The 548,646-nt window shown below is 40.1% G+C and overlaps 3 protein-coding genes across 5 annotated transcripts; 2 read left to right on the forward strand and 1 right to left on the reverse strand.

The window, feature by feature from the left end:
- The first annotated feature begins 57,939 nt into the window (after positions 1-57,939).
- On the forward strand, positions 57,940-62,323 carry LOC126480766 (tubulin alpha-1 chain). Its single transcript, XM_050104056.1, has 4 exons — positions 57,940-58,114; positions 58,194-58,416; positions 60,857-61,686; positions 61,920-62,323. Exons 1-4 carry the CDS (start codon positions 58,112-58,114, stop codon positions 62,214-62,216), a joined length of 1,353 nt encoding a protein of 450 aa, XP_049960013.1. The 5' UTR covers positions 57,940-58,111; the 3' UTR covers positions 62,217-62,323.
- A 12,469-nt stretch (positions 62,324-74,792) lies between these two features.
- On the reverse strand, positions 74,793-242,231 carry LOC126481325 (NHL repeat-containing protein 2). 3 transcript variants are annotated; one of them, XM_050104989.1, is made up of 11 exons: positions 241,995-242,231; positions 219,988-220,154; positions 211,656-211,815; positions 209,467-209,756; positions 180,869-181,006; positions 165,773-166,008; positions 139,968-140,193; positions 109,347-109,568; positions 100,804-100,917; positions 88,714-88,897; positions 74,793-75,585 (listed from the first exon to the last, which is right to left on the reverse strand). In XM_050104989.1, exons 1-11 carry the CDS (start codon positions 242,143-242,145, stop codon positions 75,347-75,349), a joined length of 2,127 nt encoding a protein of 708 aa, XP_049960946.1. In that variant the 5' UTR covers positions 242,146-242,231; the 3' UTR covers positions 74,793-75,346. The 3 variants fall into 3 exon arrangements, with proteins under 3 accessions (XP_049960946.1, XP_049960947.1, XP_049960948.1); XM_050104990.1 differs by having other exon boundaries at positions 242,139-242,217; XM_050104991.1 differs by lacking the exons at positions 74,793-75,585; positions 88,714-88,897 and adding an exon at positions 99,792-99,888.
- Positions 242,232-245,928: 3,697 nt separating this feature from the next.
- LOC126482268 (eukaryotic translation initiation factor 2-alpha kinase-like) lies at positions 245,929-437,212 on the forward strand. Its single transcript, XM_050106249.1, has 16 exons — positions 245,929-246,231; positions 254,474-254,597; positions 274,593-274,746; positions 297,081-297,258; positions 300,240-300,417; positions 317,202-317,351; positions 317,826-317,937; positions 335,865-335,975; positions 343,169-343,328; positions 351,521-351,632; positions 354,876-355,120; positions 359,234-359,377; positions 385,862-386,441; positions 391,506-391,691; positions 416,448-416,612; positions 436,036-437,212. Exons 1-16 carry the CDS (start codon positions 246,086-246,088, stop codon positions 436,240-436,242), a joined length of 2,952 nt encoding a protein of 983 aa, XP_049962206.1. The 5' UTR covers positions 245,929-246,085; the 3' UTR covers positions 436,243-437,212.
- The last annotated feature ends 111,434 nt before the right edge of the window (positions 437,213-548,646 follow it).

A 548,646-nucleotide genomic window follows, 5' to 3' on the forward strand; every position in this document is an offset into this window, starting at 1 on the left:
CCAAAGAAGGGAAAGCAGAAAGATGGAAGGAGTATATAGAGGGTCTATACAAGGGCGATGTACTTGAGGACAATATTATAGAAATGGTAGAGAATGTAGATGAAGATGAAATGGGAGATATGATACTGCGTGAAGAGTTTGACAGAGCACTGAAAGACCTGAGTCGAAACAAGGCCCCCGGAGTAGACAACATTCCATTAGAACTACTGACGGCCTTGGGACAGCCAGTCCTGACAAAACTCTACCATCTGGTGAGCAAGATGTATGAAACAGGCGAAGTACCCTCAGACTTCAAGAAGAATATAATAATTCCAATCCCAAAGAAAACAGGTGTTGACAGATGTGAAAATTACCGAACTATCAGTTTAATAAGTCACAGCTGCAAAATACTAACACGAAATCTTTACAGACGAATGGAAAAACTGGTAGAAGCCGACATCGCGGAAAATCAGTTTGGATTCCGTAGAAACACTGGAACACGTGAGGCAATACTGACCTTACGACTTATCTTAGAAGAAAGATTAAGGAAAGGCAAACCTACGTTTCTAGCATTTGTAGACTTAGAGAAAGCTTTTGACAATGTTGACTGGAATACTCTCTTTCAAATTCTGAAGGTGGCAGGGGTAAAATACAGGGAGCGAAAGGCTATTTACAATTTGTACAGAAACCAGATGGCAGTTATAAGAGTCGAAGGGCATGAAACTGAAGCAGTGGTTGGGAAGGGAGTGAGACAGGGTTGCAGCCTCTCCCCAATGTTATTCAATCTGTATATTGAGCAAGCAGTGAAGGAAACAAAAGAAAAATTCGGAGTAGGTATTAAAATCCATGAAGAAGAAATAAAAACTTTGAGGTTCGCAGATGAGATTGTAATTCTGTCAGAGACAGCAAAGGACTTGGAAGAGCAGTTGAACGAAATGGACAGAGTCTTGAAAGGAGGATATAAGATGAACATCAACAAAAGCAAAACGAGGATAATGGAATGTAGTCGAATTAAGTCGGGTAATGCTGAAGGAATTAGATTAGGAAATGAGACAATTAAAGTAGTAAAGGAGTTTTGCTATTTGGGGAGCAAAATAACTGATGATGGTCGAAGTAGAGAAGATATAAAATGTAGACTGGAAATGGCAAGGAGAGCGTTTCTGAAGAAGAGAAATTTGTTAACATCGAGTATAGATTTAAGTGTCAGGAAATCGTTTTTGAAAGTATTTGTATGGAGTGTAGCCATGTATGGAAGTGAAACATGGACGATAAATAGTTTGGACAAGAAGAGAATAGAAGCGTTCGAAATGTGGTGCTACAGAAGAATGCTGAAGATTAGATGGGTAGATCACATAACTAATGAGGAGGTATTGAATAGAATTGGGGAGAAGAGGAGTTTGTGGCACAACTTGACGAGAAGAAGAGACCGGTTGGTAGGACATGTTCTGAGGCATCAAGGGATCACAAATTTAGCATTGGAGGGCAGCGTGGAGGGTAAAAATCGTAGAGGGAGACCAAGAGATGAATACACTAAGCAGATTCAGAAGGATGTAGGTTGCAGTAGGTACTGGGAGATGAAGAAACTTGCACAGGATAGGGTAGCATGGAGAGCTGCATCAAACCAGTCTCAGGACTGAAGACCACAACGACAAGTAATTACTAACAGCTCTTCACGTTTTTGGTTAGCATCTGCGTTTCCTCTCATCTGGTCACATGCTGGAGGCCGCACTACAGCCCTTTTTACGAAACATGTACGGTAACGTGTTCAAATATTATAATAAAAAACAGTTACCTACATGAAATTTCCTGGTAGATTAAAACTGTGTGCCGGACCGAGACTCGAACTCGGGACATTTGCCTTTCGCGGGCAAGTGCTCTACCAACCTTTTTTTTTTTTTTTTTTTTTTGTTTTTGATCGATCTGTTTGGTCGTTGTGGACGTCACATGACATCCATTAAAGTTCGTTTGTTGATCTTTCGACTCAGTTTCTTTTTATTACAGAGGCCAACCAGCTCTCTGACCGATGCGGTGTAACGACGTATTAAGTTTTCGTTTGATATATGTATGACCATGTGCAGACTTCGTCACCTACGTCGGTTACAACCCACTTCAAAAATGATTCATATTCTTTTTAAATTGTCATAGAATGGTTCTTGAACGAAACTGTAAAACATCCGTTGAGTCGTATGCAAAGAATTACATCACTTGGGCCAATTGGTTTTCGTAACTTTTTCCCAATTTAAATTTCGTTTGTTTTTCCTCAGAAATTATATCGACACACGTTATCTTGATCTAATCGATATCAGAATCACACATTAAATAAACTTTTTAGATTCAAAGTGTTGGCCAACGCTGTCTGAATCAATAATCTTGTCAAATATATTATTAATCCGTTCACATAACTCTTCATAAATAAATCTTCACGACACGTGTTTCACCTTTAGTAACATACACTATTTTATTAGCTTCCTACACATACAGATGTGAACTTGAGCGTTGACAGACAGTGACTAACATCTCAATAAGATTAAGCTCACTATGATGTCATTGTTGTACAAAAAGAGTATAAAAATTCATTTTTAATTTTTTAGAAACACGACGCAACAACTCGGTTCCAGGATCTTCTGTTGCTCCTTGGCTGTCGACCCGCGACGTATAGCGGCCAGCAATTTCCTCTCTGGTCGCGGCAACGAAGATGCTGTCCCCGTTCGTTGCGCCGATCTCTCCGTACATGAAACACATAAAAAAAATACAAAACTTTTAGATAATTCACATTTATTACAAATAATAAGAAAACACATAAACAAAAACTAAATTAAACTTATAGTCACCTGCAAACTGGGCTGACTTGGTGGATGGGTGACGTTTAATTTCGTCCCACTACATACCCCACCCACAAGCTCAGTTTGTCAGGTTTTAACCGAAATTAAAACTGTTCAATATACAATATTTAACTGTTAATACATTTTCCTCACATTTTACGTAACCTAGAGTCCTTGCTATTAGAGGGATTTAATCCTTTTAATACGATATCGTTGTGACTATTTGTCATTTACTCTTAATTGTGCTCTTATGGTAATTCGTAACCGAATATAGGGAGATTGCTCCTCTTCAGTTAATAGTTGCTAATAAATACTAATTTAGTACGTTCTTTAACGTTGTACATTAGGACAGAGCGTTCAAATTGTGATAGATTAGTTTCAGTTTCATTTATTTACTAGAGTTATTCTTTTCAAGAATGTATATTACTAATAAGTTTCTCACAATAACTAATAGTACTATTTACTTTACGTCATTCTCTTCCCTAATGCCTTATTTATGCCTGAGGTCAAGAAGAAATCAAGCAAAACTCTCTTTAGAATCTCGGCACGGCTTTCTTTACCTTCGGACACCTTGTTGGGTAATGGCCATTTATTTAGGAGAAACAAGCGAGAGAGCCCCGTTTGGTGTGTTCTATATTAACACTATTGCAAACCTCTATTAAAGGCACTCTGCTATGTTCTCGTGAGCCATATAGCTCTGGACGCCCATGGTCCCTAAAACTATTAACCATCCCCTTTGGTTCCTACTATCCGAGTAAATTTAAAATATGCAAAATTCCTTTTGACCTAAGAGCAAAGTTTCCTCCATATAAATCCCCCTTTTGGTTATCTTTCTCTTTTTGAAGTACCAGTAGATTATTGTAGAACACTTGTTTAAGCTTTCTGTTCTATTCTTTAAAATAATACGTAACTATCACGAAAACTTCACATGAATAAACTATGAACACTCTTCCGTATGTAACATATACTAAATATTAACTTATTTAGGAATGAAGAGTTTCATTTGATCAACACTATATAATCCTTTAATTACACCTGATGAAGGTTCCATAAGAAGTAATGCTTTGGGATGTACAATCTTATGTACAACATATGGACCTTCACAGATAAAGAAGAATTTTCTACATTCCTTATCGATCTTAGAACTTTTAGGATGAGATCGTACTAACACAAGATCTCCTACCTGAAATGAGGGTTCTACAGCCTGTTGATTATAACTTTTAATTCTCCGTTCGGCATTTTTTACAATCTGTTCGCAAACTTTTTCGTCTGGAATATCTTGTTGTATCTCATTTACTGGTGGCCAAGGTAAAGCAGCTAGTAAAGGCTCACCTATAATTCGTTTGCCTAAAATTTCTATAGGTGATAATCCCGTCGTTAGGTGAGGCAATTCATTTAATATCTTTTCGAATTCAGGCATTAGTTTGGCCCACCGAGTATGTTTATGTGCACAATAAGTTCTACATAATCGTCCTAGTTCTTTCATGACTCTTTCTACTAAATTACTTTGAGGGTGATATTTCGAAATTAAGATATGTTTGATTCCATATTGTCTTATCATATCTTGAAATCTTTGACTAATAAAGGCACTACCGTTGTCAGACATAAGTCGTTTAGGAATGCCCCAGTTAACAAAGTAATTTCGGGTGAGGCAGCGTATAACGCTTGCTGTATTCGCTCGTTTCAAAGTATACAGTTTCACATGTTTGGACCAACATTCCATTACAACAAACACATATGTTAATCCTCCTGAACTCCGAGGCAGAGGGCCGAAAAAATCTAATGATAGTAGATCCCACAAACCTCGAGGAATTACAGCATATAATTTATAACGCTTGGATTTGTTATTAACTTTAACCTTTTGACAGGTTTCACAAGCCCTAATAATACTTCTCACAATACGTGACATATTTTTTGAAATAATAATACTTCATTAGATGTTTAATACATTTATGAATTCCAAAATGCCCGTAACCTTCATGAATATAAGTAATTAACTCGTCCACAACAGTTTCCGGAATGCAGATTTTCCATCTCTGGTGTTCCCTCTGTGCTTTCCAATACAACAAGTCGTTAAAATATAACCACACACCCCGGGTGTTAACTGTTTCGTCCCCATTAGTAAGGTTTTGTATAATTCGTAGAATAACATTTTTCTTTCCTTTATGTAATACGGTAATCCACTAATTAGGACTCGCATTAGATGACTTTCAATTAATTTAGCACGGTTTAAATTCCATTCAAAATAATTCCTATAACCTCTCCACCGTTTAGAATATGGAGGAGGGGCTAACATCTCTAAAGTTAAGTGTTGTTGTTTTCGTCTTGACCAATAATTTTGTTTAAACTGCTTAACAAAATCATCCCAATCCCTGAATTCAGTTCTATGCAGTACTGCCCATTCCGCAGCTTCTGCTTCTAAATGTCCTATTACAAATTGAATGCGTTTTTCATTACTCCATTTAGGAGATAATGATGTTTCAAAAGCTTTTATAAAGATTATAGGATGAAGTTCGCCTCCTGGTTTGAATACAGGAAATTGACTTGCTACATTTGAATTTGTCGTTATGTCATCCAGACATTCTGCGAGAGAAATAGTCGGATTTTGTTTAGATTGCAGAGACAGAGTTGCATCGGATTGGCTTGCCGTGATTGCTTTATTCATATTGTTGTCGTCCGAGCTAGCAAATTCGATGCGACTGTTGTCTCTGATTATGTTATTACCTCTGCTACCTGAAATGTTCTCGTTATTATCTAATTCCGATAACCGTTTAGTAATTTCCTGTATCCGCATTTCTGTATTGGATACGCGACTAGCTAATATCGATTCTTCACTGTGTTCACGATGTGAACGCTCTGTACCTTCATCAATGTTATTATCTTTGGCAGTTTCAAGATTACTGCATATTTCAGTAATTAAAAATTTCGTGTTTTCGATTTCGGTATGGTCCTTTTCTACTTGATGAGTTAATATCTCTAATTCTACATTATCTATTGAAGAAATCTCTACAGGTTTGGTAGAGACCTCTTTAATAGATTCCAATAATTCTCTACGAACCGTTTCCGTTTGCATAGAAGGTTCATCTCGTAACATGTTGTTATTTTTCTGTATTTCATTTACAACTAAGATATTGACACTATCTAGTCTCTCGGTTAAGTCAGTGATATCGTTTCGCATGCGAGCTTTTTCCTCGCGCGATTCCTGGATATGTTCTTCTAACCTTTTACAATTATCAGCAATCTTATTACTAAGTCCTACTAGTTTTTCCTGCATTTCAACTTTAGAAGACTCTATTTTACCACTTAATTCTCGACTGGTTTCATTAAGATATTCCTGCAACCTGTCTGTTGATTTTGTTAGCTCCCCTTTAAGTCTAGCAGTAGATTCCTCGTTAGACTGTTTTAATTTAGCGATAAATTCTTCGTTAGACTGTTTTAATTCCTGTTTTAGTTCCTGTTTCAATCTAGCATTAGATTCCTCGTTAGATTGTTTTAATTTAGCGATAAATTCTTCGTTAGACTGTTTTAATTCCTGTTTTAATCTAGCAGTAGATTCTTCGTTAGATTGTTTCAATTTAGCGATCGCCCTAAAAAGGGATCTCACGCTCCTATCGGACATAGATTGCTCTTCGTCTGACATTTCACTTCCCGACATTATTGTAAGATATTAACTATTTACACACGCAAACTTGTAATCAACAATCCTGTAAAAGCACACTTCCTATATACAACACTCCACTTCCAACTTGAAACAAACTCACCGGACACTAATATTGTAATTTGTAGTTCTCGATGATTAGTGTGCTGCTATGGGCTGCAGATGTAACAGCCGTCGATGCAGCCGCTGAGATGCTGCGACCCCGCTTCCGCAACCGGCAGGACGCTGAGTCGAACACCGGAAACGTCGCTAGCTGCAACCACACCCGGCACCGCCGTAGACAGGCGAAGCCCTCAGCAACACCTCTAATACCAGCCGGAGGAACGCCCCGCAGCTGACGTACTGGGCCTATTAGTTTAGGGAGAAAAAAGGTTGTCGGGGTTTTGCAGCGTTCAGCTGCTGCCCAACAGACGCGCCTTCTCGTGGAGCAACTGCGTGACCGTACTGCTTGGCTGCACTCCGTCAGATGCCCACACCCGCGAAGTCGCCGCTGGCTGGTGAAGGCTCCACGAAAACTCGCGTTGACTTCCGAAGGACTCTTGATGTTTTGTTTCTTACCTGTGTGCCTTAGTTGCACACAAGTCCTGTTTCTAAGGTCGCCACGGTGCGGTGTAACGACGTATTAAGTTTTCGTTTGATATATGTATGACCATGTGCAGACTTCGTCACCTACGTCGGTTACAACCCACTTCAAAAATGATTCATATTCTTTTTAAATTGTCATAGAATGGTTCTTGAACGAAACTGTAAAACATCCGTTGAGTCGTATGCAAAGAATTACATCACTTGGGCCAATTGGTTTTCGTAACTTTTTCCCAATTTAAATTTCGTTTGTTTTTCCTCAGAAATTATATCGACACACGTTATCTTGATCTAATCGATATCAGAATCACACATTAAATAAACTTTTTAGATTCAAAGTGTTGGCCAACGCTGTCTGAATCAATAATCTTGTCAAATATATTATTAATCCGTTCACATAACTCTTCATAAATAAATCTTCACGACACGTGTTTCACCTTTAGTAACATACACTATTTTATTAGCTTCCTACACATACAGATGTGAACTTGAGCGTTGACAGACAGTGACTAACATCTCAATAAGATTAAGCTCACTATGATGTCATTGTTGTACAAAAAGAGTATAAAAATTCATTTTTAATTTTTTAGAAACACGACGCAACAACTCGGTTCCAGGATCTTCTGTTGCTCCTTGGCTGTCGACCCGCGACGTATAGCGGCCAGCAATTTCCTCTCTGGTCGCGGCAACGAAGATGCTGTCCCCGTTCGTTGCGCCGATCTCTCCGTACATGAAACACATAAAAAAAATACAAAACTTTTAGATAATTCACATTTATTACAAATAATAAGAAAACACATAAACAAAAACTAAATTAAACTTATAGTCACCTGCAAACTGGGCTGACTTGGTGGATGGGTGACGTTTAATTTCGTCCCACTACACCGAACACGCTGAGCTACCGTGCCGGCAACTGAGCTACCCAAGCACGACTCACGCCCCATCTTCACAGATTTACTTCTGCCAGTACCTCGTCACCTACATTCCAAACTTTACAGAAGCTCTCCTGCCAACCTTGCAGAACTAGCACTCCTGAAAGAAAGGATATTGCGGAGACATGGCTGAGCCACAGCCTGGGGGATGTTTCCAGAATGAGATTTTCACTCTGCAGTGGAGTGTGCGCTGATATGAAACTTCCTGGCAGATTAAAACTGTGTGCCGGACCAAGGTTCGAACACGGGACCTTTGCCTTTCGCTGGCAAGTGCTCTACCAAGTTTCATATCAGCGCACACTCCGCTGCAGGGTGAAAATCTCATTCTGGAAACATCCCCCAGGCTATGGCTAAGCCGTGTCTCCGCAATATCCTTTCTTTCAGGAGTGCTAGTTCTGCAAGGTTCGCAGGAGAGCTTCTGTAAAGTTTAGAAGGTAGGAGACGAGGTACTGGCAGAAGTAAAGCTGTGAAGACGGGGCGTGAGTCGTGGTTGGGCTGCTCAGTTGGTAGAGCACTTGCCCGCAAAAGGCAACGGTCCCGAGTTCGACTCTCGGTCGGGCACACAGTTTTAATCTGCCAGGAAGTTTCAGATCAGCGCACACTCCGCTGCAGAGAAAAAATCTCATTCTGGAGTTACCTACATACCACTAATTACGAGAGACACTTGCAATCTTGCTTCCTATTTGTAAATGTAGTCATACTTCTTCACTTTCTCTAAAAACTAGGGAGATGACCGTCCAGTAACGTCCAAAATTTCCAATGCGCTCTTGTACATGGTTTTATAGTTAAAAAACATCGAGGCAGCAGGTGTCAGCGTTGTTAAAACGTTCCCAGTAGCAGCAGCAAGCGCTGTTATGATAGGCGTAGGCGACAGGAGAGCCTTGACAAGAGCTGCGCGCGGCCTCCCCTCCCACGCCACACGCGGTCTGCGTCGCGGCCTTTAATGGACGCGTCCCTGTCTGCCCACTGCTGCCTCCAGCTTCCTCTCTCCAGTACCAGGGCACCACGTCCGCAGTCTCACACAAATTCGTGGATCCATCCACTTAGATATCTGTTACAGCTGCGTTTTCGCCTTTGAGAGCTCTGTAATTGATTGATCCTATACTGCAGTATTACCTTCTTCAAGAAGCTGAAATTCTTCCTTTTCGTGACAGCGTCAAAAGTTTTCCCTAGGCACATCAGATTTAGGGAAATGAAGAGCACTGTTTGGAAATTTGTCTATGTCTCCGTCATCGCCGTTGGTTCTCTACTGGTTCGAGAAGCTTTATGTACTGTGACTGAAAGTTCGTCGTACATAAACTGCCGCAAAAAAATCGCAACACCGAAAAGTAATTAATGCATGGTAATGAAATATCGGGAATATATTTGACTAGGTAGCATGTTTAAGTGATTAATGTTGCGTGATCACAGGCTAATTAATGCAAGCGCGAGACAAGCTATTGCAAATGTGCAATGCCGGTACACTAATAACCGCTATAACCGCCAAAATGCTGAATGCAACTTGCAGACGTGCATGCGTACAGTAGCCCAAACTCTTTCAAGTCTAAACTGAAGAGTTTCCTCACGGCTCACTCCTTCTGTTCTGTCGATGAGCTCCTGGAAGAGCTAAAAAATTAAGCAAATTCCAGTATTACATTGTTGATTTTCTTCATTTAAACTTACGACTTGTTACCTGAATATGTTTTTTTTATATTTCATTTTATCTGTTTCTAATATCGTGTTATAATTTCATGTATTGACTCGTTACATGACCATGGAGACTTCTCCTTAATTTGGTCCCACGGAACAATAAATAAATAAAAAATAAATATACATGTGCCGGATGTCAGTCTCTGGGATGGTGTTCCATGTCGTCGGTCAATACAGGGACGCTTAAGGCTGGTTATGGACGACGCTGGTGATGTCGTTAGATGATGTCCCATATGTGCTCGATTGAAGACAGGTCTGGTGATCAAACAGTCCAAGGCAACATGTCGACACTCTGTAGAGCATGCTGGGTTACAACTCTGGTATGTGGGCGAGCGGCTGGATTAGTCGAGCGGTCTGAGGTGGTACAGTCATGGCCTGTGCGGCTGGTCAAAGCGGAGGTTCGAGTCCTCCCTCGGGCATGGGTGTGTGTGTCTGTCCTTAGGATAATTGAAGTTAAGTAGTGTGTAAGCTTAGGGACTGATGACCTTAGAAGTTAAGGCCCATAAGTTTTTTTTTTTTTTTTTTGGGCGAGCGGTACCCTGATGGAAAATACCCCCTGGAATGCTGTTTATGAATGGCGGCGCAACAGGTTGAATCACCAGACTGACGTACAAATTTGCAGTCAGGGTGCTTGAGATTGCCACGAAAGGGCTCCTGTTGTCACACGAAATCGCGCCTCATACCATTGCTCCATGTGTAGGTCCATTGTTGTCTACCACCCAGAGAGGTTGGTTGCTGGTCCTCAACTAACCTCCTACTAACCAACACTTGGCCATCACTGGCACCGGGGCAGAACCAGCCCTGCCGTCAAATGAGCTGTCGCTTGTCACCACTGAAGTCGCAAATGATAGTGGTTTAGGGTCAGTGGAATGTACGCTAAAGGGCGTTTAGCTCGGAGCTATCTTTTAAGTAACCGATTTTTAACAGTTCGTTGTGTCGCAATGGTTTCAACTGTTGCTCAAATTGCTGCTGATGCGCCGGAGCCATACGCCGAAAGCGATGGTCTTTCCACTCTGTAATGCCACGAGGCTGTCCGGAGTCCGGTCTTCTTGCAACCGTACATTCCCACTGCCAGCAATCATGTACAGTGGCTACATTCCTGCCTAGACTTTTTGCAATATCGCAGAAGGTGTCGATAATGGCGTCTTTGTCGTCTTAAAGGCACTCTTGACTAACATCAACTCAGCAGCTTCAGTCTCTGAGATGACTAAAGCTCACGAGCGTTACAATGTGTATCTCAAGCAAACCTGATTTGCATCCTCATCGTGGCGCTATTAGCGCCACTCTTATGCTACTGGCGCGAAATTCGAACAGACATCATCTGTAAGATGTAGAAACGCGCCTGCCAACTTTCGTTTACGTCGCAACTCCTTGGTGTTGCGATTTTTTCCGTCAGTGTATTTTATATCATCTACCCAGTAGCCATTACGTTGCCTTTTTTACACTACTGCCCATTAAAATTGCTACACCACGAAGATGACGTACTACAGACGCGAAGTCTGGAACCGCAAGACCGCTACGGTCGCAGGTTCGAATCCTGCCTCGGGCATGGATGTTTGTGATGTCATTAGGTTAGTTAGGTTTAACTAGTTCTAAGTTCTAGGGGACTAATGACCTCAGCAGTTGAGTCCCATAGTGCTTAGAGCCATTTGAACCATTTTTGAACAGACGCGAAATTTAACCGACGGGAAGAAGATGCTGTGATATGCAAATGATTAGCTTTTCAGAGCAATTTTAGTGGCCAGTAGTGTAGTTACGTGAATTTGGTAACGTAACACCTAGACAACGTAACAGAAGGAAACAAGTGACGACAGAAGAGGGGGAAATTAATATTCTTGCTGCTGTTGCATTTGATCCAAACGTTAGCTCCCACACAATCGCACGAGGAAATGGTCTGTGTCAGGCAAGTGTCCTACGCATTCTCCGTCGACAGAGGTTCCATACCTATCACATTTCCCTCTGTCAACATCTGATGGAAACGATTATGAGAATCGTGTTAATTTTTGTACATTGGCATTAAGACAGGATGCTCCAGATGTACCATGTATCTTCTTTAGTGATGAAGCCATATTTACTAACCGCGGCCAGGAAAACCGCCGAAACATGCACTGTTGATCTGTAGACAATCCCCGTTGACTCTGTCACGTAGAATGTCGGCGTCCATGGAGTGTAAACGTCTTGTGTGGGTTAGAGAACCATCAGCCCATAGGTCCGTTTTTCATAGAAGGCGCACAAGTCCTAACCGACCATCTTTCACGGATGCTTGAAGATGCTCCTCTGCAGACTTGGAGGAGCCTGTGGTACCAACATATTGGCTGTCCAACCCATAGTGCACGAAGTACTACAGCATATCTTCACGTATTGTTTCCAAAACGTTGGACTGGACACAGAAGACCTGTACCTTGGCAGCCCATTTCCCCGATTTTGACACCCGTAGACTTTTTTCTGTGGGGAAAGCTGAAAGACGTTGTCTTCAAGGACATACCGACTACACCTGATAATATGCAACGACGTATTACTGCAGCCTGCTCCAAAGTCTCGCTGAAATGCTAGCACTTGTGCAGCAGTCGTGCCATGCCAGACTGGAAGCGCGTATTGTGGCTACCAATGGTCATTTTGGACACAACCTGTGACGGGCAATTGTCTCCTTACTGGTCAGAATCCATATAACTAGTGTACCCACTTGTGTTTTTCTTTAGTGTGTGCTACCACAGGTATTGCACAAGTGTGGGAGCTTTTCAAAGAGCGATATCTTGTAAACGACTCGCACTGGAATCCTGCCAAATACCACTACATTTTAATTTACCCTACTTTCAGTTTCTCCCTGCCAACAAATGGTTCAAATGGCTCTGAGCACTATGGGACTTAACTACTGAGGTCATCAGTCCCCTAGAACTTAGAACTACTTAAACCTAACTAACCTAAGGACATCACACACATCCATGCCCGAGGCAGGATTCGAACCTGCGACCGTAGCGGTCACGCGGTTCCAAACTGACACGCTTAGAACCGCACGGCCACACCGGCCGGCCCCTGCCAACAGGCATTTTTCCATTTACAGTATTATACAATCTGTTGATGACTACCAATACATTTTGTGAAAACCACACATCACTAGCATTTTCCATTTCCGCAATTGCGGTGCAAGTTGTAAGTGATTCGTCCTGCATAGCACAATGGGAATACGCTTACTATGCGCTTCACATTACGGATGTGTATACAGATGTAGGACACATTGCTCAAAGTAATTACTAAAATATTTTTTGCCTTTCAGTGCGAGGCCGGTAGCTTCTCTCTCACAGGTCGTCTTTAACGCGAGACCAGCTATCGATTCTAAGCGGGAGTAACGTCCGCTGAGTCACCCCAGCCGCAGACGCCAGACAGGGAAGGTGGTTGTCTGGCCGCCGTAGACCGGAACTTGCGGCCCTGCGCAAGCGCAGATGGCAGGGGCAGGTTCGGCCAACGGCGGCGATCAATACAGCTACTGGAAGGGCTCTACAGTGGTGCGAGTACTCTGTAAACCACGATTTACAGGCGTTCTTCTGACACTGTTTTATTAAAGGAAATGACTCAGAGAACCGTTAAAATTATCGTAGCAGTATTTTACTTCTGTTCTCTGTGAATCGTCATGTTGTTGTTGTGCTCTACGCTATACAGTCCGACGACTGCTTTGATGCAGTTCTCCATGCTGCTCTATCCTGTGTACGTAACTCCATCTCCGAGTAACTACTACGACGTCCGTTCATTTGAACCTATAGAACATAGTTCTTGCGACTTGTTTTAAGATTTTCTCCTTGCTCCATTCAAGGGGAATAAATGATTTCTTGTACATCCGTGTGTGAACTGATATCAGCTAATTTCATCTTCACTATCTCGAAGTACTGGGCTGAACAAATAATAGCGTGTTCTTTCCCGAAAGCTGATTATAAGTATTTTTTTAGCTAGTTCTTGCCACGTATATGTCTTTCCTAGTTATTATAAATTTTAATGGTCTCGAGCCCAGTATAATGTAATAACAACTAAATGATAACCAGTTTTGGTTGAGTAACAGGCGTCCTCAGATCTACGGAAACAAAAAGAAAAATTGCCTCTCATTTAATGCAGAAGCCTCCTAACAATGTTTGAAAAACACATCGTTTATAAGAGTACTGAAATATTAAAAATAGTAAAAAAACTTTTCATGATTGCACTGTAAATTGCACCTAAATGCAGCGTAAACCACCACAATATCGTTACTAAGCATAACTTGTCAATAGCCAAAGGCTGGTCGGAGCATGGTGAGTATAAAATCGTAGGAGACCTATCGCCGCGCGTGCCTGTTTTTATACACCATCATTCACTGACCGATCTTTGGATATTAACAGGTTACGATTAGCAACGATGTTGCGGTGATTGAGACTGTATTTTGGTACCAATTACATTTAAGTACGGTAAGATTCCTACTGTTTTTAATTGTTTCGAAACTTTTATGAAAAATTTGTGTTTTTCAAACATTTTTAGGAAGTTTTCACATTCAAAAATGGCTCTGAGCACTATGGGACTTAACATCTGAGGTCATGAGTCCCCTAGAACTTAGAACTAATTAAACCTAACTAAACTAAGGACATCACACACATCCATGCCCAAGGCAGGATTCGAACCTGCGACCGTAGCAGTCGCGCGGTTCCGGACTGCGCGCCTAGAACCGCTAGACCACCGCGGCCGGCTTTTCACATTCAATGAAGACAATTTTTCTGTTTGTTTCCGTGGATCTGGTGACCGAAATCGGTTCTCGTCTAGTTCTTATCGCGTTATATTTAGATCATGATGATTAAAATTTATAGTATATAATACAGATCGATGTCAGGCCTTAACAAAATCGTTCTTAGTGCCTGCCTACAAAGATTTTACTGAAGGAGGTGGGGCGGTGATAAGACACTGGACTCGTATTAGAAAGAGCGTATTCAAATCCCTGTCCGGCTAGTTAGATTTAGTTTCTCCTTAGTTACCCTAAATCGACTAAGGTGAATTCCAGGCTGGTTGGTCTGAAAAGGCACTGCCGATTTCCTTCCCCATTCCTCACCGGTTCAAGCTTGTGTTACCACTGCACTGACCTCGTCGTCGTAGATGATGATCTAATCTAATCTTTCCTTCCTTTTTATTTAGATTTTTCAACGTTCATGTTACAGAGTCTCGCCAGTCAGTGTAGTCTGTGACTACATTGCCTGTTTCTGACACAGGGCCAATTTTTTTCTGTCATCAATACCTCGAGAGGTCCGGTTGGTGTATGATAGTCTTAAATTTACAATGTGTTGTCTATAGTTCAAGTTAAGTATTTACTATTATTCTCATACTGGGTCATTATCTGTGCTAACTAATCTAACGTATCACTTTACGTCTCCCCTTTCCGCCTTCGAGCAGCCAGGAATAGGCTACAATATCGTCTTTGACTTCTTTCGGTGATGTTTCATTGGCAAATAATACACAGCTGCAGATGGCGTTGTATTAAATTTGATTTTGTGCGTTAGTTTTTAACATTGCCATTGTAGACTTCTTCAAATTACTCTGCACCTTCTTTCTTTCCATTATCTATTTGATTATTGCATTTTAGGTCGCACCTGACATATTTCAAATATGTTGCTGAACTGGGGTACCATTATCTACATATTTTCAACTGCTGACATCTTTCCAACACTTTGTTTCAATTTTTTTAAAATTTCTTAACTTATCGTGACTGGAAAGATCTTCCTATTTTCGGAGGGTGTTAGTATGACCTCATCATAAGTGGAGTGTTAACTGACAGACTACCGTAGCACTGTTGTGGCCTAGGGACTAGCGTTGTTGTCTCTGGATCACGGGGTCCCGGGTTCGATTCTCGGCCGGGTTGGGGATTTTCTCTGCCTGGAGACTGGGTGTTAGTGTTGTCCTCATCATTTGTGAGAGTTACTAGATTGGATTGTGAAAAGAAAATAGACTGTGTGAGAATTGGGACTTTGTGCGGACGCTGATGACCGCGCAGTTGAGCGCCCCACAAACCAAACATCACCATCATCATCATCATCACCATAGGGCTGTCCGTTGAGGTTCTTGGCCCTTCGAATTCTCTGTTCAATCCTTTAAATACAAAACAGGTTGCAGGCAACCACATTGTACATGTGTGGTCTCAGCTGTCACTTTAAATCTTGTTATTATTAACTCGACATAAATCTGGTAGATTTTAATCAAAAAATTTTCTTGTCATCTCTATCGCACTTTCTGAAGAATGGTAAAAACGTTGTATTTGTTTCCTTTTTTGGAATCTTTCTTTTTTTACTTCAACACTGCTTAGTAAACTCAATAAACCTGAGATTAAGCGACGATTTCCATACACCAGCGTTTACCTATGGATATAAAAGAAACTCGTGTTAACTACACTATTTATAACTCAAGAACGGCTGGACCGATTTGGCTGAAAATTGGTGGAGAGGTAGCTTAGAACCAGGAGACGGACGTAGGATACTTTTTATCCCGTTCGACCGCTTTAAAAAGTGGTATAACAAAAACGCATCTGACATGGAATAACAAAACGCAAATGACAGCTAAACGTCTAAAAGATCTACGCAATGACTCGAGATGTTCTGGAGGAGCAATGATTTTACCGTCTGGCGATTTCCGCCAAACACTGCCAGTACTTCCAAGATCAACGGCTGCAGACGAAATAAATACTTGCCTCAAATCATCGAATCTATAGCGCTATGTGAAGAAACTTCAGCTGACAACAAACATGAGAGTTGCATTGCTTAATGATACATCTGCTGAAGATTTCTCTGAGCAATTGCTGACTATCGGTAATGGTCGAGTACCTGTCGAAGAATCGAGCGGATTGATTTCATTTCCTCATAATTTCTGTAACTTTGTCTCATCGAAATACGAACTTATCAACAAAGTATTCCCAAACATCATTACTAACTACAAAAGTAATGAATGGTTGAGTGAGCGAGCAATTGTAGCGGCTAAGAATAAAGATGTAGTGACCTAAACTACATAATTCAGAATGAGATCATTGATAAAATGCATTCATTCAAATCTATTGACTGTGTAACAAATGAAGATGAAGCCACCAACTATCCAACTGAATTTTTAATCTCCTTGGATGCGCCTGGCTTACCACCGCACAATTTACTCCTAAAAGTTGGCTTCGTAGTAATCATGCTTCGAAACACAAACCAACCAAACTGTGCAACGGTACGCGTTTGGTGGTAGGTAAATTGATGAACAATGTTATTTACACGACGATACTCAAAGGGAAATTCGAAGGTGAAGAAGTTCTCATTCCGAGGATCCCGATGACCCCAACCGGTATGCCGTTTGAGTTTAAAAGACTTCAATTTCCGATCCGTCTTGCATTCGCCATGACCATTAACAAATCACAAGGCTAATCCTTGAAAGTTTGTGGTTTAAATCTGGAATATCCATGTTTTTTGCATGGTCAATTATATGTGGCATGTTCACATGTCGGAAGACCATCTGCGTTGTTTGTTCTTGCGCCTGATAATAAAACAAAAAATGTCGTGTATCACAAGGTACTTAATTGAAGAATGGAAGCTATGCAGCAAAAACATAAAGAATAATTAAAATACTTAATTTTTTATTTGTATTTCCTAATAAAAATTGAACTTAACATCCAAAATCTGATTATTTATTGGCATTAAGGCGGAACAGAGTTCGCCGGGTCAGCTAGTTTATTTATGTTATTTGGGCCAGCGTCTTTATTACGTATCATTCTCTTCTTTCATTGTTATTTTATCTATTTTCACTGTTTCATAGTGCTTACTTATACATTTTTGTAACCAACTCTCAGTCTCTCACCTTTTTTTCTGCTTATATGCTCCAGAATCTTAAAAGTCTAAAAGTCTATTTTTGGTGACCACATGCATCTGTTTCAATACTAGCCAAGTTTCTTCCTCCAACTCTTTTCGTAAAAATTTTTATTAGACTTTCGTTTTAGTTGCTTTTGTTAGACATAATGCCTCATTTTCTGCTGTTCTTTTGGTCAGAAGCTTGTTTATGCTGTATATTTTCTTTAACACGCTATACAGACGAATGGAAAAACTAGTAGAAGCCGACCTCGGGGAAGATCAGTTTGGATTCCGTAGAAATATCGGAACACGTGAGGCAATACTGACCCTACGACTTATCTTAGAAGCTAGGTTAAGGAAAGGCAAACCTACGTTTCTAGCATTTGTAGACTTAGAGAAAGCTTTTGACAGTGTTGACTGGAATACTCTCTTTCAAATTCTGAAGGTGGAAGGAGTAAAATACAGGGAGCGAAAGACTATTTACAATTTGTACAGAAACCAGATGGCAGTTATAAGAGTCGAGGGACATGAAAGGGAAGCAGTGGTTGGGAAGGGAGTGAGACAGGGTTGTAGCCTCTCCCCGATGTTATTCAATCTCTATATTGAGCAAGCAGTGAAGGAAACAAAAGAAAAATTCGGAGTAGGTATTAAAATCCATGGAGAAGAAGTAAAAACTTTAAGGTTCGCAGATGACATTGTAATTCTGTCAGAGACAGCAAAGGACTTGGAATATCAGTTGAACGGAATGGATAGTGTCTTGAAAGGAGGATATAAGATGAACATCAACAAAAGCAAAACGAGGATAATGGAATGTAGTCAAATTAAATCGGGTGATACTGAGGGAATTAGATTAGGAAATGAGACACTTAAATAGTAAATGAGTTTTGCTATTTTGGGAGCAAAATAACTGATGATGGTCGAAGTAGAGAGGATATAAATTGTAGACTGGCAATGGCAAGGAAAGCATTTCTGAAGAAGAGAAATTTGTTAACATCGAGTATAGATTTAAGTGTCAGGAAGTCGCTTCTGAAAGTATTTGTATGGAGTGTAGCCATGTATGGAAGTGAAACATGGACGATAAATAGTTTGGACAAGAAGAGAATAGAAGCTTTCGAAATGTGATGCTACAGAAGAATGCTGAAGATTAGATGGGTAGATCACATAACTAATGAGGAAGTATTGAATAGGATTGGGGAGAAGAGAAGTGTGTGGTACAACTTGACTAGAAGAAGGGATCGTTTGGTAGTACATGTTCCGAGGCATCAAGGGATCACCAGTTTAGTATTGGAGGGCAGCGTGAAGGGTAAAAATCGTAGAGGGAGACCAAGAGATGAATACACTAAGCAGATTCAGAAGGATGTAGGTTGCAGTAGGTACTGGGAGATGAAGAAGCTTGCACAGGATAGAGTAGCGGATAGAGTAGCATAGAGAGCTGCATCAAACCAGTCTCTGGACTGAAGGCAACAACAACAACACGGTGAACATTAATAAAAGCGACATGCTGCAGGTACGGATTCCTGACTATAAATGGAGGAAAAAAGTCCGATGAACATGTGTCCTGAAATGCTTCTTCGTCACGGTAGATGGTGCTGACGAATGAAAGTTCCTCCGACCACGTGCCGTGTGTTCCTCGTGTGTTGCAGGCTGTGTGATTGACGCAGCGTACTGTAAGCAGCAGAATGGTCTGGTAATCGTGTCGGGAACAAGCCGAGATAGTGTCTGTGCACGGCCCAGCAAAATGAAACGGTCGAGAGGCAGCATGGCTATATTAAAACAAGTACCCTCACAGACACCAACCACGTCACACATTTCAAGCCCTTTTTGGGCGTTTGTGTGGTCATGGGTCCTTTCAGACAGACGAACGTACAGGGAGGCAGCGGACTGGCGTACACCAGATTTGGAGGACAGTGCTACTTCTTGAACGTTTCAATCTGTTTGACCGTACACGGACACTATCTCAGCTTGTTCCCAACATGAATACCAGACCATGCCGCTGCTTACAGTACGCTCCGTCAGTCACACAACCTGAAATACCCAAGAAAAACACGGCACGCAGGCAGACGAACTTTCATTCGTCAGGGCCATTTACCGTGGCAATGACGCATTTCCGAACACATCTTCAAGGACCATTTTTTTCCTCTATTTCCAGTCAGGAACCCGTCTCTGCAGTTCGTCGGTTTTATTAATGTTAACCCTGTATGTAAACAGCAGGTTCTGAGATTCGACAAATACAAGGGTAATCCGAAAAGTCCTGGCTCCTTATTTTCATAGGTACATAGATCTGTTTATTTCTACAATGGTGTACATCAGTTTACAGCTTGAACGTTTAGCTATTTTTCGACATAATCACCATTTCTGTCAATGCATTTTTCTACACGCTGTGGCGTATGCCCATGTCATACCAGCTCGCCGCCATGCTGTTCAGAAAGTTATGAACCTCTTCTTTCACCTCGTCGTCGGAGCTGAATCACTTTCCGGCCAAATGTTCTTTTAACCTAGGGAACAGGTGATAGTCACTGGGCGCCAAGTCAGGACTATAGGCTGGGTGGGTGATTGTGTTCCACTGAAACTGTTGCAGGAGAGCAACGGTTTGCCGAGCGATGTGTGGGCGAGCGTTGTCATGGAGAATGTGTACGTTCTTGCTCAACATTCCTCTTCTCCGGTTCTGAATTGCCCGTTTGAGTTTTTTCAGAGTCTCACAGTACCTGTCAGCGTTAATTGTGGTCCCAGTGGGCATAAAGCCGACCAATAATACCCCTTTCCGATCCCAAAAAACGGTTGTCATGATTTTACCGGCAGACCGTGTTTGTTTGAATTTCCGCGGCTTTGGCGAAGAAGGATGCCTCCACTGGCGTGATTGTTGCTTGGTCTCACAAGGGGAAAGCCTCAGACACGGCCAACCGATCCGACTCAAATTTGGCAGGGCGCTTGTGTAAACCTAAAACGAAGGAATCTAAGTTATTTTGGGTCAACACCCCCGCAATTTTGAGAAAATCACCTCTAAAGATTATGATGAGCAATCGACTCAAAATTGGGGGGATCGATGGATAATTGTACACAGAGCATTTTTCATCATCAGGTATGGGGTCCGAAAACGCATACTTTTCCAGAAATCGAGGTAAGAAACTTTTACAACTGCCGCTTCTGAACCCATATTGTAAACGCTTTTCGCCGACAGTACCGATAGCGATACGGCACGGTAGCTCAGCGTGTTCGGTCAGAGGGTTAGCTCCCTCTGTAATAAAAAAAAAAAACTGAGTTACTCGATCAACAACGAACTTAAACGGATGTCTTACGACGTCCGCCCCGAGCAGATGCAACAAACAAAATCGAACAAAATGAGAGGGAAAAAAATAGCGCAACGGCCAAGGTTTGGGAAATTAGATTGCCTACCTTATTATTATCATTCCTTATTGATTTACTTACCTTATTAACCCTCCTCTCCCTATCAATTGAGATATGGAAAAATACAGACGAAAAGAAGAATATCCGCTAAGTTTCTTCGAGATTCGGACCCGGGTTTACCGATTCCCAGCGAGTTACCTTAGCCGTCGCGCTATCGGTGCTGTCGCCAAAAAGCGTTTACCATGTGGGTACAGAAGCGGCAGTTGTAAAAGTTTCTTTCCTCGACTTCTGGAAAAGTTTGCATTTGCGGACCCCATACCTGATGAAGAAAAATGCTCTATTTGCAATTATCTATGGATCCCTCCAATTCTGAGTCGATTGCTCGTCATAACCTTTAGGGGTGATTTTCTCAAAATTTCGGGGGTGTTGACCCAAAATATCTTGGAGTCCTTCGTTTTAGGTTGTACCCAAGCGATCTGCCAAATTTGAGCCGAATCGGTTGGCCGTGTCTGAGGCCTTCCCCTTGTCAGGTGTAAAGTGGTATGCCCAGGTTTCGTCACCCGTGACAATTGAGTCCAGAAAGTTGTCCTGTTCGGCAGCAAGGCGGTGAAGAAATGCGCGAGAAGCATCAACTCGTTGCCGCATGTGGTTCTCAGTCAGCTTGCGTGGCACCCATCTTAGGCACACCTTCCGGTACTTCAATGTTTCCGTTAAAATTCTGTGGGCGGTGCTTCGGGAAACCTCAGGAACCAGCGTGCAGAGATCATCCAGGGTGATCCGCCGATCTTCACGCATGCTTTGCTCAACCTTTAACACTGTCTCCTCAGAAACTGATGGTCTCCCGCTCCTTTGTTCGTCGTGAATTTCGGTCCGACCAGCTGCAAACTCTCTACACCACTTACGAACATTTTTGACATCCATACACGACTCACCATACACTTCCGTCAATTAGCGATGGATTTCAATCGGCGCAGTGCCCTTTGCGTTCAAAAACCGAATAACTGCCCGTAATTCGCACTTGGCAGTAACATCCAACGGGAGCTCCATTCTCAACGGCTGCCAAGCCAAGATTGAGCGCCTCAGCGCGGCGTGCGCATGTTTACACACAGCGCGTGAAGCACTCTTCATAACAGTGTGACCAATTGCCACACAAACAGAGTTCTGTACTTATAAAAAATAGGAGACTTACATTTGGGATTACCCTCGTAATACGTCTTCCGTAAAGTTGATTTCAACTCTTTAGTTGTTTAGGACACTATGTTGATGTACGGGGTAGGGTTGATGGGAAACGAAGTGGCTTTCCACATTGCGCCATGGAACAAGTCAGTGACGGTGAACCTATAATTTAACGATAAAACTTTACTGTGTCCCATACGCGTAACCAGAGTTGAACGCCACGCTGTCAATCGTAGTATGAAACGAGGATTAGCCAACGACCTTTTGGTCAACATCGTGTCACTTGATAACCCTGAAGTCACTGATGCTTCATAGTAGAAAGGCGCTGTACAGTGTGCTTCACAATTCTTATTACAGGCTTCTAGGAGTTGTAGAGGGTACTTCGTAGACAAAGATTTCATGAGGAACCCATGTCAGGGAATATCACTTTCAAATATCCTGCTTCAATGTATGTACATAGTGGAGATAATGAGCTCTGACCTATGTTCTACAGGAGCCCATGACCCGCACAATGGTTCGAGTGCTTGTTGTCGTGGTCTCTTCTACATGACGAAGGACGCCCTATTCAAAGTTGGGAGTGCGGTGTGTCCGTGGAGCACCACAATCAACCTTCCTAGTGGCGAACGTACAAGTATCTCGCAGCCGTTGTTGTAGTGGGACAAAAATGCCGTGGTCAACGAGATCCACGAGATACACGGGCCTTATGGCGTGCATCACAGAACGTGAAACTGCAGATTTTAGGAGTTACAGCAACGTCTCCGGCAGGGAGCAAGCTACTATTTCAGAACAGTTTACTAATTCCTAACTGCGCGTTTAAATGCATGCAAGCTCTCGATAACACATGAGAAAGTTTGTCAAATAAAAAAAATTAGAAGTAAAAAGCTATTAATGTGTAAACCGCAATTTTCATACCACAATTACCGCGAGGTGTAGCCGCGTGGTCTTGGGCGCCTTGCCACGGTTCGCGCGGCTCCCTCCGTCGGAGGTTCGAGTCCTCCCTTGGGCATGGGTGTTTGTGTTGTCCTTAGCGTAAGTTAGTTTAAGTTAGATTAAGTAGTGTGTAAGCCTAGGGACAGATGACCTCAGCTGTTTGGTACCATAGGAATTTATCACCACCGCCGGCCGGTGTGGCCATGCGGTTCTAGGCGCTTCAGTCTGGAACCGCGCGACCGCTACGGTCGCAGGTGCGAATCCTGCCTCGGGTATGGATGTGTGTGATGTCCTTAGGTTAGTTAGGTTTAAGTAGTTCTCAGTTCTAGGGGACTGGTGACCTCAGAATTTAAGTCCTATAGTGCTCAGAGCCATTTTGAACAAGCGGCTTTCCGTCAACTGTGATGGTGAAAAAAACATAACTACGAGCCATTTTTATCACCACCGCCACGTATCACAATTAATGTTCGGTAACTAGTTTCGGCTGCTATCTGCAACCATCTTCATATAGTTCAAAATTCGAAAAGGTGGTGAATAAGCATTGGAAAGCGTCGTTAGCTGTAGTGATACAACAATACGAACTTGTAAGTACCAAAACAATAACAGTACGTACTTGAAAATGTCGCTGTGGGCAAGCCAAGTTGTAGACGGTAATTTCGCAGGTTGACGGTCATATTGGAAATTGTCCAGTTGTGTGAGCAGAAGTTGGATCGATAGTTGCAGCTCATACAGCTGGACAGTTTCCTGTATGACCGTTAACCTGAGAAATTACCGTCTACAACCTGGCTTGCTCACGGTGTCGTTTTCAACTACGTACTCTTATTGTTCTGGTACTTACGAATGCGTGCTGTTGCTTGACAACACCTAACGATGTTTTCCAATGCTTATTCAGCGCCTTTTCATATTTTATTCGATCTGAAGATGGTTACAGAAAGCAACCGAAACTAGTTATCAACATTAACTGTGATAGAAAAATTGGGGTCTAGGCATTAAAAGATTTTACTTTTGAATTTTTTTATTTAATAATCTACAATAAGGCCGCCGTCTCCCCCTCCGCCCCCTAACACGACGAAGTAAAGACTTTTAGTGGGCACACTTTCCTTGGCATACTGATTTCCTTTGGGCACTGGACGTAGTCGAGCACTCGCGATGTGTCAAGCAGGGCAAATCGTGTGGCGTCACAAGGTCACTGTGGGGCATATATTTTTCGTGTGTACCGCGAAAATTTAATGTGACGTCATAATTACAAATGGTTCAAATGGCTCTGAGCACTATGGGACTTAACATCTGAGGTCATCAGTCCCCTAGAACTTAGAACTACTTAAACCTAACTAACCTAAGGACATCACACACATCCATGCCCGAGGCAGGATTCGAACCTGCGAGCGTAGCGGTCGCGCGGTGCCAGACTGAAGCGCCTATAACCGCTCGACCACACCGGCCGGCAATCATAATTACAAGGACTGACGAAGGCGCCCTGTTCTCAGTTTGTGTGGGTACTGTAAAGTGGGAGATTCAAAATGGTACATTTCTGAACATGGGTTCCTCTACAACATCTTCATAACATCGAGCAAAGTGACACAAGTGATAAATGGCGCGCACTCAGGAGGACTGCGGAACAGATGCCCGCCAGGGCATTTAGGTGTAAGTGTTCCATGATTCCCCTTGCTTGCTTAAGGTAAATGACAAATCGTTCCACTGAAAAAGGTAATGGCCGATTTCATTCCCAATGTTTCTCCCACTGTGTGCTCCGTCAGTAATGACATGTCGTCTACGCGGGCATTAAAACCTGAAAAATGGTTCAAATGGCTCTGAGCACTATGGGACTTAACATCTGTGGTCATCAGTCCCCTAGAACTTAGAACTACTTAAACTTAACTAACCGAAGGACACAACACACATCCATGCCCGAGGCAGGATTCGAACCTGCGACTGTAGCGGTCGCGCGGTGCCAGACTGAAGCGCCTATAACCGCTCGACCACACCGGCCGGCAATCATAATTACAAGGACTGACGAAGGCGCCCTGTTCTCAGTTTGTGTGGGTACTGTAAAGTGGGAGATTCAAAATGGTATATTTCTGAACATGGGTTCCTCTACAACATCTTCATAACATCGAGCAAAGTGACACAAGTGATAAATGGCGCGCACTCAGGAGGACTGCGGAACAGATTCCCGCCAGGGCATTTAGGTGTAAGTGTTCCATGATTCCCCTTGCTTGCTTAAGGTAAATGACGAATCGTTCCACTGAAAAAGGTAATGGCCGATTTCATTCCCAATGTTTCTCCCACTGTGTGCTCCGTCAGTAATGACATGTCGTCTACGCGGGCATTAAAACCTGAAAAATGGTTCAAATGGCTCTGAGCACTATGGGACTTAACATCTGTGGTCATCAGTCCCCTAGAACTTAGAACTACTTAAACCTAACTAACCTAAGGACACCACACACATCCATGCCCGAGGCAGGATTCGAACCTGCGACCGTAGCGGTTGCGCGGTGCCAGACTGAAGCGCCTAGAACCGCACAGCCACACCGGCCGGCCTTAAAACCTGATGTTCTCTCATTTCTTGATAACTTCAACGCACTTTTTGTAATTTTTGTTTGTATTTTATCGTTTATAAATATGGGTGTAGGAAATTTGTGAGCTTAAAAACAATAATTTCGCATCACGACTTTAAGACAATGCATGTGCGACGTGCTTTAGGTCGTAATGTTGTTTTCGATTGAATTTCATTACGGTAAACATCTTAAATGTAATGTTTGTTTCGTTTTAATCGCAGTCTCGCTTTGCTAACACCACTGCACCGCTGTCATATAAAGGCACGAAATTTTATCTTTACATACATAAATACCCTGGCCCTTATGAAAGCAATTATTCGGCTTGGTATTGATTGACAGAGTTGTTGGATGTCCCCCTGAGGGATATCGTTGTAAATTATGTTCAATTGGCGCATTAGGTCGTCAAAATCCCGAGCTGGTTGGAGGGCCCTGCAATGTAATCTACAAACGTTCTCAATCGAGTAGAGAACCGGCGACCTTTCCTACCAAAGGAGGGTTTGTCAAGCACGAAGACAAGTAGTAGGCAGGAACTTCCGTCGTGGACGGGCATTATCTTGCTGAAATGTAAGCCCAGGATGCTGGCCATGAAAGGCAACAAAACGGGGAATATAATATCACCGACGTACCACTGTGCAGTAAGGGTGTCGCGGATGGCATCGAGAGGGGTCCTGCTGTGGAAAGAATGGCACCCCAGGCCATCATTCGTGTCTGTTGGGCCTTATTGCGGGCAACTCTCAGGTTGGTTTCCCACTGCTGGCTGGGGCATCTCCAGACGTCTTCGTCGGTCACTGGAGCTCAGTTCGAAAAGAGACTCACCACTGAAGACAGTTCTGCTCCGGGCAGTGAGATACAAGCTGAAGACGCGTCTGGAAACGAACCGGACAGTGGTGGGATTCCAACTCTACTGTCGCTTGCCTTACGGCCCGACAAACAGCAGTGGTGGTCTTGTGTGCCATTTCGTTCCATAACTGGACCCCTTTGGTTGCCATCTGCAGCGCTCTTGCAGCTCAGCGACAAGTCGACGATATGCTACGCCCCATTTTGTTGCTCTTCGTGGCAAGCCATCCTTGGCTTACATTTCAGCAAGAAAACGCCCGCCTGCACACGGCGAGAGTTTCTGCTGCTTGACTTCGTTGTTGCCGTTCCACACCTTGGCGAGCAACGTCGCCGGATATCACACCAGCTGAGAGCGTTTGGAGCATTATGGGCTGGGCCCTCCAACCAGATCGGGATTTTGGCGGTCTAACAGGGAAACAACTACCTACAGATAAAGCGCACCAAAATAAATGAACAAACACACAACAGATGCCTTAGTGCTTAGAGTGGATTAATAGTTCGGTAGCTGGTTTAGGATTTTATTGTAGTTTTGTAATAGAAGAAGTAGTAGTATTATTAAATACAATTAAGTATCAGAAATAAATAGGTAATATATAAATTTGTTGCTATCCAAGAAAATGTGATTTGTATGGAGTATTTTACCCTTTCAGGCTGTAATTATGAAGAGTAAATAAACAAATAAAGTAACTGATCTAACACACTAATTGTACATAATTTGGCGCGGTATCCCCCAGCAGAACATCTAACAACCCTATCAATCAATGCAAGCCGTAGAACTGCTTGCATGAAGACCAAAGTTGGGCCAACGCATTATTAACGTGCTCAATTTGTTAAGCGCTTTCTCTTGAACATATCATCCAATTTTTATGAAATTGTACTCATATGTCTGTGATGATGATGAGGTCCCATACTCCGAGGAGCGTAGGAAACGACGCGGGAGACCCCCACCGCCGACAAGGTCCTAGCGGAGGTGGTTTGTCATTGGCTTCCTCCGACCGTATGCGGATGAATGATGATGATGAAGACAACACAACAACACCCAATCATCTCGAGGCAGGGAAAAATCCCTGACCATGCCGGGAATCGAACCCGGGACACCGTGCGAGAACGCTACCGCAAGACCACGAGCTGCGGCATATGTCTGTCTGTACATGTAAATCATATACAGGGTGAGTCACCGAACATTACCGCTGGATATATTTCGTAAACCACATCAAATACTGACGAATCGATTCCACAGACCGAACGTGAGGAGAGGGGCTAGTGTAACTGGTTAATACAAACCATAAAAAAATGCACGGAAGTATGTTTTTTAACACAAACCTACGTTTTTTTAAATGGAACCCCGTTAGTTTTGTTAGCGCATCTGAACATATAAACAAATACGTAATCAGTGCCGTTTGTTGCATTGTAAAATGTTAATTAGATCCGGAGATACTGTAACCTAAAGCTGACGCTTGAGTACCACTCCTCCGCTGTTCGATCGTGTGTATCGGAGAGCACCGAACTACGTAGGGATCCAAAGGGAACGGTGATGGACCTTAGGTACAGGAGAGACTGGAACAGCACATTACGTCCACATGCTAACACCTTTTTTATTGGTCTTTTTCACTGACGCACATGTACATTACCATGAGGGGTGAGGTACACGTACACACGTGGTTCCCGTTTTCAATTACTTAGTGGAATAGAGTGTGTCGCGACGTGTCAGGCCAATAGATGTTCCATGTGGTGGCCATCATTTGCTGCACACAATTGCAATCTCTAGCGTAATGAATGTCGTAGGCTGCCACAATACGTTGTTTCATATCCTCTGGGGTTGTAGGCACATCACGGTACACATTCTCCTTTAACGTACCCCACAGAAAGAAGTCCAGAGGTGTAAGATCAGGAGAACGGGCTGGCCAATTTATGCGTCCTCCACGTCCTATGAAACGCCCGTCAAACATCCTGTCAAGGGTCAGCCTAATGTTAATTGCGGAATGTGCAGGTGCACCATCATGCTGATACCACATACGTCGACGCGTGTCCAGTGGGACATTTTCGAGCAACGTTGGCAGACCATTCTGTAGAAACGCGATGTATGTTGCAGCTGTCTGGGCCCCTGCAACGAAGTGAGGACCAATGAGGAGTCGCCAATGATTCCGCACCATACATTTACAGTCCACGGTCGCTGTCGCTCTACCTGTCTGAGCCAGCGAGGATTGTCCACGGACCAGTAATGCATGTTCCGTAGATTCACTGCCCCGTGGTTTGTGAAAACCGATTCATCGGTAAACAGGTAGAACTGCAACGTATTCTCTGTTAATGCCCATTGACAGAATTGCACTCGATGATTAAAGTCATCACCGTGTAATTGCTGATGTAGCGGCACATGAAACGGGTGAAAGCGGTGACGATGCAGTGTGCGCATGACACTACTTTGACTCAGTCCACCGCCTCTCGCAATGTCCCGTGTACTCATGTGTGGGTTCATGGCAACAGCAGCTAACACACCAACTGCACCCGCTTCTCCTGTGACGGGCCTGTTACGGACCCGTTTGCGTGCTACGACCATACCTGTTGCATACAGTTGGCGGTAGATGTTTTGCAATGTGCGGCACGTTGGATGCTCTCTGTCCGGGTACCGTTCTGCATACACCCTGCAGGCTTCAGCTGCATTTCGTCGACACTCGCCATAGATGAGTATCATCTCTGCCTTTCCAGAGTTCGAATACATCATGGTCGCAGTTCCTACAACACTACACTATCACAGACGTCTGGTAACACGGTGTACTACAGTTGGTCTGCGTGCGGAGACGAATGCAGAATAACAATAGCAGCAAGCGCTACATGCGGACAGTGCGACAGCTAGACCAAACCACAACAGTGCACTACAGACACACTCGTAAACACGGTCGTCATCGTAAACATGTCCCTGCAGATGCTGCTCGCCGACCGTGGTTTGTTACAACACGCAACTGAACGTTGGAGGTTTCAAGCGTCAACTTTAGGTTACAATATCTCCGGATGTAATTAACATTTTACAATGCAACAAACGGCACTGATTACGTATTTGTTTATATGGTCAGATGTGCTAACAAAACTAACGGGGTTCCATTTAAAGAAACGTAGGTTTGTGTTAAAAAACATACTTCCGTGCATTTTTGTATGGTTTGTATTAAACAATTACACTAGCCCCTCTCCTCACGTTCGGTCTGTGGAATCGGTTCGTCAGTATTTGATGTGGTTTACGAAATACATCCAGCGGTAACGTTAGGTGACTCACCCTGTATACCGGTTTCCATCCCATTCGGATTATTCTTTCTTGGTGTGTCTTTCTTTTCTTAGAGTGTATTACCGTTCGTATTACGTATGAAAAATGGTTCAAATGGCTCTGAGCACTAGAACTTAGAACCACTTAATCCTAACTAACCTCAGGACATCACACACATGCATGCCCGAGGCAGGATTCGAACCTGCGACCGCGGCAGTCGCGCGGTTCCGGACTGAAGCGCCTAGAACCGCACGGCCACCGGGGTTCCATGGCCTGTTAAGCTCCCAAGGGTACTGAATTTGTATTAATTTAAAGGCCATCACTAACCTCACATTTTCGTGCAGCGAACCTGGGAACATACTGAGTCAAGCTCAAACTTATGCTAGAACACCCAAGTATTCTGCAGAAACGACATAGCACTTTTTCACATGACGTACTGAAAGCTTTGGATCAAGTCAGTCAGGTAGATGCAATATTTCTTGATTTCCGAAAAGCATTTGACTCAGTACCACAACTACGCTTATTGTCAAAAGTACGATCATATAGGGTATCGTGTGAAATTTAGAGTGGACTGAGGACTTTTTGGTGCGGAGGACGCAGCACGTAATCTTGGATGGAGAGTCATCATCAGATGTATAGTAACTTCAGGTGTGCCTTAGGGAAGTGTGTTGGGTCCCTTGCTTTTCATGTTGTATATTAACGACCTTGCAGACAATATTAATAGTAAGCTCAGACTTTTTACCTATAATGAAGCACTATCTGAAAGAAGCTGCATAAATATTCAGTCAGATATGATAAGATTTCAAAGTGGTGCAAAGATTGGCATTTTGCTTTAAATGTTCAAAAATGTAAAATTTTGCACTTCACAAAACGAAAGAAAGCAGTATCCTTTGACTATAATATCAATGAGTCACTGCTGGAATCGGTCAACTCATACAAATACCTAGGTGTAACAGTTTGTAGGGATATGAAATGAAACGATCACATAAGCTCAGTCGTGGGTAAAGCAGGTGTTATACTTCGGTTTATTGGTTGAGGACTGGGGAAGTGCAGTCAGTCTACAAAGGAGATTGCTTACAAATCACTCGTGCGACGGGTTCTAGAATATTTCTCAGGTGTGTCGGAATCCGTACCAAATAGGACTAACAGGGTATATTGAACGTATACTGGAAAGGGCAGGTTTGTTTGATTCGTGGGAGAGTGTCACAGAGATAGTGAAGGAACGGAACTGGAAGGCTCTTGAAGATACACATAAACTAACCGGAGAAAGTCTGTTAGCACAGTTTCATGAAACGGCTTTAAATGATGACTCTAGGAATACATTACAGTCGCCTACGTGTCACTCATATAGTGATAGTGAGGAAAAGATTAGAATAATTAAAGCACGCACTGAGGAATTCAAACAATCGTTCTTCTCGTGCTCCAAACGTGAATGGAACGGTAAGAAACCTTAATAACTCGTACAAATCGACGTACCCTCTGCCCTCTTGTTTGCAGAGTATAGATGTAGTTGTAGATGTAGAACCACTACTTGGATTGATACGATGTGTATGGGTTTTCCTTCGTTTAAGAGGGAATTCATGGCGTCTGTAATGGACGTCTTTAAGGGAAACTGATTATCAACGTATTCTCACCCGAGCTGAAAATCAGGTGATCCAACGTCGGATAAAATCTCTGAGTCTATCGTGGATCGTGAACGTGAAGCGCAAGCCTACAAAATCTCATTGGACAAGCAGATATTTGATTCGCGGACTGAAGTGAGTGATACAGCGAATAATAAGGGGATTGGGTACTTTTCGTTCCTACAGAGCGTGTTTCGAAGGTGGGAAGTAACGTTATTGAGAAACCAGTGCTTACATTTTGCAAGCGTAAGGAAGAGGGTTCGTGTAGCGGTAGGAGAGCTGACGGGATGTTTCTCCAGAGCTGGCGGTGCGCTGCCACACGCACCTCGCCGTCAGCGTTCCGCGCCAATGAACACATCTCACTTCTTCCGTACGGTTCTGCCAAACGTAGCGATGTTGCAATAACCACGTGCATACGTCTGTTTTTTACTGAATTAATTCGCCAGTATATTTACAGTGTCGTCCAGCTCTGGAAAAAGATAAGAAAAGATCTCTGTTTTCGTCGATGATTGAAACTCATTGTTGTCAACACTATTTACAAACGACCAAATAATAATGACTGAAGACGAAGACGATTTACAAAGATCTACATGCAAACTTCAAAACATTGTCACAAAGTATATTATGAAAATTTGTGAAAGTGAAAGAAAGTTAAGGACTGTAACTGGCATAAATAGGTCGACAGGAAAAATTTCAAAAAATAACAACGTACTAAATAAACAGATGACATACTGTTTATGTATATAAAGGGTGTTTATAAATGAATATCGGGGTTTTAACGCTTTATAATATTTATCACATTAAACTTACGTCAAATGAAAGTGCAACTCAAACTGTTTTTACCAAGAACCTTATAAATGTTCAATGTGAGCACCATTTGTCACACGCGATTGGTTGAACTTCACTGTACCCAAGCGCTGGATAGGCTGCAAGGGGCCCAACGGAAGGGCTTGCTTTGCATGGCCTCCACGTTCACCCGACATAACGCCATACGATTTTTTCCTTTGGGGCTTCATCAAGGATCCTGTGTACGTGCCTCCGCTACCAGCAGACCTCCCTGAATTAAGAAACCGGATTGAAGCAGCTGTTGCCACAATCACTGAAGACACACTTATCAACGTTTGGGAAGAACTCGGCTATAGACTTGATGTGTGCCGTGTGACAAATGGTGCTCATATTGAACATTTATAAGGTTCTGGTAAAACTGTTTGAGCTGCTCTTTCATTTGACATATCATATATAACTGTAAGTTTAATGTAATAAATATTATAAAGAGTTAAAATTCCGATATTCATTTATAAACACCCTGTATATGCAGTATATATTTCGTAATTCACAAACAAACAAAGATAGACAAAAGTTTGGCGTAAAATGGTACATTACATGAAGTATTAAAAGAAACTTTGACAAACTAATGAAAAAAGTCAAATCAGACTTCACAATAAGATATCAAAACTGGCTTTTTCATAAGCCGGTGAATATTGCACTTCTACGCCAAAATGGTAAAAGAAGAAACATTGCACAGAAGGGATTCTTTCGTTCCACAACTGGCGTAGCTTTAGGGAGAGAATGAGAAGTGAAAACACGAAATGACCCGTAAAAGAAATTGTACACAATCTGCAAAGGTAGCACAACAACATTACCAGAGTGCCAGAGAATAGGTTGCCACCTGAAGTGCCCCAATATGAATCCCAGCGAAGGACAGATACAGATATCGTCGACAAGTTGAATAGTTAGTGTAATCACAGAATGGGACATATCGAGCACTGCTAACGGGTAGTGATCGTGGTAATGGTAATGAGATGATATGATGACGGTGATGAGATGATGATGTTCATTATTAGCATGCAATCTGTAGTACTGCATTTCACCTGGATGACGTGGGCGACACGTTGTAGCATTAAAAGTCTAGGAATCACCGAAAAACTTAGTATCACTCGGAATTGTTCTAGATGTGCTCGGATTAGATTGAAGTCAGGTGACTTCCGGAGCCCTCGTGAATGTGGACTGGTCCTCAATCCATTCGATAGCGACAGGGTGATCTTGCTGATGGCAAAGTTAGCTGGTGGGTTTGCAGTCGACAGACAAATGGATGCTGTGGTAGGGTAGTAAGTATCAGAGGCTACGTTTCATCCTATGTGAGTATTCCCCACACTACAATACCTTCACAATGGTTCATTGTTGACAAGCGGAAATATCCCCTCACATAATTTTCAATGCACTCGCACCCCCCATTGGCGTGTAGTAATGTGTACTACAACTCTACGCTCCAAGAGACCTTGATTGGTATAGTGGCATTCTTCCAGGTGATGCTAATATTCGTGCGCTGTGACGCGCGGAGAGGAGAGGTATACATGTAGGTGGATGGTTTCTGTTTCCCGTAATGAGGAGGTGGTTCATCTCCGTCTTTACTCATTCCTTCGATGTTTTTCTACAAGATGTGGATTCGAGGTCCTACATTTTTTTCTAGCGTTCTGAGAAGAATGTTTATAGTTTTTACGTTTCCATAGTTTTCTCTAGTAGGGAGAGACGCGGCCTCTAGTTCAGCCGCCATTTACGCAGACTTATTAGCCGCTCTGTTCTAGGAGAATGTTGCGCGGAGATCACCATCTCCTAGGTTGTCAACACGCAACACTCCTCTCCAGATCTCAGACGACAGGCAGTGAACCGAGATTGGAGTAGGGTATACAATGGGTCAGTTGCTAGAAACTCTCAAACGAACAAAACAAAGTTCATTGTAAATGTAGGCTTCCGCGGCCGTTGTCACACTCAATAAAATTCACCTGCGTTTGGGACTGCGTTGTCGACTATAAAACTATATATAGTTGACAATGCGGCCCCAATCCCAGAAGAATTTTATTGACTAAAATAAAGTTCATTCTCACCTTCCATATTCTAGGCTTAAATTTAGAAAGCTGTTCTGGGATATCAAGAGTTCCCACCAATCTGCTTCGTACCATTTAGAGATCCAGTCGGACGCTATTTCCTATCATATATATGTATCAGATTGATGCAACCGTGGCGCCCAAAGGCATGTAGACGCCAATAAAAACAAAGAGCCGCCTGATCATAATCTGTACCAGGAACTCAAGATGCACATCATGTCTTTATAAACTGGGGGATCGCATACAGCCCTGAATGTGAGCTGACTACATTATTCGTGGATGCTCAGTACACGCCCGGGTTCCCGGGTTCGATTCCCGGCGGGGTCAGGGATTTTCTCTGCCTCGTGATGGCTGGGTGTTGTGTGCTGTCCTTAGGTTAGTTAGGTTCAATTAGTTCTAAGTTCTAGGGGACTGATGACCATAGATGTTAAGTCCCATAGTGCTCAGAGCCATTTGAACCATTTGATGCTCAGTAACAAGATTTAAAGGAGACGAACGTCTTTACGAAGGCCTCTTCCAAGGCTACTGCGTAGTCAAGCTGTGATGGAACTAAGAAACTGATAACGCCTCCATTGCTATATTTTTATACTAGTTTTTTAATATTTTCGTATGTTAGTTTCGTATCTTGTTTCTCAGTTTCACACGAGTTACTTTTTTCTGTATTTCTTGATACGCTAAATAAAACAAACAAGAAGGTCGTTTTGGATGCTATGGCTGCACACCGGTTCTTTTGTTTAGCAGTGAGTTAGCGGGTGATCTGCTGTACTGTTGCCCGTCTGTCCTACGATACAATAACAGATAGCCAGCACCAAACTTCGTCATCAGCATGTTATCCAGAGTAGTTTAATCTAGGGAAACGAATGTCTCTAAATCGAGACACACCTTTGATACAGTGGCAACTTAAAAGATAAGTGCCTTCTAGACCTCGAAAATAGAATATACCATGCGTCGGGCAGCTACGACGTGGCCACGAAAAAGGTGCTGATGTTTTACATCTTACCTATTATGCGCTCAAGTGTAACTCCGACGGCCAGTGCAAGATGTGATGACTTCCACGTCACGTGGTACGTACGACTATTCCTTCCGCTGTGGTGACAGGAGTGATCTCATTTCAGCATGGCAGCTGTTTCTCATTTAGTCGCACATTGAATTTTTAATATACTGTCTCTCAAAAAGAAGAAGAAATGGGCGGATGTCAATGTAACTTCCTACAAATACCCACCATCGGCGGGTACGTGAATGATTAGCGTTGCAATCCTCTGTGACATGTAGACCGGCCACAAGAGTACATTAGCGTTCGTCGTGTTTAGTGTTGTTACCAGACCAGGTAGTGTATATAACGGGCTCGGACAGAGTTGGGTGTTGATTGATCACTGTGGAGGACTCGGAGATGCCACGTACTCGTATAAGACAGTGTTATCAGCGTCTAACATTGTTTCAAGGGGGCCTCATTGTGTGTCAATGTCGAATCGTGCAATATCTGAATTCGTGAGGTATTCGGATGCGACAGCGGCCCAACGTTGATCTGCATGGCAATGTGAGAACAGATATACTTATCGTCGAGTTTCCAATGGAGGATCGCCCATTTGCGCACCAGAGCGCACAGAGACCTTTACTAGAATTCCTATTGCCGCGGAGAACGTAGCGCCGTGGTGTGACAACGTCGTGACCTTGGAACTTAAACGTCAGATACCGAGTAATTTAAAAAGCGCTTTAAATGGCTTGCGAAACAAATGTTACACGTAACCTCATAAGGGCGTAATGCTCACAACTTTCTAATTATTTTCTGTTATCTTGATGAATAAACTTTCTGAATTAAACAGAAACAGATTATTCGTCTTTCTTTCCCGTTAACAAGCGTGTACATTCATCTGTAAAGCGTTTATGAATCGAAAACGGGAAAACCATGAAGGCTCGAACGTAAATCCCGTCCCTGTGCCAGTTGTGGACTAGTTTGTCTCAGGACACAATGGCTTTTTGATAACCATCACGGTAGTTCACTGGAGTGTAGAGTGCAACGATGTCTGACAACGTGAGCGATTTCGCTTTCAGTTTAACAATGATTCGTTGCAGAGACTCTAAACGCTTTTCCTACTTCCCGTCAGCTGCAGTTAGAGTTGTAAAAGAAGAAAGAGCAGAAATTAAGAAAGAAGTGGACTGCGCAATCCAGGATTACCAGACTGCGGATAAAGCTCTCTGCAGGTATTGATCACAAGATGCCTGCGTCGAGTCTGCGGCACGGCCCCGAGTTACCGCCACAGCTGCGCCAACGGAGCCGTCGCTGCTCTCCTAGACTGCGCTTCTCCTCTGGAGGTGCTAAATTTCCCACCACCAGGATTCGGACTAGCTATCGCTGAAGTCTGTCACAAGCGCGCGTTGGTGCCGTCGTTTACAGAAGCAGTGAATTTGCCTGAATTTAGATACGTCTGAACCTGAATAAACTACCCTGCAGTGTCCCGCTAAACGCAGCATATATGTTACAGGCATTGTGTGAAATACGCCATTTTATAGCATGTCTGGGTAATGTACAGAATACCTAAAATCGATCGGCAAAGTAGGAAAAGATCAATATTTCATACATTGCCTAGGCATTGTATACTTTCCCAGTATGTCTGCTGGCAAAGTACATGATACGCCTAAACAGCCATCTTCTTTCCTGCCACCACTGTTTGCCGTTTACTTCATGGTTGCGAAGGCAGTGTGTTGTTGTACGACGTTCAACTATCGTGCCTTAACAGTTCTCCAGTGTACGAGGTCTGTTCAAAAAATTCTGGAATTTCCTCCACAATTTTTTTCTGCACTTATCTTTTACTTATTGTGGATGGTCTCCTTCGTAATACTCTCCTCCACAATTGGCACACCGCACCAAACACCGTCTCCACTTCCGAAAACAGTCTTGGTACGCTCCTTGCTGGATCGCACGAAGCACTGTCTCTGACTTTTCTTTTATCTCGTCTATCTTTGCAAATCTTCGTCCTTTCAACGGGATTTTCATGTTTGGAAATGCAACAAGTCCTCATGGGCCAGGTTTGGACTGTACGAAGGATGAGGTAGCACAGTGATTTGGTTTTTTGTGCAATAGTCACGCACCAACATGGATGAATCTGCTGGTGCGTTATCGTGACGCGAGAGCCGTGAATTGTCTCGCCACATTCCACGCCGTTTCCTTCTCACATTTTCTCACAGACGTCGCACCATCGATTAACAGTTTGTCCCTGTGGCACAAATTCATGATGAACTAATCCTTCGAAGTCAAAGAAAACTATCAGCATGGCTTTGACGCTCCAAAGAGGAAAGGCCGCTGGACCTGATGGGATACCAGTTCGATTTTACACAGAGTACGCGAAGGAACTTGCCCCCCCCCCCCCCTTCTTGCAGCGGTGTACTGTTGGTCTCTAGAACAGCGTAGCGTTCCAAATGATTGGAAAAGGGCACAGGTCATCCCCTTTTTTAAGAAGGGACGTTGAACAGATGTGCAGAACTATACACCTATATCTCTAACGCCGACCAGTTACAGAATTTTGGAACACGTATTATGTTCGAGTATAATGGCTTTTCTGGAGACTAGAAATCTACTCTGTAGGAATCAGCATGAGTTTCGAAAAGGACGATCGTGTGAAACCCAGATCGCGCTATTCGGCCACGAGACTCAGAGGGCCATAGACACGGGTTCCCAGGCAGATGCCGTGTTTCTTGACTCCCGCAAGGCGTTCGATACTGTTCCCCACAGTCGTTTAATGAACAAAGTAAGAGCATATGGCCTATCAGACCAATTGTGTTATTAGGTTGAAGAGTTCCTAGATAACAGAACGCAGCACGTCATTCTCAATGGAGAGAAGTCATCCGAAGTAAGAGTGATTTCAGGTGTGCTGCAGGGCAGTGTCGTAAGACCGTTGCTATTCACAATATACATAAATGACCTTGTGGATAACATCGGAAGTTCATTTAGGCTTTTTGCGGATGATGCTGTGGTATATCGAGAGGTTGTAACAATGGAAAATTGTACTGAAATGCAGGAGGATCTGCAACGAATTGACGCATGGTGCAGGGAATGGCAATTGAATCTCAATGTAGACAAGTGTAATGTGCTGCGAATTCATAGAAAGAAAGATCCTTTATCCTACAATATAGCAGGTCAGCAACTGGAAGCAGTTAATTCCATAAATTATCTGGGAGTAGGCATTAGGAGTGATTGAAAATGGAATTATCATATAAAGTTGATCGCCCGCATCTCGTGGTCGTGCGGTAGCGTTCTCGCTTCCCACGCCCGGGTTCCCGGGTTCGATTCCCGGCGGGGTCAGGGATTTTCTCTGCCTCGTGATGGCTGGGTGTTGTGTGCTGTCCTTAGGTTAGTTAGGTTTAAGTAGTTCTAAGTTCTAGGGGACTGATGACCATCGATGTTAAGTCCCATAGTGCTCAGAGCCATATAAAGTTGATCGTCGGTAAAGCAGATGCCAGACTGAGATTCATTGGAAGAATCCTAAGGAAATGCAATGCGAAAACAAAGGAAGTAGGTTACAGTACACTTGTTCGCCCACTGCTTGAATATTGCTCATCCGTGTGGGATCCGTACCAGATAGGGTTGATAGAAGATATAGAGAAGATCCAACGGAGAGCAGCGCGCTTCGTTACAGGATCATTTAGTAATCGCGAAAGCGTTACGGAGATGATAGATAAACTTGGCAGGAGAGACGCTCAGTAGCTCGGTACGGGCTTTTGTTGAAGTTTCGAGAACATACCTTCAACGAGGAGTCTAGCAGTATATTACTCCCTCCTACGTATATCTCGCGAAGAGACCATGAGGATAAAATCAGAGAGATTAGAGCCCACACAGAGCCATACCGACAATCTTTCTTTCCCCAAGCAATACGAGACTGGGATAGAAGGGAGAACCGTTAGAGGTACGCAAAGTCCCCTCCGCCACACACCGTCAGGTGGCTTGCGGAGTATGGATGTAGATGTAGATGTAGATGAAGATGTAGACCTGACATGATGAGTTTCTTTTGGTCTTGGAGAACCTTTTCCGGCCCACTATGAAGATGGAACCTTGCTCTGAACATCACAACTGTGGACGCACGTAGGATCATCAGTTACGATTCTCTTAAGGAACATCTCGTTCTCATTTGCGTGATCCAAAAGCTCTTCATAGATTGCGAGGCGAAGGTCTTTCTGGTCTTGATTCATGAGCCGTGGGACGAACTTGGCGGCAACACGATGCATTCCAAGATGCTGTGTCAGAATTTCATGACACGATCCAACTGAAATGTTAAATTCTTCGGCGATCTCTCGGACAGTCAATCTTCGATTGGCACGCACAATTTCGTTGACGTTCCTGACATGAACGCCGTCTGTAGACGTCGAAGGGCGTCCAGAACGAGGGTCGTCTCTAACTTCCGTCAGGCCATTTTTAGACAGTATGAACCATTTGTAACGCCGAGTACGGCTTAAGCTCTCATCACCGTTGGCTTTCTGCATCATTTGGTATGTCTTTGCAAAGATTTTCTCGAGTGTCACACAAAATTTTATGCGGACGCGTTGCTCCCCTAACTCTGCCATTTCGAAATTCGCAAACTGTGCGACAGAAAGTTCTGCTCAATACAGCACTGAATAATAACTAACAGACATGCAACAAAGAAACTTCCGACTGTTACACATTTAACAAAGGCGTGTGCAGGGGTGCCACCCGCACGTCGCTTCAACATACTGCTGGCGAGAAATGACGAATATTCCGGAATTTTTTGAACAGACCTCGTAAAGCATTTGGTTGAAGACCCACAGACGCTTTCCCGTCGTCCTTTCCCGTTGTTGTATCACCGAGTTTGAAGGCAGTGTAGTGCAAAGCGGGAATCAAGCGATGTTGACGAGCAACGACGGTTCTGCGACGAATTACCTCAGGTAAAAGCCAGTCCTACTAAACACTGTGTTCTCCTAACCGAAATCAGTTATCAAAAGTTAGTCAACGATATGAAAAAGGCTAAGACGGCAGTAAAGAAGGAACAACGGGACTATTGATGCTCAGACACTATGACGTAATGATTTCGAGAATAAGACTACGTTGATCTATCCTGTTAAAGAAGGTACAAGTGTTATTCAATTTTACGTCGCGGACTTCGAGTTATTTGAAATACTCCGAAAGGCCCATTTGACTATTGGTCATGAAGAGAGTCACAGAATACTGAAAGAGGTTTCACCCAATATAAGGAAATTACCCGTCACGATACTGAGCTGTACGTTCACCTTTGTGACCCTTGCCAGAAGAAGCAAGAAGGCGTTAAAAAAAGAGGTTGTGATCAAGCCAATGTTTTTTTTTCGGAATTCAGTTTCTCACCAACTTTCAGTGTCGTCGTGATAGAGAGTACAAGTTTATAATGATCTATCAAGATCATCTCCCTAAGTTTGTAGTTCTCAGGGCGGAATAAGTAGCCTACAACTTCATCGGCATATTTACGTTGTTTGGTACTCGAACGATTCTATAGTCCTCTAGCGGCAGTGAACTTGCAAACAATGTGGTAAGCAGCCTAAAGGAGTACTGGCCTCCCTTGAAGATCGTCCATGGTAAGCCGCCCCACTCACAGAGTCAGGGGAGCGTCGAAAGAGCAAATCAGGACATTGAAAATATGTTGTGTGTTTGGGCGCAAGATGAAAAAACTAGCTACTGGAGTGATGGACTGCGGTTCGTCCAACTTACGAAAAACAGAGCTTTTCACTCTGGGACTGACAGGTCACCATAAGAAGCTCTGTTCGGCTGCAAAGCTAGAGTAGGTCTCTCGACGTCGTTCCTGCCTGACGACGTTTTACAAGACGTGGAGAGTGAGGAAGAGCTGGAAAAAATAATAGAGAGCGTAAAAACAACACAACAGCGAGATGAATCAACACAAGAGGCACAGCTTCCTGCAGAAGACATAGATGAGAATGACGGAGGAAACCAAAACAGTAAAGAAGCCATGGTTGTCCGAGAACGTTCCATTTCTGTGGTTACTGACAATCCTTTTTCTGATATCTGTTGCGTCTGCTTAAAAGAAACCGGAGGTGGTCATACATGTCAAAAGTGTGGCCGAAACGTACATGGCATCTATGGACATACTAAGGACAATGACGGCGACGAAGTAAAAGTGAATGGGGTTAGCGTTTTGCGCAGTGTTTCAATTTTAAGAAAACTATCCAAAGTGAAAAGGAATCGAAATTGAATCTTGAGATTCAGACCAAGTAAATGAAAAGAGATTCTGACAAAAAAGTTCCTCCTGTCCAACTGAGTGCCATTGTGCGAGTTCCGATTCCCGACGTCGTCAAAGGACGGGGTGACTCACGCAGTCTGCCGGCAGTTGTTATGAACGTGACGGAAAATGGCTTTTACCGGCTTGGAACTGCAGAAGGAATCTTGAAGCGGCTCTACGTGAGATCAGAATTCACAGTATGTCCAAAGAACTTAATGAGAATTGAAGACGTACGTGACCACGAAATACCTCCCCGATCTGCAGCTACTTCTCAGCCCGCCAGACGACAGATTCGTCAGCTGCATGTGCAGCACGAAATGCCAAAATATGGAGTGCCTTTGACGGAAAAATAAAATTAAGTGCAATTCAAAATGTCACTCTAGCCTTCCCTACTGCAACAAATAGGTCATGTTAGTTCTGCCTTGTATTTTATCATTACCAGTATTTTGTTTGCATTCTTCTTTAAGTTGCGAAATATATGTACAAAATCAAATTGTCAAAATATGAAGTATTTTTTTGGGAAAAAGAAAATTGAGTACTTATTGTAACAAGTACTTTAAACTTAGTTCTGCTTTCATTGTTGTGCTTTATTTCGTAGTTTTGTTCTTTCAGTTTCAAATACATATTAATTAATAAAGGCTTCTCGTCTTGTGTTCTTTTAATACTTTGCGTAAAAGGAAGTAACATTTTCACAAAAAGCTTATATTTCTTAGTTTGCCTGAAACCATCAGGCATGCTATACATTACCTAGGCATTCTATAGAATATAGGGATTTCGCACAATGCCGGTAACGAACACATTTAGCAAAGTCAAGGAAAATTATGATAACAACGATGGTAACAGTGTGTTAACCAACCTTGTTAGCTCTTGTCGTACTTTACCCCACCAGCATGGAAGTCTAAATTTACGTGAACCATTTAGTCTCCCGCAAGTTTCTCCAGACGCATAGTTGGACGATTTCCAGGAGTGTCTGCCTCACGAGCTGCTCTTGTTAAAAGAAGCTACATCCTTTTCTTTTTCTCACTTTCGAGCATTCCACACGTCGGACGCCAGACTGCTGGATTCCCGTCTGGAATTAGTACGTCTACGAAGGTTCGAGTTCATTTCTTTACAGGGATGAGGCGGACAAAGTTGCTTCCAGGCAAGGGCACCCTTCCCCGGGCCAAGGAGGGGCCACCTCCCCTCCAGCTCTCTGGGAAAGAAAAAAATATGGCGTAATGGTGTTTTTCTTTCAAGAAAATTATTTGAAATTCGGCATTACGCTGGTTTTTAACTGGGTCGGAATTGGAAATTTTTATTTTTTAAGTCGCCATTGTTTCCAAAGTATTAAAAATGTTCAAATGTGTGTGAAATCTTACGGGACTTAACTACTAAGGTCATCAGTCCCTAAGCTTACACACTATTTAACCTAAATTATCCTAAGGACAAACACACACACACCCATGCCCGAGGGAGGACTCGAACCTCCGCCAGGACCAGCCTCCAAAGTATTAAAAATACTACATACTCCCAAGGCTACGCCTCTGATACCCCCTCAAACCCTTGTATGAGCGCCCTTGCTTCTCACATCGAGTTCCTTTCCGTCGAATAAATGCATTTAATGTCTTTTGGGATTGACGTCTCGTCCTATCGATTCTTTCATTATTATTATTACAGTTTACGAGTTTTGCACCCGAACTACGACCGCTCTACATAACGAATTATGTGAAGATGCTATTCAACTTGCAAAGACGGATGGTGACAGCAAAAAATAAGAATAGTGCACACGGACTTTAGAACTGTATTAGCCTAGCTACGCAGGCGTAGTGATTGGTAAAAAATGAATTCCGCCTCGGCAAGACCCAAGTGGATGTTTCCCATCAGACGTCATTTTCAGTACTTTGAATGGACATCGCAAACCTTGTTGAGATAAAATGCAACTTCAAGCTCGAATGAAATTTCATAAAAACGCTAATTATTGAAAAAAACAGGAAAGTTTCGGCTCTTACCTCGACACAATGTTTTTTGGGATATCTACACTTATTTTCGGCTTTTAGCTCGACGGAAGTAGCTATTGATAAATCGACATAGAAACTGTCTAAGTCGCGTTAAGTCATAATTACTACAATTAATCGGAGGGTATCCACTGCGTGAGTGTTGTAAATGTCGTACTTCGGATTTAGCAACTCAGGTTGCATTCGTATGATGATGTGGAAGAACTGCCAAAGTGGGTCGTGTCATTCAGTTATTACGCTTGTTGCTGCATAACATCTTGTTTCTGCTACCTTCACAAATTACACACTAACACTTATGAAGCGCAGAATGTGTAAATTAAAATTAGATTAATGTTACAGAATACTGCAGCTTCAGCTTACTTAATGCGTATTCAGATTCGTTTAGCAGTGAAACAAACATTAATAGCTAGCGAAATATAAATCCGACTTTTCTCGAAATTCGACATTTCTTCCACATAACAACGAATCACTCTAGTTATGACAGCTGTTTAACAAAATTATTTTCTTAGAAAAACATTGTCTCAGAATAGGGAGTTCGACCTGAACACCGTATAAATCGGAATGGAAAAATTAACTGGCTATAGTTATGTCGACTTAAGCAGAATATTTCTATGTCGATAAAAAAAAAAGTTTCGTCGACAAGCAAGAATATCAATTGACACATAAATACTAAACTTGTTCCTTAAGAGCATTATCCTGTCTTCCTGTTAGTCATTATTGTGATCGTTATAGAATGCAACAGATTCTTTTTTTCTGATGAAGGTCGTTACAGAAATTTAAGAGTCAGAATGCGACGGGAACTGTATGCAGTGAACGTTTGGAGTCGATCACCACGCAAGAGGCCATTGACCACACAGGCACATAAAGACTTAACAGAAAAGTTCATCGGGTAGGAAGAATATTTACTGGTTCTCTGAACACTCCCCCACGCTATTAAATCTTGACTGGGCTGCAAAAACACCTGACTTGAAGCCCATAAAAAAATCTGTAGGGCATTTTGGAACAGCAGGTAAAACGCCGACGTCAGCATGCCCGCCGTATGGTGGAACTGCGCGATCAGATCCTCATCGAGTGACTTAACCTGGATGCGTCGTACATCCACAGCCTTGTGGACTCACTGCCTAGCCGAGTCCAGGTGGTTATCAAGTCCAGGGGCGGAGTTACACGATTTCTCTGGGGATGACTAATTTCTTGTCCGGTGAGCTTAATCAGCCTAAAGTCGTGCCTGAAGTTGCAATCAGCTTGTATCATTTTTATTTTCGTCCATCTCCACCCTTCATCCGTCTGCACGCTTCAGCTGGCGTGCACGCTTCAGCCCTCGGGGAACACCTGCATCTGACGAGAATTTCTAACACCAGCCTCCGTGCTTGTCGAACACTATCTTGTCTAGAAAGGTCGGCGGATCTCTCCCCGATCGGGAACGTTTGGGGTATTGTGGGTGGCGTCTTCCGGGCAGCTCGGGATTTTGACGATCCTACACACCAGTTGGACAAATGACAGAATTTGGCACAATATCCCCCAGTCTGACATCCAGCATCTCTGTTACTCAATGACAGGCCGAGTGACTGCTTACATAAGGGTCAGAGGTGGACTTAATATGTGATTTTCATTCTCTTGAATAAATGATCCATTTTTTCTTAAATTGTGATCATTTGTTTCTCTGCTTTCTCCTATTTTTTTTTCTTGAGTGTATTTGGAGTGTATTACAACACGAGTCAAGAACAGTTTTATGGTAAAGACCTGTATCAACAAAAATGATCCAAATTTCTATGAAATACATCACAGTCGTAAAGCAGGTATGAAATATTGAGTCCTACACCAGGTTAAAATTTTGAGTCAAAGAACGGTCCCTTGATAGCACGGTTTGTACCACACTAAATACCTAGGTATTACAGTTACGAACAACTTAAATTGAAAGGAACGCATAGAAAATGTTGTGGGGGAGGCTAACCAAAGACTGCGTTTTATTGGCAGGACACTTAGAAAATGTAACAGACCTACTAAGGAGACTGCCTACACTACGCTTGTCCGTCCTCTTTTAGAATACTGCTGCGCGGTGTGGGATCCTTACCAGATAGGACTGACGGAGTACATCGAAAAAGTTCAAAGAAAGGCAGCACGTTTTGTATTATCACGAAATATGGGAGGGAGTGTCACAGAAATGACACAGGATTTGGGCTGGAAATCATTAAAAGAAAGACTTTTTCCTTGCGACTGAATCTCCTGACGAAATTCCAATCACCAACTTTCTCCTCCGAATGAGAAAATATTTTTTTGACACCGACCTACATAGGGAGGAACGATCACCACGATAAAATAAGGGAAATAAGAGCTCACACGGAAAGATATAGGTGTTCACTCTTTCCGCCCGCTATACGAGATTGGAATAATAGTGAATTGTGAAGGTGGTTCGAAGAACCTTCTGCCAGGCACTTGAATGTGATTTGCAGAGTATCCAAGTATATGTAGATGTAGATCTGCGCTCAGGCCCCTGCATGCCACGCACTCCTCGCTCGCTTCTCCCCGTTGCTGGCTGGCCGCCGGGAGCCATTTAACACTCACCACTGTCTCTCGCCCCATGAGTCAGCTTCTCCTAATGTCACAAAAAAACGTCAGGGAAAATACTGAAACGCAGTAATTTCGCAATTAGTAGGTCGAAATATAAGACTCAAGTAAAGGCACTGAGGTACTTGCTACGCTTCGATTATTTGGATAATGAAATGAGCAACTGGTACTATGAAAACATGTACGTACCGGACTCCAAACGACACACTCTAGGTGGGAAAATCTCGATGAATCGCATGTGTCGTTGACGATGGCAGGATTTTGCGGAGTCGAAATTCGTCGTGTGCGCAATTCACGGCCATGATGAGTGGTCTTCGATTACGGAATCCGGTCTTCAGTTCGCGCCCCTTCGTAAACTGATATTCGTGGAATGAAATGAGTGCTGAATTGAAAATAGGATTCTGGGATGTCTCAGAACAGGGGCAGCATCGCAGCCGCAGCCGCGCCCAGACACAAATAAACGGCAGCTACTCTTGTGCATAGGGTGCGTCGGTGCGTCGCACCTCCAGTAACTTGCACCGGCTTCCCCGAGCTGCACCAGTTCCTTTACAGTCTACGGACACTGAGTCGGAATTATGTTTGGAAACACATAGAATACACTTGGTTGTGTGAAGATTATATTCATGATCCATCGACAAGTCCTAGTAATTCATGAGTAATCTTAATTCATGAGTAATCTATATTCTGCAAACCACTATGAAGTGCACGGCAAAGGGTACGTCCCACTGTGCCAGTTTCCCGTTCAGCTCACGTATGAAGAGCGGGAAAAATGGTTGTTTAAATGTTTTTCTGCGTGCTGTAATTAATCTAATTTTATCCTCACGATCCTTATGGGAGCGATATGTAGGGGGTTGTATATTACCAGAGTCAACATTTAATAATAGTTCCTGAAATTTTGTTAGTAGACTTTCTCGGGACGGTTTCCATCTATCTTCAAGAGTTTGCCAGTTCAGTTCTTTCAACATCTCAGTGACTCCTGCCGATCAAACATATCTGTGACCATTCGTACGCCCTCCTCAGTACACGGTCAATATCCTCCGCTAGTCCTATTTGGTACGGGTCCCACACACTTGAACTGTATTCTAGGGTGGGTCACACGAGTGATTTGTAGGTAATCTCCTTTGTAGACTGATTGCATTTTCCAAGTGTTCTACCAATAAACCGAAGTCTTCTACATCCTTTACCCACGAGTGAGCCTATGTGATGGTTCACTTCTGTCCCTACGAAGTGCCACACCCAAGTATTAATATGAGTTTACACATTCTAGTTGTCACTTTCGTTTTGTGAAGTGCATAATTTTACATTTTTGAACATTTAAAGCAAGCAGGTAGTTTGCACCACTTTGAAATCTTATCAAGGTCTAACTGAATATTTGTACAGCTTCGTTCAGACTATACTTCGTTGTGGGTAATTGCATCATCTAATAACAATCATCTACATCAACAAACATATTACACAAGCCACTGAAACCCTCTACGATTATTAGTCACTTCCTTTCGCCGCGCGGGATTAGCCGAGCGGTCTAAAGGCGCTGCAGTCATGGACTGTGCGGCTGATCCCGGCGAAGGTTCGAGTCCTTCCTCGGGCATGGGTGTATGTGTTTGTCAAATGGTTCAAATGGCTCTGAGCATTATGGGACTCAACATCTTAGGTCATAAGTCCCCTAGAACGTAGAACTACTTAAACCTAACTAACCTAAGGACATCACACACACCCATGCCCGAGGCAGGATTCGAACCTGCGACCGTAGCAGTCCCGCGGTTCCGGACTGCAGCGCCAGAACCGCACGGCTATGTGTTTGTCCTTATGATAATTTAGGTTAAGTAGTGTGTAAGCTTAGAGACTGATGACCTTAGTAGTTAAGTCCCATAAGATTTCACACACATTTGAACATTTTTTGAACAGTCACTTCCTTTCCTGTTCCACTCGCGAACAGCACGAGGTAAAAACGACGACTATGTGCCACCGTATGAGTCCTGATAACTCTTGTCTATATTCATGGTCTTTACTCGAAATGTACATTGGTGTCAATAGAATCATTCTGCAGTCAACTTCAAATGCTTCTTCTCTAAATCTTCACAGTAGTGCCCCTCGAAAAGAACGTCGCCTTCCCTCCAGAGATTTCCATTTGATTTTCCGAAGCATCTCTTCAATATCTGCGTGTTGTTCGAACCTACTCCTACAGTCACTCAACGATGACACCTTCCCAAACACCACAGCAGACAACCGCAGGTTACTGCCCCCCTGGTCATTTATGAATACACAAAATAATAGCGGTCCTATCATACTTTCCTCGGACACTCCTGACGTTAGCCCTGTCTCTGATGAACGCTCGCCTTCGAGGACAACTGGGTCCTTTTAACAAGTCTTTGAGCCAAGCCACTCACATATCTGGGAATCTATTCCGTATGCCCCTACCTTCGTAACAGTCTGTCCTGAGGCACTGTTTCAAATGCTTTTTCGGAAATCTTGGAATATGGAAGCTGCCTGTTGCCATACATTCATAGTTCGCAGGGAAAGGACAAGCTGAGTTTAGCACAAGTGCTGCTTTCTAAAACTGTGCTGATTCGTGGACAGAAACTTTTCTGTCACAATGAAATTTATAATATTCGAATTGAGAATATGTTAAAGAATTCTGCAGCAAACCGATGTTGAGGATATCGATCTGTAATTTTACAGGTTTGTTCTTTTAGTCTTTTTATACACAAGAGCCACTTGCGCTTTTTTTCCATTCGCTTGGGACTTTCCGCTGTGCGAGAGATTCGTGATAAATGCAAGCTAAGTAAGGAGCAGATGCCTCTTTGTAAAATCGAATTGGGATTCTATTCGGACATGGCGACTTTTTTTTTTTTTTTCAACTCATTGAGTTGTCTCTCTACGCCAGGGGTGCTTGCTATTGTGTCCTCCATATGGGAGTCTCTGCGATGGTCAAACGACGGCACGTTTGTACGATTCTTCTGTGCGAAATATTTCTTAAAAGTGAAATTTAAAACTTCAGCTTTCCTATGGCTGTTTCTGTTTCCCTGCGTTCTTTTATCACAAATCAGTCTTCCTGTTGAAACGTGTCTCTGATCCTATTTACCCCAATTCCTTGTTAATGGCTACAGGTCTGCACGGATAAGAGAAATCCTATCTGCACCGCATCCTGAAGTCCCTTATCTCCAAATCTGTTATTCCCATTCACAGAAATTAAAATATCATAAACCATTTATCCCGTCCAGTACGTTGGAGTTCTAATGATAGGCTTACGCCTGATCTGAATTTTCATATGTTCAAATCGGACCTCCACATACTAAAAACGTAGGTTGCGATCGCGAACACATTTTAAAACAACATAGTCGGTCCTGTTGTTGGTAAGGTCCTTAAGTTACAACCTCGTGTCGTAATTACTGAAACGAATTTCCTGAAATTTTCTGCAGAACCTCGGGAAATCAAATGAAGTCGTATTATAATTTATCGCCACATCCTACATTTTGTTAAATGTTAGTCATTAATTCCATTTTCAAATATACATTAATTCACCATATTATTGAATCACATTAACGTGCTAAACTTCTCGATGTCATAAGCTTCGCATTGTGTATTTGTAAATATATTTAAGGGGAACGTTGATCGGTTCAGTGATTTTATACGAACATTATTTATATATGTGTGATACACAAACAGGAGTCAGATCATGAAGTGAAGATTCCAGTACATGGTGTCTCCTAGAACAACTTCATGTTGTCCTCTGGCAGCTTTCGGTAATAACGTAAATGACCCATGTTAATGGAGACGCAACAGGAATGATTCAGACGTAAGGCAGCTGCTAATACCAAAGAAGCAGAGTGTACGTGTAATTCTGTGGGAAGCAGGAAGATTGACATGTCGCCAGTTTTAACCATTGCAGATGTGAACAACACGTCTGCGATGACCAGGACACTGCGCATTCTAGCTAATATAATGGCACTTCCACCAAAATGAATAATAATAGAGACTTAAGCAATACTTGTTATTGTTATCGATCGCTCGTAATGTAAGTAGACCAAGTGTTAATATTAACACTGTCTTTTAATTTTTAACCACAACGTAATTATTATTTGGATAACCCTATAAATAGCTGCAGAAATTAACACCGGTGCAGGCTTTTATTCACAAAGTAAATATTATTTGGATAGCCACGGATATGTCTGCTGATCCCGCGCAGACCTCTGTCGATGGCCTGTTTAGGTCACGTGCAGATACTGTAGGTGCGGCGAACCTGTGCTGTGACATCACGCCCCGTACAAGGAGACAAGGATGCCGGGGCGTAGGCACGGACAGCCAAGCCCCCCCCCCCCGCGCTAGTGCTCAGTTGTCGGGCCGGCGACTGTTTTCATTTCCGACAGAAATGACAGTATGGCATAGTTAGCTAACGACGTGCTTTCTGTTTCAAACAAATAGGAGACAAACATAATCACTGAAGTGGTCCATAATTGATATGTTTCTTAAGTTATAACCTCCTTCGTAATTACTGAAACGATGTCGTGCTATAAGTTATCGTCACATTCTACATTTTGTTAAATGTTAGTCATTAGTTCGATTTTCAAATGTACATTTATTCACCGTATTGTTAGATCGCTTTAAAGTGCTACACTTCTCATGTACATGAAAATACATTTAAGGGAAGCATTTCTTCTCAGAGAGGACGTTGAAGGTAAATGTTAAAAGAGGAACAAACATAGTCATCGGATGCTTTTATAGACACCCTGCCTCAGGAACGGTAGTAGCGGAACATTCGAGGGAAGCTGGGAGAAGATTTCGCGTAAATTTCTTGCTCATCTTATAGTATTAGTTGGAGATTTCAACTTACCAGCTATAGACTCGAATGATTAAGGTGGGTAGTAGGTACAGACAATCATGTGAAATTGTTCTAAGTGCCTTCTCTGAAAATTACCTTGAGTAGCTAATCAGAGAATAGACTCTTGAAGGCAACATATTAGGTCTCCTGGTGACTAACAAGGCTTGAACTTTTCGAGGCAGTGTAGAACAGGAAACAAGGAGAGGGGGAGTGAGGAAGGAGTGAAGGTGGGAAGGGTATCCGACCACCCTTTACCATTAAAATGCCAATTCAAGATGTAACAGGCAGAGCCCGTATGGATATGGGATAAAGGCCGAAGAAAAGAAGAAGAAAGCCACTGCTAGATTTACTTAGCAGTCGTTTTGCCATTTTGTCTGAAAATACATCAAAGCGGTGCAGGTGTAACGCATCGACATGCAAAACGACGACACACTGCGGATTAAATTCGATGAACTAAATCTGTTAAATTTCTATCTTTGTGTCGCAGAAACAATTATAATTTATTGATAGATAATGCATTAAAATGCGCTACCCTATTTAGGTCAACTTATTTGTATGAACAAACTTCCTACATAATGAACATTAACAAATCAAAAAAATAGGAAAAGCATGACGAGTGACGATTTACAGCCAATTTTGAGTTTGTCTACGACAAAAATTGAGCCAAACACCGAAGCAATTTAGAAATCAGTGGAGTGTCATGTTTCAAATCAAGTTAGGTAAATATTATTTATGTAAAAATACAGTTTTGTGATTATATTTGCTAAATATAATGAATATTTGTGAAATAAATTATGTAAACTCATTTTTATTTATTTACCTGCGGCCCTTACGTAGTCACAGTGAGGGATTTGCGGCCTGAGATACCATCAAGTCTGTACGCCACTGCTTTAGGGCGTGCCCTGCCAGCCTATCCCTTTTTCCAGTTATTTTGTGCCAAAAGCTCAAATGCTCGGCAATCGAGCGAGACCATGAGGCTTCGAGCTCTCAAATTATTTAGATACATTACGGAAAAGCGAAGTCAGAATGGTCCCAGAAGGATACGATCCCTGCTCCTCCTAAAGCCCTGAATAATGACTTTAGGGCCTCCCGAATTCGAGTGCACTGACTTGCCCGAAGCTACTGCCAAATCTTCCGCAACTATTACTGAAAACCTGTACTGCTATCGCTCACGTTTCACTTTCGTACAAGGACCAATACTTCCAAGAGAGACTTCCTAATACTTAAATTTTTATTCAGCATTTATGAATTTCTCTTTTTCAGAAACAATTTCTTGCAACTGACTATCTAAATTTTATATCCTCATTACTGTGCCCGATGATAGTTATTCTGCTGCTCAAATAGCAAACTGGAAGTTTATCGCAGGACAAACGAACACAATACCACTTTAACATACTTACTCGTCAGAGCATCAAATCTTTAGCAGAAAAGGACTGAAGTATGATTTTTTAGTTCACTGTAGGAAAAATGGAAGTCTGGATTTAATATCTCACTGGCGACATGGTTCGTAAGGACAGAGCACAAGCTCGGATAAACCAACGACGCGACACGCAACTGGGTGTGATCTTTATAAAGACTCGGCATTCGCCTGAAGTAATGTAGAGAAACTGCGGAAAAGGAAAATAAATATGGTCTGAGAAGTATACGAACCCCGCTCCTCACTAATTCGGGGTCACTGACGTAACTGCAGGCTCCTAGTCTCTGTGTAGCAGAACGTACTGTCCGATATGGCTGCCAAATCTTTCGCAACTTTTGTGGAGAAACAGTGCGTATGTTTTCGTACCGAGAGACAAAAATTATTTCCCGTATTAAAGTTATAATACGTTACGATCAAAAGAAATTAGCATTGCACTGCACTGCCTCTGAAAGGGGGTAGAGAGTATGAGGCTTTAAGTTTTCATTCATTTATCTCTCTATCGTGTTTCATAGATGCCATCATGGAAGAGAACCTTCAAGGATGTAGAAAAGGTCGAGATATACATTAATGACATGACGCAATTGTTAGAAACTTCATTAACAACTACACTGTTGTTAAAGTATTAAAAAACAGTCTTTGATAGCTAAAGGTACATTATAAATGTAGCGAAATGAAAGCTCTAAAAATAAATCTATAATAATATAAGAGTGTAGTCATACCATAGATAGCTGCGGAAAACAGCTATTTCATGTGAGGTAATTTAATGTAAGAATTGCAAACTTTTGAAGAACCTCCTCGAAATGATTTCTCCAAAAATTACGCGGAAAAGGTAGTTCGGATACCTACCTACATCTACGTGATTACTCTGCAATTCACAATAAAGTGCCTGGCAGAAGGTTCAATGAACCACCTTCAAGCTGTCTCTCTATCGTTCCACTCTCGAACGGTGCGCGGGAAAGCACTTAAATTTTTCTGTGCGAGCCCTGATATCTCTTATTTTATCGTGATGATCATTTCTCCCTATGTAGTTGGGTGCCAACAGAATGCTTCCACAATCGAAGGAGAAAACTGGTGATTGAAATTTCATGAGCAGATTACGTATGAAGGTAATATACGAGCATCGTTGTTGCTAAAGAACTATTTGAGATGTCCTCACACAGCGATCAGCGATTGTATTTCACTCATAAGAGCAGTGATCAAGCTAGTACGGAGCAATAAAAAAAAAAAAAAAAACAGAAAATCTTCATGCTCTAAAAATTAGATACTGGGGGGGGGGGGGGGGGCTGCGACAGAAATCGTTTAGTTAAGGTAATGGACACAAAGAACAACAATGGTTCTGTCCCCATATGAAGTCCTCCAGCGTAAAATCTACAACCTAAAGCAGCATTGAAAGAATGACTGCTTACGTGTCTGACTGCGGAATGCTTTTGTTCTGTCTAATTTCATATTCATTGTTTCTATCAATAACGTATTCAATATTCGTACATTTGCCCCAAATAGCAGTTTTCAGAATTGTGGTTGGTTTTCGTGGGATCTTAGACGTCGTTGTGAGCAGGGAGAGCAGTGGTTAGGTTAACGCTCGCAAGTGAGCTATAGGAGTAACATTCTGTGACCACAAAGAAACGCATAGGTCAGCAGGACATGTAAAATTAACTGTAAGCTTATTTCCATTTCCTGCAAAAATCAAGACATGAATTACTTTAAATCTGTTGTTGTTGTAGTCTTCAGTCGAAAGAATGGTTTGATACAGCCCTCTATGCTACTCTATATCGTGCAAGGTTCTTCATCTCCGAGTAACTGTTGCAACCTACATCTTTCTAAATCTGCTTAGTGTATCTCCCTCTACGATTTTTCCCGTCCACGCTTCCCTCCAATACTAAACTGGCGAGCCCATGACGCCTCGTAATGTATCCTACCAAACGATTCCTTCTTCTAGTCAAGTTGTGCCACAAATACCTTCTCCTCCCAGTTCTATTCAGTACCTCCTCATTAGTTAAGTGATCTACCCATCTAATCTTCAGCATTCTTCTGTAGCACCACATTTCGAAATCTTCTGTTATCTTCTTGTCTAAACTATTCATCGTACACGTTTCACTTCCATGCATGGCTATACTCCATACAAATACTTTCAGAAAAGACTTCCTGACACTTAAATCTATACTCGATGTTAACAAATTTCTCTTTTTCAGAAATGCTTTCCTTGCCATAGCCAGTCTACATTTTATATCCTCTCTACTTCAACCATCATCAGTTATTTTGTTCCCCAAATAGCGAAACTCATCTACTACTTTGTCTCATTTCCTAATCTAATTTCCTCAGCATCATCTGCTTTAATTCGACTACTTTCCACTATCCTCTTCTTGCTTTTGTCGATGTTCATCTTGTATCCTCCTTTCAAGACACTGTCAATTCCGTTCAACTGCTCTTTCAGGTCCTTTGCTGTCTCTGACAGAATTACAATGTCGTCGGCGTACCTCAAAGTTTTTATTTCTTCTCCATGGATTTTAAATCCTACTCCAAATTTTTCTTTTGTTTCCTTTACTGCTTGCTCAATACATAGATTGAATGACATCGGGAATAGGCTACAACCCTGCCTCACTCCCTACTCAACAACTGCCTCCCTTTCATGCCCCTCTGTGCAAATTGTAATAGCCTTCGCTCCCTGTATTTTAACCCTGCCTCCTTCAGAATTTGAAAGACAGTATTCCAGTCAACATTGTCAAAAGCTTTCTCTAAGTCTACAAATGCTATAAACGTAGGTTTGCTTTTCCCTAATCTGTCTTCTAAGGTAAGTCGTAGGATCAGCCGGCAGGAGTGGCCGAACGGTTAAAGGCGCTACAGTCTGGAACCGCACGACCGCTACGGTCGCATGTTCGAATCCTGCCTCGGGCATGGATGTGTGTGATGTCCTTAGGTTAGTTAGGTTTAAGTAGTTCTAAGTTCTAGGGGACTTATGATCACAGCAGTTGAGTCCCATAGTGCTCAGAGCCATTTGAACCATTTTTTTGAAGTCGTAGGATCCGTATCGCCTCGCGTGTTCCAACATTTCTACGGAATCCAAACTGATCTTCCCGAGGTCGGCTTACCAGTTTTTCCATTAATCTGTAAAGAATTTGTGTTAGTATTTTGCAGCCATGACTTACGAAACTGACAGTTCGGTAATTTTCACACCTGTCAACACCTGCTCTCTTTGGGATTGGAATTACCATATTCTTCTTGAAGTGTGAAGCTTTTCCGCCTGTCTCATACAACTTGCTCACTAGACTTTAAATATATGATTAATATATGTAAAACCACTACTGTGTAATGTTTTATTTATTTACACGTCAAGTTCCGTAGGGCCAAATTGAGGAGCAAATGTCCAAGGTCATGGAATATGTCAGTACATGAAATTACAACATAAAGGTAATAACAGACAAAAATATATGTTTATGAATCTGAAAAAGTCAGTCCATAAGTTTAAGTAAACGCAATCAACAATACAACTAGAATCAGCTTAATTTTTCAAGGAACTCCTCGACAGAGTAGAAGATGTGACCCATGAGGAAACTCTTCAGTTTCGATTTGAAAGCGCGTGGATTACTGCTAAGATTTTTGAATTCGAGCGGTAGCTTATGGAAAAGGGATGCAGCAGGTTTGATTTCTGCTGAGTACTGAGTGACAGCTGCTTTTTCTTGGGAATAAGCTAATATTGTTAACAAGAAATGACAGTAAGGAATATGTATATTGAGAGGCCAATGTCAAAATACCCCGACTCGTGAACAGGGTCGACAATCGGTTCGTGAACTTACACTACTTATTTTCCGAGCAGCCCGTTTCTGAGCCAAAAATATCCTTTTAGAATGGGACGAGTTACTTCAAAATATAATACCACACGACATAAGCGAATGAAAATAAGCGAAGTAGACTAATCTTCGTGTCGAATGATCACTCACTTCAGATACCGTTCGAATAGTAAAAATGGCAGCATTAAGTCTTTAAACAAGATCCTGAACGTAGACTTTCCACAACAGTTTATTACCTATCTGATCACTTAGAAATTTGAACGGTTCAGTTTTACTAATATTATGCCCATTCTGTGAAATTAAAACGTCAGGTTTTGTTCAGTTGTGTGTTATAAACTGTAAAAACTGAGTCTTACTGTGATTTAGCGTTAGTTTATTTTATACAAGCCATGAACTTATGTCATGAAATGCACTATTTGAAACCAGGCCAATGTTGCACATAACATCCTTTACTATCAAGCTAGTGTCGTCAGCAAACAGAAATATTTTAGAGTTACCCATAATACTAGAGGGCATATCATTTACATAAATAAGGAACAAGAGTGGCCCCAACACTGATCCCTGGGGCACCCGCCATTTAACTGTACCGCACTCAGACCCCACATCACAGCCATTTTCAACATTGTGAATAAATGACTTTTTGCTGTCTGTTGCTGAGGTAAACTCACTGACGATACATTTAACACAAAAGGTTAAACGAGTTGGGCGTAATAAATATCAACGTTGCAGCATGCAATAGGTGTTATCCTTATAAGCAGATGCTTGCCATTGTCATTCCTTGTCATCAGATGATTATAGAGAAAAAGTGGGAAGGGTGTATTGCTTTATAGCGCCAAAGTTGTGCATCCCCCTGATCCAATCACATAAATGAGCAAGTATGCTTGCAGTTACCTGTTTGCATAACACAAGTAATAATGATTATGATTAACGAAGGAATTGTCATCGCATGGTAAATGAGAGTGGAGGAGGTATCAAGGGCGCCTATGCTCGGTGGAATACGGTGCAGCCAGGTGTTTTCCTGTCAAGAAAATGGCTTAAAAGCGATTTTGTGTCGGAACGGGAACTTTTTTTTATGGCTACTTACAAGTCGCAATTCGTCTTCCAAGGTATTAAAAATATTCCATACCCCCCAGGTCTAGCCCCCCTCTCCCCCCGCGCCAAACAATTTAATGCATGGGCACCCATAGGAGGTACACATCATTCTAATTAGTTCAGCAGGTAGACACGTAAATGCAAGACTTAGAAAAGGAACATGAGCATGGCTTGCAACTTAAAGGAAATAAAACTCTGCGATGTGCCTGGGCCCCTGACCGTAGTTCTAAAAATCAAATTCAGCATGAACCATATATTAACGACTGCAAAGACAGACGATTTCTGAAGTGTCGATGGTTTGAATACCGTCTGTTTCTGACGACGCGCAATTTTGCACTCTGCTTCCAGTAGCTACGTGTAGTGGTGAAAACTTTAAACTTATAGAGGCACAATTGTATCAGTGTCTAATGTTATTTACAAGACGCGGTGGTAATTGTCCCTCAGTTATACAACGTAGCACAAATGCAATTAGAAACTGACACCAAGTTGATGCGCTTCCTTCGAACGCCCTACAATTGCGGATGTTGCCACTATTTAGTCACGCTTTAAGTGTTCCTTATACTGTTTTTATTTCTGTGTGAGTCGTCGCTGTAAAAGTGAAACTTTGTAATGAGCAGCATACACACACGTGCTATGGAAAATAAATCAACACGGTGACGTTAGTTATAAGCGCGTAATGGAAGAGAAATACTTCATTATAAGGACAATACAAACTACAGGCTTAATTTTTTGTGGATATTGATTACTTTTTTAGCCGTCTGGTGCCAGCGAAAGGCGGTCTTATAGTCACGACGCGATATTACGATCTCTTATTTTAAAAATATGAGAAATTGGAGCACAATGCAAAAATAAAGACACAAAACTAATGAATAAAATGAATGATTCACTTGAATTTGTATCTCTATTTGAAAGGACCAATGCGGAGCGAAGATACGGTAGTCGTGCTGCCCATGACGTCAGGCTACTTCCAGCAACCAATCAGGGTGCCTGCCTGGCTGACGTCATAGAGGGTATAAGTACCGGCGCGTTCCAGCTAGCGTCACTGTCCGTTTGGGAAAAGCGTCGTGGTTGCTGCTCCTGAACGACTGGGTTGTTATAACGGTTTTTTGAGTGTGACTAGTGTGTTGAATATTTACCATGGTAAGTACTCAAGAGTCAATTATTAGCGTTAGGTAAAACGTTAAAAGAGTGGTTTACTAATTTCTGTGTTTTTTGACAGCGTGAATGCATCTCCATTCATGTTGGCCAAGCCGGCGTACAGATCGGGAACGCATGCTGGGAATTGTACTGCCTGGAACATGGAATTCAGCCTGATGGGCAGATGCCCTCAGACAAAACAATTGGCGGAGGAGACGATAGTTTCAACACATTCTTTAGCGAAACGGGCGCAGGAAAACATGTACCTAGGGCAGTTTTCGTAGACCTGGAACCCACCGTTGTGGGTAAGTACGCATGTTAAAGTTTGTTGTTGTTGTGGTCTTCAGTCCTGAGACTAGTTTGATGCAGCTCTTCAAATCGGCGATGTGCAATGCGCGTTCCATAAATGCTAGCAAGCTAATTTATGACTTCGTAAATATGCAAATAGTACACTGCGTGCATTAGCCCATTTGCTATGAATACGTCTGTAAAGACGCGCAAGATTAGTATATGCGTTGATGCCGTACGTAGTGGCTTTCCGTGCATTTTCCATAGGTAATGTATGGCACACGCGTGTCCGCAGTAAGCCTCCACATGATCATCGGAGACTTTTCTGTGTAATGTTTTCAGATCCTTTTGCAGTTTTGATGAAAAGTAAAACGTTGACATAAGCATTAGGCCAGGGCAATCTGTGAATGTTTATTCGGCATTCACATTCGTTGGCTTCGCCAGCTTAAACCACACGATCACCTTTCATCTTAACCAAGACCTCGGTCTACACTCAATTTAAATGGTAGGGGGGGGGGGGGGGGGGGCGGGCGGCGGCAGGGTATCGAATATGTGTTTCATAATAACTGTGTTCAAGGTAAAACGTAGTCATAGAAAGGGCATGTATTATGGTGCTACCTAAAACAAGTGAAATGTGATCGCTGTTGTAAGAATGTAAATTCTAAACGGCTGATAGAAAATATTACTGGTAGGTTAATAGAAAATATTGCTGCTAGATTTGCTGTATCTGCCGTAGTCTTCACCGTTGTTAACAGAAAGGTTCTATGTAGTACTTTTTCTACTACATTGATCACGATATATTTTGCAGCTGAGAGACATAGTTTCTTAAAGTTTGTTAAGAATAGGACTTGATAACGTTGTATCTGAAAAGTACTCCGTTATATTTAATGTTGTACGTACAATAAACGCTGCGCATATTTTTCGTTTTGATGTCTGCGTCTTTGAAAGAGGGGTCGCAATGGACGAAAAATGTACGGATACACCAGGTTTGGTTTTTTTTACTTGGGGGGGGGGGGGGGGGTTTGGTGTGTCGTGTCGTTTCTGCTGTTAAGGGACAGTACTGAAACACCCAGAAAAAATATCTTAATGCATTTTTTATTGTCTGGCATACCTCCAGTCTCTTAAAATTTTTGTAAGGAGAGTTTTGGGGAAGCAATCATCACGTACTGCAGCAAATTTACTGCAGGTAATATATGTAAGTAGGATCTATATAAATGTGTCTGGTTACTATGACTGACAGCAAGTGCCCTTTCTGGTAGCATAATATGTGACCATTATTAATGTAAGCTAATGTGATCCTTCACAAATTTTATGTCTAATGCTATGGCCAATGAATTTACTTGGTACAAAAATATATCTTGTGTGGTATATAATAACTTAAAGTTGAGTTTTAAAATGGCACAATATTGGAGGCATGTTAGTGGAGTATGTGCAGTGTAGTTTCGTGAAGAAACTACTGAACGTTCACACTTGTATTGCAGCCAAAAAAAAAAAAATAATGGGGGGGGGGGGAGTTAGTCACTGAATTGTAGGAAGTCTTCATAAAGCTTATTTCTTATGATTTTACTGAAGTCAATGTGGAAAATCTGGGTAAGAACACTTAGCATTAATACATACATGATAAATGTTCATTAAAATGATCATACTACACTGAAACGGCAGCATTTGCATGTGACAAGAGCTACATATGGACTTGGTCATGGAAAAAGGTACATGCTTTGGAACATAATGTTGATGATTAAGTACAATAACAAAAAAACCTTCATAAGGACATATGCCATATTCTGAATGGTTTGAGATTGGTACCTTTTTCTTGAATAACTTAAAAACTGTGGCCTCTAGAACAGTGTAAAATTAACTACTTACATTACCTACTGAAGACGCTATTTTTTATCTAGAGCTGATAGTTTGCTTGGAGAGAGTGGAAAAATAGTGCAACTGTTGGGTGACATGCATAAGCTATAGCTTAGTTTTGTAGGTCAGTTTGAGGTAGCTTCCCAGTTTGATAAACCAAAGTGTCCTGTCTCCAACTGTTTGTCTAGAGTTGCTCTAAACTGTTGTGGTGCATTGTAATCAATGAGAATGTACTGAATTATACCAAAAATAACAATGTGCATTTTGTTTTCTCTGAAGCCATTTGGAATGTGTCCATGTAGTGATATGTTCAGAACCTCAGAAACTATAACCCTTGAATGTTTCATTCTGCCTGACTAACCCTGTATGGAGCAAGCTAAATCATTTTTGATGCCTCTGACAAATATTTAAGAACCCTAGAGCTTAAATTATCCAGCTCTTTGGCAGTTGTTCCATTGTATTAGTCATAATAAACATGACATTTGCACTTAGCTGGGAAAATAATGGATGCTGAAATTTTATATTTACTGCAATGAGTTTCTTTTGATAAATTATGCTTAAATACCATTTTTAAACTTTTCAATGGTAATTATCTTGTTGCAGATGAAGTACGCACTGGCACCTATCGGCAGCTGTTTCACCCCGAGCAGCTCATCACTGGCAAGGAGGATGCTGCAAACAATTATGCACGTGGCCACTATACAATTGGAAAAGAGATTGTGGACTTGGTGTTGGATCGCATCAGGAAGTTAGCGGATCAATGTACTGGGTTACAAGGGTTCCTTATTTTCCACTCTTTTGGCGGTGGCACTGGATCTGGCTTCACATCATTGCTTATGGAACGATTATCGGTAGACTATGGCAAGAAGAGCAAACTGGAATTTGCAATTTACCCAGCACCCCAAGTTTCTACTGCTGTTGTAGAACCATATAATTCCATCCTTACAACTCACACTACCCTCGAACATTCAGATTGTGCTTTCATGGTTGACAATGAGGCCATCTATGACATCTGTCGCCGAAACCTGGACATTGAACGCCCTACATACACAAACCTTAACAGATTAATTGGTCAGATTGTGTCCTCAATCACAGCATCTCTGCGTTTTGATGGTGCACTCAATGTTGACCTGACTGAGTTCCAAACTAACCTTGTGCCCTACCCACGTATCCATTTTCCGCTTGTCACGTATGCTCCTGTCATATCGGCAGAAAAGGCATACCATGAACAACTATCAGTTGCAGAGATTACAAATGCTTGCTTTGAGCCAGCCAATCAGATGGTAAAATGTGACCCAAGGCATGGAAAGTACATGGCTTGCTGCATGCTTTACAGAGGTGATGTCGTTCCTAAGGATGTCAATGCTGCCATTGCTACCATTAAGACGAAGCGAACAATTCAGTTTGTTGATTGGTGTCCCACAGGTTTCAAGGTGAGTTAAATATAATAGCACTGATATGCCACAAAGCTAATCTCTAGCTTTTTATAATAATTCAGTTAAATATTACAAAAACAAATATATCTTCTGGTATATTGCAGACTTGCCCACTGGGAAATAGGGACTCTGAAATGTTTTTAGATTGCATATTTGACAAATTATTTTGTATGCAAATAGATCTTTCTTCACAAGCTAGCATTAAAACAGGTTTCTTCCTCTGTTTACAGGTCGGAATAAATTACCAGCCTCCTACTGTTGTTCCTGGAGGCGATTTAGCAAAGGTTCAGAGAGCTGTGTGCATGTTATCGAACACAACTGCTATTGCTGAAGCTTGGGCCCGACTTGATCACAAGTTCGATCTCATGTATGCCAAACGTGCATTTGTCCATTGGTATGTTGGTGAGGGTATGGAGGAAGGGGAGTTCTCGGAGGCCAGAGAAGATTTGGCTGCCCTTGAAAAAGATTATGAGGAGGTGGGAATGGATTCAGTTGAAGGAGAAGGTGAAGGTGCTGAGGAGTACTGAGTGCTTAAAATGTCATTTGAATTGTATTTATACTTTTGTATGCCAGATCATTCCAAGTTTTGGTAAATGTATCATTTTCAGAACTGAATGAATTGTATTGAAGTATATTTCTGTGTATTCATTGATTGTATTTCCTGAAAGTGCCATATCCATAAACATGCTCAGTTGGAAGTAGACAGTAAAACTAAACAATCTGATTAACAGTTTTAATCGGTTCCTGGCCTGGGTAATCAGTTTTAACCCCTACATTTTTTAAAGCAAATTTTCACATGGAAGGAACCCACTTTTTTAAAAAAGTGCTAAGTGCTCTTCTTTAAAGTACGGGTCATAACACATTTACGCATGGAAATAGGAAATACCAATGATGGTCAACAGTGAAACATTAGATAGCACTGATACTCTTGCTGTAATTGAATGAATATTAGGTTTTTTAAACTGCATGGTTACGTTTCGATGCAATCTGGTGTTACATGCAAAATTGTGTTTTTTTTTTTTTAATATTCAGGCAAGTTGTGCTTCAGAAATGTGTACTGTAACAATTTTTGAAATGAATTCTACCAAAAATTTGTTGATGGGTACTTAACCATTGTTTACTTGCAAACTGGGTGCATGTAACATGGGTTATCACAGATGTCTCACTGCCTATTTGCGTGGCGAATTAGTGAAACATTACTGTGAAACCTCTCAAAAAAAAAAAAAAAAAAAAAAAAAAACAAAAAAAAAAATTTTGATGATGGTCTAAATTTGTTTTTGTTTCTAAGATTTTCTGTAAAAAAAATTTTAGCAATTTGATTAAAAAAAACTTAATTGTTAGTGTAAAGATTTTTAGGTGGAACCACGCACTACAGCATAAATAAAATGTAAAGGTGTCACTCTTAACATGGGTAACTTCACCTTGTCACATAAATTCAAGTAATCCCTGGTAAGGAACAAAACATAGCTTAAACATCAATTACCAAATTAACAATGACTTTTAAAGTGCATTTGTTAAAAAACAAGATTTGTGTTTGTAGTATAATGTATCCACATAATTAAGATTCATGTAAATCTTATCTGGAAAGTACTCTTATGGGCTTAACACTGCACACTCTGCTGCTACTGCCAGCCATGTTTCTGGCATTTACCACTGTATATATGTGCACACATCCTGACAGTTCCTGTTAGTGAGAATCTGAAATGAGAGGTAGACTTAGTCACTTGGTTTATCATGGAACTGTCAACTCATGCCAATCTAGTGCATAGCATACAATGCTTGATGTGCAGTAATACTTAGTCCCTTAATATTTACAGCTGAGATCTACAATAATTCTGTAATTTAATTTTTGGCTCATTCTAAGAAGATTGAGAAAATGCATATTTATAGAATTAGTAACAATGTCTAGCTTTTGCATTATTGAAAAACTGAAACAAGTTTTGAAATAATTTGCCCTTAGGATGATTGGGTACCTGAGCATCCTTTCTTCAAATTCTGGATGTGAATATGTGCCAAGCACATGCCCAAATCAAAATTTACTTCTAGTTGGCTTTCATTCTTCAGGATTTATTTTAATTGTGGGCATATTTTTGCCATTTGATTCAGTAATACAGATCCTAATCGTAACCATTCAGTTTTACTATGCAGGTTAAAATTTTGTAACATACGGAAAATATATCAAATGTCTCCTAAATGAATTTCCATTATGTGGGATTATTGCACAAGACGTAATGGCAGGGTAGTGCCAAATTAAGTAGTAATTTTAATGAGTTCAGGTGTTGGACTCATTCCTAAATAAACTTGATGTGATAATTGCCTGTATATCAAGAGGCTCAATAAGAATCGTTGATACACTATGGACTTCCTTACGCTAAATTTAAAATTTGTTAAAAATGATTTATATGCAGGTCATGGCTGAGGAAACAAACCTACATTCTTTATTTGGACAAATAGCATGCCTGCTTTAAGCTGTGCAGGTTGCTATGTATATATTTAACACTGAATGTAGCGCACTTAATGGTGTATGTTTCACTGCCGGGCTAGGCACATGGCTTTGCTGTTGCTGCTGATGGCCCCACGGTGTGAGGTGCGCAGTTCTGCTGCAGGTGCTAGTTGCTACAGCAGTGAAAGACAAGGAAAAAGTTTGTAAGTGAAAGCAATGTAATTGTTGTCAAAGATTTTTAGTTTTGTTTTCACTTTATATACCTACTACATGGAGCTGCAGCCCAGATATCCAGCAATGAAGTACATAACAATTTATAAACTGTAGGCAAACATGCCATGTTTGTGTTGGGAAAAAAACTTCTATCTTACCACACCATATAATGGCTGGACAAGTATTGTTTTATATGAAAATAAAATATTAAAGTTTCTTGATAGTACAACCAAAACAATACTGCCACAAATTTTGTCATTCCAAAGCAGCAGAAGATAAGTGCCCTGATTTAAATACACTGAAATTTTTTCAGAACTTCTTTGGGTCCTGAACTAAAAGCAACAATATTACAAATAAAAATTATGGTACAACCTTTAGTAGCTTAACAGGAATTTACATGGACAACACAGTAGTAATGGGCATTGGTGAATGTGTATTACAGTGCCTATTATCAAAGTAGAAATGAAGGTTCAAATAACAGCATTGTTATACTTGGCTTGCTATGAACTTGACTGTAGCATCTGTGCAATGTGAGTGCAAGTAATGAACTGATGTCTTGTATTTTCCTAGAGCTTAGTGCCTGCCATGAGAGTTGGGGCAGCAGTGCAGTGCAAATATTTTTGCTTATGCAGTGACTAAACTGAGAGGCATTACCATGATCAACTGGAAGAATCCCCATGACTTACTCATTCTTTGTGTCACTGTTCAGAAACTTGAATCAAATACAAATGAGTGAAGAGAGGGCATTCATAGATAAATATTTGTAGCTGTCAAGCCAGCGCCCGCCCCCCCCCCCCCCCCCCCCCCCCACACTCTCTCTCTCTCTCTCTCTCTCTCTCTCTCTCTCTCTCTCTCTCTCTCTCTCTCTCTCACACACACACACACACACACACACACACACACACACACACACACACACATACACACACACACATATGGATGGATATGTGTGTGCGCGCGAATGGCGAATGTATACCTGTCCTTTTTCCCCCCTAAGGTAATTATTTCCGCTCCCGGGATTGGAATGACTCCTTACCCTCTTCCCTTAAAACCCACATCCTTTCGTCTTTCCCTCTCCTTCCCTCTTTCCTGATGAGGCAACAGTTTGTTGCGAAAGCTTGAATTTTGTGTGTATGTTTGTGTGTCTATCGACCTGCCAGCGCTTTCGTTTGGTAAGTCACATCATCTTTGTTTTTAGATATATTTTTCCCGCGTGGAATGTTTCCCTCTATTTTATATATATATATACACCTTAAGCTGACAAAAATATTTGGAAAAGGATGAATTTAGCTGAAGTGGCCTACAGTAGATAAGTAAGGAATGACTTGAAAAGCTGCTTTGAACATATGCAAGACTATCAGTTTGAGGAAAATCCTTGGACTAATTTTGACAGTTACCAATTGTCTGTGACTGGTTTGGGTCCACTGTCTAGACAGGAACAACTGGAAATAGTCAGTGGCCCTGTTTGAATGTGGTTTTCACTCTGTGCATGCCTGTGACTGTCCAAGACTGCTGTTGCTGGAACATATGAAAGTTCACATTGCAGCCTGTGTCATACGACAGCTTCTCTCAAACTGGAGTTGGGGGAATGTGTCCCTCCTTTGGAACCTTTCCTATTTTCTCCATGAGGATGAAAATATCAGTGGGTGTTTGAAAACTTTCTGGCCCATCAAAACTGCTGTGTTTCAGTGGGATTTTTACGTGGAACCTTGCTTATTGTGGACAGTACTCTTGCCAAGTGCAACTCACAGTCCATACAATTTCACTTCTGCCAGTAGCTGTCGTATTATCCAAGATTCTGGATTCGAGTCCCAGGCTGGCACACAGTTCTAGTCTGCCAGAAAATTTGACAGTTCACACTAGGCTGCAAGAGTGAGAGTTTAATTTGGACACTAAGCATATGTATAAATGCAACTGTGTTGGGTGATGATAGTGGTCCTACATAAGTTACTGGACGGAAACTATTTTCAGATTCTGGGACTGAATCTTTTGAGTTGTTCATGCTTATGTTCATGCAGTACAATGGCATCTAATAAATGTACAAGTAAATGTTATATTCAACCAGACAGAACTAAAGGTATGACAATAACTTCTGAGAATTTAGCTACAGTGATAAAGAAGAAAAATGAAAGAGGGGGTAGTGACTTCCAAAGCAGTAGTGTCTATCACTGTTATGGTATGCATGCCATAAAAAGTGTACATTTCTCGACAGCATATCAACTTAAAACAAGTTCACTGTTTGTGAGACTTCTAAATAGCTACAACTCAAATGTGATGCATATCACTTGTATGAAAGGAATTGTAAGTTATTGTGCATATACAGTGTACTGGAAAAAATAAATGATTAAATTTATATGGGGTGTAAAATTTGGTGGGTCTAAACTAGGTGGGCATTGAGTTCAACTGAACTACGATGAAAGATAATGTGTATCTCATTCCCTGTTGCTTCTACTATGCCAGAGTTCATCAGTTATAGGTGCTAACGAGTGGAGGTATATCGAACTCCTGGCAATAGTTGACCAGATGTTTTCAATGGGTGGAAAAATGCTGGCCAGAGGACCAGTGAAACACCCTTTGTACTATGTTAGTCAGGATACCATGGGTCTTATGTTATCTTGCTGAAAGATAATTTTGGGGCACCTTGAAGGTGTGGCACATCCTCTAGCCATTAACATGTCAGAAATGTAGTACCTACTGTCCAAATTACCGGATATGAGTTGTGTATCCAATGGCATCCGATACCATCACACAATGTGCAGGGCACACACACACACACACACACACACACACACACACAGTTGCACCTCTTGTGCAGCTGCGAGGTGCCACTCCTGTGTTAAGAGTTGTCAACAAGTGCACCACTCTCTAGAGCCATTAAGGGATAGCCAAAACAGTGTTGCTTTGCTGACTGCCCATGATGCTTGAGACATTGTTACACTGTGGCTGTAATGCAATGTCGCTCTATAATGCTATGCACCCAAGCAAACAATGTCTTCTTCGGTGCAGGTTGCAAGGGGCTATTGAGATCTTCCATGCTATTTACTCCGTCCGTACCCCATAAGTTCCATATTCACAAGACAATCTTGGGGTCATCACCAATGTGTTCAGCAATATCACATAATGGTAAACCAGTCTTGGGTGTCCACAGTCCTGCCATTGTCAAATTCTGAAACGTACCATTAGACATTTCTCCTTTTCCATATGAGGTCTAACATAATCTCACAGAAAATCAACTCTCAATGGGATTTCTGAATGAGAAAATTGTGATGCAATCCTTCCTTATATACAGAACATAGATTGTGTTACTCCTATCTAGTATGGGCGCCAGTGCTTGGTTGGTTGGGTGGAGGGGACCAAGCAGTGAGGTCATCGGTCCCATCAGATTAGGGATGGAAGTTGGGCGTGCCCTTTCAAAGGAACCAACCCAGCATTTGCCTGAAGTGATTTAGGGAAATCACAGAAAAAATATACCAGGATGGCGAGGCTTGGGTTTGACAGTGCTGATATGCTAATCATTTGTGTATCTAAGCACTTAGTACCAAGTTGTTTGTTGCAGGCCCCCTTCATGATGCTCCAGTTTTAATGTCCAGCATTGTAGCTACCTGATATCACATTTTTAACAGTATTACAGAAATCGTGCTTGATTTTGTGATGTGAACCTGCTTAGAACACAAAGGATTATGCTAGCATTTTTTTCTGAAAATTAGGTATGGTAATATACCCACACATAACTAGGCTCGAAAAATTATTGTTGTGATTGACAAGTACTACTCAGCAAGAATAGTATGCATCAACTCCAGGGAAATGGGCAGCTTGGCAAGCAATATTTCATGTGGAAAGGATGTGATGTACCAAATTGTGCTTACAGCAAGTTCTCAATTGTAGTATGTCAGTATCAGTAGGTCACTCCTTAAATTAAAGAGGTATGTTGTCATCAAGAGAAATTTGCCTTGTGAAATATGATGCACAGGTGTCAATGCCATAACTGCAGTTAAGGGTTAAAAAAGGGGGCAGACACAATGTAGTGGGAGAAGGAGTGTGACTAGTGAAATAAAATCTGTCGAATATATTTTAAAAACAATGGCCTACATCCAGGAAGAAAAATGACAAATATCACAGAAAGGTGTGAATAATGGACAGTGATAATTTGGGCATTGATGTACCTCTTCATGGCAAAGGTGAAAACGTTATTGAGGTTTTACTATTGTGTTAAGCAGTGCCAGTGAAATGCAGGTCTTATCACTCCTGTACACCAGGAAATACATTAGGGAAGCCAATACTTCATAATGTTTTAATGAATATCAAAGTCTAAGTGAATTTCTTCATGTACACCTCACACAGCAGGCAATGCGAAAGTTTTTGTGATTAGATCTGTGCATACTCTATATATGCAGTGTAAGCAGAGACTTAACTATTCATACAACTTTCATCAGTTGATAGCCTGTGAATGTCACACTGGAAAGGACAGTTGTGTTGAACAGTTGTTTTATACTGTGCAAGCAAAGGGTGAGTGCTTTAGAAAAACTGCTCCAGTGGTTACAAGGTGTACAACTTTGCTTCCAAAACTTCATATCAGCGCACACTCCGCTGCAGAGTGAAAATCTCATTCTGGAAACTGCTTCCGCCGTTTGCTGATAGGTGGCGACAGCGGTAAGTAGCGGTCGAAAGAAACAGATTGCAGACGTCAGGCAGTTAGCTTGGACCTCGGTCAACATAACCTCATTCAAACATAAGTCAATTTGTGTCTGCATAATAAAGTTGTTCTTGATTGAAAATGTCAGTTTACGAGCCAAATTATCATCACTTGCGGGAGGTGTTACTGTTTTGTTTCAGTATGAAGAAAACAGTGGCCGAGTCTCATTGAATGCTCTCGAGTACGTATGGTAAGGACACTGTTAGTGAAAGAACATGTCGTGAGTGGTTTCAACGCTTCAAGAACAGTGATTTTAATGTTGTAGACCGAGATAGTGATGGAAGAGAGAATGTTTTTGTAGATGCAGAATTGGAGACATTGCTGAGTGAAGACTCGTGTCAAACTCGAGAAGAATTGGCACAGTTAGTGGGAGTGACACAGCAAGCCATTTCAAAACATCTCAAGGCAATGGGCATGATTAAGAGAGAAGGAACTTGGGTACCATGAAAGCTGAAACCAAGAGGCATTGAACGGCATTTGTGTGTTTGTGAATAGTTGCTTCAGAGGCAAAGACGGGAGGGATTTCTGCATTGTATTGTGACCAGGGATGGAATATGGGTTCATTACGATAACCCTAAATGCAAAATGTCTGGGGATATCCCAGCCATGCTTCCAGGTCGATGGCCGAACCGAATATTCACAGCTCCAAGATCATACTCTGCATTTGGTGGGACCAGCTCAGCGTCGTGTACTATGAGGTGTTAAAACCAAGTGAAACAATCACAGGTGCTCGTTATTGAACACAATTATTGCGTTTAAGCAGAGCATTAAAAGACAAATGGCCGCAATTCAGTGAGGCACGATAAAGTGATTTTGCAGACAATGCTTTGACCTCACACTGCAAAAGAGGTCAAAACGTACTCGGAAACATTAAAATGGGAAGTCCTACCCCACCCGTCATATTCTCCAGACATTGCTCTCTCTGACTATCACCTGTTTAGATCAATAGCGCATTGCCTGGCTAACCAACACTTCCGATCTCATGAAGAAGTCACAAATTGGATCAATTCGTGGATCGCTTCAAAAGATGAACAATTTTTTCAATGCGGGATTCGTACACTGCCCGAAAGATGGGAGAAAGTAGTGGCCAGCGATGGAAAATACTTTGAATGATACATGTGTAACCAATTTGTTTCATGAAAGCCTCAAGTGTTGGGGAAAAAATGTTGTAGATAAAAGACTGTCAACATCTGTGTCATAGTGCTTCAGAGAGATAATGTTAGACCTCAAGATCACCCATCATTAATGTCAACCAGTTTTATTACTTATTGACGAGTTTACTAGAGTGTAGAAAGTAGGAGGGAAATCGACAATTTACTAACTCTTATTTTGGCCACCTTGATACAGATGGAGGTCAGCGTGACTCTAAAGGTGGGGGGTGGCTTATGACACCTCTACCCCCAACCTCTCTTGAAAGATGAAAGACATTACAGTGAGAGCTGTAATATTTTTACATATATCAACTTCTAAATTTCTCAGATTGGACAATAAAGTAATATGAAAATGAAGTGTACTGAAATGGCAAGGAATTCTACAAAATTACAAGCAATGAGGCGCTATCCAAATTTTTCAGGACTGGTGCTGCCATCTCTTGAAAACCTAATGGTCACCACCATCCTCGAAGTAGATCCCATCTGCACGTACACACTGGTCCCAGTGCTTCTGCCACTGGTCAAACGTTTTGTGGAAGTCCTGTTCTTTGAGGGTGATTATCACTGCCAGCTATGCTTCTTGAATTCTCTCTAGAGTGTTGAAGCGACGGCCTATCAATTTGAGTTTCTGTTTTGGGAATAACGCGGAGTCGCAAGGTGCCAAATCTGACGAGTACGGTGGGTGGTGTACAATTGCCGTGTCGTTTTTTCTGGTGAGCAAGGACGTGTGATGGCGCGTTTTTGTGATGCAGCAGTCAGTTCACTCGATGCCATAGTTTGGGCCGTCATTGCCATACGTTTTTATGGAGCCATTGCAAAAAGTCACAGTAGTACACAGAATTTGATGTTTGGTTGGGTGGAATGAATTCTTTGTGCACAGTTCCCTTGGTATCAAAGAAAATAATGATTTGCTCTTCACCTGTCTCACTTTTTTTGATGTTGGAGAGCCTGGGCTATTCCACTGGGACGATTGATGCTTTGTCTCGGGGTCATAATCATAAATTCAGCTCTCGTCGCTGGTGATAAACCGTGACAAGAACGTTGGATCATCAGATGGGGTCACACTTCAACACACCGTGCCTTCTAATCAGCAGTCAAGATCCTTGGCACAAATTTTGCGGTGACACAACGCATGCCCAATTCATCAGTCAACATTCGTTAATATGTCCCATAACCAATACCCACTTCATCTGCAAGGTCTTGAATGGTTCGACGTCGATCCGTACAAAGCAATTGTTGAAGTTTGGCAACAATGGATGGCGTTGTGCAGCTAACGAGCCTTCCAGTGTGAGCATCATCTTCGACATCTGTGTGGCCAGTGCTGAACCGAACATGCCACTCAAACACACGCATACAGCTCATGCGCTGTCCCCCAAACACTTGTTGAATCATTGGAACGGTCTCCATAACACTTTTCCCGAGATTCGCACAAAATTTGATACACATGCGCTGTTCTCTTTGTGGATCCGTCGTAAAATTGCCACACACCAAACACAGAGTATTACGGAAATCACCGTGGACACATAACATGTCCCCTACTGAATACCACTCCGCACACTGACTCATCAGATATGCAGCTCTCGTCACCTAGCGGTGCAAAGATCTACTACTCCTACTTTCCAGATGACAGCACCAGTCCCGAAAATTTTGGATTCCACCTTGTATGTTTAATACAGAATAACTTTCAGTTTCTTTCCCATGTGGATGTACCTATGTCTTGACCATTTTCAGAGAATATTCCAGCCAGGTAAATGCAACCATTCACAAGCTGATTGTACCTGCATAACACACACTAACCAGGGCATGAGCTTAATTACATCTCCTGCTCATTTCCCTACTGTCATATCATTCTACTATGGCAGGAAGCATTGATGGAACTACTGTAATTCCTTTTTGTTATGTATTTTTTTTCTTTGTGCTGCATTTTTATTTTACACAAAAGAATGTCTAAAGCTTGGCTGTTGTGATCCTATAACCAAACTCAATATTACATATTAATAGGTATGAATGTGTCAGGTATGGAATAAACAACTGTTGTTGATATAGGTATGCTGCATGCACATGTAATGGTGAAGTAACATTTTCCCCTTCCACACAAATTTGTTGATTTAGGTATGTTGTGTGCGCATGTAATGGTGAAGTAACTTTTCCCCCTTCTGCACACGTTTATGATTTGGCTACTCTGACACAGATTGAGCTCAACTCGCACAGCTGCTAAAACAACCTATCCAAGAAGGAAGTGTTCTTTCATGATAATGCTTGATCACATTATCTGTATAGCTGTGGCCTTACATCACACAACTGCTTTCTTTACTAGTGAAAAACTGAAAAGACAGTGATTATGGATGAAGAGGTCTTGTAAGTGTGAAATGATGACTACATCCAAAAGACACTACGAAAAAGGATAGGTTGGAAGAGTTTCAAAGAAGTGTGCTGCATGTAGTGGAACCTGTAACTTACATGGTGATAGGTTAAGAATCACTGCTAGTACCTTATGCATAACATTTACCAAATGGAAATAGAACATCATTCCCATTATTTGGTTGAAAATTTGAGCTTTTCCTTTCTGCTGAGAAATGAGGTAGTTTTGTAATCTTTTTCTTCCTGCTACCTTTTTGATTCCAGTGTTATTTTCTTTCTCTTTTATTCATGACTTTATTCCATTTTTTGTTGTGATCATCCGCAAGGTTTCATTTAGGTCTCTTAAGATTTTTTCTTGCCTTAGCTTCCTACATTTCTTTTTCATCTCATTATCATTTGTTGCTTAAGAGAATGAATACTATACATACATTGTCAGTGTTTTGGTCACCTGTTGTAAACTCACTGTTTAATATACTCAAAAAATTAAAGCACATGTGTGTGTGACTGGTGCGCAAAACTTAAAGTCAAAAATGTCTTCTGCTTGATGTGTCACTGCCAAGTAACATACCTTGATGAAACTTGGGCCATATATGGAAAGAACTGCTACACTATAGTACAGAAGGTAGGAGGAAGAAATATGGAATGAGATGAACAGAAATGAAATTTTTATTCAAAGACAGTATTTATACTGAAATCATCACAATTTCTGATGTTCCCCTGGATATTACAAAAGGCGAGATATGGTTCTTAATAGGGTGTGTGAGTTCTTGTGGTAGGCAGGTCCATTCCTCCACCAGCATAGCTGACAACTGCCAGATAGTCATTAGTGCATATGGACAGGTATACATGCTCGATGGTATTTAAATTGGGAACAGGCAGGCTAGTCAATTTACTGAAAGTCCACTCACTCCAAGAGCTGCTCCACCTATGCTGTTTGATGTGGTTGCACAATGCCACAAATAAAAATAATGTCAGGATCAAAAGCACTGCTGAAAAGATACACTTGGGTAAGGAGTACAGTGTCAAAATAATAGTGACTGCTGAGTGGACTGTGTTCAAATATTTAGAAGTTAGTGTGTCCACGCAACATTATGCATTCCCACACCATAACAACTGGGCCACCAAAATGATCATGTTTGACAATGTTCCTGGACACATTAAATGTTTCCACATCTTGGCATATGGTGGTACGTTCAGAATCACTTTGCACACTGAAATTGCTCTAATCTGTATAGAGTATGCCTCACTCCTCTTGGGTCCAGTCCCTATGCTCTGAGCACGATTGTTAATCTCTGAACACAGTACACTCGCTGATCAACGTTATTGTGACACTGCACTCCATTCCCATGTGCATCTTTTCAGGGGTGCATTCGGCCCTGATACCCATAAAAAAGACAACAATGTGCAATGTGTTGGACAGTGCAGATGAATGAGCTCTTGGAATGAGAGGATATTCGGTGAATCGATTGGTCTGCCCATTCCTCTGACTTGAATCCCATCAAGTATGCATTGGATGAATTGGGGAGACATATTGCAGCATGTTCACATGCACCAACAACCATCCAGCAGTTGCCAAGTGCGGTGGTGGAGGAGTGGAACTCCCTACCACAAGAACTCCTTACCAACCTTGTTACCGACATAGGAGCACATTCCACAGCATGCATTGCCACCCATGTTGATCATGCACCCTGCTAAAATACCATATTCTGTCTTTTGTAATATCCATGGGATGGTCATAAAACGTGGTGAATGCAGTGTAATTATTGTCTTTGAATAAAAGTGTCATTTCTATTCATCCCAACGCGTATTTCTGTCAGTTATGTTCTGTACTGTGTTGTACTGTAGCAGTTCTTTCTACATACTGTCTAAGTTTCATTGAGCTGTCTTACTTGCAGTGACACATTAAGCAAAAATCATTTTCATGCTTAAGTTTGCACCGTAGTGTACTTTATGTGCCTTCCACTCACTCAATAACTCCATAGTGCAGATGAGTGGTAGTCTTCACCCATTCCATTCTTGGTAATACATGAAGGAATTCCATTTCAAATAAACTTAAAATCATAATATGTGACTTAAAAAATAAACTAACTTTATGTTCCTGTTATTTCAACTGCACACACTCTAATTAAGCCAAAGGAAAATCTTTTGATAGTGTTCAGGTTCTCAACAGTTATTGAATAAGCATTTGTCCTTAGATCTCATAAAATAATGAGAAGATTATTATTAAATGTATTATGTTTTTATTCAAAGCCACCTAAAGAAATTAATACATGTTTAGTTCCAGCTGCAAGAAATGTCATTTAACTCCTCTTTTTTCATTCTCTTTCTCTGCTTGCAACTGATGAGGCATTTATTTTTGTTTCATTTTGTATAAATCACACCTTAACTGAAAGCATTTTTTTAAATTAGTTTAAAATTCATCAGTTAATATGTGACATTGGCTGTACAATCATTTGACAGCCAATGAAAAGTATAAGAAACAGAGTACATAAATGACGTGCTAGATACAAATAGTATTGTACAGACTGATAATTTGTGACATGACCTAATTTGCTATTTTTTAACAAATTCATTTGTACAGATTAAAAATATATTATTTTATGTTTTTGCTTTCTGCATTATTATCAGGTGTACTGTAGAACAGTACAGTTACTTCAACAGTGAGTTACAAGTACCTGGAAATATTTTCTGTGTGTGTTTCCCTCAAAAGGAATAATGTCTTCAGGATTTCCATAACTGAATTGCACTGTTAATAAGCAACAAAATAAGTGCACATTGATTACCTATATAACAGTGTTATGATACTATGTATTTGAAACTGTCACTAATTACTGTGGGTGCAGCAGTATCATAATGAACAGTACACAGAAACTGTAGATTCTTCATAAGACACTCATTGTTAGTTCTACAAAGGTACATCCGAAAAACCATTACTGCAGATGTTGATTGATTTTCTTTGGCTTTTGGTACTGTCAGTTCAACATCTAATTCTTTTTTGTATTCTCCACTTAAATTATTGGACTGCCATTCCTCATCTGCAACAAAAATATGACAAGTTTATCAAAATCTATTTGGGAGATAAAAAAACTATAGGGCATAAAACCTAATACGTTGTGCGGGACAGGAAACTGGTCTTTTTAAGTGGGGAACCTATGCCTGAAAGTGTTGGCTTGAGTACTGCAGAGCATTGAAGTTTGAGAGTATTGGGTCACTTACTCTGTATTGCATTTGTTAGCTTATTAGTCACGCAAAATATAGCCATCAGTGTACTGTAGTTCCATGTTCTCACTATAACTGGGTAATTGTGTCACGTACTAATCCACTAATGTTGTCAACAGCATTATGACATGTACTAGCACCCAAGTAACAAAATGGCATATGTGCTACCTGCTTACAGTAAAGATTGTGGGAATGGCAGGGCAGCTGTATAATTGTATCAGAATCGGTTCCCAACAGAAATGCTCTGCATCATTTAATGTTAGTAGCAACTGACAGAGACCGGAAAGTTGCAGGTAGATATGGTACTGTCACAACTGACAGAGACCAAAAAGTTGCAGGCAGGTATGGTACTGTATTCTCCACATTTAGCATTTCTGCAATTGCAGAGTGTACATACAACAAAGTGAACTTTCTGCGATCGTTACATTTTCCTGTGAGACTGTAGAAATGTGAGGTATTGGGGGGGGGGGATTTACTGTATGTATGGTAAGCCATATGAAAAGCATTTCAATTATTCTTCATTTTTGTCCATTAGTATCAAATGGCTGCCTTTGAAGAGGACCCCCATCCACTGGCACTCACAGAGTGGCACAAGTATTTGGGTCAACTCGTGCTAAAGTGCACAAGATCTTTGAAGTCTACTACCCAGTGTCTTGTCAATAAGATAAAAATGTACTTTTTTAAATGGAGGCAGTGTAAATATTTTTTATAATAATGAAGTGAAATTATTATTATGTGGGGATTTTGATATTAAGTGTTTAATTGAAAGTGAAGAAAAAAGACTTTCACTAAATAGTTTTCACATGAAACCACTCTTTTAGGACACCACTAGAATAAAAAAGTCTTCATCTTCCATATTAGATTAATATCTACACAAATATTGAAAATGGCATCACTGAGGCTCTAAATGTAAACTTAGGTATTTCAGATCACAGAACACTCGTAACATGTATAAATTCTTGTGTACAGCAGGTAGCAAAAAATAACTGGGAAAAAAAGTGGCAGTCTATACAGAAAAGGTGAATATTTTTATTCAAGTGTTAACAAAAGAAACCTAAGAAAATGTATTTTCAAAACAAATACCAGTGGATATCAGTTGCTATCACAGTACCTAGTCAAATTCTGGAACCATGTATATTAACTATACAAAGAAAAGAGCAACACTTCACAGAATTGTTCAGATGTATAACAAAATCTATATAGCTGTGATTAAAAAAGCTAAGAAGGTACAAAATTTTAGGAACATTGAACAAATTGAAATCAATATGGAATGTTGTAAAAGAAAAAGTTAAAAATCAAGATGAAACAATGGAAAGTCTGTACCTTCCTGTGCCACACATACTTTGTTGAAACTCATATCTAACTACCACCGCCCCACTCTCTCTCTTCCCGTATTCCAGCATGCACATACTGAACTACCTAATCCAGTTACAACTGCTGCCCCTTTCTTCACACATATCCACCCACCAACCTGTACCCGACAATTATAGTATTTTTATTTATTTTTCTTTTGGATCTCATTATACTTTTATGTCAATTTTAGTTTGCTTTTGTCTTCCCCTATTGGTCCTACTACCTCAGGTCGTACCTTTTTTTATCTGCATCTCAACTGTTTCACCTATTTGTGATTTTTTTCCCCACATATTTTTTGGTGATTTTTTCTTTAACCTCGACTCTGGATCCTTGTTCTTTTCATATGGCCCAATACAGAAACGTTTCCCTAGAACCCAGCCCCAAATATTGTTGCTGCATTGTTGCCTCACTTATGGATGGCCTGACAAACAAATTACCAGTCTCCAATTGCAACCCTTCCTTCCACAATGATCTCCATCTGTTCAGATTGCATCAGTCCGTAGCCCTCACCAACTTAGCCGTGTAAAACCATATAAATGAGCCCCAAACCTCCTTGCGATACCCCCTCTCTATCTGTAGATTTCTACATCCCCTCTCCCAGACTGAAACTCCTGCCTTTCAGAAACTAGAGCGGCATGCACCAATACTTCCTCAACAAACTCTCCTACCTTTTCACCACCTACTGCCACCTTGGAATACTGCTATTCATCACTTGTACAAGAACCCCCATCAAATGTCCCCTGCATTCACTCACAGCTGACAAACAATGCCTCACAGACCTACTATATTTACATCTTCAGAAACTTCCTCCCACCACCACACAGAATCCAGAACCCCACACAAAATACTGCCATGAAGCGGTCCTCCAAAATCCTCAGTCTCACTTTAGTATCAGTCCTTTCCAAAGGCCTCACCTTTTGACCCGCTCCCAAATTCAATCATGCTGGACTTGTTAAAGATCATCTCCCAGTTCTTACAGTGGAAACTCTTTTTCACCACTAACCCTATCAGTCAGGCTCAATCCACAAGCAATATTGAACCCTGCCCCACTCAGTTCACTCCTCCATCCAACTGTGATTCCCCCCTCCTCCAAATCCCTCAATCATCCCTTGTCAACTTTCCTCAAACCTCGCCTCACCATCATTCTCCAAATCCCTCAACATGGAAACCAATCTTATATTCACAGAAAGAACCGCATTCCACCACCTACAAACTTATCCAGACCTTATCATCATACCTGCTGACACTGACTCGACCACTGTGGTTATGAACTGCGGGGATTATCTGGCAGAGGGTCCCTGTCAGCTGCCACTTACAAACCTTGCGCAGTAACCACGTTCCACAAATCCAACAGGATCTCCAGTCCCTCCTCAAATCCTTAGGTCCATCCAAGGATCTCTCCCCTGAGTCTCTCTCTCCTCATAACCACCACTACCCCATTCTTACATTCTTCATACTTCCTCAAGTCTATAAACCCAACCACTCAGGACGCTTCATTGTGGCCGATTACTGTACCCCCTCTGTGAGAATCTCTGCTCTTGTGGACCAACATATTCAACCTATTACCCATTATATACCATCCTGTCTAAGAGACACCAATCATTTCCTCCACGTACTCTCCACAGTTCCTGTTTGTTTCCCTCTAAAACCCTGCTCATCACTGTCAATGCAACCTCGATCTGCACTAACATCTCCAATGCTCGACTGACTCCAAACCTACAACCTCCTTCCTGGTTACCATGACCAGCTATATCATCACCAATAATTACTTCTCCTTTGAAGGCTTCAACTACAAATAAATCTGTGGTACAGCAATGAGAACCTACATGGCACCAACAACGACAAACTCTCGGCACAGATAAAAGGAATTAAAAATATTGTCTTCCTTTAAGGATGCAGAGTTCAAATGTTTATGATCAGCTCCTACTGTAGTGTAAACAAATACCTGCAACAAACCTGTAGCAAATAACTACAGTAAAAAAGTTCTGGTAGAATGTAAAAACTTTATGCGTAAAGGAGATCATTCACTGAAAAGCAGAAGCACTGATTCCTCGACAGGCACACACAAGAGAGAGAGAGAGAGAAAACTTGCTAGCTCTCTGAAGTATCCTTTCTTGAGCTAGAATACAAATACATACACAAAACACAAACACAGGCAAGCACACACATGCCTGTGCTCCTACATGGTAACAGCTGGATGTGCAATGCCAGGAATGCAGATCTGCACATAGACTGCGGTGGGATGGGCAGATGGAGAAAGGGGTAGGAGGCAGAGACAGGGGTTAGGGGTGGGTGGCAAGTGGCTTAAAGGGAGGTGGCTGATTTACTGGCTATGATTACAGGAGGAAGGGGCAGCAGGTGCACAGGCTAGGCATGGGATGAATGGGTGTTGCAGCTGATGGGGAGCAGTGCATGATGGTGAGTTGAATATGTGAATTGGGAGGGTGTGACAGGGAAGAGGAAGGGGAAACTGCTGGGTGGAGGTTGTGGGGATAGTGGGTTAATCGAGATTGAGGTCATGAGGTTTACGGGAGCAAAGGCTGTATTGCAAGGATAACTCCGATCTGCATGGTTCAGAAAAGCTGGTGGTGGAGGGAAGGATCCAGATGGCCCGGGTTGTGAAGCATCCACCGAAACTGAGCATGTTGTGCCACCGGGTGGTCAACTTTGTTCTCGGCCACAGTTTGGCAGTGGCCATTCATTCTGGGGGCAGCTGATCAGTTTTCATACCAACATAAAAATTTGTGCAGTGATTGCAGCAGAGTTGGTATATGGTTCTGAGCACTATGGGACTTAACATCTGAGGTCATCAGTCCCCTAGAACTTAGAACTACTTAAACCTAACTAACCTAGGGACATCACACACATCCATGCCCAAGGCAGGATTCAAACCTGTGAACATAGCAATCGTGCGGTTCCAGTCTGAAGCGCCTAGAACCGCTCGGCCACACTGGCCGGCAGTTGGTATATGACGTGTCTGCTTCACACTGGTGGCCTTGCCTCTGGTGGGGTAGGGCAAGCCTCTGACAGAACTAGAGTAGGAAGTGTTGGGTGGGTGGACTGGGCAGGTGTTGCAACTGTGTCTTCCACATACCTGCCTGGCAAGTGGTTGGGAGTGGGAGTCGCATAGTGATGGAGTAGGATGTTGTGTAGGTTGAGTGGGTGACAGAACACCACTTTAGGAAGGGTGGAAAGAATCTTGGGTAGGATGTCACTCATTTTAGGGTGTGATAAGAGATAATCAGAGTCATGGCAAAGGATATGGTCCAGTTTTTTCCAGTCCAGGGTGATATTGGGGCACTCCCTTGTGGTTGATTCTTGGAAATGGGGGGAAGATTAGGGGTGTGTGAGGATATGGCACTGGAAATCTGCTAGAAGACTATGTTTGGGGGGGGGGGGGGGAGTACCTGTTTGTAAGAGTCCTCACGAGACCTTCAGCACACTGCGCAAAGGGCTTCTCGTCACTGCAAATACGCAGTCCATGGGTGGCCAGGCTTTAGGGGAGGGATTTTTTGGTGCGGAAGGGACAATAGCTGTCAAAATACAGGTACTGTTGGTGATTGGTGGGTTTAATATGGACAGAAGTGTGGACTGCACTATCAGATATACGGAGGTGAATGTCCAGGAAGGTGACATGTTGGATTGAGGAGGACCAGGTGAAGCAAATGGGGAAGAAGATGTTTAGGTTGTGAAGGAATGAGGATAGAGTGTCTTGGTCCTGAGTCCTGATCATAAAGAAATTGTCAATGAACCTAAACCAGATGAGAGGTAAGGCCTTTGGCATGGGGTATGTTGGTGAATAAGGAGGTGGCATCAACAGTGACAAATAGGGGTCCAGGGAGTAAAGGGGTGGGAATTCCGTGAAGGAAGTAGTTGTATCTTTGATGTGAGAAGCTAGATTTTGGGCAATTGGTTGCAGGTGTTGGACAACAAGAGCAGAAATTCTTTCAATAGGAGGACAATAACCAGCTACGTTGGATTGTCTAGGATTGTTGAGTTTATGGATTATGGGAAATAAGCAGAAGTGTGATGTGTGGGGTGTCATTGGGGTGAGGAGGGAGTCAGACTCAGGAGAGATGTTCTGGGATGGGACTAAAGATTTCAGTACAGAATGGAAGTTATTTTGGACTTCTGGGATGGGATCACTATGGTAAAGCTTGTAGGTGGAGGAGTCAGACAGTTGGCAGAAGTCTTTTGTTAGGTAATCACTGTGATTCATCATGACAGTGGTGGAACCACTGCCTGCAGCGAGGGAGATGATTAGGTTAGGCTCCATTTTGAGGTTGTGAACAGCTGTCTCTACTTCTGCTGAAGAGCTAGTGTTTTTAGAAAGGTATCTGGGGAAGGATGGTGTAGCCAAGTTGGAGGTACAGAATTCCTGGAAGGTGATGAGTGGGTGGTTAGGTAGGAGGGGGCAAGGTCACAGTTGGATGGTGAGGTAAACTGGGAGAGGTAAGTTCAGTGTTGTATAATGTTGGCTTTGGTTAGAGGCACTGGTGGCAAAAATATGTTTCCACTGTAAGAATTGGGACAAGAAAGTAGATCTTTGACAAATGCAACATGATTAAACCTAGGTGTGGGGCTGAAGATGAAGCCTTTGAATAGGACTGAAACTTCTGTGGGATTGGATATGTTAACAACTGTTTTCGGTTATGGGGAATGTTGGGAGGGAGATAGGGAAAGGGATACTTAACTGAGATATGCCACTGCCGAACACTACCTCTCCAACATCTTTTGGACTCCAAACCAATACCTCATTGAAAGGCGAGATACTGGCAGAAGTAAAGCTGTGAGTACCGGGCGTGAGTCATGCTTCGGTAGCTCAGATGGTAGAGCACTTGCCCGCGAAAGGCAAAGGTCCCGAGTTCGAGTCTCGGTCGGGCACACAGTTTTAATCTGCCAGGAAGTTTCATATCAGCGCACACTCCGCTGCAGAGTGAAAATCTCATTCTCAATACCTCATTCTTCAAACACCTTACCAATTATATCCTGACACATCTACTCCTTTGAGGGAAAGGTGTATAAACAAATCCATGGAAGGGACATGGGCATCAGCATGGCACCCTCCTGTGCCAACCTTCTTATATGCCATCTACAGGAAACCTTCCTAGCCTCTGAAAGCCACAAATCTTTGTCTGGTTCAGGTTCACTGACAATATCTTCATGATGTTGACTCAGGACACAGACACCCTATGCTCATTCCATCACAGTCTCAACATCTTCCTTTCCAGCCACTTCATGTGATTCTCCTCCACACAATGTGCCACCCTCCACCTCTCTAATGGCTTCATCCAAACTTTTGTCCATATTAAACCCACTAATCACCAACACTACCTGCATTTCAATGGATGCCACCCCTTCCACACCAAGAAAACACTCCTGTACAGCCTGGCCAACCATGGACAGTGTATCTGCAGTGACTGACAAGAACTCCCTTGACCAGTATGCTGAAGGTCTTTACAGACATGCATGAAACCCCCCCCCCCCCCTCCCAACATTGCCTACAAACAGATTTCCCATGCCATATCCTCACTCACCACTAAACTCCCATAACCCCCAAGAAATAGCCATAAAGGAGAACCCACCTTGTAAACCCTGGCAGCCAAGTCAATGCCTGCTTCCCAGCACAGACATCTGGATCTTTCCCTCCACCACCAATTTCCCTAAACTATGCAAATGAAAGTCCCTTTACAGACATGCATGAACTGCCCCCCCCCCCCCTCCCCCTCCCAACATAGCCTACAAACAGATTTCCCATGCCAAATCCTCACACACTGCTAACCTCCAATCACCCCCAAGAAATAGCCATAAAGGAGAACCCACCTTGTAAACCATGCAGCCGAGTCAATGCCTACTTCCCAGCTCAGACAGCTGGATCTTTCCCTCTGCCACCAATTTCCCTGAACTATGCAAATGAAAGTTATCCTTGCAACATATTCTTTGCTCCCATAACCCTCATGGCCTCAGTCCTCATTAACTCATCGTCCTCACACCCAGTTTCCCCTTCCTCTCTCCTGGACTGCAACAATGGAATCATATCCTTCACCGCAGCTTTGATTATCTATCATCGTGCCCTGGAATGAAGGACATCCTACCCAAGATCCTTCCGATCCTTCTTAAAATGGCGTTCCATTGCCCAGCCAACCTACACAACCTCCTAGTCCATCCCTATGCCACTCCCACTCCAAACCCCTTGCACAGGGGTCATATCTCTGTGGAAGACCCAAATGGAAGACACATGCCTAATCAACCCAGCTATTAATTCCTTCTCCTGTCCTGTCACAGTGTTATTCATCAGAGGCTGGGCCATCAGTGGAAAAAGATGTGTCATATGCCAACTCTGCTGCAATACCTGCACAGCTTCTTATGTCACTATGACAACCGACCAGCCATCGGCCAGATCTAATGGTCCCTGCCAACCATGGCCAAGAACAAAGTTGACCACACAGTGGCACAACATGCAGCTGAGCACATGTTTGATTTCAATGGTTGCTTCACAATGTGGGTCATCTGGACCCTTCCCTCCACCACCAGCTTTTCTGAACTACACATATGGGAATTATCCTAGTAACGCATCCTGCATTCCCATAACCCTACTGGCCTCAATCATAATTAACACACAGTGCTGACACCCCCCAACCAGCAGTTTCCTCTTGCTCTGTTCTCTCACTCCTTCGCAACACATGCATATGCTTCGCCTTCATCATATACCACTTCCCACTGGCTGTGATACCCGTTTACCAAGCCTGGATACCTACCAGCTGCCCTCCCCCTACATTATTAGCCAGCAAACTGGTTGCTTTCCTCCAAGCTTCCTGTTTACCACCTCCAACCCCAGTCTACATGCCAAACTGCAATCCTGGCACTATGTGCGATCTGTCACAATGATGTGTGACTATATAAAATATCTCACAAAATAAGTGTCAAACGAAAAAACTACAAAGAACGAAACTTGTCTAGCTTGAAGGGGAAAAGCAGATGGCGCTATGATTGGCTCGCTAGATGGTGCTGCCATAGGTCAAACGGATATCAACTGCATTTTTTAAAATAGGAACCCCCATTTTTATTACATATTCATGTAATACGTAAAGAAATATGAATGTTTTAGTTGGACCACTTTTTTCGTTTTGTGATAGATGGCACTGTAATAGTCACAAACATATGGCTCACAATTTTAGATGAACCGTTGGTAACAGGTAGGTTTTTTAAATTAAAATACAGAACATAGGTACGTTTGAACATTTTATTTCGGTTGTTCCAACATGATACATGTACCTTTGTGAACTTATCATTCCTGAGAACACATGCTGTTACAGTGTGATTACCTGTAAATACCACATTAATGCAATAAATGCTCAAAATGATGTCCATCCACCTCAATGCATTTGGCAATACATGTAACCACATTCCTCTCAACAGCAAGTAGTTCGCCTTCTGTAATATTCTCACATGCATTGACAATGCGCTGATGCATGTTGTCAGGCATGGTCGGTGGATCACAATAGCAAATATCCTTCAACTTTACCCACAGAAAGAAATCCGGGGGCGTCAGATCCGGTGAAGGTGCGGGCCATGGTATGGTGCTTCGACGACCAATCCACCTGTCATGAAATATGATATTCAATACCGCTTCAACCACACGCAAGCTATGTGGCAAACATCCATCATGTTGGAAGTACATCACCATTCTGTCATGCAGTGAAACATCTTGTAGTAACATCGGTAGAACATTATGTAGGAAATCAGCATATATTGCACCATTTAGATTGCCATCGATAAAATGGGGGCCAATTATCCTTCCTCCCATAATGCCGCACCATACATTAACCCGCCAAGGTCGCTGATGTTCCACTTGTCGCAGTCATCGTGGATTTTCCGTTGGCCAATAGTGCATATTATGCCGGTTTACGTTACCGTGTTGGTGAATGACACTTCATTGCTAAACAGAATGCTTGCAAAAAAAACTGTCATAGTCCCGTAATTTCTCCTGTGCCCAGTGGCAGAACTGTACACGACGTTCATAGTCATTGCTATGCAATTCCTGGTGTATAGAAATATGGTACGGGTGCAATCAATGTCGATGTAGCATTCTCAACACCGACGTTTTTGAGATTCCCGATTCTCGATCAGTTTGTCTGCTACTGATGTGTGGATTAGCCGCGACAGCAGCTAAAACACCCACTCGGGCATCATCATTTGTTGCAGGTCATGATTGACATTGCACATGTGGCTGAACACATCCTGTTTCCTTAAACAACGCAACTATCCAGCGAATGGTCCAGACTCTTGGATGATGTCGTTCAGCATACCGAGCAGCATACATAGCACACGCCCGTTGGGCATTTTGATCACAATAGCCATACATCAACATGATATTGACCTTTTCCGCAATTGGTAAACGTTACATTTTAACATGGGTAATGTATCATGAAGCAAATACCATCCGCACTGACGGAATGTTACATGATACCATGTACTTATACGTTTGTGACTATTACAGCGCCATCTATCACAAAGCGAAAAAAGTGGTCCAACTAAAACATTCATATTTCTTTACGTACTACACGAATATGTAATAAAAATGGGGGTTCCTATTTAAAAAAATACAGTTGATATCCGTTTGACCTATGGCACGCCATCTATCAGGGCAACCATAGCGCCATCTGGTTTCCCCCTTCAAGTTAGACGAGTTTCGTTCTTTGTAGTTTTTTCATTTGATGCTTATTTCATGAGATATTTGGCACGGTCACTATCAATGGACCACCCTGTATATACAAATCGGAAAGCTGAAAAACTGTACACTGCAATGAGGCTTACTCTTTGCTTGCAGCCTTATTATATGGGATGCATTGCAAAAGAAATTTATCATGATTAAGGAGAACCTCCAGGAATGTAAAACAAGGCAAAATATACAATGATCAGACAGAACATTATGACCTACTACTGATATAAACCCATCAGGTGATAGCAGCATCACCTGGTGAGGAATGACTGCTAGACACACACATGTGCAGTGTATGTAGTATCAGTGAGCATGCTGTCCACATGTAGAATGAGGAAGGCATGCAATCTATCCGAATCTGACTGAGGGCAGACTGATGGATCAGAGGCTTGGCATGAGCATTTTGGAAACTGCATGACTTGCTGAGTGTTGGAGGAGTGCTATTGTGAGTGCCTTCAACATGTGGTGAAACCTCATCCAGAAACTGTAGAACTGGGCGGCCACCCCTCATTACAGATATTGGACGTCACAGAACTAATGATAGACTTTAATGTCTGAACACACAGTACAATGAGCATGCCTAATGAAGCGCCTCCGCTACTGCTGACCCATACATGTTCCTATGTTAACAATATGACGTCGGCAACTACGACTGAAATGGGCATGTGACCATTGGCACTGGATGTTGGTGTAGTGCGAATCTGTCATCTTCCAGGGGAACACCTCCTTGGTGCAGTGCAAATCTGTCATCATTCAGGGGAACACCTCCTTGACACCTGTAGTGTGGGACAGAGAAAAGCTGGTAGTGGCATCCATGTGTCCAGTGGAGCTTCTGCACAGCGGCATTACAAACAAGAAGTTTCGTACACTGATTGCAGACCATTTATACCCCTTCATGATGATCATGTTTCCCAATGGCTGTAGCATTATTCAACAAGATAATGCACCATGTCACAAGGCCAGGAGTGTGATGGAATGGTTTCAGGAACAGTGTGGCAAGTTCAAATTGATGTACTGCCCCCCATCCCTCAACTTGCCAGATCTACACCCTATCAGACACAACTGGGACGTGATTGAACGTGACATCAGAGCTCATCGTCCCCCTCCCCAGAATTTATGGGAGTTAGACGACTCGTGTGCAGATGTGGTACCAACTCCTTCCAGCAACCTAACAAGGCCTTACTGCTTCCATGCCATAATGCGTCACCACTGTTATCTGTGCCAAAGGTGCACATACTGCCAATCAGGTAGGTGGTCATAATGTTCTGGCTGATCAGTATATATTAAACTGTTCAAAATTTTTGGCTGTTGTCAGCTCAATATGTGATTTGTATGTTCCAGTCTTGTGTTCAAGGCATGGTAACAAAGAAGTAAATCACAGGTAATAACCATATTAGCAGAAGTCTGAAGTTTTGACAGTGGGCAGTCTCAGATCTTTGAATGTCCTGGAGCTTGAGAAGATACACTACTGGCCATTAAAATTGCTACACCAAGAATAAATGAAGATGATAAACGGGTATTTATTGGACAAATATATTATACTAGAACTGACATGTGATAACATTTTCACGCAATTTGGGTGCATAGATCCTGAGAAATCAGTACCCAGAACAACCACCTCTGGCTGTAATAACGGCCTTGATACGCCTGGGCATTGAGTCAGACAGAGCTTGGGTAGCGTGTACAGGTACAGCTGCCTATGCAGCTTCAACACGACACCACAGTCCGTCAGGAGTAGTGACTGGCGTCTGGCATATTGTGACGAGCCAGTTGCTCGGGCACCATTGACCAGACACTTTCAATTGGTGAGAGATCTGGAGAATGTGCTAGCCAGGGCAGCAGTCAAACATTTTCTGTATCCAGGAAGGCCCGTACAGGACCTGCAACATGCGGTCGTGCATTATCCTGCTGAACTGTAGGGTTTTGCAGGGATTGAATGAAGGGTAGAGCCACGGGTTGTAAGACATCTGAAATGTAACGTCCACTGTTCAAAGTGCCGTCAATGCGAACAAGAGGTGACCGAGAGGTGTAACCAATGGCACCCCATACCTGGTGATACGCGAGTATGGCGATGACGAATACACGCTTCCAATGTGCGTTCATCGTGATGTCGCCAAACACGGATGTGACCATCATGATGCTGTAAACAGAACATGGATTCATCCGAAAATATGAAGTTTTGCCATTCGTGCACCCAGGTTCGTCGTTGAGTACACCATCGCAGGCGCTCCTGTCTGTGATGCAGTGTCAAGGGTAACCACAGCCATGGTCTCCGAGCTGATAGTCCATGCTGCTGCAAATGTAGTCGAACTGTTCGTGCAGTTGGTTGTTGTCCTGCAAATGTCCCCCTCTGTTGACTCTGGGATCGAGATGTGGCTGCACAATCGTTACAGCTTTGTGGATAAGATGCTTTTCATCTCGACTGCTAGTGATACGAGGCTGGTAGGATCCAGCACGGCGTTCCGTATTACCCTCCTGAACCCACCGATTCCATATTCTTCTAACAGTCATTGGATCTCGACCAACATGAGCAGCAATGTCACAATACGATAAACAGCAATCGCGATAGACTACAATCCGACCTTTATCAAAGTCGGAAACGTGATAGTACGCATTTCTCGTCCTTACATGAGGCATCACAACAACGTTTCACCAGGAAATGCCGGTCAACTGCTGTTTGTGTATGAGAAATCAGTTGGAAACTTTCCTCATGTCAGCACGTTGTCAGCGGTTAAATTTAACGTCTGTAGCACGTCATCTTTGTGGTGTAGCAATTTTAATGGCCAGTAGTGTATTAATAAAAAGTCAATACATAATGTTAATAAAACTACCCTTAAATGGTTTAATAAAAGTGTTGGCAGTGATTTACCAGGAAACTCAAGTGCCCATTTTTGGGGAGCATCTGGAGTCAATGATAAGCCTTCATCAAGACCAACAAGAAATTTCAGTTTGGCTGTTCCTCCATTAGGATGTATTTTAGCAATTTTAGTCTGGACACAATTTCTTGGTGCTCTTGTCTTCTTCTTATACATATTAGAAATATGAACATCCACCTACAACAGAAAAAAATCAGCGAGATTAAACATTAACTCTTAGAGAATGATTATGTGAATCACTCAATAACAAAAAGAGAACAATAATAATTCTAGTAAAACAGTTCTATGACTGAGCAGAAGAGTCCAATACCTCTACATCTGTACTTCTAATGATGACAATATATAAGACAGAAACAGAAACAAAATTTTAAATAGGAAATGGAATTGGAGCAATTACATTGAGTAGAAACAGTAGCGCTTAGCACACTTCTGATGGCAGTGTCAATCTACTATCTAAGGCCACACGTCAGTTGCAACACGTCACTCTTAAAGCAGATATTTGGGGTGCACTTTTCTTCTGGCTGAATGTTAACATCCATCATTTTAGTTATCGAGGTGGGAGGCTTGGGGAGAGAAGTAGGGTGGTGTGAGTGTCAGGGAGGAGGAATGAGAGAGGGAAACTGTGAGAGGGAGCATAGGGTACATCTACATTTATACTCTGCAAGCCACCCAACGGTGTGTGGCAGAGGGCACTTTACATGCCACTGTCATTACCTCCCTTTCCTGTTCCAGTCGCATATGGTTCGTGGGGAGAACGACTGCTGGAAAGCCTCCGTGCACGCTCGAATCTCTCTAATTTTACATTCGTGATCTCCTCAGGAGGTATAAGTAGGGGGAAGCAATATATTCGATACCTCATCCAGAAATGCACCCTCTCGACACCTGGACAGCAAGTTACACTGCGATGTAGAGCGCCTCTCTTGCAGAGTCTGCCACTTGAGTTTGCTAAACATCTCCGTAATGCTATCACGCTTACCAAATAACCCTGTGACGAAACGCGCCGCTCTTCTTTGGATCTTCTCTATCTCCTCCGTCAACCAGACCTGGTACGGATCCCAAACTGAAGAGCAATACTCAAGTACAGGTCAAACGAGTGTTTTGTAAGCCACCTCCTTTGTCGATGGACTACATTTTCTAAGAACTCTCCCAATGAATCTCAACCTGGCAGTCGCCTTACCAACAATTAATTTTATATGATTATTCCATTTCAAATCACTCCGCACGCATACTCCCAGATATTTTACAGAAGTAACTGCTACCAGTGCTTGTTCCGCTATCATATAATCATACAATAAAGGATTCTTCTTTCTATGTATTCGCAAAACATTACATTTGTCTATGTTAAGGGTCAGTTGCCACTCCCTGCATCAAGTGCATATCCACTGCAGATCTTCCTGCATTTCACTGCAATTTTCTAATACTGCAACTTCTCTGTATACAACAGCATCGTCTGCGAAAAGCTGCATGGAACTTCCGACACTGCCCCCCCCCCCCCCCCCCCCCTCTTCTCGGTTCAATCTGTGAATGATTTGCAGAGGCAATGGCATTTGGTAACACTCTGTATGAGCTCCAGTTTCTCTGCTTTTCCATCTTCATAACTTTTCATATGGCTTATATGTGAAGAAGTAATTGACAATTATGGAATTATGGTAATGATAGATTGCTACTCATTGTAACGATGACACTGAGTGGCAGACATGCACAATGAAGAGACTGTTGCACATTAAGTCTTTGGCCAAAGCCTTCATCACACATGACACCTATCTCTGGCTTTTCAGGCCAAACTGAAATATACTGAATGAACAGGAGCAACAATACATAGAGGGGTGGGGAGGGAGATGGATAACAGAATATGGATGGGGGAAGAGGAAACAGTGCTGCCTGGAGGAACATGAAGAGATTAGAGGTTACAGACAAGGCTACCTGGTGCAGCATCAAGAGGCTGTGGGGTCAGGAGGGAAGGGAAAAAAAAACAGGAGTGGAAAGGAGAGGAGCAGAGAAGGGGTGCACTGGCAGGGGGCATTGCAAAATGAGGTTGAGGTGACACAAGTTGGGAGGAGGTGATGTAACTGAGAGAGTGTGGGCAAAGATGTTACCATAGGTTAGGGGTGGGATAGTTTCTGGAGTGGAGAATATATTGTAAGGATAACTACCACCTGCACAGCTCAGAAAAGCTGGTGATGGAGGGAAGGATCCAGATGGCCTGCGTTGTGAAACAACCATTTAAATCAAGCGTGTTATGTTCAATTGCATGTTTTGCAACAGAGTGGTCCACTTTTCTTTTGGTCGTAGTTTGACAGTGGCCATTCATCCTGGTGGTTAGCCACTTGGTAGTCATATCAACATACAAAGCTGAGCAATGTTTGCAACAGAGTGGTACACAACATGGCTGCGTTCACAGGTGGCTTGACCTCTGATGAGGTGGGATAACTCTGTGACAGGACCAGAAAAGGAACTGCTGGGTGGGTGGTGGAATGGGCAGGTCTTGCACCTGAGTCTTCCACAGGATGTTATCCCTATGGCAAAGAGTTGGGATTGGGTGTGGCATGGGTATGGACTAGGATGTTGTGGAGGTTGGGTAGGTGACATAACACCACTTTAGGAGGGGTGGGAAGGACCTTGGATAGGATGACCTTCATTTCAGGGCATCAAGATAGATAATCAATGCTTGATTTCAATGGCTGTTTCACAATCCAGGCCATCTGGATTCTCCCCTCCACCACCAGCTTTCTTGAAACATTCTCCACTCATGAAATCATCCTGGCCTCAACCTACGGTAATGTACTGTCCCACACCTTTCACCCAACAGTTTATGCCCCCTCTGCTCTATCAGCTCCTCCCAACTCACCTCAGATCACTCACATGTTGCACTGCTCTCTGCCAATGCATCCACAGATGTTTTCCCCTTCTCTGCAGTTCTTCCTTCTGTTCCCTTTTTTCCTTTCCCTCCCTCCCCCACAGTTTCCTGATGTAGCACAAGGTAGCCTTGCCTGCATGTCTAGTCGCTGCACACTCCACCAACCAGTACTATTACCTCTTCCCTCACCCATACACTGCTATTCCTCCCCCTTCCTCACTCCACTACAGACTGTTGCTCCCATTAGACGTGTTTCAGTTTGGTCTGACCAACCAGCGATAGCGGTCATGTGTGTGTGATGTGTACTTGCTTGTGTGAATGCGTGTGTGTTTTTTCTTTTCTGATGAAGGCTTTGCCCAAAAGCTTAATGTGTAACAGTCTTTTCACTGTGCCTCTCTGCAACTCGATGTGTCATCTTTACAGTGGCGTGATGAAGGAGGACTGGGATTCATCAGACCATATGACACTCAGACTTTCCTACATGCAACAGCTTCTGTGAACAGTCTTGCAGAACTTCTGGCATTATTCACTTGATTATTTATATATACTGTGATAGTAAAGACAATATAAGAGCCCCTTAGGGTAGATCATAACTTACTTCCCCATGTTAAGAACAAAGTTTTGAGCTCTGTCTGTCAGAAAGTATTCCATTGAAACACAAAGCTGGTTCTGTATAATGCAAGTTTATAGTGTGTTCCCCCTAACTCTGCTGAATTGTCTGCAATGCTTTCCAGAAGTAAAGATTTGGAATTTGGGAACATGAAATAAGTATTTTGGCCTCCTCTCTACAATCTTCTGTATTGGTGCCAGTATAATCAAGAGTGACTTTGGTGTATATGTTGACTTTACATAAGAGCAAATAAACTTAATGCTTTTCGCAAGATCTGTTGGCTCAATGGTAATATCACCGAACAAAATCACAAAATAAGGTTCACATCCTTGTGTGCACCCACTTTTTATTACATTAGAAGGTAAAATTTTATTAACATATTCACAGAACATTTTTTTACTTTGCTATCCTTATGTTCATTTTGCATCAATGCATCTTTTGTCTGTCAACATAGCTTCACCTTCAATTAAGTGTGTGATGGAAAAACTTTCTAAAATGATTACTGAACCAAGGTGTGTGTTTCCCATCCCACACAGCCTTGCTTAGCACATAAATGTCTACAATACTGTTGAATTTTAACCAGTGAGACTCCAAACTTACTTCCCCAGGGATGGCTGTCTGTTGAGGATTGCTCAGATAATCAGCAATTTGGTTACTATCACACTTGTTTAGCAGAAATATTTTCCTTCTTTTCTTTTCATTCCTTTAATGTTACAACAGCCTTATGTTCATAGAGTTCCTGTTACCCTTTATTTGAATAACACTGTATGTGTCTGTTATTTATGAGATCTCAGACACTACCTGACAAATCAGTTATCTAACTAACAGCTTAACACAATTTTCAGGAAACATATTTAGGACAATCAAATGTGAATTCCATTTCCTGGTGTCTGTTTCCATTGCGAGGTACCCAGTCTAAAGTTAGCCAAGTTGAATTCTAAGATTAAGGATCATAGTTTCCACAAGATGTTCTGTGTCAGTAACTTTTATTTTCTTCCCTGATGTATTTCTAGGGCTAACACTCTGTGGTATTTTACTTCATTGCACATGTTATTGTATAAGATTCTTTAATATCATTTTATATTTTTCAACCATGCTCTCTAGAAATGTTACAACGGACTTCTTCAATGACTGGTTCACTACCACTTATGTAGCTGTTCTTGAACGGTACACAAAACATCTATATTTATAACCCATATATTGCCCATGAACAGATACATCATTAAAAAAGAATTAATTTGAATGTAACATTTCATATGACTGAATCGACATCACAACTACTGTCAAAATTATATAATCTCTGAGAACTTGGTTCTTCCTGAAAATAGTTTGGCCACAATTTCTACACTTGCATACATGTAGGTGCTTCCTCTTGCAAAGTTACTGCAGTCGCTGACCCATCTTGTACACACGCTTTGCCCCTTGGCATAATAATAATTGTCATCATCATCATCATCACCATCATCATTTTCTTGTCCCTCTGTGCTGCAACAATGCAAGGTTGGCATGGTTATTAAATGGACAAGGCATGGTTAATTCAAGGGATGGCCAGATGCCCTTCTTATTGCCACCCCCTTACCTCCCTGGGCACAATATAGGTACCCCAACTTACTGTGTGTAGTATTGTTCACGTAAAAGAGAGCAAAAGTTTTCTAAATGTTTGTTAACCGTGTAACTGAGGCACGAGTCAGGTACTAGCTTGGTATTCATCTACTTGGATGTGGGGAACTGCCTAAAAACCATATCCACACTGGTGGCACATTGATGCTTGCCTTGGGGTTGGCGCACCTCCCCATCCTGGAAGAACTGCTTGAACATGCATGGCTATCTGGGAGGGTTGGCATATTCTCCATATGCAAATAAAATAACAGATTGTGTGCTCTTCTATAATAACTTATTTAATTTGTTTTCATTTGCGAATATAATCTGTTGGTAAGAATATCCAGGGATACATATCACTCCTTTGATAAATTTCTCTAATTACTGATTCTTATAAAGTTAGTAACAAATGGAGAGAGCAGGGTGTTTCTTATTCACACATTTCATTGTTTCATCTCAACTGACAATACAATGGTAATGGTGACTCAATTGCAACTGAAGGACTGTGCCTTGCACATAACATTTTCTCAATAAAATAAATATTTGAAACCTAATCTCCACTATAGTGTACTTGGTTTAATGTGCCTATACTCTTCAACCTAATACTGCTTTATTGTTACAATATTTGACTGTTAATGGCACTGCAGGAAAGTTGTAATAATATTCTTTCAAGGCATAATTACAAGAAAGAATTTTTAAACAAGTAGTTTTCCTGGGAAAACAATACATTCTGGCTGCCTTATCCCTCTATTTTTGTTTTACAGTTTTGTCTTAACAACAATTTAGGTGGAATTAACTTCTGAGTACTCGGAAATCTTAAACTTTCCTATGATTTTTATCTCACAATACCTTTGCCTTTTAGACTTCTGCTATTTCTACTCTACAAACTCAAACTCTCTTCATATCTTTAATACTTTCCTTCTCAATTATATTTCTTGATTTTTTACAACTCAGACAATATCCCTTCCGCACAATATTGAAGTAAGTCCTAAAAATATCAGTATTTAGTTCTTTGTAATTACATTAGACAACTCATTTCAGGTTGTAATTTCTGATCATTGAATCAAAAAGGTGCACATCATATTACTAACATAACTAGATATACTTTGTATGCTATAACTACACTTACAGTTTAAATATCAAAGTAATCTAGCTTAAAAATAATTACTGGAAAAATGTCAATCATTTTAGATTCAAGAGATCTTTCATATTTTTTGTCTAGTTTAATTTTTGGGCCATCGCTCATTTTCAAACTCACTAAATCAGTTATATCAAAATTGGTACTTTTTTAATCTTACACACTCTTGGAAAAATTTCTGCGAACACCCATGCCCAGGCTGCACTTTGTAGATGTTATTTATTCATACAAAATACAAGCGGTGTAAATCTCGCTCATTTCCATGTGTATACCCCAATGACATTAAATGAGGCAGCCAGACCTAATAAAATCTATATTTTACATATTTATCTGTCTTTAAATAGCTTATAATACCTATTTTATTGTGTGTTACAGTGACAATACTGAGAAATATGTTTTTAGATAAAACAAGACTATCCCAAAAGCTTATGGGTAACTGGGCTCATGTGAGAATGATATTGGATAAAGAAGGAACTGAACTCAATAAACACTGAAATCAAGACAAGGTTACATAATGAATTTTCCAACGTAAAATGTGTTCCACATTTGTCACTGTAGCAGTTAACTACATACCCTTTTCTTGTACTGATCTGGAAGGCAAAAATGTTGCAGCTCCTGCACAACCTCACATAAAATGATACATAGGAATATTTTGAGCAGCGGAAGAAGTGAATGAAGGAAGATATTTGGTCTAAAATGGATGCTACTTTTAAGGGGGGGAAACCACATTAGGTTCAAAAAATCCAATTTGCTTATTCCATAAATTGTTAGCTTAACTATCCAAGAATACGCTGTCAAAATTTCAAAGCAAAATTAGCATTCATTTAGATTTTATGAACATAGAACTGAGTATACATCTTCCAATATATGAAGATTTGTCAAGGGATGAATTACTGGAGAGATGTTTAGGTGGCCACACACAAAATGCGAATGAAAGTTTTAATTCCACTATTTGGTGATTAGGTCCTAAACACTTGCACTCCAGACTAAAAACGATTGAATTGGCATCATATTTAGCAGCATGCTTATTCAATGAAGGAAATTCATCCCTTCTGATAGTTATGAATGAGGCAGGAATTGTAGTAGGCACGCAAAGCTTCAATTATGCCAAACAAATGGATAACCAGTGCATGAGCCAGCAGAATCAATGTAGTTCAATGGAATCGAAGAAAGGTCCGAAAGCTCGGAAAGCACTGATGCAAGTGCAAAACGAATCCTATGAGAAAGAAGGATTACTACATGGTGCTGGAATCACAGATTAATTGGTAAGCATTTTACATTTTGTTGTTGTTGTTGTTGTGGTCTTCAGTCCTAAGACTGGTTTGATGCAGCTCTCCATGCTACTCTATCCTGTGCAAGCTTTTTCATCTCCCAGTACCTACTGCAACCTACATCCTTCTGAATCTGCTTAGTGTATTCATCTCTTGGTCTCCCTCTACGATTTTTACCCTCCACGCTGCCCTCCAATACTAAATTGGTGATCCCTTGATGCCTCAGAACATGTCCTACCAACCGATCCCTTCTTCTGGTCAAGTTGTGCCACAAACTTCTCTTCTCCCCAATCCTATTCAATACTTCCTCATTAGTTATGTGATCTACCCATCTAATCTTCAGCATTCTTCTGTAGCACCACATTTCGAAAGCTTCTATTCTCTTCTTGTCCAAACTATTTATCGTCCATGTTTCACTTCCATACATGGCTACACTCCATACGAACACTTTCAGAAATGACTTCGTGACACTTAAATCGATACTGGATGTTAACAAATTTCTCTTCTTCAGAAACGCTTTCCTTGCCATTGCCAGCCTACATTTTATATCCTCTCTACTTCGACCATCATCAGTTATTTTGCTCCCCAAATAGCAAAACTCCTTTACTACTTTAAGTGCCTCATTTCCTAATCTAATTCCCTCAGTATCACCTGACTTAATTCGACTACATTCCATTATCCTTGTTTTGCTTTTGTTGATGTTCATCTTATATCCTCCTTTCAAGACACTGTCCATTCCATTCAACTGCTCTTCCAATTCCTTTGCTGTCTCTGACAGAATTACAATGTCATCGGCGAACCTCAAAGTTTTTATTTCTTCTCCATGGATTTTAATACCTACTCCGAATTTTTCTTTTGTTTCCTTTACTGCTTGCTCAATATACAGATTGAACAACATCGGGGAGAGGCTACAACCCTGTCTTACTCCCTTACCAACCACTGCTTCCCTTTCATGTCCCTCGACTCTTATAACTGCCATCTGGTTTCTGTACAAATTGTAAATAGCCTTTCGCTCCCTGTATTTTACCCCTGCCACCTTTAGAATTTGAAAGAGAGTATTCCAGTCAACATTGTCAAAAGCTTTCTCTACGTCTACAAATGCTAGAAACGTAGGTTTGCCTTTCCTTAATCTTTCTTCTAAGATAAGTCGTAAGATCAGTATTGCCTCACGTGTTCCAGTGTTTCTACGGAATCCAAACTGATCTTCCCCGAGGTTGGCTTCTACTAGTTTTTCCATTCGTCTGTAAAGAATTCGTGTTAGTATTTTGCAGCTGTGACTTATTAAGCTGATAGTTCGGTAATTTTCACATCTGTCAACACCTGCTTTCTTTGGGATTGGAATTATTATATTCTTCTTGAAGTCTGAGGGTATTTCGCCTGTTTCATACATCTTGCTCACCAGATGGTAGAGTTTTGTCAGGACTGGCTCTCCCACGGCCGTCAGTAGTTCCAATGGAATATTGTCTACTCCGGGGGCCTTGTTTCGACTCAGGTCTTTCAGTGCTCTGTCAAACTCTTCACGCAGTATCATATCTCCCATTTCATCTTCTTCTACATCCTCTTCCATTTCCATAATATTGTCCTCAAGTACATCGCCCTTGTATAGGCCCTCTATATACTCCTTCCACCTTTCTGCTTTCCCTTCTTTGCTTAGAACTGGGTTTCCATCTGAGCTCTTGATATTCATACAAGTCTTTCTCTTATTTCCAAAGGTCTCTTTAATTTTCCTGTAGGCGGTATCTATCTTACCCCTAGTGAGATAGGCCTCTACATCCTTACATTTGTCCTCTAGCCATCCCTGCTTAGCCATTTTGCACTTCCTGTCGATCTCGTTTTTGAGACGTTTGTATTCCTTTTTGCCTGTTTCACTTACTGCATTTTTATATTTTCTCCTTTCATCAATTAAATTCAATATTTCTTCTGTTACCCAAGGATTTCTACCAGCCCTCGTCTTTTTACCTACTTGATCCTCTGCTGCCTTCACTACTTCATCCCTCAAAGCTACCCATTCTTCTTCTACTGTATTTATTTCCCCCATTCCTGTCAATTGCTCCCTTAAGCTCTCCCTGAATCTCTGTACACCCTCTGGTTCTTTTAGTTTATCCAGGTCCCATCTCCTTAAATTCCCACCTTTTTGCAGTTTCTTCAGTTTTAATCTACAGGTCATAACCAATAGATTGTGGTCAGAGTCCACATCTGCCCCTGGAAATGTCTTACAATTTAAAACCTTATATAATCTATCTGATACCTTTTAGTATCTCCAGGGTTCTTCCATGTATACAACCTTCGTTCATGATTCTTAAACCAAGTGTTAGTTATGATTATGTTGTGCTCTGTGCAAAATTTGACCAGGCGGCTTCCTCTTTCATTTCTGTCCCCCAGTCCACATTCACCTACTATGTTTCCTTCTCTCCCTTTTCCTACACTCGAATTCCAGTCACCCATGACTATTAAATTTTCGTCTCCCTTCACAATCTGAATAATTTCTTTTATTTCATCATACATTTCTTCAATTTCTTCGTCATCTGCAGAGCTAGTTGGCATATAAACTTGTACTACTGTAGTAGGCGTGGGCTTCGTATCTATTTTGGCCACAATAATGCGTTCACAATGCTGTTTGTAGTAGCTTACCCGCATTCCTATTTTCCTATTCATTATTAAACCTACTCCTGCATTACCCCTATTTGATTTTGTGTTTATAATCCTGTAGTCACCTGACCAGAAGTCTTGATCCTCCTGCCACCGAACTTCACTAATTCCCACTATATCTAACTTCAACCTATCCATTTCCCTTTTTAAATTTTCTAACCTACCTGCCCGATTAAGGGATCTGACATTCCACGCTCCGATCCGTAGAACGCCAGTTTTCTTTCTCCTGCTAACGACATCCTCTTGAGTAGTCCCCGCCCGGAGATCCGAATGGGGAACTATTTTACCTCCGGAATATTTTACCCAAGAGGACGCCATCATTATGTAATCATACAGTAAAGCTGCATGCCCTCGGGAAAAATTACGGCTGTAGTTTCCCCTTGCTTTCAGCCGTTCGCAGTACCAGCACAGCAAGGCCGTTTTGGTTATTGTTACAAGGCCAGATCAGTCAATCATCCAGACTGTTGTCCTTGCAACTACTGAAAAGGCTGCTGCCCCTCTTCAGGAACCACACGTTTGTCTGGCCTCTCAACAGATACCCCTCCGCTGTGGTTGCACCTACGGTACGGCTATCTGTATCGCTGAGGCACGCAAGCCTCCCCACCAACAGCAAGGTCCATGGTTCATGGTTTGTTAACTTCCTTGAATTTCTAGTTTCCGAGAATTTATTTTTCAAACACGTTTATCTCGAAATGACTTTTTTCACATTTGCTTACAGTCTAACTCAAAAGTATAGAACCAATCATTCTTTATAAAATTACAAATTATGTGAACCAACTTGTGAGATGATATCATAATTTTAAGGGCATTTTTCTTTGCATAATTAGAGAAAAAAATCATGAAAATTGAAGCCGTTGTTCCAACAGCTGCAAAATTTTTAATTTTCATTATTTTCACTTCACTGAGATTCTTATTCTTAAAAAATAAGTTATTAATGCAAAATCAAAACCTTTTTGGTTTCAGATGAAAATCAGAATGGCTACACTGCACACAATTGGAGAACAACCTTCAGCGGACATCACAGCATAACTTTGTTATTTTTGGCTGAAATTAATAAAAAAAAAATCACAAAAACTGTTCAAAATATGAATGAAGTGATGTCAAAATTTGATAAAATTCAAATTAATTCTTCCCACATAAAAAATCCAAAAAAATCAGTGTCAAACAGCCTCCTAATGTGGTTTCCCCCTTAAGGCAACCAACACTAACTGACCTCATATGGTAAGTACATAATTTTTTAGCATCATCAGTCTCAAACAACACATTTCCTGGCAGACCGAAAGAAAATTTCCATTGTTAAGTGCTTATATACTGCCACTGATTTGGTACAGAAAATTGAAACTTATCACATTGTAAGCACACAGTTCCTGAGAGAAAAAACTCAAACACAACTGTGCCATGATTGTCAGTTCCTTAAAAATGTATGCAGCTTTTTTTCTTTAGTTTACCCCTGCAGAAAATGAGGAACATTAAATCAATACTGCTGATTTAGAGAGGGTTCAAATTTAGTGTGGCTTGGCTACTTCTGTCACATTTATAACATTTTTCTCACTTATACGATTCATTATGACACAGAAAACACCACTCTCATTTTACTCTATACTCAAATATTCATTACTCATTTCTGTCAAAATTTATTACAGCACAAGTTTTCCCCCATCAAGGATGGGTATGTAAATTAACCATGACCTTTCTGAAGAAAACACCCCTAAATTTGCTTGGCATGATTTAGGGGGATTATAGATAACTTTTTTGCTTCATACTATGTCCCATTTGCCCTTACAGTTGATCTACTACAATTTTCAGTAAGTAACAGCCCACAATGTAATTTCTTTAGCAACAGTTGTAACAATGCATGTGATAAATTATTCATTTTATCGTTGGCTCAAATTGAAAATTCAATGTCATATTTCTTTTTGAATTTTTATGAGATAGTTTTTAATAAATATTTTAACTTACTCTTTCAAGCAATTCCGATTCCAAGTGAATCACTTTTATACTGTGATTGTTTGTGTCAGCAATGTAAATTCTTGATGCATCAGAACTCACACATAACCCACCTGGCTCACTGAACTGCAAAACAATAATGATACAAAATTAAAAGCAATATAAGTAAAACATAAATTTTCACCAGTCAAAATTTACATTAATTGTATTACAATCAAGGTAACTGATAATGTAACAGAAATGTTAAATTTTTATGTTGGTCTGGTAATATTCTGTGGCAAGGTGAGTCAGGAGGAAAGGTACATGCTTGTAGAGGTGATAGTATTAGTGATTATGAACAAAAAACTTCATATGAATATATGCCCTATTCCAAATGGTTTCTGAGATACAACATATTTTATATAACTTTTGTACATTTTTCTTGAATAACTCAAAAACTGCACCCTCCGCCGGAAATGTGCTACAGGACAATATTAAATTATATTAAATTTCCTACAAAAAAAGTCCTATTCATTTTTTCTATTGGATTAATAGTTTGTACAAAGAGGGTATGAGAATACTGAAAATCACACGTGACGTTCATGGGCTGTTTTTCAGGAAGATTTTGTAGGCCAATTTGAGGTAGTTTTCTGATTTGATAGACCACAAGTGTACTGTATCAAATTGTTCATCTGAACTTTCTCTGCATTACTGTCATATATTGTAAACAATGACAATGCTTGAATAATACAGAAAATGAATAGCACAGATAATAAATAGCAATGTACATTAAATGTGTAATCTCAGAAACCATTTGGAGTATAGCATATGTTCATATGAAGTTTTTTGTTCAGAATCACTAATACTGTCACCTTTCAAAGTATGTACCATTCCTCATGACTCACCCTGCACATTGTCCAGTTATGAACTAAACTTCAGTCACCACATAAACTGATTAGAAAGCTTAGTTCAGCACGTTTTGCACAAGGAAGAATCTCACATTTCATTGATTTGAAGAACAAGGTGCTACCTTACTTGAAAATTTTAGGTTGTCTTTTAGAATTATTTTATGAGGTAATCCAGTAAATGAGGTAATCCAGTAAATAAAGTATTAGTCAGCACAAGTGGCAATATGAATGTTGTGTACAGCAGACAATACCAACTCTTGCACTGGTTGCTTCAATTATTTTGGAACACTCACACTCATTCCTCCTTAACAATATTTGTAGTGTGTGAGGCATGCTGAGATAGTCCACGCAGCCACAATAACGCTGTGTCCTGGATGGCAGAATGGTTAACGCATTTGCCTAGTAAGCAGGAGATACCTGGTTTGAACCCCAGTCCAGTATACATTTTCACTCGTTGCCACTGATTCCACGTAACGTCCCAGTGCAGTTGACTGCAGCGATCCCCTCCCTATCCTTTCTTTTCTTCCCCTCTTCATCTTCAGTTTACATACTGTGAATAATACAGTCAAATTTCCAGCTTCTTTGTTTTGATCTCTACATTTCTTCAATCTCTGCTGCTTCTTTTCCCTCCTTCTCGATATACAGACCAGCTTAATATACTTTGACTGGAGGAGCTTGTGGTCAGATTGGAAAAGAAGTTCCCCCTCCACCCCTAACTTCCATTTTTCACACCAATGGTGTCCCAGAAAGGATGGTCAAATATCAGCGTTATGACGGGGACTATCGTTTGAAGCAAAAAATTTCATACGCATAAATGCCTTATTCTGAATGGTTTCCAAGATGGAACACATTTAAAGCACATTGTTAGTTACTTCCTACATTATTCAATTAAAAAAAAAGATTTTTCAGTGGATTTTTACGTGCCCATTTGATAGAATGGCCTCAAACTTGTCTAATGTGGTATTTGTTTTATCAATATGTGTTAGCAAGGAGAGTAAAACATGAAGAATAACCAGTACTCCAGCAATGACAGCGGGAATGACAGCATCATCCCGGTCCCACGCTGACTACTATTGCCATGCAGTAGCTGTTTATTCTTCGTGTTTTCTGTCACTGCCAATAGATACTGATACAACAGATATCACACTAGACTAACCTCGAGACCATACTACCGTGTGGGCATGTAAAGTTCAATTTCAATATCATTTTCCTGTATTGAATAATACAGAACATTAAATGTGTTCTATTTTGGAAACCAATTGGAATAGGGCATATGTCTACTGACTTTTTTGCTTCAAATGATTGTTCCTGTCATATCCCTGGGACACTGTACAATATTCCATATTATTTAAAATTTCCATCTACCTTCAGATAAGTGTGGATGTGGAGAAAACAGTATGCAACAGGATACCAACCCCTTTTTCTGGTTCTTCTACATTAAATGCCACAAACAGCTTTTTAATTTCCCGTAATACCTCCAATTTTCTCCAAAGGTAGTACAATAATGCTTCATCAAAATCAAACATTATAGTAGTTTTACAGCACACAGGAAATGTTAAGACAGAAAAACAGCATTCTCTATATGGTGTTTACAAAAAAAGTAAAACTGGTGTCAGCATGAAGGCTGATTTGACACCCTGTGGTGGTAAATCAACCTTCATGTTGACACCAGTTTTACTAAGCAAGGTGAAAGAAGTGGTAAGGGACAAAAAAATTCCTAGGACCAACTGCGGACTGAACCCGAAACCTCTGATTTTAGTAGTTTGGCACCTACAGAGCTAACATGCCACAGATAACACAAAACTGAAAACAATGAGAAGGCATTGCACCAGATTGTGAGGCCAGAATGGCAGATACATGTTGAGGATAAGTAAGATTTTGAGACATGTAAATTGCAGTAAATTAACACTATGAAAGATGTGTCTATTAAATGAAGAAGTTCTATTAAGTCTATAACTCTATTAAATGAATAAGCCTCAAACAAAGTGGTTGTAATATTAAAGTTATGCAAAGTTGCTTCATACAATGTAATTGAATAATTTCCTTGATATCTTCTAACATAAACTTCCACAAGGAAAATTGGTCTATTTTCGGTTGTCACTTCACTGTGATATTCCAATGTGAATCCTGAGCACAGCTTTAAACACTGCACAAGTTAACACATACAGGGTGAAAAGTATTTAAACCGACAATCTCTGGGAGGTTGTAGGGGACATCACAACAAATATTTTTCCCTAATGTCATTTTTTTCCTATGAGGATTATTTAAACCAGTGGAGGCCGTATTACGCTCTTCAGTTTTTAGAGGCCGTATTACGATCTTCAGCTGTTAGAGGGCGTATTATGCTCTTCAGTTGTACGAAACTGCTGTCCACCAGTGTAGTAGTGCATTGTCTCTGTTTACTAATGGAGATATACACCTGGAGCGAGTACAATGATGTGGTTGGTGCGTACTACGTAGCACACCACAATGGATGAGCTGCACAGCGGGTTTATCAATAACAATATCCTAATCGCTGTATCCCGCATCACACGACCTTTGCTGCTGTGTACCAACATCTGCATGAGACCGGGTCATTTAGCAGATTACCTGGACAGGGACGCCGTCGCACGGTAAGAATGCTGCAATTCGAGGAAGCTGTCTTGCAGCATGTGGACTGCGATCCTTCAATGAGCTTTCATCCAATTGCACGTAACATGGGGACAAATCAGGTGAATGTAAGAACAGTCCTCCGAGAGCAGTTGTTATGTCCATTTCACTTACAGCATGTCCACAACATGGAACCAGTTGATTATGCACCAAGAGCACAGTTTTCGCAGTGGTACCTGGAACCGTGTGAAATGCATTTCCATCCTCTGTGTTGTTTACCGATGAAGCAACATTCGGCCGTGATGGAGTTTTCAACATGCACAATTCGCATATTTGGAGTGAGGATAACTCACATGCCACAGTTAATAGCGCGCATCAAGTGCGGTTCTTTGTTAATGTGTGGGTCGATGTTGTTGGGGATCATTTAATTGGGCCGTATCTGCTACCTAGGCCATTGAATGGCAGGCACTATTACAATTTTCTCGCCAGAGCATTGCCAGAATTGCTGGAAGACGTCCCGATCCCTACAAGATAATGCATGTGGTTCCAACATGACGGGGCGCTGCCACATTTCAGTTGTCATTTGCGTCGATTCCTGGACCGACGGTTCCCAGAAGAGAGGTGGCAGAGGTGGTCCTGTACCATGGCCTGCTCAATCCCCAGATATGTCCCCTCGGACTTTTTTGTGTGGGGAGAGATGCGCAACCTTGTTTACGCAATTCCTGTTGCATCAGAAGAGGATCTGATTGCCCGGATAGTAGCAGTAGCAGGAACAATTCAGAATAGTCCTGGAGTTTTTTCCTGTGTCAATCAGAACATGATCTGACGGTGCAACCTTTGTTTACGTGTCAATGGAGGCATTTTTGAAAATCTACTGTAATCGAAATTGGTTGTGTTAATGTGTTGTCTCTTGGTCATAAAAAAAATGGAAACATGTTTGTTGGTTTAATTAATTTGCCGCCAGAGAAATCTTCCTCTACCAGTTTAAATAATCCTCATAGGAAAAAATGACATTATGGAAAAATATTTGTTTTGATGTCCCCTATAACCTCCCAGAGTTTGTCTGTTTAAATACTTTTCACCCTGTAGATAATATCTGCAGCACATAAGACAGTCACCTACAGTGTTTCGTATTTGTCAATGAATTTGCACCGGCCAGCTGCCAGAGACCTCTTGATTCGGCAGTAGTGGTTGTTTTGTTTAGTGATGCTCCGTGTGAGCAGACAGTGAGAACTTCTTCATTTAATAGACACACATCTTTCATAGTGTTAATTTACTGTAATTTACATGTCTCAAAATATTACTTATCCTCAACATGTATCTGTAAATAAATGGTTGTTGCTCAAGAGTTATATGAATGGGCACTGAAGGTCCTACAATGTCATCACCTGCTGTATGATTACTGCCATTCTGGCCTCAGAATCTGGTGCTTTGGTTTGCACAGGTGGAACAAAATTTTCACTACGGAGGATTAATCACAGAGTTTATTAAGTCAGCAAAATCACCACTATTTGGCCAAAGTTGAAAACATAATCACATTAGCTCCTGCACACAATTCAAACAATAAACTGAAAACAGAGTTGGTTCACCAAGTGTCTGCACCAAAGAGGAATGCTTGCATCATGTGTTAATGCAAGATGACATTGGAGGCAGGAAGTTGGCACAATATCTGAGGCAACTGCATAGTAAATTCAATGTAGGAACTATACCAAACATACTACTTAGTTCACACTGAAGTAGCTATCTTCTATCTCAGGTTAAAGCCATAGTGGTATCTCAGACAGAAATGCCCTTGGACATCATCATTGATCTGACTGACAGGATTCAGAATGAAATAACAGCATCATCAATCACTAATGTAGTGCCACTGTGCAACAGTGCCACATCATTGGCAGTGACATGGACAGATTACAATTGTCTGTCAGACAAAGGGATGTTCTGGCTAGTCAAATGAGTGAACTGGTGGCTCAATGGAGTCACGTCAGTGATAGACATCATTACCACAGAAGATCACACAGTCATTTCAGAATGAACTTGTTGGTTCTAAACTATGCAGAGCAGTCACATACAACATGTTGTTATCACCAGAAATTTGGGAACCAAGCGTGCAAGTGCAACTCACATCACACCTACTGAAATGACCGTGGGAGTCAGATGGAGGGGCGCATCTGATTGCTGGACAGTCTCTCAGTGTCTCTATACTAGTGACCAGGAGATTGGGTGAAAATTCCTTTTGGATGCAGTCTCAGATTTACACATTTTCCTGTATAATTGGCAGTCACTAACTTTGTTCTGCCTTTCTGCCACTAATATCTGATCAACAGCCAGTTATAGTATGGGACTTATTGAGCTGGGCTTGGAGTTGCATCGCACCTTTGTCTAGATCAGATGTAGCAAATGCACGGACTGTCGACAGTGTCACTGAAGTTTCTACTGCTGGGTCCCGATGCAGTACAGTGGCTCAAAGTGCTAAGCTAGTGGAGGCAGCAGAAAGCAGATACACTGAGTTGCTTGACCAGTTTTCAGCTGTAATCCAGCCACTTCGTCTGCCAAGGAAGTTACATTACAACACTGTGCATTTCATCAAAACTACTGATGGCCTGCCAGTTTCTTGCTATCCTAGATGTTCAGCTCCCAATCGTTTTGTGATCACAAAGGCGGAGTTTAAGAAATTCAACCTTCTTGTTCACCTCTGCATTTGGTACCCATACATGTTGGCGTGTGGCACTCGTGTGGTGATTACTATAATATGCTGAATGCAATAACAATTCCAAAGAGATATGCAATGTCGGTATTAAGGGTCTACAATTATGCTCTTAATGGTGCAACTGTGTTTAGTGCACTGAACTGTGTAAAGGCTTTTACAAAAAAATCCTGTAGCAAACAAAGACAATCCAACAACTACTATAATCACTCCACTCAGCTTATTTGAAAGTCTTTAAATGACCCTCTGTTTGTGGAATGCCACTCAACCATGGAGAAGTTCACTGACTCAGTGCTGCAGGGACTGTCAATCTGCATTGCACACTTAGACAATACTCTCATCTTTCCAGTCACAACAGCGTAGCATCAGCAACAGCTGATGGAGATTTTTAAATGCCTAGACCATTGCAGTGTGCTGTTGAACCCTGTTTTTGGTAAACCTCAGATCACCTTTTTGGGACATTTAATTTTGCCTGCAGTGTCACTGCAGCTACCAGAGAAAGTGGAAGCTATCGTGAAGAACACATGGGCAGAAACCACAAAGGAGCTACAATGTTTCTTGGGGATACAGAATTTTTACCAGTAACATTTTCCCACTCATCCAAGTAGTAAGAACCACCAACTGCAACACTTACTGGATTGAAACTAGGGGAAATTCATCCATTCACTGGACAGATGAGATGAGTTTTGCTTTTAATGCAGCAAAGTAAATCCTTGAAAATTATGCTCTCCTGACACATCCTGCATTGGGTGCACCACTTGCTTTAGTAGTTGAAGCCAGTCAGACAGCTCCTGGCACAGTGTTGCCGTACCAAGCTAATGGCATGTGGCAACCACTTGCCTTCACATACAAGTTCTCCAGTTCTCAAGGGAAATGTGGTGCTTATGATCGTGAGCTTCTGTTGGTGTATAAACCAATCAGGTACTTTCAATAACAGTTAGCGGCCAGAGATGATACAATATTTACCAATCACAAGCCAATTATCTATACCTTAAGATAAGTCCACCACAGCAGTACAACCACCTGAAATTTACTGTTCAGCAAAGACATCTGCCACATTTCAGGTATAAGCACCATACTTGCCAACTGTATGTCATGTATTAATAGTGTGACAAATTTTACTGATTTTGAACTTCAGAAGCTATTACACAATTTATTGTTCAGCCTTCAATTACAACTTTTCGATGTTGTTGGTTCTGAGGTCAAACTATATTGTGACATTTTCAATGGAAGGTCTGCCACTCGCTTCCTACAGGTGTGCTTTCGACAGCATCTATATCCTAGGGTCTCTGTTTACACCCTTGTGTTACAGCACCAACTTGTCTGGTATCAAAACATTTTTTCTGGGTGTTTATTGGTCAGAAGCTATACCTGTTGTGAATAAGTTAGTCTTTGCTTTCATTCAAAACTGGGTTTCTTGCTTCTGTTGTCTGCTGCATATTACTACGGACTGAAGCTGACAATTCATATTGGAGTTATTTAATCAACTCAGCAAATTCTGTGGCATGCTCCATCACGGCTAATGAAGACACTGTTTTAAAAGTCTGCATTAATGAGTCACACCACCATCTGGACAACTGAAATACATGCAACCTTGCTTGGCCTTGATACTACTTACAAAAGGGACTTGGACTCATTATTAGCATAGCTTGTGTATGGCGAAACACTTTGACTGCTGACCGCTATGGTCGCAGGTTCGGATCCTGCCTCGGGCATGGATGTGTGTGATGTCCTTAGGTTAGTTAGGTTTAAGTAGTTCTAAGTCCTAGGGGACTGATGACCACAGACGTTAAGTCCCACAGTGCTCAGAGCCATTTGAACCACTTTGACTGCTTGGCAAATTGATCGACCTGAGATTCACACATCTTCTGGACCCTGAAACACATTGCATGCATTCACTCACATCAAACCGGCAGACACAGAATGGCGCCTACTTTCATACACTGCAACCTATAAATATGTTACGTTGCATACATACAGTGTCAAACCATCTCTGCAAACTCTGTAAACAGACTCACATTGGGTGCTCAAAAGTAAGAACAAGTACTGGATATCGTGCAAAATGGTTTGTTATTCAGAGTTATATGACTGCCATAATTTGTGTGTCATTAAAATGGATTTACCTGAACAAAGGCATGTAAGTAGTTTGAATGGTTATTGGCTCAGCCACTTCATTAATATTAATATAAGAATTACAGTTTTGAATGTTCTTCGATGAATTTCACTGCAGATTGCATTTGAAGAAAGAATAATTTAATTTGTAGATATTATACGAATATTTTCATAGATAACCTTCCGCAATTCATAAGACTGAATTTTCAGGTTATCTGTTGAATGTTAATGGCAAAGTTAAACAAATGACAGCCTCACATTACCTGAACCGAATTATCACCTATGGGTCCAACTGAGTCACCAGATTTTCCACTACCAGCAAAGGTTTTACAGAAATTAGTTGAAATTGAGATAGCTTTTATCTTGTGGTTGTAAGAGTCTGCCACATATAGTGTTTCATTCCTTGGACACCAAGCAACTCCTAAAGGATGCTGTAATTTAGCATCATATAACTTCCCATCTACATCTCCAAACTGGAACAGATCCTGGAAGAACAGAGACAAGGCTGCATTTAACTAACTGTACATGACCTTCAAATCCACCAGCTTTGTTTAAAATGTTCCTTACATAATTAAAATAGCTTTAGTATTGTTAACAGTTAACACTACCTACATGAAGTTAAATATGCACATAGAATGATTCAACACAAAGAAATTATACCCACAGAGCACAAATGTAATATCAACTGCTGGTATATTACTGTATAACAAAGAAATATGTAACATATGTGATAAATTCCTCAATGGATGGTACAGAATTGTAAGTTTCATTGGAAGAACTCCTGCTCTGTGTCAGTTGTGGTAAATTAGCACTGTCTTCAAAATTTATCCTGCAGTCTCAGACTCACCCATGAAAGATAGTTTCAATCAATACATAACTCAAAGGACCAGTAAATTTAAGCAGTTGCCAAAGGGCATAATGTGGTACAAGTATAATGTGATAGCAACAATAAGACTGGATCAATAGGTCTACTATCTTAATATATGTAAAGTATTTCCGTGATGATGATACATACTTTCAGCAATGAGAGGGATGGAAACCAAATTGAAGACTAAACTTTCTGACTTAATGACCATTTTGATTGCAAAAACTGATTTTACTGATTTAGACATAAAAGCAGACTAAATACTGACTCAAATTTCTCATTGTGAATGAAGGGTCAAAAGCAATTTTTTTTAATCTGGCCTGCACCGTCCTCACAGCCAGCCAGCTCTCACATATTTAATGATATATAACAAAATTGCAAACAGTGTAATGTAATAATAATAATAATAATAGTAATAACCAGGAAAGTCATTGAACTTTATTATAACAATATTGTCATGCTCCTACTCAGCACTAATATACCTAAAACAAGAAAAAGCTTTAAAGTATACCTGTATAGTACTATTTTCTGAGTAATACGGACACAATGTTTAAAAAAGTTCATTACTAAATGTAACGTGGAAAACCATCAAGCATTTTTAAAAAATTACGTCATTCGTCTCACTTTGCTTTTACTTCCTTGGAAAAAAAAAAAAAAAAAAAAAAAAAAAGTTTTAACACCGCTTTTTCACTTATCAACTGCTTTTGTATCTTTTCACATCTTTAATTTTCTTTAATTCTTGTTCTCTAACTTTTGCAGTGTTGCGAAGAGTGTTCACTCTCCAAGACTGATTGGGCCACAGTAATTCCAACCAAGTCATTTACCACTTCTTTAAAGCACTTTTTTGCATTGTCCATTATCCTTTCAACAGTCAATCTTTGCTCCTTTTATTCTTCTTTCATTTTCTTCAATTCCTGTTCAGCGTGTTCCATATTTACTTTTTTATGCACTTACACTTTATACTTGCTTGCAACAGTTTTTCTTTTTCCTGTTCTTGCTGTTTCCTCAGTTCGTCCTCAGCCACTTTCTCCTCATCTTCACAGTATTGCTTGTATCTGACATAAGCTATGTGTGTCAGCAAAAGTAGTTCCAGAGAGATAATAACAAAATGATTCTTCCCCTCAAGTACATTCATAGCAGCATATTTTACTTTCAAATGAGAGACCAATAGTCTTTAGGTAGTTTTATGTTCCCTGGGTCATTTGCACAATAAATCATACTGCTGCGAAATGAGTCACTTGGGAAATTAAATTGTAAATATGGCCTCGTGCTGAACATTTATGTTTTCTTGTTCATTATTATTATTATTATTATTATTATTATTATTATGAAACACAGAGTTGTGAGTTAGTAATTCCTATTCACCACCTTTTGCACAATACAATAAAGAAATTCTTCTACGGAATAGGAGGAGCTGTCAAGGAGAAACTTTTTCAGTTTGTTTTCAAATTTTATTTTGCCCTCTGTGAGACATTTATTTTATATTGCCAGGAAAGTAATCAAAAATTTTAGCTGCAGCATTGTGCATCCCTTTGGTGCTCAAGACAACCTTAATGTGGAGTAAGAACAAATAGTAGGCGACCACTTCTATACATCTGAAGTGCTTGAATATGTCTGAGCTTACAGCTGACGCCTCTGACTATCTTGATAGGCAATCGCAGGAAATACATTTGACATAAACCATACAGTATCTAACTTCAATGAGAGACTCAATTATTTAGACAATAACAATGCTCCGTGCTTGGTCATGAAGACTTGGATTTCACCTAACACCAACTTGGGTGAATTCCAGACAGATCATGTGTACTTTATAAACATACTCAACTGTGATCCACCCAGCGAAGACTTCGACTATAAACAAACCACACCAAACCCGGACTCACTGCCTCCTTCACTCGAAGAAGTTGGGCAAATCATTCAACTTCTAAAGAATAATAAGACAGCTGAAGAGGACTCTATCGTTGATGAACTCAGGAAATGTGCTGGAAGCAATGCCATGGGAAAGCTCATCAAGATAATCCAGGACATCTGGGAAACAGAGAAATTACCATCTGACTGGAACATGTCTCTGATCCAACTGCTTCACAAAATGGGAGATTTTACTGATCTGAACAACTACCATGGAATGTATCTTGTCCTGGTAACATACAAAATTCTCTCCAAGGCATTACCAACAAGGGCAGAAGATCAACTGGATAGTCAACTCGGAGGCTTCAGGAAGACCCGATCCTGTGCTGAACAGATCTTCAACCTTAAGACTGTACTGTAAATTCCAAGATGAGAAACCACAAGCTGGTCGTCACCTTTGTTGATTTCATGAAGGCCTATGACTCCGTTGATAGAGAAATGCTTAACATATTCCAGGAACTAGATCTAGACAACAAAACCCGCACACTCATTCTAGAAACATTGACCAACATCCATTCCAAGGTCGAATTTAGAGGTGAGATCTTAGAAAGCTTCAAGATAAAAAGTGGAGTGCGACAAGGGATGGACTGTCCCCACTTCTCTTCAACTGCCTCGAAAAGGTTGTGAGAGAATGGCGCAAGGAACTAATCAATTTGGGTGTTCAGAGTGGTGTCTACTTGGGCCGTAAGAACGAAGGACTGATTGTAGATTGCTTGGTTTTTGCAGATGACATGGCGCTGATTGTCTTGAACTGGCAACAATGCAGGTAAACTGCCTCAGAAAACAGGCAGCCAAAGTGGATCCTCAAGTGTCGCTGGAGAAAACAGAGTTCTTCACCAACATCAAAGAAGCTAACAGAGAGATGTTACTAGACAAGGGGAACATCAAAAGGACAGAAAGTTTAAGTATCTTGGTGAACAGATTGAACACAACTTATCAGAAAAAACATCTTTATCCATGAGAGTCAACAAGTTGGAACTAGCCTACTGACTGACTATGAACACCTACAACGAAAAATGCCAATCACACAACCTGAAACTTAAGCACTACACATCAGTCATATGACCAGCAGCCCTGTGCCATGGAATGTCTTTCCATGAACCGCAGTGGTCTAATGGAGAAATTGGAAGTCAGAGAGAGGACAAACCTCAGGAAGATCCTAGAGGTCCAGTAGAAGAAGATGGGGAATTCAGAAGACAGCATAACTCGGAGCTCTATGAACATATCAAGAGGCTCTCTGACTGCGCAAGAAAAAGAAGGGTAGCTTTCTATAGCCATGTTACAAGATTGCCTCCAAACAGATTGACCAACTGTCTGTTCACCTTCTGGCAAAACAAGAAGGTTCACACCACCTGGCTGACAAAAACTGAAAACGATATTAAAGAACTGACAATAACTGAATAACTGCTCTCCAGAACAGGCAGTCTGTGAGACATGCCCTGAAGGAAGTCCAACAATTTTAGGGAAAGCTCCAAAGGAAAGGTACCCCCTGGACAGAAGAAAGGAAGGAGTTACATCGGCAGAGGATGCAACAGTACTGGGCAAAGATCAATGCCCAACAGTTGAACAAGCATGGTCCAAAGTAGGCCCATTTGGAAGAAGAAGAAGAAGAAGAAGAAGAAAAATGCTCCAATAAAAGCTGTAGAAATCAGGAGTATCACAGACATAGAACACAGCAAATATAAATGGCACCCAAACTCTGAAAATCATCTTGCCCACAAGTGACTACGCAACTGAATCCGTCAGTCTGTGAGAAATGCAAAACTCAGGAATGCCCACTTGTTAACTGAGGGCATTCATAGGCCCTCCATCTTGTGGAAAAATCTAGGAATAGGCATACCCAAATCCGCAGCTGAACTTCTAGCTCCTACTGAGGCTATGAATGAGTGTTTAGCAATGCCTACATCTCTACTTCACTGTCACAAAAGGACTGAAAACCATCGATTCCCTTGAAGTATCAGTGGTTGGTACAAATGAAAAGAATTTTTCTGCAGCCAGTAAGCCTTAACACAGTGAGGAAGTCAACTGGGCAAATCACCCTTTGACAGCTGCAAGACACAACAATATTACAAAGCAAATGTTCAGTTTCCTCACAGATCCATAACTGCCCATAATAATGGATATTTTCACTGTTCTCTGACCTCCAGCATCTTCCAAACAGCCTGTAAGCAGGGACTCATAAAACCTCTACCCAAAAAGGAATTTGCCACAGAACCCTCCGACTACAGGCCCCTTAGCATATGATTATCTAAGTCTTTAGAATACATAATTCATTATCAGTGTACAAATTACTTAATGCTAAATAAACTTCTGGATGAATACCAGTCTGGTTCCCGGAAAATCACAGCACGATGACTGCCCTTAGAAAAGTGACTGACAAACTATAACAAGCTATGGACAAAAAAGAGGTAGCTGTTATGCACTTTTTGTATTTCAGCAAAGCTTCTGACACTGTCAAATTAGATACGCTACTTGCTAAACTCAAAAGTCAAAACCGAGCAACCCTGCGGGTACACAACCCCAGTGAAAACAGGGTCAGGGCAGATGAGAGTAGGAGATCCAAAGAATAGGGAGATGAGCAGAGTCAACACCAATGCCTTGGGGAAAAAAAAAAAATTAAAAAAAAAAATATTGTTGTGATTAACTTAACAGAGAAAGTCAAACTGCCGTCCCAAAGGCAAAATAAGTTAAGGAACAAGGATATGAGTAGGATCCTTAAATTTCAAACATAGAATACAGGTACCCAGCTGCAAGGGAAGGATGAAGGAGAGATATGGAAGCAAAATTTTACGTTACTTTATTCGGAGAGGGATGATAGACATGAATATCATGGCGTTGGGTTCAGTGTAGAAAAAAATTTACGAAAATCTATCCTTGTCTTTATGCCATATAATGACAGAACATGCACCATCAGAATAAAAGGAAGATTCCATAATACGACTTCTGTAAACATATAAACTCCAACAAAAGGATCAGATGAGGACCTGGTGGATAGCTTTTATGATCAGTTGCATGAAGTCTTCGGAAGGATACCTTCACATGTCTCAAGAGCAGTCCTGGCAGATTATATTGCAAAGCCTGGAAAAGAAGAACCCTTTCCAGTCCCTTTTAGGTAAGGAAAGTTTGCATAGGGAAAAAGTAGTAGTGGGCTATGAGTGGCACAGTTTATGGCTGGCAATGGTTTTAAAGCATCAAGCACATTTCCTGAGAAAAAATGTTCGCCAACGGATCTGGAAAATTCCAGGAATGGACGATACAATCATACTGACCAACTATTTGTATCCACAGGATGGGCAAGTGACAATAAAACTATATACATGTTTTAGGGAGCAAACTCAGACTCGGACCACTACCTTGTAGCTGCAAAAATGAGACAAAGAATTGCTAGATTGGATTAGTACTTGTTCCATAGATCATGAATATGACACTTCGTAATGATGTGAGTAGAAGGAGTTGCGATTAAGAAATTCTTTTAATTTCCTTTTAAATCCTATATGGCTATCTGTCAGACTTTTGATGCTATTAGGTAAGTGACCAAAGACTTTTGTGGCAGCATGAGTTACCCCCTTCTGAGCCAAAGTTACATTTAACCCTGAGTAGTGAAGATCATCCTTTCTCCTAGTGTTGTAGCCATGTACACTGCTATTACTTTTGAATTCGTTCGGATTGTTAATAACAAATTTCATAAGTGAATATATATATTGTGAGGCTACAGTGAAGATTTCTAGCTCTTTAAATAAGTGTCTGCAGGATGATCTTGGATGAGCTCCAGCAATTATTCTGATTACACGCTTTTGTGCAATGAACACTCTTTTACTCAATGATGAGTTACCCCAGAATATGATGCCATACGAGAGCAGAGAATGAAAATAAGCGTGGTAAGCTAATTTACTCAGATGTATATCGCCAAAATTTGCAATGACCCTAATAGCATAAGTAGCTGAACTCAAACGTTTCAGCAGATCCTCAGTGTGTTTTTTCCAGTTCAACCCCTCATCAATGCATACACCTAGAAATTTTGAATATTCTACCTTAGCTACGGATTTCTGATCGAAGTCTATATTTATTAATGGGGTCATTCCATTTACTGTGTGGAACTGTATATACTGTGTTTTGTAAAAGTTTAATGAGAGCCCATTGGCAGAGAACCACTTAATGATTTTCTGAAAACATCATTTACAATTTCACCAGTTAATTCTTGTCTGTCGGGTGTGATAGCTATACTTGTATCATTGGCAAAAAGTACCAGCTTTGCATCTTCGTGAATATAGAATGGCAAGTCATTAATATGTATTAAGAACAGCAGAGGACCCAAGACCGAACCTCGCGGCACCCCATTCTTGACTGTTCCCCAGTTTGAGAAATCATCAGTTTTTTGCATATTATGTGAACTGTTTATTTCAACTTTCTGCACTCTTCCAGTTAGGTTTGATTTAAACCATTTGAGCACTGTCCCATTCATACCACAGTACTTGAGCTTATCTAGAAGTATTCCATGATTTACGCAATCAAAAGCCTTTGATAGATCACAAAAAATCCCAACAGGTGACTTCCGGTTACTCAGAGCATTTAATATTTCATTACTGAAAGTATGTATAGCATTTTCTGTTGAAAAACCCTTCTGGAAACCAAACTGACGTTTTGTTAAAACTTTATTTTTACAAAGGTGTGAAGCTACTCTACAATACATTACTTTTTCAAGAATTTTAGATAAGGCAGTCAGAAGAGAGACTGGGCGGTAGTTGTTGACATCAGACGTATCCCCTTTTTTATGCAGTGGTATAACAATGGCATACTTCAGTCTATCTGGGAAAATACCCTGCTTCAGAGAGCTATTACATATGGGGCTAAGAATCCCACTTATTTCTTGGGAACAAGCTTTTATTATCCTGTTGGAAATGCCATCAATCCCATGTGAGCTTTTATTCTTGAGAGAGTTTATTACCTTCCTAATTTCAGATGGAGAGGTGGGTGGAATTCCAATTGTATCAAATGGTGTGGGTAAGGCCTCTTCCATTCACTGCCTTGCTTCTTCTAATGAACATTTAGATCCTATTTTCTCAACAACATTTAAAAAATGATTATTCAAATTGTTTTCGACTTCCGGCTTGTTGTTTATCAAGTTTCCATTTGCTTTGATGGTGATGCCGTCATCCTGTACTCTAAGTTGTCCTGTCTCCCTTGTAATAATATTCCAAATTGTTTTGATTTTGTTATCAGAGGTATTAATCTCAGACATGATGCACATGCTTCTGGACTTTTTAATAACCTTTCTTAATGTAGCACAGTAGTTTTTATAATATTTGGCTGTTTCTGGGCCATTACTCTTTCTTGTTGTTAGATACAGTTCCCTTTTGTGGTTACAAGATATTTTTATTCCTTTAGTAAGCCAAGGTTTTTTGCATTGTTTCTTATGATTAGATTTAACTACTTTCTTGGGGAACCAGTTTTCAAATTCTCTTACAAGTGTATCATGAAATAAGTTATATTTTAAATTAGCGTCGGTTCCTTGTACACCTCATCCCAGTCTAACTGCTGAAGATTTTCTATGAAATTTCTAATTGTTGAGTCATTAATTGAATGCACAACTTTGGAGGGTAGTTTTGGATTACTGAATGGAGCTATGTCATATACTGCTAGGGCATATGAAGGAGAAACTATAAGAATTCTGAACTGGAATGTAGAAAAAATGGCAGATAGAGATCAGCTTTTGAATATCAGATTAAACTGAAGCAAAAATTACAGGTAATTGAGAACAATAACGTCATCGATAAGGAATGGGAATGTATTAAAAATATTATCATAACTGTGGCAAAGGATGTAACAGCGCAATCCAGAAGAGCTAGAAATGAGGAGGGTACAATGATGATGTAGACAGGTGGTGCAACAGAAAGAAGAAGCAAGATTAAAATCTCTCCAATAAAATATGAAAATTAACCAGGCTATGTATAATAGAAAGAGGACACAGTGGCAAGGGTATGCAGAAAAATGAAGCCTTAGCAAGGAAGATAGAAGATGTGAAAGAGCATTATAATAGGAATGAGAGTAGAAAGTTTTATAGGAAGTTAAAAGAAGAAACATGAGGGTATAGACCTAAACTAATAGGCTGCAAGGATAGATGGAAACCTGTTGATGTAAAAGGGGAAAGTGATGGACAGATGGAGAGAATATTTTCAAGAAATGCAGGAAGTTGATGGCACTGATGGGGAGCACCTGATATCCCAATACAGTAGGACCAAAAATAGAAGAGCCTACTCTTGCATTGTTGAGTTGTTAAAGAGAGGAGGCATTACTTTACACAAATAGATACACAAACTTATTCTTTAATCTGGAATCAGGAAAGAATTCCAAAAGAATGGACTACAGATGCAATCCAGCCCATACATAAGAAAGGTAACAAGACATGTTTCTCTAACTCCAGAGAGGTCACTCTGTCGACTGTGGCGTACAAGGTTTAAATTGCAGTTCTATATGACAGATTAGTACCATACGTGGAAGATATATTGGGTGATCATCAGAGTGGCTTTAGAGCTAATAGATAGAGTGTGGACCAGGTATTTGTACTGAGACAAATACAGGAAAAAAGCATGTGAATATAATATAGAACTCAACAATACCTTCATGGACTTCAGTCAGGCCTTTAATGACTACAGGGAAGATAGAAAACTGCTTAGTACACCATCCAAATATATATTGGTTACTAAGGCAACCTTGGCTGGTACTAAGGTAATGGTGAGAGTGGATGAGGAGTTAACAGACTGTTTCAATATCAGTAAATAATAAATGAGGCTTTTCCACAATGCTTTTCGATTTGAGCTTAGAAGCAGTTATATGAAAACCACAAATATCTGGGCACAAAGGTATAAGGACATTGAACTTAATGACATTGCAGTTATTTAAAAATGAAGGATGTCATTGGAGAAATTAATGGTGGAACTGAAAGAAGTTGCAAAACACAGAGGACAGGAAATTAAAGACTCGAGAACTAAATACATGAAACTCTATACAACAGGGAAAAATAACCTGGATGGTCTCGTCAGCTGCAGGTTTTAATTTTCAGCATGTAGAGGAATTTGACTACCTAGAGGCAAATATTAATAAAGTAAACTCCATGTCCATTGAATTAAAAGTCTGTACTTTAAGTGGCCATAGATGTTATCATACATTTAAAAAGCTAAAGACATCTGGGATGATATAGCAACAGTTCAAAATGACAATATATATGAAGTTATCATTAGGGCAGTGGTTACCTATGGATGTCAAGCATAGACGTTAACCAGCACTAATGAACAACAACTCTGAATATTTCAACACCCAACCAACAGCATGTAATGATTGGAACAAACAGGTTGTTGTTGTTGTTGTTGTTGTGGTCTTCAGTCCTGAGACTGGTTTGATGCAGCTCTCCATGCTACTCTATCCTGTGCAAGCTTCTTCATCTCCCAGTACCTACTGCAACCTACATCCTTCTGAATCTGCTTAGTGTATTCATCTCTTGGTCTCCCCCTACGATTTTTACCCTCCACACTGCCCTCCAATACTAAATTGGTGATTTGCTGATGCCTCAGAACATGTCCTCCCAACCGATCCCTTCTACTGGTCAAGTTGTGCCACAAGCTTCTCTTCTCCCCAATCCTATTCAATACTTCCTCATTAGTTATGTGATCTACCCATCTAATCTTCAGCATTCTTCTGTAGCACCACATTTCGAAAGCTTCTATTCTCTTCTTGTCCAAACTATTTACCGTCCATGTTTCACTTCCATACATGGGTACACTCCATACAAATACTTTCAGAAATGACTTCCTGACACTTAAATCTATACTCGAAGTTAACAAATTTCTCTTCTTCAGAAACGCTTTCCTTGCCATTGCCAGTCTACATTTTATATCCTCTCTACTTCGACCATCATCAGTTATTTTGCTCCCAAAATAGCAAAACTCATTTACTATTTAAGTGTCTCATTTCCTAATCTAATACCCTCAACATCACCCGACTTAATTCGACTACATTCCATTATCCTCGTTTCGCTTTTGTTGATGTTCATCTTATATCCTCCCTTCAAGACACTGTCCATTCCGTTCAACTGCTCTTCGAAGTCCTTTGCTGTCTCTGACAGAATTACAATGTCATCGGCGAACCTCAAAGTTTTTATTTCTTCTCCATGGATTTTAATACCTACTCCGAATTTTTCTTTTGTTTCCTTTACTGCTTGCTCAATATACAGATTGAATAACACTGGGGAGAGGCTACAACCCTGTCTTACTCCCTTCCCAACCACTGCTTCCCTTTCATGTCCCTCGACTCTTATAACTGCCATCAGGTTACAGTGTAGGAATGTAGTATTGGTGGTCCCACAAGGATCTGTATTGGGCTCATTACTTTTCTCATTATATGTTAATGGTGTGTCAACGATTAGCTCCCACTGCACACATCACTTTTATGCTGATTGTTGTAACTGCGACAATTCTGGTCACGGGGTTGCTGAGAAGGAAAGCACAGCGGGACCGAACAGGAGCGGCCCAAGAACAAACAAAACGGACAAACAGGAAAGGACGGACACGAACAATGACTGAAGACTGAGCAAGACCCTACGAACAACAACATGCAAGAAGCAACGGGGTCACAAGTTAAAAACCTCATGAATCAACAACATCCACGCGTACATGGAAACAGACAAAGTAAACGCGCTGTCTGTAGGTGAGATGTCGATAGATTCACGTGAATATCAGACTGCCTCGTTAAGCGAGAGGCAGGCGCTTAAACACATGATAGGGTATGTCGCTATTGGCCACTGGGACCACGTGCTCCACCGTGGCGCCCTCACATTATGCATGGGCCAGGAGCGCGTGCAGCCATGGCTTACGACGCGACGACTGCAGAGACTTCTAGTGGTAATTGAGGTCCATGCTGTCTGGCGCAGATTCGAAACCCTGTGGCGCTCAGCACCAGATCCCTCCCCCTGAAACTTGAGCGTAGGGGCAGAAATGCCCTGGACAGTGCCGTGGTGGTCGGCAGATGGGAAAAGACCCAGGCACGTCAACCGCCACTGGTGGGGAGGAAGGGACGTCCAACGTATCCATGACGGCCAACCCTGAGGCCAGGGCAGCAGAGGGAGCTGCTGATCCACCTGGGGGAGGGGAGGGCCAGCAGCAGGCCCGCAGGGAGGCAGCAAACGGGGGTAGTGGTGGCGACTCAAGGGCCACATCTGTACCCAAAGGAGGTAGCGGAGGAGGAGGAGGCGGTGGCGGCGGCGGGAGTTCCGCAGGGGTATGCAGGCGGAGCTGGTTATGATGGCAGTGCTCCAACCCGTTTGACGTCTGCACCAATGTCACATGCCACCCATGGGCCGCAACAACCGTGGCGGGCGCCCAACCCGCCTTGCTCCCGTACATGTGGGCCCATATGGCTGGGCCAGGGGCATAACGCTGAGAGGGCCGGGAGTCTACATCTACATCTACATTTATACTCCGCAAGCCACCCAACGGTTCCAGTCGCGTATGGTTCGTGGGAAGAACGACTGTCTGAAAGCCACCGTGCGGGCTCTAATCTCTCTAATTTTACATTCGTGATCTCCTCGGGAGGTGTAAGTAGGGGGAAGCAATATATTCGATACCTCATCCAGAAACGCACCCTCTCGAAACCTGGTGAGGAAGCTACACCGCGATGCAGAGCGCCTCTCTTGCAGAGTCTGCCACTTGAGTTTGTTAAACATCTCCATAACGCTATCACGGTTACCAAATAACCCTGTGACGAAACGCGCCGCTCTTCTTTGGATCTTCTCTATCTCCTCCGTCAACCCGATCTGGTACGGATCCCACACTGATAAGCAATACTCAAGTATAGGTCGAAAGAGTGTTTTGTAAGCCACCTCCTTTGTTGATGGACTACATTTTCTAAGGACTCTTCCAATGAATCTCAACCTGGTACCCGCCTTACCAACAATTAATTTTATATGATCATTCCACTTCAAATCGTTCCGCACGCATACTCCCAGATATTTTACAGAAGTAACTGCTACCAGTGTTTGTTCCGCTATCATATAATCATACAATAAAGGATCCTTCTTTCTATGTATTCGCAATACATTACATTTGTCTATGTTAAGGGTCAGTTGCCACTCCCTGCACCAAGTGCCTATCCGCTGCAGATCTTCCTGCATTTCGCTACAATTTTCTAATGCTGCAACTTCTCGGTATACTACAGCATCATCCGCGAAAAGCCGCATGGAACTTCTGACACTATCTACTAGGTCATTTATATATATTGTGAAAAGCAATGGTCCCATAACACTCCCCTGTGGCACGCCAGAGGCTACTTTAACGTCTGTAGACGTCTCTCCATTGATAACAACATGCTGTGTTCTGTTTGCTAAAAACTCTTCAATCCAGCCACACAGCTGGTCTGATATTCCGTAAGCTCTTACTTCGTTTATCAGGCAACAGTGCGGAACTGTATCGAACGCCTTCCGGAAGTCAAGAAAAATAGCATCTACCTGGGAGCCTGTATCTAATATTTTCTGGGTCTCATGAACAAATAAAGCGAGTTGGGTCTCACACGATCGCTGTTTCCGGAATCCATGTTGATTCCTACATAGTAGATTCCGGGTTTCCAAAAACGGCATGATACTCGAGCAAAAAACATGTTCTAAAATTCTACAACAGATCGACGTCAGAGATATAGGTCTATAGTTTTGCGCATCTGCTCAACGACCCTTCTTGAAGACTGGGACTACCTGTGCTCTTTTCCAATCATTTGGAACCTTCCGTTCCTCTAGAGACTTGCGGTACACGGCTGTTAGAAGGGGGGCAAGTTCTTTCGCGTACTCTGTGTAGAATCGAATTGGTATCCCGTCAGGTCCAGTGGACTTTCCTCCGTTGAGTGTTTCCAGTTGCTTTTCTATTCCTTGGACACTTATTTCGATGTCAGTGGGGGTGGGATGGGGATGGCATCAGAAAATGGAGCAGGGTGCACAGCATTCACCCATGGAGGAGCTCCACCAGACTATGTCCGTCAATTGGTGTGGTGCAATAGGTGCTCAAAAACAGGGTGAGGGCTGACGTGGTTGGAGATGTTTCATCCACCTTCATCAGCTGTTGTTTAAATGTGCAGACAAGCCTCTCTGCCGCGCCAATGGAGGAAGGGTGGAAAGGCGGGCTACAGATATGTTTGATACTGTTGACCTGACAAGTCGTGGAAGGAGGATGCCGTGAATTGGGGCCAACAGAAGGACATCATCAACCACGGAGAGCCAGGGGTTGAAGTCGGTCCGCATCTGATGAGTAATATAGGAGGGCCACCCGTGGACCACGTAGCGGAGAACCAGCTGCAAGATAGGGTCTCGGCATGTAGCCATGGCAATATGAGCACCCATAAGAGGCAAACCATCCAGCACATCCCAGTGGGTGGAATCAATGTGTAAGCAGAGGACCTCCTGTTGGTCAACACAGGATAGGGGCCTGCTGAGAGATGTGACAAAGTATCCGCATTAGCATGGTGCGAGGTGGGCTTATACCAGATGGTGTAAGCGTAATTTTGCAAAAATAACGCCCAGCGCTGGAGATGTTGAGCTGTCTGCTCTGGAAGGTGAGAGTGGGGTCTGAATAGCGTAACTAAGGGTTTATGGTCCATCAGGAGGGTGAACTTTGTCCCAAAGAGATAGGTGTGAAATATTTGGATGGTGAACACTATCGCAAGGGCCTTCTTTTCAATCCGGGAGTAGTTCCATTGTGCTGGGGTCAACATCGTAGATGCATAAGTGATGGGCTGTTCTAAGCCTTCAGCAGTCCGATGCGCTACGATAGCCCCAATGTCATATGCTGATGCATCAGCCGTCACAACCGAGGGGCGGTCCGGAGAGAAGGGAGTAAGGCAAGGGGCAGACTTCAGCATCGCCTTTAAACAGAGAAAAGCCTGGTTACAGGTAGGAGTCCAATCAAAAGACACCCCTTTGTGATGCAATGGAGACAGCCTGGGGTAAGAACTTTAAGTAATAAGTAACCCTGCCCAAAAACACCTGGAGTTCAGATAAGTCCTTGGGACGAGGGAGGGGCTCAATGGCCATGACACTACGACCCGAAGGACAAATGCAATTTTTGCTAAGCCAGTGGCCTAAGTATTCCACTTCCGGTTGAAAAAAACAACACTCGTCCAGCCGACAGCGTAGACCCACAGATTGGAGAGCATGAAATAAGGCGCTGAGGTTGTGCAAATGTTCCTAGTGGGAACGCCCGGTGACCAAGATGTCATCCAGATAACTCACGCAGGCGAGGACAGGCTGCGTAAGCTGCTCCAGGAACTGCTGGAAAATGGCTGGTGCCAAAAAGACACCAAATGGAAGGAGCTTGTACTTGCACAATCCAAAAGGCATCCAAGGGTAACTGGTGGTATGTCTCAGCCAAGTTGATCTTTGAAAAGTACTCTCCCCCGGCAAGCTTGGCAAGAAGGTCTTCCTGTCGCGGAATGGGGTAAGTACCTACGAGGGACACAGCATTGAAAGTAGTGCTATGTCCCCACACAGCTGAAGGGACCCATCGGGTTTCTGTATGACCACCAATGGTGTCGCCCAGGCACTGTATGTGACAGGCTCCAGAATGCCAGCAGCCTGGAGCCAATCAAGTTCCTGCTTGACTGACGGCCTTAAGGCCACTGGAAAGGGTCAGGCCCTGAAAAAAAAGAGGCTGTGCATCTGGCTGAAGTGTGATGTGCACCTGAAAATCTGAAGCACATCCAAGATCCGTAACAAACAACGATGCAAAAGCTGAGCACAGATCGTCCAAGTACTGAAAAGGAACAGCCGTGGAAACGACCTTAACTTCATTTAAATTGAAAAGCCAAACAGTTGAAATGCATCCAGGTGAAAAATATTCAAAGCCAATGGATGGTCAACAACAAATAGGGTAAGGAGCTGGGCAACATATTTGTACGTCGCCTGGACGACGAACTGCCCACGAAGGGGAATGGAACCACTGTAGGTGACGAAACACTGAGAGGGAGGTGACAATTCAGGAGAACCCAGGCGGGCATATGTTTCAAAATTAATCAGGGAGATGGTGGCCCCAGTGTCAACCTGAAAACTGACATCCTCAGTGAAAAGGCGGAGCATGAGGAAAACCTTCTGTGCTGGTGGGTCATCCAGTGGAATGACCGATTGCAGAGCATGTATGGTATCTTGAGGCCCAGGAGGGGCAGGACTGGAGCAAGTCAAGCGACTATGACAAACCAATCGGATGTGGCCCTCCTTGTCACACAGAGTGCATGTTTTCCAGCGGTGGGGACAATCAGCTCGAGAATGTATGGTAAAGCACTGTGGGCAAGATGGAAGTGGGCCGTGCGACCGGCGATGAGGGGGGACCGGAGGCGCCAATGCCATAGAGATGTCAGAAAAAGAGGAGTCCCAATGGGGCTGGCCTCTGTCAACTGTGCACAACTACATTGCGAGGGCGGAACCCGCTCAGATGCATCAATCACCGGCACTTGCGGCCGCGCCATGAGACACTTGTTAGCTGCCTGAGCAATTTCAAATAAGTGGCCAATGCGGAGAATCTCTTCCAAGAAGGGGTTATCAAGTTTCAACGCTGCAGTGTGGACCTCAGGATTGGGAGCCAGCTGAACCACCACATCCCGGATCAGGGAATTTGCACACAAAGCCTTATACTGGTGACTGATGCACGTAAAATCGCTTCTACAGTTGAGACCCTGGAAGTCCGTGACCCAGAAACCATACGATTGACCAGGCTGGAACTCCAGCTGAGAGGCGACCACATGATAGCGTTGGGAATAATAGTTTGTAAGCAAAATTAATATCTCCTGGAAAGAGAGAGCCACAGGAACGGACAACGGTGCCAACTTGTGGAGAAGAAAGAACGTGTCTGGGGAGGTCCAAGACAAAAACAATTACATCTTCAACTTTTATAGTCCTGTCTTCCTCAGTTGCGTGTAATATTACGGTATATTAATAATTTTTACTTATGGACCGTCTGACAGCAACTGAATAAAACACAATTTTAGTGCCATCCGCGTTTCGCCTTCATTTTCTGCAAGGCATCATCAGTGGCCTGGAATATGTACATATGTTAGCTATTTTATTTACATTTTTGTCATTATTCCTATATGTTATAAACAGTTCTGGTGGTTGGTATTTCCTATTAAGTAGTAATGTTTTGAACTGAACTTACAGGTTGCGTGGACAATTTCCTACATATTACGCTCCTGTTGCATTTTTGGTGTTGTTCTTCTTCTTATGAACGCCAATTTGCGGTTTTTTTCCCCATTCCACAACACTATGCACTGAACATTTGACAGTAGGCAACAGAAACCAAAACATTGCTTTAAAACAAGCATTCAGTGCATAGTGTTGTGGAATGGGGAAAAAAACCACAAATTGGCGTTCATTAGAAGAAGAACAACACCAAAAATGCAACAGGAGCGTAATATGTAGGAAATTGTTCAAGCAACCTGTAAGTACAGTTCAAAACATTACTACTTAATAGGAAATACCAACCACCAGAACTGTTTATAACCTATAGGCACAATGACAAAAATGTAAATAAAATAGCTAACATATGTACATATTCCAGGCCACTGATGATGCCTTGCAGAAAATGAAGGCGAAACGCGGATGGCACTAAAATTGTGTTTTATTCAGTTGCTGTCAGACGGTCCATAAGTAAAAATTATTAATATACCATAATAAAAAACAATTACCACTGCAAGGAGTCACCCATGACTTGCAAAGCCATGAAATGTTGTTCCAGCAGATGTAAGTATTTTTCTCAGTCTTCTTTAGCACCATTAAATGGGGGGAATGACGGTGGACGTGAGAAACCATCGGACACCCAAGGACTTGGAAGCTGCTGTTGTAGTGCGTCCCTTGAATCAACTTTGTCCATTAGTAACCGCAGTGACTACTGTAAGATGTCTAACTGGAGCTGCTGCTGTTGCTCCAGAAGACAGACCAGCTTCGCCTCCATGCTAACAACTACCACCATTTACCTTGTTGCCAAAATGTTGTAACCACGACTGTTCTGGTCACGGGGTTGCCGAGAACGAAAGTGTGGCGGGACTGAATGGGAGAGGCCTACAAACAAACAAAACAGACGAACAGGAAAGGACGGGCACAAAATACGACTGACGACCGAGCAAGACCCTATGAACAACAACTCGCAGGAAGCAACGGGGTCACAAGCGAAAAACCTCACAAATCAACAACGTCCACTCGTATATGGAAACAAGCAAAGTAAATGCGCTGTCTGTAGGTGAGATGTTGATAGACTCACGTGAATATCAGACTGCCTCGCTAAGCGAGAGGCAGGCGCTTAAATACATGATAGGGTACGTCACTATTGGCCACTGGGACCACATGCTCCACCGTGGCACCCTCACATTATATGAGAGCTAGGAGCGTGTACAGCCACGGCTTACAACGCAATGGCTGTAGAGACCTCTAGTGGTAATCGAGGTCCATGCCATCTGGTGCGGATTTGAAACCCACGGTGCTCAGTACCAGACTGATGACCTTCAGTTATAACTAAGCACACACCCATTTAACCTGTGTACAGCCATCCAGCACACAGACATTGACTCACATGCTTCATTGGAGTGCGCGCAGATAGGCTTGAAACTTAAGCCATCTAAAGTGCAAGCAACCTTAGTCGCTCACAAGAGACTTATTACCTCTCAGTTTAGAGAATCTCTTCCACCACTAATCCTAAACAGCACAGAAATAACTTTCTTCTTCTCCAAAGGTCTTGGGGATAATTCTGAACTATCACTTAGACTCTAATGAACACACAACTGCCGTCTGTAAGAGAGGTCAGCCTCACTTCATTCACTACAGAAATATAAAAAAAGTATTTCCTCTAGAGCTTAAACAGAAACTCATAGAGTCACTAATACTCCCCATCCTTCATTATGGTGATACTATTCTCCGACGACTTTCGTATGACAGCTGACGTTGGGTGGGACTGGCGATGAATGCTTGTGTGTGATAAGTTTGTGACATACATTATTTTGAGCACATCACTTCTGCCTATAAACAATTATCATGGCTAGGTGCTGATAAGTGTAGAGACTATCAGGCTGTATGTTTGCTGTACCACCTTCTCAACCACTGTAGTCCTTCTTACCTTCAATCCTTACACTACTATCTGAACAACACAGCAGAAATACTCATTCTCAGGAGAGAAAAGCATTCTCTTTATCACAACACAACACCGCCATATTCTCTAAAACATTTTATATGTCAGGATCTTGACTCTGGCAAGTTTTTTCTCAAAATATCAGAGCAATTAAAGCTCTTTAAAACTTAGAATGATGGTTAATGGCTCAGCTTCTATCACAATAGCTATCCCTTACATATACTTGTTTGCAGCTCACTCTCATCAACTCTCCCTACCCCACCAATTTTGCCTCCCCTTGGAATTCTCTCCCTTCCTAACAGCCACTGTCAATTCATTTCCGTCTTCTCCTCTTTTATTATCCCTTCCATGTTTTCTAAAACCAAACAAGGCTTCGAAAGTGCTAAACTAATCAATATAATTCGAATGCCTACATTGTTTTATCATCATCATTTTAGTATTGCTATTATTATTGTTGCCAATTATTACTTTTTATTAATAATGCAAATTATCAGTATTGATAGAATAAAAAATCCACTGTATTCAATAAATACGTTCCAGTTGCAGATGTTTGCCTCATCATACATTTTATTAATACTGAGTTTGTCATGTAATAACTAATCAACATCATTCCTAATGTCTCTGTTATTTTATCATTTTATAATTAGTATTATTACTACTGTTATTATTATTGTCAATTATTCTTTTTTACTGTGACTGTTACATAATATTTCTTTGTATGTGTTGTTCCTGGTCAAATGTAAGTGAGGACTATAAGGCTCTAATCTGGTCAGGCTAAATAAGCAGGAAATAAGCAAAGAAAGTCACTTTTCCTCCTGGTACTGCAATTGTGTACATTATTGTTGGTTTTGAACTAGAGTGGATTATTTACAAGAAACATCATAAGGGAACAAATATTCTGCAAAGCAGTAGTCAGAATGACCAACTCCATGAACAGATGTCTACAAGATGATCGTTGGTGAGCACCACATATTATTCTTGTAGTACATTTTGGAACAATGAATACTTTATTTCTTAAAGATGAGTCCCCCACAACATTGTACCGTATGGAATTATTGAATGAAAATACACACAACATGTCAACTTGATGATTTGTCTGCCCCCTAGATATGTAATGATTCTAGGTGCAGATGCAGCTGACCTAAGTTGTTTTAGGTGTTCTAAAATGTATATTTCCAGTTCAAATGCCTATTAATATGGGCATCTAAAAATTTTGAAGTTTCCACCCTATTTATTACTTCCTCACTGTGTGTTACAATTATCACTGGATAGTACCTCTAGAGGTGCAGAAGTGAATGTGTTGTGTCTTCTTAAAATTAAGAGGGAGACCATTAGTGGAATACCAGTTAATGACACTGTTAAGAACATTGTTTACCTTTTATTCTGTTGCTGTGTGTACGTTTGGATTGATTACAATATTAGTGCCATCAGAAAAAAAAGATCTAATTACAATTATTGTATCTTAAATGGAAGACCATTTACATATATAAGGAACAACGGCGGGCTTAAGATCGAGCCTGGGGGAACTCCATATGTGATTTATCCCCAGTCATAGGAATCTCCTCTGATTACATTGATTGAATTACTAAGTACCAATTTCTGCATTCTTTTGGTTAGATATGACATTATCCATTTATTGGCTTTATCATCACTTCCATAAATCCTCAGTTTATCTGGGAGGATATTGCGGTTCAAATAGTTCAGTGGCTTAAGATAGGTTTGTTATTTAATGCTTATAAAATTTGGTTACTGCATGTGTAAATGACATTCTCAATAGAAAAACTCGTCTGAAATCCAAACTGTGATTTACTGAGGATATTATTGTTGCTCAGGTGAGATATCATTGTAGAGTACACCTCATTCAAAAAATGTTTGGAAAATGATATCAGCAGTGAAACAGGTTTCACGTGTATTTGTTGTGTTCTCATTCAAGAGGTTCCTTGGCAATTAGAATCCCCTTTCTACATCCATTTTTTCTTCTTCTACTGTACATACTTTCTTCGATTCATCAACTATTGTATGTTCACTGTACTCAATAGGAAGAACTGCGGCGAATTTCACAATGTTTTTGTATGATCCTTCTTCCACTCTCTTTGCAGGATGCTTATTGTACATGGATGCTTATTATACATTAGATGCTTTAAAGCATCTCCCTTCTGAATGAAACCAGTGAATACTGAACATGTACAAGCACTTGAACTAGCAAACAAAATTTCTGTTTTGATAGTTTTATCTTTTAAGAGTTTAACAACATTCTTGTATTTCATAAGAACTTGTTAATTTGCTTTTGTGCCTAGTGTATGGACGGAAGAAAATATTTTTCAACATCTGACCATTATTCTAAAAGTCATTCTCTAATGCCAGCATCCAGAGGAAACATGTTTCATAAACCGATGACCAAGAAGTTTCATATCTGATTGTACTTTTATAAAATTTTTCCAGCAAGATGTTAAGCCATCAAAAAAATTAGAGAAAAAAGCATTTTCAGAAATATCTTGTAATCCTTTTTTGGAATCCACTATTAACTACAGTTTGAAGCTCTTTCTTTGAAGCTACATTCACAGTTTCATCAAAACAGAGGGAAACGTGCTCTTCTGCTAGAGACCAACTGCTTTTTACAACATGGAGCTAAAGCATCATATACTAAATATCTTCCTTTGTCCTTGAAAGGATAAACTCAGCAGGAACACTTAGAGCAAACATTGTCTCAAAGGCTTCTTTGACATGTTCATAAGGTGGCTGAACAGCAGAGTTAGCAGACTTCCCTCCAGTCATTTCCAAACACCAGATTAACTCTGCATTGAAGCAGCTTGTCTAGCAGAATAAAGCTGAATTGATAATGTAGTCCCGGGAGATGAAATTACATTGTCACTGCTACATCCACGATGGACGGAAGACAAATGTAGTTGGGAAGAACTGAGTTTCACTTTACATTACTCTCTGTGCTTCTGGGTAGAAGTGTCTCTTCTATAGCACTGAAGTCCCAAGAAACTGAAAATTTCTGACTTGTCTTTAGCTTTGTCAAATGTCTTGGTTTTTTTCAGTAACTTCACATCACTTGGATAAAATTCGCAAAACGGAGGACAAGATTCACTCTCTGGTCCATAAAGTTGTTAAAAAAGGTCTAATTCAGAGCTTTCTCAATGCCATTTACTAATTTTTCAATCCATCTGGCACATAAAAAATTACTTTATCAGCCACACACCATTTTTCAAATCACATAAATATTTTTTTAAAAAAAAAAAGGCTGAAATACAAAACAGACTTTACAGACCAAAATTAAAAAATACAGAATAAACTTCGGATGGCATCAACACTGTGTCAAAACAAGTGTTCACTTCCTAGTGCTGTGAAATGTGGAAAAGAAAAACCCCAAGTTCCAATTATAAGAAGAGGCACAGTACCAAAATTGGAACAGAAACATAACAAGTAGAAAATCGTTCACGCAGCCTGCCACTCAAGATGCCTTGCAGAGAATAAAGGCAAAACATGTATGGAATGAAAATTATGTTTCATTCAGTTGTAGTTAGTTGGCCCAATGGTAAAAATTATCAATATGTTGGATCCTTAAATTTTGTCAGTAGTGTTTAGCAAAAAGAATGTTGCATTCCCTGCAGGGATTCCCATTTAAGTTCCTGAAGCAACTCCATAACACTTGCATGTTGCTCGGACTTACTGGTAACAAATCTGGAAGAACGCCTCTTAACTGCTTTGATGGCTTCCCTCAATCCCACCTGGTATGGATCCAAAACACTTGAGCAGTACTGAAGAATAGTTTGAACCAGCATCCTATATGCGGTCTCCTTTACAGATGAACCACTCTCTTTCTTCTATAACTCTCCCAATAAACCAAAGTTAATCATTTACCTTCCCTACCACAGTTCTCACATGCTCATTTCACCTCATATAACTCTGCAACATTATGCCCAAATATTTAAATGACTTGACTGTGTCAAGCAGGACACTAGTAATACTGCATCTGAACATTACGGATTTGATCTTCCCACTTGTCCACATTAACTTACATTTTTCAACTTTTATGGCTAGCTGCCATTCATCACATCAACTGGAAATTTTATCCAAGTCATCTTGTGTCTTCCTACAGTCACTCAACTTCGGCACCTTACCATACACCATGGCATTATTAGCAAACAACCACAGATTGCTGCCCACCATGTCAGTCAAATAATTTATTTATATAGAGAACAACAGCGGTTGTAGCGCACTTCGCTGGGGCACTCCTGATGATACCCTTGTCTCTGATGAACACTTGCTGTCGAGGACAACGTACTGGGTTCTATCATCTAAGAAGTCTTCTGGCCTCTCACATGTCTGTGAACTTATTTCATATGCTCGTACCTTTGTTAACAGCCTGTAATGGGGCACCATGTCAAATGCTTCTGGAAATATGGAATCTGCCTATTGCCATTCGTCTGTAATTCTCAGTATGTGAGAAAAGCGCAATCTGAGTTTTGCACGAGTACTGCTTTCTAAAACCATGCTGATTCGTGCACATAAGCTTCTCAGTCTCAAGAAAGTTTATTATATTTGAACTGAGAATATGTCCAAGGATTCTGCAGCAAACAGAAGTTAGGCTATTGGACTGCAATTTTGTGTGTCTGATCTTTTACCTTTCTGATAAACTGGAATTACCTCCACTTTTTTCCAGTCACTTGGGACTTTGCGCTGGGCGAGAGAGTCATGATAAATGCAAGCTAAGTAAGGGGCCAATGCCATAAAGTACTCTTTGTAAAATAGAACTGGGAGTCCATACGGACCTGGTGATTTACTTGCTTTCAAACCATTCAGTTGTTTCTCTATGCCAGGTATGCTTATTACTATGTTATCCCTACGGCAGTCTTTCTGATGGTCAAATGACAGTATGTTTGTACGATTCTCTTGTGTGAACGGTTTGTAGAATGTGACATTTAAAACTTCACTTTTGATTTGCTGTCTTCAACGGCCACATCAGACTGGTCAACAAGGGACTGAATGGAATCCTTCAACATGCTTAGCGATTTTACATATGGCCAGAAGTTTCTTGGGTTCTCTGCCAGATCTTTTGCTTAGTGTGACGGTGGTAGTTGCTGCATGCTTTTGCATGTAGATCTTCCCACAGATGCATGAATCTCTGCTAACTTTCGCTTGCCATCATTTATGCATTCCCTTTTGAACTGAGAGTGCAACAGCCTCTACCTCCTCAGCAGCCACCAAATTTTGTTATTAAACCATGAGGGGTCTTTTTGATCCTTTATCCACTTACTAGGCACATAACTCTCCAGATCATGATTTATAATCTGCTTAAACTTCGCCCATAATTCCTCCACCCATCTTACTGGCACTAAGTCATACCAATTCAATGTCTAAGTGAGAAGTTAATAACCACTTATCTGCTCTATCTAGCAGAAACACTCTCCTAGTCTTCTTGACTGATTTATTAACTTTCGTAATCACAGCTGCTATAACGACGTCAAGATCGCTAATCCCCAACTCTATACTGACATTTTTGATAAGGTCCGGCCTATTTGCAGCAACAAGGTCTAAGATATTTCCATTGTGTATGGGCTGCCAAGCTAGCTGATCAAGACAATTTTCAGAAAATGTCATCAAAAGTATTTCGCATGACTGTCTATCTGTACCCTCCACAATGAATACATAGACATCCCAGTCTATACTTGGCAGGTTAAAGTCGCCTCCAACCAGTATTGCATGACCTGGGTATTTACATGCTACTGACCGTAGACTTTCTTTGAATGACTCTAGAACTGTCAGAGCAGATATAGACTCAGATCACAATATAGTAGTGATGAAGAGTAGGCTGAAGTTCAAGACACTAGCCAGGAAGAATCAATACGCAAAGAAGTGGGATGTGGAAGTACTAAGGAATGATGAGATATGTTTAAAGTTCTCTAACGCTATAGATACAGCAATAAGGAATAGCGCAGTAGGCAGTACAGTTGAAGAGGAATGGACATCTCTAAAAAGGGCCATCACAGAAGTTGGGAACGAAAACATAGGTACAAAGAAGGTAGCTGCGAAGAAACCATGGGTAACAGAAGAAATACTTCAGTTGATTGATGAAAGGAGGAAGTACAAACATGTTCCAGGAAAATCAGGAATACAGAAATGCAAGTCACTGAGGAATGAAATAAATAGGAAGTGCAAGGAAGCTAAGACGAAATGGCTGCAGGAAAAATGTGAAGACATCCAAAAAGATACGATTGTCGGAAGGACAGACTCAGCATACAGGAAAGTCAAAACAACCTTTGGTGACATTAAAAGCAACGGTGGTAACATTAAGAGTGCAACGGGAATTCCACTGTTAAATGCAGAGGAGAGAGCAGATAGGTGGAAAGAATACATCGAAAGCCTCTATGAGGGTGAAGATTTGTCTGATGTGATAGAAGAAGAAACAGGAGTCGATTTAGAAGAGATAGGGGATCCAGTATTAGAATCGGAATTTAAAAGAGCTTTGGAGGACTTACGGTCAAATAAGGCAGAAGGGATAGATAACATTCCATAAGAATTTCTAAAATCATTGGGGGAAGTGGCAACAAAACGACTATTCATGTTGGTGTGTAGAATATATGAGTCTGGCGATATACCATCTGACTTTCGGAAAAGCATCATCCACACAATTCCGAAGACGGCAAGAGCTGACAAGTGCGAGAATTATCGCACAATCAGCTTAACAGCTCATACATCAAAGCTGCTTACAAGAATAATATACAGAAGAATGGAAAAGAAAATTGAGAATGCGCTAGGTGACGATCAGTTTGGCTTTAGGAAAAGTAAAGGGACGAGAGAGGCAATTCTGACGTTACGGCTAATAATGGAAGCAAAGCTAAAGAAAAATCAAGACACTTTCATAGGATTTGTCGACCTGGAAAAAGCGTTCGACAATATCAAATGGTGCAAGCTGTTCGAGATTCTAAAAAAAGTAGGGGTAAGCTATAGGGAGAGATGGGTTATATACAATATGTACAACAACCAAGAGGGAATAATAAGAGTGGACGATCAAGAACAAAGTGCTCGTATTAAGAAGGGTGTAAGACAAGGCTGTAGCCTTTCACCCCTACTCTTCAATCTGTACATCGAGGAAGCAATGATGGAAATAAAAGAAAGGTTCAGGAGTGGAATTAAAATACAAGGTGAAAGGATATCAATGATACGATTCGCTGATGACATTGCTATCCTGAGTGAAAGTGAAGAAGAATTAAATGATCTGCTGAACGGAATGAACAGTCTAATGAGTATGTAGTATGGTTTGAGAGTAAATCGGAGAAAGACAAAGGTAATGAGAAGTAGTAAAAATGAGAACAGCGAGAAACTTAACATCAGGATTGATGGTCACGAAGTCAATGAAGTTAAGGAATTCTGCTACCTAGGCAGTAAAATAACCAATGATGGACGGAACAAGGAGGACATCAAAAGCAGACTCGCTATGCCAAAAAAGGCATTTCTGGCCAAGAGAAGTCTACTGATATCAAATACCGGCCTTAATTTGAGGAAGAAATTTCTGAGGTTGTACATCTGGAGTACAGCATTGTATGGTAGTGAAACATGGACTGTGGGAAAACCAGAACAGAAGAGAATCGAAGCATTTGAGATGTGGTGCTATAGACGAATGTTGAAAATTAGGTGGACTGATAAGGTAAGGAATGAGGAGGTTCTACGCAGAATCGGAGAGGAAAGGAATATGTGGAAAACACTGATAAGGAGAAGGGACAGGATGATAGGACATCTGCTAAGACATGAGGGAATGACTTCCATGGTACTAGAGGGAGCTGTAGAGGGCAAAAACTGTAGAGGAAGACAGAGATTGGAATACGTCAAGCAAATAATTGAGGACGTAGGTTGCAAGTGAAAGGAATTTGTGGCGGGCCGCATCAAACCAGTCAGTAGACTGATGACAAAAAAACACTGTCATAGCAGAACCGGGTGGCTGGTAAAAACATCCAACAATTAACTAGGTTTCACCTACACCTGTTATACGCAACAAGATGACTTCAATGTTACACTCGATTTTGACCTCAACAGAGACAATATTTTTATCAACTGCACTGAACACTCCCCCATCTATTGCCTCTAATCTGTCTTTTTGATATACGTTCCACGACTCGCTAAATATCTCAGAGCTTTCCACATCGGATTTCAGCCATCTCTCGGTCCCAAGAATAGTCTGAGCGTGATAACTTTCCAGGCAGGAGAGCAGTAAAGTCAGGAACTTTATTACAAATACTTCAACAGTTATCTGATAAAACTGTGACAGTTGAAGTGTCTTTATTCTAAATGGTGTTTGACTTCCCTTGCTGCATATCGACTGACGTGTGTTCATCAGAGCACCTCAAGCTCCTGCGTAGCCTGAAAAACCCTCTTGTGCACTCCACAAGTACTCTTGCTACCTGAGTAGCTGCTTCCTTTGTGTAGTGCATCCCTGACCTATCAAAGGGGAGTCCTAGAAATCCCCACACAATAACGCTAGTCTAGAAATACTCTGCAGCCTAGACTGTCATAGAGTCTATGGTGCTTTCAGTTGAAACCCTCCACTCAGCTTCAAACCAAAGGACCCCAATCAACTCTGGGAACGATGCTTCAAATTGCAAGCTCTGCTTGCCCCCCCTCCTCCCCCATATGAGGCCAGCAGTCTTTACCACCTCCACCAGCTGCCTGTATGAACTGAAGATCACCTCAGAACCCAAGTAACAGGCATAGTTGGTGCTGATGTGAGCCACTACATGCAGACCACTGCACCCTGCACGCTCGATAGCTGCAGGCAAGGCCACCTCCACATCTTGGATGAGGGCCCCCCCAAGCAGACATACTGAGTGCACATACTTCTTTGTGAAAATCCCGCAGTGAACAGACTATACTGTGCATGTTTCCTAAAAGTAGTCAAGCACATTTTCCCTTGTAGCTGGAGTCAGTCTGGGCAAATGCTGCTCACCACATTTTTCACGCAATGTCCATTGACAACAGAAAGTTGTTTCCAGTGAGAAACTAAATGATTTTTAATGCACAATTTTCCATGCCCATTCAATAGAATGGTTCCAAATTAGTGTAGTTCAATGTTCATTTTATTGATGTGTATTAACAGGGACAATAAAACACGAAGAATAACTCACACTCCAGCAATTACTTCTACAACTGCTGATGACTCTCCATCCAAAATAACATGATGCATTCTCCCCACAAAAATTCCTCAATCCTTTATCTGAACACTAAGCAATTAACTAAAATTAGATTCACTGAGATCATGATTGTAACATTTCAAACATTGACTTAGAAGTAGCAGTTAAAAAACTGGAAATACTGCACTGATCATGTAAGTACCTATACTGCAGTAGGAAGGGAAATGATTTTCTGCAAAGAGACTTGCTACACAATTGTAGCTCATAACTGACTACAAAATATGTTATGCACTACACTCATGAGCATCCAAAAATTATCAAACACAAACAGTTTATCAAACAAATATACAATAAAACTAGAGATTTGTGTTTCAACAAGGACATTGTTGCCACAAACTTCTAAAGAACACAAATTTAGTTTACAGTTGATGATATAGCAAACATTTTGCATGGTAGTTACAAATGTTCAGAAATACTTGATATATCACTATACGCACAAGCCTTGACACAAATAATGAAAAATTTTGGAAAATTACATGACCTGTAATATATTAGCACCTATAGTTTCTAATAAAACCCACTTAGTACACAACCTCACACAAGGAAAATCTGGAAGTGCACTTACATATGTATATAAACATGCAAAATGGATAGATTTTTTACTTAGTTGAATTTGTGACACTTTTTACACTAGCATACCCAGATGAACACTACAGCATTGTTTTGCCACACTCAAAATAGTAACAATAGAAGAACAGCAGCACAGTACATCTTCCACTTGGGGTGCCAGATAACTGGCCAATGAAAAAAAAAAAATTTTTTTTAACTTTTTTTGCTTTCATAGCTGATCTTTATAGATTTTTATGAGCTGAATCCAAATCTAGCCTTAGTTTTTTTGTATAACCCATAGTTTTTGAGCAACATGCTTTTTATTACATAGTATAAAAATCTTATTCTATACAGTAAATGGGGAAATTAATGAAATGCTTCATTACAACATAAGCATGGTTTGTATTTACTGTAAGCTACTTAAAACAATGATGTGCGTTAATAGAGGTTTCACTTGTCAGCTGGAATTGGTTTGTATTTTCTTCCTCTTTTTTCTTTGAAGCTTCTTGTGTAGCTTTTTTTATGGAGAGTCGCTTGCTGAACTTCTCAGTGAAGTGACCAACAGTAGTCCCCCACCATGTTGGTGTTCCAGCGGCCTTGGTAGCATTTTTCCATCACTACTTTTGGATGAATCAATAAACAGCCTCCAGTCTTCCTTTTCGTACTCAATACAAAACTCATTCATTAGACCGGGAATGTCTGAGCGGTACACTAAATCATCTTCTTGTTGAAAAAACTTGGAAAATTGCTGCTCTCTCTTTCTATACATGTATATGCTGGTTCCAACTGCCAATACGTTCTTTTTTTTAATCTAGAGCAAAGCAATTGAGCCTTTCATTAAGCCCAGATCTCTAACCAAATCGTTACACTCAGTCTGAGTAAACAATTTTGGCTCTAGACTTCCTGTATTACAATGGAATGCATCATCATCTGGTTCACCTAAATCAGAATGTACATCAGAAAATATTTCAGTTGGAATAGAATTTAAATCATCTGGTGGTTTAAGAAGTGGCAAATCTACACCCTGCCCTACTGGTCGGATGGCAGACAGAAGGTTAGGGTAGCTTATTACATTCTTGTTTTTCAAATTATGACCAATAATATCTACACTGCAAAAGTAGCAAACATCAGAATGATTTCTTGGTTCCCTCCATATCATAAGAACAGCAAATCTAAAGGCTTTTTTTCCTTTTTGGACCATTTTCTCTGATCTTCAACACACACATAACATACCTTATGTGGGGCCCAAGATTTATCTTGATCAAGTTTAGATCCAAAGTATGATAGATAAACCTTTTTCACAAAGTCTGTAATGTTTCTTTCGTGTTTTTTAATCACAAATTCACCACAAATATAAAAAAAAAAACTGTCAGCAGAATTTTTACAACCATGATTAGACATTGTACTGAGCACATGTACAGGAAACGGGAAAGTGACATTAGACTGACAGTAAAAAAAATACCATCTGTTAACACAAAAATAGAATCGGCCTTTTTTTGCCAGCAAATGGTTTTCAGCAGTGCTACCAACATCATCTACATTCATTAAACCTCGTTTTTAAATTATTTTAACTATATAAAAGCTGTTAAATCCTTTAAAAATCGCTTAATTTAATAAATTTAACTGTAAAATGTGAAGAAATGTTGGGTGATACAGTTTTTTAGGTATTATATTTGGATTTCCCATCCTAAAAAACATAATAACAATGTATTTTCAGCAAAAAAGATTTTCCGTTGTTGGCCTGTGTAATTACTACTATTTAATCTGAAACCAGTTCCTTGAATTTTGTAAGTAGCTCTTTGACTTTCTTTGAGTGTCATCAAATTTAGACTTTGTAGCACTTCAAATATATTCTTCTACAAGTCACACACGTATGTGGCCATTTGTATCAACCTTCTTTGTAAATGCTCAGTGTCTACATTTATTTCTTACGCTTTGTGTATATTTTGTAACATTCTCTTATAAAAATCTCTTTTACAGACAAACTGCAATCTGCCACTCCTACATAGACAAATCAAAGCCCGTCGATTGCTTCAGTTAAAACTGCACAGCCCTGCATACTGATATTCCCAGGTGTTTGTATGATGTGAATATTGTGACTCATCAGTCAACAGCTACTATAATTCTATATTTTATTAAGTCTACAACTCAACATGTCTCTATACTGATAGTATATTAGTAACAATCTTTAATTTTACATAAATATTAGTGCCTAAATTTTGTAAGACTTACAAAAGGACTTCTACTGCCACCAGCAACAGCGCTGACTTTTCCATCAACCAATGATACTCTCCGAATACTTGAGCTCTCACTATCTGCCACAAAGACAGCCTGCAGTTCAGGAGAGAGTGTCACACCAGAAGGCTGTGCAAAAGCTGCTGCATGAGGATATAAGTTGTTACGATTTTCTTCTTTCCCAGTACCCACAATGGCAACACAAGTTCCCTCCTTATAAAACCTGTACGCATGTGATACAAATATGGAAGAAAGAGGTTATTAATAAGAATGATGGAACATTTCTGCTTCTGTAATATTACCTACTATTATTGGGTTGGTGCATAAGTTCATCATGTTTCTCCATAAGTTTAATGAACACTACAGATACACATCACAGATACTTCAGTCATCAATAACGTATTCTCCTTCACTATTTACAACAGTCTGCCAACGCGGGAGGTGGAGAACTCATCAAGTCACGTTCAGAGTGCATTTTCATCAGGAAATGAAGTTTGCTGAAGGCTGTGCGATAGAGAGTGGCAAAGGTGAATATATGAGGGAGCAAGATCAAGTGAATAAGATGCGTGTGGAATGACTTCCCATCCCAATTGTGTTTTTTGTAAGCCTAGCAGGTGGGTGTTATCATGGAATAACATCACTTCTTGCCGGTTTCCTGGTTAATGTTCTTGGGATGTGTCTCCAAGACATCTCAGTTGTTGACTATAAATGTCAGCAGTGCTCAGGGAAGCAATCTGTAGTACACCACATTGTCACTGTTCCACCAGATGCATAAACTTTTGTGGATGCGTGTAAGTCTTTGTCCAGGGACTTGCTGCCATTTATTTCCCTTATATTTGCAGAAAGACACCATTTCTCATCACCAATAATGATATTTGATAGGAATGGTCAATGCTGTTCACAAGTCTATTTGATAATGAGCAAGCAGAGATGCACATATGGCCACCCACTGACTTTTGCGATTTTGGCCCAGAGCATTCGGTACCCATACATACAATTTTTGAACCTTCCTCATTGCATGCACATGTCGCACAATGGTCGAATGATCACAGTTCATCACATTTGCCAGTTCTCAAGTACACTGAAGTGAACCGTTCTGGATTAATGTACTTTAAATGATCTTCATCACACTCCAAAGGTCTTCATGAACGTGGAGAACCAATAATGTTAAAACAATACTCCTTAAAATGAAAACCCCTTTTTATGCAGTACTCTGTCCAATGGAAATATCCCATATGTGGAACAAATGTTTATGGCTGGTTCCACTGCTGTCACCCCTCAACTGATTTCAGAGATAAGAATATGTCAGAAATATTTTGATTTCTCCACTTGGTACTCCATTTTCTAGTCTCCACAGCTCCAATCATATCTTCAAATGACAAACTAACAATATGTAAACTCAAACTGTAACAGTGAACTACAAATAAAAAATGACAATCGATAAATAAACCCACAGCAACTGGAATACTAACATCTGAAACAAAAACATTATGACCTCATGCACCAACCTAGAATACAGAATCAATAATATCCACACTTTTTAACAATGAAAACCAAACTGATTTAACTGATATGTTTATGTTCCTGAAACACAAGATATTGATCTCAAAGTCAATTAAAAACAGAAGAAAATCAGAGTAATTATAATTCATTAGGTTCCGTAGGACCCTGTGAGTCAATGCCTTTCTCATGGAACAAGCCACTGCATATTTCACAGATACCTGGTGAGAAAATTTGAAAACCAAAATAGAAGGCTGTAACAATTAAAAGAAACACAGAAAAATGTACAATGCAATATATAATAAATAATATGTCACAGTTTGTCTCCAGGAGATACCAGTTTAAAGTAGCTCTGTCCATGTGGACGGAGAAGTTTTAATGTTGGTATGCTACTAAAGGCTATGCCGGCGATGGCAGAGCTACTGGCAGGGTCTCCCAAACCAGTCAGATCTTGAACCAGATGACGCACGTCTTACGACACCCTATCTTCCCACTCCCTGTCCTTCATCTTTTCATATTTTTAAGAAAACGGGATATGAACTTCGACAGCTGTAGAGAAAGCAATTCATTTAGGGAAGGGTTACCCCAAAATCAAGAACTTTGCTCCTCCAGATTGTGGGTTGGCAATTGGCTATCATACCTTTACAGAAATCTTGTTAACATAATAGTGCACAGATTACAAGGAAGCCTTGGAATTTGATAACATAAAATAGACGAAAAGTGTGAGAAGAACGTGTATGATTTGGGATATGAAACATTTGTAGTTTATATAAAACAAGTGCCTCAAGTAGCCTAGTCAAAGAGATTGAAAGATACAGGAAGGATTTAGTTGCTTTCCTTTTATGGAACCTGTGGGACAGGACACAAATTGGGTATGAGATTTTGTGAAAGCAGGGCTCTCGCTGCCAATGTCTCTGGGTTCTTGTCAGTGCCCCCTAGAATAGCATTATTAACAACAGACATGAAGATGTGTAAAATGTCATTTGGGAACTGCCATATGATCACAGAAGTGTGTACATCCCAAGCAAAGGATTAATTCTGTGCGGTGTTGGATGTAGTCGAGGATGCCATCCGCAATAGCAATTGTAAAGTCCTGCTGGGTGACATGAACACTTAAGTGGTAAGAGAAGACATATTCTACTCAACAGCTGGACAATATAGTTTACATGAACTCAGCAATAGCAACAGTGCCAGGCTCATAACCTTTGTAACATCAAAAGGGTGTTCATCAGCAGCGAAAATTTCCAATGGAAGGACATACATAAGGGAACTTCGGTGCTGTCATGTGGTTAATCAGATTAGATCACATTGCAACTGACATCAAAGCAAAGAAATGGGTGATGGATGTAAAGACAGCATAGAGTGTAGAGTCCAGGAGCAAGCACTTCCTTGTAAAAAGCTGGCTACAAGAACAACCCACTGACAGAACAAGGTGGTACACTACATCAGTTCACTCACAGATACTAGAAAGAAAGGCAAATTTCAGCTCCAGCTTAGTAACTGCTTTGAAATTCTGCAGAAAGATGATTCACAACAGAACCCAGAAGAGTTGAAAGAAGTCAAGGCTGCAGTCAATAAGGTTGCAAATGCAGTCATCAAGAAATGAATCGGGGGCAAGAAGATTTGGTACGTGGATGAATGCAGTAGGCATTAGCCAAGATAAGAGAAGCCAATAAAAGCTGGCTACAAGGCACAGATTTTGCACAGGGCAAAGCACTGTTTGAAGAAGTACTGCCCAAGCAACCCTGAGGAGAGCAAAGAGAATGTACATCAAAGGAACAATAGAGGAGCCTGAATGAGATTGCTTTAGGAAAAAGAGGCACAAAATATGTACCATAAAGTTAACTTCTTAAAGATGGTATACCAGAGCTACTAAAAATTTGTCAGGGATAATAATGATACCATACTCACCAACGAGTTCAACATGATTTCGATTATCTGCTATCTACACTAGAGGAAATAAAGAATCAGGTAACAAAGCTCAAGAAGAAGAAAAGTACAGGAGAAGAAGTCATTCAAGCTGGTGCAGAGAAACTCCACAAGAAAATTAACCACTAATCAAGAGAATCTGGACTTCCCAGAAGATTGGAAGAAAGGTGACAAAATGGACTGCACAAACTACGTAGGAATCACCCTCCTGAATATTTGCTATAAGACCTTGTCCAACTGAATACTTGATAGAACCCGGTCTTTTGCAGGAGAAATGAATAGACAAAATCAGGAGGGTTTAGAAAGTACTAATCGAATGTTAACAACATCTATGTGCAGAGCCAGCTCACTGAGGGGATGTGGGAGTGTGGCAAAGAGCTGCATGTGTTCTTCATAAATTTTAGGAAGGCATATGGCTGCATCCACAAGGAAAGCCTGCTGAATTGCCTAACCAAGTTTGGAATACCCAAGAAACTCATCAGCCTAGTCTGAGTTTGTCTCACTGATTCAAAAGGCACAGTGAAGCTTGGGAACCAAGTCACAGAGAGCTTCTACATAAACAAAGGGTTGAGACAATGAGATGGTGTGCCACAGATATTGTTTAATGCGGCAGTCAAAAAGATAATGTGGGAAACTTTCCATAAGAACTTCAGGGGGATCAAGATAGAGGGTGAGAAAATCACACATTGCACATTTGCAGATGATGTGGCCCTGTTGTCCAGATATAAGGAAAATCATATGTGGATGAGCGACAACCTAGAGATGGGGGTGATCAGAATTGTGAATGAATCAAAGACCGAGTACCTGATGATGAGTAGGACTCATTTCTATTCAAGAGATCCACTCCAGCCTCTGACAGTCAAAATCCAACCATACAAAAGGGTTCATAATTTTAAATATCAGAGGGTAATCCTTACAAAGGATGTGTCATATGAGGCAGAATCAAAATGAGGATACAAGGCGCAAACTGATCGTACTTCAGTCTGAGTCAGTTTTTTAAATGAAACAATCTTTTAAGGAACCCACAAGGCTGTATGATGGCAAAAATAAGAGTATCTGGAGAATCGAGGATCCAGCATAACTGTGAACTGGGTGAAATCTACAACAGACCAAACATTGAAGTCCTATTGAGAAGCAAACAGCTGATATGGGCAGGACATGTCACTTGTATGGATAAACACCGATGGCCTTTGAAATCCAGGGGTTTTACTCCCTGCAGGAGACCACTAGGAAGACCAAAGAAAAAATGGAGAGACGTAGTCCATAAGGACTAGCCTCAGATCAGCTTAGAGGGTGACTGGCAACAGAAAGCAGGAAGTACATAATCCAGTGGAAGAGGAGCCTTGTAGCTGCGTACAGCTGCGCCTGATTGTGTAAAGTAGAGCAATATGTCACAGTACTAGGTACTAGGTTCTAAGCTTCTGCTAGGAATTTTCTTACAGAATAAAAGAAGTGTACAACAAGAAAGCCTTTCAATTTACTTTTGAAAATCTAGGGTTTATCACTCAAATTTTCTAGTCTTGCCACAAACCTATTGAATAGTGCATACCTTTCCATACTACATTAAGGAAGTGTTATCCAAAAACAAACTGTTTTTTCTTCTAGTTTTTACTGACAGAATGTGACAGTTCGTTTTGAATTGGTTCATATTATAATCAAAAATACCATGGAGGAGTATCTGTATCGGAATGGTGGAGTTATATTTATGTGATGGTTGAACAACGGCATGCACAAAATTCGCAAACGTAAATGGCATATCATTTAAAGAATACTCTTTAAGAATGCACTGAGTTTGGTACCTGAAAATGATACCATAGAATGTAATAGAGTGAATGTAAGCTAAGTAAGCAATATTTCAGTGGCAGAGACAGTGAAGATTATTCTTATAGTAGTTTTATAATTCTACAAGATATCCTGTTGGAATAGCTCCAAGGGAATTTTTCATCTGTTATTAACAATGAGAATTTAAAATTATCAACTTCACTGATTACTTGATGACACTGAGAGAGTAAAATATCACTTCTACGAGAGTTTCATGTCAGAAGCTGTATACACTTTTTGTTTTGATACAGTTAGTGTGAATCTGCTTTCTAAAAACCATGAACTAATTTTATCCATTGTTTGCTAAACCATTAGAGTAATCTTGAAGTAGAAGCAGTTTTGAAACAGCTGCCATGTTTAGTGGCAGATCACTGATATACAGGGCAAATATTTTGTGAGGTGGTAGAGCTAACTACACTGAAAAGCCAAAGAAACTGGTATACCTGCCTAATATTGTGTAGGGCCCCTGCAAGCACACACAAGTGCCACAACATAACATGGCATGGAGTCGACTAATGTCTAAAGTAGTGCTGGAAGAAACTGACACTACGAATCCTGCAGGGCTGTCCATAAATCCGTAAGAATATGATGGGGTGGAGATCTCTTCTGAATAGCACATCACAAGGCATCCCAGATATGCTCAATAATGTTCATGTCTGGGGAGTTTTGTGGCCAGCGAAAGTGTTTAAACTCAGAGGAATGTTCCTGGAGCCACTGTGCAGCAATTCTGGATATGTGGCATGTTGCATTGTCCTGCTGGAATTGCCTAAGTCTGTCGGAGTGCACAATGGACGTGAATGGATACAGGTGATCAGACAGGATGCTCATGTGCGCTTCACCTGTCAGAGTCATATCTAGACATATCAGGGATCCCATATCACTCCAACTGCACGTGCCCCACACCATTACAGAGTCTCCACCAGCTTGGACAGTCCCCTGCTAACATGCAGGGTCTATGGATTCATGAGGCTGTCTCCATGCCCGTACATGTCCATCTGCTCGATACAATTTGAAACGAGACTTGTCTGGCCAGGCAAAATGTTTCCAGTCATGAACAATCCAATATCAGTTTTGAGAGCCCAGGCAAGGTGTAAAGCTCCATGTTGTGCAGTCATCAAGGGTATATGAGTTGGCCTCCAGCCCCAAATGTCTTTATCAATAATGTTTTGTTGAATGGTTCACACACTGACACTTGTTGATGGCCCAGCATTGCAATCAGCAGCAATTTGTGGAAGGGTTGCACTTCTGTCACACTGAACGACTCTCTTCAGTCATCATTGGTCCTGTTCTTCCAGGATTTTTTCCCGGCCACAGCGATGTCAGAGATTTGATGCTTTACTGGATTCCTGATATTCACGGTACACTCGTGAAATGGTTGTACGGGAAAATCCCCCCTTCATTGCTACCTCGCAGATGTTGGTTCCATTGTTCATATGCCGACTATAACACCACATTCAGACTCACTTAAATCTTGATAAGCTGTCACTGTGGCAGCAGTAACTGCTAACAACTGTGCCAGATACTTGTTGTCTTATATGGGTGTTGCCAACCGCAGCACTGTATTCTGCCTATTTACATATCTCTGTATTTGAAAGTGCATGCCTATACCAGTTTCTTTGGCTCTTCAGTGTACTTTGAATAAAACATTCCATATAACATGTGTCCAGTTTTTATAGGTTATGAGGAACAGCTGTTAGAAAGTAACCCAAACAAATACTCACAGAGGGTGTTAGGCAAAGGTAATGACTATGTTCAATGTTGAATAACCTAAATATGCTTGCATGTCCAATGCACTTTTATTTATCGTGACAACACCAAGTGTAGTTCTTCTGAGGCCATCTTTTCATTCTTTTATAAGGGCAGCACTATTCATAAACTGAATGATTAATTCATCTCTTGTGTTTACTGTTTTTGCAGCTTTTGCCTTTCAAACAGCCCAGAGGCAAAAATCTAAAAATGTAACGCCTGCAAATTTTGGTGGCCAAGAAATGTGACCATTTCTGTTGAACAATCTTCCAGGGAATGTCATGTTTAGATGATTTGTAGCCTGACAATTAGAAAGCATAGGGGCCCCATCATGCTGGAAGAACACACACATCCTTGTGGCCAAAGGAACCTCATACAACCACGCAGGAAGCTTGTTTTCAAGAAAGGCTAAGTAACAGGGACCTGTATGACTATGTGGTAACATATCAGACCCAATCAACTTGTGGTAATGATACCTTATTGTGTACTTGTGCATTGTAAGAATAACAGGTTGCTCAAGTAAATTCTCTGACACGTTTTGTGTTGTGATCTTTGCCATTTTATTAAGAATTCTGAGTTGATTTTTAGTGTCACATATTCTTATCAATCTGTAACTTATGCTAAAAATAAAAACTAATTCTATACATTCTGTAATTATGTATTATCATTTATGTGGATAGTTAATGTCAGGCCACTGTAATTGTGTCCCTGTCCAAGAATTTTTGTACACTGCGGCAAATGGCAATAAGTAGCAAGAAGATGAGATATGTGTAGGATAATGAGCAACAATGGCAAGCTACTCCATGCCATTGCTGGTGAAATTACCACACTCTAGACTGAAATAAAGACTTTGGAGTTTGCCATTCCAAAAAATATGAGCATGAAACCCCTATAGGAGAACGAAGACAGCATTAATTCAACAATGCACATGTATCGCTACACAGTGAATATTGTCAGTGGGGTGCAGACTGATGTTAAGCAAGATTTAAAGTATCTGCTGACTCAAGAGAAACATCCTTCATCACAACCAGGTGCAACAGCGAATACTCTAGCAAAGCCATAGAAACAGTCAGAGGCAACAAGGTATCTAGTTAGGCAATGAGGTATTCAGCAGTTCAACCCCACAAAACTTGCAATAGTAGGTGCTGCCATTCACCCTCTCTCAACTACACAAGTGCTTTGTCGTGATGCAAAACATGTTCTGACAACAGAAGATGGTCAACAATCATGAGTGATTCACCCTGGTGATAAGTAACTTAGACCATCAAACTACACTGTGATACTGAACATTATAATGAACTCGTCGACACATGGAGATTACAGCAAGCCTGCACAAAATCTATTGACTTCACAGTCAAGCAGGTACTATATTAGAAGAATCTAGGTGACAGGACATGTCGGAGCTCTGGTGGCACCGACAGAACTTAGTAGGCAGCTCAGCAGTATCTGACAATTTGTTGTTACATGATTAGCAGCAACAACTTCTGGTTGAAGAGCAGATGGCTTTGGCAGTATATGAGGAGAGATCACCAACAAATTATTGCAGGCTGCAGGTAAGGTTTATGTGACACCTGAGTCACCTGCGACAGCTGAAATGGCATTATCAGACCTGTTGAGTGAAATTGACTGCGGTCAGCTGAACTCAACAGAAACTACAACTCTGGACTGTGTGGGTGTGTGCCATGATGACAACTCAGCTTTTCAGATGAGATCAGGAACTTACGAGCCTCAGTGGAGGCACTGACAATGCAGCTGTGCATCCAGCAGTTATGACATGGCGTCAGTAACCAAAATCAAGATCAGTTCAAGCTGGCACCACCACCATATGAAACATGATGCCAGTGGAAGGACTTACACAAAGTGTGCTGGTATCATAAACATTTTGGCAGAGATGATGCAAAATGCATGTCACCATGCACTTACTTAAAGGACCAAGGTGTCTACAGTAACAGTGCAGTATCTACATGCCATTGGCAATAGCCATCCCAATGTGCATACTCTACCACATTGAAAAGACTGCAGGTGTCAGGCAAACATACTGGTACAACATTTCTAGCAGACACTATCTTAGATATCACCACATTCCCTGTTAATCATGCACCATGCAACAAGCAGGATTTTCATCCAAGACTTGAAGGCAGTTAATAACTCATTGATCAATACTCATAGACAGAAAGTATGCACTGTTGATGTGGGTTTTTCCAAAAGTTATGTGGTCTTTTCTGATTGCTGATATCTCAGAAACAATATTAGGCGCTGATTTCCTGACACATTTTGGGTACATAGCTGACTTACAGGGGGTATGATTGTTAAGCTCAGTGGACAAGAGTGTAATGTCAGGGACTAAAGGTCATCCGACTTACAGTGTGCTGCAGAGAACTGACAAAATGTGTTGTCCTTGAAGGAACATAGCATAGTGGGAAGGTGTCAAAGTTAAGTGATGTAGGAGGATAAGATGGTTTAGAAAAAATTTCTAGTTGCTGTAGTGAATGGCAGCTGGCTCAAAATGTAGAAAATTGTAAGTTAGTGCAGATGAGTATGAAAAACAAACCTGTAATGTTCCAATACAGCATTAGTAGTGTCCTGCTTGATATAGTGACATTGTTTAAATATGTGGGCATAATGTTGCAAAACGATATGAAATGGAATGAGTATGTGAGGACTGTGGTGGGGAAGGTGAAGAGTCAACTTCGGTTTATTGGGAGAATTTTCGGAAAGTGTGGTTCCTCTGTAAAGGAGACCGTATGTAGGATGCTAATGCAACCTACTCTTGAGTACTGCTTGAGTGTTTGGGATCTTCACCATGGACTAAAGAAAGACATCTAGATTTGTTACCAGTAGCCTTGAACGACACACAACTATTACGGTGATGCTTCGGAAACTCAAATGGGAGTCCCTGGAGGGAAGGCGATATTCTTTTCGATGAACGCTCCTGATAGAATTAAGAGAACTAGCATTCAAAGTTGACTCCAGAACGATTCTATTGCCTCCAACATAAATTTCACATAAGGACCATGAAGATAAGACATGAGAAATTAGTGTTCATATGGAGGCTTAAAGCCCGTCATTTTTCTCTCACTTTATTTGTGAGTAGAACAGAAAAGGAAACAACTATTAGTGGTACAGAGTATCCTCTGTCTTGTACTGTACAATGGCTTGCGGAGTATGTATGCAGATGTAGATATACCACTCTACTCCGTACGAACAGGCCTCAGACAGTTCAGCGTTACTGACTGACTGCCATGTCGTCCTCAGCCGGTAGGCTTCACTGGATATGGATATGGAGGGGCGTATGGTCAAAGCACATCACTTTCCTGGCCATTGTTAGTTTTTGTGACTGGAGCTGCTACTTGTCAGTCAAGTAGCTCCTCAACTGGCCTCACAAGTGATGAGTGGAACCTCCTTGCCAACAGCGCTTGGCAGACCCTGATGGTACCCATCCAAGTGCTAGCCAAGCCCAACATCACTTAACTGGGGTGAAGTGATGGGAACCAGTGTCACCACTGTGCACGACCATCGGCAGATGTAGATGTAGCTGAAACATGGAAGCCTTCAGAGGACCATTCAGGAGAATTAATGAAGGTGCTGAAAGAGCAGGTTCACTGCGATGAAATCAAACACAATGCAGTACAATACATCCGTACCACACCAGGACACTGTGCACATGCAGAATCACACCTGAAAGGCTGACAGAGATGATGAAAAATTTTGAGATGTTACAGCTGGAACAGATAATGGTCTTCGCCCCTATGCCCAGTTCACAAGCAAGATGGCTTGTGGAAGCCATAAGAGGATTAGCTGGCCTTAAATGCAAGAACAATCCCAGACAGGCACCTGGTCGCCAATGTACAAGAAGTTGGAACCTTTAGTATTGTATATTTTCTGCTGTTGTTCAGACAAAATCATTGTCATGTATTTAAGAGCAGCCGATAACTGAATGTTCTTTCAGGTATCCTGAACATCAGTCAAAATTAGTTTTTTTTATATAGTTTACATCACAACTATGTCAATGGTCCACTATTTGCATAGGACTGTCCATGATAAACTATACTTAAAATTTTTGTAAAAGCATACTTTATATCAGATTTATAATTTTAAACATACTACTGAATGACGCAGTGTCTGGCATTTTATGTTAAATTGTATACGTATAGTCAGATGTACTGCACTGTTATTGGAATGTCAAATCTTTATTACCCACGCCATCCGTTGGCTCTAACTAATTGGGCAGCTTTCATATTTTTTACATACAAAATACTGTAATGTACTCTACATACATTTTTTAAACTACTGCATATTTTTTATTGTTTTACTCTGTATATTTATTGAACTGCCTTTTGGTGGCAGCTTCTGTGAATCGAAAATAAGTATACACAGTGCTGGTCAGTCTGCTTATTGCTGTCAGGTGGATAGCTTCTTCTGATACTGTCAACAGACGAGATGACTCCTTATGTTGCCTCATTATATCATTATGATTTATCTGTTGTAGGCATCACACAACAAAATAGAGCATAGTGCATACAGGGTGGTAAGAAAACATCTGAAAAGTTTGTAAGAGTGTTGTAGGGTAGGTTGCAATGAGAAATAATAATTAAGAAAAAATTTTATATGTTGTGTCATTTCTGAGATGATTAGCATTGAAATTAACTGATCAGACCATCATGCGGGCAACTTCAAGTGGTCTGCTAGATGCAGTTACTTTCAGTTGTTCTCATGCGTAGATGATATTGCACATGACTGCTCAGACTTTGGCTCAGGTTCGATTCTTACTACCATCCTATGTTCACTGTCTTGTTCAGTTTTAGGAAATCAAATGAAGAACATGTCCAGCAACATCGTCTTTGGTGGGCTGCTTGAATTTGCACATGCTAGGCGGGCTGCTTGAATTTGCATGTGCAACAGCTGATCAACTAACTTCAATGCTAATTAACTCGGAAATGGTGAAAATATTGAATTTTTTTCTTAACAATTATTTCTCTGCACAACCTACCTTGCAACATCCTTACAAGCTTTTAAGACTGTTTCTGACCACCCTGTATATATTGTAACTACAAATTTTCAGGTAGATTTATTCTAAAAATCTTTTATGTATAACTTCTTACCGATGACTAGGTATTATTCCCATATACTTTACAGGACTTTATTTACAGTCTGGAATTGTAAACATGATTGTGACAGAGCATCTCACTTTAATAACCAATGTGGACACTGCTTTTTATTACGTGGTATGTACCCTTAAATCTACAATAGAACAATTAATTTAGTCTATTCTTTACATTATGAATACTGGCCAGTAACATTTTTTATATTCTCAGATTTGAAGCTGGCATTTTTAACTGACTGAAACTAGATCTTGACAAATAAAAAGTTTTCCAAAGGAAGACTGCACCACTGTACAAGACTTCATAAGGGCACTGGCTGGCACAGATTTTTCTAATGTTCTCAATTGTAAAAAGACATATAAACAGATACCATTAGCCACAAGCGACATTTTAAAGAGGGTGGTGATTACTGCATTTGGTTTATTAGAATTTTTGTTCATACCTTTAAACCTAAATAATGCTATCCAGACATGACAATGTTTCATCGATGAGGAACTTAATGAACTTTCAGTTTTTTAAAATGAAAGTTCCACTATTTGACCGCATTGATAATTTATTCCACTGTACAGTCATGATCCTACTCTTTGGCCATTTTCAGGCACCATGGTTTTGAGCATGGTCACACTTCTATAAATGAAGTCACATTAAAATCGGTTTACATTTGTTTAATATACGACGAATTCTTTTACAGAAGTCTGATAATGCCCAAAATTATGGTACTTGAAAGTGGCCAAAGCCTGGAATCATGACTGTACAGCAGAACAAACGGTCTATACAGTCAAATAACAAAACTTTCATTTAAATAGTATTAAATGACCATGTCCCCAAACAATCATAGAATTACTGACTTTCACTTTGTTTTGCCTGCTTAGTGTTCTCTCCTAATGCACAAGTGCATAAACAACATGACCACGGTGTGGTGATAAACAAAAAAGAGAAAAAAAACAGGATCATGGGAAAGACTCAAGTCACCTTCCTGGGCCATACCATTTCAGCTTACAGCATCCACCCATTGGCAAAAGAAGTTACAACACTAAAATCTCTGCCAAAACCAGGAAATTACTAACAACTGAGGTGTTTCCTGGGAATGATAAAGTTTTGTTGACTTCACCTACTGGCAACTGCAGACGTGCTGACACCACTCAAAGATGCACTAACAGGATGTGACACCACAAGATGCTGAGTGGTTAAGTAGACATCAGAGATGGGCAAGGCATTCAGTGACCTCCAGATGAATTAAAGCAAGGCACTGTTACTTGGTCATCCGATTCTCTACACGCAAATAGCAATTGTTGTTGATGCAAGTCAGTAACAACCGGTGCAGCACTCCAACAAGTAGAGAACACTGGCAACCACTGAAGTTTTTCTCTAGGAAGCTGCAACTGGCCCAAAAGAAGTGGAATGCATATAACTAGGGAACTGTTGGCAATTTATGAGACAGTCAGATACTTCTGTCTGCAAACAGAACCTTGACCAGTGACTATTTTTACAAATCATAAGCCCATTACCCCTGCATTCAAAAATGTCAGCAACAAATGCTCACTACAAGAGTTTCAATATACAGAATCCGTAAGCTGCACAAAAGGAGCAGAAAATTTAGTGACTGGTTCTTTCTACCATATCTGTGGAGTGTTGGAGATTGTAACAGACTGCAGAGAACTTGCTGTGGAGCAAGCCAAAGACCCACAGTTAGGTGACTCACCTACAGGACTAAAACTAGAACAAATTCCAGTACCCAACTCAAAGTTAAAGCTGTGTTGTGAAGTTTCTGAAGACAAACCACACCCATGCTTTTTGAAGAAGTTCTGAAAGACAGCATCCAGGACCTATGTTCCTGCATTCTGTGCCACCAACAAAATAAAGTGGGCAGCAATGTACAGAGTGATATCGGTAACTTTCTAGGCCCATGTTCATGTTGACCTGGTGCCCCACCCTTGACTATCAGAAAGATACACAGACTTATTCACAGCCACTGACAGACCTACTAGGTGGGTGGACACACCACCGATAGTTGATATATCAGCTAAAACTATGGCAAAAACCAAAATGAATTTTCACTTTGTAGTGGAGTTTGTGGAGATAAGAAACTTTCTCGCAGATTAAACCCATGTGCCAGACCGGGACTTGAACCTGGAACCTTTGCCTTTCTTGGGCAAGTGCTCCACCATTTGAGCTACTCAAGCACCACACAACATACTCACAGCTTTACTTTCGCCAGAACCTCACCTCCTACCTTCCTTCCAAACTTCACAGTAGTTCTCCTGCAAAACTTGCAGGACTAGCATTGCTGGAAGAAGGGATGTAGCACAATTTTGTGCTGATACTGCAAATGGCTGAAAGCAAGGGGAAACTACAAGGCATGCAGCTCTACTGGATGATTAAATGATGGTGGCTTTTTCTTGGGTAAAACAGACACCATTCGGATCTCTGGGTGGGGCTACTTAGGAGGATGTTGTCATCAAGAAAAACAAAACTGGCCTTGTACAGGTCAGGCCATGGTGTGTTACATCCCTTAGAGATATATGGAAATGGCCAGGTTTAAGTTAGATATAGTCGGAATTAGCAGAATATGGTGGCATGAAGAATATGGCTTTTGGTCAAGTCATACAGAGTTATCAACATGAAATCCAACAGGGGTTGTGAGGCAGCAGGCCTAACAATGAATAAAAGAACAGAAATGGGGATAAGCTACTATTAACAGTGTAGTAAATGCATTACCGTGGCCAAGATACACACTAAGCCAACACCTGTCACATTAGTACAAGTTTATATGCCAACTAACCTTGCAAAATTATGAAGATACTGAAAGAATGTGTAGTGAAATAAACAAAATTATTCAGATAGTTAAAGGAGATGAAAATTTAATTGTAATGAGTGAAAGGAATTCAGAAGTAGGAAGAGGAAGAGAAGGAAAAATAATAGGAGAACATGGACTGAGGAAAAGGAATGAAAGAGGAAGTCACCCAGTAAAATTTTGCACAGACCATAATTTAATCATCGCTAACATTTGGTTTAAGAGTCATGAAAGAAGGTTGTAGACATGGAAGAGATCTGGGGGCACTGAAAGTTTTCAGACTGATTATATGTTGGTAAAACAGAGATTTTAAAACCAAATTTTAAACTGTAAAACATTTCTGGAGGAAGCTGTGGATAACTCAGAGCAAAACTTATTGGTTATGAACTGCAGACTAAAACTAAAGAAATTGCAAAAAGGTAGGCAATCAAGGAGATGGGATCGGGATACATTGATTGAACCAGAGGTTGTTTAGAGCTTCAGAGGTGTGTGGGTATGTGTGTGTGTGTGTGTGTGTGTGTGTGTGTGTGTGTGTGTGTGTGTAATATATGAATGGGTTAGCACTGAGGAATGAAATATGGAAGGCAACAGAGCATTGCATAGGTCCAGTAGAAATATTTGGATAACTCATGATATACTGAAACTAACCAATGAAAAGAGAAAATATAAAAATGTAGCAGGGGAAAGGCAACACATATGTTTAAAAATGCGACTGACAGAAAGTGCAAAAACGCTAGGCAGAAATGGCTTGAGGACAAATGCAAGATTGTAGAAGCATTCATAACTAGAGGAAAGATACATGCTGTCTACAAGAAAATTAAAGAGTACTTCAGAGAAAAGAGAAGCAACTGTATTAATATCAATAGCTCAAGTGCAAACCAATATTAAACAAAGAAGGGAAAGCTGAAAGGAATATATAGATGTTCTATACAAGGGGAACAAACTTAGAGTAATTTTATAAAATAGAAGAAAAACCAGGTGAAGCAGAGACGAGAGACATGACACTGTGAGACAACTCTCACAGAGCACTGAAGACCTAAGTGAAACGAGGTCCCTGGAGTAGGTGACACTGCCTCAGAATTATTGAGATCCTTACGAGAGCCAGCCATGACAAAATTATTCCACCTGGTGTGCAAGGTATATGAGAGGGGCAAAATACCCTCAGACTTCAAGAAGAATGTAATAATTCCAGTTCCAAATAAAACAGGTGCTGACAGATGTGAATACTACCAACTATCAGTTTAATAAGCCATGGTTGCAAAATATTGACACAACATATTTACAGAAGAATGGAAAAAGTGGTAGACACCAACTTTGGTGAACATCAGATCAGGTTCCAGAGAATTGTAGGACCATGTAAGGCAATACTGATCCTATAATTTACTTTAGAAGACAGACTGAAGAAAAGCAAACCTAAATTCATTGGATTGATAGATTTAGGGCAGGTATGGCCAACCTTTGGTGACCTGTGGGCGTGATTCACATACTTACTTAAGCTCGCAGGCACTTCATCACATGGCACGCAGTAGCACACTTAGCACTTGAAGTCAAAACTATAGCATCAGTAGTGTTAATGTTTATGGAGTAATGCACTGATATGAATGGAACCCCTTTCCCCACCTACCATGCCAACAAAGTCTACCTTAAAACAAGCATTTTAGAGAGTACATTCATTTTATGTTCACCTCATCTTCAGATGTTTACATTTATTTATACATCATGAACATTGTTTCTTTTCTTTTGACATTTTACAATAGCTGTCCTAAGAACTTTCACTGTAAAATTCTGCAGCACCTCAGTCTCTCTTACTTGAATATCTTCCACGGGCCAGATTCAAACCCACCATGGGTTGAATATTGCCTGCAGGCTGCCAGTCGCCCACCTGTGATTAGAGAGACCTTTGGCAATGTTGACCAGACTAGTCTCTTCAAAACACTGGAGGTAGCAAGGGTAAAATACAGGGAGCAAAATGTTATTTACAATTTTTACAGAAACCACACTGCAGTTATAAGAGTCGAAGAATGTGAAAGGGAAGCCATAATTGAGAAATTACTGGGATAGGGTTGTAGCTTACCCGATGTTCTTCAATCTGTACAAAGTGATAGCTGCGAAGGAAACCAAGGTGAAACTCAGAAATGGTATTACAGTTTGGGGAGAACTAGTAAACGCTTTGCGGATTGCCAATGACATTTTAATTCTGTCAGATACTGTTAAGGACTAGGAACAATTGTTGAATGGAATGGATAGTATTTTGTAAAGTGGTTTACAATATGAGTATCGACAAAAGTAAAAAACGGTAATGGAATGCTGTCGAAGTAAATCAGGTAATGCTGAATGAATTAGATTAGGAAAAGAGATACTAAAAATAGTAGATGGATTTTGCTCTTTGAACAGCAAAATAACTGATGATGATAATTGGAATAAGGAAGATATAAAATGTAGACTGGCAATAGTGAGTAAAGGCTTTCTGAAAAAAGAGAAGTTCTTAACATCTAACATAAATTTACGCATCAAGAAGTCTTTGCTCAAGGTTTTTGACTGGAGTGTAGCTTTGAATGGAAGGGAAACATGGACAATAAGCAGTTCAGAGAAGAAGAGAAAAGAAGCTTTTAAAAGGTGTTGCTATAAATGGATGATAAAGATTAAATGGGTATATCGCATAACTAACAAGGAGGTACACAATGGAATTGGGGAGTAAAGAAAATTATGGCACAACATGACTACAAGAAGGTATCGGTTGATAGGACACACTGTGAGACACAAAGTAACTGTCAACCTCATTTTTGGAGGAAAGTGAGGAGTCTAAAAATTGTAGAGGGAGAGTGAGGAATGGATACAGTAAGCAGATTTTCATGGAAGCAAAGTGCAGTTGTTATGGCAACATGAAGAGGCTTGCACAGATATCAAAATTAGATGTATTCATCTTCGTGGAGTTACAGCAATAGTTGCTTATAAAAAATTGTCCAAATTCAGTCTCCAGCATGGTTTCCTTTATTTCCACATGACCAAGTTTGGGCAAGCTGCCCATCTTCAGATCTATTACCAAAAATTGTCTTATAAATATAATTGGTGAAAATTACAAATGGTTTAAAATTTAAGTTTAAAGATTCTTAAGAAATTAATTATAATACAGTGCACCATATATTATAGTTACAGAGTAACCTTTTGGATGTGGAATTGAAAGTTCACTGTCATAACTAGCCACACACTAGCCAGCTGCGATTTCATAAAAATATTATTAAGAAACCCGACTGGTGCAACATCTACAGTTCTGAAAAGCGTCCTCTATATGTAGCGAGAGGGGCTGACATACTTCATAAGAATTGCTCCTAAATATAGCAGAAAACACTGATGTAGAATTTATTTCAATCTTCCATTAGCCCAAAACCTTCACACCCTCTCTCTGTCCACCTCCTGCCCCTCTCTCAGTCCATCTTCCCCCCCCCCCCCCTCACTGTCCCTTCACCCTGTCCACCTGCTCCTCACCCCTCTGTCCATCTCCTCTCACCCGCTAATTCCATCCCCTGCTCCCCTTTCACTTTGCCCATCTCCTCCTCCCCCTCTCTCTTTCCATCTACTCCTCAACCTCTCCCTGTCCATCTCCTCTCTCCCCTCTCCCCTCTCCCTGTCTACTCCCTCTTCTCCCTTGCACTGTTCATCTCCTCCTCCTTCCTTTCTTTGTCCATCTCCTCATCCCCTTTCTTTTCTCTGTCCATCTCCTCCTCTCCCCTCTCTCTCACTTCCTCTTGCCTATCTTCCTGCCCCTCTCTCTGCCCATCTCCTCCTGCCCTCTCTCTGTCCATCTTCTCCTCTCCCTCTCTCTTTCCATCTACTCCTCAACCTCTTCCTGTCCATCTCCTCTCTCCCCTCTCCCTGTCCACTCCCTCTTCTCACTTGCACTGTTCATCTTCTCCTCCTTCCTTTCTCTGTCCACTTCCTCATCCTCCTTCTTTTCTCTGCCCATCTCCTCCTCTCCCCTCTCTCTCTCCTCCTCTTGCCTATCTTCCTGCCCCTCTCTCTGCCCATCTCCTCCTACCCTCTCTCTGTCCATCTTCTCCTCCCCCTCTCTCTTTTTATCTGCTCCTTCCCTCTGCTGTCCATCTACTTGTTCCCCCTCTGCCCATCTTCTCCTCCCCACTCTCCTTGTCCATGTCCTTCCTCTCTTGGTACATCTCCACGTGCCTCTCTCTCTGTCCATTTCTCCTCCCCTTCTCTCTCCACCTTGTCAACCTCACCCCAAGAGGAAGTTGCTGGTTCTTACACCTACAGGATTTATTTCCAGACAGTAAGAATATGTGTACTAGCTTTGGTTGAAATCAATCTGGGGGATTAGGAGGATCTTTTTACTAGCGTATCAGACCAAACACGCCAGGCTGAAAACTGCACCGTGCTGAAGTCTCCTCTGCTGTGTCCAATTCAGTAACAGTAATCAGACAGCATTTGGAATGTGTGTGAAAGATAGCAAACGTAACGTTTACTGCAATAAGTGAGCAAATGGAAACACAACACAGCTCAAAAAGTTTTAATTTGAATGTGCTGGAGAAACTAGAAATTTAAGCCCACAAAGTGAAAGACCGAGAGAAACTATTTAACAAGCAAACTGACTTCATACATAGTAACTATTACAAAATTTTTAAAGACTTGCTTTGGGATGAGGTGAGATGCTCTATCAAACATTAGCTGCGGTAGCCCTCAGCAAACCGTTGGACATGGCAGAGAAAACTTCAGTGTGGTTTGGTGTTCAGCCTGGCACAGTACTGTAGTAGCTTTACAACCACCAAATAAGAGGAAGAGAAGAGAACGTCAGAATTTTCTATGCTTCTTTTAAAGTTTAAAGATATCAAAGCCCTAAATTTTATAAGCAATGCTTAGGAAATTTTTTTATTTCAGTCCGCAGAGGGCCATTGCCAAACAGAAGGAGGAGAAGATATTTCTGGTGCATTTTAAAACTTGTGTAAAGCTGTTAATGATAATAATGTCCTCACTGATGTTTCATTCAGTAACACCTTTTATGTATTACGTCAGTCTGCAGATGCCACTTTTGAGTGGTACAAACTTGGCACCAGTTAGGATCCCTATCAAATGTCTTAAAGTTCTCTTTTTGATAATTGATTGATAAAGCTTTTTTAAAAATGTTTTAGCACTTTTAGAACCTACATAAATGTTTTATGCTATACTTAGCAGCATTTCTCATGAATTACATCAATCCACATTCTACAAGCAAAGAGCGCTTTTCAGAGCTGTAAGTACTGCATTAATCAGGTTTCCTAAGAGAAAGAGAGAGAGAGAGAGAGAGAGAGAGAGAGAGAGAAGGAGAAGAAGAAGAAGAAGAAAAAGCTGCAGCAGACTAGTGTATGGTATGGTTGAGTAGGCGTAAGTTGATTCCAGACAGTTGCAGTGGGCTGGGCATGGCAGCTTTGTGGGCCTACCTCAAACAATGTAACGATTTTGCAAACATCTCTGTGGCAATGCCTCAGTGTTGACACAGCTCTATGGACAGCTACACAGCTGAAAGCTGGCAACAATGCTGCTAGCTGTCAGAGATCTTCTTACCCCACCTCAACTACAGTTATGACACAGAACTTTCAGTTCCACATTCGACAGATTACTCTGTAACTGTAACAAATGGTATGTTACATGGATTTGAATTATAACTAACTTCTTAAGAATCTTGAAGGATTCTTAACTTAAATTTTAAACATTTGTAATTTGCACCAATTGTAATTACAATATAAGTTTGTGAACAACTGTCAGTTCCTGAACCAAATGTCAATCCTATGCAGGCCTTCCTGCATTTTGCTACAGTCTTTTGGTATTGAAACCTTCTTATAAACACCAGCATCATCCGTGAATAGCCTTATGGAGCCTTCAACATTATTCTATAGCTCATTAATGTAGATTAATGTTGCGTTAAGCTCTGTCTGCAAGAAAGTTACCAATGCAATTACAAGTCTGCTCTGACATTTGGTGGGCTCATTTTTTCCCACTAAATGACAATATGGAATTGAATCAAATAGTTTCCAATAGTCAAAGGACACTGCATCAACCTGGGCACCTTTGTCTGTGGTATTCTGGATCTCAAGGGTAAATGGAGCAAGCTCAGTTTCAGAAGATATATCTGCATGTCTGCAGAATCCATGTTGATTTTTATTGAACATATTTTCTGGTCTCCAAAAATGTCAGAATGTGTGAATATAAAACATGTTCCATAATTCTACAACAGACTGATGTTAGCAATATAGACCTGTAATTAAATGCATCTGTCTGACAACTGTTCTTGAATGACCTGTGCTTTTTTTCAATTGCTAGGTACCCTGATTTGCGCCAGTGACCAATGACTCCATGAAGAAGAACAAGTTCTTTTCTATAATCTCTATAAAAATTCACAGGTGTCTCATTGAATCCAGCTGCCATTCTACTATTGACCTGATTTTCTATTCTATGATCGCTTATCTGAATATCTTCATGTGGTGATTGAACAAAGGAAACATATTACAATCTGCACTGAAACAATTTCAGAAGACTGAATTTAGTATTTTGGACTTCTTTCTGTCACACTTCGTTCAGTTATCGCCACCCTTCCTTACTCTCTCTGCTCATTGTCTCCCTCTTCAATACCCCCCCCCCCCCCCTGCAATTTCTCTAACCCTTATATGCTCTACCCTCTGAACTCATTTCATCTAGTTGTGCAGCTTCTGAGTCATATCGCGAAAGACCTGCCTCACACTTCCCTGCACCATGTCCTTGCCACGTGGTCCTCCCTTACCTCCTTCTCACCTCCATCTACCCAGACAACTGCTTTCAATAATCAACATTCACTAACTGATCAGTCTTGCTGCTACCGTAAGCATTGGGCGTCTGTGTGGTTGTGTGCGCACTCTCACAACAAAAAGAGCAAGAGTTCAAAAGCTAGTGTTAACTGTTTTCTAATAAGTGTTTCTGTGTACCACACCAATCCTCCATAGCTAAGTGGTTACCTTTCCCTTACTTTAGGCATTTTTCCAGTCAAGAATTTCCATTATTATATTTCCTTTCCATAGCAAAGATACAAAAAACAGAAGTTTGTAATATTTCTCCTTACTTCATTTAAACCTTTTCTCAATTTCCATCAAAAATTGAATACAACTCCAATGCTAAAGTTCTTGCACTTAATAAAAACGTGCATTTACTTCAATAAAAATAACTTTGTGACTGATGTTTCAGTGAGTCAATTGGTAGGGGCCAGCGGCCAGACAATCACAGTTCTGTCTCGACTGCCTCGAGCTTGCATTTTTGTCCCTTTTTACAAGTACATGCTGAGCATTATTTAGCATGGCAGACTGCATACCAGCAACACTGTCCCCTGACACTTCAATTTGTCAGTCATAAAGTTAATTTAATTGTAGTATAGTTAGGAAGCCACATATGACTACCACTCATGACTATAATAAAAGGATTTGCATTACATGTTCTGAATACTGAAATTTCAAATATTTACTTTTAGATATCTCTCTTTATGTTTTTATTTTGTTTTATTTACAAATTATTTACTGCTCATGGCTGCAAATAAATAATTGCACCTTAAATGAAACCATTCAATTCCACAATATTTCTTCCCAATAAAAATCTTGTAACACACTTTATTGACTGCAGGATACAGATGTTGGTTGTCCTGCAACTGTGTGCTATTGCACGTAATAGCCTATTTTGACAGCCAGATGAGAGCTACATTTATCAACAGCCACACAATAACTAAATGTTGTTTTAACATGAATTAGACGGTGAAATTACAACATTTTCTCATTCATTTATTTTCAATTCTTATAAAAAAGTATAATAAGCTTCTCGATGATATGGATCTCATGTTCTCGTAGTCGCTGTCTGTCGGCTAAACGAAGCACTGATAAGTGCTGGAAAGCCCCGTGTCAGTTAAGAAAAACAATACAACCTAGTCAGGATCTCATAAATCCCACCCAAAACATAAAATAAAATAAATTTGTGTGAATATATTGACATAAATTTAGCATAAATGCATTACACTATAACATTATAAATATTTACCTGACATAAGTATTTCCATTAGTTTTTGTAACATTGCTATAGGTCTGAGCATTGGAACTACTGTGCATGCTACTGTCACTGAACATGTAGATAAGTGAATTTATCATTTAAATAGGTAAATGCATATTGGATAAGAAAATGGATCAGGCAGGATAACAAGTAAATGGCAGTATGGACCAGGTGGAACAGCATATTGTCAGTGAGGTTCAGGAAGAGCTAGAGATCAACAACTGATTAGAAGCCACAGAGGACAAAGTAGAGTCAGTATGAGAAAAACTGAATGATGTTACCACAGAAGAGAAAGTAGTGAGGAAGGAATTGAGATAGGAAATACAATGATTAAACTTTCCCATACAAACCAGGGAATGTGTCAAACCCGTAACAATATTTCTGTACTGAAAGAGGAAGTGTACCCCTAATTGGGCCAAATAGAGAAAAAAGTAAGTGTACTAACAGCAGGAAAGTTCAGCTGTGAAGACAGGTGGTCCCTCTCATCCTAGGTTCTGAGTCACCCACTGCTCTTTCCTCCCTAAGGAATGAACTGCCAGTTCCAAAAACTAAGAATAATTTTTTTACCTGCTTTTAAATGTGTCTGTCATGGATACAGGAATTTCATTTTGTGAAAGTCAGTACTCACCAGATATTTTGTCTCTTTATAATATTATGAACAATCGACAATAGGTTCTACATGTTGGAGGAATTGACTGAAATATTAATTTCTTTTAGCATAGACGTAGAATCTAGGCTAGTGCTTTAACAGTGCAGCATTATGAGTCATAGAAACTATCAGAATTTTTGATGTGGGAAATCTTCCATTAACAGAGGAAGTAATTGTTTATTTATTAAGAGACATAAATGAAAGGAGCTCAAAATGTAACTACAGTCTCATGTACTTGGCCAAAAAATACATTACTTTTCCAGCAATACCATCAGGGACTTATGATTGCATGCAAAACATATAAAAAAGATTGAATGATTCTTTTAAAAAATGACTGCTTCAGAAGACAAGAACAATGCTGTTATTTTTTTACAAGAGTAAATAAAGAAATGGAGAATGAATATCAGGATTTCCATACTTTGTTAGCCAAGATGATGAGATATACTCATGTAGTTTAACAAATAGTGCACTATCTTGCATGACAGAGGGTCAGCCAAGTGGATCAATGTCTACTGGTCTGGTGCACCAATCAGCCCGAATGTGGTTTTGATGCAGATTCCCACACTCATAGAGGTATATGTCAGGCTGAGTCCTCATCTCTCCTTCAGAAAGAAACACAACATGAAACAGTTAAGACAGAAAAATACACAGAACACAGCTTACATTATTCACATATATGACTCCCCCTCCCATCTCATAGAGCCCGAGGATGTGACTAAACGACTGGCACCCAAAAACAGAAATAAAATAATTAATAAATTCAGGATGGGTAACTGTCCATAAGGTGCAGAGCAGAAACACAAGATTAGTGCCAGAAAAGAGAGAGGTGAATACATAGAAGAAAATGAACTTTAATGGGATTTGTTAAAGTATCTTTGCTTTGCAACACTTTTTATAAAATAATACGAAAACAACACTCTGTATAAATTATGATAAATTAAGATCAGTAAAACGAGCAGTAAAGGAACATGAACATAACAATTAATCTGAAAGCTACTGAAAAAGTGAAAAACCAGTAGTTCAAACTGCATTAGAACTAGCATGATGCCGTTTTCAAATCAATTTGACAATGAAACAAATGATAACCAAACGAGATACATTTTTCACCTTCAATTTAGTCAATAGTTTGTGCACTGGAATAGCTCAATTCAAAGTTGTATGCATGTGCACTTGTATAAAGTAAGTGTTCACCTTGTCTGTTCATAGGATGTTTAACCACATGTGCACATTATTTCCCATTTATGCCACCAAATCCTTTAAAATAAAGATGGGCAATGGATCTAGAACAACTATACCTCCATATGTTAGTTTATCACATATATTTTGTGCATTTCTGTGGAAATGCTGTAGTACTACTGGCTTTTCAGGTTATTGATTTTCCACTTTACTTTCAGATCATCTTGTACCTGTAAATCTTATGATAGACTTTTCACTAAAGAATCCAATATAAGTAACAAACTTCTTGGGTGATTACTAAAATATAACTGTATGTACTTCTATGGTATATAGTTAATAAAAACAATATATTTGCTTCATTACTGGAGATTTAAATATTTTGTTAATCAGTAGCACATTGTTTCATGATTGATTACTTAGCTGTGGATTCTTGTGAGCAACTACACTGAGGGCAACAAAACCTTGTAATGACATGATAAGTTCAAGGTATTGTTCTTTTTGGTGAGAAATTACAAAGTATTTCTTGTCTGTATGGAATTTTATAGTGGAGATAACTGCATTACATAGTACTGAACTTGGGATAAATTTCAAAGAGTTTTTGCAGTGGTAGTGTAGGATTTGCACAGGAAATATAAGCACATCTACATCTACACTCCACATGCTCCTTCCTGTGTGCAGTAAAAAGCACCTCACATACATTATCATCCTATCTTTTCCTGTTCCATTTTCAAATGTTTTGTGGAAAGAACTACTATCAATAAACTTGCATACCTGTTGGAAATTCTCTGATTTTACTGTCATGGCCATTTCACAGTATACATGTGAAGGGAAGTGAGAGATTACTTGATTCTTCTTTAAAAGGATGCTCCCAAAAAATTAACAGCAAATATCTCTGATACACAGCTACCTCACAGCATCTAACTCTGGAGCTGGATGAGAATATCCACAATTCTCCCATGCTTAACAAATGAAAACCTGTTTTGTGTTTAACAATATTAATACGACTGTAAATCAATGAAAATGCTAGAGTACTCACTGCTGTTTCCACCACACAGTGTCCCTCAGAAACAGAGCCCATAACTGGTGAGTGCCTGCCATGGCTATAAGAAGTACACTGAGATCATTTTGTGCATCTGCCTCTCTTCCAGGAACAAGACAGAGGTCCCAGGGAGATGATAGGGACTGCTGTGTCCACAGGCCACCTCCAGCTGTATCGTGCCCCTGCTTGCCTGTTCCTGCCACAGTTGTCACTTGGCATGCAGTGAGATCTATCTAAAACACGTACAAGTCATATCAGATCACAGAAGCTGCATGGTCCGTAGGTAAGGTGTGAGGGGGAGGGAGGAGGGAGGAAAAAGGGAGGAGGAAAAAGTTGAGGATGAGGAAGATGAGGATGAGGTTGGAACAGTTTGTAATTATGCACAAGCTGAGTATAGTGTCACATACCACAATATTCTTTGGTTATAGCATCACTGCACATTTGAGGTATTTGGATAGTGCTGATGAACACTTATTTGATTTAAGGTACTGTTGAGCTGCTGAACAATGATGTGGGTGAATTAACAGGTTTTGAAGTATGTGGGAGAGGAATATCATGAGAGTGGTCAAGTTTTATTGATGCATTAATTTATACACTCACTAGTTGGTGCTGGGGCTGCATCTAAGAGATTTATTTGTGAAGGATAAACTTAACTAGGAGAATGTATCAATTAAAGAATGAGAAACATGTAAGGTTATTGAGGATAGAATTTATCTGAGTGCTTCATCAATATTTCAGTGATACTCCAACAAAAGCTCAACCATTGTTGAACATGCTCTGTAATATTTATTAATTCAAGAGGAGGACACCAATCAAAATGGTGGCTTGCTGGGAATTGAATATTAAAAACTGAATATGTGCCACAATCTCATGGCGTTAACATGCAAGACTATAATATTTCATATTTCAAGAAGAGAACACAAATTAATCCCTCACTTGGAAGTGAATGTTTAAAACTGAATAACTGCCACATCTCAGTTAAACTAGCCTTGACAGTAAAATCTAAATTGATTTATAATTTATTATAACCTTGGATAAGTTGTGCACCCAATACAAATTCTGTGAACACAACTTCTAAATAATAATCCACTGTAATAATTTTCAGATTCAAATTAGGAAAAAATATACACACAATGATACATAAGATATTGGAAGGAAATTATGAATGTCAGCAGTGAGAAAAAGAGTCACATGTGTCTGCAAATGTGAATTGTGTATGGAACGAATATTACGGGATGCAAATAAACCATGTGATGGCAAGAAAGATAAATGCCAATAAATGGTTTGCAGTTCTGTGGAACTTCCAATCATCAACTTCACATCAGAAATGATTCACCATGCACCAGCATCAGATTACCCAGTATCCAGGACACTTGATGCTGAACACAAAGTAAGTTTCACAAAAATTAGCACATTAATTTGCACATGTTTTGAGGAGTTCAAATATGACTGTACTGATACATGACACTGTACTTATTATTGAGTATAACAGTAATACTCAACACTGAATTACTGTGTCAATGATCAATCTCGTGCTGAGTATCACAGAACAAGGTGAATTAGTCAAAGGGAAAACTCTTAATATGTTCAAATTGAACATAGCAGCTAAGCTGAGTTAGGAGAATCAGGATTTGCGGAAACTAGCATGGTGCAATATACTGCAGATGTGGTTGAGTGTAGCACATTTAGTGTACAAGATGGAAAAACAGTGAATGAAGAAACTGAAGAAAAATGAGAATCTTTCTCACAAAATATGAATGATATATTATAGCAACTCATGACACAACTCTTAACCAGGTCCAATAAGAAAGCAAGAAATTTTAAGAACCTAGTGGAAAGGCAGAAAGGGTTGAAGAATCACACCAAAAAGTGATGGAAGAACTAAACTAAAAGCACAAAATTAAGTGAAAAAAATTAATAGAAAAATGGGATAAGGTATAACAGTACAGGAAAAATGGATTAACAATGTTGAACAACAAATCACGATCAGGGGCTGAAAACAGAGAAAATTTAGTCCCAAATAAGTGTAGCAAGCAGAAATGAGCCTGCAGGTAGAAACAATGGAAAAAGATGTAGCTAAAGTATGAAGGACCAATAAAAATAAACTACAAATGGGAGCACAAAAACCTCCAAACACATGCAGAAACAGTAACACATGCTTACCTCTGCTGATCATGTATAAACTTTCACTACAACCTTTTTCACGGTATTTATGTCATTGTCAAACATCCCACCCATCAGCCACCAAGACTTAGTGGAAACAGGAATACTTCAGAAGATGTCCAGTGTAGTTCTGGACAAAATATTAGAAATGTGAAAGTTCAAATCAAACAATGGAAAATCCAGGATGCAATGTAACAATATTACGAAAAGGAAAATTGCTACTCACCATGGTTTTCAGCCATTAAGGCCTTTGTCAACAACAGATGACACACACACACACACACACACACACACACACACACACACACACACACACAAATGCAACTCATGCATGCGACTGCAGTCTCAGGCAACTGAACCTGGTGGTTTCAGTTTCCTGAGACTGCAGTCATGTGTGTGTGTGTGTGTGTGTGTGTGTGTGTGTGTGTGTGTGTCATCTATTGTTGCCGAAGGCCTTAATGGCCGAAAGCTTTATTTGTGACAGTCTTTTTGTTTTGTTGGGCTTATCTGTGACTCAGCATCTCCACTAAATGTAAAAGTTTCATGAACATGACCATACAACATGGAAGACTCACCAGCAGCTAAGACATACAGTCATGAAACCATCACTGTATGAGTAACACAGTGCTTGGGTGCTGGGGGGAGGGGGAGGGGGGGAGAATCCAGTGGAAATTAACTAAGAAAGCACAGAGAATACTGTATAAAAATGTCTAAAGAAATAAGGAAGCCAAATTATGGATGGAAGAAAACTGGTAATTCAGCACAACCTGCACACTGAATTATTAACAACTGCTGATTTGATAAGTTCTGATGAAATGGAACACTTTACCCATTTTATTCATATGAATTAGGCCTGTTACTAAATGCGCTGTCAGACTGTAACTTGGCCATGTAAGCAATACTCACATTCTGAAAGCACTTCTCTATCAGTAACAGTCTATGTAATTGATAATCCCACTAGTTTCAATTTAATCTTGAATGCTAAGTACTATTTAATGTTATAAGACAATTTACCACTGTTAAAACTGAGTTATCATTTTAGAGGAAGTAATCTCATTGTTCAAGTCAATTTTATAGCTTTTCTGTTCATTCAGTCACCTCAAGTATTGCAGAAATGTGATGAAACATTTGTGAGGTAATGGTTCATGGGCATTAAAAGCATTCTTGAAATGGACTGGCCTGCAAAGAGTCCTAACTTGAATCCAATGAAACACCTTCGGGATGAGTTAGAATGTCGTCTCATTTCACACCCCAAAGTGCAATCAGTACCTTCTCTGGTTTTGGATCTTGAGGAAGAATGAGCTGACATTCCTCCACAGGCATTCAGACATCTCACTGAAAGTGTCCCAAGAAGAGTTCAAGCAGTCTAGATCACACAGTGTATACCATCAAGAAATATGTTTTAGAAGAGGAAATAAATACTGGTTATGACATACCTTCACTCATGACATGTGTGTTTTCAGAGCTTGTGCATCCATACAGTTCACAGGCCCACTTACAGGTGCAACCTGGGTCAGCCCCTGGATGCTCTTATGAGCTGCCAAAGAAAGAGTATTATTTAAGAGATTACAAACCTGTACTTCACTGTGTCTTTCGTATTTCTCTATAAGGAAATCACATTTGTTCTTACTATAGCAAACTTGGCGATGTGCATGGGATCAAGTTCACTACAGCAAGAAAAAATGTGATTTATGGAACATAGTGCTTTAAGAGAAACATGTAAGATACACTGAAGTACAGGCTATGCATAGCACTGAATGCATTGACTGAACAACAGTAATACAGGTTACAGAAAAGGCTGAGCACCTGTTTGTGATTGCAAATAACACTATTTCTTTGGCAGCTCACCAGAGCATGCCAGGAGTATGACCCAGGTCACCTCTATAAGCAGGCCTGTGAACTGTATGGCTGCGCAATCTCTGAAATCGCGCACATCATCAGTGAAGGTACATCAGGTTATGACCTGATTCTAAACTGCTATGGCTGTCTCATCCCACCCTTTCCTTCAAATTCTATTAACACAATCAGTGCCATTTCTAAATACTTAACCACAGAAATAAGTACAAGGATGGGAGCATACAGTGGATATAAATTCCCATACTGATGAAATTCTAACCATGAATTCATGTTATGATGACAGCGAAAGGGAAAGATAAAAACACCTCTACATTCATAACAAAACTGTTTCTAGTTAGTGACAAAACAAGCACTACGTTACCTGATGTACAATATTATAGGCATCAGTCATTCTTTACTCTGGAAATGAAGAAGTCATCTGGGAATGAAATGCTGTTACCAGCAAAATAAAGACACAAAAGGCCAGTAGAATCTCTCTGGAAACAGAGAATTCAAATGAAACTGGTAGCAGATATACAGGGTGGTGCACGAAAAACTGTCCCAGAGTACAGACTGCTCACTAATTAGGCACAAATTGTTGCCTGCCCTAACAGATGCAATAAAAAGTAGTTCAACATGTAATAATTAGATAATAAAGAAATAACAGATAGGCTAATGCAAAGGTCTATATTTACTGAATTAATCTTGTCTTTCACATCACACTGCATTAGGTGCTGCAAATGGCCTCCTTGTGTCTCAGTTCACTTTTGCACATGCCCTACTGTGTTAATATACACTTTGTGCAACTCTGCCGCATCAGTCCTCAAAGTTTCATCACGAACATTGTCCTTCAAGTCTTCTAATATTACTGGGTTAGTTGCATACACTTTTCCCTTCAGACTGCCCCACAGATAAAAGTCACAAATGGTTAGGTCCAATAAATGTGGTGGCCACATTCTTTTTCTGACAGTCCTTTCTTCTGACAATCTTTCATGAATTTGTGATATTACTGACACGAAGTATGACAGTTTACCCCATCCTGTTGAAAGACAGCATATGTATGTTTATGGGAATCAACTGTGCATAAAATTCTTTACAGATTTGCATATACATTGCAGTGTTTACTATTGTTTCTAAAAATATGGAACCCACAATCTGATTTGCTGACACTACACACCACACTTAGATTTTTTCACCTTGAAGAGGTTCTTTATTAATTATATAGTGATTGTTCGTCAACAAGTATTTGGTGTTCTGGGAATTAACATGTCCTGTCAGACAAGGACGCCGACTATCCAAAATTTCTGTGGGTGCATATCAATGGTGAAATGTGATGTATGTTTTTTGTGGAATCTCAATATTTTTTAAAATGATTACCTTTCATTTACAATCTTTTATGAACACTGCCTGTGTCATAAAGATCTGTGCTGTGATAAAATAAAATATATTGGTACTATAAGCACATGTTGAGTCAGGAACACAGCTGACTTAAAAGCAACAGAAATGAGATTGAACTGAGGTTCAGTTATACTTGGACGAACCTAAAAGTCCAGAGGTGTAAGATAAATGATACATGCTCCCCTGTAAAAATAAAAATCCTGATCACCCCAACCTAAAACATATAACCTACCATTAACTAACTATTGAGGTAGTCTGTAACAATTGGCTTATTTGTATCTCAGATTATCCTTTGTTATTGCTCAATATTAGCAATAAGATGTCTTAAAACAATTGTTGATGAATAGGGTGGGGGTACTGTAGCATGTCACTCGTAAGAAAACACGAAAGTAAGCCGAAAAGACGGGATTCCATTCACAGTATAGTGCAACTGTTGTTCTGGGGACTGCCTTTGACTTAGTCAGAGAAAGGCAAGGGATGGGGGAGAGTGTTGCATGGTTGCCTTTGCACAAAGACGTCTGAAACAAACAGATGTGTTTTGGATTCAGAAATTTTAACTTTCATCTCAGTGTTTTAATAGTTCATTACTTGCTGATAAAGGCAAATGAGTAACATTTATTTTATTTTGTCTTTATCAAACTAAAAATTCTGTGGATACGGTGCCCCCCAAGATTGATTATGTAGTGCTCGAACCCCAGTGTACCAACATAGTTGGCGCACATGCTGTTAGATGAAACCAGGCTTCATCACTCGTGACATACAGCAGCAGAACCAACATTCTGCTCTCAATTGTTTGACAGAGCCACTTAACAGAAATTCACATGGTTTTCTTTATCTTCCTCCTTCCTGGACACATGTCATTTTGCTGGGTTTAGTCCATACATGGTGCAAAACTTGTTGATGAGACCTACACAAAACATTCACTTTTTGAAACAATTCATGTGTCCACTCATTTGGACTTTGCATCATTTGTACTTGAATATCCTAAATCACAGTAGGTTGCTCGATTCCTTTTAGTGTTTGCAACCGATCCTGTAGTGCGCCACTTTGTCACCATATACTGTGTACTGCTCTTTTCTGGCATTGAAATGACACGAAACCTCTTTGCAAAAGTGTTCCAAGTTTCCTTAAATGAATTGTCAAACATGTATTGTAATTCCTTCTTGACAAGGATACATCTTGCTGAGATATTTACTTCACATATTTAACCAAGTTGCAATCGCTTTCACTCATTCCAATATGCAACAGCTTCGAAACAATTCATGACAACTGGCTAGTGACAATGAGCAGCTTAGAACTTGGGGTTGGTTTTAGTGCGCCATCCTGTATATGGACAGCATTCTCAAAACCAGTTCATTCCTTACTTCACCTTGCATTGTTTTTCATGCAAAAAAGGTAATGTCACCCATCTCCTCCTATAAAGCTGGACCTAGGATTGAACATATTGTATTAAAATTGGTCCAGACTCAACAATGTTCTGAGTTACTTTACAATTTTCTAGCACTTGTATTTTTTGAAAATTCTACATGAAACACATTTAGTCTTGGCAAGTCAGCTTTGATCGACCAGAATCTGTGGTGTTATTGTCAATCTTAACAAAAAACAACTAGCTTTGACTGAGAAGGCAGGTATAGATGGATTGTGGGCCTGACGTTCTTGTTGAACATTCTTTACATGGGTAGCAATCAACTAATCATTGGTATATCATTTCTGGCACTTTCGTCAACTGTTACTGACATCTTCCACTTGATCAGCCAGCTTTTCAATCCTTACTTTCTGACTTTTTATACACACTATTTCTAAGCCTTTTCTGTCACCGCTCTTCTCCATCATCCCCTGCACTATCACCAACTAAACTTTTCAACTTACACTTTTTTTCCAAAACAACCGAAATGGAGAATGAGAGGATAAGAATAACTGACAAAGCCTCTTGAAACAAGATGGGGCTGGTAGATAGTGGGAGAAAGATGGGAGAGTCAAAGAAAGGAATTCCACTTGCTGGTCTAGTAAGGGCTTCGAATATACAGGCTACCAACAGAAACAAAGTGAAAGAAAGTGAAGGGAGTGAGTGAGAATGCAAAACAGTAAAACAAACAAGGCAGACTGCAATGAGTGTTTTACAGGTTAGTATTTTCATGCTTGCTTGTTAAAAAACGATGAGCTGGAAAAAAGGATCAAAATTGCAGGGAAACTAATTTTGAATGATGTTACCTGATAAATGCATTGTTTATATCCATGAAAAATTTGAGATTGCAAAGTTGAAATTTATAATCAGGACCCTGAAAAACAAAAAGGAGCAAATTTTCGTGGACTGCAAGGAGTTGCTTTACCAAAGATGGTATAGTAAATGACAGTCACTTAGTACGACAATTATGTATGAATATACGACTCCTGGTTGAAGGGCTAATTTTGCGTACCTAAAGATTATCTGTAATCTAAATGAAACTAGTTATGTTAATAGAAGTTATTAACATACAGCTGTGTGGTGTGTGACATGATTGTTGAAAAGCTTGACCAAATTTAGTAGGGTGATTTTTATATTCTCAGTTTCACAATTTCTCATTCACTTCTTTTTCATAAGTATAATTTTTATTGCCAGCAATGACAAAACTATGGCATACATAGTCACGTTGTTACAGAACAATAATCACATTTGATACATATGTCATGAGGATTTGCACTTACGGTGTCACAGTATGTGATAATATCTTAATATTTTGGTATGGTACAAACTTGGTACTTGTTGTGATTTTACATATGTTTCAGAGGCTCCTGGATGTTAGGTGATGGTACACAACCAATTGAATGGGTAAGAAGTACATTGGACAATGAGCCATGCACAGTTGTTTTGTACTGAGCAACATTCCACTACATTTGATTCCACTAGTAAAAGGAACCTCACTACGAAGGAAAAAGTAGGTAACATTTGGAGCCAGTCTCCAAGTTAAGATCAGGCTGACAAAGTCATTAATAAGCCAATGTTCACTGCTACCGAGTCTCACTCATCATAGAGAAGTAAATTCTCATTGCTGGAGCAGAATATGTAACAAACAGCAAAAATAATTCTGTAAGCGCATGACCTGTCTAAATACTGATTGCTGTCTTTGGAGGAGTAGGATATAACAGTCAAGAGTGATATTATATTATTATTATTATTTCTTTACTTTCTCAGACGTTAAGTCTGGTTAAAAATGGAAAGTGACCCGGACCTTGATCAAGCATCACTACCTTTTAACTGTATGGTATGTGTTATATTGCATTTAGGAACTTTCGGGTAATTGAACATGTATCAATAATTACAGATTTCTGTAGTTGTATACAGTATATAAGTTTGGATGTAGCTGTATTGCATTGATGTACTGGTGGATATTGTGTGGTATGACTCCTGCAGTTGATAGTGTAATTGGTATAATGTCAACTTTATCCTGATGCCACATGTCCTTGACTTCCTCAGCCAGTTGGATGTATTTTTCAATTTTTTCTCCTGTTTTCTTCTGTATATTTGTTGTATTGGGTATGGATATTTCGATTAGTTGTGTTAATTTCTTCTTTTTATTGGTGAGTATGATGTCTGGTTTGTTATGTGGTGTTGTTTTATCTGTTATAATGGTTCTGTTCCAGTATAATTTGAATTCATCATTCTCCAGTACACTTTGTGGTGCATACTTGTATGTGGGAACGTGTTGTTTTATAAGTTTATGTTGTAAGGCAAGCTGTTGATGTATTATTTTTGCTACATTATCATGTCTTCTGGGGTATTCTGTATTTGCTAGTATTGTACATCCGCTTGTGATGTGATCTACTGTTTCTATTTGTTGTTTGCAAAGTCTGCATTTATCTGTTGTGGTATTGGGATCTTTAATAATATGCTTGCTGTAATATCTGGTGTTTATTGTTTGATCCTGTATTGCAATCATGAATCCTTCCGTCTCACTGTATATATTGCCTTTTCTTAGCCATGTGTTGGATGCGTCTTGATCGATGTGTGGCTGTGTTAGATGATACGGGTGCTTGCCATGTAGTGTTTTCTTTTTCCAATTTATTTTCTTCGTGTCTGTTGATGTTATGTGATCTAAAGGGTTGTAGAAGTGGTTATGAAGTTGCAGTGGTGTAGCCGAAGTATTTATATGAGTGATTGCTTTGTGTATTTTGCTAGTTTCTGCTCGTTCTATAAAGAATTTTCTTAAATTGTCTACCTGTCCATAATGTAGGTTTTTTATGTCGATAAATCCCCTTCCTCCTTCCTTTCTGCTTAATGTGAATCTTTCTGTTGCTGAATGTATGTGATGTATTCTATATTTGTGGCATTGTGATCGTGTAAGTGTATTGAGTGCTTCTAGGTCTGTGTTACTCCATATCACTACTCCAAATAAGTAGGTCAATATTGGTATAGCATAAGTATTTATAGCTTTTGTCTTGTTTCTTGCTGTCAATTCTGTTTTCAGTATTTTTGTTAGTCTTTGTCTATATTTTTCTTTTAGTTCTTCTTTAATATTTGTATTATCTATTCCTATTTTTTGTCTGTATCCTAGATATTTATAGGCATCTGTTTTTTCCATCGCTTCTATGCAGTCGCTGTGGTTATCCAGTATGTAATCTTCTTGTTTAGTGTGTTTTCCCTTGACTATGCTATTTTTCTTACATTTGTCTGTTCCAAAAGCCATATTTATATCATTGCTGAATACTTCTGTTATCTTTAGTAATTGGTTGAGTTGTTGATTTGTTGCTGCCAGTAGTTTTAGATCATCCATGTATAGCAAATGTGTGATTTTGTGTGGGTATGTTCCAGTAATATTGTATCCATAATTTGTATTATTTAGCATGCTGGATAGTGGGTTCAGGGCAAGGCAGAACCAGAAAGGACTTAATGAGTCTCCTTGGTATATTCCACGCTTAATCTGTATTGGTTGTGATGTGATATTATTTGAATTTGTTTGGATATTAAGTGTGGTTTTCCAATTTTTCATTACTATGTTTAGGAACTGTATCAATTTAGGATCCACTTTGTATATTTCCAATATTTGTAGTAACCATGAGTGGGGTACACTATCAAAAGCTTTTTGGTAATCAATGTATGCATAGTGTAGTGACCTTTGTTTAGTTTTAGCTTGATATGTCACCTCTGCATCTATTATCAGTTGCTCTTTACATCCTCGTGTTCCTTTGCAGCAGCCTTTTTGTTCTTCATTTATAATTTTGTTCTGTGTTGTATGTGTCATTAATTTCTGTGTAATGACTGAAGTTAATATTTTGTATATTGTTGGTAGGCATGTTATGGGGCGATATTTTGCTGGGTTTGCTGTGTCTGCTTGATCTTTAGGTTTCAGATAAGTTATTCCATGTGTAAGTGTATCAGGGAATGTGTATGGGTCTGCAACGTAACTGTTAAATAATTTAGTTAGATGTGAATGTGTTGAGGTGAACTTCTTTAGCCAGAAATTTGCTATTTTATCTTTTCCAGGGGCTTTCCAATTGTGAGTAGAATTAATTGCTTGGGTGACTTCATGTTGCAAAATTATCACTTCAGGCATTTGTGGTATCATCTTGTATGTGTCTGTTTCTGCTTGTATCCACCGTGCATGCCTGTTATGTTGTACCGGGTTTGACCATATGTTGCTCCAGAAGTGTTCCATGTCTGTTGTTTGGTGGATTGTCTATTTTAATGTGTGTGTTATCTATTGTCTGGTATTATTATTATTATTATTATCATTATTATTATTAGAAGAAGAAGATAAAGCCAAATTTTCCTGGATCCAGTTTTGTTGCGGTTAAATTTTACTTTACTACCTTTTCTGGCCACAAATGAAATTAAATGAGCTGCCACATGACTTATTAGTTCAGCTACAATTTAGAATTTTAGCAACTATTGTATCAGTTACAAGATTTTACCACCCCTGTGCCATGCCATGTCACTGTGTGATAACCTTAAGTACATGAGAAATCTTTGTAGGAAGATGCTTTGAAACCTTGTAAGTGGAATGTGACATCAACAGATTTTGGTAGCAAAGATGCATCATGTTTAAAATCAGACTCTCTTCAAACTGTAGTCATTTGTAATTTGAAGCATGACATTGTGAGAAAGACAGAAAAGTACTAATATGACTGAACTTAGTACTGGGCTGGTGGATAAATTCATAGTGTTTCTGCCTGAGTTTAATAAACAAAACAATACACCTGACTGTGAATTTAATCATCAATAATATATTCTCCTTCACTATTTACAAGTCTGCCAACACTGGGGTAACTTTCTGATTCTGTGACAACAAAAATCACTTGGTTTTGAGGGGAAGAACTCATCAAGCCATGTTAGGATGCATTTTCATCCAGAAAGGAAGTTCCTTGAAGGTTCTTTGACAGAGAGCAGAAAATGCGAAAATCTAAGGGTGCAAGATTAGGTGAATAAGGTGGGTGTGGAATAACTTCCCAACTCAACTCCTGTGCAGTGTTTTTTTGTCAGTCTAGCACAATGTAACAGACATTATCATGGAGCAGTATCACTTCACGCAGTCTTCCTGGTCATTGTTCTCAGAGTGCATCTGCAAGACATATCAGCTGTTGACAATAAATGTCAGCATGATGGTTGCACATTGGGGAAGCAATTCATAGTACAACACACCGTCACTGTTCCACTACATGCATAACATTCTCTTTTGTGGATGCGCAAGGACTTTGTACAGAGAATGACGACTTTGTTTGGCCTTAACCATTCCTGTCTTTTTCTTGTGTTACCATAAAGATACCCTTTCTCATCACCAGTAATGCTACAGGATAGGTACGGTTGGTGTTGTTCACGAGCCAACTGATGAAAAGCCAGCACAGAGATGCACATATGGCCACCAGCTGATTTTTATGATTTTCGCTTACAGCATGTGGTACCTATATGTCTACTTTTTGAACCTACCTCACTGCATGCAAACGTCACACAGTTCATCACATTTGCCAATTCTCAAGTACACTGACATGGATCATTGTGAATTAATGCATTTAAATGATCTTCATGAAACCCCAAAGGTCTTCTTGAACGTGGATGATCACTAGCATCAAAACAATCCTCTTTAAAATGAGAAAATCATTTTCTTGCTGTGCTCTGCCCAATGACATTATCCACATATGTGACGCAAATGTTTCTGGCTGCCTCCGCTGCTGTCACTCCTCTACTGAACTCACACAGAAAAATGAGTTGGAGTTCTGATTTCTCCATTTGGCACTGCACTTTCTAATGTACATAGCTCCACTCACTATATCCTCATGGTAAAATGAAAATATGCAAATAAAATATGAACAGTGCACTACAAATAAAAAAAATGACAGTCAATAAATAAACCCATAGCAAATGGAAGACCAACATGTAAAACAAATATGGTGCAAACTTATGCACCAATCTAATAAAGATGGAACTGAAGCATGAATATTCATTGTTGACCTACAAAATGTGTGTTCAAATATGGATCTGTGTTTAAATTTTTTTTAAAACCTGATAAAATTTACCTTGCTTTGGGCCAATGACGAATTCACAGTTACAAGCCCTGGAACTTGAGGATTCATCGAGCAAAAAACATTATAGCAGTTCAATACATTTCTTCCCCCTTTCCTTACACAACTTCAAAAACAACTATTTCCACAGCAGAATCTCAAAGTAATTTGTGGTAAAAAATACTTAGCATATTTCTTTTTGTCAACAAAAAGTCAACTCTCTTTACAGTCCCTCTCTGAGACTTCCCTGAATTTTCTAGGTAATTCATTTACCCTGAGAATTCATGCTTTGCCAGGTTTTCCAAACAACTCAACCCCTGGTAAGGGGATGTCCATTAAATTACATGAAAGGCTTCCTTCTTTCTTCTTTGGATACCCCCTCGCCCTTGGGAAGATTTGGTGAGATGTGGAAGGACCACCACCCTCCCTTCCCATCCCCCTCATGTGAGATTTAGCCCATAGTCAGGTAAAAATGAGTTCTTTTTTATTTTTTAAAAAACTGATTAAAATGCTGAAATAAAACTATGTTGTATTTATAAAATGTATTAAACAGTATTTTTAACACATGATTAAAAATACTTGAAGTACGTCAACACTTGGTAGTATAAGGATGTACAGACACACAATATGGACAAGAAGGCTACATGAAAATAATGTGAACCATTTTGATAGATCCCTAAAGAAATGGGCTTATGTTGATATATTATATATATTTAATTTCACTGAACCTTCGTTTACTTTGCAGATGAAACAAAACATTGTTCATACCTTCGTTTGAGCCATATGATTATGTAGTTTATGAATCTTTTGATTTATGTGGTCGCTAAGAGAATTCTTGTCTATGAACCTCAGCTTGGTTTTCTTCCACAAATGATTAACTTCTTGCTCACATATATGCTTTGACTTGCCTGCATGTCACTTACCATATGTATTGTAAAAGTTTTTATGCAAATTCATGTTGAACACAATAACAGCAGCTTTATATGCATTGCAGAATAGCACGAATGACCGACTGATTGACATGCAGTGACTTCGAACAGCACAGCAGAGAACTCCCCAAATGAAATCTAATACTTGTGCAGCACTTGTTTCAAATCAGGAAGTCATGGGCAACCACACATGTACAACATTCAGTTCAATTCAGAGAGGACATGGGTATTGGTGGGTACTTTAATAATTCCTATGCTCAAGATTAATTATACACAACAAAACATTAATGTATATTCTCTGCATTAAGAAGGTGGCATGAAGTTTTTATTGTGCCCCCCCCCCCCCCCCCCCCCACAAATGAGATTTGGTGAGATTTTGCCAGAACCCTTCTCTCCCTCGCCATTTTGAGCTTACATAGTTAAGGGATGTCCCCTAATGCATGAAAAGAATTTAGATAAAAAGATCATTCTCATTCTTTATCATCTAGCTTGGTGGCTCACTGCAATAAACCCAATGGTCTGGGATTTGATCGCTGGTCAGCCATAGGATTTTTACGTGTCACTTATTGCTTTTTTCACATCTCTCAATGTTAGTTAATTTGAAAAATTCTGAGTTTTATCATGGTTCAGAGTCCACGTTAAGCTATATGTCCCCCTATAACTGTCCGAGTAAGGCAACTCAAAGATTCTAGGAAGACAAGCAAGGGCATACCACTTCCGACAAGACTGTGCTTAATAAAGCACAGTGGAATTCGAACCAAGGTTCAGGGTGATGACAGATTTACTTCACCTGTCTTTATTATTATTATATTACTATTTATTAAATTGAATTCGTGAATTCAGATGATGTTTGTTCTCTTGTTCTTCTTCCTTCGTTAGTAACGAAAGAGATGATACTTTCCCATAAACGAGACTTAATTATCCCATTTATTAAATTGAATTTGTGAATTCAGGTGGTGTATGTTCTCTTGCTCTTTTTTCCTTTGTTAGTAATGAAAGAGATGATACTTTCCCGCGCATGAGAGTTAATTATCCTGGTGAAAACATCAAAAATCATAAAACACAAAAAACATAATGAAAGTCATATCGAGGTACTATCAGCTACTATGCTGAATTAACCTATTTATGCAACCACTTTCAATTTAACACTTAACCATCAGGCATCTTAGTAATACAAACAAAAAGGCACAGGTGCCTGATAATGACCTCTTATGATTGAAACTGGTTGCACAGATTAAGTCATTCATCACTCTTTCAAGCTGTGGATATATATATAGTTGGATTTTCTACTTACTTTTCTGATGCAGTGGTTTTCTGTATCTGCAACAAACAGAAGTTTACAGCTTTGAAATGCCAATCCTTGAGGGCTGTTGAATTGGGCTTCTGTAAAGATGCCATCAGAGCAGCCTTTCTCTGTTCCACCAATCACAGACTGTAAATATTAACATTATTATTCGTATTTCAGTCACAAAGTGCTGTGAGAAACTAAAGTATTACTGACACAGCATTCTAGACTGAAGCAATGTTTTCACAAATGAACAGGAATTTACATTCAATAAATATGTCAATTCACATATTTAGAAATACACTGCCTAACAACTGCTAAGGAACAGGGACACCGTTGCATTGCTGGACAAGAATAATCGCAGGCAATGATTGACTACATGAAACAGTACATATACAGGGTGATTCAAAAAGAATACCACAACTTTAAAAATGTGTATTTAATGAAAGAAACATAATATAACCTTCTGTTACACATCATTACAAAGAGTATTTAAAAAGTTTTTTTTTCACTCAAAAACAAGTTCAGAGATGTTCAATATGCCCCCCTCCAGACACACGAGCAATATCAACCCAATACTCCAACTCGTTCCACACTCTCTGTAGCATATCAGGCGTAACAGTTTGGATAGCTGCTGTTATTTCTCGTTTCAAATCATCAATGGTGGCTGGGAGAGGTGGCCGAAACACCATATCTTTAACATACCCCCATAAGGGGGTAAGATCAGGGCTTCTTGGAGGCCAGTGATGAAGTGCTCTGTCACGGGCTGCCTGGCGGCCGATCCATCGCCTCGGGTAGTACACGTTCAGGTAGTTACGGACAGATAAGTGCCAATGTGGTGGCGCTCCATCCTGCTGAAATATGAATTGTTGTGCTTCTTGTTCGAGCTGAGGGAACAGCCAATTCTCTAACATCTCCAGATACTGTAGTCCAGTTACAGTAGCACCTTCGAAGAAAAAGGGACCAAAAACTTTATTGGCTGAAATGGCGAACAAATGTACAACTAAATGAAACTTTATAGCTCCCTTAATTCGCCAACAGATAGTGCTTAGCTCTGCCTTTTGTCGTTGCAGAGTTTTAAATTCCTAAAGTTGTGGTATTCTTCTTGAATCACCCTGTATAATAGAGGTGGACTGGTACATTTATAATCAAAAATTGGTACAGATTTCACCACATGAGAAAGCAGGATAACAGACATAAATAACTTTCATGTCTGACCCATGTCAGACTCCCAACATAAAGGTAGATATCAGACTCTCAGTAAGGAATGTGCCTTCCCTGGGAACTAATGCACATTTTGCATCTGTTATTCATGCTGACTATCAAACTGTTGAGGAGTCCTTGAGGGATATTGTCCCACTCCTGTCTCAAGTCAGTTTTCAGTTCTTGCACAGTTTGGAAAGGGGTGTCTTTTGAGAAACACATCTATCAAGAGCATCCTAGGCATTTTCTATAGGGTTTACATCTTGGGAGTATGCAGGCCATTCCATACGATCAATGTCTTCACTTTCCAGTGTCTCCAACACCTCAGTGGTCCTGTGTGGGTGGGCATTGTCATCTATAAACAGAAAGTTGTGACCTACTTCACCCCAAAACACATGGACATGATCCAGAATAACCTTCCTGCAATAACTCTGTGCTGTTATGGTGCATCATTCAAAGATACGCAGAGGTGTTTGGCCATTGTGTACAATGCCTGCCCACACCATAATGCTTATGTCATACCGATGACTTCATGAACATTGTGTGGTGTGTAATATGTCCCCCCCCCCCCCCCCTCTCTCTCTCTCTCTCTCTCTCTCTCTCTCTCTCTCTCTCTCTCTACACTAACAGGTTGCCAGAATCACCTGGCACAGTGAATCAGGATTCATCAGAGAATATCATTCTGGACCACTGCTGCTGACCCCAACTAATGTGCTCCTACACCATCAAACTCTTTCTTGACGATGGCGCTGTTGAAGTAGGGTGCATTTAACAGGCTTCTGAGCATACAAACAAGCCTGATTTTATCACTGACAAATGGTTCTGGCAAAGACACATTTATCGGTAGCAGTTGCAAGGTCTGCAGTGATCTGCCTAGGAGTGAGATGTCGTATCTCTTTTTGCCACTAGGGCTATGTACGAGGGTAATCCCAAAGTAAGGTTTCCTATTTTTTTTATAAGCACAGAACTCTGTTTGTGTGGCAGTTGGTCACACTGTTACGAAGAGTGTTTCATGCGCTGTGTGTAAATATGCGCACGCCATGCTGAGGTGCTCAGTCTTGGCTTGGCAGTCATTGAGAATGGAGCTCCCGTTGGATGTTACCGCCAAATGCGAGTTGCGTGCAGTTATTCAGTTTTTTAATGCAAAGGGCACTGTGCCGATTGAAATACATTGCCAATTGATGGAAGTGTATGGTGAGGCGTGCACGGATGTCAAAAATGTTCGTAAGTGGTGTAGAGAGTTTGCAGCTGGTCGGACCGAAATTCACGACCAACAAAGGAGCAGGAGACTGTCAATTTCTGAGGAGACAGTTTTGAAGATTGAGCAAAGCATGCGTGAAGGTCGGTGGATCATCCTGGATGATCTCTGCGTGTTGGTTCCTGAGGTTTCCGGAAGCACTGCTCACAGAATTTTAATGGAAACATTGAACTACCGGAAGATGTGCGCAAGATGGGTGCCAGGCATGCTGACTGAGGACCACATGCGGTAAGGAGTTGATGCTTCCCGTGCATTTCTTCACCACCTTGCAGCCGAACAGGACAACTTTCTGGACTCAATTATCACAGGCGACAAAACCTGGGCATACCACTTTACACCTGAGACCGAGCAACAATCACACCAGTGGCGGCATCCTTCTTCGCCAAAGCTGCGGAAATTCGAACAAACACAGTCTGCCGGTAAAGTCATGACAACCGTTTTTTGGGATCGGAAAGGGGTATTGTTGGTTGACTTTATGCCCACTGGGGCCACAATTAATACTGACAGGTACTGTGAGACTCTGAAAAAACTCAAACGGGCAATTCAAAACCGGAGAAGAGGAATGTTGAGCAAGGGCGTACACATTCTCCATCACAACGCTCGCCCACACATCACTCGGCAAACCGTTGCTCTCCTGCAACAGTTTCAGTGGAACATAATCACCCACCCACCCTATACTCCTGACTTGGCACCCAGTGACTATCACCTGTTCCCTAGGTTAAAAGAACATTTGGCCAGAAAGTGATTCAGCTCCAATGACGAACTGAAAGAAGAGGTTCATAACTTTTTGAACAGCATAGTGGCGAGCTGGTATGACAAGTGCATACAAAAACTACCACATCGTCTACAAAAATGCATCGACAGAAATGGTGATTATGTTGAAAAATAGCTAAATGCTCAAACTGTAAACTGATGTAAACCATTGTAGAAATAAACAGGTCTATGTACTTATAAAAAAATAGAAGACCCTACTTTTGGGATTACCCTCGTATTAACCCTCACAACGCCAGGACGGTGAGGTGGGGGTACTTTGTGCCCCTCTTTTATAGATACTATAATTTAGATTGGCATTTCATATTTTAAAATTCTGATAAAAATATTTACTGTTTTTTTATTATTTCCTCTACCAGGTTTTATACATATATAACTTTTTTCAGCTAAACTTAATCTGTTAATTTAAGTCAAATGGCAGTCGTCATAAAGTCTACCACCTTAGTAGTAGATGTGACTTGATAATGAATGTTTTATTTCATAAATTATAACATTTCGGCAGTGTAGACCCTCTTGGCATTGAATTTCTCTGTGTGGGTAGCAACAATGATCTCAAAAATGATTCATTTCTCTTTGGTTTCTGATTGTTTCTAGTTCCTTCTTATTCAGTGCCACTTTGTCCAGTGTTCGAGACAACTGTGATTGATGTATTGTTGCTCTCTTGCTGAAAGAGAAGTATTAGATACTGCAGAAGAATCTACAGATTCTGAAACTGAATTTGGTTATAGTGATGAAGTGATGAGTGAAACTGAAGAGGAATGAATTGTGTGCAAGAATGTGGACAGTGCTGGTGTACAGACAGACTCTGAAGATGGACTCTGGGTCTTGCAGCAGATTATGACAGCTGGTGAGGTCTGTGAGAAGTATTTTACAATCACTGCAAAAGTTCTTACATATAAACCTCCCCATATCACAAGGTAAGTAGCACAAAACATAGTGAAAGAGTGAGAAGACATAAGAAATGGAGGTAAAATAGGAACAATAGGAGAATCATTTGAAGAGATTTTTCTTAATAAATTATTAACATCATAATAAAGCATGCCAATGAAGAAGCATTGAGACAGAATTTAGCCTTAAAAGACAGACTTGAATTCATGGCATATATAGGATTAGTTATTATTATGAGGAAGAAGGGTGATAGAAAGTCACCTATTCCTGATGTATGGTCCAAAATTCCAGAAATGTTTTTTTATACTGCTAGTATGCATAAAATTGAATTCTGTCAGCTTGCTAAAATAGTAAGATGTGATAATAGAGAGACATGAAATGAGTGCAGGAAACACGACAAGTTTTCTGCAATACAAGAAGTATTTGATAAAATTAGTGAATTATTGCCAAAACATTATTCTGCTGGGATGTACACTGTTACTGATGAAATGTTATCATTGTTCCATGGCAGGTGTATCTTCAAGGTCTTTGTGAAGAAAAAGCCTGGAAAGTGTGGTATACTTACATGGGTGGTCACAGGCTCTAAAACCAGTTATGTTCTCAGCATAGAGCATAAGCACAACAATCCAATTCAGCTGCAGCCATAATGAACTGCTTGGTTGTTCCTATACAAAATTCAGGATGCAATGTCACCACAGATAGATATTACACTTCAGTTGATCTGGCCAAAGATTTGTGAAGGAATTATAGTCCAGTCAAATAGCAGATATACCTTGCGAAAGGTGGGGTAGAAAAGTTTATTTTTTCAACTCGTTCATATGGTTGGAAAGATTAGAAAACCGAGTTTTGCCAACAAAATTTCGCTTGGGAAAACTTTCTGCAGTCAAAAAACTTCGAAAATTTCGGACTTTTTTCAGTTTTTTCAAAATATCTCGGTTTCATTTGCACCTATCGCTTTAACGTCTATTTTCTTTTTTAAAGAGCACAAAATTCTCTACAAATTTGATTCTTGCCATTTTTTCCTACTCCCAATATCTAAGGCACTACAGCGCCTCAAAAATTACCAATTTTTCAAATTTTGAGCATAGTGCCAAGATACCTTATTTTTGAACACTATTTTTTCAGTTTCTGTTTGTGTAGTATAAATACATTATACATCATGTTATAAGCTGGAATTTACCACCTCACTTTCAGGTATTCAATTTCTCTGTATGCAACATGAGTGTTGCTGGGCACTCAACTGTTGTGATTCTTACATCACTACCTGAAGTTCACTATGGGCCATCTCAGCCCTGGTATTTGTAAAACTACAAATATAAAAATACAACATTAAGAGACCTAACCATACACACACACACACACACACACACACACACACAAAATAAATTGTATCAGGAAACTGAACTATTATTAGCTGCAATAGGCAACCTAATTAGGTAGGTAATTATTCTTGTGTATAAAAGCGACACAGTTGACATTAAAAATAAGTAGCTTTATTACAATTAAAATGCATTGTCAGTTACTAAAAAATGTTGACAGTTCTGGGTGTGTAATACTTGTAATATTGCACTTAAGCGCACTTGAGAGAGACATGAGCATCACTTCCAACGTTTTGATGGGCCAGGTTCCTCAGTGTCACCAGAAATACCTTGAGTTGTGGATTCAGGGTCTGTACATAGAGTTGATCCCAGATTGACCTCTTCTTTAAACAGCGAGTCAGCCTCAGCAAGTTTGTTGGTTTTGTCAGCAGTTTCCTCAACATCCTCCACAACATCTTCTTCACTGTCTTCATATAAAAATTTTGGCACATTTTCACAGTTGACCCCAATACATTTCTTGCAAATTGAAGAACATTTCAAACCCATTTTTCTGCAGGAGCACGCTCCGCCACAGTTCAGCTTGCATGAGCATGAAACAATGTGAAGAAGTGCTTCAAGTGCTGGATCTTGGCTTATTATAACGGGTATTGCCCCGTGGTCACTGTGATTCCAGCCCCATTTCTCAGGAGTTTCCCATCCAACTTTGGACTTGTTGGTAAGTCTGCAACGAATGATGTTGTGCAGCATCTTGTGTAGGTGGCAACCGTGCAAGATTCAGTTTGCTTTTTGTGGCAGACTTGGCGAATAGCTGGTACCGCAAATGGTCTAGAGTGTGGGAACTGCTGACACCTCCACTATACAATGCGATAGTAGCCTGTTCTCCTGCAGTTATTATTTCTTCACGGGTAGCATGTGGTTTATTGAACGTGCAAAGCACTGAGGTTAGGTGTTCATTTTTTGCAACAATATTGCAGCACTTAATTTTCCCTTGACCAAAAAAAGCAGATGTTGTATCACATCCACTAAAGGCGTGAGTGAACAGAATATATTCACTAACAAACTTGTAAGATGCAGAGGAAAACCACTTGTCTTCTGCATTTCCTCTTCCTGGCTTTAAGAAAAATAAGTTTTCAATGCCTTGCCCCAAACGGGTCATGAGCACAAGCAGGTCAACATCTTCTCCTACAATGACAACACTTCCAAAATCTTTGGTTCTTGAAATGGCAGATGTTACAATTATAACGTCAGCATCTTCTTGTGGCTGGTGCACTTCAATGCTACACTCCAGAAATTCCATTTTAAGAAGTGTGATCAAACGCATCTTGTTTCGTTCATTGTACACGAACTTGTCCTGAGGGACTTTGTTCATCATCTCTGATTCAACCACAACGTCAACTGAAGAATGTTGTTTGGACCTACGAATCCTTTCAGCACTCTTTGTGCTACATTTGTCTCCCTCACATGGATACCCATCAAATACAATAGCAAATTGAGATCCAAAATGACATTTCAGGTAAGAAACATAGCTTTGGGCTATTGACTTGAAGCAAATATTTCGAGTCCAAGTCACTTTGTGGGTAAGATACCCTCCATCAATGACAAAAAATTTACTCGATCCACCTGACTTCACATCTTCCACTGGAACGAAGGCATTGTAGAATGAAGATTTTGTTCCTTTTCGCATGCCTTTTTCTGAGAATAGGGACATTGGGTAAGGAGCAAGTTCATATTTCAGAAAGGCTTTTAACTCTTCTTAACTTTGTTTCATTAAACAAATCCTTTGGAAAAGAGTTAAAGGATCAACAAGAGTAATCTTAGTGCTCCTAGCTTTTACAGAATTGAACGCAGAAAGGAGAGTCACAACTTTATCTTTTCTACGGAACTTTACATCGTGGAAATTGTCACCAACTATTCTTTGCTGGAAATTTGAAAAATTGGTATTTTTTGACGAGCTGTAGCGCCTTAGATACTGGGCGTAGAAAAAAATGGTAAGAATCAAATTTGTAGAGAATTTTGCGCTCTTTAAAAAGGAAAATAGACGTCAAAGTGATAGGAGCAAATGAAACTGAGATATTTTGAAAAAACTGAAAAAAGTCCGAAATTTTTGAAGTTTTTTGACTGCAGAAAGTTTTTCCAAGAGAAATTTTGTTGGCAAAACTTGGTTTTCTAACCTTTGCAACAATATGAATGTGTTAAAAAAATAAATTCTTCTACCCACCTTTTGCAAGGTACAGGCTTTTTTTCTGACAGTTTCACTGGACTATTAGGCAAGGTAACTCCCATGAGAAAATTACGAGTTAATGGTGAGTAGATATCTCAAGAACTGAAAGGCATCTCAAGAAGAGAATTATATTCCAGTATATTCACTTTCTGTGTGTCTAGTGCTGGAAATATCACAATCACAATTGTTTCTTGTATCTCCCATGGAAAAAAGGCATTCACACAATCAATCAGACAGTGAGTAAATTTTCAACTAAGAGAACTACAAGAAGTTGGCCACTATCTATTTTCTATGATCTTGTGGACACAGCAGCATTAAATAGTTCTACATTCCAAGGGGGAATTAGAGAAAATCTAATAAGCAACATAACTGGAACTACACCTCATGAAACGATACATTGAAGAAAGGGCTACAAATATTAGAGGACTCCAGAAGTGTGTCGTTTCAGACGTGGGAGGTATTCTCGGACAGAATATCAAGCAATAATTTGCTGCAAAGCAAGCTGAAGGAGGAAGGGGACGATGTAATTTGTGTTGATTTGAAAGCCAGTCAAAAGCAGTAAATTACAACAAAGTGAACAAAACAACAGTTACCTAACTGTTGTCAAACTGTAAGAGATACACATGCAGTAAACACAGCAAGAAAACTGTTACATGTTCCAAGTCTCATTTTCATTTAAGTGCTGCCTTCAACCTAATTTTCATTGTATTTTTTACTAGATTGCAGTCTAATCGCAGATCCACTCCTCAGAAGGATCGTACATCTCTAGCTGCCTTTCTGTGTCTGTTATTTATGATATCAGGGTCTACTTGATTTACTGGTCTATCACTCAAATTCCAGTTTTATTTATCCATACATTTATGAGGCAAGGTAGTACTGGTAATAATCATGCCCACTGATACACCCCAATTGCACTGTCATTAGCTTCCTCATGTAAACTTCCATTTCCAATAGTAGGTTTGAAAACATCCTCTTTTCCTATTTTTGCATTAAAATTCCCTATTACTACATTGACATCATGTTTTGATATTTTAGTCCATAAAACAATAGTTCTCTAATTTCACTGTAAAATTACATGAAACATAGGTTGTTTCTGAGAATTTTTGGACACTTAAAAAACTATATTTTTGTAAGTTACCAGTACAAGTATTTTGGACACATAATTTATTTTGTAGCAAATCACCATTTGTGGTTCACAGTTTTGCCAAAGAATACATCACCCCTTAATTTTGTTGTATATCAACACAAATAAACATGCATTTTTTAGAATATTCGGAAGCTACCATTGTCCTTTGCATAATCAACAAGCAATCTGCAATAAATTAGTGTTTGTGATTTGGTTTCTGTAGCAGATATTCTAACTAATGTACCGTATTACATCTAGTTTTCCCATAAATATGAGCAGCCCTACATATTATTTGCATTTATTGTAAATTAACTCTGTTTTCAAATTTGCTAATAACTATAATTAACCTCAAAACATTTTAGAAAACCAGTAATTTTTACGACAGGTTTTTGTACTGCCTTAACAGAAATCTTGTTTTGTGTATTTGCCTCAATTCATATTGGGAATTAGCAATGTTTTAACTCAACAGATTAAAATATAATCAGTGGGCTTAATTTAAAGTTACTTGTTCACTGTCTTGTAATACACTGCACTAGCCAAAATGCAGTTCCATTGTGAATGCTGTTCTTGAACATGGGATGAATCAACTGACATTTGTAAGCAACTGGAAATCACACTGACTACTATCAAACGATTGGCAGCTCCTGTGAATCAAGGTGTTGAAAGAGCTCCTGAGACTCGTGTACCTGTGTTACCTGTACCAGAGGTCCCTCAAGTACTGTCCTCTCCAGCAGATGTTCTGTCCTCTGCAGAAAGTTCAGGATGTCACCACTCATCTACGTGGTGTGAATGCCATGTCAATGGTAGATCTAAGCATCCTGTACGTGGTGGGTGTGGACCAAGGAGGACTCAGTGTGTTGTACCAACCCACTAACCAATAAGTTTGAGGTGCTGTCTCTCACTGAAACTGGAACTGCGCCAGTGAGACTCACTTCTCCTGTTTTGGGGAAACAAATTTTGTCCAATGTCAAGAGGAGGCAAATGCAAAAGGGTAGGAGTCTATTAATCATCAACAGTTCAAACGTATGGCGAATGATGCTACCCCTTAGGGAAATGGCAGCAAAGGACAGGAAAGGACACCGGTGCACTCAGTGCATATGCCTGGGGGCCTCAGTTAACATGTTGAAGAAGCTATTCCAGCAGCCAATGAGGCAACAAGGTGCAACCAACTGCAGACTGTGGCGCACGTTGGAACAAATGACGGCTGTTGTATGGGCTTCGAGGTCATTCTTGGGTCATTCTAACAACTGAAAGAGAAGCAGACCAGACTTGTGCATAGAGTTTCAATCTGCAGAATTGTTGACAAGTTTTAATGGAATTTATTCTTCACTCCATCACCTTTGTCATTAGTTAGTGAATTACAGCTAATTAGTGACAAGTTGAACCATTTGTATTTCACAGATAGCATAATGTTTCAGCAACTCCTTCAAAAGATGTTTTTGTGAATAGAAAATCATTTCGTACACAGAATATTGTTCCAAATTCATGAAGGTATTGGGTCAAATTAAATATACTACAGCTGCAAATGTTACAACCTAGATATTACGTGTTTCAATTGTGACTGCAGGTATACAGAAATATTTGCAAGACAGAGACTGCAGATATAAAGAAATACACTCCTGGAAATGGAAAAAAGAACACATTGACACCGGTGTGTCAGACCCACCATACTTGCTCCGGACACTGCGAGAGGGCTGTACAAGCAATGATCACACGCACGGCTCAGCGGACACACCAGGAACCGCGGTGTTGGCCGTCAAACGGCGCTAGCTGCGCAGCATTTGTGCACCGCCGCCGTCAGTGTCAGCCAGTTTGCCGTGGCATACGGAGCTCCATCGCAGTCTTTAACACTGGTAGCATGCCGCGACAGCGTGGACGTGAACCGTATGTGCAGTTGACGGACTTTGAGCGAGGGCGTATAGTGGGCATGCGGGAGGCCGGGTGGACGTACCGCCGAATTGCTCAACACGTGGGGCGTGAGGTCTCCACAGTACATCGATGTTGTCGCCAGTGGTCGGCGGAAGGTGCACGTGCCCGTCGACCTGGGACCGGACCGCAGCGACGCACGGATGCACGCCAAGACCGTAGGATCCTACGCAGTGCCGTAGGGGACCGCACCGCCACTTCCCAGCAAATTAGGGACACTGTTGCTCCTGGGGTATCGGCGAGGACCATTCGCAACCGTCTCCATGAAGCTGGGCTACAGTCCCGCACACCGTTAGGCCGTCTTCCGCTCACGCCCCAACATCGTGCAGCCCGCCTCCAGTGGTGTCGCAACAGGCGTGAATGGAGGGACGAATGGAGACGTGTCGTCTTCAGCGATGAGAGTCGCTTCTGCCTTGGTGCCAATGATGGTCGTATGCGTGTTTGGCGCCGTGCAGGTGAGCGCCACAATCAGGACTGCATACGACCGAGGCACACAGGGCCAACACCCGGCATCATGGTGTGGGGAGCGATCTCCTACACTGGCCGTACACCACTGGTGATCGTCGAGGGGACACTGAATAGTGCACGGTACATCCAAACCGTCATCGAACCCATCGTTCTACCATTCCTAGACCGGCAAGGGAACTTGCTGTTCCAACAGGACAATGCACGTCCGCATGTATCCCGTGCCACCCAACGTGCTCTAGAAGGTGTAAGTCAACTACCCTGGCCAGCAAGATCTCCGGATCTGTCCCCCATTGAGCATGTTTGGGACTGGATGAAGCGTCGTCTCACGCGGTCTGCACGTCCAGCACGAATGCTGGTCCAACTGAGGCGCCAGGTGGAAATGGCATGGCAAGCCGTTCCACAGGACTACATCCAGCATCTCTACGATCGTCTCCATGGGAGAATAGCAGCCTGCATTGCTGCGAAAGGTGGATATACACTGTACTAGTGCCGACATTGTGCATGCTCTGTTGCCTGTGTCTATGTGCCTGTGGTTCTGTCAGTGTGATCATGTGATGTATCTGACCCCAGGAATGTGTCAATAAAGTTTCCCCTTCCTGGGACAATGAATTCAGGGTGTTCTTATTTCAATTTCCAGGAGTGTATTTACAATACAGAGACAGAGTTTTCAAAGTTTCTAATGTACAAGTATATAGTGACTAATAATGGGAAGAGTATTTATAACCGCAATAACAGAGATTACAGGATCAAAAGTTCAGAAGTACCATGAAAGCTATACATATTCATTACATAATATGGAACTGTAAGTACGTATAGCACATGTAGAAGTGAAACATATTACATCGTTTGCAAGCAATAATGGAAAGACATAATGAAATATTGTATATATTTATATAACTATATTATTTTCAACATGAAGTTAGCTGTGTCAACAATATTTGGCATTGCTAGCAGCATGTCTTCAAATGAGCATATTATTGGACTTCTTCTTATCCATTAATGGATATTGGCAACCACACAATGCATCTTTACTGTAAGAAACACAGTATGTAATAGTTGATTTGCATTTTGTAAAATTGTACACTGCTTTATATTCTCCAACCAGGATATTCATCTTCTTCCCTCAATCTCTCCTTCTATTATCCACTGTAGGAGCATTTATTTGGAGTTTTGTAATATATGTGCCAGGTATGATGTTTTTCTTCTTTTGAATATTGTTAATATTTCTTGCTGTTTGTGTATTCCCTGCAATACTTTGTTGTTATTTACTCTTGCTGTCCATGATATCTTAGGCATTCTGTGGTAAATCCACATTTCAAAGGCTTCTATCTTCCTTACTGTTGTTATATTTAGTGTCCATCCTTCAGAAGCATGTAAAAATACAGATCAGATACAACTTCTTACAAATCAACCTCAAAGTTTTAGGCCTATGTCTGTACTTGTGAGAATTTTCTTAAACTTTATGAAGGCAGTATGAGCGTTCTCTACGTGACATTTTACCTCTATGTCTGTTCTCCAATCTTCACAGAGCCACATTGAAACACACTTAAACTTGTCTACTCTTTGTACTAAGGAGCCATTGAATCAAAGATTTAAAGGGTGGTTATAATTAAAATTTCATTCCTCAAGCCATTGTAGATGTAAAACTATTTACGGTAAGGGAACCCAACTTTATAGAAATGATGTTCAGACTGTGCGCTGCAGGATTTGCATTGTTAGTAGTGTTAGTGTCATGACTTATCATTAGACGACGATACTGGTACAGTGACATAGGGCTGAAATACAAGCAACAGTATGTATTGCAGTTGCAGACAATCAACGTGGGTCTGGACACAGTGAGCAGGGCTTTTCTCATAAAGTTGTTTTATCAAAACACTGGCATCAGTGCTGCTGATCTTTACGAGTATCAACATAGTAAAGGAATATGGAGAGACTGAAGAACATGATTTGGTCATTTGAATTAACAGGTGATTTGGAAATTGCTCCTGGAGGAGGCTGATGGCCAACTGCTCCACAAATTATTGTAGGAGTTACTGATGCCGTGGTTGAGATTGCCGGACGCAATGTGTGATCTTAAAGCAGTGTACGAGCTGGGTCACAACAGCTGAACATTCCATGATCCACCAGTCGAAAAGTGAGTGAACAATAGTGAAATCATATCCTTACAAACTTTGCCCCTACTCACCACCTTCTGCCACGTGACACAGACATTTGAGTAGACTTTGCTCTTATGGTTCTTGCTAGAGTTGAAGTTGATGACACATGGCCTAGGAACATTTTGTGGAACGATGAAGCACACTTTATGCTCATTGGGGCAATCAACAGTCACAACTGTTGCATTTGGGAATCAGCACTACCAATTAACATTCATGAAGTTCTCCTGCATAGTGACCATGTCACTGTGTGGTGTGAATTCACGGCACAGTTCATGATTGGTCCATTTTTCTTTGAGGAATTCAGATCCAAGAACCGAGGACAAGCAGCATGAACAGCACACACTGCTGTGATCTGCTTATTCAACATGTGATCCCTGCTTCAGAGGAGATAGGTGCTTCTGACTCAGATGTTTTGATGAGTGATGGAGCTCCAGCTCACAATGCTTGTGAGGTCACTCAGTTAATCTATAGCATGTTTTGAGAAAACCGAATCATTGGCTGATGATTAAAAACTGTGTGGCCACAAAGATCACCAGATTTGAACCCTTTCTAGGGGTGGGGTTAACTGAAAGACAGGTTTTATCAACGAGATACTAACACATGTTCTGTGTTGAAAATGAGCATAGCAAGAAAGGTAACCAATATTCCATCTGAGATATTTCAGCCTCTGAAAGTTTGAATGTAAATATGATCTGCAATTAAACAATTTTATCCTCTCTTATGGATATCAAAATGTTTCTTTCAATGGTTTATTCACTATTTCTCTTTCGTATGTTCTTCCAAATGTTTCCACAAAGTTTCATTGCATTATGACCACCTGCTTTTCATGGCAGCCCTCTTGAGTAGTGGAAGTTTAATTATAACCACCCAATACATTTGCAAAAAGGTCATGCTGTCGTGTGACAGTCATAAAAAGTATCTTTTTGACATTCATATTCAGACCTATCTTACTGCTGTAAACTCCAACTTTGTTGACATGTTGTTGAAGATCACCTAAATTAGCAGCAATCAATACTTTATCATCAGCATAGTGAATGTTGTTGATGAAGACTCCGTTAACCTTTAAGTCTTTTTCTACACCAACAAGTGCTTCTTCAAAAATACTCTCAGAATACAAATTGAATAGTGATGGTATCAGACTGCATCCTTGTCAGACTCCTCTACAGGTATTAACACCAAGTTGGTGACCTCATTATCAAACTTAACCTGTGCTCTATGATTCCAATATAAATTCTCTACACAATGGATGTCTTTCTGAGATACGAGATGCATTCAAGTTCTAAGGCCTCCGATTTTTTTTCTGATTAACTACTCACCCGAAGTCGATGAAACTGGTGTTACTTCTCGACGTAATCGCCCTGCAGATGTACACATTTTTCACAACGCTGGCGCCATGATTCCATGGCAGCGGCGAAGGCTTCTTTAGGAGTCTGTTTTGACCATTGGAAAATCGCAGAGGCAATAGCAGCACGGCTGGTGAATGTGCGGCCACGCAGAGTGTCTTTCATTGTTGGAAAAAGCCAAAAGTCACTAGGAGCCAGGTCAGGTGAGTAGGGAGCATGAGGAATCACTTCAAAGTTGTTATCACGAAGAAACTGTTGTGTAACGTTAGCTCGATGTGCGGGTGCGTTGTCTTGGTGAAACAGCACACGCGCAGCCCTTCCCGGACGTTTTTGTTGCAGTGCAGGAAGGAATTTGTTCTTCAAAACATTTTCGTAGGATGCACCTGTTACCGTAGTGCCCTTTGAAATGCAATGGGTAAGGATTACGCCCTTGCTGTCCCAGAACATGGACACCATCATTTTTTCAGCACTGGCGGTTACCCGAAATTTTTTTGGTAGCGGTGAATCTGTGTGCTTCCATTGAGCTGACTGGCGCTTTGTTTCTGGATTGAAAAATGGCATCCACGTCTCATCCATTGTCACAACCGATGAAAAGAAAGTCCCATTCATGCTGTCGTTGCGCGTCAACATTGCTTGGCAACATGCCACACGGGCAGCCATGTGGTCGTCCGTCAGCATTCGAGGCACCCACCTGGATGACACTTTTCGCATTTTCAGGTCGTCATGCAGGATTGTGTGCACAGAACCCACAGAAATGCCAACTCTGGAGGCGATCTGTTCAGCAGTCATTCGGTGATCCCCCAAAACAATTGTCTCCACTTTCTCGATCATGTCGTCAGACCGGCTTGTGCGAGCCCGAGGTTGTTTCGGTTTGTTGTCACACGATGTTCTGCCTTCATTAAACTGTCACACCCACGAAACCACTTTCGACACATCCATAACTCCATCACCACATGTCTCCTTCAACTGTCGATGAATTTCAATTGATTGCACGCTGTTCAAGTAAGGAAAACGTTGCCATTTTAAGTATTTAAAAGTTCTCATTCTCGCCGCTGGCGGTAAAATTCCATCTGCCATACGGTGCTGCCATCTCTGGGATGTATTGACAATGAATGCGGCCTCATTTTAAAACAATGCGCATGTTTCTATCTCTTTCCAGTCCGGAGAAAAAAAATCGGAGGCCTTAGAACTTGAATGCACTTTGTATATCTACTCTCTTGAGATTTTCTGTAAAAACACGATGTTGTACTTTACCAAAGGCTTTTTCAAAATAAATAAAATGAAAGCCTCCATTTTTATCCTGACCACAGCAGTTTTGCTCTAGAAATTGTAGTGCAACTATTGCTTCTCTTGTATCTATACAGATTTCCTAAATCCAAACTATGTCTCACCAATTCATTCCTCATCACATTTTTCCTATAACCTTTTTTGAGGGATGGCTTTCAGACATCTTTTCAACAAATGGCTCATAAGTCTAATGAGTCTATGATTTTCAAATTTTCTCACACTCTTCCTTTTTGGTAAGTTGATAATAGTAGTTGGGCAGAGTAATGATTTGTATCATATATTCTGCTGCAAAGACTGTGTAAGACTCTGATATCTTCTCCAATGAGAAGTATAATGAGTTACACTGTAATTTCGTCAGGTCCTGCTACTTTATTGGTTTTTGAGTTTAGTTTGGCTTTCTCAGTTTCTTCTTTCGTAATTGAAGGTTGGGTTAGATTATCATTCCTAGAAATCTCAACACCTGGTCGTTCATTTAAAAAGAGGTTCCTCAAATAGTCTTCTCGTATCTCTTTCTTCTCTATGTCACCAAGAAGTATTTTATTATCTTTGATGACTATCAAGGAGATGTTTTTTCTTTTATATATACCTGAAGTTCTTTTCCCATTTTATGTAAGTTACAATCACTATGCGAAGATTCATTGCTGTTTGTTCTTTTCCACATTCAAACACTGCTGATTCCCATGGAAAGCCTTACCTTATACTTCCAGCCCTAGATCTAACCATTCCTGTGTGAAATCTATTCAGTGAGATCCGTGTTGACCTTGTCTCCTATTGTCCGGGTGGAAATTCTTCAGAAGACACCAACAAGTAGTTTAGCAGATTATTGTAGCATGCTGACCTTAATCAATGTCTGGTCTGCTGAGCTGACTCAGATAGATCTTTGGTTGAATGAATAATGCTTTCCCATGATTCAAGGCAGTGATGGACAGGTTTATGGCGATATAGCACATGTGTTTAGGAGGTGAAAACTTGTAAGTTTTTCTTTCCAGGAGTTACTCCTGGATCTGACATGAGCAGGAATCCAGAATGGGTTGTGAGTGTAAGGAGGTGGCTCGGGGCGGGGAGGGGGACAGATAGCAGTGTAGGAGTGGGATTCGGTGTTTAGTGCTGGAGTGTGAGCTGGGAAGGGGATTGTGGACAGGGACTAGGGAAGGTTAAGGTTGAGGTCAGGGGGGGGGGGGGGAGGGGGGAGGGTGAGAATGAAGAAGGATGTGTTGTAGGGAGAAATGCCACCTGCACAGTTTCAGAAAAACCAGTGTTGGTAGGAAAGATCCAGTTGGTGCAGGCTGTGAAGCAGATATTAAAGTGAAGCACTTCATGTTGGATAGCTAGTTCAGCAGCTAGGTGGCCCAACTCCTCTTGGCCTCAGCTTAGGGGTGGCCATTCACGCAGACAGACAACTTGTTAGTTGTCACGCCCACATAGAAAGTAGTACAATGGTTGCAACTTAGTTTGTAGATCACATGACTGCTTTCACAGGTAGCCCTGTCTTTGATGGGATAGGAGATGCCTGTGACAGGACTGCAATAGGTGGTAGTGGAAGAATGTATGGGACAAATGGTGCATTTAGGTTTACCATATGGATATGAGCCATGAGGCGAGGCAAGGCAAGGGGATGGGAGCAGAGGCAGAGTGAGGATGGGCAAGGATATTGTGTGGTTTTGGTGGGCATTGAAAAACACTGTGGGAGGGATGGGGAGAAGAGTGGGTAGGATATTCTTCATTTCAAGGTATGACAGAGTAGTCTAAACTCTGGCAGAGAATGCCATTCAAGTGCTCCAGACCTTTGTGGTAGTGAGTCATAACAGGAGGAGTGCTACTTTGTGGTCAGAGAGGGGGCATGTGGGAGTTGCGGAGAGATAAGGCATGGGAGATCTACTTTGTGGAATGGACTTCTTGGTATGGAGTGGGTAGCATGTTTGGGGTGGAGGTCAACATCAAGGAAGGTGGGTTGTTGGATTGAGGAGGACCAACTAAAGCAAATGAGGGGGAAGGTGTTGAGGTTCTGGAGGATTGTGGGTAGGGTGTCCTCAGCCTCGGTCCAGATCACGAAGATGCCATCAAGAATCTGAAACAACTGAGGGGTATAGGATTCCTCCTCATTTCCCATAGGATGTTGCCATGCTGACACCCAAGCTGTACCACAAATTTGTTTCTAGATGATGCCTTCAAAGGAGAAGTAGTTGTGAGTGAGGACATATTTGGTCACATTTACTAGGAAGGAGTTTGTACGTTTGGAATCAGTCAGGCACTGGGAAAGTTAGTGTTCAACAGTGGCAAATACATGAGCACTGATGTCAGTGTAGAGAGAGGTGGAATTGACTGTGGTGAGTAGGATGCCAAGTGGTAAACGAAAAAGAATTATGGAGAGTCTATGAGACCTTTTATATAGGAGGGCAGGTTGTAGTTAATAGGGTAATAGTTAATCCATAAGAGCAGACTAACTGACCACAGTAGCACGCACGCACACATGCACACACACACACACACACACACACACACACACACACACACACACACACACTACGCGAGGTAATCCCTACAGTTCATAAACACAGTGGAGGAGTATTTATCAGCAGGTAGGATTACAAGGTCGAGATCAGTTTTTAGGTGGTGAAGAGTGGTTCTTCCTGTGAATGTAAGGTTGGTTTCCATGTTTAGGGATTTGGGGAGTGCTGGTGAGGCAAGGTTCAAGGTTAGGAAAATCTGGAAAGTTAACGAGGGGTGATGTAGGGGCAGTGAAGGTGAATCACAGTTGGATGGAGAAGAGAACTCATTTAGGCACGGTTCAGTTTGGTTTTGGGTTGATTCTGATTGGTAGGATTGGTGGTGAAAAACTGTTTCCACTGTAGGAACATGGGGAAGGAGAGAAAATCTTTAACACGTCCAGCATGACTGAATTTGGGAGTGGGACAAAAAGTAAGGCCTTTGGAAGCGACTGATGCTTCTGTTAGATTGGGACTTTTGGAGGACAGGTTTATGACAGAGTTTCAGTTCTGTTTGGATTTCAGATACTGCATTGTGGTGGAAGAGCATTTCATAGGGTGTAGTACATGTAGTAGGTCTCCAAAATAGGGTTTGTCAGCTATGGCAGAATCCAGGGGAGGTTTGATGGAGGCTCCTGCACAGGTAGTGGTAGCTCAAGGTGGGAGTAGGAGGTAAACAGGTTGGAGAGTTTTTTGAGGTGGCATTGCACATGCTGCTCTAGCTCCTGGAGAGAAAGAGCTTCACTATGGGAGATTGGGTGTAGGAGTCTGGAATTCCAGAGCAGGAGAATTTTAAGGACAGGTAGGAGGTATTGCAAGGATGTTTTGGCCTGATTTACACGGTTTTGTAGGACAAGGTTGGTGAGTGCTATGGACCAACAGAATTTGACCAGATAGGGGTCACTGTGGAAGAAGGGGGTTGCAGCTGGAGATTGGTAATCTGACTGTTAATGCATTTGGGGGATTCCATGAGCTGGGTAACAACACAGGAATAGTTATGTGTGACTGAGTTCTGGCTAGGGATAAAGGAAACTTTTCTGTAGTGGAGCACATTGAAAAAACAAGGACCCATTGTGGGGGATAAAAAAAAACTTGTACAAAATATGTGGATAAAAATAAAAGACAATCAGTGTGTGTGTGTGTGTGTGTGTGTGTGTGTGCGTGTGTGTGTGAGAGTGAGAGCGAGAGAGAGAGAGAGAGAGAGAGAGAGAGAGAGAGAGAGCGGGGAGGGGGGAGAGGGAGGTTGGGTAAGGGTTTCAATGGAGTAAGTGTAGCACAGGAGGGTACAGAAAATAACACACGAAAATGTGCAAGGGTAAGGGAGGACACGGGATGAATTTGGAGGTCTAGGAATAACTATATCGGTGGGAAGAACGTGGGACATGAGATGCCACACCAATAATCCACATAGCCGTGTGTTGTCTGTGGACAAAACTGTTCACAGATTGTGGCTTGTCTTTCATCCATATTTCACCTCTGCTCCCAGCCTCTTGCCTCATGGTTCACAGCCCTGCGACAGATATAGATGCAAGACCTGTGCCACACATCCTCCCACTACTACTCCAGTCCTGTCACATGCATCCCCTATCCCATAAAGAGCAGGGCCACTCATGAAAACAGCCATGTGATGTACAAACTAAGCTGCAACCACTGTGCTGCTTTCTGCATGGCCATGACAACTAACCAGCTGTCTGTCCAGATGAATGGCCACCTCCAAACCACGGCCAAGTTGGACCATCCAGTTCCTGAATACACTGCCCTCATGCCATGCCTCCTCCTTATCCTCACTACCCACATCAGTGCCTGCTCCACAGTCTGCACCATCTGGATCATTATATATCTGGATCCCTAAAACAACACCAGCTTCTCTGAATTGCTTACGTGTCAACTCTCCCTAAAACAGATCCTTCTTTCTTGTAACCACCCTGTCCTCAACCTTTGCTAATCCCTGACCTCTACCCAGTTCCCTGTCCCACTCCAGAACTATACATGCCTTTTATGCACCAATGCATCTACTAGTCTTTTCCCCTTCTCTACAGAGTCCATCACAGAAAAATGTATACAAACTTTAAGGAATGAAAACATCTGTTGGGCCAAAGACCATACTACAAGACACTCATAACTCAAATGGAATGACAATATTGATATCTCAATAGAGCCTGATAAAGAGTGTATACATTTTTCTGGCAGATTCTGCATACCTCTCCTCTCCCCTCCCCTAGCATAGCATCCATATCTGCATCTAGTAGCATCATTCTGTCTCCACCATTTTCCTGCTTGCTTCAACAGCAGCACAAAATCTTCCCCAACCCCTACCAGGTATCCCTCCCTACCCCATGCCATGCCTCCTCCTTACCCTCACAACCCACTTCAGACTGCTGCTCATGTCAGAAGCAGGTGTGGGATTCATGCTTATGTGAATGTGTGTGTGTGTTCTCTACTTCTAATGGGGGACTTTTCTTGTCTGAAAGCTAAATGTTTAACATCGTTTTCATTGTGTCTGTCAGCAACTCAACATCTTCTCTATGTGGTGAGCAGCAATCTATTCTTTTCCTATTGTTGATAAAATCAGTCATCATTTCAGAAACATTTGAAAATGGTGACTTATTCAAATAAATAAATCACAATCAATGTTTTTCAGATATCTTATTTGTGAGTTTTTACTGAAACTTTACTGTGACATTTCTTAAAACAACCAACTTTTCCTGTACCTTTGTTTATCACTGGTGTTTTCAATTGTCAAGGGCATTGTGACTATACAATAAGGACAAAAACATGTCAATCAAGAGGCAACATGTTTGTTAGTATCTTGCCCTCTATCTTGACAGGGGATCGACATTTAAAGGCCACATAAAAGCAGTCTCTGAACAAGCCTTAAAATTATGCAAAAGATTAACTATCAATACAACCACAGTCCAGTATATGTTATGATGGGACACAGTGAAATGGTATTGTGAGGCAATCCTTATAGTTATAGTTTCATTTGGAGCCAATGTCTGGACTCATACACTAAGGTAGTTAAGGCTGGTAAAGCTTTTGGGAAGAACACACAGGGGAACATCCCTACAGCAAATAGGTGCCACTGAAAAATGAAAATAGATTTCTTCCTCATAGTTTTGGAAATATACCCTATAGATATGCTTATATGAAGGATAAGAACTCTGCACTGACTTCAAAGAGGAAGTACAGAGAAAACGCAGGTGGAAACTGGAAATTTATTGGATATTAGAGATGCATTACAATGAAAGGTGGGCAATGAATGGTAACAAATTTGGGTAAATATATGCACTGGCCGTAAAGTGGATTCATTTCTGCCCTCCTGTTGAACAACAAAGTAAACGAAGCACTTAGTTCCCAAAAGACAGTAATGATAAAGCTTTTGAGTGAGTAGTACCACACAATGTCAAGTGAAATGTGTCCTTTCTGTGTCATCTCATGCGCTGATCCTCGATGATCGAGGACATCTGCTAAAGGATCATTCAATTAATCCTGTCCCTAATGCCTGATGAGATGGATGCCACAACTGTAGCATACTATTACAGAGAACCCCTCTCGTCTGCCCTTGGCTGGTCCATTGCCCCTGTTGATCTGACTGTGCATGAGTTTAACTCGGCCTGAGTTGTGGCTGTGACTCACTACCTGTCACACCATTGTGGTTTACAGGTAAGTGTTGTTACTGCTTGTCTGTTTTAGTGCTCCATCATCTCTTGTATTGTTTCTGTGATGTCTGCATTTTATTGTACAGTACTGCACAGTGAAGTTTTTAGTGCTCACTTTCGGCAGTTTTACGACAATGTTCTTCCGTGCCCGCCACAGTATTGTATGTATTTGTTTTACATTGCAGGCACTACACAGTTGTATGTATGTTTTTTCTATATGTCAGGAGTGAAATGTAAACATGTTACTCTTTCATTAAATGGCAAACTAGCAGTGCTATGAAGACTGGGATTCATTTCAAAAAATTGCTTAGAAATTCAGTGTAGGCATTACAACAATAAAAGATTGGAGAAGAAATCAGAAAGACACTGAATCACATATAGTGATGACAGATGGTAAAAATGGTCTTACGAATCACAAAACATTCAAAAAGCCTAAACTTGAACTGCCTGATAACACATTGTGGATGTGGCTCAACCATGAAAGAAGGAAAGGAACCCCAATATCTGGTCCCACTATAACAGAAAAAATAGCTTTGCACAAAAAGTGAGTTCGCAGCTAGTGCAGGCTGGAGTCGTCACTGGAAAATCTGTTATGCTGTTAGATTTGTTTCAATTTCTGCTGATGCTAAGGCGGCTAAGGAGTTCTCTGCGAAGCCTCAAGAAATTGTCAAAGAAAATGAACTGTTACCTTGCCAAGTCTATAATACAGATGAGACATACCTAAACTATAAAACACTGCCAATCAAAACACTCACTGCATTAAATGAAACTTAACAAAGATAGGCTACGCAATGGTCCTTGCAGCAATGCTGATGGTACACATAAGCTTCCCCTCTTCATTATTGGCAAATGTAAGAAGCCAAGGGCATTTGAAAATATTACTAACTTATCTTCCATGCTGGTTTATTACCGCAATCAAAAATCTGCTGGAACTGACTGTAATCTTTTCAAATCTTGGGTTTTGGAGAGTTCATTCTATCTGTTGAAACAGACTTGAAACAAAAGAAGCCCCCTGTTCATGTTCTACTGCTGCTCGATAACGCACCATCATATCTATCTGAGGAGATTTAGTGTAGGTGACATGAAAGCTATCTTCCTTGCACCAAATGTCACATCACTTATCTAACCAATGGATCAAGGAGTGGTAGAATGGTTAAAGAGGCGGTACCGCAGAGAGAATATAATCTCAATTTTAGAAAATTCTCATGAAGGTTGTAACATACTTGAAGCTAGGAAATCCCTCAATGTCAAAGATGTTGTCTATATGGTTTCAGAATCATGGGAGGAACTAAAACCAGACACGCTGTGAAAATCTTTGCATAAGCCGAAAGTTATGACCGAAAGTGACCAGATCAGAAATGAACAAAACAATGACGTGCAGGAAGATGTCAAATATCTACCGAACATCTGTGCCAGTGAAATTGAGGAGTGGACTGTCCAATATGACAAAGATTGTGAAACCAGTGAAGAGCTCAATGACAACCACATTCTTGTCATTGTTTTGGAAAAAAACTGGTGAAGAAACTGTGAATGAGGACATGGATGGTGATAATGAAGAACCGCCTAACCAGATTCACACACTGATGCCAGAACGCTTTTGATATTACCCTTCAGTACATTGAGCGGAACTTAACCACAAATCTACGGACATTTTGTGGATCAAGAAATGGAAGAACACTGCAGCTAAGTCTAGAATTTCCTCTGATTTTTAAAGTACCATACATCCATAGATATGTACTGTATGCACAGTACAGTATATACATACTGTAAAATATTGCTCTTTTTTGATATATAATAATAACAGCTTCTGTGCAGTCTACTGCAATGTTTTTACTGTAGAGAACAATATACATATGTACAGCAGTCATTTTATAGTTCAGAGATTGTTTATTTTAACAAAATTCATATTTTTCTTTACTTTCAGACAATCTGTCCTTTCTTCCATTCCAACCCAGATCCCAGCCCCAAAGGTGACGGATGATACGTGTCGTACTGTGAATAAACATAACATAGCTGAATGTTATTCAATCTGTATTGAGCAAGCAGTGAAGGAAACAAAAGAAAAATTCAGAGTAGGTATTAAAATCCATGGAGAAGAAATAAAAACTTTGAGGTTTGCCGATGACATTGTAATTCTGTCAGAGACAGCAAAGGACTTGGAAGAGCAGTTGAACGGAATGGATAGTATCTTGAAAGCAAAACGAGGATAATGGAATGTAGTCGAATTAAGTCGGGTGATGCTGAGGGAATTAGATTAGGAAATGAGACACTTAAAGTAGTAAAGGAGTTTTGCTATTTGGGGAGCAAAATAACTGATGACAGTCGAAGTAGAGAGGATATAAAATGTAGACTGGCAACGGCAAGGAAAGTGTTTCTGAAGAAGAGAAATTTGTTGACATCGAGTATAGATTTAAGTGTCAGGAAGTCATTTTGGAAAGTATTTGTATGGAGTGTAGCCATGTATGGAAGTGAAACATGGACGATAAATAGTTTGGACAAGAAGAGAATAGAAGCTTTTGAAATGTGGTGCTACAGAAGAATGCTGAAGATTAGATGGGTAGATCACATAACTAATGAGGAAGTATTGAATAGGATTGGGGAGAAGAGAAGTTTGTGGCACAACTTGACTAGAAGAAGGGATCGGTTGGTAGGAAATGTTCTGAGGCATCAAGGGGTCCTTGGAGGGCAGCGTGGAGGGTAAAAATCGTAGAGGGAGACCAAGAGATGAATACACTAAGCAGATTCAGAAGGATGTAGATTGTGGTAGGTACTGGGAGATGAAGAAGCTTGCACAGGATAGAGTAGCATGGAGAGCTGCATCAAACCAGTCTCAGGACTGAAGACCACAACAACAGCAGCTGGATGTTTTCATTGTTTGAACTAATCATTTAAAAATTACAATGTAGTGATAGAAATAACACAACCTGTACAGTGATTAGGCACCAGGTCAAGTAACAGATTATAAATATGCAATAAATTGATTAGAGGAAGTTTAGAAAGCACATGCTATTAGTTAATACCAAGCAATGTCCATGCAATAATGATTAAAATAAGTCATATATGCCACCTATATCTTCTTTTACATTGTCAGGAAAAATTGCAATCTCAAAAAATAATCAATGTAGAGTAATGATTTTTGGTGAATATATTTGTCTAGGTAACATATTTAAGTGATTAAATGGTTATGTAAATGCAAGATAAGCCTTTGCAAATGTGAAATTATGGTACATTAACAACTGGTTGAAAGCAACCATGCAAAAGTCCATTCACTGTGTTGTACAACTGTCAGATGTCAGTTTGTGGAAAGGAGTATCAGGCCTGTTGCACTTGGTCGTTCAATACAGGGATTGTTAAGCTGTTTGGGATGACACTGGGGTTGTCGTCCAAAGATGTCCCATATGTGCTTGATTGGAGACAGATCTGGTGATTGAGCAAGCCAAGGCAACATATCAACACTCTGTAGGGCATCTTGGGTTACAACATCAGTATGTGGCTGAGTGTTACCCTATTGGAAAACACCCCCTGGAATGCTGTTCATGAAAGGCAGCAAAATATATCGAATCATACAGATTTGCAGTCAGCGCGTGGGGTGACCATGACAGTGCTCCTACTGTTATACAAAATCATTCCCCGAACCGCACCGAGAGAGAGCCTCTTTTCATCAGAAAACACAACAGACCTCCACACTGCCATTCAATGAGCTCTCATATGGTACCACTGAAGTCACAGATGGAGGTGGTTTGGGGTCAATGGAATGCACGGTACAGGGCCTCTGGTCTGAGCTGTCCTTGAAGTAACCAGTTTGTAACAGTTCACTGTGCCACTGCGGTGCCAGCTGCTACTCAAATGCTGACGCAGATGCAGTACGATGCGATACTGAACACGGTGGCCTTCCCTCTAGGTAGTGCCGCTTGGCCGTCTGGAGCCCAGTCTTCTGGTGACCATAAATTCTTGTGACCACCACTGCCAGCAATCATGTACAGTGGCTACATTCTTGCCAAGCCTTTCTCCAGTATCACAGAAGGAACATCCAACTTCTCATAGCCCTATTACATGATCTCGTTCAAACTGTGTGAGGTGCTGATAATTGCATCTTTGTCACTTTAAAGGCATTCTTGTCTAACACCAACTCACTACATCCAATGTCAAAGATAACTAATGTTCGTGACTGTTATGGAATGTACTTAGAGCAAACCTGATTTGCAACTTCCTAGTGGTGCTACTAGTGCCACTCTTATGCACCTGGCACAAAATTTGAATAGATATCATCTTTCAGATGCAGAACCACACCTATCATCTTTTGTTTATGTCCCACAACTCATTCTTGGTTGTGATTTTTTCCCATCAGTGTATATTTATTTCTAAATATTATAAATTAAATTCACTGTTGGATTTCTGTCTTTATGTTCAGATTAATCTCAGGACCTGATATAGGGATTTTGACATGGTTTTCACTAATATGACTGACTCATAAAGAAGGTTTGCATATTTAATATATTCCTGCTAAGTAATTACAAGTGTGTAATGTATGTATTGTTATCAGTTTCATATTTAATTGACGTTTGGAGTGACATCTTATATCAACAATGAGAGGTACAAGCTGGTCAGCTACAGAGTAGGCAGTATCTGGTGGGAAAAGCGGTAAAGTAGACAGCTGTGGTCTACTGGTAAGACATGTGCCTGGAAGCCAGAAGATCATGGAATTGAACCCCAGTTGGACCACAAATTTTTTTAGTCTGCTTACCTAGCAGTCATCTCTCAATGATATAGAGTTTTATCAGAAATTACACATTGGATTTCATGTTAAACTGTATGTCTCCTTTCCATCATTGGATAGCTGGGGTAGATTAAGGACACATAAGCTACCAAGGTGGTGCTCAACTGAAAAACTGTATCAGATAATTGAACCACCTGAAATTATTATTAAAAGAATCTTTACACGTCTTCATCTTCTATATTTATTGCAAATTAAAGTCTCCCATTATGTTTCTCTGTCTATACAGGAAGGCTAATCTCAGGAACTACTGTAAGGATTTTGATACAGTTTTCACTGGGAGCAGGGAGGGAGGGAAGTACTACTTCACATCAATAGCTCTAACATTTTTTTTACATTTAAATGAAATTGTTAATAAACATCAATATAGCATATACTATGCAAAAACACACATTGCTTAATTTAATAAGGGCCACTTTTTATATTGTTTTCATACAATGAAAATTCTTGGAAGGAAACATCATACAAAAAAACGACATCAGCTAACCATCCACCTACAAATGATTTTTGGGAGGCACAAAGGCTAACAGAAAGAGTAGATAATCAACTGTAATTTTCAAAGTTTAATTCTTTTTCCAGAATACAAACACTCACTCTCTTTTTCTTTCACTTTCCTTAAAGCCATGAAGGTAAAACATCTCATTTGTGTGTGTGTTTCTGTGCACACACACTGTTGTTGTTTTTGTTGTGGTCTTCAGTCCTGAGACTGGTTTGATGCAGCTCTCCATGCTAATCTATCCTGTGCAAGCCTCTTCATCTCCCATTACCTACTGCAACCTACATCCTTCTGAATCTGCTTAGTGTATTCATCTCTTGGTCTCCCTCTACGATTTTTACCCTCCACGCTGCCCTCCAATACTAAATTGGTGATCCCTTGATGCCTCAGAACATGTTCTACCAACCGATCCCTTCTTCTGGTCAAGTTGTGCCACAAACTTCTCTTCTCCCCAATCCTATTCAATACTTCCTCATTAGTTATGTGATCTACCCATCTAATCTTCAGCATTCTTCTGTAGCACCACATTTCAAAAGCTTCTATTCTCTTCTTGTCCAAACTATTTATCGTCCATGTTTCACTTCCATACATGGCTACACTCCATACAAATACTTTCCAAAATGACTTCCTGACACTTAAATCTATACTCGATGTCAACAAATTTCTCTTCTTCAGAAACACTTTCCTTGCCGTTGCCAGTCTACATTTTATATCCTCTCTACTTCGACCATCATCAGTTATTTTGCTCCCCAAATAGCAAAACTCCTTTCCTACTTCAAGTGTCTCATTTCCTAATCTAATTCCCTCAGCATCACCCGACTTAATTCGACTACATTCCATTATCCTCGTTTTGCTTTTGTTGATGTTCATCTTATATCCTCCTTTCAAGACACTGTCCATTCCATTGAACTGCTCTTCCAAGTCCTTTGCTGTCTCTGGCAGAATTACAATGTCATCGGCGAACCTCAAAGTTTTTATTTCTTCTCCATGGATTTTAACACACACTGATATACATAAAAATGTATATACCAAGGAGAACAAAAGTTCAAAAGCTGCAAGTGTGCTGATGTTCTTTCCATGATACTTGTACATGAGTGCTCGCTTGTCTTCAGTTTTTGTAGGGGTTCTAAAGCTAGATGTAATGATATATATCATATTGGCAATAAAAGTATGGGGAAAAATATTTAAATAAAAAAAGTATCTTAACCAACAGAACTGTCTCTCACCTCAACTTTACCACAGTCTGACATGATAACAACACGATGGTTGCCAGTGTCTGAAATCGCAATGGTGCCACATGGTTTTTCCTTGCAGCAGTGACAGACAGTGATCTTTCCTGGGAACAATAGTGAGTTGTTACACTTTGGGCGTAAATGTGCCGCTGGTGTCACAGGCAGGGTGTGTTCTGATAGATATCCTTTCTCTCTGAAGTATTTCAAAGCAATTTTTACAAATTTCAGTGCTACTGCGACACCACTCTCTCCAACCTGCACCAAAATGGGCTCACCCGATGGACCTGTAAATGAAAGTTAAATATGCTGCTTACAAACAATGTGGCACAATTACAACAGATAACAGACTTAATAAATGCTTAATCACAAACCATTTAAGATTTTGAAAGATGACATTACACAAAATATATGACAAAAACTGTTATTCTGGATGACAGTGTAATGCATTGATTGTTCACAGATTACTGTCAATTTCCATTTAGTTCACTGAATAAGTAGAAGTCACCAAGCCATATTCACTACAGAAAAGGTTTGGAAGCATGTGTTCAAAAAGTTGGCTACCCTTACTGCACCATGTAACTATATCTGCCAGACTATAGACTACACTTGAAAAATATTCCTCAGCATTATACAACCAGTTCTACTTGTGACGATGAAATAAAAGCTATAAAACTATGACTAAAATAATAACACCAAACGGGATATTTTTATCGGGGAATGCAATTACAATGAAAGTAACTGGGATGATTAAGGGGATACCTTAAATAGTTTTCCATTGAGGGCTCCAGGGGTACGTCCCACACTATGATTGTGAAGGTCTAGGATATAATCCCCAGTCAATCCTAGAATTGTATCTGTCACCTGTCACTTGTTTTAATCCCTCCAATACAACCAGGGCTGGTAAAGCACTGTGATGTTCAAACCAACCTTCAGGTTCATGACATCTATAGTTTTATTTATAAAAACATAAAATATATATTTCTTAAAGTTATAAAATTATAAGGAGACAGAATGGCTTAAGGAGACAGAATGGCTTGCCAGTATTTATCTTCTGGAGGTTGAAATCCAACTATTGCTGAAATGTATTTGAAAGTAGAGAAAGAAAGGCATATACATATCTTTTGGAGCTGATAGATAATCTTGTAAAAGCAGGGAAAACTATATCTAGGTTTCAGAGCTAGCAGCTCCTCAGGGAGCAAAGAGAGTACATTGGGGAAGGCTAGACAAGAGAGGCAGGTCACTCAGACTCCAAGCTGAGAGAGATTCGCCAGTTGTGAGGATGAGTGCACATAAACAAACCATTAATTCACCAAAAAATATATGAAAGGAGTGAAATATTAAAGAGCACAACTTTTATAACAGGGAGAAATGTTAGCTGGATTCTTTAATGACAAGTAGTACCTTATATTAATAATAACAAAAAAGTTTGATCACCTTTAAAATATTATGTTTCATTAAAAATATATTTGTCATTTTTGTTTAGAAACCACAAAAACAATGATGTTGATAAACTACTGTGTCATTGCTGGCAGGCAGCATTCCAAATCTAGGCCTACATTTAGATACATATTCAGCACAGCACTTTAAAATGCATAATGAAGTGTACTTTGTACTGATGCTAATTATTCCCTTTCCTGTTCCACTTTCAAATGGGATGCAGAAAACAAGCCAAAATCTCCCTCATTTTGTCCTTAGGGTTGTTACGTGAGGTGATCATTGGAGGTAGTAGAATTGTTCTGCAGTCTACTGGAAATAGTGGCCATTACTGTCATGAGTCAGCTCAATTTTTCTCAACACTTCCAAAAGATAAATAGTTCATTTATAATGCATGCAGTTGTCTGTAGTTACTCCCTAGTCTGCACATCTTTCATGACCTTCCATTATTATATTAATCTTATGCAATGAATTATTAATTCACAGGTATTCACAGTGCCTGCTGCATTCGATGTCCTGAACTACAGTGTTCACCTTCCAGTTATGTATTTCTAGAAGTAAAATGCAATGAACATAACCTTCTCCATAATTTTCTAGTTTGCTTTTCTCTTTAGTTCCTAAGCATGACTTCAACTTCAGTCAGAAACTAAGTATTTAGATTGCAGAGTAGTTACGATTTTAGTGTTAATCATGCACACTTATAAAACATCAAAGAATTAGCTTTTAAATTTATTTTCCCAAAGTCTTACCCAACACAAGTAGTGTAGGCCAGCATGGAATGGCAATGTCATTCCACATTATACCTTCAGAATCATTAACGACAGGATGATGCACTTCATAGCGTTGCAAGGCGGAAAGAATATTTGCCGAATCTTTTTCATTATTAAATTTTGCACTGTGTACACCAACCTGAAATACAACAAAAATATCATAATACTTTGTACTGTTCAAAATATTTGCATGCAAAGAGAAATAGAATTTTTCTCTTATTTTGCTATAGTACGATAGATTTGAACATTGGTTAAACACATTTTTGCATAAGGAAGGGCTGTATAAGATGTGACCACTCAACTGCCATCGCAAACTAACACACATAAAATGATTTAAATTTATCAATTTTGAATAAGTGTTCAAACAATCGAAAATCAAGACAATGGTAATGACAATATTATGAAAAGAATAGTCTGCTACTCACCATATAATGGTGTAGCTGAGTCGCAGACAGGCACAAGAAAAAGACTTAACAAGCAAGCTTTCAGCAAATAGGTCTTCTTCCAATGGTGCTGATGATATTTGGTTTGCAGGGTGCTCAACTGTATGGTTATCAGCATCCGTACAAACTCCCAATCTTTTCACAGTCCAGTCATGTGACTTTCCCCGAATGATGATGAAATGAGGACGACAACGCAAAGACCAAGTCCCTGCATGGAGAAAAATCCCTGACCCGGCTGGGAATCAAAGCCGGAACCCTGTGATCCAGAGGCGGCAATGGTAACCACTAGACCATGAGCTGCGGACATCTTCTTCTCAATTAGCCAAAACACACACACACACACACACACACACACACACACTCTCTCTCTTTCACACAAATGCAACACACACACACATGACCAGTGTCTCTAGCTGCTGAGGTACATGTGTTCCTTATACCTACATGCAGGTTGACAATTGTTGGACTATCTCAAAAGAAAACATAAATTAGGTACAAACTACAGTGCGCACACACTTTATTCAGCATGTAAACATCACTACAGATATTCGGATTTAGATGATGACATGTTCAATATGTATGCCATCATTGGTGATGATGTGGCACAAACAAATAGCGAAATTCTGCTTGACATTCTGAAGTGTCAAAACATCGATGCTGTCGATGACCTCCTGAATGGCTGTTTTCAGCTCAGCAATGGTTTTGGGATTATTGCTGTACATCTGGTCTTTAATATAGCTCCACCAAAAGAAGACACGTGTTCAGATCCGGAGAATATAGCGGTCAATCGAGGTGCATGACAGTGGCCTCTGGTTATCCCAGAGCCACAATGCGGTCCCCAAAGTGCTCCTCCAGGACATCAAACACTCTTCTGCTTCGATGGGGTCGAGCTCTGACCTGCATGAGCCACATCTTGTGGGTCACTTTGGATAATGAGGATGAAATCATCTTCCGAAACCTTCACTGTACCATTCAGTAGTCACTGTGCCTTTGAGAAATATTGCATCAATTATTCTGCAACTGGACATTGCACACCACACAGTCATCTGTTGTGGGTGAAGAGACTTCTTGATCGCAAAATGCAGATTCACAGTCCCCCAAATGCACCAATTTTGTTTATTGATGAACTCATCCAAATGAAAGTAGACTGTGTCACTACATCAAAAGCATGTACATACTAATTCTCGTCATGCCCTGTACCAACTGTGCAGTTTGAACGTCTTAACACGAACCATTCAGAAGTTATGATGATTTTGTTTCATACAGTTCAATAACTGTCACCATGTACTTTTCCTGATGAAGTATGGCTTGTGACAAATCATGATGACACGATTGTTATATGAAAAGAAAGTCTGAAGGATGCACAAGCCCCACTTTCTGGGAGGAAAGGACTTTTTTCCTGTTCATCTACTTTTCCATAAACCTCTTGCTACAATTACGAACTATGTGTCACATCTCCATTCTGGTTTACACTTGCATTGGTAATTTGCACAAGACTATGTGCAATCTGATTTGTCAATTAGTTATCGTTAAAAAATGATAATTACTATGAATGCCATTTAACTTGATTTAAATTGTTGTATGAAGAAAATATATTATAGTGTGTGTCATGGTAGAGGAAACATCCAAACCGCACATACAGAGGAATATGAATGGAGTGAGCTATGTTCAAAGCATTGTTAGTCCACAGAGACACAATTATTATTCATTCTCTTCAGTTAAGATGACATGATTGTACTGAGCAGTCCATTAAACACACACAATAGTTAGTCCCAGTAAATATATTCAAATTTTATAGGTTTAACAGCAAATTACATTATATATCCATTTCTATAGAGCTAGTGTGTTCAGTAAATGCCATTGATCACACAGGTAGCAAAGAAAGTTAGACTCAAATATTTTTATGAAGATGCATACTTCACTATTGTGAGGACAAAATGGACTGAATACTCTACCACAGTACTCCTTCCTGATCATCTAAAAGTAAAATAAGGAAAAAAAACCTACATCTGCATAATTATTCTGCAATTCACACTCAAATGTTTGGTAGAGGGTTTGTACAACCACTTTCAGACTATTTCTTAGCTGTTCTACACTCAAATAGCAAGTGGAGAAAATGAGCATCTTAATCTCTCCATGCAAGCTCTGATTTCTCATATTTTATCACAATGGTCTCTTGTTGCAATGCAGGTGGGAGTCAACAAAATGCTTTGGCATTCAGTAGAGAAAATTGGTGATAGTAATTTCTCTACAATGGAAGACTTTCTTTAATGATTGCCACTCCAACTTATATCCGGACATCATCTCTCCTATTTCATGACAATATGAAATGAGCTGCCCTTCTCTGAACTTTTTCAGTGTCCTCTGTCAATACTATCTGGCAAGGATCCCATACAGTACAGCAATACACCAGAAGAGTACAGAAGAACACAACAGAAGCAGTCTCGTCAACAGATTTATTGCGTCTTCTAAGTCTTCTACTACTAAACCACCATCTTTAGTTCATCTTCACCATAACACATTCTATGTGAAGGTTTCAACTTAAGTTATATGTAATTGTAATCTCTATGTATTTAGTAGAATTAACAGCCTTTACATTTGTCTGATTTATCATGTAACAGAGATTTATGGAACAATATTATGAAAAGGATAATTGCTACTCACCACAGAGCCGCGATGCTGAGTTGCAGATAGGCATAACAAAAAGACTGTCAGAAAGTGAGCTTTCGGCCGACAAGGCTTTCATAAAAAATTGACGAAGGCTTCATTGTCCCAAAGCTCACTTTCTAACAGTCTTTTTGTTGTGTCTATCTGCAACTCTGCAACTATATGGTGAGCAGCAACTATCGTTTATTTACTATTGTTACATTTTCCATAGAGATTTAAGGAAAACATTTTAGTACTAAGTGGAGGTCCATACACTTTTAATTGTTGAGGGTCAATTGGCACTCATCCCATCCTGCAGGTATCTTTCCAAAATATTTTTTAAATTCATTTTAAACTTCTAATGACTTTACTAGATGGTAAATGACAACATCATCTGCAAACAATCTGAGACGGCTGCAAAGATTGTCTCTTAAATCATTTATGCAGGCTAAGAACAGCAGAGGATTTTTAGACTTTCTTATGGGAGACATAACTCCACTTTCGCTACAAGACTTCCCATCATTTATTACAAACTATGATTTTTCTGATAGGAATCACAAATCCAGTCGCACAGCTGAGATAATACTCCACAGATATGAAATTTGATTAGAAGTGCTAGTGTGGAATGTGTTTTAAATCCTCTTAGAAATCTCAAAATGTGGAATCAACCTGATATATTCTGTTGACAGCACTTATTAATCTTTGTGAATAAAGAACCAATTTTGTTTCAAAGACTGTTTATGGAGGAATTTGAAGAAAAGGGGCTGAAGTCAGTGGCCTCCAAGTACTCGTGTTTCTTCCAATATGAAGACGATAAATTTCACATCTAGCCACACACACTACTCCGTCTACAAGACATTTTCATTATCTGGACTACTTGCACCAAAACGTCAGATACATGATGGATATACAAGCAGAAGAAAATTGTGAAATTCCACTTCCAGATGTGCTCATCAAGCAAAGGTCAGATGGCACATACGACACAAGTTTTACTGTAAACCAGTATATACAGATGTACACTTACATGCCACCAGCTGTGATGCACCCACATAACAAGAAGCCTTCATAAGCAAACTAATGCACAGCGCTTGCAAAATCTCAAACCAAGAGTATTTAGCAGTGGGGCTGAGGCATCTATAGACATTTTTGGTAAAAATGGTTATGGCAATCACGAAATCCAATGTGTCCAAAACTAAAGAACCATAGCCCACAATTTTCAGAGGAAGAAGAGAAACCTGTTGCAATGGCATTTATTTCTTATATCAGAAACACATCAATTAAAATGAAAAGAACGTTAGAGAAATATAATATCTAGTGTGAATTTCACCCACAACCTAAGCCAAAGTCTTGTGCGATTTGTTAAGGATGAGCTACAACTTTGGGAACTGAGTGCCTATCATATCCCATGCCATTGAGGGAAAAGATAAGTAGGCCAGACCATTTGGATGGTATAGGGAAGATGCATGGAACATCAGAGTCACTTGGATAAAGACCAACTGACAAAGTCAGCTGTTGCAGAGCACAGTACATCTATAGGGAGTATCACAATTTATGAAGGCAACAAGTTTGTTTCACAAGCTAACATATTCTGGAATTGCCTCTTAAAAGAATCTATAGAGAGTTATAAATAAATGCTGTAGTTTCCAACTAAGTAATGCTTGGTACCGAATCCTGAGCATGCTCAAAGCATGATGGCAATCTGTGATAAGATTTGCTAATGTCATGGCAGTTGAACACTTAAGATCAAACTACGTAGATGTGCATGTGCCTCCTCTACAACAGCAGCACCCCAAGGTCACTGTTGAAAGCACATAGAGGACTGCTGGTTTGTGTTCCAAACTGGCACTTCCCCCTCCACTACCCTAGCAGTACTGTTCCCTGGTAATGTTGACCTATGAGCAAAAGCAGTAAAGAGAGAATATGCAGACATCATATAGCATAAGGCTGACCCAGTAGCAGCACAGAAATGTGTGTTGAGGATCGACAGCCTGTGAGATGTCATAACACTTTCCAAAAGCTAATACTGGGGGCAAGTAGGGGTTGAGTCCCACGAGACATGATTGTCATTGAAGTCTCCCAGCAGGAGAAATGGTCAGGGGAGATGTTTTGTAAGGTCTGTGAGAGCTGAAGAGTCTATCGCATCTTGTGGAGGTAAACAAAGTGACCAAACGGTGTTCCTCTAACACACATGAATTTCAGTTGCAATTGTTTGCAGGCCAGTAGCCAGTGGGAGAGCAGAGGAGTGATGGGCATTATTGACAAACACAGCAACCCCTCCCTTGGCCATTTCTCCAGTCAGGTCACCCTGGCGAAGAAGGGTTTAGTACTGTAGTACAGAGGCATCAGATGCTTTAAAATACATTTTCTGCAAACACAAGCACAGGGGGAGTTTCTGTGCTAGGAGCTTTAGTTCTCCACATGTGTCCTGAGCCCATTACCTTTCTACTGTAGTATGAGGGTCATTTATCAAGGGGATAGTACTTTCACCCCATCTTTCTGCTGGGGAGGGGAGCCTGCAATGGATGGAGGCCAAGTCTTGGGGTGAGATGAGTGCCCTAGGCTGACGTCAAAGTCCACTGGCTCTCTAGACAAATTGTGAGGGATGTCAGAGAGAATGACATTGACATCATCACACTGCTTATTGCCCATATCCATCAACGGTTGACACTTTACCTTTGTTTTTTTGATGTGGGGTTTAGGTTTGGAAGCCACAACTGTGACAGTGGAAGTGGCAGCTCTGGATGGTGGATGAGACTGAACATTAGGAGGGACAGGGAGCTCCACACTGGCAGCAACTACAGTCTTTTCTGATGTTCTTTGAAATAACAGCAACAGTGAAGATGCATTGAAAACCACAGGTACTAGTGCTGACACTAACAAAGTCCGTTTGTGTAGCAGCACGGTTTTCTGAACTGGCTGCTTAAGAACTGAAGCAAAGGAGGTAGCAAATGTAGGAGTTGCCTGGCCTTACAGAACGTATTGGCCTCATCATACAGGATGCACCATGTTGTTTTAATCTCCTGCACCTTCCTTTCCTCTTGGATGCACCATGTTGTTTTAATCTCCTGCAACTTCCTTTTCTCTTGGCACACGCTGCAGTCCCTAATCCAGACAGGGTGATCCCCAGAGCAATTTAACACTTCAGAAGAGATGAACAACTGTCTCCTTTGCGTGTGGCTTCACCGTATTTGCCACAAATGGCTTCTTCCTTACATCCTACAGTGGTGTGCCCACAGCAATGGTGTTTAAATAGTTAAGAAAACAAAGGACAGCCTTGACAAAATTCCGCCATTCTATACTCAAAATCGTTTATAGAGCATTGCTGGCATATTAAAATCTGCCAACAGATTGTGTAAAGGAACACTGCTGCTTGAAACTTCCAGTTTCTAGCAAGTGAAGAACCTTCACAAAGCAAAATGCCTCAGGGAATATGGAATCAAAACACAACTATACAACGCATTGAACTACAGTAAAGGTGTAGTGTGATGTAGAGGTCTTGTCAATATTCTAAAAGAAGAATTGAAAAGTAGGTGGGCTCTGGAAGGTGTTGTGGATGTGCAAAATATTGTGAAAGGATGGATTGGGATCTGGTAAAATCTCACTTCTTTATCCTTACCTTCAATAACACAAAACTCCCAGAGCATGTCAAGGCGTGTTTTCTTAAATTAAACTTGTGACCCAATGTCCCTCATCCCAATGTGCCGTTTTAAATGCCAATGCTGTGGGCATACCACTGTAGGATGTAAGGCAGAAGCCACTTGGGGCAAATGTGATGAAGCCACACGCAAAGGAGTCAGTTGTTCATCTCTTCTAAAGTGTTAAATTGCTCTGGGATCACCTTGTCTGGATTAGGGACTGCAGTGTGTTCCAAGAGAAAAGGAAGATGCAAGAGATTAAAACAACATGGTGCATCCTGTATGATGAGGCCAAAAAGATCTATAAGGCCAGACAACTCCTACATTTGCTACCTCCTTTGGTTGGTTGGTTGGCTGGTTGCTTGGGGGACGAGACCAAACAGCGAGGTTATTGGTCTCATAGGATTAGGGAAGGATGGGGAAGGAAGTCGGCAGTGCCCTTTCAAAGGAACTATCTCAGCATTTGCCTGGAGCGATTTAGGGAAATCACGGAAAACCTAAATCAGGATGGCCGGATGCGGGATTGAACTGTCGTCCTACCTCCTTTGCTTCAGTTCTTAAACAGCCAGTTCAGAAAACCGTACTGCTATACAAATGGAGTTTGTTAGTGTCAGCACTAGTACCTGTGTTTTTCAGTGCACCTGTTAAGCCTATAGTACACATCTATAGTCACAGCCTAGCTTCTCGCAAAACCTTTTAAGTCACAGGTTCAAGCCTCCCACTCCATTCAGAACCAGGGGAACATGATCAATTCTGAGGACAATGCTGCAGTTAATGAACTTTGCTAAAAATCTATTTCTGCGAGTAGCTGGAATGATCCATAATGAGTTCAGAATCCAGATGACAGGCAACTTTTAACTTGAAAGGCATTACATGTACAACAAGAGAATTATAGTCTGGAGAGCATTATAAAAAGTCTGACTACGGTTTTTTTTTCCTTTCATATCTGTTCGTATTCTATTGATGGATGTGATACACTGAATTGCAGAAAATAAGACAAATGGAATTTATTTGTTTCTCATCTTTCATCTGGTTACTTTAATTAAATTCTTTCGGTTAATCCTGATAGATGTTTTAAGCACCAATGTCTAACGCACATCACATCAATAATTACAATATGCAAAATTTCTGAGTACACAGTAAGTGTGACAGTGTGAACAGTAGTGATAAAAGAGAGAACTATAAAGTTGCTGGTATTATGTTTAAATTTAATACACAAATGTTAATGCTTACTTTTTTCATGGATAAATTAAATCTCAAAATTATAGGTTCAGTATTACTGGAAGTGTTGGAACACTGGAAGGAAAGACACAACAAAACGGACATACAATGCTGGAAATATGCAAGCCTGCATATATTCAGGTTTAGTGAAGGAATGTGAGAGTCAAGAGATTCCTTGAAGATTATCAGATAGTAGATAAGTGGGATGGAGAGCACTCAGTTAGATTAATTCAATACAAAGAATAACATAGGCATTTCCTCAAGTTAAATAACTAAACAAACAAGTAAACAAAATCTAACTGCACACATATGATCTAAGGTAATTAAGATTTTTTAATCATTACTATAGGTTGCGCATTTACTTACAATCACCAGGCCATCCTTTACAGAACATGTATCTTCCAGGGTCTTCAAATAAGGAAGTATGTGCAAACAGTTAATACAACAATATGTGAAGAAGTCAAGTACAACTACTTTTCCCTTCAGGTCATCATACAATGATAGTGACTTGCTGGTATTGAACCACTCAAGATCTGAAAAAGAACACCATAATATGTATTAGCCACAAACAATGTTGTTGTTTTTGTTGCTGTTTTTGTTCTTTCGGTGTTCAGTCCAAAGACTGGTTTGATGCAGCTCTATCTACTCTATCCTGTGCAAGACTCTTCATCTCTGAATAACTACCATAACCAACATCCATCTGATCCCGCTTATTGTATTCATCTCTCTCAACAAACTGATGATCTCTTGATGTCTCAGAATGTGTCCTAGCAAGTGATCCCACCTTTGTGGTGCCATAAATTTCTTTTCTCTCCAATTCCATTCAGTACCTTCTCATTAGTTACATGATCTACCCATCTAATTTTCAGCATTCTTCTGTAGAACCACATTTCAAAAAGCTATTTTCTTATTGTCTGAACTGTTTATCATCCGCATTTCACTTCCAAACAAGGCTACACTCCAGACAAATACCTTCAGAAAAGACTTCCCAATACTTAAATCCATATTTGCTTTTCTTACCATTGCCAGTCTACATTTTATATCCTCTCTGCTTCGGATTTCATCAGTTATTTCACTGCTCAAATAGAAAAGCACATCTACTATTTTTGGTGTCTTGTTTTTTAATCTAGTTCCCTCAGCAACAACTGATTTAATTCGACACAAACCATATCCATCGAAAACCATTTGAGGAGCAATGGAGTGCCATTACAGTAAACATTATAGACAAGAATAACTATATTTTAATCAGTTCTTCCAATTGTCAGAATAGTGAACAGATCATGCATATGCTAATTGCATAATTAGTTATTCATTCCAGATTTTTGCTTTTTAAACATTAAACCTGATGAATATAGCTATGTAACTGCGGTTTTTATTACACCTGGAAGATAATACAATGTGCAACGTAGAGACAGCATAGCAAATTATATTTAATCATACACTGTGTAAGAGCTTTTTACATAATGACTTTGTTAATTCATTTCTCATGATTAGATCCCATAAAGCACAAAAATTTTCATGGGTGCAGAAAGCTATCACAAACAAATTCTGAGGCTGTATTAATACAGCTATGATTATATATTATATGGTAATAGAATGTGCTGCTGAAATGTAAATAATTTAAGGAGTAAGGCTAACGACTCATCCAACAGTAGAGGCACACAGTCAATGAAAGGCACATAAATGAGACAGAGAATTTTGCTAGCTATTGGACTAATCTTTCTCTAGAGCTGCAGGATACACACAAATATATACATGTCTGCATGGCTACCTCATCCCAGCTGACTACATTGTGCCGGCACTACAGATCAACTGAGGTGATAGTTTGTGTCAGGTGAAGTGGATGAAGGGGAAAAAGGGAGGTTGTGAGCAAGGAGAAGGGTTTCAGAAGGCAGCTGAAGCCAGGGAGAGAGGGAGAGAAGGGGGAGAGGGAGAGGGAGAGAGGGAGAGGGAGAGGGAGAGAGAGAGAGAGAGAGAGAGAGAGAGAGTGAGTTGGGCATCAGATATCAATATGGCAAGAGTGAGTTCATTCCAACTGGAGGCAGGAGGAGTGTGCACAGTGCACAATGAGATTGATTGGGGGGATGAGGCAGAACAAAGGAGCAGGAGACTGCAGGAAAGAGGTTGTGGGTGCAGGAGAAGCGGCATTAGGATCCTGGGCAGGAATGGAATTGGGGGGGGGGGGGGGGGGGGGGCTGGACCAGGAGGATCACAGGATCAAAGGATGTGTTGTAAGGACAACTTCCATATACATAATTCAAAGAAGCTGGTGTTACAGGAGGAGGGGTGGGGGGAAGGATCTAGATGGCGAGGGTGTGTAACAGTCATTGAAGTTGATTACAACATTCTCAGCAACATGTTCTACCACAGGAGGTAACAATGGTCTTGGTCACAGTTTGACAATGACCACTCATTCACATGGACAGGCTGTCGGCAGTTATGCCCAGGGGCAAGACACCCTATCCTCATTCTTTCATGGTCTCAACACTTTCTCCCCCTTTTGCTTCTCCAAGTACTCCGCTGCCTTCTGGGCATTGAGTTCCACCTGACTGATGGTTCCATCCAAAACTCTGTTCATATCAAGCCCACTGAGCATCAACAGAATCTGCTGTTTTGATGGCTGCTAACCCCTTCACACTAAGAAACCATTCCCATATAGTCTGAAGGTAAAGTTAATACATGAAATGTATTTGCAGTTGTGAATGCAAACAACCCTCAGCTGTACAAAAATAAATAAATGAAAATTTGTGCTGGACCAAGACTTGAACCCAGATTTCCCCACTCTATGTGGGGGTGGTGGGGGGGAGAGGGAGGGTCCCCTTATCCACTACAGCTATCCATGCATGTGCAACTCACCAGACCCAAACTTCCATATGTCATCCCTCCGAAGGAACACTGCATCATCATTCTTAACACCACTGGCACTGAAATTTTGTATAACTGCATAATACGTGTATGAGTACAGGCTGTAACGGAGAAACAATGACATATAGAAGTTTAGGTCTGGCCGTGACTCATGTGGCTATAGACAAAGCAGTTAAGATTACTGTTCATGTAAAACAGGAAATCTGGGTTCGAATCCTGCCTGGCACAAATTTTCATTGACACCATTCCCTCATACATCTGATGGTTGTTCGTATTTACAACTGCAAATACATTTAACGTATTTCATAATGGCTGTACTCACCACAGTGCCTGTTGAAGGGACATGCAGGCATGTTCAAGGTAACATTGCATCATTCTTCTTAACAACACAGGGACTGCAGTATTGTATTAAGGTTTACTGTTCTGTCAACATCGAGGTGATAAGAAATGGAGCACAAACTCATATTTTTTCAAGGAAATTGGCTGTGGTCTTTCAAAGGATCCATCCTGGCATTGGCCTGGAGTCATATCTAGACATGACAGGAAACCTAAATCTGGATGGCCAGATGTGGATTTGAATGATCTCCCTCCTGAATGCCCACTTAAACCTCTAACCTTCTGACCATCCCCATGAACCACCTGCAAAAGAGGTTGCCCTAATAACATCCCAGACCAGAACAATTGAACCATAAACTTTGCTCGAGTTTAGACTATTTATCATAGCATCTGGAAACGAAGAACATCCTACGCACAATAATTCCCACCCCAACAAAAGTGGTATTCCACCATCCACACAGTCTGTGCAGTATCATAGTTCATTCTTACACCTTCACTCCCCTTCCACATGCATTATAGCCCTGTGGAAGATCCACGTGCAAGACCTGTCTGATACAACAACCCAGCACATTGTACACTGCTGGCCACTGTAAATGCATCACCAAGAAAGACAAGAGGTAGCACAACAAAATTTATTTTGTAGATAACATGTTGACCAAGTATCAAATGATTACGTTTACAGACGTCTGTGACATGTGGTTCCTGCCAGAATCAGTAGCCAGAGTAGCCACCATTGTTGGAGATCACCGCTGCCACACATCTCGGCATTGAGTCAAAGAGACGTTGGAAGTGTTCCTGGGGTACAGCAGCCCAAGCAGCTTCCACACGTTGCCAAAGATCATCTGGTGTGGCAGCTGGAGATGTAATCTGGGTCACTCGTTGAGCAACCATGGACCACATGTTTTCTATCGGCGAAAGATCCGGAGAGCGAGCCGGCCAGGGAAGCAATTCAATCTGGTTATTGACGAAGAACCTTTGGACAATGCGTGCCACGTGTGGTCGCGCATTATCCTGTTGAAATAAGGCTGTGGCTGAGCCCTGAAGGTAAGGAAGGACAACTGGCTCCGGCACCTCGGATATGTAGTGCCGGCTATTTAAAGTACCGGCAATGCGTACTAGAGGCGTGCGAGAGTAATATCCAATACCGCCCCATACCATAATACCCGGTGCAAGACCAGTGTGGCGGTGCATAATGCAGCTGTCCAGCATCCTCTCTCCACGGTGTCTCCACACTCGAATCCGACCATCGTGGTGCTGCAGACAGCATGCCTCGTCAGTAAAGACAACGTCATTCCATTCTGCCGTTCACATCCGTCTGTCGTCACACCATTGGCGACGGAGACGTCTGTGGTTCTGCGTCAACGGTAGACAAAGCAATGGACGTCTTGCGGACAGACCACTCTGCTGTAAACGGCGTCGAATGGTACGTGCAGACACTAGATGATGCGTTACAGATGCAATGTGCTGTGCTACGGTTCGGGATGTCACTGAGCGATCCGTCACTGCCATGCACACAATTTGCCTATCAGCATGTGCAGTGGTGCACCGAGGTGAATGCGATCGACCACGTCGGTCCGTCGTACCCTCCTGCATCCAACGGTCACATATCCGCATTACAGTTGTTTGGTTTCGTCCAACACGACTAGCGATTTCTCTGTATGATAATCCACAATCTCAGTAAGCCACTATCCTTCCTCTGTCGAACTCGGATACTTGATCAAAAGATGTTTGCTGTTGTCTACAAGGCATAACTGATCGTCTTGTGAAACAACCACAAGGTAAACACAGGTGCCAAACGTACACTCGGCGAAATCGCCAAGCCTTAAATGGCACTATGAGGTGGCGCCACAGGCGCGCGTGATGTGCGTCTGCGCTGAAATTCTAATCCATCACTGCAAACTCATGGTGTAAATTTCACTTGATTCGGATGCTTCCTTCAGGGTGTTGCATTTACGGTGGCCAGCAGTGTACTTAAGTCCTATCACTAGCTTATACTCTGCCTTCAGAGGCAAGGCCATTTGTGAAAGCAGTTATGTCATTTACTAGTTCCACTATAATTTCTGCACAGCATATTACGTGGGTATGACTACAAACCAACTGTCCATGCAAATGAATGGCCACTGCCAAACTGTGACAGAGAGCAGAGTTGACCACCATTGATAGAACACACTGCTGAGCACAATATCCTCAATTTCAATGGTTGCTTCACAACCTATACCATCTGGATGTTTCCTCCCAATACCAGCTTCTCGGAATTAGGTAGATGGGAGTTGTCCTCCAACACATCCTTCAATCCTGTAATCCTCCTGCCCTCACAATCTATGCTAGTTTCTGTCCCAGAACAAACTCTGCCCCAGCCCCAGGATGTTAACTTCTCTCATCCCGCACTCCCACCCTATTCCCCACAGTCTCTCATTTCTTTGTTCATTCATTCATCTTTTCAGTCATTTACACATCTTGTTTTGTAAATCGTATAATGAAGCAGAGTCTTCAAGGAGATGGACTGAGACAAATTATAAGTGACACATTAGTAACAGATGCAAACTACAGTTTATCTGAGTCAAGTTATGTAATAAAAGGCATAAGCAGCAACTGCAGGCTACTTCTGTAAAGTATACTAACAACATATCATGACCAGCGCTTATCTACTCAGAATGTGAATTTTGGGAATTACTTCCGGTTGACTTACATGAATATTAGGAGAGAAATAGGCCACTGTTCCTTATCTTAAAATATTCTGCTGCTCTTTTTCCTATTATTTCAAACAAAGCATTTATGTGGCTCTACATGAAACTGTCAGCTGTCTATATTCTAGCAAAGTGGGCATCTGTTTTACATAAACATTACAGCTGGCTGTTTATATTTCCACGTCCAAGTATTTTCATATCTCATAGGCATGACTAATAATTATTTTGTTTTTGAATATCTCAGGATATCCATTTTCCTGTCTGATTCATCCTACAACCAGGATATAAAACCCCATTCTAAACTCCAGATAGGGATGCTCAGTCTACATGGATATTATTTTTACTTCTAGTATTGCAGTTGCTAATTGCGCAGTTCACCCAAAATTCACTCTTGTTATAAACTGAAATACTTTTAGGGAGTCTATACATTGACACATTAAGTGCAAGAACCCTTGAAGGTCCATGAAATGGTCACTGCAGGATGCTTAGTCATCAACTTTACACAATACTATTACTGCACCCTTCTGTGGAATAAATACCTCTCTGACTTCAGCTGCATTGTCTCAGAAGATTGTGCCACATAACAGTATTGAATGAAAGTATGACAAGAAAACTATTAATCTCCTCTGTATGTTAATGCAATGAGAGAGGTATGCAAGTACAATGCAGTCAGAACTGAGCTTTTTTTGGTAACTTAGCCACATGCTGGTGCCACTTCAGTATATAATTCAGTTGTATGGCATGGAACCTCGTACATACAGACTCACCCAATATGTGGCCATTGATCTCTGCTTCTGTTACCTGTACAAAAATATGAAAAGGATAGATTGCTACTCACCACATACAGGAGGCATTCAGTGGCAGACAGGCGCAATGAAAACAAATGCCAGGTATATTCAGCTGTTGGACTAAGACCTACACCACACATAGAAAAAACACACACATTCACAGAAGCACAACTCACAATGTCTTGTAATGCGTCTATCCTACAGGATAACATGTTCTGAGTTTGAGCACTCAGGCTAACAAAAGACATGTAGGATCTGTTTTGTTATAAGTGCAGACTGCATCTAACGGAAATCGTCTCAGCATATCGACAAGACGTGACAGCAAATAAGCCTCTCCACCTACAGTAGCAGAGTATCTATTCTTTGGGCATCGTGCTTTGGTGTTGCCTTGGAGGTCACAGAGTAAAGTGTGCAGTTGGCAATGTAAATGCCCAAACAGTTGAAGATGGGGAGGAGATCTGTCTCTCACTTTGACATCTCATGCTGATACATAGGCATGTTGTGATCTATTGAAAGCTAAACATTACGAAAGATCTGTTCACTACCAATTATAATCAAGGTTGCAAAGTATTAAGATTCTGTCGCAAATACAGAAGAGTTCATGCAGAAGTGAGTTTTATTATTTAGTAGCCTGAATAGTTTAGAGCTTTCTCCTAGCACCCACAAATCACAAGGTCACAAAGTCCAATGGTGCAATTCAGTGGCACTGCATAGCAAGTCCACTACAATGACAAATTTCAAGAATGGCGACCAAAGATGACACACAAGTCTGAAAGTTAACAGATCGTATATAGAGTGGACATCATCATACCCAAAAACCACATAAGTCCCATTCCAAATCACATGGCCACTGTTGTCTCTGGGCAATAAAGTCCAATTGTGACTGTGTCTGTAGCAAACAGTAATCTTGGTTGGGGTACTTAGTGAAAGTACAGAAGAAGAGTGGAGTAGGGATGGATAGCAGGGTAGGCTTGAAGGAAGATGCTGATGCTCTGCTGTGGGAGCATGCAGGGTTGTGGTGGGGACAGGATAGGACTGCTAGGTACAGTATTGGGAGGCTGTGATGGGATGAGAGGGGGGGGGGGGGGCTGGGGCAAAGGGAGGAGGAGAGAAATAGAGAAGGGAAAAGCAATATGCAAGTGGGGAAAGCTGTATGCAGATGTGCTGGTGACATAGAAGGCACATGTAGTACTGGACTGAGAGCAGGTAAGGGGATAGGCAGGGGGAGCAAACGGACTAGCACAGGTTGAGGCCAGGCTGGTTACAGGAATTATGGATGTGTTGCAGGGTGAATTACTACCTGCACAGTTTAGAAAAGCTGGTGATGGTGGGAAGAATTCAGATGGCACAGGCTGTGAAGCAGTCACTGAAATCAATCACTTCATGTTGGGCAACTGGGTAGTCCAGTTGTCTTTTGGCCACAGTTTGGCAAGGTCAGTTATATGGATGGACAGCTTGTTAGTAGTCATGCCAGGTAGGATTCTGCACAGTGGATGCGGCAGACTTGGTAGATCCCAGGTGACCCTTCTTTTGATGGGGTAGGAGATGCCTGTGACAGAACTGGAGTAGGTGGTACAGGCCAGATATAGGACAGATCTTACATTTAGATCTACTTCAGGGATATGGGGCTTGCGTTGAATAGGGATGGACAAGGATTTTGTGTAGGATGGATGGGAGGCAGAATACACATTGGGAGATATAGCGGTTCTGCCTGCTTTTATTTCTTCGTTCGTTGCTCTCGGTGTCGACGTACTGCGTTGCTACACTGGCTGGAAAATGGGCTTTGTAATTTGGACGCTGACTACGGTAAATAATGTAGCCAACAGATGCACAGTTGCATTTCAAAGTACTTTAATATCACTTTTTCATAACCCCTGATATAGACATTTATATGTGTATGGCCAGGGCACTACCGTTTAAACTTTCCATAAGCCTCATTAATAGTTTGCAGGCGAATCTCCACATACTGCTAGAATAGTTTACTGTTGAACATCCACAAGCAGTAAAACCTAACCACAAAGAAAATTTGTAATAAGGTCTTGTGGGACTAAACTGCTGAGGTCATTGGTCCCTATAACCACAAAGTTCACAGTTCTTGAAGAATAATCAGGTACTTATGGAGTAGACACTGTCATTGTTTTTACATGCGGCCTAATTGTTTAACACTTATTCCACAGTTAAGTTGAAGCATTGTTGTTGTTCTAACCAACACAAGCTTCTCATCTGAAACTTGGCCATTGGCTGACTTGTCTCGTGACCAAAAATTGGGCCCTTATTTATCATCACAATAATAGGTGCTGAAACTACACATAGTTCAAAGCTAAATTTACAGAAATTACAATTAAAACTTAACTCATTAAATTAACTGAATACATTGAAAAATTGCGTCTTTATAACAGTTTCTTCTAAGGCAAGAGTTAGGCCAAATTATTTGTTTAAATCATGAAATTAACAACTATCATTACAAAAACAATACTTTTGACAAAACCGTTAATTACTCTGGAATTAACTACGGGCTGGTTATGCTAACATGTTTTCGAATAAATACTTTGACATTACTAGCATTTCGTCTTCCAAATATTTATAATTAGTGCAGAATTTATATTTGTTTATATGTTGACAATAGAATTTAAGTTACAAAACAATGACTGATTTTGTTCTATAACGAAAGATACTAACTAGGAATAGTCAAAATAAATCAGAAAATCAATTACATACATAAAACTAAGCACAAAATTAGATCTGGTGTTATATTCTTTAAAACTGTGGGCCAACCTTTCTCTTTTATGAAAATGTAGATTGTATTCGCGTATGCTAATGGTAAATAGCTAAAAGTGAAAAAAATGAATTTTAAGGAGGCAGATGGCAAAACAAGAGGGAAATTAAACATATCCCAGCTTGCTTCATCACAGAGAGGGGAGGAGGATAATGGAGAAGTATTTCTCACATCAGGGCATGACAACAGGTAGTAAATGTAATTCAACTGTTCCAGTCGTGGGTGATACTGGGGTGCTCCTTTGTGGCTGGACAGTAAGTATATGGGGAATGGTAGATGACTGGGCAGGCAAGACATGGGAGTTCTTTTTCTGAACAATGTGCGGAGGGTAATTTCAGTCTTTGAAAGCCTCAGTGACATCATGGGTGGCTAGGTTATGTGGAAGGAACTTCTTGGTGTGGAAGGTGTGTCAACTGTTGAAGTGGAGGTATTGATTGTGGTTGGTAGGTTTGATGCAAACAGGGTACTGATGTAGCCATCCTTGAGCAGAGATCAACATCAAGGAAAGTTGTAATGGAAAAGCATTATGTTTACTTTTCTGTAATGTGTTATTTGCAACAGTCACAATCTAATATTGATTATATTAATAGTTTGCATCTGTGCTGACATTATGTTACTGTATAAGTATTTTTGTGTTAACAATTTATTGCATTATAACTTACTATGTATAATGATTGTCAATAATCCAAATGGTAAATGTCTGTTCCTCTCCTGAGGTCATCAATCATTGAACCAGGGGAAAGTAACAGACACTAAATACCCTGCTAGTTTCATTGTGGTATTAAAATTTAAGCTGCTTTCAAATTTCCATATTTATTTAAAAAATTTCAAATTTCAATACTTATTTAAAGTTTGTTTAAAAGAACACTTTTCAATATTTGTCCCTTAAGGACTGGTGAACCATTTCTGTACGCAGCATTGTTTTCCCAGAAGAAAATATTCTAGATGAGTTTCTACTGGTCCCTGACCCACTTATAAAAACAGGCGTATTGGTTTACTGGTGAATACCGAGTTATCAAAACGATAACTATGGTAAATGTTGGTTTCTGTGTCCAAGGACACCCTCCCCCTCCTTCAATTTTACTAAAACAATGGAATAATAACAATAGCTTTAATAACAGTCAAACAGGTTTTACGTATAGTGAGCTTTTATCTAAAAATTTCAGTTTCAGTGAAAGAAATTTTCAAAGGTGTTGGAATGTAATTTTTGTTAACCTTTCTCAGTGCTTAGGTTATACCATGATAACAGATACACGTTGTAGGAAGGTCACAAAGCTTAGCAGATGCGACTAATCACTCACAGAAGTTCACAAAATTTAGAGGCAATAGAGAGCAGCAGGGTTTTTACGGGGTGGCTTATTGGGTTGAGGAGAACCAGGTGAGGGAGAAGCTGTTGAGCTCTGGATGAATGTGGATGACGTGTCCTTACTCTCAGTCCATATTATGAAGGTGTTATCAATGAATCTGAACCTGGTGACAGATTAGGAATTGTGGGGTGGTTAGAAAGTATTCCTCAACATATTCCATCAATAGTTTAGCATAGGATGGTGCCATGTAGGTGGTCATTTCAGTACCCTGTATTTGTTTGCAGGTGATGCCTTCAAAGGAGAAATAATTGTGGGTGAGTGGTCATGGTAGGCAGGAAGGAGGTTTTAGGTTTGGAGTAAGCTGGTTACTGGAAAAGGTTTGATGCAAGACTTAGTCCAATAGCTGAAAATAATCAATGTTATCAGCAAACATAACAGTTTTTGAAGTTCTCTCCAGTGTGCCAGGGGAATCAAGAGCAAAGCACCTGTGACATACCATATTTACTGTTTCTGCAATTTGAATTAACACTAGTTTCTTCCATATCGTTTATTAATGTGACTTTCTACTTTCTACTGTTAATATATGACTCCTTCTATGCAAGCAAAAAGCAGTGAACAGCGTGGATTTTCAGTTTCATTACTGAAATCTTATAACCTACACAATCATAGGCCTTTGGAAGACTACAGGAAATAGCAACTGGTTTTATTCACTTCTACCAGAACTGAGTTAGTATCATATTGGTTTATCAGCACAGAAGATTTTTAAGAATCCAAACTGAGCTACCACAAGGCTATTCTTAGAAACGTAGTTTAATGTTCTGAAAAAGCTACCACTTCAAGAATTTTTGTGAACATGAGAAGAAGAGACATCGGTCTATAGCTGTGACCAGTTCAAGGAAACCACATCATAAGTTCAAAACTCACATTTTTCTTTCATTATCTATTCTGACAGTACCTGAAATAAGCATTTCTGAACATTTTCAAAGTTGTGATTCTGATTTTATTGAATTATGGGGCAATCAACTATTAGTTCCAGTAATAAGGCACAAGTGAAGGACTTATTCTCAAAATCATCAACAATATCTGCAACAAGAGTTTTTAACACATTTACTGTAGACAAACCTGGCCTAAAACCAAAGAACAAAGAGGAAATCAGATTGTGATCCTCAAAAATAGAAGCAAAGTTGCAATTTAGTGCAACTTTCTATTACTCTGGAAATTAGAGGTATGAGGGATATTGCACAGTAACTACCTGGTCTGTGATTACACAGATTTTTCCAGTGTAATGCTTCTTGATGCTCTTCATGGGGATGCAGGTGGATTTTATCATCCTGATGGTATGACATTTTGACAGTCTAACTGGCTGCCATCTCCAAGTGAGCTTGCAGGTACACAGTCACACAGGAACTGAGGTAACATCAGATTCGCTGGCTCATCTATACCCCAGGAAAAGATCAGCATGCATGTGCGAGAAGTGAAATGTTTGGCCTCTGCAAAGTGAAGAATTGCATCATTGCCGGCGGTAGAAAGTAACAAAAGTCATGAATCACAAATTAAGATGCAACCAGACTGTTGTTGTTTTATACCTGATAAAACAGGATGCCACATCTTGCTTAAAGAAAAACCTTTGCCTCTCTTAGTAATCAGATAACATTTTTTCAATGGATTCCTTAAGTAAATAATCCCAGTAACGGGAAGCTGGAGCAATAATTTGCATCTCTTTAAATGACATATTATGCCCTCCACTGAGACGATGTTCAGCGATGGCAGATTTTTCAGACTAGAGCAAACATGCATGATGTTGTTGTTCCACATATCACTCATGAACTCGACAAATAGTCTGTCCAGCATAAGTGTCCTTTTGCCTTTGCCCAAAACTAGAGCCCTTCTTGGATCTGTTAAAGATGATTTGGGACTGATGCAGCCTGGGGTACATAAAATTCCCTGTCACTGCAGAAAGGCTAATATTGGATAGACTATATGCATGGTTCACGAACAGTGTGAGAAACATCAGCATCACACACATTTGCACAAACCTGAAATATCTGCTGTCACTGAACATGTCTCAATGAAGGGCAAAATATGTCATTTAAAGCGACAGAAATTATTGGTTCAGCTTCCTGTTGCTAGGATTGTGTATTTAAGGAATCCACTGAACTAAGATTATCTGATGACATTATTAATAGAGATAAAGGTTTTCCTTTAAGCAAGATGTGGCTTCCTGTTTCACCACATTTAAAACAACAATGATCTGGTTTTCAGCCAGCTATATCTTAATTTGCGATTCATCACTTTTGTTGGCTTCTACCAATGACGGTACTGCAATTCTTCTCTTTGCTTCTTGCACATGTACACCAAAATGTTCCCAGGGTGTAAAGGAGCCACCACATCTGATGTTGCCTCAGTTCCAGCATGACTGTGCAACTGCAATCTCACCTGGTGGCCAGTTAGACTATTGAATACCTGTGAAGAGCATAAATTTTCAGTCTGTTTTTATCTCCCTTCTTATAGATTGGTATAACTATTGCAGCCTTTAGGACTTCAGGAAATTTTCCAGACTTAAAAAGTATTACTGATCATAAAGGTAAGAGGGGCAACAATAATGGGTACTGTTTGTTTCAGGATTGTGTTTGAGATGCCACACAGATCTGCACTGTAAGAGCTACATAGGTTTGTGACCACTTTGTATACAGTTTGACAGGTAACATGTCTCCATTTAAAAAATATTTATTTAGATCAAGTATGTTACGGAAAACAGCCTTGCTGCAGTGGTAACACCGGTTCTCATCAGATCACTGAAGTTGAACATTGTTGGGCTGGGCTAGCATTTGGATGGGTAACCATCTGGTCTGCCGAGCACTGTTGGCAAGCGGAATGTACTCAGCCCTTGTGATGCAAACTGAGAAGTTACTTGATTGAGAAGTAGCGGTTCCAGTATCATAAACTGAGAGTGGTGTGGGGACCAAATGTTCCCCCATATCCGCATCCAGTGACGCCTGTGGGCTGAGGATGACATGGCGGCAGGTCGGTACTGTTGGGCCTTCATGGTCTGTTCAGACGGAGTTAAGTTTTTTAGTTTTACGTTATGGAAAGTACTTCCAGAAGTTGCATTATCTGGTGTGGAGGTGGTAGGAGCTTCACACATAAAGCTGTTTATAAAGAATTCATTTACTGCTTCTGGCAATATTGGAGTTTCTTGTTTGTTTTTATGTTTTTCTAGTATTATGTTTATTATCTTTTAAGCACCTTTGCATTTGTAGCTGGAAGTTTCAATGGAAGCATCAGTGACTCTCTGCTTTGGCTGTCTGTATTTTGTCCTGTACTTCTTCCAGCTTTTTTGTACCTCTGCTTCAATTCTAGGTTACAAGTTTTAGCCATTTTATGTAGGGCAATAACAGTGTTTCTCAGGTCACCCTCTCCTTTCATCCTTTTAGTTAAGGACAACAGCTTTGAACTAAGCTTGTTAAAAGTGTTATCATTGTTATCACAATCATATACCCTATCCCCCTTGAGTTCTGATATGATTTGTCTCACTGTTAGCTGTGTAATATTGTGTGGATACAAAAGTCTGAGCCTCTTAATGCGTGTGGGATGCTGAATAGGGTAGTTTACACACCTGACCCTCAGCCACAGGCTGTGGTCGTCAGATAACAGTGGGTCTATCACTCCAAACTGTTATCACCAACATTCTGAAAAGGACAGATTGGTGCTCACTGTAAAGATGACACACTGAGCTGCAAACAGGCACAACAAAACAACTGTTACACATTTAGCTTTTGACCAAAGCCTTTACCAGAAAAAAAACATATACACATTCACATAAACAAGCACGCATGTCTGTTATCTCCAGCCATTCTGGTCTGAATACTCCATACTGATATTCATCTTTCATCATGTTGGAGATGATGTTGTCTGGGCACATGTCTAATCAGGTTAGCTTGTCACCCACACAGTACAAGTTGTTGAATCTTAGCAGGTTTTGAAAATGGGTGACAGCTGGTATTTTATGTGTGATGTCACTATTAAAATCATGAATATATGTTATCTTGTGGTGCCAAATTTTGCCAGCAGTACTTGGTGTTTCAATTTGATAAATAAACCAATTAATATAACAGACTAGGATGCAATAAACAGAGATAAACACTAACTTTGGTTTAGGAAATAACATCTCAAACATTTCAAAAAAATCCAGAACGAGATTTTCACTCTGCAGCGGAGTGTGCGCTGATATGAAACTTCCTGGCAGATTTGGGACCTTTGCCTTTCGTGGGCAAGTGCTCTACCAACTGAGCTACCCAAGCACAACTCACGCCCCATCCTCACAGCTTTACTTCTGCCAGTACCCTGTCTCCTACCTTCCAAACTTTACAGAAGCTCTCCTGCAAACCTTTCATTTCAAAAAGGTGTTCCTTGCAAAACTGATCAATTTCTTGTGTTACATATTCAGAGTTAAGACTTTTTGTTTACAAAAATATCAATTACTCCATATCTAATTTTGAGTCTACAGTATGAATTTTCTAAACGAAACCTTTCTAGAATATACTGAGCAGTCTCAGCAGGTGTGAGCCAGTGTTCACGTACACAAAAAAGTGACGTGTGTGAGTTCAGGAATACAAGTATTTAATCTATTTTGTTTCTGGATGACTGCACATTTAGAAGTATAATTAAATTCTACTGTCAGCAAGGATAGGCAAATAACTTAATGCTCCTGTATTTACAATTTTGGTATGACTTCTCGGGGCACGACAGTCATAAACTTGATCTGAGCAAAGCATCTGACATTGTGTCAAACAAAAAACTAATAAATAAGCTACAGCGCTATGGTTTTAAGAACAATGAAATGGAACTAATTAGAGCATGGTTGACTAACATAACTCAAGTGTTTATGGTAAATAGCTGTCAATCAAACGTCTATCAATTTTTAGAGGTGCTCGACAAGGCTTGGTGCTTAGACCCTTCCTTTTCTTGGTGTACATGAGTGACTTGCCTATGTACTTGTCTCACAAGTCCATAATATCTATTAATGACACTACCCTGTGATTACCGTGGAGGACATGAGGAAAAAAACAAAAGCAATGCTTGAAAACTTTGACATATGGCTCGACAATAACAAGCTTATCCAAAACAATAGCAAGACTGAAACTATGTGTTTCTTCCTGCGCACTCTAAATGAAAAAGTAAATGAATGTGACTGTTAGACTTCTCGGTATCCACCTGGCCCAAACTGACTTGGAACAGCCACACCGAACAATTATGTACCAACTTATCTATAGTAGTCATTTGTTAAGCAGATTAAAAACATTATACAGCAAACAACACCCACTATCTTCTTACTACACCTCCTTTCAGATTCATCTGCAACATACATTAAAACTATGGGGCAACTCTCCTGATGCTCAAATGGTGTTCATGTGCCAGTAGAAACCTATAAGACAAATATTACACAAATTCATAGTGATGAGGTCATTAAAGATGTGCAACTGATCCAAAGTGGAATGGTCCTCACGGATGTGAAATAATAAAATGTTACATACATTTTCACTACACATGTGATGCACATGACAAGTTTTAGGTCACTGTAGTAATGCAGAATTAAACGGAAAAACTGTTTGTAGAACCTATTTACAATGATTACATTACTGCACTGAAGATGTGTGGAAGTCAGATTTTACACAACACCCACACCTCATAAAAGATGTGTTGTACACTATGAACTGCACTTCAAAAGTATTTATTTGCAAGACCAGTATTTGGACGTATAGCCCATCATATTGGCATATATTGTGCATGTCTACATTGAACAACGTGTCTGTCAAGTGTCACATACATGCTTTTGAAATGCAGCTCACAGTTACAAGAAGATGTGTTTTATTAAACACATACAAGCTGTGGAACACCCCACATACAAGATTTATGCAACACACATGTTATTTGATATTAAAAACATACACACATTAACTGGTTTTATTAATAAATTTGTCAATGGAGTAGGAGCTGTGTACCAATAAATCCTTTAGATTCCTTGTAAACTAAGCTAATCTCAGGACCGAGTCCAAGTCTTGGTCCGGTACACGGTTTTAATCTGCCAGGAAGTTTCATTTAAAAATAAATATATTATCCCTAGTTCCTTGAATATGCCCCTGGAGGACATTATATATATATTTGTTAAGCATATATATATATATAAAAATTTCCCCCCCCCCCCCCCTTTGATGAGTTCCCTCAACAATGATCCTGTATGACCTTATGAAATGAAAGCAAGCGAGGTATGCTAGCTTTTTTATTTTTATATTACCTATGTCTGACAACATCAGCATTGCAAATGAAGATCTGTTTAGATGATTCAGCAGTTCTATGGTATACTTGTCTCACTTGATAGTAAATTCAAGTTGTAATCCCAAAAATGTAACATCATCAACCTCTTCTATCTACTTGTTATCAAATTTTAGACTTGTACTGAGAGTGAACCTCTTACAAGTTCTCAGCCCCCCAGCCTTTTCATAGTTTAGTGACAAAGAATTGCCTAGGAAACATTTATCAAAGCCCATGAAAATTTTCACTAACCAGTATTTCTAAAATTTGTGAGAAACCATTGTAATTGCTTTCTAGTTGGATGACTGATAGCTTACTACAGGACGTTTTCCTATTGACAATCCAGAAAGAGAGATGATTTGAACCATTTTGCAGCACTGGCTTGCTACATCATACTATCCTTATTTACTAAAAAGATATTCTGATTTATACAGCCAAACATCCTTGGCAGATCACAGATTATACCATTAGCGTGTAATTTGTTGCCTAGCAAATTAATTACAGTCTCAGTCTATGTGTAAATAACCTTCTTAATTTCAAAATCCTCTGGGAATTTAAATTTATGTACGTTGGTCATGACTATTTACTTTCCTATTACATGCTAAGATGTGCTGCTGTTTTCATGTCGAATTTACCAAACAGATTTCTGTTCCAAGCAAAGTTAAAACATCAGCTAGTTTACTTTGTTAACCATATATTTACTAGGATTTACTTTTCCTAATAAGGCTGGTGAGTGTATCCATTTGCATGATCAATGATCTATATATCCCAACTTCAATACTGTTTGTTTGATTCCCACTAAAATAACTACTGCTCCCTCTCAAAACATAACCCTTCTGGTGACGAAACTTAGTCTGATAAGTTTCCATTAACACACGAACATGGTCAAGTTTAAATTCCTATTAAAGGAGTAACATTGCAGGGGACTTGCTCTAGTAGAAATAACCTGTGGTAATAGACTATCTTTTCACGATCACAGACATCTTTTGGGAATTAATTACATCAAAATACATTAATTGTAGGAAAGCACAGAGTGAACATATACAGAATTCCATATTTCAGTAGTAGCTTGATTACAGTAACAATGCATGCTGCATTTAACTGTGGTGGAACTAGAAACGAAAGCTGATGAAATCCATTTAAATAAGACCACTAAATGTCTCAAAATTTTATCTGGCACATACTGTGAGCTACCCTTTTGGCAAGGTAGCAAGTCAGAATGCAGGCCACATTCAAAATTAATTGTAGGTAAGTCCACCTGTATAAAGTACAAATGTCCCAATCGCATAAAAACATACTTATATATTCGGTGTGTGTGTGTGTGTTGTGTGTGTGTGTGTGTGTGTCTACGAATAATTTCCTTAGTGACTCTCAATATCGCTCCAGGACTGGCTTATCAACAGTAAATGCAGTTGAAAATTTCGTTTCATTTACACTATCGTCATTTGAATCAAGATTACCTGTTACTGCTATTATTGTGGAACCCAACAAGGTATTTGACTCTGTCAGCTATCGAATACTACTAAAAAGCTTTACGAGGGTCAGAACAAATGTGATCAGATCGTATGTGTGTGACAGAAAACAAATTGTGCAGCCCAACAACATGAGGTCAAATGTCTTAGATATCACACGGGGCATGACACAACATTCTGTGTTTGGACATTTACTCTTCATAATAAATGTAAATGACTTCCCCAGCATTGTGCTGTGTAAATCCACTCTCTATGCAGCAGATGACAGAGCTGAGAAAGACTTAGAACATTACAGCACGAAAGTAGGGATCTTCTCAGAGCAGCTATTAACACTTTATAACCTACTGTTGCTGTAGGCCAATACTGGCTTTAACTGTCATTTGCACACATTTCAAGACATTGTTTCACTCGTTTCACTGACAACAATTGGTAATATAGTTTTCATTTGAATCTCAGTCTGCAATCCTATGTCTCAGAGTTAAGATGTAAATACTCTTCAAAGAAGAAATGGATAGGTCAGACTTGATAACAATGTAAGATAATTTTTTAAATGTTATATAGCCTAATATTTTACATGCAATTCCATGATGCTGTATACTGTTCGATTAAATTATATTATTTTGTGCCAACAATAAACAAACTTATTTCAGGATAACATTTAGTCTACACTGCTTTCAGTATTTCTGTGTTGCCACCTGGCAATGCTGAGACATTTCTTTATCTATTATGTACAGTATACGCTAATTTCAGGGACCCTTTTTTCTTTTCTGTTTTTTAAGTGATTTTGTGAAGCATCTTTGCTACAATGTAATGCTAACAGAAGCTCTTGATATACTGTTCAGTGATGTGAGTGAACAAACTGTGGAGCACATTGCTCTTTCTGTTGAGGGTATATTCATAGAGCCTCTGGAGCTTGGCACTCTTACAGATGAAGATCTCTGAGAATTCTGGACCATATGGACAGGAATCAACTTTTGGCTCCTGCAGAAATAAGATTCACTACTTCAGTAGACACTCATGAATAACACACATTGCCAGAGAAACATTCAAGTGAGAGAACATAGGTTGAGGAGGAATTTACAACTTTCCTAAGCAACTCATTTTGTAAACCAAATTATTCTGATATATCACACTTGACACCAGTTGAAATCCTTGAACTATTTACGGACAATGATATTTTTCAATTGCTGGTGGAGAAAACAAAGAAGCATGTATTTTTCTGTATCTTTCATAATCCCAAAATAATGAAGGAGGAGATTTGGTGTTTTACTGTGATTCTCATTTTGAGCATGTACAATGAACTGCCACAGAACAGTTCTTCTGAGACACCATGAAGACACAAGAAACAAGTCAGTTGTAAAGTCCATAAGGAGAAATATATTTGCACAAATTCTCAAATTCATACATTGCAAGGAAAATTACGAAATTGAACACAATGACAAGTTGTGGAAAACAGGGCCTTTTCTTTCCTGTGTCCAAATTGACTGTTGAAAATACTTCAAACCAGAATGTGAGCTATGATACGATGAATGTATGGTAAAATATTATGGTAGACATTCTTGTAAACAGTTTATTCACGGAAAACCGATTAGACTTGGGTGTAAAGTTTGGTGTTTGGGCTCTGTACAAGGATATCTTGTTGATTCTGAAGTATACAAAGGGAAAGGTATTGAAAACTCCAAGTATTGTGAGTCTTATTTCAGAAAAGCTGCTACTTCCCTAGTACAAATGACAGACAAACCCCTTTCTGCTTTTATTTTGACAATTTATTCAAGAGCCTTGACCTTTTGAACTATTTTAGAGAAAAGGGGTTTGGAGCAACAGAAACCATTAGGCCTATGTAAAATAAAACTGCCAAAGATTGCACTCTTCTAGCTACAAGTAGCATTATGACAAAAGACAGTAATTTCAAAGGAAGATGGTGTGTTCCTAAGTGCATGGATGGACAATTCAGTCATTACTGTAGCCTTACACAATCATAGTGAGGAACCTTCACATTCAGTGAAGCACTATTCACAGAGACACAAGAAAGTAATCACTGTATAATGTCCATATCTGACTGGGTTTTATAACAAGTACATGGGTGGAACTGGGCAAATGAATGAAGATATGGCTAAGTATAGAATAAGAATACATAACAATAAGTGGTACTGGCCTATTTTCTCGTGGCTATTAGATGTCTGCACCCACAATGCTTGGATAATCCACAATGCTTGGATACTACACAAGAACTCAGGACATGATATGGCACAACTTGAATTCAGGAGAAGAATTGGTTTGAAACATCTTACTGGTTACAGTTCAAACCAAATATGTCCTGGACACCCCCCACCACTTTCAAACAACCACCGTGTCTTGGATGAAATTTGATGTGACAGAACATATCAATTCATAAAGAAGACACAAAATGAAAAAAAGAAGAGGTGTGCAGGGCAAGGATGCAACTCAATCAACCATACATGTGCGAAGTGTAATGTTGGGCTACGTGTGCAATGTTGTCTGCCTTTCCTTCAACTGCAATGAGGACACAAACATTACATAGTAAATTTGTGAAAATATTTTTACTTCTTCACACACAAACTGATATTTTGTGTGTGTATTCTTCATGTATATTCCCTTCAAAAACTGAATATTACAGAACAATTAGTGTAATGACCTAATGCTGCCACGTGTTCTTAACAATATATTGCTCAGAAAAATTTGAAGACTATTTTGTTGCTTTATTTAACTGATTTATATTAAATTAGTAACAAAAACATTTTTTTTAAATTATTCGGACAGTTAAGTGTTAAGTGGTACCAAATCAACAAATTGCATATTAATCATGAAATAAACTGTGGGAATCCTGTTTAGTTTATGTACTAAAGATGACAGCAATTAGTTAAACTTCTTGGGATCCGCCACAAAGAAACTGGAAGAGTCATACCAATTACACCGGCACTAAGTTATACACGTGACAAATTTTTTTAGGTAAATGAAGATCCTGTATTAGTAATAATTTACTGCTCAATGCATTTTATGCATTTTTCCAATCCCATTGGACATGTACAGTTTATTATAGGGGAATTGCTCTGAATCAAAAGAGTTCTGACTTGGTAAAAGAAGGCAATCAGATGCATCTGTGGAGTCAGAAATAAGAGTCTTGTAGACCATACTTAAAAAAAAACTAAACACACTGACAGTTACATGTCTCTTTATACTAAGCTGTCTAATACATACAAAAGAAAACCAACACAGTCACAAACTACGACACTCTGTTCATCAACATAACAAATACCTAAAACAGCAGATTGACAAGACAGTTACTAGACACAAGATAGTTACAGATACAGGGGATAAAGCTATTTAACATGTTGACATTACAGGCACACATTGGGTAATCGAGTCCATTTACAAGCACCACAGAGAAATGCCTTAGAGAAAAGAGTTTTTTAGAATATAGTGTTCAAAAGCGTCCTAACGTTGATCGTAATTATAAATATAGTTCCATTTTGATTAAATTTATGTGTGAGACAATAATGACTATATCACGTGCTGTACGATGGGCAGTTTTGTATATTGATCGTCAATAAAAATCTGAAATATCTCTTACATCGTCCGCGTTATTTGCGTAATTGTTTATGGCACAAAAGACGATATCAACCGATTTTTTTAAATGATGACACTGGATAATAAACAAAACTTATCTAAAAGAAAAGCGTGGAAAAACTACATACGATGGAAGATGATCTGATGATATACTGCAACAAAATATCTTCAAAACTGAACAACAAAATGATTGTCCAAATATGTGACTGTCGATTTAAATTTTATTACAGATAAAGACTCACTATTTTTAAAATCTTCCAGTCGAACATTATTGTTTAGTGTCCTTATATATTCTGCGACCAACTTTTCTTCTTCTTCGCCATCTGTGGTACCTGCGAGGATTTCCAGTAACTTTGCAGATGAAACTAACACTTCGTCGACTTTACCTGCCATTTGTCCTTGTTACCGGTGACAGCACACGTAAATGTACACAGCAACACGCTGCCCTTCTCACTATTTACTAACACTTTGACAGTTTGTTTACCTGTGTTAGCATCTTTGGCGGAACTTGATTCCACGAATATCCATCAGTGCGATGGGCTAGCGCGCACAGGTGATATTTGTCACCGTGACAAAAAAGTTTCCGTCACTGTCACGACTTGTCATAAAAGCAGAATGCGCTCACTAAGGATGACAGTCACTAAACTTTTTTTAAAATATAAGTGACATTTGTCGATATGGATTTTGAAGAGCCGGTCGTTATTTGCGGACTCATGAAACGCAAAAGAAAGTATCATAAAGAGGAATATTGGGTAAACCCATTAACAAAATCGCAAGTGGGCTATGGTATACCCCCCTTCGGAGTTTCAGGCTAAGTCTTACAGAATGTATCATGAACTTAGACAACATGAAAAGAAATTTTTTCAGTATTTTCGAATGAATGTTGCAAGTTTTGATGAACTAATTTGCATTTTACATGCACTGACATACAAATTTGAAAATATTATTAGAATGATTTCTACCCATTCTTTAACGTTCAGATTTATTTCTGAACACTCCTTCAATTTCTTTGTCCAAACGTGCTGGTCTTTTTTCCACTTCTTCTAGAAGAATATAATTATCAGTATCATCTTCATGCATAGCGAAGTTGTGGGAGGACATTGATGCCACACTTTTGTTAGATGGAAAACAAATGGAGAGCAGGAAGTGCGTGCTTTATTTTATTTATATATTTTCCTATCGTTTCGGCCTGCTATGGACCATGAAGATTTTTATCTCTTCCCTGATTGTGTTTTCTTCTTTTGCCAGTAGATGTTCATTTTGACTGACTGTGCTTCTTTTCTCTGTTTTGACCATTTGCAAGCCGAACGTGGAACTGGCGTAGTAAGCGAAATAAAATTTTTAGACATTCAGGATCGAAAAGTTTTCGGAGAAAAAGTCAAAATTACTAAAAATAGTAATTTTGACTTTTTCTCTGAAAACTTCTCGATCCTGAATGTCGTAAAATGAAATTTCAGCTTGCTGTAAATCCTTTTTAACTTGGTTTTCCCATTGTGAATACGATTTTGTTTTTGAAATTGATGAATGTAGGCGATGAGTAAGTCTTGACGGGTTCATTCATTCCAGATGACCAAAAAACATCATTCTCCGCTACCTCATGCTGGTAACAATGTCTTCCGTATGTTCGTATAAATCACAGTTGTGTCTTTGGCGGAATTCTCCGTTTTCCTTGATAGGGACAAGGAGTTTCCTCAAAATTTTCCGGTCTTTTATTTCAAGTTTTCTTAGTGGTCCTTTCTTCGTCATGTTTAAACATTCTGATGCATACAAAGCTGACGGTCTAATTATGGTGTTATAATGACAAAGTTTTAGGGTTAAAGACAGACTTTTGATTTTGTATAAGTCTTTGCACAGATGAAAAGCACCTTCTAGTTTAGAACACCTACTTTCTACAGCTGCATTTTCTGAACCGTCAGGTGTAATTATTTCTCCAAGATATTTAAATTTCTTCGACTGCTTGATTTTATCTTGTTGTATTTGAATTTGAGGAGGAACGTGTTTGATGTCTGTGATGAATACAGTTTTGTTAAATGCTATTTTTAGGCCAGTCTTAGCAGCAATTGATTGTAGGTTGGACACTTGAACCTTAGCTTCGTCAATATTATTTGCAATGAATGCCAGATCATCAGCAAAAAGCCAAATAGTTTCCACTGAGGCCATTTCTTTCGTGTCAGATTTGAATCCCATAACCTGGCGGTACGGTTGTTTTCCAATCTCTGGCTATCTTTTCCAGGGCACAGTTGAAAAGCAATGGAGAGAGCAGGTTACATTGTCTTACCCCTGTACAGATCTCAAATGGTTCTGATAATTTGCCTTTTAACTTGACCTTTGACACTGTGTTATTTAAAGTGACGCTTATCAGATTGATTGTTTTCCTATCTATACCAAATTCGGCAAGGGTGTTCTTTATTGTTTCTCGATCAATTGAGTCATACGCTTTTTGAAAATCGACAGAGGTCACAACAAACGTATTTGATCTTGATTTGGCGTGTGATATAACAGATTTCAGGTTATGGATCTACTCTGCACAGGATCTTGATGTCCTGAAACCAGCTTGATATTCGCCCAATTGTTGATCTAAGACTGATTCAGCTCTGTTTAACAACAGTCTGGAAAAGATCTTGTACGTCGTCGGTAGCAAAGAGATTCCTCAGTAATTATTCAGATCACTCTTATCGCCTTTTTTATGAACTGGATGAATAATAGTCCAATCTGGAGTAGAGTTTCAGTTTCCCAAATCTTCACTATGATATCATGGAGATGTTTTATTGTATTAAGATTTGCGTATTTCCACATTTCAGCCAAGATGCGATTCTCACCTCCAAATTTGTTATGATTTCATCTAATGTGGTAGGGGGACTATCTGCAGGAGGAACATTAGGATAGAAATCAAGCTTTCATTTGAATTTTCAGCATTCAGTAGGGATCAAAAGTAATTTCCAAAAGCTGTAGCATATGATTTGTCATTCTAATTTAGTTCTCCATCGAGTCCTCTTAAATGTAATGTAGGAGGTTTAAACATCGATAGTTGTGATTTAAAGGCTTTATAAAATTCCCAAGTGTGATGTTTTCTAAAATTTGCCTCTATTTTATGGATTTGGTTTTTGTTGAATAGTCTCTTAATTGTTCTCAATACTTTTGATGTATCTTTCCTAACCTTCAAGAAGTTTTCGTGATTTTCGGAGGTTTTCTTGCTATTCCATTTTATCCAAGCTTGTCTTCGCTTTTCAATTGCTTCATTACAATCTTCGTTCCACTGTGGGTGTTTATATTTTTTATTGGTCAGTATAGTTCCAGTGGCTGATTGTACCATGGCTTCTTTAATTCTGTTCCAGTCTGTTTTATTTGGTTTGCTGTGTAGAGTTTCTGTCAATTTGTTGTCAACATCTTTCAGTTTACTTATATCAAATTTTTGGGTCTGTTTTTTCTTGAAATATTGGAACGGTTCTTTCGGCTATGTGGGATGATATTCATTTTCACCAGAGACAAGAAAGTGCGTGTAGAGTATCAATTTCGTCTCTCATCTGCGAGCAACAATTAAAACCAAGCGACGCGGTAGCAGTTTTGTCACGAGCTTGTTTGTGGGTCGGCGGACTAATGTGTGTTCCCTTTGTCACGTTGTAACAGTCTAGTATCTAAAGAGATGAATACTGTAAGCAGATTCAGAAGGATATAGGTTGCAATAGTTACTTGGAAATGAAGAGACTTGCACAGGATAGATTAGAACGGAGTGTTGCATCAAATCAAGCTTCGGATTGAAGACCACAACAACAACAGGTACGTATGCATCGACTGGACAAGAGTGACGAAACAGTCACGGTGACAAGTCACCCGTGCGCGCTAGTTCTAACTAGTAGATAGAACTGATGATTGCAGAACGGCCAATACTATTTAATTATGCTGATCTTTTATTCATCTCTTAAAACACATCTTATATAAAATTACAACAGTATGGCTGGTATGTTCGAATCTGAGGCTGTACTAGCAGATGATGTGTTGCAATCAAATTCCGATCGTATTTGTCACCGTTTTTCAATATTGGTCCTTTAATGAATAATTTTCGCAAGGTCTTCGTTATGAACCAGACTATTTAATTCGATAGGTATCTGTTTCCGAAAATAGACTATCGAACCTGCGATTTCAGTGGTCATACTTCGACCTAGCCATAACATAACAGGTTTGAACACGTCAGACCATACAACCACCCACCTGGAGAATGGACCAATAGCAATGCTGTGTTTTGAGTTTCTGTGTTTTGAGTTGTCAGACAAGCGATGTAGTTCAGTGGATGTTGTCAGTGGATTTATGTGAATAGTTGGCATTTGTTATCTTGATGCCCATGGGTTTCCTTTCGATGGTAAAACGAACTAGCGTTATAGCATGCATCACGTTATCATTTATCGTAGTAGCAGCGGAAGACGACAGTGTACCGAAGCTTCCTTACTGCAACCCCGAGGACAGTGCAAAATCTTATGACAAGTAAACATTTAACGTCCTTTTTTTACATCATTTTGTATCTTTTCTGTTTCATAGACATGTATAAATCTTATTAATCGTAATAACATAGTTTTGATGTCGTGGAAAGAATTTATCGACATTATAACAGCTATGATTTGCTTATACGTTGTATTTTTAACTGTAGTTTCTAGTTTGGCATAGTATATTGCGAAAATACGTTGATGATAACTGGTAAAAGGAGTGTCACTGTTAGTTTGTTCTGCATATATACTAAAAATTGGAGGAGTAACAATAAAGCAAACAGCCTACATATCACAACAGTTCACATAAAACAATTTATCTCTCTGTCTCTTAGGTACTTTCTTTTTTCATTTTTTATCAGTTTGCTGTATATTCTATAAATTTGAAACATAACTAGAGGATTTATGTATTCGTTTGTGTCAAACTGCAGTGAAGCAATTTTTATTGAAGTTAATGTGAAATTAAAATAATAAATGCTTCTAATCTACCACAGTTTATTCTTCAGAGTTCATTGCTCATAATTTGTATGATCATTGTACGAAAGGGGGGGGGGGGGAGGGGATTCCATTGTCATAGGTAGGACATTTGCACTACATTTTTCCAAATGCTAACATAACAAGTGGTATAAATGGAAATACGTGAAAAATGCTTGGTGGTGTTATGAATTATACTTTCTGTTTATATTTCAATATCAAAAGTTTACAAAGTAAGTTTTTAATCATCTTTAAAACTTTGTCGCAGGTGGGGTAGTAAATGGATGTAGATTGAATGTCCAACAACATTTCACAAAAACTCCGAATTTTGCACTTATTTTCCTTTGAAAACATTGAAGTCACCCTATTGAAACAATTCTTTATGTGATTATCAACAGTGCAGTATTAACAATTACCCACAAAAACTACAATCAAAAACTGTCACACATGGGACAAGGAATTGTCACTGGTTGGACTTGTGCAAAATGGAATCGGTTTTTATAATTTAAAATTAATTTTATGATCTTAATCTATAAATGAATCAGTAGTTAACATATTTAGACCTCACTTCTTGTTTTTGAATAACTTTGTAGGAAAGTTCTGTTACCTATAAATAATATAAATTTCAGTAGAGTAGGCCTATAGCATTAATGTCCTCAGTAGGCTAGCTAATTATTTTAATTTACATTTGTTTGATGTCTGGGTATGGTAGAAGAGTAAGAACTTGTCCAAAGTTAATGAAGGATACATCCTTCTCATCCATTACATTTTCAGTATCTGGAGTTATTGTTTAAAAAAGGTTTCCTCTACTGTTATATTCATGCAACATTTTGACAATACCGAAAATGCCGAACCCACCCCATCTGCTTTGATCCATGATGTCATCAAGATAGCAGACAGCCCTATTTCCAGCATACGCATTATGGCTACAATAATGTCACTAGATACATCTGCTAACAAAGATATGAATGACATAAAATATTGCACTCCAGCAAATACATTAAACTAACAGACCAGCAGTGGGAAGTAGGAGATTTTGGAAGAGAGAAGTTAGAAATACAGCAATAAGAATAATATTACCAACTAAGACAGTGATAGCAAGAACATTGGCCCTAATAGCTTAACTGTTATCAAAATACCACATCTTGAAGATATCAGTTCGGCTCTTGTCACTAACTTTCATGGTGCAAATCTCTCAGCCATACAATAACACAGGAAACACAAACAATTCCACTAGGTGCATCTTCATTGGTTTGGATATATCCCAGTTCTGCCAGACTTTAGTGTGTTTAAATATTATGGCCCTGCCGAGGATGATTTTTCATTTTATTCATTTATCAAACTTTCCAGTGTCACTTATGAGAGATCCTAGATGTAAACAGTCAATCACTACCTCCAGATCCTTTAAGCATCCTGTAAATTTCTTTGATCTAAACCTTGGCAAACATTATTTTCATTTTTTCTTCTTTATCTCTAGACCAAAACTTAAACTAATAGTTTTCACTCGGGAGGCCAGATCCATAACTTCTCCCCCACTTCCTGCAAGTCTGACGGTAGTATCGCCTGCAAGTTGGAGATTATTGATTTTCGTGCCACTAATTGAAATTCCGTCTTCTCAACCTCCAGTGCTGCCGTGATGTGACATATTCTGCATAGATATTACCGAGCTGTGGTGTCAGTGTAGAACCTTGTCTGACTCACATTTGTCATAAAAAAAACAGAGTATTCACCATCTGCCTTTATAGTTGCAGTATGATTGATATAAAAGACCTTTTAGCAATGCTACTAGGTGTTTTGGGACCCCAAACTTACTGAGCACATGCCAGAACTTATCCCACTTCAGATAATCAGAGGCCTTTTTATAGTCTAGGAAACAAATGAATGCAGTGACAGAGAATTCAGCATTTTTGAGTTATATGCCTCAAATTTAAGATTGCCTCTTGAGTAGCTTTACCTCCTGCATAACCTGCTTAGTCTCTAAAAATCTGGCATTTCAGGAATTTCCTTAGGTGTTGATTCATTATGTGCAGGACTTTGTTGGCATGCAATATTAATGTTGTTGTTGTTGTTGTTGTTGTGGTCTTCAGTCCTGAGACCGGTTTGATGCAGCTCTCCATGCTACTCTATCCTGTGCAAGCTTCCTCATCTCCCAGTACCTACTGCAGCCTACATCCTTCTGAATCTGCTTAGTGTATTCATCTCTCGGTCTCCCTCTACGATTTTTACCCTCCACACTGTCCTCCAGTACCAAATTGGTGATCCCTTGATACCTCAGAACATGTCCTACCAACCGATCCCAGTCCTATAATTGGAGAAGTTCTGAACTGGTCCTTTTTGTGAAGAGGATTTAGCACAGCCATAGCCCAGTCTTTAGACCATTCACCAGTTTTCCACACTATATTACATATTAAATGTAAAGCATGCATGCCTGCCTCTCGCATCACATTCAGCATATCTTTTGAAACAAGCTACCATCTATATCTGGGGATTTGTTGTTTTTCAAATGCTTGGTGGCATTTTCAGTTTCGCTGAAATCATGTTCTGTGTCTGACTCCGTACAAGTATTTCATCGTCAATGGTATTTCCTTTGCAATACAGTGTTCCACAGTATTGTTTCCACCAGACTGTAGCTAATTTCTTGTCACCAGTGAAATTACTGTCACCTAATTGCATGATTTGAACTTGCAAGTAACATTTTTTATCTTGCATTTCATGTAGCTTTTGGTGCTGGTCTGTTTCTTCAAACATACTGATGAGATAATATGTCTTCTCAGTTTGCCCAGTTGCGGTCAAATACTTTGTATGCTTCTTCATCTTGAGCAGTTTGTGTGCTTTGCTTCTTTAGCGCATTCCTTTCTTCAATCAACAGTAGAATCATATTTGAAACCCATGGACGCTTCACTTGAGGGATCTTCGTAGCATGTTCTGGAAGGGATGAACTGATTACTTTCTTCATTTTGTACCATGTTTAGGGTGCTGCTCCTTCCTCTGTTAATTGGCAGAGTTTGTGTCTTATCGTTTCTCCAAACTCTTTGAGGCTATTTTTGTCTGTATATGAGCATGTCTTGTCCTTACCTTCATCAACAATTTCATTTTTATCTGCATTTTGATGGATACCATAGGTATGGTTACTGCCATAGTCAGCACCAGGATACGTCTTAAATCCAGGACCAAAATGCACTAACATTGCCACTAAAAAATGAAATCGGTCTGATTTCTGACCCTATTCCCAGGAGAAATCCATGTGTATCAGCATCTTGGGTGATGTTAGAAAAAGGTATTACAAATGGATAAATTGTTATTCACACCAAATTCCATTAAATGCTCCCCCACATTTATTCCTCACTCCCTTGCCATAAAGTCCTACCACAGGTCTCACTTGTCCGTTGTCTGCGTCTTGCCAATCTTTGCATTAAAATCACCCTGGACGACTAATGTTTCCTTTTTGGATATCTTTCTGGTGGTACTTTATAGCAACTCATAAAATTCATAAATTTCTATGTCCAACGAAGCTGCAGTGAGAGTATAAACATGAATGATCTTGATATTGCAAGATCCTTTCACTTTAATGGAGATTATTCTATAACTAATGACATTACAATAACTCGCCGTCAAGGCAACAGAAACAAACTCCCAAAACATCACTAATATGTAACTAAAGTCCAGTCCTAACAATGGAAAATCCAGGATGGAATGTAACAATACGAGAGAAGGAAAGTTGCTACTCACCATATAGCGGAGATGCTGAGCTGCGATAGGCACAATAAAAAGATTCACACAATCATAGCTTTCGCCCATTAAGGCCTTTGTCAGCAGTACACACACATATACACATGCACACAAATACTCACGCAAGTGCAACTTGCACACACATCTGCAGTCTCGGAGAGCAGAAACTACACTACGAGCAACAGTACCAGTGCATGATGGGAGTGGCGACTGGGTGGGGATAAGGAGGAGGCTGGGGCAGGGAGGGGCAGGGATAGTATGGAGGGCGTGGCGGACAGTGAAGTGTTGCAGTTCAGACGGAGGGTAGGGGAGAAGGCGTGTAGGGGGTAAGTAGGGGAAAGGAGAGAAATAAAAGTAAAAGACATTAAAAGACTGGGTGTGGCAGTGAAATGACGGCTGTGTAGTGCTGGAATGGGAACAGGGAGAGGGTTGGATGGGTGAGGACAGTGACTAACGAATGTTGAGGCCAGGAGGGTTATGGGAACGTAGGATGTATTGCAGGGAAAGTTCCCACCTGCGCAATTCAGAAAAGCTGGTGTTGGTGGGAAGGATCCATATGGCACAGGCTGTGAAGCAGTCATTGAGATGAAGGGTATCATGTTTGGCAGCGTGTTCAGCTACAGGGTGGTCCACTTGTTTTTTGGCCACAGTTTGTCAGTGGCTGTTCATGCGGACAGACAGCTTGTTGGAAGGATTCCTCTAGATGGCCCATGACTAGGTTAGCATAGGACGGTGCCATGTGGGTGCCCATAGCCGTACAGCGGATTTGTTTGTAGGTAATGCCTTCAAAGGAGAAGTAATTAAGTAATTGTGGGTGAGGATGTAGTTGGTCATGGAGACTGGGAAGGAGGTTGTAGGTTTGGAATCCATAGAGTGTCTGGAAAGGTAGTGTTTGATAGCAGTAAGGCCATGGGCATTAGGAATGTTAGTGTACAGTGAGGTGGCATCAGTAGTGACGAACAGGGCACCATGTGGTAAAGGGAGAGGAACTGTTGAGAATCGGCCGAGGAAATGGTTGAAACCCCTCACCTGGTTCAGATTCATTGATGACATCTCTGCTATCTGGATTAAAGGCGAGGACACCTTATTCACATTCCTCCAGAACCTCAACAACTTCTCCCCCATTTGCTTCACCTGGTTCTACTCAACCCTACAAGCCACCATCCTAGATGTTTACCTCCGCCGCAGAGATGGCTACATCAGTACCTCCGTCCATATCAAACCTACTAACCACCAGCAATACCTCCACTTCGACAGCTGCCACCCGTTTCATACCAAAAAGCCCCTTCCGTACACTCTAGCCACCTGTGGTTGTCGCATCTGCAGTGATGAGCAGTCCCTCCCTAAATATGTCGAGGGTCTCACTGCAGCCTTCACTGACCGTAATTATCCCCCCATCCTTGTACAAAAACAAATCTCCCATGCCTTATCTTTCCAGTCTCCCACCACCTCCCAAAGTCCCACAGTCCGGCCACAGAGGAGCATTCCCCTCATAAGTACCATTCGGGACTGGAGCAACTGAATTACATTCTCCGCCAGGGCTTCGACTACCTCTCACCGTGCCCTGAAATGAGGAATGTCCTACCCACTATCCTTCCCAACCCTCCTACTGTGGTATTCTGCCATCCACCAAACCTACACAATATACTCGTCCGTGCTTACACAACCCCTGCTCCCAATCCCTTACCTCATTGCTCATACCCCTGTAACAGACCTAGATGTGAGACCTGTCCCATACATTCTCCTACCACCACCTACTCCAGTCCTGTCACTAACATTACCTATCACATCAAAGGCAGGGCTACCTCTGAAACCAGTCATATGATGTACAAGCTAAGCTGCAACCACTGTGCTGCATTCTGTGTAGGCATGACAACCAACAAGCTGTCTGTCCTCATGAACAGCCACCGACAAACTGTGGCCAAAAAATAAGTGGACCACCCTGTAGCTGAGCATGCTGCCAAACATGATACCCCTCATCTCAATGACTGCTTCACAACCTGTGCCATATGGATCCTTCCCACCACCACCAGCTTTTCTGAATAGCGCAGGTGGGAACTTTCCCTGCAATATATCTTACATTCCCGTAATCCTCCTGGCCTCAACCTTTGTTAGTCACTGTCCTCACCCATCCAGCCCTCTCCTTGTTCCCATTCCAGCACTACACAACCGTCATTTCACTGCCACACCCAGTCTTTTAATTTCTTTTATTTTTATTTCTTTCCTTTCCACTACTTACCCCCTTCTCCCTCTGCACCTTCTTTCCTACCCTCCGTCTGAACTGCAACATTTCACTGTCCACCACTCCCACCGTACTATCCCTCCCCCTCCCCGCCCCAGCCTCTTCCTTACCCCCACCCAGTCGCCTCTCCCATCATGCACTGGTGCTGCTGCTCACAGTGTAGTTTCAGATCTCTGAGACTGCAGACGTGTGTGCGTGTGTATATGTGTGTCTACTGCTGACAAAGGCCCTAGTGGCCGAAAGCTATAATTGTGTGAATCTTTTTATTGTGCCTACCGCGGCTCAGCATCTCCGCTATATGGTGAGTAGCAACTTTCCTTCTCTAGTATTGTTAAAGTCCAATTCTGTATCAACATCACTCGCAAAGAATATAGAAACATAAACACCTCACACTAGAGTGTGCCACCACTTATTCCAGCATGCGCTCTACCAACACATCCACTTCAGACACGCTGCTCCTCCAGATGTCGCATTGCACAACACTGTTATGTCATGGGTCAAATCAGACAGGTAGAATCAGACCTTTTGGTTGACCCAACATTTCTGCAAGCCAACTCTTGTTCCACTTGCTGTGTCTACAATAGACTTGCCATTTTTTATACCAGATGTTTGCCTGCTGACTGTATCTCTTGTGAAAAAATTTTGTATTTTGAGCAGATTGTCATCTAAAAGTTCATGTGATGTTTTCTTGTTGACTAAGAAAATTTGCTTTGGTACCTATTTAGACAGGTTTTCCCATGCAAGCTTTTTTCACTCCCCCCCCCCCCCCCCCCACCCTTCCCCCCGAGAACCTGGTAGGAAGCATGTTCTTCGCCTTGTCTGGGAGGTACAGGTTTCAAACTCATTTTCAGTCGGTACAGATTTTAGTTTAAGCCTGTACCCCCTTTTTCTTTCAGCCACCTTCCTATGATGTTCAACTAAAAAATTTTCCTAAGATGATGCCTGTATCTTCATGTTTTTCCATCTTCTTCTGTCACATTCCTTCTCTTTATTGGAGTTGTAGTTCGCTTGCATCTCTCTTCGAAGTTCTCTCATGCAGTCTGCTGTCATTGTTTTCCTTATTTTTCTGAATAAATAATAAGTCAGTATTAGTGTAAACCATTATGGCACCAGGTATACTATCCAACAAAATTAAAAACTGTGTTAAATTGTTAAGCTTTTAATAACAACTTAAAAACTGTTATATGGCTGGGACACTACTACTTTCAGTATGTATATATGGTCATTTATGTACTAAACACTGCCTTATGGGTCACCAGATGTTTTCATTGGTTTTCCTCATTCCTAACCTAAAATAAACAAAAGTGCTATTATTGCTGTGATAAAGATTTGCATGTTTTCTATCATGGGTGGGGCTCTTTTGAAAATTGTGTACTTAATATCATAAGTTTCTTTGAAAACCAAAGTTCGTATGTTCTGCTCTTCAAACTTATCATCATCATCATCACCATCATCATCATCGTCATCAACAGCAGCTGAAATCTCCAATATAAAAGCCAGTCTAGATGTCCTACATTCTCATCTACAGTAGTAACAAATTTATATAAATATATTTCCTTGAGTAGTTTTGTAGCTTTAGTAATTTTTCAGAACAATAAAATTTTAACTTTAGTAGATTCAAAAAACTGTAACATAAATTAAATTACAAAAAAAACTTAAAATAATTGCAGACTCCGGTTCACACGGAATCACCCAAATAATTACACGAACAGAAATTTGTAATGGGGTATGCAGATACTGTGCCAGCAGATAAATTTAGTATTTAAATATCTGACTGATAACTTTTCTCTTTTTTTAGGTTAGTATATGTAAGCACACTAGATGGCTCGTTATCAGCCCTTAATTTGGAAGACGGCTTTTTGGCCTGGAGCATTGAAACTGGGCCTGGACCAATGCTTTCATCTAGCATCCATAGACGAGAGGTTAGTTAATTTATACAGTTCATAAAAATGTAATCTGTAATTGTCTTGTAGCATGTGTTTTTGAGGTTCTTTCTACAGTACTGAAGTGTATTGACTGTGGCATTAATTGTTAACACAACATATGAAACTGATCAGGAAATACATTAATTCCAAACCATGCCACATTGTATTAGGAAGATTACTGACTGCTGATACCAAATAGTGTATATAACGTTGTAATGCTGTCTCAAAGGCTGACTGTTGTGCTAGGAACAAAAACTGGACCTAACATATAGAGGAATGATAATTTTTAAGTGAGGGCAAGCCAAAAGATGAAAACTGAAAGCCAAAGACAACTTAAAAGGGAAGCTAGTGAGCTACAAAATGACGATACTATCTTTGTTTGCAGAAAGAGGTGAAAATAGGAAGGAAGATAAGGATTTAACATCCCATCCCCATCGAGGCCATATTAGAGGTGGGAGGTATGATGAGAGTGCAGGGTTGCACATTAGTTGGTTTTCTTGTATTACTTGTATATGGGTACAGTATTATACATTCAAAATATAGCATTTTAGATAGCTGGTTTTCCAACCATTGTCATGATGAGTAGGTGTTTGAATGTGCAGAAATGATTAAATTTAGTGAAAGGATATATCTGTAATTTCTGAAACTTTCTAAGCAGAGCAGAAACTGTGTTATCCTTCATTCTAAGGGAAAATACTAATAATATAGTCGTTTGAGGTGACACAGTTTAACTTTCTTTGTTGTAGAGAGAAGAAAGAATTTGAGTTAACTGTAAATGTCAGTCTGGACTGGAAGAAATACCAGTTGCAGATGCCTGTCTGAATAATGTACAAACTAGCACAAATAGCCTAATCTATTTGCAGTACGCTTTTGCCTCACCACGAGTGGGTATTAGAAAGCAGAAATGTGACAATATTTATTTTGCTTGTGTATTATTATTTTTGGTTATGTATTGTAGGCTGTGTTGACAGACCAAACTGTAGCATTTCCCAAGGTCTGTGTTAGCTTGAAAGGCGGCAGTTTGGTCCTGAATTGGTAGTCAACACACACTAAATCCTGAATAATTCTATTTCTATTTATGGCATGTATTTCATAAAAATTTGCAAGTATGACTCTCCTTTAGTTTCATAGTATTATGTGCTTGTAATTTCTGACTGACATATATTGGGTACAGTTTTATCATTGGTTCCATCTTAACCAAGAAATTTGATGGTTCTTCTCCCCATTCATTTTGTTTCACACTGTGAATTTCATAGGAAGAATACGGGAAAAACAATTTATGTACAGGTTCTGTCTTGGATTATCCATTGTCTGATTTTACTTCAGTTAATATTTCTGATGTGGGTTTATTGTTAGATAGATGGACAAATTGTGATTAGGGGTGTGAAGAGATTGTCTGGATAAAAGGGAAAGATCTTAATAACAGAATGTATTGTAATATAGATCAAGAGCACACAGATATGCAAAAGATTTAGTAACTCAGTTGTGTAAAAGTCCCGTCTGATGTACTGAGAGAAGAGGTTAATGAAGTCTTTAAAGTAATTTTTTTGTATCTACCAAATGACTAATTTATTTGGCTGAACAAGTTTCCTTTACAATGGATGACTTAGGATTAAGAATATGCATAACGATAAAATGCAAGGACTAAATGTGTGCACAACTCTAAAGAACTGTGTCTTGAAACAAATGGGAGCTAAATGGAAGTATGCAGAACTCTTTTTGTAGAATTACACTTACAACTTTTGGAGAGCCATTGATTGCAGATGTTCTTTTTTCCATCTCATGTCTATGCTGACTAATTTGATGCAACCTCCCTTGTGCCAACCTATTCATCTAAGAGTAGCACTTACACTCGACATTCTCAATTATTTGCTGTATACATTTGGATCCCTTTCCTTGTCTACAGTTTTTGCCTCCATACATCCCCCACTAATATCATGGAAGATATTTTCTGTCATATTAGTGTGTGCTGTGGGTTGTCCTGCCTATTCATCTACTTAGTGTTTTCAAACACGTTTCCTCACCATTTCTATGGAGAACGTCTCCTCTTATATTAATTATCTGCAGCCTTCTGTAAAATCACTTCTCAGCTACTTCAGTTCTATTTTTTTATGGTTTTCCCATAAGTTTTCTCTCATCATATGGTCTCAGAATTTTCATCCTCAAATTAATGTATATGTTTGATACTGAATAGGCTTCTTTTGGTGAGGAATGCTGTCTTTGCCTGCAATGGTCTGCTTCTTATGTTGACCATGCTTCATCCATTGTCTCTTTTTTTTCATCCAATGTACCAGAATTCTTCCACTTCTACCATTTTTTCCTCACTCGTAATGTTAAATTTGTTGCTAATTGTGTTTCTGCTACTCGTCAGTGCTTTGTTTTTCTTTGGTTGACTCTCCGTCCACATTCTCTGCTCATTCTGTTTGTTCCATTTGATAGGTCCTGTAAATCTTTCTTATTTTCATAGTAGATAAGTCATCAGTGAAACTCATGATGGTGTTTTTCCATGAGTTTTAATCCCATTTCCATCCTTGTTTTTTCATTATGCAGATTGAACAGTGGAGGATAAAGAGTACATCCTTCCCTTACACCCTTCTTAATCCCAGCACATCTCACTTGATCTTTTATTCTTATTGTTTCGCTTGATCTTGTGCATGTTATATGTTACCCATATTTTCCTGTTGTGTACACCTGTTTGTGACAATTTCAACAACTTGCACCACTTTACATTGTCCAAAGACTTTACTTTGTTGACAGATTGTGTGTTGATTTTACACATCTGTTGCATTCAGTAACACAGGAACTTTTGCTTTGGTTGCTGTAAAATCCCTCAGGCCACATGTAACAGCTTCAATTTTCTTTTTCATTCATTTGTATATTAGGCCTATTCTTGGATACGTGAAATTGTCAAATGGTTTGTGTAATAGTTCTAGCATTTATCTGTTCTTGCTATCTTTGGAATAGTGTGGATGATATTCTTCCCCAAAGGTGTGACGACATATCAGAAGTCTCATAGTGAAGTATAAAAAGACTAGAAACATTTGTGATCTAATCCAAACCCTTAGGAAAACCGACTTGAATGATCATTCAGATCAATGGTTCTAGAAGTTCTAAAAGAATGTACTCTATTCCCTCCTCTTCATTGTATTCCAAGGCTTCCAAAGCCCTTTCAAACTCAAATATTGGACCTATTATGTCCAAATCAGTTACTGTTTATCTTCTTCTATCACATTAGCACACTGGTCTTCCATGTATAAAGGTAGTCGGTTTACTCTTTCTTTAGTAGTGGAAAGCCTTGTACGCTCTTAATTCTGATGCCTTGGTTCTAAATTCTCCATAATTTATTTTGACTTTATTGCATGCTGAAACTGTCTTCTGACAACTGCTTTTTCAGTTTCTTAACATCTTTCCTACAGCCATTTCACTTGACTTTATTTTCATTTCTAAGTGACATATCATGGAATGACTTTCTTTTCCTAGACTTTTAGTATTTTCTTCTTTTGCCAACAAGTTGAAGTATTTATGTTGTAGAAAAGTACTTCTAAAATGTAAATACTTTTGGATTAAAGCAGAAGCATTGAGATTTCATTGGACACACACGAAAAGAAAGAAAACTTGCTAGGTTTTGTAGTAATCCTTTTACAAGCCAAAGTAAAATACACACACATATATACTTTTATACATACAGACACCTGTGCCATTACAATGTGCCAGCTGGACCAACAGTGTCACTGTTGCATTTTAGCAGGTTGACTATGTTGTGGTGGGGGTAGGGCTAGGTGGGATGGTAGAGGGTAGCAGGAGCCAGTGAGAGGGATTGTGGTGGATGGCTAGTGGTTCCAAGGCCGGCAAACGATATGTCGGCTAGGGATGCAGAAGGGAGGGGTGACAGTTGTACGGGCTAGGCATGTGATGCTGAAGGTGACATGGGGAAGTGAATAGGGATGGAGTGACAGATGGAGGAAGGGGAAACTGTTGGATGGAGGGTGCAGGAATAGTGGGTTACGTGTGATTGAGACCAGGATGATTATGGGAGTGGAGGATATATCGTAAGAATACGACCCATCTGTGTAGGTGGGTGGTAGAGAAGGTGCTGGCGAAGGGAAGGATCCAGATGGCCCAGTTTGTGAAGTAACCATTGAAATTCAGCATGTTGTGCCACCAGATGTTCCACTTTGTGCATGGCAACAGTTTGCCTTTAGCCATTCATACTGGTGGACTGCTGGTTGATCGTCATATTGTTGTAAAAGCTGTACAGTGTTTGCTGCATGATTGGTATATGACATGGCTGCTTTCATAGGTGGCCCAACTTGTGGCCTCTTCTCCTATGCCATCAGTGGCTGGGTGACCGGTGAAAGCAGCATGGCATATACAAATTCTGCTGCAAACACTGCACATCTTTTTACATCAGTGTGACTACCAATCGGCTGTCCACCAGGATGACTGGCTACCACCAAACTGTTGCCAAGAACAAAGCTGACCACTTGGTGGCACAACATTCAGCTGACCACATCATGCTCGGTTTCAAAGGCTGTTTCATAACCCAGGACATTTGGATCCTTTGCTCCACCCCCAGCTTCTCTGAACTAAGCAAATGGGAGTTATCCTTAAAATACATCCTCCACTCCTGTGATCATCCTCACCTCAATCTCTGATAAACCCACTGTCTCTGCACCCTCCACACAACAGCGTCCCTTTACTCCATACTGTCACCCTCTCCCTATTCATGTCCCTTCAGCGTCTGCCGTACCCCAGTGGCTCCTACAACTGCGCATTACATGCCTAGTCTGTATACCTGACACTCCTCCCTCGCATTCCTAGCCAGCAAACTAGCTGCCCCCCCTGCGGGTCCGGGGTAAGAATAGGCCCGAGGTATTCCTGCCTGTCGTAAGAGGCGACTAAAAGGAGTTTCAACCGTTTCAGCCTTCCATGTGATGTCCCCCTTGGGGTTTGACCTCCATTTTTCAAAATTCTACAGAAGTACGAGCCTTTTGGGGAAGGACGCCTTACGTGGTGTACCACTGGTCCTCAGTGCACTAAGACCTTGGCATTCAGCATTGTACCGGCGTTGTAACCATACCCACTATTCCTCAAATTGGGCCTAAACGCCTGATGGGTTGTACAAGTTACACCCATAGTGCGTCCCCATCTGCACCTACTATCATGATGGACTTTCCATGGCACCAGAAATCCAGCACGGTAGCCAGCCCGTTGTGGTGGGGTCGTCATGTACCCTCTAGGTTGTAGCCCCCTGACAACACAGGGATCGTACTGCCGATACCTGAGCTGCACCCTCCCCACGTCGGCCAAGGAGTAGATGCCTGTCTCCTTGGGGCATCAGGACTCCTGGCAATGGTCATCCTGCCAGGCGGCCCTTGCTGAGGCTGGGTGGCGCCCGTGGGGAGAGCCCCTGGTTGGAGTGGGTGGTATCGGGGCGGACGTTTCGCAGATGAAACGTCAACACGTATCAGGTCGCTCTGCGGCCGAGTCTTTCAAAAGGAAAGGTACTGTTTCTAGTTCCGGTTCTCCTGCCCTTTCCCCCTTGGCCACTCCCTGGGAGGAGGGACAGGCCCGCCGGCTTGGGGCGAAGTACTTCCCCCGCTATTTGGTCTGTTCTCGAACCGATAGGGGGACGTTCGCCACCTCCAAGCCCATGTTCTTTGTTCAGCACATTGAGGACATCTTCGGGGAAATCGAGGCTCTCAGTAATATGCGTTCGGGGTCCGTTCTTATAAAGACCACCTCCGCCACACAGTCGGCGGCGCTCCAGGCGTGCGACCGCCTGGGGGACGTCCCAGTGTCCATTGTCCCGCATCTGGCACTAAATAGGACGCAGGGGGTTATTTTTCATCGGGATCTCCTGCTGCAATCTGATGAGGAGCTCAGGGCCAACCTGGAGCGCCGAGGCGTGCATTTCGTCCGGCGAGTCCAGCGCGGCCCCAAAGACCGTCACATCGACACCGGGGCCTTTATCGTCGCCTTCAAGGGGGATGTTCTACCGGAGAAGGTAAAGGTGATGTGCTACCGGTGCGACGTGCGACCTTATGTCCCGCCTCCTATGCGCTGTTTTCGGTGTTTGCGCTTTGGGCACATGTCGTCATGGTGTGAGGCTGAGCCTCTTTGTGGCGATTGTGGACGTCCTCTTCCTGAGGAACATACATGCACCCCACCACCTCGGTGCGTTAATTGTCCTGGCATCCACTCGCCTAGATCCTCAGACTGCCCCGCATATCAGAAGGAGAAGAAGGTACAAGAACTCAAAACTTTGGATCGGCTATCTTATTCTGAGGCCAGGAAGAAGTATGACCGCCTCCATCCCGTGCTGTTGACCACTTCGTTTGCCTCAGTTGTGTCCACTCCTTCCGCGGTATCCTCACCCCTATCCTGTCCCCCCTCCGCCTCCTCCCCCCATCCGAGGTCTCTGCCTCCGCCTCCCAAATCCCTCCCTTCCAAATCCTCCTCCCCCGTGGCCAACGCTCCTCTGCCCCAGGGGCCACCCTTCCTCCTCCTCCTCCTCCTCCTCCTCCTCCTCCTCCTCCCCCCCCCCCCTCCCCCGCCTGAGAAGCGATCCTCTTCTCAGGCGTCCATCAGGGAAACGTTCCGGACTCCAGCTTCCGAGGTCCGGCATTCCAAACCGGACCCCGCGCGTGAGGACCTTCTTCGGGTCCAGCCCACCGTCCCTGTGCCTCCTCGGACTTCCAAGAAGGCCTCCAAGAAGAAGTCTCTATTCCCCTCTCCACCCCGGCGCGTTTCGTCTGACGCTCCATCCGTGAGTCGCTGCTCCCGGCCGTCCTCAGTTTCGCTGGGACACTCTGCTGCCAGGCACTCAGCTGGCCTCTCGTCGGCAAATGATGCTGCCCCTCCTACACAACCAGGGACAGCGGCCGCAGCTGGCGACGACTCGATGGAACAGGATCCGCCTCCCGCCGGTTGTAGCGTTGTTCCCTCGAAACCTGGCTCTCCGCGGCCATCGAGGTGACCAGCTCTTCCCCCGTCTCGTTCCCCCTCCTTTTTGACTAGCGATGGCCTTGTTACATTGGAACATAAGAGGTATTCGATCTAATCGGGAGGAATACAACTGCTCCTCCGCCTGCACTGTCCGCTCGTCCTTGGTCTCCAGGAAACCAAGTTGCACCCGACTGACCGTATTGCCTTTACCCACTATACCCCGGAGCGGTATTACCTCACCCCTGTGGACGGTATCCCAGCTCATGGTGGGGTCATGTAGCTCGTTTGGGACGATGTCTATTACCATCCCATCCCATTGACCACCCCACTCCAAGCAATAGCTGTCCGTATTACTCTTTCTGCTTTTACTTTTTCAGTTTGTACCATCTACACTCCATCGTCATCTGCTGTTAGTCGGGCTGACATGATGCACCTGATTGTTCAGCTTCCCCCGCCGTTTTTATTGTTTGGCGACTTCAATGCCCATCATCCCCTTTGAGGCTCTCCTGCATCCTGTCAAAGAGGCTCACTCTTGGCGGATGTCTTCAACCATCTCAATCTTGTCTGCCTCAATACTGGCGCCCTGACTTTCCTCTCAGACTCTACTCATACCTACTCCCACTTGGACCTCTCGATCTGTTCTACAACTCTTGCCCGTCGGTTCGAGTGGTATGTCCTTTCTGACACCTATTCGAGCGACCACTTCCCCTGTGTCGTTCGTCTCCTGCACCACACCGCATCCCCACGTCCTTCGAGCTGGAACATACCGAAAGCTGACTGGGGACTTTACTCCTCCCTGGCGACCTTTCCGGACCACGATTTTCTCAGTTGTGACAGTCAGGTCGCATACCTCACGGCTGTTATCATCAATGCTGCCGAACGTTCCATTCCTCGTACTACCTCTTCTTCACGTCACGAGGCTTGTAGAGACGCTATCCGTGCTCGACGACATGCTTTACGCACCTTTCGCCGCCATCCTACGTTGGCGAATTGTATTGGATACAAACGACTCCGAGCACAATGCCGTAGAGTCATCAAAGACAGCAAAAAAGCTTGTTGGGCCTCTTTCACCAGCTCCTTTAACAGTTTTACTCCCTCTTCTGTCGTATGGAGTGGCCTGTGCCGGCTGTCGGGCATTAAGGCCCACTCCTCGGTACCTGGCCTGACCTCAGGTAATGAGGTCCTCGTTGATCCTGTGGCTGTCTCCAACGCCTTCGGCCGGTTTTTCGCGGAGGTTTCAAGCTCCGCCCATTACCACCCTGCCTTCCTTCCCAGGAAAGAGGCAGAAGAGGTTTGGCGACCTTCCTTCCACTCGCTGAATCTGGAAACTTATAATGCCCCCTTTACTATGCGGGAACTCGAACGTGCGCTTGCACTGTCCCGGTCCTCTGCTCCGGGGCCAGATGCCATTCACGTTCAGATGCTGGCACACCTTTCTCCGGCGGGCAAAAGCTTCCTTCTTCGTACCTACAATCGCGTCTGGACCGAAGGTCAGGTCCCCATGCGTTGACGTGATGCCGCCGTCGTTCCTATACCCAAACCCGGGAAGGATAGACACCTTCCTTCTAGTTACCGCCCCATTTCTCTTACAAGCTGTGTCTGTAAGGTGATGGAGCGCATGGTTCATGCTCGGTTAGTTTGGATTCTTGAATCTCGACGGCTACTTACCAATGTCCAATGCGGCTTTCGTCGCCACCGCTCCGCTGTTGACCACCTTCTGACCTTGTCGACATTCATCGTGAACAACTTTTTGCGAAGGCGCCAAACGGTAGCCGTGTTCTTCGATTTGGAGAATGCTTATGATACCTGTTGGAGAGGAGGTATCCTCCGCACTATGCACAAGTGGGGCCTACGCGGTCGCCTGACCCTTTTTATTGATTCCTTTTTAACGGATCGAAAGTTTAGGGTACGTGTGGGTTCCGAATTGTCCGACGTCTTCCTCCAGGAGAACGGAGTGCCTCAGGGCTCCGTCTTGAGCGTAGCCCTTTTTGCCATCGCGATCAATCCAATTATGGATTGCATTCCACCTAATGTCTCAGGCTCTCTCTTTGTCGATGACTTCGCGATCTACTGCAGTGCCCAGAGAACATGCCTCCTGGAACGCTGCCTTCAGCGTTGTCTAGACAGCCTATACTCATGGAGCGTGGCAAATGGCTTCCGGTTCTCTGAAGAGAAGACGGTTTGTATCAACTTTTGGCGATATAAAGCGTTCCTTCCGCCATCCTTACATCTCGGTCCCGTTGTTCTCCCATTCGTGGAAACAACTAAGTTTCTAGGGCTCACGTTGGACAGGAAACTGTGTTGGTCTCCGCATGTCTCTTATTTGGCGGCCCGTTGTACACGTTCCCTTAATGTCCTCAGAGTTCTTAGTGGTTCATCTTGGGGAGCAGATCGCACTGTCCTGCTTCGCTTGTATCCGTCCATAGTCCGATCGAAGCTGGATTATGGGAGCTTCGTCTGCTCGGCCATCCCTCTTACGCCGTCTCAACTCCATCCACCAACGGGGGTTACGTCTTGCGACCGGAGCCTTCTACACTAGTCCTGTCGAGAGTCTTTATGCTGAAGCTGCTGAATTACCATTGACCTACCGGCACGACGTACTGCTGTGTCGGTATGCCTGCCGGCTGTTGTCTATGCCCGACCACCCCTCTTACCAGTCCTTCTTCTCCGATTCTCTCGACTGTCAGTACGGGTTGTATGTGTCTGCCCTGCTGCCCCCCGGAGTCCGCTTCTCTCGCCTGCTTCGACAATTGGATTTTGCCCTCCCTACCACCTTCAGAGAGGGTGAGAGCCCGACACCACCTTGGCTCCAGGCTCCGGTTCATATTTATCTCGACCTCTACTCACTCCCGAAGGAGGGTACTCCGGCTGCAGTGTGTTGCTCACGGTTTGTCGAACTTCGTGCTCGACTTGCCGGTCACACCTTTGCTCGACTTGCCGGTCACACCTTTATTTACACCGATGGCTCCAAAACTGACGATGGTGTCGGCTGTGACTTTGTCGTCGGGGCCGCCACCTTTAAATACCTGCTCCTCAACCAATGTTCGAGCTTTACGGCCGAGCTTTTTGCTCTCCATCAGGCCGTTCAGTATGCCCGCCGCCACCGCCATTCATCATATGTAGTCTGCTCTGACTCACTCAGTGCTCTTCAGAGCCTTGGAGCTCCCTATCCGGTCCATCCCTTGATTCAGCGGATACAGCAGTCCCTCCATTCTTTCGCTGATAATGGTTCTCCTGTCAGCTTTCTGTGGGTTCCCGGACATGTAGGAGTGCCTGGGAATGAGGCTGCCCGACCATCTCGGCGAGAGGAGGTCCTTCTGACCAGGTTGCGGATTGGGCATTGCCGGTTTAGCCACCGCTACCTGCTCTCCAGTGACCCAGCCCCGCAGTGCCCTTGTGGTCAGGCATTAACAGTGCGCCATGTTTTATTGTCGTGTCCCTGCTTTAGTCAATCTCGTGTTGTCCTATCCCCGCCATCTACTTTACTGGATATTTTAGCTGATGACGCTCGAGCAGCTGCTCGTGTTCTGCATTTTATAACTTTGACTGGCTTGTCCAAAGACATCTAACCTTTTTACTTATTTTATCTGCATCTTTGTCAGGTCTTTCTGGTGTCCCCCCCTCCCCTTGAGTTTTACTAGATTCCATGTGCTCTAACAACGGTGACCGGGCGCTAATGACCTCAGTAGTTGAGCGCCCTTAAACCCCACCAAAAAAAAAAAAAAAAAACAACCTGGCTGCCTCCTCCTAAGTTGCTAGCCATCCACCCCCAATTCTGTCTCCATGGCTCTTGCCTCCCTCCAGCCGCTCCACGCAACACTACCCTCACCACAACCTAGTCAACATGCTCAAATGCAGCACTGGCACACTCAGTCCAGCCAGTACCATGTAATGGCATAGGCATTTGTGTGTGTGTGTGTGTTTTTATTTTATTCTAGTTCATAAAAGGATTACTCCAAAACCTAGCAAACTCAACATGTCCGCTCTTCGTTGAATGGTCTTCCTTAATCCAATTGAAGTATTTGTTCTATCACCTACAGTTTCTTTGCAGTTACTTTTTTCTACTTGTATTTATGTGTCCTCGTACTGTGATAACTCATTTTTGGTATGTCAATTCCTCCTTGATTAAACTACTTGTTGTGATATTGATTATTGCAATGCCTACAGCCTCAGAAAACTTGGAGTGCACTTGAACATTCCCCAGTGTTTCACTATCCCACGGTTTTTCTTCACAGTTCTCTTTTCTTTGCCATTGTTGATTCATGATCTGAGCTATAACAGCTCCTGGGTAGACCTTATAATGCAATATCTCTGTCTAATGATGATGTAATCCATCTGGTACCTTCCCATGCCCCTGACCTGTTCCAAATATGTTGCTCCCACTTGTGATTTTTCAACAGTGTATTAAGAGTTAAAATCTGTTGCAGAACTCAAGGAATCTGTCTCCTCGTTTCTATTGCTGAGTCTGTATTCTCCTATAATTCTTTCTTCTATTTCTTCCTCTACTATATCATATCTACCCCCCCTCCCCCCTTCCATGATTTTTTTTCAGCTTTTACTTATTGAGTTACCCCTTCTATCCCATCGTATATTCTATCTCATCATCATCTTTTTGAAGTGTTGGCCACGGATTTGTGCATTTGGGTGACTGTGTGGTTTTGTGTGAGAATGTGTGTACTTTTGCTAGAGAAAAAGTGAGAGCTCAAAAACTAGTGTGAATACTGTTTTCTGTTGTGTGTTTCTATGCACCAAGCATCAGTCAGCTATAGTTGATTGGTTGCCTTTCCTTTATTTTATGTATTATTTTATCTAGGAATTTCCATTATTGTTTACGTAATTTCTTCTTCTTCTTCAGAATGGGCCTACTTCAGACCATGCTTGTTCAACTTCTGGGCTTTGGTGTTTGCCCAGTTCTGTTGCATCCTCTGCCGATGTAACTCCTTCCTTTCTTCCGTCCAGGGGGTATCTTTCCTTCGGGGCTTTTACTGAAGTCCTCAGACTTCCTTCAAGGTATGTCTCATAGACTGTCTGTTCTGGAGATAGTTATTCCCAGCTCTTTAATACCCTTTTCAGTTTCTGTCAACCAAGTGGCGCAAACCTTCTTGATTTGCCAGAAGATGAACAGATGGTTGGTCAATCTGTTTGGAGGCAATATTGCAACTGCACAGTCAGAGAGCCTCTCAATATGTTCATAGAGCTCCGAGTTATGTCGCCTTCTGAATTCCTTATCTTCTTCTACTGGACAAAGGATCTTCCTGAGGATTCTCGTCTCTCTGACTTTCAGTTTCTCCACCAGACCTCTCTGGTTCATGGAAAGACATTCCATGGCTTACAGGGTTTTTGGTCATATGACTTGATGCATGGTTCTAAAGTTTCGGGTTGTGTGACAGGCGTTTTTGGTGTAGGTGCTCATAGTCAGCCAATAGGGTAGTTCCAACTTGTTGACGCTCGGGTTCATTCTATTTGCTGAGATACTTAAACTTCTCAGTTCTTTTGATGTTCCCCTGGTCTAGTAACATCTCTCTGTTAGCTTCTTTGATGTTGGTGAAGAACTCTGTTTGAAGACCCACTTTGGCTGCCTGTTTTCAGAGACAGTTTACTTGCGTTTGTGCCATTTCAAGAGAATCAGCAATCAGTGCCATGTCACCTGCAAAAGCCAGGCAATCTGCAATCAGTCCTTCTTTCTTGTGGCTTGGGTAGACGCCACTCTGAACACCCAAATTGGTCAGTTCCTCACACCATTCTCTCGCAGCCTTTTCCAGGACACAGTTGAAGATAAGTAGAGCCTATCCCATTGTCTCACTCCAGTCTTTATCTCAAAGCTTTCTGAGATCTGCCCTGTAAATTTGATCTTTGAATGGGTGCTGATCAATGCTTCTAGAAAGAGTATGCAGATTTTTTTTTGTCTAGTCCTAGTTCCTGGAGTATTTTGTTAATTGTTTCTCTATCAGTGGAGTCGTAGGCCTTCCTGAAGTCAACAAAGGTGAGGACCATCTTGTGGTTTCTCATCTTGGAGTATGCCAGTACAGTTTTAAGATTGAGGATTTGTTCAGCACAGGATTGGGTCTTCCTGAAGTCTTCCAGATACTCTCCCAGTTGACTATCCAGTTGATCTTCCGCCCTTGTTAGTAACTCTGTGGAGAGAATCTTGTGTGTTACCGGGACAAGAGAAATTCCACGGTAGTCGTTCAGATCAGTAAAATCTCTCTTTTGTGAAGTGGATGGATCAGGGCCGTGTTCCAATCAGGTGGTAATTTCTCTGTTTCCCAGATGTCCTGGATGATCTCAATGAGCTTGCCCACAGCATTGCATCCAGTACATTTCCAGAGTGCAGCAATGCAGCAACGTTAGTCCTCTCCAGCTGCCTTATTATTCTTTAGAAGCTCAAGGATTTGCCCAAATTCTTCCAATGAAGAGGGCAGTGCGTCCGTGTTTGGTGTGATTTGTTTATAGTCGAAGTCTTCACTGCATGGATCACAGTTGAGTAGGTTTTTAAAGTACTGAACTAAGAGGTGGCAGCTGTCGTTGTCCTTAAAAACCAGTGTGCCCTGCAAGTCTCTGAAGTGGAGGCTTGGCAGATTGTATTTTCTGATTAGCTGCTTGAAGGTCTGTAGATATCTCTGGAGTTATTCTTAGTGAAGCTCTCTTCGATTTGGGTTAGTTGGTTTTGTGTGAAAGTCTGTTTGGTTCCTCAAATTATCTTAGCCGGAAGTCTTCTTTGTTCCAAAAAGTTCTCCCAATTTTTCTTGGTTTTCTCACAGTTCCACTTTCCCCATAGTGTCTATCTTTGGGCTATTGCATTGTCACAGCCTTCATTCCACCAAGAATGCTTCCTTCTTCTCATGAGGGGGGGCCAAGTTCGTTGGCCACCTTCACAAGTGTCTCCTTCAGTTGGTCACCGCTGTTGAAGTCTGTACTGTTCAGTCTCTGGCTTACTTCTTGTCTGTTCTTAAGTTGCTCTACATCAAATCTCACCATATTAGAGGTTCTGTGTACTCGTATAGGCTGGAGTCTCATTTTGATCTTTGAGAGGTAATGGTCTGAGTCCAGATTGGCACTTCTTATTACCTTCACAGTTTGTATTTCCTTTTGAGGTTTTACTGAAATGGCCACATGGTCTATCTTTGGTGTTAGGAAAAATCTAAGTCTTCTGCTTCCTTGGCAGGTGTCTGGAGGCTGTAGACTTCATGACAAACCCACAAGTCCTTCACACATCCATCAATCATCCGCCAATGCAGTTGGTTATCATATGTGTCGAATAGTTGCCCTCTCTATTTCTGTATTTTTTCTCTCTTCCCAGATAGGCATTAAAGTCACCAAGCAGTACCACAGTGTGTGTCTCTGGAACTTTAGAGAGCATCTTCTAAGGCTTTCCAGAATTTGTCAATTCTGTCAGGATTGCGTCTGTTGTCCTGGTTGTTTGGGGCATGTACGTTGACTACATTGTAGCTCTTGTTAGCACGTTTGAGTGGGAGGATGGATATACAACTGCTTGGGGAGGTGAAGTCAGTCACTGAATCCAGCATCTTGTGACTGGTTATAAATCCTGTACCTAAGTGGGGTATGATCTTCATTACCCGCTAACCTCTTTTCCTTTGAGGATTCTGTATCCTTGGGACTCAAAGGCACGATCATCCATGAATCTTGTTTTCTGTACTGCTGTCAGTACTATTTTGTGTTCTGTTAGCAGATCAGTCAGATGTTTCAATTTACCCACTTTGAGCAGTGGATTAGCATTAAATTTTGCAAAGAAGCTTTGCCGTCTTGGTCTGAGTTTATGTCCTGTGATTTCAGGATGCTCTGACTCATCCTCGAAGCATGTTGGTGCGAACTCCCCAGAATCCGAAGGTCCGCTAATATCACCTTGGGTGTCAATGGATTGGTTACCACCTGGGGTAGAGCATTCAGCGAAATTTCCCTCCATGCTCAGATGAAGATTATTCTTTGTGGGACAGTGGCGAGCCACTGCCCAAGATACTACCCAAGTTGTTAGCTTGAGAGGCTTATTGGGGGTTGTCACCCATAGACAGGTCGCCTTCACTACATTACGTACGTTTGTTGTTGTTGTTGTGGTCTTCAGTCCTGAGACTGGTTTGATGCAGCTCTCCATGCTACTCTATCCTGTGCAAGCTTCTTCACCTCCCAGTACCTACTGCAACCTACATCCTTCTGAATCTGCTTAGTGTATTGATCTCTTGGTCTCCCTCTACAATTTTTACCCTCCACGCTGCCCTCCAATGCTAAATTTGTGATCCCTTGATGCCTCAAAACATGTCCTAGCAACCGATCCCTTCTTCTAGTCAAGTTGGGCCACAAACTTCTCTTCTCCCCAATCCTATTCAATACCTCCTCATTAGTTACGTGATCTACCCACCTTATCTTCAGCATTCTTCTGTAGCACCACATTTCAAAAGCTTCTATTCTCTTCTTGTCCAAACTGGTTATCGTCCATGTTTCACTTCCATACATGGCTACACTCAATACAAATACTTTCAGAAACGACTTCCTGACACTTAAATCTACACTCGATGTTAACAAATTTCTCTTCCTCAGAAACGATTTCCTTGCCATTGCCAGTCTACATTTTATATCCTCTCTACTTCGACAATCATCAGTTATTTTACTCCCTAAATAGCATAACTCCTTTACTACTTTAAGTGTCTCATTTCCTAATCTAATCCCCTCAGCATCACCCGATTTAATTTGACTACATTCCATTATCCTCGTTTTGCTTTTGTTGATGTTCATCTTATATCCTCCTTTCAAGACACTGTCCATTCCGTTCAACTGCTCTTCCAAGTCCTTTGCTGTCTCTGAAAGAATTACAATGTCATCGGCGAACCTCAAAGTTTTTACTTCTTCTCCATGAATTTTAATACCTACTCCGAATTTTTCTTTTGTTTCCTTTACTGCTTGCTCAATATACAGATTGAATAACATCGGGGAGAGGCTACAACCCTGTCTCACTCCTTTCCCAACCACTGCTTCCCTTTCATGCCCCTCGACTCTTATAACTGCCATCTGGTTTCTGTACAAATTGTAAATAGCCTTTCGCTCCCTGTATTTTACCCCTGCCACCTTCAGAATTTGAAAGAGATTATTCCAGTTAACGTTGTCAAAGGCTTTCTCCAAGTCTACAAATGCTAGAAACGTAGGTTTGCCTTTTCTTAATCTTTCTTCTAAGATAAGTCGTAAGGTTAGTATTGCCTCACGTGTTCCAACATTTCTACGGAATCCAAACTGATCTTCCCCGAGGTCCGCTTCTACCAGTTTTTCCATTCGTCTGTAAAGAATTCGCGTTAGTATTTTGCAGCTGTGACTTATTAAACTGATTGTTCGGTAATTTTCACATCTGTCATCACCTGATTTCTTTGGGATTGGAATTATTATATTCTTCTTGAAGTCTGAGGGTATTTCGCCTGTCTCATACATCTTGCTCACCAGATGGTAGAGTTTTGTCATGACTGGCTCTCCCAAGGCCATCAGTAGTTCTAATGGAATGTTGTCTACTCCCGGGGCCTTGTTTCGACTCAGGCCTTTCACTGCTCTTCACGCAGTAACTTATCTCCCATTTCATCTTCATCTACATCCTCTTCCATTTCCATAATATTGTCCTCAAATACATTACGTACATACGGTTCATATTTAACAAGTAAAGCTACTGAATCTTGGCACTCTTTTTCATACAGATGGTGCATTTCAGCCATAGTTTTCACACTTGTAATGTATGGCTCTTTTGTATTGTTTCTCTGTGAATAACAACTTCTGTATTTCAGAAAAGTTTTAAATGGTTTCGAATACAGTCCAATGAGGTTCATTGCTGCCATCCTTTCATATGGTGTCATCTCACATAACTTGTTGATGACAAATTTTTCCAAAGTCAGATAATGAATCCTGTTGTAGTTGTTGTTGTTGTTGCTACTGCAGTATTAAGAAATGAGTGACTTAAATTTGTTTTATCTGTGTCACTGCTGCTGGTGCGAAGCAACAGAGCAGATTTTGGAGGGAGTCATGCCTCTGTTTAATATTTTTATAACTATGACTTTAAACATTCCAGAGGCATTTCTCTGGCTTATCAAGTGTGCCAAACTCATAAATTTGGCTTCTTGCCCATGCCATTCTGTAAAGCCAATGCACAACACTGCAGATGGAATAAAAGCAAAAACCAGCGCTGCATAGCGACATTTAGTGGTAGCAGGCCAGGAACAGTGTTCCTTTGATCTGTACATTCACAGCCGTGGAACACTGATTTTGTATATCCAAGATGTTGGCAACATGTTGCAAACATCGATAGTCCAGTACTGACTGCAAACAGTGTTGCAGAACATGTTTCAAACTCAGTGTAAAAGTGCCTTTAGTAAGCTGTGGTGACTAATTCATTCATAGCCAAGTTTACTGTGTACTCAGGAAGGAAATCATTACAGTCTGTAAACCATTTTAGTAGCAAAATGTAAACAGTACTGTTTTCGGCTTTTTAACACTGTCAGATAATGAAATGTCTGTTTTCATAATTTTTTGGTAACTTCCCATGACTCCATAACTAAGGTGATAAATCCATAACAGTTATGAGCAATCCGTAATAGTCGGCAGCTATGCGTTGCCGTATTTTCCACTTCTATCTATATGCGGGATGCCAAGATATGTTGTATTAAAGTTCATTGCTTACTTCATCATGATGTACATCTTCACCAACATTACACACTCCCCTGTTTCACTAACTGTTGACACTCTCTTCTGCAAACTGCAAATATTTCACAAAAAGCTTTGGAATGTACTCTAAGCTTTGTACCAGTAGCTGTTGTCACAGACGAGCTAATGAGTTCTTTCTTCTACTCACTCCTAGATCATCACATTTTTTTTAGCATACACCTGACTGCAATCATTATCCTCAATAATATCATTTAGGTATGCGTTTTGATTGTTATACTCTTGCAGCTTGTAAAACTCACAAAATAATGCGTTTTTAGTATCTTACAGTCACATTCATGTCCTTGTTGCTTAGTTGCTGCTTTTTTTTTTTTTTACTGATTTTATTCGTGTCCACTGTTCCTTTTCTTCTTTACATTTTCTCTCTTTCATTTGCCTGTGTTATGAATATGTTTTTCTACAACAACTTTCAACGTTTTCGAATACATAAGCACCCGTATTTTTTTTTTAAATATTGTGTAGTACAGCTACCAGAAATGTCACTTCCATTACCAAAAGAATTACATAAAATATACATCAGAAAGTGCAAAAATTAAATAACAGCATACCTTTCTCATATGATAAACTTTTGTAACATTTGTTAACATTACTATGTTGGCAACTTCGCCACCCACATAACAGACATCAGTAGGCAACATAGTGCCTCCTCTTACACATATTTTCAAACTTAGAAAATCTGTGCAGGAAACGTGGGAACTATGTGACACCATTCTATTTTGCATGGCGGACAACAAATGACGTGTATACTAGGAATGTCAAAAACTCAGTTTTTCAAGTTTTGTGGCATGGCTCCCTCTCTCACTATACCTGTCATTTCTTTATACTAGTTAAATATTTTTGTGTCTGACTACTTCATTCTTCTCTGTCCCACACAAAGACAGAGTGATGGCTAGTGAAAAGTCATTTCTGTGTGTCATATTAGAATGACGAATGTCACTGTTATTTCCAAACTGTTACGAATTGTTGACAACAAACTTCATACCAGGATAAATGTACAGTGATGTTATTGTCAGTATGCCCAACAGGATTGAAAGTATGCCTACAATTGTTGTAGATTGCCTATCACTTATTATTCTTATTACATGCTTCTGTGCAACAAACACCTTTTTCCTCAATGAAGAGATATCGAGAATATGGTGTCAAAAGACACCAGTGAATGAAAATAGGAAAAGTAAGTCACCTTCTTGATATTTTAATTTCCCAAATGCAGTAATATCCATAGCCCAGTTGCAATTTAGCTATCATTCTCCCTACACTCTGTATGTAGTTGGAACTGGAAGAAACTCACAGAATGTGGTTCAACCGTATATACCTTCTGCCATGTAGGTCAGAATGGTTTGCAGAGTATAGATGTAGATGTAAATTATGTTGTAGTGCTGACTGAAACCAGAGTTAACATTAATGCTGGTGATAAATGTTACTCTCTTTCATTGTTTCCAAGACAATGTATAATATGGGACATACTTTGATGCACTCTTTAAGTACTGAATGAATGCGTGTTTCCATGCATTGCTGAGTGCAGAACCGATACATCTATTAAAGTTGTTGCCACACATTCCAATTTACACGACGTCTTTGATAATTGACTGTCAGAAGTTAGAAGCTTGGACTTGAATCTCTCTCTCCTCAAACATGATGTTGTCCATGTTCCTTATCAGTGGGCCGCACAATTTTGTTTCGCCTCATTTAGCAGCATGCTGTATACTGTTGCACTTCCTGCCTGATTCTTAACTTTCTGTGCTCTCTATCTCTATCTATCTATCTATCTATATATCTCTCAAATGATTCCGTTGTCAGTGGTAGGCTAAACCCTAATCTTCCTTTCTTCTTGCTTTCTACTTCTAGAAGATTCAGAAATGGCCAAGGTATTATTAGGAGAGAGAGGGGGGGGGCTGGGGAGGGGGGATTATTTATAGAACAAGGAAAAAATAATTAATGTATTCCAAATCTTGATAATACCTTTCAAAGATGGCCTGCATTAGCTTCTAGAGTGCAAGTCATCTGTAAAATCAGCATAAAATTAAAAATAAAATAGTTCACCAGTACCTTGTTATGTGAATTTTTAAGTCTGCTGCTGTATCATTTACAGTGGCGGCATGTTCTCAATTATTTGCTTTTGCTTCACATACGGTAATGTTGTTTTGCACTGAAATAAAAATGTAAGTGTTTTTTCAAGAAGTCACACATTAAACTATTGTGACTGTAATGGAAGCTTTTGCAAAATGTTGAATTGTGCTTGCAACAGGCAGGGAAAAAGTATACATGTGACCTGAATCAGTTTGTAGGTATAGTTGCAATTCTGTGTTGTGTGAGTAACTGTGGCTTTTCTCTCTTCAGCTATCAAATAATGGACACTGGGTGAGAATGATTCCATCATTAAGTGGTGGTCTGTATAAATTTAATGGTGAAAGTATTGAAGCAGTACCAATAACAGCTGACAACTTGCTCCAATCTTCTTCATTCATTTTTTCAGATGATCTGCTAATTGCAGGTAATGTATATTAATCTTTTAATTCAGTGGATTCTGGTTCTAATGCTGTCAGCTTAGTCTATGGTGAAATAAAAATTCTTAATTTTATATCATTTTTGTCACTGTAAGTGATGGGTCAACTTCTCCATACTGCACTTTTTTTTAAATTGTGGATGTCTGCTTTTGAATATTGTATTTCTGTAATAGCATTTGATTTGCAAATGTATTGTGAGAAATATTTTGTTCACCTGAACCAGTTATTATTGCATACATGAAAAGATTTCACTAAAATGTTTGTGCCATTGAAGTATTTTGCCTCACCAAGAAGAAATACATGCTGTGGCATTATTCATTATACTTGATTGTTGCAAGTATCAATAGCTAGCAATTGTTAAAAAGTTGTGGAAAAGCTCTCTTTTCCATGCCCCATGTGGTATTCACTCATGCTGGTCATGGATATGAAACTGGAGCATTTATTTGCATTTATTTTTTATAATTTGATGTTGGTTTTGAAAGGGAAGCAGTGAATAGAGCAACTGCTTCCACTGAATCTTTGCCTTCCATGATGGTGGTCTTAAATTAGTGTGCTTAACACAAAATAAATTCTTTAGTCCAGGTACTGAGCAATAGCTCCAATGTAGCATGTGTAAGAGTTTATGAAATATGAATGGGAATTTAAATCTGGTGGCTGTGATAGTGGACGGAAATGGGGCTGATGTTGACAGTGTGTTGGTGGGGTAGCATTGTAATGCTGCAGTTAACATGATGCAATGGTACGAGTCAGGCCACTAAGTGCGAGCAAAAGGTACGGAAGTCTGTTGCGCAGTGTGTGATCATATAGTTTTTCGTGAAAGAAGGCACCACACCTGTGGTCGTTTTGAGGAGGCTCCATCCACAGTCTGGTGAATAAATGTATTCGAACAATGTTACATGTTTGTACTGCTGAAGGAATACCTTGGAGGACACCAGTTTGATGAGAATGGAGCAGTAGAATAGTTCATTCGCAAATGGCTGTACACAAGTCCCTCTTCTTTCTTTGAGGATGGCATCAAAATATTGCCATTCAGTGGGAAAAATGCGTAACAAAGACAGGATATGATGTAGAAAATTCAGGTGGATGCTTGTAGGCTTTATTTGATTCAGTAATGAATGTTGTTGTTGTTGTTGTTTTTTGTTGGTATCTCCAGTTCAAAGATTGGTTTGATGCAGGTCTCCATGCTATTCTATACAGTGCGCACCCTTCAATCTCCGAGTAACTACTGCAGTCTTACATCCTTCTGAATCTGCTTACTGTATTCATCTCTTGGTCTTCCTCTAAGATGTTTACCCTCCTCCCCTACACTTCCCTTCAGTACTAAATTGGTGATCCCTTGATGCCTCAGAATGCATCCTGCCAATTGATTCCTTCTGCTAGTCAGATTGTGCCAAAATTTTCTCTCCTTCTCAATTCTATCAGTACCTCCTCATTAGTTATAAGATCAACTAACCTAATCTGCAATGTTCCTTCTGTAGCACCACATTTCAAAAGCTTCTATTCCCTTTTTTGTCTAAACTATTTATCGTATATATTTCACTTACGTACATGGCTATATTCCATACAAATACTTTCAGAAGAGACTTCCTGACACTTAAATCTATAGTTGGTGTTAACAAATTTCTCTTCTTCAGAAACACTTTTCTTACCATTGCCAGTCTACAGTTTATATCCCCTCTACTTTGACCATAATCAATTATTTTGTTGCCCAAATAGCAGAACTCCTCTACTACTTTAAGTGTCTCATTTCCATATTTAATCCCCTCAGCATCACCTGATTTAATTAGACTAAATTCCATTATCGTCATTTTGCTTTTGTTGATATTCGTCTTATGTCCTCCTTTCAAGATGGTGTCGATTCCTTTCAGCTGCTCTTCCAAGTCCTTTGCTGCCTCTGACAGAATGTCATTGGCAAACCTCAAAATTTTTATTTCTTCTCCTTGGACTTTAATTTTTTTCCCTAATTTTTCTTTTCTTTCCTTTATTGCTTGCTCAATATACAGATTGAATAACATTGGGGGTAGGCCGTAACCCTGTCTCACTCCCTTCTCAGTCACTGCATCTCTTTCGTGCCCTTTGTCTCTTATAACTGCCATCTGGTTTCTGTACAAATTGTAAATAGCCTTCTGCTCCCTGTATTTTACGCTGCCGTCTTTAGAATTTGAAAAAGAGTATTCCAGTCAACATTGTTAAAAGCTTTCTCTAAATCTAGAAGGCCTCTGTAATTTTCCTGTAGGTAGCATCCATCTTACTGAGATGTTTGTATTTTCCCACCTCCGCGCTGCAAATGTTTTTTTTTTTTTAAAAGCCCAGTCGATGCGCTGTTGTTTTCACGTCAATTCTACCAACATTGAGAGTTGTTTAGTTCTTGGGGTTTTGTAGAATTCCTGGATTCGTGTCTCATCGCTGTGCAGCCTATGAGAAGGATTGCGGAAGACTCCCAAATAAATTCCAAAGTACACCAATATATTTCCAGGACTCTGGTGTCCGAGCCTGGTGAACTGTACCGGTTACATCACATGTACACAAAATTGACATCAAACGACACAGAGTTCACAACAATCAACAAACAAGTGAGCCTACATTACATTTGCTCGCAACCCTAGCCAAAAAACAAGTGCCCCAAGGTGCCTGCGTGACCTCTATACTTTTGTTAACAATTACCTACAATGAAAATTACAATTTTATGTAAAATCACAATTAAAAGTTAAACCGAATATGAGATACACATTGCTAAAAATTTACAATCTCAGTGCTGAACAAGGTGAACCTATTTTCAACTTAGTTAAGAGTTAATATAACATTTTCTGACTAATTATGTTACAGGTAACAATTACATTTCTAAATTTGTTTATAACAAATCAACTAGTGCCTGAATTTTAGTGCTAACATATATTGGAGATTCAAGTAACATGCTTTATTTATATGTTCTATTTAATTTGCTGTAGTAATTTTATAATGATAGGTTTACTGGTACATCCTGACCATGTGCTACATTTCTTCCGATTAGTTACAGTATTAACTTCACATTCATATTGTGTTTTTCACATAAGAACAATGTTAATCAGCAAAGCATCATTTTCGAGTTATATGTGTAATGAAATAGTGGTTATTTTTGTATGTAATTTGGAAACAGGTCACTTTACAATTGGGCAATTAGGACTGGTGTTTATCTTTAATGCTCTCGGAGGGGTTCTGATAGGTAGCAATGAGATACAGTAATATTTCAATCCCCCCCCCCCCCCCCCCCCCCTCCCCCCTGAAAAGTTTTGCCTAGCCTGATAGACGAAACTCTTCTCAAAGAAATATTTGTGAGATTGATGCGATACAGTAGTAGTTGGACAAAATAACACAAACTGCATATATTTTAAAGGGCACAAAATTGAATCATTAAACTTTACATACAGATAAATTTTCCAAATAGCTACAAACATATACATCAAGAAAACAAGAATTGGAAATATGAGATTGCAAAGAAATTCCCAAACTTTTACAAAATCAATATTTACATCAAATTTTCTGAATGAATGTTTTTTCGAAACTATCACTTCTAGAGCGTCCTTGTTTTTGTCACTTCTAGAGTGTCCATTAATTTTCCCTCCTTCAAACACTCAGATACAACTAAGCTAACAAATCACAAATTTGATTGGATTGATTACGTTGCACTTTTAAAGTTTCCATATGACATGTTCTAGAATAATAATATCATATAAAAGACAGAAGAATAAAATTTATCCTAACAGTTTGCAATACCATAAAATATTTTACAAATCGTATCAAACATGATGGACGCTAGACGCGTAGAAATTGTTTCCGCGGACGTGCTTAGTGAAAGTGACACATTGCAAAACATGTCCGACAGTCAAATGAATATTGAACTTAATAGGGAGGATGTTCAAGACATAATTTTACCGGATCGATTAAGACAAAAACCCCTATATTTAAACAGATATACAGGCGAATGGAGAGTGAGTACTACGCGACAAAACGTGACATTGACAACGTCAACTTCAGAACCAGACATCAATCAGACACGAAAAAATGACGAAACTAAGACACAAGACTCTGACATGCTCAACCAGATTCTGAAGTTACTTGGTGACCAAAACAGAAAATTTGACACTTTAGACAAAAGATTTTACGCTTTAGACGAGAAAAATGACAATTTAAAACTTGACATTGGGAAATTTGACACTAAATTCGATGAACTGACACGGGACATAAAACAAAATTTTTAAAAACAATCGAGATAAATTGCCGACTTGACAGAAACCACCAGTAGTCTTGGAAGGAAATTTACTGACTTATCAGACAAGGTTACGAGACAAGAAAAGGTATTTGTCGAATTCAGTGACGAGACAAAAACTGACTTACAACGATGTAATGAGAAATTGTTAACAGTAGTTTTTGAACAACAGAAAACCAGCACCCAAGTTGACGAATTACGGCATTCACACAATTCCGTAAAAACAAACCAAGAACACTTAGACCTGACGATTACAGACCTTTCAGACAGATTAAATGATGTAACATTGGAGCAGAAATCCTTACAGGAAAAGTTAGAAAAGCTTGAAGACAGAGCAGATGTAGCATCTTTAAAGAATGACACAACTCTAGCAGAAAAACTTGTACATGAATGCAAATTATGTGATGATTATTTAGATGAGAAGTTTGAGACAATGACACAGATCATTTTAGATAAGACAAAGGAACAAGTAAAGGGAGAAACATATAATATTCAGAAAGAGGTACGTAAACTTAAAGAGAATGTAATACCAAGTTCGTCAGTGATACCAAAACCCATAACAGACAACCAAAACATAAATGAGAATCATAATAATGCTAGACCCAGCACCCTGCCGAAAATAGAATTACCAATGAGTGATACAAGTCCCAATGAACCATTTTCAATGCTACCACAAGATCAAAATTACTATCAGACATCACCACATACTATGCACAGTTTGACACAAAATACAGGACCCATAATACCATCGGGAGTAGCTGATGAAACATTAGTACGACATGGATACTTTCAGACACTTTCATGTGATGAGAAAGACAAAGTGCATCCGATTGTTTTCATCCGCTCTTTTGATGGTATTTTCCTGAGACATTGGTTAGAAGCTGACAAAATTCGATATGTTACAAATTTGTTACGTGGAAGAGCAGCTAAGTGGGGAGCAGCAATTAAAAGACGATGTTTAACATTTGAACAGTTTGAACAAGCATTTCTTGAGGAATTCTGGTCGATCACAGAACAGCAAAGTTTAAAACGAGAAGTATACAATCCAGAAATTTACAACCCGAAGAAAGAGACTTTACGACAATACTTTGAACGCTACCTAGACAAAACATTATATTGGACAAAACCAGCAGATTTACCAGATGTAATTAGAACACTTAAAAGCCACTTACCATTTCCTTACCGTGATAAATTAATAGGAGTGTCCGAGGGCAACATAAAGAATTTTCTCAGTTATGTTGATGAGATAGATGATGATTACAGAGATGAGATCAGGAATTTCAATCAATTGTATCCGATCCATCCAAGCAATTCGCGTACGCACAACAGAAATGACAGAGGCTATTGGAATCCGCCTCCGACACCACAACAAAATACTCAAAGAAACAATACACACTACACTGGGACAAATCCATTCAATATTAGGAGAAACAACTCACAGCCTTGGCAAGGAAACAGTAATTATTACTATCCGAACAGTAATTACAATCAGAACAATAACAGTTATATTCAAAATAACAACAGAAGAAGGAACCGAAATTATAGAGATCAAAGAAGAGAGGATAACAGGTACCATCCAGGATATTTTCAGAGAAACAACATCCAATAACATCCAAACATGTATTGCAGGAATAACAGTAATGACAATACCAGTTACAGTCATGGGCAAAATAATGTATGGGGAAATCACAATGGACAACCGCCACAACACATGCAATACAGCAACCCTCAATTTGTACCTAACGGAACTCCCAATGCGACGCGGGGTAATGTCAACAACCAAACAGCTGATACTTGGGTGACGCGCGACAGAAATGTAAATATTATTGAGTTGGGCAATGAACCCAACCCGCAGCAACAACCGAATTTGCCGGAAAACGAACGACGACCGAGCTAAGCGCTCGAGTTACGGTCAATAGGGAGCAGAGCGCAACGGAACCGACGATTTGGTTTCTCAGATATGATGACAGTAAGAAAATGGAAAAAGAATTATATCAGGATGTAGATTTTAATAGTACCAGTAAAACAAAGAAGATAATTATAATGGAAGGAAACATTCCACGTGGGAAAAATTATACATAAAAACAAAGATGAGGTGACTTACCGAACAAAAGCGCTGGCAGGTCGATAGACACACAAACAAACACAAACATACACACAAAATTCAAGCCAATATAATGGAAGGAAACATTCCACGTGGGAAAAATTATACATAAAAACAAAGATGAGGTGACTTACCGAACAAAAGCGCTGGCAGGTCGATAGGTATGTGTGGATGGATATGTGCGTGTGTGCGAGTGTATACCTGTCCTTTTTTCCCCCTAAGGTAAGTCTTTCCGCTCCCGGGATTGGAATGACTCCTTACCCTCTCCCTTAAAACCCACTTCCTTTCGTCTTCCCTTCTCCTTCCCTCTTTCCTGATGAGGCAACAGTTTGTTGCGAAAGCTTGAATTTTGTGTGTATGTTTGTGTTTGTTTGTGTGTCTATCGACCTGCCAGCGCTTTTGTTCGGTAAGTCACCTCATCTTTGTTTTTATGTATAAAAGAAGATAATTAATATGTTATACAGTTATGATGAGCCTACATTTAAGTTATACAGATACTTACAATCTAATGAATGCAGGTAAGTCTGGAAAGCAATGTGAACCATCCAATAGCTAATAAGATATTTGGTTATAAGAGGAGTTGCTATTGAGGCATATACACATTAGAGGAGGCAGAGAACTGAACAGAATTATTTTCTTTAGGAGGCATGTGATAATAGTAATGTTGATACGAGTGATGTGAGTGACTGAATGAGATGAGTGAATGTAATTTTAGTTTAATAAGAGGACAAATAGTAATACGGAGAGAGGTAAATGGTATATAAGATGAGAAAATGGTATTATTATTATTATTGTTGTTGTTGTTGTTGTTGTTGTTGTTGTTGGTGGTGGTGGTGAAGTAAAAAGTAAGTGGTGATGAATAAGAGGAAAATATATATATATAATGCTGAGGAATAAGTATATGTTATTTTGTGAAGAATGAATAATGGATAGGTGAGAATGTTATGAGTAATTGAGAATATGTTGAGAGGAGAGAAACTAGATTTGAACGCTATATCACATGTACTCATGGAATACAGAATGAAAGTAGTGGAAAGAATATTATTTATTGAAAGATTGGTATGCCTGAGATAATAACTTATGTGGTGTCTTATATATTCTTATAACTAAAGGTGAAAATATAGATTTATGTGGAAAGAATTATTTACAGTAGCCACTGTTGGAAATATACCAGAAGATTTAAATCTATAACACTTTAATACTAATCTAATGGGAACTTGTAATGAAATTTTTGGAGTTATGTAGGCTTGACACTTCAGATTGGAAGAATTATTTAAGAGAACATATTTAGCAGTCATCTAATGACATAATTAAAGCTCATCTACTGAACTGAACTGATGCACCATTAAATAGAAAGGGGAATAAGGAGAAAACAAAACGTCAGTCCTCTGTTGCGGCTCATACTCTCATCCTTTCCTTAGAAAAATTTATACATGTTGATGAAATATTTGACATTATATAATTCGTGATTATCTGACAGTATGGAGAGACATACACACATATTTATTTATGAATAGAATTTTACAGGTACCACAAGGTAAAAACAGAATGGATATACAGCATGGAATGCAGCAGCAATTATCTAAGAAGATTTATTTATTTATTAAGTAAAACATTTATTTATATTGCTTGATACTCATGAAAGGAAGGAGATGAACTACACAAACTTTATAGGAACATGATTGACTTGAACTACCACTCTTAGAAACAGCAATAGTGGGGACACCACACTTAGAAACGGTATTAGGTATAGGAACTTTTACGTTATATTAAGTTAACATGTATTTTATTTATCATATTTTATTTTGTGTAGTCCACTGTAGGGGATGACTTTACTAGTAGGCCTATTTATGAAGTAGTTAGCAACCATCCCATGAACCTATCCTCCTACAGAGGGCTGACTTGAAGCTTGAAATATGTGTAAATTTTATTCCAGGGTGCAAGATGAATTTTAAGTTGAATATTCTAGCGAGTTGCCACAATTATCGTCAAATGTTGCAAGTGTAACGAAAAAAAAAAAAAAAAAAAAAAAAAAAAAGAGAGCTAACAAATAAAATAAATAAAATGTATATTTCAATCTGAATGTAATGTAATTCACATGTCAGCACAATGATATTGAATGTAACGTAAAAAATTTACTATATTTTTCGTTTAATTCTGTATATGTAGTATATGACAACAATGTAACTATCTCATGTAATGATTAATTGTAAATATTTGTATATTTATGTACTTACTATATCAAGAAATGTATTTTAAGGAGATGTTAATGAGCTGCAAAGGACCTGTGCATGTAGCACATAATTCATATAAATGGAACTGAAAATGCAAAGAAGAAACCAACGTGATGGAACACTGGTCAAGCAATATTTACGTAGTGTCAATATGCTTTGAAGTGTATGGTTTTGTGGAAGCCGGCAGGTCTTCAGGTTGGTGTAAAAGACAAGCTCATCACCTGTCGTAGGCAGTGAGGTGTTTCCTGTGCCCTCATTGACCATTTATACCCCGGTAGACGCCACAAAAATTCGACTGCTGGAGATAACAATTTCGTGTTGACACAGTGAACAAACTTTGGATTTTCTTCAAGTCACACGCAAGAGATCCAGGCAGTACACACACACTCAGAATCCGATACTACGTTTAAAGACATTGGAGCAATATAATAGAAACATTTATTGTTCGAATTAATTCCATTGTAAACATGAATCATGTGAACTGAATTCAAACGCTGTGCTAAGCAACGATAATACGCTGCAATTCAAAGCCATTAATGTTACGACTCCTAAAGAAGATACACACCAAAAAGACTGTATACAAAGACTGATATGCAAAGAGCATTGTGCACAGAAATATTTTTTGTAAAATATATATATATATCACAAACTTTATATATATATAAATTTTCTATACTGCCACGCTCGCTTGCGGAGTGTGTCAGTAGAGGAGGCATTGTAACGGTACTTTGACTTCCGCAAAGTTATAATTTACGATCGCGCACGTAGAAGAGCGCTGCGCCAGCGACCGATTTTATAAATAATTTTGTTCTTTTTTTTTTTTACTTTTGCGTAGGTTTTTTGTTTTGAAGAACTCATGGATGTCTCTCTCTCTTGTCTTGATACGAAAGACATGTATTTTTTGGCGATGTGTTGAATGTGCCTTAGGGTGAAAATTAAAATTACATTACAAAGCGAGGTTGTTTAAATAGCTAATGAGGAGAAGATAATAAAAGGTAACACTACAACTGGACAATTGCAGAAATTTTATCACTGTCAGGTAGAATGCCTTCTCTGTTAATTATATGGCCTAAAAACTTCAAGTCTGATACTCCAAATTTGCATTTACTTAGCTTAAGGGTCATACCACCTTGTCTGAACTTATTGGCTAATTTGTACAAAGTATCAAGATGTTCCTCCCAAGTTTTGCTGGTTATTAATATATCATACACGTAAATAATTAGTTTAGATAGTAGTTCACTTCCAATCACATGATCCAAAGCTCGAATAAACTCAGCTACAGACACATTCAGCCCAAAACGGAACAACACAATAATGAAAACATTTACCATTATATAAGAAGGCTGTGTACTGCCTTGAATCCTGTGCTAATGTGATTTGATGAAAACCTGAGGTCAAATCCAGGCTAGAAAAATATTTTGTCATTGAGTTTGTACAGGAGTTCCTCCATGGATTCAGGATGATCTGTTTCTCTTTCTATAAACTTATTCAGGTGATGTGAATCCAATTCCAGCCTAACACCACCATCTTTTTTGAAATACAGACCATCGGGCTGTTATATGGACTGTGACTTCTCTCTATTATTCTCCATTTTTGCATTTTATGGAGTTCCTTCTCCACTTATTTCCTTTTACAGATGGGTACCCCATAAGGCTTAATAAAAAAGGGTTCGTGTGGCTTTAACTTCAAATGACATTCATAATCTTTGACCTTACCGGGTTGATCACAAAAAATGTTGCAGTTTTCCCAGAGAAAATTTTTTAATTCCTGCTTTTCAGACTCAGTCAAGTCATTTGCTTCTTTTACCTTTTCTGATATGGTTAGGAAGTAACTATCATCAACCAAATTCTGGTTATTGTGATCCCTATTTTCCTCTTCCTCCATGTAATGGCTACACTCTGGATAAACTATTTCCCTAATATGGTTACTACTGCTTGTACTTGAATTTAACTGGATTACTACTTTTCCTTGAATACTGGTCTTTCATTCAGCGAACAGTAATTCTGAATTTTGCCACTCAAAACTCACCTTTGCTTTAACTATCCAGTCCATTCCTAAAATCATTTGCTCATTGAGGTCTGGAATAACTAAACAACCATATTCAAAATTAATGTTGCCAACAGAAAATGTAATTAAAGCTTGTTTATTTATTAACTTACTAAACTTGCCAGTGGCACCTTTAATCTGTACACCTGTGATTGGAAATTCGATGTAACTTTCCGTGTCTTTTATCCTGTTCCTCAACTTGTCCGAGATACTACTAATGGGACTGCCAGTGTCAATCAAACAAAGACCTGACCAATTTTTAATGCTTATTTCTACATAAGGGCTACCTAAGGTAATATTTGGGTCACTATTCACATTCTCTGCCAGCAAGTCACTTTCTAATTCAGTTGTATCGATGTTGTTACATACTTCTTCACTACAGGTTTCAATGTCAGACTCAACATAAGATTGAGTGTCATTATGACTGGAATCAAATACACATGAAACAGATACCTTAATTTCACTAGACTTAAAATTATATTCCATGGATGGATCTGATTTGATGACTTCACTTTCCTTATTATTTTCTAAACAAACTTCATTTTCACTGATAGTAGATTCCAAAATCTTCTCACCTATCAACTTAGCTTGTTCCTTCTTATTAGTAGATTTACTTAAGATTTCTTTTATACAAATTGGTACCAATACATTGTTTGCACTCTTAATATCTTCACGTGAACCAAATTCGCATTCAGAGTTACTTTCAGCTGCAACACCATTATCAATAACTTCAACATAAATAACGCCATCTAATTTCTCTTGTGTACATATATTGTCAAATACATCATCCTTCACAACACTATCTTTATCAAAATCATCATCAAAATAATCTGTGGGTTATGCCTCTGCATGCACGTCTGCCTTAACTTTTACGTGTTCAACATCTGAAGTTACACTATTGAAATCACTACCTGTTTCATTATCTAAGTCAGGTGTTATTTCCTCATTTTGGCTACCAATTTCTACTAATATAGGTACCTCATTATCCTTACCTTCATCAGAAAACAGGCTAGTGATACCATACATATCATAAGTTCTGTCTACATCAGGTGTTAATGTGTCATCAATTAATGCTAAGTCATGTTCATTAAATTCAAACTGTGGTCCTGCTTGAGTATGTGCATTATTCAATTCACGCAACATGTGATCCCAAAAGTTTTGCTTATAACTAGTATCATCTAAGTAGTAGTCCCTATTTACATTACATTTATGATTGCTTTTACGTTTCCGTCTCTTTAACCTCCTATCTGCCTGGTTTGTGCCATAACTATTCACCTCAAATTGACAGGCTCCCAACGAGGTGGTTACCTGTTTCCCTGGTTGGAATTGCTGTGGTGAAACTGGTTACTGTTTCTCTGTTCTTGATGGTTTTCGTGTCTGTTGTAACTACTGTTTTGGTTACCACACCAGTTTTATTTCTGTGTCCATTATATTGTTGTGACCCCCCATTCCTACTGTGAGTGTTTCTGAGATTTTGATTGTACTGTCTGTCATCATTCTGCCATGCACGGTCAATTTTGTCTACATGACGTAAAAATTCGTCAACACTGTCATCTTGTCCATAAACAAGTCCCCACTGAATACGGTGTGGTAGGCGCCGTTTCAGTGCGTCAATCTGTATCGGTTCGTCCAAAGGTTTGCTCAAATGTGACAATGTCCGTAATTGTTTTTCACAAAATTCTCGCATGCTAATTGCAAGACCTGTGTGATATTTGCTACCGTTAAGAAATTCAGATTTTATTCTTGCCTGTTTGTTTTCCGACCAAAACTTTGCCAAGAATTGGCGTTCAAAATCAGCAAAAGACGTAGTATTTGTTTTAATGTTTTGGTTCGCCCATGTGAGGGCTTCACCATCCAAAAAACGTTTCGCAAATTTAACTTTAGCAGACTCTGGCATGTTAGGTTGGAAACTGTCCTTGCACTGATGCACAAAGTCAACTGGATGCAATTTCGCATCACCTGGGTAACATTTTTAACTAACATTGTTACAATTATGCACAAACATCTGGTTTGAATCAAAATTGGGCATTATATTATTTTGCAATTTTGAAACTTCAGAGCTGACTGTTTGCAGTTCTATTGTTATGCTTTCTGCTTTCTTGTCAATACGAGATATCTTATCAGAAACTACTTCAGAATTTAATTTCAATCTTTCCCCTACCAATTCTTTTTCTGAAACATTGAGTTCCTGCAATATTTTTAACTCTTCTTTTCGGTTCACTAATTCATTTAAAACGACTACTTACGTGTTTTTGACACGTTCGTTAACTAATTCAATGCTTTTGTTTGTTTCTTTAAATTCGGAGATTGTGAAAGCCTCCAAACAGTCAACTTTGGTTTCTACCCTTTCTATGTCATATGCAACAATTTGTACTTTGTTATTTGTTGCATTGATTTCTTCTCTCAATGATTTTAAATTTTGGTCCAGCTTTTCTGTGACCTCTTTAATGTTGCTACCTAATTGGTTATTTTGAGTTACCAGTTGTTCTAGTTTATTATTCAACAATTGACATATCTGATCAATTAAATTCAGTTGCTGATTTGCTCCCAAAAAACCATGAAAAGGCGAACAACTACTGCTCACGGAATTTGCTTCACTGTTTAAGTGTACATTTGGAGTTGAAGCATGAAATTGACGGCCTGACCGCGTGGTCATGCCTATTTGACGTAACTGAGTTTCGCTCATTTTGATCAAAGTGGCTAGACACTAGACAAAACACTTTCCTGCCTATCAGGTGAAATTGTCACACGCACACAATGAAACAAAAACAGAAAATTGTAGGACACAATTAAAAGGGGTACTTATCTGATTCATTCGCGATGTCATTCCAGAATATCACGTTTGCTCCTGGCGACGTCCGTGGCGCAGTCTGCAACGTACAAGATTATGGTTCCTGCCTCTTGTACATGGAATTCTTGCGAGTCGTCCTCTGCACAGTCTTCCACTTGATCCCAGCTCCTTCACCACATTGAGATGTTTGGCTTTTCCCACCTCCGCGTTGCAAATGTTTTTTGTGTAATGCCTAGTTGATGCGCTGTTGTTTTCACATCAATTCTACCAACATTGAGAGTTGTTTAGTTCTCGGGGTTTTGTAGAATTCCTGGATTCGTGTCTCATCGCTGTGCAGCCTATGAGAAGGATTGCGGAAGACTCCCAAATAAATTCCAAAGTACCCAAATATATTTCCAGGACTCTGGTGTCAGAGCCTGGTGAACTGTACCGGTTACATCACATGTACCCAAAATTGACATCAAACGACACAGAGTTCACAACACTCAACAAACGAGTGAGCCTACATTACATTTGCTCGCAACCCTAGCCAAACAACGAGTTCTCCAAGGCACCTGCGTGACCTCTATTTATACTTTTGTTAACAATTACCTACAATGAAAATTACAATTTTATGTAAAATCACAATTAAAAGTTTAACCAAATATGAGATACACATTGCTAAAAATTTAGAGTCTCAGTGCTGAACAAGGTGAACCTATTTTCAACTTAGTTAAGAGTTAATATAACTTTTTCTGACTAATTATGTTACAGGTAACAATTACATTTCTAAATTTGTTTATAACAAATCAACTAGTGCCTGAATTTTAGTGCTAACATATATCGGAGATTCAATTAACATGCTTTATTAATATGTTCAATTTAATTTGCTGTAGTAATTTTATAATGATAGGTTTACTGGTACATCCTGACCATGTGCTACATTTCTTCCGATTAGTTACAGTATTAATTTCACATTCATATTGTGTTTTTAGCTGGCCGCGGTGGTCTAGTGGTTCTAGGCGCGCAGTCCAGAACCGCGGGGCTGCTACGGTCGCAGGTTCAAATCCTTCCTTGGGCATGGATGTGTGTGATGTCCTTAGGTTGGTTAGGTTTAAGTAGTTCTGAGTTCTAGGGGACTGATGACCACAGAAGTTAAGTCCCATAGTGCTCAGAGCCATTTGAACCATATTGTGTTTTTCACATAAGAACAATGTTAATCAGCAAAGCATCATTTTCGAATTATATGTATGCTGAAATAGTGGTTATTTTTGTATGTAATTTGGAAACAGGTCACTTTACAATTGTGCAATTAGGACTGGTGTTTATCTTTAATGCTCTCCGATGGGTTCTGATAGGTAGCAATGAGATACAGTAATATTTCATTACCTCTAGTGATATACACTTCTACATACTTACTCTAGCCATTCCTGCGTAACCATTTTGCACATCCTGTTCATCTCAGTTTTTAGCTGTTTGTTGCAGCCTAGTGTTCACAAACCCCTTTTTTCTCTGAACTGTTATTCGCAGAAACTATGGAATCTATTCAGAATTCAGTTATATGTTGGTAAAAATTAAATTGTGAATTTTGGGGAAGAATTTTACCCATTGGAATAGCAATGTGTCCATCCCAATAGAAAGAAACTGAACTGTCTTCCACTTCCCTAACAACATCCTCAGCAGAGAAGAAGACCTTTGGAACAGCGGAGATGGCAGATAAGGTAACCTGTTCTCCCTGGAGATAATTAGAAGAGATCACTACTGCCTTGTGGAGAAGAGGGATCTTCTGTGTTAGGCCTAGCAAGCCAGCAGCTGAGCAAATATATACTGCTTTGAAACCTAAACTAAGCCTCGGCTTGAAGAATGAACACAAAACATGACAGTAGTTCTAATGCTCAAAGTAATGAAGGGCGAATGACTGATGCTCATCGAAGATACTGGAAGACTCAAAACCCTCCCAGAATGGAATGACTGGAAATTGGTACACTCAGTATTCTCACTCTCACCAATAAATGTAAAGAACTAGTAGATCTTATGGACAGGCATAAGCTTAGAATATTAGGACTGGGTGAGACAAAGTAGAAAAACTGTGGGAAGAAATCACCGAGAAATGAGAAAAGGGTATGTACTATACTAGAGTGGTAACAATAGTGAATTCAAAAATGGATTTGGCCTTTTCCTCCATAAAGATGTAGACATTCAGATAGATGTCAGATATATGAGCTACAGAATCGTCCAGATGAGACTAAGGGCTGGTAATACATAGCATACTGTTTTGCAAATATATCCACCACAGACAGGATGTACCAAAGAGCCGAAAGAGCATTTCCTTAATGAACTTGAAGAACAAATAATAGAGGAGAACTACATCATTATGGGCAATCTGAATGCTCAAGTTGGTAAAGAAAGACTAGGATGTGAAAACACCATAAGTCCTCATGGTTATGGGAACAGAAACCGAGGAGGAGAGAACCTAATTGATTCCTGTGTGCAAAACAACTTAATCATACAGAGCATGTGGTATCAGAAGAGGGAAAGTCACAAAATAATGAGATACTGCTGGGATGGCAAGCTCAAGACTATGATAGACTTCATCATCACTGATAGAAAAACTGTTCAGTATGTTACAGATGTTAAAGTCATACCCAACAAACACCTGGATAGCAAACACTGGCTATTATTTGCGGCCCTAAAAGATGATCAAGTGTCAAAATTGGAACAAAAGAGAATGCCGAAGATAAAGACTTAGCTGTTGAAGGACATGAAAAAGAAAGGAACTATGAAGCATGAATAACAGCCAAATTACCCAAAACTGAGAAAGGAGTAGAAGAAGCATGGTCTTTAAGAAAAGAAACCCTTGTTAAAGAAGCCACATACATACGTGGATAAACGAGTGCTACACCAAAAGAGAAGGAAACACCTTGGTAGAATTCTTGGAATGAAGACAGCAGTAGAAGATAGAAACATACTGAAAAGAAAATTAGACCATGAGAAACAGATGATAGATGAAATGAATTAGCAACTGCACATCTAACACAGGAATACAGCAGAAAGAAACTAGCTGCAAAAAGACTGATCCAGGAAGAAAAGGAAAGGTGCTGGAAGGATTTTACTACAGGGATAATGGAAGAGTGTGAGGGAAGTAGGAAATTATATACAAGGTTCTAAAGACTAAACGAAATGATTATGTAAGTATCCGTGCACTGGAAATGATGACAGTAACTTAATATGAACCGAAGAAGGCATCAGGGATGGAATGAGAAAGTACTTCAATTTGCTGCTAAATAGAGATGAGGACAACACACCCACCAATGAATGAAGAGTAATTAATTGAAGTCCAGTCCAATGAACACCCATTAACACAATGTGAGGTAGAAACAGCATTAAAGAGCATGCAGAATGGAAAGTCGACAGGCTTTGATGGTCTCAGCGCAGACATGATAAAGGCAGCTGGAATATTAGACTTAAATTGGGTATATAGAGTGTTATCAGTGATTTGGGAAGAAAACAAAATCCCAGAAGATTGGAGTAAAGGAGTCATCATCCGTCTGTTCAGAAAGGGCAATTGACTAAAAGTGGAAATAACAGAGGCATCATGCTGCTGTCACACGCTGTGAAGCTGTCATAAAAGATCACACAAATGAGACTTAGACAGATATCTACATCTACATCCATACTCAGCAAGCCACCTGACGGTGTGTGGTGGATGGTACCGTGAGTACCTCTATCGGTTCTCCCTTCTGTTCCAGTCTTGAATTGTTCGTGGAGAGAAGGATTGTCAGTATGCCTCTGTGTGGGCTCTAATCTCTCTTGCCTTTCTTGAAGAAGAACAACATGGATTCAGGAAAGACCAAGGTACTATGGATCTTATTTTTTAGTAAGAATGCTGACTGAAAAGTACTGGGAATATGGAAGAAATCTTGTGATTGTATTTGTAGACATTGAAAAAGCGTGTGGCAGTGCTCCTCGAAACAAGGTATGGGAATGTTTGGAAGACACTAAAGGTGTCAAAGTAACTAACTGATAAAGTCAAGATGCTGTACCAAAAGTGTTATAGCTGTGTCCAGATAGGCAATGGATGATCAGAATGGTTTTAAACAAAGAGAGATATCCGACAAGGAAGTTCCCTATCACCTCTCCTGTTTGTAATAGAAATGGGCAAGATCATAAAACCTATCAAGAAAATAGACAGCAAACCAAATGCCCTGGGTTTTGCTGATGATTTGATAGTATGAGGAGAGACAGAAGCTGAAGCACGGAAGAAACTTAACTATTGGGACAACACATTCAAAAATTTTGGACTAACAATAAGTGGAACAAAGACAGTAGAAATGACCATCAACAGGCAAGGAACAACCAAAATATATTTCTAGAAGGAGCCAAAGTAGAATGTTTTTCCTATTTCAAGTACCTAGGAAGCGTGATCTTACAAGACAACACCATTAAGCAAGAAACACTGAGCAAGACACAGAGACCATTTAATTTTTACAGTCAAATCAGAAATCTTCTCTGGGATGATAAAATGCCACAAAAAGCAAAAACGACCATGTACCACACCTATTTCATACCATTCCTTACATATGGTTTAGAAACATGTAACCTACTAAACAAAGGCTTCGGCAGAATTCAGGCAACAGAAATGAGATTCATTAGAACTATGAATCAAACAACTAGAAAGGACAAAATCAGGAATGAGGTGAAGAGAAAAGTAGCTGGTATTGAGGTTCCTGTTACCAGCGTCATAAAGAAATCTGGGCTTCAGTGGTATGGGCACATAATGAGAATTTGCAGATAGAAGACCACAGGGAAGACCAAGAAAATGCTGGATAGAAACTGTAAGATCAGATGCCAAGGAGAAAGGACACAAATGGGAAGTTGTCCTGGAACAGAAGATGTGTGAAGACAGAAGGACATGACAAGCACGTGTACACCACACCAGGGAAACTGGAGTCTGAAAATGGTAATGATGATGTGTGATGGCTGAAATTATAAGCTAACCGCATTGTAAATATAATTTCAGTTTTTCTGGGTAGTCCAATATAGAGCTTATCATGCCCTGCTCATCTACCCCCACAAGGAATAGTAAAATTCCCATAATTTTTGTCTCATCTTTTATATAGATATGAATATAATAGAGGGAAACATTCCACGTGGGAAAAATATATCTAAAAACAAAGATTCTGTAACTTACCAAATGAAAGCATTGGTACGTTGATAGAAACAATCTCACACACACACACACACACACACACACACACACACACACAAATTTCAAGCTTTCGCAACCCACGGCTGCTTCATCAGGGAAGAGGGAAAGACGAAAGAATGTGGGTTTTAAGGGAGAGGGTAAGGAGTCATTCCAATCCCGGGAGCGGAAAGACTTACCTTGGGGGGAAAAAGGGACAGGTATACACTTACTTTTATATAAATAAAATTAAAAAACAATGGAGAAGACACTAAATAGAGATTTATATAGCTCTCTGTCAGTGTTTGCCGAGATTGTTTGATGTTATGTTAAATGATGTTTCTGAAACTTCACAGTATTTTGACGGAATAAGTTCTTTAATATGTTGACTTCCTTGTGACCGCTGGCGGCAGCAGCAGAATTGCATGCCTGACACATTGTGGCTGCTGGTGGCCGCAATAGAGCCTCAAGTCTAACAGTGTGTACCTGCCTGGCCTATAGTCCGTGAGACGAGTGATTGGTACTGACAGTTCTGGCGGGCAGACGGCGCTGTTGCCGAACGTGGCTCACAGCACGCGGCGCCCTGTCTGCTACACGCATTCTCTAGCAGCAGAAATAAAAGCCAGACAAAATACAAGTCGTATTGGTATGCGTGAATTTATTTAAAGTTGATGCTTGAAATATATTTACTCGAAAACTGATAAGAGCTATTTAGTACAAGTATCTAAGATGCTGAAACATAATAAAGTTATTTGTTAAACTTCACAACTGAAATGAAAAATATTTTCGCAAGTTGTTGAACATTAGCAGTTTTGGTTTCCATTGTTAAGTATTAGCATTATTAATTTGTTCTACTACAAGCTACAGAATAATTGGTCAGCGTATTAAGAGTTATAATCTGAAGAAAGTACTCACAATATGATGATCTGGTTGTAGATCGATAGCAAACTCCCTCTTTACATTCCTGAATACGTTGTAGTTACTGTAATGGAAAAACACCACTCACATCACTGTCAGAATCTGATTTGACATTGTCTTCCTCAGCACTTCTCGAACTATCACTGCTCTCTCCCAGATGTATAATTAAATTTTCGATGCATTCTTCCACAACCCCTACGGTTTTGGCCGCCTCTCTGATGGCGCTTGCAGTGCTGTTTACAATTTTAGTCCACGTCTTGCTTGTCACTTTATTGATAGCTGCTGGAAGGAGAGTTTCCACTTCAGAGATTGTGAATTTTTTATTGTTTGCAGCAATGTAATTTTTTATCTGCACCCACACTCCATCAATTGCATTGAAGTGACAGTGGTATGGAGGAAGCCGAACGATTTCATGCCCGTGCCTTTTAGCAATCTCATCAATTATATATGTTGGAAATTGGGGTTTCTTTTGTGCCACAATTTCGAGCAGTTCTGCCTTCCTTAAATCTTCTCTGAAATCTACTTTTCGCCGTTTCAACCACTGAATGATATCGTCTTTTTTTGTTGCCAAGGTTGGTGCCTTATTGTGAACAACGGAATGATAATGCGCTTTGTCCATAACAATCACTGATGGACTTGTCAGATTCGTTATAAGCGATGTCTCGAACCATTCTTGAAATACTACACTGTACATTTCTTCATGGTAATCTCCCGTCTTTTTTGACCGAAACATTTTCAAGCAGTTTGGCACAAAACCTTTCGATGTTCCTGCATGTAAGACAATAATACGCCCTCCTTTGCCAACAGGCACTGCCATTGTCCCGTCGGGCGTTCCATCATTCCAGCCTCTACGTAAAGAATGGCTGGCATTGACCCAAGTTTCATCTAACCACACTATACTTTCGAATTCCACACCCATGATCCTGCGCAGAAATCTGCACCGCCATGCAACTACATCTGTCCTTTCCATTAATATTTGCGTCCGTTAAACAGTGAATAGCTGAAGCCTATGTTTTTCAACACTGTACGCAATGAATATTTGCTCCCTTTAAAAAGATCGTCTTCCTGAAGCGACACCTGTAATTTAGATAGAGTGGGATGTTCCCTTCTCTTATAATAGCTGTATATATGACGACGAATAGCGTCTTTCTGAAAATCTTCCAAAGCTGTCACCTGCTTATTTCTCGGCCGCTTCTTTCCTGATGTGTGCAGCTTTGTTGTGCCGCTCTCATCACAATCTTCACTATACTGTTCTTTCCCTACCTTTACAACAGTGTTCTTACTTATTTTCAATGCTGCTGCAGTTCTCTTCACAACCTGAACAACAGGAATTAAGGGCCCACCTTTGTCCTTTTCTTTCTCAGAGTAATCCCTCACAGAGCACACGAATTCGTGGGCCTGGGTGTGTAGCACACTTTTCTTCCTCTGTTTCACTTCTTGTGTTGGGCTGGTACTACCCGCCGCACTAGACATTGTTTACAACGAAACATAAACAAAGAAACACTAAAAACAAAAAAAACGAAATAAACTGCGAATTCAACTTCAGACAAACGACCAACGACCACACCGCCTGCACGCGAGACATTGGTAAGTTTCATAAGTGCGCGCGACCAGGTTTCAGAGTGGCAACGTGGCCCTTGCTACCCGCTCAAAGTCAGGGCTTCATTGGCTGCCTGCCTGCGGTCGCTAGGCAACGGAAAGACGCTACCGAGCTGTCAATACCAAAGACTCGTCTCCCAGACTATAGTGGTTAAACGTCTATCACTAGGTGTGCAGCAGTGAACGTGTTAAGCAATGGTGTTGACTGTTATGTGGAAGAACATACCTAACAAGCATTATTAAGTAGGATAGTTGTGAGTAACATTTGATTCACTTCCAGTCATCTCAAGCTCACATGTCATTCCACATTAACATTAACAAAGATGTAACAAGTCCCAGAAATCTAATCGATAAAAGGAAAATTTGTTAAACCTAGTCTGCCTTAAATAATAGGATGGTTAGAATGTCAAAATAGTAAATTCAACTTATTAATCAGCTGCTTAAAAGCATCTTTACAGCAGTTCTTGTTGTTGAATTATTTATATTTTACATATTTTGTAAAGAAATAAAGTTCTTAATGCTGCATTGTAAATTTTTTCTTCACAAATGCATTCTTTCAACCATTATGTCTGCTGTTTAACCATAATCTCTGTTACCTTGTATGAATGTAACATAAGAAACTTTCACTCCTCAGATTGAACTAGTTTTACTTGGGATAGACACATCTTCTGGGCTAAAGTCTAGATCAGAGCCAGTACCAACCATGGCAGTATTTCTCTAATGCTCATGGGTCGGCAGCTCGTTGCTTTCGCATTCTTCTCCCCTGTTGTCACAAATATTTGTCTGTCGTTTCAAATTATGTCACAAACTACAAGGTTGTGGCTAGGTTGAGACCTAATAGCACAGCATAAATTGCTGTGAATGAAACAAGCAGCAATTAGATTTGTTACCTTGGTTGTCATGTGACTCTTTTCTCCAAATGTGTTTATATTTCAGAGGCTGTAGTGTACTGATGTGACAGTGTTATAATATTCCTTCTTCTCTTGCTTCTGAACACATCGTCTGCCCACTCCTCTGTCATTAGCGATGTTGCACTGGCAGCTTTCACATCCCCTTTTGTTCCAGTTGTACCTCAGGGCGAGTGCTGCCAGTATTTTTGCATGAAACATGTAAATACACCACTGATCCTGACGTATACTTTTACCCATTTTCCTCCATTTGCCATCTTTGCATGTACAGTAGAATATGTTCTGAGATGTTCATACTTGTTTGTTTCTAGGTGGAAAGGAAAGTAGAACATACGGTGTTGAAGTGAAAACTGGGAAGCTGTTGTATGAGTGTTCAATGAAAGGATGCACAAATTATACTAAGGAGAACTCTTACAGCCAAGATGTTATTGTTGTACAACGTCAGACACAGACGGTCAGGGCTGTGGAAGCTCGTTCGGGTGAGGAGCGGTGTGTAAATTATTTATTCTGCATAAAGGCTCGTTTAGAAGTAAAAACATTGCTTTTGTGACATACCTGTTACTCTGCAGTTTTTAACTAAGCTTTTGTTCGTTCTTAGGGTAATTACCATTACAATTAACACAATGGTTATCATAAACCATTGAAATATCTCAGAAATGACAGTAATTTGGAACTGTAAAGCAATTGACAAAGAAGTTGAGCATGTTGTTGCTACTTTAGTACTACACAAAGCTACCACATACAAACCGCTATACTGTAAATTACTTGCAACATCTGTATTGTACAGTAAACTGCATGGCTTGGGGTACTGTGCTGTCATTGATGTGAGATTGATGTAAGATAACTGCCTTGAGTGAGTGGCATCAAGGTACCGCTAACCGAACAAACCGCAGTGGAGTGTGTTTGCTAATTTGGAGCAGACTAAGCTCAGAGAGGTGGTGCACACTTTGGAAAGTAATCAGCCTCATTTTTGTAAAATTTCTCATGTGTGCTTAGGACTGCACTTCAGTTAATACAGATAGTAATTATTGTGTAGCATTACTAGTGAAAACTCTTATCTGGAGACCAAAGTTGTTGTTTGAATGTAAACACTGTAGCTTAATTTAAGAAAGTTAGGCTGTAATAGTTTCCTGTTTGATAATAGTCCCAAGTATTGTTGTTGCCAGGTGACTGAGCAGTATTTGACACAGTTGGCATGCATTCTCTAGTGCAGTATTTTGGAAAAAAATGCTTATTTATCATCGATATAATGGTTATAAAATAGGCAGAAGTTCAGTGCCTTGAGCCACAGCCTGAAACTGAAAAATTGGACAAAATAAAATTATGATAACAGGGATGTGGCGATTCATGTTTGAGGGATGAAGATTTTACCACATATAGTGACTGATGCTTCCTGTTATTAAACCAATGGTGTAAGATTGGAGTGCTACACCAACTTCTCATTGGAAGGAGCATCTGCAGAGGTGTCAGCATATGAACAGCACAGTAAATGAAAGTAAGACTGTAATCTTCTGAAATGAGACTTGGGTTAGTCTCTAAACAGACAGGTACTCCACCCCACCCTTTTTCTGTAACCTTATTTCTTTTGAAGGATTTGGGATCTGGAATCATACATGAAATGTTCTTTGTTAGCAATATTTTCATGAAACACATTGTGCCTCTTTTATCTGTAGTGGTTGGACACTTGCACATTGTCTCTTCATGTAAAACTGTGTCCAGCTATATAATTCTCTTGGGCATTTATTATTTATGACAATTTCATCATGGAAGAGAGAAATGTTTGCTCGCGAGGGAATTGTCATGTGGGCATGAATAATAAACTTCACACAATTCAGTGTGTGTGGAATAGCGGTCTTGACCTCAAGACTGAATTGCACAGATGAGCCTTCTTCTTGGACTTGCTGAAGCAGACTGGCTTGTATTCAAGGTACAGCCACAACAGCCAACTAATAGCAAGCAGGAGATGGTTTGGAGGGGAAAGTCGATTCAAAGTATGATCATAAAGCTGTTTCCCCACCCCCATTTGATTGCGAGTGCTCATTTCCAAGCAGTGAGTGAGTAAGAGTGCTCATATTTACCATTCTGATTTCTGAAAAGGAGTGCCATAGTTAAATATTTTCATTCCAGGTATGAATCGCCAAAAAAAAAATTTTTTTTATATGTTACATTATTCATTTCAGTTGATAATGACCATTTTCAGACATACAAAATATAGACATCTTGTCATACAAAATACACCAGAGTTACAATATAAGGCATCTAAAATCAATTTAAGCATAAATGAAACAGTGAAATTACTTAGTACATGCAGTTTTCTAACCACATTGAGTTGATGTGTGTGAAAATGGTACAATCACAGTAATGAGCTAAACAAGTTTCATTGTATACGTATAAGATTTAAATACCACATGCACAGTTGTAATAGTGCAGCAGTGACTGACCTGCTGCCACACAGAAGTGTAATAAGTTCCTTCACAGATTCAGCATGTCTATTACAACTGTGCATCGGGCTGTTAAATTTTATACGTGTATGACAAACCTTGTCTGGCTCGTTATTGTGACTGTACCATTTTTCCACATGCTGACTGAATATGATTAGCAAACTGTGTGTATTCAGGTATGCGACTGTTTAGTTTATTCTTAAATTGATGTCTGATACCTTGTTTTGTAATTTTGGTATGTTTGGTGAATCATGAAATGCAATTTGCGGCTGGTTGCATCATTCACTGACTGTCATTAACGGCTGCAGAGCTCACAAGATCCAGCATGGATAAAATAACATTTTGGTATATTTTCTACAACAAGATGTGTCTACATTTTGTGGGTCTAAAGATGGCCATTATTACAGAAATTAATAATGTGGCCAAATAAAATCAAATAAAAATTTTGTGATCTATAACAAGAATAAAAATATATAAATATCTTCCTGGATCATTGGGAAAATTTTGCTGCAACTGTGACGCAATTTGGGAATGCCATAGAATAAGCTCTCAGGAGGCATGTTTCTAGGTGCAGTTCATTCCAAGAGAAGTGCTTCATTATGGGATATTTTAGAAGAAGAAATGCTGTACTGATTTTTATTGTATGTCATCTAATTGATATAGCCATTTTAAAACAAGTTCTATGTTTCCTCATGAATTCATTGTCTGGAATTGTATTTTAACTTTTGGGTTGTTGAGGTACAATCTATCCATCACTTTTGCTAAATTTATCACATTCAACACATTATCTTTCTTGTTATTGTGATTCATACATAGTGTTAAGGAAGCCTTTATTTTTTATTATTACTGTACAGTTAGATTGTGTTTTCTATTTATGTATTTATTTAAGAATTTCAGTAGGAGACTGTCTGTTGTAGTCTTTTTTTTGTTTAAACCATATATTTAAGCTGTGTAATGACAATGTGGCCTGAAAATTCATCAGAAATGTAATAGGATAGCTTCTAACAATAGTTCAAACTTTTGTTTCAGTTGGAATTTTAGTGTTGGTCAGCATGACATAAAATACATGAAAGAAAATGGTGGCGATTGTGGAGGTGCTGCTAGTGTAGACGTCACACTGCCTTTTGAACTAAAGATCATTGTACCAAGTGGTTTCATATGTGCTGTGAGCAAAGAAAAGCCAGAGAAAATTATTTGGAAACATAAGGTAACTGCTTACAATTACATGACCTTATTGCAGTTAAGAAACTAAAACTTTAACTTGCACCTAACAAACAAGAAAGGTGTTTTTGTATTTCACTTGTTTGTTTTTTAATTAGCTCTTCTTATTAAGTTTGTATGGATATATTGCTGTACATATCTCTGTTACACCTGCAGTTAATATTGTGACAGTTTGCTTGGGTGAATCATCTGTGGTCTTTCTGTGGTGAATAGTAAGCTTCTGGAAACTTTTTTATTGTTACGTTAGTTTTTCTTTCTTTTGTGTTTTAACCCTTTGCACTCCGTAAGGCAGACACAGGGCGGCTCCGCGCACTCTTATTTAAATCACCGCAGCCTGGGCGGCAGTGCTCCGCAGAGATTTGCGCGGATCGCTTGTGGAAACAATGTGGCCGCTGGCCAACAATTGGGGTATACATTAAAACAAAATGTGTGCTTTCATTCATATATTTACGTAAGCTTTTACAGTACAAAACTTTCCATTGTGTGGTATTTTTTGAAACACTCTTCAGGGTGGAGAGCTGGGTTTTGTGAGCATGTTTCGCAGTAATACACAGTTTCACTCCTGCCACCTTTCTTTTTTCTGTCTGAGCACACTGCACAATCCTTGTGCTTGTTCCCAGGAAGCTTGTTGATAATGTGCAACTTTCCATTCAAGCGTTGCTCGTCATCAGAAGTTGAACGACTTCCTCGTTTCTGCCCTTGAGTTCTTTCTTCGGCAACTAATCCTCTTATAACACTTTTACGGAATGCTTTGTGAGACGGTATTGTCAAGTTGTTTTTCTCACAGTGGTTCTTGTATAGTAAATAGCTGTTTACAAGTCCTACCTCCAACAGTCAGAAGTATAGTTTTCACCACCACTTGAGACTTTTCATTAGAAATTCGTAACTGGAAATAAAATGGTCAGATCGATCAACTCCACCCATCTTTGAAGTATAATCAATAATCACATTTGGTTTCTTTATTTCTTCCCTTTCCTTTCTGTTTCTCCTTTCTGTAAGTGACACTGAGTTATTGGCTTTTGTAGAAAGCATGAGAACTGTTCGTTTATCTTGCCATGCCAGAACCATCGTTTTGTTGTTGCGGAGGCATTTTATCTCGTGCTTCCTTAGACGCAGAGCTCCTTTCTTGATTGCAGCTGAAAGGTTTTTGCGATTGAATCGTTCTTATCAGATGCATGTTCTGTTTCAACAGCTCATCAGCTAATGCAACGCTTGTATAAAAACGGTCAGTGTACATATGATACCCTAATTGCCCTGTAGCATTCCTGATATTAGCTAGCAGCTGAAGAACTATTCTCTCAGAAAAATTCAAGTGTGGACAAATCAATGACTGAGTTGTTACAGCGCCAAAATAGGGTATCAAACTGCAGGTATAACCATTTGATGAATCCAAAATTACATAAACTCTGAGTCCCCATTCTGTTGGTTTTTGAGGATTGTACATTTTGAATAATACACGACCCTTGAACGATACTGTAGATTTATCATCAGCTAAATACTGATATGGTCGATAAATTTCGAGAAACGTGCCAGACTAGTAATTCAGTACATTTGTCACTTTACTCAGACGTGACTGAACCTGACTGTTGACATGTGTAGCACTCGTCGGATTAGAAACATGAGGTGCCCAGAAAATTTGCATAAATCGTCGGCAACTAAAACAGTCTGGAAAGAAGTTGGACGATTGTAACCATTCTCTTTAAAAAAAATTCCTGCAAGTTCTTACACTTTTATAATGCCATATTCAGTAGCACACCATGGAAGCATTTCATTTCTTCCATGGTAACATTTCTCCAGTCCCACCATGCAGAATGTTGTGGAAGTGGTGTCACTTTACGTATTTTTGAAGTAGCATACCTATTCGTTTCATCTGCTATTTGTTGAAATAGGTTATCTGTAAAAATTAATTGAAAGAATCCGACAGACGATGATGGAACAGAACTACTTTCTGTTATAAAACCACACTTTGATTCGTCAAAAGGAAAATCTGTGAAGTCAGTGTCAGTGTCGCTCCACATTCGCCACGAATCCTCTGCTGAATCACTAGAAACATGCACATTGTCACTGTTTTCTTCGTCGTTGTCACTCGAATTGTTTTGAAATGAATCACTATCATAATCAAAATCATTTTCACTCTCGTTTTCACTTAGAGATTGGTCTAAAAGATCTAAAATATCTTCCTCAGAAAGGACTGTACATGAAGAACTAGCCATTTCGAGCGCGTGGACTTGAACATAATAATTACAATCTTTGACTTAACACAGCTGCCACTGTTTGACACCGAGTTAACACTAGTTCTCCTAGATGGCAGCACACTGCAGCAGTAATGCCTAGTAGACTCAAAATACGTCTGAGAGCTTCGAAAAGTCGTGTCGAATGAGGCTCGACATCGGAGTGGAAAACAAATTTCGCGATGTCGAGTGGCAATCGACATTGGAGTGGAAAGGGTTAATCCAACATTCCAGGTGTCAGATATCTGCTTGCTTCAGACTTTTTTGTGCTCTTGTATATTTCTATTTGCTGTTGATTGCTGGTGGCTGCTGAAATGCAAACTGTTTGGGAAGAGTTGGTTTCAGTGTTTGTTGCTCTTCAGAATTAGAAGTGTTGAATTAATCTTGCAATTTTATTCAGTAGTTGCATTTTAACTGCATCATGATCCATATATGGATGAAAAATCTATGTTTTATTTTCTGACAACTTTGCAGAAATAGGACTGAATGTTCTCCAGTCAACATTCGCAGTCATGAAGGATCTAATAATACTGAAGCAGTTGCAACAAACTAATTTAAAAACGGGTTATGTGCAAAATCCGTATTATACCATGTACAATAAATGAGTTTAAAGTCTATATAGCTGCTACTGCTGGAACCAGTAGCAGCACCCCCCCCCCCCCCCCCCCCCCCCCCCCCCCCCCCCCCCCCCACACACACACACACACAGAAAGGCCAGTTAGATATAATGCCCATGTATAATGTTGCAGTAACCTGGTATATGACAGGGCTGCTTTCACAAATGGCCCTGCATGTGATGGGATAAGATAAGTCTGTGATGGGAATGGAGTAAAATGTGCTGGCCATGTGCATATGATAGGTCTTACACTTGGGTTTTCCACAGGTAGCAAGGGATTGGGAGTGCAAGTGGCGTAAGGATGAATCAGGATATTGTGTAGGATAGATAGGTGGTGGAATACTGCTTTAAGAAGTATGAGGAGGATTGTGGTTAGGCTATCACTCATTTCCCAGTATGATGATTGGCAGTTGAAGCCCTGGCAAAGGATATGCTTCAGTTGTTAAAAGAGTCTGAGACGAATCTTGGGGGGCGATCGGGAAGATTAGAGATGCATGAGGATAAAGCAGAGGAAATTCGTTTGCAGGCTAGATTTTGAGGATAGAGCCTATGTATGAGGGCACTAGTGAGACCTTCAGCACACTGGGCAAGGGAGTTCTCATCACTGCTGATGCACTGTCCATGGGTGGACAAACTGTGAGAATGATTTTTTTTGGTGTTGAAGAAATGACAGCTATCAAAATGCAAGTACTATTGCTGGTTCGTGGGCTTGATATGGACAGAAGTATGAATGGCATCATCAAAGAAGTGGAGGTCGATATCCAAGAAGGTGGCACATTGGACTAAGGAGAGCTAGGTGAAGCGAGTGGGAGAGAAAGTGTTAAGGCCACGGAGGAATGAGGATGAGGTGTCTTGACCCGGGTCCGCACCACAAAGATTTAATCAATAAACTCGAAACTGACAAGAGTGTGGGGTTTTGGGTGGCTAGGAAGGATTCCTCTTGATGGTCCATAAACAGATTGGCAGTGGAGGATAGAATGTGATTGTGTGTGGCTGTGCTACAGATTATTTTGCGTATCTTCCCCTCAAAGGAGAACCAGTAATGTGTGTTGATGTAATTAGTGTAAGGCAGGAGGTGGTGGGTTTGGAGCAGGGAAGCCCATGGGAGAGGTAGTGTTTGATAGCATCAAGATCCTAAGTTTAGGTGATGCTGCTGTGTGGGAGGTGGCATCAACATTGAGGAGGAGGAATCCAGTTGATAATGGGATGGGGATGATTGAGAGTTGATGAAGGAAGTTTTTCATATCTCAAATATGAGATCCTGAGCTACTGCCAGTTGGCCAGCAGTGTTGGTTGACTAGAATTGAGATTCTTTTAGTGAGAACACAGTAACCAACTACAATGGTGCGCCCAGGTTTGTTGGATTTATGGATTTTGGGAAGGACGTTGAAGTTGAGCAGATTTTGGAGGTTATACTGGACTTCTGAGGTGGGATCACTGTGGCAGGACTTTTAGTTGGACCCAGATAGTTGGAGGATGCCTTCTGTTAGCTAATTGCTGTGATTCCTCACTACAGTGGTGGTACCTTAGTCTGCAGGGAGGATTATTATATCAGGATCTGCCTAGAGGTTGCAGATGGCTGTTCTTTCTTCCAATGAAGGAAGGTACCTGAAGAAGGATGCTGAGGCTAAATTGGTGGTAATAAATTCCTGGAAGGTAACCAGCGGTTGATTAGATGGGGGGGATTATAGTGTGAATGTGATATGAACTGGTAGAAACACAATTCAATATTGGGGTTAGGTTGACTTTGGTTGGAGGGATTGGTAGGAAGAGAGGGTTACCACTGTAGGGACTGGGAGAGGAAGAGTAGTTTTTTGATGAGTCCAGCATAATTGAACTTGGGTGTGAGGCCTTTTGATGGGATTGAAACTTCTGTTGGACTGAGGTCTTTGGTAGATAGGTTGTGGGTTTGTTTCGGATCTGGGTTTCATGGGGTATTCAGAGGGAGTTTTGAGAGATGTGGCAGATGGGAAAGGTCAGCAAGACAGGGTCTGAGTCCATTGATAAGTTGAAGAGTGTACCAAATATCAGACCAATTGTGAAATTGGACCGAAGAGTTTCTAGCAAACAGAATACCGTATGTCATCTACAATGGGGAAAAGTCTTCAGATGTTGAAGTAACTTTAGGCATAACTCAAGGGAGTTGCTGGGAGAAGGATAAGAGTTGTGGGTAGTGGCACAAAACCTATCCAGTTCACAAATGTAGCAAATCATCTTCCAGTCCTGTTACAGGTTTATCCTCTTCCAACAAATGCAAGGCCACCTGTGAAAGCAGCCCAGTCATACAACAGCACAGCTGAAATTCCTGCACAGCATTTTATGCGGGTATGACCACCATCCAACTGTCCATCCAAATGAGTGGCCACCACAAAATGGGCCAGAAGTAAATTTGACCAACCAGTGGTGGGACAAACTGCTGAGCATAATATGCTTGATTTCAATGGCTGCTTAACAACCCTCCCCACACCATCTTTTCTGAACTACACTACTGGCCATTAAAATTGCTTCACCAAGAAGAAATGCAGATGATAAACGGGTATTCATTGGACAAATATATTATACTAGAACTGACACGTGATTAAATTTTTACGCAATTTGGGTGGACAGATCCTGAGAAATCAGTACCCAGAACAACCACCTTTGGCCATAATAACGGCCTTGATACGCGTGGGCATTGAGTTAAACAGAGCTTGGATGGCGTGTACAGGTACAGCTGCCCATGCACCTTCAACACGATACCATGGTTCATCAAGAGTACCGTATTTACTCAAATCTAAGCCGCACCTGAAAAATGAGACTTGAAATCAAGGGGAAAAAAAATTTCCCGAATCTAAGCCACACCTGAAATTTGAGACTCGAAATTCAAGGGGATAGGGAAGTTTTAGACCTCACCTCCAAATTGAAACAGTGTAACATGAGACACAATTTAGGTCTAATGGATGAAGATTCAGCTACAGTAGTTTGGTTTGAGTCGTAAGCTTATCAGTTAAGCTTTACCAGCTAGCCATCATAATGTGTCAGTTGCTCTGTCTGTATTTATACAGGTACCCTTCCTATTTCACGTGCTTCGTCTGGTTTGAATCAATTGCTTTTTTTGCTTTGATCTGATAAGTGCCATTCTCTTTGTTATAGTTGTTTACGTCACTCTTAGCTGAAAATACATTATTGTACTGTGTCATGCGTTGTTTGTCGCATTCTAATAGTGAGTGTTTACGACTTGTCGCCGCTCGTGGCATGGCTCGCTTTTGTGCGCAATACGGCCACTTACAATTTAAAAAAAGAGAGGAGTCGTCTCACTAGCAAAACAGTGGCAAGAGACTGCTATTTGTTGTTACTTACACTGCTGCTTTCTTTGACAATGATCAACAAGAACCAAATAATAGACTGCGTATGATAGATGATGTTCTGAACGAGAGTTTAGCGAAAAGTTTTCTCCGTTCGAAAATCTTTGCAGACGCCTCTTTAGTTCAATACGTTCTGCCCAGAAATTAGTCATCTTAGATTTAAAAATCTAGTCAGTTGCAATGCTTCATTTCTGACTGTGTCACTATTGAGCATAAGAATAATACGACTATAAACATGACATAATATGTATATTCTTCCGCGTTTGCTGTTGTCTCACTCTAGTTTCGTAGTTTTATTAGGCAGACAGGATTTAAATGAGATAGCAGCAAACACGAAAGAATACATGGCATAATGTTTACATTCATATTATTCGTTTGGTGAAGATAATACTGCATGTGACTCACGATTCATAAAAGTTCCTATTAGGAATCATATCTTGTCACAGGTAGGAAAAATTCAGAACATAGAGTTGGCCATGTTGACATACATCCCAAACAGTCTTGCCAGTTGGATTATCGTAGTAGATTTTTAGAGATGACTTAAAATGCAGAGTGTGTTGTTGTTGTCTTCAGTCGGTAGACTGGTGTGATGCAGCTCTCCACTCTTTTCTGCCCTGTGCAACACTTATAAAAATGAAAATAACGTAGAAATTAAATGCTGAAATTTAAAACAAAATTTTATTAGGTTTGTAATACATCTTATACGAAATGTTTAAAATCTCAATCATGATTCTGAATAACTATAACTCGATTCTTTGTTGCTCATTTCTTCACACAGAGTATCATCCTCTGTACCATCTAGTGCATTGGATATTGAACATTTTTTAAATGCATGTTGCACAGTCTGATTTGGAACACACTTCAATGCATCATAAACCCCTAGCACACTTGCGCATTTTACACGTCCCGTTGGTGTCAGTTGTCTGTCGCTTTTCAAAAGCCAGTCTGTGTACATATGTTTAAGCTTGTCCTTAAGTGGTTTATTCAAACAGACGTCAAGTGGTTGCAGAATTGAAGTCATCCCGCCTGGAATTACTGCCAAGTTCGTTTTGCTTTCCTCTAATTTTTGTTTTACTGCAGGTGTTGTATGGCCTGCGTACGCATCTAATACCAACAGACTGCGTAAACCAAGAATTGCGCCGGGGCAATGATTCCACACACGCCCAGTTCATTCCAGCACCATGTCCTCCAAAAACCACTCAGTTTCATTTGCTCGTACAATTACAGTTTTTAGAAACATTCTGATTTCAGTAAAATCTTTCGTATGAAAACTATGAATGGGGGTAATTTATGTCCATCTGCTGTGCAAGCAAGCATGACGGACATCCACTGCTTTTCACCCCTGATGTAAGAACACTTATGCCTTTCTTTCCTTTGGCGTCAACCGTAGAATTTGACGGCATGTCAAAATATAAGGGAGTTTGGTCAGCATTTCGTATCTGACCAAGAAGGTATTGCTTTTCTGTGCGCCGCCTAATTATGAAGTGCTGAAATTCCACAAGTTTTTCTTCATAATTTTTCGGCAGCCTCTGTGCAACTGAAGTTTGCCTCCGAAGTGAAAAACCCCAGTGCTTCATAAACAGATCAATCCAGCTGCGACTAGCCTTAAATTTTTGAATTTTTTGCTCTCTAGCATTTTCATGTGCCTTAATTTTTAAATTTTCTGTGTTCACAGGCAGGAATTTCTGACACTGTTCCTTAACAAATTCATTTAAAATCACTTCTAGTGCATGATATCGGCCACACTTTGGCCCACTAAATGCTTTCCTTCTACTTGAACATTCAGATAATTTGTCTCTCTGCAGTCACCATCGCCTGATGTTGCTCTCATCAATCCTGTATCGCAAACCTGCCGCACGATTAGAACTTTGTTCCGCAAAAGAAATAAATCCCCTATTGAATTTGGCACTATAATGAAAGTTCTTCACAAAATTCCACGAAGCAATAGGTGCCGCTACATGAAATCTTAATGAGCCGCAGCGTATCAACTCCTGCAACAATCCTAAAGCTTTGTGCATTGTTGGTATTTTTGTGTAAAGAAATTTATTTTTGTTGCTACGAATATTTGAAAGGATGCTATACTCGAAGATGTAGAATACGGAATTTCTATTTACTTCATTGGATAATGACGCAGAGGTTTTGGTGCCAGTATTTATCTTTGTGCCTGCAGAGTATGCCTGTGTAGCGCTACACATATATGATGGCAGAAGTTAGTTGTGGCGGCACCTACCAACATTTTTCAGAACTTCCGCTTACTTTGCACTTGATTCTAAGCCACAGGCGGTTTTTTGGATAACAACAATTGGAAAAAAAGTGCGGCTTATATTCGAGTAAATGCGGTAGTGACTGGTGTATTGTGATGAGCCAGTTGCTTGGCCACCATTGACGAGACATTTTGAATTGGCGAGAGATCTGGAAAATGTGCTGGCCAGTGCAGCAATCGAACATTTTCTCTATCCAGAAAGGCCCGTACAGGACCTGCAACATGCGGTCGTGCATTATCCTGCTGAAATGTAGGGTTTCGCAGGGATCGAATGAAGGGTAGAGCCACGGGTCGTAACACATCTGAAGTGTAACGTCCACTGTTCAAAGTGCTGCAATACGAACAAGAGGTGACCGAGACATGTAACCAGTGGCACCCAATACCATCACGCCAGGTGGTACGTCAGAATGGCGATGACGAATACACGCTTCCAATGTGCATTCACTGCGATGTCGCCAAACACGAATGCGACCATCATGATGCTGTAAACAGAACCTGGATTCATCTGAAAAAATGACTTTTTGGCATTCCTGCACCCAGGTTCGTCGTTGAGTACACCATCGCAGGTGCTCCTGTCTGTGATGCAGCATCAAGGGTAACCGCAGCTATGGTCTCTGAGCTGGTAGTCCATGCTGCTGCAAACATCGTCAATCTGATCGTGCAGATGGTTGCTGTCTTGCAAACGTCCCCATCTGTTGACTCAGGGATCGAGACGTGGCTGCACGATCCGTTACAGCCATGCGGATAAGATGCCTGTCATCTCGACTGCTAGTGATACGAGGCTGTTGGGATCCAGCACGGCGTTCCGTATTACCCTCCTGAACTCACCGATTCCATGTTCTGCTAACAGTCATTGGATCTCGACCAACGCGAGCAGCAATGTCGCGATACGATAAACCATAATCGCGATAGGCTACAATCCGACCTTTATCAAAGTCGGAAACGTGTTGGTACGCATTTCTCCTCCTTACACGAGGCATCACAACAACGTTTCACCAGGCAACGCCGGTCAACTGCTGTTTGTGTCTGAGAAATCGGTTGGAAACTTTCCTCATGTCAGCACGTTGTAGGTGTCGCCACCGGCGCCAACCTTGTGTGAATGCTCTGAAAAGCTAATCATTTGCATATCACAGTATCTTCTTCCTGTCAGTTAAATTTCACGTCTGTAACACGCCATCTTCGTGGTGTAGCAATTTTAATGGCCAGTAGTGTACATAGATGAGAGTTAACCATGTTCCTGTAATTCTGTCGGACTCAATCTCTGCTAACCTCGCACACCCTCTAGACAACAATCTCGCCTTTGTGTGTCCTGTATCCCCTCCAATTCGCACTCCTCAACGTCATTATGATGCTCCACATGAACTCACTTGATCTGGTGCCTCATCTAAACTCGGCAAGCCACCTCTTTTTGTGTAGTTGAGGGTACTTCATATACCAGTGTTACTTTGCCCTTTTCTTGTTCCAGTCTTGATTGGTTTGCAGAACAACAAGTGTTTTGTAAGCTACCTCCTTTGTTGACGGGCAACATTTCCTGAAGAATCTCAATCTGGCATCTACCTTACCTTGATTAATTTGTCGTTTCCTTCAATTTGCTCTGTATGTGTAATCCTAGATATTTTATGGCAGTAACTGCTTTCACTGATTGTTCAGCAATCATGTAATCATACTATAATGGGTCTTAATATGTAAATGCAATATGTTACATTTGATTATGTTAAGGGTCAGTTGCCACTCTTTGCACCAAACATCGATCCTGTACAGGTCTTCCATCATTTCATTACAGTCCTCCAGGATTGCGACTTCACTGTATGCAACAGCATCATTTGTGAATAGCCTACTGGAAATTCTGATGTTATCTACTAGGTCATTAATATGCATTGTGAGATGTTGTGATCCTATAACACTCCCTTGAGCTATGCCCAAAGTTACTTCTACAGCCGAAGGCTTCTCTCTGTTGTAGATGACCTGTGGTGTTCTATTTGCTAGGAACTCTTCAGTCTAATTTTACAGTTCGTCTGATATTTGGTGCACTCGTGTTTTGTTCATTAGGCTGCAGTGCAAAACAGAGTCAAAAGCCTTCTGCAAATCAAGAAACATGGCATCTACCTTTGTGACAATATGTACTGTGTTCTGGGTCTTGTGGATGAACCTCACATTGATTCCTACAGAGGATATTTTCAGGCTCCAGAAGTGTCATAATACATGAGCATAAAACTTGTTCCAAAGTCCTACAACAGACTGACATTAGAGATATACGCTTATGGTTCTGTGTGTCTGTTTGATGACCCTTCTTGAAAACGCGAATGACCTATGCTTTTTTTCCAATCATTGGGAACGCTTTGCGCCTTCAGAGATCTATGGTACATTGCTGCCAGAAGAGGGGCAAGTTCTTTCTCATATTTTATGTAGAATTAAATTATTATTCCATCAGGTCCAATAGCATTTTCTCAGTTGAGAGATTTCAGTTACTTTTCTGTCCCTTAGTCACTTATTCCAATATCTGTCATTTTGTGACTTGTGTGACTAGTTAAAGGAGGAACTACAGTGCAATCTTCCAGTGTGAAACAGTTTTGGAAAAGACATTTAGTAGTTTTGACCTTTTTGTGTGTCACCCTTTGTTTCAACGCCATTTGGTCACAGAGGGCCCAGACAGATGGCTTTGATCCGTTTACTAATTTAAAATAAAGACCAAAACTTACTAGGATTTTCAGTCAAGTCGGTAGATAGAATTTTACTTTTAAATTCTTTGAATACTTCACACATGGCCCTCTTTATGCTAATATTGGCTTAATGTAGTTTTTACGTGCCTGTGAGGCTTTGAACACTTTTGCAGTGAAGCTCTCTTTGCTTTCACAGCAGCTTTCTAATGCAGTTGCGGTTTTTTCCGTGCGTCACAACATTGCTGGACACATGCCTGTCCAAAGTGTATTGTACAATGCTCTTGAACTTTGTCCATTGGTGCTTAATGTTTTCAGTGCTAGAGGCGAAATTTTTATATTGACCTGTCAGGTAATCTGATATCTGTTTCTTGTTTCTCTTGCTCAACACAAAGATCTTCCTATCTTTATTTGTATTCCTAGTTACACTGATATTCAGTGATTCTGTAATGACCTTATCATCTCTGATTTTCTGTTCTATGTTAAACAAGTTGAAAAGTTCAGGTCTATTTAATGGATGTGTCTAAAATTTGATCTTTACAAGTTGGTTCCTTATTAACTGCCCAAGATAGTTTCCAGGTGAGACACTTAGAATGCATCTGCTATTCAGTGAGTTGTTACCTTTTCTTCTAAATTATGTACATTGTGCCAGCACTTCCTATACCGTATTAACATTTGCTTAGGTGGCAAAAGTCGTAAATTAACTCGTAATATCGTGTCAGACCACCATTTGCCTGGCATAGTGCAGCAACTCGGTGTGGCGTGGGATCAACAAGTCATTGGAAGTCCCGCCCACCCCCGGTCAGCAATATTGAGCCAACCTGCCGTCCGTAATTGCGGAAGTGTTGACTGCAGGATTGTATGCACGAACTGACCTCTCAATTATGTCCCATGAATGTTCATTGAGATTCATGTCTGGTGATGTGAGAGGCCAAATCATTCACTCAAACTGTCCAGAATGATCTTCAAACTAATCGCAGGCAACTGTGCCCTGGTGACATGGCTCACTGTCATCGATAAAAATTCCATCGTTGTTTGAGAGCGTGAAGTTCACGAATGGTTGCAGATGGTCTCCAAGTAATTGAATGTGACCATTTTCAGTCAATGATCGGTTCTGTTGGACCAGAGCACCAATCCATTCCTTGCAAACACAGCCCACACCATTATGGAGCCACCACCAGCTTGCACAGTGCCTTGTTGATAACTTGGACCCATGGCTTCATGGAGTTTGTACTACACTCGAACCCTACCATCTGCTCTTACTGACTGAAATTGGGACTCATCTGACCAGGCCACAGTTTTCCAAGCATCTAGGGTCCAACTAATTTGCTCACGAGCCCAGGAGAGCGGAGCAAGTGGTATCATGCTGTTAGCAAAAGCATTTACGTCGCTCATCTGCTGCCATAACCATCTAATGTGCCAGATTTTGCAGTGCTGTCCTAGTGAATACGTTGTACGTCCCACATTCATTTCTGCGATTATTGTGTGTATTGTTGCTTGTTTGTTAGTACTGACAACTCTATGTGAATGCTACTGTCCTTGGTTGTTAAGTGAAGTCCGTCAGCCACTGCGTTGTCCATGGTGAGAGGTAATGCCTGAAGTTAGGTATTCTCGGCATACTCTTGGCATTGTGGATCTTGGAATATTGGGTTCCCTAACAATTTCTGAAATGGAATTCTAGCTCCAACTACCATTCTGCGGTAGAAGTACGTTAATTCCTCTCCTGTGGCCATAATGATGTCAGATATCTTTGCGCATTAATCACAAAGTACAAATGACAACTCCGCCAATGCAGCACCCTTTTATATCTTGTGTACGGGATGCTACTGACATATGCATATGTGCATATCGCTATCCCGTGACTTGTCACCTCAGTTTCCATGTTTATAATAAGTAGGGACCTGAAAATGTAGCAGATACAATAATAGTTAAATCCTTTTTTGTGTGTGTGTGTGTGTGTGTGTGTGTGTGTGTGTGTGTGTGTGTGTGTGTGTGGGCGCGCACTCCTGCTGCCGCTTGGTGAGTAGATTTTTGTTATCTGTCCATTTACATTACATTATCAATAATTGATTATTTTTGTTGTTATAAAAAATAATGATCAACACATAACACAAAGCATTCAGCAACAAATACCACACAAGTGCTTGCTGAGGTCGGGTTAGTTCAGCCAAAACCTCCAATGGTATTTTACACAACCACAGTTCAAAACTACTGCCACCTAATACTGTCACATTAAAAGTGTGCAGAGTATAGCAACTTTAGCTATGAGATATACGTACATGTTTCTTGTGGTAAATTGTTAGTTTCCACAACTCCTTGCAGTTGACATGGCACCAGAGCATCGAGCTGACTGATATAGAATTTCATTCGTGTTTTTAGTTTGCCAATGTGATTTATGCACATTATCTCTCCAATTGAACTTTGTCAGATGGTGTGCAATACCAGTAACTGAAAACTGGTTACATTTTCAATATTTATATGGTACAAAATAAAGCTATTTCAAACTGTCTTTGATAAAATAGTTCATCTGCATACAATTAACTGTGAAGTAGCATTTATTAGGTAATTTCACGTTTTTGTATTTTGGGGCAAAATTCGCCTCTATATTTGCTTTTATTACAAAATGAAAACTTTTCGGGTCCCTAGTAATAAGACTAGTGACAACTGTTACACACAAACAATGACAAAATACTAATGTTAAGCAGCTAAGTGCAGCCTCCAGAACTCAGAATACATGGTAATAAAAACAGAATATTTTATTAACAATTTGAGACAGATAGGGAATTTTGTGTTTCATATTTCGTAAAAATAATAGTTACACAACCCACAGTGAATGTTATTGTTACTGTGGAAGGCTTCCAGGGAACTGAGATGGGAAATGAATAACTTCTTCTTTACTTCCAACAATAGAACTGCTCATAATGTCTGAGAAGATAGTAGTTTCACCCCATTGCTTATCGCCTAAAAAACTTTTATGTAGAATGGTTAAAATGTATTTCATTGAGAGGATTTCACCCACATGAAAATGAGACGAACCCACAAAGATATCTGTAGTATGTGTTGTTGTTGTGGTCTTCAGTCCCGAGACTAGTTTGATGCAGCTCTCCATGCTAATCTATCCTGTGCAAGCTCCTTCATCTCCCAGTAACTACTGCAACCTACATTTCTTCTCTATGGATTTTAATACCTACTCCAAATTTTTCTTTTGTTTCCTTTACTGCTTGCTCAATATACATATTGAATAACATCGGGGAGAGACTACAACCCTGTCTCACTCCCTTCCCAACCACTGCTTCCTTTTCATGCCCCTTGACTCTTATAACTGCCATTTGGTTTCTGTACATATTGTAAATAGCCTTTTGATCCCTGTATTTTACCCCTGCCACCTTTAGAATTTGAAAGAGAGTATTCCAGTCAACATCGTCAAAAGCTTTCTCTAAGTCTACAAATGCTAGAAACGTAGGTTTTCCTTTCCTTAATCTTATGTGTTAAGAAGAGTAAAAACTGCAGAGTTGTGCATTTAATTAAACTTTTATTATAAACTGCGAGTAGCTGATGGCAAGTTGTATCAGTGTGGGGAGCTCGAATGGTTAAGCCAGAAGAGCAATAACTGTCAAAGGCACAATTGTATATTTGAATTTTGGTTTGACACACATTCTTGTCACTAATGTTCAGTTTTTCCTCCAATCAAATGTTCAATGCATCAGACAAACTGGTGCAGAGTAAGAAATTTTTCTAAGGTTTAGGTAAGTTATCTGCAGAAACATCTCTCTCACTTCAGGCAACTTTAGAGCTACTGGAATGTGGATCGCAAATTGCAGCGTCTTACTAAACTTTTTTTCTTTTTGGCTGATACATTGTATCTTCTTTAACAGAGGTGCAGCTCTCACCAAGCGCTGTTTCTTTCATCACCAGCATTATATATTTCATCATTAATTTGTCATCAAAATGGGTGTATTGGTGTATTTTGACAGAAGGCATAGTTATTTTGTTAGTGACCAGCTGGTTGGCATGTGTGGGAGATGTAGTTTGCTTTTGTATGTTAGCAATGTTGTTTTATTCTAAGAAGTGTCAGGTATTTTCTTAAGTTGTTGGAGTATTGATTTGGTTGTCAAGTGGCTCGATGAATGTGGAGAAGGTAGTGCCATGTTTCTATATTCTTTTATCTTCTTCAAGTCATGTTTTTTAACTTGTGATAATTAGGCCAGTATGACACAAGAAAACAGTAAATGTAATCTCTCTGGTTACAGAGTGCAAGAACTTATATCGCTGCATCTGTTCCACTGTTCGATAATTGCAAGTTAGAATAAAATGTTGTAAGCTCTCCTATCCACTGAAAAGAAAATGTCAGGGAGACTTTAAGACAAGCTGTGTTTTAGTTAATGATCATAATGCGACTCCCAGCATCCAAAATATTGTTGTATCAAAGTACATAAAACAGTTGAATATAATTACTGCTGTTCAGAACTATTAGCTACTGTACTACGATGTAAACTGCAAGCTTGCTGTGTAATGGCTTAAGCCTTTATATTCCTCATGTTGGCGTATGCCATGTTTGCATCTAAATGAAAGTCAATTTGTTTTTTGCCATTTGCGTTCTGCTTGTTTTATTTGTGAAGAGTCTTCAGTGGCCTGTATTACATGTTTCTTTTTATATGTGTAATATATTTATTATGCAGTTATTGTGTTACATTTTGTCGTATTTGTCTCTTGTTTTTCAGTTTAGGAACAACTATTGTAGCACAAATATCATGATTATAAATTACTGTTTGGCATTGCTTACGATTTCTAGTGTTATTAGTCTGTATTGGTTCATATGTATGGTCCTGGAGATATTTTCATTCAGTCCTGATATTTTTCATTTGTTGTGTGTGTGTGTGTGTGTGTGTGTGTGTGTGTGTGTCTGTGTGTCTGTGTGAGAGAGAGAGAGGGGGGAGAGAGAAAGGGGGAGAGAGAGAGAGAGAGAGAGAGAGAGAGAGAGAGAGAGAGAGAGAGAGAGGGTGGGGGGGAGGGGGGGTAAGATTCCTTAATTATACACTCTGCTTATGTTTACTCTGCTTATATTTCAGATATCTGTTTGTTATTGTTTTTGGGGCTTACATGATCTGGGAGTTATTACTTATACTGATTTGGTCATTAATTACTCTTTTTTTCATGGCAAGGGCACTTTGTATGTGAAATTTTAGTTGTGATTGTTCACTCTAATAATTTTCATGTCTTGTTCCCTGTTGAATGATTCGTGTCCATGTTTTATCAAGTGTTTGGCAACCTACCTTTGAAATTCCTGCCTGTCATCCCAACATATGGGTATTTATCTGGTTTGTCTGTTGCTTGTAAATTTGACTGGAGTGAGTTTCTTGTTCGTAAGCAATGTATAAGCCCTCTTTCTTCAATATATTTGCTATCCTGTCTGCTGATTTATGTTTTTATGTTAAAGTGTACCAATTATTTTTGTTAGTCATGTCATGAGTGTTATTGTTTTGTGTTTCTGTGTATGTGGGTATTTTTGGTGTTTGTGTTCTCTGCTTTTTTCATTTATCTTTAGTTGAGTGTTGATTTTTTGGTTGAGTCTTGTATTTAAAAAAAGACTTCATATTCTGTATAGAAAATTTTCACCAATTGTAAGTTGTTGCATTCATTAATATATTTATCGCAACAGTTTGATTCACCAATTGTTACTGCATGGCTTATGAGAGATGGGAAAGCAGAAGCACTAGATCTTTTCAGTGGAAGTCAATGGTCGTCGCCATATCGAGATTCTGGTGGAGTAGTGTCACCTTCATTGTATCTTGGAATGCACAAAATGCAGGTAATACATATTTTTAATTTATTTCAATGGATTGTGTGACTTGTTTTCGTACAACAGTGCAAATACTTATTTGTGAATTATTCTCTCCTCTTGTGGCAACAAGCATGAGTAGTTATTCACGTTTATAAACTTAGAGGAAAATTCAGTTATTTAACACAATGGTAATGTATTTTGTTTGTATTTAACATTTACCTTTCTTACATTAATATTTATTGCTACTGATGTGGGGTGTCAACAGAAGCGAATCAATACACCAGATATCTGCTCTCATAAATTAGAATACCTGTAATGGATTAACACTTATGTTCTTACATTCCTTTAATATGATGTCTCGAGATTTTTAATGTGTTTCTGTTGAATCACTAAATGTTGCATACAGAAAAAAATGGGGCACATATTTTTAATGCATTTCTTGTTTATTTTCCCTGGTTCGTATTTAGCGATTTTGATGGATATAAAGTATTTAATTTGCAGCTTTATGTGCAGGAGAGTGTGACAGTCCAAAAGAAATACAGTGAGATTGGAAATTTCATTGCTGAGGACTCAGACTATCCCCGTATCCCATGGAATCCTATACCAGCCACTGGTATGTCTGCATTGAATTTTGTTACAGTGGAAATGAAAAATAAATTAGACTTATTTAAGATTTAAATGACTATGAAGCATCATATTAAATCAACTTTTCAGAATTTATCAAATGGCTCATAAATTTTATAAACTGAAGAATACAATAAAAAATTATATATCTTTACTAGAATTGTAATTGATATGTTTTCTCTCTTTGTCGTCTGTGAGAAGCACTTGGCACACATAAAGGTGTGTCCAAACTACACAAAGATTGTAATTGACTGGACCATTGCAAGGCAGGATGTATGTAAATCTGATTATGAGTGGCCTTAGCCACGTGAATGTGGAGGCTATTAAGTTTTCTGTACTGTTTATGCAAGGGACGTTGGATAGTTTTTGAGCATCTGAGTGCCATACATAATAAGTTTCTGAGTGAACTGGAGTTTCGAAAGTTGGTGCTGGGGGAAGTAAAGCCGTGAGGGTAGTTCATAAGTCATGACTGGATAGCTTAGACAGTGGAGCATTTACAAGTGAAAGGCAAAGGTTCCCAGTCCAGCAGACAGTTCTGATCTGCCGTAGGAAGTTTCAAATCAGTGCAGCATAGTAAAAATTCATTCTGGGAAAAATGGAATGAAAGTTGTAGTGCTTTGCTTTCCTGTGTTGTGCACTATAACATACCATTAATACAAGATACATAGTCATGAAGCTATTAGACATTCTTTGGAGTGTACAGCTTGCTTCAAGCAGTGGCTGAGTTACACACGGTACTTTGAAGTCTCAAGAGAATTGAAAGTTTATTGGACAGGAAAGTAAACTGGGGGAGGAAAAAAAATACTTTCTTTTGATTAGTTTATTGTCTATCAGCATGTGACAATAGGAATCTCTCACAAAAATAGATGAAAAATAAACAATCATTAAGAAAATTATGACTAGAATCAAACAATGATTCAAACTTACACACACACTCATAAAATAGCAGGAATAGAATGCATTCATTTCATATAGGCCATCTTTGGACCACGTTATTTGAACTTTCTTGCTTTACATGTTCTGATGTTTGCCCAGTGCTCCTGCATTCATTCTCAGTGTTGATCCTTCCTCTCCTGGGTCCAAGCATTTCCTGTTTATAGTTTTGGCTTTTCTTGGAAACCCTGCCACGTCATAAGTTTCTCCTTGAGTGAGACACACTCCAAGAAGTTGCCATGGTTGATCCCCACTTCTTTGAGATCTTTCTCCACCTGTGAGCCAGGCCCATTTTGTTTACTTCTCCTGCAAGTAGGTGATCAAACAATTGGTGAGTCATCCAGGGCTCATTCAGGTCATAAGTCCATAAAACATAATCCTTCTCTTCCAGATGGTATCGGTTATCTTCTCTATGTGGGAATACAGTTCATGATTATAGCGTCTTCTATATTCCCCATTGTCTTTGATGGGACCTAAGATCTTTCTCAAAATCTTCTTTTCCTTGGCCTCAAGTTTTTCGATTAGGCCTTCTTTGTTCATTACTAGGCATTCAGAAGTGTAAAACACCTCCGGACAGATAACACTGCAGTAATGCCTTAATTTTGCATTGAACGATACTGATATTTTGTTGTAGATGTTTTTGGTTAAATGGAATGCCATGCATAATATTAAGGCTTCTTTGCCTGATAAGGTGTCTGTTATCCATTCTCCGAGATATTTAAACTTTTCAACTCGCTTAATTTTGCCGATGTAATTTATCTGACAGCCAGATTCATTGAGACAGGCAGTGGTATGAATGAATGATCTAAAAGTGTAAATGTGTCAGTAGAGAGCAAGCAGAGTTTGAGACATCAAAAACAGAAGAAAACGTGCAAAAAGTGCCAAAAATTGTTTGTTCAAACAGGTGAGAAACTATTCGAGAGCTTAAAGAAAAACTTCCCATCTTGTACGGGTCCTTGCAAAGCATTTTAACTGATAATTTGGAAATTAGATGACTGGGTTCAAAATGTGTTCCGAGACTTCTGAGTAATGAATAGAAGGAAAATATTGTGTCAGTTTGCATGGAGTTGAAGGATTGTCTTCATCAGATCTAGACTTAATGAGGAAAATTGTAACTGGAGATGGAACATGGTTCTATGGCTATGACCCTGAGACAAAAATTCAGTGTTTCCAATGTAACCTTAAAAAGACATGTCAGTCAAAATTGATCATCAAAGTCACACTCGTTTTTTCCATTATTGAGAACATAGTGTGATTAGAGTTCTTTCCAATGAGAAGAACTGTAAACAGTGAATTTTATGAGGTTGTACTGCAATGTTTGTGAAATGATGTATTAAGAAAGAGACCAGAAAATGGACCAATGGCTTCCTTCTTCATCACAAGATGCCATGTCATAACTCACTTTTGATTTTCGAGGTTTTGGCTGGAAAAAGTGTTCTTGTCTGTCCACATCAAACGTAACAGGTTTAGCACATTGAAAATTCTTGCTCGTCCTAAAAATTACAATCGTGTTTGAAGGTAAACATTTTGATACCATTACTGACACTGAGGGGCCATGACAGAGCAACTGAATGCAGTTCCAGAAGAACCCTTCCAGAAGTGCTTCCAGTCATGGGTTCAACTCTGGCATAAGTGCATTGCTAACCAAGGACATACTTTGAATGAAATTAAATCAAATTATATGTAAGCTTATTACTTTGTTTCTAATATGATTATTCACTGTGATTTTTGATCACACCTTGTATTCTTGCAACACATGTTCCTGTTGGCTGGACATATTATCCATTTGCAGCCTTTAGCATAATAGTCTTCGAAACACAGACCTCATTATTTTTCAGCTGGCAATGGTCAGTCTCCAGTACTACAGAAAATGACACTTCAGAATCAACTGGTGTCTGGATAGATTAGTTACCTTTATAGGTGGCTCTCACATTTATGGATTCTTGTGTTGTTTAATTGCTCTGATTTTGACAGCTGAGCAGTTAGGTGGAACCCCCAAGTTGTGATGGTTTGCCTTCTTTGTTTCTTAGTTTGTTGTCCTCAGTGTCAACATACTGGCTGGGCTGAAAAAAATAACAGGTGGAAGTGCAGTACTGTCTACTGTAAATGATGTAGAAATATATGCACAGTTGCGTTTCAGTCTTTTACTTTCACTGTTCACCCCCCACCCCCCACCCCACCCCCACCGATAATGTACAGTTACATATGGCCAGTGCACCATCGTTTAAACTTTCTATAATCCTCATTAATAGTTTGCAAGCGAACATCCACATACAGCTACAATAGTTTCCTGTTGATCATCTACGAACAGTAAAAGCCTAACCACATGGTTCGCATTTCTTGAAGAATAAAAAGGTACTTATGGAGCACACACTGTCATTGTTTTAACAGATGACCTAATTCTGTAACACTTATTTCACTGTTAATTTGAAGCATTGTTGTTACTCTAACCAACACAGGTTTCTCGTCTGAAACTCGGCTGTGGACTGACTGTGTTGGGACCAAAAATCAGGTCCTTATATATCCTCACAATAATAGGTGCTGAAACTCCACATTGTTTGAAGTTAAATTTACAGAAATTACAATTTAAACTCATTCTATTAACTGAATACATAGAAAAATTGGTTCTTTTTAACAGTTTCTCCTACTGCTAGGGTTAAGCCAAATTATTTGTTTACATCATGAAATAGTAACGACTTGTAAGTGCCATAATGCCGACAGTGAAGTCAAGAAGCTCTCAAATGTCACTGAAAATCTGTATCTGATGTATAGCCTTCTTTCTTAATTCTTAATTGCACTGTTCATCCCTGTTCCTCTTAATCTATCTTTACTCCTCACTCCATTCTTATGCAAACAATACTTTTGACAGAACTTTTAATTACTTTGGAATTAATTAAGGGCTGGCTTTGCTAACATGTTTTCAAATACAGCCAAATAGATACTTTAAGATTACTAGTATTTTGTCTTCCAAATGTTTACAATTATTACAGAATTTATATTTGTTTATAAGTCACCAATAAAATTTCAGTTAAGAAACAGTTACTGATTTCACACTATAATGAAAGATACTAACTCTGAGGGTTGAATGAAAAGTAATGCCTGCACCTTTGTTAATTGGGTTTGGATGGGAATATTTTAATAACTCAAATGCAGAAATAATCCTTAGAATGTGATATTTAATTACCAGTATTCACTTTTCCACATAATCACCAGCCAATTGGATAGATTTCTGCCAACAAGTTTTCTGAAGCCGTCACGGAAGAAGTCGACACTCTGTTTCTGCAACCAGTCTCACATTTCTCTCAACATGTTCATCAGAAGCATAATGATGTCTCCACAGGTAGTCTTTTATTATCGGGATCAAATGGAAGTCAGAGGGTGCTAAATCTGGACTATGGATTATGTCTTACAGTGGTGAGATTGTCTCTGAAGTTCTTCTGAGGTGGCACATGAAGTGTGTGGTTTGGCATTGTCATGCTGCAGGAAAACATTTCCCTTTTCCTTTCAGACCCTTGTTAGCCGTCATTTCAGAGTTCGCAGCATTGTGATGTATCATCCTGAATTAATCTGTCAGCATTTTGCTTGTGAAACTCGGTGGTTGCTGTCACAGGACGTCCAACTCTTGTTTGTCACTCAGGTCAGATGTTCCTGCCTCAACATCTTTTAACTTACTCGCCCAACAACGCACAGTACTCACATCAACACAATCACCATAAACTGCTTTCGTTCTCTGATGAATCTCCTGTGGGGTGACACCTTCTGCTGTCAAGAATTCAGTGACTGCACGTTGCTTAAATCGCTTTGACTGACTGTCTGTGCAGTGTTCCATACTTTACACTGTAACAACACAACCATTCAAGGCTAAGGCTTCCTGCCAACTGGAGCTGTAGAGAAGGGGCTACAGAGCAAGCCAGTACCTGCTGTGTACCAATGCTGCCAACTGTTGAAGAGTTACAAAGGTGGAGGCATTACTTTCCAGTCAACCCTCATAGTAATAGTCAAAATAAATTAGAAAGTCAATTACAGACATAAAACTATGCAAAACATTAGATCTAGTGGTATATTCTGTAAAACTGAGGGCCAAACTTTTTCCTTTATGAAAATGCAGGTAATGGTAATTAGTTAAAATTGAAAAAATGAATTTAAAGGAGGCAGATGCCAAAACAAGAGGGGAAGCAAAAGTATCCCTGTTTGCTTCGTCACAAAGTGCCGATGGGCTTTGTCATGCAGGTGGGGTGTAGTGATCTACAGCTGGCTGGCATGTCTAAAATTGCTCTGTTGCTTCTCTCTTTCCAGTAAGGTACGACTTTCCCAGGGTGTGTTGTCCTCCATTCAGTAGAAGCTGTTCTTCTGTATGGCAGTTGAGTTGATAAGGGAGCACATGGTATCTGGTGTTATCAAGAAACGTTGCTGGCAGTTGTGGTATAAGTCTGGGGTTTCCTACTCCATTCCTCAAATGTAGTCTGCGTGGTGGATGTAGGTACAAAAGATCATGATCTCTTCTTCAGTTAATAATGCTTCTTCCTTGTGGCTGATTTGCCTTTCAGTACTGTTATTCTGGCTGTTTCAGTTCTTCTTCTTCTTCTTCCTCCGACATTAAAATCTTTGTCGGGCCATGGGTAGCCCCTTCATGGATTGCATTTTCTTCTTCTCGTCCTCCCTGAACCTGTTATCATTTCCCTTCTTCTCCCTCAGTATTCTGAAGTCTTCGGTATCCTTGTGTCTGCTTCACTGATGGCCTTTCTCTGTCACTGATCTTCACCAGTTTGGTCGATGTGTACCTGTGTCTCCCATTTTCATTTCTTTTCACCTGGATCCTCAATTCCGATGAAAAGCTCACTTGTTTCCAGTATAGAGGCAGTATTGAGGTACTCTGACATACTTCTAATCAAATAACATTCAACTCATATTACTACATCAGTTACTGGCTGCCTTGGAAAAAATTCGAGGTTTGCTGACTATCTGCAGCCATACCTGGAACTGTTGTTATCGCACTATTCTCCATTGTCCCCACTGATATGTGCACACATTGTCAATCCTCAAGTCTGTGCCCAATGGGTGGCTACTGGTTTTTAAAAATTTTCATAATTTTACCGTATAGTTTCACTTAATTTTTTTTATTTTATTCTCTATTATGGAGGTAGCACTTCACGTTAATCTTCTACTTTTCTCTAAGGATCTATGGATGTTGCTCTTATGCTCAGAGCATCCTCTTGATCTTAAAGTCTGAAAGTTGAGGAGTTGTTTTTAGATATTCACTGAAAAATCAAATTAATTGTAGTCAATGCTAACGACTTGTAAGTGCCATCATGCTGACAGTGAAGTCAAAAAGCTCTCAAATGTCACTGAAAATCTGTATCTGATGTATATCCCTCTTTCTTAATTCTTCATTGCACTATTCATATCTGTTCCTTTTAATCTATCTTCTCACTCTTATCTCTGAACTGAAGGTGGCACAGTGCTTACCAGTGACCATCTCTGCTCTAGTATCTCTGACACTTCTCCCTTTATCTTTGTCTATCCTCATCCCAGTATCTGCTTGACCTGCCCTGTCTTTTAACCTTCTCCAACAGATCCCTTTCATCTTTTCGATGAAGAAAAAGTTCTGAAAGCCAGGAAGTACATCCCATTTATGTGCGTGTATCGGTGGTATTATACATTTTTCACATCATGTAGGTAAGTACTGCCCAATGTGATTTTGTAGTATAAGCACTAGTCTCTGTCCATTACTTCTAGAAGGCATTATTGACAAGAGAAAAATTAGCTGACACAATTATATTTTATTGATGTTGCCATGAGCTGTGCTTCATCACGAGTGACATGGTGATTAGCATCACTGGCTGGTGTACAGTGTGTCATCAGTTCAAAGTTGACCAGCCCCATCCGCAGCTCGTGGTCTAGTGGCTAGTGTTGCTGCCTCTGGATCACAGGGTCCTGGGTTCGATTCCCAGCTAGGTTGGGGATTTTCTCTGCCCCCGTGGACTGGGTGATAATGTTGTCGTCGTCGTCGTCGTCATCATCATCATCATCATCATCATCATCATCATCATCGTCGTTGTCGTCGTCATTTGTGACAGTGGCTAGATTGGACTGTGTAAAAGTTGAGACTTCGTACGGGCGCTGATGACCATGCATTCGAGTGCCCTACAAGCCATACATCATCTTCATCTGATCACCTCCAATATTTCTCATTTAGTATTTATCAGTTATGGAAGGGTCTCAAAATTTCTTATGTTTGTGTATTCTGGAAGATTTGACATTTTTGTAAATAGCTGCACTGTCCATCAAGGAGTTGAGTTCTGTTATGGCGATCATTGGCTTTTGTGATAAATGTGTGTTCAGTGCTAAGTGTTGTAGTTCATTGGCAAACCTGCTTTCAGATTTGGACTTAATTGTGGTTTTGACATAACATTGTTTGTTGGAGATGCAGTCTACTTCAAAGTATTAATATCACTGTGGCTCCAATTAGGTAACATAAAAACTGTTGCCTTCACAGCCAGCAACTGGAACATAAGTGGTGCAGTGTTCCCACACTGTGTATATTCATTCGGGAGACCAGTTGATTCAAAAACAGCTATAAGTCAGTTGCACACCAATCATCCATCAGTGTTTTCCAGATGCTGTTCAGGACATGACAAAATGGTTGAAAGAATTTGACTGAGTTGCCAAATACAACAGGTAGTATGACATGATGTAAGTGGCAGATACATACTTTACTTAGATGGTACAGTCCAGCAGTGGTTAAAAAACAGTGAACCTCAGTAACTAGGACAAATTCCAGGTTGAACTGAAGAAAATGGGTGGCAGCAATTAGCAGCAAGTGCACGTAACAGAGCAACAATTGAAGAACAGGGCTCAGTGTCGTGGGGAAGCAACACAGCTCTACATAAAGAATGTTTTAGCCCTAGGCCACATTGTGAATCTGAATATGAGATAAGCTCACAAAGCCTCACACTTGATGAAAGCAGTCATAGACGACATGTACTGAGCTCGATGTCTCAGCAACTGAGGAATTCATCATGTGGTACCAGCACATCAAGATAATGCAACAGAAAGAGTCGGATGAAAGACTCCCAAATGTGGTCTCTCAGGCAGTTGTGGGAGACCACAGTGACCTCCTCTCTCTCTCAGTAAGAGAAGAGATACAACACTTTATGTCAGCCAGTATTGTCAGACTCGGTAAGCAAAAGGCAGCAATCAAAAATGTTATGGCAGGAGGTAAAAGAGAATGTTCAAGATGAGGTGTATCAATCTTCAGTACCAATTTCCACCACCAGTTGATTGTGCCAGGAAGAATTTTCAAGCCAACTTGGACAGTTGCCACAACTGTCAAAGGACAGTGCAACATCCGACCAATACAGATACAACCAACACCTCTGCCAGTTGTAATGCCCCACAGGACAACAGACATTTGGAGATAGACAACATAACTGTGTGTTTCCACTGTGGATACCTTGGACAAAATGTACACAACCGTGGTGAAGAAAGATGTGTTGGCGACAACTGCCATGCTGCCGACATCAACCATCCCAACAATCCTGTTCACAGGTCAACTGCAGATGATGACAATCCACCTGTGGATTGCCTGAATGAGGTCACTCCCCAACATGCTGTAGTCATTCCCTGTCACCATATAGAGGTACCAGCTGCTTTATAACACACACTCTTTTCCTTCAAAAAATTGCCTCTAAAATTCAGGTGCTTCTTATACTCAAAATTGATATAAAAATGTACAATGTTTGATTTAAAATTCCTGCCAGTCTTAAAATGGTCATATATTTGATGCTGCAGGAAACCTGTCTGTATCTGGCAACATTGGATTCAACGGGCAGCAGCAGTGCACCAATGCAATGAATACGAGTTGTGGGGATTCACAATCTTGCTAACGTTGTCTCCCTTCTGGCCCATCATCACAAACCCAGAACACTGTCTAGCCTATGATGTGTCATTGCAGCCTACAGTGCCAGTGAAAGTGAATTGAAAGTGATTTTTGTTATCGATAACAGTACAATAATTTTTTAGGTAGTTTAGTAATGGAAAAAATAAAAGGTATGCATTTGACATGGGCTATAAATTGAAAGTAATAGCATATGCAGAAGAAAATTGAAACAGCAGCTGAGTGGGATTTCATCTCTCCGCCAACAGATAAAAACCATTCGTGATTAGCAGGCTAGTATAGAGGAACTGAAAAAAATGAGGAAGACTAATTAGTTCCAATTGAGGACTGAATGCAAATTGGCCAAAACTAGAACATTCAGTGACACCATCGTAATGACTTTGGAATTAATGCAAAAGTGATTCAAATACACACTTTTAAGCTAGCACTACAGCTGAACCTAACTGACTTTACGAGTGGAGTTGGTTGGTGCTACAGGTTTATGAAGTGTCATGGATTAGCATGCAAACCAAAACCAAAATATCTTAGAAAATGCCTTGAGAGTATGAAGAGAAAATGTTATCTTTCCATCACTTCATTATTCAGAAAGAAAACTAGTTTGACATTTGGTGTGGTGAGTAACAGAACTATTGCCATGCAAGAAACAAGTGGACATGACAAAAATGCACTACACTGTTGTCCTTTGATGTTGTGCTGATGGTACTAAACTTAATTCAAAGATCATTTTCAAGTGCAAAACAATGCCAAAGCCTTCTGAAATACTGCCAGGTGTTGTTCACATAAATGACAAGGTTTGAATGGACGAGGCTGGTATGAAATTATAGATCAACAAAGTGTGGGAGAGAAGGAAAGGTGCTTTGTTGAAGAAGAGTTCTCTTCTTGTGCTAGATCAGTTTAGTACTCATTTGAAAAATTCTATGAATGAGAAGTTGAGACGGGGAAATACAGAACTTGTTACTATTTTTGGAGGACTTACTTCAAAATTGCAACCTCTTGATGTCTCAATAAGTAAACCAATTAAAGTGTATATGAGAGAAGATTGGAACAAATGATGGTGAATGAAACCCAACACAAATTCATGCTGAAGGGAGCTTTGAAACACACTCAATCAAAAAAGTGTGTCTGTGGATAAAACATTTGTGGCCTAGAGTAAGAGCAGACAATATACCAAATCTTCCAAGAAGTGCCAAATAAGTAACACCATCTTATTTATTAAGAGGAGGAGGAGGAGGAGGAGGAAGAAGAAGAAGAAGAAGAAGAAGAAGAAGAAGAAAGTTCAGGTACCGAGCGAGATGGCGCAATAGGCAGTACACTGGACTCGCATTCGAAGGACGACAGTTCAAACCTGTGGCTGACCATCAAGATATAGGTTTTCCGTGATTTCCCTAAATCGCTTCAGGTAAATACCAGGATGGTTCCTGTGAAAGGGCACACCCGACTTCCTTCTCCATCCCTCCATAACCCGATGGGACCGATGACCTCGCTGTTTGGTCCCCTTCCCAAATCAATTAACCAAACAATCAAGAAAGTTCAGATGACAATTTTCAGGAATTTTAAGGGTCAGTTAGATTTTATAAACTAAGAACTTTTTTAGTGTGCCTTTGCAGTCCAATAATAAAAATGGTAAAAATAATAATTAAAAAAAATTAAGAGTTAAGGTGCATCTTATAGTCTGCAGTGCCTTATAATCCGGTAAACACCGTAAGTGCCAATATTTATGAAAAGGATAGTTGCTACTCACCATATAGCGGAGATGCTGAGTTGCAGGTGGGCCCAACCAAGTGATCATCAAACAAAGCTTTTGACCAAACAGGCCTTTATCAGAATCAGACCCCCCCCCCCCCCCCCCCCACACACACACACACACACACACACACGACTACTCTCAAACACATGACCACAGTCTCTGGCCGCCAAGGCCAGACTCAACTAAGCGAGTTCACAATCTATGGAGGTGAGGCTTCTGCAGTTGACAGTCCTGTTTGGATAGCAGTCATCAAGATGGTGGGAAATCTCATTGATGTCGTCATCAACAGCTAACCTGTTCGGGCACTAGTCAATTCGGGGGCTTCCTTTTCTGTAATTTCAAATACTTATCACCACCAACTAAAGAAGACTATGTTCCATGATATGCAAGTTGTATGCTGAAGATTGCAAATGAGAAACACACCTAACCAGTAGGAACATGAATTACAAGAATAACTATCAATGACAAAACACAGTCCTTTAAATTTGTCATTTTATCAGAATATAGTCATAATGTTAGTGTCGGATGGGACTTCTTCCAGGCATCACAAGCAGTCCTAGACTGTGGAAAAACGGAGATCCAGATTGACGAAGCTGTTATAACTAGCACATGTAAGATTGCTCTGGGTGGTTGTTTGCCATTGAAGATGTTGTTATCCCACCATCATCAATGAGATGAGTTCCCATTGATCAGTCTAGATGCTAAGCTAAACAGTGAAATTTTTGTCGGTTGCAGAAAAATACTCGGGCTCGTAACAGAAATCTACTGTACATGCCAGTGATGATCATAAGCATTGTATGTGACCAAGAAGAACTTTGGATCACTAATTTTCATGAGCAGCAGCAGCAGCTCATCCCTAAATTCAAGAATGACAGCTTAATGCCACTGACGAAGACTCGTGCTGTTATCACAACAGACAGTATAGGGGAGGACGGTTCTATCGAACTGCCAATAGGATCTGGCATGACCAAGGAACAATATTGGCAAATGTTAGCTATTCTGTGCTAACTTTCGGATCCAAAGTGGAGAAAAGTGAGGCCAAACAACCTGGGGTAAAACACCATATTGACACCAGGGATCGTTCACCAGGCTAGCTGGCACTCGTATAGGATGTAACTCGTCGAATGCCATATAACGTTGGAGTAAGTGAAGATGCTGCAAGATGACATCATTGAACCTTTAGAGTGTCTTTGGACCTCGTCAATCACCCTAATGAAGGAGGAGGATGGTACATAGTGTTCCTGCATCATCTACTGATGACTGAAAAGATTCATGAAAAAAGATGCCTACCCACTGCTGAGCATTGATGACATGCAAGACTGCTATGAGGAGTATGTAATGCACCAGCCACCTTTGATCATATGATGTACAACCTTCTCAGACAACTTAAGTGGAGGAACTGTTCTGAATGTCATTGTGTGTGGTTTTTTTTCTTTTTTTTTTTTGAGGACATTTGAAGAACATCAAAGCCACCCAACAACCATGTTGAAATGTATTCAGACTACAGGCCTCTGCTTGAATCCGAAAAGGTGCCTCTTCACTATCTAAGAAATAAAAATCTTGCGACATCTAGAGAATGGTGATGGAATGTATCCCAGTCCAGAGAAAATAGGAGCAGTCACAAATTTTCTGATTTCTTGGCGCATTTGTGAGGTGCGAAGTTTTCTCAGAATGTGCTCATACTACTTGAAAATCACTGATGTGATAGACCACCATTCTCTATGCTGGGTGACTAGCATGAAGGATCCATCGGGTTGACTGACAAGACGGGCATTGAGGCTTGAGGAATACACCACAGTGGTACACAAAAATGGACACAAACACAAGGACACTGACTGCCTTTCAAGGAATCCTGTGTTGGAACAAAGCAGTGTGGAAGAAATTACAGTCATTGCCGCATTACGTGACACTGCTAGTGAAGAGAGGAAACATTCCGCATCGCTGAGAACCATAGAAGGCTTCAAGAATGAAGAACTGACCAAAGGAGAATTCCAACAAATAAATAGAACATTATGTAAGAAGAACTATGATCGATGGTGTGGAAGTGGTTGCTAGTCATCCCTGATCATCTACAGTCTCCTGTACTGAAGTTTTTGTAGGATGCTCCAACATCTGGTCTCATGGGACTCATATCGACACTGGATAGAATCAGACATGGGTATCACTGACCAGGTCTCAACCAACTCATTAGACACTATGTGACTCACTGTAAGGAATGACAGCAACGGAAGCACAAGCCAAATTTACCACTGAGGAATCTGATATCAATTCCGCATGCTGCAGCACCACTGCATCAAACTGGAATTGACCTCTTGGGGAGGTCCCTGAATTGTCAAATGGGAATCAATGGATAATAGTCTGCACTTACTGCCTCAACTGCTGTGCTGTCACTAAATATGTGCAGACTGTCAAAAGACTGGAAATTGCAAGGTTTCATGTGGAAGACATCATTTTGAAGCACAGAGCACCGATGTGATTGTCTCTTAACATGGAAAGGTTTTCTCGTCGAGATTAGTGTCAGACTTAATTTCACATTGCAATATTACCCACAGTATGACAACTGCCTTCCAGCCATTGTCAAGTGGCTTCAGAGAACACTTTTAATAAGACATTGAATGTTACCCTCTCATTGTATGTTGATATCGAAGAAGAGGATTAGTTTACAGTACTGCTCATCATGACATACCTTATGACGAAGGAAGACATTACAGACCTCACACTGTCCTTTATGCTCAATGGTCAAGAGGTCCAAATGACACTCGATACACAGTTCCTGTTTCAGCTGGATGAAACTCAGGATGCCTAAGTGAAAAGCATCACCAGGACCAAAGAAGGAAGACATCTGGCTTGCATATGGGCCCAGGAAATTCAGGAGAAATACTGAGAGTGCTATAATGCCAAGCACTGCCAGTGAGATACAGTCCAGGAGACTTGGTACAGAAAAAAGTACTAAAGCTCTATTATGGGCCGTATTGTATTGTTTGTACCTTGTTGGACATCACATAGAAATTCTAAGGTTTTGACCCATCGTCAAGAAGACAAAACTGCAGAGATAAAGCTCTACTAAAGTCCTAAAGTGCAGGTCGGTTACGAAGGCTTCTTGTTCAAGAAAATTAAAGATGGGCGAAACCACTGCAAATCTCTGATGGAAGGGACTTCTTCAATGCTTGTCATAATGAAGAGGATGTGATGACACGCCAAGAACATGAGTATCTGCCAGCCCTGCCATACAGAGGACCATTGACGAGATCTAGACCCAGGCAGGTATAGCTGACTTCAATGAGAACTGAAAAAGCAGTTTGAAGTTTGCTGTTTTTCAGGAGAGGGAGCAATGCTGTGATCTGTGCTTCGTGTAGTGTGTTGTAACAGTTACCATCGCTGGCTAATGTGCTGTGATTCTCCAGTTCAATCCTGACCAGCAGCAGTTACTTCTCATTTATTAGCTCTGGAAAATTCTCAAAGTTTCTGATGTTTGTCTATTTCTGAATCTTCACCATTTGTATAAATAGCTGTACTCACCATCCAGGAGCTGAGTTCTGTTCTGGCTGTACGATGGTGTTTGTAATAAACGTGCTTTCTGTTTTAAGTGTTGTACTTCACTGACGACCCTGCTTTCGCATTTGGAGTTTATTCTTATTATGGTGTGACAATATGATACTTAATTTGTATTGTCCATCAAGGTAACCAGCTGTTACTATGAGGAATTTTCAGTTTATTTGGATAGTTTGTAGCTGCAGTTTGATCGCAATGTAAAATGTGACACCTTTTTTGTGCGGATTGTTTTGTTAAGACGTCAGCAGCAGAAAGATTAAATTTGATTCTCTGTTAAATATATGCATATTTTTAGTGACTTCTCGCCAATTTTAGTGAGTTTTCGTCTTCCTCAGATTTCATCTCTATCCCCCCCCTCCCCCTCTCCCTTTGCATCCATCTCGTACTTTTCACACGTATTTGGATGTATTTTTGCGTAATTTTTTGTACGTAATTCTACTTCCTTACGTATTTTTTTGCATTTTTGCACCACTGTGGATCCTTGCTCCTTCCATCTGCGTCAATACAGAAAAGTTTCCTTATCCCTAGCCAGATCCCAGTCCCACATACTGTTCCTGCATTGTTGCTTGGCTCATGAAATCCCCCCTAATGGCCTTACCGTCAAATTAACCATCTCTGGTTTCCACGCCTCCTTCCACAATGACCTCCACCTGTTCAGATTCCGCCAATCCTTAGCCCTCACCAACATAGTCCTGCAAAACCGTATCATTCAAGCCCAATCCTCCTTGCAGTACCTTCTCTCCATTTGCAAAATTCTCCTGCTATGTAATCCCAAATTCCTGGAACCCATAACACACATTGAAACTCTTGCCCTGCAGGAACTTGAGCAACATGCACAATGCCACCTCAAAAAGCTCTCCATCCTGCTCACTTCCTACTCCTGCCTCGGAGTACCACTGTTCACCACTTCTACAACCACTTCTACAACCACCTCCAAACCTTATCCCACCCTCCGAAACTCCCTCCCACCACCACACAGAACTCAAAACCTAAACAGACCTGCAACACAGTCATGAACATTTCTTCCAGAAGCCTTAGTCCCATAGAAATATCAGTCTTTTCCAAAGGCCCCACCTTTTGCGCCACTCCCAAATTCAACCATGCAGGACTAGTTAAAGACCTTCTCTCCTTCTCCCAGTCCCTGCAGTGGAAACACTTTTTCGCCACCAACCCGACCAATCATACTCAACCAAAGACCAACATTGAACCTTGCCTAACTCAGTTCACTCCACCCCCACTGCCTCCAAACCACCCCCTGCTAACTTTCCAGAATTTCTTATCCTCGAACCTTGCCTCACCATCATTCCCCAAAACCCTCAACATGCATACTAACCGTACATCCGCAGAAAGAACCACTGTCCACCATCTAAAAACTGATCCCGATCTTATAATCCTACCTGCAGACAAAGGCTCCACCACCGTAGTTTTGAACAGCAAGGATTACATGGCAGAAGGACTCATCAGCTGTCAGATACTTCCACCTACAAACCATGCCACAGTGATCCCATTCCAGCAGGATCTCCAGTCACTACTCAAATCCTTAGGGCTATCCCAGAACCTCTCCCCAGAGTCCATCTCTCTACTTACCCCTACCACTCTCTGCACTCCCACCTTCTACATGCTTCCTAAAGTCCATAAACCCAACCACCCAGGTTGCCCTGTTGTGGCTGGTTACTGTGCCCCCACTGAGAGAATCTCTGGTCTCGTAGACCAACACCTTTAACCTATTACTCGGAACCTATCCTCTTATATAAAAGATACCAACCATTTCTTCGGCCGACTCTCAACAGTTCCTTTCCCTTTACCACATGGTGCCCTGCTCGTCACTGTTGATGCCACCTCCCTGTATACTAACATTCCTAATGCCCATGGCCTTACTGCTATCGAACGCTACCTCTCCAGGCACCCTATGGATTCCAAACCAACAACCTCCTTCCTAGTCTCCATGACCAACTATATCCTCACCCACAATTACTTTTCCTTTGAAGGTATTACCTACAAACAAATCCACAGTACAGCTATGGGCACCTGCATGGCACCATCCTAAGCTAACCTATTCATGGGCCATCTAGAGGAATCCTTCCTAAAAACCCAGAATCCTAAACCCCTCACCTGGTTCAGATTCATTGATGACATCTTTGCTATCTGGATTGAAGGTGAGGACACCTTATTCACATTCCTCCAGAACCTCAACTACTTCTCCCCCATTTGCTTCACCTGGTCCTACTCAACCCAACAAGCCACCTTCCTAGATGTTGACCTCCACCTCAGAGATGGCTACAGCAGTTCCTCTGTCCATATCAAACCTACTAACCACCAGCAATACCTCCACTTCGACAGCTGCCACCCGTTTCATACCAAGAAGTCCCTTCCGTACAGATTAACCACCCATTGTCGTCGCATCTGCAGTGACGAGCAGTCCCTCTCTAAATATAGCGAGGGTCTCACTGAAGCCTTCACTGACTGTAATTATCCTCCCATCCTCGTACAAAAACAAATCTCCCGTGCCTTATCTTTCCAGTCTCCCACCACCTCCCAAAGTCCCACAGTCTGGCCACAGAGGAGCATTCCCCTCGTAACTCAGTACCATCCGGGATTGGAGCAACTGAATTACATTCTCCGCCAGGGTTTCGATTATCTCTCGTCGTGCCCTGAAATGAGAAATGTCCTACCCACTATCCTTCCCACCCCTCCTACCGTGGTATTCCGCCGTCCACCAAACCTACACAATATACTCGTCCATCCGTACGCAAGCCCTGCTCCCAATCCCTTACCTCATGGCTCATACCCCTCTAATAGACGTAGATGCAAGACCTGTCCCATACATCCTCCCACCATCACCTATTCCAGTCCTGTCACTAACATTACCTATCACATCAAAGGCAGGGCTACCTGTGAAACCAGTCATGTGATCTACAAGCTAAGCTGCAACCACTGTGCTGCATTCTATGTAGGCATAACAACCAACAAGCTGTCTGTCCGCATGAACAGCCACCAACAAACTGTGGCCAAAAAACAAGTGGACCACCCTGTAGCTGAACACGCTGCCAAACGTGATACCCCTCATCTCAGTGACTGCTTCACAGCCTGTGCCATGTGGATCCTTCCCACCAAGACAAGCTTTTCTGAATTGCGGAGGTGGGAACTTTGCCTGCAATACATCCTACGTTCCCGTAACCCTCCTGGCCTCAACATTCGTTAGTCACTGTCCTCACCCATCCAGCCCCCTCCCTGTTCCCATTCCAGCACTTCACAGCCATCATTTCACTGCCACACCCAGTTTTTTAATTTCTTTTATTTTTATTTTTCTCCTTTCCCCTACTTACCCCTCCCCTCTACACACCTTCTCTCCTACCCTCCGTCTGAACTGCAACATTTCACTGTCCGCCACTCCCACCATACTATCCCTCCCCCTCCCTGCCCCAGCCTCCTCCTTACCCCCCATCCAGTCGCCACTCCCACCATGCACTGGTGCTGCTGCTCGCAGTGTAGTTTCAGCTCTCCGAGACTGCAGGTGTGTGTGCAAGTTGCGATTTTGTGTGTGTGTGTGTGTGTGTGTGTGTGTGTGTGTGCGTGCGTGCGTGCGTGCGTGCGTGCGTGCGTGTCCTTAATGGCCAAAAGCTATGATTGTGTGAATCTTTTTATTGTGCCTATCGCGACTCAGCATCTCCGCTATATGGTGAGTAGGAACTTTCCTTCTCTCGTATTATTATTATTATTATTATTATTATTATTATTATTATTAAGTAATAAGGAAATGGCACCTACAAAATTATTTTTGTTTCAGGAGCCCTTTTAGGTGTAGAAGATTCACATTCGAAAGAGGAAACTGCTTTACAGCCACTAGATGCTTCTGCCACAGCTCTTTCAGTGCTGTATGGTACAGAATATGTCAATGGTATGTTATTTTGATCCTCATCATAAAGCAGTATTTGAACATGAATTATTGCACTGCTCATGCAATGTCATCACAAAATAAATAAATGCAGATACATTAACACATTCAACACTGGCATCTTCACAACCAGTATTTTCCTGTGAACTGACATAATTGTAGATTGCTTTTAAATGACATTGTAAAATACAGAAATCTGATAGGAATATGATTCTTGCACCATCTAAAAGGAAAAAGTAAATATTTTATAGAAATATGAATTAATTTTAGAATATATAGTTGAAATAGATGATTTAATGAGAACAAGTAACACATGAAATCTGTAAAAAAAAAGAAGTGTTACAGGCTCTCTCTTTTAGTGACACAGTTGTGATTCTGGCTGCATTCACAAAAATAGTACAGGAATATTTAATAGCAGGTATATGAGAGTTATGCATATAAGCAGGTACCACAGACAGTGACTGATAGTCTGTACAATTGCCTGCATAAAGAAAGAACGCTTAGATCCATATTCAGAAGCTGTAAATGGAAATGAGAGTGAACATCAGTCAGAATACAAAATGCATGAATGAAGTACTCCCTGTATGAACAACTGAAACACATGTTTACCTTATTCATTGCCCGTACTTTCATCTGAAGAATATGAATCATCTCTGTCAGTGTCTTCTGTTTCTGACCCTTCATCTCTCTATAAAATATCTAGAATCTCTTCCTCTTTCAGCATGCTGTGCACCAATTCTACCTTCGTAAACACCCCTGAATGAACTACTAATTGTTATTTCCTGGAACTTTTCTCAATCACCACTAGTTTGAGTAAGCTTACAAGGACAGTCCTTTGGCAGCAACACAGAACGTTTTTCACATTTCATGGCCAAACAACATCCATAACATGCTAAATGTCCTACCGGTAAATGCTCGCCCATTCAGTGTGCGCATGCTATTGCAAACATTAGAGTAAAGTGGGGCAAGATTGCGCTCTTAAGGTTTAAGTAGCGCTATACTGAAGGAAATGTCACAATTATATTGTAAATGGCATTTCATCTGAATTTTGCCTGTTATATGACAGAGTCCGAAAGTCATAGAAACAATTTAAACTGTAATTCGCACTTAGTAAAAAAAGTAATGCAAATGCGCAGTCTTACCCGACCGTGGGGTAAGAGTGTGTTTCTAGTGGGGTAAATGTGCGCATTATTATCAAATGAGGAAAACATATGTGTCATTTAGTTCTTTGTCTTTTATTTAATTTATGGCATACATAAACATAATATACCTTGTTTCTCAGCATATAACAGTTACTGTTGATACAATATTTGACCTAATGAACAAATCTGGGCCTGTCATCAAAAACATGCAAAAATATTCCTGTCGGACGAAAATATTTTTAACAGAGATCACAAATGAAGTGTCCAGAACCTTCATAACAAGAGCAGGATTCATGCCACCACTCCTCGCACTTGAGACATTGAATCCAGTCTTCTGCTGGTGGATTATTGTATTTTTCAGTACAGCCTCGACAGTGAAAAGTTTGTGAATTTTCCCTAGACATATTTAAGTTTTGCTTTGCTTTCTTTTTGTTTGCTTGAACAGAAGCAGTTTCCTCTTTGGTTTCTTTATTTCTTGTTCTGTTGATTGGGATTCCAGTTGCTTCTTGAATGGGGTCCCAGATACTATTTCTGACTTCTTTCCTTTCTTCTGTCTTTTTTCACATCTTTTCTTCCTTACAAAGGAATTATTTCTTTTGGGGAAACGTAGGTACTTGGTCCTGATTGTGGTTCATTTGTATATGTCTCTGAACTTTGGCGCTGGAGGGATCCAGTTTCAACTGTGGATGCGTCATTAAATTTGTCACTTTGGTCTGTAACAGTCAAAGGCAGGAAATCTTCCTCGGTGAATATGTGACGATCGATTGGATAAATACCACATATCTTGAACGCCTTTCTTGCCTTCGTCATTGTGGCCGTCCTTTGATAAGCGTTTCCAAACAATTCAGCGATACATTCTTGCTTAATTACATATCCAGGGTGGTTAATGAGCCACTGGTTGCATTCCTGTGAATAAAAGTCCTTCAGTGGCTTGAAAAAGCAGCGATCCAGTGGCTGCATTTTGTGGCTGCTGTGTGGAGGAATGGTAAGTACATGTGTATGTTATGGTCCCTGCAGTAAAGAACGACATTCAGACTCAAATGTGACGAGTGATTGTCCAAAATTACCAATACTGGATTATCTTCTATTGGCTGTGTACGTTTTTCAGAATGTTGTAGCCATGTGAGATACAAATATGAGTTGATGTATCCAGTGTCCGAACACATCATTAGTGACCCAGGAGGGGCACTGTTCTTTAAACTCTCCTTCATCCTTTTCCGAGGAAATATTATTCCTGGAAGGATGTAACTCCCCCCAGGTCCCATACAACATACAACCGTTATCAGCTGACCTCTTTCTGCAGATGCTATTTTGCCTATGTGCATCTTGCCACATGTTGCACACTTTCGGAACCTTGTTAGGAACAGTTGTAATTCCTGACTCATCAATGTTGTATATGCAATGAGGTTCAAATTTGTATCTCTCCATCAGTGGCAAAAGATTAACAAAGAAGATGCTCGATTGCTGTTTGTTGAACCCGCATCACACGTCCAAGACTAGTTTTCTGTGGAATCTGAAGGCTAAGGTTTCGTCTCTGCAGGAAATCATGATCCCAGTCCTTTCCGGCCATCTTAGTGTTTTTGTCAAATTCTGTTTTTATGTTATTCCTCTCAGAGTAGTCATGAACTAATCTTCTAAAATCTTTCAGAATCATACCATAATAACATTTGTCCAAAGATCTGCTGTGTTCGGTGAGTTATAGTTCCTGTTCATCATTAAAAGTTCTTCCGAATCTTCCCAGTTTGTTTACCCCAAAACCATGAAGAAAGTAGGGGTGGGAGTATTAATTTGAAGCTTATCCCTACATAGACAAAAGTTTCCAAAACAAAAAATATAGAGATAAAAGTATACTTGCAAGGGCCTCGTACCTCTGTAAGGTGATTTCTGAGGGCAGCTTCACTTATTCCAAGCTCCCTCGCTATTTGTCGTTTAGACTTGCCGTTTTTCAAGCCCTCTTTTTCAGCTTCCAGCATTTCTGGAGTGCATGGTTTCTGTTCGCTTTTCCTTTTGTAGACGCTACAATATAAGAAAGGGTTCTTAGAGGACTACTATCGATGTATAATATCCACCTCAATGTTCATAAATATTTCTAGATCTATGGAAAAGCTGATAGTTATAACGCATGGGGTAAGATTACACACTGCGCAGTTTTGCCCCACCTGCAACGCATAAACTTGCCCCGCACTACGACACACCAGCTTTTGACTGCACATGGAAACGCTTTGTAGGAATATAGATGTGTTAATACACTGCAAGACTGAAATGCATCGTAGTACACAATGGAATAAAGTTAAAATTGATAATCACATTATTGCCGGAGTTATAGCTTACTTCCAGAACATGAAATGTTATATGAAAATTACGTAAAACAGCTCTTACAGCATTGCGAAGCTGTTAACACCAGGACAACAGCCAAACTATGGCAATAAAGGGTCAGCCATAGAGGCTATTTTGTCCCCTGCATAGTAGCTAACTGCTGCATTACTAAAACTGAGATACAAGCCTTGTGCAATCTTACCCGCCACGCAACCTTACCCCACTCTACTCTACAGCGAGTGAGCATGAGCATGTCTGTATTTTGTATGTACACTGTGCTCTAAGGGTTGAACAACGCTTAAACCTCACTAATGCAGCGAATACCATGGCCACAGACAGGGAGAAGATCTAAGATGTTCTCGTCACATTTAATTTAAAAATTTTTGTTTAAAGTTATTAGCTTACTGTAGTTTCCTCATTTCGAGCTTACCTGTATCCATATTTACTTTCATGCATCACTTTGTGCGTAACATAGCACCTCAAAAGTTAATGTACACACTTTGTTCCCAGCTACTCGCCATTGTCGAGTTTGCAAGACATGCAACACATGACAATGGGGAAATGCGCATGATAGCTGAAGGCAAGCATGTAGCACAGTCACTTGATACATTGACACACAAATAATGTAAAAGTACCACTTGGTGTGTTTCATCATACTGGTTAGACTTCATGAGCTACCTATACATTCCGGGAACTATTGAGTATGATCTCATGATACAGGACCATAGACACACATAGACAGCTCAGCTGGTGTGTATTTATGTTTTATATTAAGTCTTAGCAACATTTTCAGTCTTATGTGACCAAAGGCTTCCTTCAGTGTTTTATCTTCAGTAATATATTTTTGGATATGGGGCCACATATATTGTTGTTCATAAAAACAGTGTTTCGACCACTGTTGCAAATGGCCCTTATCAGGTTGACATATTTACAACTGGGCCAAACTCTGTTTGGATGGCAGGAGGTGGTGTCTGACAAGCTTTATTGATGAATGGCCATCGGTAAATGGTGACCAAGAAACAGTTGGACCACCCTATTGCTGAGTATGCTGCCCAACATGATTTTATTCGTTTCTGTGACTGCTTCACAGCCTGCACCATCTTGATCCTTTGCAGGAACACCAGCTGTTCTTTACTGCATAGGTGGGAACCCTCCGTGCAGTATGTCCTGCGTTCCCATAACCCTTTTGGCCTCAACCTTTGTTATTCATTGTCCTTACTCATCTAGCCCCTTCCTTGTCATATCCAGCACTATGCAGCCCTCACCCCATCAACACACCCAGTCTTTTTACTTCTCACCTTTTCCGCTATCCACCAGTCCTCCCTCGCCCTCTGTCTAACCTGCTGTACCCTATCTCCACCTCATTCCTGCACACTCTTAACTAGCAGCACTTTACTGTCCCCCACCCCTGTCCCATTATCCCTCCCCCTCCATGCCCCAGCCTCCTCCTTACCCCCACCCAGTTGCCTCTCTCTCATGCACACTGCTTGCCGTGTGGCTTCGCTGGCAGGGAGTGTGGTCATGCGTGTGTGAGTTGCATATGCGTTTGTGTGTGTGTGTGTGTGTGTGTGTGTGTGTGTGTGTGTGTGTGATTATTGATAGTAGTTTGTATTTTATTGGTTGTTTTGCTCTTGGAGTGCTTGGTGGCAGTTGAGACAATGTAGTGAGCTATGTGCCCTATATTTACTGCCATACCTGATGATGGGAACACCACACAGATGCTGTTATCCCCTAGGCCTGCTGCTGTTGGCAGTTCATATAACAAAAAATAAAGTGCAGAGTTGTTACTGATGAACTGACCTTATGAGCAAGATGAAATTGCAGTATATAATATCTGAATGTGGTACTTACCAGTTGTAAATATGTCATCCTAGTGAAAACCACTTGCAACAGTGGCTGAAATGTTGGTTTTATAAACAACATGATGGCCTGTTCACATTCTGGGAAACATTTTATTCAAGTTTTTAGTCTCGTTTCTGTATGTGTAGATGACTCAATGCCTAACCTATACAGTGAATTATTACCTTTACTTTTTCCATTTTTCATATTCCACCTGGGACTTTCCTTTACCCTATTTGTAGTTACAAATGCATTTCAAAAAAATAATAAAGTTTTTTTAGTGTGCAAGGGCGGAATTGAAGACAAAATACACAGTGATGGGTTCTATGACAGAGTCTTTCATTCTTAATCTAGAAGTTGGCATTGCTGGATGCTAACACAGTGGTCCTGGGTTCACTTCCAGGGAACCACCTCAGATATTTCTGTGAGGGAATGGTACAGAATGGGGCCTTGTGAGGCCAAATGAGAAGGCACTTGAATAAATAAACAGCAAAGTTGATACACAAGTCACTGGAGAGGTGCCAGATAGAAAGACTTGCACCAGGCTGGTAGCCAGACAATAGTTGTTTTTTTCTGTATAATGTTTCACATCTTTGCCGTTTTGTACTACTAACACACATTTTCTCAGGGCCATTATCATACTTTTTGTTCCTTGTCAAACTTCATCCATAGGAAACTAGTTTTGAAAACGCCCTTCCCTGTGCCCAACAAGCAGATTTATTTACGTTCAGCTTAGTTGTTGATACTTATTTTATTTCCTCATTCAGAAACCTTCTTAAGGTAAAAATCCTGCAGTAATGAGAATTCAGTTTGCGTGTGATGCATAAAAAAATGACAAATATTTTTTAGGAAAAAAGTAACTTTCCCTCCAATCAGATGACTATTTATATTACATAATTATTAGATAGTAATAAAACTTTTTGTGCTTCTCTTATATTTGAACGTCACACAACTTCATCAATAAACTGAGCCATTGTGCACAAATGTCCAAAAACTGATACAGAAATGCGCGAATTTTAAAAATTCAGGCAAGTGATAAACAGCTGAAAACTCTTACCAGCACACCATTAAGGAAATGTAACAAATTGCTGTCTAGTAGCTGTTTCACAAACAGTGTTTACAGAGACAAAACTTTTGAAAAGTATTAATGATTTATTTAGCTTCACATATGAAACACTTCGGGGACAAGATAAGTAGATTGTCTGAAGTATCTCCCTCCCCTGAGCATGGTCCTCCCTCAGAAAACTTGATGTACCTACTATAGTATCACATTTCTTACAATGCAATTTCCACTGTTGCTTTGTTTGTATTTGAATCTTGAATGCATGTTCTACGTATTGAATGTCAGTCCCTTGAACCCACTCTTATTTTTGTATTGCTAAAATATCCATAGTAATTGTGGAATTATGAACCAGTGAGAAAAATGATAATCTCTGAAAATCATTGAAATAGGTTACATTATTTTCAGTAACATGTTTCATTAGTGGCTGGAAATTTCTTTCTTCTTTTTGGTTTCTGTTCCCCTATTTTCTGCACACATTCTCTGGAATGGTTGAAGTAGAATACCCCATACCTGAAGTGCTTAAAAGCTTTTATTTGATGTGGGTTTTTATTTAAGATCACAAAAAAAAATTGTTTACTTAGTATGCAACTCCTATTGTTTAACCTTATGTGTCATACAACCGGGCCATAATAATGAAAAAATAAGAAAATAAGCCAGAAGAGCACAGTAGGTAGGAGAACTATAACTCTCTTGACAAATGAACAACATATCCAAAATGCAAACTCACAATGTGCTCTGTATTTGTTGTTTTGTCTGAATGTGCATGACATATTTTCTTGATAATGCTTTAAATGTTTGATTACACGAATCAATTTAACACCCATTGTTATATGCAGGAAATGGCTATTACCTGTTCTCTGAGGAAGAGACAACGAGGACTCAGAGTATGCAATGCAGTGTGTCTGGGAAAGATAACAGCACAATTGTTGCCAAGGACATTGAAGTTCATGAAGAAACTCCTGTGCAAGTTATTATAGTTTCTCTTTGGTATTGGTGGTAAGTCAAAATGTCCCACTTATGTGGCCCCTTTTACATATTTTTCTTCTGGTACTAGACTGGTTTCATTCAGCAGCTGACTCCTTACCCTCTCCCTTAAAACCCACATCCTTTCGTCTTTCCCTCTCCTTCCCTCTTTCCTGATTAAGCAACCGTCCGTTGCGAAAGCTTGAATTTTGTGTGTATGTTTGTGTTTGTTTGTGTGTCTATCGACCTACCAGTGCTTTTGTTTGGTAAGTCACATCACATTTGTTTTTAGATATATTTTTCATATATATAAACAAAGATGATGTGACTTACCAAACAAAAGTGCTGGCAGGTCGATAGAAACACAAACATACACACACAATTCAAGCTTTCACAACCCATGGTTGTTTTGTCAGGAAAGAGAGAAGGAGAGGGAAAGACGAAAGGATGTGGGTTTTAAGGGAGAGGGTAAGGAGTCATTCCAATCCTGGGAGCGGAAAGACTTACCTTAGGGGGAAAAAAGGACAGGTATACGCTCGCGCGCGCCCACACACACACACACACACACACACACACACACACACACACACATATCCATCCGCACATACACAGACACAAGCAGACATTTGTAAAGGCAAATAGTTTGGGCAGAGATGTCAGTCGAGGCGGAAGTACAGAGGCAAAGATGTTGTTGAAAGACAGGTGAGGTATGAGCGGCGGCAAATTGAAATTAGCGGAGATTGAGGCCTGGCGGGTAACAAGAAGAGAGGATATACTGAAGGGCAAGTTCCCATCTCCGGAGTTCTGACAGGTTGGTGTTAGTGGGAAGTATCCAGATAACCCGGACGGTGTAACACTGTGCAAAGATGTGCTGGCTGTGCACCAAGGCATGTTTAGCCACAGGGTGATCCTCATTACCAACAAACACTGTCTGCCTGTGTCCATTCATGTGAATGGACAGTTTGTTGCTGGTCATCCCCACATAGAAAGCTTCACAGTGTAGGCAGGTCAGTTGGTAAATCACGTGGGTGCTTTCACACGTGGCTCTGCCTTTGATCGTGTACACCTGCCGGGTTACAGGACTGGAGTAGGTGGTGGTGGTGGGAAGGTGCATGGGACAGGTTTTACACCGGGAGCGGTTACAATGGTAGGAGCCAGAGGGTAGCTAAGGTGGTTTGGGGATTTCATAGGGATGAACTAACAGGTTACGAAGGTTAGATGGACGGCGGAAAGACACTCTTGGTGGAGTGGGGAGGATTTCATGAAGGATGGATCTCATTTCAGAGCAGGATTTGAGGAAGTCGTATCCCTGCTGGAGAGCCACATTCAGAGTCTGATCCAGTCCCGGAAACTATCCTGTCACAAGTGGGCCACTTTTGGGGTTCTTCTGTGGGAGGTTCTGGGTTTGAGGAGATGAGGAAGTGGCTCTGGTTATTTGCTTCTGTACCAGGTCGGGAGGGTAGTTGAGGGATGTGAAACCTGTTTTCAGGTTGTTGGTGTAATGGTTCAGGGATTCCAGACTGGAGCAGATTCGTTTGCCACGAAGACCTAGGCTGTAGGGAAGGGACCGTTTGATGTGGAATGGGTGGCAGCTGTCATAATGGAGGTACTGTTGCTTGTTGGTGGGTTTGATGTGGACGGACGTGTGAAGCTGGCCATTGGACAGGTGGAGGTCAACGTCAAGGAAAGTGGCATGGGATTTGGAGTAGGACCAGGTGAATCGGATGGAACCAAAGGAGTTGAGGTTGGAGAGGAAATTTTGGAGTTCTTCTTCACTGTGAGTCCAGATCATGAAAATGTCATCAATAAATATGTACCAAACTTTGGGTTGGCGGGCCTGGGTAACCAAGAAGGCTTCCTCTAAGCGACCCATGAATAGGTTGGCGTACGAGGGGGCCATCCTGGTACCCATGGCTGTTCCCTTTAATTGTTAGTATGTCTGGCCTTCGAAAGTGAAGAAGTTGTGGGTCAGGATGAAGCTGGCTAAGGTAATGAGGAAAGAGGTTTTAGGTAGGGTGGCAGGTGATCTGCATGAAAGGAAGTGCTCCATCGCAGCAAGGCCCTGGACGTTTGGAATATTTGTGTATAAAGAAGTGGCATCAATGGTTACAAGGATGGTTTCCGGGGGTAACAGACTGGGTAAGGATTCCAGGCGTTCGAGAAAGTGATTGGTGTCTTTGATGAAGGATGGGAGACTGCATATAATGGGTTGAAGGTGTTGATCTCAGACTGGGTAAGGATTCCAGGCGTTCGAGAAAGTGGTTGGTGTCTTTGATGAAGGATGGGAGACTGCATGCAATGGGTTGAAGGTGTTGATCTCAGACTGGGTAAGGATTCCAGGCGTTCGAGAAAGTGGTTGGTGTCTTTGATGAAGGATGGGAGACTGCATGTAATGGGTTGAAGGTGTTGATCTACATACCCACCGAGTCACACCTCTTGCCTCTATCCAAACACAGTACATTTCATGATTATAAGTGCAATAGCATTCTCAGAGAAAGTAATGCTCCATGTGGCTCCTTAACAGTACCACAACACACATGACAGTGGTTAATTTTACTTTTATATATTGATTCCCACTCAATGAACACTAGTCGACAATACTGCATTTATTGACCAGCTCTGCTCTGGTCAAATGACTGCCAGCTCTGTTTGATTTGGTCAAACAACTACCTGCTTTTTTGTTCGGGTCAGCCTCCAACTCATTTAATGCCTCTTTCAGTGTTACTAGAGGTGACCAGAATGACTATAATATCGAGAAACAATAAATGGGAAAGAAAGTTGCTACTCACCATATGGCAGAAATGCTGAGTCGCAGATAGGGACTTTGACTTAAGGTTCAGCTTCAGCTTCTATAAGCTCACCTCACCAAAGAATTGCTACATTGCAAGAGTTGCTTGTATGTTTCTTCTTTCCAACCTTACATAAAAATCATTGCTATTTTCTCCACGGGTGTGAACACCTAGGTGTCTCCATTTTACTTTGCATCACACATACTCTTTAAAACACCCCTATTCATTTTTACTGTTACCTCCTTAAGTTGTTTAAGCATCCCTATTGTCATAAATAACTTCCCTCTGCTGTGATATCTATATTGCTATTCCATTATTCCGAACTATGATGCAGTGTTCCTTTGGACAAGCATGCTTGTCTGAAGGAATTACATTGTAATTTGGAATAACACAGGCACTGCAATATTGTATTTATCCACTGGCACCGGACAAGTGACTTTAAAGTAAAATGTCTCTTCTGTATGGGAATGTACACTCCTGGAAATGGAAAAAAGAACACATTGACACCAGTGTGTCAGACCCACCATACTTGCTCCGGACACTGCGAGAGGGCTGTACAAGCAATGATCACACGCACGGCACAGCGGACACACCAGGAACCGCGGTGTTGGCCGTCGAATGGCGCTAGCTGCGCAGCATTTGTGCACCGCCGCCGTCAGTGTCAGCCAGTTTGCCGTGGCATACGGAGCTCCATCGCAGTCTTTAACACTGGTAGCATGCCGCGACAGCGTGGACGTGAACCGTATGCGCAGTTGACTGACTTTGAGCGAGGGCGTATAGTGGGCATGCGGGAGGCCAGGTGGACGTACCGCCGAATTGCTCAACACGTGGGGCGTGAGGTCTCCACAGTACATCGATATTGTCGCCAGTGGTCGGCGGAAGGTGCACGTGCCCGTCGACCTGGGACCGGACCGCAGCGACGCACGGATGCACGCCAAGACCGTAGGATCCTACGCAGTGCCGTAGGGGACCGCACCGCCACTTCCCAGCAAATTAGGGACACTGTTGCTCCTGGGGTATCGGCGAGGACCATTCGCAACCGTCTCCATGAAGCTGGGCTACGGTCCCGCACACCGTTAGGCCGTCTTCCGCTCACGCCCCAACATCGTGCAGCCCGCCTCCAGTGGTGTCGCGACAAGCGTGAATGGAGGGACGAATGGAGACGTGTCGTCTTCAGCGATGAGACTCGCTTCTGCCTTGGTGCCAATGATGGTCGTATGTGTGTTTGGCGCCGTGCAGGTGAGCGCCACAATCAGGACTGCATACGACCGAGGCACACAGGGCCAACACCCGGCATCATGGTGTGGGGAGCGATCTCCTACACTGGCCGTACACCACTGGTGATCGTCGAGGGGACACTGAATAGTGCACGGCACATCCAAACGTCATCGAACCCAACGTTCTACCATTCCTAGACCGGCAAGGGAACTTGCTGTTCCAACAGGACAATGCACGTCCGCATGTATCCCGTGCGGACCCAACGTGCTCTAGAAGGTGTAAGTCAACTACCCTGGCCAGCAAGATCTCCGGATCTGTCCCCCATTGAGCATGTTTGGGACTGGATGAAGCGTCGTCTCACACGGTCTGCACGTCCAGCACGAACGCTGGTCCAACTGAGGCGCCAGCTGGAAATGGCATGGCAAGCCGTTCCACAGGACTACATCCAGCATCTCTACGATCGTCTCCATGGGAGAATAGCAGCCTGCATTGCTGCGAAAGGTGGATATACACTGTACTAGTGCCGACATTGTGCATGCTCTGTTGCCTGTGTCTATGTGCCTGTGGTTCTGTCAGTGTGATCATGTGATGTATCTGACCCCAGGAATGTGTCAATAAAGTTTCCCCTTCGTGGGACAATGAATTCACGGTGTTCTTATTTCAATTTCCAGGAGTGTATATAACAGATCTATGAGTAAAGGTTTTAGACACATTGTTGACAACATAATGGATAGCCAGATGGTAAGGTGACCACTTGTGATAGTGGGAAGCCCAGATTCGAGTCCCAATCTGTTACAAATTTTAATTGCTGTCATTCCATTGTACTGCTGATGGTTTTTCGTATTCACAACTGTGAATACAATTCTTGTACTGTTTTGATGCGTTTCCACCATTCTGATCTAACACGATTTTTTTAAGTGCCATGTTTGCCTTGCTAGCTATGCTGCTCAGCAAACTGTTGTTGCCAGTTGCTTGTATTATTAATTGCTTGCAATATTTTTCATTTATATTGTATTTGAATCTACATGGTTTTTTCCCAACTCAATGTTGTCCCCTCTTGCTATTATCCCTACTGTGTTGCATTCAGAATACTCTCACTTTCGAAACTGTTGCACCCAATTCACAGATGATCTCCTGTCTCTTAAAGTTACCACATTTGCTAGTACCTAGTTTCAGTTGGTGAGAGAATTTTTTCAGTAAACTTTCTTCGATTGCAGTGAACCCCAGTTAGATACATATAGTGGCTTCTCCTTTATTCTTGATCACTCTGAGTTAGTGAAATTAATAATGTAATAAGTTTATTCTTTAAAAACATTTATGGACTATAAGAAAATACTGTACATTAACTGGATATCAAGAAATTCACACGACCCGGGACAACCGGGAGATCCAGGAAGAACCCGGGAATTTTTTCATCCAGGAGAAAACCGGGAAAAAGCCGGGAATTTTTTAGAATTCCGGGAATTTTTCGTTGTGTTAGTTGTCAGTTAAATTTTTGTAATTTTGACTGGTAAGAATCGATACTCTGACAAACGTTATTACTGTGTCGTGCTATTGCATAATAATACTGCAACAATAAAACGTGAACGAGAAAAAAACAAAAATAAAACATTAATTGCAAAGGAAATGTGCCATATACAACAAAACCCAGTGCTCATACAAGTGTTTGCCAACAGCATATTGTGTCAAAGGCTTTAGGAAGACTATGCAATGCTTCATAACAACAAGTTGCCTCCGATGAGCGTGACGTCACAACTGTACATTAGATTCGTTTTAGCAGTTACGAGCAGGCTCATGCGCATGTGAAGTTGAGTAGCATATGAGTGGTACCTTCTCCGCTTCTGGCTACAGAAATGTGGCTGTTGGCCCTTATCGCAGTATTGCCCCAGTTCGGAATTATCGTAGATCCGGGGCTGGTGCGCAGAGCAGTCTGAGTTGTAGTGGGGAAGTGTGTAGTCTCCACGTGACCCGTGTTTACACTTTAGTAAGTTTGCTGTTTCCTCTTCGTTTTCTGCTCTCACGTCAAATGAAAACAAAATGGATTTCTGTGGCCGGGAGCTATCAAGTGAATTAAGACATTCACATAATCACGGAAGACTAATATACGTTATTAGTTTCAGATTTTATTTTATTTCCACTTTTCTGACAGTCATGCATTAATCGCCTTGTAGAAGAATGAAGTTATTTTTGTCGTTTTGCTAAAGAAATTTGGTTTTTATTAATCTTTTACGCTGAGGCAGTCAATGTGTTTGAAACAAAGTGTTTAGTTCCACACTCTCGGCTAATTTCAACAGCTCACTGCATTTCAAGTGCACGTTTTCATCTTCTAGCACGTATAGCATTATGCCATAATATAGAATCAAAAATGAATTAATACAGTACTGGTACTCCAAGAAAATTAACATCCCAGAACCCACACTGAAAAGTTTAATATCAGGTCGAGGCCTACTTCATTGGGAATTTGGACCTACGAATGTGCTCTTTAAGTATGCACTTTAAATGTGCCATTTTAGTAAAATTCACGAAATCCCGATGCTCTTGGAGTATCTTCTTACGTCTTTTTTCTTTTATGACGTAATGTAAGATCTTTTAATGTTTTACACGTACGAACATACGGGCTTCCTGCGTCACAGTAGCTGCCAAAGCGCGGCGGCGCCTGTCATCTGGGGGTCTCTGACGACTACTGTAACAAACCTATTTCTAACAGGTCACGCGAAAATATTGCGAATAGTGGTTTGAAAATCATTACTTTCAAAGTAATTTTCATTTTACGCGAGTTGTACTATGTGCAACAATGTACGATGAACTTCTTAAATCACAGAGCATTTGATGAAGAGCCATTTAGAAATATTTTTTGCCCAGACATTCATGTCGTTATCATGAGCGAATTGATGTAGTGCTACGGGAAGCTCTCTCTCTTCTGTGGTAGCTAATTTATTTGTGGAAAACTTTCAGGGCAAGTCACTGGGCTCGGCTAAAAATTTTACTGGCACATTTTTGTGATGTAACTTAAAGTGTAACACGCGCAAAAAGATCAACATTACATGTGAAAGCTTAGCTTCTCTTGCAGCTTATTAACCTTAGAGACCAATATGGTGTGTGAAAGCTTTGCTTTTCTTGTAGCAACACAACGTATATTAATTAAAAACATTACCTTTCCAGTTTGTGTATCCGCACTACTTAACAGTGATGTTACAATTAGCTGACATCACGTGTCCTGTGGTCTGAATATCCGCTGTCATCGGGTGGCGGGATCACGTGACATGAGCTATGACTGGCTTACAAACGCTCATCGCAATCTCGATTACAATGCTTGAGAAAGTAACATGCGGTGTTTGGTAGAATTCGAATTTATACTTTCGTAATACAAAAATATGCAGTGTACATGTTGCTGCACATCAAAAATTTTTCCAAAAGGGGTTTTCTTCCCTGAGTTTCGTTTTCTAAAGTGCCGGGAAATTCTACGCCTGTGTGTAAAAAACATAACCATTCTAAGGATTGATAAATTTTACAGTTCCGAGGGAAAATATATTGTTACTTAATAACACGGAAAAAGTGTGTTTTCATCCGGGAGTAGGTGTATTTTTAACAGGGAAATCCGGGAAAAATCCGGGAATTTTTTTTTCCTTGTCCTCGTATACACCCTGCACACAACAGATTGCATTTATCTTTTAGGCCTCGAATGTCCTCCATGGTTCAGGTCCTAATCTGTTTACCAGCTAAAGATCATCCTTTCTCCCTTCTTTGGCCATCCTTTGATACATACTGTTCATAGTTACTCAGAAATGAACAGTCTGACATTTTCACACATTGCCAGTCCCACTCTCTTTAGTAACATCTGAAAAAATGTTAATGCTGCCAATTGCTGTGACATATCCAGCTGACACCTGCTGACTTTACGCGCCTCAGAGAGTTTATCCTGGTAACAGCATCACTGCTATCCAGATGCCTGTGCTGTTCATTATATGAACCTTTTCCTTTGACTTATATTGGTGTCCGAGTGACAGATTTGTCAGTGAATGTGGAAGTCCCACATCCAAGTATATGACAAATACACAAATAGACAGGGTTATTCTTAAACAAATCAAATATGAAGGCAGTTTAAAAAGGATATGTATGAATATTGTAATGTCACTTAAAATAATTTCCATACCTAGTTTAAAGACAGAAAATTTATTTCAGGTAGTAATGTGTGATATTGACCCCTTTCAATTTCAGGAAAGAAGTTACCATAATCAGCATATCGACTGCAGTGTTGCTGAATCTACTAACACAGAGATTTCGGAGCATATTAAAGAAAACGGCGGCATGTGCACAAGTTTCCAACCAGGTAATCTGAGATTCCATGAATCTTGAGTCTCTCTCTCTCTCTCTCTCTCTCTCTCTCTCTCTCGAGTAACGGAGGCATTATTGGTTTAACGTGAAGTTATGGAGTTAATGTGAATTTTAATTGTACCAAAAGGAAAATTTCCGTCAGTGCTGTTGACTAACATGAGAAATTTTAGTTTGTATGTAAAAATAAATAACTAAAACCTTTGAAATGGGTTCTGAGTTAAAGAAATTTATTGGTGAAGGTCAGTAAGTTATGCAGAGAATCCCATCATAACGAACATATTTATAAATATTCGTTGTTGGGGGGGGGGGGGGGGGGGGAGGAATGCTTTTTTCATGCGCAACGTGGTCCATTGTTGAGATTGCTGCAGCAACTACCATTGTTATCCAAACTAAAAAAGCACACAATTTGACTGCATATGCAGGACATATGCAAAACCTTTGCAATTCCCAGTAGTTAATACTCTCTAACCTTTGAACTCTGCAGTCTTTTTGTTGTGCCTATCTGTGACTCAGCATCTCCACTATATTGATATCTCATTCAGGAGGATAGCAGTTCAATTGCCATCTGTCCATTCATATTTGAATGTTTTATGGTTTCACTAAATCACTTAATGCAAATGTTGGAATGATTCCTTTGAAAATAACACACTAGACTTCCTTCCTTATCCTTCCCAATCTCTCAGCCTTTGCTTTGTCCTGAATGGTCTTATCATCGTCGGCACCTTAAATCCTAATCATATTTGCTTAATTTAGTAAATCCAACAGGTACTCTGTATTCTACCTCATTACTGCAGAGTGACACACAACTCTCTTGTCTATTATTCCACAAAATTGACTGTCCATTGTGCTCCGATACTACACTGCTGGATGACTTTCTCAACATACTATCTACAACAATACTGGCGTTACTGTATATCTCATGGTCTCATGTCATGAAGTCAGAGCTATACCCAAGGATAATGAACACTGCCAATATTTGTAGATGTAAGAATACTAGTGTCCAATGCCTCTTATGTAGTCACTGCAGAAAGTGAGACGTCTAGTTCATAGAAAATGGTGCGTCCTATGTAGTGGTGCCAATTAAATAAATTAGACAACCAGTGATCTCAAAATGTAGATGTCCAGGTAATACAATTCTTCAACTTCCCATGGATGTGCATACCACTTGTTTGAAGTACTGATCAGTCTTGCTTTCCGTATTGGAACTTCTCAAAATATCTTCCACATACGTAAGTCAACTTACTAAGATTGACCCACAGTCTTGATATTGACGCTGCATCTCCAGACAATTTATGAAATATAATTGCTGTTATAAATGCTCTCTATACTGCATGTAAAAATTATTTGATGCTACATACTGTTGTTGCAATCATTTAGCCATTATCTGTATGTATCACAACTTACTATTGTAATTTGTTTGTTTGTTTGGACGAAACAAGCAGAATACTACATTGCTTTCTTAATCCAGAGTTGAACAACATCCTCTTAAGACACCTGTTCCCATACCTATATCTCTGTTTTCATTCATTAAAACTTTTATGAAGCTTGATTACAAGTGACTTGGAATCTTGGAAAGCTGTCAGGTTCCTGCATAAAAATTTCTTCATCCATTGCACCATTCCAAAATGCAGACTTTGTTTACAGTAACGGTCAAAATGGGTCAAATAGTGTCACTGTGTAATGGTGCTAAATGTCTTGCTATAGGTACTACCTTTTTGTAGACTGTAATCTGTAGCCACCTTTGGCACGTAGTAAAGATACTTATTTGAGGTTCAAGTTGAAGATTTTTATAAATCACCCATTTCTTTGATGGCTTTCCTCTGTCGGTAACAGAGTCAAAATTTTGGCCTGTTCAATTTCTGCCAGTATTGCTTCTTTACCATGAGCTGAAGTTTTTGAAGTTTTGCGTGTTAGAGAGAAAGCTCCATTATCTTTTATTCTCTTTTTTGAGTGTTGCTGGACTGTTATCGTGTAGACACACAAGAATTATTTTCTTTAGACTCATTTCCATTGTAAGCATTTCACGAATAATAGATACTGTTGTGGTCTTTAGTCCAACATCTGGTTCAGTGCAGCATGCTATGCTACGCTATCCTGTGCAAGTATCTTCATTTACTTATAACTACTTCATTGATTTGAATCTTCTTACTGCATTTGTCTTTTGCACTCGCCTACATGACTTACGACCCATCCTGATCGCTTTAATTCTGCCGGTATCTCATGTCCTACATTCCAAACTTCACAAAAGCTCTGCTGTGAACCTTGCAGAACTAGCACGAGATTTCTGTGAAGTTTGGAAGGTAGGAGATGAGGTACTGGCAGAATTAAAGCTGTGAGGACAGGTTGTGACTTGTGCTTGGACAGCTCTGTTGGTAGAGCACTTTCCTGCAAAAGGCAAAGCTCCTGAGTTCTAGTCTGTCTGACACACAGTTTTAAATCTGCCAGGAAGTTTCATATCAGCGCACATTCCGGTGCAGAGTGAAAATTTCATTCAAGGATTCTAGCTGTTTTCAATTACAACATTAATTGTTTTCCTCTCCATATGATATATAAAAACATGAGGAAAAATTATATTGCTTTGATAAAGGAAAAATTTAATTTAAATTTGTGGGAAAATACTGAAGTAACAGCTAATATGTAATTTGCAATAATGTGTAGCACTGTTTAATATTATGTTGCAGTTAAAATTGCTAAATTTAAAGATATTCTGCTGATAGCTTTTGGTGGACAAGCAGGTAAGTTTTCCTTTCTACTCCACAAATGAAACATGGATTTTGATACACATAGGCAAACATGGAACTCCAACCTAATTACCATTTGTTAGTCTGTAAGGAGAAGTATAGAAAAGAAATTAAAGTTCAGAAAGAATAAATAAAAAAAACTTCGAGGTTTTTCCATTGAGTTTGTAATTTTGTCAAAGATGGCAAATGATTTTGAAGATCAGTTGAATGGAATGGATTGCATCTTGAGAATGAGGTTATAAGATGAACATCAGCTAAAGTAAAAGGGGGGAAGTGGAATGTAGTTAAATTAAGTTTAATCACCCTAGAGGCCTCTGGCACCTTGGCTGGTACAAATGCCTTTTTGGAACCTAAGAAAACAATAAAATAGCAGTAACTTTTTATTTTTGTAAACTTTCATTCAAATAATGCCATGCTTTTGTAATTGCGGTATCTTTTGGAATAAGTTTTCATTTACAGCATATACTTGTAAGAAAAATAATAGTTTTGTATTTCAGGCACAAACAGTATTGGAAAAGCCTTCAGAACAACATGATTCTGGAGTAGATGTGCGGCTGGCACCACGAAGTTACTCGGAGCCGGGTTTGCTGTTGAATGAATCTCATGGTTTTGTCTCACGTTACCTTACAGACTTTGAGCCAATACAGTGTCTAGGAAGAGGTGGCTTTGGAGTGGTTTTTGAAGCTAAGAATAAGATAGATGACTGCCGATATGCTATAAAGCGGATAACACTTCCAGATAAGTAAGTACTTTTCGTGTTTACTGTAGTATTACAATTACATGAAAGTATGTACTATTGAGCGTACATATGTGTTCTGAATGGAATAGCTAATGCACTGACAATATGTGTAGTATGAATTCCATTTCCTCTCAGGCAACAAAGGGCAATAGTAAAAAAGTGTTAAAAATCAGGAAGGCAATCATTTAGCTGTAGGTGATTGATTGTGGGATCATAGAAATGCACATAGCACATGAGTTGTTAGCTTTTGAGCTACTGATCTTTGTCTTACATATGTACACATTCTCACCCAAACACTTACTCTCTGAGTTTTTACCGAAGCTGATACTAGTCAGAGCAAGTAGATAAGTGAGCAGGAAATGGAAGGTAAGATAGAGGGTCGGACAGTTGTCCTTCAGCGGAAGTGTGAAAATGAGAATTTTAGATTCCAGTCTGAGCTGCTGTTGCTGTAAGATGTAATGTGTAACAGTCTTTTTGTTGTGCCTGTCTGCAACTGAATGGATCATCTTTATGTTGAGTAGCAATCTATCCTTTTTCTAATACTGTTGATATTCCAACTTGAAGTTTCCATTGTCAGAACTGAAAAAGTGACATTCACGAAAGGGGGTGGGAGGACTGAGTATAGGGTTCACACTGAGGGGGAGTGGTGTGGAAAATAGCGGGAGAGGAACAATAAGAATAAAGGAATGGGTACTACTGAGGGTTCAGACCAATGGGTTTGAGAGAATGGAGGATGTGGCAGGACATTTTTCACCTATTTAATTCAAAGCTAGTTGTAGGTAGAGGATCCAGCTGGCGCAAATACTGAAGCAGCTATTGAAGTCCTTGTTTTTTGTGGTGTGCAGTATGTTTGACAACTTGGTGGTCATGTTTTCAATAGCTACAGTTCGATGATGCCCATTCATGTGGACGGAATCTGTTTAGTTGTTATTTCCACTTGAAATGCTACAGAGTTATTTTAACGTTTATAATGTGGCTGCATAGTGCATGTCCCCTTCTGCTTCGCCCCCCCCCCCCCACCACACACACACACACACACACACACACACACACACACACACACACACACACACACACACACACACACACGTAAGCACTCTTATATATGTGGAGTGTTTTTCAAGTCATTTCACATAATTTGAGACCATTAAGATGATGTATTATCTTGCTGAAGGAAGAAGTTCTTGTAGCCCACTGCAGGCCAGCAAGTGGACACACATGGTAGGACAGTAGGTTCCGTATCTTTTGCCAGTCACAGACAATGGAATACATATCAGTGGTCCATTTCTTATCCTGTAAACATCTAACACATGAGAACACCTCCCCCTTGCCTCTCGGCATGCGTGATGCCTCGCCATGTGGTCTTCCATGTGTTTTCACTCTTTCATTAGTGTGGACCAGTATGTTCTGGAGATCATCATTTCTGGTGATCTTATTTAATGCTCCCCTGTGTGTCCAGGCCCCATATTCCTGTATCCTTGTTAAACTCCATGACTTTATTACACACTGTGGGCAGAGCTCCACGTGTGGATGATACTTATGGATGGCTGCTCAACCATGATTATTGTGGTCATGCTGTACATCATACACATCCTGAATTTCACTGTCTTACTTACATCCAGTAAAAGATCTGATGACATCCCAGATTTGTGGACACACTCTCTCTTTAACACAGCTGCTTCTCTCATTCAAGTGCTCATTGTGTGCATGCACGTGTGTGCGTGCGTGCATGCTGTTATCAGCAATAAATTTCTCACCCTCTCCCTTCACCCCCCCCCCCCCCACCACAATTTCTTAATAATTTTTAATCATTGTCGTCAATTATGCAGTTGTCACTTGTCATAATCTCTCTCACTACACTGCAGGTCATTTTCCTGTATTTAGCTTGCACGTAAACATAGTTTGGTAGTGCATTTTTAGCATCAAATTTATAAAGATAATTCAAGGCTGTTGGTGTTTTCATATTAATCATGGCTCCAATGGCTCGTTACTAAAGAATATTGTTTCTATAACTCAGTTATCTTTCTATTGAAAAGAATTCCCAAATTGAAACTGTAACTGGAATATAAAAACAAAATCTCATAGTTCTAGCTTGCTGAATCAGAAGTTCCTTACATGACAATAGAGAAACAGTGTTTGAAGGAAACGGTCATTCAGTAATTAGATTGTAGGATAGAAGCTGATTTGTTCCATTGATGTAGGTTGGTGACTTGGAATGTTGGAGGGTCAAAGATAGAGTTGGCAGATAGGAGGAAGTGTAGACACTGTGAATAAACAGATGTAAGTACAACAAATAAGAATAAATAAGCACACAACAGGAAAACAAAAATATGGAAACAAAATCTAACAAGAAAAACAGTGAAATGTGTTTTGATCCATGCTTGTAGCTCAGTGGCCATTATGATGACAGAGAAAACCAATGATTGTTTAGTATGAAATGTGTCATGATGAGTCATGAAAAGACACCCCTTTTTTTTAAAAACTTTTTCAAGGTATTCAGACTTGATCTCACTTCCTAGTCACCAAGACTTTTGATATTGCCTTTCTAGAGAGTAATAAAGAACAATAAAGATGACAAATTTAAGTATCAGCAGAATATAGGCCAATTTTCAATGCACCTCCAACTTGCCATTGTTTCTTAAGGGCTTATATGCTCACATTTGTAGGTGGGTTAGAGCATGGTCTTGTAATGAAAATGGGAAAAGTGTTTGCAGGAGACACCTCTCCCTTTTTTTTAATACAAGAGTGGGCTAAAAATGGTCAACTTTGCCGTCAGTTTATGAAATATTGGAAAGTAGTAGGAGAATGAAATTTTATATTCTGAGCCCTTGTATTGGTAAGTTATTATGTGCAAAGTTTCACATTTATCCTGCAGTTACTTCATGAGATATAAGTAGCTAAAATTCACATTTATTTCGCCCCCCCCCCCCCCAAATTGCTTCAAATTATTCACATGCACATCGCTAAGGAAGCCTTTTTTAAATTATTTCACAAAGAGAGCGCAAAAATATTTGTACAGTATTAACGGAGGCATTGTGTCTCGAAGTTGTCAAAAACTCACAGGTAGACTGTGGATAGCTATGTTACGGGATCAGATGACTATATCTCTAGAAGTAGTGAATTAGCGATCTTGAAACTTTACAAATGTTCATTGGGAACATGTGCAGTTGTTCATTCAAATTTCCATCAAAATCCTTGATGGTTATATGGATACATATAGACCACTTGGCGTGGAACAACATAAGTGTACCTCAGGAAAAATGAAAAAATGTTACTGTTCAGTGTTATACAGTAATAGATCTACCATAATTTCTCAAAAAACATGGGAAAAGCTATGGGGGAATCATCCTGCAGCATGATGATGCATTGATGCACATAGCTAGCCTTACCATTCAGTTATCTGAGTTGACAGACTTATCATAGCTAACAATCAGAGCTGGACCCATCGATTTTTTCTGGCCCTATAAAAAATTTACATGTATATTTGGAAGAAGATTCACCAGATATAAAGCAGCTCACTAGCATATAACAAAGTAAACTCAAAGCACTTGAAGAATCAATAAACTTTTTCGAAACTGATTTCCAATGATGTAGAAGAGCATTGAGTTTCGTGGGAAATATGTTTCATGTTTACCATTTTACACAGACTCTATGTTAGATGAGGTAGGTTTTAGCATTGATATGGCTAGTGAAGACCCAGGCTGGCCCCCTCATTCTCAGTCACACTGCCAACCTCTCTCTCACTCCATACAGAAGGAATAACTGTGTTTGAGTCCTTGGTCTTGAGGGATCAAATTGGTTCTGGTTGCAAGTTGTTTTTTCCTTCACCATCTTCCTTTAACATGTATCACAATTTTCAATTTCAGTTTTAATTAATGTAGACTTTTATGATTTTTATGTGTATTGAATTTTTCTCGAATGAATTTTTGTTCACATGTGGAGAAATTATACCAGTTTATCTATCGCTAAAATATCAGATCCAATAGGCTGTACCACGTAAAGTCCAACAGCACTGTCCAGTCTACAAAATTCAGTTTGTGTAACCAGTTATATTCGTTTTACTGTTCTGATATGTATTATGTGACTAGAGAAACTGAAGTAGTTATCCTTTTACAGCCACGAGTCACGGGAACGTGTGATGCGCGAAGTGAAGGCACTTGCAAAACTTGACCACCACCACATTGTTCGATATTTTAATGCCTGGGTTGAGTGTCCCCCACCAGGCTGGCAGCAGCAACATGACAGTGTATTTGTTAGACCGTATGTACCTTCTTTTTTATAGAGTTAGATCTTTTATATTTTTTTCAAATCCAACATAATTGAAAATAAGATCTCAGATCGCTGGGAGTGATTGAGCTCCTTATTAAAGCTGTATTATACTGTGTCTAAAATGCCTGTGTGTGTGTGTGTGTGTGTGTGTGTGTGAGAGAGAGAGAGAGAGAGAGAGAGAGAGAGAGAGAGAGTTTTTAGAAGCAACATAATTTAAACTAGCAAATACTGAAATAAGTCTACACCATAGAGCTATGGCTTTTGGCTAGGAGCACCAGTGCTTCATAACGCACAAAGCAAAAGTTGCTATCTTGATCGCATTTAGTATCTCCACGTTTCATTCTGTTAAACAGTGATGGAAGTAAGAGAGCACTCCACCTTTAAGACAGAGCATTAATTTGTTAGACTACAAAACATGAAGATTATCACAAAATGAATTGTGTAATAACTGACAGAGAAAGGAAAGGAGGAGGAAAAAAATGAAGGTGCTTTTCTGATCCACTGTGTATGAGGTGATGTAGAAGAGTTGCTAGGGCCCTTGTCTACCTCTCTCCTATAGTAATTTTTGTAGAATTGCTGTGACACCCAAGTTAAGTGGATAAACATTGATCTTGAATGGCACATTTAGATACTGTTTCTTTGTTACTTGATACTTTATTTACAGCGTGAAATGTGCATTTGTAGCATCATTATTGGAAACTATACGGAGCTGAGCAGAAGTCTTGTTCTAGCGCCATTGTCTATGTTTGTTTTAATTCAACATGCAAATGGCTTATAATATTCACAAAAGGATCAGCCGATGCCAGATCTAACAGTCTGGTAACTGCACCTACTGCAATCCAGCATATTTATTTAAATACATGTTCGCAACTGCATGGATGCATGGAGTGAAGGAGGCGAAGGAGAAGCCAAGTAGAAAAGTGACAGTAGGAGGCACTCCCATAATTTTAAGATAAGTGCAAAAAACTGCATTTGTCAAGAGAGCTGCAATTAACTGAAATAATAGGGAACAGTATAGGAAGGGTAATCTAATTATGAAACTAAAGAAAAAAGGAAATATCTTCCACTTTTGCTCACTAGACAGAAATGATAATACTCTGTGGTAATGTTATTTCCATTTGACATTTCCAGGGAAGGACAGTGATGTGTATGCATTTTATTATATTTCCAGGACTGTAAAAGAGCAGTTTAAGAAAGAATGCATTATTTTAAAACAGTATTTTGGCCATTACAGTTATTGAGATGATAATAAGATGGCGCCGAGTGACCATTTTTCGTGTAGTGATGTCCCAGTTTCTTTAAAAAGTGATAGTGAGATTTGTAAAATTTGCGTGAAGAAGGTCAAAAGAGGTATCCTGTGTGCCGACTGCAAGTACTGGTACCACGATAAATGTGTCAAAGTAAATTTGAAATATATAAAAGACAAACATGACTGGACATGCCGACAGTGCTTCGTAAGTGCCGCGGAAAACGAAATAATGAACACGCTAAAGACAAAAGAAAAAATAATAAGCGTGTTAACAGATGATTTAGTATCAATCAATGCAAAATATCAAGAACTTCTGAGAAAATATCAAGAGCTGGAAACTAAATATAAAGCAGTGGATCGGAATTATCGCCTAACTCAAGACAACACCGCTGTTAATGGTCATTCCGCCCAGAAAATGTGGCGTATGCCGAAAAAAACAAACAAGCAAGAACTACATGTAAGTACAAACCCAGTTACACCATTATCAAACAAATTCTCAGCACTTGTAGCGGATTGTGGTAACACAATAGACATAAACAAACCAGAAAGTAATCACAAAACTCCAGCCAAAGAACCAAAAAAGAACTTGCCAAACTTAAGATGCACCAAAGGCATCCTTCTGTATGCCGACAGTCATGGGAAAGATCTGTCCAAACGTTTTCGCGAAAGTATGCCTTCAAAGCATTCAGTTTTCGCAAAAATCAAGCCTGGTGCAATGTTAAATGCAGTGGTGGAGAATATTACAACAGAAACAAGTCAATTGGGCAAAGACGCTCACGTTCTGATTATTGGCGGCGGGAATGACGTGTACAAGAATGAAAGCAAGACAGCTCTGCGAGGCTTTCGTAACATATTACCAAAACTATTTCAAATGAACATTGTAATCACAAACATGCCAGTGTGACATGATTTACCACTGTGGTCGTGTATAAACAAAGAGATTCGATACTACAATTCCGAGCTAAAGAAACTGTGTGATAAATTTAGCCATGTACATTTGATAGACTTAAGTAAGATGAGTCGTGATGAGCATACAAAACACGGATTCCACTTAAACAGGAAAGGGAAGGCCAAGCTAGTTTCCCACATAAGCAAACTGTGCGAGAAAGGCAGTGTGGAGAAAGCTCCTATTGCTCTGGGCTACAAGAAGACTTTTTTGGACTAAAGGACCATAATAATAGTTTTCAGGGATGTATTTCAGATATGACTGAGTCCTGTGCGCGCAAAGAAAAGCCAGGCTGTGAATTAAGTGCTCAGTCTTTGCAGGTCAGTTCCAAAAAACCAGAGTATGCAAAATGTCGCAAAAAGTGTAACTCAAACAATTTTGATTCATGCAAGATGGTAAAGAAACAAGAAGGGATAATACCCTTAAAGTTAATGCAATTAAATGTGCAATATCTCAGAAACAAACTAGACATTCTACAAATATTCATAGAGGAACACTTGCCACATGTACTGGTAATAACGGAACATGGGCTAAAATACAGTGAAATAATATACTATGGATTAGAAGGTTACGTACTAGCAAATAGTTGTTGTAGGCAAAACCATAAAGGTGGTGGTGTGGCAATTTATGTTAGTAAGGATGTAGAAGCTAAAACAAAATTCCTTTCTTGAACACCACACCAAAGAAGGATCAATTGAAATGACAGGTATTGTACTCCACAGTAATGATCCTAAGTTACCAAAGCATAAAATGATTGGAGTATATAGGCCACCAAATGCTGATGTAATGCTGTTTATGGATAAACTTAGTAGTGTTGCTGGTCAGGCTGGTTCTAATGACCTTACCATATTAGGTGACTTTAATATAGATGCAAACTCAAATAGTATAGTAAACTTGAAACTCAGTGATGTACTGACCTCATACAATCTTGTAAATATAGTGAACTCTGACACCAGAGTGACAGACACATGTTCCACTAGAATAGATTATGCTATAATCAACAAAGATGTTATAGATAAGGTAAATTACAGTAACTTAGATTTTTTTTATTCTGACCACTTCTGTCAGGTGATAGAATACAAAAATTCAGTTGTGCCTAAAATAACAAAAATTGTGCTACAGAAACGAATGCTGAATACCTCAAATATTAATGCTCTTAAAGACAAACTAGCGAATGAGAAATGGGATTCTGTGTACCGGGTAAAAGGGTCGGATGAGAAATGGAATGAATCCCACTCAACCCTATTGCATCATTATGAACATAGTTGTCCAGAAGGTAGTTAAACACTGTCAAAATGGAAGTAATCCTAGACTAAAACTCCCAACAAATCTGATTAGGCTCAAGCAGCAAGTACATGATCTAAACCAGCTTTATTAAGCTACTACTATGCAGGTTTTCAAGGAAAAATACAATAGGGTCAAGCAAACTTTTAAAACTGAAATTGTTAATCTAAGGAAGCAGATTAACAGCAAAACAATAGAACAGTCTGACAACATAAGCAAAGCATCTTGGAAGCTGATTGACAAATACCGAAAAGGTCCCAACAAGATGAACATGGAACCACTCAGCATAAGACATGGTGGTAACATTATAAAAAAACCCAGATACTTCCAGAATGCGATTTTCACTCTGCAGCGGAGTGTGCGCTGATATGAAACTTCCTGGCAGATTAAAACTGTGTGCCCGACCGAGACTCGAACTCGGGACCTTTGCCTTTCGCGGGCAAGTCCTCTACCACCTGAGCTACCAAAGCACAACTCACGCCCGGTCCTCACAGCTTTACTTCTGCCAGTATCTCGTCTCCTACCTTCCAAACTTTACAGAAGCTCTCCTGCAAACCTTGCAGAACTAGCACTCCTGAAAGAGAGCTTCTGTAAAGTTTGGAAGGTAGGAGACGAGATACTGGCAGAAGTAAAGCTGTGAGGACCGGGCGTGAGTCGTGCTTCGGTAACTCAGATGGTAGAGCACTTGCCCGCGAAAGGCAAAGGTCCCGAGTTCGAGTCTCGGTCGGGCACACAGTTATAATCTGCCAGGAAGTTTCAACCCAGATACTATGTGTAATATTTTTAATAACTACTACATTTCTGGTGAATAATCAACGCATATTACAGAATCACAGGTAGAGATCCAATGCCATCTCACAGAGTGTACGGAATTTGAAATTGTGGAAGTGAATGAGCAGGAGGTTCGCAGGGCAATATACATGCTGAAGAAAAAATTTTCATCTGGATGGGATGGCGTTTCCAGTGCTATTACTAAAGCGTGCTTAAAAGAAATCTCTAAATCTCTTACTCACCTGATTAATTGCAGCATTAGAGAAAACATGTATCCAGCGGTTCTAAAAATGAGTGTAGTGAAACCAGTGTATAAAAAGGGAAGTAAGAAATAAGTCTCCAACTATTGACCAATATCATTAATTCCCACTTTTAGTAAGATATTCGAAAGCATTATCGTTTCTCAACTAAGTGCCTTTTTCACAAAACATAAACTGCTTATAGATTCGCAGCATGGCTTCACAAAAGAGCTAAGTACAACCACAGCAGTTACACAGTTCATTCATGAAGTTTACTGTCTGTTGGACCAGAAGATGAAGAGTGCAGGTATATTTTTGGACCTGACAAGAGCATTTGATACGGTAAACCATAGCGTACTCCTTAAAAAGCTAAAATCTTACAGTATTGGGGATCAAGCCATGAATCTTCTAATAACCATATACCTGTTGAATCATAAGCAAAGCACTAAATTGTCATACAAACTAGATAATAAAATCATGAACTCCTAGTCCACCAGTGAACCTGTATTACAAGGTGTACCACAGGGCTCAATCCTTGGACCATTTCTCTTCCTTTATATATATATATATATATATATAGAGAGAGAGAGAGAGAGAGAGAGAGAGAGAGAGAGAGAGAGTATCTAAAAACAAAGATGATGTGACTTACCAAAAGAAAGCGCTGGCAGGTCGATAGACACAAACATGCACTCAAAATTCTAGCTTTCGCAACCAATGGTTGCTTCCTCAGGAAAGAGGGAAGGAGAGGGAAAGACGAAAGGATGTGGGTTTTAAGGGAGAGGGTAAGGAGTCATTCCAATCCCGGAAGCGGAAAGACTTACCTTAGGGGGAAAAAAGGACAGGTATACACTCGCACACATACACATATCCATCCGCACATACACAGACACAAGCAGACATTTGTAAAGGCAAAGAGTTTGGCCCAAGCTCCGCCCATTCCCGATGTCCAGGCGGAGCTTCAAGGAATCCTCAGAACCTTAGCCCCCTGCAAAACCTTTCACCTGACTCAATCAACCTCCTGACCCCACCGACACCCCGCAACCCTACCTTCTACCTTCTTCCTAAAATTCACAAACCCAATCATCCCGGCCGCCCCATTGTAGCTGGTTACCAAGCCCCCACAGAACGTATCTCTGCCTACGTAGATCAACACCTTCAACCCATTACATGCAGTCTCCCATCCTTCATCCAAGACACCAACCACTTTCTCGAACGCCTGGAATCCTTACCCAATCTGTTACCCCCGGAAACCATCTTTGTAACCATCGATGCCACTTCCTTATACACAAATATTCCACACGTCCAGGGCCTCGCTGCAATGGAGCATTTCCTTTCACGATGATCACCTGCCACCTTACCTAAAACCTCTTTCCTCATTACCTTAGCCATCTTCATCCTGACCCACAACTTCTTCACTTTTGAAGGCCAGACATACTAACAATTAAATGGAACAGCCATGGGTACCAGGATGGCCCCCTCGTACGCCAACCTATTCATGGGTCGCCTAGAGGAAGCCTTCTTGGTTACCCAGGCCTGCCAACCCAAAGTTTGGTACAGATTTATTGATGACATCTTCATGATCTGGACTCACAGTGAAGAAGAACTCCAGAATTTCCTCTCCAACCTCAACTCCTTTGGTTCCATCCGATTCACCTGGTCCTGCTCCAAATCCCATGCCACTTTCCTTGACGTTGACCTCCATCTGTCCAATGGCCAGCTTCACACGTCCGTCCACATCAAACCCACCAACAAGCAACAGTATCTTCATTATGACAGCTGCCACCCATTCCACATCAAACGGTCCCTTCCCTACAGCCTAGGTCTTCGTGGCAAATGAATCTGCTCCAGTCTGGAATCCCTGAACCATTACACCAACAAACTGACAACAGCTTTCACATCCCGTAACTACCCTCCCGACCTGGTACAGAAGCAAATAACCAGAGCCACTTCCTCATCCCCTCAAACCCCGAACCTCCCACAGAAGAACCACAAAAGTGCCCCACTTGTGACAGGATACTTTCCGGGACTGGACCAGACTCTGAATGTGGCTCTCCAGCAGGGATACGACTTCCTCAAATCCTGCCCTGAAATGAGATCCATCCTTCATGAAATCCTCCCCACTCCACCAAGAGTGTCTTTCCACCATCCACCTAACCTTCGTAACCTGTTAGTTCATCCCTATTAAATCCCCAAACCATCTTCCCTACCCTCTGGCTCCTATCCTTGTAACCGCCCCCCGTGTAAAACCTGTCCCATGCACCCTCCCACCACCACCTACTCCAGTCCTGTAACCCGGAAGGTGTACACGATCAAAGGCAGAGCCACGTGTGAAAGCACCCACGTGATTTACCAACTGACCTGCCTACACTGTGATGCATTCTATGTGGGAATGACCGGCAACAAACTGTCCATTCGCATGAATGGACACAGGCAGACAGTGTTTGTTGGTAATGAGGATCACCCTGTGGCTAAACATGCCTTGGTGCACAGCCAGCACATCTTGGCACGGTGTTACACCGTCCGGGTTATCTGGATACTTCCCACCAACACCAACCTATCCGAACTCCGGAGATGGGAACTTGCTCTTCAGTATATCCTCTCTTCCCGTTACCCACCAGGCCTCAATCTCCGCTAATTTTAAGTTGCCGCCACTCATACCTCACCTGTCATTCAACAACATCTTTGCCTCTGCACTTCCGCCTCAACTGACATCTCTGCCCAAACTCTTTGTCTTTAAATATGTCTGCTTGTGTCTGTATATGTGTGGATGGATATGTGTGTGTGTGCGCGAGTGTATACCCATCGTTTTTTCCCCCTAAGGTAAGTCTTTCCGCTCCCGGGATTGGAATGACTCCTTACCCTCTCCCTTAAAACCCACATCCTTTAGTCTTTCCCTCTCCTTCCCTCTTTCCTGACGAAGCAACCGTTGGTTGCGAAAGCTAGTATCGACCTGCCAGCGCTTTTGTTTGGTAAGTCTCATCATCTTTGTTTTTAGATATATTTTTCCCACGTGGAGTGTTTCCCTCTATATATATGTGTGTGTGTGTTCTGTGGCTCAAAAAAAGGATTCATCTGAAAGGTAGTGAAGTTTTCAACATAGTGTATCTGCCTGTTGACAACTCTATGCCTCTATCATCAGTATACAGGGTATTTCAGGATTAATTATAAATACCAGTAAACCCTCAAGTCTTTAAATAATTGAACTCCTAATTTATTCAAGTTTGAATTTTGATATGCTTTGTGTGTTGTGGGGTCATTTTCTTGCTCAAAGATAATGGTGCTTTAATGTGGAAACAAAATGTTTGTCCCCAAATGTTCCATCTTACAGAAAAATCAATGCAACAGGTAGCAAGTGTGTGTCTTTTACACTCATTACAAAAGTATTAAAATATTTTAAACTCAATGTTGTGAAAAGGAGAACTAAATACAATTACCATATGTCCAGTGTGCTGTGCCTCGCAAAGCAGTTGGTCATGAGACACCTTATGAAGAACAGAAACTGTTTATTCAGAGACAGCATAGTGGTATAAGGTCTGTGGCCATTGACCTCACTGAGTACTGCACTGAACAGCTCTTTGATTTACTTTGGTAATAGGCTTGGAAACAAAAAATCGTATTTGTGGCAGTCCATAGAACCGCAGCAGAAAATGTTATAAACATCAACGAGCAATTAGAAGACTTTCTAATGAGACTTCTATGTAAATACCTAGGAAGTGATCGTATGTACAGATTCCAACACTGGTTTCATCCTGTTGTTGTTGTTGTTGTTGTTGTTGTGGTCTTCAGTCCTGAGACGGGTTTGATGCAGCTCTCCATGCTGCTCTATCCTGAGCAAGCTTCTTCATTTCCCAGTACCTGCTGCAACCTACATCCTTCTGAATCAGCATGGTGTATTCACCTCTTGGTCTCCCTCTACAATTTTTACTCTCCACACTGCCCTCCAATACTAAATTGGTGATCCCTTGATGCCTCAGAACATGTCCTACCAACCGATCCCTTCTTCTAGTCAAGTTGTGCCACAAACTTCTCTTCTCCACAAACCTATTTAATACTTCCTCATTAGTTATGTGATCTACCCATCTAATCTTCAGCATTCTTCTGTAGCACCACATTTCGAAAGCTTCTATTCTATTCTCTTCTTGTCCAAACTATTTATCATCCGTGTTTCTCTTCCATTTATGGCTACACTCCATACAAATACAATCAGAAATGACTTCCTGACACTTAAATCTATACTCTATGTTAACAAATTTCTGCTCTTCAGAAACGTTTTCCTTGCCATTGCCAGTCTACATTTTATATCCTCTCTACTTCGACCATCATCACTTATTTGGCTCCCCAAATAGCAAAACTTCTTTACTACTTTAAGTGTCTCATTTCCTAATCTAATTCCCTCGCATCACCCGACTTAATTCGACTACATTCCATTATCCTTGTTTTGCTTTTGTTGAAGTTCATCTTGTATCCTCCTTTCAAGACACTGTCCATTCCATTCAGCTGCTCTTCCAAGTCCTTTGCTGTCTCTGACAGAATTACAATGTCATCAGCGAACCTTAAGGTTTTTATTTCTTCTCCATGGATTTTAATACCTAGTCCGAATTTTTCTTTTGTTTCCTTTACTGCTTGCTCAATATACAGATTGAATATCATCGGGGAGAGGCTACAACCCTGTCTCACTCCCTTCCCAACCACTGCTTCTCTTTCATGTCCCTCGACTCTTATAACTGTCATCTGGTTTCTGTACAAATTGTAACAAGCCTTTCGCTCCCTGTATTATACCCCTACCACCTTCAGAATTTGAAAGAGACTATTCCAGTCAACATTGCAAAAGCTTTCTCTAAGTCTACAAATGCTAGAAACCTAGGTTTGCCTTTTCTTAATTTAGCTTCTAAGATAAGTCGTAGGGTCAGTATTGCCTCACGCGTTCCAAAATTTCTACGGAATCCAAACTGATCTTCCCCCGAGGTTGGCTTCTACCAGGTTTTCCATTTGTCTGTAAAGAATTTGTGTTAGTATTTTGTAGCCATGACTTATTAAACTGATAGTTCAGTAATTTTCACACCTGTCAACACCTGCTTTCTTTGGGATTGGAATTATGATATCCTTCTTGAAGTCTGAGGGTATTTAATCTGTCTCATACATTTTGCTCACCAGATGGTAGAGTTTTGTCAGGACTGGCTCTCCCAAGGGTGTCAGTAGTTCTAATGGAATGTTGTCTACTCCCGGGACCTTGTTTCGACTCAGGTCTTTCAGTGCTCTGTCAAACTCTTCACGCAGTATCATATCTCCCATTTCATCTTCAGCCACATCCTCTTCCATTTCCATAATATTGTCCTCAAGTACATCGCCCATGTGTAGACCCTCTATATACTCCTTCCACCTTTCTCCTTTCCCTTCTTTGCTTAGAACTGGGTTTCTATCTGAGCTCTTGATATTCATACAAGTGGTTCTCTTTTCTCCAAAGGTCTCTTTAATTTTCCTGTAGGCAGTATCTATCTTACCACTCGTGAGATAAGCCTCTACATCCTTACATTTGTCCTCTAGCCATCCCTGCTTAGCCGTTTTGCACTTCTTGTCGATCTCATTTTTGAGACGTTTGTATCTCTTTTTGCCTGCTTCATTTCATCTTGAATAGTTTTTATCAGGACCAACTAAAGTTGCTGATGTCCATTTTTGCATTTGTCCCAAAAAGTAACATTCCCAACAAGACTAGGAGGACATGTGCAACAGTTATTGATAATTTGGTTATAAATCCACCTATCTTACATGAAATAGATTTGACCTCATAGTTAATCGTTTATCTAAACATGATTGTCAAATGAAAGCACTGAAGTATCCCCATCAGCCACGTTCAGCATAGAAGGGAAAAGTAAAATTTCACAGAGTAGTAAGTGTTGACTCACAAGGGATTGGTCCAATAAGACATGTTGGAACCCCCCTCCCCCTAAAACTTTTCTCACAGGAAGAAGACAACGAAAGAAATGCGCTGTCAAAATTTGAGCTGCAAGTAATAAAAAAAAAAAAATGTTGAAAATTGCTAAATTCATAGCGTGCCAGGCTGTGGTAGAAATGTACAACCCTTACTGGCACTGTAGCAACTGCGCGTGCGCAATTAGGCATACAGACAGCGAAGGTTGGTGGTACATTTGTAAACAGGAAACAAGACTCAACCCGTTCGTGATTTGTAAAGGTCGTTCCAGGTTACTGTTCATTGATAGTTTCTCTGACACGACAGTATGCAGTTACTATTCTCTCGAGTTAGCCACTCAAGTAACATATATTACAAATCATCAGTTGTTTTTTTGCACTATTGGTAGGTGTTAACAATACAGATAAAGCTTAATTAATATTTATTGTTCTTTCGTAAGGCATGCCTGCTAATATTACCCTTTTTTTTTTCACAGTAATGTAGAATCCAATTATCGTTCTTAATTTAGCAATGATGAAATATGAAGACCATGGTTTCCAGTCAAAATCAAGTACTTTTCCTGAGGACGTACATATGTGCTGTTTGTTAGTTGATTTCCTTGACATTCATTCGAATGATATTGACATTTTGTTTGAAATTATGGATACATTAAAAGAAATAGGAAATAACTGTGACGATTCCATGAATTGTGGTTTGGACCACGTCAGTTGTGCCAGTAAGAGTTCTAAAGAAGAATACCTTCTAAGCCTTAAGAAAAAAAGACAGTGAAATATTGGTTAAACGAAGGAGGGAAAAAACGCTTGAAAGCAGTGTGCCAAGGTGTTTTCGTTTCATAAAATCGGGGAGTGAACTGTACAAATGGAAGAATGAATTACATTAATTAAGAAATATGTGCCAAATAGAAACCTGAAACTATGTGAATGAAAAACTGTTCAAAAGAATTAGAACTGCTCGCGAGAGGCTGTGCACCATTACTGATGAGGATCTAAGAGACTGGGCCCTCTGAATTGTATTTGACATGAATATTGCTAATTTACAGGCTTTGTTGACCTGGCTATGCAGGTTCAAAAAATCGCACAGAATAGAAAGTCGCAAAATAAACAAGCTTACATCACATAAACGTGTAGAGCAGCTGCCAGTGACAGACAATGCTATAGAGAAATTCCTAGCTGACTTAAAGACGAAACTTACTGTTATCCCTGCAACTGCTGTTTATAATGCTGATCAGTCAGGTTTCATGAATGAACTGCGTGCACACTGCACTTTATCATTTCGAGGTGAAAAAAAGACAGAGTCGGTTGCCCAATCAATGGATGCAATGACACATTCATATACAATAATGCCAGTGAAAACTATGAGTTGTTTACTGTTTCCGCAGCTGAACATCTGTCTTCAAGAACCACAAGGCAAATTTGGACCAAAAATAAAAAATGGATTGTTTAGTTGCAAAAATCTTGTAATTGATGTATCAAAATCTGGAGAAATGAGAAAGAATAATTTTCGACATTTTGTTCAAAACGTATTCCTACCAGCTGCAGAAACTAATTCATTGCTTTTGTTGGATTCATGGTCTGGATGTAACAAGGCCTATGTTTTTGTAGAGGACGACGAAAAATCTGTAGATGTAGTGTGGATTCTGCCTGGAACTATTAGTGTGATTCAACCTCTCGATAAAGAATTTTTTCAACAGTGGAAATCATTTGTCAGGAAATTATCAGACAACATAATTTCCAATACATCTCTCTCATTTCAGGTTTATCACCGGAACAGTATTCTTAAGCTACAATCATTTTTACGTTACTAGTTTTCTTCACCATGCTTTAAGAATTTGATCAAGTATGCCTGGTATGCAGCGCAGTATGCAGAACAGTGGCCGGGACCATATCTGACTCCATCACAGTTCTGTCTAAATAAAACTAGTGGTTACTGCGAAGTGACTGACTGAATCAATTTTTCCTTTGTCCGTTGTGCCTGGTGCAAGAAAAATGTTTGTTTTTATCATTCAGTAGACAATGCATTTTTGTGATGGCTACGGGGAATAAACAAACAACTGTTTCACTGATAGTCAAATGTACAACATTTAAACATTATTATAATGAATGGCCTACAGGAATTGTTATAAAAAGTAGTACTGCATTATACGTTTCATTTCAACAAATTACAGGTCCTCATTTATGGAACTCATCTCCGACATCGGGCACTGCCATGGTTTTATTTTCTCTGCTGGCCATTTCTATCAGAATTACATGTGCAAGATTTGAAGTTATTCAAAAAATGTTTGTATTGTATAAGCCAGGCTTTCACTCCAGCAAACAAGCTAACAAGCACAAGCAAAAGAGAATTGTGTCTGGTGTACCCAGTAGGCCTCTTGCAGGTCTTTCAACTGATTACCACTGCAACTATTTACATGTCCGTAGCCTTCCCCAGTTACCTAATCAGAAAATGGAGACCTGCAGTTTAACTTGGAATCCGAACCACATGTCTTTCGTGGACACTCCAACATCTGTGTGAAGTGAATGTTTGGTTAAAAACCGTAGTGAAAAAGTTGTCTGTACAGGATTTGATCCTGTGCTCTCTGGATCACAAAGTGTGCGCTTTGACACTAGACCATTTTTGTTTTATGGGGGAAAAAATGACCATTATACCCTACAAGTGTAGTGGAAATGCTAGCTATGTCACCTCTTGAGATGATACTTGGCATCGGTAATTAGTGTTCTGTTTATACATTTCCCCTCAGTGGTAATGAGAAGCCAGGGAAAAATGGCAGCCGACCTACAAGGAAAAGTTTGGACCAGTGTTAAGGAGAGATGGAGATACAATTCCGTGTAAAGTGTGTACGATCTTCATGCATGTCACACTTCCATACAAAGTGAGATACTTAAATTCCTCCTTCCCCGCACCATTTTGCATATTCCGTCAAGAACAGTGCGGTTTCCATGCAAAATAATCCTCACTGAATAGCAAAGTTTCACATTTTGGCTCTAACAAGATAGAATTGTATTCTGAATATTATCTCCAAAAACTAAGAACTAATAACCCAACGTTCATAGGCAATGTTGGTTACCACATGTTCTATTCCATTCCCTTCAGTATAAACGATTCTACCCATGTACAAACAAATGGTGGTGAGTTTTCTGCAAATGCTCATTTGCACTTGTTCGCTTCCATTCACTTCATTGTAAAGCAGGTTTTAGGTGCTGAAAATTGGCATCTGTGAACTCCGGATAATTCCACTATGAAGCGCTGTGTGAGTGATTCACCGAGTCGCATCTTAGATGGGCAGGGCTGTACAAACCACTGCTATAAGCTGTTCTCTGTGCGGCAAAAATATATAACTCAACATTTTTTTTTACAAATGGTATAGTGTTACAGGGTTTTCTACGTGTCTGGAAGGAGTCATTTCTTAACAACAGAAAGAAAGGTCACTTTAATGAATAACATGGTAGGAATAAGGTAAAATTCAAAAGAAAGGTCAGTTTAATGAATAATGTGGTAGGGATAAGGTAAAATTCAGAGTGGAAACACATTACATGTAGTGTGTTGTAAGTTTCAGTGCTTGGCTCGTTCCTATTCTTGGTCTACATAAAGTTTTACCTGGGACATTGGAGAATTCTTCAGTGACTGTGATGTTTAGTGATGATACAAGTATTTTGATGATGGGCCCAAACACATCCATACCAAACACAACATGGAGAATAACAGAATAGGCTTACAACTGGCTCAGCCTGTATTTTGACCTTTTGTTTACAAAAACTCATCTTATGCAGTTTGGAACAAACCAAATTTCTTACAGGTACCAGAAGGAAATATCAGTGGGTATATACTAGATGAGGTTCAATGGCTAAAGTTCTTGTATATCCAAATTGATATTAAACTAAGGTGGGACCAGCAAGTGGAAAGTTAGCCAAAAATCTCAGTTCTGTCTACTTTTCACATAGTAATCTATCTCATTGTGTGGACCTGCAGACAGTATTGCTAGCATACTTTGTGTTTTTTCACTCAATATTGTGGTATGGAATTTAAACAACAGCATGATAGATCCACCAAAAGCTGTTTCAATGGATATTCAGAAATAACTAGTTTGGGTCAAGCGATCATCTTTCAAGTTAACTACATATGCATGTCAAGCATCAGATCAGGCAAATCTTATCAAGTTAATGTGTGAGTATCAAACAATGGAAACTCAGGTGGGAATGTCAACAGTGTACATAAAGATAGATATCTACTTACTGTAAAGAAGAAACATTTTCAGACAGGCACAATTAAAGACATTTATATAAAGCTTTCAGCTACAGCCTTCACCGGGCAAAAGAGAAACGCACACCACTCATACACACAAGCAAGCTCACCTCATGCACACATGACGGCCAACCCTGGCAGCTTGGGCCGGAATGCAGCTATCATGTGGGTTACAAACAGTAATCTGCAGGGGGTGAGAAAGGGAAAGGGATAGTAGTGTATGGGTGGAGAGAGAGACGTATGCTGTCTGGAGGAGTGTGCAGGGACTAGAATGCCAATATGTGCAGTGTCAGTAGTTGTGGAGCAGGTAGGTGGGGAAAAAAGGAGTGAAACAGGAGAGGAGTGGGAAAAGATGGGCAAGTATGTTGTTGGTAGAGGGCAGCAAACAAAGAAGGTTGAGGAGGAGATGATAGGAAAGAGCTGTGGAAACTGTTGGGTGGAGGGTGTGGGGACAGTGTGTTACCATATGTTGAGACTGGGCTAATTATGAGAGCAGAGTGTGTCGTGAGAATAACTCCCATGTGCGCAGTTCAGAAAAGCTCTTGGTGGAGGGGAGGACCCAGAAGGCTCGGCTAGTGAAGTAGCCATTGAAATCGAGAATGTTACATTCAGTTGAATATTGTGCCCCTCATCCTGGTGGACAATTGGTTGGTAGTCATGCTAATATAAGAACCTTTGCAGTAATTGTAGCAGAACACGTAAATGACACGGCTGCTTTCACTGGTGGCAAGGCCCCTGATCAGGTAGGATAAACCCATGGCAGGACTGGAATAGTTGGTACTGGGTGGGTAGATTGGGCAGATCTTGCACCTGGGTCTTCCTTGTGGCAAGGGGTTGGGATTGGGAGTGGCATAGTGATGAACTAGGATGTTGTGGAGGTTGGGTGGGCGACAGATCAGCATTTTAGGAGGGGTAGGAAGGATCTTGGGTAGTATGTCCCTCATTTCGGGGCATTATGATAGATAATCAAAGTCCTGCTGAAGTATATGGTTCAGTTGTTCCATTGATGAAGGTGGCACTCCTTTGTGATTAGTTCTAGGGGCTGGTGTTAGGATTGGAGGTGTGGGAGGAAATGGCACAGGAGATCTGTTTATGGACAAGGTCTGTCCAAGGTTTATCCTACCCCATAAGGGCCTAGTTCACCTGTGAAATCAGCCATGTCGTATATCATTTATCAATTCTGCTGCAATCATTGCACAGGTTTTATATGGCTATGGAAACCAACTAGCTGTTCGCTAGAATGAACGCCCACAGACAAACTGTGGCCAATATCAAAGTAGACCATCCTGTGACACAACATGTGGCTGAACATAACATCTTTGATTTCAATGGCTGCTCCACTACCCGGGCCCTCTGGATCCTCCCCTCCACTATCAGCTTTTCTGAACTGCACAGATGGGAATTATCCTCACAACACATTCTCTGCCCCTGTAATTATCTCCTCCTCAACTTACCGTAACACACTGTCTCCACACCCTCCACCCAACAGTTTCAACCCCCTCTGTCCTACCATCTCCCCCACCACTCGATTCTTATTTCCCACCCTCTCTGCTTGCCACCCTCTGTCAACGTATCCACCCATCTGTATCTGCTCCTTTTATTCCTCACCTCCCTGCCCCAGAACTTCCTGTTGGCATTCTAGTCCCTGCACACTCTACCAGACAGCGTTTGTCTCTCCCCCACCCGTACACTACTATCCCTTCCCCTTCGCTGCCCCCTCCAGATTGCTACTTGCATCCCATGTGACAGTTTCTGGCTCAAGCTGCTTGAATTGGCGTCCATGTGTGCATGAGGTGTGCTTGATTGTGTGTATGAATGGTGTGTGTGTTTCTCTTTTGGTGGTGAAGTCTTGGCTGAAAGCTTTGTGAGAGTGTCTTTTAATTGTGGCTGTCTGCAACTTAGTGTCTTTGTTACATTAAGTAGCAATCTGTCTTTTCCCACATTGTTAATCTGATATGTGAGTATATTTTATATAAAATGCTTCACAATAACTATTTGTGTCATGTCATGCTTGTTATACACTGAAGTGGCAAAAGTCATAGGAAAGCAGTATGCACATGTACAGATGGTGGTTGTACCGTGTACGCAAGGTGTAAAAGGACAGTGCATTGATGGAGCTGTCATTTGTGCTCAGATGATTCATGTGAAAAGGTTTCTGACTTGACTGTGGCTGCATTACGGGCATTAACAGACTTTGAATGCAAAATGGTATTTAGAGCTAGATACATGGGATATTCCATTTCAGAAATTGTGGGGGAATTCAATATTCAGAGACCCACAGTATCAAAAGTGTGCCAACAATACCAGATTTCCGACACTTCTCGACATGGGCAAACAGTGGTAGGTGGCCTTTATTTAATGACAGAGGGCAGCTGCTTTTATGTAGAATTGTCAGTGCTAACAGAGAAGTAACTCTGTATGAAATAACCATAGAAGTCAATGTGGGACATACGACAAATGTATCCATTAGGACAGGGTGGTGAAATTTGGAGGTAACAGGCGATAGCTCCAGACGACTGACGTGAGTGCCTTAGTTAATAACACCTCTCCTGAGCACATGATTATATTGGTTGCACCCTAGATGACTGAGAAAGCCATAGCCTGGTCATATGAATTCTGATTTCAGTTTGTAAAAGCTGTGGCACAGATACCTTGAAGCCATGGACCCAAGTTGTCAACAAGGGCCGCGTGGTTTGAGGCGTCATGTTGCGGATTGCGCGGCCCCTCCTGCTGGAGGTTCGAGTCCTCCCTCAGGCATGGGTGTGTGTGTTGTCCTTAGCATAGGTTAGTTGAAGTTAGTTTAAGTAGTGTGTAAGTCTAGGGACCGATGACCTAAGCAGTTTAGTCCCTTAGGAATTCACACATATTTGAACATTTGTCAACAAGGCATTGTGCAATTTGATGGTGGTTTCATGATGGTGTGGGCTGTGATTACATGGAATGAACCATTCATTGACTGGGAATGGTTATGTTCAGCTACTTGGAGATCATCTGCAGCCATTGACTCCATGTCCCAAAGAAACTGTGGCATTTTTATGTGAAACAGTAGGAGTGGGAGGGAAGTGGTATGGAGCCAAGCACGTTACAAACATACCTTAAAAACAGATTTATTGTTAATCTGTTCAAAACTTTTAAGCCCTTGAACACAGATGGCCAATTCAGAAAACTTTAAACAAACACTGATAACCAGCATCAAAGAACATTATTAACTGTACAATCCGATTGCTCTCTCACACTGGCAGCAGCCACATGACCCACCACCTTGTGGAGTATCCTCACACCACCGCGGAACCAAACTTGAAGGACCCGAGAGCAACTGACAGACTGTGTGCACTTATACAACCCAGGAGATCTGGGAAAAACCCGGGAATTTTTTCATCCAGGAGAAAACTGGGAAAAACCCCGGGTTTTTTTTTAGATTTCTGGGAATTTTTTATTGTTTTAGTTTTCAGTTACATTTTTGTAATTTTGACTGGTAAGAATCGATACTCTAACAAAGGATATTACTCTATCCCCGCTACTGCAGAATAATACTTCAACAATAAAACATAAACAAGAGGAAAAAACAAAAATAACTTAAATTGCAAAGGAAATGTGCCATATACGATGACACACAGTGCTCATACAACAGTCTGCCAACAGCAAAATATGTCAAAGGCTTTAGGAAGACTATGCAATGCTTCATAACAACAACAAATTGCCTCGATGAGCATGAAATCACAACTGTTTACATTAGATTCGTTTTAGCAGTTACAAGCGGGCTCATACGCATGCGCAGTTGTCACGTTTGAGTAGTCGATTCTCCCACTTCTGGCTACAGGAGTGTGGCTGTTGGCTGTGCAAGCAGTCACAGCAAGCAGCTAGATGCTACTGTGAAAAGAGGTGCCAAAGTCATATTCTTGAGGAAAAAGAAACTTGTTTCACAAAGCGCCTAGCATCCAGCGCACATTGGTCTATTGATTATTCATATGATTTTGAAATGCATCCTTGTTGGTTTTTGAACATTTTTGAACACATTTTAAGTTTATTTCTGAACGAATCATAAGTTGATTTTTGAATGAGTGCATAGTTTACATGATGTCTCTGTCAGGAGAATCCTCATCGCATCTAGAAATAAACTTTCTGCAGACAAAAGAGGATGGGGCTATATGAGCTGAGTGGAGTAAGGCCGAACAGATGAATGCCAATTGCTGTCTGATTATGTGGTTGATTGGGTTTGCAAATAAGCAGCGTTGTTATAATTACAAGCAAAATCCACAGATTCAGACTACCAGAATGGAAATAAACGACTAACAGAAATAACAGGTGAGAAAGATTACATATTATCTTCTTGGTGTACCCAAGAAAATTAAATTTTGACAGAAAATTTTTGGCCAGATTGCTACACTAGTAAGGACCAGTTGTATGACCCCAGCTAGCAGCCACTTAAGTTCTATTCTGTAAGTAATGCGGAAAACTTTTTTTATGAACATGTAACAATGCCTAACTGGAGAATAATCGCGGGATAACTAAACTGGTGATTCTGGCAGGGTTAGTGAAGTTAATCGGCAAACAGATTGTGGTAATGGCAGGAATAGCTACAGAATTGGTGATGACAAGATTCTTGGTTAGTACGAGGAAGGAGAAGAAATGGGGACATCACACAAATTATGGAAGAATAAGACGATTGCAAATTTATATAAAAATTTCATAATCCTACTTTTCGATCTCATGCTTGAGAAACTGGTGCGTATGAATGAAATGTTAAACTATTTCCTAACATAAACCATTTTGATTGTAGTAGGCCTAATAGGCATTTGATATTGGTACTTCGTGAATTATATTCTGTCGTGTTAGAAAAATGACCATTTGTGCCAAAACAGTCTCGTTTATGTGGTGCCTGTTACAAAATTGCTGCAATATTAGAAAGGCCTATTTTGTTTTATCTAGCAGATAGTGACAAAATAGACTTAGATCGAGAAACCACACCAGTCTTGGGTATTATTTGTATTAACAGCTTTTTCAGTATTAGATAACGAGACTTGGATTTTTCATGTAGCAAAACATTTGAGGAAACTTTGATGAGGTAATAGATTCTTTTGCAGAAAGGAAAGCATGCCATCTAAAGCTGTAGCAAGAGTAGAGAGAAAAAAATGCTAGGAGGTAAGGATTGAAGAAATGTGTACTTTCTTGCTTGTCTCTTGTCTTTATTGGTTCTATGTATCCTACATTTAATTTTGTGTCACACAAAACAGGAAGTTTTAACTAATAGGTTGTTAAGAGTGAAAATTTTCTGAAGAGTTCCTGTTCTCTTGATTACAAATAATCCCACCCATTACTAATTGCAAGAGGGTAGGCTGTCAAACCGGCCGACTGGGAGCAGGACAGGCACCACAGGACATTTCAATTTTCACTGTCCTGAATATTGTTTGATGGCATCCATCACAAAATATACACGTTTCAGTTCCACAGAGCGAAATATAGTGACGTGCATTAGAAGAATGCTTTATGAAGAGTCGTGGCACTGCACTTTGGCACAGTTAAGACCAAATAACATGTCCTGTAGTTCTTCAAACACATGTGTTTTATGTTTCAGACTTTTCAGAAAGTTTTTTTAAGTATTGACGCGGTTCGAAAATATCGTAGATCCGGGGCTGATGTGCAGAGCGGTCTGAGTTATAGTGGGTAGTCTCCATGAGACCTGTGTTTAGTGATTTTGCTGTTTCCCCTTTGTTTACTCTCATGTCAAACGAAAACAAAACAGATATCTGTGGCCGGGAGCTATCAGTTGAATTAAAACACATTCACTTAATTACGGAAGGCTAAAATATGTTATTAGTTTCAGATTTTATTTTATTTCCACCTATCTGACAGTCAAGCATTAATCTCCTTGCAAAACAATGAAGTTATTTTTGTCTGTTTGCTAAAGAAATTTGACTTTTATTAACCTTTTCCGCAGAGGCTGTCAATGTATTTGAAACGAATGTTTAATTCAACAGTACTGGCTAGTTTCAACTGTTCACTGCATTTCAAGTGCATGTTTTCATCTTCTAGCACGTATGGCATTATGCCATAATAAAGAACTAAACGTGAGATAATACAGTACTGGTGCTCCAAGAAAATTTACATCCTGAAAACCACACTGAAAAGCTTAATATCAGGTAGAGGTCTACTTCATTGGGAATCTGGACATATAAATGTGCACTTTAAATGTGCACATTTTAGTACGCTTCACGAAACTCCGATGCTCCTGGAGTAGCCTCTTATATCTTGTTTCATTTATGACGTAATGTATGATCTTATAATGTTTTACATGTACGTACATATGAGCTTCCTACGTCATTGTAGCTGCGTAAGCGCGATGTCGCCTGTTGTCTGTGCTCTCTGGCAGCTGCTGAAACGAACCTATTTCTAACAGGTTGCGGGAAAATATTGCAAATGGTGCTTTGAAAAGTGTTACTTTCAAAGTAGATATCCTTTTACGGAAGTTGAACTATGTGCGAAAATGTACCAGGACTTTCTTAAATCACAGAACATTTGACTCTCACTTAAAAATTAACTCTTTGATGGCGAGCCATTTAGAAGAATTTCCAACCCTGAAGGTCAGACATTTATGTCATTATTAAAAATTTTACTGGCACATTTGTGTGATATATCTTAAAGTGTAACACATGCAAAAAAGATCAACATTTTATGTGAAAGCATAGCTCCTCTTGCAGCTTATTAACCTTAGAGACCAATATTATATGTGAAAGCTTTTCTTTTCTTGTAGCAACACTATGTATATTAATTGAAACCTTTAACATTCCCTGTTTGTATGTTTGTGCTACTTAGCAGTGATGTTGCTGTTGGCTGACTACATCACATGTCCTATGCTCTGAATATCCGCTGTCATCAGTTGGTGAGATCACGTGACATGAGCTATGACTGGCTTACAAAAGCGCATCGAAATCTCGATTCCAATGAGTTGGAAAGTAACATGGGGTGTTTGGTGGTATTTGAATGTATATTTTCGTAGTATGAAAGTACGCAGCGTACATGTTGTTGCACATCAAAGATATTTCCAAAACGTGTCATTTTCCCTGAGTTTCGTTTTCTTAAGTGCTGGGCAATTCTACATCCATGTATAAAACCATAACCATTCAAAGGATTGATAAGTTTTGCAGTTCCAAGGGAAAATATACTGTCACTTAACACGGCAAAATTGTGTTTTCACACGGGAGAAGTGTATTTTTAACCGGGAAATTCAGGAATTTTTTTCCCTTGTCCACGTATACACCCTGTCAATCAGAGACCATCAGACCAGCGTCTCTGGTCGTAAGACGAAACCATGGACAACCATTGATAAACAGAGAGGTACCACTCTGGCCGCAAAGCCAGTGCACATGTCTCGTGTGCGACACTGCACCAGGTCACTGGGCAACAGCTGTTTGCGATTGGTTTGAAGGACATTCTGGACAATTTGAGCGAATGATTTGGCCATCCAGATCGTCCAATATTAATCCCATCAAACATTTATGGGACATAATCAAGAGACCAGTTCGTGCATAATGTCCTGGACTGGCAACACTTCTGCAGTTGTGGACAGATGTAGAAGCAGCATGGCCCAGTATTTATGCAGGAGACTGCCAAAGACTTTTGACTCCAAGCCATGTCATGTTACTGCACTACGCAGGGCAAAAGGAGGACTGACGCGATACTAGAAGGTATCCCACGACTTTTGTCACCTTACTGTATAGGTTCATGCATGTGTAGGTGACTTGACGATGCCCGCTCAACTAAAATTAGTTGTCTCTGAATAAATATTAAATAAAACAGCTTTTACATAAAACAAAGAAAAGGCAACCACTCACCTATAGCTGACTGATGTGCGACTCATAGAAACATACAGCTGTAAACACCAGCTTTTGAGTTCTTGTTCTTTCCCCAGCAAAAGGACGCGCGCGCGCACACACACACACACACACACACACACACACACACACACATCCGCAGCTGCGATGAAACTTGTTTCACATATTATTCCATCTAGGGTTTCCATTGTTGTTAAAACTGCTCTTGGTGGTTCCATGGTGCCATTCTTGAAGTACATTCATGCTGTGCAGCACCTACCTACAGAAAATACTTTATGCCATAAGCTCTTGGGGCAATGGAGCTAACATGAAAAAAATATTTATTCTGCAGAATTGGGTAATAAGACTGTTTCATAAAGTTGATAATTGAACTCTTGCAGAAGTCTTTTCAGTGGCCTAGGGATTCTTAAACATATGTGCCAATATACAGTGTGTCCCACTTATCTTGACCACCCAAAATAACCCAGATACAAATTACAAAATGTTTCAAGCAAATGTTCTTTAGCCGTCAGGGGGACATCAATCAGCATGATTGCCTTTATTGTAGCTTTGTTTTTTACAAAGATATGAACAGCGGTATGTCTTTTTTAAATGGCACCCTGTATTTTTTATTCGGTAATTCATTTCCTCTCCTAAAGATCGATACAAAAATGTATCACAGTGTACCATTCACTGAAACACAACGTTATTAGTTACGTAACACAACACTGATGTTGACGCTCCCAGTGCTTAGTGTAGGTACACCGGGTAATGGAACACATCCACGTGCTGACGTTGACAGAGGACAAATGTAAACATAAGTAGAATGCACACCCGTCATTGCATCAACTATCATCAGTTGAAGAGTTGTTTGAGTAGAATATACACCAACGAAGAGAAGGTAGAAATGCTACTCATTTATGGAGAATGTAAGTTAACAGAACAGTAATTGCAATACTTCTTAGGTACGGATACATTTGGTACAGTAGTTTAGTGCTTTTAAATGCTGTTGTGTAGAGTAGGCAGTGGAACTGTACAAAGAGTGATATCCTGACAAGAACCCACCTCCCCGACAGATGTTTTCTCATCTTGTTGCGATGCTTCAGGAAATGGGAAGTTTCAACCCACCACAATGCAATCGTCGTAGCAGTCGCACAGACGAAGCTGCCAAAGTTACTGTTCTCGCTTCCATTGCTGTGAATCCACATGTGAGCACACAACAGCTTCAACATGAGATTGGCATTTCTAATACCAGTGTACATCGTATTCCTACACGTCATTGGTTCCATTCTTACCATGTATACCTACATCAAGAATTTCATGAGAATGATTTCCAGAATTGTGTACAGTTCTGTCAGTGGCCATGGCAGCAAATTTTTGCCAACCTGAACTTCTTCTCCAATGTTCTATTTACCGATGAATATTCCTTCTCAAACAAAGGACAGGTAAATACAAGAAACATGCATTATTGGTCCAACGACAACCCATGTTGGCTTAGACAGGTGGAACGTCAGCATCAGTGGAGAGTTAACGTCTGGTGTGGGATGCTTGGTACTACAATTATTAGCCCTTATTTCATCAGTGGTAGTCTAAATGGCACAGCGTATGTCAACTTCCTCAGACGAATTCTTCCTCCTCTTCTGGATGAAGCACTTCTAAAAACGAGAATGCTTATGTGGTATCAACGCAATGGATGTCCAGCGCATAATGTCTTGCATGCACTTCGTGTTCTGAACCAAAGGTATCCGGCCAGATGAATTGGTCGAGGAGTAACAGTTACTTGGCCTGCTGGTCTCCTGATTTAAATCCTCTGGACTTTTTCCTTTGGGGATGCATTAAAGATGTTGTCTATTGCGATGATATTCCAACAACTCCAGAGGACATACAGGAACATATCGTGCTTGTTTGTAATTCTCTTCAGCAGGCAACACTGGAAGCAGTAAATAATTCTTTCATTCAACGAGTGTATCAGTGTCCAGGGTCACCACTTTGAGCACCTTTGAATGTTCCACTCCTGGGCAATGGTACAGGAGAGTCAAAGTCAATTTTGTGTTATGTTTTTACTTGGTTTTCATTTGTTTTCTGACAACTCCAGCAAGTGGACAAGTTTATGATCCTGGTCTCAATGTCAGTGTTGTGTTATGTAATTAATAATGTTGTCTTTCAGTGCATGGTACACTGTGATACATTTTTGAATAGGTCTTTAGGAGAGGAAATGAATTACCTGCCATTTAGAGAAGTCATACCGCTGTTCATATCTTTGTAAAAAACAAAGCTACAACGAAGGCAGTCATGCTGATTGATGTCCCACTGACGGCTAAAGAACATTTGTTGAAACATTTTGTAATTTGCATCTGGACAAACAGTTATTTAGGGTGGTCAAGATAAATGGGACATCCTGTATATAGTCCCTAATAGTAGTTGTGCTTAATAACTAGAGCAAATTTAGAATAAATGGCGTAATTCATGATCACACCACTACAAGTAGAAATAATTTTCATGTATACTCTGCAGCCTCTGCTAGGGTTCAGAATGGAATTTTGTGTTTTTGTGCAAAGACCTACAACATATTGCTGGTAGACATCAAGTGGGAAAATGTAAATTCACAAATTTAAAAAAGAAGTAAAAGAGTAACTCATTAGCCACTACTCCTGCAACTTACAATAATATTTATCATCAGTGATTTACAGTCTGTGTAGCGCTAATATTTATATTAAATAGATCTTGTCTTTTCCAATATATGGATAGTTGATAGTTGTTTGTGTAAAGTTACAAGAGTGATTTGTTTTAAAAAAAAATTAGATAAAAACAACAGTTGTGTTGTATAAAAGAAAGAGCAACTTTTTTTTTTTCATATCCAAATGAGCTGTTTCCTGCAGATATACATGTACAGTGTGTCTGAGGAAGAAAGGCCAATATTCAGGGATATGATAGGAACTATCATTTGAAGCAAAAATGTCCAGTAAATGGGGGCATTTCTTCATCTTTGATAGTCTGAAACAAATCTCTTTTACTGCTGGCTCCTTGCCATCGATATTTTGTGGGGAGGTAGTATGGAACAAAACAAGAAAAAATTGTAAACATGGGCTGTAAAATGCATATCCTAAGAGCTATGAGCACTTGTTCAGTAGATAAGCTGTGATCCACAGTAACAAAGATAAGCGAGTGCTCATAGCTCTTAGGATATGCATTTTAGAGCCCATGTTTACTGGACTTATTTCTGTGAATGATTGTCCCTGAATATTAGCCATCCCTCCTGGGTAAAATAATTTCTGTAACTATCAGTGTGATTTGAGTAGCGCGAACCATAATTTGTTGTTAGTAGTCAGCAGTAACTTGACTTATTCGACAACAGCCTTGAAGGCTCACCTTTATGATCAGATTTACAGCTCTGTGGTGACTGAAAAAGGGGACAGTGTGTAATGAGAGCTGAATTTTTGCATCGCCTCATGAGACAAATTTAGATAGTTCAACTGGAAGGACACTCCGTGTAGGTTCTTTATAACCCATTGTCTTAGTCTGTCAGTAATTTTGAGATTAGGGATTATTTGAAATATTACTAAATTTAGAGACATGTATTGTTAGTTAAATTCCTGGGACAGATGATAGGAAATACTGGACTGTAGTGATGAGCCAGTGGTTTGTTATTCATTGTTCACCAGCACTCTGTACCTCATGTTGAATTAGCGAATGTGTAATTGCCGTTATCTTCAGTTTTACAAATAGTTTGGAATTCTCAGTGTTCCTGTAAGTTGCTCAAGAAGAGGCAAGTATGTGTGGTGTAAGGTGCTAAATTTGCACTGTGCTAGTAACAGTGCAACAGTCATTGTTTTCTTTAATGTAAATTGACTGCCTTCCAAGAAACATGCATTGTTGTTATAATTTTGTAAAACAATTTTGTTGCAGTTATTTTGAATTATGTATTCTAAGCATACAGAATTGTAAGTGAAATACTTAATTTGATTCCTTGATTGTGCTAATATCATTCATTCTGTTCTTCCTTCCAGTCTTTTACAAGATGCTACATCTATTGACCTTTCTCAGCTGAGCAAAGATTTACACTCTACCTCAGAGTATGCACGACTGTATGGGCTACCCACAAAGACAATGAAGACAGATGCTCAAGATAGCCGTTGTACGGCATCTGAGAATACCACCTCAGGTGTCAATATTTGCAGATCAGCAAGTGACGAAGATGATTCATTCATTGTATTTGAGGATTCGAAGGAAAAACAGAATGCAGATGAGTTATTAACTTCATTTGACGAAGAAATTAGTGAACAGGGACAAGGTGACAGCATTATCTCTGTAGGCTCAGACTATGATAGTAGTCAGACGAGCTGTGATGTGACCTCAAAAAGACCAGCATCACTAAACATACGTGGAGATGGCAGTATCATGGCCAGTCCATCAACATCTGTGTTCCTGTACATCCAAATGCAGCTATGCCACCGTGAAAGCCTAAGGGAATGGTTATGTGATAATGTGTCGTCTAGAGATCAGCATAAAGTTCTTGTAATGTTTGAACAGATTGTGCAGGCAGTAGAATATGTTCACCTCCAAGGCCTTATACACAGGGATCTAAAGGTAAGATTAAAGTAGACCCGGTTAATATATACACTTAGAATAACTTGTGATATTTTTCATTGAATAATGTTGATGTGATATTTGCTTTGAGAGATGAAAATCCTCTAAATTCATATTCTAGTGGAGTTCAGAAATTGATACTGCTGTACCTTTCTTAGCATCCAATAAAATCAAGTGCTGTGTTTGGGGATTAGCAAAGAACATCTTAGTCTGCAGTAAAACTCATTCAAAAAATAATGTATAAGATGTGCATATATTATTTTGTTGTGAAGGACAAAAGAAACAACAGCCACTACCTTATACAAAGTAGCACATTTCATTTATCGCATTACAAAAAAAGCAGATTTTTTCTTAATCACAGTAGCCAGTGGTTTTGCAAATGTTTATGCAGTGATGGCAGTACAATTGTCATCCTAATTGTGTGGTTGTCATGTATTTGTTTTTCTTCATCAATGATCTCTTGCTGGACTGACTGCTTGGATCTCCTTAGATTCCAAGGTATGCACAAATGACAAAATAACAAACAATTGAGACAAACTGAATTCTTCAAGAATAAATTGAAACACATGTAATTAATAAGGAAATTAATGGCACTCTGAAGTAGTTCAGGATGAGTTATATAAAATTGTTCAAGGCATGAAGAAAAAAAAGAAACTTATCTGGGGATGGTGGTTTATTAAAGTTGAGTGTAAAATATTACAAAAGGAACTTGGATAATTATTTACAGAATGCCTAAGGTTGTAGACAGTTGCCAAAAACTGGACAATAATATAGTTACATGAATACATGGTATCTGTTTTTGTCTGAAAGAACTGACACCACTCATTCATATAATTGATTTGACTCGATGAGCAATGAATCCACAACCTTCAGTGTGGAAGCATGTTAATGTTCGATCTCCAGCAGGAATCTAAAATTAGTGAGCATGGAGGACATGGATGGAGACTTGCAGATAGGTGGTGCTAGCTGGGAGTGTGGGTCGTTTGAGGAACATGCTAAATACTCCATGCATTTGCAATAATCCAGTGTATCCGGCTGGCACAGAGGTTAATGAAACTGCCTAGTAAGCTAGAGATCCCCGGTTGAGTCCTGGTCTAGCACACATTTTCACTTGTCACTGTTGATTCCACACAAAGTCCTGATGCAGCTGATGTCAGTAGTTCCTTCCCTTCCCTTCCCTTCCCTTCCCTTCCCTTCCCTTCCCTTCCCTTCCCTTCCCTTCCTCTCCTCCCCCCCCCCCCCTCCACCTTCAGTTTACATAATAATATAGTTGTTCTACTTAATAAGATAGTTGACAGACAAGACAGAAAAAGCCCCTCTGTAACTTAAAAGGTGTCTGACAAAATTATCACCAACAATAGAATAAACGTTGAACTCCTACAAAGCAAAGTATGTTTTAGACATGGGTATAGCACAATGTCCCGTTTGTGCCTCATGTAGTATATTATAGAATAGAGCAAGGGGTATGAATTATCACTTTACATAGGGCTCGTAGATTTGAGAATGCTTTCAGCCTCATTTCAACGAGAAATTAATTCGACATATGTTGGTATACTAATACGTTAACACTGCAGTTACTATCAGATTTCACCAAGAAAGTGATACATTTAGGATTGAAAAAAGGTGGGCAGGGTGAGTCCATATCTCCTAAACTAGTCTCAGCAGTCTTAGAGGAACTTTCCGGTTTTTAAACTGGGAAAATGAAGAAGGCATATTGTTAATGGAACTTATCTGAACCACTTTTGACTTATTGATACATTATACTGTTTGCTGCTGGTGCAAATAAACTTGAGCAACTAATGGAAGAACTTAATTGATCAACTTTGATAGTAAGACTGAAAATCAATAACAAAGAGGCTGAAATTATTTATATCCAACAGATCGAAAAGAAAACAGTGCGAATTACTTGACAATGATTCCCACTGACATTTTGTATTTAGGACATTTAAAGATGACTTGGTGAACAGGAAAAGAAAAAACCAAAAGTTTAGAAATGGTCTGAAGTGCTTTTGGGAAACTAATAGTGATTTCTAAACTAGATTATGGGTGTGGCTGAAAAGAAAAGCTACAATCAGTGTGTATTGCCAGTTTTGATTGATGATAGTGAGACATGGATGATTATCATTGATGACCGATGTGAATGGAAATGTCTAGATCACACCTTTATCCAGCAGCAGATAAAATAAAACTTCATCATGAAAATCAGTGCAAGAGTTAAGATGCAAGATTTCAGATTCACTGTATTCTCAAAACAGTCATTTTCCTGGCATTTTGGTGAGCTTTTTTAAAAATTTTAAATTAAAGAACAGTCTGGACCACTAAAGTAATTTATTTTTATCTTAAAAGGTGACTGGTTTTGATCTGTGTGTGATCATCTTTAGACCAGTGACTCCATGATTACTGTTGGAAATGGTGGCACTGCTCTAGGAAGGCGTGAAGATCAACTGCATCTGCGGTCATCATGGATTAACTGGTCTGAAGACGATCTCACACACATCAAAACTGGTCATCTTTTAAGATAAAAATAAATGGTTTTAGTGATCAAAACTATTTTTTAGTTAAAAAATTTTAATAGTGCTCTTTTATTTCCATGAACAAAGTTTCAAAAAATTTTGTCACCTTTTTGTTCACGTTGGTTTTGCCTGCTTGAATATGATCAATTTTGGTGTACTTAATAGCTTGTGTAAGTTTAAACACCAGTTTCTTCATCTTGGTTCTATTGCTGTTCAAATGATTTCATTTTGAAAGCTCTGTAAATGTTATGCAGGAAAATCTGTGTTCCATAAATACTACGTTTACTCAATAACTGCATAATCTGCCTTTTTTAATAATAGGAGGAGTAAAGTCAGTGACGAGGCATCAAGCAAATGAAGAGACACACAAACAAACAAGATTGAAATCATTGCTAATCATTTCAATAATGTCTACATTGTTCCAGTACTGCAACATAACTGGGCAACAAGTTTTTACCTGACAGTACAAAAGCGTAAACAGACAAAATGTAATTTGTGGTGTGAGTTAGAGAATGTTCCAGATAGCTCTATTAATTAGATTCTTTCATACTCTTTCATTTGTTAACCATTAGATCAGTTTGTGAAGGATTTCTGACAATTTATAGAACATGGGATTTTGCTGAGACTAGATAATTCACATAACACACAGCTTGCAACACACAGTTTTGTAAAATAAAGAATTACTGTTAGAATATTAAGTAATTTAGATTTAAATAGTTTCTGTTAAATTATGTGGTTTTGCACTGCAACTGAGCTGAGTATCGACGTACTTAAGAGAGAAAATGGTGAGAGATTCTTTATCCTGCAAGGCACATGGCATCAGTTGGATGGCATAAAGTTTGTGCATGGGTTCTCAGAAAAATGTTATTCAGTTAAAGGTTGTTTCATGTTTGTTCTGTTCAGAGTCGTTCTCTTCATTGACATTACACCATAACATGAATTTAATTCTTGGAAATACACTTCTCTGGTTTGCCGCTGTATCGTATAAATCGTACAATATTTCATCGATGCAACTACTCGACATCGTCAGGTCAGCAACAACTATCAGCACCTGAAGATGTCAAGCAGTTGCAGCGATGAAATATTGTGTGATTTACACAATACAGTCCGGTGGCAAACCCGACAAGTGTATTTGCAACAGACCCATTGGCAAAGACTGAAAAGTCACAATTTTATTTTTGTAACTTTTTGCTTTAGAGTGTGGCTTGCTCATTTTGTATCATATTTTTTGTAAATTGTTATTCTTGTTTTGAAACTAATATAGTCCAAAATTACATAGTTAAAATTATCAGATCAGGTACAGTTTTTTGTATGATGTAAGTTCCTGCTGAGAAGGAAAGGTGGTTTTCAGTTACGTAAATAGAGATAGGGCATTAGCCCAGTTGAAAAGTATGTGTGAAGGACTCAAACTGTGGGCTTACTGAGGGCATAGTGATTTAAGGAAACCAGCAAATCATAGCTTTGAGTTGCTAGATATGGGATTTGATCACTTTCTCTCAAGCTACAATTTTTTTCTAAAATGTATCATTAAATTCTTGTTGTCTCACAGGTTAAGTTTATTTTATGGTTTAGACAACAAAATAGAACTTGCATGTGTGTGTCTGTTTATATCATTGTGAGGAATAGTGTCCAGGTCTGGAGTTTCTCTCAGCCTTTGGAAACCACTCAACTATTTACCCATTGCATTTTGATAATTTTTTGTTCAGTACTTTGTTAGGCTCTTGTACCTCTGATGCCAAAAACAAATGAGTAGCATGGCATATAATATTGTTTGCTGAAGTTGCTACTAACCATTGCAGGGGTGCCACACGATTTTTGTGTTAGTGCTACTGCATCGTACTGTGACCATGCTAATTGTGCAGTACTCCTGTACAATTCCTGAACCATAGCACACCACATGAAACAGCTGTTTATCCAATCAACTTAAATTAGTAGACTGTTGTTCTTGCTGACAGATTACTTTATTCTCAGAGTCAATTACACAATGTACAGTGTTTCATTAGATGCTATCATAAGAGGTCTGTCCAGAGACTGCCTAAAAAATACATCCAAGCTTGATATTGTCTTCTTCAGCATTGTTTGCAGAATCTTTCGTTTGAAGTACTCCTTGCAGCTGCAGTTGGCAATGAGGTCTCTCTGCCCTTGCTCTTATATCATAACATCGGCTGCCCATACCATACCCCAACGATTACCTCAAACGGAAGGCACACAAAACCAAGCCTAGACAATTCAATATTCACAAAAAAAAGGGGTTTACAAAACAATGTCTTGCCTAACATTAATCACTAGAAGACCAATGCTGTAACTTGATACATTGACTTATTCACACCTAACATCAAGGGAACAGAAACTCTAGCATGATAACTTTCACACATATTTAAATTTTCTGTAGTTTCAGAATTTCTGCATCATTTTACCAGAACTATCTGTTAATGAACAATGTGAATTTTTCAACATACTTCGTATTTTAGTTTATTTTATTTGTTATATTTCTAGTATGTGTGAGAACATATATCTGATTTAGTAATTTGGGATCTTACCATGTTTTTAGCCTTCAAACATATTCTTTTCATTGAACGGCCAAATAAAGGTTGGAGACTTTGGTCTTGTTACTGCAATGGTAGAGAATGTTACGGAGAAAAAAACGTTCCATGACACCATTCAACAATCGTATGAAAGAAGGCATGAGAAGCACACTGCACAAGTCGGGACAGAGACATATATGAGCCCAGAGCAGGTAAGACAGTTAAAATTAGCTTTTGTAAAGTAATCTGATCTGATTAGCTTTGGATGTAGGAAAATATTTCCTGCTGTTTGTGAACATGACCTTATTTCAGTATTTCAAACAGAGTGCTATGTAATACAGACAATCTATGAAACTGCAGAGCAGAATTCATTACTTTACTGTCAGTAACAACATATTCCGAATTAGATGCTGTAAACTTGCTCCTAGATCTCACCTGAAATATTTTTGTTCAGAATCTGAACCAAACAAGGCTGACGGGGACGAAGGTCATATTTTCTTCATATATTGTAACGCCTCTCAAATTTTGATGGATTATTTATAACAAATTTCATTTGTGAATGTATGTATTGTGATGGTTCAGTTATGAGGGTGTGCTGATAAGTGATGCCTCTGAGTTTTTTATGTGAAAACCCTTAAAGCTGTATAAATAGAATGAATGTTATTAACATTCTACGTCTTTATTCTACATGGTTATTCCTCAACATAGTCACTCTTGCAACAAACACATTTGTGCCATGAGAGAGCAGTTTGTTGATAACTGTCACTGTAGACTGTTTGACTTTGTTGATGGAGCCACAACCCCACTTCTGCATGCACCAATTCATTGCTATAGCAATGAAGGCTTCGAAGGGGTCCTTTAAATTTTGGAAATAGGGCAAAGTCAGGACTGTATGTAGAATGATCGATGACAGTGAACCCAAGGCATCAGATTGTTCCAGATGTCACAGCACTCCTGTGGTCTCTGGAATTGACATGCTGAAGGAGAGGGTGCTCCATATGTAGATGAACTTTCCGAATTCAGAACTCGAATACAGCACACCGTTTGTTACACACAGACATAGGTACATTACACACCACCACGTTATAGGCTACAATTCGGAGCCCTCTAGCGGCAGAGGGCTGCAAATGTGTAGACATGAAGAATAAAGATGTAGAATGTTTGTAATGTTCATTTTATTTAAAAAGCTTTAATAAGAGTTTTCACATAAGACATTTGGAGGCATTACTTTTCAGCACTCTCTCAAAGAATGTGTAACTCTTTAAACATCAGCCTGAAGATACCTGTGGATGGCAACATTAAAAGATTGAAGCAAAAATGTAGGTGGAATGAGACAGTGAAAGCAGCAGTACAGGATAAAAAGGGGGGTGGACAGCAGCAGTTAGGGCATGGTTTCAGTAAAAGAAACAAGATGTAAGGCATGAATACAATAGCAAGGAGAAGCAAGCCAAAAAGATAGTAGCAGAGGAGAAAGGAAATTGATGGACAGAAGTGATGAAGGAAGGCAGAAAAAGCAACAGGTAATTGCTATTTGGGATAAGGAAGACAAAGAGGAAATGTGTTACTGGAAACTTAACTGCACCAAATGTAAATGTAAAATAAGGAAGGAGTAAGAAAAAACTGAGAGCAATGCGGAAAGAATTCTTTGAAGCCCTTTTAAATCCAGTATGGATAGCCAAGAATGGAGGTCAGTAAAGAGATGGATAACATCTGAGAAAAAGAGGTATTAGATGTACGAATGTAGTATCAGCCATGGACAGTAAGAGGAGGAGGGTAGGTGGTGTCAGCTGAAATGGTAAGAGCGGCTGGAGCAACAAGGCAGTAATGACAATGCAATGTGCTGAGGGTAGTTTGGAGGGAGAAGGCAGCTCCACAAGACTCGAAGAAAGGAGTAATTGTCCCAGTCTTAAAGAAAGGGATTGAGAATGAGTTTAAGAACTATAGAAGGGTGCAACTGGGAAGAAATATTTGCAACATTCTAGGGAAGAGAATAAGGGGCAAAGTTAAGGAAAACTGAAGGAATAGCAGCATGGCTTCAGCCTTGGCAGGTCAGTGATAGATGTCATATTTGCAGTAAGGCAGTTACATGGGAAACATGAGAGTGGACAAGATCTGTTGATTTTCCTGTATCTTGAGATAGTGTATGACAATGTGTGCTGCAGTAAGGTATGGGAGCCCCTGAAGAATAAAGTTGGAGAGGATAATCATAAGTTAATGGCCTATGCTAATCTTCTCTTCTTTTCCCTGGCTTTTATCCTGTATCTTCACAGGGTAGTTATGTTAATCTGGATTTGGCAATGTTAGTGGTTTAGTGTGGCTGGATGTCCCTTTCTGTCACCACTGAACGTCCCCACCTCTGAGACGGAAATAGTGTACCCCATCTGTTTGCTTCTAGTGTTACCAATGTGTTCCTGTGAGAACTTTTTTCCTTATTTAAATATTTGTGATTCTTGTAACTGAGGCAGAACATCTTTACCAGACCAGTATTCACAAAGTCAGGTGTAAGAAACTGCCTGGAAACCAGAAGCAGATAGCGTCAGCAAGGGCTTGAGTTGCCTAAACTTTTAAAGAAAATGAAATGTATTAGAGTTGCAGGGAAGATGCCTGAATAGAGGCACCAAGGCAAAGGACCAAGAGAGGGTTATCTGAAAGGAGCAAAGGAGACTATTCGGAGAAAATAGGGCTGATTCAGGGTGGTGGCAAAGTTGTGATGGGAGGAGAGAGGAAAATGGCGAGGGTTGTGTGCAAAACAGACCCACCTAGTGGCTGGAAACTATTTCTGACAATAAACACTTCTTTCCTAAATGAAAATTTACCTCAAAAAATTATACCATAAAATAATGAGTGGATATATCTTCAGCTAAAGGTTGGTTTGTTTCCAAAACTAGGAGTTTAACAGTAGTTGTTAAGCTCACCTGTTTCAGAAACTCATTTACATGATATTCAATTTTTCATCAAAATTTTGGAGCTTTCTTCCATATTGACTGACTACTGCCCATGTGCTTTGTTAATTGTTGGTGTTATTTATTTTAAAGAACTGAATATTTTGCTTTTTTCCACCTGGGAAATACTTCTGATGAAGACTATAAACCACCTTGCCTTCGCACCACTTCTATGCTTTCATCATACATTTCTCTGTTAAACTCTTCTCAGTTTCTTTTCACACCATGTATGAAACTGAATTCACTTTAGAGCGGATAGATATATTAATTCCTCTTACATTCATGATGAAATGTATGATGAGATAAAAGAAATTATTCAGGTAGTGAAGGGAGACAAAAATGTAATACTCATGGGTGACTGGAATTAGAGAGTAGGAAAAGGGAGAGAAGGAAACATAGTAGGTGAATATGGATTGGGGGAGAGAAATGAAAGAGGAAGCCGTCTGGTAGAAGTTTGCACAGAGCATAACTTAATCATAGCTAACACTTGGTTCAAGAATCATGAAAGAAGGTTGTATGCATGGAAGAATCCTGGAGATACTAGAAGGTATCAGATAGATTATATAATGGTAAGACAAAGATTTAGGAACCAGGTTTTAAAGTGTAAGACATTTCCAGGGGCAGGTGTGGACTCTGACCACAATCTATTGGTTATGAACTGTAGATTAAAACTGAAGAAACTGCAAAAAGTTGGGAATTTAAGGAGGTGGGACCTGGATACACTGACTAAACCAGAGGTTGTACAGAGTTTCAAGGAGAGCATAAGGGAACAATTGGAAGGAATGGGGGAAAGAAATACAGTAGAAGAATGATGGATAGCTCAGAGGGATGAAGTAGTGAAGGCAGCAGAGGACCAAGTAGGTGAAAAGACGAGGGCTAGTAGAAATCCTTGGGTAACACAAGAGATACTGAATTTAATTGATTAAAGGAGAAAATATAAAAATGCCGTAAATAAGCAGGCAAAAAGGAATACAAACGTCTCAAAAATGAGATCGACTGACAGTGCAAAATGGCTAAGCAGGGATGGCTAGAGGACAAATGTAAGGATGTAGAGGCTTATCTCACTAGGGGAAAGATAGATACTGCCTACAGGAAAATTAAAGATACGTTTGGAGAAAAGAGAGCCACTTGTATGAACATCAAGAGCTCATATGGAAACCCAGTTCTAAGCAAAGTAGGGAAAGCAGAAAGGTGGAAGGAGTATATAGAGGGTCTATACAAGGAAATGGAAGAGGATGTAGATGAAGATGAAATGGGAGATACGATACTGTGTGAAGATTTTGACAGAGCACTGAAAGACCTGAGTCGAACCAGGGACCTTCTGCGTGTTAGGCAGACGTGATGGCTGCTACACCACGGAAACTGCTGCTGTGATGCTTACTTCACAGAGAACTTGTAACAAGGTTGCCATCGTAAATTAAAAATTCAATAAATGCCACACTTGCATAACGAAGGTACATGCAGCAGATCCACACATGATGTGGCTCACTAGAGTAGTATGCGACATAGGCAGGAAAATAATGTTCCCGCCTGGGAAACAATCACCTTCTTAGCAGCAGGCAGTGCGTGCCCAGCGGCAGACAACATTCCATTAGAACTACTGACGGCCTCGGGAGAGCCAGTCCTGACAAAACTCTACCATCTCATGAGCAAGATGTATGAGACAGGCGAAATTCCCTCAGACTTCAAGAAGAATATAATAATTCCAATCCCAAAGAAAGCAGGTGTTGACAGATGCGAAAATTATCGATCTATCAGTTTAATAAGTCACAGCTGCAAAATACTAATGCGGATTCTTTACAGACGAATGGAAAAACTCGTGGAAGCCGGCCTCGGGGAAGATCAGCTTGGATTCTGTAGAAATGTGGAAACACATGAGGCAATACTGACCTTATGACTTATCTTAGAAGAAAGATTAAGGAAAGGCAAACCTATGTTTCTAGCATTTGTAGACTTAGAGAAAGCCTTTGACAATGTTGACTGGAATACTCTCTTCCAAATTCTAAAGGTGGCAATGGTAAAATACAGGGAGCGAAAGGCTGTTTACAATTTGTACAGATACCAGATGGCAGTTGTAAGAGTCGAGGGGAATGAAAGGGAAGCAGTGGTTGGTAAGGGAGTGAAACAGGGTTGTCGCCTCTCCCCGATGTTATTCAATCAGTATATTGAGCAAGCAGTAAAGGAAACAAAAGAAAAATTCGGACTAGGTATTAAAATCCATGGAGCAGAAATAAAAACTTTGAGGTTCACCGATGACATCGTAATTCTGTCAGAGACAGCAAAGGACTTGGGAAGAGCAGTTGAACGGAATGGACAGTGTCTTGAAAGGAGGATATAAGATGAACATCAACAAAAGCAAAATGAGGATGATGGAATGTAGTCGAATTAAGTCTGGTGATGCTGAGGGAATTAGATTAGGAAATGAAACACTTAAAGTAGTAAAGGAGTTTTGCTATTTGGGGAGCAAAATAACTGATTGTAGTCGAAGTAGAGAGGATATAAAATGTAGACTGGCAATGGCAAGGAAACGTTTCTGAAGAAGAGAAATTTGTTAACATCGAGTATAGATTTAAGTGTCAGGAAGTCGTTTCTGAAAGTATTTGTATGGAGTGTAGCCGTGTATGGAAGTGAAACATAGACGATAAATAGTTTGGACAAGAAGAGAATAGAAGCTTTTGAAATGTGGTGTTACAGAAGAATGCTGAAGATTAGATTGGTAGTTACATAACTAATGAGGAGGTATTGAATAGAATTGGGGAGAAGAGGAGTTTTAGGCACAACTTGACAAGAAGAAGGGACAGGTTGGTAGGACATGTTCTGAGGCATCAGGGGGTCACAAATTTAGCATTGGAGGGCAGCGCGGAGGGTAAAAATTGTAGAGGGAGACCAAGAGATGAATACACTAAGCACATTCAGAAGGATGTAGGTTGCAGTAAGTACTGGGAGATGAAGAAGCTTGCACTGGATAGAGTAGCATGGAGAGCTGCATCAAACCAGTCTCGGGACTGAAGACCACAACAACAAATGTATATGAAGTATTTCATCTTCCTGGAAGTAAAATTAATTTGGGTCAGGAACAACCAAACTAATTCCAATCTACGCCTTATATACCAACCAACTTGCATCTACACTAAGTGGTAAGAATGTAGCAAAATTTAACTGTTCATTATCAATGATGCCTGCAGGTCCCAAAAATGTCACCATCATAATATCTCCTTCAGCAAAGTTCTGTCATTTCACATACACTTCCTTTCACAAAAGACTTAACTTACAATGCATCAACCTGAGTGGATAAAACACATACATCATAAATCAAAACTTAATTATTTAAAAATGAATATAAACTCTTCCTAAAAATAAAGAATTAACTTGGTCATCAGTAAAAATGATTGATTAGTGAATTATTAGATAAATACTACCATTAATTCTCTAAAGCTCTCACTATGAGGTGCATAATGTCTTATTAGTAACTCTGATGTCAATATGAGTGCATCATAGTCCAACACCAAACACAGTTACTATAAATTTATTCACAGTCCATCACTCGTCACTGTGTAGTCCCTAATCACTTCGAATTTAATCATCATAGGTCTTTCCACAGTGTTACTCACTTCACATGATATCATTTAATATACTGATGGGGATCTGATTTGTATACTTTCTGGATACGTCAATAAATACACACCAGGGTTCGGAATCTTCACAATTACGAACTGTCTAGTGTATAATAATTGCCACTTCCTATTTTTTTTGGAAGGTAAAGAGGATCGTGAATGTATTCACAGCAATGCCTTTTCGCCAAGCCTGAGTGTTTGCATCCCTTTGAGTTTGCTGTCGTAATCCTTTTTTTCTGATCGTAGCCTCTTGATGAGATTAGCCAGAGCTTGTCTAATTTTCTCTTCCCGAGGTATGTCAGTATCTTCTGCCTTCAAATTTTTAGCTGCCCGTTCATTTCTTTCCTTTCTTCTAAACATGAATGCAGCAGGCATGAATTTGGTTGAGGTGTGAAGCAAGTTGTTCATAATTTCCTCTTCTGCAGGTTTCTTATGATGCCAGGGAACCGGATAGAAGCTATTACAGTATGTCCTGTGTGGCATAACACATCCTTTGATAATTCCAAGTTTTTCTTAAAAACAAAAAAAAGAATGAGATAATAGGAGGCTTGATAATTGCAGCTTCTGTTCATCAGTGAGATACATGGGTTCCTTTAGTTTCTCGATTACATGATCTGAAAATGTAATAATTTCATTGTGTTCAGGGAAAACTTTTTCGGTCGTTTATTATTTGTGATGATCAAGCTTATGTGGGCTGCACAGCAGTACTGCTCGTGTACTACTCCTTTCCCTATTAAGTCAACCTCCACTAAAGCATCATTGATCCAAAATTCTGCTTTCCCCACTAAGAAGTTGATGTTTCTGTCCCTCTCTTGTATGCTACTAATGCCCAGAATACAATCCACTATCAGGTTTTCAAAATCAGGAATGCACAGGTAATTGCTGCATTTCCCAATTTCAGTATCAATTGTATCTGCATCCTGTCGCTTTTGGATATTGTGCTTAAGGCTCCTATAATTCTGTAGTTCTCCACTGGCAAAGTTGGTAGTTTTGCTTTTCACAATAGCTTTTGGGACAAAGCACTTTATATCATATTAGTGGGAGCTCCAGTACCTAGTGTTCCGGTGACTGGAATTGCTTTGATTGTAGCAAGAATTTTCGACATTGGCACGAAAGGATAAACCTTGTCACACTAATGAATATCCTCAGACAATTACTCCATTAATTCCTTTCCATTGTCGTACCATAGCATCTGCAGTTGTTGGTCAGAGCCCCTATTTGAATCCCTGACCACGTCTCTGGGGGCTTGAGGCAGTTAAGATTAGTTTGTTGGATGTGCGCGTCACTGCCATTATTTGCATCACTGTTCTCTCCGTAATTATTGGTGTCTGCATATGTCAGTCTCTCAGTATAGACTGCAACCGAGTCTCTTGTTGCTGTTGTGGAAAATTATGTTCCAAAACTGACTAGTTGACAGTTGCTGGTTATTAGGCTGGACTGGATTGTACCTCCAAACATCTGTATTAAATTTGTTTCTGGCCGGTGGGAAGCCACTACCATATCCATTTCTGCTGTTCTTCCAACTATTGTTCAGATTACCATTTGGTACATTGCTTCTATTTGCTTTATCAATTTGGTTGGTTCTTTGTGCATTACTACCATTTCCACAGTCACTTCGTTAGTGATCGACACCAGTGTTTGCATTATTATACCCGTTATTTGATCCTTACATGAACTTCACGTATTCTTGAATCAGGTCGATCAAAACTAACACAGATAAAAATTCCTCCAAATATTTATCTGACACATTAACTAGCTCATTTCTGACACTGACCGGTAGTCTAGCTTTTAATGTTCTCAATACATCCAGTTGTGTTAACAGATTGTCCCAATAGCAAAATTTATTAAGATATTTTTCGAAATACTTTCCTAACAACCCTTGCTTGAATGAGAGTTGTTCAGGGTAAAATACTTCTTGGTGCAACCTTTTGTTGAATTCCTTGTGACCAGTATTTTGCTAAGAACACCTGTTCAAATTCATCATTAAGTCCAACAAGATTCGCATGCGTCGATTGTCCATAGTGCACCTTCTCCTTGGATTATAACTTGATACATAGCTTTCCTTCTGTGTACCAGTCCAGTTCCTTGCCAAAGGTCCCCTGAAGCTTCACACAAACACCAAATGATTTACCATTCTCTTATCAGGATGAAATATCTGAAATTGCCGATACTTGAGCATTTTCTCTTTGATATTAGGTGTAGAATATATGTAGTGGCCCATAGCAGCATCTTGTGTACTTTATGAGCACTATAGAATGGTGAATACAAGTTTAGATTTTTGTAACTGGATGCATCACCCCAAGTTTGTTGTTGTGGAACTTGATGTACCCTTGCTACCACTGTTCATCGTCCCTTGGAACTCCTCTAGCTTTCCTTTGGTCATCCTGATAGACTCCTCGACTTGCTCCTTCCATTTCACAAAGTCAGAGCCTAGCTGAGTCTTAACCTCTTTTAATCATTTCTTAAAGAAAGTCTCTCTGGCAATTCATCTAGGGGTAGAGGTGAGACAGCAGATTTTACACCGTCTGTTATCACCTGATTCAGCTGTTGTTCCTATGCCTTTGCCCAGCTATCAATCACCTCTACATCTACGTGCATCTACATCTACATGTTTACTCTGCAATTGACACTTAAGTGCCTGGCAGAGGGTTCATCGAACCATTTTCGTACTACTTCTCTACCATTCCACTCTCGGATAGCACATGGAAAAAAGGACCACCTAAATCTTTCTGTTCGAGCTCCGATTTCTCTTATTTTATTATGATGATCATTTCTCCATTCATAGATCTCGCCACAAAGAAAACCACCTTTGTTTCAGTGACTGGCACCCCAACTCGCGTATCATATCATTGACGCTCTCACCCCTATTGTGCGATAACATGAAACGAGCTGCCCTCCTTTGCATTTTTTCGATGTCCTCTGTTAATCCTACCTGGTAAGGATCCCACACCGGACAATAATATTCCAGCAAAGGACAGACAAGTGTAATGTAGGCTGTCTCTTTATTGGGTTTGTTGCATCTTCTAAGTGTTCTGCCAACAAAGTGCAGTCTTTGTTTTGCCTTCCCCACAATATTATCTATGTGGTCTTTCCAATTTAAGCTGCTAGTAATTGTAATTCCTAGGTATTTAGTCTAATTGACAGCCCCTAGATTTGTGTGATTTATCGTATACCCAAAATTTAACGGATTTCTTTTAGTACCCATGTGGATAACCTTGCACTTTTCTTTGTTTAGTGTCAATTGCCACTTTTTGCACCATACAGAAATTCTCTCTAGTTCATTTTGTAATTGGAATTGATTGTCTGATGATTTTACTAGATGGTAAATTACAGCGTCATCTGCAAACAATCTAAGGGGGCTCTTCAGATTATCACCTAGATCATTTATGTAAATCATGAACAGCAGAGGGCCTAAGACACTACCTTGCGGAACGCCAGATATCACTTCTGTTCTACTCGATGATTTACCGTCTATAACTATGAACGGTGACCTCTCTGAGAGGAAATCATGAGTCCAGTCTCACAACTGTCCGATACTCCCTATGCATGCATTTTGATTAATAGTCGCTTGTGAGGAACGGTATCAAAAGCCTTCTTGAAATCTAGGAATACGGAATCGATCTGAGATCCCTTGTTAACAGCACTCATTACTTCATGGGAATAAAGACCTAGCTTTGTTGCACAAGAATGATATTTTCTGAATCCGTGGTAGTTATGTATCAATAAGTCATTTTCTTCAAGGAGATTCATATTGTTCAAGTACAGTGTATGCTCCAAAATCCTGCTGCAAATTGAGGTCAGTGATATGGGACTGTAATACAATGGGTTACTCTTTCCTTTCTTGAATATTGGTGTGACCTGTGCTACTTTCCAGTCATTAGGAACAGACTTTTCATCAAGTGAACGGTTTTATATGGTTGCTAAGAAAGGCACTATTGTGTCTGCATACTCTGAAAGGAACCTGATTGGTATACCATCTGGACTGGAAGACTTGCCTTTCTTAAGTGATTTGAGTTGTTTCGCAACACCTAAGATATCTACTTTTATGTCACTCATGCTAACAGCTGTTCTAGTTTCGAATTCTGGAATATTTACTTTGTCTTCTTTTGTAAAGGAACTACGGAAAACTGTATTTAGTAACTCCGCTTTAGTGGCACCATCATCAGTAACATTTCCATCGCTATCGCACAGTGACGGTATTGACTGTTTTTTTGCCACTGGTGTACTTTACATACAACCATAATCTCTTTGGGTTTTCTACCATATTTTGAGACACTACTTCATTGCGGAAACAATTAAAAGCATCTCGCATTGACGTCCGCACTAAATTTCGAACTTCCGTGAAACTTAGCTGGTTTTGGGAATTTTGATTCTTCTGAATTTAGCATGCTTTTTTGTTGCTTCTGCAACAGTGTTCTTATGTGCTTTGTGTACCATGGTGGATCAGTCCTGCCTCTCATTAACTTATGCAGTATGAATCTATCTATTTCTGTCGATACTGTATCTTTAGATTTGAGCCATATCTGGTCTACACTTACATAATTAGCTTGGGAGGAATGGAGACTCTCTCTTAGGAAGGCATCATGTGAATTTTTATCTGCTGTTTTAAATAGATATATTTTGCGTTTATTTTTAGTGGTTTTGGTTGATATGGTTTTGAGCCTCACTACAATGACCTTGTGTTCACTAATCCCTGTATCCGTCATAACGCTCTCTATTATATCAGGATTATTTGTGGTGGCTAAGAGGTCAAGTGTGTTTTCGCAACCACTTACAATTCGTGTGGGCTCATGAACTAATTGTTCGAAGTAATTCTCGGAGAAAGCATTAGCACAATATCGGAAGATGTTTCCTGTCTACCACCGGCTTTGAACATGTATTTTCGCCAACAAATCGAGGGTAGATTGAAGTCTCCACCAATTATAACTGTATGAGTGGGGTACTTATTTGTAATAAAATTCAAGTTGTCTTTGAACCGTTCAGCTATTATATCATCTGAGTTGGGGGGGTGGTGGGGGTGGGGGGGGTCGGTTGAAGTAGCCAATTATTATTTTGGTATGGCTGTTGAGTATAACCTCTACCCATAGTAATTTGCAGGAACTATCTATTTCAACTTCACTACAAGATAAACTACTACCAACAGACACAAACACACCACCACCTACTTTATTTAATCTATCCCTTCTGAACACGGTTTGTGCCTCTGTAAAAATTTCGGCAGAATCTATCTCCGGCTTTAGCCAGCTGTCTGTTCCTATAACGGTTTCAGCTTCAGTGCTTTCTATCGGCGCGTGAAGCTCTGCTACTTTTCCAACACAGCTACGACAATTTACAACAATATGGACTGTTGCTTAGTCAATTATTGTTGTTTCTTTGCTCTGTACCCTTTGAGACTGGAGTCCTTTTTGATCTTTCCCGAGACTGTATATCCTAAAAAACCGCCCAGTCCACGCCACACGGCCCCTGCTCCCCATGTAGCCACCTCCTGTACGTAGTGGACACCTGACCTATTTAGCGGAATCCGAACCCCACCACCCTATTGCGCAAGTCGAGGAATCTGCAGCCTACACGGTCGCAGAACCGTTTGAGCCTCTGATTCAGACCCTCCACTTGGCTCTGTACCAAAGGTCCGCAATCGGTCCTGTCGATGATGCTGCAGATGGTGAGCTCTGCCTTCATCTCGCTAGCAAGACTGGCAGTCTTCACCAACTCAGATAGCCACCGGAAACCAGAGAGAATCTCTTCCAATCCATAGCGACACACGTCATTAGTGCCAACATGAACCACCACCTGCAGTTGGCTGCACCCTGTACCCTTCATGGCATCCAGAAGGACCCTTTCCACATCTTGGATGACTCCCACCAGTATGCACACGGAGTGCACATTGTCTTTCTTCCTGTCCTTAGCTGCCATAGCCCTAAGGAGCTCTATCACCCGCCTAACATTGAAGCTCCCAATGAGAAGCAATCCCACCCTCTGCGCTTGTCCAAACGTCTCAGGAAGACCGACCACTGCCGCAACAGGCGAGGCTGCCCTTGCTGGCTCAGAAGTACTTTCAGCAGTGGGCAGTACCTCAAACCTGTTACGGAGACGTAAGGGTACAGCCTTGCGGCCAGCACCAACTCTCGCCTTCCGCACAGGGATTCGCGATCCCGCCACGTTTCGCGAATCGCCATCAGGCAAGTGTCGATCAGCAGGGACATCTGAATCCGAAGGCGCAGTGGCATCAGAGATCCCAGGCGATGCTACAGGTTTCAGATGCTCTCCTCGGGTGTCCCAATGTCACCGCGGCCCAGGGCAACAGCCTGGAGCCTGTTGACCACGGCCAACACAGATTCCAGCTGTTTACTGATGGTGGCCAATTCCCCCTGAATCCGTATGTAACAGGTGCAGTCCCTGTCCATCCCTAACAATTTTTTTTATCTCACAAGCCGTTCAAAAAAAAAAAAAAAAAAAAAAACCTTCGACTACGTGAATTTACGCTATTCGGGTACAAAAACACGATGATACAACTCTTAAATACTATAATACACTCGAAATTTGTGAATTAAACTATGCAAGTACCCAAAAACGCGCAAAGAAATTAAGAATTAAACTATGAGACAAATAAGTGAGCTAAGAATAAGACTTGCTGCTGGCCTCCAGAAAGTAACGCTTGTGTATTTCAAAATTTTCTTTGATTTTTAGCGTACTGTCCTGACGAAATATCTTGCATTGTTTTACTGAGGCTAGCAACCATTTCTTCCACCTGATTTTGTTGATTCATATTTCTTTGACAGTATCACCTATCTTTTCAATCTCTGTCAGAAATTTGTCTTGAGCCTGTCGCAATTCTTGAATTCACTCGACGTGGCCTCATGGTTTCTGATAAGATCAGGTATCGTCTCTTGCATTTTGTTTTGATTTTACACAATCAGTAGAATTAAGTTCAGATGTGTCTGGATTTCTGACTGCACTTATGCCATCTGATCGACTTGAATAGCAAAGTAAGCTTTTGCGTAATTACAGTGAAGGGATAAATCATGGGTGCTGAGGATCTAGCTAGATCCTGCACAGCAGCTGTGGGATCGGCAGTTGCATCCCTTACATTACCTGGTTGCATTTTGCTTTCTTGTTCCACTTGCATTTTAAACTGTGCATGAGTTAAAACAATGAAATGATGGCAACAGTTCTGCAAACTCTACTTTTCTGAAAACACACACAATAAATTAATCACTATTTCACACGCAAATCTTGTAGGACTTCACAGACTATCACTGCAGAAGTTTTTCTACAGAATGATAGCAAAAATGGAAAACTATCCTTAACATAGAACAACAACAGAGTCCTTGCCACTTCTACTCACTACAAGAACCAAATTGGTGGCATAAAAGATACAGAAAGATAGTTGGGTAGAGGTCGTGCCTTTATATCTTGTCTTCTGTCGAGTATTTGGACTGAAATTCACATGTGAGGGACCTACGTAGTGTGCACACAGTGTCATAGCAGCAGTACTCATTCCATTGTAGCATGAAACAGATACTCACAAATATTATACACAGAGTCCTGGCCTAAACAATTACCAATTTAACTTCTCTCCTCATTAAATGGAAGTTAACTTATTATGAATGAATAATATCTAGTTAATAAATACAAAGTGCTAGTTGCTTTTGTTCCACAGAATTACTTTTATTGTGTTAACTGGTTTTTGACTTACAAGGCCATCTTCAGACATTCATACTAACACTTTTCATTCATTATAATGTTGTTCTACCAAGAACAGACAGAAGATTCAGTTAATATCTAGTTATTTGAATGTAAAGTTTAGGGTGAGAGAAGCCGCTTCTCCAATATTTTAACACTAAGATCTCCCACACTCCCAGGTATAAATTTAATTCCTGTTCAAATTCTCTAGTCTATAAAACAAACTGATTAGGCAGTTACAGTTTTTATTCATACTCTGTGTCTTGATTTCAAAGTCAGCACCTGGAATAAAATTTCTGTGGCTCTGCAGAATTCTGGCAATCGTCGACTGTGAAAATTCTTAAAATAATCAGAGGCACAATCTTACACTGTTGAGAATCCATCATGGGTGCTATGATGTACTCACTCTGCAGTATGGGAATCAGTGTCCAAGTTGTGTAATAATTTTGATACAAGTTCAGAAATTAATTTCTCAAAATAGAGCATAAAAAACTGTGGTGCAGGCTTTACTGATTTCCCAGGATACGAAGTTATCTAGAATTACGACACATGAAATAATGTTGTGAGCCACAGACAAGGAAGAAGTTAAAATAACCAAAGAATTAAACGTACCTTTTCCATTCATGAAATTATATTTTTCCATAAATGGTCCTCACCCTGTATTTCGGGATACATCAGCCTCTTGTATGAGATGCTAAGTTATCATAACCAAACAAATTACATCCATATTCAAAATGGCAGCTTCCAATAATGCCGCTTATTATAGTCCCAATGAGATCATACTCTCCACAACTGCTAAATCAGAAGTAATTTAGTTCATAGAATGCATAATGTTCCACATTCTATCCACAGAGTTTTTACATCACAGGTCAGAAATAATCCCCCCCCCCCTCCCCCCTCGCTCTCTCTCTCTCTCTCTCTCTCTCTGTCATAAATAAGTCTTTGATCCATGTGGACCACTTGTGCAATTACGTATAAAATATTGGGCTCAAAGGGAAAAAGTGACAAGAAAACGATGATACTACATTTTACAGCATTTGTAGGCTTAGAGGAAGCTGTTGACATTGTTGACTGGAGCACTCTGAAATTCAGAAGGTAGCGGGGTTAAAATACAGGGAGTGAATGACTATTTACAACTTGTACAGAAACCAGATAGCAGATGTAACAGTTGAGGGGCATGAAAGGGAGGCAGTCGTTGAAAAGGGAGTGACACAGGGTTGTAGCTTATCCCCGATGTTATTCAGTCTGTACATTGAACAGCCAGTAAAGGAAACCACAAAAAAAATTGGAATAGGAATTAAAGTTTGGGGAAAACATTTGCCAATTATAATTTCAGACAGATCAAAGGACTTGGGAGAGCTTTTGAATGGAATGGACATAGTCTTGAAAGGAAGATGTAAGATAAACATCAACAAAAGCAATACAAGGATAATGAAATGCAGTCAGAATTAAAACAGCTAATGCTAAGAGACTGAGATTAAGAAATGAGACATCTAAAGAAGTACATGAGTTTTTCTATTTGGGTAGCAAAATAACTGATGATTGCTGAAGTAGAGAGGATATAAAATGTATACTGGCAGCTGCAATAAAAGCATTTCTGAAGAAGAGAAATTTGTTAACATCAAATATAGATTTAAGACTTAGGAAGTCTTTTCTGAAAGTATTTATGTGGTGTGTAGCCATGTATGGAATTGAAACATGGATGATAAACAGTAAAGAGAATAGAAATTTTCAAAATGTGATGCTACAAGGAGTGTTGAAGATTAGCTGGGTAGATCACGTAAGTAATGAGGAGGTACTGAATAGAATTGGGTAATTCATGTAACTGATGAGGAGGTACTGAGTAGAAATGGGGAGACAAGAAATGTGTAGCACAACTTGACCAAAAGAAGGGATCCACTAGACACATTCTGAGACATCAAGGGATCAGCAGCTTAACACTGGAGAGAAGTGTGAGGAATAAAAATTGTAGAGGGAGGCCAAGAGATGAATACAGTAAGCAGTTTCAGAAGGATGTAGATTGCAGTAATTATTTGGAGATGAAGCGGCTTGCACAGGATAGTGTAGTGTGGAGAGCAGTGTCAGACCATCTTTGGGCTGAAGATAATGACAACAACAACAACAACAACAACAACAATAATAATAAACCATTCCATGTCAAAGTGTCTTCCTTACAGCTTGCCACCTTTGGACACCACTTCTGCAGGAGAAAGTAAGAGTTGTCCAAATATACTGTTGACCTTAACAGAGCCTTCATTGAAAGACAGTATCCTACCCAGCTCATGCCTAAACAGAATTCCTATTCCATCTCCTCTGATGACAGCAGTAAACCTGTTAATCAGCCACCAACAAGCACTCCTTTCGTCACCAGCATCACTCTGACCTTGAAAAGCTCAACCACATCCTTCACAAGAGACTGATTATCTCTTACATGCCCTGAGATGAGAGATATCCAACCAATATCGTCCAAAGTAGTAGTCTGCTACCCACCCATCCTACAGAATATCCTTGTCTATCCCCATACCAATCCTACTCCCAATCCTGCATCACATGGGCCATTCCCCTGTGCTTGACCTAGGTTCAAGACGTATCTTGTATACCTACTCACTCACTCCTACTGCAGTCCAGTCACAGGCATTTAGTATCCCATAATAAAAGGCAGGGTTGCATGTGAAAGCAGTCGTTTTATACACCAGCCATGCGGCAGTTATTGTGCAGTATTCAGTATAGCAGGAAAAGTAATCAACTGTTTGCTTGCATGAATAGCCACTACTGAACTGTGGCAAACCACAATCTCGACCATCTAGAGTTGAAAGCTGCTTCCTAGGTGAGCTCTTTGGATACTCCCTTCCAGCATTAGTTACTCTGAACAACACAGGTGGGAATTGTCTCACCAGCGTATCCTGTGCTCTCGCAGTCCTCCTGGTCTAAACCACCTCTAACCTCTTTCCCACTGCCTCACCGTACCTTATCTTTTCCCTACTCTCTTCTGTCCACAGCACTTCTTCCCCTCCCACAGTCTTCTCCTATCACTCCCTCACCCTCCCGCCTTTGGACACTCCCCCCCCCCCCCCCCATCCCTCTCTCCCTTTTCAATTCTCTCCCTTTCTCTGTTCCCTCCCCGTCTCCCTCTTCATTTCTGTGTTCCTCCTCTTTGCTCCCCTCCCTTTCCCCCAGCTCCGTCACCCTCTCTGTACACTCTTCCCCTCTAAACTTCTTTCATCACATTGTGCAGACACATGAATCACCTGTCAAAAGATCTGGCTCACACTATGCATTACCACCCTCTTTGCCTTGTGCATCCCCCCTGCCCCTGGTTGTTGTGTACATAAATGAATATGCTTTTATTAGAGAAAGAGCAAGAGCTCATGAGCTAGTGTGAATACATTTTTCTGTTGCCTGTTTCTATGTACCACATATTAGTCAGCTGTTAGTGAGTGGCTGCCTTTCCTCTAGTTTACGTATTTTCTAATTAACTCTTCTGTTTTTCCATCAGTATATCCGAAACTTCAGATTTTAATTTAATATTTTCTGATGATTTTTGTCTAATTTGTTCTTGTTCTTCTACCACCACAGTATCAGCGGCGGCTACTAGATGAATATGATTCATTATTTTTTTCTTCCTTAAACTGTAATAAATTATTTAGGAAAATCATACTAGCCCCTCCACCATTTGCTTCCCATACATGCCCAATAATACCTTGTTATCTGTAAACCAATTGAAGCCCAATAATAAGTCTAGCTTTAAATAAGGGGCAATGTTTAATGTCTATTAGAGAGAGGCTGTGTTAAATGTAACAGGTAGTCATGTCCCTACTTTAATATGTTTTCCTTTATTGCTTGTAATTTCAACAAGGTTTATTCCTTTTACTGGTAGTATAGGACCCAAACTTTTTTCTCATTTCTGCTAGTAATTCCTGTGACATTAGATGATTTGCTACTGGAATCTAAATGAATATCAACTTTTGTTTCAAAAATATCACTAGCTACAGTGGTCAATTTTTGAAAACATAATGTATTTGGCTATATGAGAAATCTACTCACCAAGCGGCAGCAGGAGAAGTTCGTAAGCTTTCAGAGCCAGTGGCTCCTTCTACTGGCAGAAGGGCGAAGGAAAATGGAGAGTGTTGAAAGAGCAGGACTGGGGAGATTTAGGGAAAGGGATAAAGTTCGGAAAAGTTGCCCATCACATTGGCACAGGAGACACTTATGGGATGTCATGAGATGGAAAGACTGATTGTTCCACACAAAATTGGAAAACCTTGTTCGAAAACAGTAAGACCAAATTTTACCAACATCGCTGACTGGAAATCAAATTTGTCGTTAGATCAGAAATTGAACTTTGTTCAGAACCCCACTCTATTGTATAATACTACACTTGGATCCACCAAAGCAGATTCGGATTTGATCTTAGGTAGCATGTAACATTTTATGTCATCACATTGTCTCTGTAGAGCTGTACCATGGGAAGCAAGGAGGAGTTGCTGTTTGGTGGCCGGTATCCTCTTTCTATAACACAAACTGCGTGCATATATTAACTGGGTTCTTCATTCATAAAATAGAAAATTGGTTAACTTACGATAGTCTTTGTGGTACAAGCTGTCTGCAATAGAAGTCCACATTAACCATACTGCTGGTGAAGTAAAAGTCCGCTGTGTGCACTATTCCGGTCACTGTGTGCTGCCAGATTCTGAACTAGAGGCTGTGGCTGCGACTTCAACTAAGTGACTCACTGTATAACAGACTGGAACTCACTGGGTGTGACAGACTTGTCCTCCAGTCCGCAGCGGCTATCTAAATACTTGTGCCTGAGAGGGTGTTGACGGCGCGTTTCCTGCGAGTCTGTCGTTGGCCTCTGTCAATCTTCTCGCAACTTCTTTTGCTGCATGGTGTGCTGGCACCAGCTTATGCCAGCACATAACATGTTGGCAACACGGATAAAATCAGCTATTGGCATGATTATCATCCTTTGACTGCAGATATTTATCGTACATTGTAGGTACGCAGTATTTATTATTGAAGGTGTTGTACTATTACTGTTGGAGCAAGTAAACAGAAAAAGAATATTCTGTCAATACGAAAAAGACTTACTGCAGGAAATTCTGTTGGCCAAGTGTAAAGATGAAGTCATTGTGGCCAGTAAGGTAAAGGCATGGAGAAAAGTTACTGTAGACTTTAATTCTCTTGTAATTCTCTTATGGACAGCTCGGCAAGCTGTTGCACTATTTGAAAGGTTCCTTTGACATAAAATCTTACGGTTAACACAGGGTCTGTACAATCAGGGACAACCGGGAGATCTGGGAACTTTTTCATCTAGGAGAAAACCGGGAAAAACCCGGAAATTTTTTTAGAATTCTAGGAATTTTTCATAGGTTTAGTTTTCAGTTAAATTTTTGTAACTTTGACTGCTAAGAACCAATACTATAACAAAGGTTATTACTGTATCTCGCTACTGCAGAATAATACTGCAGTAATAAAACATGAACAAGAGAAAAAAAATTAAAATAAAACTTAAAAAAGCTCCATATACAATATCAAAACACAGTGTTCATACAAGCATCTGCAAACAAGGCTTTAGGAAGACTATGTAATGCTTCATAACAAAAAATTGCCTCTGATGAGCGTTACAACTGCTTAGGTTAGATTCATTTGAGCAGTTGCGAACGATCTCATGCACAAGCGCAGTTGAGTCGTGTACGAGTAATACCTTCTTGTGCTTCTGGCTGCGGAAGTGCGGCAGTTAGCTGTATTAGCAGTAGTAGCAAGCAGCCAGATGCTACCCGGGGTGTCAAACTGGCTGACGGGGAGCAGGAGAGGTACCACAGGACATTTTAATTTCCACTGTCCTGAATATAGTTTGAGGGCATCCATTACAAAATATTACACGTTTGAATTCCGCAGAGCGAAATACAGTGACGTGCAATAGAAGAATCTGTGTGGAGAGGTGTGGCATTGCACTTTGTTATCAAATAACATGTCTTACATTTTCTCGAACACGTATGTTTTATGTATAAGACTCTTGAAAGATGTGTGCTACAAAATGAACATATTTTTGAAAACTCGATTTTTTTAAATTTTTGGTGTCCTACCTCTAATGCTCAAGGAAGGTATCTAGTATTACTCCAGTTCGGAAATATCGTAGACCTGGGGCTGATGCACAGAGCAGTCTGAATTGTAATGGGGAGGTGGGTAGTCTCCGCATGACCCGTGTTAATGTTTATTGATTTTGCTGTTTCCTCTTTGTTTATTACTCTAACGTCAAATGAAAACAAAATGGATTTATGTGGCCGGAAGCTGTTAAGTGATACAGAAGGCTAAAATATATTATTAGTTTCAGATTTTATTTTATTTGCAGCTTTCTGACAGTCAAGCATTAATCGCCTTGCAGAGCAATGGAGTTATTTTTGTCGGTTTGCTAAAGAAATTTGGCTTTTATTAATGTTTTCCTCTGAGGCAGTCAACTTATTTGAAATGAAATGTTTAAGTCTACACTATTGGCTAGTTTCAATTGTTTGCTGCATTTCAAGTGCATGTTTTTGTCTTCCGGCAGGCATGGTATTGCCATAATAATGAACCAAACATGAGATAATACAGTACTGGTACTCCAAGAAAATTTACGTTCGAATCTGAACATACAGATGTGCACTTTAAGCCAAATTATGTGTTTTAGTATGGTTCACAAAATTCCAATGCTCTTGAAATATCCTCTGATGTCTTGTTTCTTTTATGACGTAAGAGATCTTTTAATGTTTTACATGTACAAACATAAGGACTTTCTGCGTCATCGTAGCTGCACAAGCGCAGTGACACCTGGTATCTGGCACTCTCTGACAACTGCTGAAACGAACCTATTTCTAACAGGTTGCAGGAAAATATTGCGAATGATTGTTTTAAAAATGTTGCTGTCAAAGTAAATTTCCTTTTATGCTAGATGAACTATGTGCTAGAATGTACGATGAATTTCTTAAATCACAGATCGTTTTACTCTCATTTAAAAATCAACTCTTTGAGGATGCCCATTTAGAATAATTTTGAGCCCAGATAAGTCATTTATGTCATTGTTAAAAATTTTACTGGTATATTTGTGCATTGTACCTTAATATGTAACAAGCACAAAGAAGATCAACATTATATGTGAAAGCTTGGCTTCTCTTGCAACTTATTAATCTTAGAGACCAATATTATATGTCAAAGCTTCTATTTTCTTGTAGCAACACTATGTATATTAATTTAAACCAATAACTTTTTCTGTTTGTGTGTTGGCGCTACTTAACAGTGATGTTGCTATTTGCCGACTACATCGCATGTCCTATGCTCTGAATGTCCGCTGTTATGGGCTTGTGAGATCACGTGACATGAGCTATGACTGGCTTACAAAAGTGTATCGCAATTTCAATTTCAGTGCTTCGGAAAGTAACATGCAGTGTTTGGTGGAATTCGAATTAATACTTTCTTAATACAAAAATATGCAGTGTGTATGTTGCTGCTTATCTGACGACTTTCCAAAACGTGTTTTTTTTCCCCTGAGTTTCGTTTTCTAAAGTGCCGAAAAGTTCTATGCCGGTCTATAAAACCACAATCATTCAAAGGATTGACAAGTTTTACAGTTTCGAGAAAAAGTATACTGTTGCTTAACACAGAAAAAATGTATTTTCGTTCGGGAGAAAGTGTGTTTTTAACTGGGAAATCCAGGAGAGGTCCAGGAATTTTTTTTCCTTACCTGTGTATACACCCTGTAGCAGCAACATGCTCATTTCAGTCAGTGGTTGGTTTCTTTTGGTTGGTTTCATCAGATAGTCTCTAAGTCTCAATCGCAGCTGCTCTACAGTACTTTTCTCAAAATGACACCTCAGCTTAAGTGGCTTGTTATTTAACTTAGAGAGCGGGTTCACTCTCACGAAACGTGTGGGGAGCTCATTGGGTCTCGTCATCGTTGCCCTCTGTGGATACATCTGAATGCTCAGATATTTGTTAAGTAAACGAAAGGAAATAATGTAATTCACATTGCATAGGGTTGTTGCACACAGAATTTTGCCCAGCAGTAGTCCAGAATGCTCAAAAAACGGAGAGTATGGTATAGTTGTAGAGGCATGGAATAGCATGGTAATGTTGTTATAATTGTTTTTACGACCAATAAAGTACAGAAAGTAGTAACAAATAGAAAAAAATTACAAGAATTGGCATGGGTTCAAGCATGTGGTCTTCTGCACTGCAGTCCACAACGCAACTTCTGACCAACTGAAATGAATGAAATAAGGTTATGTGGTTAGTTTATTTCAAAATACTTGCTTATATTTTATTCATCAATGCACATGGAATTGTGTAGCAGTTTAAAGACGTGTTCAGTAGTTGAAGATTTAAAACGAATTGCATATTTACTGCTACTCGAGCAAATTTCCCTTTCTCACTTGCTGCTAATTGTCTTTGAAATGTCTGTGAACTAATCACATTAATTAAGAGTCATCTCCCAAGAGGCGTTACAAGGTTGATCATTAACTACACATGGTAGCCCGCAAGTTCCCTAACCTAGCCTTGCAGATTGAAGAAAAAGGGGAAAAAAAAGTATTTTGAGCACCAGCGGCTTGGAAATGGCATAGTCCTATATTTATTGGCCATTTTTTTGTGTTAACAACAACGTTTTTAATTGGTATCTGCTAAACATAAAAGTGATGAATCGTAGTGCCATTACACTATAAACTGACAATTAGAGCTGAACCTGACTTTGAAACACAAATTTTCACCAATCAAATATGATCTATGTTTAACATGTATACAATGCAGATTTCCAGGTTAAGCTTGATCTGAGATCATTTTCTGTCTTAATCTGAGGTTAAATGCTTTTGTACAATTGACCCTAAGTCTTGCAATCATTTCTGAACTTAATGTACCTCAGTAAATTTCTTAATTTGTTTATAACAGTATTGGCATCTCTGAATTGTTTATTAACTTCATTCGCCACTAAATGACAGTGTTTAATTATCTCAGAATATAATTTGCCCTGTAAATGTAGTATGATGGTTTTTAAATCTGACATTCTTTAATTTATTTGAATCTTTGGCTTACATTTTTCAATAGTATGTTATTCTAACTAATTTAGTTGTTGGTATATTTTATCATTTGTTGTATCGTATTTGGCCTCGTTAACACTAGTTTGTTCTACTTGTGCTTTGGATCAGTACTATCTGCCTTAGATTATCAGCTAAAGTTTTTCAAAAAAGTCCTTAAAATACTTCTTCATATTTCTAGTTAATATAGATATTTAGTCAAAATAATAATAATAATAATAATCTGAACAACAGTTCCCCAGTTCTCAACAGTTACTAACATTTTCTTAGAAGAGACTATGAAAACCCATCTCAGTCTTCACTTAACATACAAAAGTTTTGGCACAAACACAGCTCACCAGATTCTGTCATGCAGCATGAAGTGCTGTATTGTAGAATGCGTTGGGCCACCATAACTGTGTAACATCTTGTTGATGTAGAGTAATACAAGGATAATGGAATGTAGTTGAATTAAATCGGGTGATGCTGAGGGAATTAGAGTGGGAAATGAGACACTTGAGGTAGTAAATGAGTTTTGCTATTTGGGTAACAAAATAACTGATGATGGTTGAAGTAGAGAGGATATAAAGTGTAGACTGGCTATGGCAAGGAAAATGTTACTGAATAAGATAAATTTGGGAACATCGAGTACAGATTTATCAGGAAGTCTTTTCTGAAAGTATTTGTATGGAGGGTAGCCCTGTATGGAAGTGAAACGTGGATGATAACAATGTAGACAAGAAGAGAACAGGAGCTTTTAAATTTAGTGCTCCAGAAGAATTCTAAAGATTAGATGTGTAGATCACGTAACTAATAAGGAGGTACTGAATATAATTGGGGAGAAGAGGAATTTGTGGCACAACTTGGTTAGAAGAAGGGATCAGTTGGTAGGACACGTTCTGAGACGTCAAGGGACCACCGATTTAGTACTGGAAGGAAGTGTGGAGGATAAAAATCATTGAGGGAGACCAAGCGATGAATACACCAAGCAGATTCAGAAGGATGTAGGTTGCAGTAGTTATTCGTAGATGAAGAGTCTTGCACAGGATAGAGTAGCATGGAAAGCTGCATCAAACCAGTCTCTGGACTGAAGACCACAACAACAACAGGTTGTGAGAAAAACTAGTGTAATACAAAATTAAAGTTTTGTGAATTGTTAAACAATGATTCCTGGATTAACAGGGAGAAAGTGTTTATTGTAAACTGTTTGGTTCATCCTTTCGCAATATGAGCTGGTTTTCATATATATCTCTACTGTTTTTAGGCTTTTGTGTACCTGATCGTTTTCTTATTTGGGAATGTAATTTATTCTATAACTATTTCAAGTATTTTAAACTTCTGGTGTGAGAGTAGATTTTAATTTAAAGTTCCTATGGAGATTATTTCACCATACATATTTCTGACTATTTTATACAGGGCACCAAAGAATGTGTATTAACAGTGAATCAACCACCCAGTCACATTTCAAAATAAGTAAGCAGTCCTACTAATGAGTTTTTAGTGAGGCTTACAGAGAGCTAAATTTAAATTTTTGTAGCAAGATCTAAGCACATTTCTCTACAGTATTTATTAACTACAAGAAAATTCCCCTATTAAAAGTTACTTTCTATCTCCTAACATAAGAGAGATTAATTTGTTATTAAACATTTGAAAAATGTTTTAATAATTGATTTCTTTTACCATAGCTGAAAGGCCTCCCATATGATTACAAAGTAGATATATACTCCTTGGGTCTGATATTTTTTGAACTTCTGGTGCCATTTGCAACACAGATGGAAAGGCACAGGACATTGATGAATTTGCGTGAAAAGAAATTTCCAGCTGACTTCCAGAAGAAATTTCAAGATGAGGTAACCTGCTTACATATGTGATCTGCTTTACTAGTTACGTCTTTGTTGTTACAATTGTGGAGCAACAATGTGAAAAGGACATTTTTGCTACTCATCACAGAAGTGGAAGATGGGCACATTGAAAAAAGACTGCTAGATACTATTTAGCTTTCGGACTAAGTCCTTTATCAGACATATACGAGACAAAACTCGTATTCACACATGCATAACATGAGAAGCGTACACACACACACACACACACACACACACACACACACAGAGCCACTATTTGTTTACATCTGATGAAGGACTTAGACCAATAGCTAAATAATATCTAGCAGTCATAACTCAGTGCCTCTTCTGTGTGGTGAGCAGCAATCTGTCCCTTTGATGATGTTGTTAATGCTGTTGTTCCATCCTGAGTTTCCTATTATTATGATTATATTTGGATGTCTTTCTTTCAGGTATTTCATATTTTACTACGTTACCAACTATATCTTTCCAGATGTGTGTGTGTGTGTGTGTGTGTGTGTGTGTGTGTGTGTGTGTGTGTGTGTGTAGTGAAAGGGGGGTGGGGGATGTGGTTGATGTTGCCTACTATGTTGTTACAAATGTATTACACTCACAATCCTGCAGTGTCCATTTATTCAGTGGCTTGGTGGATGAAGTCCTATCGGCTGTAACACTCTTTGCAATCGCTCAGATGGAGTATAATTGTGATTGTATACTAAAAGAACCTGTAGGCGTTCTAAAAAATGCAAATCCCTTCAAGTTGTTGTGGTAGTATGAAGTGTCTTTTATTTCAATTAAGCTCTGCAACAACACACATTTTCACAGTTTTCATTGTTATAATCTGGCGCTGCAGTGTTTATCTTTAGCATGTCCGTGTAGAAAGTGTTTAGCATGTCAGTATAGAAAGTGTCACATGCTCAGTGAAGTAAAAAAATCTGTGCAGTTAGCAACTTTTTTTATTTACATACATAAGCCAATTTCCAAATTTTAATTTGAGTGAGACAACTTTTGCCACATTTGTTTGCCAGTTTGAAATTATAGACTCACTGTGTTTACTATTTCCACATCATCTTTCATTGCTTGTGTCAACACTCGTGTGTATTGTGATATATCATGAAATTATGATCATTTGAGAGTGCTGTGAAAAACTCATACTTTTATTGTCAGTTGTAGGCCTAAACATGAATTGAACTTTTTAGAAAATTTTGATAACAGCCACCTCATTAAAAACACCTTGTTCCTTAATTTCATTGTATAATTATGTGAAAAAGGCATGTTTTTGAGAATTTTTGAATGCTTGCAAACATATATTTTCAGAAATTTTTGTAACTTGAGAGTGTTGTGTGCATAAGCTATTTTGTAGTAATTCGGCATTTGTCATGTAGTTACTGTAGCATATTGTAACTAAAGTATCGTGTTACCTCTAATTTCCCCTTTCAACAGGAGGACATATCATCAGCATTTATCGTAAAATGACACTATTTTTGTGTTTGTTAGTGACTATAACCTCAAAAAAGTTTCAGGAAACTACTAACCTACTGTTACCTTATTAAAAATCTCATTTTGTATATTAACTGTTTCAGTTCTTAGAGGGTATTAGGGTTATTTTTATCTTAACTGATTAAAAGAGAATCAGTAGGCTTATTTTAAAGTTATTTGATTACTGTACTATAAAACATTGCACCAGGCTCAGTGCAGCTCCACTGTGAATGCTGTTTGTGAACATAGGATTAGTTAGTTGATGTTTGAAAGCAGCTGGAAATCATTCTGACTACTACCACATGATTGGAACATGGTACAAATGATTGTTTTGGCAGAACTCCTGAGAGTGATGTTCCAGATGTGCCAAAGGTACCTCAAGTACTATCTTCTCCTCTATAGGAAGTGCAGGATTTATCATTACCCATCCACTTGATGGTGAGTGACGTATGGCTAGGTGCCTTCTGTGGGGAAGGCGAGGACCAGGGAAAACTTAGGGGACTATGCCGATCTGTTCTGACGAAAGAAACTGAAACTGAACCAGGGAGACTCACTTCACCTGTTGGGAAACCTGCTGTCTCCTGTGACAAGAGGTGACAAACACGAAACCATAGGGTTCTATTAATTGTCAGCAGTTCAGGTTAATGATGAATAATGGTACCATGTATGGAAATGGCAACAAGGTACAGAAAGGAACACCAGATGCACTCTGTGTGTGCCTTCTCATTCAACATGTTGAAGGGGCTATTCCAGCAGCCATTAAGGGAACAGAGTGCAACCATCTGCAGATTGTGGCCCACATTGGAACAAACAGTACCCTTTGAAGGGACACAAAGGTCATACTTGACTCATTCAAGCAACTGGCAGAAAAGTTTCAGAAGACCATGTCAGCATGAGTAGACATTAGCCATCCAAACAACAATAATTGTGTGTTCATGATACCCAGTCACTTGCACGAAATATGAGCTCTGGTGTACCGAAGCAAATAAACATTTATTAACCAATAAACACAGAAACAGGTACTTTATAGGACTTGAAACTAGTTAGTGCTAGGAAAGAGTTTGACAAGAATAGACTGTCATTACTACGAAATTATATCCTCTGTTACATTCATGGAATGTTACATTCATGGAATGTTACACTGCACACAAATAAACCCCAAAACCCAGAGTCTCTGGCAACCGAGCATGAACTATTTGACAACTCATGTAAACATAGCAGCCGGGGACAGTAAATGATGATCTTGTTCATCATAAGCAGCCTTGTGTATGGAGTTTCAGCGAAGTTGACAGTTTGCAGCATCATCCCCAGAAATGCTCCCAGCCCCCTGGTTCTGAGTCAAGCAGAAAGACTGAACTAGAGACATTGAAAGTTCTGTAACAAGCTTGGCTGCAACTTCCTGGACCTGCACCATTGTGTTGAGAACTGTTGAGTCCCCCCAAATTGGACAGGGATGCACTATACATCAGTGGACGCTACCCACAGCACGTGAGGTTCACACAAGGTTTCTTTTTAGGTTAGGTGACTCTCCATCCAGTCGAGATAGCTGCTGTGATGACATGGAAAAAAATACCCTCTACAGGGGAGAGTATTAACATCCTAGTAATGATTTTTTGAAGCATTTGCAACTAAATGCCAGAGTTCGAAGCACTCCTAAAAAGCTGTGGAGTTCACATTACGCTAGATACAGAAAGTTGGTTGAAACTCAAAATTGATACAGGGTGTATAGACTCGGGACAACCGGGAGATCCAGGAAAGACCCGGGAATTTTTTCATCCGGGAGAAAACCGGGAATTTTTTAGAATTCCAGGAATTTTTCATTGCTTTAGTTTTCAGTTAATTTTTTGTAATTTTGGCTGGTAAGAACCGATACTCTAACAAAGGATATAACTATCCCGCCACTGCAACAACATTACATGAACGAGAGAATAAAACTAAAATTGCGGAGGAAATGCGCCATATAAAAAAACACAGGGCTCATACAAGTGTCTGCCAACAGCAAAATGTGTGAAAGACTATGTAATGCATCGTAACACAAAATTACCTCCGATGTTCGTGACGTCACAACTGTTTACATTAGATCCATTTAAGCAGTTACGGGCAGGCTCATGCGCATGCGCAGTCGAGTCGCGTATGAGTCATACCTTCTCCCGCTTCTGTCTACAAAAATGTCGCTGCTGGCTGTGTAAGCAGCAAACCGTGGTATACGAACCGGGCGGAAATTTCGAGGGGGGGCGGGGGCAAACTCATATTCTTAAGGAAGAAAACCTTGTCACAAAGCGCCTAGCATCGAGCGCACGTTGGTCTATCGATTGTTCAAATGATTTTGAAGCGCATCCCTGTTGGTTTTTGAGAATTTTTGAACACATTCTAAGTTGATTTCTGAATGAATCATAAGTTGATTTTTGAATGCGTGCATAGTGTACGTGATGTCTCTGCCTGGGGAATCCTCGTCGCATCTAAAAATAAACTTTCAAGCAGACATAAGGGGGCGGGGCTATATGAGTTCAGTGGAATAAAGCCGAACGGGTGAATGCCAACTGCTGTTTGTTTATGTGATTGATTGGGTATGCGAATGATCAGTGTTGTTTAAATTACTAGCGAAGTCCATAGATTCAGACTACGAGAGTGGAAATAAGAGACGAACAGGGATAACTGGTAAGAAAGATTAAGTATTATCTTCTCGGTTTATCCAAGAAAATGAAATTTTGAAAGAAAATTTAGATCAAATCGCTAACCTAGAAAGGGCAAGTTGTATAGTCCCCAACTAGCAGCTGCTAGGTTATGTTGTCGGAGTAGCGCGGAAAACGTGTTGTACGAACGTCTAACCAGAGCATAATCGCTGGATAACTAAACGGGTCTACTATTGCCTCGGTTTGAAATATCGTAGATCAGGGGCTGATACGCAGAGGAGTCTGAGTGTCGTAAGTTGTAGTGCGGGGGGCTAGTCTCCACGTGATCCTTGTTTACATTTAGTTATTTTGCTGTTTGCTCTTCGTTTAGTGCTCTCACATCAAATGAAAACAAAGTGATTTCTGTGGCTGGGAGCTATCAAGTGAATAAAAATACATTCACGTAATTATGGAAGGCTAAAATGTGTTATTAGTTTCAGATTTTATTTCCACCTTTCTGACAGTCAAGCATTAATCGCCTTGCAGAATAATGAAGTTACTTTTGTCGCTTTGCTGCAGAAATCCGGCGTTTGATCTATTTTTCCGCTGAGACAGCCAATTTATTTGAAACAAAGTGTTTACCACACTATTGGCTAGTTTCAACTGTTCGCTGCATTTCAAATGCATCGCCATAATAAAGAACTCAACATGAGATAATACAGTACTCGTACCCCAAGAAAACTGACATCCTGAACACCACACTGAAGAGCTTAATATCAAGTCGAGGCCTACTTCATTGGCAATCTGGACATATGAATGTACACTGCAAGGCAAATTATTCGTTGCAGTATGGTTCACGAAATTCCGACGCTCTTGGAGTATCCTCTGATGTCTTGTTTCTTTTATGACTTAATGTAAGGTCTTTCAATGTTTCACACATACGGGCTTCCTACGTCATCGCAGCTGCGCAAGCGCAGTGATGCCTCTTATCTGCCGGAACAAATCTATTTTTAACAGATCTCGGGAAAATATTGCGAATTGTGGTTTGAAAAGCGTTATTTTCAAAGTAAATTTCCTTTTACTCAAGATGAACTATGTGCGAGAATGTACGATGAATTTCTTAAATCACAGAGCATTTGACACTCGTTTAAAAATCAACTCTTTGATGACAATCCATTTGGAAGAATTTCCAGCCCAGAAGATCAGAGATTAATGACGGCATTAAACATTTTACTGGCACATTTGTGTGTAAAACGTCCAAAAAAGATCAACATTATATGTGGAAGCTTAGCTTCTCTTGCAGCTTACAAATCGTAGAGACCAATACCATATCTGAAAGCTTTTTTCTTGCAGCAGCACTATTTATATTAACTTTACCTATTTGTGTGTTCGCGCTACTTAACAATGATGTTGCTATTGGCTGACTACATCACGTGTCCTATGCTCTGAATATCCGCTGTCATCGACTGGCGAGATCACGTGACATGAGCTATGACTGGCTTACAAAAGTGCATCGCAATCTCGATTTCAATGCATCGGAGAGTAACAAGTGGTGTTTGGTGGAATGCGAATTTATTCTTTCGTAACATGAAAATTTGCAGAGTACATGTTGCTGCACATCAAAGAACTTTCCAAAACGTGTTTTTTTTTCCTGTGAGTTTCGTTTTCTAAAGTGCTGGGAAATCCTAAGCCGCTGTATAGAACCATAACCATTCAAATGATTCATACGTTTTACAGTTCTGAGGGAAAGTATACTGTCACTTAACACGGAAAAAGTGTATTTTCACCCGGGAGAAACTGTATCTTCAACCGGGAGATCCGGGAAAAATCCAGGAATTTTTTTTTCCTTGTCCACGTATACACCCTGTGATAGCAGTTAGATAGCTGGGCAAAATTTAAGCATCTATTGAAAGGATAGGCAAAATGCAAATAGACATGATAAAACTAAAGTCTTATATCATGAATGGGTGGGAGATCATGAAAGGCAGTCTTAATCACCAAACTGGAAAGATTTTCCTTATTCTTAATGCCTGCAGGCATCTTTTCATCATGAACTATGAACTGGCTATGTTATTGTAACTGTTAAGTGTAGGTGACTGTAATGGATGCATGTGTAATGTAGTGTCATGTTGGCGTTAGAGATGTTAAGAGAAGGGAGAGGATGAAACACAGTACCAGCACACAGTCTACTGCTCTCGAAGAGCACCAAGGGGGCTACCAAACTTAACGTCCCCATCCAATGCGTGAATCACCCCAAAACCATTGCTGAACTGAAAACAACCATTCAGGAGGTTATCGACAGCATCAAGGTTCCAACACTTTAGCGGGTCATACGGAATTTCACTATTCATCTGCGCCACATCACCGGCAGTGATGGCGGGCATACTGAATGTGTCATAACCTAAATCTGAATGTCTGTAGTGACATTTACACGTTGAATAAAAATGTGTGCAAGCCGTAGTTTGTAACTAATTTACTTTTTTTCCCAATAATTGTCACCACATAAATGACTGCTTCACAGCTTGCTCCATGTGGATTCTTCCTACCAACGCCAGCTTTTCTTAATTACGCAGGTGGTAACTCCTCCAAAACATACTGTTCATTCCTGTAACCCCCTGCCCTCAGCTTTCACTAGTCTCTGTCCTCCATCTAGTTTTCCGTGCCCCCACTCCAGCATTAAAAATGCCTTCTATCCCACCAACACTCCTGCTAGTCTGTTTCCCTTCTCTGCCTCTGTATGTACTCTTCACCACCCCTCCCCTCCTCCCAGTTCAGCCTCCTGACTTCACCTAGCAGCCCTATCGTGTCCCCACCAAAGCCCTGTGTGCTCCCACAGGCAGCACAGCATCTTCCCACACCTCTACCCTACCATCCCTCCCCCTCTCCACCCCAAGCCTTTCCATTACCCCCACCACCCAACCCAGCAGATTACTGCTTATGTCAGACACAGTCACAGTCTGCAGTTTGGCCCCAACACCTGGAGATAATGGCAATTGTGAGTTGTGCATCTGTGAATGTGCAGTCCATTTTTTTTGAAGGAGTACTTTCGTATGAAAGCTTAAATATTTAATGGTTTTCTTGTTTGTGGCAGTCTGCAACTCAACAGCTCCTCTGCACAGTAAGTAGCAGTCTATTCTGTTCATATTGTTGTTATTCAATTCTGGACTTTCCATTGTGTGAGTGTAACATTTTGTAAGAGATACGAAATGAAGTTTCAAAAATAGGTTTTAAGTGAGAAACATACTACAGTGCCCTACATATCACTCTGGTATAGATTGTAGAACAAAATTAGTTACAGCATGTAGGCACACATTTATATAGTCATCCTTGCCTTTCTCTATACATGACTGGAATGGGAAGAAGCCCTAGTACAATGGAAATTACCTTCTGCCATTTCACAATGGTTTGCAGAGTATCGATGTAAATGTAAATTTTGACAAATCGTACCATGTAGTGTATCTGCCACAAAGAAAAAAAATAAGTCGCGAAACTTCAATACTAATTCTCTAAAAGTCTGGTTTACAGAAATAAATACTGGAACTTGGAGCTGTGCCTTGAACGGTTGAGAAGTTTGAGAGTAATGGTAGAATTTTGAGAGAGCACCGGCAGAACTGATCCAAGAGACCCTGGCTGGGCTCAGTTGGGAAAAGCATGATCATTAAAGGCACATTTCCAGAATGGAGTCCCAACAGTTCTAATCTGCCAGGGAGTTTCAAAACTGCATCTTCCACATTGCTGCCATAAATCCATTTCTTATCCCCTGCCATTAGGTTTGAAGGAAGTGTTTATTTTATAATTTCAAGCAGCTCTTGAGCACAGTAGAAACACATTACACACAGCGATTTTCTGTCAATGTGGGAAGTGAATCACCACTGCTGACATTCAAACTTCTCTTGGCACAGGTTAGGTTTGGTGCATAGTAACTGTCGGAACACCATTCAAAATTTTTAATAATTCTTGTATCATCAGCATCACCAAGAACAATTTCCAGTCCCTGTGTGGGACTGGTTTGCACAGAAATCTCTCCAGTTTCCTCTATACTCCCACCACCAGTCTGCCACTAACCTGTTCCAATATTCTCATTTTCTCCAAATACTCTCTTCCACACATTTTAGCCAATTGTCACTTTGTCTTCTGCCTCAAAGCCTCTATTCATGCATCTTCCCTGGTGTTCCAACATATTTCATCCTCCTTCCATGTCTATGCTGCTTGAGCTTTGTTGATTCTATCTGATCTTGTAGGTCTAATTGCTTTATTATCTGTATGTACCATGCCTAAATCTCTCTTTCTGCCTTTCCATGTTTCAGAAAATTGGAACCAGATAGGCTCATATCAAGGTCAATACATTATTCCCGTGATTTTCTGTGGGGAATCTTTATCCCGAACCATGTTCTGACACTTCACAGAAATGCTGCTGCTTACTGTGGCACCCCCCCCCCCCCCCCCTCTCTCTCTCTCTCTCTCTCACACACACACACACACACACACACACACACACACACACACACACAAACTTCATTGTCTCCTCCATTTGTTCCCAATACGCTTGAAGGTATTTGAGAAGTTTTACATTTTTTGCAGTATATTTCAACTGTTCCTCGTGTGAATTATTATATTATCTTATAAATTCTGGCTGTGGCAGTTTCAGAGTAGGTCTTCTTTTCCAGCAAAAGTCTAGTGTAACTGTGTTGCCATAACAGTAACTACTGTAACATCTTTATTTCAGTGTATTTCTTATCCATCTCCATTCATAGTAATGTTCCCTTTATTCTTACAAAATGTTTCTCCTCCAGGTCATTATAATTCAGAATGTCAGCATTAATGTTTTCACCTATATAGTTCAGTTTAACACAGAGCTATTGGACTCTGTACAAGAGAATGCTGTTAGCAACCATTCTGGTGCATTTTTGTAGTTTCCTCCACCCACCTCTTCCTCCCCCCTCCCTGCCCCCCCCCCCCTCGCCCCCCTCCCGCTGAAAAAAGAAAAGAAATGTCTTTCTATAACTGAAATAAAAATTTTATATTGAATTATTTTTCATATTGTTGTTTTGACATTGTATTTCAGATTTAGTACTTATCAAGTACACACAGAAAAAAAAAATTAAAAGCTGCTACAACTGAATCAATTTTAGTTTATAGATGACAAAAAAAACGTGTGCCATGGAATTTCATTGTGTACTGGTCACATATGTAAGAAAATGTTCACGATGAAACTACAACCAAGTGATGCTGAAAAGTACTTTCTAGTAGTCTAACAGATGGTGTAAAAGAAGGGAAATTCACTATCTTTCATACGTGGGTCGAAGCTATTGCATTTGTTCAAGGATAAGACTGTAAAGCCAGTCAGGATTTCAATGTAAGTGAAACGCAGCAATTCAGGTCAAGATGGAAATTAACAGGGAAATACCAACAGGGCACTGTATGTCAAAACTGTTAGAGATGTTTTAGGGGGCAGTCAAGAAACCAGAAATATAGGGGGGGGGGGGGGGGGGGATTAAGAGAGAGAACTGATTACCACTCCTCATAAAATTTATTTAATTTCCTCCTAAACCCACTTCCTTGTGTAAGGTTCATATCCTTGTGTCAGGGCAAAATTTGCAGTAGGCTCTTATCAGTTTTCCTACTGCTACCTCCTCTGAGGTGACAAAAGCTGATATCTCGCTTATGTCCCATAAATGTTTGATGTGATTCACATTGGTTGTTCTGGTGGCCCTATTACTCATTCCAATCATAACTTTTTTGTGTGGATGGTCCAACATATGATACATCACTGGAAATGGTTCTCCCCATACATAGGCACTTGTGGCCCCCCAACACCACCACCCTGGATAAATTTCTGCCAACACCGATATCTCCATCGTTAAAAATCAACAGAGAGATGCAGTCCAGGCAAGTCAGCTCTCTCATCTTTTACAATACCTTATTACTGGCAGTTCTTTCTAAGGCTTGAAATTTACAAGTGCAGTTTCACCTTACAAAATTTGAGACAGTTATGGAAATGTTTCATGCAATAATTAATGCACTAAAGTATTATATTTGGGTATTAATGTGTACACAGAAATAAATATCTATATATACTCTTATTTATAACTTCGCATTAATTAAATTTCTTAAAAACATGTTTCTTTGTGACCATTTCGTATAGTTTGTGACCAACAGATCATCTGATTCATCATTCTAAACCACTTCTGTTTTCATGTTGATACGCCCTAACATCCCAAGATGCCAATAGTTATACATTTCAGTGCGTTCTAATACTAATGCTCTATCATCTTGTTTTGAACTCATTTTCCATACAACAACAACAAATAACCTAACCTAACTAAACTCTATGGTCTGTGTACAAAGCAGTAGACTGTCCACAGATGGCACAATTTTTCCAGGCAGTGAAACATATTCCCAAAGTTTTGATGTTCTCAGTATTATTGTGCATCTGGAAATATTGTGCAATATTAGTGATGTCTAGGGGCGGTTTAAAACTATATGACATTTGCAGATCGTATCCCTACTCTCAGCCTCCAATCCCTGTAATTGTTCTTACTTTAAAACCATTAAAAACATTGAAGGCAGAGAAACAAGGAAAAGAATGCTTGTTGTTTACCAGCTAACGTGTGTTCAGTGCACAGCATTTTGTAAAATAATAACCGCCACTAAACTGGCTGAGCACATGAAAGGACATACAAAAACTGTCTACATTGGGAACACCCAGTTGTTTATTGATGTGCAGGTGATTGTGTACTGTTTGGATTGTCAGACCTCTCCAAAAAGGCAGAATGCAGAACTGTCCCACAGTCCTCGTGTTACTTATGAGCCAAAGTTGTAGGTTGTGCAGATCTTCAGTATGTTGTGCCACACTCACAGCTCAAAATTTAAGTGATGATGTTGTGGTGGTATACAAATTCAGTGATCAACTTCCTGTGATGAGAAACCTTCTAGCCATAAAGTGGCCACCCACGTACAATCTTAGCTTCAAGGTGTATCTGACAAACTGGACAGTGTACACAAGCCACATTGTACATTTCACAATTGGAAACACAGCATGATATATTGAATTACACAAAGAATGCAGATTTACTACACAAAGAATGCAGATTTACTATCACCCCTATCGTACAGGTGGCTGTACATAGTGGTTTCTTCTCAAAAGATTATTGAGAAACAGGCTTGAGATCGAATAATGCAAATTATGTCAGTCTTCAGGATGACTCACAACTTTTACTCCTATAACCAGGGGTTGGACTTACATAAAGATAAACTTCGATGCTTTCATAAATAGAATTGCAACAAGGCTGAGTTTATAGAAGACAATATTACTATCATTGGAATCACATCCGTACAGAACAACACAAATGCATTGGTTCAGGCAACAAACACGTCATGAAACAATATCATAGCCAACAACAGCACACTACCCAGAATCTAGTATACAATCGCATTTTAAAAAATCCTATACTCTTGAGTGATGCTCAAAGCCTTTTCGCCAGCATAGCCATGTGCGAGCCTCCGTTACCTCAGAAAGAGAAAAATGTCTCAGTCACAGACAACAGTCAACAAAGGTTGAAGAAAGAGTTACATCTGTATTTTTCATGAAATCAAGAAATAGATGTTGTAGAAAGGAAAATCCCTAATCAAGGTTGAACACTGTGTGGTGATGCATTCTTGGGAGCTACTTGTATACTTCTATTGAATCTGCATAGCATTTAATAGCAAGCAAAAAAATTTTCAGCATGTGATAAACTTCAAAAAACCATCACATTTCTGTGGAAATGGCAACTTAATTATAAATATGCTGAAGAGATGTTTCATGATGACAAGCATGGGACAGAATAATCATCACATAATTAATAATGCCATAAAAAATTGATATCAAAGAGCAAATGTAGCGACTGTTTGTATTAGATCATGTAATAACATAACGGCTGAAAGCAAGGGGAAACTACAGCCGTAATTTTTCCCGAGGGCATGCAGCTTTACTGTATGGTTAAATGATGATGGCGTCCTCTTGGGTAAAATATTCCGGAGGTAAAATAGTCCTACATTCGGATCTCCGGGCGGGGACTACTCAAGAGGGCGTCGTTATCAGGAGAAAGAAAACTGGCGTTCTACAGATCAGAGCGTGGAGTGTCAGATCCCTTAATCGGACAGGTAGGTTAGAAAATTTAAAAAGGAAAATGGATAGGTTGAAGTTAGATACAGTGGGAATTAGTGAAGTTCGGTGGCAGGAAGAACAAGACGTTTGATCAGGTGAATACAGGGTTATAAATACAAAATCAAATAGGGGTAATGCAGGAGTAGGTTTAATAATGAATAAAAAAAATAGGAGTGTGGGTAAGCTACTACCAACAGCATAGTGAACGCATTATTATGGCCAAGATAGACACAAAGCCCATGCCTACTACAGTAGTACAAGTTTAAATGCCAACTAGCTCTGCAGATGACGAAGAAATTGATGAAATGTATGATGGGATAAAAGAAATTATTGAGGTAGAGAAAGGAGACAAAAATTTAATTGTCATGGGTGACTGGAATTCAAGAGTAGGAAAAGGGAGAGAAGGAAACATAGTGGGTGAATATGGATTGGGGGAGAGAAATGAAAGAGGAAGCCGTCTGGTAGAGTTTTGCACAGAGCATAACTTAATCATAGCTAACACTTGGTTCAAGAATCATAAAAGAAGGTTGTATACATGGAAGAATCCTGGAGACACTAGAAGGTATCAGATAGATTATATAACGGTAAGAGACAGATTTAGGAACCAGGTTTAAAATTGTAAGACATTTCCAGGGGCAGATGTGGACTCTGACCACAATCTATTGGTTATGAATTGCAGATTAAAACTGAAGAAACTGCAAAAAGGTGGGAATTTAAGGAGATGGGACCTGGATAAACTGACTAAACCAGAGGTTGTACACCGAGCGAGGTAGCGCAGTGGTTAGAACACTGGACTCGCATTCGAGAGGACAACGGTTCAATCCCACGTCCGCCCATCCTGATTTAGGTTTTCCGTGATTTCCTTAAATCACTGAAGGCAAATGCCGGGATGGTTCCTTTGAAAGGGCATGGCCAATTTCCTTCACCATCCTTCCCTAATCCAATGAGACCAATGACCTCGCAGTTTGGTCTCCTTCCCCCAAATCAATCAACCAACCAGAGGTTGTACAGAGTTTCAGGGAGAGCGTAAGGGAACAATTGACAGGAATGGGGGAAAGAAATACAGTAGAAGAAGAATGGGTAGCTCTGAGGGATGAAGTAGTGAAGGCGGCAGAGGATCAAGTAGGTAAAAAGACAAGGGCTAGTAGAAATCCTTGGGTAACAGAAAAAATATTGAACTTAATTGATGAAAGGAGAAAATATAAAACCGCAGTAAATGAAGCAGGCAAAAGGGAATACAAACGTCTCAAAAATGAGATCGACAGGAAGTGCAAAATGGCTAAGCAGGGATGGCTAGAGGACAAATGTAAGGATGTAGAGGGTTATCTCACTAGGGGTAAGATAGATAAAGCCTACAGGAAAATTAAAGAGACCTTTGGAGAAAAGAGAGCCACTTGTATGAATATCAAGAGCTCAGATGGAAACCCAGTTCTAAGCAAAGAAGGGAAAACAGAAAGGTGGAAGGAGTATATAGAGGGTCTATACAAGGGCGATGTACCTGAGGACAATATTATGAAAATGGAAGAGTGTCTAGATGAAGATGAAATGGGAGATACGATACTGCATGAAGAGTTTGACAGAGCACTGAAAGACCTGAGTCGAAACAAGGCCCCAGAAGTAGACAACATTCCATTGGAACTACTGACGGCCTTGGTAGAGCCAGTCGTGACAAAACTCTACCATCTGGTGAGCAAGATGTATGAGACAGGCGAAATACCCTCAGACTTCAAGAAGAATATAATAATTCCAATCCCGAAGAAAGCAGGTGTTGACAGATGTGAAAATTACCGAACTATGAGTTTAATAAGTCACTGCTGCAAAATACTAACGCGAATTCTTTACAGATGAATGGAAAAACTGGTAGAAGCCAACGTCGGCGAAGATCAGTTTGGATTCCGCAGAAATGGTGGAACACATGAGGCAATACTGACCCTACGACTTATCTTAGAAAATAGATTAAGGAAAGGCAAACCTACATTTCTAGCATTTGTAGACTTAGAGAAAGCTTTTGACAATGTTGACTGGAATACTCTCTTTCAAATTCTAAAGGTGGCAGAGGTAAAATACGGGGAGCAAAAGGCTATTTCCAATTTGTACAGAAACCAGATGGCAGTTTATAAGAGTCGAGGGACATGAAAGGGAAGCAGGGGGTGAGACAGGGTTATAGCCTATTCCCAATGTTATTCAATCTGTATATTGAGCAAGCAGTAAAGGAAACAAAAGAAAAATTCGGAGTAGGTATTAAAATCCATGGAGAAGAAATAAAAATGTTGAGGTTCGCCGATGACATTGTAATTCTGTCAGAGACAGCAAAGGACTTGGAAGAGCAGTTGGACGGAATGGACAGTGTCTTGAATGGAGGATATAAGATGAACTTCAACAAAAGCAAAACGAGGATAATGGAATGTAGTCTAATTAAGTTAGATGATGCTGAGGGAATTAGATTAGGAAATGAGACACTTAAAGTAGTAAAGGAGTTTTGCTATTTGGGGAGTAAAATAACTGACGATGGTCGAAGTAGAGAGGATATAAAATGTAGGCTGGCAATGGCAAGGAAATCGTTTCTGAAGAAGAGAAATTTGTTAACATTGAGTATAGATTTAAGTGTCATGAAGTCGTTTCTGAAAGTATTTGTATGGAGTGTAGCCATGTATGGAAGTGAAACATTGACAATAAATAGTTTGGACAAGAAGAGAATAGAAGCTTTCGAAATGTGGTGCTACAGAAGAATGCTGAAGATTAGATGGGTAGATCACATAACTAATGAGGAGGTATTGAATAAAATTGAGGAGAAGAGGAGTTTGTGGCACAACTTGACAAGAAGGAGGGACTGGTTGGTAGGACATGTTCTGAGGCATCAAGGGATCACAAATTTAGCATTGGAGGGTAAAAATCGTAGAGGGAGACCAAGAGATGAATACACTAAGCAGATTCAGAAGGATGTAGGTCGCAGTAAGTACTGGGAGATGAAGGAGCTTGCACAGGATAGAGTAGCATGGAGAGCTGCATCAAACCAGTCTCTGAAGACGACAACAACAACAATAACATAACCATCAGAGAGTACTTGAGAATTTGGAATCCTTGCCTCAATTGTTAAAATGCCTTTTTGCATTGCTAATTTGTAACTATGGAGCTCTTTCTGTATTCTGTGGAATATATTGCTCAAGATTTTGTGTAAAGTGTGTGCGATAGATGTCTTCATTCCAATCGGATACTGCTGACAGAGTTCACCTTTCTAATGTCCCCATTGGTAATATTAGCTTTTACAGAAATAAATGTCATTAAGTGGCTGCCTAAACATTATTCTTTTTGGAAATTTGAATCTGTGCATGAAATTCAGTCAGAATGCAAGAAAAAGTTATTGTTAGCAGAACTTGGAACTACTTTAGGAACACAAGTACCTGTGGCAATAACAGTCTGTGTGTAGCATTACATGTGTTGAAATAGTGGGGTTTGATAACATTAATAAGATGCAGACACCAGTTATGGCTCAAATAGAAATTATATGTTAACAAACACTGAAAAAATATAGAATGCACCTTTTAGAAAAATAATTTGAAGTATTATAGTATGAGGAACAAATGTGAAAGTACACATGGTTCTTTTTATTCTGTCTTGTATCATAGGTCATTCACAAGTGTACCTAATCACACACACACACACACACACACACACACACACACACACACACACCTTATCATATGGCATAGATATGACTTTAACCTAAGAAAACACTTCCTTCTTCACAATCTGATCATGTGGATACCAAATTGCTCATGATTTAGTGTTGAAAGACAATTGTGTAACAATCTGTAAAATGAGTGTTTGTAGTATAACTGTTAACCAACAGTGCTGTTCCTAGACTGGGAGCTGAATAGAGATTTTATACATTTCCTTCACATACTGATAGGTTCTGCATCCTCATTTACTCTCACAGTAATAGGAAATTAGTGTCACAGTACCTGTATTTGCTGTGAAGCACATTCAGCTAAGTCTCACTTCCTTTTGCTATCTCACTACACCTCTCCTTCATGAATTATGTTTAAATTACATATGTACGCAGGTAAACTGAAAATAATTTCAGTCAGTGTTTGGCAGAAAACTATCAAAGGCTGATCCTCAATATAAGCATTTGGTGATTCTTACTTTCATCAATTAAGGGGAGTTAGAATATATAACAAAGATGATGTAACTTACCAAACGAAAGCGTTGGTATGTTGATAGACACACAAACACACACACACACACACACACACACACACACACACACACACACACACACACACACAATTCAAGCTTTTGCAACCCACGGTTGCTTCATCAGGAAAGAGGGAAGGAGAGGGAAAGACGAAAGGATGTGGGTTTTAAGGGAGAGGGTAAGGAGTCATTCCAATCCCGGGAGCGGGAAGACTTACCTTGCGGGGAAAAAGGGACAGGTACACACACACACACACACACACACACACACACATCCATCCGCACGTAACAGACACAAGCAGACATATATTGCCCATAAAAATGAATTAAAATTCCTGTTCACCCACTTACTGAACATTCACTATAATTGGTAAATCCATTTTATTTGCTATTTTACTGTGTAACTTCCGGCTATTGTCGATCGCTCACATGCCATTGTTCTTTTGTAGTTACTTGTGATACCAGCTTGTACTAGTAAAACTGTGCACTGGATGCTTTTTACTATCCAGATTTATAAACAAAAAAGATTTAAACATATCTCTCTCTCTCTCTCTCTCTCTCTCTCTCTCTCTCTCTCTTCCCCCCCCTCTCTCTTCCCCCCCTCTCTCTTCCCCCCCTCTCTCTTCCCCCCCTCTCTCTCTCCCCCCCCTCTCTCTCTTCCCCCCTCTCTCTCTTACCCCCTCTCTCTCTTACCCCCTCTCTCCCTCCTCTCTCTCTCTCTCTCTCTCCCCCTTTCCCCCCCTCTCTCCCCCCTCTCCCCCTCTCTCCCTCCACTCTCTCTCCCCCCTCTTTCTCTCCCCCCTCTTTCTCCCCCCCCTCTTTCTCTCCTCCCCTCTTTCTCTCCCCCCTCTTTCTCACCCGCCTCTCTCCCCCCTCTTTCTCTCCCCCCTCTTTCTCTCTCCCTCTTTCTCTCCCCCCTCTTTCTCTCCCCCCTCTTTCTCTCCCCCCTCTTTCTCTCCCCCCTCTTTCTCTCCCCCCTCTTTCTCTCCCCCCCCTCTTCTCTCTCTTCCTCTCCCCTCTTTCTCTCTCTTCCTCTCCCCTCTCTCTCTCTCTTCCTCTCCCCTCTCTCTCTCTCTCTTCCTCTTCCCCTCTCTCTCTCTCTCTTCCTCTCCCCTCTCTCTCTCTCTCTTCCTCTCCCCTCTCTCTCTCTCTCTTCCTCTCCCCTCTCTCTCTCTCTCTTCCTCTCCCCTCTCTCTCTCTCTCTTCCTCTCCCCTCTCTCTCTCTCTTCCTCTCCCCTCTCTCTCTCTCTTCCTCTCCCCTCTCTCTCTCTCTCCTCCTCTCCCCTCTCTCTCTCTCTTCCTCTCCCCTCTCTCTCTCTCCTCCTCTCCCCTCTCTCTCTCTCCTCCTCTCCCCTCTCTCTCTCTTCCTCTCCCCTCTCTCTCTCTTCCTCTCCCCTCTCTCTCTCTTCCTCTCCCCTCTCTCTCTCTTCCTCTCCCCTCTCTCTCTCTTCCTCTCCCCTCTCTCTCTCTCTTCCTCTCCCCTCTCTCTCTCTTCCTCTCCCCTCTCTCTCTCTCTTCCTCTCCCCTCTCTCTCTCTCTTCCTCTCCCCTCTCTCTCTCTCTTCTCTCCCCTCTCTCTCTCTCTCCTCTCCCCTCTCTCTCTCTCTTCCTCCCCCCTCTCTCTCCTCTCTTCCTCCCCCCTCCCTCTCTCTCTTCCTCTCCCCTCCCTCTCTCTCTTGCTCTCCCCTCTCTCTCTCTCTCATGCTCTCCCCTCTCTCTCTCTCTCATGCTCTCCCCTCTCTCTCTCTCTCATGCTCTCCCCTCTCTCTCTCTCTCATGCTCTCTCCCCTCTCTCTCTCTCTTGCTCTCCCCCCTCTCTCTCTCTCTTGCTCTCCCCTCTCTCTCTCTCTTCCTCTCCCCTCTCTCTCTCTCTCTCTCTCTTCCTCTCCCCTCTCTCTCTCTCTCTCTCTCTTGCTCTCCCCTCTCTCTCTCTCTCTCTCTCTCTCTCTTGCTCTCCCCTCTCTCTCTCTCTTCCTCTCCCCTCTCTCTCTCTCTCTCTCTTTCCTCTCTCTCTCTCTCTCTCTCTCTCTCTCTCTCTCTCTCTCTCTCTCTCTCTCTCTCTTCCTCTCCCCTCTCTCTCTCTCTTCCTCTCCCCTCTCTCCTCTCTTCTCTCTCCCCTCTCTCTCTCTCTTCCTCTCCCTCTCTCTCTCTCTTCCTCTCCCCTCTCTCTCTCTCTTCCTCTCCCCTCTCTCTCTCTCTTCCTCTCCCCTCTCTCTCTCTCTTCCTCTCCCCTCTCTCTCTCTCTTCCTCTCCCCTCTCTCTCTCTCTTCCTCTCCCCCCTCTCTCTCTCTTCCTCTCCCCTCTCTCTCTCTCTCTCTCTTCCTCCCCCTCTCTCTCTCTTCCTCCCCCCTCTCTCTCTCTTCTTCCCCCCCTCTCTCTTCCTTCCCCATCTCTCTCTTCCTCCCCCCCTCTCTCTTCCTCCCCCTCTCTCTCTTCCTTTCCCCCTTCTCTCTCTTCCTCCCCCCTCTCTCTCTTCCTTCCCCCTGTCTCTCTTCCTTCCCCCTCTCTCTTCCTTCCCCCCTCTCCCCCCCCTCTTTCTCTCCCCCCTCTTTCTCTCCTCTTTCTCTCCCCCCTCTCTCCTCCTCTCTCCTCCCCCTCCCCACCTCCCTCCCTTCCCCCTCTCCCCCCCACCCCCCACCCCTACATAACAAATGAGGCCTAGGATGAGAAAGGTGGCAAAAGGTTTACCTTTCACCTTTTAATAGTGCCTCCTGTCATTTAGACATATTTCTCATCTTCATTTGACTGTAATTAATAGTGATATAAGTTAAGTAATATTTGTGGAATTCATTTTCATTTCATGTGAAGGCATGTCTAATGAACTCTTATTACAATCTTTTTGGGACTTTGCGTAGTGACAATCTCATTAACTGCAAATTCAGATATTTCTTAGATGGAAGACTCCAAAAAAAAACTCCCCCTAAAGTCAGTGTTACATTTGACAGAGAATAGTTTCCAAATGAAGTAGTAAAAGACACTGCTCTTTATTGTTTCAGTACACGCTGTTACGACTTATGTTGTCCCACATACCTGAAGAGCGACCAACAACGTTTGGAATAAGGGCTCGGCCACCGCTTGTCAAGTTTTCAGAAGGAAGATGGCCAACTAGTGGAGATGATGCCTTACATTTCAGTTTACCTTCTCGGATGAAAACTAAATCATTTTCTAATAGTTCCAGTGTGGAGTCGTGGGATGTTACCTAGTACTGTAGTAGTGTGTGGTCTGAAAAACTGTTATTACGACTTCCTTATTTAAATGTTCTGCAAGTACTAGATAAGCAAAACTGCTGTAAATAGTGTATATAGACTTTTTGTATATATTTTTGTAGGAAAATAGCTGCCAAGATTTTAGAAACTATTTTACACAGAGGAATTGTGCAAGGAAATTGGAGAACTTTGCATTGCATAACCAAGTCATAATGTGCCTTCCCTCACTATCAACATTATGAGAACAGTCTCAAATGATATGGGCTATGTCACATTCGATAAACAAGACTGTTTAGTTGTATTCAGCTGGCCTGAGTTGTTTTACATTCCATTGTCAATAAGTGCCAAAACAGCACTGCAGTTTGTGCATCAGTATTGTTGTGTATTACTTTGTATTACTTTTTGTTTAATACTTACAGTTTTTGTATTTGTGTGTGCAGCTGAGAAGCAGCATCCTTTTCACTTAAAATTCATCTGCCATGCTCCTGTAGGACAGATAGATACCACCAAATACAACTGGTAGTTGTTTTGAAGTAAAATAATGCATTCTAAAGCCATCAGATCATTCCTGTCTAAGATTTTGCTAATTGCAAAAAGAGTGTGAATGCCTCTTTTGCTCACTATCTTACCGCCTTCAGAACAGTTGGATAACATAAAAGTTGATTTTCACAGTTACCTATCTTCTGTTTTTCCATGCTTCATTGAATTATATTTTGTATGGTTGCTATAATTTTCATTTGGTGAAAGCATACAGTCACAATAAATTAGATGTTTTAGTACTTAATAGCTGGATTTGCTTCAGCACCAGCAAGCTTTAAGAACAAGTCATTTCACTTAAACTATCCTCTGACTGACACACACATTGGTTTGTTCAAAAACAAAAATTTTATTGTTTTTTTTTAATGAGTAAATTATTTTGATGATGTATTGCATCAAATGCAGTGAATAAAATTTGGATAAGTAAATAGACTAGTCTAAATATTTCATCTTGTGTTTCCTTTGGCTCAACATATCGTACATTCTACTTTCTGGATTTTCTTCAGCATGCATTATTTTTGAACAACAACAACAACAACAACAACAACAACAACTGTCTCTGGCCACTGAAGCTGGTCTGCGTACAGCAACTGTGCCTGATGGGTGGAGCAGTCTGGGTGGTGGGAGTGAGGAGGAGGCTGAGGCACGGATTAAGAGGGATAGTAGGGTAAGGGTTGGGCAGAATTGTTCGTACTATGAAAATGGAGTGCTCTAAATTAGTTGTGCAGGTACCTTTGCCGATTCTCACTGCTTTAGTTACAGTGGTTACTGCACTCTGTAAGTTGTGGCTTTGTTCAGTTGTATGTAGTGTGGCTAATTTGTGAATAATTCAGTAATTCAGAGGCATGCTGTGAGACAGATTTGTTACCAGTAGGGATCCTTTGATAACACATCCTGAGGCATCGAGGATTCATCAATTTGGTAATGGAAGGAAATGGTGGAGTAGGGGGAGATGAAAATTGTAGTTGGAGACCAAGGCATGAGTACAGCAATCATGTTCAAACTATGTAGGTTGTGGTAGTTGTGCAGAGATGATGAAGCTTGCACAGGACAGACTATCATGGGTAGTTGCATCAAACCAGCCTTTGGACTAAAGACTACCTCCTCCACTGCCGCTTCCGCTGCCGCCACCACGATGACGACAACAGGTACGGTCAACTCAGGAATGTTATGTAAATGCTCCGTGAGCTTAAATGGGAATTGCTGGAGGGAAGAAGACATTCTTCTTGCAAAATGCCGTTGAAAACGTTTAGACAACTTGTATCTGACACAGATTGCAGTGCAATTGTACTAAGACCAATAGACATCTTGCATATGTACTGATATCAACATTCATCTTGCATATGGACCGTGAGAGCAAGATAAGGGAAATCAGGGCCCATATGGAAGTATATAGACAGTTGTTTTTCCTTCATTGAATTTCCAAGTAGAACAGAAAACAGAACGACTAGCAGTGGTACAAGCTGCTCTCCACCATGCACTGCATTCTGGCTTGTGGAGTGTGTATATAGATTGCTTTGGTTTGTTAAGCTGTGATTTTGATGAATGAATTTAAGAAACTATATTATCAATCCTTTGGATTAACAATCACATTTCGCTGCTTTCTTGGGTTGGTCAGTTCTGAAAATACAGAAGGTTTACATATAATTTTTAATGCCTGAATGGTATTAACAGCATCTACAGAGAACATAAAATATTGACTGGCTAACATTAAATTTGTTAAACACGTCTCTAATACTAAATTAAAGGAAAGCAGTTACTAATTGCTCTCTATTTACAAAAGTTCGCAGATGTGATACAGGCTGTAATACAAAAAGAAAAAAATCTAATAATAATTCTTTAAGTCCTCTAGCAGGTCTCAGTTCACAGTACATAATTACTACATCATAAATCTTGAGATGTTGAGTGGTAACATTTATCTGCAATGGTACGCTCAGTCCTGAGAATGATAATTGACAAGAAGTGAAATAACATCATCATATCCGTGCACAGTGTGAAATAAATAGGAAATTAATGGTTCAGTATTACTGTGATATCTGCTGTATTGAAGTGCTGAGCAGAGAAATTATTGTACCATTCGTGATGCCTGAGGCAGAAAAATACAGTAAAAAATTTTTGACTATGATTTCACCAGAGAAGGCAAGGCTGGAGTTATGGAAGAAGTCGACACCTCACCTGCAGATGCCAGAAGCTGAAGAACTACCACCAGGACACAACGAGAGCTGGCTGGTGTGGAAATCTTTAAACAGATTACGATCAGGAGTTGGACGATCCAGAGACAACCTGAAGAGATGGGGCTTCATAACAGAAGATATGTCCTGTGATTGTGAACAAGAGCAAGCCACATGCTCCAGTGCCTTTTGTGCCCTACATCCTGCATGAAGATTGATCTCCTGCAAGCCACTCCAAGCGCCTTGGAGGTTGCAAAGTACTGGGCACATGTAATATAAATACAATTTGTGTGTGTTACCAAATGAAAGTGCTGGCAGGTCGACAGACACACAAACATACACACAAAATTCAAGTTTTCGCAACAGACTGTTGCCTCATCAGGAAAGAGGGAAGGAGAGGGAAAGACGAAAGGATGTGGATTTTAAGGGAGAGGGTAAGGAGTCATTCCAATCCCGGGAGTGGAAAGACTTACCTTAGGGGGGAAAAAAGGACGGGTATACACTCGCGCACACACACACACACACATATCCATCCACACATATACAGACACAAGCAGACGTATTTAAAGACTATGTCTGCTTGTGTCTGTATATGTGTGGATGGATATGTGTGTGTGTGCGAGTGTATACCCGTCCTTTTTTCCCCCTAAGGTAAGTCTTTCCACTCCCGGGATTGGAATGACTCCTTACCCTCTCCCTTAAAATCCACATCCTTTCGTCTTTCCCTCTCCTTCCCTCTTTCCTGATGAGGCAACAGTTTGTTGCGAAAGCTTGAATTTTGTGTGTATGTTTGTGGTTGTTTGTGTGTCTGTCGACCTGCCAGCACTTTCATTTGGTAAGTCAAATCATCTTTGTTTGTTTTTAGATATATATTGATGTGTATGGCTACTGAAAATTTGTATGTTTCTGATTCGAGAATAATAATTACGAGGCAGTCATTACATTCCCTGAATACAGTGTACCTAGTTTGTTTAAGATAAAGTGTGCTTAACAATTTCACTGTTTCTGCCAATATAACTCATACCTAATAAGCATTCATCACATCATTATTATTTATGTATTAATGGCCTACCAGTCTTCTCAGGACAGTCAAATTTTCTTAACAGTAATTCATGCATAATTTTTTTACCTTAAGATATAGTGTGTTCAAACTGAGAAAATTTCATGTTACTTATATTAACACAAAAAAGTGTATTTCTTGTTTGTGAATCTTGATAGCAATGAAGTTTCATTAGATGGTTCAAGAATTACGTATAATTCCAAATAAATAAAAATAATAATAATAGTGTTAGAAAACAGCAGTTTCAATCGGTATAACAGGTGCCTTTCTCGTGTGGTTTGAGAGGAGTTCAGTGGAGCTCAATTAAATAAAAAGTATTATCTTGCATAGCTTTATTAGTGAATGATACAGAACATGTAATAAATATTTTAGGTTTACAAGTCTAATCAGACATAAGTTGAGTTTGTAGTGTGGTAGTGACATCAGCACTACAGCCTGTGTATCCTGTATGCTGTAAACTTGCATCTCTGGCAGTTGATTAAACAAAACTTCATATTCTTGAACTTTTGTCTTCCAAGAAAGAAGAAAAAGTTTAGTAATTTGGGTGTGTGAATCCAGTACGATGCACAAGCAGCAATGTAATCATTTAAGTAAAGTACATTTAAAAAATCCATGAATACCACTATGTACACAAGAATTACCTCACTGCCAAATGCTTCTGTAGAGAAAGTTTGTTAATTTTGCTTATTTTATGTTAAACAGAATAAGCTAATACATTTCCAAATATTCTGGATAAATGTTTTAATGCCATGGGACTGAGATGTTGAGTGATCACTGTGAAAGACATGGAGATGCTGCATACTCATGTAAGACAGCGTTATCAGCAAGAGACAGAGTTGAAAGGGGCCTTGTTGGTCTCCATTTGGTCAACTGATTAAATCATACAATACCCAGACTTCTGGGGCATGAAGATGTAACAGTAGCCCAGTGTTGGAATGCATGGGAAGGCGAGGGCAGTATACCATCAAGGTTCTGGTCGACCACATCTGACAACTACACAGGAGGATTTCCGTACTGTGCACCAAGCGTACTGCATTCCCTTCACGTCTACGCCCACCAACCGAAAATGAGTAATGGATGGCCTGCAACATTCTGTATTGTCTAGCATTACTGGCAGCAGCCGGACTAGGGTGTTACCATCACGTCCATATGTTGCCATTAATACCACTTCACAAAAAGCTTCATTTAAAATGGTGCCATGACTGGGAAGCATGGACTGCTGATTAATGGTATCACATTGTGTTCAGCGATGAATTCTGGCTTTGCACTAACCTGGATGACAACCATCAATGAGTATGGTGGCAACTTGGGGAGAAGTCTCATTCTTCCAATGTTTTGTTACTTTTAGTGTCATTGTATGGAAAGTCATCAGGTATTACTTACGATTGGAGCTGATAGTGACTGAGGGAACTCTGACAGCAAAATGGTACATCATGGAAATCCTGTTTCCTTATATTTTTCCTCTCAAGTGACATTATCAAGTCACCATTTTGCAACAGGACAGTGCCTGTCCACACGAAGCACGTTTGTCTATAAACTGTATAAGTGATGTTGAAGTACTTCTGTGGCCAGTGAGATTCCCAGATCTGTCCCCGAAAGGACGTGTGTGACCAACTCGGACAACACCACCATCCCATTGCCAATATCCAGTTAAGGACAAATTACAACTACTATGGGTCGGTGTGCCTCACTAGAGTGTACAACAGCTTTATGACATCATACTGATTCATTCATGCATCCAGGACAGAGTACTTTCAGCCTGATAACTGGGTTCATACTGCCCTATGGAATCACTTAAATAAGTTCACATGCCCTTTCAACCCATGAAGTTTTATTTTGTTTCCTCCTCCCCTTCTGGGTACTTCACATTTGTGGCAGAAGGTGTAACTTCAAAGTTATTAAACTTACTGGCAGGTTAAAACTGTGTGCTGGACCAAGACTCGAACTCAGGACCTTTGCCTTTCATGGGCAAGTGCTCTACCGGCTGAACTACACAAGCACAACTCGCGACCTATCCTCACAGCTTTAATTCTGCCAGTATCAGGTCTCCTACCTTCCCAACTTAACAGAAGCTCTCCTGTGAACATTTCAGAACTAGCACTCCTGGAAGAAAAGATATTGTGGAAACATGGCTTAGTCACAGCCTGGGGATTGTTTCCAGAATGAAATTTTCACTCTGCAGTGGAGTGTGTGCTGATATGAAACATTTTTTGTATAGTTGCACACTCTTCTGCAGAGTGAAAATTTCACTCTGGAAACAAACCCTTAAGTTGATGGAATGTATGGACATCAAAATCAGGATGACTGGACACTGTTCCTGAATATGGGTCTGGCATCATCTCAACCATAGTCCCACTTTACCTATTTACCAAGAGACTAACTGGATAAATTTGTTATAAAACACTATGTTGTGTTCCACTTAGCAGCAACCTAATACCATTCAAAGAAAATGTTGAAACTAACTGACATTGTCTAGCAAGTTCAGTTTTTTTACTCTTATAATAAGTTGCCTGAGTTTCAGTTACACACACACACATGTAAATTAATTTATATGTTTAATAGATAACAGCACATCCTCCACAACAAATATGCAACTGGCCTTGCTACCGGGAAATGTTGAACTACAGCAGCTCAAAATATGAAGAGTGCAGTAGAAAGAATAAAATGACACCTGTTAATGATTTCAGTTGAAATTACTAAAGACTTGGAACATAAATGTGAATAGTACATGGCAGAGCTGCACACAATGTATAATGTAACATGTCTGTTGCAGATGTTTGAAGTGAAGTCTGTTGTGTCAATGCAAACAGCACATTCAGGTAAAACTATATTGTAGGGGAAAAGATTCTTGGTGGTCTTCCAATTGCTATTGATCCCATGGTGATAAAACCAATGAGGCCATAGCACTGAATAAATTAAGTTATTCATGAGACACAAGGGCAAGAGATTCGACAATCTTAGAGATTGTGTCAGTGGATTTCCCCTTTCCAAAACCTGCCGAACATTGAGCGACACATTCACTAACTTTCTGTGTTGTGACATATCTCACAACTGATAGCCCCATAAAAGCTGAGAAATAAATTATGCCTCGGAGCTGACGTAATGCTGAAACTCATTGCCCAGAGAATGACAAGTAGTTATCAGCACCGAGCCCAGTACGCAGAAGGGTGTGTTGTGCAACATCGCTACTCACACACTATGTGATCAAAAGTATGCGGACACCTGGCTGAAAATGACCTACAAGTTCGTGGCACCCTCCATCGGTAATGCTGGAATTCAATATGGTGTTGGCCAACCTTTAGCCTAGATGACAGCTTCTGCTCTCGCAGGCGTACTTCCAATCAGGTGCTGGAAGATTTCTTAGGGAATGGCAGCCCATTCTTCATGGAATGCTGCACTGAGGAAAGGTATCGATGTCAGTTGGTGAGGCCTGGTTCGGCATTCCAAAACATCCCAAAAATGTCTACAGGATTCAGGTCAGGATTATGTGCAGGCCAGTCCATTACAGGGATGTTATTGTCATGTAACCACTCTGCCACAGGCCGTGCATTATGAACAGGTGCTCGATCATGTTGAAAGATGCAGTCACCACCCCTGAATTGCTCTTCAACAGTGGGAAGCAAGAAGATGCTTAAAACATCACTGTAGGCCTGTGCTGTGATAGTGCCATCCAAAACAACAAAGGGTGCAAGCCCCCTGCATGAAAAACGTGACCACACCAGCTCCACCAAATTTTACTGTTGGCACTACACACACTAGCAGATGATGTTCACCGGGCATTCGCCATACCCACACCCTGCCATCGGATCGCCTCATTGTGTATCGAGATTCGTCACTCAACACGTTTTTCTGCTGTTCCGTTGTCCAATGTTTACAGTCCTTACACCAAGGGAGGCATCGTTTGGCATTTACCGTCATGGTGTGTGGCTTATGAGCAGCAGCTCAACCATAAAATCCAAGCTTTCTCACCTTCCGCCTATCATAGTACTTGCAGTGGATCCTGATGCAGTTTGGAATCCTGTGTGATGGTCTGGTAGATGTCTGCCTTTTACACATTATGACCCTCTTCATCTGTTGGCGATCTCTGTCGGTCAGCACACAAGGGAGGCCTGTACACTTTTGTGCTGTACGTGTCCCTCCACGTTTCCACTTCACTAGCACATTGGAAACAGTGGACCTAGGGATGTTCAGGAGTGTGGAAATCTCGCGTACAGACATATGACACAAGTGACACCCAGTCACTTGACAAAGTTTGAAGTCCGTGAGTTCCACGGACCCCATTCTGCTCTCTCACGATGTCTAATGACTACTGTACTTGGCAGTAACTGATAGCACAATGCACCTAATATGAAAAACGTATGTTTTTGGGGGTGTCCAGATACTTTTGATCACATAATGTAACTCCATCTTAAACAATTATGGGGAGCTGAGCTAAAAAAAAAAAAAACACCTAATCAACTCACAGAGACTTTACAAAGAAATCCATTGCAAATATCTCTGAATGTTTAGCGAACTAATGCACTATTTATGCAGTCTTGGGTTCCAAATCTTTTAATTAATGAGGGAAATGGGCTAGAGACCACCTTGATGCAACATGTTTTTTACAGTGATCTCTGATAAGTGATGGTATAAAAGTACCTCATGTTCTTGTGAGGCTTAAATCTTTGTCAAATTATATACATTATGTGATCAAAAGTAGCTGAACACCTGGCTGAAAATGACTTACAAGTTTGTGGCACCCTCCATCGGTAATGCTGGAATTCAGTATGGTGTTGGCCCACCCTTAGCCTAGAGGACAGCTTCTGCTCTTGCAGGCGTATGTTCAATCAGGTGCTGGAAGGTTTCTTAGGGAATGGCAGCCCATTCTTCATGGAATGCTGCACTGAGGAGAGGTTTCGATGTCAGTTGATGAGGCCTGGCACAAAGTCGGCGTTCCAAAACATCCCAAAGGTGTTCTATAGGATTCAGGTCAGGACTCTGTGCGGGACAGTCCATTACAGGGATGTTATTGTCTTGTAACCACTCCGCTGCAGGCCTTACATTATGAACAGGTGCTCGATCTTGTTGAAAGATGCAATCCCCCATCCCCGAATTGCTCTTAAAGACTGGCAAGCAAGAAGATGCTTAACACATCAATGAAGCAAGGCCTGTGCTGTGATAGTGTCATGCAAAACAACAAGGGGTGCAAGCCCCCTCCATGAAAAACATGACTAAACCATGACACCACTGCCCCCAAATTTTACTGTTGGCGATACACACACTGGCAGATGATGTTCACTGGGCATTCGCTGTACCCACACCCTGCCATCGGATCGCCACATTGTGTACCATGACGCGTCACTCCACACAATGTTTTTCCACTGTTCAATTGTCCAACATTTATGCTCCTTACACCAAGTGAGGTGTTGTTTGGCATTTACTGCTGTGATGTGTGGCTTCTGAGCAGCCGCTTGACCATGAAATCCAAGTTTTCTAACCTCCCACCTAACTCTCAAAGTACTTGCAGTGGATCGTGATGCAGTTGACGACCCTCCTTAACTGTCCGCAGTCTCTCTCAATCAACTGACAAGGTCGGCCTGTACGCTTTTGTGCTGTATGTGTCCCTTCACGTTTCCACTTCACTATCACATTGGAAACAGTGGACATAGGGATGTTTAGTAGTGTGGAAATATCGCATACAGACGTATGACACTAGTGACACCCTATCACCTGACCACGTTCAAAGTCCGTGAGTTCCGTGGAGTGCCCCATTCTGCTCTCTCACGATGTTTAATAATGACTACTGAGGTCACCGATATGGAGTACCTGGCAGTAGGTGGCAGCACAGTGCACCAAATACGAAAAACATTTGTTGTTTGGGGTGTCCGGTTACTTTTGATCACATAGTGTATCTTTGAACATTGAACCACATTATGTCTGTTATCGATAAAAGTGTCAGTTTTCTCTAAATCTCAGTAGTTCATGCTAACTATAGCTCCCTGGGCAGATTTTGTGTGAGAAATTTTCATAGTACTATGTTTCCACACGTACCAATGTTCACTTTGCAAGTGACCAACATGTCACCAGGAAAGTCCACAAACAACATGCGCTAATACCAACTGTAATGTTTTCAGATGATTATCTATCAAATATATTTTACCTGATGCATGGAACCATGTTCACATTGATTGCCTGGAGAATTTGTGTTTGGTGCAGTACTTGGTAATAAGAAATGTAGTATGTACTGCATAAGTTAACCAACATTTGATGTTTCCAGAATGAGATTTTCACTCTGCAGCGGAGTGTGCGCTGATTTGAAACTTTCCATTCTGGAAACATCCCCCAGGCTGTGGCTAAGCCGTGTCTCTGCAATATCCTTTCTTTCAGGAGTGCTAGTTCTGCAAGGTTCGCAGGAGAGCTTTTGTAAAGTTTGGAAGGTAGGAGACGAGATACTGGCAGAAGTAAAGCTGTGAGTACCGGTCGTGAGTCGTGCTTTGGTAGCTCAGATGGTAGAGCACTTGCCCGCGAAAGGCAAAGGTCCCGAGTTCGAGTCTCAGTCAGGCACACAGTTTTAATCTGCCAGGAAGTTTCAACATTTGATGTGTTTTTTGCCTGCAATGTCAGTAAGTTCATAGTGATAAAAAGCAGCAGTGAATTTTGTGGGCAGGGGTACAAGAACAGTGATTTATAGTACTTAGACTCAGATATTGTTTCATACACATTCTGTTTCTCGAAAGCTGCTTGATCCTGAGAGTTACCTGCAAAGGCCTGGCACTGAAAGTCCTTCTTTCTGGATGTAATATACCTCATCTGCCAATTTCTACTCCACCATATGTCTCCTACAAAATCCTACTGTTATCTGCCCTTCACATTTGCTTAGTTGGTATCATCTGCCAAGCCAACATCAAAGTGCAACAACAGGCCAGACTTCACCTCAAAAAGCTATCCCATCTCTTAAACTACCTCAACAGCTGTGTTTCCATTCCTGTCCCACTAGCTCCCTATGCATCCACACCAACTGCTACTCCTCTCATACAACGTGGGTTTGGCCAGGCTTCTTAACATCTCCCAGCCCTCAAAAGTGCCTCCCAAAGCTACAGTAACCCATGATCACAAGAACAAGCCCTAACACTACAGTGTTAACCTCTAATCTAAGGTCCTCTCCCCTCCTGAATCATCTGTATTATCCAAGGATCTCATTTTCAGCCCTAAACCTGCATTTCATCCTGCTGGTTTAGTTAAGGACCTATTTTACTTTGCAACGTAGTCTAAAAACCTTTCCAAGATCAAGCCTGACGTTGAACCCTGTCTTAACCTGTATCAGTCACAATCCCAACTTGATCAACCAGCATTATCTCAAAATCACCCCTTATATACATTCCAAGAATTCCCAACATTCAGCGTTGCATCATAATTCTTTCTTAGGGCCTACAACATGACCCTAAAAATAAATCTGTGCTTTTCATTCCCTAAAAAACTATTGACTCCTGGTGGACAAGGATCTACTACAGTGATACTTCACCAACTGGAGTACGTATGTGACGGTTTATGCAAGCTTTTTGACACTTCTACCTACAGCATCTGCCATTAAGATCCCATTGCTGTGATACACCAGGACTAAGACCTCAATCCTTGTTATCCCACCCAAACCACAAACCCTTACCTTTTACATTGTTCCAAGTGATCATAAATCCAGTCACCCTGGCCATCCCATAGTTGCTGGCTTCAAAGCACCCACTGATCATATATCTGGCTTAGTTGATCAACAGCTGCACCCTATAGTGCAAAGACATCAACCAATTCGTATACTGTCTGAAATCTGTGCTCATCCCATTCCTACCACATGTCTTGCTTGTCACCACTGATGCCAGATCACGCTATACTAATGTTCCCCATGTACATGGTCTGTCTGCCACTGAACATTATCTCAACCATTCCCCACCTGATTCCAAACCAATGACATCCTTTGTGATCATATTAAGCAACTTCATATTTATGAACAACTATTTTACTTTTGAGAAGCAGACATACAAACAGATCAGGGGCACAACAATGGGAACCAGGTTGGCTCCTTTCTATGCCAACCTTTTCATGGGTCATTTGGAGGAGGCTTTCCTGGGATCGATAAGTCTTCGGCTCCTGGTTTGGTTTAGATACACTGATGACATCTTTGCTATATGGACTCACGGTGGAGCTACCTAGGCATGCCGAACTTTTATTGGCGGAATCTGCTGCTTACAGCAGTAGTTCAAGAACTGCCGACAGCCATGCTAGCGGACCCAAAGGGTAAAGGCAGTTCGACAATTACCTGGATGCATGACATGATTGCGGCATTTGAGAAAACAAAACAAGCAATAGCAGACGTGGGTTGTAGGCACATCCCGAGCCGAATGCACTGTTGGCTGTGGTTGTAGATGTGAGCCAGACAGCGATAGGCGGGGTGCTTCAACAATGATGAGGCCTGGCAGCTGCTAACTTTCTTTTCTAAAAAGCTGACCACCTCGCAAAAGAGATGGAGTGCGTGTGACTGCGAACTGCTGGCAATGTACGAGGCTTTCAAATATTTTCGTCCTCATGTCGAGGCTCGCGGCTTCATAATATTTACAGACTACAACTTGCTGACATTCACCTTCTGGCAAAATAATCTGAACTGCTCGACAAGGTAACACAGTCAACTGCTATACACTGCCCAATTCACCACAGATGTTCAACACATTTCCAGTGTCGACAATATCATGGCGGACCCTCTCTCGCATCGGCAGCATCTCTACACTGGACTGCGTGGCACTTGTAGAAGCACAGAGGTCAGACCGAGAGCTGCAAGACCTGTTACAAGATGCACGGACTTCATTGCAAGTGCAACCAGTAGACATTCCTGGCACTGGCATACAACTGCATTGCGATGTGACCACGGACAAGCCACGTCTGTAACTGCCTCTGAACTTCTGACGGCAAGCATTCGAATCCCTGAGCCACTCAGGTACAAGATCTACGCTCTGTCTGGTTCTAGATCGCTTTGTGTGGCCGGGAGCAAAGAAGGATTGTAGAGTGTGGACAAAGTGTTGTCTCCAGTGCCAATGCAGTAAAGTTGGTGAACATATACATGCACCAGTAGGTAATTTTCCCGATGTCACAGTATGATTCGCATATGTTCACGCTGACATCATTGGACTGCTCCAGCTTTCAAACCACCAACACTAGCTGCTCACCATACTCGACAGATTCACTCGTTGACCGTAAGCAGTACCAATAGATAATATCTTGGCCAAAACCTTGACACATGCCTTTGTGTCACATTGGATATTGCTCCACACCACCACCAATAGAGGCAGACAATTCGAGTCTGAATTGTTCACAAAACTGTCAGTACCTTGCGGCATGAATCATCTTCGGACAACCAGCTACCACCCTGGAAGCAATGAAATGGTGAATGATGGCATCACACCCTAAAAGCAGCCCTGATGTGCCATGTGACTGGGTGGACTGAGGCTTTACCAAACATCTTACTTGGGTGGTTCCTCGACGTTAATAGTATATGGGGAAACGCTGAGACTACCCTGTGATTTCGTAAAAGCAGTTCCAAGGGAAGAAGTGGATCGTTCTACACTCGTTGGCCATCTGAGAGAGCACATCAAGAAGATACGCCCCCACACAGCCATCCAGACACTGCACTGGCCTGCTGTTCATGCACTAGGCTCTCAGCTCGTGCTCTCACATGATGCTACGTAGTGACGGCATCAAACCGGCTCCCCAACCTACCTACACTGGTCCACACCAGGTTGTCAGTACAGGAGACCACACACTGGACATTCTCCTGAATAGGAAACATACCATTGTCACTGTCGACAGTGTCAAGCCGGCCTACGTTTTCCATGAGCCGCCCCCAGAGACCACTACTGCCTCATTCATTGCCTTTTCCAGCGCTGACCCGAGCAACAGAAATGACCCAGTTACCCGCACCAAATACGCCAGCAGCTCCTGCAACACAACGCACCACGAGATCTGGCCTTCATGTACACTTCCCGGCACGTTTTCTGGTGGCGCTCTGCTCCCGCCGAGGGGACTGATGTAGCTACCCGAAACCACCTACCATGTGTGTTGTGTGTGTGTGTGTGTGTGTGTGTGTGTGTGTGTGTGTGTGTGTGTGTGTGTGTGTGTGTTAGTGCGCAAGTGTCAAATTTTTGCTAGTGCGTCTGTGGTTCCGTGCGCGCCGCTAGAGGCGCTGTGTTTGTTCGCACGAAGGGCGGATCATTTACTCCACGTCTTTGTTACCTTTTGTATTTTCACTATTCTGTTTTTTTTTTGTTTTTCAATCTCTCTTTCTCTAGTATGTGTTCCTTTCATATATGTTTAGTAAGGCTAGCAACAAGGAGCTAACTGATCTCGACTAGACTATAGCACCTTACTAGAATCGTGAGCGCTGTATTTTAGCGCCGCACACAAAAATAAAGTTCCATTATTTACTAAAGTAAGCGTATTCTAGGTTGCCCATCATTTCTGTAGCAGGCATGGCTGAGTCGCATGACCTAATTCATTTACGTCACGGCTAAAATCCTTAACAAAGCTTCTGCAAGATATGTGGGTATCTAATTCACACAACATTCTTACTGCTTGCTTCTGGTGTGTGAACAAAGTAAGCTACTTACAATAGGTGCACTACCCTAGAAGATAATTCCGTAAGACAGTAGGGAGTGAAAATATGGAAGATAAGTCTGCATTATTGTCTTTCAGTCAGCCCAGTGGATGATGATTCTAAGGGCATAACATGATGAAAATGTTAAAATGTGTGTGAAATCTTATGGGACTTAACTGCTAAGGTCATCAGTCCCTAAGCTTACACACTACTTAACCTAAATTATCCTAAGGACAAACACACACAGCCATGCCCGAGGGAGGACTCGAACCTCCGCCGGGAACAGCCGCACAGTCCACGACTGCAGCGCCTCAGAGCGCGCGGCTAATCCCGCGCAGCCATAACATGATGAACTAAGCTTCTTGATTAGTTTAGCTTTGTGTTGACACAATTTTAACTTGTCATCCAACTGGATCCCATGAATTTATAAACTGTATTTCATACAGCATGTGGCTGTCAGTGTCTACCTCTTATGCTAAAAGTCATTACTGATTGTTTGTAACTGCAAGATTCTTTGTGAGATTAACACTTAAACTGTTAGCTATGAACCATTTGTGGGCCTTTTCACTTATTATTTGAGCCCTGTCTCTCAGTATTGAGCTTGGACCTTTGACTGGTTTGCTTTTGCTATCAGCAAACATGACATGTTTTGAACAGCCCTTTAAAGTCGTTGGAAAATCATTTATGCAAGTCAGCACCACGTGTGAGGCCAGTGCTGGTCCCTGTGGCACTCCCCATGTTGTGCACCAAATTCTGAAGTTATTTACATGCCCAAGATACAGTCTTGTAATAAGACACTTTCCTTTTTGTTTAGGAGGTTATATTCCATCCATGCAAGAGGGATGCCGTTAATGACATAACACTTTACCTTGTGAAGTAGAATTTTTTGTTCCACAGAACCTGAAGCTTTGACAAGTACACAGAATATACCAACAGGATAACTTTTCTCGTTTAGCTCTTTTTAACATACATTTGTGAGGTGTTGTATTACATTCTTTATGGAGAAGCAGTGGAAATTTGTTCACCTATGTTATTCAATCTGTATGATGAGCAACCAGTAAAGGAAAACAAGGAGAAATTTGGAGAAGGAATTAGAGTTCAGCGAGAAGAATTAAAAGTTTTGTAGGAGTGCTGATGACACTGAAATTCTGCTAAAGATGGCAAAGGTTCAGAAGAGCAGTTGAATGGAACAGATAGCATTTTAGAAAGAGGTTATAAAATGAACTTCAACAAAAGTAAAACAACGTTAATTGTACATAATCGAATTAAATTAGGTAATGAGAGGGAATTAGTTTAGAAAAGGAGACACTGAAAGTTAACTATTTGGGCAACAAAGACTTAGAGATAATATGAAATGCAAACTGCTTGCAGTAAGAAAAGCACTCCTGAAAGAGATAAATTTGATGACACCCAATATTAATTAAAAATTAGGAAGTCTTTTGTGAAGGCGTTCGTGGAGTGTAGCCTTGAACAAAAATCAAATATATATATATAAGCAGTTCAGACAAGAGAAGAATAGAAAGTCTGAAATGTGGTGGTGGAGAAGAATCCAAAAGATGAGGCAGCAGGCTGAATACTGAATAGAATTTGGGGGAAAAAAAAAATTATGGTACAAATTGACAAAAACAATGGATTGGTTGATAAGACACATCCTGAAGCATCTCTGAATGACCAAGCTTGTAATGGAGGAAGATGTATGTGTAAAACTGTAGAAGAAGGCCTAAGCATGAATAGAGTGAGATGGTTCAAATAAATGGCAGATGCAGTAGATACTCAAAGATAAATAGGCTTGAACGGGAGAGACTAGTGTGACAGCTGCATCAAATCAAGTTTAGCACTTCTGGCCACAACAACAACCACAATTAACCAACACTTTTCATCAATAAACAGCAAGAAGACCTCAGCATTTTGTCTGATGCTTCGGAAACGATTTATGTAGAATTACACCACAATGAACTTTCGTTTCTTATCTAATATTCTTGGTTTCGTAATTTTATGTAAAACGGAATTTTTAAAACGGCATTAAGTTTTATGAGAAAAATCAAGGAACTACAGCCGGGCTTAACATGAATCTTGAGATTCGGTAAGGTCAAAACTAGACCACTGATAATGACGTGTCGTGTATTTATTTCTGTACATGTCTGTACTCTGCAGTCAGTGTGGTATGTTTGACCCAGAATTTACCCACCTCCTTCCCATACCACCTGAGCTTCAGATAATCACGTTGAAATATATTTTGATATAGTATAGTGTGTCTTAGCCGCCATTCGCATGGCGCCACTGAAATTACGTACTGTGCTTATTTATTTATTTTGATCCATCTTTGAGCATTTTTATGCAACCAATGTCGTCCTAGGAAGTTTACATATATTGTACAAATATACTGTATTGACATAGTTAGAGTACGCATACTAATAATGATACAAGGAACATAAAATAAAAACTAGAGAACAATTTCTTAAGCTGGGTTCACACACGTGTCTAATGTGGCGCAGGCGGCCGAATTTTACGACGAAGGAATTTCCAAGCTCGTCCATCGCTACGATAAGTGCCTTAATTTAAATGGCACCTATGTAGAAAAGTAGTATTTAAGTGTGGCTTTCATCTGTATATAATAAAAAAATTTCCAATACTTTATTTATTTTTAATTCCAAAACGTAATGTACTTTGTGGATAGCCCTCGTAAAATAAATGACACTCAGAGACGAAAATGCTGTCTGCAATGAAAAACTACACAACAGTTGGCATGTAAATATCATAGAGCCACTCTTCCGGGATTTCAGAATCTTATTGTATTGTTGACATAGGCAATTTGAATAACTTAAGTTTTAGTTCAACAGCTGTCACGTCACATCTTGGGGCTATTTCCTGGATATAATCCACAATTTACACAATGCTTTGACTCACAAATTACGAAGTTTATCCGACTCGCTTTTTTGGTTACATATATTAAGTTTCTTTATTTATTCCTTTGTGGGATATGTCATTGGTTTACACACACACACACACACTTGCTACTCTTGTAGTTATAGAACCTGCGAAAGTGTACCTGCCGACTACTGTTTTCACTTTTTTCAGAAATAAAGTAAAAACAAATTACTGCACGATAACTGCGACAGGATGTTTCGCAATACTGCGGCCAGGGAGCGTGGGTGATAGGGAAGTGTCGCAAAAAAAGTACAACCAAGCTCAACTTTTTGTGGTGTGACAAATGTTGCGTATCTTAAGTTGCGCCACTTAAAACTGAAGTTCACACATGGAACTGCAATGCATCTGCAGTATGCCACTAGCTGTTGCGACACTTTTGTTGCGTGTGTGAATCCGGCTTAAAGCTCCACACCCCAACGGAATCCCTGTCAGATTCTAAACTGAATTTGCAGTTGAGTTAGCCCCTCTTCTCACTATAAACTATTGAAGAACCCTCAAACAAATAACCGTGCCTAGTTTTAGGAAAAAGGCGCAGGTCACATCTGTCTACAAGAAGGGTAGTATAAGTGATCCACAAAACTACCGTGCAATATCCTACACATCGATTTGCTGTAGAATCTTAGAACATATTCCGAGCTCAAACATAATAAGGTTTTTTGAACAGAATGACCCCCTTAGTGCCAACTAGCAAAGGAATTCGGAAACATCGATCATGTGAAACCCAACTCACACTTTTCTTACACGAAATATTGAAAGCTTTCGATGAAGGCAATCAGATAGATACTGTGTCCCTTGATTTCCAAAAAGCTTTTGACTTGGTACCATACCTACGCTTATTGTCAAAAGTACAATGATGCGGGGTGTCAAGTGATATTTGTGATTGGATTGAGGACTTTTTGGTGAGAGGATACAGCTTGTTATCTTGGATGGACAGTCATTGTCTGATGTATAAGTAACATTGGGTGTGCTGCAGCGAAGTGTGCTGGAACCCTTGTAGTTCATGTATGTTAGTGACCTTGCAGACAATATTAATAGTAGCATCAAACTTTTTGCAGATGATGCAGTTATCTATAATGAAGTACCATTTGAGAGAAGCTGCATAAATATTCAATCAGATCTTGATAACATTTCAACATTGTGCAGAGAATAGTAACTTGCTCTAAATGTTCAGAAATGTAAAACTGTGCAGTTCTAAAATCGGAAAAACGTAGTATCCTATGACTATAATATCAATGAGTCACTGTTGGGATCGGTGAACTCATTCAAATACTTGAGTGTAACACTTTGTAGGGATATAGAATGGAATGATCACATACTTTCAGTCGTGAGTAAAACAGGTAGTAGTCTTCCATTTATTGGAAGAATACTGGGGAAATACACTCAATCTTGCTTACAAATCACTCGTGAGACCCATTGTAGAATATTGCTTAGGTGTGTGGGAACCGTACCAGATATGAGTAATATGGGATATTGAACATATACAGAGAAAGGCAGCACAAATGGTGAAGATTTGTTTAATCCCTGGGAGAGTGTCACAGAGATACAGAAGGAACCGAACTGGCAGACTCTTGAAGACAGACGCAGACTATCCTGAGAAAATCTATTAATGGAGTTGAAGAACTGGCTTTTAATGATTACTCTAGGGGTATGCTACAACCCCCTACATATTGCTCACACTGTGATCATGAGTATAGGATTAGAATAATTACTGCATGCACAGAGACATTCAAACAATCAATCCTCCCCTACTCCATACGCGAATGGAACAGAAATCAACCCTAATAACTGGTACAATGAGATGTACCATCTACGATGCACCTCACAGTGGTTTGCAGAATATAGAAACAGGTGTATTTCTTATCATTCGCTTTATTTTTCCGCTGTTCTGTTGTAATTTAGTTTCTCCCCTCTCAAAACCCCAACATTTCTGAGCTTCACCCATTTGAGTGAACGATTGTATTTAAAATTAACACTTTTTATAATAGTACGACTTCACCATACACTGTTCTATAGCGCAGTTTAATGGTTAACTCGTGTTAACTACGATAATAATTATAATCAGATAATGCCTGCATTATTAAATAATCACATTATATGTGAGTTTAAATTTGTCACACGCTGTATTCGTTTGATTACGAGTATGATGCATTCCTTTCATACAATGCTTCTATGTGGCATCTTTGCCTCAAGTATGATGTCATTGCTCAAAGCTGACTAGTGTAATCAGACACTAGAATTCATCCAAGTTAAAAAATATAGAAGTCCAGGCACTCCTACCACATGCTACAACTGTGCATATTCAGTATCTAGATTCCTATTCTGCTCTTATAACACAGACATATAGCTCTTATTGTATGATAAATGTGGGTGGGCTTATGTGGATAATACTAATAACTGAAAAGCACAAGAGCTATGTACTACAGCTGAGGAAGCATTACCTTAAAAATGCTAACTTTCCTCTTAATCTTACTGTGATAAACTTAGCCCAAGTAAGCATAAATAGCTCACAGGCTTCAGTGAGTAATGGTAGGTCAGAGACAATATTGTTGCTCTGAAGCATTAATGGCCCTGTGATCCTAATATTTTCACTACAAGACGGAAATTTGTCCTGACACTTCTATGGTGTTTAAAAAAAAGGGGCATTCCCAATAGAAAACAAAGTAGTACAACATTCCTGATATTGACGCAATGTGACTGAGTGAAATTTGGTCACTACTGTTTTATCAAAACGTTTTGCAACACGAAAAATCGATCTTTTGTCTAAAACAGTAAAAAAGCTTTTAATAAAAATAAAACACCCCTCCCCTGTATATGATGACAGGCACCCAGGATGCTGTAAAATTAAGATTTATTAAAAATAAAAAATTGAAACATTGAGTAACTAGAGGGTTGGCAAAGACGTCAATGATGATTGTGCGGTAAGGCGCAGATAAACGAAAACATTTTCTCATTCGATTTGTTGTACAGTTTTTTGTTTTAGACAGACTCTCTCGTATTTAGAAGGACGATGAGGATGTGCGATTTCAGAGATGAAGTGTTGCGATCTCGAAGTATTATATGTGTGAGTGAATTATATAATGTTAAAAAACTGTATGAAGCATTTTATTTATTGAAATGAAGAGGATTTTCGTGATCACGAAAAGCGCCGGTATCCCTCCGCCGCCTGCAGCTTCATCTAGGTCAGCGAAGTCTGATCGCCCAGAAAAATAAGATAAGCACAAACATTTTAACAACGAAATCATATTCAATTATATTTACATAAATTATACTTATTTAAAAATTTTTTTTTTTACACTACAACTGGCGACCTGTGTGCCCGGACTTCTGGGCACCAGTCATGAGTAGTGTTTGTTAACTATTGTTATAGTAAGAAATTTCTATGACATTGTTATGAATTATAAAAACTAATTGCCTGCATTTTCTGTCTTCATGAATCACGATGGGGAGCAAAAGTTGAGGAGAAAAATTTTGAAAGGAACAAGAATTGGACCCAACTCACATAAAATTTTCCATAGTAAGCTATTTTGGTCGGCACAGCAATGGTAGGACAGCTACGCAAGTTGCTTGCATGATTAAGCTTGGTAGCGCCTCTTTTGATGTAGATAGAAACCGTTTCCTCATTATCTCCTTCCTTTTACTGGCGAAAAATTTACAGAAATTTTTCATTGTGTTACACATTGTCCGTAAAACATAAAGCTATGTGGCACAATAGTTTGAGTATCATAATAGACGTAAAACAGGCTTTGACATTACGTAATTTATATTTATCAAGTGTAGCAATTAGAGTGTGAAATTTTTAACATATTTGTGAAATTTCCATTTTTTGCGGATTCATGTAAAATGGTCGAAAAATATATGCCCATTATTGATAACGATAGCGAAAACGCAATCAGCCAATATGGCGTAGAACTGCGAGATCGAACAACTGAAGTTCAGGCGCCATGCATGCCTACTGCAGAAAGTTTAAGTAGATCAGAGATGAGTGTCGCAGGAGAGACAAAGGATAGCGACGCTCCACAACAGAATAACCTTGACGATACAATGTTAACAACTGACGAGACAATGTCATGCATCTCCCAAAGCGACATACCACTCATCAATGTAGCGTCGGAGAGCGATCTATATATGAATCTTGGCAACACGTTACAAACACCACTTGCTCACAACACAAACATTAACTTGGAAACTACAGCTGACAGCAACCACAGTAGTAGAACCAATGCACTGCTATGGCAGTTACTATCTAACACGAACACAAAATTAGATAGTATCAATACCAGTTTCAGTAATTTGACACAAGATACGAACACTGTTGCACAAGATCTAAATGCAATGAAGCAAGAGCAAAAACAAAGTATTCAAGGATTTGCAAGACGTGGTCTCACAGAAATTCGATTAATTAAACAAAAAATTTCGCACTGAAATTGACGAAAAATTGAATGATATGAAACATAGGTAAGGCATGAACTACTCTCTGAAGTTAACAGTAACATTACGGAGTTAAAACAGAAGGTAGATTCTTTTAATGACCATCACGATCGAGTAGAGCAACAGATAAGGAAAATCACAGACGCAAACACATACATTGATGTCACACAAAATCAGTTCTGTTCCACAGTAAAAAAGGTAACCAATGTCGTTAACAAAATAAATAGAGACTATGAAGGTGTACTTCTAGCTGTAGAAGAGCTTACGTTAAGGGTAGCAACATTAGAAGTTGATTCAGCATGTGTTAAGAAGGAGAGAGAAAAGATTAATGAAAATCTGAATGATATCATTAGTCAAGCTGAGGCAGGTACGCCAGATAAGGGTAACAGAATTGCAAGGAAGTTAGTAACCGATGCACAGATGTAGTAGAAACAGCTACTGAGAAAAAAGAAAATGAAATAGTGAACAAGGTAAACATTAACCTACAAGCTGCGGAAAATAGGATCCGCAATCTTTTAGAAGAAAATATTACTGGATCTCGAAATGTGAATAATACACAGGCTACAGTGAACAAACCACAACTTTCTGGTATCTATTCACAAATTGTCACGAGTCCCACAGTAGTTACCACTGACAGTTGTAGACTGCAAAATGGAAACATACCCACAAATCCAATACCTGGACAATTACCAAACGGAATTACAGATAACTACAACAACAACATAAATACGATCGGAGATGCCACGAGTCTATCAACTATTTTCGCAGACGAAGGTTTGCTGAGACATTGACAATTTCCTACATTTACTACCGAAGGTAAAAGAATGAATTCCGTAGTATTTATTAGTGTTTTCGTCACGTATTTCCACACAAATGGACGGAAGCACAGAAAATTAGATTTGTCGTGTGATATACACAAGGCGATGTGCTCTTATGGGCAACTTAAGTGGCTGAACGTTGCAGCACTTATACCCAGTTTGAACGAGAAACCCTCGACAAATACTGAGGCAGTGCAAAAAAGACTCAGACGCGAGGTTTTCGTACCCTGCACCATTCAATAGCAAATAGTCTACGTGAATACTTTGAGAAATATCAGAACAAGACACTCTACTGGACAAACCCAATATCACAGGTGGACATTATAAAAATTTTGAAAAGTCGTTTACCATCGCACATTAGAGAAAAATTAGTCACAACACCTGAGCACAACACTGAATATTTTCTGCCAGTGCTCGATTCCATCGACTTAATCTATGATGAAAGACCTGTACCCCATAGAGGAACAGAAAATCAAGCACAACAACAACATAATCACGTAAATCAGTCAGTAAAACGTGATTTAAACACACATCAAGGTTGGTACACACAACAACAAAGTTAAATACCCAGAGGTAATGAGTACGGTAATGGGAACGGAAAAAACAAACAATTTAAAATAACTTTCCAAAACAATTGGGGTAATTTCAACGCAAGAGCGTATTTGCAATTCACCATCACAAGGCCCTATGCCGAATATAAATAGAAACTGTCAACCGCAGCAGTGGCCGACGCGCGGGCTTCCTGCAGAAGCCTGTTTAGGGAACTAGGGATACTAACTACAGCTTCCCAATATATTTATTCCTCAATGAAATTTGTCATTAAAAATATATCACTTTTTCAAACCAACAGCTCAATTCCTGGAATCAATACTAGAAATAAGAATAATCTTCACAAGGATTTAAAGTCACTTAGTCTTGTACAAAAAGGTGTGCATTATTCAGGAACACACATTTTCAATAACTTGCCAGCAGCCATAAAAAGCTTAACAACCAATGAAATTCAGTTTAAGAGAAGCCTAAAGGATTTATTGGTGGCCAACTCCTTCTACTCCATTGATGAATTTCTGAGGAAAACCAACTGATTTGTATATAAGTACAACATAACTTCTGCACAATTTCAGTGCAGTAATGTGTTCACTGAAAATTTGTGTGTGTGTGTGTGTGTGTGTGTGTAAGTATAATCTAACTTCTGCACCATTTCAGTGCAATAATGTGTTCATTGTAAATAAGTATTACAGTAGTTGTATTACATGTTTCTTACCTTATAAATAAATATAAAACTTTTTTATTTTAAATTCAGTGCAATAGTATTTGTAAAATGACTCTTAGTGTTCATTAAAAAATGACGATCATTCCACTTGGGACCTGTGGAATGGTACATTAGCTTATTTGTTTTAGTTTAAATATTTGTCATGTATTGTTGTTTTTCTGACATGTTCCACATCCTGGAGGACCTCCTCACTACGGATCAATTGGAATGAAAGTAAATCTAATCTAATCTAATCTAATCAATGCCATGCCTTACACTGTACTGTAGCCGACCTTTGGGCAGCAAAATAACTGCACTGCAGCTAACGACACAAATTGGCGAAGGACACACATAGTGCAACTAACTGAAATTTCTCCAGGTAATGAACTAAGTCACACTATGCTGTAGGAAAACACCAACCGATCGTAGTTAAGCCCCAGGCTATTGACCTCTCAGGGATTGAGGGCAAGGCAGAACTACAAACATGTTTCGTAAGATATGACAAACGAGGTGACATCAAGGATAATTTGTATCAGCATGAGTTGGATCTAGTAGATAAAGTCAAGGAAGAACAAGTACAAGCAATCATTAAGGCGAAAGTATTTAACATTGACACACAGTTAATTTTAGATACAGGTTCAACTACCAACCTAATGTCAAATGCATTTTTTTGTGAATTGAAGAAGAGAGTCAACTTCCCAACATTTCCTGCGCAAAATTGCAGTGTGTAAACTGCTATAGGCACTAAGACTAAATTCGTTAAGCATCAGGCACTTATCCTATTACAAACTGAACATTTCACGGTGAAGTGCAACTTTCTTATAACTGAGAAACTTATAGTTAATTGTCTTGTTGGTATGGACACGTGTAGAAGATACAAAACACAGACTGACACAGGTAATGGTAAGTGCCACTTTTATGTTAAGGTTTGGATTTTTTCTATTGATTTAGTCAGAATAACTGATGAAAGTAACAAAAATAAACCAAAGTCAAATGTAGTGGTACAATATTCCTTTCCAACTGTATATTTCACAAACAAATCTGATACTGAACAAGAAGCGAACGCTGAGGTTAGTTACGAAATGCTAAAGCAGAAACTAAGTGAATCACAGGTACTAAATGAGATGCAGCGACAAGAACTTCTAAAATTTTATTTACGTATGCCAATGTTTTCAGTAAGGAGCCAGGAGTAATCAAAGACTATGAATATAAATTTGAAGTCTATCCACATGAAACAGTTTGTAAATCTTCGTTTTCACCCTTTTGTACTCCAATCTTACCAGTAAGCAAACCAGATGGTTCTGTAAGATTAGTTCTCGATGCTAGAGGTATCAATGTGATTATAATACCAGTACACATAAGACCAGACAACTTGAACGAACGGCTTCTAAAGTTTTACATTACGAAATATATCAGTATACTCGATCTAAAGTTTCTTGCTGGCAAATATAGCTCCACGTAGAAAGTCGAAAATATCCTGCATTTTTTGTGGTGGCAGAAGTTACGATTTCTGTGTTCTACCTTTTGGACTGAACATTAGTGCTGGAGTGTTTATATCTGCATTGGACAAGGTTTTAGGACCAGAATTGCTTAGCAAAGTTACTGTCTATGTACACGACCTGCTGATAGCCACACCTACTTGGTTAGAACACATCAGGCTCATTAAACAGATGCTTCAACGATTTGCGGATTACGGAGTAACAGCCAATTTGAAAAAGTCTAGTTTTGGTAAGGAGCAAGTCAAATTTTTAGGACATGTTGTGACAGTCAAGGTATATTACCTGATCTGAAAAAACTTGATGCCATACGCAATTGTCCAGCTCCAAGGAATAAAAAACAACTAAAAGCCTTTTTAGGACTAACTTCGTTTTTTCGTAAATTGGTACCACAACAATTGATGAACAGTGATGCATTGTTCAACTTGTTACGAAAAAATAGGCTTTGGTTATGGGATGATAAGTGTCAAAAGATGACTTTAATACCATTAAGCAGACATTAATAAATGCAGACATTCTTAGCCACCCCGACGTGTCCAAGGATTTTTGTCTATGCACAGATGCCTCATCTCAAGGCCTGGGGGATGCTTATTCCAGATGTGAAAGGAAGAAGGTAAGGAAGTACCCAAGGTCATCAGTTTTACTAGTCACACGTTATCAGAAGCAGAAAGATCTTAGTCTGTGTCAGAATTGGAAAGTATAGCGGTAATTTGGGCATTTAAAAAGTTTGAATATTTTTTGGAAGCAAGAATACGAAAGTTTATTGTGACCACCAGTCACTGTCATTTCTTTTAACATGTAAACTACTGCACTGTAGATAAGCTAGGTGGTGTCTATATTTACAAGAATTCAATTTTGAGATTATTTACGTCGAGGAAGTCAGAACGTTGTTGCAGTCGCCTTGTATAGGCTATCACTAGATTTAGAGGAATTTAGTGAAATAACAGAGCAAGATGCAGAAATCAAAATGTTATTAATACAAGGTACAACACAACAGTCTGATTATTACAAATTTTGTAAGCAGATGAAGATTATGCAACAGCAAGATCGCAGATGGAGTTAAGTCATGCAAAACCCTAAGCAAGATGAAGGTGTAAAGGTAAGTAAATGGTATCAGGAGTACAAGACGTTTTGTTTCATAGGAAACATGAAAGATCTGATCAATGGTGTGTATGTGTATCCTGGAAGATTATACTGACGAATGTATAAGACACACACATGAAGTATGGCGACATTATGGAGTGGGCAAATCTACTACAAAAATTGCAACAATTTGCTATTTTCCACATTTGAGAAGATGAGTCCTACAGGTATTAAGAAAGTGTGCAATATGTCAAAAATCAAAACAGTCCAATGTGTCAAAATATACTGAGTTACACCCAATACTTAAAAAAGGCTAGATATTGTATCCCTGGACATAGCTGGTCCATATCCAAGAAGTAAAGGAGGAGTAATATACATAGTAGCACTATACAAAATTTTCTCGAAACATGTCAAAATGTATGCCATTAAAATGCAACAGCCACAAACATTAGAAAAGGAATTGAGGGAGACTATTTGAGAAGAGTAGGTAAACCAAAGGTACTACTAAATGATGTTGTTGTTGTCATGGTCTTCAGTCCTGAGACTGTTTTGATGCAGCTCTCCATGCTACTCTATCCTGTGCAAGCTCCTTCATCTCCCAGTACCTACTGCAACCTACATCCTTCTGAATCTGTTTAGTGTATTCATATCTTGGTCTCCCTCTACGATTTTTACCCTCCACGCTGCCCTCCAATACTAAATTGGTGATACCTTGATGCCTCAGAATATGCCCCACCAACCGAACCTTTCCTCTAGTCAAGTTGTGCAACTAATTTCTCTCCAATTCTATTCAATACCTCCTCATTAGTTATGTCATCTACCCATATAATCTTCAGCACTCTTGTGTAACATCATATTTCGAAAGCCTCTATTCTCTTCTTCTTCTTCTTCTTCATCATCATCATCATCATTTAAGACTGATTATGCCTTTCAGCGTTCAGTCTGGAGCATAGTCCCCCTTATAAAATTCCTCCATGATCCCCTATTCAGTGCTAACATTGGTGCCTCTTCTGATGTTAAGCCTATTACTTCAAAATCATTCTTAACCGAATCCAGGTACCTTCTCCTTGGTCTACCCCGACTCCTCCTACCCTCTACTGCTGAACCCATGAGTCTCTTGGGTAACCTTGCTTCTCCCACGCGTGTAACATGACCCCACCATCTAAGCCTGTTCGCCCTGACTGCTACATCTATAGAGTTCATTCCCAGTTTTTCTTTGATTTCCTCATTGTGGACACCCTCCTGCCATTGTTCCCATCTACTAATACCTGCAATCATCCTAGCTACTTTCATATCCGTAACCTCAACGTTATTGATAAGGTAACCTGAATCCACCTAGCTTTCGCTCCCATACAACAAAGTTGGTCGACATATTGAACGGTGCACAGATAACTTAGTCTTGGTACTGACTTCCTTCTTGCAGAAGAGAGTAGATTGTAGCTGAGCGCTCACTGCATTAGCTTTGCTACACCTCGCTTCCAGTTCTTTCACTATGTTGCCATCCTGTGAGAATATGCATCCTAAGTACTTGAAACCGTCCACCTGTTCTAACTTTGTTCCTCCTATTTGACACTCAATCCGTTTATATCTCTTTCCCATTGACATTACTTTCGTTTTGGAGATGCTAATCTTCATACCATAGTCCTTACATTTCTGATCTAGCTCTGAAATATTACTTTGCAAACTTTCAATCGAAGTCTGCCATCACAACTAAGTCATCCGCATATGCGAGACTGCTTATTTTGTGTTCACATATCTTAATCTCACCCAGCCATTCTATCGTTTTCAACATGTGATCCATAAATAATACGAACAACAGTGGAGACAGGTTGCAGCCTTGTCTTACCCCTGAAACTACTCTGAACCATGAACTCAATTTACCGTCAAATCTAACTGCTGCCTGACTATCTATGTAAAGACCTTTAACTGCTTGCAAAAGTTTGCCTCCTATTCCATAATCTCGTAAAACAGACAATAACTTCCTCCTAGGAACCTGGTCATATGCCTTTTCTAGACCTATAAAGCATAGATACAATTCCCTGTTCCACACGTAACACTTCCCCATTATTTGCCGTAAGCTAAAGATCTGGTCCTGACAACCTCTAAGAGGCCTAAACCCACACTGATTTTCATCCAATTTGTCCTCAACTAATACTCTTACTTTCCTTTCAACAATACCTGAGAAGATTTTACCCGAAATGCTGATAAAAGATATACCTCTGTAGTTGTTACAATCTTTTCTGTTTCCATGTTTAAAGATTGGTGGGATAACTGCTTTCGTCCAGCCTGATGGAACCTGTCCCGACTCTCACGCCATTTCAATTATCCTGTGAAGCCATTTAAGACCTGAGATTCCTCTGTATTTGATGAGTTCCGACTTAATTTCATCCACCCCAGCCGCTTTATTGCACTGCAATCTATTGACCATTTTCTCCACTTCCTCAAATGTGATCCTATTTCCATCATCAGTCCTATCCCATTGTACATCGAAATCTGAAACTTTACTGAACGTATTTTCACCTAAATTGAGCAACTCTTCAAAATATTCCCTCCATCTGCCCAAGGCATCAACAGGATTCACCAGCAGTTTTCCTGACCTGTCCAAAATACTTGTCATTTCCTTCTTACCTCCCTTTTGAAGACCGCTATTTACACTCCAGAATGGTTTTCCAGCGGCTTGACCCAAAGTCTCCAACCTGTTTCCAAAGTCTTCCCAAGATTTCTTCTTGGATGCTGTAATTATCTGTTTCACTTTGTTTCTTTCTTCAACATAACTTTCTCTGTCTACCTGAGTTCTAGTATGTAGCCATTTTTGATTCGCCTTCTTTTTCCCTTTACAGGCTGGTTTGACTGTGTCATTCCACCAAGCTGTTTGCTTCATCCTACCTTTACACACAACTGTTCCAAGACATTCTTTAGCCACTTCTAGTAATGTATCCCTGTACCTTGTCCATTCCTTTTCCAATGACTGTAATTGACTACATTCAACTAACTGGTACCTTTCTGAGATCACTGTTATGTACTTGTGCCTGATTTCCTTATCCTGAAGTTTCTCCACCCTTATCCTCCTGACCTGATCTCCTGCACTTTTGGCCTCACAATATCAATTTCACTGCAGATTAAATAGTGATCAGTGTCATCAAAGAATCCCTTGAATGCGCGTGTGTCCCTCGCAGCCTCCCTGAATTCCTGATCTGTTATTATATAGTCAATGACAGATCTGGTTCCCCTGCCTTCCCAAGTGTACCGGTGAATGTTCTTATGTTTAAAAAAGGAGTTTGTGATTACAAAGCCCATACTGGCACAGAAATCCAAGAGTTGTTTCCCGTTCCTGTTGGCCTCCATATCCTCTCCAAATTTACCCATAACCTTTTCATACCCTTCTGTTCGATTTCCAATCCTGGCATTAAAATCATCCATGGGCAGAACACAGTCAAATGGTTCAAATGGTTCATGTGGTGTCACCGCCAGACACCACACTTGCTAGGTGGTACCTTAAATCGGCCGCGGTCCATTTAGTACATGACGGACCCGCGTGTCGCCACTGTATGATCGCAGACCGAGCGCCACCACAAGGCAGGTCTCGAGATACGGGATAGCACTCGCCCCAGTTGTACGACGACTTTGCTAGCGACTACACTGACGAAGCCTTTCTCTCATTTGCCGAGAGACAGTTAGAATAGCCTTCAGCTAAGTCCATGGCTACGACCTAGCAAGGCGCCATTAACTGTATCTGAAGATAGTCTTATTTGTATTATCAAGAGCGATGTACCACAAGGATAGAATAAAGTTAAGTATTCGAGGAGCTGCATACTTTTCTTATTAGCATTCATTACTTATACTGTTCCAGAATTCACGCCCGTCTGCATTAGATCGTGTGCATTTCGGCCTCCTCTATCTACAAGGTGTTGGCACATTTACCAACACATCATTGGCGACGAGGGAAACGTGTTCTTTCTAATTGCTTACATTTACTTGTGTCATGGCTTCGCCAGATGTACTGTCCGAATTTTATCGCTTGCAGAATCAGCAGACGCAGGCGTTATTGGATGCCCTTGGACAGCTCGTCCAGGGTCAACGTGCCATTCAAACCGATGCGGCAGCCGCCGCTTCACCGCTACCGCAGCCACAACATGCAGTTGCACCGCCTTTTAAGCCCTACGACCCAGACGTGGAATCGTGGACCGAGTGGTCCCACCAGTTTGGATTTCATCTCGCCGCCTACAGAATTCAAGGTAACGAGCAGCAGCCTCATTTATTGTCGTGTGTAGGGGTGCAAACGTACCGTGTGATAGTGAAATTGTTTCCCCGACGCGACGTAGCAACTCTGTCCTACGAAGAAATTTTGTCGGCGTTGGACGCCTATTTCAAAGAAACAGTTAGTGTAGTTGCAAAGAGGTATACGTTCTTTCGTACAAAACATACGGCCGGTCAAACTAATAGGGAGTGGGTTGCAACTTTGCAAGGCCTTACTAGGGATTGTGCATTTGAATGTGACTGTGGCCTTCCTTATTCCGATACTATGGTGCGTGATGCAATTGCACAGAACGTTTCTGATGTTCGCATACGGGAACAGATATTGAAACTAGTCAATCCCTCCCTTCAACAAGTGATAGACATATTAGATAGGCAAGACACACTTGACTGTGCTCAGGAATCTTTTGAAACTTCGCCAGCAGTGTGTAACATTAACCGGCCCGCCGGGCGCGCTGCGCGGCCCGGTACACTGCCCTTGCGCACGTCTGCGCAGCTGCCGCCACGCTCTAAACCAGGTGTACCGCGCCAGCGTACAACTGCAGTGAAATCATGCCCGCGGTGTGCAACTCGACATTCGCGTGACAATTGCCCGTCACGCCAAGCTACTTGCTTTTTCTGTAATAAGAAAGGACATGTTCAAAGTGTTTGCCAGAAAAAGCTCAGATCAGACAATCATAATCATTCCAGGCCTTTTGCTTCGCGCCGGAATCGAACCAAGGACACTCAGGCTCGTAGACCTTCGCCCATGGACATTCATGTAGTTAATTCCACTTCGCCCAGTGCCACTTTCTCTAACAGTGACTGTGTTCATCCCACAAAAAGTGTGCGCCGACGTCGCCGGAAATCACGTCAATTAGCAAGTGATGCTGTACCTGTATCAGTTCAAATTGCACGAGACAGTCGCTCTTGTCGCCAGCAGGACAATAAACTTTTTGTAGATTTGGACTTTAATGGCAGGGTCATACCATTCCAGCTCGAAACCGGAGCTGCAGTTTCATAGCTCAATCATGACACGTACAAACAACTGGGCAGACCTCCGTTGCGGGCCGCAAATGTTCAGTTAAAAAGTTATTCAGGACAGCAGATACCTGTGTTAGGACAGTGCACTCTTCTTGCAACATACAAGGGACAAACAAAACTTGTGTCATTTTACGTTCTTCGTTCTTCTACTGCAGTGAACTTGTTTGGTTTAGATTTATTTCAGTTGTTTAACATGTCTATTGTAAATCAGGTCCTATCAGTGAATCAGACTGTGAGTTCAGACAGTGTTTCTCGTTTGTGTGAAGAATTTGCAGACATTTTTGCACCGGGCCTTGGTTGCGCTAAGAACTATGAAGCACACTTGGAACTGAAAGTAAACGTGCAACCGAAATTTTTCCGAGCGCGCAATGTTCCCCACGCATTGCGTGATGAGGTCGCAAGAACATTAAACGATTTAGAATCCCAAGGTGTAATTGAACGTGTGCAAGCTTCTCTCTGGGCCTCACCCTTAGTAATTTTGCCAAAACTTTCCGGGAAACTGAGACTTTGTGTGGACTTCAATGCAACAGTGAATCCACAACTCGTGATTGCAACTTTTCCCTTACCCCACCCGGAAGATCTTTTTGATAAGCTGTGCCCGGGTAAATACTTTTCCAAGTTGGACCTAGCAGATGCGTACTTGCAAATCCCAGTGGACGCCGAATCCCAGCGCGTCTTGGTGGTTAACACGCATCTTGGTTTGTACCGCTTCAAAAGACTGCCATTCGGGTGTGCATCCGCCCCTGCATTGTTTCAGCAATATTTACAAACTATTTGTGCGTCGGTCCCTTCTGCTGCGAACTATCTGGACGATATTGTGATCTCCGGAAAGACGGCAGACGAGCACTTAGCACACCTACGAACATTATTTCAGGTATTGCGCCAACATGGTCTTCGCTTGCGGAAGGACAAATGTGTGTTTTTTGCTCGTGACTTACCATACCTGGGACATGTCATCGATGCCCAAGGCATACATCCGAGTCCAGAGCACCTCCGTGCCATACAAGATTTGCCTTCACCACAAAATGTGAAGCAGCTACAGAGTGTGTTGGGTAAAATTAACTATCATCATCGCTTTCTGCGCAATGCCTCTTCCATTTCAGCTCCGCTTCATAGCTTACGCCGTAAGGGTGTTCCGTTCGTCTGGACGACGGAATGCGAACGCGCCTTTCGCCAGTTGAAGTCGGCGTTGCTTTCTAATACTTGCCTTACGCCATTCGATCCCCAGAAACCCCTTTTGTTGATGGTAGATGCATCGGATTTCGGGATCGGTGCTGTGCTTGCGCACAAAGATGGGTCGCATGATCGCCCTATTGCCTTTGCGTCCAAATTGCTCTCATCTGCGCAAAGAAATTATTCCCAGATAGAGAAAGAAGCTTTAGCTCTCGTGTTTGGTGTTACTAAGTTCCATGATTTCTTGTATGGTCGTCACTTTACCATCATCACAGACCACAAACCTTTGACATCGCTTTTTCATCCGAACAAGCCTGTACCTCCGCGTACAGTGCAGAAATTCATTCGCTGGTCTATTTTCCTCTCGCAGTACCGCTACGATATCTTGTATCGGTCCACTGCTAAGCACGGAAACGCCGATGCGTTGTCCCGTTTGCCTGTTGCTGAGGATAAAGCATTCGATTCTTCCGAACTTGCTTGCATGTTCATTGATTCGGAAACCGATGAAGTGGTCGAATCGTTTCCGATTGATTTTCGTCGTGTAGCTACAGCCACAGCTGCTGACCCTGTCCTTGCTACCGTTTTGCGTTTTGTTGCTACGCAATGGCCTTTGTCAAAGTCTCGGATCGAGGATCCGTTGGTTCGCCGATTCTTTGCTCATAAGGAGAGACTTTTTGTTCGACGTGGTGTTTTGTTGTTGCGTTCTGATAATGATCAGTCGCGAGTCGTGGTCCCACGTTCGTTACAGTCCTCTGTCTTACGGCTTCTTCACCAAGGCCATTGGGGTATAGTGCGAACGAAACAACTTGCTCGTCAGCACTGTACTTGGTTCGGAATCGATGCTGCGATTACGAATATGTGTTTTTCTTGCATGGCGTGTGCCGAACAACAATCCGCACCGCCGCGGAAAGTCTTTGCATGGCCAAAAGCCACTTCCCCTTGGCAACGCTTGCACATAGATTTTGCTGGTCCATTCTGGAATGCTCGATGGTTGGTTCTGGTAGATGCCTTCAGTAATTTTCCTTTTGTTGTCCGGATGTCTTCCACGACGTCATCTGCCACCATCCAAGCGTTGTCTGCTATCTTTTGCATTGAAGGTCTACGGCACACTATTGTTTCCGACAATGGCCCACAATTCATGTCCGCAGAATTTCAGTCATTCTGCCAGGCCAATGGTATTCACCATCTGACATCCGCGCCGTTTTCGCCTCAGTCAAACGGTGCCGCTGAACGATTGGTCCGGACTTTCAAGTCACAGATGTTGAAGTTGAAAGAGTCGCATTCTCGGGAGGACGCGTTGTTGCTCTTTTTGTCATCATATCGCTCTCAGCCCCGAGATGGTCGCTCGCCGGCTGAGTTGCTCCACGGTCGTCCTCATCGATCCTCGATGTCTTTGCTGCATCCGCCGAATCAGGTTCCTGTGCAGCGGCAGACTCCTGCTTTTGCTCCAGGCGACGTTGTATTTTATCGCAACTATCGAGGTTCACGGCGTTGGCTCGCAGGGCGCATTCTTCGCTGCCTCGGCCGCGCGATGTATTTGGTTTTGGGGGCCTCTGGTGAGGTGCGTCGGCATCCCAATCAGCTGCGCCTCTGTCGTCGCACGGATTCTGCCGCTCCCCGTCTGCTTTCAGCGACGGTGCCGTCCGGTCAGCGCCCTGGGGACCCATCTACTGGCTCGCCTCATCCCCAGGTGTTACCGACGATGCCTTCCATTTTGCCCCATGGCGACGCGCCGCCGCAGCAGCCGCCGCCGCCGCATGTTCTCCCGCCGGCGCCGCCCGCATTCGACGCTTCGCTGCAGCCGCCAAGCGCCTCCCTGGGTCACGCGCCGCCGATCGCTTCCCGTGACCAGCTGTCCTCCGCCATGGAACTCTTGCCCACTCCGGACCACATGACGTCGTCGCGCGTCGGATACCCCGACGCAATGGAGGTCGACCCTTCGGCCCGTCCTGTCTCTTTACGGGCGCATACACCGCATGTTGACGTGCACCCTGGACTAGTTTTTCAGGCGTTTCCTAGCTCCCCTCGGACCGAATGGCCGGGTGCGGGTGGCACAGCCTCGCCTGTTGTTAGGCTCCCCACCTCATCGCATACGTCAACATGGGGTCCTCCCCACGGCGGGCGGAAGCCTTATCACACGACCTTTCGCCGATTTGCGGGGGAGGAATGTGGTGTCACCGCCAGACACCACACTTGCTAGGTGGTAGCTTAAATCGGCCGCGGTCCATTTAGTACATGTCGGACCCGCATGTCGCCACTGTGTGATCGCAGACCGAGCGCCATCACAAGGCAGGTCTCGAGATACGGGATAGCACTCGCCCCAGTTGTACGACGACTTTGGTAGCGACTACACTGACGAAGCCTTTCTCTCATTTGCCGAGAGGCAGTTAGAATAGCCTTCAGCTAAGTCCATGGCTACGACCTAGCAAGGCGCCATTAACCGTATCTGAAGATAGTCTTATTTGTATTATCAAGAGCGATGTACCACAAGGATAGAATAAAGTTAAGTATTCGAGGAGCTGCATACTTTTCTTATTAGCATTCACTACTTATACTGTTCCAGAATTCATGCCCATCTGCATTAGATCATGTGCATTTCGGCCTCCTCTATCTACAAGGTGTTGGCACATTTACCAACACATCAGTTCAAATAGCTCTGAGCACTATGGGACTTAACTTCTGTGGTCATCAGTCCCCTAGAACTTAGAACTACTTAAACCTAACTAACCTAAGGACATCACACACATCCATGCCCGAGGCAGGATTCGAACATGCGACCGTAGCAGTCCCGCGGTTCCAGACTGTGCACCTAGAACCACTAGACCACCGCGGCCGGCAACACAGTCCTTGTCCTTTACTCTAACAACTACAACACTGAGTGCATCGTCCAAACTATTAATCATCCACGTTTCACTTCCATACATGGCTACACTCCATACAAATATTTTCAGAAACAACTTCTTGACGCTTAAATCTGTACTCGATGATAACAAATTTCTCTTCTTCAGAAACGCTTTCCTTGCCATTGACAGTCTATCTTTTGTATCCTCTGTACTTCGACCATCATCATTTATTTTGCTCCACAAATAGCAAAACTCATTTACTACTTTAAGCCTCTCATTTCCTAATCTAATTCCCGCAGCACCACCCAATTTAATTCGACTACATTCCATTATCCTCGTTTTGCTTATGTTGATGTTCATCTTATATCCTCCTTTTAAAAGACTGTCCATTCCGTACAGCTACTCTTCCAGGTCCATTGCTGTCTCTGACAGAATTACAATGTCATTGGTGAACCTCAAAGTTCTTATTTCTTCTCCATGGATTTTAATACCTACTCTGAATTTTTCTTTTGTTTCCTTTCCTGCTTGCTAAATATACAGATTCAATAACATCGGGGAGAGGCTACAACCCTGTCTCATTCCCTTCCCAACCACTGCTTCCCTTTCATGTCTCTTGGCTCTTATAACTGCCATATGGTTTCTGTACAAATTGTAAATCGCCTTTCGCTCCTTGTATTTTACCATTGCCACCTTTAGAATTTGAAAGAGAGTATTCCAGTCAACATTGTCAAAAGCTTTCTCTAAGTCTACAAATACTAGAAACATAGGTTTGCCTTTCCTTAACCTATTTTCTAAGATAAGTCTTAGGGTCACTATTGCCCCATGTGTTCCAACATTTCTACGGAATCCAAACTGATCTTCGCCGAGGTTGGCTTCTACCAGTTTTTCCATTCGTCTGTAAAGAATTCGTGTTAGATTTTGCAGCCGTGGCTTATTAAACTGAAAGTTCGGTAATTTTCACATCTGTTAACACCTGCTTTCCTTGGGATTGGAATTATTATATTCTTCTTGAAGTCTGAGGGTATTTCACATGTCTGATACATCTTGCTCACTAGATGGTAGAGTTTTGTTAGGCCTGGCTTTCCCAAGGCGTTCTAATGGAATGTTGTTCGACATGCTAGTCGCCGAAGTGGCGTCAAATCGAAAGAGTTGCACCAGGCGAATAGTGTGCCCAACGGGAGGCCCTCGTCACACGACATTTTTTTTAATGGAATGTTGTCTACTCCCAGGGCCTTCTTTCCACTTAGGTCTTTTACTGCTCTGTCAAACTATTCACGCAGTATCGTATCTCATATTTCATCTTCATCTACATTCTCTTCCATTTCTATAGTATTGTCCTCAAGAACATCGCCCTCATATAGACCCTCTATATATTCCTTCCACTTTTCTGCTTTCCTTTATTTGCTTGTAACTGGGTTTCCATCTGAGCTCTTGATATTCATGCAAGTGGTTATCTTTTCTCCAAAGGTCTCTTTAATTTTGCTGTAGGCAGTGTCCATCTTACCCCTAGTGAATGGGGCCCCTACATCCTTACATTTGTCCTCTAGCCATCCCTGCTTAGCCATTGTGCACTTCCTGTCGATCTCATTTTTGCCTGCTTCATTTACTGCGTTTTTATATTTTCTCCTTTCATCAGTTAAATTCAAAACTCTTCTGTTACCCAAGGATTTCTACTACCCCTCGTCGTTTTACTTACTTGATCCTCTGCTACCTTCACTATTTCTCAAAGCTTCTTCTACTGTATTTCTTTCCCCCATTCTTGTCAAGCACACTGCTCCTGGAAAAGTCTTACAGTTTAAGACCTGGTGGACTTAACTGCTGTGGTCATCAGTCCCCTAGAACTTAGAACTACTTAAACCTAACTAACCTAAGGACATCACACACATCCATGCCCGAGGCAGGATTCGAACCTGCGACCGTAGCGGACACGCGGTTCCAGACTGTAGCGCCTAGAACCGCACGGCCACTTCGGCTGGCGTCAAGTGCTCTCTTATTCCTCTCAGAGCAGAAGCAGTGTCCTTGGTTCTGCAGTTGTGTTAAGTCAGCGATCCACTTTATAGAGCCTATCAGAGACATACATCAATTACAATGTAATAGTTTCATTTTAGTTTACATTAGTATCATTACAACATTCAGGTGCTGCATATAAGTGTATCCCAGAAGACTCCTTTCAGCCTTACAAATTTTCAAGGTGGTAGCGACTTCTTAAATGCTATTCACTTGTATTTAAGTATTGTTATGCAAACATCGAAAATGATGTGACAGATTTACATATAACTTGTATATAAATGTCATGTTTTAATTTATTTGTGTATTGTAAGTCATGTAAAATGTTATGCACTTATATGAAGACATGTAAGGAAAACTGTACATGAAAAGGATGTTTAAAAACATATTTGAAATGAAAAGATACTTTAAGAAAAAATGTCCACATAGCACATTTTTAGCGTGTGTTGAATGAGGAATACACACTTGTGTGATGCAGTGATCAAACTTGTGTGAGCCTACAGGGTTGGAGATGTTCTAAGTGCCCTTTATAGTGGCTTTGGAAGCCGATCTTCACTATGAATGACGAATTAAAGCAATCAATTCATGGACTTAGCGGGAATATGGTGATCTCTCGATGTGATGCCAATGACGCTGGACCTTTTGGACACTGAAATATGTGATGGACGAGGTGGTCCACGGACAGAACTTTACGGATTCTCCATTGCAGCATCAAACCTTTTACCCAAACACACTTCAGCATGCAACTACCCTATGGAGCTACTCTCTGGACACTATAATGACATGCAGTTTGTCATCATCTACAAAGTTATAGACCCGAAGCTAAACTGTTCTCTGTGATTGCACTGATGGTGTCAAAAGGCATGCTCACAATGAACACTGCTTAAAATGTGGAGATGTGGATGTGCAAACTATGGGTGGTAGTCCCACCTCAATAACGCAGTAGAAGACTTAAATTCAAACATGCCCTTCGTCAGTTCATGATATTTCAGAACATGAAACCTTAAAGTTTTGTAAATTTCATTATTCGTAAATTTCATTATTTGTAATATAAGTAAAGATGACATTTGTAGAGGATAAATAAGATATAAACTGGGTCGCAATCAATGGGATTTGACCCCCAACCAGTCAAAAAAGTAGTTTAAGTGGTAATCACATCCAAAATTTGATTATTTATTTTATGTATGTTTGTAAAATGCACTACTACTGTATGCTGTAGTCCAATGATTTAGGACAACGCTAGTATACAGGAGGGGGCAGTTGTGATAGATATTATTTTTATTCAGCAATAAAATATATGTTATTCAGTAAGTATCAGTACACAGAGCAATGTAAAGAAGCAGTATAAACATGTCTACACCGAAAGGAGATATGTACAAAACAAGATGAACATATATCTGTAGTCTAATGTTTCCTTTACTGATATCAAACTTTTCACTCTTCAACTATTGGTCATTTCCTGTCTTTGATTCAGGATGGAATGATGTGTATGTCTCTGACAGCTATGGTTATTGTGTAAAAATTTTTCACAGTATAGCTTCTGGAAATGGAGGCAGTTTCTGTCATTTCTATAATTACTCATTCTGAAAATGGTACCTGGATGCAATGTAGCCTGCAATCTTCAGATAAAAGGGTGGCATTATTTATGGTTTATTGTATTGCATTCTTTATTACGGTGGTGGATGGCGCTTTCCTTTCTTCAAGAAAGAAGAGGTAAATATCACTCTATTCAGAGGAGAGGCAATATAGCCATCAATTTAGAATGTTTCAGAGGTAACTGTAGTGAGGGACAGGTGTGATCTTAGATATGTAAATTGCTGCTGGTGAAAGTATCTGCTAACCACACACCTCGAACTAATCGATGCTGTTCGCACATTCTTATGGTGCCAGTGCTAAATACCAGTAAGGAAATCAGAAATTCCTAAGTCTAGACTAAATTTATGTACATTATCGAAAGAGTAATGTGTTACAGTGTTATCAATGCATGTTGCTGATTGAATATTTTCTCTGTTGAAGTTCGAAAAATTTATTTTAAAAATAGACTTTTTAACTGAGTCAATAAATTTTGTTGATTCTTGTTGTCATGCTCAGTGTTGATATTAAAATCAGCAGCTATTATATTTTGTCTGATTTTCTTTAGTTTATCTATCATGGAATGGAATTTATAGAGGAATGGTGTAGTTAATGGCTGTTCTGAAATTCTGTCAAGTAAGTGACTAACATGTTAAGAACTTTAAGCTCTATGCAACCACTTTCAAATATACAGTCGTCATTTAAAGAATTAAAATCTGTTTTCACTTCAAGGGTTATAGAAGAATCCAGGAGTATGCAGCAACCTCTGTGAGATTTTTCTCTTTGCAATAGCTGCTTGAAACGCTGTAATTTTCAATTTTATTTATAATATCTATTGTATTACAGCTAAGGGAATGTTCATTTAAGCTAGTAATCTTTGCAAAACATCAAATTTGTAGTTAGGTTGGAGGAAGATTTCGAGTTCAAGTCATTTATAGTCCAGTGCATCAGATAAGAGTTTTCACTGGTTTTAATGGTATTAAGCATTAATTTCCATATACAATATTTGGCAGTTTTATTTACAGCTAACCAGTTTTTTTCTTTTACATCCCCTCCAGTAGATATCAGTTCCCCTTATTTTTAATGATTATACAAACATCTATAAACTTCTTCCTGAAGGTCATCGAGCATAATCTATTTAAATGCAGACCATCTTTGCCAAAACATTCCTCAGATAAAAACTTATTTGACTTTACAAATATAGCACCTAATCTATCACAAATCTCATTAAATCTTCAGTTGATTCGATCGATACAGCTGTCACTCACCTACCTCCTGATATCACAATCCTGGAAGCAGGTTAGATTTTTCTACCTGATCGGATTATATTTTTCGATTCGCTTATAATTTCCTCTTCACTCTATCGTCAGAGAAAATTTGATCTAATTAGGATGAAAATGCCTTTGTAATTTTTGTTTTTTTTTCGAAGTTTTCTCTTGAATTCATCATGTTTTTAAAATTGTCATTGAGCTGATGATACCTCATTCTCTGGTGGACATCAGTTTCACAGGTTGGCACTATGACATTTTTCAACATGGAATCGCTAGTTATAAGGAATTCATTTACAGCTACGTTTTTGATACTATGATGTCTGCCTCTTTTGATCTACAACTTTTCACTTATACATTTATACGTGCTATTTACGCCTACTAAGTTTACTCTTTGTTTTGATTCACGTGACGTGAAACGCTCGTTTTGCAGGGAGCTCGCATTGATATCCCTCTGTGTACTGCATATTACCTTGTTTGCATCGATCACTGTTTGGGAGTTGTTTGAGTCACAGTTTTTTTCAGGAATAAGTTCCACATATTCATCTTTAAGTGGCAATGTTTCTGCTTTCTATTGTACTGCTTCACAAGCGTTACATTATCGCATTTTGAAATGCAGTTTGGCTCGCTTCGCATCCACAGATTTTCTAGCTTTTCAGAGATGTAGTTCTCCTTATCATAGCTTCTTGGCGCAAAAGCTCAGTGTTTTCGTTTTGAACGTTAACAAGTCTTCTTTGAGGGATTCAATTTCTTTTTGCAGCATTTTAATAATACTTACTTTTGCATTCACTTCAGATTGGCGATCGATCTTTTTGTCACATAAACACTTACGTAAAAAGTCCTGGCAGCACCACAAGAAATCATCATTTATGAATTTTAGGTTCACTTATGCCGACTTTCCGTGAAGCCAGGAGCAACACCTTAGGCACAGATTTTCTTTTACAACACGTTTTTAGCATTCCTCGTACATTCATTGCTAAGCGTTTGCTGTTTTGAGAGAGCTACGCTGTTACACTCACATATTTTTTCTGATTCTAACTTACCAGCTGACTGTACTTCGGATTATTTTCTGATATGCAGTGCGTTGCTGACCTGCTTTTTCGTGCTTTTTTTTAATAAAAACTGACGAATAGTTTCATATCCAATTTTCTACTTGCATATATCTGACCCAAAACCTCTTTATAAATTCTAGTAAGTAGCTATTTGATGATGTTTAAAGGGACTTACTAAAACGATAAAGATATCTTGTAAACAGAAAAGGAAAATGTATCTTATAGCTAGAAGGAGCTATGATCAGAAGCAGTGAAACATTATAAAAACTACTGCACTGTATTAAGAAATATTATTAAAAAGTCCAGAACGTTATGCATTATGTCTGGGATTTTTAATCATTTTTAAGTGTTGCAGAGAAAATAGAATACAGCTACTCATTAGGAAATGCAAGGCAGTATATGGAAGAGGCAATACGCATGCAATCAGATAAAACTAAAGTTCAATCCACCTCAGTTACTAAAATTAGGAAATAATAAATTCACTCAAAAGTAAAATCTCACATGGAATGATGACATTTCCAACAGAGTACCAAAAACTTGTTCCCAACAGATAAGTAGGATTCTCAGCCACATATGTAGTATCTCACTGAAACAGTGCATTTTTTCAGACAGACTGAAATACACTATTGTTAAACCATTGTAAAACACTATTGTTAAACCGTTGCAAAAATTGGACAGGTCTGATACTAATAACTACCACCCAGTCTCACTTCTCACAGCTTCATCCAAATTTCTTGAAAAAGTAATTTATGCAAGAATAGCATCAAATATTTGTAAAAATGAAATACTAACAAAATGTCAGTTTGGTTTTTGGAAAAGCTTTTCAACAGAAAATGCTATATGTGCTTTGACTGGTCAAATATTAAATGCCCTGAATAATTAAACATCATCCATTGGGATATTTTGTGATCTCTCAAAGGATTTTCACTGTATGAATCATCAAAATAAGACTTACATATTATGGTATGAGTGGTAAAGTGCACAAATGGTTTAATTCATATTTAACAGGAAGAATGGAGAAAGTTGAAATTAACAGTACAGATAGTCTGCAAAAATCAGCGCAGTCCTCTAACTGGTGAGGTATCAAGAATGGTGTCCCTTTGGGTTCATTATTGTTCTTAATATATATTTATGACTTGCCACTCTGTATTCATGAAGATGAAAGACTAATTCTTTTTGCTGATAATACAAGTATAGTAACCACACCTAACAAACAAGAACCAGCTGAGGAAACTGTAAATAATGTCTTTCAGAAAATTATGAAGGGGTTCCCTACAAATGGGCTCTCACTAAATTTTGAGAAAATGTGTTATGTACAATTCTGTACCGTAAATGGCATAACACCACTGATAAACATAGACTATGAACAGAAGTCTGTTACTAAGGCATAATTTTCAAAATTTCTCGTGTGTGCTCTGAGGTGAAATTGAATTGTAATAAACATATTGATGATCTGCAGAAACGGTTAGGTTCAGCTAGTTATGCTATTAGTATTACTGCTAATTTTGGTGATAAACGTATCAGTTAATTAGACTACTGTACCTATTTTCATTCACTGCTTTCACATGTCTTCATATTTTGGGATAACTCATTATTAAGAGAAGAAGAATTCTTTCCACAAAAGTATGTAATAATAATGGCTAAAGACCACCCAAGATCACCTTGCAGACATTTATTTGAGGAATTTGAGATATTCACAGTACATTCGCAACAGATATATTCACTTATGAAATTTGTTATTAACAAACCAACCCAATTCAAAAATAACAGCAACGTGAGTAGCTACAACACTAGAAGAAACGATGATCTTCACCATTCTTGGTTAAATCTCACTTTGGCACAGAAAGAGAAGAATTATGCTGCCACAAAAATCTTTGTTCATTTGCAAAATAGCATTAAAAGTCTTACAAATGGCCAGCCAATATTTAAAAACAAATTAAAAGTATTTCTGAATGACTACTCATTGGACTCAATAGATGAATTTTTAGATATGGAGTAGTACAACTGTAAAAATTAAAATAAAATAAAAAATAAAAATTAATTATTTTGTGTAAATGGAACATATGTTAAAATAACACAGTCCACATCATTATGAAATGTAGTATTCATCGTTTATGGAACAAGTATTTATGTATGTATGTATAACTTTTTCACATACAGTAGGCTTGATAAGAAGTAACTGATTGAGGAAGCAGTAAGTCTCTGTCTACTGTTATATGATTGCTCTGCAGTTCACAATTAAGTACCTGGCTGGAGATTCATCGAAGCGCTTTAAGTTCTTTCTCTGTTGTTCCACTTTCAAACAGTGTGCAGGAAAAACGAAAGCTTAAATCTTTCTGTCCAGTCTCTGACTTCTCTTCTTTTATTGTAATGTTAGCTTTTCCCCATGCAGGTAGGCACTAGCCAAATATTTTCACACTCTGAGGACAAAGTTGGAGATTGAAATTACGTGAGAACATCGTGCTGCAACGAAAACACCTTTGTTTTAATGATTACCACACCAAGCCACGTAACATATCCGTAGCTCTCTCTCCACTATTTTGTGATGGTATAAAACGAGCTGCCCTTCTTTGTAGTTTTTCAATGTCCTCCGTCTGTTCTGTCTGATGCAGATCCCACTGCACACAGCAGCACTCCAGAGGAGGGCGGAAATGCGTTGTGTAAGCAGTCACTTCAGAAGGGTGTTCTGCCAGTTAAACATAGTTCTTTGTTTGATTTCCCTACAACATTATCTGTGTGATTGGTCCAATTCAAGTTAGTCATAATTTTAATCCCTAAATATTTAACTGAGTATGCAGTCTTTAGATTTGTGTGATTTATTGTGTAAGCAAAATTTAGTGGTTGCCTATAAGTAATCATGTGAATGACTTCACACTTTTCATTCATTAGAATCAATTGGCGCTAATTACACCATACAGATATCTGGTCTAAATCATTTTGCAATTGATTTGATTATCTAATGGCATTCAAGGTGGTAAATGACGGCACCATCTCCAGACAATCTAGGAGTGCTGCTCAGACTGTCTTCGAAATCGTTTATGTACACCAGGAACAGCAGAGGGCCCATAGCACTATGTTGAGGAAAGCCAGATATTACTTCCATTTTATATGATGACTTTCCATAATTACTATGAGCTGTTACCTTTCTGAGAAGAAATCTCAAATCCAGTCACACAACTGAGACAATATTCCATAGGCGAGCAATTTGATTAGAAGCTGCTTGTGAAGAACAATGTTAAAAGCCTTCACGAAATCTGAACATATGGAATAAATCTGACATCCCCTTCCTATAGCATTCATTACTTCGTGGGAATAAAGAGCTAGTTGTGTTTCACAGGGACGATATTTTCTAAATGCATCTTGGCTCTTTATCTATAAATCGTTTCCTTCAAGGTGATTCATGATTTTCGAACACAGTGTATGTTGCAGAATACTAATGCAAATCGACTCTGGTGATATGGGTCTGTAATTCAGTGGATTGCTCCTATTTATATTCTTGAGTATTGGTGTGAATTGTGCAGCTTTCCAGTCTTTAGGTTCGGATCTTTCAATGAGTGAGCAGTTGTATATCATTCCTAAGTGTGGAGCTATTGTATTAGCTTACTCTGAAAGGAACTTAACTAACAGACAGTCTGGAACATTATTGATAACTACAGCATTATTAAAAAATACATGAAACATATAACTATTTTCAAAATGTTCAAATGTGTGTGAAATCTTATGGGACTTAACTGCTAAGGTCATCAGTCCCTAAGCTTACACACTACTTAACCTAAATTATCCTAAGGACAAACGCACATAACCATGCCCGAGGGAGGACTCAAACCTCCGCCAGGGTCAGCCGCACAGTCCATGACTGCAGCGCCTTAGACCTCTCGGCTAATCCCGAGCGGCTATAACTATTTTATTTATTTATTTATTATATATGTGAGCAGTTCACAGGATGCAAAACAAGTCCACTTTAAAAAACATTATTATTTAGTACATAATTACATGGAGTTATGACATGAAAGATGTAAATAATATATGAGTAACAAAAGCAAATGAGTAGTTTAACATATGAGCTACCATACATTCTTCACTAGGAATATACAGATATATATAGATTTGAGTTTAGTTTATGCTGTTTATGATGGGAGGGCACCAAAAATCTTGATGTCTCTGTACACAGCCCCCTTATGGACCACAGTCTCTTTTTTTTAGATCATAGTGGATATCAAGTTTCCCTCAAGGGCTATAAATATGGTACAAACTACCAGTTTTGGGTGAGTTGCTGTATTTTAAAGCAAAGGACATCAAGGAAAAAACATTAAACAATTGTAAGGATTTGAAGATTTCTGAACGATTTCTGCATGAGTGCCTGGGATAGACTCCATGTATGATTCCTATATCTCGCTTCTGTTTTCTGATAATGGTTGATTTCTGAAGAATATTAGACTTTAGGCCATAAGTGGGTGAAAATAACTGAAATATGCTGCTTTATTGTGCTCATCTCCCTACTGTCAAACACAATTCTTAAGGCAAATGTTTCTGTGCTTAATCTTTTGCACAGGTCTTGAATATCATAGTGAAACTCCTGTTTGCTATCTATATGCAGACCAAAAATCTTGGAGTAATTAATCCCTTAAGATCTGGCACTCACACATTTTTTTGATTTATTTCATCTGCAACATTAGTTTTAGAGGACAAATGAACATGATTTATCTCTTTTAGATTGACTGAAGGCTCATTAGTTTCAAACCAGTTTACCACATTTGCAAATGCCTTATTTACTACCTCGCTTAATATTTTTACTGTGAGATTAGTAGCTGATATGTTGGTGTCATCAGCAAACATGGTCAGCTTTCCGTGTTATGTGTATAGCGGCAAATCATTTATAAATATCAGAATGAGCACTTCTCCTAATACTGAGACTTGAGCCATTCCAATAGCAGTAGAGCCCCAGTCTGAAGATGCATTGCCGCCATGCATTCCTTCCGTGATTACTTTCTGCTTCCTGCACAGAAGTAAGATTCAGGTCACTTGTTTGCTGTTCCACTCGTTCTTAATGTTTTAAATTTATTCAGTAATCTTTTAACAGGTCAAGAAATATTTAGTGATCATATTGTCATTGTGGATTCCAACACTTTGTCAGTATATGTGTGTATTGTATCCCCTATTTATACCCCTTTCGGAAACCAAAATGGCTATTGCTGAGGATGCTGTGTCTACTAAGATGCTCAACCATTCAGTTATGCATCAGCTTCTCCAGTACCTTAGAAAAAACTGAGCGTAATGAAATAGGGCGATAGCTTGCAGAAACTGTCTCTTCTCCCTCTTTGCAAATTGGTTGTATAATCTGTTTAATCTGTCAGGGACTAGTTCTTCCTCTGCATCTACAACCTTCTCCAACTAGCCACCTAATGGTGTGTGGTGGAGGGTATGTGTGGTACCAATAAGCCCCTCCCAAAACTGGTTTTCGTAAGTCTGTTTGGCAATACTGTTTGTGGGTGATGATGTAAACACTCCTAAATCGACTTTGGAAGTCTGTTTATAGGTGCCAGTTTTCCACTTTCACAATCGATTTTCGCTCCCATACAAACAACCGTTTTTGAAACGTGCTTGGACTCTCCACTTACGTCCTGTTTTCGAAATATTCGACTAATATGGATGTATTGTGGGAGGAAGGAGAAGCAGAAATGTTAGACTGAGCATGAAACTGTCCACCTGTAATATTTAAATGAAGAGAAATAGTGATCGTACTAACTAAATCAGAAACTGGGACAGCTGTTTTCCAGACGCCATATTTTGTGGGACTAACAAATATGCTTCAGATCTTAAGGCCAGGTTCACACACGCAACTATAGCCCGCTTCACACAGGACGGCTCTTCCGCACGTAGAGGCATGGCGATAGGGAGGCGTGGAGAGGGTGATGTTTGCACATGCATGGCGGCAGAGAGCGGGCAAACGAAATCCGAGTTGCCGAACTGAATTGCTGCGGATAACAGCATGTTCATTTGCCTTCGGTACATCGTATTATACATTCTAATCTATTAGGGGATAGTACATTTTAAAATCGATTTCGATCATTCGTCTATGTGAGAGAAATCTTACTTCTGAGTCTTGAGATTGCCTTGGGCAATGTGTTGAACATAGTCTGAATACTTCACTGACTACATATTCCCAATCAAGCTTGGAAGCTATCATGTATAATGTATGCAACTGATATCTTGACAAAAACCTTTTTAAATCATGAGTCTTTAAAACCAAGAAAGATCATTACTTTACTTTGATTCACAGTATACATCATAGTACCATCTGCTATCTGAGTCCACATCTGAACTATCTGATTGTAAGTTTGGGATGATATGTCCAAGACTTTTATCCATCTTCACATCACTGTGAAAGTACTATTTTTGAAACTTTTCAACATGACACACACAGTGTGCCCACACTGAAGGGGGATGCTGTTGCTTCTTGCACAAGCCTTTATGTGTCTTATCTCGAATTTTTTTTCCACATAGCTCGTAACCTGTGCACAAATTAATTCTATTGTATTATACTAACGGTAATATGTATAACTGCATAGGCTTCCGCAGCCAGAGTCAGACAACATGGAAGTTTTCTGGGTATGGTATCACATCATACACCCGCAAGAAGGCCCCTGCAACCATGGCCGAAACGTTGGTTTATCCTCAGCAGTAGTAATATGTGGGTAAACACAAAATAGTATGACCACATTCACATGAAAGAAATTCAATTTGTACATTCTGTTGCATGACTTTTATAAATTAACAAGCTGCAAGAGTTCAGCACAAGCCTGGCTTATATTCCCCAGAATATTTTTATTTTTCACCCAGAGCACAATATCCCCTTTCCTGGTCCATGTACATGGCCATTTCTCTGTAATAGCTTAATGATAACTGGCGTGGTAATCACTATGACCGACTTCGAAGCTAGGTATGGCAAGAATTCTTCAGTGAATCACTTCTTGAAAGAGACAGTGTTCATTTCCGAATGGTAGTCACTGCTGATTTTCTTACGCCCAAATACAAGTTTACTCTCAGGGATCAAATCACAAGAAGAGCCAGAATGCAGAATAAGTATCTGAGACCGCTTTTCCTACAGGAACTTTAAAGCTGTCAGTACCATCACTCATTTTCCAGGAGGTATTCATGGAATGATTCTGATTCACTCAAGTTTCATCAAGGCAATACACTACAGAATAATGGTTTTCCTTTGTGCTGCTTCTGTGTCACTTCTTTCAATTAAAAACTCTCTTCTTAACATATTTAAAATCAACGTATTTTAAAATTATTTTCATTGATGAAGCGTTACTTTTGAAGCCAATTTGCTCAGTCATAATTGTAACAAGATTTTGTGATGTTGGGTATTCCCTTCTTACATACATTTCAGACACAGAGCGCTTTAAAACATCATTGCAAAACCATCTGTTTGTGTTACATGTTTCTTGAGATACCAACGATTTTCAAGCGACAAGAAACAAATTTTCCTGAAGTTTCTACAGCTCCAGCACTTTTGTTTAGTAGGCCTATTCCCTGTACAGCTCTCTCGTCGACACGTGCTTCTGCAGTTCGTTCATGAGTCTTCAAAATGTCAAAAATAGAAGTATTGCTTCCAGAACCACATTTTAAGAAGTTATAAATGCAGGAATAACCTCTTCGACTGCATGTGGAGCATTTACATCTAAGTGATTACTCTGTAATTCACAATTAAGTTCCTGGCAGAGCGTTCAAGCTATTTCTCTACCGTTCTCCTCTGAAACAGCGCACAGGAAACACGAACACTTTTATCTTTCCTTGCAAACTCTAATTTCTCTTATTTTATTGTGATGAACATACGTCCCGATGTAGGTGGACGCCAACAAAGTGTTTTCACACTCTGAGGAGAAAGTTGGCGACTGAAATTTCATGAGAAAATCCTGCCACAACGAGAAACGCCTTTGTTTTGATGATTGCCACTCCAATTCGTGTATCATATCCGTGACAGTTTCTCTCCTATTTCGCGAAAATACAAAACGAGCTGCCCTCCATTGAACTTTTTCGATTAATTCTATCTGCTGTGTACCCCACACATGACAGCAGTACACCAGAAGATGATGGAAAGCATAGAGTAAGTAGCCTTTTAGTAGACCTGTTGCATTTGGTAAATGTTCTACCAATAAATCGCAGACTTCTGTTTGCTTTCCACACAACATTATTCATGTGATAGCTTCATTTTAAGTTATTCGTAATAGTAATCCCGAAGTATTTAGTTGAATTTATAGCCTTTAGAATAGTGTGTTTTATCCTGTAAACCGAATTTAGCGGATTCCTTTTAGTACTCATGTGGATGACTTCAGACTTTTCACTAGTTACAGTCAACTGCCACATTTCTGACCATACAGATCTCTTGTCTAAGTCGTTTTGTAATTTGTTTTAATCTCTGATGACTTTATAAGACGGCAAACCACAGCATCATCTGCAAACAGTCTAAGAGGGCTGCTTAGATTGTGTCCCAAAACATTTATTAGATCAGGAACAGAGGAGCGCCTATAACACTTCCTTGCTAACGCCAGATATCACTTTTGCTTTACTCGATGATTTTCCGTCAATTACTACAACAGCGATACTTCTGACAGGAAATAACGAAACCAGTCGCACGACTAAGACGATACTCCATGGACACACAATTTAACTGAAGTTGCTTGTGAGGAACTTCACGTTTATTGCAGTCACATGATATTTTCATTCGGAAATCACGCTACAACGTTTACAACACACAATCACAATTATATTGCTACAAGAAGGTAACATCGACATCCGAGTGAATAATTCGGTCGCTCTGTGAATGAAACTGCATTGTCGCAAAATACGGCAATAGCGGAGCATGTAGGAGAGAGATTCTCGCTGTCCAGTTTGTAACTCGCATCTAGCCACCCGAAAGAGAATGAATCTTATTGGCTACTAACAGTTAATGGTGGGGGATGGGCAGAACGGCTGAAAAAGCACCGCCATCTAACATGATGCGAGCTATAACGTGGCGCCACAGCTTGTGGATTTCTGTTGTGGCATCGTGAACAACCGTACACACAGGAAACCACCAATTCTACGTAGTTGCACAACTGTCGGTATGGCGTCAATTGAACTAATATGGATGTGTATAAATGTTACAGTGCAAGTTATGGCATTAGAGCTGCGACAGCAGTTAAATGCAAGGAAGGCGAAACTCAAGAGTTGAATCCGAAAACAGATTTCGCACAAGGATAAATTAGGGACCACAAACACATTTATGAAAGCAATAACACTCACAGACGAAAATTCTGTCGGCAGTGGTAAACTAACCAACACCTGGCATGTAAATGTCATCTACAGACACGCCACTCTTCCAAGATTTTAGGGCCTTACTGTATTTGTTGCACAAGCATTTAGAATAACTAGTTTGTAGTTTAACACCTGCCACATCGCGCTTGCGAGCTATTTCCTGCATATAATCCACATTTATGAATGCTTGGTCTCAAAATTCCTTTTTTGCATACATATATTAAGTTTATTAATTTAGTAATCTAAAAATTATTTAAGATTGCGGAATATGTCATTGGTTTGCAAATACCCCCCACACCCACATACACTGCTGCAGAAAATCAGACATAGGTTGCAGTTCTTGTGGTTCCAGAAGCTGCCAACTGTACCTACCACCCACTTTTTTCACTTTTTCAGTAATAAAACGTAAACACACTGAAATCGAATGGAGTACAGCAGCAATTACTCCACAATAACTTGTTTCGAAATACTCTCATCAGGGAGCAGTGATGGAAGGAAAGTGGCTTAACAAAGTTCAACCAAGCTCAACTTACTGTGGCATGTTAAAAGTTGCGTCACTTAAGTTGCACCACTAAAAACTGGGAGTTCACACATGCACCTGCGTTGCAACTGCAGTATGCTACCAGCTGTGACGACATTTTTGTTGTGTGTGTGAACCTAGCTTAACATGTATTACAACAGCGAAAAACGGTTTCCCAAATACAGTTTTCGTCTTTCAGAACATGTGGCGCATGTAAATGTAGTGACTGATCCCCCTTACCTTGTTCTACTCGTGAATGGCGCGTGGGAAGAATGCTTAAGCATCTATATTGTGTCTCTCGAATTTTATCACTAAGTTCATAACGCGAGATGTATGTGGTAGGAAGTAAAATGTTATGTGACTCTTCCCAGAAAGTGCTCTTTCGAAATTTCAATAGCTGACCTCTCTGTGATGTGCAATGCCTGTCTTGTAATTTCTGCTAATGGAGTTTGTTGAGCATCGTCGTGAAGCTCTCGCCCCAACTAAACAACCCCATGACGAAACGCGCCACGCTTCATTAGAACTTCTCTATCTCTTCCATCAGTCCTACCTTGTAAGGATTCGATATTGATGAACAACAGTCAAGAATTGATCGAAAAAGTGCTTTATAAGCCCCTTCCTCCATGGACGAGTTACTTTTCTTTTGGATACTTCATACGAATCTCAGCCTCGAATGTGCTTTTCCTACTATTTGTTTTATGCTGTTATTCGACTTAAGGTCACTCTGGGTACCTGTTGTTGTTGTGGTCTTCAGTCCTGAGACTGGTTTGATGCAGCTCTCCATGCTACTCTATCCTGTGCAAGCTTCTTCATCTCCCAGTACCTACTGCAGCCTACATCCTTCTGAATCTGTTTAGTGTATTCATCTCTTGGTCTCCCTCTTCGACTTTTACCCTCCACCCTGCCCTCCAGTACTAAATTGGTGATCCCTTGATGCCTCAGAACATGTCCCACCAACCGATCCCTTCTTCTGGTCAAGTTGTGCCATGAACTCCTCTTCTCCCCAATTCTATTCAATACCTCCTCATTAGTTGTGTGATCTACGAATCCAATATTCAGCATTCTTCTGTAGCACCTCATTTCGAAAGCTTCTATTCTGTTCTTGTCTAAACTATTTATCGTCCATGTCTGACTTCCATACATAGCTACACTCCATACAAATACTTTCAGAAACGACTTCCTGACACTTAAATCTATACTCGATGTTAACAAATTTCTCTTCTTCAGAAACGCTTTCCTTACCATTGACAGTCTACATATTATATCCTCTCTACTTCGACCATCATCAGTTATTTTGCCCCCCAAATAGCAAAACTCCTTTACTACTTTAAGTGTCTCATTTCCTAATCTAATTCCCTCAGCATCACCTGACTTAATTCGGCTACATTCCATTATCCTCGTTTTGCTTTTGTTGATGTTCATCTTATACCCTCCTTTCAAGACACTGTCCATTCCGTTCAACTGCTCTTTTGCTGTCTCTGACAGCTGCTCTTCCAAGCCCTTTGGTATCTCCGACAGAATTACAATGTCATCGGTGAACCTCAAATTTTTTACTTCTTCTCCATGGATTTTAATACCTACTTCGAACTTTTCTTTTGTTTCCTTTACTGCTTGCTCAATATACAGATTGAATAGCATCGGGGAGAGGCTACAACCCTGTCTCACTCCCTTCCCAACCACTGCTTCCCTTTCATGTCCCTCGATTCTTATATCTGTCATCTAATTTCTGTACAAATTGTAAATAGCCTCTCGCTCCCTGTATTTTAACCTCTGCCACCTTCAGAATTTGAAAGAGATTATTCCAGTCAACATTTTCAAAAGCTTTCTCTAAGTTTACAAATACTAGAAACGTAGGTTTGCCTTTCCTTAATCTTTCTTCTAAGATAAGTCATAGAGTCAGTATTGCCTCACGTGTTCTAACATTTCTATGGAATCCAAACTGATCTTCCCCGAGGTCGGCTTCCACCAGTTTTTCCATTCGTCTGTAAAGAATTCGTGTTAATATTTTGCAGCAGTGACTTATGAAACGGATAGTTCGGTCATTTTCACATCTGTCATCACCTGCTTTATGTGGGATTGGAATTATTATATTCTTCTTGAAGTCTGAGGGTATTTCGCCTGTCTCATACATTTTGCTCACCAGATGGTAGAGTTTTGTCAGGACTGGCTCTCCCAATGCTGTCACTAGTTCTAATGGAATGTTGTCTACTCCTGTGGCCTTTTTCGACTTAGGTCTTTCAGTGCTCTGTCAAACTCTTCACGCAGTGTCATATCTCCCATTTCATCTCCATCTACATCCTCTTCCATTTCCATAACATTGTCGTAAAGAGCATCGCCCCTGTATAGACCCTCTATATACTCCTTCCACCTTTCTGCTTTCCCTTCTTTGCTTAGAACTGGGTTTCCATCTGAGCTCTTGATATTCATGCATGTGGTTCTCTTTTTTCCAAAGGTCGCTTTAATTTTCCTGTAGGCAGTATCTATCTTACCCCTAGTGAGATAAGCCTCTACATCCTTACATTTGTCCTCTAGCCATCCCTGCTTAGCCATTTTGCACTTCCTGTTGATCTCATTTTTGAGATGTTTGTATTCCTTTTTGCCTGCTTCACTTACTGCATTTTTGTATTTTCTCCTTTCATCAATTAAATTCAGTATCTCTTCTGTTACCCAAGGATTTCTACTAGCCCTCGTCTTTTTATCTACTTGATCCTCTGCTGCCTTCACTATTTCAGTCCTCAAAGCTAGCCATTCTTCTTCTACTGTATTTCTTTCCCCCATTCCTGTCAATTGTTCCCTTATGCTCTCCCTGAAACTCTGTACAACCTCTGGTTCTTTCAGTTTATCTAGATCCCATCTTCTTAAATTCCCACATTTTTGCAGTTTCTTCAGTTTTAATCTACAGTTCATAACCAATAGATTGTGGTCAGAGTCCACATCTGCCCCTTTAAATGTCTTATAATTTAAAATCTGGTTCCTAAATCTCTGTCTTAGCATTACATAATTTATCTGAAACCTTCTAGTATCTCCAGGGTTCTTCCATGTATACAACCTTCTTTCATGATTCTTGAACCAAGTTTAGCTATGATAAAGATATGCTCTGTGCAAATTTCTACGAGGTGGCTTCCTCTTGCATTTCTTAGCCCCAATCCATATTCACCTACTACGTTTCCTTCTCTTCCTTTTCCTACTGTCGAATTGCAGTCACCCATGACTATTAAATTTTCGTCTCCCTTCACTAGCTGAATAATTTCATTTATCTCACCATACATTCCATCAATTTCTTCATCATCTGCAGAACTAGTTGGCATATAAACTTGTACTACTGTAGTAGACGTGGTCTTCATGTCTATCTTGGCCACAATAATGCGTTCACTATGCTGTTGGTAGTAGCTTACCTGCACTCGTATTTTTTTATTCATTATTAAACCTACTCCTGCATTACCCCTATTTGATTTTGTATTTATAACCCTGTATTCACCTGACCAAAAGTTTTGTTTCTCCTGCCACCGAACTTCACTAATTCCCACTATATCTAACTTTAACCTATCCATTTCCCTTTTTAAATTTTCTAACCTACATGCCCGATTAAGGGATCTGACATTCCACGCTCCGATCTGTAGAACGCCAATTTTCTTTCTCCTGATAACGACATCATCTTGAGAAGTCCCTGCTGGGAGATCCTAATGGGGAACTATTTTCCCTCCGGAATGTTTTTTCCAAGAGGACGCCATCATCATTTAATCATACAGTAAAGCCGCATGCCCTCGGGAAAAATTACGGCTGTAGTTTCCCCTTGCTTTCAACCGTTCGCAGTACCAGCACAGCAAGGCCATTTTGGCTAGTGTTACAAGGCCAGGTCAGTCAATCATCTGGACTGTTGCCCCTGCAACTACTGAAAAGGCTGCTGCCCCTCTTCAGGAACCACACGTTTGTCTGGCCTCTGAACAGATACCCCTCTGTTGTGGTTGCACCTATGGTACGGCTATCTGTATTGAGGCACACAAGCCTCCCCACCAACGGCAAGGTCCCTGGTTCATGGCCGGGGGGGGGGGGGGGGGGTCTGGGTACCTACTCCTGAATATTTTACGGTAGATACCGTTTTCAGCAATTTATCGTCAGTAGCGTAGTTTTACAGCTACGGATTTCTTTTCCTACGTATGCACAATATGTCACATTTGTTTACGTTCAGCGCCCACTGCCAGAGCCTGCACCATTCATCAATATTCTGCAAGTCATTTTTCAAACGGATACTGTCTTCTGGCACTGCTACTTTGTAATGACAACTGCATCATCTGCGAACATTTAAATAGCATTCGACATTTTCTACTAGATCATTTATATACACTGTAAACAGTAACGGTTCTATCACACTTCCTTGGAGTACTCTGGAGATTACCCTTACATCTGTCGATTTGTTCCGTGAAGACCGACATGTTGAAGTCTGTCTTCAAGACAGTCTTGAAACCAGCCAAAAATCTGGTCCAATATTCGAAAAGTCGAATTTTATTCACGAAAGGGCAGTACAGAAGGTGTCAAATGCCTTCCTGGAGTCAAGGAACATGGTATCAACCTGAGCATTGTTGTCCACAGCGCTATGGGGCGCTTGTACAGTCTCTGGTTGGCAGCTATTCTCGGAATAGCGCGACAAACATGCTGTTCGAATCTGGAATAACGCATAACTAGAGAATAAACTTGGGATATCTTAAACAGCGGCTTCAGGCCGGTTAGTGAGCTTAACTGAGGAACAAATTTTCAAAATGGCGGGAATAGTGATAAATGCAGACAGCGATGACGTGATTTTGGCTGAACTGTTCATGAGAACTAGGAAGGAGAAGAATGTGAGACGACGCCAGTTCCGAATTTCATTCTTGTATCTGAGAAACTAGAACATACGAAGGACAGGTGAGACTATTTTCCTGTTTTCTTGAATAGTATTATTTATTCGTAGTGATATGCTTTTGATTTCAGCTCTTCGTGAATTTCATCGTGTTATTTATGTAAATTAGGCACATTAAAATGTAGAACAGTGTAAAAACAGTCTTGTTTATCTGGTGTGTGTTACAATTGCTGCAGTAGTGGAAAGGACTATTTCGTTTTATTTAGCAGGCAGCTATGTGTACTATTTGTATCAACAGCTTTTTCTGTCTTAGACAAACATCGATTTTTCGTGTTGCAAAACGTTTTGATAAAACAGTAGTGTCCCAGTGTGACTCAACTACATTACGTCAATAGCAGAAAATATTGTCCCACTCAGTTTTCTATTGGGAATACCCGTTTTTGTAAGCACAACGGCAGTGTCAGAACAGATTGTAATAGATCTTCTAGGAGAAAAGAAAAATTCTGTATGAAATACTGAGCAGTGGCAAAGAATTAATTTATATGCCTGTGATAGGTGTAAGAGATAATATCTCAGATAATTTTTATTTGTAAAACGAAAGACAAAAATTTTCAATTATTATTCTTCTTCTGTTCTTTCTGTTGGAGCTTGCAGAGGAACAAAATAGCGTAATCCACCAGATGGCTGTACAATTATTTAGCTGATTAAGTAAGTCATCAAAAGTACAGGCGTTTTATTTAAAATGTCAGTATACCGAATCTAATTGATTCTGTCTTAAACAATTTGTATTTGTGTAGTACTATTTCCCAGCAATCATTGCAAAGGTAATTGATAAAGCATAATGGCCATTAACTACCATTTTATTAGTGGTCTCGTATCATAATATGTGTCCTTTCACACCAGCAATCCGTATCTTTTAAATGTCGAAGTCTGATGTTTCCTTGTCCAGCATCTGTAGAAATTCTGTTTGAGAGACCGCAACTCAAACCTGTAATAAGCAGCACATTAGCAAGAGCGTATATGTATCATAGATTTTACTGTGTGAAATGTTTAGTTTGAATTTGATGTAGCACTTTTCATTTTAAAATTCATATAACATACACTCACACTACAACAGAGTATAACAATAAAACATAGAACATTGCTCTAACAAGATGTCTTCTTTTGGCCACATCATTCATAAAATGGCGAGACGCCATTAAGAAAATGATATTGGCTCAGAAAAATTTTTAAATTTCAATTTATGAATTTTCGAAGCAGGGGATGTTTAAAAATTATACAATTGCTATCAAAGTGAAACTATATTTATAGAATTGTTGTACAGGGATGGCTAAAATATGTAGACAATTAGCAAAAAAGGAGCATAATATTGAAAATACAGATTCTGATACGAACAGTGTTGTTGATAACAGAAATGACCAGTGTGTGTTACACACGGTAACTACAAAGAACGTATTTAATAATGAAAATTTGTTAGGAAATATGTTTGGCAGGATGAACAAAACTACATCATAATTTTTGATGGGGACCAACGTGTTATTGTTACACATGATGGCTATGATACAGCCTGCGCCGTCGTTCAAAAAAGGCTCTGAGCACTATGGGACTCAACTGCTGAGGTCATTAGTCCCCTAGAACTTAGAACTAGTTAAACCTAACTAACCTAAGGACATCACAAACATCCATGCCTGAGGCAGGATTCGAACCTGCGACCGTAGCGGTCTTGCGGTTCCAGACTGCAGCGCCTTTAACCACACGGCCACTTCGTGCGCCGTCGTCAGACGCCACTGACCCACTGCAAATCATATTAACCAAACTGGACATAATCCAAACATGATGAGATAAAAGGCAGAATTAGTTACCCTGCAAAGCAGTAGCGCCGCACTAAATACCAAAGTTGACGAAATAAACATTCGACTTACTGGTCAGGGTACAGGTTTAGACACACAGATTAAAATACTTAGTGGGCAATGGGGTCAGTTAACTGCTACAATTGAGACTTTGTTTAGTCAGAGTAAGAAATATGAGGATCAGAAAAGTTACATGCATCTGATGTTGAGAAGTTGTGTTCTAAACATGATACATTAAGCACACAAGTAGAAAGTGTTGCTGAGGTGCACACTTCTGTAAACATACATGTCACAGAGCTAAATAACAAGGTAGATGCCTTAGCCCATACTTTGAAAGACAGTTTGCAATTAGAAACCAATAAGCACTTTAGTCAAGTTAACAAAGATTTTCACACTTGGCTGGAGGAAAAGGATAAACATTTTGAAAGTTGTTTACAACAGAATTCGCCTACGATTGTCAGTGACACAGTTAAGGAAATTTTGAAGAATGAGACAGATACTGTATATTTTCCACCATAAACTGAAAGACATGTTCACAGTCAAGTGATTATATACCTAATGAGCACACAAAATATACAATAGCAACTAATATGCAAATGAGCAGAATGGATATGATTTTAATGGTAATTGTAGATATTCTTGTGAGCCCATCTAGCAATAAGTGTATGAACATATACTGCCGTAAATATAGCAGTAATACAAATAACCTATCACCTCCAATGTATATGATAAATGAGGATATTTTAACTCAGTGGGCAGGAAATGTATTAGCAGAAATCCTACGGGAAGAAAGTTTATTAAACTACTGGAAATTCCAAGTCTTCGTCCACGAAAAGAGAGCAGTCCATCCAATCGTTTTTCTCAAAGCTTTAGGAAACGCTTTTCCCTATGCATGGACAGATAGGTACAAGATATGGTATGTAATCGGATTCATACAAGGTGAAGGAACAATATGGGCATGTATGTAACATTACTGATCGTTGTACATGTTATGAACAATTCGAGTGAGCTTTTTTGAACACATTCTCGTCAGTTTCGGTTCAGGAGAGGCTTCAAAAAATGGTATTCGAAGCAGTACCGTTCAATTCACAGCAACATAATCTTCGTCGTTACGTTCAAAAGTATTTGAACATGATACATTCCTGAGATGATCCCGTGTCTTTGCGAGATGTAATCACCTATTAAAAACATGATTACCATTCCGCATAAGGGAAAGGTTAATACAGGTACCAGATCATGATGTAGAAAAGTTTCTTTCAGTCTTAGATTCACTTGATATCATTAACGAAGACATGCAGAGTGCGTGAAACAACAGTTACGGCACGCATCAGACAGAATGCAAACAGCACAGGTTAGTCAACCTAATCCCCATGTGCAGAGTAATATCGACTGCATGGTACAGTAAAACATGCAACCATATCTGAATGCATACAGTAGTGACAATGGCCACATTCAAATGAAGGTAATCCAAACAAAAAACGAAAATCGCATAACAATAACAACAACTAACAACATGGAAATAATCACAATTACAGTCAACATAACACACAAAACTCACTGTATCAAAACAATCTGCAACCACAGTATTATGGAAAAAATTATGGACATGATGGTTTTATATACTTTAATAACCAGCAAAGTCATTGGCAACCACCACTAATGTGTTGTACAGCAAAACAGTAATTTAATCAATCATGGTCAACCAAGCAACAATAACATAGCAAATCAAAACACGACACAGCACACACCAAGACAACAAAACGGTGACTGGAGCAAACAATATCTGACTGTAAATATTGTGGAGGTGGCAAGTGAAGTCACTCCAACAACCACACACACGACAAACTAAATAAGATCACAACTCAACCCCAGGTGGTGACTGAGGAATGCGTGGGGGACGATGATACAATAACAGACATTTTTGATGCACCGAGTGAAAAACAGTACACAAACACAAGTGTAGCTAGGGATGTAAACAACCTACACATACTGTTACTAAGGTACCATCACGACGCAAGTTTAACAGACGAGCTACTTGACGATCATACTCAATGCTGATAACCAATAAAGAGATCATTCCAGCAACGATTAAATATATTATAGGTGGAATACTGACGACTATGATGATTGATACAGGAGCAGCAATTAGCGCCGTGTCTCACAATTTTTGTAAAAAAAATGGTTGAATTCTCATCGATACCTGAATTTCCGGTTCTAAAATGCCGAATCTTGACTGCAGTTGGATACAACTCAAATGGAGAAGTTAAGTATATATTTGTAACTATGGCTAACCTTGTTTCATGAAGCATAACAGCACTCAGATCGACAGTAGTCTGGATAAACTGAAACTGAACAATAATAAACGTTGGTTGGGGTATAAGATCCAAAGAATAGATGAACAAGATGACTCTACTAGCAATGAATCTCTATTTGATCATGATATGGAAGACTTACAAGCCATAATTAATGATAAAGTAAGTTAAAGTAGAGCTATTAACAAGTAACAATGAGAAACACTACAGAAACCGTTGCTTAACTTCATCTACTCCATTGCTAAACTACATCTACCTTTTTACAAGGAAGCTATGTGTGATTATTATGTATGTATAATAACATGAAAGTTAAACCTCTCAAAATCTTTTCCTAAAACACATATAAGATTTCTTTGTCCAAGCAGCCTGCCATATGTGAAGAATCAAGCAAATGCTTAAACAGGATATCATAGAACCATCAGTATCTCCTTATCGCAGTCCATTATTAACTGTTTTTGACCCAGGAAAAATATACGCTTAGTTCTGGATGAGAGTGCGATCAAAAAAATCATCATGCCAGTTCATACAAAACGAGAAAATCAAGAAGAACAATTGCAGAAACTTATCAAATGTGGATTTAAAAAATTCGTTTTTGCAAGTACCGTTAAGTAACGAGTCAAGGAATTACAGTTCGTTTATTATTGGTGGCTGCAGTTACCAGTTTTATGTACTACCATTTGAACTCAGTGTAAGTTCAGGTGTTTTCATTACTGCTCCAGACACAGTTCTAGGCACAGAATTGCTGGAAAAGGCAACGTTGTACGTTGATGACATCTTTATAGCCACACAGACATGGGAATATAACATATACTTTTTAGAAAATATGTTACATAAATTCCAACTAGCTGGTATTACAGAAAATCTACAGAAATCAAAGTTTGCGCGAAATGAGATTAAGTACTAGGGACACACAATCAGTTGTGAAGGCAATAGACCAGATCTTAGTAACCTGGTTGCAATTAGAATTTTCCCTACCTGCATACTAGAAAAACAATTAAAATGTTTCCTGGGGTTAGTCTCATTTTTTAGGCTCTTCGTGCAACATCAATCACTCAACAGCGAAAACTTGCTAGCACTTTTAAAGAAGCATCATGCTTGGGTTTGGCTGGAACAATGTACACAAGATTTTAAGAGAATAAAGGAAACATTTGTAAAACATAGGTAAATCCAAATATTCTGAGTCATCCTGACTTTAACGAAGATTTCTGTATTGCAAGCGATGCAACATGCACAGGGTTTGGATCATGTCTTTTCCAGGTAATAGGAACTGGGGATAACCAAGAGGTAAAAATTATTGCTTTAGCTAGTCGAATTTAAGTGAGTGCAAACGTACTTATTCAGCCACAGAATTGGAAACATTGTGAATTATATGGACTTTTAAAAGAAATTTAACTGTTATATTTTTGGAAGACATGTGAAAGTATACACTGACCACCAGGCGTTAACCTTTTTAATGACATGCCGACTCGTATATCCACGATTATCGCGATGGGCAATGACCTTGCAGAACTACTCATTTTAAATAGTATACCTTAAAGATAAAGACAACATATCTGCAAGTGAGTTGTCACGTCTACCTCAGAGACTATCTCATGAAGTAGATAATCTGGAGCTTATGAAAGATTATTCCATCATGTTGATGCAGGACAAACACTACTGTCAATATTATCTAGACTTGTATAGGAATATGTCAACGCTGCAGAAGGCTGATAGTAGGTGGAGCAAAGTAAGATCAACAATAGCAAACAACCCAGACCATCCTATTGGAAAGCATTGTAAACTGTATCAAGATGTCTTATTTTACCGTTGACTTTCAGACGGCAATCAATGGTGTATCTGTATTCTACAAGAATCAGAAGCAAATCCAGTCTGGCATACACGTTTTACTTGAGGACACCACAGTGCAAAGAAATGTATGCAGAAACTAAACACTTACTGTTATTTCAAAAACATGCAGAGGAAAATTTACAACATATCAAACATGTACTGTTTGTTAAAAGGCAAAACCTGAGAATCTAGGTTGTAAAGACGAATTGCAACCGATTATTCCCAGTAGACCTAAAGAAATTGTACTGACAGACATTAGTGGGCCATATGTTAGCAGTAGTGGCGATGTCAAGTACGTACTCACTCTGTATAACCTTTTTCAAAATATGTGAAACTATATACCATAAAATGCGCGACAGCCAAGACAGTCATTTAATGGGTAAGCAGAGATTATACACCTAGCGTTGGGAAACCTGTCGCCATCTTTTCCGATAAAGCGTCTTATTACACAGGTTATAGGTTGAGAAAGTTTTTGAACAATAATGATGCCAGAATTATCCTTATCTCAAAACTTAGCCCTCAGTCTAATCCATATTCAAGGAACTAAACCATTTTAATGCCAATGTACATGTCAGGCAATCATTCCAAATGGGTGAAATTTGTGTCACTTTTCGAGGTCGTTTACTATAATTTTTCCAATATATGACTGTTAAGTGGGTAGTTTGCAGGCCCGCGCCTCTTCCATACGGGGTAATATACGCCAGCGCGCCCGTTCGCGGTGGTGCTGCGCACTGTTCTCACGTTTTCCTTCGCGTTTTCATTGTTGAATTTAAATTGATATTGGGTGGAAATGAATAAAATATATTGCAGAAGTTAACAAAACTGTATTTTCACAATATTACATATCATTTTCAGTGTGAAACAATTTAAAACAAGGTGCGGCACACAAGGAAACTTCGCATTCTGCGCACCAGTATGAAGTCTCTTTGCGAAGGCATTTTCTCGTACACACCACACACCTCCTTGTTGGTCTTTTCTTCGTTGTGGGTGGCAGAAGGTCTGGAAAATGCCTGGCTGTAAGGCGTGTTGCCTTTGGTGTTCGAGGTGGGCGTCCTACTGACGTCTCTTGATGTGGTGAAGATATGGTCAACTGTTCACCAAGACTAATCAGGAAGCTCATTCTACTTTGTTCGCCACCATGCATCTTGTACAGAATGTATGCATTGTAGCATACAATGTCCAACAAGTGGCGGAAAAGCTTCTGATAGTGTTTTTTCAGCCTGCTTATGGCCATCTGGTAGCTTTGTAACTGAGAATCGCACCTATCCCCGCCCTCCATATTCTTGTTGTAGTCATCGACAACTTGTGGCTTTTGAACGATTCCCTTCTTCGAGTTTACATTTACAAATGTATCGTCATGGAAGGTGCTGACCATAACAACGTCTCTTTTGTCTTTCCATGTCATTACCATCTGCTTGCCTTTGTACCCTGTTATGTACTCCCCTTTCTTCAGTTTTTCCTTTTTTACGAAGTCAAGGAAGCCCTTCCTGTCTTGCCGCAGTGTGCCGACAACATCGGTGTTATTGCTGGTTAGTTTGTCCACCAAATCTGTACTGGTGTACCAGTTGTCAAGATAAATACAGTGGCCTTTCCCGAGTAGATCGTGTGCAAGCTCCAAAACAATCCGGGAGGTTATTTTTTCGTCTGGATAGTGGCTACCATAATTAGTGTCCTTTCCAGTGTAAACAATAAAGTCCCCTACATACCCGGAACTGCTTTCACAGAATTCGCGCAATTTGATACCAAATCTGCTACGCTTTGATGGAATATATTGCTTCCATGGAGGCTCCTTACACCTCCATAACTGCTTCCATCGAAGCTGTCCTTTCCAGAGCAACAACGATTCGTCAACGGTGATGTTCCTTTCTTGCTTGTACACTGATCTGAATTTACGCCGCAGACGCTCCCTAATGGGGTGAATTTCGAATTGTTTTCTGCTGATAGTGCCTAGTGGATCATATGAGGTACTGTCAGCAAAGTGGAGGAATTTCAATAGAAGATGAAACCCCTTTTCACTCATCACTTTCCTGAAGAAAGGTGTGTCAACTGATTCCCTCTTTGAAAAGTAGAATTTGTGGTCTGGTTTGTGAAGAATTCCTTGAAGTACAAGCATTCCAGTAAGTATTTTTACCTCGTCACGTGTAGTATTCTGCCAACTGTGAACCCTGGAGTGTGCTGCTAAATTGGGATGATAAGCTATGAACTGTTCTGCATATAAGTTCGTCTGTTCAGCTATCATTGTGCACAAAGCATTATCCACAAAATACATAAAACAACTCATCACATCGTTTTGTTTTAGAGGCACAACTGTACCACTATTACCACTGAACTAATATTGAATACGAACTGAACTATCATGCACAAATTCACTAGGTACAGTCTGCTGTAGTAGTGCCTCGTCGTCAGATGTTTCTGAATCGAAGTCACTTTCACTAGCCTCAACATCTGTATCTTGAAAACTTTCAGAACTGTCACTGAAATTATCGCCACTTTCTAAATGCAGCTTCTCGGTCTCCGAATCTGATAAACGACTTCTTTTCGCCATTGCAAAAGATCACCCACTAACGCTGCGGTAAACACAGACGAAAAAGGCGCGCTTTTGCGGCTGCTTCACAGGACGCATTTTCTCGACGCGCGCTCGGGTGGACAATGTTATAACTAGCCTAGAACACGCCGTGTTGCGTGACAAGAGCTGCCATCTAGTGGACGAAGCTCAATTAATACCACACTGTCAACGGCAGGCCGATAACTCGTCACTCCTACTAGCGACTAGCCACAGAACGCTGTGGACAGATATATCCGTCGAAACCACTGTGCAATAGTAGAGCGTGGACGGATATATCCGTCATGCCCACTTAAAAGGCTAATTATACACCTACAGAAAAAACTTAAGTTGTAAAGGAAAGTAAGGAATAGTGTGATGCCCTTTATAACAGAACATAAAATCATGTATGTCAGTAATTTCTTTACGTGTAATGTTTTATGTAAATATAGCCTCTGACTGCGAGTTTAACAACCATGGAGGTAAGAATTCTTACCTCCATGTTAACAACCAAGAGACGGTTATCTTTGATTATGAGGGAAGGAGGTGGATCTTTGGAAGAGGTGGTTGGCGGTCTTTGGATCGGGGAGCGTGGGTTGGAGGCGGTGATAAAGATGTGGTGTAAAACAATGCCTTATTTCATATTATTGTAGAAGTGTTAAATGAATTAAATAGTGATGTGCAAAACTACTGTAACGTTTGCTCTCTAAAAATCAAAATACCACGTCGCCCTAAAAAATAGTTAGTCTCATCCAAACACAAAGAAAACCGCGGGAACTTCGCAGTGGAATCACCTCTAGACTTCACGAAGACAACAACGCAGCCATAGATATGAGTTAAGTACCAAACTGTTCGTGCTTGTTACCAAACTTGGACTATAAATTTGAACCTCCTGTAGTGCCTGAAGTCACCATGTGGACAAAGGAATAGGACAACTTATAGACTGTGGAAATCGTAGGAAGAGGTCTGTTAAACTTGGGGGCTTGTCCGGGATATTACAGTTAAGTGCGATGAGACGAATTGTGCTTTGTTTGCAGAACAGTATAAACTTTATAATTCGTAAAACATGAATAACATTGTACACGTTTCTTGGACCAGAAAAAGTAGTGTGAGAACCAACAAAGTGCTGGCTTATCGGAGAGGTGGACCTGTGATCGACGTCATGGTGTGAAAAGATAAGTACAATTCTTCTTTGTTTTAAAATTTTTGTCAAATCTGTGTCCAAACACGTGTTGTCATAATGACGCTATCAGAAGAAATTAAAAAGGAAGTGGGAGAAATGTTAGACTCGAACGTGTGTGGTGTAAGTGACGATCCAGATGACTGACAAACCGAAAGAAAACTGGATCAACAGGACTGGGTAAGGTTACTCTTTGCCAGAATGGGACAAATGCAGTCCGAATTAACAATGGCAATGAATTCAAATAGTGAATTCCTAGAATCGAAAATAAATGGATCCAGTGAATCGCTAGAAGCGAAATTAAACGTAACTCTTGAATCGCTGGAAGCAAAAATGAAAAGCAATGGTGATGTACTGAAAGAAGAGATCTCAAATTTAAAACCTCAATTAGGAGAGAGTTTGAAGGGCGTGAACTCCAAAATTGAGGCTATAGAAAATAAGTTTGTGACCTTAGAAAATAAATCGGCCACAGTTAGCTCAAGACAAGTGGAAGAGATTGAAGGGTTAACTGCAGCTCAAAGAACTGTGGAGGAGAGGGTAGACTAATTAACAAGGGGAGGCCGCCAATTGTGAAATTCAGATTCGATTCATACTGCGCATAATAAAAGCTCATGGCCAGAGGTGTAATGTGGCAAAGCACCAAGATGCACTTCTCATCCGTTGTCGAGAAAATCGACAGTTAAAAGAAACCGTTGCGATGAAATACTCTCTACGATTTATAATTTTCTGCAGCGTTGTGGTGCAGCGGTAAGCATTGGGGTTCGTAATCTCGCGCCATGCAAATTTTTTTTTTAGTATTTTTTTTTGTAATTTATATATATATATATATATATATATATATATATATATATTACAAAATATATATAATTCCCGGCAATCAGTTGCAACAATTATGCATATAATAAGTTGTTGAAAGTCGTTTGTCGTGGAAAACTGGCGACTTCGAACATCATTATGTTTTCCGCAAACAAAGTTGTATTTCACAAATGTTATTAATTGTCTTCATAATGTTAACCACGTATAGTTAACGGAAGACGTAGAAACGATATTCCGAAACGAATATGTATAGCGTAAGTCAAACGTTCGAATTAGAATAGAAACTCCACGAACACAAATTTGCTATGGCAGGTATGAAATATAAACTCCGTTACTCGCTCGTTACACTTGAAGGACAGATGTTGAATGGGCTGAAACGAGCCGTCGCATAACAGCGCAGTTGCCTGCTAACTTCGAAAGAAGGTAGATGCGGTCCATAGCGCAACTTATAACATCGCCGAAAATCAGTGCGGACGGGAGAGCTTTGGTACACCCTGTTAAACAAACGGAAAAATGGAGGCGTTACAATTGGAGAGCGATCCGCCTTCACCAACATTCATAAGCAATTCATATATATATATATATATATATATATATATATATATATTTGAAATACAAACAACTAATAATAAAAAAAAAGTTGCATGGCGCAGGATTCGATCCGGCGATCTTCGGATTACGAACCCGAGCGCTTACTGCTGGGCCAGGACACTCTGGAAAATTATTAATCGTAGAGAGTATTTCACCGCAACGGTTTCTTTTAACTGTCGATTTTCTCGACAACGGCTGAGAAGTGCATCTTGGTGCTTTGCCACATTACTCCTCTGGCCATGAGCTTTTATTATGCGCAGTATGAATCGAATCTGAATTTCACAATTGGCGGCCTCCCCTTGTAAGTCTAGATACAGAATCAAAAGTTAATTCCTTAGATGCTGAGTTAAATAAGATACAAGAGTCTGTAACATGTAATTTAAGTGTAATAGGCAAGAGATTCACTGAAATGCAAGATAATTTTGTGTCCAGAAATTTATGTATGAATGGTGGATGTGTGTGGAGTAATTCACCTGTAAAAAGTTTTCCTTGTGATAATTTACACCCTGTAGACTTTTTACAACACTGATCTGTCAATCTTGTTCGTGTTATGTCTGATGATATAAAGATTAAATTTGTCAAAAAATTTCTTAAGGGAGAAGCTTTGTCTAGGGCAAACCAACGTTTTGATTAGTGGAAAACGTTTGATGATTTTAAGAAGAGTTTCTTAAACAAGTTTTGGTCTGAGACTGAACAGGGTAGAATAAAAAGTGAATTTTTAAATGGACCTAGTTTCAGGGGCAGAAACCACTCAATGAAAGACTTTTGCAGGGATCAACTTAGGAAATTGGTGCATCTAGATAAACCCTTCGACAAAATGACGCAAATTGATGCCCTTAAAAGAAGGTTACCCGAAAGAATACAGTGGGAATTAGTGCATGGACCTGATGACTGTTTAGATCAGTTTCTAAAATATATAGACAAATTAGACAGGGCAATGGAGAGAAATGTGCAACAAGTTAGTAATGGAAATCATTACAGTGGGAGGTGGAATTCTGATTACCGTGGGGAGAACCCTAAAAGGGATGACAGAGATTTTCGGAATGAACACCAATATGATAGAACAAGAGAGTACAATGCTAATGAGAGAGGGAGAAACTGGGAAAACAATGGTGTAACTAGGAACAACAGATAGGAAGGTAACAACCGAATGAATACAAATTGGAGGAGTGGCAGTAGAGGTAACCATCCAGAAAACTCCGGACCCCGTCAATGAGGGTCCACAGCTTTGGGGCGAACAGATTTAAACATAATAGGACCACTAACTTTCACCAAAAACCAAATAGTGTAAATAACTGTAACATTAACAAACAGGTTAAAAACCAGGAATACCAAGTGAATTACATAAGTTTTGATAAAAAATTTTGGGATGCTATGTGGCACAGTAGACCACCACAAAATAAACATAGGAGAGATCAATGTTCTGATTCAATTCTGGATGAGGAGATGTTAAGTGATTTTTACAGCTGGGAAAAAAGGGGAGAGCAAGCTAATAATGAAGAGAGTAATAAATGTTTTAGTTCAGAATTGGGGGAGCTGTTCACACAAGAAGGCAATAGTGAGTCAGCTGATGATAAACCAAAGCAACAGGAAAAAGAATCAACCATAAAAAGTGAGAAACAGAGAGAAATAGATGAAACTGGCAGTAAAGTATACATAGTAGCGATGATGATAGTATTATTGATGTGAAAAGTATGGTAAGCAAACCAGAAGGTGAGTACAATGTTTTTATTGAAATAATTAATGGTGTTGAAACTTGATGATAGTTGTGGTGACGAAGCAAAGGAATGTGATAAGAATAGAGAAGTGACAGCTGAAAATCAATTGTTACATGTCTGTCCCGATCATTTCATCGTTAATCAAAGCGGTGATAACAAAGCGATAATATTGTGAAATAATTAGATTTGCGTGATATTATTGAAAGTAAAGGAAGCCAATTTTTAGAAATCCTTTGGAACCAGTATAATGAGAGTTGTAGTAGCAAAGTGTTTTCGTATCATCTAAGTATAATTAGTAGAGTTTTATGCCCACACTGGTGGGAGAGTAAAAGAAAGAGTCTGAGTGAAAGGTACATAAACAGTAGGGAGATATTTTGTGTGCAGCCAAAGTGTAAACTTGATACTAGTAACTTAGAATCTGAAACTCAGGTAAACTTGATAAAGACTGAAAGGGAGGAAGAAGATGGAAATTATAAAGAAATTGAAAAAGATTTATTATATGAAGTCCCTGAGGGGAAGGCAGATGAAAAGGAAGTAGGCTGTCCACACATTAAAATAAGAGTAAATCAGTGGGAAGGACACTGTCTTATTGATACAGGAAGCCCCATATGTGCAATATCAGAAAAATTTAGAGATAAAATTTGGGATGGTAAGAACTTTGTAGAAATTCCAGTTGTAGGGGTAAAAAGCAGGGGTGCCAGTGGTAGGCAAATTAAGGTGGTTAAGAGTCAAGTATTGTTAACGTTTGAAATTGAAAATGTGGAATTTGAGGAGGGTTGGCTTGTGGTCCCAAGGTCAGAAGAAAATATCATTTTTGGCATGGATTGGGTCTTAAAAGTATGTGTAAGCTTCTCTTGGGAAGATAAGAGTGTTGTAATTACTGAACCTGAGAAAAATAGTATTCTGAAAACAGAAATGTTCATCCTTGACTGTAGTAATTCTTGTAACCATATCAAAGCTGTAGTAAGCGAGGTAGATAATCAAGCCGTAAGTGATAACACAGCCTTTGACCTTATAAATGAACAAAATTTCGAAGAATTAGTCGAAGTCAAATTGAAGAAAGCTGTAAATATAAGCGAAAGTCAGAAAAATCAGTTAAGAAAAGTGTTATGGGAATTTCAGGATACATATAGTGAGAGACCTTGGAAGGTACAAGACTATCAGTGCAGACTTCAACTCAGAGATCATCATCCTTTCTTCCTAAAATCATATGGCATTCCATTCTCCAGAAAAAAAGATGTAGAAAGGGAAATCCAAAAAATGGAAACTTGGGGGATTATAGAAAGAAGTAGAAGTGCTTACAACAACGCATAAGTAGTTGTGTCTAAGAGAAATGGTGGGGTTAGGCTTGTACTTGATTCTAGGCACCTTAATAAGTTTTTGATTTGAGAAAATGACCACCCTGACAATATGGATGAACTTCTGCTCAAATTTGATAATGTAAAATTTATGAGTAGCCTAGACTTGACACCTGGTTTTCAGCAAATACCACTTGAACTTGATTCTAGGAAGTATACTGCCTTCTTGTATGGTGGCAAAAGTTACCAATATTGTGTTGTCCTTTTTGGATTGAATGTATCTGTGGCTGAATTTATCAGAGCATTGGATTTTTTATTAGGTGATGAATTGTCTTCAAAATTAATAGTATATGTAGATGACATTCTTGTAACTGGAAAAACCTGGGAAGATCATCTAAACCTTCTGAGACAAGTCTGTTCAAAATTGAGGGAAGGGGAAATGACTGTAAAATTGGAAAAATGTTGTTTTGGAGTTAATGAACTGAAATTTTTGGGGCATAATATTTCAGAAAAGGGAATCTTACCTGGTAAGAATAAACTGGAGGCCGTTGTAAACTTCCCTACTCCCAAGTACAAAAAACAACTCAAGTCTTTTTTTGGTCTCACTGGATTCTATAGAAAATTTCTTAGTACCCAAGCTTTAAATGCAAACTGCTTATGTAACTAACTAAAAAAGAATACTGTTTGGGATTGGACACAAGAATGTCAGGATGCATTTGTGGAAATAAAACAACTGTCCCAAAGTCAGATGTTGTATAGACCTGTTATGTCGTTATCATTCTGTATAATGACAGATAGTAATGTGACCAGTTTAGGGGCACACTTGTTTCAAAATATAGAAGTAGAAGGAAAATTAGAACACCATTCTATTGCTTTTGCTAACCGTGTCTTACAAAAGTATAAAAAATCATATACAGTCACAGAGAAGGAACTACTTGCCATCCACTGGGCATTCAATAAGTTTAAAAGTTATCTCTTAGGGCACAAGGTAATTGTCTTATCTGACCATAAAGCTCTATCTTACATTCAGGAGTGCAGACTCTATCATGACCGTATAACAAGGTGGGTTTTATTCCTTCAACAGTTCGACTATGAGATCAAATTTATTCAGGGTAAACATAATGTCATTGCAGATCCCCTTTCCAGACTACCAGTAGGTGCAGATGTTGAAAATACTTATGGAAAAGAGGAGAAAGAGTTCAAACTTATATACTTAAAGGGTGTAAAAGATGAAGCTGAAGTACTAAAAATCTGAAATGATATTTGTAGAAACTAAAATCATGATCAAAATTGGAAGTTGGTTAAACGTTATATAGGGAAAAAGGGAGGAGAAAAGGTAGATCAGTATTATAAAGTACAAAAAGGGATTTTGTTTAGGAGATCTAGACCTGACTTAGACAATTGGGAACTATGCTGGCCTGAGCAATCTATTGACACACTAATCAGTTACATACATGAAAGCTGCGGACACTGCGGAGCAACAAAATGTATACAGAAGATACAGGAAAATGTATACTTCTATAATAGCAGTAGGAGAGTGAAGAAGAAACTTGAAACCTGTGCCCGTTGTCAGAGTGTAAAAGTGAGTAACCAAACATCTAAAGGACTGATGCAAAACATTTTACCAAATAAAAACCTTGAATTGACAGCTATCGATTTATATGGACCACTACCAAAATCAAGAGGAGGGTACATTTATATCTTCATTATAGTTGATGTTTTCTCTAAATTTATAAAATTGTATCCATTAAAGAGAGCAACCAGTAAACAAATTATCATCAAGCTGACGAATCATTATTTCACAAATGTTGATATACCCCAGGCCGTCATGTCTGATAATGGGTCACAGTTTACATCTAAATTATTGAAAAATTTTATTGAAGATACAGGAATAAAACATATTTTGATTTCGGTTTGTCACCCGTCAAGTAACTCAGCAGAAAGGTGCATGAGGGAAACTGGAAGGCTCTGCAGAACATATTGTAGTAAAAACCATGTTAATTGGATTGAAAATGTTACTGACTTCGAGCATATAATGAACAGCCTACAGCATTCATCCACTAGTTTTTCATCTTATGAAGTAATGTTTAATAGACGACCTGCAAATTTGATTTCTGAGAATGTTGATTTCACACCTTGTCAAACTATGACACACCAGGAAAGGGACACAGCTGTTAGAAACACTATGAAAACACAAGGAGAGGTAAGAAAATGGAGACATGATGCAAGAAGTAAAGGAGTACAGTTCAGGACAGGAGATCTGGTTTTAGTACAAACACAGGAAAAATCTAAATTGATGAGTTCAGAAATAAAGAAATTTTTTGACATCTATATAGGCCCCTTTTAAATCAAGCAAAAACCGCACCCTAATGCCTGTAGGCTAATCTACCCAAAATCCAAGAAGTTATTTGGACTGTGCAATGTTACAGAGTTAAAACTCTACAAACATGACCCATAAAATAGTCATTAATAAGTAAATGCTACTCAGGAAGAACTAGTTGAGTGGCCCAACTATATCACTTTATTGTTTTATCATTCAAGGAAAACTTCATGTCAAAGTGTGGTACTATATCAGCTAAAAGTATGAATGATTTTGTGTTAATGTGAATTATGTTTGTACTAATTTCTCTTTGTTCTCTAATATACCCATTCATTAAATTTGGTATGAGATCACTGTGTCAGACTACGAACCATTCTACAGTGTCATAGTAATGTCTTTTAACAGAAACTGATGTTAATGATGTGGACACTTTTAAAGTAATAAGATGTGAATAATGATTGTGTGTAAGAAGACAAAACCTTGTTATTTGTAAACTATGTCATTATTTAATGGATAAAGCAAACTGGAGGTACTTGTCAGATTATGAGAGTGTGCTTTGAAAGACCAGGTATGCTGTAGTGTGTTAAAAATATAGTGGGTAGCCATGAAATTTAATTATGCGAATTAAGAATGTGTTGAGGTTTAGAGCATTATGGAGACAGTGCTTGATGTGTTACATTTGAAACTTTTGTGATGGATTTAAGGTTATGTGATACTAATTTTGAAGTTTATATTGTGAGAGAATATTTTGTAATCGCTTAGATAATTTAATGTTAAAGTGAATGAAGAGCTGTTAGGAATTTATCCCATACTCCGTTACACAATTTGAAATAAATTCTATTCATGGCAGTATGCTATTTGAGCACAGGAGAATAAATCAAAATGAAACACTGTTTAACAATGATGTAAAGTTATGGTATAAATACTAACAATCTTACACAATTTAAGTGTAGAGTTTGTCATAATTTGACCTATAAAGCTGACATAGATGTACAATGTGAGGATACTGCAATGTTAGTCACAATCATATAAGGAACGTCTCAGCTACCTTATTATAAAGGAAACATTAAATCATAATGTGTAAACCAATCTGACTCTGGAAATACAGTGCTGATCACACATAATTGAATTTGCACTGGATTCACCATGTGATTACATTCTTCATGTATACATGAATTCTCCCTAAGAGACAACCATTTAATATTGTGTATAAGTATTACAATATTTTGATCTATGTCTGTTTTATATATGTGGTTAAAAGAACCTGTTTATTTTAGGATAATGATTTCTTTAGATTTAATTTGTTGTTTTGGGCACAAGCCATGCCATAAGGTATTTTATTGAAGCACTTATATTAAAAGATCGTGAGGGATACCTTCATTCCACAGTTCACTTAATATATTCTAAACCACTGACAATGTTTCCTGCTATCAGAAGAGTGAGTTTAACTAAGATGCATTAAGTCAGTATTGAAGTAAACTTGAGTTTATACATATACTATATAATTATGTACCCACTCTGCAGCTACCATGATCAATTAAATATAAGGTGCCATATTTTATTGTTAGCTATAAGTTCATTACACTTATTACTCAATACAGCCAATGTAACCTGCAAATTGTATATCATGGAAAGTATACATATAACTAAGATGACTTGGGAAACCAATTTTATTACTAACTTTCGGAACTGGAAATTTTATTATGATGTGTGTATTAGATATATTTTATTCCATAGTGACACAATCCCATACATGCATAGACTTGTGTGTGTGTGGGGGGGGGGGGGGGACTATTATAACAGAACGTAAAATCATGTATGTCAGTAATTTATTTACTTGTAATGTTTTATGTAAATATAGCCTTTGACTGTGATTTTAACAACTAAGAGACGGTTATCTTTGGCCATGTGGGAAGGAGGTGGATCTTTGGAAGAGGTGGTTGGCGGTCTTTGGATTGGGGAGCGTGGGTTGGAGGCAGTGATACAGATGTGGTGTAAAACAATGTCTTATTTCATATTATTGTAGAAGTGTTAAATGAATTAAATAGTGATGTGAAAAACTACTGTAACGTTTGCTCTCTAAAAATCAAAATACCACGTCGCCCTATAAACCAGTTAGTCTCATCTAAACACAAAGAAAACCGCGGGAACTTTGCAGTGGAATCACCTCTAGACTTCACGAAGACAACAACACAGCCATAGATATGAGTTAAGTACCAAACTGTTCGTGCTTGTTAACGACCTCGGATTATAAATTTGAATCTCCTGTAGTGCCTGAAGTCACCATGTGGACAAAGGAGTAGGACAACTTATAGACTGTGGAAATCTTAGAAAGAGGTCTGTTAAACCTTCCAATCATTTATGGACAACCATATGACAATAAGATATGACATGTGTCAATAACCCTAGCAAACAACGCCAGAATCAGAAAACACGAATTTGACAAAACTATAAAACAAACTCAGGAATTTAGAATAGGCATGAAAGTACTTTGTGTACTCACCCAAAATCTTATGCATTGAAGCGACGTAATGCCTAGTGAGTGCTTCTCTATGAAGGTCCATACATCATTCCTTGCATGCCTCTTGCTGGGTCGTATTTTTTTACTAAATCCTAGAACAAACAAAATAGTTAGATTATACCAACATAGAGATTTAGGTACGTTTCATATAAAAGCAGAAATAAAGCCTTTAAGAGGCATGCAGGTAAGTGAATCAGAAACCACAAATGTAAAGCACAACGCCATGTCTACAGCTTACAAATATACAAAACTGTCTAAGATATTTTATTTCAGGTTCAGCATCTAAAAATGAAGAAGAGATGGCGTGGAAGACAATTTATCATGATTTAAATGACCTCTACATAATACATGATTATTTAATTTATTGTGCTGCATAATGAAGAATGTGCCAATCACTCAGGAATGTTCTATGTAACAATAATGACAGAAGACTGAACATGTATGTACATAATACAAAAAGAAATTACTCCTAGGAATGAACTATGTTTCAAAATACAAAATGAAACCACATACTTCCAGAATACAGTGGAAAATGGCAAAAAAGCAGACAAATGTAGATCAATGAAATCATTATGCAGCATTGGGGAACAGATTAGGATCAACAAAGACATCAAGTGCTGTATGTTGTAGCTCGATTTAAGACAATTTTAATTCATATTTTAACTGAAGTGCTTATTTCAATAGTGGTACAAGTCCATTTTTGTTCATTTTGAGTTACAGAGTCCGTAAGGTAAATGACCTCTGAAAAATCTGCAATTGAGATACCAGAAATATTCAAGCACATGGCTTCTTGCTAGAGATGAACCTTTCTTTCTGTTTGTTTCGACCATTAATTTCAGAAGCATTATAGACCAAAAAGAGGAGGTAATGGACTTGTACCGCTATTGAAATAAGCCCTTCAATTGTAGTATTTAATTCATAGATATGAGCTTATGTTGATGTGTTGTTGTGTGGTGTGTGTTGGGCTTAATCTTTTCTTTCAGGTTTCAGTAGTAATTAAATAAATCCTATGATGACATAAAAGAAACATAGAACTGCTGCTAAAACAAATGTGTTGTAGAATGTTTAGAACGACAGAAGTAGTTGCAGAGAAAACTTTTAAAAGAATGAAAAAAATCGTATAAATGATGACAGGAAAGTTCTAAGGCACCATAAGCTGTGATAAATTTCAACATTGAAGTTCAGCATAGTGTACAGTGAAACAGGCTACAGCAAGTATACTACAGGTGTGAGGAGTAGTGTGGAATTTGGAGGGTGAATTGTTCTCCAAAACGAGACAACAACCCACCTGCCAAGTACTGCATCCAAAACAAGAGTAGATGCAGAAATTCCATCACTCTTCCACACGGTTCCACAAAGAACGATTGTGTTATGGCACTTGTTTCCAAATGAATCGCCACCATGAAGACCACCAGATAGATATCGTTGTGTGTGTGTGTTTTTCTACAAAAAAGGAACATCATAAGAAAACAAAACAAAAATTGTATTTAAAGCATGGAATGGACATGGATTATGAGATGGGACTCTTTTAATGATGACATCGAAGGAACAGTTAACTTCAGAAACACTATCCTTACAACGATTTTATGTTTGTCTGGCCATTTAGCAGACTCTGCATATGATGGACAATTGGTAAAGACATCAAAAAATCATGAAGCTGATAACACCAGTATATACACTGTAAATATAAGTAACATTTATTTTGTGTAAAAAAGAATTGTAGTTATTGTATTAACTATTAACTATTATGGTTGTCAGAGGGAAGCCAAAGATATTCTACTGTAAGTACTGTGCCAGCTTCAAAGCAAAGAGGATGCATAAGAAGTAAAGAGGTATATAGTATAAAGAAGTAAGACCTTCTCTACCCAGCGGTTCCTACCTCTGTAACCGACCCCACTGCAAAACCTGCCCCATGCATCCCCCCACAACCACCTACTCCAGCCCCGCTACTGGTAAAACGTACACAATTCAAGGCAGGGCCACGTGTGAAACTACACATGTCATTTATCAGCTGACATGCCTGCACTGCACAGCCTTTTACATCGGTATGACTACAACTAAACTGGCTGAGCGCATGAACGGACACGGACGAACTGTCCACCTAGGAGACGTCCAATACCCAGTAGCGGAGCATGCCCTCCAGCATAATTCTAGGAACCTGCTACACCATATGTGCTATTTGGCTTCTCCCACCCAACACCAGTCCCTCTGAACTGCGGAGATGGGAACTTGCACTCCAACACATCCTTTCATCCCGCCATCCCCCTGGACTGAACCTACGTTAAACAACCTCACTCCCATTTACTCTTCAGTCTTCTCCTGTTTCCCTTTCCTCTTTAGCCATTCATGCATCTTTTCATTCTACATAGTTGTGTTTATCTTTATACTATATACCTCTTTACTTCTGTGTGCATCCTCTTTGGTTTGAAGCTGGCACAGTACTTACAGTAGAAAATCTTTGGCATCCCTCTGACAACCATGCCTCCATCCTTGCTACCCTGCCTGTTTTCCTTTCCCTGTTGCTTCATAACCTGGGTTGTGAGTAACTGAATCCACTTTCCCTTCTTACCTTTCTTTCCCCTCTTTCCTCCCTGATGCAGGCACATTTGTTTCGAAAGCTAGGAACGTAAATTTTCGGTTCTGTTTTTTGTGTATCTATTGGCTGTACTGAGGTGAGGTAAGTACTGGCCAGCCCCTCTAGCTCTTTGTTAGTATTTGTTTCACATCTTTATATGAGATTTTCCATTAACATTGAAATATGAACATTGCATGATGTCAGCTGTAACGTATTATGCTCACACTCAGACTACAATAATGCAGCAAGTAGCGCAGTACAAGAATTTAAATTTGATTATTGTATATAAATGTAAAAGAGAACTGGTAAATGTATGTTTTTGAAGAATATTGTAAACAAACCTTAGAAGTAAATCGTTCAAGTGCAGTTCGACACTCAGCCTCACTATTTTGGGCAGTATAATAGGTCTTTAAAGGGAAAATAAAAATTCTGTATGGGATAAATATGCCTAGTAGCGGCAAAGAATTAATATATGTACATATGATAGGCATCAGAGACATTATGTCAGATAGTTTATATTTGTAAAACGAAATTCAGAAACTTTCGATTATTATTATTCTTCTGTTCTGTTTGTTAGAGTTTGCCAAGGAACGTCTTAAAGTAATCGACAAGATGCTGTACAGTTATTTAGTTGATAAAGTAAGTCATCAAAAGCATTAGAGTTTTATTTAAAATGACAGTATACCGAATCTAATTGCTCCTGTCATAAACATTTTGTATTTGTGTAGGAATATTTCACAGCAGTCAGCATGATGATAATTGATGAAGCATCATTGTCATTAAATATCATTTTATTAGTGGTCTCATTTCATAATATGTGTGCTTTCAGGCCAGCAACCAGTATCTTTTAAATATCGAAGTCTGATGTTTCCTTGTCCAGCATATGTAGAAATTCTATTTGATAGACCACAACTCAAACCTGTAATAAGAATATTTATGTCATGTTATGAATAAGCCAAACTTTAAGCATACCGCCTTTTAGTGAAAATATTAGGACCATAGTCCCATTAAAGCGTCAGAGTAACTACATTACTCTGACCTACCATTATTCACTGTAGCCCTTGAACTATTTATGCTTAAACAGGTTAAGTTTAACACCGTAAGATTAAGAGGTAAGTTCGTATTTTTTCTTTTTTTTGAAAGGTGATGATCCCTCAGCTGTAGAACATAGCTGTTGCGTTTCTCAATTATTAGTATTATCCACATAAGCGTACCCATATTTATCACAAAATAATAGCTATAATGTATGTTATAAGAATAGAACAGGAATCTATTTATTGAAACTGCATAGTTGTACTGTGTGGAAGAAGTGTGTGGAATGCTATGTATTTAACTTTCCTTGAATATCGAGTAATTTTCTGTGCCCTTTATGTCAAATTGTAGCTAGTTGAAAGTACCTTAAATTGAAATATTTTATATTGTACTTGTGTGACATACTATTTTTCTGGCTTATTATGATTGTTAAATTAACAAGAAGTCTGATAGCACAGTAATGTCCTGGTCTCACTCAGTCACATCTACAGCAGAACATATTGTTCACACTTATCTCCCATTGGGATAACAACTTTCCATTCTTTAGTGAATGCTTCAGTACAACAGAATTGTTCACCACTTAGCACTGCTCCCATTAACATGTAAATTATTCGTGCTTACTCAAGTTTAGTTTAGCACTGTAAAATTAACAGGAAAATCACTTTTTGACAGAAAGCTATAGCAGGCAGCTGTTGTGTTTCTCAGTTATTAGTATTATCCATAGAACAACATATACATTTATCATAAAGTAATTGTTATCTTTGCATTATAAGAACATAGGTGCTTGTCATTCAGCTAACAGGAATCTTGAGTTATTGAATCTATATAACAATAACAGTGGAAGGAATAGCTTGTAAGACATGTTTTTAAATTTCTCTTGAATTGCCTCATGCCATTCTTTTCTTTCTTTCAAAAATGACTCTGTTCCACCAAATGAACCTGCAACTATGAACATTCATATATTTTGCCTCAGATGATTTCCTTCTGTTCATTGGAGACTTCATTTGTACTGGCAAGGGGACAGTCAGCAGGATTGTTAAAAGGATGTGTATAACACTGTACAGCATTCCCTAGAGAAAGTTTTTTAATTTATTTCTGTTGTCTTATCTAATTAAATGAAAATAAAATATTTGTAAATGGATTAATGTATTTTTATTCTGAAATCATTTGTTTTAATTTTTATTTTCTGATTCTAATTTTGAGCTTTATGATCATTTTTGAACTATTACAATTCTTCCTCCCTTCTCTGGTTCTTGCCAAGCTATTTTTGAAGCTATGCCACCTGCAACTCTACTAATTCTTTCACATTTGAGAACAGGCATTTTTATTCTGAAAAGTAAAACAAAAAATCATAAGCTGAGATGAGTATAGAAAAGAAGAAGAACAAAGTTAAGGTTTCATGCCTCCAGTTACTTCTACTTTCCTCGCAGACTACTCATAGCTGTGTGGTGGTAATTTTTAAGTTGGTTAAAAGATGTGTTCTCTAACTACTAGATAGCAATAATATTTGTGACTTATCATTGTCACAGATGTTATTACTATCTAGCTATCTAGTGGGGGAAGAGATGATTATTAATGAGCAATCCATTGCACACTGATTAATAAGTTGTCTATCTCTCTGGATGGAGATGCAAAACATGTATGTACACAAAGTATTAATGACCTTGTGAATGTATTACATACAGATAATGTGTGAAAATATATTTAGGACTGTTTTAAAAAATTGTTTGAATATTTAATTATTACTCCATGAAAGTCCATCATAAAAAATTCATGGACAATCATGAGACACAGTAATAATGGTGGGAAACACTAGCATTTCATCACAGTATTGAAGAGGTATAATAATTATTTGAAAAAGGGATATAAGAACATTTTTAAGTTTTAATTCTATGTATTCATAACGAAATCTTAGCCTTCAATTTTTTCTTCCTTAGCTACGGCAACTACTCGGGCGGCTGAAACCCCTCCTTTATCCGATAACATATTCCAGAATAATTTTAAAAAATCATTTAACCCTTGAAATACTATTTCCCTTGTTATTTCCAAATCCCTTTTCCTAATAATTATCCTGCAAATGACGACTAAACAGTGACTGTGATCTCCAAAACGTTTATGTGTCAGTACAGAAAAAATTAAAATGGGTTATTGGAGATCAACAATAAACTAACTATTATTTTTGTTGGATATTTATGGTATGTAAGTAAGAAAAAAGGAAAAGCTAGTTAAAAATTAATGGGAACATGAAATATGCAAACCATTGAAATACACTGGAAATTACAAAATTCCGAAATATGAGGAAATGTGAAAAAGACAATGTTCAAGGTAAAATCTACAGTATTTTTGAATTTTCTGCATGTGAGAGCAATTCCCTCACGATTCCACCCTTTGTTCAATTTCCCAACCTTTGTAGAAGCAACAAAGTCCACCCTTGTAATGGGTATTTTTGTAGTGTTTATTAAATTATAGTCATTTCTAAAGACACAAAAAACAAGTTTTCTCTAAGAATTTAACATTTTTATATAATAAAGTATTACTTGTATTTGTCAAAAGTGAAACCTAACAAAAAGCAACAAATAACTATTAATAACAGTGAAAATGAATATGTCAAAATATCGAGAAATTTACCAATAAGAGATGACAATAATGAATCACAACAAGATGGTAATTTATCAAATATTGAGAATATTTCATTAAACTCTACTATTGTTAGTGAATTAAATATGCATTTGGGAGATAATATGTGAATCATGCTTGATGAGACCAGTCCTCAATCAATGTTGGAGGGTGAAATTTTTAATAGTAATGGTGAAATAAGTAGTGAAACAGACAATGGAAATTTTCGAGTTTCGGTTTCGAGCAAACGAAGTGAGCTCGCAAAAATGGGTAATGTGGATGGATCGATATGTAATGGTAGGTATGAGACAGAGAGTAACCAAAAATGTGTTGATAAATGTCCAGAATGCATACAAAAATGACCAACTTACATTCAGAAATCGCTAATATATGTTTAGTTAGATGCACGAAAATAAGTACTGGATCGGAGGGTTACGGACAAAATCAGAAGATAGGATACAAAATTAACTCCAAAATCGAGACTATTGCGACATAAGTCAGTAGTCTCGATCAAAAACTTTCTAATTGTGTCAGTGTGATAGAACAAAAAGTCAATATGTTAGTTGGTGATCTTGAAATTTTGAATAGAGATCTAACAGGGACCACTTACGAACTTGACAGCAGTTTTCTAGAATGAATACGCAGTCAAGCCAAAAGTTATCAGACAACAAAAAGGAACAAAAAAAAGGTGCAGACATATTACAAAGGGTAGTAGAGGCGCAAGAAGCCTTGTAAAATGAGCACAAAAATCTGTCACGACTGCGCAAACAAACGTAGCCGAATTTGTATCGACTTGCGGAGAATTGCCAGAGGACGTGTGCAATCTCACAATATGTCCGTTTTTTAAAACTGGGTCATACATTTCTAACACCCGAATGTGAAGGGCTTAATAAGAATGTACACAAATTACGCGAAAGCGGGAACGTTTGACAGTGACGTAACGTCCGTAGAAAAATGTATCCACAAATACAGGACTTACATCGAGGCTGTAAAGGAAAAAATTAGTGAGAGTGAAACAAAAATGCTTGCTAAAATTGACAATGACATGAAAACGATCGAAGATAAAATTCGTGCTGAGGTAAAAAGCGAAAAGAATGGTTCAAAGGGTCCATCTACAGCTACGAACCAGAATCGGCCAGCTATAGAAAGTAATCGCGTGAACGAGGTGTCGCCGCGATCAGAGTATGATACAAGTGAACCGGAACAATTTGCAAATAATTATGCGAATGTGCCAGCGTTGTCGGACATTGGCATGCCGTCAGCAAAGAGGCAGCGAACGACATCAAGGTCAGATGAAATAGAACAAGGAATATTGTCAGTCCTTATTGATGAGGATTTCTCAAACACAGGCATTTTCCGATCTTTTCACGGGGATCTAAAAAGACACATCCAACGGTATTTGTGCGGGCATTTACAGGGTGACAATTATTGAATTATATGAAATAAATTCGTCATAACTCCTAAATAGTTTGCGTTAGGACGTTCAAATTGTACGTCTGGTCGCGGGGCATCATGGGCATTGGTATGCACAGTATGGTTTGGCTTAGTGGCGAAGTCCACTTTCATTTCGATGGGTTCGTCAGTAAGCAAAGTGGGCGCTTTTGCGGGACTGAGAATCCACATTTCGCTGTCGGAAAGTCTTTCATCCTCAACAGGTGACTGTGTGTGTGTGTGTGTGTGTGTGTGTGTGCATGTGTGTGTGTGTGTGTGTGTGTGTGTGTGTGTGTGTGTGTCTTTGTGTGTATATGTGTGTGTGCAATGTCCAGTTACGGAATAATCAGTGCGGGCATGGGGACTACCGAACCGTACCCAAAGGTTTTAGAATGTGATTTCAACCCCATTATTGAAAGTGACCCTGATTGTGACAATATGTGGTTAATGCAAGATGATGCTTGACCCCATGAAAACAGGAGAGTGTTTGATGTCTTGGAGGAGCACTTTGGAATCCGTATTCTGGCTGTAGGGTACCCAGAGGCCGCTGGCATGGGCATCGATTCCGAGCCATATTCTCCATCTTTGAACGAAAGCGACTCCTTTTTGTGGGGCTATATTAAAGACAAGGTGTACATCAATAACCCCAAAACCATCGCTGATCTGAAAACAGCCATTCAGGAGGTCATTGACAGCATCCATATTCTGACACTTCAGCAGGTCATGCAGAATTTCGCTATTCGTCTGCTCCACATCTTCCCCATGATAGCAAACATATTATTACCTAAATCCAACTATCTGCAGTGACATTTACATGTTGAATAAAGTTTGTGCACGACATAGTTTGTAACTAATTTAAGTTTTTTTTCATGTTGTTGTTGTGGTCTTCAGTCCTGAGACTGGTTTGATGCAGCTCTCCATGCTACTCTATCCTGTGCAAGCTTCTTCATCTCCCAGTAACTACTGCAACCTACATCCTTCTGAATCTGCTTAGTGTATTCATCTCTTGGTCTTCCTCTACGATTTTTACCCTCCACGCTGCCCTCCAATACTAAATTGGTGATCCCTTGATGTCTCAGAACATGTCCTACCAACCGATCCCTTCTTCTAGTCAAGTTGTGCCACAATTTTCTCTTCTCCCCAATCCTATTCAATTCCTCCTCATTAGTTATGTGGTCTACCCGTATAATCTTCAGCATTCTTCTGCAGCACCACATTTCAAAAGCTTCTATTCTCTTTTTGTCCAAACTATTTATCGTCCATGTTTCACTTCCATACATGGCTACACTCCATACAAATACTTTCGGAAACGACTTCCTGACACTCAAATCTATACTTGATTTTAACAAATTTCTCTTCTTCAGAAACGATTTCCTTGCCATTGCCAGTCAACATTTCGATTTTAACAAATTTCTCTTCTTCAGAAACGCTTTCCTTGTCATTGCCAGTCTACATTTTATATCCTCTCTACTTCGACCATCATCAGTAATTTTGCTCCCCAAATAGCAAAACTCTTTTACTACTTTAAGTGTCTCATTTCCTAATCTAATTTCCTCAGCATCACCCGACTTAATTCGACTACATTCCATTATCCTCGTTTTTCTTTTGTTGATGTTCATCTTATATCCTCCTTTCAAGACACTATCCATTGCGTTTGACTGCTCTTCCAAATCCTTTGCTGTCTCTGACAGAATTACAATGTCATCGGCAAACCGCAAAGTTTCTATTTCTTCTCCATGGATTTTAATACCTACTCCGAATTTTTCTTTTGTTTCCTTCACTGCTTGCTCAATATACAGATTGAAAAACATCGGGGAGAGGCTACAACCCTGTCTCACTCCCTTCCCAACCACTGCTTCCCTTTCGTATACCTCGACTCTTATAACTGCCATCTGGTTTCTGTACAAATTGTAAATAGCCATTCGCACCCTGTATTTTACCCCTGCCACCTTCAGAATTTGACAGAGAGTATTCCAGTCAACATTGTCAAAAGCTTTCTCTAAGTCCACAAATGCAAGAAACGTAGGTAGCTTCTAAGATAAGTCGTAGCATCAGTATTGCCTCACGTGTTCAAATATTTCTACGGAATCCAAACTGATCTTCCCCAAGGTCGGCTTCTACTAGTTTTTCCATTCGTCTGTAAAGAATTCGCGTTAGTATTTTGCATCCGTGACTTATTGAACTGATAGTTCGGTAATTTTCACATCTGTCAACATCTTCTTTCTTTGGGATTGGAATTATTATATTCTTCTTGAAGTCTGAGGGAATTTCGCCTGTCTCATACATCTTGCTCACCAGATGGCAGAGTTTTGTCAGGACTGGCTCTCCCAAGGCCATCACTAGTTCTAATGGAATGTTGTCTACTCCCGGGGCCTTGTTTCGACTCAGGTCTTTCAGTGCTCTGTCAAAATCTTCATGCAGTATCATATCTCCCATTTCATCTTCATCTACATCCTCCTCCATTTCCATAATATTGTCCTCAAGTACATCGCCCTTGTATAGACCCTCTATATACTCTTTCCACCTTTCTGCTTTCCCTTCTTTGCTTAGAACTGGGTTTCCATCTGAGCTCTTGATATTCATACAAGTGGTTCTCTTTTCTCCAAAGGTCTCTTTAATTTTCCTGTAGGCAGTATCTATCTTACCCCTTTTGAGACAAGCCTCTACATCCTTACATTTATCCTCTAGCCATCCCTGCTTAGCCATTCTGCACTTCCTGTCGATCTCATTTTTGAGACGTTTGTATTCCTTTTTGCCTGCTTCATTTACTGCATTTTTATACAGGGTGATTCAAAAAGAATACCACAACTTTAAAAATGTGTATTTAATGAAAGAAACATAATATAACCTTCTGTTATACATCATTACAAAGAGTATTTAAAAAGGTTTTTTTTCACTCAAAAACAAGTTCAGAGATGTTCAATATGGCCCCCTCCAGACACTCGAGCAATATCAACCCGATACTCCAACTCGTTCCACACTCTCTGTAGCATATCAGGCGTAACAGTTTGGATAGCTGCTGTTATTTCTCGTTTCAAATCATCAATGGTGGCTGGGAGAGGTGGCCGAAACACCATATCCTTAACATACCCCCATAAGAAAAAATCACAGGGGGTAAGATCAGGGCTTCTTGGAGGCCAGTGATGAAGTGCTCTGTCACGGGCTGCCTGGCGGCCGATCCATCGCCTCGGGTAGTTGACGTTCAGGTTTCATAACTAACCTTTTTCGTAGGACTCTCCATATAGTTGATTGTGGAATTTGCAGCTCTCTGCTAGCTCTGCGAGTCGATTTTCCTGGGCTGCGAACAAATACTTGCTGGATGCGTGCTACATTTTCATCACTCGTTCTCGGCCGTCCAGAACTTTTCCCTTTGCACAAACACACATTCTCTGTAAACTGTTTATACCAACGTTTAATACACCACCTATCAGGAGGTTTAACACCATACTTCGTTCGAAATGCACGCTGAACAACTGTCGTCAACTCACTTCTGCCGTACTCAATAACACAAAAAGCTTTCTGTTGAGCGGTCGCCATCTTAGCATCAACTGACGCTGACGCCTAGTCAACAGCGCCTCAAGCGAACAAATGTACAACTAAATGAAACTTTATAGCTCCCTTAATTCGCCGACAGATAGTGCTTAGCTCTGCCTTTTGTCGTTGCAGAGTTTTAAATTCCCAAAGTTGTGGTATTCTTTTTGAATCACCCTGTATTTTCTCCTTTCATCAATTAAGTTCAATATTTCTTCTCTTACCCAAGGATTTCTACTAGCCCTCATCTTTTTACCTACTAGGTCCTCTGCTGCCTTCTCTACTTCATCTCTCAAAGCTACCCATTCTTCTTCTACTGTATTTCTTTCCCCCATTCCTGTCAGTTGTTCCCTTATGCTCTCCCTGAAACTCTGTACAACCTCTGGTTCTATCAGTTTATCCAGGTCCCATCTCCTTCAATTCCCACCTTTTTGCAGTTTCTTCAGTTTTGATCTACAGTTCATAACCAATAGATTGTGATCGGAGTCCACATCTGCCTCTGGATATGTCTTACAATTTAAAACCTGGTTCCTAAATCTGTCTTACCATTATATAATCTATCTGAAACCTGTCAGTATCTCCACGCTTCTTCTATGTCTACAACCTTCTTTTATGATTCTTGAACCAAGTGTTAGCTATGATTAAGTTGTGCTCTGTGCAAAATTCTACCAGGCGGCTTCCTCTTTCATTACTTCCTCCCAATCCATATTCATCTACTACGTTTCCTTCTCTCCCTTTTCCTACTACCGAATTCCAGTCACCCATGACTATTAAATTTTCGTCTCCCTTCACTATCTGAATAATTTCTGTTATTTCATCATACATTTCTTCAATTTCTTCGTCATCTGCAGAGCTAGTTGGCATATAAACTTGTACTTCTGTAGTAGGCATGGGCTTCGTGTCTACCTTGGCCACTATAATGCGTTCACCATGCTGTTTGTAGTAGCTTACCCGCACTCCTATTTTTTTTTTCATTATTAAACCTACTCCTGCATTACCCCAATTTGATTTTGTATTTATAACCCTGTATTCGCCTGACCAAAAGTCTTGTTCCTCCTGCCACCGAACTTCACTAATTCCCACTATATCTAACTTTAACCTATCCTGTTCCCTTTTTAAATTTTCTAACATACCTGCCCGATTAAGGGATCTGACATTCCACACTCCGATCTGTAGAACGCCAGTTTTCTTTCTCCTCATAACGACGTCCTCCTGAGTAGTCCCCGCCCAGAGATCTGAATGGGGGACTATTTTACCTCCGGAATATTTTACCCAAGAGGACGCCATCATCATTTAACCATACAGTAAAGCCGCATGCCCTCGGAAAAATTACGGCCATAGTTTCCCCTTGCTTTCAGCCGTTCGCAGTACCAGCACAGCAAGGCCGTTTTGGTTATGTTACATGGCCAGATCAGTCAATCATCCAGACTGTTGTCCCTGCAACTACTGAAAAGGCTGCTGCCCCTCTTCAGGAACCACACGTTTGTCTGGCCTCTCAATACATACCCCTCCATTGTGGTTGCACCTACGGTACGGCTATCTGTATCGCTGAGGCATGCAAGCCTCCCCACCAACGGCAAGGTCCATGGTTTTTCATATAGTTCAATAATTATCACCCTGTTGGAGCATATTACCCCGACATTGGTCCGAACAACAAAAAATCCAAATTTGTTGTTGGATGGATTCAAGGTGACGCCCATTCATGGGCAGCAGAAGAAGCTGACAATCTATTTCAGAGAAATACTGGTCACAGGGAATAGAAGAGAGGCTTCAAATTGTGGTTTTGACCCACAACCTTTAAATGCAAAACACGGTCTCCTTCGAAAATATTTCGATAAATATTTGAGCAAGACAAGATATTGGAGTAACCTGATATCAAATGTTAGAATATTTTTTATCTGTAGTCGATTCCACCGATCTCATACATATCAAAGCAGCCCTAAGACAAACGATTACAATCGTAATCAACCAGGCGCACCCGGAAGTGGAAATTTTAACAACTACAATAATAATGGCAGTAATGACAGTGGTGGCAGCTACAAGAACAACAATGGCAGGAATAACTGAAGAAACAAGGGCCATAACGGCAGGGGATACAATCAACAAAATTGTGGTTCTCAACACTGTAACAACCAGATTGTATGGGATAATGCGTATAGCCCGAATGGCAATGCACAACAAAATTTTGGTAATATTAATAATCACCCAATGAATAACTACAATAACAACAGTGGTTATGGGAGCAGGAAAAATCCAGAACAGAGGACATGCTGCCCCTGGTCAAATAGGAGGCCGTACATGGAACAGTTCGGAACTGACGATACACATAGCCAATGTGATGAATGAAGGGATTAACCCTCCACCTACGCCACAGGGAAACAGCGATCGGTAAGGCCAAGCTCCCTGTCAACCACAGTGAATGGAATCGGGGATAAAGGCTTTTGAATAACTATTTTGTTAGATATGTTCAGGAAAATGACATGAGGGGTGATCTTTGTTCAGGTGAAGACATGAGTAATATTAAAGAATTAGAGGACAAAGTATAAGACATTGTAAATGACAAAATTGGCAACACAGTGGTACAGGTTGCGCTAGGAGCTGGCGCAGTGGCGAATTTAATTTCACAAAGTTTGTTTGACGAGCTGCGGAACAAACTCAATTTGCCTACTTTACCATTAAAAAATTGTCACATTGGAGCTTCACTGGGAAGTATATCAAAAGTTGTCAGGCTGCAAACCTGCTTACCTATTAACATAAATGAAAAGATATTTACATGCATGTTTTTAGTAGTCCAAAATTTAATGGTTAACTGTCTGCTAGGCACGGAATTTTTCAGGAAGTATCAGGTAAAGATTGATCTATACTAGCTACGAGCCATTTGTATTTAATGAAAAACCTATTCAGTTGGTTTGTTGAAAACAAAGGCAAATGTCCACAGTCACTTGACAAACAAGGTTAATATTCAGTTGCTGTATCCTGAAAATTTATATGTAGTCGAAACATTTTAACAATGTACATTTGGAGAAGGTGACTATCCCATAAAATGTACACCAAAGAAGTTGAGGAGTCAACCACACTTACAAAAGAGTAGAAGCATGATTTACAGGCCCTATTACAACAATTCCCACAAGTTTTTGAAGAAAAACCCGGTTTGATAAAGGGTAGGTGTATCAAATTATGGCATATGAACATAAAACTTTCTGTAGCACGTCATACTCAATTCCATGGACGAAAAAAGAGGCGGTCAGGAAAGAGATCGAGCGCATGGTTAGGTGGAATATGATTGAACCATCGTATGCACTGTACTGCAGTTCAATTTTAGCAATAGAAAGGCCTGTTGGTACTGTTCGCCTTGTTCTGGACGCCAATGAAATAAATAAAATCATCATAACCACAAGAACCAGACCAGACAATATTGAAGAGCAATTGTTAAAATTTCATGGAGTTAAGTATTTGACCATCATTGACCTTAGGGACTTGTACTAGCAAATTTTACTCCACCCTGAAAGTCGCCAGAATACTGTCTCCATGTGCAATGGTAGAGGTTACCAATTTTGCGTCCTGCCTTTTGGACTTAACATAAATGCCAACGTGTTTATTCCAGCATTAGATAGAGTGCTTGGGCCAAACCTTTTGAGTTAAATCATTGTGCATGTGAATGATCTTCTTGTCAAGATATCCATGTGGAAAGTTCATGTGCAAATACTTGGAAAAGTATTAGAAAGGTTCTCTCAATATGAAATTACCGCTAACTTGAAAAAATCTGAGGTTGCTCGAGAAGAGAGAAAATTTTTTGGCCACACCATGTCACTTGTAGGCAATAGACCCGATCCCAGCATGCTAGACACAATGAAACATTTTACTAGACCACTACTAAAGGTATTTCTAGGATTAGCATACTTTTTTTGAAAATTCATGCCGAGTCGACTACCAAATAGTTATGTCCTTCTGAATTTATTTAGGCAAAACCACATATGGTTGTAGTCACCCCAGTGATATGCTGTTCGGCTTCCTACAAAGCAGCAAACTCTACTACACGCAACTAAAAGAGCAATTAATCTGACCAATAAGTAAAGATTTATTAATTCATTTGAGAGTAAATGTTGTAAATATAACTCTATGTGCTAACTGTAACCCATTTTCATGTAGTATCAAGTAGCGTTAAGTAGTTTAAATAGTATGGACCAAATTTTGTACATATTGATTGTAAGTAATATGGCACACTTGACAGCTTCAGGAGCCAGCTAATATTCTGAGTATTCGAATGAATAAATGTTGCGTCAGTGTTGGTACTGTTCATGAATTTGTAGATAAAACAGGAAATAGATTAAGATAGTGAGAAGCAATATTATAGAAAAAGGGGAATGAGAATATTTACAAATAGGAAACTAAATGCTAGAAAATGGGAATATATATATATGAGGAAAAGAAATACACACACTCACACACACACACACACACAACCGCGCGTGCGCTTGAGTGAGTGCTTGCAAACTATTTACAGACAGACATAGAAACACAGAGTCGAAGGAAAAACTGTGTATAACGTGACTATCAAGCGAACGAAATAACGAGTTATGCTAAAACCAAATACACTTTACATTTTACTAGCTACACCTACTTAATCTAAGAACGACTGATGTTAAGTTTGGTACGAACAACCGATTAAGCTACTCAACTACAAAATACGCGAAGCTACAGGTAGAAAAACTTACATCTAATTGAATAACTACTATACTGAAGCTCCAAAAGGAATGATAACTATACACGTGAACGGATTCGACGCAACACAGTGGTCGGGAGCAAGCTGTGATGTAAGTTAAAATGTCACTACACAAAACGTGATCCTGAAAACACATCACTTCAGGTGAATTCACTGTCAAATATTAATACAGTAAGGTACTAGATCGATTTGTTCTTAGGAAAGCAGATAAACAGAGGTGTCTAGCAATCTGCAGAAGTATACAGCAGCAAAATTTATATGTATGTCTAGCCCATGGGACATGACACATAGATTTAAGAATTTATATAATAATTAATACTACATAGGGTATGTTGCGAGTGCACAACCCAACTGAAGTAAATATTAAGTGTAGGCAGCAGGTGCCCAAGAAGGGCCTCCTATTCCATTTTTATAAGTATGTGTTTTTGTGATTGTGTGTGAGTGGTAATGAGAATTGTCCAAGATAAGTACACCTGTCCTTTTGCATTGCAGCAGTAAGCTTGAACTGTGTTGCATTGCTTCCAAAGGGAAAGAGCAGATCAAAGTTGCACTAATGACAAGCTGTTTGATGGAATACTAACATAAACCTCAAGCACCAAACACAATACTGATTTGGCTGCTGTGTAAATCACTTGAAAGGAAGTATCAAAAGATCCTTGTTAATGTGTTACATTGAATTATACATAATGTGCAAATACATGACTGAATATTCTATTACTGTAAGATCCGATATTACAAGTTCTTGGGAACATGTTAAAATATACATATCAACACTAATTTTTGCTCAGTACAACAAAAGTTGAATAAGTTTTGAAGATGAAGGCGGCTAGTAGTAGCCAAATTAAACAAATGGATTAACTAATAAGTTGCTTAATTAAGTCCTTTCCTATCCTCTCCTCATGTGTGATGGAAATGTGCTTGTCTGTATGACAGCATTATTCTTGATTTTCAGATTCAGCTCATGGATGTTTCCTCGCTCGTAACGACGTTTTCTCTTTATCTGAAAGAGCAAACTATAATAAATAAAAGGAAAAAAGAAATGGTTTTTAAGGAGGAAGCTTACCTCAAAACTAGCTAGTAAGGTGAAGCCAGATGGGACTTGTAATTTAAACATGAAAGATACGTAAGATTTAAAAAACTGGAATCCTTAATAAAATTGTTTGTATGTAAGGTTTGCTACTACCAATTTTGTAATTAGCCGTAAGTTTCATGTGTTTGTATATGCATGTAAATGTACTACATAAAAGCGCGGACATGTCTGATCAAAACGTGTGAATCAGAAAAAAACATGATGCAGTAAAGTGGTAAAGTGCAACACATTTAAAATGTTACTTACCTCAAATCAGAGAGGTACCCACCCAGTGAGAAGTTAATGTGACATGCATTGCTAAAGGTACGCTCTTCAAGTGTTCAAATTTTATCTGCTAACCAGGAGAAGGAATCCATTTAATAATGACACCAAGCTTTACGAGTGGAACAATGACACATTGTTGTTGATGGCATGTGGTACTCTCACCTCAGGCACTGGGATAATTTCGTGGGCGTGGATGTTCTGACGAGATCTTAAGACGATGCTCATCTGTGCTGTAGTCGGAGTCTGTATATTACACAGAAGAAATTAAGAAGAACCAGTCTCAAACTCCACACGGTTACAAGAAAAGTCCGCATGCGGCTTGTACAGTACTGTGTAGGAGTAAAGACAATGCCACTATTACTCAAACAACGAAAATAGCTGACCGTGGCCAGTTATGCTGCAAGTGGCAGTCAGATCCAACTGCAGCTCCAACAAAAACAATCAAGTTTTCCGTTTCCCCTGCAGTCAATAAGGACCTTGTGTCCCACAATATTAATCGCAAAGTTTGCAAACCTTAATAAAGAAAGAATGAAAACAAAAATGATATTTATCCCTTTTTCTTATGTATTGCACTTAGAAAGAGGAAGTGAAAATTTTATATGTGTGCTTATGTCTAAGTAGTGTAATATTAGGATATTTTTTGATCTTTGTATAAGGTGGAGTGTAAAACTGTAAAGAAATATCATATTTACACAAGAATTACATAACCTATTTATGAAATTAATACCTGTTTCTCTTTTGTTTATTTTTGCCATAATATTAAAAGCAGCTTTTAGAGTTAAGTTATAGTCAAAGAGGTTCCTATCATAATTAGTTGAACATGTCACCAAATGTTCCCAGAGAGCAGATTCAGATAACAAAAGGCCGAAAAATAAGGGTTTTACCCATGTGGCCTTACTTATGATCACTCCCCTTTCATATTTGTATATGAAAATATTCTGTGATAACAAAAATCTTTATGTAAAGGCAATAAACAATTATATGTAAGTTCTGTGTGCTGTATATCTTTGTATGTTTGTAGGGGCCAGAATGAGCAATCCAGTGCACACAAATTAATTAGTTGCCTCTGTCTGTCTGTGCTGAGATATGAAAGAGACTACATGCATATATACAAAATATATGCATCCCAAGTATTATTAACCTTGTGAATACATTATGTAAAGTTAGTGTGTAAAAATATATTCAGGACAGTGTTAAAAAGTTGTTTGAATATTTATTTATTAGTTCATGAAAGTCCATTGTAATGAATGTTTGAACAACCACAAGGGTCTGCAAGGGCACCAGTAATAATGGAGAGAAATGCTAAAATGTCACCACAGTGTTGAAGAGGTATAATAAATTATTCCAAAAAAGGACAGAAGAACATTTTTAATTTTTGTATCTATGTGTTCATAACGAAATCTTTTCGTTCAATTTTTTCTTCCTTAGCTGAGGTGACTGTTTGGGCAGCCGAAAACCTTTCTTTATCCGATAACATATTCCAGAATAATCTTAAAAAATCATTAACCCTTGAAATAATATTTCCCTTATCATTTCCAAATCCCTTTTCCTGATAGTTATCCTACAGCTGCTAGAGCTGATTGCACAAGCCAAAGTTATGTATGAAATAGTTACTATTCCTCAAACATTTAGGGTGAGATACAATAACAGCCTCCAGTTTGATCAGTTTGATATGTGCCTTAGTACATTTCTATCCCAGGGTCATAAAGAAGATAATGGTTGCTTATTGTAAATGTTGACATCTTATTCTTCAGATATATCCTCATACTAATATTCATCATGGAAACAGGATTTATGTATGCCCAAGAACTGCAAAAGTGGATGAGCAAATAGTGTTCAATTAATCAGAAATGGTATTTTCTGTACAACAACTATTCCTGCACTAATTATTCTAGCCAGTAATATCTCTCGGAAATTTTAGTCAAATCTCCATGATGTCTGTACTGTCATAGTTTGCTGGATAGACTGAAAAGACCAACTATTTCACAAAGCAGACTGCATTTCACAGCTGCTTCTATATTATGTGCCTTCTTGCAACTCACCATATCCCATGCACCTACATTTTATAGAATACTATTGCGTGTAGAAACGTTCCATCTGAATCGAACCAACTAAGGCGTCCTTCTGTTGACAACTTTATCAAATCGTACATTTCATTGTACACGATTCAGACTTACGCAACACATATGGGGTGTCACCAATCTGTAGCCTCTGTTGCCTTTTCTGGCATTATGTTTAAGTTTTCCTTTCTTAAACAAAATCGTATGGCTATTGCCGCTTATCTGTCGATCTATGTGAAGTTGTCTGTGAATGGGAACTGGTGCATTTTTTTTCCCTACTTTGTATGGAAATACAGAAAGATCTCTTACTGGTCAAACAACAAATACCTGGTCCTTTGACCAATCTCTAGATAAATCGTTATATTGTTAAATATATGAGTATGTTGCCAATTTAGTTAAATGCTTTGCACTAATATCTTGATTGAATGAGATTGAAGCAGTTTTCGTGTTTTCTGCTACACTCTTGAACTCATTTACAGCATCTACCAGTCTCAAAATATCCTCCACCAAATAGTTTGGCGATCTGGGACGCTTAGCACTCATGTTTGACACGCTATTTCTGCCGATGATGACCAAGTAAATATGAAATGAAATAATGCCCAGAGTGCTATTCAGTTGTCGCCAACTTAACTGGATGGGAAAGCTATTCTTGGAATAACAAACAGTGGAATAAAATAGCATCATACAAACCACACTCCAAGTCACCCCGTGGTTAGCCGGTTCCTCAGTTAGCTATTCCCAGATTTATCCAGAGATTAGACAACTGGCCCTATGGATCTCATGAAGGAACACAGAGAGCAAGTTTCGCAAGGTCTCGTTTGCAGAATCCAAGTTACCCTGTGGCTAGCATATTCCTTTTTTAGCTATTTCTGCACTTACCTGGAGATTGTACAATTGTACAACAGGCCTTATGGATCTCATGAAGGAACACAGCGAGTGAGTTCCGCAAGATCTCGTTTGAGGAAGCTATATTGATTTTTATAGAGTTTTTCGTTCTCCATAATTCTTGAGTATAAAACATATCCCATAATTCTAAAACAGATTAACGTTAACGAAATAGGTATACAGCTGCATACATCTGCCCTGCAGTTCTTCTTGGAAACGGGAATAACCTTAGCTGTTTTTCCAGTTGCTAGGTACCCTTCATTCATCAAGCGATCTGCAATAAACTGCTGCTAGAAGGAGAGCAAGTTCTTTTGTATAATCTTTGTAAAATTTTATAGCTATCTCATGTGGTCTTGATGGCTTTACACTGCCAAGCGTTTGTGGTTGCAATTCTGTTCCACAAACAATTGTCTCAATACTGCCATTTTCAAGTTTGTATGATGACTGAAAGGAAGCACTGTGTTATGATCTTCCATAGTGAAACAATTTTGGAAGACCGAATTCAGTATTTCGCCAATGGCCTTGCCACAGTTGTAGCACTGGTTTCCATCAATTTGTCATAGTTAAGCGTTGTGGGGATTGGGTAGCTCTTGGATGGGTGCACATGGGTCTGCTGAGTGCTGTTGGCAGGCGGGGTACACTCAGTTATTTTGGGGTCCATTGCGGAGCTACTTGATTGAGATTAGCAGCTCTGGTCATGAAAACTGACAATGGCCAAGAGAGCAATGTGCTGACTACATGCCCCTTCGTTTCCACATCTAGGCATGCCTATTAGCTGCGAAGACATGGTGGTTGCACAGAAAGAATACAGTATTTCGACCTCCGTTCTGTTATCATTTGTTTTGGTGCCAATAGAGTTTCTGAGTAAATGAATAGGTGCATAGAGGATTTCGAACTACTTACTGATTTTACATAAGATCAAAACCCCTTAGGGTTATTATCAGTTCAGATGACAAAATTTTACATTCAAATTTATTGAACCCTTCTCTCATTGCTCTCCTTACACTCATTTTCACTTCGTTCAGCTTTTGTTTATACTCAGCTACATTTTGACTTTTCTTGAATGTATTTAAGTTCTCTTTACTTATTGGGCATTTTGTGAAACAGCTATTAAACCCAGTTAGTCTTTAAAGGATAGGAATTCCTTAAAATCATGCTGGGAACATATTTATCTATAGCATATTGAATGATGCTTTTAAGTTTTCTCTACTTGTGCTCCAAATCTTTGTCCTCATCACTGAATATTTAATGCTGTCTACTCAGATACTCTACAGTTTGAATTCTGTCACTATTGCTAAACAAAATTATTTTCCTCCCTTTCGTAACAATTCTTATAAAATCCAGACTCTTAGTTACTGTCACAGACTTACGATCACTGAAATCTTCCTCTGCCTTTTGTTTGGTAATTCCACGTCTGTTTGTTTCTAGGAGGTCCACAACATAACCTTCACGAGTTGGTTCTCTAACTATCTGCTCAAAGCTGTTCTCAGACAAGACATCCAGAGCACTTCACTCGAATCCCCGTCTCTGCTACCAGTTTTGCAACATGACTCTCCCAATTAATACCTGGCAAGTTATAGTGACCCATTATTACAACAGCAGGATCAAGAAAGTTACTAATGATATTCTGTAAGTTCTCTCTGAAGCACTACAGCTCCTGACTGAGGCAGTCTATTAAAGCAGCTGATTACCATTTTTGAACGACCTTTGATGCTTAACTTCACCCAGCTTAATTCACATCTCAGATTCATAAAAACTTCACTGGATATTTCGGGCTCTTTACTGCAATAAATATACCACCACCATTAGCCTCTAACTAATCCTTACAATAAATATTCCAATACCAAACTTAGGATTTCATTGCTATTCACTTCTGGTTTCAATCAACTTTTGCTTTGGCTTACAAAACACTCGTTCGACCTATACTTAAGTATTGCTCATCAGTGTGGGATCCGTACCAGATCGGGTTGACGGAGGAGATAGAGAAGATCCAAAGAAGAGCGGCGCGTTTCGTCACAGGGTTATTTGGTAACCGTGATAGCGTTACGGAGATGTTTAACAAACTCAAGTGGCAGACTCTGCAAGAGAGGCGCTCTGCATCGCGGTGTAGCTTGCTCGCCAGGTTTCGAGAGGGTGCGTTTCTGGATGAGCTATCGTATATATTGCTTCCCCCTACTTATACCTCCCAAGGAGATCACAAATGTAAAATTAGAGAGATTAGAGCGCGCACGGAGGCTTTCAGACAGTCGTTCTTCCCGCGAACCATACGCGACTGGAACAGGAAAGAGAGGTAATGACAGTGGCACGTAAAGTGCCCTCCGCCACACACCGTTGGGTGGCTTGCGGAGTATAAATGTAGATGTAGATGTAGATGAACTTTCTGTTCCTAATGCTATGTGGGCATTGTAACCTTCAGTAAACCATACTAATTCTGGAACATTTCCCTGGATTCCCCTGCAGTTTATTAATATTATATTAAACTTTTCTGTATTTAATCTGCGAGGATGAGCATTCTCTGATAATATTTCACCAGGAATCCACCTCACACAAGCATTTGCACAAAGACTGGCACAAAAACAAAAAGTAAGAGTGATTTGTTAAACACTACTCTACACAGTAAAAAGCAGAGGTATACTTTATGTCTCTCCAGAAATATATAAAAAAACAGAAACTAAACTAAAATACTGTGTTATCACACAACTGCTATTGCTGCTAGCAATAAAGGCACATCCTCTCGTCTCGGCCTCTGCTGCTGGATTATCGGAGCACAGTAGTCAATGGCCACCTGATTCAAAGAAAATCACATATAGGGTGACAGGGTTCTTCTGGTGGCCAAAAACTACGTGAGAGAGCTGCCTCACACAAGTCATCATCATTTCCTTGGGGCCTTTGTCCCACCGCAACGCGGCGTCGGCCTTGTTACTATGGATTTGGCAGTGTTAATGTCAGAGGATGGCCAGACGCCCTTCATGTTGCCACTCCGAGTTAGTGTACCCCAGCTATTTGTGTTTATAGTAAGCCATGAAATAGTGTAAATGTTGTCAAATGTCTGCGAGTCGTGTAACTGAGATGGAATGTGGGGACCAACCCGGTATTCACCTAGTGGGATGTGGAAAACTGTCTAAAAGTCACATCCAGGCTGGCCGGCATACTGGCCTTTGTCGTTAATCCGCCGGGCGGATTCGATCCAGGGCCAGCAAGTCTACCCAAGTCCAGGAAGCAGTGCATTAGTACTCTTGGCTACCCTGGTGGGTCTGCCTCACACATTTGATGGATTAAAAATATGGAAAGGGACTTTACTTATTTCTCGACAGCCTATTTCAATAATTTTTAAAGCCAGAGTTATTTTTTCTACAAGGTGTACAACTTTGCTTCAGCCGTTTTTCCCCCAACATTTGAGGCTTTAATGAAACAAACTGGTTACACATGTATCATTCAAAGTACAGGGTGATTCAAAAAGAATACCACAACTTTAAAAATGTGTATTTAATGAAAGAAACATAATATAACCTTCTGTTATACATCATTACAAAGAGTATTTAAAAAGGTTTTTTTTCACTCAAAAAAAAGTTCAGAGATGTTCAATATGGCCCCCTCCAGACACTCGAGCAATATCAACCTGATACTCCAACTCGTTCCACACTCTCTGTAGCATATCAGGCGTAACAGTTTGGATAGCTGCTGTTATTTCTCGTTTCAAATCATCAATGGTGGCTGGGAGAGGTGGCCGAAACACCATATCCTAGTTTGGATAGCTGCTGTTATTTCTCGTTTCAAATCATCAATGGTGGCTGGGAGAGGTGGCCGAAACACCATATCCTTAACATACCCCCATAAGAAAAAATCGCAGGGGGTAAGATCAGGGCTTCTTGGAGGCCAGTGATGAAGTGCTCTGTCACGGGCTGCCTGGCGGCCGATCCATCGCCTCGGGTAGTTGACGTTCAGGTTTCATAACTAACCTTTTTCGTAGGACTCTCCATACAGTTGATTGTGGAATTTGCAGCTCTCTGCTAGCTCTGCGAGTCGATTTTCCTGGGCTGCGAACAAATGCTTGCTGGATGCGTGCTACATTGTCATCACTCGTTCTCGGCCGTCCAGAACTTGCACAAACACCCATTCTCTGTAAACTGTTTATACCAACATTTAATACACCACCTATCAGGAGGTTTAACACCATACTTCGTTCGAAATGCACGCTGAACAACTGTCGTCGATTCACTTCTGCCGTACTCAATAACACAAAAAGCTTTCTGCTGAGCGGTCGCCATCTTAGCATCAACTGACGCTGACGCCTAGTCAACAGCGCCTCAAGCGAACAAATGTACAACTAAATGAAACTTTATAGCTCCCTTAATTCGCCGACAGATAGTGCTTAGCTCTGCCTTTTGTCGTTGCAGAGTTTTAAATTCCTAAAGTTGTGGTATTCTTTTTGATTCACCCTGTATTTTCCATCGCTGGCTACTACTTTCTGATATCTTTTGGACAGTGTACAAATCCCGCGTCGAAAAAATTGTTCATCTTTTGAAACGACCCACGAATTGATCCAATTTGTGACTTCTTCATGAGATCGGAAGTGTTGGTCAGCAAAGCCATGCGCCATTGATCTAAACAGGTGACAGTCAGAGGGAGCAATGTCTGGAGAATACGGCGGTTGGGGTAGGACTTCCAATTTTGATGTTTCCGAGTACGTTTTGACCTCTTTTGCAACGTGCGGTCGAGCGTTGTCGTACTGCAAAATGACTTTATCGTGCCTCTCGCTGTATTGCGGCCGTTTGTCTTTTAATGTTCTGCTCAAACGCACTAGTTGCTTTCGATAACGAGCACCTGTGATTGTTTCACTTGGTTTTAACACCTCATAGTACAGGACGCCGAGCTGGTCCCACCAAATACAGAGCATGATCTTGGAACCGTGAATATTCGGTTTGGCCGTCGACGTGGAAACTTGGCCGGGATATCCCAATGATTTTTTTGCGTTTAGGGTTATCCTAATGAACCCATTTTTCGTCCCTGGTCACAATGCGATACAGAAATCCCTCCCATTTTTGCCTCTGAAGTAATTGTTCACAAACGCACAAACGCTGGTCAATGTCTCTTGGTTTCAGCTCACACAGTACCCAAGTTACTTCTATCTGAATCATGCTCATAGCCTTGAGACGTTTTGAAATAGCTTGCTGTGTCACTCCCACTAAACTTACCAATTTTTCTAAAGTTTGACACGAGTCTTCATTCAGCAATGTCTCCAATTCGGCATCTTAGAAAACATACTCTCTTCCACAACTATGCCGGTCTACGAGGTTAGAATCACCGTTCTTGAAGCGTTGAAACCACTCACGACACGTTCTTTCACTAACAGCGTACTTACCATACGTACCTGAGAGCATACGATGAGACTCTGCCGCTGTTTTCTTCATATTGAAACGAAACAGCAGCACCTCCTGCAAATGACGAGAATTAGGCTCGTAAACTGACATTTTCAATCAAGAACAACTTTATGATCCAGACACAAATCGACTAACGTTTGAATGAGGTTATGTTGACTGAGCTTCAAGCTAACTGCCTGACATCTGCGATCTGTTCCTTTAGACCGCTACTTACCTTGTATTTCCTTTACTGCCGTTTTCCGAAGATGCATCTAATCTATTTTGTTAGATATAGTGTTGAGTAAGAATTCTGTAACTTTGTTAACTGAGCTCAATGTAATTGATCATATTATTGTTTGTTTCTAAATTCTTTTCTTTTTATACATGTAAGCTATATATACACGAAACCTGAGAATCCTCCAAGCGATAAGAGAAAGCAGACAAGAGAAATTTGCAGGAGCAGCGAAGGGGTGATCCTGTATCACCACTGTGATAATCAGCTCCATGCACAATGGATCTAATGGGAAGAAGTAAGTAACGTTAACTAATGAATATTAACCTTAGATGTATTGACCTGGAGGTCTGTAGATATTAGTACCAGTTAAAGTTCATCCAATTTATATGTACCTTCCAATTTCTTTCAATTATTCTTTCCAATTAATTTTTTAACTATCCAAGCAGCAATTATTAATCAGTTTCCATTATTTCGTCCCCCCACTCATATGACACTATTTGTCAAGCACTGTGGTGGATTTGTTACTTTCAAAAAGTGATTGTTGAAAATATTAACCACCTTTTCAGGATCATCCACCTCGTTGCTCCGATTTCTTAAACAATTATTTCTTTTGCAGCTGAAATATTGCCCATCTCATGTTCATGTATTTCCATATTGTCTTCATTTTGTTATTAGATTTATAGATTTCGTCTTTTAAGTAGGTATTTTCGGATTTTTGTATCACCTTCCTTAATATCTTAGAGTACACTTTATATTGCATCATCATTTCAGAATTGTTAGACATTCTAGCTGACACATACAATTCGCTTTTTGCTTTATGTGAGAGTTTTAGGCCCTGAGTAGCTCTTAATTTAAATGTAGTCTTACACAGGCTTTCTCTAACTCCTTTCTTTGGAATCACATCCTGCAAAAGACTTGTAGCTTGATCAATAAATCTATTAAGTTTTAAGTTAACATCTGTTATAAACTTCACATCTGTCAAATAGCTTCAGTTTGTCTATATGTCTCCACTGCTTCTTTGCTTTTTAATCTCACTGTTTTCAGGTTTTGGTTTTGTCTTCAGATTGAACTGAGGGATAGTAGGAATCGCAGCATTATGGTCTGACAGCCCATTTAAGACTTAAGTGACTGTCAAGCTGTTGTGCCTAGACTTATCAACAAAAACATGATCTATTAAAGTACTAGAATGGTCAGTTACCCTAGTGGGAACATTTACCACTTGCACTAAATTGTAAGAGCTATCAGTTACTCCAGTTCACTCTGTTACTGCTTTCAAACATAAAATTTACGTTTAAGTCATCTGTTATTGTGATTTAAATGTTGTTTTTGTACAATTTTGACAGAACTGCTTCACTCGGTTTGATAACCATTCATAGATTCCCTACAGATGCCCTTTAAATTGATAATATGACAGTTAATGTACCATTTCCTGTCAGTTCTGTGCTGTACACTTCAAAGTACAGTACAGTGACTCTTTGGCGTTAAATATGAGTACTATATTGTTTCTAGAGTAAATCATTACTCCACCTTTCTCCTAGGTTGATCCACAATGATAAGATGCTGAACAGGATCTGTCAAAACATGTGAATTCCACTAGTGACACAGTCAGTGAAACAGATGCCAGGTTACTTTTCATGTTCATTATCATTTAGATTCGTTACTAACTGGTCTATTTTATTTTTAAGCCCTCTTATGTTCTGGTAGAAAATTGTTAGAGATTTAGATATGGGCCATTTTTAGAATTCTTAGGTATCAGTGAGCACACATACTGGTGGTTTGGGCTAATCTAGTTATTATAGAATAGAGATAAATGCTACACTGATGAACCCAAGCTAAGAAGCAGAAGAACACACAAACAAAATCATTTTAACGCTATGATTTCGGAAAAACATGAAGATATGAGCATACTGTCATCTACTTTAAAAGTGAACGATTTTACTATGTCAAAAAAAAAAAGTCATGACTACAACATTACATTTGCCAAAATTTTGCACTACACTACCAAAAGAATGGGTTATAAGAGCAGGGCACATTTCTGAGGTCAGTGACAAGTTTAGCTATATTTTCGCGAATATAGACCAAGAGCTAGTGAAGGTAGTGCAAGATCTCATCACAAAGCCGGTTCTTGAGCAGTCTTTTCAATTTTCAAATATACAGTTATTAAATGCTTGGCAGTGCCTAAGGAGTAACGTATGCAGCGTGTTTAGTGTGACGGAGCAATCGGAGAGTGCACTCCATCAGAATAACTGCGATATTTCCACAACTTAACAGGACATAACTTATTATTGGATGAAACATTACGTATTATTTCACTCAACAGTCTTCTAAAAAATATCAGCCTAGTACTGGCAGCCCATTACAATCTGTCGCTGTCAGAATTGGTACGAAAAACGGAGTTGCAAAGATGAACTGAAAGAAATTTATGTACCAGCAGCGGAAAATGCACTGTGGTGTGACAAACCTTCTGGCCAAATTCGGCCCTACATTCCTCTACAATATCGGAAGACTATATTTCACGTCCTTCCACAGCCAGGAATTCATGCTTTGGCTCTTGTGGTTACACAGTGCTTCACTTTGACAAATACAGGCAAGAATTATCGACAACTGGCAAAAAGATGTTTACACAGTCAACAATGTAAAGTCAGATGGCATGTTTTGCACCATTTGGTGACACCGATATGTCACCAATAAGATGAACTCAAGTATAAGCATACATCGTGGAACCCTTACAGTTTTTGGATGATGGTGGCACTTACAGTGATCGATTGTTCTTCACGATGCCCCAAAGCTGTACCTATTACAGACAACTTGGCTGAGATGGTGGTTAGGAACTTTTTTCCGCTGACTTAGCAGAGCGCCAGAAACTAATGATGCCTTCGTTTTGTGTGTTACAAGACTTCTCACGAAAAATACGATGTTCAACACAACAGCTTTATCCACAGGCCTCTCTTTGTTATGGTCCAAAACCTGTATTTATTCATAACGATCTTCATGAGTGTTCACCTGTGTGGTCACTAGTAGATTCTGTCAAACCACCATTGTGCCGTCCAGTATGTGGGACCTTACTGAGTCTTGGAATGTAAGATTCATAATTTTATCATAGAGCAACAGGCACAAGAAAAGGATGCAGTGCCACCTATAGCTCAAACAACTGCAGACAGTCAACATGGTGGGAAGGCTTTAACACTATTCTTTATGTCCTGACACACTATTCTTAATGCCAACATTAAAAACGGAGATAGAAAAAATAACTTATTCTTCATAATTAAAGTAACCTTATCAGTAAATAACTTGCTCACCTAACAAACTCCTCATTCCTCAATGGTAAATTTCCTAGTAAGCTTAAAATTGCAAAAATCATACCTGATCATTAAAAGGGAAGTAAAGAAGATCCTTGCAACTGCAGACCTATTGCGGTCCTCTCAATATTTAGTGAAGTATCAGAATATATAATGACCATCACACTTAATTCATTTCTAAACAAAACAAAAATCTTGTCATCTGCTCAGTTTGACTTACAAGAAAAGAAAACTACTGCTGATGCAATACATGAAATATTACATCTTACTTTGGAACTTGTCAACAAAAAAATGCCAGCGACAGGTATTTTTCTAGACTTCACAAAGACCTTGGCTTTTATCATCCTGCTGCAAAAGATGTATTCCTATGGAATAAGAGGAGTCCCTGTAGCTGGTTTAAAAGCTACCTGAAAGATAGCACGTTGAATCAAATGAATCAAGCTCTCAGGAATAGCCAATGCTGCACATTCTTCCCCAAACAACACAAAGCAAAGAATTCCCGAATGCACAGTGTCAGGCACCTTGTTGTCTGTACTTTATATAAATTACCTTCGACATAGACTATTAGATACCAAAACCCTCATGTTTGCCGATGAGTCTACTGTTCTCATGTCTGCTACAGAACAAAGTCTCTAGTCTGCTGTACAGAGAACGATAGATCAATTAAACTCATTGCTTTAAGATAATAGGCTGCTCCTTAACGTAAAAAAGACTATCAGGTTAACTTTTCACATTGCGCAAAATAGAAATCCACTGGTACCAACTATATGAGTGTACGATAATAATGTTGAATTTGGCTATGAGACTAAATGCTTGGGGGTTTCCATAATTGACATCCTTACTTGGAAAAAGCGCACTGATTTAACTAGCACAAACTCCAGTAAAGTATGTTTTATGAGCAGAACAAATAGGAATTTTATAAACACTTGTAAACTGATAACAATGTATTATACTCTTTTCTACTCGATATTTAATTGTGGAATTAATTTTTGGGATCAAAGTTCTGAGTCAGTTAAGTTATTTAAACTTCAAAAGAAAGTGGTCAGTATATCTTTATTCAAACAGCAAAGAGAAACATATAAACCATTATTTAACAAGTTGAATATGTTGCCCCTTTCATGTCAGTACATACTAAATATATTATGTTTCACTAACATATGCATCAACAAGCTTGACAGAGATGTGGACTGCCACCATTGTGACACAAGATCAAAAACCTCTTTAATTTCCCAATCAACAAACTTGTACAGTTATGTATAGTTTATAGATCTCCAGCTTATAGCATGGATGAGGGACTTCAGCTGAAGATATACATGAGAAAAAGTACCCCCACAGCTGTATCTTTGGGAATATCTTTTATTTTATCACACGACTAGTTTTGGCAGCACATTACCACCATGCTCAAGCCCTACCACTGCCAAAAGAGTATTTGATTTCCTTTGCACATTTACTATGGGATCCTTGTTACTAGTGCACATGGGCACTGGAGACAATATGGTGTTGAGTCCAGACTTCTGATGAAAACTAACCCACAGTAAATCTGCCAAGGATAATAGATTGTTTTTACACCACCTAGGAATTTTTGGAGACTTTGGAGACACATTAAGGCCAATTCACACTGTCCTTCAGGGCATCATCACGGCATAGCACCATCACATCAAGGTGTATTCACATTGTCCATTACATCATGGAACTTTAAGTCAATTCAAGTCACATGATCTCAAGTCGCATGGCTGTTCTCGACTGGTTTTTCACCGGACTTGTGATCTTCCCAAAATGATTTTCAACTGTTTTTATGCGTGAAGGATACATACAAAAAGCGGTAGCATATATATGTGGATATTGTAGTCCGCATTTGTAGGAAAATGACATTTTGGAATCAATGGTTTCCAGTTTGCAGAGATAGCTTGTACGTTAGGGAAGGAAAACATAAGTGGAAAACAACGCAAAAAAGAGAGTGGATCCGAAAAAATGTCGTTATGTGGTAGAGAAGGGGAATTTCGCATACCATATGAGGAGCTCAAGGAAGAGGAATCTGCATTTTACATTTTAGAAATTCGAAGCACTAGTTTTTTCATTTGTTATGTTGAATTGCTCCCAGAATTAATAAAAGGAACACAATATTACGAGCTGGCTGCCATTTCAGTGCAAACCTTTGTGTAATAGTCATATCTCCCTCAATACCTTTCCCTTCAAGATGTGTAGTTTTTTTGTCCCTCTTGTATCTGGCTTTTAATACTTCAAGTGCCATTTTCTATTGTGATTAGGTAGTGAAACCACATAAATATTGCCCATTTATGCTTGCAAAACTGTTCCATATGCAATCCAGATAGTCACTTAAGTTTTCGAAAATCGCCTCAAGTCTTACTTGGTTTTTTTTTAATATGACCAGTTTCGCTCTTCAAATGAACAAGCATCATCAGAATATACAGTTTAAAGTTGGCTGACAGCATTAAAAATTGCCTTAACAGTTTGTTGACATCTCTAAAGATTAATTTGACTGTACTACAGCCTCTTCCTCGATCTTTGATAGTGTGTGGAATTTCCCTTCTGTACCATAAATGACATTTTTCGAATCGACACTCTGTTTTGCGTTGTTTTGCAGTTGTATCTTCCTTCTCTAATGTACAGGCTATCTCTGCAAGCTGCAGACCAGTTGATTCCAAATGGTCATAATAAAAGATACAAAGTGCGACTTGTGGCTGTTTACGAAAACTCAGTTTTAACAGTCGCTCCCCCTGCAGATAATGCTTGCTCTTGGTAACACACTAACACATATTTAAACAAACAACTCTAATACGTTAGTTGATGCATACTTCGCAAAAAAAAGCATTTTACCTCTGCTGCAGTGCCTGAAGGTTAAATTCCACTTCCTTATGAAGCACTACAAATGCCTGACAATATACAAAATAATTCCACATACTAACCAGATTCTATCCACAGTACTTTTTTCAGTTCATTTTGCAACCATATAGTTATCCACTACACTATAAAATATTAAATGCAGTGCGGTCATGCTGTAAAATTCAGACTGCTGCCTCACTGCTTCAATTAATCTTTCGTCTTTTATTATGAATTTTAACAAAAGAAGTAACGAAACGAAGCAAATTATAACAAATAACGAACAATATGCACTTGATAACAACCACAAAAACCACTTCAAAAGGAAATGTTGAGTTCTGAGAATGACCTTAGACCATGTACTGCTAGGAAACGAGCTTCAGGGTAATGTGATCAACAATGGACAGATGACTCCAGCTGTCAAAACTTTGTTCCCGAGAAACCCTGGCGTGGCAGCGCGTGTACAAGTCCTAGGCAAACGCTATTTAGAGTCAATCAAGGGTATATCATATGTTGAAAATGTGGTAAAATGTCTTAGATAAGGCTCAGAAGCGCACAGATGGTATCACCACAGCGTTTATCCCAGATCGTCTTAAAAAGTAACATGTGCAATTGTAAATCTTATTGTAACGACCGTGAAGTGGCAACGGGAATGTGCTGTTTAGGACCAGAAGAAACTACTGAAACAGGACATCGCAGCAGTAAGGAGATGTATCAGCAAGGTGAAACACACGACACAGTGTGTATTAGAACTTGCTTCAGTTACTGGTGCATAGGGCGGAAAAACATTCTCGCCCTAATCTTTGAGTGAACCAGTGCTTGTCAACCTGTAAAAACAGATCACTTACAAGCCATAAACTGTAATCCCATTTCGAACTACATGAGGGAAAAATGGTACAGGAATGCAAGCAAATTTTCCGTTCAAACAACTGCGCGGGAAAATAATATCGTAAACAAAACAAATAATGCAGTCATAAATCGTAAAGAAATAGAAACTGTGTTATATGCAGACAATCATGGCAGAGGAATTATAGAAACTTCGTACTACCAGTATGGACTGAAAGCTACAGGTTTCATAAAAGCAGGCGCTCGTATGTCAGAAATCGTAAAAAATTGTACGCCTATAAACGAAAATAACACGACGCAGAATCAATGTATTGTAATCCTCGGTGGTGCAAATAATGTTTATAGAAATGAATTAAAAGAAGCAACTCAATCTTATTCTAAATCGAATACAGAATCAATCTGTTGTTGTTATAGGCATTCCACACAGGCACGACCTAATTCTTCCATACTCTGTAAAGAAAGAAATTCAGAAAGCAAACAGGATATACAAAAAATTTGCAAATCGACCACAATTGCTTTATTTCTCACCACAGATCACTTAGAAAGAGCTCGTTTCAAAAAGTGCGGGGTGCAAAGAAACAAAAATGGCAAAATATATTTAGGCCAAAAATCAAGGATTTTCTGAAAACTGCATCAAATAGTTGAACTGTGGGACCCACTCCTCTACTGCCAGAAGGATCAGCCTTACAACCTGCAGCAGCAGACACTGGATTACAGACAGATGCAGAAAGAGCAGCAGCAGTTATGCCTCACCCAGAAGCAACAGCAGAATCAGTAAAAGCCAAAGTAACAGAAGGGTCAACTGGAACGGCAGCTACAATAGCAGCAGCAGCAGCAGCAGCAGGAGAAAAAAAAATGCACCTGAGAAAATGATAATAGTAGCAATACCTTCACCAATATTAGCAGGAACAACAGCATCAACAACAGTAGCAGCACCAGCAGAAATAGCAAGATCAGAAAAGGATACCAACCCATCACAGTGGAGGCCACAACTTCAGACAACACCAAGACAAGGAGGAAAATATCAAGAGAATACAGACCTCCACCTCACAGACAGGATTTTCTGTGGAGATACAAAATAAAAACTCAGTAGTAAAATACAAAAATATAAACTTCGTTCTTTTTCATCAAAATGTGCACTCACTAACCAGTAAAATAAGTGAAATATAAATCCTCTTAGGAAACGAAATAAAAAGTACCTCATTATTATGTCTCATAGACCATTAGCTTGATGAGAATAAGTTGCATATTGTGCCCCTACCTATGTTCTAGGTGGTCATTTCTGTAGAAAATTTTTTAAACATGGTGGCAGTTGTTTATTTGTGAGAAATAATATAAACATTGTAGATACAAAATTTCCTGTTGAAGTAATGAAGGAAAAAGATGAAGAGCTATCAGGAGTTGAGATAGTGGACACTAAACTACCCATTATTTGTTTATACAGAGCTCCAACTGGTGACATAAATGTTGTTGTTGTTGTTGTTGTTGTTGTCTTCAGTCCTGAGACTGGTTTGATGCAGCTCTCCATGCTCAGTAAATCTGCATGCCCTCGGGAAAAATTATGGCTGTAGTTTCCCCTTGCTTTCAGCCGTTCGCAGTACCAGCACAGCAAGGCCGTTTTGGTTAGTGTTACAAGGCCAGATCAGTCAATCATCCAGACTGTTGCCCCTGCAACTACTGAAAAGGCTGCTGTCCCTCTTCAGGAACCACACGTCTGTCTGGCCTCTCAACAGATACCCCTCCGTTGTGGTTGCACCTACGGTACGGCCATCTGTATCGCTGAGACACGCAAGCATCCCCACCAACGGCAAGGTCCATGGTTCATGAGGGTAGGCTGACATAAATACTTTACTAAAAAGTATGGAATATTCACTTCAGGGACTAACACAAAGAATCAAAAGAGTTATTGTATGTGGTGCTTTTAGTATTGACTTTGCAAAGGATACCAAAGAAAAAAAAGGAATTAATTATTGAATCTCTTGCAAACTTTTAAAGTGAAATCATCTATCACCAGATGTTTCTAAATGAAGAAATTAACTATAAAATAGAGACATTAAACAATGCCTTTGGGGATCACACAGCTCAAAAACTCTCTCTGGGTATGGAAACTGAGCTGCAATTTAAACACTGGTGAACAACCAGTAGTAAGAACTACAGTAAGGAAAATATAAATCACTTTCTCCATTCTGTATTGTGTATAAAACTACGGACATAGAAACGACAGAGAGGCTTTGTCCCACCGTAGCCCTCAGTGGTTCACAACTTCAAACAGGCCACAGCAGTCTACCCTCCCCAGCACTGCCCCACACTGAACCTAGGGTTATTGTCCCGTTGGCTCCCAGTGGACTCCCCTGGGAACATCTCATACCAGATGAGTGTAGCCTCTAGTGTTTATGTGGTACAGTAATTATGGTATATGTGTACGTGGAGACAGTGTTTGAGCAGCATTCACTGACATAGTGTATCTGAGGTGGAATAAGGGGAACCAGTCCGCATTTGCCAAGGCAGATGGAAAACCACTTTACACATTCTACATTACGTGAACAAAGAAAACTGGTATGAGATTTATAACTGCAAACACACACATTGAAAATTTAGTAACTTTATTAGCAATTTTTCCTACTATTTTGAATTGTACTCCCCTCCAATGCAGAGGAAAATATACACTAGGAAAAAATAAATGGATCGCTTGATCACTTCTGGGATTCTGATATGCTCAAACAAAAAATGATTACTACACAGGTAGTTCAGACAACTCATATATCAGAATTTGTTACTTATTACAAAACCTGTAAGAAGATCTTCAAAAACGTTGTCAAACAAGCAAACATAATGGCAAATGGCACATACATAAAAAATTCCATCAATGAAATGAAAGCCATACAGAATATTGTAAGCAAGGAAACTATGACAGAGCTGGCAAATTTCCATAATATTAACTGCTTAATGGGGAAATCATCTGTGATAACTGTACCTACAAAAATTTCAAATAAATTCAGTTCCAACTTTACACAGATAGTTGAACATCTTATAAATCAAAATTTACATTGCACTCCCAGAAATCAGTCCATATGTACTATAAATAATAAATTTGTTTTTCTATGCCCCACTAATGGAAAGGAAGTACCTGGTGTAATCAAAGAACTGAAGCCCAAATCTCTGTTGCTATTGACAACATCTGTGACTACGTCCCAAAGAAAATGTGTTCCCCTCATAACCAGGAACTTGTCGACATCTGTAAATATTCCCTGTCATTTGGGTTGTGTGAAGATAGCAAAAGGAAACCCCTTTTCAAGAAAGGGATAAAAACAGAAATACCAACTATAGGCCTATTTCACTGCTATCTCGTTTTTCAAAATAATTGAAAAAATCAATTCTAAAAGACTAATCATTCCATAGAAAAGTAATTATTTCTCAGATACACAATGTGGATTCCAAAAATCTAAATCTATTGAGACTGCTACTTTTGCAACCATAAATGGTGCCTTCAATGCAACAGACAGCAAAGAGCATATCTCAGCTGTATTTGTAGACCTCTCTAAAGCATTCGATGTCATTAGTCACAACATCGGAAGTTGAATCTGTAGGTATTAGGGTCCCAGCCTATGAATGGATAAAGTCATAGCCACAAAACAGAGAGCAATTATTTGAGCGTGCCTTCCAGGTAGGGAACAAGATAAAGACCTAGTGCTCATAAAAGGAGAGGATTAAGTGCAGTATACCATAAGGCTCCATTCTTGGACCAATTCTGTTTCTACTCTTTGTAAATGACTTGGAACCGACCAGTCCACACCATAGGTACTTAAAATTCACATATGACACATATGTGATAGTAAAAGGAAGAACTAGAGAAAATTACTGCATGAGATTGAAAATTGTACCATACACATTACAGACTGGTTTTCTGGAAACAATTTAATAATAAACACAGAAGAACACTGTGTAAAATAAATGTCCACTTACTTACTTTACTTTTTCGTGTCCGGAGATTTGTTTCAAAGCCTTTCAGCCCAATGGCGGGCCAACTCCAATATTTCTCTCTTCTCAAGCCATAGTTCGTCAAGGGTACACCTTGTGGGGCAGATGGAACACTGTAGAAGGTGTTCCATATCCTGAACTTCACCACAGTCGCATTTGTTGTCTCTTTCGTCCTAGAAGCCCCATTTGACTAGGTTTGCTTTAACTGGTGCTACGCCTCTTCTGATGCGGTTCAGTGTACTCCAAATCTTCCAGCTTTATATGCTGCCGCTGGGTATTTCTCGTGAGGCAGGGTAGTCCTTCGGAGGCTCATTCAATTCACTAGTGAGAAATCTCTTGCGGGATTTAAGTCTGCTATGTCCACATGAAGAACTATGCAGCGGGTGGCGCTCGTCGAAAATCTGTTTAACTTTTTCTGTATGTTCG

Source organism: Schistocerca serialis, chromosome 5 (genome assembly GCF_023864345.2).
Source record: "Schistocerca serialis cubense isolate TAMUIC-IGC-003099 chromosome 5, iqSchSeri2.2, whole genome shotgun sequence".
Taxonomy (NCBI): Eukaryota; Metazoa; Arthropoda; class Insecta; order Orthoptera; family Acrididae; genus Schistocerca; species Schistocerca serialis.

Excerpts from the sequence above, each read along its gene's own strand:
- LOC126480766 (XM_050104056.1), top strand. Across the intron at positions 58,417-60,856 it reads CCTGGAACCCACCGTTGTGG|ATGAAGTACGCACTGGCACC; the intron begins GTAAGTACGCAT and ends ATCTTGTTGCAG. Across the intron at positions 61,687-61,919 it reads GGTGTCCCACAGGTTTCAAG|GTCGGAATAAATTACCAGCC; the intron begins GTGAGTTAAATA and ends CTCTGTTTACAG.
- LOC126481325 (XM_050104989.1), bottom strand. The coding sequence starts at position 242,145 with ATGGCAGGTAAAGTCGACGAAGTGTTAGTTTCATCTGCAAAGTTACTG. Across the intron at positions 220,155-241,994 it reads ACTGGAAGATTTTAAAAATA|ATCTTGAGTGGTTCAATACC; the intron begins GTGAGTCTTTAT and ends GTTCTTTTTCAG. Across the intron at positions 100,918-109,346 it reads TAGGTGATAATTCGGTTCAG|TTCAGTGAGCCAGGTGGGTT; the intron begins GTAATGTGAGGC and ends ATTGTTTTGCAG.
- LOC126482268 (XM_050106249.1), top strand. The coding sequence starts at position 246,086 with ATGCCCATGGGTTTCCTTTCGATGGTAAAACGAACTAGCGTTATAGCA. Across the intron at positions 351,633-354,875 it reads GTGCACAAGTTTCCAACCAG|GCACAAACAGTATTGGAAAA; the intron begins GTAATCTGAGAT and ends TTTGTATTTCAG. Across the intron at positions 386,442-391,505 it reads TTATACACAGGGATCTAAAG|CCTTCAAACATATTCTTTTC; the intron begins GTAAGATTAAAG and ends CCATGTTTTTAG.